The sequence below is a fragment of the Drosophila mauritiana genome, chromosome 3R (genome assembly GCF_004382145.1).
Source record: "Drosophila mauritiana strain mau12 chromosome 3R, ASM438214v1, whole genome shotgun sequence".
NCBI classification, from domain to species: Eukaryota; Metazoa; Arthropoda; class Insecta; order Diptera; family Drosophilidae; genus Drosophila; species Drosophila mauritiana.
The window spans coordinates 7,791,366-8,348,269 of NC_046670.1; the positions used below are offsets into that span (position 1 = coordinate 7,791,366).

The 556,904-nt window shown below is 44.0% G+C and overlaps 70 protein-coding genes and 1 long non-coding RNA gene across 94 annotated transcripts in view; 33 read left to right on the plus strand and 38 right to left on the minus strand.

Moving 5' to 3' along the window:
* Positions 1-481: 481 nt before the first annotated feature.
* LOC117143052 (45 kDa calcium-binding protein) lies at positions 482-16,378 on the minus strand. Its single transcript, XM_033307501.1, has 4 exons — positions 16,154-16,378; positions 6,655-7,830; positions 881-1,565; positions 482-805 (listed from the first exon to the last, which is right to left on the minus strand). The coding sequence occupies exons 2-4, from the start codon at positions 7,116-7,118 to the stop codon at positions 731-733; spliced, it is 1,224 nt and encodes a 407-aa protein (XP_033163392.1). The 5' UTR covers positions 7,119-7,830; positions 16,154-16,378; the 3' UTR covers positions 482-730.
* A 155-nt stretch (positions 16,379-16,533) lies between these two features.
* LOC117143051 (BRCA1-associated protein) lies at positions 16,534-19,013 on the plus strand. Its single transcript, XM_033307500.1, has 6 exons — positions 16,534-16,632; positions 16,856-16,909; positions 16,973-17,321; positions 17,384-17,554; positions 17,612-18,403; positions 18,465-19,013. Exons 1-6 carry the CDS (start codon positions 16,617-16,619, stop codon positions 18,757-18,759), a joined length of 1,677 nt encoding a protein of 558 aa, XP_033163391.1. The 5' UTR covers positions 16,534-16,616; the 3' UTR covers positions 18,760-19,013.
* On the minus strand, positions 18,998-20,065 carry LOC117143053. Its single transcript, XM_033307502.1, has one exon. It carries the CDS (start codon positions 19,975-19,977, stop codon positions 19,096-19,098), a length of 882 nt encoding a protein of 293 aa, XP_033163393.1. The 5' UTR covers positions 19,978-20,065; the 3' UTR covers positions 18,998-19,095.
* Positions 20,066-26,378: 6,313 nt separating this feature from the next.
* Positions 26,379-32,787, minus strand: LOC117144330 (zinc finger protein squeeze). The gene is made up of 3 exons (XM_033309443.1): positions 32,079-32,787; positions 28,582-29,133; positions 26,379-28,359 (listed from the first exon to the last, which is right to left on the minus strand). The coding sequence occupies exons 2-3, from the start codon at positions 28,942-28,944 to the stop codon at positions 27,127-27,129; spliced, it is 1,596 nt and encodes a 531-aa protein (XP_033165334.1). The 5' UTR covers positions 28,945-29,133; positions 32,079-32,787; the 3' UTR covers positions 26,379-27,126.
* A 1,816-nt stretch (positions 32,788-34,603) lies between these two features.
* LOC117142392 (probable 28S rRNA (cytosine-C(5))-methyltransferase) lies at positions 34,604-36,789 on the plus strand. The gene is made up of 4 exons (XM_033306338.1): positions 34,604-34,775; positions 34,847-35,096; positions 35,664-36,161; positions 36,224-36,789. Exons 1-4 carry the CDS (start codon positions 34,653-34,655, stop codon positions 36,652-36,654), a joined length of 1,302 nt encoding a protein of 433 aa, XP_033162229.1. The 5' UTR covers positions 34,604-34,652; the 3' UTR covers positions 36,655-36,789.
* LOC117142395 lies at positions 35,095-35,635 on the plus strand. The gene has a single exon (XM_033306342.1). The coding sequence runs from the start codon at positions 35,136-35,138 to the stop codon at positions 35,535-35,537; it is 402 nt and encodes a 133-aa protein (XP_033162233.1). The 5' UTR covers positions 35,095-35,135; the 3' UTR covers positions 35,538-35,635.
* Positions 36,790-36,857: 68 nt separating the features above from the next.
* On the plus strand, positions 36,858-42,802 carry LOC117142391 (mitochondrial import inner membrane translocase subunit TIM44). Of its 4 annotated transcripts, none has more exons than XM_033306334.1 (4): positions 36,861-37,251; positions 40,378-40,458; positions 40,522-41,059; positions 41,127-42,802. In XM_033306334.1, the coding sequence occupies exons 1-4, from the start codon at positions 37,042-37,044 to the stop codon at positions 41,789-41,791; spliced, it is 1,494 nt and encodes a 497-aa protein (XP_033162225.1). In that variant the 5' UTR covers positions 36,861-37,041; the 3' UTR covers positions 41,792-42,802. The 4 variants fall into 4 exon arrangements, with proteins under 4 accessions (XP_033162224.1, XP_033162225.1, XP_033162226.1 ...); XM_033306337.1 differs by lacking the exon at positions 36,861-37,251 and adding an exon at positions 39,964-40,265; XM_033306333.1 differs by having other exon boundaries at positions 36,858-37,251; positions 40,378-41,059.
* LOC117142393 (protein nanos) lies at positions 37,245-39,655 on the minus strand. Of its 2 annotated transcripts, XM_033306340.1 has the most exons (4): positions 39,351-39,653; positions 38,906-39,293; positions 37,868-38,334; positions 37,245-37,795 (listed from the first exon to the last, which is right to left on the minus strand). In XM_033306340.1, exons 1-4 carry the CDS (start codon positions 39,387-39,389, stop codon positions 37,532-37,534), a joined length of 1,158 nt encoding a protein of 385 aa, XP_033162231.1. In that variant the 5' UTR covers positions 39,390-39,653; the 3' UTR covers positions 37,245-37,531. The 2 variants fall into 2 exon arrangements, with proteins under 2 accessions (XP_033162231.1, XP_033162230.1); XM_033306339.1 differs by having other exon boundaries at positions 38,906-39,655.
* Positions 42,803-43,186: 384 nt separating the features above from the next.
* On the plus strand, positions 43,187-48,193 carry LOC117142394. Its single transcript, XM_033306341.1, has 4 exons — positions 43,187-43,473; positions 45,243-45,370; positions 47,181-47,578; positions 47,652-48,193. The coding sequence occupies exons 1-4, from the start codon at positions 43,410-43,412 to the stop codon at positions 47,773-47,775; spliced, it is 714 nt and encodes a 237-aa protein (XP_033162232.1). The 5' UTR covers positions 43,187-43,409; the 3' UTR covers positions 47,776-48,193.
* A 757-nt stretch (positions 48,194-48,950) lies between these two features.
* On the plus strand, positions 48,951-57,719 carry LOC117143583 (phosphopantothenate--cysteine ligase). Its single transcript, XM_033308331.1, has 5 exons — positions 48,951-49,693; positions 50,924-51,367; positions 54,533-54,718; positions 54,788-54,925; positions 55,185-57,719. The coding sequence occupies exons 1-5, from the start codon at positions 49,568-49,570 to the stop codon at positions 55,230-55,232; spliced, it is 942 nt and encodes a 313-aa protein (XP_033164222.1). The 5' UTR covers positions 48,951-49,567; the 3' UTR covers positions 55,233-57,719.
* Positions 57,720-57,773: 54 nt separating this feature from the next.
* Positions 57,774-59,844, minus strand: LOC117143582 (probable cytochrome P450 12a4, mitochondrial). Its single transcript, XM_033308330.1, has 4 exons — positions 59,773-59,844; positions 59,127-59,617; positions 58,619-59,066; positions 57,774-58,557 (listed from the first exon to the last, which is right to left on the minus strand). The coding sequence occupies exons 1-4, from the start codon at positions 59,842-59,844 to the stop codon at positions 57,958-57,960; spliced, it is 1,611 nt and encodes a 536-aa protein (XP_033164221.1). The 3' UTR covers positions 57,774-57,957.
* Positions 59,845-60,375: 531 nt separating this feature from the next.
* Positions 60,376-62,409, minus strand: LOC117145239 (probable cytochrome P450 12a5, mitochondrial). Its single transcript, XM_033310815.1, has 4 exons — positions 62,299-62,409; positions 61,683-62,173; positions 61,183-61,630; positions 60,376-61,126 (listed from the first exon to the last, which is right to left on the minus strand). The coding sequence occupies exons 1-4, from the start codon at positions 62,368-62,370 to the stop codon at positions 60,527-60,529; spliced, it is 1,611 nt and encodes a 536-aa protein (XP_033166706.1). The 5' UTR covers positions 62,371-62,409; the 3' UTR covers positions 60,376-60,526.
* Positions 62,410-63,118: 709 nt separating this feature from the next.
* LOC117142783 (pneumococcal serine-rich repeat protein) lies at positions 63,119-98,216 on the minus strand. The gene is made up of 8 exons (XM_033306974.1): positions 97,575-98,216; positions 81,889-81,949; positions 67,895-71,158; positions 65,303-65,980; positions 65,086-65,231; positions 64,883-65,020; positions 64,058-64,824; positions 63,119-63,999 (listed from the first exon to the last, which is right to left on the minus strand). The coding sequence occupies exons 3-8, from the start codon at positions 71,100-71,102 to the stop codon at positions 63,588-63,590; spliced, it is 5,349 nt and encodes a 1,782-aa protein (XP_033162865.1). The 5' UTR covers positions 71,103-71,158; positions 81,889-81,949; positions 97,575-98,216; the 3' UTR covers positions 63,119-63,587.
* A 1,039-nt stretch (positions 98,217-99,255) lies between these two features.
* On the minus strand, positions 99,256-100,301 carry LOC117146109 (ATP synthase subunit d, mitochondrial). The gene is made up of 2 exons (XM_033312094.1): positions 100,233-100,301; positions 99,256-99,915 (listed from the first exon to the last, which is right to left on the minus strand). The coding sequence occupies exon 2, from the start codon at positions 99,901-99,903 to the stop codon at positions 99,367-99,369; it is 537 nt and encodes a 178-aa protein (XP_033167985.1). The 5' UTR covers positions 99,904-99,915; positions 100,233-100,301; the 3' UTR covers positions 99,256-99,366.
* An 85-nt stretch (positions 100,302-100,386) lies between these two features.
* LOC117146110 (39S ribosomal protein L55, mitochondrial) lies at positions 100,387-100,910 on the plus strand. Its single transcript, XM_033312095.1, has 2 exons — positions 100,387-100,661; positions 100,718-100,910. The coding sequence occupies exons 1-2, from the start codon at positions 100,485-100,487 to the stop codon at positions 100,862-100,864; spliced, it is 324 nt and encodes a 107-aa protein (XP_033167986.1). The 5' UTR covers positions 100,387-100,484; the 3' UTR covers positions 100,865-100,910.
* A 6,230-nt stretch (positions 100,911-107,140) lies between these two features.
* On the plus strand, positions 107,141-148,986 carry LOC117146108. 3 transcript variants are annotated; one of them, XM_033312091.1, is made up of 7 exons: positions 107,141-107,892; positions 134,045-134,166; positions 144,098-144,296; positions 144,356-144,441; positions 144,515-144,770; positions 144,831-146,626; positions 147,182-148,986. In XM_033312091.1, exons 1-7 carry the CDS (start codon positions 107,512-107,514, stop codon positions 148,011-148,013), a joined length of 3,672 nt encoding a protein of 1,223 aa, XP_033167982.1. In that variant the 5' UTR covers positions 107,141-107,511; the 3' UTR covers positions 148,014-148,986. The 3 variants fall into 3 exon arrangements, with proteins under 3 accessions (XP_033167982.1, XP_033167984.1, XP_033167983.1); XM_033312093.1 differs by lacking the exon at positions 147,182-148,986 and adding an exon at positions 146,905-146,941 and having other exon boundaries at positions 144,518-144,770; XM_033312092.1 differs by having other exon boundaries at positions 107,814-107,892; positions 144,518-144,770.
* A 1,003-nt stretch (positions 148,987-149,989) lies between these two features.
* LOC117144407 (trithorax group protein osa) lies at positions 149,990-161,054 on the minus strand. 2 transcript variants are annotated; one of them, XM_033309546.1, is made up of 3 exons: positions 160,733-161,054; positions 152,524-155,088; positions 149,990-152,459 (listed from the first exon to the last, which is right to left on the minus strand). In XM_033309546.1, the coding sequence occupies exons 2-3, from the start codon at positions 155,077-155,079 to the stop codon at positions 150,381-150,383; spliced, it is 4,635 nt and encodes a 1,544-aa protein (XP_033165437.1). In that variant the 5' UTR covers positions 155,080-155,088; positions 160,733-161,054; the 3' UTR covers positions 149,990-150,380. The 2 variants fall into 2 exon arrangements, with proteins under 2 accessions (XP_033165437.1, XP_033165436.1); XM_033309545.1 differs by lacking the exon at positions 160,733-161,054 and adding an exon at positions 155,467-155,486.
* Positions 161,055-162,155: 1,101 nt separating this feature from the next.
* LOC117143108 (coiled-coil domain-containing protein 124) lies at positions 162,156-163,108 on the minus strand. The gene is made up of 2 exons (XM_033307590.1): positions 162,581-163,108; positions 162,156-162,513 (listed from the first exon to the last, which is right to left on the minus strand). Exons 1-2 carry the CDS (start codon positions 163,033-163,035, stop codon positions 162,327-162,329), a joined length of 642 nt encoding a protein of 213 aa, XP_033163481.1. The 5' UTR covers positions 163,036-163,108; the 3' UTR covers positions 162,156-162,326.
* A 226-nt stretch (positions 163,109-163,334) lies between these two features.
* Positions 163,335-164,477, plus strand: LOC117143104 (pre-mRNA-splicing factor 18). Its single transcript, XM_033307586.1, has one exon. It carries the CDS (start codon positions 163,419-163,421, stop codon positions 164,439-164,441), a length of 1,023 nt encoding a protein of 340 aa, XP_033163477.1. The 5' UTR covers positions 163,335-163,418; the 3' UTR covers positions 164,442-164,477.
* LOC117143107 (pyrroline-5-carboxylate reductase) lies at positions 164,444-165,677 on the minus strand. Its single transcript, XM_033307589.1, has 2 exons — positions 164,661-165,677; positions 164,444-164,599 (listed from the first exon to the last, which is right to left on the minus strand). The coding sequence occupies exons 1-2, from the start codon at positions 165,437-165,439 to the stop codon at positions 164,536-164,538; spliced, it is 843 nt and encodes a 280-aa protein (XP_033163480.1). The 5' UTR covers positions 165,440-165,677; the 3' UTR covers positions 164,444-164,535.
* A 69-nt stretch (positions 165,678-165,746) lies between these two features.
* Positions 165,747-168,431, plus strand: LOC117143103 (glutamyl-tRNA(Gln) amidotransferase subunit A, mitochondrial). Its single transcript, XM_033307584.1, has 4 exons — positions 165,747-165,887; positions 165,941-166,188; positions 166,249-166,491; positions 167,399-168,431. The coding sequence occupies exons 1-4, from the start codon at positions 165,855-165,857 to the stop codon at positions 168,399-168,401; spliced, it is 1,527 nt and encodes a 508-aa protein (XP_033163475.1). The 5' UTR covers positions 165,747-165,854; the 3' UTR covers positions 168,402-168,431.
* LOC117143110 (NADH dehydrogenase [ubiquinone] 1 beta subcomplex subunit 11, mitochondrial) lies at positions 166,585-167,248 on the minus strand. The gene has a single exon (XM_033307592.1). The coding sequence runs from the start codon at positions 167,156-167,158 to the stop codon at positions 166,706-166,708; it is 453 nt and encodes a 150-aa protein (XP_033163483.1). The 5' UTR covers positions 167,159-167,248; the 3' UTR covers positions 166,585-166,705.
* On the minus strand, positions 168,402-169,646 carry LOC117143106. The gene is made up of 3 exons (XM_033307588.1): positions 169,366-169,646; positions 168,760-169,308; positions 168,402-168,700 (listed from the first exon to the last, which is right to left on the minus strand). The coding sequence occupies exons 1-3, from the start codon at positions 169,480-169,482 to the stop codon at positions 168,473-168,475; spliced, it is 894 nt and encodes a 297-aa protein (XP_033163479.1). The 5' UTR covers positions 169,483-169,646; the 3' UTR covers positions 168,402-168,472.
* A 93-nt stretch (positions 169,647-169,739) lies between these two features.
* Positions 169,740-170,479, minus strand: LOC117143109 (UPF0488 protein CG14286). The gene has a single exon (XM_033307591.1). The coding sequence runs from the start codon at positions 170,422-170,424 to the stop codon at positions 169,822-169,824; it is 603 nt and encodes a 200-aa protein (XP_033163482.1). The 5' UTR covers positions 170,425-170,479; the 3' UTR covers positions 169,740-169,821.
* Positions 170,480-170,538: 59 nt separating this feature from the next.
* LOC117143105 (WD repeat-containing protein 91) lies at positions 170,539-172,058 on the plus strand. The gene is made up of 3 exons (XM_033307587.1): positions 170,539-170,868; positions 170,925-171,065; positions 171,127-172,058. Exons 1-3 carry the CDS (start codon positions 170,625-170,627, stop codon positions 171,702-171,704), a joined length of 963 nt encoding a protein of 320 aa, XP_033163478.1. The 5' UTR covers positions 170,539-170,624; the 3' UTR covers positions 171,705-172,058.
* Positions 172,059-172,067: 9 nt separating this feature from the next.
* Positions 172,068-210,275, minus strand: LOC117143102. Of its 2 annotated transcripts, XM_033307582.1 has the most exons (6): positions 209,191-210,275; positions 185,636-186,003; positions 182,628-182,959; positions 181,046-181,321; positions 176,024-178,701; positions 172,068-173,581 (listed from the first exon to the last, which is right to left on the minus strand). In XM_033307582.1, the coding sequence occupies exons 1-6, from the start codon at positions 209,798-209,800 to the stop codon at positions 172,494-172,496; spliced, it is 5,352 nt and encodes a 1,783-aa protein (XP_033163473.1). In that variant the 5' UTR covers positions 209,801-210,275; the 3' UTR covers positions 172,068-172,493. The 2 variants fall into 2 exon arrangements, with proteins under 2 accessions (XP_033163473.1, XP_033163474.1); XM_033307583.1 differs by lacking the exon at positions 176,024-178,701 and having other exon boundaries at positions 173,467-173,581.
* Positions 210,276-210,678: 403 nt separating this feature from the next.
* Positions 210,679-211,359, plus strand: LOC117143301 (U1 small nuclear ribonucleoprotein C). Its single transcript, XM_033307906.1, has one exon. The coding sequence runs from the start codon at positions 210,781-210,783 to the stop codon at positions 211,216-211,218; it is 438 nt and encodes a 145-aa protein (XP_033163797.1). The 5' UTR covers positions 210,679-210,780; the 3' UTR covers positions 211,219-211,359.
* A 225-nt stretch (positions 211,360-211,584) lies between these two features.
* LOC117143300 (deoxynucleoside kinase) lies at positions 211,585-213,233 on the minus strand. Its single transcript, XM_033307905.1, has 4 exons — positions 213,072-213,233; positions 212,368-212,719; positions 212,026-212,296; positions 211,585-211,969 (listed from the first exon to the last, which is right to left on the minus strand). The coding sequence occupies exons 1-4, from the start codon at positions 213,115-213,117 to the stop codon at positions 211,820-211,822; spliced, it is 819 nt and encodes a 272-aa protein (XP_033163796.1). The 5' UTR covers positions 213,118-213,233; the 3' UTR covers positions 211,585-211,819.
* Positions 213,234-213,306: 73 nt separating this feature from the next.
* On the plus strand, positions 213,307-215,287 carry LOC117143299 (WD40 repeat-containing protein SMU1). Its single transcript, XM_033307904.1, has 5 exons — positions 213,307-213,443; positions 213,513-213,579; positions 213,636-213,894; positions 213,962-215,040; positions 215,103-215,287. The coding sequence occupies exons 1-5, from the start codon at positions 213,418-213,420 to the stop codon at positions 215,199-215,201; spliced, it is 1,530 nt and encodes a 509-aa protein (XP_033163795.1). The 5' UTR covers positions 213,307-213,417; the 3' UTR covers positions 215,202-215,287.
* Positions 215,288-215,388: 101 nt separating this feature from the next.
* On the plus strand, positions 215,389-216,006 carry LOC117143302. 2 transcript variants are annotated; one of them, XM_033307909.1, is made up of 2 exons: positions 215,389-215,617; positions 215,693-216,006. In XM_033307909.1, the coding sequence occupies exons 1-2, from the start codon at positions 215,488-215,490 to the stop codon at positions 215,884-215,886; spliced, it is 324 nt and encodes a 107-aa protein (XP_033163800.1). In that variant the 5' UTR covers positions 215,389-215,487; the 3' UTR covers positions 215,887-216,006. The 2 variants fall into 2 exon arrangements, with proteins under 2 accessions (XP_033163800.1, XP_033163799.1); XM_033307908.1 differs by having other exon boundaries at positions 215,678-216,003.
* A 107-nt stretch (positions 216,007-216,113) lies between these two features.
* LOC117144220 (cubilin) lies at positions 216,114-262,556 on the minus strand. Of its 6 annotated transcripts, none has more exons than XR_004459633.1 (19): positions 262,207-262,555; positions 255,933-256,050; positions 250,532-250,594; positions 245,732-246,439; positions 225,682-225,780; positions 224,629-224,806; positions 224,517-224,543; positions 224,247-224,455; positions 223,933-224,146; positions 223,387-223,604; positions 222,829-222,955; positions 222,657-222,758; positions 222,061-222,489; positions 221,597-222,000; positions 221,358-221,527; positions 221,111-221,295; positions 219,120-219,299; positions 219,009-219,047; positions 218,721-218,808 (listed from the first exon to the last, which is right to left on the minus strand). XR_004459633.1 is itself a non-coding variant. In XM_033309275.1 (19 exons), exons 4-18 carry the CDS (start codon positions 246,429-246,431, stop codon positions 219,037-219,039), a joined length of 3,246 nt encoding a protein of 1,081 aa, XP_033165166.1. In that variant the 5' UTR covers positions 246,432-246,439; positions 250,532-250,594; positions 255,933-256,050; positions 262,207-262,554; the 3' UTR covers positions 218,721-218,808; positions 219,009-219,036. The 6 variants fall into 6 exon arrangements, 4 of the variants coding, with proteins under 4 accessions (XP_033165164.1, XP_033165165.1, XP_033165166.1 ...); XM_033309275.1 differs by having other exon boundaries at positions 221,118-221,295; positions 262,207-262,554; XM_033309273.1 differs by lacking the exon at positions 219,009-219,047 and having other exon boundaries at positions 216,114-218,808; positions 221,118-221,295; positions 262,207-262,553.
* On the minus strand, positions 224,721-243,522 carry LOC117144221. Its single transcript, XM_033309278.1, has 3 exons — positions 243,154-243,522; positions 234,153-235,683; positions 224,721-224,806 (listed from the first exon to the last, which is right to left on the minus strand). Exon 2 carries the CDS (start codon positions 235,619-235,621, stop codon positions 235,511-235,513), a length of 111 nt encoding a protein of 36 aa, XP_033165169.1. The 5' UTR covers positions 235,622-235,683; positions 243,154-243,522; the 3' UTR covers positions 224,721-224,806; positions 234,153-235,510.
* A 2,299-nt stretch (positions 262,557-264,855) lies between the features above and the next one.
* Positions 264,856-266,398, plus strand: LOC117142336 (mitochondrial pyruvate carrier 1). Its single transcript, XM_033306251.1, has 4 exons — positions 264,856-265,122; positions 265,198-265,317; positions 265,384-265,484; positions 265,843-266,398. The coding sequence occupies exons 2-4, from the start codon at positions 265,256-265,258 to the stop codon at positions 266,001-266,003; spliced, it is 324 nt and encodes a 107-aa protein (XP_033162142.1). The 5' UTR covers positions 264,856-265,122; positions 265,198-265,255; the 3' UTR covers positions 266,004-266,398.
* Positions 266,399-266,709: 311 nt separating this feature from the next.
* LOC117142334 lies at positions 266,710-273,414 on the minus strand. The gene is made up of 3 exons (XM_033306250.1): positions 272,642-273,414; positions 267,759-268,480; positions 266,710-267,650 (listed from the first exon to the last, which is right to left on the minus strand). The coding sequence occupies exons 1-3, from the start codon at positions 273,318-273,320 to the stop codon at positions 267,051-267,053; spliced, it is 2,001 nt and encodes a 666-aa protein (XP_033162141.1). The 5' UTR covers positions 273,321-273,414; the 3' UTR covers positions 266,710-267,050.
* On the minus strand, positions 268,610-272,597 carry LOC117142337. Its single transcript, XR_004459553.1, has 2 exons — positions 269,560-272,597; positions 268,610-269,417 (listed from the first exon to the last, which is right to left on the minus strand). It is a non-coding gene; the product is annotated as an uncharacterized LOC117142337 (long non-coding RNA).
* A 7,597-nt stretch (positions 273,415-281,011) lies between the features above and the next one.
* On the plus strand, positions 281,012-282,761 carry LOC117143123 (N-sulphoglucosamine sulphohydrolase). Its single transcript, XM_033307612.1, has one exon. The coding sequence runs from the start codon at positions 281,106-281,108 to the stop codon at positions 282,678-282,680; it is 1,575 nt and encodes a 524-aa protein (XP_033163503.1). The 5' UTR covers positions 281,012-281,105; the 3' UTR covers positions 282,681-282,761.
* Positions 282,762-283,571: 810 nt separating this feature from the next.
* Positions 283,572-287,265, minus strand: LOC117143124 (endophilin-A). The gene is made up of 2 exons (XM_033307613.1): positions 286,857-287,265; positions 283,572-286,697 (listed from the first exon to the last, which is right to left on the minus strand). The coding sequence occupies exon 2, from the start codon at positions 286,628-286,630 to the stop codon at positions 285,521-285,523; it is 1,110 nt and encodes a 369-aa protein (XP_033163504.1). The 5' UTR covers positions 286,631-286,697; positions 286,857-287,265; the 3' UTR covers positions 283,572-285,520.
* Positions 287,266-288,213: 948 nt separating this feature from the next.
* LOC117143511 lies at positions 288,214-288,958 on the plus strand. Its single transcript, XM_033308234.1, has 2 exons — positions 288,214-288,332; positions 288,404-288,958. The coding sequence occupies exons 1-2, from the start codon at positions 288,279-288,281 to the stop codon at positions 288,854-288,856; spliced, it is 507 nt and encodes a 168-aa protein (XP_033164125.1). The 5' UTR covers positions 288,214-288,278; the 3' UTR covers positions 288,857-288,958.
* Positions 288,959-291,021: 2,063 nt separating this feature from the next.
* Positions 291,022-291,660, plus strand: LOC117143513. Its single transcript, XM_033308236.1, has 2 exons — positions 291,022-291,087; positions 291,159-291,660. The coding sequence occupies exons 1-2, from the start codon at positions 291,043-291,045 to the stop codon at positions 291,486-291,488; spliced, it is 375 nt and encodes a 124-aa protein (XP_033164127.1). The 5' UTR covers positions 291,022-291,042; the 3' UTR covers positions 291,489-291,660.
* Positions 291,661-291,743: 83 nt separating this feature from the next.
* Positions 291,744-292,306, plus strand: LOC117143512. Its single transcript, XM_033308235.1, has one exon. The coding sequence runs from the start codon at positions 291,788-291,790 to the stop codon at positions 292,205-292,207; it is 420 nt and encodes a 139-aa protein (XP_033164126.1). The 5' UTR covers positions 291,744-291,787; the 3' UTR covers positions 292,208-292,306.
* A 644-nt stretch (positions 292,307-292,950) lies between these two features.
* LOC117143509 (opsin Rh2) lies at positions 292,951-294,534 on the minus strand. The gene is made up of 4 exons (XM_033308231.1): positions 294,348-294,534; positions 293,313-294,229; positions 293,229-293,262; positions 292,951-293,174 (listed from the first exon to the last, which is right to left on the minus strand). The coding sequence occupies exons 1-4, from the start codon at positions 294,444-294,446 to the stop codon at positions 293,079-293,081; spliced, it is 1,146 nt and encodes a 381-aa protein (XP_033164122.1). The 5' UTR covers positions 294,447-294,534; the 3' UTR covers positions 292,951-293,078.
* A 14-nt stretch (positions 294,535-294,548) lies between these two features.
* On the minus strand, positions 294,549-295,758 carry LOC117143510 (low molecular weight phosphotyrosine protein phosphatase 1). Its single transcript, XM_033308233.1, has 4 exons — positions 295,578-295,758; positions 295,336-295,517; positions 295,109-295,282; positions 294,549-295,051 (listed from the first exon to the last, which is right to left on the minus strand). The coding sequence occupies exons 1-4, from the start codon at positions 295,609-295,611 to the stop codon at positions 294,689-294,691; spliced, it is 753 nt and encodes a 250-aa protein (XP_033164124.1). The 5' UTR covers positions 295,612-295,758; the 3' UTR covers positions 294,549-294,688.
* A 21,828-nt stretch (positions 295,759-317,586) lies between these two features.
* LOC117143466 (kunitz-type U19-barytoxin-Tl1a) lies at positions 317,587-319,075 on the minus strand. Its single transcript, XM_033308179.1, has 2 exons — positions 318,765-319,075; positions 317,587-317,965 (listed from the first exon to the last, which is right to left on the minus strand). The coding sequence occupies exons 1-2, from the start codon at positions 318,913-318,915 to the stop codon at positions 317,781-317,783; spliced, it is 336 nt and encodes a 111-aa protein (XP_033164070.1). The 5' UTR covers positions 318,916-319,075; the 3' UTR covers positions 317,587-317,780.
* Positions 319,076-342,597: 23,522 nt separating this feature from the next.
* LOC117144540 lies at positions 342,598-343,122 on the plus strand. Of its 2 annotated transcripts, none has more exons than XM_033309774.1 (3): positions 342,598-342,702; positions 342,760-342,996; positions 343,050-343,122. In XM_033309774.1, exon 2 carries the CDS (start codon positions 342,776-342,778, stop codon positions 342,932-342,934), a length of 159 nt encoding a protein of 52 aa, XP_033165665.1. In that variant the 5' UTR covers positions 342,598-342,702; positions 342,760-342,775; the 3' UTR covers positions 342,935-342,996; positions 343,050-343,122. The 2 variants fall into 2 exon arrangements, with proteins under 2 accessions (XP_033165665.1, XP_033165666.1); XM_033309775.1 differs by having other exon boundaries at positions 343,047-343,117.
* Positions 343,123-345,526: 2,404 nt separating this feature from the next.
* On the plus strand, positions 345,527-391,644 carry LOC117144643 (alpha-2Db adrenergic receptor). Of its 2 annotated transcripts, XM_033309939.1 has the most exons (4): positions 345,527-346,819; positions 384,951-385,109; positions 387,174-387,770; positions 387,858-391,644. In XM_033309939.1, the coding sequence occupies exons 1-4, from the start codon at positions 346,016-346,018 to the stop codon at positions 388,308-388,310; spliced, it is 2,013 nt and encodes a 670-aa protein (XP_033165830.1). In that variant the 5' UTR covers positions 345,527-346,015; the 3' UTR covers positions 388,311-391,644. The 2 variants fall into 2 exon arrangements, with proteins under 2 accessions (XP_033165830.1, XP_033165829.1); XM_033309938.1 differs by having other exon boundaries at positions 387,174-391,644.
* A 7,663-nt stretch (positions 391,645-399,307) lies between these two features.
* Positions 399,308-434,494, plus strand: LOC117143115 (sodium-coupled monocarboxylate transporter 1). Of its 2 annotated transcripts, none has more exons than XM_033307600.1 (11): positions 399,308-399,484; positions 402,261-402,310; positions 424,778-425,022; positions 425,088-425,235; positions 431,725-431,899; positions 431,996-432,131; positions 432,573-432,732; positions 432,810-433,028; positions 433,084-433,462; positions 433,529-433,671; positions 433,785-434,494. In XM_033307600.1, exons 3-11 carry the CDS (start codon positions 424,812-424,814, stop codon positions 434,254-434,256), a joined length of 2,043 nt encoding a protein of 680 aa, XP_033163491.1. In that variant the 5' UTR covers positions 399,308-399,484; positions 402,261-402,310; positions 424,778-424,811; the 3' UTR covers positions 434,257-434,494. The 2 variants fall into 2 exon arrangements, with proteins under 2 accessions (XP_033163491.1, XP_033163492.1); XM_033307601.1 differs by having other exon boundaries at positions 424,781-425,022.
* Positions 434,495-434,924: 430 nt separating this feature from the next.
* Positions 434,925-443,277, plus strand: LOC117145980 (ectopic P granules protein 5 homolog). The gene is made up of 15 exons (XM_033311887.1): positions 434,925-434,954; positions 435,003-435,736; positions 435,791-436,076; positions 436,139-436,599; positions 436,660-436,887; positions 436,945-438,159; positions 438,222-438,365; positions 438,433-438,610; positions 438,675-439,642; positions 439,704-440,160; positions 440,216-440,972; positions 441,044-441,752; positions 441,816-442,130; positions 442,193-442,768; positions 442,825-443,277. Exons 1-15 carry the CDS (start codon positions 434,925-434,927, stop codon positions 443,135-443,137), a joined length of 7,371 nt encoding a protein of 2,456 aa, XP_033167778.1. The 3' UTR covers positions 443,138-443,277.
* A 31-nt stretch (positions 443,278-443,308) lies between these two features.
* LOC117145981 (serine/threonine-protein kinase greatwall) lies at positions 443,309-447,259 on the minus strand. Of its 2 annotated transcripts, XM_033311888.1 has the most exons (6): positions 446,917-447,259; positions 445,609-446,442; positions 445,390-445,548; positions 445,190-445,318; positions 444,012-445,014; positions 443,309-443,940 (listed from the first exon to the last, which is right to left on the minus strand). In XM_033311888.1, the coding sequence occupies exons 1-6, from the start codon at positions 447,064-447,066 to the stop codon at positions 443,675-443,677; spliced, it is 2,541 nt and encodes an 846-aa protein (XP_033167779.1). In that variant the 5' UTR covers positions 447,067-447,259; the 3' UTR covers positions 443,309-443,674. The 2 variants fall into 2 exon arrangements, with proteins under 2 accessions (XP_033167779.1, XP_033167780.1); XM_033311889.1 differs by lacking the exon at positions 445,190-445,318.
* A 343-nt stretch (positions 447,260-447,602) lies between these two features.
* On the plus strand, positions 447,603-449,561 carry LOC117144910 (CDP-diacylglycerol--glycerol-3-phosphate 3-phosphatidyltransferase, mitochondrial). The gene is made up of 2 exons (XM_033310345.1): positions 447,603-448,872; positions 448,935-449,561. The coding sequence occupies exons 1-2, from the start codon at positions 447,808-447,810 to the stop codon at positions 449,352-449,354; spliced, it is 1,485 nt and encodes a 494-aa protein (XP_033166236.1). The 5' UTR covers positions 447,603-447,807; the 3' UTR covers positions 449,355-449,561.
* A 460-nt stretch (positions 449,562-450,021) lies between these two features.
* Positions 450,022-460,694, plus strand: LOC117145964 (mitogen-activated protein kinase kinase kinase 4). Of its 2 annotated transcripts, none has more exons than XM_033311865.1 (7): positions 450,022-450,577; positions 455,076-455,276; positions 455,776-456,557; positions 456,621-457,134; positions 457,195-459,910; positions 460,119-460,298; positions 460,363-460,694. In XM_033311865.1, exons 1-7 carry the CDS (start codon positions 450,339-450,341, stop codon positions 460,447-460,449), a joined length of 4,719 nt encoding a protein of 1,572 aa, XP_033167756.1. In that variant the 5' UTR covers positions 450,022-450,338; the 3' UTR covers positions 460,450-460,694. The 2 variants fall into 2 exon arrangements, with proteins under 2 accessions (XP_033167756.1, XP_033167757.1); XM_033311866.1 differs by lacking the exon at positions 450,022-450,577 and adding an exon at positions 453,568-454,399.
* On the minus strand, positions 460,687-461,093 carry LOC117145969. The gene is made up of 2 exons (XM_033311870.1): positions 461,014-461,093; positions 460,687-460,940 (listed from the first exon to the last, which is right to left on the minus strand). The coding sequence occupies exons 1-2, from the start codon at positions 461,018-461,020 to the stop codon at positions 460,732-460,734; spliced, it is 216 nt and encodes a 71-aa protein (XP_033167761.1). The 5' UTR covers positions 461,021-461,093; the 3' UTR covers positions 460,687-460,731.
* Positions 461,094-461,159: 66 nt separating this feature from the next.
* On the minus strand, positions 461,160-487,369 carry LOC117145254 (choline O-acetyltransferase). The gene is made up of 9 exons (XM_033310837.1): positions 487,277-487,369; positions 486,603-486,981; positions 469,595-469,674; positions 468,330-468,521; positions 464,091-464,852; positions 463,619-464,026; positions 463,405-463,551; positions 463,139-463,339; positions 461,160-462,932 (listed from the first exon to the last, which is right to left on the minus strand). Exons 1-9 carry the CDS (start codon positions 487,367-487,369, stop codon positions 462,735-462,737), a joined length of 2,460 nt encoding a protein of 819 aa, XP_033166728.1. The 3' UTR covers positions 461,160-462,734.
* LOC117145966 (vegetative cell wall protein gp1) lies at positions 465,121-466,078 on the plus strand. The gene is made up of 2 exons (XM_033311868.1): positions 465,121-465,231; positions 465,305-466,078. The coding sequence occupies exons 1-2, from the start codon at positions 465,123-465,125 to the stop codon at positions 465,952-465,954; spliced, it is 759 nt and encodes a 252-aa protein (XP_033167759.1). The 5' UTR covers positions 465,121-465,122; the 3' UTR covers positions 465,955-466,078.
* Positions 467,245-468,276, plus strand: LOC117145967 (peritrophin-55). The gene is made up of 2 exons (XM_033311869.1): positions 467,245-467,329; positions 467,411-468,276. The coding sequence occupies exons 1-2, from the start codon at positions 467,320-467,322 to the stop codon at positions 468,073-468,075; spliced, it is 675 nt and encodes a 224-aa protein (XP_033167760.1). The 5' UTR covers positions 467,245-467,319; the 3' UTR covers positions 468,076-468,276.
* Positions 474,017-486,689, minus strand: LOC117145965 (vesicular acetylcholine transporter). The gene is made up of 2 exons (XM_033311867.1): positions 486,603-486,689; positions 474,017-480,425 (listed from the first exon to the last, which is right to left on the minus strand). The coding sequence occupies exon 2, from the start codon at positions 480,052-480,054 to the stop codon at positions 478,327-478,329; it is 1,728 nt and encodes a 575-aa protein (XP_033167758.1). The 5' UTR covers positions 480,055-480,425; positions 486,603-486,689; the 3' UTR covers positions 474,017-478,326.
* A 9,439-nt stretch (positions 487,370-496,808) lies between the features above and the next one.
* Positions 496,809-497,337, minus strand: LOC117144175. The gene is made up of 2 exons (XM_033309220.1): positions 497,315-497,337; positions 496,809-497,245 (listed from the first exon to the last, which is right to left on the minus strand). Exons 1-2 carry the CDS (start codon positions 497,322-497,324, stop codon positions 496,971-496,973), a joined length of 285 nt encoding a protein of 94 aa, XP_033165111.1. The 5' UTR covers positions 497,325-497,337; the 3' UTR covers positions 496,809-496,970.
* Positions 497,338-498,815: 1,478 nt separating this feature from the next.
* LOC117144492 lies at positions 498,816-499,289 on the plus strand. The gene is made up of 2 exons (XM_033309678.1): positions 498,816-498,914; positions 498,977-499,289. Exons 1-2 carry the CDS (start codon positions 498,905-498,907, stop codon positions 499,249-499,251), a joined length of 285 nt encoding a protein of 94 aa, XP_033165569.1. The 5' UTR covers positions 498,816-498,904; the 3' UTR covers positions 499,252-499,289.
* An 861-nt stretch (positions 499,290-500,150) lies between these two features.
* LOC117145258 (pro-resilin) lies at positions 500,151-504,866 on the plus strand. Its single transcript, XM_033310841.1, is given in 4 exon segments — positions 500,151-500,277; positions 501,584-501,612; positions 501,615-501,659; positions 502,192-504,866. Coding segments are annotated over 4 exon segments (2,679 nt in total). The 3' UTR covers positions 504,670-504,866.
* An 884-nt stretch (positions 504,867-505,750) lies between these two features.
* LOC117145055 (high-affinity choline transporter 1) lies at positions 505,751-511,903 on the minus strand. Its single transcript, XM_033310565.1, has 6 exons — positions 511,205-511,903; positions 509,758-510,124; positions 509,095-509,679; positions 508,659-508,980; positions 508,301-508,573; positions 505,751-508,180 (listed from the first exon to the last, which is right to left on the minus strand). The coding sequence occupies exons 2-6, from the start codon at positions 510,029-510,031 to the stop codon at positions 507,790-507,792; spliced, it is 1,845 nt and encodes a 614-aa protein (XP_033166456.1). The 5' UTR covers positions 510,032-510,124; positions 511,205-511,903; the 3' UTR covers positions 505,751-507,789.
* A 272-nt stretch (positions 511,904-512,175) lies between these two features.
* LOC117144698 (kanadaptin) lies at positions 512,176-514,694 on the minus strand. Its single transcript, XM_033310022.1, has 3 exons — positions 513,422-514,694; positions 513,171-513,365; positions 512,176-513,107 (listed from the first exon to the last, which is right to left on the minus strand). The coding sequence occupies exons 1-3, from the start codon at positions 514,607-514,609 to the stop codon at positions 512,310-512,312; spliced, it is 2,181 nt and encodes a 726-aa protein (XP_033165913.1). The 5' UTR covers positions 514,610-514,694; the 3' UTR covers positions 512,176-512,309.
* A 292-nt stretch (positions 514,695-514,986) lies between these two features.
* On the plus strand, positions 514,987-517,588 carry LOC117142612. The gene is made up of 5 exons (XM_033306695.1): positions 514,987-515,050; positions 515,117-515,164; positions 515,236-515,642; positions 515,699-515,900; positions 516,266-517,588. Exons 1-5 carry the CDS (start codon positions 515,036-515,038, stop codon positions 517,370-517,372), a joined length of 1,779 nt encoding a protein of 592 aa, XP_033162586.1. The 5' UTR covers positions 514,987-515,035; the 3' UTR covers positions 517,373-517,588.
* Positions 517,589-517,827: 239 nt separating this feature from the next.
* Positions 517,828-523,209, minus strand: LOC117142614 (insulin-like growth factor-binding protein complex acid labile subunit). 3 transcript variants are annotated; one of them, XM_033306698.1, is made up of 3 exons: positions 522,833-523,209; positions 521,064-521,300; positions 517,828-519,690 (listed from the first exon to the last, which is right to left on the minus strand). In XM_033306698.1, the coding sequence occupies exons 2-3, from the start codon at positions 521,085-521,087 to the stop codon at positions 518,101-518,103; spliced, it is 1,614 nt and encodes a 537-aa protein (XP_033162589.1). In that variant the 5' UTR covers positions 521,088-521,300; positions 522,833-523,209; the 3' UTR covers positions 517,828-518,100. The 3 variants fall into 3 exon arrangements, with proteins under 3 accessions (XP_033162589.1, XP_033162588.1, XP_033162587.1); XM_033306697.1 differs by having other exon boundaries at positions 521,064-521,333; XM_033306696.1 differs by having other exon boundaries at positions 521,064-521,459.
* Positions 519,813-521,052, minus strand: LOC117142616. The gene has a single exon (XM_033306701.1). The coding sequence runs from the start codon at positions 520,833-520,835 to the stop codon at positions 520,554-520,556; it is 282 nt and encodes a 93-aa protein (XP_033162592.1). The 5' UTR covers positions 520,836-521,052; the 3' UTR covers positions 519,813-520,553.
* A 236-nt stretch (positions 523,210-523,445) lies between the features above and the next one.
* On the minus strand, positions 523,446-524,669 carry LOC117142615 (mitochondrial import inner membrane translocase subunit Tim22). The gene is made up of 3 exons (XM_033306700.1): positions 524,329-524,669; positions 523,728-523,921; positions 523,446-523,659 (listed from the first exon to the last, which is right to left on the minus strand). The coding sequence occupies exons 1-3, from the start codon at positions 524,564-524,566 to the stop codon at positions 523,504-523,506; spliced, it is 588 nt and encodes a 195-aa protein (XP_033162591.1). The 5' UTR covers positions 524,567-524,669; the 3' UTR covers positions 523,446-523,503.
* Positions 524,670-524,796: 127 nt separating this feature from the next.
* On the minus strand, positions 524,797-527,128 carry LOC117143093. Its single transcript, XM_033307570.1, has 3 exons — positions 525,542-527,128; positions 525,392-525,488; positions 524,797-525,327 (listed from the first exon to the last, which is right to left on the minus strand). The coding sequence occupies exons 1-3, from the start codon at positions 527,078-527,080 to the stop codon at positions 524,924-524,926; spliced, it is 2,040 nt and encodes a 679-aa protein (XP_033163461.1). The 5' UTR covers positions 527,081-527,128; the 3' UTR covers positions 524,797-524,923.
* Positions 527,129-527,221: 93 nt separating this feature from the next.
* On the minus strand, positions 527,222-528,836 carry LOC117143096 (Golgi SNAP receptor complex member 1). The gene is made up of 4 exons (XM_033307575.1): positions 528,728-528,836; positions 528,478-528,662; positions 527,536-527,924; positions 527,222-527,465 (listed from the first exon to the last, which is right to left on the minus strand). The coding sequence occupies exons 1-4, from the start codon at positions 528,747-528,749 to the stop codon at positions 527,363-527,365; spliced, it is 699 nt and encodes a 232-aa protein (XP_033163466.1). The 5' UTR covers positions 528,750-528,836; the 3' UTR covers positions 527,222-527,362.
* A 190-nt stretch (positions 528,837-529,026) lies between these two features.
* LOC117143091 (cleavage and polyadenylation specificity factor 73) lies at positions 529,027-531,449 on the plus strand. Its single transcript, XM_033307569.1, has 5 exons — positions 529,027-529,180; positions 529,240-529,401; positions 529,464-530,755; positions 530,816-531,258; positions 531,319-531,449. The coding sequence occupies exons 1-5, from the start codon at positions 529,113-529,115 to the stop codon at positions 531,406-531,408; spliced, it is 2,055 nt and encodes a 684-aa protein (XP_033163460.1). The 5' UTR covers positions 529,027-529,112; the 3' UTR covers positions 531,409-531,449.
* On the minus strand, positions 531,439-532,971 carry LOC117143094 (cleavage stimulation factor subunit 2 tau variant). The gene is made up of 2 exons (XM_033307571.1): positions 532,725-532,971; positions 531,439-532,661 (listed from the first exon to the last, which is right to left on the minus strand). Exons 1-2 carry the CDS (start codon positions 532,859-532,861, stop codon positions 531,539-531,541), a joined length of 1,260 nt encoding a protein of 419 aa, XP_033163462.1. The 5' UTR covers positions 532,862-532,971; the 3' UTR covers positions 531,439-531,538.
* Positions 532,972-533,265: 294 nt separating this feature from the next.
* On the plus strand, positions 533,266-541,637 carry LOC117143089. Of its 2 annotated transcripts, none has more exons than XM_033307566.1 (6): positions 533,266-533,318; positions 535,372-536,383; positions 536,592-539,246; positions 539,311-539,432; positions 539,501-540,480; positions 540,635-541,637. In XM_033307566.1, the coding sequence occupies exons 2-6, from the start codon at positions 535,574-535,576 to the stop codon at positions 541,411-541,413; spliced, it is 5,346 nt and encodes a 1,781-aa protein (XP_033163457.1). In that variant the 5' UTR covers positions 533,266-533,318; positions 535,372-535,573; the 3' UTR covers positions 541,414-541,637. The 2 variants fall into 2 exon arrangements, with proteins under 2 accessions (XP_033163457.1, XP_033163458.1); XM_033307567.1 differs by having other exon boundaries at positions 533,289-533,819.
* Positions 541,638-542,539: 902 nt separating this feature from the next.
* The window catches only part of LOC117143088, a 54,696-nt gene continuing 40,331 nt past the window's right edge, over positions 542,540-556,904 (minus strand). The window contains exons 4-11 of one of the 2 annotated variants that reach the window (XR_004459595.1): positions 547,635-547,838; positions 547,420-547,571; positions 546,677-547,357; positions 546,485-546,622; positions 545,953-546,404; positions 543,647-545,878; positions 543,486-543,552; positions 543,323-543,413 (exon numbers count right to left, since the gene is read on the minus strand). Coding sequence is in view for 1 of the 2 variants with exons in the window: in XM_033307565.1 (XP_033163456.1) it covers positions 542,709-543,413; positions 543,486-545,878; positions 545,953-546,404; positions 546,485-546,622; positions 546,677-547,357; positions 547,420-547,571; positions 547,635-547,838 (4,725 nt within the window). In the remaining variant the exon portion in view is untranslated. Of the gene's footprint in view, positions 543,414-543,485; positions 545,879-545,952; positions 546,405-546,484; positions 546,623-546,676; positions 547,358-547,419; positions 547,572-547,634; positions 547,839-556,904 lie in introns of both variants that reach the window. The other variant, XM_033307565.1, reaches the window with a different exon arrangement.
* The window catches only part of LOC117143097, a 12,071-nt gene continuing 6,012 nt past the window's right edge, over positions 550,846-556,904 (plus strand). The window contains exon 1 of the mRNA XM_033307576.1: positions 550,846-551,590. Within this exon, the coding sequence (XP_033163467.1) occupies positions 551,533-551,590 (58 nt within the window). The 5' untranslated portion in view covers positions 550,846-551,532. The remainder of the gene's footprint in view (positions 551,591-556,904) is intronic.

Genomic DNA, 556,904 nt, shown 5'->3' on the forward strand with positions numbered 1-556,904 from the left:
CCATCACTATTTGCCGTACATTTTAAATGCTTTTCCTAGTCGGCCTGGACGGATAAATGGGGAGATTAGAGAGGTATTAACACCCATCAGAAAGTCAATTGCTTGTAAAATTCCATCTCAAGGATATTCCTCCACCTTTAGCATGGCAGGGGCAGCAGTATTCCATGGAAATTTTTGCAAGTGACACTTATTTATCATTAGTCCCCTGCCTTGTTTATCATCAGTGAGCAGGCAAGGAGCCGAGACAGCACGAAACAAACAAATTGAACAAGGACTTATCCTTAATGTGGAGTGATTTGTCAGCTCAAATGGAAGATGTCCTTAAGGGGATTTCGATGGCGGCTGAAATTTAATTTCATACTTTGTTAAAAGCTCAAATCATTTGTAATCAGAGATAAGAGAGGCGAGGTGATTCGGTAATAAATGCGAGGGCGTACGATTTAATCCCATAAAAAGGCACGCTGGAAATTTCGTACAATTACGTATATTTATTCGGAGAGTATTTGTGTCAAATTGTTTGCTTTGCATCCTTAAAAGCTAATTATTGAAAAATCACACAGGAAATGATTTTCTTACATCATGCTTTACATCTGATCCAAGTAGTTTAAAGAAATTATTAACAAAAAGACGCTTTGCTACTAAATTAGCTATTTTAGGTGCCAAAACTTACAAATTAATATCACTATAAATGCTTAAAGGGTGAAAGGTTTAGTGATGGTGAAGAATTAAGCTAGAACTCTGTGTGAAAACTATTCGCCGTGTCGATCATCTTGGATTGCAGAAATATCTCGGCATGGTCAGTCATCTGTACATGAGGATTAGATATAATATTATATTTTTATAAAAATACTATTAAAACTGAAAGATTGCATTTCATTACCTCTTTGAGGGTCAGCAGCTCATCCTTGTTCTCGTCGCACAGGCTGAACAAGGTGGCCGCCTCCTGGAGGGCATAACGCGGAGTCTTGGGGTTCACATAGTTCAGTAGCTCACCCCGATCGGCCTTGCAGTCGTGGTTCTTATCGATGATCCGCTTGAACTCCTCGCGTCGCTCCACCAAAGTCTTCGATATCAGAGATTTCCGCATCAGATCGTCGTCATCGTCCACATTCAGATCGGAGAACTCCTCCAGGGTTAGCTGATCGTCTCCATCCTGATCGAATTGGCGCAGCAGATCATCGACCAGCTCCAAGAGATTGGATACACTGGACTCGGGATGGCGGAAACTCAGGTATTCATCGATGGTCAGTGTAAACAGATCGGTTCGAGCTGCCTCCGACCACCGGGCCTTGTCCCTCATCATGTCCTCCCTGGCCCTGCGGTTCAGCGCCGTGTGGCGAATCTCGTCGTGCTCATCGATGTCTGCCTCCGTCATGCCGTGCTCCCTAAGGAAGAACCGGTGGTACTCGTCCCAGGTGATCAAACCATCCGCAGGACCAATATCCACGCGGCGGAACTCGCGGGCATTGTTCATAATCGCCTCATCAATGTGCTCCACAATCCGGCGATTTATGTACTGCCCCAGTTCCTGGATTGACAGAATGCCATCTCGACTGCGATCGGCACTGAAATGAATTGATAATAATATAATTTAGTATATGTTTTTCTAAATTGAGTAACAACTGACTAATTTACAGCATAACTGAGTTACGCAGGCCTAATCAAATGTACATTATACATTAAGAGCAATCTGCTGGCCCCCTAAGATATTTCTCAAGAATTCCCTGTTGCCCACTTGTCTCGTCCTCAATGTTGGAGCACACCTTCCTCCAATCCCCAGACATCTACCTCTGCCTAACCGCACAGATGTGGTCCCACCAAATGCTGCATATGACAGCTGTCTAATGATTTCTCAGGTCCGCAGGCTGCGATTGCACTGGGAGAAATAGGTAAGACTAATTATGGTAATTGGTGAATATATTGTATATTTATGTATTTTTCCAGAAGTTAACATAAAATGTTCATAAACAAGAAGTTAGTTACCTAAAAATCTATAAATTTTCTAATATTTACAATTTTTTTACGTTGTTATTCGAAATTTTTCTTTAAGTATACACAACCCCCAAAATGAAGTGCGAATGCCCAAAACAGGTGTCAGATATTAAAGCTTCTTATTGGGACTTGGTAGGGGGGTAAGGGCAGCTGGGGATGTTGGAGTGACAGGAAGAGAGCAGCTAACCACTGGAATAATCAGCGGATGGCGGAGGAGTGGTAAGCATTGTTTGCGCCTGGAACTGTGTTTGCTTGTACGTATACGTTATATATAATACATGTGTATGTATGTATGTGGGGACACAGCGGAAACGGAAGTGGCAGCAGCAGAAGAGGAAGAGGAAGCAGCCACCGCACACTGGTTTCATTAGCATATAGTTGATAAATAAATAAAGTTGCAACTAAAACGGTTTCAAGTTGCCTCTTCCTTTTTGACGGTCCGCCCACCTAATTCTTCTTCTCGGTCACGTTTTACTCCTCCAGCCCTCCAGTTTGGCTGAAATGTATATGGAGAAACGTTTGCGGTCGCCTGCAGAGTCTTTTTCAAGTGGGATCAGGAAGATGAGGCGAGGGATGCGCTCCTAAGTCAGCGAAAATAAAAACAAAGTTTTCCGGCTTTGCGTTTCTTCCTTTGGCGTCTTGTACGTGCAAGAAATTGACTCGCAAAAAATGCGAATGGGAACAACCTTAGCATTCGTACATTCCTCTGCAATTGAGGCTTTGAGAACGGACCGAAAAAGGGGAAAGTACACGGTTCAAAAGCCCGCTTGCAGTGGCAGGGGATTTGTTACAAAGCGCAAAGTGCATTTTGCATAAGCCTGCGGTTCCACTGAAGTTGGCCAATTGCTTCTGCCACAGCCGTGATTCCAGCAGCTCGTTTTCAGGGGGATCCTGACAGCAGGATGCCTGGCATAAAACTATTATTTGATTGCATGTACACCAGTCTGTGGAGAACTTGTGTTCGCATTTATCCGTTCAACTCTTTTTACTGCCGCATCCTTCTCACTCTAAGTTGCTGTCTTGCTTTGAAGTCTGATGGCAGAAGTTAAAACCAACTGCTGAAAATTTAATGGGATTACTTCAAACTTGATTTCGACTGTTTCATCTAGGCCTTTTGCCTTTAACTGCAAGTTTCAATGTCTTTGGGCTTATGGTAAAGACACTTTGTTGGCTTAAATTCAATATCTATAAACTTAAATTGCTTCCAACTGTTTGGTCCGACTTAGAGAAAAGTTAACTTAACTTAAATTGTAGCTTAATAGCTTCGTGTCACTGCATGTTCGTAGATACGGACAGACGAACGGAAAGGCAAACGGACATGGCTAGATCGACTCGGTTACATACTATTCAAGAAGTCTATAAACAAATAGATTAATCCCCATATTATTACTTAATCGCTTTCTAAGTAAAAGTCTTAAACGTTATATTTTTCAATCGCTTTTCCGAGTCAAACTTACATTATAAATCTGTGAAGCTTGCCCAGTTTATTAAATTAAATATTATTAAAAAGTTTCAACCGTTTCAACCTCATTAGAGAAACTAAAATAAGTATTTTTAACAAGTCAGTTCGAGTCCTAAGGTGTTAACTTTTACAGAAAAAAAAACGAAAGCACATAAATCACATTACCGCACTACACACTCGCCAAGCGCACTAACAACAATAGGAAAACTTGAGTGAAAAAAGTTTTCCGCGTGCAGCGTGCAAACTTTGGGCCAAAGTTTATTGCATACTTCGGTGCGTTCGCGTCCGCGCAGGAAGAGCGAAAGGGATGAGGACGGCGTAAAGGGAAGTGTGCAATTTTAGCACAACGCCCAATCAATGAGGGGGCGGGCGCTGCGTTAGCCGGGGGCGTGGCAGGCTGCGGGAGCCGCAGGCAGGCCTAATTGGATGCAAAAGTCAGCCTGGACACAGGGGCACGAGCACCGAGGACAGAGGACACTGGATACCAGGACATACCAGGACATTAGCCCGCCTCACTGGCCGGTTCGGTCATGCATGGGCAATGAGATTGGAACTGCAAAACTGCCAACTGTCGATGGCATGCGGCTGCCCACAGGGGACAGAATCGGACCGAGGATCGACGAGGAGCCCGGCGATAGCACAACGGTTTACAATTAAAATTTATAACAATGTCCCTTTCAACGACCAGATGAGGCGACAGTTGCAGATAAAATTTAATTGCTCCTAAAAATGAACCGGACACCCAGGAAAGAACGGCGCAACTCACGCCCACTGTCACCGCATTATTAAAATGGAATTTACATGCGGTCCAAGTTCGAGGGTTTGGGGTCGGCTCTTTCGCCAAATGATGGCTATTAATTTCAGGCAGCAACGCAATTATCACAACATTTTCTGGTCAGTTTAATTGCAGTTTAATGCGAAGGCGACATGTGGAAATCCCCACATAACTCACTTCGCCCCCGAGGGACCTTAAAGATCCGAATATTTGCCGCGCCACAAAAGCCATTTAGTGTCCTCGCTCCTGTTTCTCTTTAATTGCTCTCTGCCGAAATTTGAACTCGAAACTCGATTGATTTAAGCTCGATTGTCCGAGAATTGTTCGTAATTCAATATATATCTGCATCTATTTTGGCCTGGCTTAAATAAATTGCAAATATGCGGCGCAACAAATGCTATGCAAATAATGTTAATTTCGTCTGAGCAGAAAATCGAATAAATTCCGGACTCCCTCGGGTGTCGATGGTTTTAAATGTTATCCTTCGTCAAATATTAATAAATGCTGTGCAAATATGTGCGGCCATATAAGCACGCAGTCGCCATTTGTCTATAAACAAATACGGACACGGCTGAAACCGAATTTCGGGCCAACAGGCAAAGTGGAGAGATTTTGGACCAACTGCCGCACGAAGTTTGAAAAACTCCGGAGTCGTGGAACCTCCAAATTCGTATTTGCTTTAAGCTCTCCCCCGTTTACGTTTACTGATGGACACCAGTGCACAGCCACTGCTCTCCTGATGGACAGCTTTCTGGTGGCTGCCTTCAGGGGTTTTAACTGTTTATCGTATCAGCCGAAGGTCGTTAGAAACTGAAAGGTGGGCGGAGGGGGCAGTGCCCATGGCCTTGGGCCAAACAGAAAATGCAATGAGGTGAAAGCAGCACAGTTCTTAGGAGCCATCCAAATAGCCAAATAGGTTTCTATAGCCTTAAAAACGCTTTAATGAGAAAGGATAACACCATGAAACAAACTTTAAGTATGATTCCATATGAATATTGAATATAAATATGTTAATTGTTGCTGCTTTATACTAATAGTATAGGTAAATCGGTTCATTTGGTTTTAATTAACCCATAAGAACACAGAATATCCTAACTTTACCAAACTGTCAATCGAAGCCCACAAATTCTATCATTCACTTTGCCCCAGACTTAATTGAACTTACATAAACTCTCATTAGCAGCAAAAGGATGCAGGATAGCTCAGCTGGAATTTGCCGTCCCAAAGAGTTAAATGGTTCGAGGTCACAGTCGGACATCCTTAAATTCGGAAATCGCAACAGCAGGGGGCAATTTCTGCTTTATTATTTATTGAATTGAAATGAGTTTTGCCAAAAGACGTTTTAAGTTTACCAACCGCAACTTTGACTGCCTTCTCTGGCCAAAGGAGGCCAAAAGTTTTGGCAACCAAGAAGTCGAATAAATATGAATCTGCAGTGACAGTTTGATTTCCCTCTGTTATTCGGCCCCCAAAATGTATTTTCTCTCAAATTCTTTTCAACACCTCAAGTTTTATTTTCGTATTTCTCCATTGCTGTTGGATTTTGGTTGGAAAATTCCTGGCATACTGACTGCTTGATTACCCCCGAAAAACCCCAGAGCATCAAATTGCAATTTCGCTCAGGACCATGACTGGAAACTTTTCAGTTTCCGTCTGACCACCTCTCGCACCCAAAACACTGGCAGCCATCAAGTAATCTATTACGAGCTCTAGTGAGGCCAAGTAATTGGCCAATTGCCTAATCGCTTGTGCAGGAGCCGAGAACGTTTTATATACCATGTTTAAGTAATTAGGCGAATAGTGCAAGTCAGCCGGATAGAAATCAGGAGGCCTTCCGGCAAACCAATTACAAGATGGCAAAAGCCTGGCATGGGAAGGGGTTATTAAATATGGGGATTATTAAATACACAGCATAGGCTGCTGATAAAGCATTGACCGTGTCTCTCTTGGGACTCATTTAATTCAATACCTGGCAAGTAAACTTTTCAATCAACGTTTATTATCTTCGCTTTGCGGCAAGCTTGTAACTCGATTACTCTGATTGCTCGGAACGAATCAAAACCATGACCGTGAACAAATCTCAGTCCGTGTCCTTATTGATCGAATCTGACCCAGCCAACCTTGCCAGCGACGGAGCATCCATCAATACCAACTGCTGTTGCTATTGCCCCACTAATTTTTACAATTTGTCGTACACCCAGTTATGGAGGAGGACACTGAATGGGGAGGTAAGGGTTTTGGTGGCTTTGGGAGGAGTCAGAGTGTTGGGGCGATAAAAGCCGCAGGCAACATCGTCGTGCGCAACAATAAAGGAGCCACCGAACTAGTGCCAAATTATCAACCGAACAAACCGAACAAACCGAACAAACCGAGGCCCAGAATTCAACCAAGGCCATAACTCAGGGGCGAATGGGGGAAAACTTACCGTTTGAAAGCTTTTGCCAGTATTTGCTTCTCATTCACATTGCTGGCCGCTAAAATAACTGTTTCTGGCTGGTTAGGGGATTTGCTGGCATTTTGCACTTTTTGCGGCTGGGAATGGGGTTGACGCTGGCTACTCTCGTTCCCCGAATCCAAATTGTTTGCCACAGGCTGGAGCCTCATGCTTTGCTCGTGTTTTTGTTGCTGCTGCTCCAGTTCCTGCAGCGTATTCGGCCAACGTTGGGCGCCATTATGCCCCACGTTGGGCGCCAATTTTGTGTCTGCCTGCGTGCTACTGCTGCTACTGCTGCTGCTACTGCTGGTTCCCTGCTCCTTGAGCTGCTGCTGCAACTTCTGGCTGGTGCTGTGCAGGATCAGGCCAATGAAGAACATATAAAACAAAATTGCGCACAATGTCGAGCAGCGCAGCCAGCGGAAGCTTTTGCTCAGCTTGTTAACGAAAGTCATTTTGTTGCCGCCGCCTTCGTCGTCCCTTTCGCTATCGCTATCGCTGTTGTTGGCGCCGCCACCGCTGGACAATAGATGGCAGTGGAGTGGCTGATGGCGATGATGGGTATGGGTATGGGTATGGGGCTGGGGCTGGCGACAGGGAGGCTGTGGTGGCGTTGATGGGACCAGCTCTAGGTTCTGGTACACCGACTCCTCCTCCTCGGTCCACTCGGCTTCCGGCTCTTGCTCCAACTTGGACCGCAGCTTTCAGGACTCGTTGCGTGTAATTTGCAGTAATTTCTGCTCCTCCTCAGATCCTCCTCAGCTCCTCCTCTTTTCCCCCCTATTCTTTCGGTGCCTTTTGAAGCTCGTTGCTTCTCCTGTTGCTGGTGGTCCTGACGTTGTTGTAATTGTACATTAATTGACTTTTATGTTGCAACCAGCGACAGGCAGGCGAAATGTTACGGATCCTGCTCCTGCAATTTGTATCACCGTGGCCACGCCCAGCTGCCGCCCCCTTTTTATATATATAAATGTAGCTGGCGTGGGGCGTCGGTGTAACAACTTCTAATACCAATTTGATGTGTTATTGCCTTTCGCACGACTCCCATTTCCTTCATTCCGGGTCTCCATCTCGTCTGCATTTTAGACCAATTTTACATGATTGTTAGGAGCGCCATTTCCATTATGTGCGCTGATAATGCTGATGGCGATGGCAATGGCGATGGTTCTGTGGAGCACAAGTAAAAAAGAGGAAATGGATTTTGCATGAGTAAAGTTAGGGAAATCGTTTCTCATTGCGAATTCGGGTCAGTGGGCAACCAAATTTAGTGTCGCAAAGTCAGAGGGTTTCGATTGAAATGGCATTTCAAATGTAAGTCAATTTAAAAGAGTGCACTTCAGTCAAGTCAACAACTAGCACAATTTTTAAGAGCGTAATGGGTTCCCTTGCCAAAGAATACAAATAAACCTTACCCAGACTGAAAAAAAATAAATTTTAAAATATTTCCAAGAGCAAATCACATAGTCTTTTTTGACACACTTTATCACTTTCAGCTTTAGGCGAATAATTTTGCTCTTTTTCGAGCGCCCACTTTAGTCAAGAATTTATGTTCTCCAGCTGAGTGCATTCCCCCTTTCGCCGCCCATTTCACCCATAAAGTTATTAATTAGCCATTGAAAAATCTTTTCACTTCAATGGGCTCTCAAGGGGGCAAATCAAAGAAGCCAGGAAGAGGAAATGCCGCCATTGAGCAACCAACGAGCGAATTAGAAAGTCCCATAAATTTCCCTTCGTTCTCATTATTGCAGAAGAGGAGGGATTCGGATTCAGAAGTGGCACGGACTTAGGGCTTAGCCATAAAATAAAGCCAACCTAATGACGTACATAATGGATGGTACTAAAACAGAAGTCGTAAATGAGATCAGATGAGATGACTTTCAGATGAGACAAGTTCAGGCCAGACAAGAGACCACGAGATAAGTTGTTAATTTTAATAGGACCAACATAAAATCTACCATGTTGGCCATCGTTAATGTGGCAACATAACCAGAAATTTGAATGAATAGAGGCAGTAATCTGAACTCGGATTTAATGAACTCAGCTGAAGGCAGAATAAAGTTAACATTGTTTCTATTTATATTTATGAAAGTACCAAACGAACTGTAATCCATTCAAATTGAAATTGCTTGTCAACATTTGCCACACCGATTTCCCGCAGTAAGAGCAATTTAATCAGATATTTACCCCTGTATATACTTTATACTGGTGCCATTTTCCATTCACCATATTCACAACAGTCACCGCACTCCGCACTCATATTCAATTCGATTTGACTTACTGACTCAATTTGCGTTTCCTGGATATGCAGCACATGTGCTCATGGGTCTCTGAACATTTGTGTGAATTTTATGATCTCACATGCTGTTGGAGTTGCTTTTTTTTGGCCCTGGTTTGTTGGTCTGTTTGTTGCCACACTTTTTAACGCTATTGTCTCGCGTCGTTTAATTTTGCTTTCGTTTCGATGGCTGCGCTTGTCTTTATACCACTCTTGCTCTTCTCTTTTATTGGCCAACACAAAAACCAGTTGAGCGTCTTTTTAAACCCATTATGCACATGGAAAAATTATAGCTTAGATCTGATTCAATAGCAATTGGTTGCAAAGTGAATGAAATCACTAGTATTTTGATTTATTATATGAAAGTGTCAAAAAGTATGCTATGGAATCATTTGCTCTGATTTTCATTGCATACTTTTATGCACCATTATAAGTTATTTTCAATTTGTACATATAACTAACCATGTTTTGTTTTGTGTGTAGATACACTGGCTAACACACTCAGAGACCCAAATGTTACATTCATGGCCTGGCTACTTTGGCGCTGTGTTGACCAGCTACATTTGGCCATTGCGATTCGTTGTTGCCACTTTTACTGTTCGTTTGGCATTTCCATTTCTTTATTCTTGCTCTCTGTTTTTTATTAACTGCTTCTCGTTCGCATTCGCTTTTGTTTCTCCCTTTCAGCTGCAGCCTTGTTTTATGTCTCTGTGAACTTTTGTTGGTTATTAGCTTGTCCGCACTCCCAAACAGATGGCATAGGAGGAAAATAAAAGAGTGGAACAAAAAAAAGGGGGGGTTGATGGGGGAAAAAAGTTGGTAATAAATTTTTAATGAAATTTCTGTGCAACCTTAATGAAAATCGACCAGAGCAAGAGCGAGGCAGCTAGCTGCGCTGGCAGAGACAAATGGAGGAGCACTCGGCTAGGAAGATTTTTTAATCAAATTTACGTTCATATCGGGAAATCAAATCCAATTAGCAACTTTATAAGAACTTTTCACTTGCCTGCCCATTTTGCATTTGCAACAAAGTGGATTCGCTCCAGTTTCTGCTCATTAAAAGTGTCCCTCGCAATGAGATTGTTATAAGGATTCATGTTGAACGCCCCTTAATCCCCCACAGGCACCCCCATTCCCCGCGCCCCAAAGTTAGTGTCAATTTCAATAAAAATCGATGATGTAGCAAAAAGTGCTGGGCAAAAAAAGCGGAGGATAAAACGAGAAATGCGAGTTAAAAAAATGCGTTAAACTTTATTGCAAAACTATTGCCAGACAAGTGGCACAAAATGTTGCGGGGGGAAGTGAAGAGGAGGGTATGGGGGCATATCTGCCCGGGAATTCAGCGATAAGCTCTGGATGGCTGCACAAGTTTAAAGATTTGATTTGGCGAAAGCTGCGCCGTCGACATGGGAAGAACTAAGGGGAATTCCCCGATCCCCACCATCATCCATTCCCATTTCTCCTCCCCCGACCATTACAAATCGATGATAACGATGACGATGATGAAATGTTTGCCCAGCCATTGATGGATCTATAGCGCTGGAAGGGCGCGCTGGGCCAGGATGGTTGATTGGCCAGTCGGGATGGGATAACAGTTTGATGGGAATGTTTGTTTGCGCCAAGAGAAATGCAGTTCGCAGCAGCACAAAGATAACTTAAATACTCCGGCTTCAAGAATGTTTGAGCGATGGAGGCTAATCTGGGATGGAAAATGCCGAGATATTGACGGGTTAGATAGTGCATTCTGTGAAAAGGGCAGCTCCCTAAGGAGCTTAAGTTGAATGGGTAAGGTTGCTTAAATTGATCGAAAGTCATGTTCCATTTAAGGCTTTGTTTAGGTGAAGTTAAAGAGGAAGTTAAATTTAAAAAGGTAAATCATTAATTTGTATCTTAAAAGAGTTAAAAAGAGTTATTATTTAACTTTGAGCTGTACGGTCACGAAACTAAACTAATACATCCATTTTATGCTAGAATATATTATGTTAAATAAAACAAAAATGAATGAAATCCCTTTAATTGCCGAAACCATGACCAATTTATAGTTAAACAGGGGAAAAACTGCCTAAATATTATTGCAAATTTAATAACCAAATTTAATTTTACAGCCTCCGGCTTCTTGAAATTCGGCAAATCCACAAACGAAACAGACATCCTCCACTGAGCAGACGCACAATTAGATATTTATGAATTTCACTCTCCATGTCACCTTTAATTCAAAGCTTCCAGCCAACTATTGCTAATCAATTGCATTAGTATTGAATAACTCGTTCGTATAAAACTATCTGTCCATTTAGCCCCTGTCTATCTCTATTCCTAATTGAACATCAACAAAATCTCGAAAAACCCAGGCAAAACACCGAGGGGCAATAAAGCTGAAACCATGACAACGACAAGGAGAACACTACAAAATTGCCAAATTCCATAAAATATGCATAGGAAAATTCAATTCAATTCAAATTTTTTTTGCCCATAACAATTTTCGAGACTCTGACATTTCAATTAAAACTCGAAACGATTTGACGACCACTGATGTCTATGGTAATAATGTTGATGTTGAAAAGGATTATCGTTGGCCAAAGCCCCAAAGGAATTAGGGCTATCTGATGGCTGATAGATTTAATTTAACTTTTTAATGAACTCGAGTTGAAGCCCCACGAAGCAATTAAGGCCATCATTTATTCCAATTAGCAAAAGACTTTTTCCTGTGCTAAATTCTCTTCCTCCGTTTTAACAGGTTTGTGTTCTTTTCTACTTGATATTCATATTTTTCTATTATTCTTTAAGTGATTCCACCCCGTTTTTGTGGCCATAATCTACTCTTCTTTTGGCCAAAGTCAAAGCTGGCCGACTTGCTAATGTGTGTGTGTGTCGGCTGGCAGTTGATGTATGCGAAAACTGCACTCAATCAGTGCCAAGCAAACAACGTGCAACCAACAACCAAAGAAATGAAAGGCTGGGGGAGAGGAGAGGCAGGAAACTGGCAAATAAGTTGATTTGTTTGTTGTTTGTAGAGAATGAAAATGCCGAAAAAGCGCACTGCCAATGCAAATACCCAGTGGAGAGGTGAAAAGATGGGTACAACAATTGTGAAGCTCGATTTGTTTGTACCCTTTAAATTAAAGCATAAAAAAGTATTTCAATTTTCAATATTCCAACCATTTTTAGGGAAAATGATTATAAAATAAAATAAAAATAAAAGAACTTAGAACTAAGAACAATATTTTCTCAAATATTGTTTAAAATTGGATGTACCATCCATTAAATTGCATGTCCACCCTTATTTAATTTATCTATTATAAATGAATCACTGGTTTTATTTGGCATAACATTTTCAAAAGTGTATTTTTAGCATCCGTTTTTTAACCCTGGCGCACTACACAATAATAACGACTTAAACAAAGCGTGTTTGTCCGGCGGGGCACATCGCGTATACGCAGCGTTGTCCCTGCAATGCAGAGCAATTTTCAGTGACAACGCAGCAGGTGGCATCATCACCATCACCATCAGCACGGCAATTCCGCCGGACAGAAGGGCACGGGAAGCTGGCGAATGAGCAACGGCTGACCCGGCAAAGTGCACAACAAAACATGGGATGGATGCACTTGAATGCAAAATCCTCGACCTGGGGACAAACAAATGAGTGCAGACGAGCAAACAGGCACACAAGCACACACACTGGAAGGCAGTTGGAATTCCGGGGCCGGGACATTCCCGGATGTCAATCTCCTGTACACGTCCACACCCAGTCAGCCAGATGAGATGCAAGGTGGAGAACGCAACGAAAGTTCCCAGACCATCCGCCGACCCGAAAGAAGTTCATCTCGCATTTTTGCACAATTTACACAGTGAATTCCCTTAACCGACGAGGCATTCATATGCAAATAAGCTGTTATTAGGTGTTCCCTGGATGGTGAAACGCAAATGGAACCGAACCAACTCTGGGGCCAATGCGGCATGGAAATTGGAGTCTGGGTTGCATATTGATTGCTGTTTGGATTATTGAAATGATTGCCCCTTTCATTCCCTTGCTCTGCATCTTCATCATAGTTCTCTTCCTTTTGCTTATCCCTTTTTTTTGGGATTTGGTAATAGAGCTGTTGGACTTTTTCCAATTACAGACATCTTGGGTAACATGGAGTAACTAGGGATTCTTTACATGCAATACAATACAATTTTAATTAACCTAGTTCTTTTTTGGCAAGCGAAATCTGTTGACATTGATGGATGGCTTAAGTTCCAAAAACCCCCAAATACATAGCTTAGAAGATAGGTTTCCACCAGCCCAGCCAAATCAATCAAATTGGACACATTGTGTGGAATGGGTAACGAAAACAGATTGCCTTAGTTCACAGATAATTAGTGCAAAGTGGATTAACGATGCTAATCCCAGCTAACTCTTAGGTGTCTGACCCATTCTACTACAATCAAATGAAATTACCACAAGAGCGTATTTATTATTTCATTTTTCGGCCGGTTCCCTTTTTGCGCGGCGCTTAACTAAGTTTAATTGCATTTTGATTAGCCCTGGCCTGAATTTGTAAATACATGAAAAACACATTTTTCCACATACAGGTCTAATTTGGTACAACACTGCGTATGCGTAATATGAGTTCTGTACCTTTGCCCTTTCATTCTATGTGCCCTTTATCTAAGCCAGATGGTATTGATTGGTACCAAATACGTTTCTAATTATAATGTGTGTTTCGGGGGGTGGAGGGTCGGGGTTCAAATTGCTGACTGGGTGTGTTGGGGTTACAATGCCCGAAATGGTTACAATGGGCACTAAAACGCGATTACCTCAACCGGTTGCATTTTAGCACTGTCCAAAAGAAGTTTTCAAAAAAAAGTCGGAAAGAGATGGATAGACAGTGTGGATGGTAAAAGGTAGAGATAGAGATATAACCGGCTAGTTAGAGAGTGAAAGAGACGGAGCACCATTGTCGTTTTGCCAGTTTTTGTTTACGGGTGAATAAAAAGTGAAAGTGCACTTCAAGCCAACTTCGCACACAGCCAAACAAACTGCTTATGCATATAGACATACAAAATGCCACATGTCAACATGTATGTATGTACATGTGAGTTGGCTTGTAATTTTAACTTCAACTGTAGCTATGAGCCGACATTTAAACGTAACAGACACTTGAGTCGAGCTAGAAATGTCAGGCCTGGCAAGCGATGGGTGGCGCGGGCGGCGAGGGGGTGTGGTGGCATCTAGCTGGGGGATTCCCCCCACAAATGAACATACAAGAAGCAAGTGCATGTGTGTAACTATGTGAGTGTTTGCGCCGTCGTTGGTGTTGGGGCAACAATAAACCGTAGGGAAGTGCAACAAATGCATGAATAAACAACAACTCAATTTGAATAAAGCAACAGCAGCGCAGTCGACGTCGGCAGAGGGGGTTGCTAGACGAGCGGCGGGGGGGGTGGTGGCTGCTGCTTGTTGCAAGGTGTGAAATGTAAACTAAAACTAAGCTTTAAAGTCACTAAGCTCTTGCATGCAACTTTAAATCCAGCTGCAGACGCCACTTTAAATAACTAAATCGATTTGAAGCAAACTACTAGTTTCACACAAAGTGCACAAAAATTGAATAAAAAGTAATTATAGATTTTCTATTATAAATCTAATTATATTTTATCAATTTCATACTAAGTATGCTTGGCAGAAATCCTCTTTGAAAACATTACCCATTTTATTGAATTTGCAGGCTGGAGCAAACTGCTTTAAGCCTAATTAAATATTCCCAGTAAATTGCTTTTAATAATTGATTACCTTTTAGGATAAACAGGGTAATTAAAAGAAGCTCAATAAATTAAGTATTTATTAGTGTTTCTTCAGCACAAAAGGTGTAGCTGAGAACACTTTGTTGAAAGGCAAGCATAGGAAATTCTTTAAAAGTTTTAAGCATTAAAGTTAAATAAAATTTGATCAGCGAAAGCTGAAGCCAAGAAATTTTTCGGTAATCAATAAACTATTTAGCTTTGGTTATTTACCATTTGTTATATATATAAACTGTGCATGTTTTAACAGCAAAAGGAAAACAATAAACCATGGTTTTGCCAACTTTTTTGAGTCAAACTCCGTTTATGTAAACTGAAAACGGATTTTGGCTCCGCTGCAAAAACTGGTTGGCAGCGTTCCGTTCGCCTTGCGTTTATTGCATACAACAATTGATTTTCTTTCGAGGACGGAGAGCGGAAAAGCGGAACGGCGAAAATGCAAATGAAAATGGCAGAGTGCTCAGTGCCGGAGCGGGATTAATGTCAGCGAGGGGGCAATACATGTAGTTTCAAACAAACTTCAAATTGGCGAACACAAAAGCAGCCCTCAGACACACACACGCTTTACATAGTGAGACGCCAAGTGGGTGGAGTGGGTGGAGTGGGTGGGTGGCGCTGGGCGGTGCCACCTGCTGGCTGGGCGAGTGCAACAAAAATGACAAACGTGCTTTTGATAGACTTGTTGACGACAAGCTCCTGGCACTTGGCAGCTGTCAGCAGCAACCCAGAAACGGGCTGACGTCCTCACACACGCAGGCACTGGCCAAAAAAAGCGGCAACTAGGAGGCTATAATATTTAGAAATTCAATTTTGCATAAAATGGTAAAATTTACTTTTACTTAAATGTGGTAACAGCGTTTAATGTTAATATTTGGCAAGGAAACGTAAAGTTTCATTCATTGATTGATTAATTTATGATTAATTGATGAATTTAAGGTGTAACTAATATTTCAAAAGAATATTATTTAAAACACTTTATGGTTTCTTGTTTCTAATAACTTTCAAATGGCCACAAAGACACATTAGACAGTAAATATTTTAAAAGAGTTAGTTTAGCATAAATGTTTCTCGCTGTGCAGCCACGGCTATTTTTGATCTCCGGTCTTTGTTGTTAGCATATGAGTGCGGTTGTGAGAAAGGTGAGCCAGTTGCGAATTTGGCAAGCAGGTTTATGGGCGAACCCCTTAATAAATAATACCAAAAATCAATAGGTTGACTCCTTGCGATGGCCGTTTTTACGACCGCGGTCATACCATTCAATGTTGCACGTGTGTGCGCTTAAATGTACTTTGTGGTCCAATCTTGGTAATTGCAATTACAAACGACTTTGGTCCGCCGCGCCCATGGTAATCAATTTTGTTGTGTTAACCGCGGGCGCAGCCCATGGTTACTGCAGCAACAGCAAGGAATTAAATCACAAAAAACTATTGCACTCACTTTTGCTTTCGCTTTTGTTTTTGTCTTGTTGCAATTTTCTTCGGCCAGCCTTTTTGTTTTGATTCGCTTTTTTTTGTGGACTTGGTTTACGCGCGCGGGAAAGAACGAGATGACGACGTAAGTTTCGTAAACTTGTTTTTGTTATGGCCCAAATCGCGGATGACGCAAGTCTGGCCCACCGAACACGTCCGATACGCAGCAGCAACAGCAACGCACTGGCTTTGTTTTGGCCAACTCGCCAAGCGGATCCGGATCCGAACGAAGTGGCCATAGCCGAAGTTGTCAAGCGAAGCCGACAAGTTGTATGTTACTTCATAGCACACTGTTCCACAGGAAATCACTTCTATTTTATTGGCTCTATATTACTTATCGTAACATACGAGAAAAAATACACATTTTCTGTACTGGCGATGAAAGTCTGCTAGAACGAACCCGAAAGTAAAATTTTATATTTTGAATTCCGATGGACTTGAATCCTGGTACGTTACAATCAGTGTTGGTAAGCATTATCGATAAGCGATTGTTGAACTTATCTCTTTTGTCGCGAAGCTATCGATGGCTGTTCACTCCGCGCGAACTAGTTCACATAGAAAAACAACAAACTCATTTCGCACACAGTAAAATAGAAAATTACACTTTAAACCGTCTTTAGGCTTATTTTTTATATAAAAACTAATGAAAATTATGCCCGTGTCATGCTAGAAAACATTTCGCTGTGTGTGATCAAGATCGAAACGGATTTGGATCCCAGTGCAGGTAAAATTCAATGCAGTACGATAGCTTCGAACAAAGAAAGTGCATTTCTTTATTTTCGAGTAGATTCTGAGGGAGCTGTGTCCGCCGAACATCCAACCAATCCTCGAGTGCTCAAGGAGCGGGAACGCGACCGGGGACTGCGCCAATCCCGCGAAATCATCATCGAAACGTACACAAACCAGCGTTGGAAGCGGGAATTGAGTGAACCCAGACAGCAGGAGATGAACTGGGTAGCCGCCGTGCAGCATGTGAACAGCCCCTCGGCGGGCAGCTCCCGGGAGATAACTCCTCGGAGCGGCGATGATGGCCAGGCGGGAGCCAGCACCTCCAACTTCCCCCAGGAGATAGGATACTTCTCCGGCAATCCCATCGTAGAGGTGACCAAAGGTCTTATCCATCTCTACAAGAAGAAGTGGGTCTACGCCACTCTATCCTACTAAATATTTCACTGACCATTATTTTTGTATGTTTCAGCGAACGCAAGGCCATCAAGGAAGCTCCGTCTAACCAACTCTGCCTGCTGGCCGTGCCAGCCACTCTTAACTGCCACGATCTGCTGAACTTTATTGCCCCCTGTCATGCAGAGATCAAGCACATCCAGATTGTCCGAGACGGCAGCCCCAATCAGTTCATGGTGCTTCTGGAGTAAGTGGTAATTTAAAGATTCACGGATATTTACTAACATAATCTCCCTATTTATAGGTTCCGCTCGAATGAATCCGCTTTGGAGTTCTACAAGTCCTACAATGGCAGTACCTACAACTCACTGGAACCGGACTCGCTGTGCCACGCGGTCTGGGTATCAGAGGTGGAGAGGAGCGAGAATGGAGCACCACCAATGGGACACACCGAGCTACCCACCTGTCCAGTGTGTTTGGAGCGCATGGACGAGAGCGTGGATGGAGTGTTGACCATATTGTGCAACCACGCCTTTCACGCCAGCTGCCTGATGAAGTGGGGTGACTCCACCTGTCCGGTGTGCCGCCATGTTCAAACTCCTGGACTGGTCGAGGATTCCGTGTGCATGGAATGCGAGGGCACGGATTCCTTGTGGATCTGCCTGATCTGTGGACATGTGGGCTGTGGACGCTACCAAGGAGGCCATGCTGCTGCACACTACCGGGCCACAAATCACACCTTTGCCATGCAGTTGGGCACTTCAAGCGTATGGGACTATGCCGGGGACAACTTTGTGCATCGCCTATTTCAAAACAAATCCGACGGCAAACTGGTGGCATCGCAGACCGAGAAAGATGAGCGCGAGGAAAAGATCGACTCCATGCAGATGGAGTTCACCTACCTGCTGACCTCGCAGCTGGACACACAGCGCAAGTACTATGAGGAGCGAATGGAACGGCTGGAGCAGGAGTGGCAGAACCACAAGGCGACTGCCAACGAAGCCAAAACAGAAGTCACCGAGCTTCAACAGCTTCAGCAGACCATGCAGAAAGAGAAGGTCAACCTGGAGCGCAAGTTGGCGCAGCATACAGCTAAGTAAGAAATAAATTCACCTCGCAGTTGTTTATGAATATTAACCAATTTCGTGCTCTTTTAGGCTAAAGGATGTGCAGAAGCAGCTGAACGAAGAGCGTGAGTTGTCCAAGGCACTGCAGACCAACCAGAGCTCCTGGCACGGCAAATACAAGCTCTTAGAACAGCAGTACAACGAGTTCAAGCAAACCCACGACGCCGAGGTGACCGACTTAAAGGAACAACTTCGCGACATTATGTTCTTTTTGGACAATCAGCAAAAGATGGCCAACTCCGAGCTAGCGGGTGCCTCCATTACAGGCATTGGAGAAAAGGAGCCGGATCCCAACACCCGTCGCGGTAATCGTCGCAAGAAATAGATCATAGCCACCGTTCGCCGTCTTTATATCCAAGCTGCATTGTTTACCCGATCTTAGATGGCTATGCAAACCGAGTATTTAAGGTTTATAACAGCTCTATATGTGATTTCCTTTGTATAACGAAAACCTAAGGATTAAATATAACTAGTGTATGTTTACTACTACTCTTAAACACATAGAAAACCATATGTCCGAAATGTATTGCGTGTTTATTTTGAATTAATAAAATGTTTGGAGAAAGCCGCTTTTTAATTCATAATTTCCGCTGGTGGCAATAAATTCTGTGTACTTGGTTTAAAGTTATTATTCGAATACAATCGTGGATTAATAATGATATCATTCTGGCTTCGGACAATTATCCTCGCAATTGAATGTGGGGTCCGACAGCTCCTGGGGTTGCACTGCTGGATCTGCTTGGAAAATCATGAGCTTCTCCTTCATTTCCTGCTCGTTCCGATCAAGATTCATGAGATAGGCAGCAATGAAGGCGCGTGGATCCTGCGGCGAATGAATGTGCAGTTGAGCGAAGGCCCTGACCAGGACATCGCCCATCTGCTCCTTGATCTCGCCAGCCATTGCATCCACGGCCTCCAGGTTCTTGCTCTTGGGCATCCAGTCGTAACCCTTGAAGCAGCAGCACTCGCAGTAGGTCTTCGGATCGGATTCCTTGAGCAGCTTGAAGAAGGGCAGCAGCTCCGCCTCGCAGCTCTTCAGCTTGGCCACCTCCCGCACGAAGCGCTTATGCAGCTCGCACACCTCCTTTCCGCATGCCCGGATGACCTCCGCATCCTGGGAGAGTGTCGCCGTCCGCTTTATATAGTCCACCGTGTTCTCGTGGAACGACTTGAACTTGCACTTCTCCTCGTTGTAGGCGTACAGACACTGGCGGGCATAGACGATGATGTTGTCCCGCCGCTTTCGTATCTCCTCACATCGCTGCGTGAAGTGCGCATTCACCTCTTCCAGGCTATTGATCCGCTGGGCGAACTTCGTCACATCCTCGGTGCTCTCGCAAACCACCTTACCCTTCTTCTCGTGCCCGCACTTCTGGTTCGCCTTGTTAATCTTGGCCAGCTCCGCCTTTAGCTCTAGATTAAGATTCCGCAGCTCCGTGTTCAAGCGCTTTACATCGTTGTCGTTGCAGATCAGCGCCTGGAGCATCTCGTGCAGGCAGTTCTTGTGCGGATTGGGCAGCTCATCGGGGCAGCCGGCCAACATTTTTAAGGATTAATTGGGTACTCTCAAAAAATAGATGTACAATATATGTCTATGTGAATCTTTACTCTTGAACTTTTGGAGAATTTTCTAGCAGTTAACTGGGATTTTAGTTTAGTTTTGTTTTCCAATAACTTAATACAGTATAGAAATATTACAATATTGTTTAAATTATGTATTGTTGTACTGTATTTATAACTCTTGGCTAAAAAAATCTAAATTCTTCGTTAGATTAATTCTTTGCTTGAGTATAGTTAAATAACCGAATCACAGTTTTACTTGCGTAATATAAGTGCATCATAAAATGTAAAATTACTTAATCGCTGCCAAATTGATTGGTTCTTATCTACAAATATATATACATATATAAGATTTATCAGTACGTTGAATTACAAATTCCCAAAAAAGTATGACCAATACGAACCGGTTTGACTAGAAACCGAATATTCACTTAAATTGCGTACCGACAGCAACAAAAACGAATAAAGAAGGCAAATAAAAATGAAATTTATTTGGCAGTGAACAAAGACAGCAAAAATAAATAAAATACATTTCCTAATGGTCTCCCCCAAACAATCCCCAATCCCCCAAAGCCTTCCCCTTTCTCCCCCAAAGCGCTTCCACTTTTGGTTCGTCTACAATTGGCACACGATCAATCATTATGTCTCTTCTAACGCAAATTTATCTGAACGAAAGATAGGGTATTCTGCATTTATTGATACCCTGTAGGATTGATGTACATAGGTTATATGAAAAGCTACTATATTTTGGTACAGGGTATGCTCGTTGTCGCATACCAAAAGGAACTACTTGCACAACTCCCACTAATGGACAATCGAAAAGCTTTCGAAAATTAAGTTTTGGCACAAGTCAACCTGTTTGCAGATAAGGAGAACATGCAAAAGGTAAGGGGAATCGACCTTTGACCGTCTTGTACCTGTAATTAAGTAACTTAATTAATTTCTCGCCAACAAAGCCCAATATGAAGAAAACAATGATTAAAGCATGCGAAATTTTGATTTCAGCGTTTGAATAAATTTTGCATAATTTTCGGTTTCTTCAAGAATTTGATGGATATTATTTTGTTTAACCCGTGAAGGGTATAATTTGATTGATTTTCTGCGACGAGCATGGAATATTCAACGGGTTAGTTCATTTCGTTTTAAATTTGTTGCATAAGGCAATCGCAGTTAATTTTAAACTTTTGGATTAAAAAAAAGACATTTTCAACTTGCGTCAGATCATTACTTAAAATTACTAAAATAAAAATGCATTTAACTATTTGTATGCTTTTTGAAACGAAAGGTTACCGAACCCTTTTAGGTTTAAACAGCTGCTTGATCAATTTTTCATTTGCCATCGGGTACTAAATTATAATAATTAGAATTATAGATCGCGACTAATGAGCAAATATTGACTGAGAAACTCGCCCAAGGCGTTTCAAATGGGCGAATACAAAGAACGAGTATGCAAAGGAGAGATAAACAAATAACGGAAGGACCACAGATGTGAAGAAAAGGACGACCGATCAAAAGGATGTGGCAGGATGGCAGGGCGGATCTCGGGGTGGGTCCCTCTTCCTTATCCTCTTCCCATTTGCATAGAAAAGTGACCCAGTTCGCTAAGGATGCTGATGCTTCAGAGCTCGCAGGACTTCCTAATGCGCAGGACTCTGAAAAATGGCGTGAAAAAATGTATTTAAATAATTTACGTATTTTTCTATTCGAAAGCGCAACGATTTTTTTCGTTTCTACCTCTTTTTTTTGCGGAGAATAAATGAAAAATGATGTTTGACCCAGCGAGTCCTGCGAGACGCACCCTTCTCCTGCTCCTCGATCACGTATGCAAATGCGGGGCCATGTCCTGGGACAGGATCAGCGCTTCAACCCTTTGAGGACAACTGGCGGCGTCCGATCCGCGAACGTGTTGCGCATAAATTAAGGCATCCTTGCGTCCTTTTGTCCTGGCACCCTTGGTGCTTCGGCAAGGAAACGCTTCCGCATGGAAATGAGGCAAAAAAAGCCGGATTTTTTTCACCTCCTTGTCTTCTGGCGTCTGCGTCTTTGTGCGAGTCCTTCATCCTTGATCGTCACCCTGAGCGCAGCGTGTCTTTCAGCCTTGTGGGTAACCTGGCAGGGAGAACACAAAAAATCGTGAGAAAATTTCCAGCGCCAAATATTCAAATTAGGTAACCAAATGCCGCCCGTTGCATACTTTTTTGGACGGTTTCTTTTTTTTTGAGTCCTCACCCAAAAGGACGGGAAGAAAAAAATCATCAGGATGCATGCTCATCCTTGCAGCCCCTATTGTATTGGGCGCATCAGTTTTTTAACCCATTTTTTTGTTCAGTTTCCCAAATTTTTTATGCTTGACTACCGAAAAAAGTCGTTTATAATTGGAGTTCAGCTTTTTTTGCCGCCTTTTTTCTTTCCTATTTTGAATACGGATATCCTGCGTGACAAGTTTTTTGCTTCGTTTTGGTGAAAAGGATCTTAAAATCTTGTTACTGTAGTTTTTTATCCGTTTTTTTAGTACCTATTTCCAGGTTTTTTTCACTTTGATAAAAAGGCGGTGCGGAAATGTTAATTAAATAAATGTTACTGCGTCATTTTGGGGTAAAATCCTGTTTCCAATTTAAAGTCTTTCAATTGCGCAGTTAATTTTTGTTTTTTGTCTTTTGATTGAAACCGCCTTTTTTCACAATTTTAACACGTGTTGGATGTCAAGGATTTGAATTGTAAATTGTAAATGCTAGAGGAAAAAAATTGGGGTTTTGTTGAGTAATTGTAAACAACGTTAAGTGTTTGATTCGCCTTTTTGGAAAAAAGATATCCTGGGAGCGCGATTTTTAACTGAGTTTAAGCAAAAAGAAAATATCATGGGAAAATTGTAAAATCAATAAAAATGTTGTGACAATGGAAAAAATTAATTTACAATCACAGCGTTGTGCATTTTTTATTAAAATCTTTTCAAATTGTAAATAAACAGCAAACTAAAAAGCGTTAATGTAAATTGTTTTATCGTGCATCTCCCCATCAATAAACATAGTTTTTTCTTTTAAAAAAAAAGGACTAAAAAGGGAATTAAAATGCGTGAAAATGTAAAACCTTTATCCAACATCTGTTGTTAGATTGGTATCATAAATGACTTCTTTAGGGGAAAAGGATACGCTTTATAAATAAAGTTTACAGATCCTATTTCCAATGCCAGGACATGCTATTAATATTATGCTATTCAAATACTCATATATCACAAACTAAACCATTTAATTAAATGCCTCAATCCTTTTCTTTTTTTTTGCAATATGCCAATATTCGCTCAAGGATCTCAATTACATAACAATATGATAAGGGCAAATCAATCCAAACACGGGCCCACCACAAACCTCAACAATAGGAGCAGAGTGTGCCCTCCAGTTCCAGTGTGCGAATATATGATATGATATGATATGATATGAACTCGGGCGAAAGGGTGCCAATATGGCAATAAGAATAGCTAACGAAAATCGCATCAAATTTCACAATATCGCACCTTATTAGAATCGAACAATACCGCGGATCACAATGCCAACCAAATTGGCAAGGAGCTGGGGCAAAAGGCCAAAATGCAAATGCCGCAGGAACAAGAAGTTATGGGAAAAACATACACACCTTCCATTCTCTTCGATCCCGAGCTAATCGGTGGAGTGTATCCGCATATTGTGCGCATTGTTTAATAATTTCATAAATAGTTTATCCCAAAGAATCGCTGAATGCCGATCGAGCCGACTAAATGCCATTCGCGAACGGGTTATGAGAGAGAGAAAAGCGAATCCTTTTCTTATGCTAAAACAAGGACCTTCGCTGGGGTGAAAGGTTTTTCTTTCGCGGATCCCCGGATGTTTTGTTTTGTGTGCAACCCCTGATGATCGCATCCTATCTCCTTTCAGCCACCCTAACTGGTGTGTGTGTGTGTTTTGATTTCTGGGTCTGGAGTTTAGAAACCATAAATCTATTGATGCCTTTGATGACGCCTTTCTGCTGCACCGAAATGATCTCTTGGCATTGAAAACCCATAGACAATATTCAAATGCCAGTCGTTTGCATAATGCCCTGCCCAAAAAAAAAAAAAAACTGATAAATTGATTGCACTGCACTGGGAGAAAAAGCGAAAGGGGAATTTATATGGAAATATAAATGGAATGAAACTATCTTTTGAAATTAATCAATTGCTTGAGATTTCTCTAATGCAGATGGTAAGTATTACTTATGCTAATGCTAAAAGGCTTCAAACTAGTTTTAATTAGAATTTTCTTCTAATTAAAATTAAGTTATTTAAGTTAATATCAACTGAAGATATGGATACATTTTTAAGAAGCTTGTTTTTCTCAAACTGACTTATTTTTATGATCAGATAGTAGTACCTTAAAAGATAAATAGTCGTTTTAAGTACTGTGAAATTCAATTTGATATGCCAGCTGAAGCTATCCACGTTTTTTAGTGATCATGCTGGGAAAGTTTCCTTGTGCCCCAGACAGATGGCATCATCGCAAGGATGAGTCCTAACTGCTGGCGGGCACTGCATTCTAATTATCATATCGATCAAGCTGCAAGTAAATGTGACAGTCCCAGGCCCACGGATCCCGTGGCTCTCCTGAAGATCCTCGGCCACATTTATTTTTTTCTCATAGTTAGCATAACAAAGCCCCTGATGAGACGCACAACGGACGGAGCCGTGATGATTTCAGCACCCAGAGACAAGACAGGACCAAGGACAAGGAGCTGAGGAGCCACCCCGAAGATCGAGCAGCGGGACAATAACCACCAAAGAATCGCCTCATCATTAGTGCATCTATAATAATGCGCATTGATATGCTAATCGAATGGAGGAGAAACTTCAATGCCTCACTGCTTTTGTGATCGATGACGATGGCTGGCAGAAATCAAATCATTTATCAATTAAATTATTGGCAAACATTGCGTTGCAGAGCCCTCGAAGCGAAAAGGGTTCGATGTGCTAAAAACTTGGCCCCTCAACTCGTTTTTTGCATTGTGTGGCCTCTTTGTTAAGCATTTTGCAAAACTGCCAAATGATCGATTATATCGGGTATCGGGAATCCTTTGTACGCGTCCTTTGTCCTTTGCGGTGTGTTTGGCAACTCTGCTTTGATGATTTGTTGGTTTATTGTCAGCGATCCTTGTTTGGCCCTCGAGAGCATCATTTTCCTCATTCGCCAAAGGATCGTGCCCAATATTCGCACAATCCTTGCCAAAGGACAACGATCTGTGTTGACAAAAGGACAATTGCCCGAAATCCTTTTTAGGGAGTTCACAACTCTATCAGCTTCATTGTCGTTGCCCTAACTCTTTGTGGGTGTCTATTCTGCACTCACACAATCCCCTTTGTTTGGCCAATTTTATGAGCTATTTAGTAGAGTTTATGTTTATTTCGTTTTTATTTGCGGCATGAAAAGATCATAAAAAGAAGTTTCTTTTCTTTTTTTTGTGTGTGTTTAACACAATTTGCTGCTATTTATAATTCCATTCAAACGCTTCGTTCAGCAAAAAGACGGAGGCAAACAGAAAATAAACATAAATAAAATATAATAAAGAAAAAAAAGCACCTGTTAACAACTTAAACTGGTTTCGTGTGGGATTTCTTAATTTATTGTTTTATTAATTAGCTATGAAATTCGTTGTCTTAACCCTTATATATAGGTACACTTCACAGATATTCATGCACTGCGTGAAGTTCCTTTGTCTTTCATAAAAAACATCGATTGATACTAATCCGTCAATCTTCAATCTTTTGGATCTTCATAATTTCATCACCTGCCATCTCTACTTATCAGAGAATTGTTGATCTACTAGTTTCCTAAGTACTTGGCCGTTTTGAAGTTACAAATCGTGACTGCTGAAGAAGACTTCGATGAACTAGTTTTTTATCAGGTATGAAAAACCCGTATGAAATACCCAGAAACTGAATGCGAATCAAGTCCGATGAATCATTGCCATTAATCTCCGAGTTGATCAGCCGAAAATCAAAGACTCAATCAGTCATCAATCATCATTCGGCTATTTCGATGAAGATTCTTCGTCTGAGGGGTACTTTTTAGCGAGGGTTGAGACCCCCTAAACTACGCCACTGTCACATTCTTAAGCCGAACGAACAGCAGCTGCGAGTGAGAGAAATTTAAAGACAAACTTCGGATACCATCGTAGCCACACATTTCCCTGTGGATACACAGACTCAGATTATATGGGGTGAACATAAATCTCTTATGTCGCCTCGGGCACAAAGGTGTTCTTCTTAAGGTCGCTAAGCGGATTAGGTTGCATTTTTCTGGATCGTTGCATTAATTCGATCCGCTTTGATTCGCTAATGAAAATGCAAATCCTGAGGAAAGTTTGATACACCACAGCAAATACTTTTATAAATAGTTACAATCTTTATTGGTTGAATTGTACATGCATTTTCAAATCTATTTCTCTTTCAGCTGGCCTAAGAAGTAGAAAATGTCCTTACTCCACTAGTTAGTTGATAAATTATAAATATCTAGCGTCCTAGATAAATGTTGATACGTTCAAATGTACAGCACAATTTACATACATCTATGTACACTATAATATATATAAATATATCATTATAATAATAATATAATTAGGTCTATCGCTGTACTTTGTACTGCTCCTAGTTGAAAATAAAACTGTGAACTATTTATAATCGACTTATTTATATAGTTCAAAGTTTTAATTTGAATATTGCTTATAGATATCTAAAAGTGGGCATAAATATCGTATTTAAAATCCTGAGTTGATCTAGATATTACATATTAATTTCATACGGCAGTTGGAAATAGCACAGAAGCTATAGGATTGCAGTTGATTTTCTTATGGGTTTTGGGCAGTGATGGAGTTGATTTTGACCGAATCGTATACAAGTTTTATGATGAATTTGGAAGTTGGAAGGATGCTTAAGAGAAACCAGTACAATCCCAGCTCCTACGCCACTGCCAACTGGAAACTATGAGTAACATTTTACTTTCTGTGTTTCAATTGGTATGGATTCAAAGAGCATAAAATACCACGCTCTTGTATCCATACCAACTTAAACGTTGACCCTAAGCTAATGTCATCGTTGCTGCCTCTTTTGGCCCCGACCTGGCGGCCTGTACTATTGCGCCTTTTCTTTGGCGGCATTGACAGCGCTCAGGCCCAAGGTGAGATGATCGCTAGCGATGAGGCCCGCCGCTCCTGGCTGATGGGCATAGTTCCGGATCTGGTGAAGCGAGATGAGCTGTGTGGGAAAAGCCGCTGCTGCTGCCGCCGCATTCTGCTGATACAAATAGGCGGCAGCGGACCCTGGCGGACCGCGATGCTGTTGAAGATGTGGCGGTGGAGCCACTGTCGCCGACAGAGGTGTAAAGGCCGAGTTTCCAGGCGATGGCTGGTGCTGCGCTTGTTGTTGCTGCTGGGCCTGCTGCTGTTGCTGCTGAAGGTGATGTTGCGGTGTGGACTGGCGCAGGACGAGATCCTCGCCCGCGGCCTCCTCGTGGGGACTGTGCGAATGCCCCGGCGTGTCCGCCAATCGCTGATGATGCAGCAGTTCCTGCTGCTGTTGCTGATGCTGCTGCTGCAGGGTGGCAAAGTTGCCATACGGCTGACCGCCGGCCTGCGGCAACTGCTGCTGAATGGCTTCCGCCAGCGAAGCCGCCGCACTGTCTGCGCCCATTTTGGCCCAATACGCGGCATTCACATCGTTCATGGCCTGGCGCTGCAGATTCAAGCCGATTCCGCTCGCCGGTACGTGCTGCTGGTGGGCAGCCACCTGGGTCGTGTGGCGATGCTGCTGCTTCTCCGCCTTCTCTGCGTGCTTCTGCAGATGTTTCTGAAGGTAGGTCTCTTGCGTATACGACTTGCCACACAAATTGCAGATGTGCGTCTTCAGGTGCTTGGAGTCCTTGTGCTTGGGAATGTGCTCCAGCAGGGTCATCTCGTCGCTGAAGCACTTGTAGCAGGAGTTGCACTTGAACGGCTTATCCGTCTGATGGCATCGCGAGTGTGACTGCAGATTGGATAGCTGCGAGAAGGCCTTCGGGCAGCCGGCGTGCCGGCATTTGTACGGTTTGTCACCCGTATGCGTACGGATGTGCTGCTGCAGGTGCGACAACTGCGTGAACTTGCGCTGACAGATCTCGCAGCGGTACGGCTTGATCCCCAGGTGGATACGCGTGTGCTGCGACAGGTACGAGGAGTTGGCAAAGGACTTGCTGCACGAGCCGCACTTGTAGGGCTTGGCCTGATCGCCGTCTCCCCGGCGGCTTTCCTCCTCAGGCGAGGATCCATTGCTGCCACTGCCGCTGGCGCTGCTCATCTGCTGACGCGGCGGCGATCGATTCGGGTCGTACTGAAAGTACATAGAAGGTTTTAAGGGTATGGTTTAGTATCAACTAAGAGATGAATGGGTATATCTCTAGTATGCTATTACAGATTAATCATATGAATCCATATCCAGGCATACTTGTATATGAGGTATACTTTTTGCATAACAATATGATAAGGATATTGTGTGATATGTGTGTAAAGAGATGCTAATTTAGCAGGATCCTGTATTGGAATATGTGATTACCTTCTGTTCCTGCTGCTCGTGGGGAGTGGGCGGCGAGTTGGGCGCACTGTAGCTGACCTTCAACTGTGGCGGGTGCTGCTGCTGCTGCTGCTGTGGGTGGTGCAGATGCTGCTGCTGCTGCTGCTGTTCGGGATGTGGCTGCTGTTCCATGATCATTTGCTGTTGGTGCTGCACGAGGCCGTTCTTCAGCGAGTAGTCCAGTCGCTCAGCGACATTCTGCCGGAATTCGCTAATGTTGAAGGGCTTGTAGTCGTGGACCAGTTGGGCGGTGGTCAGGTGACCCAGGGAACGCAGCTGATCGATGGAGCGGTGCAGATAATCGCCGCTGGGGACGCCGTTCGGCGCCGTCGGCAGTTCGGCCATAAGCGGCGTCTGGTGGCCGCCAAGGGTCAGCGGGCGGTAGGCGATGGTGCGGGCGTCCAGTTTGGGGGCGTGGTCAGCGACGACACGATCCTATGCGGTACTGGCTACTGGAATATAGCTGCGGTCTTCGTCGCCGGGAAGTCGACACTTCACTGGCGGCGGGCTTACACAACTCGGCGCGTTTTTGTGCTGAAAGTACAGAAATATTGTAATTCTTGAATCCACAAATTTGTGCCCAGTCGGCACAAGTGCTTAAACTACTTTTCGATTCCGCCACTTGGCAGCTCCACTCCCCGCCGTTGGGTACATTAATTTCTGCACATTAACATAAATATGCATGAATTAATTAATTGTTTGTGAATTAAACGTGCTGCGCGCAGAAGGTACTGACTGAAAGCACAACTGCTGCAACCCAGTAAAAAGTTGCCAATGGGGCGCAAAAAGCGTAGAGAATTAATAACAATGCCGGGCAAAAAAGAGTTAGTCAACGGAAAAAGTCACAAGATAAACAAAAAAGGCGCTTGCGGCCAGAAATTGTTGGTGACAACCACCAGATGGAAAGCGAAATGGAATCGCATTCTGGCCCGAAGAACCAAAATCGCGGTTACTCTGTGGGCAGGTGATGATGGGCTGGCAAAAAAAAAAGGCGAAAAAGGCAAAAAAAAACGTCAGGGGCGCCAACGGAACGTGTCAACAACCTCGAGAACTGAATGCAACTACATCTTTGCCACTTTTTAGGGCCATGCAACTGGGTTTCCAATGGACCACCGATGTTCTTGGGCTGTAATCCCAAAATTAATTGCTTAAAATGTGGGTTTTCCAGACAACAGTAAAAAACACATGAAAAGAATGTGTTCCATACTAATATTAAGTCAAAGTTAAAAAGTAATAATAAGATTTTACTTTAAATTACGTTGAAATTGACAATTTTCCAAGAATATAATATCTCTTTAAGAAATTGTTGCTCGTTGAATCAAAACGGAAGCGTATTTGAAAGGAATACGTAGAGATAAAATTAAATTATAAAATTAACGGCGTTTAAATATTTCAGCTGGATGAATAATTGATAAATCGCTGAATAACAATGCGTATATATACATTAAATGCGTTGTTTTAAAAATATTTAAAAAATATTAGTACACTAATGCAAACAATTTGAAATTTGACAAATACAAATGTTTATAGTACCATTTCCACTAAACAGGCAAAAGTCAGGCAAAAGTACTCAAAACGAATTGATAATCATGGGCATTAATCTTCACTAGAAAATGTCAATATTAGACTCCGATTTGCAAAAGGGTTTCAATTTTAGCTGGAAATTAATTTTAAAGCTCTTATATATTTATAATGGTACATTACTTTGATACAATATATAGTTTTAAAATCCAAGCACTCCATAATAATGTATTTAAACAAGATTGGTTTATGTACAACGTATAAATCGCAAATTTAGGTCTTGTGAAATGGAAACTCTATTTTGAGCGCGAATTTGAATACGACCTTTTGGTCGGGTGGGTGTTGACGTCAGAGGTAAATTCAATTTTTGGTTTTTGGCTTTTTTTTGTTTTGCCTGGTCAAAATAACCGGTTCTGCTTTTGTTGTTTTTGTTGTTGTTGGTAATGCTGACGTTGGACAATTGAACAGCATGGCAGCAGGAATTCAGGGAAGGGGGAACGAGAGGGGGAGGGTGGCAATGTAATGCAGAAAATAAAAGGACGCGCCACTCGCTTGTTGCGCACATTTAGAGCGAGACGGGGCGACAAGCAAACAATTGTTTGCCGAACAAACATTTGCAATATGAAATAAGCGAAAGTGGCGAGAAAAAAAAAACAGAAGCCGGAATCGTAATCGTGTAACAACAGATCCAGAAACACGGAATATTGCCCGCTCAACATAATAAATGCAAATGGGGGATAAATAAACGTAATCGGTCAGGCCCCAAAAATACAACAAAAAAAGAAGAAAACCCCAAAAAAGAAAAACACGAGAAAGAGATGCCCGAAAAGCGTATAAATAAAATGGTATACACAAAAAACCTACACACAAAAAACGAATCAACGAAAATTAATTGAGCGCGAGCAGCTGAAAACAAAAGAGAGCAAAGAGCGAGCATAAACAAACGAACGAGCGAGCGGACAACAACAACAACACAGCGCAACAACCGCAATCGGACTGCTCTCTCACTCTCTTTTGTTGGGGGCGACATGTGTGCGAAAAAAGAAGCGAATATTTGATGAGTACGAAAAAAGTGGAAGATAAAAAGACGTCGGCACACAAACACGAATGAAAAAAAACCGCCACCAAATGAATGGGAACGACCATAAAAAGTCAAACAAACGACAAATCGAATGGTCAAGTAGTGCGGCACGACTGCAAAACGCTTTTCAAATTATTCTGGTTTAATTATTTGTTGTCAGTCGCCGCATTCGGCTTACAAATGTTTGAAGTTTAAAGGTTTTGACTTATTCCCCAAATAGCGAAGATTCGAAATAAGGAAATAATAAGTATTTGACCAGTGGGACACTGCCCAACACTCGAAAATTGTGATATTAATTATTTTGAAATAAAATCGGATATAGAGTCTTGACAAATTCAAATAAATGGTAAATCAATTGCTTTATATAAGTTTTTACATTAGGAAAGTTTGAGGTTAGAAAAAATGAGCTATTTGGATTTAAATTATTCTTTCTGAACCACGATTAATAAATAAAGGATTATTTATTTAGAAAGCGTAATATTCAGGAATATCTAATAACTAGTTGCAATTGTATTATTTTTTGAAGAAAGCGTAAACTTGAATTCATTATTGATTTGTTTCTCTATCAAAAATTTCGCTGATAGCAATGTAATGTTAAATGTAAATGTATTAACATTATATCCTCAAAATTTATATGGGTAAAAGAAAAAGTTTTCTCTTTTATTAATATAAAATATAATCATGATTCCCAAAACAAAAACATCTTTAAAGCCATACAAATAAGTATTTCTTCGGGATCTTTTAAAAATCTTACAATAATGACGAAAGTAACCACTGTGCGTGAGCGCGGGAAAGAGAAACAAACACCGCAATCGCAAGTGTGTTTGACCAATAAGGCAAATAAATACAACATGCTCGTGCGGCGCAAAGTACTTACCAATTTGAAAGTGCCTTTTGTGTTCCGGCGTTCGGGTCTCGGATGCAGTCGCGGCCCCCTTTTTTATGTTTGTGGGCCAACTTTTGTTGATATTTTGGAGCACGTGTTCGCCGACTGATTGTGGGTGGGAGCCCGCCTGGTAGCTTGCCTGTTTCGCACACTGACACACTCACACACACTGGCCCAGGTGATTTGTTTGTGGTCTGCGGCACTCTATTTTCGTACTTTTGTTTGTTTTTGGGCACCCCCCGCGATTGATTTATTTAGCAAAAATTAGAGAATTTAGTGGGATTTGCGTAGTTTGCTACGTTCTGCTTTGCAGTCGGGCCTCTCTTTCGCACACAGAAGAGACTCTCGAGTGGCAACAAGAAAAAATGGCCGCGCACGCCAAAAATACACACACTCATACACACCAACGCACTCACACGGCAAGCTTATGTTTTTTTTTGTTTTTTCTGCACTTGTGCTTTTTTGCCCTTCTTGTATCGGACTCCCGAAATTTTACTTTTTTCGGCGGCCAACAACGATTAATTGCAATTACAACGAGCACGTTGCGAGGGGGGCGTGGAGCTGGAGCAGTTGGGGGCGTAAGCTCCGCTCTTCGGTTGTTTACGTCGCGGCAAACGCAAAAAACACCAACAGAAGCAGCAGAACAGGAGGAGCTAGAATAACTGTTCGTGTTCACGACCGTCGAAAAACTGACTGAAAAAAATCACAGCGAAGAGCGTCTTTTTTCAGAAGTTGTTTTTCGCTCTCTTCTCTCTCCGCACACACCACACACACGAGCGTAAAGGCTTGTTTATGTTTTTTATGTGTGCGCTCTCTCTCTCTCGCGCTCTTTTTTGTTCCCGGCGCCACCGAGTTTTTTTCGGTTTCGGGGAGGAGGCGTGCTCATTTTTTCGAATACCGAATTTAATTGGGCCAAATTCTGGCGAGAGAAAAACAGAAAGACATATAAAAACCCTGCATCCTTACGCAGTGCCATTGCCCTGACTTTTGGCGGTGTTTTCTATTTTTGGGAATATTAAAATACAATTTAAGCTTTAAGCGAATCTAGGAATCTAAGAATCAGGGATATTGGTACTTACTATTTCCAAGTTGATGAGCCTGGAGAGCATAAGGTGCTCAGTGCTGGCCAGGATGCACATCACCCGGAACTGCTATATTCAAAATTCCATGCTAATCCTCTATGCCACTGGATCTTCGTCTATGAGCTGTTGCACTTTGTTGCCATTTTGTAACTTATACATATATTATTATAATTTAATATATAATATCAATGTTATTGTAACGACATTATTTTGCGAATTCGTACCTATGTATATTAAATATATTACATACATATATGCATTCATTAAAACTTCTGAAAAACTAACTATTATTGATAATATTATTATAATAAAAACATATAGAATATAATATAAGAAGAATATAAGAATTTTAAAGTTCCGGAAACTGAAAATTATTTTATAACTCATAATTTGCAAGTTTCTCTTTACAAAAACATAACATTTTTTGTTCTGTACCCCAGAAATATTTCTTATTCTTAATTTAAATATTCTACAATAAAGTGCTGGGCAAAATATAAAACTTAAGCTTCCAAAAGAACCTAAAATTAAATATTAATTTATGTATGTTTGAGCTTAAGAAGCAGTCGAAATTATTTTATAGCTTATTGAAGTTTAGTGGCTTAAGGTTGTTCCTGAGGTGAGTTCCGATGTGCACCACAGAGGACTAAAATGAATATTCCCGGAATATAAGATCTGCAAAGTGACAGTGTTGTAGATATGCACAGTTTTAATAACTAAAAAGCAAGTGCAAGTATCAACCGATTCATTTTCATGAATAGCAATCGTGATTTTCGAGGAGACTCTTTTCTCAACGTCGAATTGAAAGCGTTTTAAAGCCAATATAAAGGATTCCGGGTGCTGACTGATGAACTCCACGTCTGTCCTTCGCACCAAAGACACTGTAGGAAGCGATCCTTAACCTTAATATCGTCTATCAATTCCGGGGCAAACATAGACAGGATCGTTTCCTTAAAGTCCTTGAAGAATAGTGTGCTTCATTTTAATATTAATTGTTTCCTCTGTCTGGAGAGCAGAAGACACCGTACAGTGCAAAAAACAAACGAAAAGCAAGAAACAAATTAGAAAAAACATGGTTTAATTCCGCAGATATTTCGCAGATACTTCACCTTTTTAAACTGCAGCTTTATCGCGCCAAAATTTTTAACCAGGAATAATTTCTTGTGTTGGCAATGCTGGAAATACGAGTAATTTTTGCTTGCAACGTATGGCCACACTGTTAATATACTTGTAAATTTGATACTCTCTAAAGTTTTAAAAATACTAGGGATAAAACATATATGTTTTGTAGTTATTGTTGGCAAAATTGATCAAACGTTTTCATTATTTTGTGTGTATTTTCAAGACTTGAATCATAACATCCTTCGTTTCAAGCGCCACGGGCATATCTCCAGCCCTGACATTCGATAAGCACATATCGATAACGTCGTGATTGGGGTTGCCCCTACTATAGCGCAAACAACACACACACGTGCACGTGACGACAATGAGTAAAAAACCGCATTCCATAAAAGTTCCCACCCAATACAGGGCGACTGCCAAGATTTTGAAGGCGGCATTGGAGCAGCAGAAGTGCATAAAGACCCTGATATTCGCGGAGAAGCATGCAGTAAGTGAATAGGACCTCTCGTCCGCACATCAAGCCAATATGCGTATAACTTTTCTCTCTCGCACTTGCAGCGTACACGCTCTTTGCATACGGTGCTGAAAAAATTTAGCGAAAATCGAGTGGCAGTGGAAAAGGCCATCGAGGAGACAGGACTGCTCAGGGACAATCCCAGCTTTGATCCCAGTTTGGCCAAGATTCTAGTCACCGAACTGCTGTTTGCCAGGAAGGAGCTGAACGGCGAAAGCAAACCCGTGCAAACGGTGCGAAGTTACAAGGAGCGCTTGCTGAATTCCATCGGAGATTTCGGGGTCCAGCGAAAAGGCAGGTTATCACAACGATTACCAGTATTAGCCGGCTGAGATGGGCAAGAAGAACAGGAAACAACAGCAGGTCGATGTGGTGTCATCAGCTGCCACTGATGATTCCCCGGCTGTCATTGATTCTCCCGTGGAGCATCATACGCAGCCGGAGGACACCAGTGCGGAGGTCTTCCTCTGGCTGCTGGCCTACAGTGTGCTCATGTTCACGCTGCCCTTCTTGGGCTTCTATGGCGTCCGCAGCTGGCTGCAGGAGTCCTTCCCCCATCTGGACCTCTTCACGGTCAACTGTTGGTCAGTTCTCACGGCTGTTGTGGTTGTTAACCTAGTGGTGGCCATGTATGTATTAAAGGCTTTCCGCGAGAAGCCACCACCACCCCTGGAACCCGTGCCGCAGGATGAGGAGGAAGAGCCGGAAACTGCGGAGCCAAAGAAGGACCAGTAACTCAAGTGCTGCCAGCCAAGTCCAGATCATTTCGATCGTTTAAAGGACCAGTAACGACTCTTAACAACTCTTAATAAATCTTACTTTGGCAAACTTTTGAACTCGTCTTTTTGTTTGCCCACACAGAACCCAATCCTCGATATGTGCGCATCAACACAAATCTATACAGTTTGGCGGAGGCCTTGGAGTACCTGTATAGCGAGGACTGGCGGCGCAAGGAGCTGCCTGCGGATGCCAGCTATGCGGACTTTCTGACTGCCATCAAATCGCTGGAGGAGGACGAGTTCATGACCGATCTGCACGTGGAGGGTGTGCTCATTTTCCCTCCCAAGTGGTCCAACTATTGGGTCAGGCATCCGTTGGTGCACGACAAGAGGTTTATACTGCAGAACAAGGCCACCTGCTTGGCCGCCGAGCTACTTGCTCCGCCGACTGGGGCCACTGTGCTGGATATGTGCGCAGCTCCCGGTATGAAGACAGTGCACATATGCAACGTGATGCAGAACAAGGGATGCATCTACTCCGTGGAGCAGGACCACAAACGCTATAATACGCTGTGCGACATTACCGAGGAGGCTGGTTGCGCTATTGTAAAACCCATTTTTTCAGACGCCTTGGACCTAAGTGAGTTTTATATTTATATATTTCACAATGAATATTCAAAAAGTAATACGTTTAAATTGCAGCACCCGAACGCTTTGCGGACGTAGAGTACATCCTGGTGGACCCCAGTTGCTCTGGCAGCGGAATGCAAAACCGCATGACCGTGTGCGACGAGCCGAAGGACGACAGGCGGCTGCAAAAGCTGCAGGGTTTGCAAATTAAGATCCTGTCGCACGCGATGAGCTCCTTTCCGAACGTCAAACGCATTGCCTACTGCACGTGTTCGCTGTGGAAGGAGGAAAACGAGCAGGTGGTGCAGCGCTGTCTTCAGCTAAATCCATCCTACAAGCTGCTCAGCTGCAAGAAGGCCTTGCGCAACAAGTGGCACAATGTGGGCGACACGGACTACCCCAATATTGGCAAGAACGTCCTGTATTGCTTGCCGGAAAGTGATCTTACCGATGGCATCTTCCTGGCCCTTTTCGAGAAACGCCGCGAAGGCGAAATTGATTAGTTGTTTCAAACGCAAGAAGGACAATTGTTTTCTTAAATTGTAACCATTATCTTTATTTGGCACTTGGGCCATTGAATTTTTCATCTTCAGAATATGTGTACACCTTTTTAAAAAAAAATAAAAAATAATATAATATGTTGGCGGTTGTTTCATGTGTGAAAAATTGATCAATGGTAAACAAAATTGAATAAATATATAACATATATATATATAGATATGTGTGTTGCAATGAATACTTGCGATACATGTAATAAAAATCCTTTTCGCTTATATCTATCGAAAAGTGCGGAATGTCAAAATTTAAAATGTTACAATGAATGTGTAGCCGACGACGAAAGTGTTCCTTGCTATTTCCTTTAGCAAGATTTAAATTTAGATTAAATTCTAATGATACGATTGACAATTCGAAATTCAAAGTGTTCTTTTTCAAAATTTAGTAAAGATTGTATATCAATTGTAGATATATCGAAATTTTTCGGCCGCAAACGATCATTTTACGAAATGAGGGCGACCAGTTGCAGATCAATTCCATTCATCAACTTTCGGATTGTAAGATATCTCTATCGGCCACGACGATTAAACAAGTATTACGATATTGTAAGTCTTCTATAACATAATAAGTTTCCCTTTCACAGAAACAGACATAAATTCTTGAATTATTGACTTGGATATGAGTGATCGTTCGTTGTCTATACTATTAGAACTATAGGCACGAGATAACGCTCTAAAACTCTATAAAATCGAACGCGCCAGGCGCTATTTAAACGTACTGTCTATCTGGTTAACCCAGCTTTGATCGGAATGCGTATATATATTTCTTGTTATATAAACGCTGCAAAAGCTGCCAGAGCCTCTGCTCCAGCTGGATTCGCCCTCTCTAAACCTTCATCTGTTGCTTGTAGTAGCTGCTCTTGGCTAGGCGGAACGATTCCGCCTTGATCGCATCCTCCATGGTGATGATCGGCTTCTTGGGGCAGTACTTAATCGTGTGCGCCGAGTCCCCAGATGCCCCGCAGATGGGGCACACGTAGGTGCGTAGTTTGGGGCACAGCACTCGGTTAAAGTTGTCTCGCACTGAGTGGCTATTGATTACCGCCTCTGGTTCGTTGTTATTCTCACAAAAGACGCAGTGGCGGCTGATCTGTTGGGGAATAAGATAACAAATATATTTGGCACGTTTTAATTCTCCGAATCCTGGATCAGATCCACTCACCTCTTTAGCCTTGCTGTTGTATCGCTTGTACAACTTGTTGTTGTTATTATTGTTACTGGGATTAGAAGCTCCGCGCAGCTGTTCAGCCTGCACGGGAAATCCCAGACCCATTCCCACGCCGAGATTGGTGGACACAGTGGCCGATGCTTGGACCTGCAAACCCATTGTATTGGGAGCGGCTGGCACATACGACATGTTTCGCCACACGTTGTTCAGATGCTCGCGGTAGTTGTTCAGCCAGTGGGTGGCGAGTGGCATGGGCATTAAGTTGCCGCCATTGACCTGCAGCTGGACAGGATTGCGGCCCAGTGGCAGGTGCAGCCCCTGCTGTTGCTGATGCTGCTGCTGCGGTTGCGTCTGCGCCTGTGACTGAGCACTCCCGTAGGACATGCGACCGAGATCATCGCTGGCATAGCCGTTGGTCGCGAAGTCCTGCATCACATCCTGCATCGAGCCAGCCGCATTTTCTGCGAATAGCAAGCTTTTCATTACCTTTTCCAGATCGATCTTTGTTTAGTATTCGCGTTTCAATTGCATTTCAAAAATGTAATAGCAAATACGGATTAGTTTTTGCAGAAAAAGAAAAAACAGGAACAAACCAGAAAAAGCTGAGAACTTGTAGAAAATATAAGACGCAAAATGGCTTTCCGAAGTAAAAAAAAAGAAAGGGATTAGCGAAAATGGTAAGGTCAATGGACGAAAAGTCAGAGGCGCTCGAAAAACCTCTTGAAGAGGATACAATTGTTACGCAAATAGATATTATAAAGCACATACAACATAGTAAGAAACATAAAGCGTCATAAAAAATATACTACAATAAATTGCGAAAATCTGATATCTGTAGCAATTATTAATTTACACAATTTTTAACTAAACACTTCTGTTTTGCTCTGTGCTTTCGTTCCCCTTTTAACTAAGCCCATGGCCATTGACTTTGGCTTAACTGTACTTGTTCAGATAGTCATCTCGCTCTCGCGCATTGTTTTTGGCTATTCCGTTTTAAACGACGCCATATCGCTATTCGCCATTTCTTCTTACCTGCTGGGCCCGTTGTCACCTGCGCAAAGATTTTCAAGGATCGCGCAATCTCGTCCGTTTGCTGGTGACTCGCACTAGCCGCTGCCGCTGATGCAGCCAGCGCCAATTGGTGCTGCGCCATGGCCAGTTGTTGCTGCTGCTGGAGCAGCAAGTGGTAGTGGTACTGTCGCTGCAGAAGGAGCGAATTGGCGGTGGCTGCGTTGTTGTCGGCCAGAAAAGAAAAGTGCGTCGACTGCGCAGACGTCGACGGGTCAGGGGTCACCGGCGTAATGGGGGTGCTGGGCGGACTCAAAGCGACCGACGAGTTGACCCCACTGGTGTCCAAGTACAAGTCCTGCAGGCCGAGCATGTTGAGTCCTCCTCTGGCGTGAAAAACAGAAAAGTTGTCCTGCAATTGGAAAATCTTTCCAGTCAGAGTCAACGAGGTAGGATTTGCAACACCTACTGCTGCTGCGCCACTGCCTTCCAAGTTGCTGCGGAACATGGCGAAAATCCGGGTCGAAAGTTACCGTTATCGCGCACTCTACTTTCCACAAATCCTCACCCAAAAACCAAGCACAGTTTATTTAACTGAAGTATTCGCGATACTTCTTTATCTAATAATAATGTACATCTAACTAAACTCGCTTCTGGGTTAAAATCGTGACGCAGAGGCAAAAAAAAAAAAAACCGTATGTCCCTTAGACAACTTGAAACAACTGCCAAGCGTACAGCACAACCTCGGCTCAATTCCTGGAATTTTTGATAAAGCTACGCGCCAACTAACGGTTCTTGTCTAGAGGTGGCATAATGTAGATTTTCAGATATTTTTTTCATAATAAATATATCGATATTTTTAAGAAAAGTAAAAGTGAAGTAAGTTTAACTTAATTTTAGAAAACAATTTATTAGAAATTTAGTAATGTGCTAAATAATGTTTACTTGCTAAGAATATGTGCCACTATTTAAACGTTGGACACCGCGCAATGGGAACTTGTACTACAACACAGCAACAAAGCCTGAGTTATCAACAAGAAAATACGAAAACATCTCCCAAAACTAAGCACCCACACGCGCCGCTCGCCGTCACAACACAATCACTGCACACCACCATTCGAATTTCGCGCACTGTGACAACATCACATGATATCGGCGCGGGAACATCGGAATACCGACAAAACGAACTATCGCACGAGACACCGCCGGCGACGAGCGCTCGTTTTGCAACACCGGCGCGCGCTGAACGAAGAGAACAGCTGACTGCTTGATACGTGCGTGTTTCGCGGCAGGAATTACATAAAGTTTAGAGCCTCTGACGCCAGACTCCCGAACTTTCGCTCCGATCAAACTACCTGCGAACGGTCACCTAATCCCCACCATGGTAGGTTACCTCTGATCCCGGTCATCACTGGCGTTCGCGCTCATCCGTCCTTACATGTGCATATTTCGAGGTTAAAAAGGGGGAAACATTCAATGATTTTTTCTCCTTGCAGTACAGAATAGCTGCCCTTGCGCGGGATCGCGCCTGTCTCTTCACGTGCCAGCAGGCCTCTCAGAACCTGCAACAGCAGCAGGTTAGAGTTTGGCTTATACAACCCCATGGCGCAACCGGTCTAAGTCATGACTTTACTCCCCAGCCCCGCTTTTATAGTGCGCCAGGTCGCAGGGCCGGCTTCTTCTCGCAGTTCTTCGACAACATGAAGGCGGAGATGGATAAGAACAAGGAGATCAAGGACAATATCCGAAAGTTCCGTGAGGAGGCCCAGAAGCTAGAAGAATCGGACGCCCTGAAGTCAGCGCGGCAAAAGTTTAACATTGTCGAATCGGAGGCACAAAAGTCGTCTAGCATGCTGAAGGAGCAGCTGGGCGCCATCAAGGAGCGTGTAGGTGATGTTCTAGAGGACGCCAGCAAATCCGATCTGGCCAAAAAGGTTACCGAGGAGCTCTCGAAGAAGGCTAGGGGGGTCAGCGACACGATCTCGGACACCAGTGGCAAGCTGGGCCAGACCAGCGCTTTCCAGGCCATCTCTAACACGACGACGACCATCAAAAAGGAGATGGACAGCGCAAGCATAGAGAATCGTGTCTATCGTGCTCCTGCCCAGTTGCGCAAGCGCGTCCAGCTCGACATGAGCGATAGCGATCGCGTTGTGGAGCCCAACACGGAAGCCACTGGTGAGTCTCCATCTTTTCCATTCAATAAGTTCAAAGGTCATCGCCATAATGTGATCTTACTTTGCAGGTATGGAGCTGCACAAGGACTCCAAGTTCTACGAGTCGTGGGAGAACTTCAAGAACAACAATACCTACGTGAACAAGGTGCTTGACTGGAAGGTTAAATACGACGAGTCTGAGAACCCTGTGATCCGTGCCTCCCGCCTGCTGACCGACAAAGTGTCCGACGTCATGGGCGGACTCTTTTCAAAGACGGAGCTTTCGGAAACGATGACGGAGCTGGTGAAAATCGATCCGAGCTTTGATCAGAAGGATTTCCTCCGCGATTGCGAAACGGACATCATTCCAAATATTCTGGAATCGATTGTCCGTGGCGACCTGGAGATTCTGAAGGACTGGTGCTTTGAGAGCACTTTCAATATTATCGCAAATCCCATTAAGGAGGCTAAGAAGGCCGGCCTGTACCTGGACTCCAAGATCCTCGACATCGAGAACATCGAACTGGCAATGGGCAAGGTCATGGAGCAGGGCCCGGTACTGATCATCACGTTCCAAGCCCAGCAGATCATGTGCGTGCGGGACCAGAAGAGTCAGGTCGTCGAGGGCGATCCGGAGAAGGTGATGCGGGTGCACTACGTCTGGGTGCTGTGCCGCGACCGCAACGAACTCAACCCCAAGGCTGCCTGGCGGCTGATGGAGCTGTCCGCCAACAGCTCAGAGCAATTTGTTTAGCGCGCTGCCACGCCTTTCTTTTTTACCGAGCCGTTTAAGTTTCCCTCATTTTCTCATCCAAAAAACAAACGAAAAGATTACTGGACACTGAGCATTGACGACGAACTGACCACGAACTCGACCCGCAGGAATCTATCAAGTGTGTACAAAGGTTTCGTTTTCGATTGCTTTGAAAGTTTTGTCCGCCACTAGTCAACTGCGTCCGCCCGGCAGGGGCTGCTGGTCGGTCCCGTGAACGATTCCCCCACGAATTCCGGGCACAGCAGACTGCCGGCTCCGGCGCGGCTCATCCCCCAAAATGACGCCCCGGTTGGCCGTTCCTTGCGGCCACGCCCCCCGCCGGCCCACTTCCGGCTAGCACGGAAGCAGTGTCCGGTGCGGGGATTGGCCGTCGGGATCGTGGTTCCTCCGCTGGTGTCCTGGCCAAATCTATAACGTTGAAGCTTAAAGTGCAACCGCCGGTGTATAAGGCGTATAAGTAGTGACCATAAGCAAATTGTTGAGTGTAGTTGAGTTTAGGTATTTTAAGGCCCCTACCCCTCCTGACAACCACCCACCCCCCCCCACCATACCCCTTCTCTTGTAAATATGGAATTCGCTCGGGGCAGCTTGGGCATCGTAAATTGACTGTACACACAGAATCCAAAGAGTTGTATGTACGTACACATCGAGCGCCACTCAGAATGTCTAGAAAAATAAAAATACTTCAATATTTTTACATGTACCACTTAAGCAGCTGGCGAATTCTTGAGAAATAAGTGTTATCTTACCTTACCCTAATCACAGACATCCAAGTTTATGGTTGCCCAATGGATTGGGCATCCGTAAGCGCCACTTGCTACCAAGTGGGCAAAATAAAAAATCCAATACTTTTACATAATCCATTTTTAAAACATGGAATGCTTTATTTTAATTTCACCTTGATTAATAAGTAGCACGAGTACCATACACTTGCTGTTTTGAGGGAGAAAATAGTTTGTTGCTCAAATAAAAATGTTTGAAAATACCTAAGTAGTCATTGTTTTCTATGCATGTGATTCATATATCTCAAAAATTTAAAAAATATTTTGATGTTTGAACACAAAAATAGTGATTATAAATAGGAGAAATTATTTGATGAATAATTAGCATTAAACAGCCTATAAATATTTTATTTTCTAAATCATAATGTCCTACCTTAATATACAAAAGAATACATATCAGGAATAAAATTTACTGAATAATAATAATAATAAATAAAATGTTAACTTGCAAGGTGGTAAAATCCGAGCAAAGTTAAGTAAGCTAAGTAATTTATTGGTTTTCGACTACCCCCAACAGTCAGCCAATGTTACTACCTCGATCGGTTAACAGAGAGTTAACAGAGTTAGGGTTAACGCCGCTGGCTCTCAGCTTGAGTTTGTCATTCCGCACGGAAAGCTCGTCGCGAACGCACGTAAAACTGGGCAGCGGAGAAATAAAATAAACATTTTCAAGTTGGCCCGCAGAATAAGCCGAACGAGCGCTTAATCATCCAAAAGAGTCCAGCGATCGAGTAGCGCGTAACCTGTGCGTGAGTGATAAGGAGCTAATTGATAAAGGAAGTGACGGTGCCCGCATATCTACATAAATTCGCAATATGGCACTGCGGAAAAGTTTGTTCCTCAGCAGCGCACTTCTGTTGGTTCTGCTGCTGGCGGAGTGTAAGTACCACGACAGATAAAAAGATATATCCACAGTGACAACGGGCGCAGCAAGATATATAGACCCAAACGGAGACACGCACACTCGATGTTTCTCCACTTCTGCAGCGAAACTAGTTTGCAGCGCAGCTGGATGGGATCGAGATGGAGCGGCCACTTGGCTAGACAGCTAACAGTTTACGGTTCACCCTTTGCCTTAAGTGCCAGGCCAAGATCGAAGACCAGGTCCGGTTCGGGCCGCCTTTGTGGCGATGCCCGCCCGGTTTACAGCGCATAAATATGGGGTTTTATTGAATGGGTCGACCGCCCGCCGTCCCGTCGCAATGAATCGTCGTCCATCAAGGTCCCGCCAGGTCGCGAAATTAAATTGCAAGACTTTAATTCCACGGGGGGACTCCATCCATCCAGCTGGCTAGCAGTGCAGATAAGATTTCGCCAGGCCTGCTGCGCTATATTGGTAAATGATCGATACGCAGGCATTGTAAGTTAACAGTTGTGGTCAAAATAATAGGCAATGTTGTATAGATCCTGCCAAAAGATGGATAATTGGGTTTCAGATTTTTTTATTTAAATTATTAAATTCTAATAGTACAATTTGTTAAAATTAAAGCTTACATTCTAGCATTGGTTTTTCATGTTTTTTTTTTAGTTTCTAAGCTAGAAAGCCAGTTAATTTAAGTTATATATCATCTGGCCATAGGTTTTTTACATAAATCCTAAAATTTCCATACTTCTCCTGCATATAACCAACGAAATTACTTTATAACAAATAACTACCGTGCTTTCCTGCAGCTTACGAGGTGTCAGAACTTTATGAGCTGGGGTTTAACTTATATTATTTGTGCTAAAGATGTTAGCACCCGCAACTTACTGATAAGAAATTCCCGACTCTTTGACACTTGTCAAAAGTGGATCAAGTTTTCTTCGGCTCGAGGCTTTGGCCTATCGTCACGTACTGAATTCAAAACTGGGTGACTTACGAATGTCGAATGCAATAAATTGCAAGACATCATGGCTGTATCATGTGCTTTTTACCAATTTAATTGGCTTTTGTTTGTGGAATTTTTGGAAGCTCACCAGCTAACGCGCGATTTTGACGCGATTCGTGAGCGGTTTATGCGAATCCCAAAGCGATTGGCATTGGCGAATCGTTTGTGGCATTAGAAATGTGTTTATTGTCTGAGTTCTGCTATATAGTATATATATATATACGGACAGGTTTGCAAAACAACCATACGTATTCAAACAAATCTTAAGGTGTACAGTGGCAGTGATTGAAGTAGGAATGGAATGCTTAAAGTTGGTTATTGAGTTTCGGAAAATAGGATATAGGATATTGCTATTAAGTTCATTATACAATATTTTTAAGTTGCACATGTTTTCCCTATTTTATGGAAGCCAGCATTGCTATTTCATTGACCTCGTCTGTGCTAATTAATGCTGTTTCTTTGAGCCGCAACACGCTTTAACTTTGTTTGCCAGCAAGCGTAACCCCAAATTCATTGTCAACTGATAAAAAGCAACTCGTATTGTCTGGGTCTGGTTAGTTCTGAATAAAATCGCAGTTGGCTGATAAGGAAACATATCTGCAATTTGGCTGAAAGGTGCTAGTTGCGGAATCTCGGGGTAAAGGGTAAATATTTGCGCTTCCCCTGAAACCGAGAAGATCTGTGTTTTCTTATTCAGGTAGCACGATAAGCTGTAACCAAATACCGGCTAATTCAACCGAATGCATTATCTCATTTCGGCTTAATTGCTTTCTCTTTTAGCCCAAGCCAAGCCCTCGCAGGACTTAAGCAAACCGCAGACGAAGGAGGAGCTGAGTGATCTGGCGGCAGGAGCTGGAGCAGCACGAGGAGTGCCGGTGGCGGCCAAAAATAAGACAGCTGTCGTGGAGGTGAGTTGGCCAAACAAAACGCTGGGCATGGGTAACTGGGCCAGGCCAAAAGAGAGCCGGGCAACGGGACAACTCGACAAAGCCAGACCAAAACCACTCCGACTGGAATCAGTGACGCACTGACGCACTAAGTAACGAACGACCCCAGAAGCTGAAATACGAGCCAGGCCAAATGCATTACTGCATTTCGGGTTTATTTTTACCCAGAACCGGAAATTTACGCTTTTTAAAAATGTTTATTTACTTTTCACTTTGATTTAAATGCAAAAGCCAGCAGAAGACACGCGCAGCGTTCGCCTTTTAAGGGGCTGCCAAGAAACGCTTATAAAGACAAAAATAAAAAAGCTCACGCACAGTAACTTTGCATAAAATTATAAGAAAAAAACTTGGTCTAGAGGGGGGTGTGCCCCCCTAACGCCTTAGTCACGAAACTCCATCGGAGTGGAGGCATTATAAATGCGGGAGATAATACCCCAACCATATTGCCCGCACTTGGGTGAGTCACCATGGAATCGGATTCTAGGTAATCCCTCCGGCTGGCGTGACGTTTGAATGAATGAAGTTTTGAAAACCCCTTTGGATCCCCACAAGGGTAATCCCCAATCAGATTACGATTTTCGAGATCTCCCAACTCGATCTTGTCACCTTTTTTTTGCTTATAATCGTTAGTTGTTAACAAATCGGCCAATTACACGAGATGGAGCGGCTAAAAAGCAAATGAGATTGAGACAGAGACAGTAAAACCAGTCACGTATTGTTACTGGTAATTACAAAAGTTTGTATCTCGATCTCGACGGTCATCGGGGTCAGCAATCTACATATACAAAGGGCAATTGGGGATACAAGATACAAGTTATAGTAAGTGAGAGTGATCCCTGGTAGTCAGCATTTGGCAAAACAACTCGGTTTTTATTATGGAAAAATAGTAGGGGTAACCTAACACACATATTATGCAAGATAAGTTCGAGCGACCTTACTGATAACTTGGCTAGTTTAGACAGCTGGAAGTGAAACTAAACTGAGATGAGTCCAATTTCCATAGCTGTTTCGCTTGGAAAGCAGACTGTTATCACCTTAACTCGGGTAATTGAGACATAAGTAAGGTGAGTCTCTGCTTTAGGCGATGATTAATATTTGGCTTACGCAAAGCCTCGAAATTTTCAGTTGTGAGTCAGCGAGGCTTCCGATTTCCATGGATATATTTCAGTTTTAATTGTTAGTCTCGGTTACCATGTCAACTATCTGGCTAAATAGAACGCTCAATTTTAAAGCGTACTGGTTGAAAACTTGTTTAATAACAGGGGAAAGTAATGAGTCTATTCAAAGCAATTACAATTTGATTATGACTTTTTTTAACAATCTCTAAAATTTCTACTTATGAGAAGCACTTTGAAAGCCGGATTTTTAAAGATACTATATTCGCTTGCATAAGTAAAGATGATCTCAAGAAGCTAAAAGGCACTTTAAAAAATATTAAACACGCCCCCACAATTCAGTGACTTTTGCACCGCCCACTTTCAAATGTGAGTTCCAAATTCGGCATAGAACTCGCATAGAATCACGTGCCGTTTGAAAATCAATTACTCAGCCGACAGTGAAAGCAGCAACGATGACACGAGCCTTCTTTTGCATACACAGAGAAAAATAAATTGACGCAATGAAAGATAATTTATAGATACATACGAAAATATGACAAATAATTAGTGAACATACGTTAAATTCAGCTTAAACATGTTGATCGCTTAGTAATGAAGCTTGACTAATATTTGCATGTTATACTAACTAAAATTGTATTTTATTTGAATCGCAGGATACTCCCTACGATTCCGACTCGGAGGCGGAATCGGAGGAGCAGCTGCATCGGTCGTATCCCCACCGCGACGAGGACCAACTGAACTCGGCCACCAATTTGGTCTTGGCACAGAACTACAAGTACGATGTGGAGATCCTGGAGTCCGGCGATGCCGACCAAGACGACAGTAGCATGGATGACGTGGACGATCTGGAGGAGCGCTTCAAGGGACGCGGTGTGGTCTTCAGCACGGACACCGAGACCTTCGCCTCCGAGAACATCGAGATGAGCCCGGTGGTCATGCAGCCGAATGCGGTTAGCCAGGGACACGTGCTGCTCGGCGTCGTGGTGGTGGCACTGGCCTTGGTCTCCATCGGCCTGTACGCCGGCCTGGTCATATGGCGCTCGCACCTGGAGTGAGTTCTCTTGGCTAATTGCTCTAATTTCCAGAGTGCTAATTCATTTACCATCTCTTTTCACCATCACCAGGCAGCGGTATGGAATGCGCGAACGACTGGTCAACCACGACTTGGAGGAGGAAGCGGCTGGTGTCGACGACGTCGATTATCACGTCTATGCACCGACCACGACGCCGGCTACGCCTAGGGCGTAGTCCGTTTCGAAATCTGGTCCGATTCAATTCGATTCGATTCGATCCGATCCGACGGTGGGCTTTAATTGGACCTGGTTTCGGTTTAAAGTGCACACTCACCACACAATTCAGACGAGACGACGACGATGACAATTCATCGCAGCCTCAGCGAGGATGGTGGAGGAGAGAAGGTGCTCAATCGTCTAATGTATGCCATAAATTTCCACGACAAGTTGAAAAGCATTCCGCTTCCCAATTACACTCTAATGGCGTTGCTAAAGGTCACGCCGATTTCTAACAGCGCAGTTGACAAGACCAATTAGTTAGTAAGTTTCTGTGATATTGTTCTAGAGATTCTTTTGTACGTCCTTGCACTAACAATACGCATAGAACCCAAGTTGGTAATCGATAATAAAAACTATACGTAAATGTAAATGAATATTTTACTTTGGCGTTTTTATTTCGCGTTATTAATGGATCTTTTTGATGGTGAGTTCTTGTAAGTTACTTTTTTTTAAATCTTTTATGATTCACACAGCTGCTTAAAGCTCTTTGGTTTTCAAATAATAATTTAAAAATAACCAAAGAGTTAACTGGTGTGTTTGATTCATTTTGAATTTTTTTGGATATAAATCTTTTTTACACTTAACACACTCATGTAAGCCATTAAATCAAAAATAACCACACAAAGAACGAGTTACACACGCAATGAACTGCAGCGGAATAAGGTATTTTTGGAGTTAACATGCTATCATACATTTACTTTGTTTTTATTTTTAATGCAATCTATTATTCTTTCTTAACATTAAAATAAAAAAAGCTTATCCTTTAAAAATTGAAATAATTTGTTTTCGTACATATATTTACGCTTTTGAATTTGAACTAGGCGCGTTTTCTTAATTAACAACACTGGAAGAATAACTAAAGCGCAGCCAACTTTGCTCAGATTGCTCATGGGTACCACAAGATAAAGAACTAGTTCACAAATAAGAATATTCAACCAAAACACCTTCAAGCTGACAGATAACTAGGCAAAAGTGGTTATCCAACTCACTTAATAGCTAAATTAAACCTTTGTATAGCTTCATTAGAACGATACATGGAAAACGGAATCTTGACAAGCAACAAGTTTGCTGCATGCGCCGGAACCAGTTCGCAATGCCCCCAATTCGTCCCTGTCCAACACTGCAATCAGCTGTTACCTGGCCAACGCGTTTTTTTTTTGGCCTGCACTTTGAACCCCGAGGTTTCGTGCGAATAAAGATACGGATTTGAGTGCGCCTGTCCGCATTCCCGCTCGTCCCGCTCCACCATCCAATCGCCGTCCATCGCATTTTCGGTTCAGAATCCCGTGGACCTTGCTGCCGTGCACATCGCATCGCATTTCCACAGCTGCGTTTTTCAGCATTTTCGTTCGCTCTCTCTCTCTCTGCGGTTTTTTAAGAGCGCTCCGTTCCGCTCTCCCTCGCGCGCGCTCCCCTCTAACGGTTCCATTGATAAGCAGCGCCACCCGCAGCCCCTGCCCCGCCCCCTGCCGCTCATATTCCGCCCCTCGCATTTCGGAAAGTGCAAACCAAAGCAAAGCAAAAGCAAAAACGAATCAATCAATTAAGATAGTACGCCGAATAGTGCAGTGCGTGTGTTAATTAATTTTGGTTGCCATTTCGCACATTCTGTGTTTATTAATTGGCAGTGCATAGTTTCCGGCGGAAAACGGCAACTTTCCGTTCATTTTCGAGCTTCCGTTTGTCGGCCAATTAGCAGCAGGTCGACAAAGAAATAAAACAACAACAAGCGCAAAGGATAAGCCAACATGACGCACTGGGAGGACTTCTACAACACGCACCTGCCACCCGCGGACTTCGAGGACAATCGCTCTCTGCTCAAGGAGTTCTGCGAACGGCACAACAAGCTCCAGAATCGCATCGTCCTCGTCACGGTGAGCTGGGATGGTCCAAATCCGAATTAGGATTAGGATTAGCACTAAAGAGCCACTGTACTCCCTTAATTAACTGCCCAAGCTGGTGAAAGCTTTCATGGGGCATTAAAAACAAATGTGTAAAGTGTGGAAGTGAATAAATTTAAATTGGCTAGAACAAAGTTCGAAAACAAGGGGCACCAGAAATGCATAAACAATTAGCATTTTGTGAATGGAAAAAACAAAAATTGCTAAGTGTTTTTTAAACTTTTGTACTTTTAAAAGCAAAGAACACATTTTTGGTAGTTTTTAATTTAATCTTAAATCTAAAAAATTTAATCTTAGTTAAGTTTCAATAACCAAAATGTATACACGCTTTTCCACTTTAAAAAGCTGCTATGCATGAATAATATATATTGCAAATATCTGCAAGTCTTGCAGATACTTTATTCGCCTCCTAAAGCTCAAAGTTAAATATGAAATTATGTGGGTCAACTGGTGTTTATTCACTGGGGGTCAGCCTAATCCGAACATGATTTACGCAAATAGTTAAGAACGAGGCACATTAGTTTCTCTCTATAAGATTTATGACCAACTTGCTGATTTATTTGCCTGATTTGAATAACTAAATGCTGCTAAATATTTCCTTTTACATGCAAGTAACTTGGTTATTCTAAATTGTTTTATAAGAAATTATAGTAATGATTTTCACAAAACTGTTATTGTGCATAAGAAAGAATGCTAAAGGGGAGAAAATACATAAAAGATACAAAACAAGAGAGAATCAGTCGAGTTTTTCGACCATCAGATAACCGCTACTAAGAAGAACATTAAAAAATATGTATTTAATATTAGTAAAAATGGTTAGAGAAAGTCTGAAAATCGTAGAGAATCGTATCTAAACTGAATGGTTTAGCTTATGTAGTTACAAGTATCAAAGCGTTCATACGGACAGAAATACGGACAAAAGAACGGACAGACAAATTCACCCAGCTAGTGTTCCTGTTATTACAAGGATTTCAGCGATTCAAGTATGTCCTTTCAACTCTACGAGTAAAGGGTATAACCTACACGGTCATTTAACCCCATTTTTTGAACATGAAAATTAAATAGAGAATAGAATTTAAAAGTAGCTTTAATTACAACATGGGAGGTGAGGAAACAGAATAAATAATATTAAATAGGAGCAAAGAACAGAAGTACCATAATTAACTTTATCTAATATAGCCCTAATTTGCGCTACAATTCCAGTCCGGTGGCACCACAGTTCCCCTGGAGCACAACACGGTGCGGTTTGTGGACAATTTTAGTGCTGGAACGCGCGGCTCCGCCTCGGCGGAATACTTCCTCGACCACGACTACGCCGTGATTTTCATGCATCGCCACAAGTCGCTGGAGCCCTTCACGCGCCACTTCACCGGCCAGCAGTTCTTCGACATGCTGGACATTGCGGACAACAGCCAGAGCTCGACGATAGCCATCAAGCCGGACTCGGTGGACGTGTTTGCTCCGGTGCTGGCCAAGTACAAGATAGCCCGCGAAACGCAGATGATCCTGTACGTGAACTTCACCAGCGTGGTGGACTACATGTGGCTGCTCCGCGCCGCCTGCGAGTGCCTGGCCGCCTTCGAGGAGCGGGCCGTGCTCTATCTAGCCGCAGCCGTATCCGATTTCTACATACCCGAGGACATGATGGTAAGATGAGACTCCGGACGATGCCGGATGAGGCGGGTGGGTGGTCATGTGGGAAATCTCGTAATTGATTGCGCTCCTCACTGCGACGAGTGCGGAATGAGTGAGTGGAAATTGGTTTTTATCGATTCCCAAAGCTGCACTGCGGAAAATTAAGGATTTAGTACATTGTACCTAAATTAAGGCCATTGCATAGTGATTGTGCATTCGTATTGATTTTCAAAGCAGCACCTACCAGTTGACATTGCGAAAGCGTCAATCAAAATGCTGATGCATGGAATGTATCATATGTATGTATAATGCACTTTAAACTACTATTTCCTCGCAGTGTGTTTCTAGTTGTTTTCGCTGCCCTTGTGCCTGGTGCTCCTTCCGATTCCCGGTCGCTGTGCAAGTCCCCGGTCTGTGACACATTTCCTCTCCACATTATTGACGTTCGACTGGGCTAAGTCAACTATGGCTGCTGCTGCTGCTCCTCCAGCTCCTCTCCAGTTCCTCCAGTTCCATCCGCTGGCCAGCAGGAGCCTTATCACAGGCTGTCAGTGTCACTCACGCTGGCCTTGTGGCCTTGTCCGCCAGCAGCCTTAACATTGTCATCGTATAATTTGATTTGCATAATTTTGCTTGTTAGCGTGTTTCTGTTCCACGCTTCACTAGATTGCCGCCACGCCTTCCACCCATCTAGCGCCTTTCTAGTCTCCTTTCACCTTTCGCTTTCATCCAGCCCTCTGTTCATTCAGCTGGGTGGTGTTTACCTGTCAGGAGCCCATCCTCCGCCGTCTGTCAGCTGACTTGTTGGCGCAGCAGCAAAAGGCTTTCAAGTGCATCAAATGTCCATTGGTGGGGCGTGAATGGCTCCGCATGTCAGCCCTCCTTATTTACCCGCCCGTTTTGCATTTGCATACCACATCCCACATGCATTTTATTCGAGTGCACAGTCGAGGTCAAAGTTATAGCACTCCAATGCCCGGGGGGAACCTGGCTGGTTCTAAATCATTTTCTAAAGTTTTCCGCCAGTTTTAAAGCTTTGCCAGTTTAAATCAATAGAGAAATGCAAAGTATGCTGAAAAATATGCTTTGGAAATGTTCTTCAATTAATTTAAGATTATGGAAGGAGTGTATTTTTGGGTAGAACACAACTAGAAACTGTTTAGAGCAAACAATTTAATCCATCAGGCTTATGTTTTTACACAATCTGTATTCCACTTGCTGGATGCTATGGTCTTGCCACCGCCAGCCATGTGAGCCTGATTCTGATTCCGATTCCGAGCATCGTCGTGGCATTTCCTACGCCTTGTTTCCGCTCAGCTCGTGCATTTCCGTTTCGCTTTTTTCGCTTAAGACATTCGCCCGCCCACTTTGTCGCTGCCTGGAACATGTGTCTATCTGCACGTGTGCCTTGGCCACAAATGGTCCGTTCGCTTGATTAAATTGTTAGTTGCTCTCACGGCACATTGCCTTGGGTGAAATGTGGTATATGGCGAAAATGGCGCAAATGGCCTGTTGATGTTTATGCACGTGTCTACTCAAATTTATGCGCATATTTGGCATCATCTTTGAGTGCTGCTCGGAGCCTTTCGCCGTTGGCAATTCGATTTTCCCACGATCGATTCGAATTTGCATAATAACCTCTCGGGCGATGTATAAATAGAAGCAGTCAAGCTCGATGCATCGAAACTGAAGCGCGCTCAAGCGGTTTTTCGAGTGGTTTCAAGGACTGCCTGCCAGCTCAAAAGTAGGCAACTATAATCTATTTTCCCCCATTAGCTAGCTGGTCGGACAGAGTTGCTTGGAAAATTGAAAACTCATTCCCAGAGATCGGGTCGCCATTTCGTTAGCCTTAAAGCCAAGGTCAGCTCCCGTACTGAATTTTAACAAGTCAAACCGCAGCCCAGACACGTTTGCCAAGCCAATTGGCAAAGTTTGTCGTTGCTTACATAGCAATTGGCTTATGTACTGTATATATACTGTATATACTTTCGAGATGATACTAAAAATTGAATTTCACAATCGCATCAACGCGACGCACACGCCTTCCCGAAAACATGGCCTAAAAGCCTTTACAAATTTATGCACCGGAAGTGGGGCGGGACAGAAGGCAACTTGCTTTACAATTTGAATTAATTCAGCGCCCGGGGCGGTATGTACTCTGGTTGAACCGAATGTAAATTGTACTCGTAATAAGTAAAAACAAACAGAAAATTAAAAGAGTAAACTAAGCGGAGGCAGGACAAAAGGCGACGTGCCGAAATCCGCAAATCAAATCAAAAGATTTTACAAGAGCACGCCTCAACGCACATTCATAGTGTAGTTGAATTCTTTAGGGGGGAAAAGCGGCAAAGCGGGAAAGCTGGAAAAGCAAGTAAAACAAATTCAATGTCAACAGCTGCTAGCATTCCCCACGGAGCACCACGACCCAAAAAACGTTCCCCAAAAGCTTAAAGTTCCCATCGCATTTCGCATTTCCTTTCGCTTTTCGTTGTCAACTTAGTGCCTTGAGCTACATTTTTCATTTCTCCTCGCCCAATGTCCCGGCTACTTAGGCGTGTCCGTCCGGCTGTCCGTACGCCTGTCCGTTTGTCCGACCGCATTGTCCGGCTGTGCCCGCTTTTGTATGCCGGATAAATGAGGCTGGTCAGCAGCTTAGAGCAGCTTACGGCGTTGCCCAGTTAATGAGAACAGACAGGGGGCGCTCAACAAGTTGCTGGCAGTCCACATGGCGTATGAGAAATATTTTTAGCAAGGCTTTAAAAAGAACCTTGCCCAGGATGTGCAGCCAGGCGTTTGTCGTTAGCTCATTACGGCTGAGTTATGCTTTCAATTAGTTGTAATTCATATGCCACGTGGCGGCAACAAAAAAGAAGCGAATAAATACGCAAAAAAAAGCGAAAGCTGAAAGACAGCCCTGGCCTTTCATTTCGCTGTTTGTCTGTGTGTTTTGCAAGGACACTTTGCTGCCCGAGTGTGCGTGCGAGTGTCTGTGTGTGTGTGTGCTGCATTGTGTGTGTGCTCGTCCTCTCCATTTAAGAGGATGTTGCCGCGTTGGCTTTTGTGGGCAACGAACCAGCCAACCACCGAACCAATCCCATCGCGTCGCATCACATCGCGTATACGCAACGTGGTCCCATCATTCCATTAAAACACTAACCGCTGTCAACGGATTTTCAGCCCACCCACAAAATGCAATCAGGAGATGGAGCGCCGACGATTTCGCTGCAGCTGGTGCCAAAAATGCTGGCGCCCCTCGCCAGCTTGTGGGTCCCGCACGCCTTTGTGGTGTCCTTTAAGCTGGAAACGGACGAGAGCCTATTGATTGTGAAGGCACGTGACAGCCTCAACAAATACAAGCACAAGGTGAGTTCGCTCGCAGCCGGCCGGGAAACACCTAATACGAATCCTAATTTCTTCCGCGTCATCATCCAGCTGGTCATTGCCAATGTGCTGCAGACACGCAAGCATCGCGTGGTGTTCGTCACGCCCACAGATTCCTACGAGCTGCATTTGACTCGCGAACAGACGCTGCAAGGACTCGAGATCGAGGAGCCCATCGTGGCCGATGTGGTAAGTGAATAAGTGCCATAATAACTCAAATGTGTCCGTTTCGTGCTTAAATGTGCATTAAAGCAGAGCAAGTAAAAGTCGGGGAAATTCAATTAGGGTTTCTAAATATTTAAGTAAATACTATTTTAAATAAGCTTGCCTATCATGTTCAAAGATTGCTTTTAAATAGTTCTGATTGTTCATGAACCATTCATTATTCGCCTACTTAACAAAAATATATTTGAGGCTCAAACTAACTTATTTTTATGATTTTTTTCAGGTGCAAAAGCACGGCGAGTTCATCAGCAACGCCCAACAGCGCCAATGACCGTTGTCGATGCGCCGGAGGCCACAGACGCAGCATCAGCACCACCACCATCAACAACTGGCCACCGGTGACGAGGACGAGGATGGCGGCGATCTGGATCGGGATCCGTATTGCGTGACCAGCTCGCATTATTGCCGCGTTCTGAACCCGGGCACGCCAGGCTTTGCCCGCAAATATTGAGCAGGTTATATAGTCCATAGTGTATACTGGAATGTGGATGACAGATATTTACATTCGCTTCATCCTTGCCCTTTGACTTTGAGTTCCCGCCACAATTTATCTATCTATTTATGGTCGCGCCTCATAATTGAGGTGGCACCGCTCCATTAGTCCATTCTCCTGTTGTTATTTTTTCTTTTTGTATTAGTTAATGTATTGGTCTTATTGTTGTCCTGAGAAATGATGTCACTTGTATGTATCCGCCATTCCCTTGGCTCCTTTTCTTATCTGCCTTTGTTTGCCGGCACGTTTATGTCATCGAGTATACGCAGCGTGTTGCGCAGACATCAATAAGCGATTTTGATTTATGTTTGTGACAGAGCTTATGATGCTTATACATTTAATGAAGCATCGATCCGGCGCACTGGAATTTAAATCCCCCACAACACGTGTGTTTTGATATCCTTAAATCGGAGCAGCGACAAGCTGCATGCAATCGCAATTTGCCGGACGTTGTGTCCCTGGACAACTGGTGCTGGTGTCAGTGGCAGGCGACGCGACAATTGATTTGCTGTTTTGCATATATGGGTTGGAAAAGAGTGGCAGCTTTGCCCGTCTAATGTCCTTGTCGGCTCAAATTTATGGCGGCCCAAGCCTTGGCGCCTGTCTATCCCAAGCAGGTCAAGTGCCACCGTGCAAAGGTCAGCTTAAAGCACCTCGAATTGAGTTTGAAAGCGGCGTAGCGCAACCTAATTAACATCCCACACTCACACAGGCACTGAGTTATTTCTTGGCCAGGCTAAGATAGACTGGCGCTGGGGCCTGGCTTGCCACATCCGTATCCTCAGGGTCCTTTGCGGACGGCCGCCTTTCCACATTTTTATAGCATGTTATGTCGTTGCCACGCCCGTCGGCCATAAGCTCCATGCGGCCCGTCTAAACGGGCCTGTGGTGAAGGGTTGGCGGTGGATTTGTATCCTCCTTTCATGGAGTTGTAACCACTTCCGTCCCGCCCGCATTTGTGGTTTAATTTTTCCAGCCCACAACTATGCAGTGCTTTGTGTGCCCGGCCGTTTTGTTTTCGTTCGTTCTGTGGGCCGGGCAAAAAATTCACATTTCTTTGTGACGTCACATTTTTTGTGGGTTTTGCTGGGATGGTTGGCTGGGTCTCTGCGTTGTTGGGGCCTGCATCAAATTAAATTTTATTGCGCTCGCACGCACCGCAAACACAGTCCTGGGAACAGATACCGAACAGGGGAAACAATCACACATGTGGCTTAGGACTTAAGCCAGGCTCCGCATTTCCTTCGTTTTCACTTTCCTGTTGCTCGGGGTTTTTATGGCCTCAGCTACCTTAGTGTGTGCACCCACATATCAAGACTCCCCCCATGTGTACTTCTGCCCGCGTATATCGATTGTGCATTAAAGTATAAACATAAAAATTCAGTTTGCCAACATGAGTTGCGTACAATAAAATATGTATAACTAGCCAAGTGTGCGAACAAGATGGGAACTGCGGACGGATGGTATTTGCTTTTACTGGCAAATGGTGTTTTTCTTTCTCAATGATTACTAAGAGAATACTTAAGCATGCTTAAGCATAACTAAGCTACTTAAATAACAAATAAGTTTTCGAACCATACATGTAAATTCGAGAAGAACCTCTCCATATCCGTAACTTAGGACTGCATTTGATGAACGGTCAGTCCGGATAAATTCTTAGTGAAATTCAAGATTTATTAAGCCTAAGTACATGAAGGAATTTCAATAAAAAAGAAAATCAAAAGTTCAACAACTCTTCAAGTCATCTACGTATATAAAATCTATTCTCTATACATACATGTACTATATTATCCAATCGGGGAATAAAACCAAGTGAACCAATTCGTTAAAGTTTCAATATCCAATTTGGACCAACCGATAAGAACAAAATTAGAAAAAATACGAACAAGCTATATATATATATGTATATGTGTATATCTCGATGTATACCTTAAAATATAAAACGAAACAAAGGAATTTCCATTGAATATTTACTCTCTACAAGCATTTTGCCCTCTAAGCTAGATACATAACTATTTTATTGTTGAAAACGAAAACACCCAAATCCTATTGTACGCAATGCAGTTTTGGTCACTGCACCTGCCCTCTTTCTTACCGGAATCCATGAGCTGTTTAACTGTAAAACTGTTGTAAAATGTTTACCAAAAAATGTACCATATGCCGTACTAAGGTCTAGTATCCGTATACATATACATCTACAAAGATACATCAATATATATATATTTGAATGTGTATTAAACTGGAAATGAAATAGCTTTAAATGTATAGACAAACGACTGTGTGTTTCATTTACTAATGGATTGGGAAACATGTCGTTTTTAAACCATAGTATTTATTTACATACACTCGCCTTAATGTTATAATTTAAGACATTTTAATATGATTTTTGTGCTTTCATAAGTCGCCTCGTTGCCTTAGAACTATTATGGACTGGCTCAATGGTATCACAACAATTATATCTTGACCATCCATAAATCGCTTTTTTGCCAAATTTATCTATAGCTTAGTTGGGTAAATCGATGAATTTAAACTTGAGCGGAATATTGGGCAAGTTGATCAATGCAGATCGGAACGCATTCTCCGTGGGATAATTGAACTCCACGTTGAAGTTGCGAATCAGACGAGCGGTACCCAATTCCAGTTCCATTTCCACGATGCGTTTGCCCACGCACATCCGAGGTCCAAATCCGAAGGGCAGGAATACGAATGGATTCGTTGACTTCAGTTCATTCGCCGGACACCTCGATTCCGAGTCCTTGGGACTGCGCAGCCAGCGTTCCGGCAGGAACTCGGATGCTTGTGGGAAGTACTCATCCCTGGTCAGGGCGTTCAGAGGAACGATGTTCACGTAAGTACCAGCTGGCACTTGGTATCCACTGAGGACAGCGTCTCTGGAAAGGACGCGAGCGTTTCCCACAATCAGGGGATACAATCGCTGGGATTCCTTTATACAGGCGCGCAGATAGGGAAGATTCTTCATCGATGCTTCCGTAAACTCGGAATCCTTGTTGGGCAGCACCTTCATCACCTCCTCTCTGAGCCTGGCCTGCTTCTCGGGATTCTTTGCGAGGCACAGCAATAGCGCTGTAAAGGTGCTGGAAGTCTGGAATGCAAAATGTTGAATTACAAGACGGCTTTTGAAGATCGTAATACCAATAACTCACCGTATCAACTCCTGCCATTAGCATGTCCATGGCCATGACAGTGGCCACTTTTCTGTCTACCTTCAGCAGTTTCTCGAGCACACTCTGTTCATTCTCCGGACGCACCACGCCCTCCTTGGCCTCCTTGTCCAGCCGTTCTATAGCCTCATCAACGTAGGCCAGAGTCACTTCCTGAATACCATCCAAAGCTCTCATCAATCGCTTCAACTTGGGAGTTTTAATGTAGCGCCACGGCGAGGGCTTCATTTCCAGATCGGCGGATACTATAAAGAACTCATCCAGGTAATGGAAGAGCTTGAGTGCCTCGCTTTCCTTATTTGAGTTCTTGAGCAAACCCAGTTGCTTATCCAGGGCCACCACGGATACGGATTCCAAGGTCCAGCGGTTAATGGTGTCTATGAAGTCGTCGGGAGCCTCAAGAGTTTCGGGATCCCTCAGTTCGAGAATGCTGTAGAGGAAGTTTTATATCTTAAGAATATATTATACGGCTTTTGTGAATGTATCTTACCGCTGAACAAACTCCTGGTTGACCTGCGACATCTTCTTGTAGTACAATCTCACATTTTTTGGCTGCATAAGCACGGGATTTACGACGGTTCTGAAGTCGCCCCAAGGTTTTCCTTGTGAGGGAATGACGCCCATGACGCCCTGGTAGAAGTCCTTCCTGTACTCCTCGCGGTGGTAGAGCAATGTATAGTTGCCTGGACGATTGGGCCACACACCCTCGTTGCGAAATACCACCTCGAAGTCTTTGGGATTGTGGGTGCTTAGGAATGGTGGGTTACCCATAATACCGGGCATAAAGAATATATCGCCGTAGTCCTGTCTCATCGCCTCAAACATCTCCATCAGTTCCATGTTCTTGTATTTCCCACCCGGCATGGACATTTTCATCGACAGTGCCCACATATTGAGTCGAGGGATCTGCTCAAATGGCTTTGCCTGCAGCCATTCCGAATCCTCTCTAGCTTCGGCAGTCGCCACATTAGTTTGCCAGCGCTGGAAATATCATTTATTGATATAAATATATATTTTGGAGCACTTTGTATGCTGAGCAATTAAACAGCAAAATAAAAATATGAAGCAAAATCAGCTCAAGATAAACGGACTGATAGTTCCTAGATTAGTTGTTTATATTAAATACAAGCATTCACCTTTTGAGTGGCGAGCGAGAGAGTCGCTTTTTGCGACTGAATTAATGATAGAGCACTGCGCACTTTTAGCATTTTCGCGATGATTAGAACTTTTCCGGCTCACCGCCCAAACAAAACTGTGAACCGTGCGTTCGTTCTACTGACTTTAAGTCCTAAGGCCGCGCGAGCTTTGCCGCTTAATTGGTTGATAACAGCACACAAACAGAGAGATAGCGACCCCACGGAGAACGGGCGTATAAACAGGTTCCGGAGAGCTTATTTGGTAGTTCAAAAAAAAAAACAAAATCATTTATTCAATTAATAATTGAGCAAAGAGTTTGCTAGTTTTTAATCAAATTCAAAAAGATTTTGGAAGCAAGTATGCAGAATTATTATATTTAAAAAAAAAAATGTTTAAATGGAACTATATAACTACATATATAACAAACACATATAACTCGGGGGTTGCCCCTTTCATATCGGTCAGTGTCAATGCCAGCAATTTTTTGTCACCATGACTATTAATAATTTCCATGCTGGGGAAATGTTTGGCCATAGCTAAATTCTCTCTAGATATTTATTAGTAAAAGTTCGAGGCGTTTAATTTCGAAATTTTTGCAATAGTTTTATTTCAAATATTTTCATTTTTTATTTGTTATATTTTCGAACAGAAGGACTTAATTACTTTTCAATGCAATGATGTATATATGTAGAAACAGCATTCGTTTAACAATACTTATTATCTTATCACAACAGATATCTAATATAAAACACATTAGCTGGACACATCTGTAAACTTAAACTTGAGTGGTATATTGGGCAGGTTGATCAGAGCGGAGCGGAAAGCATTCTTTGTGGAATGGTTGAACTCCACGTCGAAGTTGCGAATCAGACGAGCGGTACCCAATTCCAGTTCCATTTCCACGACCCGTTTGCCCACGCACATCCGTGGCCCAAAACCGAAGGGCAGGAATACGAATGGGTTCTTGGTCTTCAGATCGTTGGCCGGGCACTTTCCGGCGGAATCGCTGGCGTTTCGCAGCCATCTCTCCGGCAGGAACTCCTTGGGCTTTGGAAAGTACTCCTCGCTGTAGAGGGAGTTAATGGGAATCATGGACACAAGGGTACCAGCAGGTACGCGATAACCGCTAATTACGGAATCCCTAGTCAGCCCGCGTGCATTTCCAATTACAAGAGGGTAGATACGCTGGGATTCCTTTATGCAGGCACGCAGATAGGGTACGTTCTTCATCGATGCTTCAGTGAACTCGGAATCCTTATTAGGCAGCACTTGCATAACCTCCTCCCTGAGCCTGGCCTGCTTCTCCGGATTTTTGGAGAGGCACAGCAATAGCGCTGTAAAGGTGCTGGAAGTCTGCAAATGTATAATCTTCCTATTATAAACTCCATAAATTATGTATGATTCCTTACAGTATCCACTCCCGCCATGAGCATATCCATGGCCATAACGGTGGCCACTTTCTTGTCAACTTTCAGAAGTTTCTCGAGGACACTCTGTTCATGTTCCGGACGTACCACACCCTCCTTGGCCTCCTTCTCCAAGCGTTCGATCGCCTCATCTACATACGATAGAGTAATTTCCTGAATACCATCCATTGTTTTGAGCATTTTCTTGAGCTGTGGTGTCTTGAAGTATCTCCAGAGAGAGGGCTTCATCTCCAGATCGGCTGAGTGCAAGAAGAAGTCGTCCAGGTGCTTGAAGAGCTTGGTTGCCTCGCTGTTCTTCCCCGATTCCCTAAGCAGACCCAGCTGCTTATCCAGGGCAACCACGGATACGGATTCCAGAGTCCGTCGGTTAATGGTTTCCAAGAAATTGCCAGGCACCTCCTGAGTGGTGGCATCCCTTATTTCTTTAATGCTAATGTGAAATATTTAAATGCAGAAAATTGAGAAATGTTTTAAGTACATACAGCTCCACAAATTCCTGGTTAACTTGCGACATTTTTTTGAAGTACAATCTCACATTCTTGGGCTGCATCAACACGGGATTCACAATGGTGCGAAAGTCTCCCCAGGACTTTCCCTGCGAGGGAATGATTCCTTGAACACCCTCGAAGAAGTCCTTTCTGTAAACCGTTCGATGATAGCGCATTATATCGCTGCCCGGTCTCAATGGCCACACACCTTCGTTGCGGAAAACCACCTCAAAGTCCTTTGGGTTGTGTGTCATCACAAAGCCATCACTTCCCATCATTCCGGGCAAAAAGAATATGTTTCCGTAATCCTGGCGCATGGCGTCCATCATTTCCGTTATCTCCAAGTTCTTGTACTTCCCACCGGGCAGTGCGCTTTTCGCGAATAAGGACAAGATATTTGCCTTCGGAATCTCTTCGAAGGGTTTGGCCTGGAGCCATTCCGGATCGTTTCTGATCTCAGCTGTTGCCACATTTGTCTGCCAACGCTGGAAAATGATCCAATCAAGAGTTAGGTATTTTTCACGTAGACATACACATTATTGTACATTCTCATTTCAAATTACTCGTAAATTGCCACTGTTTTTAAAACAAAACATTATTATTTGTTTACCTGTTGACATGCTGAGAAGACGGTGGCTTTTTGCGACTGAATTATATTTAGTGCGATACGCCCTTTCAACATTTTGCACGCTGTCTAATTCGCGGTCAAAGTGAAACTACTCATACCAGTTGTCTGTTTTATAAGCTTTATATATCTGTGCCGGACGAGCTTTACTATACATTTGAGGAAAACAACAACCTCAAAGATACTTTCGGAGAGAGAGAGCAGCAAACAGGTTCGCTTTGAGAATTGCTAACGAAAACATATGGCAAACATTCGGTCATTAAAATATACATATTTATGTATATTTCTGCGTCTTAGTTCCGACTAGAATATACCTTTTTTTAAGATTTATCTTTAATGGATGGGAACTATATCTTTAAGCATTAAATGGTGGTGAAATATTTAAAAAAAGATCGAAAAGTATATAATATATATTTTGTATGTAATAAATAACAACGTATCTAGTGTTATCATTAAAATCATAGTTTTTCTAGTCATGCACGTTAATGCCCATTAACTTATATACCCAAATCAAATAATAAGTAATATCGCTGATGGGAGTGGTCAAATCTATTGGCATAGGTTCAAACCAATTGTTCGGCGAAAGAGAGTAAGTTTTTGGGCGAATATTTTATCTAATCAGCTGGCTTCCTAACGCCAATTCAGCTGACAAACAGTTTTTTTCAATTGCAAAATTTAAGTTTACAAGTATTAAAAATTGCATCAGAAAAATTGAACATTCGATCGCTGATTAGGTGAGGTACGTATTTTTGTGACGCGGAATATGATTATCTTTATTGTGAAGAATAAAAGTTCTGTGTTTTAGTTTTCCATTTATTTATTTAGACTGTATTTTATTTATGTTTACCATATATGTATGTATGTATTTGTTCAAACACCAAAAAGTTTAGTTTCGCTTATCAAATTGTTGACATACTCACAGATAGTACACAGTTGCCATCTTATGAAGTATACAACATTTCGTCCTCGAATAGTGATATATAAATATTCGTTTAGATTAATGACTTAACAATAGATTACTAATAAATTAGAGTTGCACAAATCGTTTGAGTTTGCATTCGTTAAGCATATTTTTACATGACAATTTCCGCGCGAAACAATTTGGCACGCTGGGCAAAGATATAGATATATGTACGTATAGTATGTTTTTATGGAGCGATTCAGAAGATATTATTCGTTGACTCTAAGGACTAAGTGTCTATGACAGTTTCGTATAGTATTTAAATGATAATTCCTTTAGCATTGAGCAGGCTTAACTGGCAAACTGAGTGGAACTAATCCTGGCTGGCAGATCCATTCATCTGCTGGTAGTTGCACACGATCTTTGCCGCATCGTTCATCATCTTGGCCGTGGAGCGGACGAGGAACATCAAATGACACTCGTCGTAAACGGTCAGCTCGACCCGGGTACGCACCAATCCGTGCAGAACGGTGGCCCTCTCCAAATCCAGCCAGCGCTGGAGGGCTAGCTCCCGTTCCTTAGCGGATCCGGTGAGCGCCACATCCGAAGGGCCCCACAGTACGAACTCCAGCACTGCCTTCGCCTTGGACAGGGACTCGGCTCGCTCCTGCTGCAGAATGTCCGCCAGGATGGGCGTGATCTTTGTGGCGGGCAGCATGTCGGTCAAGGCCGAGTGGGCACATTTGCAGAGCGTACCCATGGGCTCATCGTCGTCATTGTTGTTTCTAAATTGGCAAAGCGATTATCAGTAAGATTTATAGACAATATTTGATCTCAACTCACCCCTGCAGCACACAGAGTCGCGCCTGGGCGTCCTTGTTGTCCATGTCTTTGGACAGCACCACATTGGACAGACTGAGCGGCGTCTCCTCGATCGCCTTGGCCTGCAGGTTCTTCATTCCGTTGACCAGCTGCAGCATGATGAAGGCCACCTCCCGCGTCATCACATCATCGAATGCAGGCATGGCATTTGCATTCGTTGACCCATCTTCTGCGCCCATCGACGTGGCCGAGGATTCTTCGTTCAGTGTACTTAGATTCTGCACCGAGACTACATTCCTAAGATTGCCAGCAATTGAACCATTTCCATCCTTCAGGCCACTGAGATTCGGAATCGAGCCGCGGAAATTGAAGTTGCTCTTGTCCAGCACCTGCGACTTGCCCTTGAGTATTGATCCGATCGATTGTAGGGTCTCCAGCTGCAAACGGGGCAACACCGAGATGGTGGCCTGCAGCAGGGTCACCTCCGTGGAGGGCATCAGCGGCAGTTGATAGCTGGGCACCAGGTCACAGAATTCGGTCACCGGGTTGAGCACATCGCTCACTCCGCCCGACAGCTGGCTGAGTTCCCCAGCCACGCCGCCCAGCTGGTTGCAGTCGGCCGACAGGGCCAAGGTCACGGGCGAGGAGCTCCACAGGGCGGCATGGAAGGCCTTCTTGCCCACCACAAATGCTTGGGTTCCCTCCAAAATGGTGAAGTCCTCGTAGCGCAAGTTGATGGCATTGGCCAGTGGACGCAAGGCGGCCGGCACCACTGGAGTTTGCTGAAGCTGGTTAGGAATATAATTAGTTTTGTTTGTCTTAAATGATTAGTATGTATATGCCCACCTGATCCAGCACCTGGGCGAGGGCCTCGTGATTGGCCACCACCACGGCGGTGTAGTTATCCTCAATGGTCTTGTGCACGACACTGCGTCCCTTGCGCATGCGCAAACGATTCGTGGCCTTGCTGCGGTTCTTGTTGGCCTGCGAAAGTAAACGTTTTTAATAAGTTTATGCCTGGCTGTAGTTAATGTTAAGATTGAATTCACCTGTGGCATGCCCCAAACGCTGTCGTTGATGTCCGTGGCCACATCGCCGCCCGCCTCGCTACCGTAATAGCTGTACGGAGCATAGATATCGAACTCGCCCACCTCACTGCCCGCATAAGAGGCTGAGATGATGCGTGGAATGTTGGCTAAAAGTAGGGATTAGGTATTAGACTTTAGTTTCTATGAGTTTATTTCTAGCAAGGATCTTATAACCTACCCAAGCTGTTGTTCAATCCGTAGTTTCGCACCGGACCATACTCGCTGCGCGAATAACTGGCAATGGAGGCCGTGTCCGAGTAGATGTTGTTACGTCTCATGGCCTGGGTCAATCTCTGGCCAGCCACGGACAGATCGATGTTGCTGCGCGTGGGCGGCGGAGGAGGAGTCGATGTGGAGGGCGTGGGTGTGGTATTTCCATTGGCAGCTGGTGGCGTCGGGGAACCCATCTTCACGAACTCGTACATGTTCTCATAGTCGCGCTTGTCCTTCAGATAGCTATCGATGGTGCTGTTGATCTTGCGGACTGAGTCCTTGAGACTGCTGCGCTGGGCAGCATCCGCTGCATCCATGGATCGCTGCTCGAAGATCTCCAGCTTGCTGGAGATCGACATCTTCGGTTCGCTCTTCTTTTGGGGTATGCGCTCAAAGGTGCTGGTCCTGCTGTTGGCAGTCGATGCGGACTTTCCTGCCTCCTGACCACTGCTGCTGCTGTTGGCATTGGTCTTCCCCAGCGTCTTGCCCTGATCCGTGGCTACATTGTCACCGTTTGACGAGCAAATGGAGATAGTGTCGGTGAGGACTCCGCGCTTGCGCACCAGTTCCAGTTGGGCCTCCCTTTCCCGCATGCTGGCCGTGCGCTCCGGCTTTCTGGGCGCAATCGATGAGCGGATTTCCCCTGTGAAACATAGAAAATTTGAATGGTTCCTTGAGATGTATTGCTACTAGTCTAAGTAATTAATAACTCATCAAAATTGATTATTATGAATGTGCAAACAACATTGAATGGAATTTAGTGAAATTATGAAAAACTTATTATCAAAATTGGATTATATTAGATTTTAGTTAGAAAAATATAAAATTTTATAGTCCTTTAAGATATATTGTGATGAATCAGATTTTTATTAAGTTATACTATTTTATTTGAGTGCAACGCTTGAATTAATTAATAATTGTATTTTGTAAGTCAAAATTTGCATGTGAAGACAAGCACCCGGGTGTGCGGGCACCCTCTGCGTCGCGGGTGCCGATCACACTCGCCACTCATAACGGAGGATAAAGAAGACAAACAATCAGTAAAAGGCAAGTGCCTAAAATAATACATTTATTTAAATAATAAAAAAACAAAAAAAAAAAAAGAACAATATAATATAGACACCCAGTGTTTGGCGGGTGAACTTAGAGTGCCAGTGGCTTGCTGCAGTTCTCTGGTTTGCTGGCACCCGAGAATTGCGGAAAATCCGGCTCCACCCTCGAATTTCTTCACCTGGGGGCCAAGTAGTTAGACAACCTGTGAGTACTAATTGCGATTTTGACCCACATTCGTGCCAAATTACAATTCGCATGGTGCTGCTGCTGCTGCTGCTGGTGGTGGTGGTCAGCTCGAATGAGGTTGCTCTCGGATCTGGGTCTTTCTGGCTCTTCACCGTCCTCGATATCTAACAAATGGCTCCAGGTTGGGGTCTGGAGTATAGCTTTAATAGCACGACCAGGTTCCAGGTGCCAGTTGCAGCGGCAGGTGTAACAAGTTCTTGCCGCATTCGCTTTGACCGCAAAGTGTCAGGCCAAAAGAAATGGGTCTCTGGTCCGCCAGTCTGGCAGTTTCACCATTTGGTTCTTTCCACCGACCAACTATCCGCCATCAACATGTGGTTGGTTACCTCATTGGTTCGGCCTGGCTTATTTTCGTTTCGATTTTTTTGTTGCCTTACTCGAGCGCTCATCTGGCAAAATATTTTGCTTTCTGGCTTGGCCACTTAACCCAGTTCGAGCCGGCTCATCACACTCGTTTGGATGCGGCGGATATGGTCATAAGTGGCGTACCTGTACCTGTATCCGTACTACGCTGAGTGTATTTGTTTGTTCGCCCGTTATATTGATTAAAATGCGTAACTTGTTCTGCGTTTGGGTTTTGGGTTCTACTTTCCGTGGAGTTGCTGGCACAGCTTTTACCATTTACTGCAATTTTATTCGTGTTTCTTGTGTTTCGACTCTCGCGTTTCGTGTTTGTGGCTGCAATTGAAGTCAACAAGTTGGCAGAAGGAAGTGGGTGAAGTGGCCGAAACCCTTCAGACCCACATATGATACATGTACATACGATACATGAGCTGGCTCTGTTTTGAAGGTCGCCCAATTTCTGGGCGCTGTCAGTGAACGTGATTTGCTTACGCTTTCTTTCGGAATGCGATCACAATGGTCGGGAGAAATGGATGCGGGAAAAGGGGACATACATATGTATGTATGTCGCCCACAGCTCATGGAATCGGGTCAATGGGAACGAGATTGAAATTGACTTCATGAGTGGCGGAATTCCGCTTACTCATTATGCAGGAATCTCAGTGGTCTAAAAACCAACAAAAAACGTGTGCGAATAAAAGGCTTATTTGGTCTACATTTAGCCTATTATGGCAAATTGGCCAAAGACTTTTGTTTTTCCTCTTTAACTGAATTGAATATACTATAACATTAAAAACCCTTTTAATCAAAGAAGGTTTTACTAGTGAATACATTTACTTTTAAAAGGTTTTATTTAAAAGGTTTTGAAACAGATTTTTAAACTGATTTAACAATATAAGTTTGTTTTTTAACTTACCCAAATTGGCGTAGACGTTGTCGGCCTTCAGCTTCACGGATCCGGTACCGGATGCCAGTGGCAGGACATTGGAGTCCACGCTGCTGGCGCTGAGCGTGGCGGTCAGTTCGGTTTTCTGCTTCCGCCGGAGCTCGGCGCTCTTGGGCGGCGGGGGGCGTGCCGGCTTGTTGGCCTCATGGGCGCGTTGTCCCTCACTGGCGCTCGATCGAAGGGGCGGAGCTGGTGGCTTTGCCGTAACCACGGCCACTGTCTGGGCCGAAACGGAATCACTGGTCTTTGTGATATCCTTCACTACCTCCACGGCCGTGGGATTGATGTCGATGGGATGGATAATCACGAGACGGGGCTTTCCAGAGGCATTGCCCTCCTCGGTTCCGGTGCATATTTCCGTATACACGCTGGTCTCCCGCTTGGCCAAAGATTCACCGGACTTGCCTCCATTGGTGCCCATGCGCAGAAACTTCTTGATGGAGAACTTGGACTTTTGTTTCTGTGGCGGTGACGCAGAAGGAGATTTCTTATCCAACCCAGCAGCGGCCAGACATTCCTCCGACATGGAGAGATGACGATGATTCCGGGGCGTTGGCTCCGGTGTCATAGGTTGCTTGAGGCTCAGAACCGAACTGGCCGATTGCAGCTGCATCTGCTTGGCCGCATTGGCGCGCTGCATCACGAAGGTGTTGAGACTCCGGAACTTGGGATTGATCACGGCCCGTTCGCGTTTGTCCTTCTCCCGAATGACGGGAGCTGCTGCCGCCACCGGAAGAGCTGGCTTCCTGGTGTAAAGGCTGCTGTTGTTGGTTGCAGATGCAGCTGTAACAGTTGCTGCTCCTGAAGATCCGGCGGGAGCACCTGTTGCTGTCGCTTGGCTCTCGGTAGATGACGATGATGATGATGTCTCACCTGATGACGTGGCCTTTTCCGCTGGCTTTGCTGCCGCCTTTGTCGCCTGCTCGAACTCAACTACCAGACTGTAATCTCGCTCCGGCGTGGGTGGAGCGCTAAGCTTTGGCTCTGGCGGCGGATTCGGGGCTTTGCCCTTTTTCAGCTTGGCTTCGTCAGCGGCTAGATTCTCTTTGGCCAACTGGAGACACTCGCTGGACTTGGAAATGGCCGACTGCAGCTGGCTGATGAATTGCTGCTCGGCGCAGCTGGGTTGTCGTTTGCCCAGGAAACTTTTCAGCTGGCTGCCATTGCTGGTAGCATTGCTGCTGGGATGGCTATTGACAAGTGGCTTCACCGGGAGTTCTGGTTTTTTGAGACCATGTAGGAACGACGGCCTGGCATCGATCTTCATGGGTGGTGGCGGTGACTTTGGCAGGGCGGGAAGCTGCTGCTCCGCCTCCTTTTCAACCGCCTGCTTTTGATTCTGCTCCAGACTGTTGTCCGGATCGGCACTGCCATCGGGTTCGCCATGTAGCTCCCGGCTCTTAACAGCTGGCTTGGGCACAGCTTGATCTCCTATCTGTATATCCTCGTAGTCTGAGTTATTGGTACTGGCACTCAGCTTCTTCTCCGCCAGAAGTTGACGCTTTTCCCCACTGGCCGCTGTGGCCTTCGCCAATCCCAAATTCTTGTACTCGCTACCCAAGCTGATGCCGATTCCCGAATCCGATTCACTGCGAATCATGTTGTAGGCATTCTCCTCATCCGAACTGCCATCGAAACTGCTGCCCGTGGAGTCCAGGGCGTCATCCGAACTGCACTTGGTGACGATCAGACCATCGGACGTTATCTTGCTGGTCATAAAGTTGCCCTCGTGAAGATTGTAGCTAGCCGCTCGGGTTTTCGAACTGAGCAGCATATCCGTGATGTACTGGGAGCTGGAGTAGTGTGAATTGCCGGAACTATCTGTCTGTGCGGCAGTTGCCACGCCCACCTGCTCGGAGTATTTGCCATCGGGAAGATTCTCGTAGCTCAACTGGGTCTCGACGACATCATAGTAGGCGGATACGCCATTTTCCGTATCCGAACAATTGCTGTCCGTGTCCGAGTATTTGTGGCACACGTTCACCTTGGGTTTGGCCTGGTCCCTGGTGATGGGCGCATTCCGTGCGATGGGCTTCTTAAGGTCGAGAAATGGCTTCGGGGAGTCACTCAGCGCACTCAGTTCGAATTTGATCTTGCTGCTGTTGTGGCTATTGCTGTTGCTGGCGGAAGTGGAGATGTTGCTGCCGCTTCCGCCTGAAGATGCGTCCGATGCATTTGTCTCACTTAGCTTCTGCTTCTGCTCCAATGTCTCCGAGATCTCGTCCAGCAGTGACTTCTCCATCGCCCGCTCAATGGGCGGACTATCTTTGCCATCTCGCGATTGAGTTGCCGTTGCGGCAGCTGCCCCTGTTGCACTGGCCGTTGTGCTTTTGGCCATGGTTAGCGTGGGCGTTAGGGTGGTGGTCACCTTTTTGGTAACACTGGCAGTTGCAGTAGTTGTACTACTGCTCTTGATGGCTGTGGCTGTGGTTATGGTCGCTGGCTTGGCTTTTGCCGGTGTTGCTCCAGCCAACGATGATGCAACTGATGTTGCGGCTGTGCTTTTGCTTTCCGCGGGCGCCGTTTTCGCTGGAGCTGGTGCGGATTTGCCCATGGGCTGGCCAAAGGGCATCACATTGATCGTTAGGGTCTGCTTCTTGCCCTCCTTGTCCACCTGAGGGGCTCCCAGTTTTAAAGCGGCAAAGGATTTCTTGATATTCTCCTCGGCATCGCCCAGCAGATTGCCATTGTTCATGTTGAAGTCGGTGTTGGCCCTGGTAATCCTCTTCAGCTCTTTGGTCTCCTCGTCGTCCGTCTCGCTAATGGCCATGTCATCGTGCTCATTGCCAAGGTTCATAAAATCGTGATCGTCATCGTCATCATCGTCCTCCGACCACTCGCCCCCATAGCCGATGATTTCGTGCAGTTGCTTGGGAAAGCACACCTTGCCGCCCTTTGAGTTAACGGATTTTCCAGAGCCATTTCCCGAGCTGCTGGAACTTGTGCTGGACCCGGTCAGTCTGACGCCGAAAGCCTTCTTGATGATGCTTTTCGCCGGGGTCTTGTGCTTGTTGGGGTAATCCGTTTTGACCTCCTTGTCCGGCTTATGGCCGCCACCCATTTTGGAGGCGGCTGCTGCAGCGGCTGCCTTGTGCTCGTCCTTGGACTTGAAGCAGTTCGAGCACAAATCCTTCTTCCAGGCATTCTGGGTGAAGTGCGAACAGATCGAGGACGACATCGCTGACACTTGCTATTGCTATTGCTCCCGCCGACGAAACAACCTTAGGCCATATTCTGCAAGGGAAAAATGGGAAAAACATTGAATCAGTTAAGTGGTCGTGAGCTATGGTTTGATGATGATGAGGTTGTTAGTTCGTAAGCCTAAACTTTCTTTGCAAAATATTGCGCAAGCTCACAATTAACTTTCACTGCCGCCTGCAACGCAATCTCAACTTCTGCCGCATGACTCAATATTGATTGAGTGGAGAAGTTGAGCCCAGCAATTGCGACTGTGCCATGTGGTCATCATCCAGCCCCGAAATCATGGCCACACACTGCCATTTGTCCAGGCAGCTTATCAATCAATCTTCATCTTGATAATGGAATTATTGAAATTTTGCTGATGATGATGTGGCCGCCGCTGCTCTTGACTTCATGGACTGCCACAATTGGTAGTTGGGAAATGGTGGAAAAGAGCATGGGATGGATGGATAGATGGGCTGACAACCACATAATTTACAGTACTGTGATTGTCACATCTCCCTCTCCCTGGAAAAACCATCGATTGCGGTTGGGTAATCGCCAGTTGCAGCTGCATTTCGTTAACTGCATGGCTACTGTTTGTCGTTTATTTTGTCGACTGTTTGCAAATGACTTTCTAAACACGGCCGAAACTGCAACTGCATGTGCAACACTCTACGCGCCGCAGCAATGCCTAACAAAAAACAAACCTAGGAAGTGCCACACAAATTAAACACAGACAGACAACTCATTTGTAGCTTCGAAATTGGCGTATTTATTTGGTCAGAGCTTCTAGAAGTGATTCAAAGGCAAACTGGTTTCCATTTAAGGAGTTAACCATTCATTTTGATAATTTCTCAAACAAAGACACACTGTTTCCTGTAGAACATTATAGGTCTAATTTAATGACTAATTTGTGAGAACTCGAATGGGAAACCTGTATATACTCTCTACACTTATTCTGTGTACCCATTTCTAACGCTTTAAAGTAGCTCATCTTTTTGTTATTTGAATGCTCGTAGTCATATCATTGGTAGATCAAATTGCTTGCTACCAAATTATGCGATTTATCTGGTAGATCTGCTTAGAATGCCTCCGACAATTTTGGGGCGTTTCTAGTGAACCACTTTACACAACTCCCAGCGGCAACATCGCCATCCCGCCGCTAACAATGTAACTATTTTGAGCTCTTTAAGCCATTAACTTCTTCATATGGCTGTGAGCATCTACGCAAGTGTGTCACTTGAACCAAAACACCAAGTTTAGGCGCTCAAATTCGAAGGTGTTGCTGGTGTTGCTGGTGTTTTTTGTCATGTTGCTGCTGTCGCGGCGACAACAATGAAGATGACAGCAACAGCAACATCACAGTTTGTGGCTTATTTTGAGGCAACATTTATCAACGCCAGCGCCGAGGAAAGTTGACCCATTGTTAAATGTGGCCGGAGTGCTCGACTTCTGTTGCTGCCACGCTTGATTTCTGCCGCAGATGCAGATGTTGCTGCTGCTGCTGCATACACCAGCTCCCCCAGATCTGCGTTTTTGGGTCAGCATTTTGACTTGACGTTAATATGCATAAATCTCGACTTTGTGCAATGCGGTCGCGGATACAATTGGCATCGAATGATGATTGGGGGGTAGGGAGCGGGAAAAGGGATGTTTGTCAAATTGCATAACTGGGCCAGCTAAATGTTGCTGCTGTATTTTTGTTTTTTGAATGTGCCCGCATTGTTACCCATAAATTTTAGACGCCGCTCGCGGTTACCGTTTGTTTTTATGTCTATTTCTGCCACGGATTTTTTTGTTTTCTCGTTTAATTGTTTGCATTTTTTCTTTCACTCATTTGCATTCGGTTGCGGAATCGATTGGCCATTTATTTATGGCCACACACAAGCTGAGCGAACATATAAAAAAAAAAAACAGGCAAAAGGCGATGAGAGTTGTGCCCATTCTCATGGAAAGCAAGTGGATCGCCAGATCACATATATGTATGTTGGCCAACTATTGAGCGAAAAACATTGAGATAACCGGGCCTTTGGAAAACTGTCAAAGGCTGCAAAAGAAATGCAGAAAATGCACAACAAATTGTGGGGCCCATTTGACCATATGAAAGCCGTTTGCCCAAGTTCCAGCAGCCAGCAGCAATCGAAATGAAGATGGTGTGGCAGCCACAACTCGAAATGGAATGCTGCAGCAGGCAGCATCGACAACATCTTTAAGCTATTTTTCAAGTTTGGCAGTTGGCCTGGCAGCCAGGAATGCTGTTTCCCTCCCCACAGATAAGATTGTTGGCCAGAAAAAAGAGATATCAAGGCGTGTTGCTGTTGCTGCGGCAAAAGTGTTACACAAATAAATCTACATAAATTTCAGGCCAGCGCTAAGCTCCTGACCAAAGATGGCTAATATATGCCTGGCCAGGACGTCAGCTCGTTAGCCAAGTTTGCTATCTAAGGTGAGTGGTTCACTTGGACTGATGGATTCCGGTGGGGAAAACTGTTCGTGGGCGTTGCAAACTAATCGATGCACCGTCTGATCTGAATTTGCATTTTCTGCATTTTTCTGCATATACTGCAGCAGCAGTTCGTCTGTCTGCCAATTGGACACACACGAAACTGGCGTTGATGAAACCCGTTCCCGTTTTCGTTCCGGCGGCAACCAATTTCGATATTTTGCATTCTGGCATTTTGTATTTGCTGATAATCTGATCGGGCAAAACAGTTAGCTTGACCGCAGCCGCAGGCAATCGAGGCCAACAGGTTTTTTTCTTTCGGCCAAAAGCAGGAGGGTTCTGAAGGCTATTCTTAACAGCACATCCTAGTCTTTGTTTGGGTTAGCTGATGTCTTTTCTTTTGGACAACGAAAGTGGGTTAAAGCCGTCTGATTCAGCCGCAACCGCAGCACAGCACAAAATTCCAGAACCGAATTTTTAATTTAATCACCAGCAGCGAGTGTTGATTCCCATTAAAGCCAGAACAGGAAAGCGAAAAGCGCAAGAGCACGAAATTGAAACGAAATGAAGCGCGAGATGAGATGAACGGAGATACAGAGGTGCTATATGGATATATATGCATATCGTTCCATCTGAAAATCGGGATGCGGGGCATTCGGGAGCTTTGTTCCACATTTGCACGTGAGATTTATGCGTGGCTGTGGCTCCCCCGACTTCTGGTGTTTATTTATACATTTATCGTTATGTATACGCACGTACTAATGGATCCGTATGATCCGCAGCCATATCCACCTGTGTTCTACTCGCTCCACACGGCATTATGCAAAGCAGCGGCGGCGGAATGCTCTCCTCCTTGTTTACATTGGCTAAGTTATGCAGAGGCACTCGGCGAAGTTTTTGGCCAAAAAGAATTCTTCGCTGGGTTGGGCCTCTTGCCACGAAACGGATGTGGTGGGCGATCCCCCGCCAGCCAAATGTCAACTATTTGCCTTTAAAGGTGAGGCGCCAATTGAGTTGCGGCAGAGAATCGAAGAATCAAGGCTCATAAACTCAAATCCTAACCATCTGTCTTTGAAGTTCAAAGTTCAAGTTCAAGCGTGTGCTCTGCACTTCAGTTTTATTGCATTGTTCGCACATGCTTTGCGCCTAATTACGCTTTCAAATTTAATCAGCTGCTTATTGAGAGCTCGCCAAGTGTGGGAAAGTTTTTGGCGAAAAGTCTGAGAAAACTTTATGCGGATTGATATGTTGAAAACATTGCACACCGAAGAAATAAAGAGCGCATAACTTAATTAATATCTTTTATTTTTATACCAACTTTTTCAGTTAGTTACCAACATAAATGGCTTGGTTGTCTGTGCAGTTTTCAATGCCAAGTAGCAATCAAATATATGATATGTATGTATATAACATATGCCAAAAATATTTTCGTTTCCCTGTTCACACGAGCTCAACCGAACACTAGAAATTTCGCTGGGAGATTGTTTAATTAAAGCCAAGTCAAAGTTGCCATTAGCTCGGGTTGTTGTTTGTGCCTCTCGAGAACTTGCCGGATGTTGGTGCAGGCAGCAGGGCAATTTTGTCAACAGGTAATACAACAAACTTGTGCGACCACAATAATGACAACAAAAAGGCAGCAACAACAGCAGCTGCAGCAGCAACACAGCAGCAGCAGCAACATCAACATCCAGCAGCAGCAGCAATTAAATTGTGAAGAAGTTGTTTGTGGAGAGGGAGTGGAAATTACTGTAGTGCCGCTGGCTGTTTGAAGCCTTTTAAGCATAAACATAGTTGACGACTACTAACTGCTTTACGAAGAAGTCAAGGCAGCGTGATTAAAACGGAAAGATTGGCTAGGGAAAAGTTGTTAGATAGTACCTTAGAGGTACCTTTTGGCCCAGCACGTTATGGATTTAACTCGAAGTTAAGTGCCAGAACATATTTATGTTGACCACCCAAGATGCCACCAGCGACATGATTTCTTGATGGCTTGTCACATGCTGCAAATGGTTTGGGCCAAAAGTTACTTGTCCGCCTGTCAATTAACCCGAGTAACGAGCCCGACTCACAGCTTCGCGTCCAGCTGCCAATATTGCCAGTCATTCGATGCCCGCCGGCATATCATGTCGGGTTAATTGAAGTTGCCATACTTGCTAAGCCGCTAAACCAAAAGGCCTTACAGCATTAGCCCAAGGCCCCGCAGGCCAAGTTTGGGTTTATTTTTAGCAGCTTAGTTGATTACGGAGAAATGTTTTATGTTCATTTTCGCCAAGGATATTCCAGGAAAATGCGAAGGAGGAGCTGCCTTAATCAACCAAAGCCTGTGAATTTATGCCTGTGAGCGCGCCCACATCTTCCTGCCTCTTAGTGTTGCAAAGAAAGAAAAAAAGAAGGGGGAAGTTGGTGGCGTTGGTTGGGGGCTGAACGAAGCACATATATTTCAAGGTTAAGTTCCCATGTCGTCTTCGTTTTCATTTGCTGTTGCGTGACGCTGACAAAGAGTATAAAAAAGAAGGGGTAAAGATGAAAAGGAAGCTGAAGAAGGCACACTGGCAACGTGGCGCAGAAGAATGACAGCAGTGGCAGCAACAGCAACACAAATTGCAGCAGCAACATCAGCAGCTGCAACAACAGCAAAACAAGACAGTGCAAATTAATAAATGAAAACGCATCCATTGATGCAACTGCTGCCAGGGGTCCGAAAAGCTGCTGGCCTGTTGCTGCTGTCTTGTGTTTATACCCATTACTTGTACAGGGTATACTGGACTGTTCGAAAAGTAAGTAATAGATAGAAGACAGAATTTGTCCGTCTGTCTATACAAGCGTATGTTTATATTCTTGCAATGAGCGCGAGTAAGAGGTATCTGTTAGTCGAGTCACTTTACTTTAGCGTTCTCACTTGTTTGTTTTTACCAGCACGCACATGTGTTGCTGCAACATAGGCTTAATTAAAGAAATAAACACCCTTGCTCCCCTCGAATTCCCCTCCTGCAACAGAATGTGTCGCTAACTGCAAACGGGGATCCGATTTCAACTTTGTATTTTCTTTACTTTCCAGCACAGCAACAGCTGTTGTCGTAACTTGACTTTATAACACAGCCCACCAAACCACTCCCTACTTTTGCTTAGTTTTTTAATACTTCTGCATTAAAATATTTTACGATCGCTGCGTCTTAATGAGTGCGAGTGCAGAAGAGAACTTTTCAGTTGGCTGCATTTGAGGACACCAAGTCAAATGAAAAATGAAAATAATAAAAACCTGTTGCGTGGGATAATTTTGTAGGCGCCGCATTCCCCAATTTGCTGGACAATTTGTAAGTGCCTGTTGCCGGGACAGGCACAAATTGCAACTTCAACTGCAACAGCAACTGCAACAACTTGTAATGGAGCAGTGAGTCATGTTTGCGGGACACACAGCTGCATGGTTTTTTTTTTGTTATCTTTTTGGGGTTTCACCACAGGCGGATGACTGCCATTTTATCCGGCTTGCGGTTTTGAGATCTTGACCAGAACAATAAAACGCCCAAAAGCACGAATTCCCATACCTGCTCAGCCCAGAAACTCTTTTTTTTGGCCACCTAATGTTCGTGGTTGGGACTTATGAATGCCTGTTTGTTTGACTTTTATTGCACAATTAGAATATGAAATACCAAATAAAAGCAAATACAAAACTTAAGCAATTTGAGCTTGAATCAAGACTTGGCAAGACGAGAACAACTTGCCCATTTGGCTTGAGCAATTTTCGATGTCTGCCAGCGGTCTAAGGCAATTGTCTCAGAAATCCGATGGTGAAGGGTCTGCGGATTGGCTACAAAGAGCCCCATGTAATTGTATGCCAAAGGTCAACAACTGTGTTGGATTTGGTAAGAGCAAATATGGCAAAAGCAAACAATATCCAGACAATACTACAGTTAAATGTGTGTATCTTATATATGTTGTATCTTGCAACAGCTCGGCTCCTTTCCATAAACAAATTAGTAAAGCTAGGAAGATTAAAATTACTTTTAATGCATGTTGAATGTCGTAATTTTAAAGGATAATCCAAGTCAGCGCAAGAGTGAACAATAAAAACAAAACGTCTGATTTAAAGCACTAATTTTTAAAAATAGTCACTCAACGGTTTAACATCTTAGCTAACTGGTATTCTTTTCGTTGAAGCTTGACCAACTCGTCTCTTAATTCGGCCAAGGACTTAGTTCCTGAAGGAGCAGCTACTAAATTTGCAGGAGGAAATTCCTCAGGAGCTGCTGAGGAGTGGTGAATTCCTTCTTGGTTGGTGGTTTGCCAAAATCTAAAGCTTAGTATACGCGCACTTCTGTTGACAATCCAGTCGCAAACGTTAAGCTTCTGGGTCACCGGATTTGACTTTCTCAATCAAATCGGAGCTCTTACCATGTAGTTGATGACATGGGCATGAGTTCCAGGCTTAATGCGATAAAGTGCTGGAGATAGTACATCTCTTCCAGAGGCTTTGGCCATCGCTCCGCCAATTTTAAAAATCGATGTTTCTCCAAAGACCAGTGGCTTTTCCATTACGTATGGAGCGGTGGCCATTTCGGAGCACTTAGTCGGAGCACGGTGGTCCAATTGCAGTCTTCACTGGTGCAGACTTGCAGTGGACGCAATACATCATTTCCAAAACTCACATATGTTGGATGATTTTTCGCCATAGTTTAACTTTTTTTTTTGTTTATTCGCAAGATAATTTACTTTACCTTCCAGTACACTAATAACCACTGAATGTAAAATTTATGGAAAACATTATTATACAACTACTACTTCAAAGAAAACAAACGAAAAATCTAACGTAAAGTCTCTTTAACCCATTTTTTCGGTAATAAAGTGCAACAATCAGTATTTTTCAAGCTCGCAATTCTGCAGCAATGACGACAAAAGAAATAGCTGCTAAATCCATCTAGTTGGCTGTGTGCAACAGTGTGATGGCATCTGCATCTGGTTATTGGGCACAAATTGCACGCAACGTTTGTCAAACTCGGCTTGCTTGCACGTATTACGTATACGCACTGTTGCAAGGCCAAACAATGGCTCGTGTGCAGACGGAGACAAAAGCCTTACCAAACACACACATGCCACATGAGTGGCAGCTGCAGCAATTGCTCTTGTTGCTGCTGCTGTTGCCGTTAGCCGTTGCAAGTTGCAACTGTCGCCGGCTGGTGCGATAAACAACAAAAGAAAGTCAGTAAACCACTGCGGGAATGGCCAAGTTCAAAGTTCAATGGAAGACGAGCAGCAGCAGCAGCGGCAGCAACATGTTGACAGCGACAAGCAATTAGCCAAGACAGATGAAGGGTTCATCTCATGCGGGGGGTTGCGGGGTCGCTGGTTGGTTCAACTGCAGGGCAAAGCGCGCGAATCAATTTACATTTGCATCTGCAGTCGCGGCATTTTGTCTTTGGGCAACGAACCTGCAGCTTAAGCACTGCATTAAATAATCATAAATAAAGTTTTTTTTCCTTCGCCTTAAATTTTTTTGTTACCACATTCATAGAAATTGAGCTACCGGCAAACGGAGCGCTTTCCTCCTTTTGTTTGATGTAGAAAGTGCATCGGCCAGCGGGCTCATGGGAAATTAAATCAATTGAACCGGCTGGTCTGGTGGCGGATTTTGAACTTGGGCTTAATTAATCTGTGCAGCCTTTCGAAAGTTTGGTCAGCAAAATTGAATTGAATTTGCCAGCCGAACAGGGACACGCCCAGCGCAAAAATTATTTGTTTTGCTTTGTAGTTTGACATTTAATTGGCATTAATTACTATCCCCTCAGCTGTAAACGCACGCCCCCCTCGTTGGCCAATCACGGGCACAACTTTCACTGGTTCGCCTACACCAAAATTGGTAACCAAAAGCGGCCAATAGGCGTGGGGTAGTGGCAGTGTGAGGGGGAAGGGGGGTGGTTTGGAATTGGTGGCCAATGCAATTGACAGTTTCAATTGAAGCATTCGAGCGGGTCTTGGCCAAGGCTTATCGCTGTGCGCCATCCAGGCGGCAGCTTTACCCAAAACCCATTATCATTTTGACAGGCAGCAGCCATTAGACAGAAGCCGCATCGTTTACACTCAGAAAAATTGGTAAAATTAGGAATTGGGAATCTTAAACTAAGAAATTATATGAATTTTATAGATGAAAACTTATTCGTACAACCAAAGTTATACACGAATCATTTAAATGCCGAAGCCTTAGATTTAGGTTTTCAAATATTAAAAACATAAATTACTCGACCATTATGCAACATAAGATACAAATATAAATTTACCCCTTGTCATCACCTAAAGTTAAAAGAAATAGGGCTGCAGCTGATTGAGAGCGTTGCATGCCAGCGGCTCATTTGGCTCAATTAACTTTGGCCGGGCCAACAACAGTTTAGCACCTAATCGTTTGCTACCCACTGAAAAGCGGGGAAATGCCAACAGAATAAAGCCGAAATGCGCTCGTTAATTAATAAACAGTTCCGCCGCATAAACGGTGCCACAAATCAGCGGGACAGCATACAGATACAACACGGCTATGAGAAAATATGGGCCAGAAGGGAAAATGGTGGTGGAATGGGAGCTTGCCCCACACGTGTGCAACATGTCACCTGGGGAACGGAATGGAATTGTGCGGTGTGGCATGCAACATTTACGAGCTTGTCGCTGCAAAGATTTTCATTCCAGTTCACCCGCGAGTGGGAGTCTCGGCGAAAAAAAGACAAAAAGTATAATATATATTTATGTATAAGCCGAATTCCAGAAAACAAAATCTCCGTCAAATGGATGGGATGTTCAAAGGGGGGTAAGGGGGTTGGGGATTCGAGCGATGAGTGCGGCAACATCAGATAACTAGACAAATTTGTCTTGCTTTGTTTTGCGTCCCGTCTCGAGTGTAATTTTGTTAGAAATGGAAAGTTTTATTGTTTGCCATCAGTCGAAAGCAAATCGCTGGGACTAAACGCTGTCGAATGTTGCAGCCGGCAGCTGTTATTTCTTCGTTTTCGTTCCGTTTTCTTCTACTGCCGGCTGGCTTTTTACACATTACAACTTCTTTTTTCTTACTTTTTTGTTTCTAACTGGAAAAGTAAATCTGGAAATCTATTCAATTGTGACCGTTGACTGAACGACGACGTCCGACCGAGGCGAACCAAACTGAAGCGTTTCCATCATCAACAATGGAGTGGCATTTTTCCACAACTTCTTCAGCTTCTGCCGTTTTATGGGCGAGCTGTACAATAAATTTGGTATGAAATTAGATTTATCTCTTCATTAAATGTATATAGGATATATATATTTACGTGTATCTGAGAAGAAACTTCGCTTTCAGCACAATGGAAAGTTTCTCGAGCTGGCCCCAAAATACCAAAAAACAAAAAGAGAGAACACAATACGCGATTTTCTCGACTATCAGATACCCGTTACTTAGCTGGCACTTGGCAGTGCGAATGAGAAAGTTCAATAATCTTTTTGGCAATGAAATACAACAAATATGCTACAATTGTTTCAAAACTGTGGGCGTGGCAGCTTAGGACGGATTGTGGGCGTTGCGCCATGTCCGAAAAGGTCCCGTTATCGATTTCGCCATGCCTAATATCCCTTTCAGGCTTTTATAGATTCTGAGGTCTCGAAGACGTATATGGCCAGATCGACTCCGATATTGATCCTAACTACTATATATCCTTACTATTTCGACTTTATATAGTCGGTAACGTTTCCTTTTACCTTTTACATACTTTTCAAAGAATCGAGTATGCCCTTTCACTCTAAGAGTAAAGGGTATAAGATGAGGTTTTCGCAGCGAAAGCGATTTTATGATTTTCTGAATCTGAGTCGCAGGGCGAAGAAGAGTTCATTGGCATTCGACATTCGCATAATTTCTGCGTCATTTAACACACATATCTCATAGTAAGTGGCCAGGCCAATTAAGGCCGATAATTAAAGACACGGCTGCCAACACAGTTGCAACACTTCGAACACTTTGGCTGCCGTTTAGGCCAACTTCCATTGTTCGACAGGTTGGCAGTTGCATTTGCAATCTGCTGCATGCCATTTGCAGTGGGATTTCGATCTTCCTGGTCTTCGGATAGCCTGGGACCTGGGACCCGTTCCCACTCTCTGCTCTGCTCCAGCACACCTGCCAACACATTGTTAGCCGCCTCGGATTACCCATGTTGTTCGTGGCCTGGGAGTGCACCTTCAATTGGCATGCCAATTGGCCTGGCAACGAAAGTGTAAATTATGAAAAACACGTCAAGTCGGGCCTACCGAGTTACCAAGTTACATATGCACGTTTAGCGTTACGCATTTTTGCATTCTGTGTGAATTTGATTGCAATTTGCCTTTCCCTTACCTGCTTGAACTTTTCCACCTGTCGCACGGTATCCTCAGTTAATATCGTTTGGCTTTACAATCTGCAATGCAAATTAAAAGTATTTATTATTGAATGCATGGTTGTTAAAGATTAAATAGTAGTTATATATATACAGCTATATTTGTATCAATTTAAGGCTAACTAAGATTAAGGATATACTCGTAGTGATTTTAAGAGCTTGGAAAAACAAATATATCAATTGGTGCATTCAATCCATTTTCCCTGTTTGTTTTAAGCCACTTTCAATACGACTTACAAAATATTAAAGTTTGGCAAATATAATATATTACAAAGGCAATTTATTATGCAAAAAGGTTGATGTATTTATCGAGCCCAGGGTACGAATGCCAATAATTTGCCGCGGAACATAAAAATCTGACCGCTGTCCACAAGTACTGACTGCAGTTCAATGGCCTGTGGGCGCGCATGCAAAATTAGCCAATTTCGTTTGGTGTAATTCAAAATCAGTAATCGAATTACGAAATGCTAAGGCGCCAGTTGTTAAGACCCTCTTCCCCCCTCCCCAAAAGACTTGCCGTCTTAAAAGCCCCTTTCTCGGCTTTTAGCCATGCAATGACCCGAATTCAATGCACGTCGAGCTCATATTTTACGAGTTGCACTGCCAGCAAACTGAAAACAGTTGGCATTTGGGGGCATTTAGTCGCTGGCCAAGTCTCGACTTCAGGAGACTCCACCTCCCCCCACCCCTCTGAACACCCACAACGAATCGAGCTGCAAAAGCTACAAAATATTTATTGTCATTCTCCTCGTCTTGCCCATGGTTTCGATTAAACTTGGCTTGGCTGAACTGGGCTCGACTTGACTTGGCCAGAACAAGTTGGAGCCCGCTTAAAATGCACTTGAGCACTCCGGTTAACCCGAGGTGGCGATGCAGATGCAGACGGCTGGGTGGGGGGTTTATTACGATAAAAGAGAACTGTTCCATCAAGGTTAACTTGGCCAAGTGGCTGGCTTTTACGGCGCACTTGTCCGTTCCTTCTCGTGGGGATTGGCAGACAGTGGAAAGCCAATTCTATTGTCAATTAGCATGGTGTGATAAAAACTGACCGCTGCAAGGTCGCCTGTTCAGTCAGATCAGAACTGAATATGCGGTCGGCCACATTAATTAGCATATTTATTAGCCAGCAGAAAAAAAATCAATTAAAACAATAAGCGGGAGTGAGGGGAGTAAAAGGCTAAAACAGACGCATTAACAAGAACAGACAGTGACTGTGTTGGCAGAATTATTATTATTTTATTATAATTATATTTAATATTTTGTAATTATTATATATATTATATAAATTCTATATATATCATAAACCATCCTCTAGATAAAATGGCATTTTTATATATGGTAGTTTAAATTTTGGTCTTAACTCAACGAAACAATTTTGCAAATGGGGGAACTGTGTTTTTAACTTTAACTGCAAATTTAGTAAATTTATCCGCCTATGTGTAATTTCTGCTTGTAATATTTTTATAAAATTTAAATCCATTATATCCACTGTAGTGTCATATCCAAACTAATCTCAACCGCACCCATGGGAGCACTTGTATCGTTGCTCACAGCTATTGAATGCAAATTGCACGTGTGGTTTTACTGGCTTATCGATTGCGATTCGAAAGTGGCTTTTAATTAACTTCTTAGCCCCCGAGCAGCTGTCAGTACTTTGGAGAATTGATATTCTAAACGGATTTAGTGGGAAAATTGTAAGTTCGTAGGCTAATTAAAGTGAAATTGGCAAATCCGCACTTATCTAGACACGTTAAATTTGTCAGTTAGCCCGAAAAAGGTAATTGAAGACGCCTTGCGAGAAAGACAAAACAAACAGAACACATAAACTGGGGCTTTTGTTATGCGATTCGTTGGAATTTCCACGAGTGCTCCAAACGGAGTGGGAAGCTTGGGACTGAACTGGACTGGACTGGGCTGGGCTGGACACCGGGAGGAGGCGGAGGAGCAGCTGGAGCGGAAGCGGGAGTGATAATAAAACAACACCGAAGGTCATTACTGGAAAAACGGGTTTTTCTAGCCAACCTCTGCGGCTCTGCAGCATGAAGTGAGTAAGCATTTAGCATTAAAATACCGTTGGGATTATGGCGTTTGAATATGCATGGGCGAAGCGACAGCCGCTGCTGCGGGCGCACTGTCCCCCCCGTCGGAATCCCTCCTTTTTTTGGTCAACAAGTTCGCCTTAATAGATGCCGCCAGTTTTGCAGCAAGAGCTCCAGTTGCTACGTAGCTGCTGCAGTTGCATCTGCATAAATTATGCACCCAGAGCCATTTGCAAATTGTCATTCAAACGCTGGGACGACAACTACTGGCTTGGCGACATCGCCGTGGCTGTTGACGCCGATGAGGAGATGACGGTATGAAGTGATGAAGAAACGGGCAGATGGAGATGCGGATGACATGGCTTCATGCCCACGCCGGGTTAACGCCTCGTTCGCAAATCTGGTTACTAATGGCCACGATGGAGATGGTGGCGCTGATGCCATTAAAGGTCAACGGGCGGGTGATGGAACGAGTTCCAGATGAGATTAACGCTGAAAGTTGATTAGTAACGTAGCCCAGATTTATTTATGAACTATCCAAGTGCATCACGGGGTTTAACTTTGAAATAAACTATTTTTTATAGATACATAACGACTAAAGATCCTGAGTTAAATTTCAAGCCCCTTTTTCTGAATGAACTGTAGCTTTTGCCCAAACTTTGCTGAATTTCCACTGAATTTTCTAAAAAGTCAACAGTCTCAAAGTATCTGAATGGATACTTAAGATTTACTACAGTTCTTAAATAACTTTTTTTGGCTGACAAAAAGTTTGTTGTCAAACAGCAGCTGTAAATGCAGAATATTGAATGAATGTAACTTTTTCAACATTTTGCATATTTAAGGGATTAACTTAGCACGCAAATCAATAAAGTTGTTTCGATATTATAGACTTGAACTTCTTTTCTGCTTTTCTGGTTCAACAAACATGTATAGTGAATATTTTGGATTTTGTAAGTTAGTTCAGATATGTTTTTTGTAAATATTCTTAATAGTTCTTTAGATGACTTAACCGTTTTAAGCCCTGTGGAATTCCTGCATTATTTTGCTTAACTAAACCAACATTTTTACATAAGTCACAGAGACCAAGAAATGCTGGCCGGCTTTTATTTGGCTATAACTGTAAGTGTCATCAGAAAGCGGTTAACCGGTTCTAAAACTCACTCCTCAAGCGCCCAGAGGCGTAGCCAAAAAGGGGGTTCCAGTCGTGGTCAATGATTTAGAGGAACTTTATCCCAAGTGACTACCGCTTTGAAGATTCCACACGAGCTGTGCCCCATAATCAGCCGCTTATGACACTTCTTTCTAGTCTCCCAACTATTTTCTTTTGGGTCCAAAACCAGTTGGCGTTCTCTTCTAACCGTTAAGTGACCAGCCGTAGCCCCAATGCAATTCAAATGCAGATGAGTTGCTATCTCCATCTTTCTCCCGACTGCGTCATTGCCACTGCTGCAACTTGAAAATGCAACTGAAACTTTCTACAACTCGACGTTTCGAGTGGAGTGCAATCGAATGCTTCAATGGAGCAGAAAACTTTAGGTGGCATCTCACTCAGCCTCAGTTCGTTTTTAGCCATGGCTCGGACTCCCTGCGCGGGTCCAAATGTCGCAAATGAAGTTGAAGTCAATTTACTCAAGCATTGGCATTGCAACTGCAGCACAAGGAGCAGATGGAGCAGCAGCAAAGTTTCCAGTTGAGTGGAAGAGCTGAGCATGCAAATTGTGAGCCACGTTTATATGTACGTATGCATGGATTTGGGTCCGGGCCAATAACCAGTGCAATTCAGTTGGCCATATTTAATGGCCGCTTAGCCGCACAATTAATTTGTCAAAAAAAAAAAAAATTGGTGGCAAGTCAAGAGCTCACGGGGAGGGTAATCTGTCAAGGCATGTTGGCTGTTGGCAGGTGGGCAGGTGGCGCAACTTTCACCTTGACCGGTTGGCCAAAATGCTAGAGTCAGAGCCGGCCAAGATTGCACTGCAGGCAATGGTCTAAGCCAGAGTTATCATCATTAAATTCGGCACATTTAATTAGACACTTTGCAGATGCCTCGCATTTATTTAGCCGTAGAATCCGAACCGGAGATCCACACAAAGAACTTCCCTTCACTGCCCATCACTCACTTAGCTCTTTGTTCGCGTTATGTTTGAATTTGTGTTTTTTATTTTCGCTGCTTTTGGTAATTTGCATTTCTAAGCTTGGCAAATTGGACAAAAAGACAACTGCGAAGAAGGCATTGAAAAGCTTTTCGCATTTTTGTGCGCTGTTAATTAGCCACGAGAAGCGTAATGCGCATAATGGCCATTAGATGGTATAGCAGATGTATATATGGATGAATAGATATATCGGACTATAGGAGTTTGTGGAAAGGAGAGTTGAGAATGCTATGCGTTTGTAAACAAAAGAAGTAAGCCAGCCAGCCGAGTGATTGATCGAAGGTTGAACGACCTGGAGTACATATGTGGTCCAAACCAAGACGATCCCAGATGAAGTCGAATCGAGCTGAGAAGCCACGAAGCCAAGAGCATAATTATGAGCTTATAAATAAAATAGAACTACACGCCGAAGGCAGAACCTAATTAACAGGTATGTGTGAGCTGGTGTCTCTGTCTTAGAAACTATATCTATGACGCGCACTGTGCGTGGCCAGTGGAAATCGCCATACGCCGCTACTCAATTAAAGTCGAAAAGCAAAAGTACCGAAATATTTCAGTTTCGTTGACCAGCCGGGCATGTCGCTAAAACCAAAAAATGGGCAGATACAGATACAATCCGCATAGCTTGAGCATTCAAAATAGCCTCGTCTGCGGTTAAAGGTTAGCTTTCTTCTTTTGCATATCTTTATGACCATCCCCAGTTGTTATTATCGTTTTGGGGAGTGCGCTCATAAATCACATGATCATGCAGCACGTGTGTGCATCCTAGATATGGGTTGTGCACTTAGAGAAAAAGTACTTGTATTACAGGAGTTAGTTTCAAGAGAAATGACACTTTTGATTTGAAGATAGCTTATTATAGTAAATTAATACATTATCATAGAAATGGAACATAGATTGGAGATATTGATTAAAAGCGAATTTATTCTCAGTGTTTAGATTCAATCTGAGCGCTTTCGCTGAGTGAGAAAACGGCCTGCGTAGAAATGCATTTCCATCGTCATCGGTTGTGGTGGAGCGCATAATATCAGCTTGATGATCGTGCCGCATTTATGCGCTTCCTAAACAACAACTGCTGCATTTTAAATATATAATTAGACTTATACTGCTGGCGGTGACTGTGCGTACCCCATTGTGGCTATTATTAGGCCCTCGTTCCCTGCCACGTTGCCTAAGTGATCAGTTCCGCTTGGGCTGGATATCCCTCTTCCTATTCCCATTCCTATTCCAGATATTCTTCTTGCACTTTTATATATAAACATACTATAGAGTGCAGGCTCTTCATCAAATGGGAGACAATTGACTAATAAAAGAGCCGCTCGCGTAAGTAGATGCATCTTTTCTGCTCGAGTGTGTGAAGGGGGAGATGTCACCTTGTGCGGTGCATTATGCAATTCACGTAATTGTAATTGACGGCATCCTGCAGATTTCCTTCTCGCCATTGCATAAGCGATAACATTTCGATTAGCAGCCAGCTTTCGTTTAGTCGGGGTAAACAAGTCTATCCAGAATAATCTGGGCCTGTCATTCATAAATTCTGTTCTTTAGAGTGCAGCAAATTACCGCCAATCTTGCATATTTAAGTGTTAGAGATAAAGTGATCTAATTTTTGTCACATATGTAAGATTTTTAATCTATGGTACCTTCGTAATCCACACACAAGATATCGAAATCGATTCCTATAACTTTTAAGATCTAAACAAAGCGATAGATTGCTCAGAAATTTAAAGTAAGCAATATTTTAGTTGTTCAAGGTACTGTCATTATATTATTTTTCTAAATAGCATAATAATATAAACTTTCCTACTAGATCCTATTAGATACAATATCAGTGAAAAGCAGGGATCCATTAATCACTTCAGCTACTTATTTCACCTATTACGCCGGATGACACTTACTTATTTTGATGTTATAATATTATTGTTTTATCTTCAATTCCTCCACCCACTTGGATTGGCTATTTTTGGTCTATGACATAAGCATGCCTTCCATTGTCAATGTTTTCTCTCTTCTTTTTTTGCAGTGTTTACTTATTAGCACTTAACATTGGCCCAACATGCGCTTTTAACATTGACTTAACAGCGCCCACGCATGCCGTCTCTTTCTCCGCGGATGGCCTTAGCCTTCGTTGTAATTGTCCAAAGTAAATAAGCCAAACGAACGAAGCCACAAACCAAAGTTTTGAATATTAAACATTGGCCAACGGCAACATGAAGCATTGACCATTTTCCATTATTTTTTTTTCTATTTTGCCGGCTACTAAGGTTAATGGGCCTCTGGCATGGTAGCTCTCAAATATCTGTGCCGTGTTTTTCTCGTTTTGGTTTCGGTTTTCCAGTAGCCAACATTCAGTTGGTAGCTGGTAGCACACATTTGATTGCACCTTTATCTTGGGGGCAACTCCGCGACCTCGTCGCATTGCGAAATGTTCCGTTTCTTTTAATTTCAGAGCTCTTTTTTCTTGGCTTTTTTCTCAGCTCCTTGGCTAGCCGGCAACTTGTTGCCTCTGAGCCTCAGTTTTTGCTGCTGTTGTTCGATAGCTGTACAAACCGGTCAAGAGCCGCAGCATAAAACGTTTCGCTTTGGCAGGGAGCATAAAAAAAGCGCACAAAAGCCGTTGTTCAAAGCGGCGTTAATGAAGTCCCGTCCCAGTCGAATGCAAAAAAAAAGAGATACAAAATAGCTTGGCCTGAACTATCAGTGTGTTCGTTCGGTCATTGGCTGATCATAGTAATGATTACAATCTTCAGCACAGATCAGATGAACATATGCATATTCATGATATTGTGAAATTCCACAAATGACCTCTGGATGGCTGCCAAAAGCCTTCCCCTTGATAATGCCAACCATTGTTTATATTTTTATTAAGTTTTTAAGTTTCCTACTCACATGTGTATGTGTGCTGCCTTGGGCTTGAAAATGGGAAAATATTTTGATTGTGCGGCCTTTTGCATGTGGAAAACAAACGCCTCGAACTGCACGCATGCATGTCAGCCCAATCAATCGAGAGCAACCGTGCACTGAGAAAATCCTATGAAAGTTATCGACACAGCTAGTGGTAAGATCTGGTATGATCCATATCCACAGTATCCTCCCATAAAATTTAAATAAATTCAAAGTGGCTTTTAAAAGTTAATTTTCATGATATAGTTAGTGCTAATATATTGATTTATTTGGAATTTTCCTAATACACCCCTGTTTTCTCTGTGTAATACTGGTGAGTCGAGGGAATTTCCAAGTGCATAATTGCAGTCGATGCCCTGGACTTCATCTCCACCGAAGGGCCAAATGCATTAAGTGCGGTAAACGAAGCAGGGCAAAAAAATGAAGAGGATGATGATGCTAATGGCGAGCCTGGGTCGCATTCCCCGCAGTAGCAATTGAAAACACTCAAGTGCCGCCGACTCCCTGGATGATCCCCATTCCCATTCCTATCTCGGCCCCCAGAGCAACTCAATCCAGAAGTCGTCGTCATCGAGGTCGTTCATCTGGAGGAGAAGCTGGACCAGAACATCGATGCAATCTGGCGCTTACAGCTGCAAAACTGTCACTCACTCACTCAGTCACTCATTCGTGGGCTCAGTTTTGCATCGGACTGGTAGAGTGATGTGGGTCTATGGGTCTAATGGATGAATGTTGTCATAATAATAAGCAGGAAGTTCGAAGAAAAACACCCAAATCGGCTTATGTCGTTGTTATGTGAGCAGCGAAGTAATGAAAAAAAACCTCGCTCACACACTAAGCCCAAATCGAGATTCATGAATGCAGTAAGTATCTGTGAGATACTTTAGGTGCGTTAATTAAAACTCAAGCTGGGCGTTTTTTCTCCCATATATCACTTGCATAATTTCCAGTTGTCGCTCTCAATTATACCAAGCCCCACTAATTGCAACAAATCGAATTTGATTGCTTAAATGCTGCAAATTAGTCACACCAAAAATATTGGAGCAGTTATAAAATTCGTCTACGTTTCATTTGATTAATTAATTACAAAATATTTGTCTTGAAGTTTTTTCCTCCTGTCATAAGCGAAACGGAAGCAGTTGACTGTGTTTCATCAAAGATTGTTCGAAATATTTCCATGCCAGTCGGGGAATTAAGGAAGTCTCTGCGGAGCTGGCGAAGTTTTTCTTTCCTGAGCAAATAAACAAGTTTTCAATATTTAATTGCACAACTTTGTAATTGTGCCTAATTGTTGGGTAAACAAAAGTGAGCAAGCTGGCTGACTCAATATGTTTGGGCGTTGCACATTTGGCAATGTTTCACAGCGTTGGCAGAGTGCGAACTGGAAATTGGATAATGGACTTAATAATAATATGGGTAGTTTGGAGAGCAGGGTATCTGATTAAGCATACATATTTGAACATGCTTAAGGTGTAATCAAAATGCTACGACGACCCTGACCCCAACTCGACTCGGTAATTATTTACACCAACTTGGATGGCCATAAATCAACGCATTTTGCACATTTTAGAAATGGAAAATTACTCCATGTTACCAGGCGGCACACAAACTCACCCACACAATCATGCAGATGATTGCAGCGAGAACATGGAAAACATTTCCATGTGCCACTTAAAACGACTTTCAAAATGTTTTCACTTGCCACAATGAGCACCCACCCACATGCACTGCGAGAAATTGGCAGTGCAATGTGCCCATTAAAATTTAAAGTACATATTTAAATGCTTAAATGGGTAAAAACAAACGAGCAATAGAAATCAGATAGTGCAGTCTAGATAACTTAGTGTTATATCATAAAAGTGTATCATAAACTCAAAGAGATGTGGTTTAAGTATATAATATATATATACAGTAAGCTGTTTCTTTTTGCTCCGTGCAGCCACAGTTACGACGAGCTGGTGGCGGCCACAAAGCCAAAAAGTTTTGCTCGACCAAAGTCCAAATTCCAGGCCAAGAACAGCCCACACAAATGCAGCACCACCAACTGGAGCGGCGGCTTTGGCTCAAAAAAAATCGAGTGCAACTACCAACGTTCGGTTGAGGAATTATGCCAGGGAAATTCACCGCACGCCTGGCGATTCATGCCTCAATGTTGCACGTGCTGTCGAGGGATTTAAGTGGCATTCACTAAATCACGGATTTGAAGTTCGATTTGGAGCGATTTGGGAATCGCCATCAAATATAACTTAGGCCGCTGGGACGTGACTTTCGAGTGGATATACATTAAGCCCGCATCTGCAATGGACCATAAATCGTCGATCTGGCGATCTGGAGCGGCAACAATTGCCGCCAATCGAAGCTGTTTTTCTTATTGATTAAGCGCGCTTTTATTGGCGTTTGCCATCGATGTCCAGTTCGCCATCACCATCACTCTCTCCTCGCGCGGCTCTCTTTCTTTTTTGTATTTTGCGAAATCGTGGCCTGCAATTATTAGCCATTACCATGCAGTACAGTCCAGCAGATAGATAGCCAAGCTAACTGATTTGTGGAGCCGGAACTGGTCCGACTTCGAATTCAACTTCGATCGCTGGTTGGCTATAAACAACAAGGAAATCTTGCCAGCCAGCTATATATTGTATCTGTTTGTGTTGCTTGGCCACGGCTCAATGAGTTCGTAATCGGAGGCAGATAATTATGCGAATATCCATTGTGGCGGTAGCAAGTGCAACACTTAATAATTCAATTAGTACCGAGTGGCGCCGCCAGGTGGGGCGATGAAGCAAGAATCTTAATGGTTAGCCAATCTAAGTGAACTGATATCGCCCAGGCAGCTGTTTTTGGCCAATTAGCAGACAAGCAGTCAAGTAACAAATGGCAAACGGCAATCGCAGATCGGAAATTCTAACAACTACGCCAGCACAGAAAACCTGATTGCGTTTAGTCATCGTCGGGCTTTGTGGCGAAAATTATAATGAGCCGCAAAAGCTGTTGACAACTTGGGGTTTCGTTTGTTGTTAACTTTTTTCTTCGGCAGCGCGATGAAATCACTCAGACCTCGACCCGACTTGACCACAATTCAAGGCCATAAATACCAGACCGAATGCGATTTGCCCAACCTGCCACAATTGAAAGTGATTTCTGATGGACTGCTCATCCGCCTGGGGCTAACCAATGCAGCCGGAAAACGTTTCTCAAGTCGGCCAGAGATTACAAACATTATGCAAGTCTGTGTCGCACAAAAAAAAATGCATTCATAGGGCATTATTAGATCTACGACCTGGAGCCCAGCCATTGACAGCTCATTTTTTATATTTATTTATGACAATCGCCGCTTGTCCGCTGCTGACCTGACCCACATGGCGTATACTACTTTTCGGCCATTAGGTGGCAATTAAAGCTGGCCAAGATCGAGATTGCGATTGGGATGCCGATTGAGATCGTGCTGGGCCCCAAGGGGCAGTGCTGCTGATCGTTAGGGCTAGCAGCGACTTACTGTTCTTCTTGATTGACATGCTTAGCACTCCAGATGCTATCCGTATCTGTATCTGGCATCCAACAATCTGTGGCCCCAGCAACCTCATTTACAGTTTACAGCGCATTCGGCTCAATAGGCGCTTTTGTTGCGCGCTTTTCTTCCGCTTTCAACGGTTCATAATTGAAATTATAATTCAATTTGCCGCCGTGGCCACACTTTGCTTTTCAATTATTAGAAAATGTCTGGAGTGAAAGAGGAGCGCGATCGCAGCCGCAGATATAGATATATTTACGTATATTTTTCATGCGCATGCAGATACAACTTTGAATGGCGTGCCAGCCGCTGCGCATGCGCAAATACATTTTTTTTTACTTTAATGCCGAGGATCCTGGCCAAATATTTCCATTTCATGCCCATAAATATTGTAAGCGTAGGAGAAAATAACAATGCGCATAGGTAGGTACAAAAAATATAATGAAAAACTACTGACGTGTCGTCGCTCGCAATTAAGAACGCTTTCATTTTTCATTTTCAACCTGCCTTCTTTCTCCGCCTTTTCCGAGTCAAAAAAAATATTACTTTTACTGAATATAATTGAATTAACATTAACAATCAGCCCTGAGCAATCTGTGAAAAGTTCCAACCAGCTTTAATGGTTAATGGAATTCTCTTGTTGATCAATATCCATGAGATAGGAAATCATTTATTTATTAGCTACTTGAATATCTCGCTTAATTGAATTCCCTTTCTGCTTTTCTGGAACGCAGATAAATTTGAAAAACTAGGCAACGTTGCTCCTCTGCTATTTTAAAAATAGAAATGGGAAAATTGGAATTTCTCTGTCCACTTTTTTGAGGGTATCTTCTGGTGCTTGAGAACTTTTCCCCCCCATTTTCCGGGGGCATAAATTGCTGTGGCTGCCGGAAAAGTGCAGCTCCCCCAGCTGATAAAGCAATAATGAGGGTCAGACCTTGGCTTGGGCTGTCTCAATTATTTACGATTTGGTACTCGTTGTGGGTATTGATTTGCCGTGGAGCAAAGTCCAAAAATGGAGCTGCTCGCCCAGCGTTTATCAGTTAATTTCCAGTGACCCCGTGTCACTGGGAAAATCTGATGTAACTGATGTATATGCATACATACATAAGTACACACAAAAGTTTGCCCTGCTTTCGCTGCACGCGTTTTGCATGCGTTTAAAGTCGCTTACGCAAGAACCGCTTTGTATTTTTGTTGTTGGGTGGCAGAGGTAGAAAGTGCCGCCCGCTCGACGACACATTTTGAGGCATAAATTAAGTAATTTACTTTGATGGCCATGCGTGGAATGCTTGTTGAAAGCAAACTGCTGGCCAAAACATCATTTTACCCCCATTCAAGTTTTGCATGTGGGGTGTTATTTTGTGGCTTTATCGCAAATATCCAAGATTGTCATCTACTTTTGATTCATTTGCTGTCGCTGATTGTTTTTTTGTTGCTGTTTTTTTCCAACAATTAATTGTTATGCGTTTTTAATGCCCCAGACAATGTCTTGTTTAGCTTATATAAGTATGGATATATAATCACATGTGTGCATTGCACACTCAACGGATTTGTTGCGTTTTTTCAACTCTGCTTGTGCTTTATATATTTTGGCGTTAATTTTTTATTTTTTGGTTTTATTTCTCGAGTTTGGCAAAGAAAAAGAAAAACTTTCTCCCGCCGACTGTCGTGCCAACTTGACGCACCGCGAAAAAAGAAGATAGGCAAAAAAAAAAAAGAGTGACGACCGAGAGAAGCGAAAAATTAACAACAAGCCGATGATTTACTGACGAAAAAGCACGCAAAAAATATCATCATTGGCTTGAGTTATTTATTTATTTAGCAAAAACGATTTCGTGCCTAAAAAAGAAGGGTGTCGGAGGAAATTGAACTTTTAACTCTCGGAAGAGGAAAATAAATAAGAAATATAAGTGTCAGCGTAGAGAAAGAATTGGTGGCAAGTAATTGCTTTCATTGTAGTAACAATCTTTTTGTTTAGATTGATAATAAGTACTATTATGAATGATAAAATCGTCTAAAGAAAGGTAAGCATTGAGCTAAGCACGTGCTGTTTATCTATTATTTTAATAACCCAAATTTAATAAAATAAACAATTTAAACAAAACTATACTTGACAAACACCTGGCTTGTAAACATGACGCCGTATCTCTTTTAACCCAGATTAGAAAACACGAATTCGCAAAGTTCAAGTTTGCAATTATCAACGAGCAGTATCTGCAGCTGTTGCTGACCGAATGAGATCCAAAAAAAAAACTGTGATAAATCACCCGCAACGGAGGCAACTGATAAGGATTTTGGGGCCAGACCCCCAAGAGACACAGACACTCAGACATTGAAAGTCCCCGACCTGTCATATCGCTTTTCTCCCAGCTTGTTGTATTAATCAATCACGTTTCGCTTATCGCCCACTCAGCATGGGAAAAAAGGTGGGAGAGTTGGGATGAGAGGATGAGACTGGTGAAGAAAATATGGCAAACAAAGGGCAGTGGAGTCCATGACCACAGACGTTTAATCTGCATCGTTTCGATTATTATGCAAACGGCAATGAAAGCAAACAATTTAAGGCACACATTTGGTAAACAATGGTATATAAAATAATCGAAATAAAACAAAAGCAAGTGCGTGCCTTGAAAATGCTGAGTGGTTTGGGGGAAAAGTGGAAAGTTTTCGGCTTTTGGCTGCATAATTATTGCGGCGATGCTTATTTCTCTTTAAATTTACTGCGTAACGCAACGCTCCCCCCTGAAAAATTCGTGCCAAAATGCAGTTTTCCCTTTACAAACTTCTTGTTTGTTCAGCTGATTTGCCTTCTGTTTGCGTTTGCCAGCGTTTGGCACGTTGCTAATAAAGCAACAGTGCGCCGCGACAAACAAACAAATGAAAAATTTTGAAAGATTGCATAAAATGAAGAAAACAAAGTGCAGCAAATGAAATGCTCATATTTGTGCCATTTGGCCGAACGAGTTTTGTGAAAGTACGAGTATCTAGCGGATAGTTAATTCGAATTTACGAACGACCGCCCGCCTGTCCGCACCAACCAACCACTTTGTATCACGATTGCACTCGATACGAACTGGGATGCTATGGTATGGTATGGTATGGTGTGGAATGGGGTTGGGGATGGGCCACCAAGCCCGTGGCAGTGCAACACGTTTCTCTGTGGCAATTTCTGTTTCTTTGCGCAACTTTTTTTTACTTTTTTGTATCTTTTGCCCAGCCCCAGACGTCGCCTTTCGCACTTTATTGACAATTTCTTTTCGATTTTCGCGAACGTGCGTAGCTATTGTCGTTGATTGTGAAAAACCACACAAGCAGCCAGCAAACCGGCCAGCGGTGTAATGAAATGCGAATTTCATTCATGGCAATTGGCTATGAGTTACGACTCGAATGCAGTTGGCAAACAACATACACAAGAAGTTGCAAAGGGGCCAAAAGGAGGGTCCATGTGATGGCCATTAAGAAAACGACTTCGCTAGAACTGCCAACTTAAATAAAATACTACTAAAGCAATGAGACTTTTATTTGATTATGAATTGATGAATTTCTACTTCCGTGACTCTCTTCATTTTTAACGGGATAATTGTTAATGCTAATGCCAGTAAGTTTATATATCTTCAAGTATAAACAGCATAAATACACATACGCAGTATAGTATTCTCTAAATTCACGCTTTCTCAGAACACTATATATACAAACGATAACAGCCAAAAATAAAATATTTCAATATTTACTTTTGCCAGAACATTGAGTCATTGGTAAATTCTATAATGCGATCTATGGCGGATTTGCGTCATCTAAGCCAGTGGCTTTGTCACTTTCCAGATCGGTCATAGCTAGCTTTCGTTACCAAAATCATCTCGAATTACCAATTTACATTCCTAAGACTTCCCAGGCAACTCGTGTTTATTTTATAAGTGAAACCAAACCCGTTTGCAGCAGATATTGTCGAAAATCGAGTAAAAAGCGCATATCAAATGACATAAATGTATTAGCAATGTTTTTTGTTTTTGCCCCCACATCCGTTGCACATTTTACTTAGCGCTGCTAAAGGAGAAATTTTCTAAACTCAGTCATTTAAATTAAGAAAAATAAATATCCGTTAAGGTGTTTATGCCAACGGTCGCACAAAAAGCAACAAAAAACGAAATTGTGGCTTCAACGTAAAAAATTTCACAGAGTCAGCGCCGGTCAAAACAGCTTTAAAAAATGCCAGCAAAAAAAAAAATAAAAAATATGCCAGACGAGTAATAATTATCCATAGAAATTATAGCCCCCTCGAGTGAAAAGTATGTGTGTGTGTTTGTCTTTGCGTCGGTGAAATGCGAAACTGCGAAGGTGCTAAAAGTTATGCTGCCAGGCGGCGGATTATGAAATATGGAAGGCATGCCCCAAAACAGAAGGACCCCAAAGAAAAAAAGAATGTAGGGGCTCTGTAATCGCGCAGCTTAAGGGCATTCATACCCTATTTGGGGCTATGTTATGGGCGACCCATCGAATTGGTAGTTATAAATTTGGATTAAGATTTCAGCGCTTGATAAATTCCTTTTCGGGAGAGTCAACCGAAATTAAACCGATCACACTTTTTTAATCGGATTAACATATTGTTTCAGTTAGATATTGATTTCAAATTGAAACATTCTAAAACTGGTTTTGGGATTTAACGTTTAAAATCTTAAGATAAATTCCGAATAGGAAATTATTAATTATGCACACAACTTTTAAGTCGGCATGCTTTTTGTTAATATATTTTTTTGATCGATTTGCACGATCATTCATGACCGGAAATTGTAATTGCAAAGTAAACGTACTAGGGGTATTGCTTAGTCGTAAACCTTTTGAAATGCATTCTAACTCGCCTCGGCTGTGTTGCACTTTTGCAGTCCTATTGATCGTTGTATTAGCCACATCTTGTTAACCCGTTTGCAGAAGTCGAGGAAAAGGGAATGCAAAGGCTGCCTGCGAGTTGTGTGTGTATGAATATCCCCCATTATAGTCGACTTTGTTGTTTTTGTGCGATGATGAACGATGGTGTAACTTACCCGGGCTGTTTGCAATCCGTACTTTGTGCTGTTTTTTCTGGCCGAGTAGATGCTGCTGCTGCAGTTGCGGTTTCAACTGACTGACAGTCGTTGGTTGGGGGCGTTCCAGGTATCGTTATCGCTTCCAGTGCGTTTTCCAGCCAGCTTTGCTTTTTAAGCTGTGAGTTGTGTGTGTTTCGATTTTTACCTAAGCACTTCACTTGGAAGAAAAAAAACCATGAATCACTTGCACGTTTTTCGGTGTTATTTGCTCGGCATTATTTGCCTGTTAATTGGTTTCGTTGTTGCTGAATATCGGTCGCAGTATTATTCTTCTTTTTATTTATTTTTTTGGTTTGGTTTGGTTTTGGTCGTTTAGAAAGTGGGTTAACGTTAACTGACAGAAGCGCGTCTTTTTAGTTGCGCCCTATGCAAATGGCGCGTATATTAATTCGATTCGAGATTGCTTTCGACTGGTGGTGGTGGCAAATTCCAACTTGGTTCAACTTTGTATCTCAGCGATTGATTCACAGGCATGTACACTCCGATCGGATCGCTGCGTCTGGCGCTACAACTTGAGATTCCGCTTGAGACGTTTGCACTCCAACTCGATTCACTCGCGACTGAACAGATCGCGTCGTGCTGCGCGGCATTTGCGGCCCCGATCACGAAGGTGCACTTCGCGGACAAGTTAAGACGCGCTGCTGCGGCTTTTTCCTCGCGAAAGGTGAGCTCGTTCGCGTTGGAGCGAGATGGCGAGAGAAACGAGATTTGAGCGGCGACTGAAGCTTTTAACGGCTTTTCGAGAGCCAAACAATATGGCACTGCTTGAATTCTCTCCAAAAAATGCGAGCAGAATGTCAGTCTGTCAACCAGCGGGACATACGAAAAATATACTAAGGCGATCGGGAAAATCCACTTAGAATATACTGCATATAGTTCGGACCCAAACCAAGGAAGAGACTTAAAAGTATTAAAATCTAACGGTGTGGCAATATGGAGCAGGTAAAAATGTTTAAAGAAGGAATCCCTTATAAATTCACCTAATAAATAATAATTTAAAAAAATCCCTTATAAACAAAACACATTCTTCGGCTTTATATATCAATTTTAATGTGCTTCAAATTATCTTCGTTGAGTTAGCGGTGGAATTGGGAACATGGATCATATTTTTGTCCGTTTGTCCCGCCGAATGTCCAGCTGACTGTCCCTATAAGTCATCGACGCTAATTTTAAATTTTAATTTATATTACTTTCGGAATTAATAAATTGTCATCCAGATTTCTATACACGTCCGTAGAAATCAGGAAGCAATTCTGATGCCACCGCCCAAAAGAGGGAGCTTTGGTTTCACTTAGCCAGTACAACAACCGTAATTAGCGGAGTCGGCCACCAATCGGTGCAGATAAGTAATTTGAATTTTTGGAATTTTTGCATTTTTGTCAAACAATTTGTGAATTTTAAAGTTTGAATTTTAACCAATTTGGTAAGCGTTTAATTGTGCAATTGCTTTCTCTGCATTAGGTTAAAAAACTGCAAGAACCGGCGACCATTTCCAGTGCATTGGGCTGTCTCAACTCGACTGTTTTCTCAATTTATCCAAAGTTATTTCTTTATGTTGATGTACGGACCCCATTTTCTTTATGCATATCCATCCAATTATATGTCATATAGACGACAAATGCAAATTAGACACTGTAACTGTCATTTGAAATGAATTTAATTTGGGTAATTTACTTCAACGCGGATTACATTTCGAATCGAACAGACGACCAACGAAGCCAAAGTCAGAGTGCTCCTCGCGCCCTCCGGTTTAGTGGTGTCCCTGGGCCTCGGCCTCCAGCTGCTCCTTGGACTTGTAGCCGACCTGCTCCTCGGGAGTGTGGGGCCAGAAGGTGGGCTTGTTGAGGGGATCGAGTGCGCTATCGGGGAATGCGTCGCGGTAGTCCTCCATGGTCATCTGTTCGTAGGGCAGCAGCGACTTCAGATGGGCGATCTCCTTCTGGTAGTTCTGGATGCGCTGCTCCGAGGCCTTCTTGTAGGCATCGATTTCGCTCTGCGACGCCTTGATCTCGGCATCCACCTGGGAGGACACCTTGTCCTGGGGATAGGGCACCTTCAGGGCATCGTACTGCTTCTGGAAGCTATCGACAAGTCCGGCCACGGGCACCAGCTTCTTGTAGTTGGCCCAATCGATCTGGGGTGGGCACTCGGGATTGGCCAGCACGGCGCGCACATAGATGTCCGACTTGGTCTTGAAGGCGCCGAAGCTGCTCTTCTGGTTGGCGGGCACGCGCTCGGCGAGAGCGGACCAGTTGATCGAGGATTGGGCGATACGGCGGGCGGCCATTCTGCACAGATACTGCAAGACAACAACAAAAACGGATGAGGTTAGGTTTGTGGGTCTAAAGAGGTGGTAAGTGGTTTCTTGGTGTTCTGGAGCTGTGCAGCGATATTCTCATTACTTGAAATGTAACCTCTGCATTTTTAGTTACAAACTATCGACATAACGCACGGCGAGTTATGCTCGCAAAAATTATGTAATTTTTTCAATCTGCTTGACTCCTTCAAACTAAAAACGCGTTTGCAATCCTTTCCTCGAGGCTTGCAAGCGAATCGCTGTTGTAGCCCAACAGTGCGCCTTGTTTTATTATTTTTGCAGGCTTTAACGTAACGTACTTATATTTTTAAGGAGAAAAATAAGAATTTCTGCCTCTGCAACCAACACTTACACTTTGAGTACGAGTGTGACCAGAGCTGGGGGAAATACCACGTAATGTGGAAACTGAACCAGGGCTACCAGAGATTTTGGAGTATTTTAGTCTAACCCCCATGTCGGTCACACTATCAGCTGCCTGGCAGCAAAAACACGATTTAAGTGCAGCACTTCTTTTAGTTAAAACCTTGTAAATATTGTGATAATCAATTAAAATGTTGCTGAAGCAGTTGCCCCAGGCTGTTCAGCAGATACGCTGCATCTCATCGGCCACGACGGCGGTTACGAGGCTGCATCGCTCGGTTTACTGCCGGCTATATCCCACAGTTGTGGTGCAACCCGATGGATCCACGATAAACATCCGCTATCACGAGCCCAGGAAGATTATCAAGGTAATGCTAGTTACTATAAGTGCACGAAACCATAATTAACTTATACCATCTACTAGCTTCCCTTGGATCTGAGCACCTTAACCGATGCGGAGCGCAGAGCGAGATTGGAGGCCCGCAAGCCGCGAAAGAAGGTCAGGATCATGGAGGAGGTGGAGGACAACTTCAACGCCAAGAAGTACATGAAGTACATCAAGAAGAAGTAGCCGCATTTTATTCATTATTTGTTAAATAAAACACGAACGCCCGTTATATAATGGGTTTAAATTAAAATTAAGTAATTGTGCGTGTTATCGATAGTATTTATCGCACATCTGGTATTTTTGTTATCGGTCTCAGCGAGGGCTCTCTACTTTTTTGCACCATCCCACAACGGTCACTCTAATCGAGTCGGAAAACAAAGTCGGACGTTTAGCTGCGCGTCGCTCCCGAAGAACTGTTAATTTGTGGACGCTTTTTCGCGAGTGCAGACATAAATGAAAGCAACATATCTTTAGCTCCATTCCAGACTGGATCATCGGCTATAGCCCATTGGAGCAGTGCCAGTGAATCGGTTAACGAATTATAATTTCGCTCTGCGTCGGCGGAGTGGTAATGTTGAATGGACAGTCGCGTCTTAAAAAAAAAAAACAAGTACACACAACCAACGACGAGTGCACATAAACAAGACGAGACAGCAAACGCAGAATCGAGTGAAAACCTATTTTAAAACACCAGAGCTATATTTATTTTGTTGACGCTCAGGATTTTCGGTCCTCGCATTTGTGATGTCTGCGGGTGCGTGTGAGTGCGCGAGTGCGAATGTGTGGGTTGCATACCACGGCGGATGCGAATAACTGCAATTGCAATAGAGAGCAGACACATACACACAAACACAAGCATAATTGGATTATGGCCACACGGCAATAAGAACGGGGAGAGAGAGAGAGAGAGCAGTCGCCAAAACCAAACGGGTAAATAAATAGTATTAGCAGAAATCGGTTAAAAGCCAGAATTAAATGGATTAGGCCTGTGTTATCGTTGGCATTTCCCCATCGCTGTGTGCGTGCGTGTCTGTGTGCGGAAGCAACCTAGAGATGGGCCTGACCTTAGCTTTCGCACACTGCCTGCCAAAAGTTGCCACCCGCTGCTTTCGCTGCATCTTGACACAAAATGGTTTTCAAGGTTCTCCCGAGAAAAAAACACAAATATAATTTCGAATCGGGAAATGCAAAATTGTCATGTACCATTGTCTATTTAAACATTTAGAATTGATGATTGACTGAGGGTAAATAGCTTGGCAGTTTTCTATTTTAACCTACTCTTGTTTTATTTTGTTTTGAATTTATGAAAAAAAAAAGGAAATATTTATTTGCATTGCGTTTATTAATGCTAAATTTAAAGTAAACTTAGTAGTTACTTTTTCACATCTGTTTCGAATATCATAGCATATGATCTAATTCGAAAAGTAAATGCTTCCTTTTTCCGAGCTCAGCAGAATCATTTGCATATTCATTTGAATCGAACCTGTTATCACCATGCGATGCACTGGGAAATCTGGCTCATCTCTAGCACGTGCGTGTGTGCGAGCGTCTGGAATTCGAAATTTGAAATTTGAAATTCGAAATGGGGAAGGTCTGGTGCGAAGGGGAGCGTAAATATTTTCGTAAGCAGCGGAAATGTAAAAATAACACAAACACATTTGCAAGTTATGATGAAGATGCTTCCGATGTTGGTGCTGGTTTTCCCAGCATTCGCTCTCTCTTCAGTTTCAGTTTCTCCCTTTTTTCCGATTCAGTCGATTCAGCGGAAAGACAGTTTTCCACGTAAAACTGCGACAGATGTTCACGGCTCATTATCCGGGGATCGAGAAGCTATAGCTCCCAATTCGAATGCACATTCCACTTGGGTTTCCACCCGAAATGCAGCTGCCCTATTGGGATTTTGCCGGTTTGGTGGTTGTTGGCTGTTGCTACTGCTGCATTTTTGTGGTGTTTTCTTTATTTTTTTTTTCGTTGTGGTCTTTCGTGGTGTTTATAAAATTAACAGTAAACTCCCCCGTACTTCCGCCCTTGGCAGCCGGCTGTTAATGCTGCCTAAGCTAATTTGTTTTCATTTGTGTGTGCCCGCATAGAGGGGAATAAAACAAATAAAATAAACGAAACGATTTGTGCTCACTCTACGCGCCCTTCCTCCCATTGTATTTGTTGTTGTTCGATTTTTGCACCTTTGCACCTCCTTCGGCTGCATTCATCAAGTGTTTTGTTTTGTTCGATCTTCTTATGGGACTTGCACTTGAGTCTGAAAATAAACCCATTTGGTTTTTCGTTTTTGTTGACGTTCTAGTTGGATTTCTTCGATCCTAAAGTTCATTTAGTGGGTTTTATTTCTAAGGCGTATAGTTTTGCTTCGGATCGATGGGCGGCACGTGAGTGCCCTCCCCCCGAAAGCCAACTGGCTGCCAATTAGTCGAAATGCCTAAATGGCGCAGTAATCGTTGGACATTCAGAAATAGTTTAGAAAACGACGGTTCTGTACCGAAGGAAAGTGAAATTTGTTGTCTGCCCGGCTAATTAAGCTTATCTTATGCTTTCGGTCGAACATTCCATTGCTTTTGAATTTATTTGGTAGATTTGTATACGCACATATTTCTCCTCGCTTTCCATTTCGTTGCGTGAATCACTTGTTGTGGGTTATGTGAAGTCTAAACTCCAGACTCGCGAGAATAAAAAAACTAACGATAACTGGCTCCTCACACCTTCGATGGGCTTGGAATTTATTCAAAATACACAAAATTAACATGCATAGATTCTTTTTTATAAGTAGGCATACAGATAGGTAGAGAGCGGATGCAGCCAGCACCTCGCCGGCTGAATGAGTTGGTAGTTTTTCCGAGTGTGGGTGTATCTGTATCTCTCAGATAGCCAGCGATATATAGGCGTAGAAGAATTTATGAGCGCGACAACGACATGAATTTCATTCAGTCTTTGTTGTTTCTGTGGGCCCAAGAGTGTGCCATGTCCCATTTTCCACTTCTTTTTTTTTTTTTGTGTTTCTCGGTTTTTGTTGTTCTTTGATAATTTTGCTCTGCCTCGGCGTCTCATCTCTTTGTTTATAGAAATTTCTTCTCTTGAGCTGCCTTGGCTTCTTTTCGCCGTCTCCTCGTCTTTGTTTTTCTTTCTACACGGCAATGAGTAGCATTTTTTCTGCCGCTGACCAACTTTCCTTTTCATTAACGCTTTTTTCGGACTCTAAACGCAAGGCGCTTCCTGAACGCATCAGTTCTCGGTGCGCTACATGCTCCCTACTTGAAAGTGTCTGGCACAGCAAATCATTTCCAATTTCATAACCAAGATTTATGCCTCTTTAATGGCCCAGCTGTAACGACGCAGTGTGCATTGCACACAATTCTCCTGGCACGCGTCTACGTAGGCGAAGATACCACGGTGATGCTGCTGCTGATGATGAAGACGGTGGTGGCCGCGACGACCCTTGGCCCCATAAAAATGCAACTTGATCTCGCAGCACGGCAACAAAGTCACCGCAGTCGGCAGCGGTTTATTGACTCGAACCTTGTGGCGGTTAACGGTTAAACATTCGTTTTGGAAAATGCCATAAACGCCATCGAAAGCAAACGGCGATAAGTGGTGTGCTGAAATTAATTTCATTGGTTTCTCTCTAGCAAACATTTTAGCAAATATATTAATTAAATAGCCTCGATTTGGAACGATTAGTAGAGTTAATATTTGAAGAAAAGTTGTTCTTTAGAAGTTGTCGTTTTAGAATCCCACAAACTTTCAGATATAGAAAGAAACTTTCTTGCCCAAGACAACTTGTTGATCTAGAAATACCTACTATCTGTTGTTTTGAACGTGATTTCTTGACTTTTGAGTTCTTGCGCCACCACAAGATGTATTTTCTAAAATTGCCTAAATTTATTGCACCTTGTCGTGTTCCGCCTTTTTTGTTTTTAGATTTTTAAATTATATTCAGCTGCTACCTGCTTTTAGGGCATTTAATCTTCGTGGAACTGCTGACTTTTAATATTGCAGCATTCCGTGGGGCTCATCATCTATGCGGACTGACCTTTGTTTGGCTGCCATTCCTATTGAAACATAAATATTTTGATGCTTTGCTGCGGCGGCTTTTCACGCGGAATACATATGTATATAGTTTGAAACGTGATGGGAAAATAAATGTATGCAAGAGTCGAATAAAAGCGACCGCTTAAGTGTTTTTCTTGACTCGATAGATTCGCTCACCCAAATCGGTAACGAAAATCGTTGCTTGGGGCCTTGACTTAGTTTCGCGGAGCGTGCTAAACTCATTTTTATGGGCCACGAAATGGATTTTCCTCTCCATCGATGATGTTCGCTCTCTCCCCAGCTAACTCTTCACCATGATAGCCGTGTTTAATGTTTACAATTTTTTAAAAAAATATTTAAGTTTGCAACTCATTAGGGTGTATGGAAACTTTCACAGCTGACTTGGGAAGATAGCACGTATTCATTTCACAGCTCAAAACGAGATAATTTGACAAAGACCCGCCTGTAATGGGACAACTGTATTCTGGGGGCGTGGTGGGTCGATCCTTGGGTGCTATTAAGTCCAAGCCACAAGCCCACTTTTCGCTGCAACTCTTCGTTTGTCATGGCGCCTAATGAAGTGTAGCACTTTTTCCCCGGCCGCTTCATTTGGCCAAAAGCTTTCGTTGTCGTCGATTGGCGGCGGTTAGCCGCAATTGACCCTAATTATGGCCTGCTGCCGGCTTTGACTTCAACTGGCTATTTGGACAGATTTTGCAAGAGAAGGAAAGACACACAGAAAATGCCAAAATGGCAAATAGCAAATCCCAATTCGCATAACTTCCCCCGTTTATTTGCCGAGTGCAAAAATGTGCTTGGTAATTTGAGTTTTATTTTGACTTTGGCCAGCAGCGGAAAAGTGAGAGCTCTGTGTCCGTTCGCCTCTATCATTATCATTATGTCGAAATTTGGTGTAATTATTTTGTTATAGTTTTAATTGTGAGCTCTTTGTGGCTTTGAGCTGTTATCTCTGTGAGCATGATCGCCTTTTGGCCACTCGCATGATCCTTTACGAGCCAAATTCAATTTTGTTGTGTCGCCCAAAAGCTATTTCTCGGTATCTTATCGCCGAATATATATGTGGTTATTGCGATAAGGAATGGCAAATCAAAGAATTCCAACCTGTTGCCATTGTTCGCCGGTCTAATAGCAAGCAGCAAAATATTTGGTTATATCATTTCCGAACTTATCTCAAAAGTGGAACGGAGTACTTCGCGGTGGGTGGTGGTGTTTTTCCGATTGTGGCACTCTACAGCGACCTCCCTTGCCGAATGTAACTAACTCCTTGAAGCCACTCAAAACAGACGTAGTTTTCAAGTGCGAGGCCAAGGTTTTAGTGATCGTGTTTATCTCAATTATTTGCTGATGAACTGAACTCATTTGCCCCCCGACGAAAACGAAAAACAAACGACGACGACAAAAGTAAGCGAAATGATAACCAAATTGCTGCTAAATTACATTGTTTGTTCGAAAAAAGCAAAAAGCAAATGCTGAATGAAGTCGTCTGGCTTTGGGGACATTTGATAGTTTGTGTGTTTTATCGCGCTTGAAAAGGCCGCCTTATCAAATGGCAACAAATACCTGTACATATATTAAGCGGCTATCACACCGCAAGAGCCAGCTGATAAGCAAAACTTTGCCAATGTTGTCGACTTTGACCCTGAATATTTATTAGCAATTTCGAGCGGGGTCGATTAATTCATTCTTGTTAGTTTTGTTAGCTTGCGATGTTTTTTTTCGCCATGTGCTAATGCAAAATGTCTACCAAAAACTGGAATGATAAATAAATAAAGCCGCTGTTGAAGTATTAAATGAAGCACCGATTTCGTAGTACTTTAATCTGATGAAGAGGCTTAAGTTTTTTCAAAATAACTTATCAGCTTCTTCCGAGTAAAAATCTGATCCCAATCAAATACACCATTTAAAAAAATATCAAACTCATAGCTTTTATTAGGGCTTTATAAATTGTCTTGTCGGGATTTCTGTCCCTTTTATACTTTGTAAATATCTTGTGTTCCTATTTTCTAGAATTTATTGCTGACACTGGGATATTACTTTGAGTGGCGCGTGACAACAGAGAATAAAGCGAATTCTTTGAAGTATTTTAATTTGCACCCCATAAAAAAGGAATAAACACAGAAATGTTGATCACGCGGCCCGCTTTGCTGGTTTTTCGAGCAAATATATTTATTTATTTACATTTCATTAGAGCAGCGACGAGTTTGATTGAATTTTATTAACTTTTAACTATTGCCTGCATTTCTTCCAGACTTCCAACTGCGAGCGCTTCCAGTGCAGCTTCCAACACAACTGCAACGTGCCAAGAATCGAAGAACAATCAAATGCATTCCAAATACCCAACAACTAAGTACACAAGTTTCTCTATTACGAAGCAAGCAAACAGTGTGATTGCTAGTTAGTTCTCCCCAATTTTTTTTCGTGTTTCAAAATTTTTAAAGTTGTCAAATTCGGACCTATGGGTCCCATAAATGTCTCGTGCTGCGTTCCATAAACAAACACTTAAAAAATATCATCCGTTGAACAAATCGTGCCCGTCTAACCGTCGCGTCAATCCGCCAACTATTGTCTTACCATGGACGACACCATGTTTTAGCCCACAGAACATCAGCATTAGCCAAACCACACAGTTCCAAACTTGATCCCCAGTGATCCATCACCCCCACAACAAGCAGGCAAGGCAAGGGCGTCCAACGCCAAAAAAACAAAACTTAAACCAACTTCACACACACATCCGGTTACGACAGCAACATACGTCGTAGCTGATAAACATGAGCCTGAATCAGCACAGTGGACCCGGCCCGCCGTCGGAGATCTGCGGATTATCGGTGGACCAGGTGGACTCTGCGGCCGCCTCCCCCTTCATCTGGCCGAGCACAGCGGGCATGTGCGCCACCGCCAACACCACCGCCACAACATCGACCAATGGAGACGCCACCGCGGAAGCACCAGTGAAACATCAGCCGCTCCACAACGGCGGCTGGATCGGAAATGGTCTTCCGCCGGCGCCCGTGACGCGGACCATATCATCGGATCGCCTGGTCACCGGCAGCTCGTGTCGGGCGCTGCGCACCGCCGTCTCAGCATTATACTCCGTGGATGACTTCGTCAAGGAGAAAATTGGATCGGGCTTCTTCTCGGAGGTTTACAAGGTAAGTGACAATTCCGCACTTGGATAAACATAAGAATCAGTTTTTTAGTTTTTACAATTGGTTTCTTTTTATAAATCATTGATTGTTCAGACAAGTGTCTCGCTCCAAAGTATCTTGCTCGCAAGCGAATCTTTGATAAGAAATATATTGGTGCAATGTTAAATGAAGTGATCAATCTGTTTGATGATTTTCACTCCCTGCCATTACTCATAGGATCCAACCAGATACTTTGCTGCGTCAATGACGAGCATTTCATCAATTCATCGAGTGGCAAACAGGCGGTGAGCTTGTCAAAAGACAGCTGTTGTTCCCACAATAGAGCGCATCATAATTTGATGGCACTTTCGTTTTCGCAACGGTAACACCCGCCAACGTTAACAAAGCCAAACAAATGCGATTATTTACACAATTTTAATTAAACTTTAAAATTTTTGTAATTACTCAATAGGTATTGTGGCAGTTGTTCGGCTGGCTCATCATTCATTATCATCAGCATCTCCCCTCGATCCCCTTCTCACTGGGCCAAAATGAAACAAAATTGCAAAACAATGGCCCAGACCAGCGCCAGAGCTGACTCAAAAATCCAAACCCATTGCCACTGCAGCTTAGCTAGCTGGCTGGGAGCTATAAAAAAAAACATGCCGAGCGGAGAGCTCATGAAAAACTCATTCGAACTGCAGTGAAACCGTGTGTAAAATTTAATAGCGTTTAGTTTTAGCCGCGGCCCAACACTTAAGAGTGTAAGCTGCTTTGTTGTGGGTTGCTATTTGGGCATTTCGCTTGCAGCTCGGAACGGTTGTTGGCCCCAAAAATTAATAAGTTGCAACAGATGTGGTGCATGGCATATGAGGCGATGCGATGCATTATGTGATGGGAGGAGGGCCCGAACGACCGGCACAAAGACTGACATTATGGCTTTCCAATTACGTAGGAATTAGTGACGGTCAGGTGATTATGCAATCAACAGTGACATTGGTACTGAAAGTACACGGCCATCTAGATGATGGGATAGTTAGCTGCACAGATCGATGGCAGTGGAAATTGAAATCGATGTGAACACCAAGCTTTTCTAAATGATACGACAACTCTTTCACCCGAGTTATATTGAACTTTCTCATCTATTTTTTTCAGATTCATATGTCTGAATGGATGAATGAAAACGGTTTCACTTTCATTTTCGTTTTTAAGTGATATTTACACATTTCTTTCGTGAATGTTTATTGTGTTTCACGGGCGTTATTCGGTTATTTGTTGCCATTATTTTCACCCAGCTTTCCCATCAGCAGCAAAGGCAACCTTACTTGCAATTATATTTCAGTTGTCTAATGAATGTGCACAATGTGCGGCGGTTAAATGGAAATCTGCTCCATTCATTCGTGGTCAACACAACGAAAGGATCCTTTCTATCTATTCATGTGCGCATATTCTAATGCCGCAAATTGCATGCGAGTTGCGCGTATCTCATGGATACTTGTGAATCGTGCGGTGAATGACCGACCTATGGTTCTGTTTCTTCTCTACCTTTCCGGGGGAGACTACCTGCTGATTTGCATAACTGCTCGCCATTCCCAGTTCGCAGTTCCCCCTCAATATGCCCAGTTCACTATTCACTTTCTTCACCCCTCGATGGAGAATAAATTGCTGCCGTGCATCCCGAAGATAACTTCCAGACCAACCAACAAACAACGGCCTGTTTATTTGCGTGTGAAGTGCGTTCGATTCCATTCCATTCGGATCCATTCGATTCAACTGCATTTCCGCATTGTAATGCGCCAGCTGCCAGACAATTAATGTCTGCAGCGGCAAAAACTTCACCCTTCCTATCGATAAAAAATAGAGGGAAAATAATTGAAGCCAGCCCCCGATCATTCGGTTAGAGTTAATTGAATTGCCAATAAATTCAAATCAATATCTGCCTAATGACACGGCCAATTTGTGGGTTCAGCGGCGTCAAGTGCACGCATGGATTTTCATCTCGACTGCCACGCTTTTGGCCCCAATTTCTTCCCCCCACCCAAAGATACATATATTTCGAAATGAAGAATCTCTTCGAGATTTATTTTTGGCCGTGGGTCGGAACTGCTGCTCAATTGCGTGTCAAGGCAGTTGCGAGAAAGATATCAAACGGAGGAGCAGCAAGCGGTTCCCACTTTGATTAAAACTCTTTCACAATTTCCCATCTATTTCCATCTTTCCATCTGTTGCGTGCAACGGATACCAACTGTAAACGATGCGGTTCAGCTGCAAGATGCATAGAAGCTGGCGGATTTGAACCTCACACAGATGGGGTTAATCAGGCGGGAAAGCGTTCATAAGTGGGAAAATTAATAACGACCTCGGCATATTCCTGATTTTAATCGCAGAGAAGAGGAACCGTTTTCATTCGTTTTCATTGTACATATCAAAAAAAAATCACAACATAATTTAGCTAAATCATGTCGCATACGGAAAACGCCAAGCCAACACACAATTTGTTCGGACATAAATCAGGAAAAACTTGGTTTTTTTCGTTCAAGTTTTGTTTTTCTTTTTCAGTTTTTCAGTTTTCAGTTTTCGTAAGTAAGTGTTGTTAGTAAGTGGGCCAAAAGCAACGGTGAATGCATAACGCCAGTGTAGACGGCACTCAAGCAGAATGGAAGTAGAGTAGAGTTTGACTAAAGTGCTTAGTATTTATTTGATAACTACAGTAGACACAATGCGGCAGGCACCTACAGTGTCTCTGCTGCTTCCATTTAAATTTATTTATTATGTTTATTATGTAAAATTAAATTTATTATGTAAAATGATATGTATTTTGAGTCAGGAGAACTCAAAACCATCCTCTTGCAAGTGCAAGACAATTGCAGTTGGTTGATTCGCTGGGCAAGGCTGCGAGTGAAAGTTCTAAGTTGCAATTGGAGAACTGGGAAATGGGGTTAGGCGATGGCAATTAGATTAGGGCCAGGCGAAATCGTACTCCATGATTTTTTCACTCTTTTTGTTTTTAGCGAAAAGTGTTCGTTCCTCCACTAAGCGACCGAGGTTGGCAAAGTGAATGTATCTGTAGCTGCGATGGCGGGCATCCTGTTGTGGCGACTAGAGAGTCTTAGTCGCTCTTGACCAGCTACAGTTTTGTGACCAAAAAGCCACATCAGACAATATCCAAGCCGATCCGATTCGATCCGCAGCCAATTGACATTGCACCGCTGGCAGTCGCATTCGTTGCGAATTGATGAAAGTAAACATTTAAGTAGAACTAAATAAGTTGATAGTGGCATTCGATAGACGGATGGCATGCAGTTGCCGTTGCTGTTGCATTTGCTGCTGCCACAATTTCTTCTTTTCTTTTTCGCCATCTTTGCGTTTTGCTTTTAGCCCGGCTTTGTATCTCTTTGCGTTGCAACCGTGTTGATGTTCACGCGAAATTGATTGCCATAAATTATGCAAAGTTTGCATTCTCGCTGCCTGTGCCTGCCTCACTGTCGGTGAATTGGTGCGCGGCGGCATTTAGAAACTGCAACAGCAACATCAGCAGCAGCAGCAGTTGCTGCAACTGCAACTGCAACATCTGCATTGGTCCGGGAGTGGTTGGTTGGTTTGTTTCTTCCGCTGGCCACTCGCTGTTCCCTCCTCTTGTCCCGTTGCTGCATGCTGCACACACACATTTTGCATCTTCGATTTGGTCTTACCATTTCGCCAAACAATTTTTCAATTGATTTTGATCTTTGGTTGCTGTTGTTGTTGCCTGTCTCGTCTGCTGGTTGTTTGTTACTTTTTTGCTGGCCGGGCAAACATTCGGTTACAGTTACTTTTGATGTGCATGCAAATGTTTACAGCGAAAACGAACATATTCAGCAGAAATGGCGACTATTTGTGATAGACGAACCCTGATGCGCCCCAATTAATTTCCCTCGGATGTTATAATGCAACTTACCTTTCCGCTTGATTAATGAAAAATACTTAATTTCCAAGATAAAAATAAATTTCGCTTAGTTAGGGCCTCGGGCCTAAAAATGTGAGAAATTGAAATCCCATTTGCATATCAAGAGGCATTGTCTTTGGTTTGAAAAAAGTAAAAGTGCTTAACGCACTAATCAGCGATTTCAATAACAAAAGCCCAAATGAATTTTGCACTCTTTGAAAGAAATTGCAAACAAAACAAGTTATGCAATGGGCCAAAAATATATACACAGCTAAATATTTACCGTAAACAGTTAACAATGCGCAACGAAAATATTTGATTTCCATTCAAGCAACTGTGCAAATCGCTAGCCAGCTAATTAAGTTATAATACTCACTTTAGGATCGATCGCCCACGTTGGAAACATTTGTGTAGTTCGCTGTTTTTTACTTTTCTTTTTTGGTAATGGCGCCGAGAACAAGTTTTTTCTCACTGGCTACCGCCGATTTGCCCAATTTGAATGCGATACATAATAAAAAACCATGTTAATGCGTTAATTGATTGGAGTCGTCGAGCTCGTAAATATGATTTTGAAATATGCAAAATATTTGGGCTTTGTTTCGCCTACGTGGGCATCCAGCGTAGCGTTTCATTCATTAATAATAGATTTATTGCTGTGAAATAGAATTCTCTTAGTCATTGCATTCGATTTTCATTGATAAGCGCAACGTATTAGGTAGTTATTTGCACATGCTCACGATTGCAAAATCAAGGGACAGGTAATTTATCAGATCAGCTGTCCCATTAATTGTGATACAACCGACCAAATTTGTCACTAATTAATCTTCAGGCATTAAGCAAATGTTTTCATAATTAAGCCAATTGAAGGTTCATTAGTTGTACAAACATTCAATTTTTTTTTATACGAACGCTGCTTTGATTTTTTGATCGCAGCTGTATTTTTATCTTTATAAACTGCTGAGTGGGTGGGAAAGTTTTTGCAAATCCGGGGCTTATCCACCCCAAGTGCTGAATAATCGAATTCAATTAGTTGACTCGCGTATAAGTTGTAAATATATGCAGTTCTCTAGTTCATGTGTCCGATGCGTCATGCACATTAAATTTTCATGCATTAGGAAAAGATTTGTTGCTGCCCACTTTTCTGTTTTTTTTTTAGCTTGCAGTTTTGCCATTTTCTTGTTGTCTTGTGAGGCATTTTCACGCTTGGCCATAAACAATTTGAAATTATAAATGCAAATATATACGTGTGCTGTTCGGAGCTCCATAAAGTGCCTGATAAATAATAAACTAAGAGTAAATGCCAGCTGGGTAAAGGCAGCCAGCCAGCCAGCAAAGCAAAGTCAACCAAAGTCCACGAAACGACGGCGCCGAAGAAAGCAAAAAAAAAAAAAGAAAAAATAGATGGGAATCATAAATTCTAATAAGACGCGCCGCCACCACCACAGGTATGTGAGCTGGGAGGCAAGCAGATCCCCACTTGGCCATATGTCATCCGCAGGGAAGTGAACTGATGTCCCATGTCCCAGGCCCTAATGCGTCTAACGAGCTGCTGCATTTTCGAGGAGCCAAGTCGGCGAAAAATGCGAAGCGGGCGAGAAAGGCAATGAATTTCATATTAGAGCCCATAAACTGCGACATTTGTGTGCGAGCAGGGCAAACCAGACTGGGTATTTATTTCAGTGTAGCAGTATGCGAAATAGTTTATAGTACTTCTCGACAAACTAAATACTATGAATACTACAGATACTAGGCACTTTTAAGATTGATATACGTTCTTTGACACATTTAGTTTTGGGCACTCGTTACTCGTTACCGAAAGTAACAGTTAGTTACTTTTCAGAAGTGCAGCAATGCTGTCATATTTATTACTTAAGTGGATCCACTAGTGATCCTAGGCTGGCTGGTTCAAAGAACCAGCGGCAGGGATGCCGCCGCCAATCAGCAAGTCGCAGTAAAAGCGCTAGGAATGTGTTGCAAAGGGAAGTTTGCCTGCCTGTATGTGGGTTAAGCCAGAGGAAGATGCCGTCGCACAGCCCACAGAGTCTGGATCCCAATCTGGCTGGCTCCTACTCCACGGCTGCGACTGAGTGACTCCCATAACCGAGAGCGAGGTGCAGCAACGTGCAATTACGCGCACAACTTGCGTGCAGAAATATTTTCGGATTCATTCACCTCTGGAGAGCGGAGTGGCCAAAGATACCGAGAAGAAGATATTTTTATATCCAGCCAAACGGGGAGGTGGGGATGAGTACGGGCCCCTTGGGACGTCCTTGCACTTTGTTTGCCTCTTAACTGTGGCATAGATGGCATTCCATCGGGCCATCATCCGGCGATGATGATGTTGTTTTCGATTCGGTTTCGGATACTAGAGATGATGATGATGATGATGCTCGCCCACGTCTTGCCGCGTATTGCGAGTGGCTATTTTTATTGATCGGGACGCCAAGTCCCCGCCAAACGTCGCGTGCCCAAACGCCTTTTTTTCTCCTCTTGGTTGAATGTGTGCCAAATATTTCACGTCGATTTTTTCTGTGAGTCAAAAATGTAATAAATGCCTGGTGTGCTACTTGCCCGTTGGATGGATTGGATCGGATCGGATCAGATGGGACGCTCCTCGGAGAATATTCTCGATATAAATATAAATATGTTTTGTTTATGAGAGGTGTGTGGGGGCTGGTTTCGTTTGCTCAACTTTTAGCGGCGATTCGTCTCGTGAATTTATTTCGAATTTTGCCTTTTCATTTCACGCCGCTTGACGTTGCCTTAATTTGTGGGGACTCGCTTTGTTTAGCAGTGCGATCTTAATGCTTATTTCCTATTTTGCAAGATCTTTTGACTTGGCGATGACTCAGTACATGTATATTCTGGGCATTTCCTTTGGGGCCCGCATTTTTTTGTTTTGTTTATTTCGGCCATAAAGCCCCAAAAAAAAAGAAACCTTTTCGAAGGGTTTCAGCTCGCTGCTGTTTGTGACCTTGCCATCCATTTAGGTTGTTTCTTCTGTTTTATTCGGGGGATTTTGCCTTTCTCACAGACATGTGCTCAACAAACTGTTTGTCTTGTCACATTTGCGCAATAATTACAAACGATTCGAATTGAAATGTTTGCGCAGGGCCAACAAAACTCCCACATAATTCACATGGCGTGCGACGAGATGGCCAACAAAAATAAGCAAATGGCATTCGAAAAAAACAACCAATGCGGGCCCAAACAAAATATGCTGATGGCTGGAAAAGAAAAAATATAAAAAAAACCAGCGAGCTCATCGATGATCTGGCTTCTCGGGAATGAAATCGAAGTTTTTAAAGGCAGCAACGAAGTTGAGTTCTCATGATTTATATGCGCCCATGGATCAGCTCTTATTTCTTCCTCCGCCTCTGGCCGCAATTCATTAGCCAAATGGCCATATAAATCTGCCCATGACTAGCCAAAGCCGAAGCTCAGAGCCTTCGGGAGTGCAGTGCAGTTTGGCTGGCCTGCCGTGTTGTCGTCTTTTGGCCAAAACTACTTAAATTAACTTTTGCAATTCGCGTGTCAATGATGACAGGGGCAACGCAAGAAGCAGTTCAGAGAGGGGAAAGGTGTTCTCTCGAATACATAGATAGACGGACTGACTACCACTAACCAGCCAGGCAAGCGACCTGGCTTTTACTTTGGCCAGCTACTCCAGAGCTAGCTGCGCCCTATCCAAGTGTCCAATCGAGCGTGTCCAGTCCTCGAGGTTCTGGGCAATATTAGCACGACATGATAAATATTTCAATGCCAAGAGCGAAGCTATTAAACCAGGAACCCCGGCCAAAGCGAGCCAAAGCGATCTGAGCCAAAAGCTGAATGCCGTGCCCTATTCGAGTCCCTCAGTCAGGTCTGCAAATGACTTAGTTCATCGCTGGCTCTTACACTGCGAAAAGCAAGAATGTAAATTCCAGACCATAGAACGAGTTCTTTAAGACTCGAATTTGAGCTTAGTGGTAGTTATTTGAGTACTATGTTGGATATGTTTTACTGAGCAGCAATATCCTTAAGGATGATAATCATATATCATATAAACTAATCGAGATCTTTATGGAATTTTATTTGCTCTAGAGGTTTACTCACAATTGCATATTTTAAAGGAATGCAGTCTTTTCTATACCAATCATTGATGAGTTGGAACTTTGGCAGCACTTTAGATTTCTAGTTTTCCAGTACAGTCTAGTACGAGTAAGAGTGTTTTTTTTTTTTGTATTTTACCCTCTGAAAAGGATGGGCCCGCCTCCTTTTCCTGGCCAAGCCCTCGAAACATTTTTCGCAACTGACCAGCACTCGCAGTTGTGTGTGACTGCGGCGAGTTGGAGTTCGTTGTGCGATGTGTTTTATTTAGGTTTTTTGTTGTTGCTGGTTGTGGCAACCCTATCGCAGACTGTTTAATTAAAATTTCCTTTCCATGAGCTGCTGCCTCCGGTGCTCTCTATTCGACTTTGCATAGACGTCTGGCCCGGGCGGGGCCTAATTAAAAAGTGAAACTGTAATTTAAAACGCTGCTGCTAATGGCAAATGCCAGGACTTTGGTAATACGAACTTTAAGGGGTTGCTGGCTTGGCTGGTGGATGGTCGTGGTGGATTAAAGTTTATGCTTGGCGAGCTTAGTAGATGCCCCCAAAATGCAGTCGCTGATGTGCATTAATTAAGGCAACTTTCGCTGGAAAATTAATTAACTTTCCCGGCGCCCTACAGACCCAGACCCCCCAATACACTGCAACGAGGAACCTAAACGCCGAAGGGAGAGCCAAAGTGAAACTGCACTCGAGCTCCCTTTTTTTTTTGGTGGTAGGGGGGGCTTTTCCACTCGATGAAAAACTGCATTTGCAGCAGCTGCAACATGGTCATGGTCAGGCCACCACCACTGCCATTGATAAAATCGTTCGTTAGAGCCAAATGTTTGGCCGATCTGAAGCCGAATCTGGGATGTTTGGGGTGTGAGAGACAATGAGCAATTCAAATATAATCATCATAAATCACGATTTAGTTTCGCTTTTTTGCTTTGTTTTGCTACGTGGGTGCCAGGCGTCGACGACCTATGAATGAATGGGAGAATGGGTGTACCGTCTTGCACTGGGTATTGTTTGGTGTCTTCAAAAGTTGGTCAACGTACATATATAGCCATCGATGGCATAGGCATTTCCACACTGCCCTGGCCCAGCGATCAAGTTCAGCACAAAGTATTCAGTGGCAATCGCCACAATGTTGCAAGTTGCTTGTTGCAAGTTGCCAGTTACAGGTTGCCAGCATGCACAACTTGGCCAGCTTGGCCATCTTGGCTGACTTTGCCAGAGCAGCGCGAAATTGTAATTAACTTAATCTCCAGTACTCCGCCCTGAAGATGCTCCATTCGCCATGGACTGTGCTCTTCCCTGGCTTTGTCAGTTGTCCGATGTGTCAGACTTTATCGGCTATGCAAATATTCAGTGAAAAAGGAATGGGTGTATTTGGGGAGTACATATCCATAAATTGAGTTTTATATATAGATTGTGGAACACTTTATTGTTCTCCAGATCGTAAACAGCGAAACAGCACAAATTCACTTATCTTTCTAGGTGTAAACAAACAATTAAGCCAAAAGGAAAACTTTGCGCAAGGTGGGTTAATATCGGAATAATTCCAATTAACTTGGCTATTTTGCAAAACAGCCTGTTGGCTGCGTGCTCATTAAGTCATCTAATTGCCATTTTCAGTGGGAGTGGGGGAGTTAAGTAAGTCAATTAACGAGACATTTTTTCGGTCTTAAACATCTGGCTAGGCAAACAATGAAAGTGCATGAATTGCTGCGAGCGCACAATACACAGAATTCGAGTACAAAAGCCCAGTGAAATGCCCTAGACCGCATCCCCAGGATAAAGCAGCTTTATGCCCAACATATGCACACACTATACATCATACTCGTATGTACAATATACACACAATGGTTCACCCCCTTCCCATGGGACATACGCACATACAAGCGATCTTGGCTGACCGTGGTCATTGAACTCGTGGGGCGCCTTTGTAGGCACGCATCGCTCAAAAAAAAAAAAGAAAGCACTCTCCCCCAATGATTTCCAGCGAAAAACGCAACTACAACCGAGAACCGATCAAGGGGGGGAAACAACACCCATGTGCGTATTTGTTTGAAAAACTATAACCGACAGTTGAAGTTGAAAAACTCAAATGCCCAGAATTTTTTCCAAAAAAACTCGAGACGAAGTCGAGATAATATCGGAGCCGAAGTCAAAGTCGGCAATCGATCGACTGTCGCTGGATCGTAATTAATGGTGGTTTATCCAGGGTTTCCTCTCGCCCAAGCTATCCATCAACTAAATGTAAATAGAAAATCATTTTACAAATCGCTTGAACTAAATAATACCCTTCGAAGCGGTCAAGCGTGGCGCAGAGAAGTCGGAGACATATTTTTTTTTTTAAATATTTCGTTTTTTGAACTGGCCGCTCGGAGCTAACTGGCTGTTTGTTTCATGGTCAGTTTGGTTTTGGCTCGCGGCATAAAACAAACAAATCGCTGTGAATGGGGAAAATATCACAGCGTCGAGCGGCAGTCGCCAAAGGAGACTTTGGCGTCTTAAATTGGCGTGACAATTGACCATTTGGTTAAATATCTAAGCGTTTCTATTTGTGCTGCAAATTTGTCGAGGCAAATTGATTGGCCGAACTCACTCTCCAAACGGGCGAAACTCAGGCAAACTCTGGCTCGGAAATACCCGAAATTGTATCTATCTATGGATCTAGGTGTATCCCCATATCAAGTTGGAGCATCTGCGCAGGCACTGTAATAGAACTAAACACTCAGCCGGCTGTCATAACTCAATTGTCTGAGTGTCAGACAATTTCGAAATTGAAAATTTCCCTTTTTAAAGTGTTGCTCCTCTTGAGAAACCCATGCGTGCATATATCATATCATATGTCTATGTTCTGCAACCCTTTCTCCCATTTCTTCCAATCATACATAGAATATTTAGTGTTTCAAGTGCGCTCTCTTTTTCCGATTGTCTGAGATAGATATAGAATATATTTATTGCCAGTTTCTGAACTGCGTCATGCCACCAGCAGCGATTCATCAGCGAAAAGAAACGTATGAAACAATCGGTATAAGTATGCAAATAAACTATACGACAATAGTAAAATGACAGCTATAATGCGCACACACCCCCATGCAGAATATACATAGATACTATCTGCCATCATAAATCCGTGGGACAATGAACATCTCGAATATCTTCCCTTTAAACAGAAATAAAGACATAAAGAAAACAAATGAATGTGTGTGTTTATAGCATCGACTGCGCATTCCCACGCATCCGTTGTCGTTTTCCAATTCCAGTATAGTATCAAAAATATTATCGAAGTCTTCTAATATGTATATTCTTCATTCCTTTGTTCAATTCCTCAATTGAGCGCCATCAAAGACCCTATACGACCGTCCTAACGAACCGATACGATGGCGATACTACGAGCCCAGTCCCGGAGTTTGTGCTTCCCGTTCTCGGACTTCTTGGGCAGAGGCAGAGCGCTCTAATTAAATTTAAATTTCCGCCAAATGGCCTGATAGTCACAATATAGGGGTCAGGGCAGCAAATGCATTTAACAGGCTGCCACCCAAGCGCTGCCCCCTTGCGATGGATGCGCGATGTTGCTGGGGCTGATGTTGCCGCAGATGCAGTTGCTGTTGCAGATGCAGTTGCAGTTGCAGTTGCAGCTCGTGTTTTGTCTTTGTCTTGGGTGATGGCTCTCTGTGATATCACTTACTAAGCCACACTGCGGCAATAGTTAAAAAACAAAAAGATTACAAACAAAAGAATCTAAGAACTGATGGTATTTTTAAATTTATAATGGCCTAGTCCAATAACATTATAGCAGTAATAATAATAGTGGAGTTATACAAATGTAAGAACTTCTCTATCTTTGCTTTGAATCATATGTAAAACATAGGGTTCCAGATTTTCTTGCTGTGTACGATCTTCGCAGTGGATCCCGCATGTATCTGTATCTTGTCTCTGGCAGGCTCTTTTAATTAGCAGCAGCTGAGAACTTTGGACGCGGGCACTTCTATGGCCGCCTCTTCAGTGGCAGAGAAGAACCCTAAATAGAAGCAGTGGTGAATGGCAAGACATGGAACCCCGGCTTCGTCAAACCCTTCTAGTGCCCCTTCGTTTTTTTTTTTTAGATAAGCTGCAGTTGCGCACATTTGGGCAGGCAGGCAGGCAAAGAAAATGGAGATGGAAATGGCACAAGCAAGCCGCATTGTAGGCAGCTGCAGCAGGAACATCTCCGCTCCACCACCAACCAGCGGAAGCGGAATCAGAATCAGAAGCTGGAGCAGAAGCAGAAGCACAACGAGCTATCGTTTGGCACTGCAACAGCAGATAAACAATGACAAGTTGCACTCGACGCTTTTGCGCAGATGCAACCAGGGAATGGGAATGGGAATAAGAATGGGAATAGGAAATGGGAATGGAAATGGTACGGGGAGCACTCGTTGCTCCAAACACTGGCTCTGGTATGGTGCATAATAAAATTCCAACCAAAAACCTGCGCTGTGCTCACCACCCAGGGGAGTCAGTCAGAGCCCGCAGGTCCAGGATCACATCAAATGCCATCACCGCACACACTCACAGTTGGGTTTTCCCAACCAGCTTCACGATTAATGAAGGGCGCAGGCGAGCAACAAGTTTGGTGGTGGCTTCAATGCACTGAGCGAAAATGTGGAATTTATGTGGGAGTTGCATGTGCAAAGGAAGAGCATTTATCTAGGTTTCCGATCTTGAAGCAGCGCTCTATTGACACCTTAAACTCGACTACCATTTCTTTCAGTGCAAACATAGACCCAGACGAAGCTGACCGCAGAGAGGCTGGCTGTCTGGGTGGGTTTCTGTGTGGTTCTCGGTTGTTGGTCCCCCATCAGTGTCAACTGCAGTGGCAAATATGGTGACAAACGACACTAAAGATTGCACAGCCTGTTGTCTAATGGGGAAGACAACAACACCAGCAGAAGCAGCAGCAACATGGCATATAGCTGCCCCATTGCAATTTATCGATTTAACGCTGCAAGGCACTTTTCAGTGTGTTCGAAAATTGATTAGAAAATATACGCCATTAGCGAAGGGAGGAGAAGGAGGAGGAGGAGGAGGAGGAGGAGGAGGAGGAGGAGGAGGAGGAGGGCGCAGGTTAATCTTGGCTAGGCTCATAACTTCCGCATTTCGAGAACTATATAGGCATTGCTCTGGGGAGGATGGCCAATCAAAAAGCCATTTCCAGTTGATAGTTGAAACGTGACCGGCTGAGGATGGGGCCGCCCAAAAAGCGAACTGCCGCGGCCAACACGATATCCTACCAAATAGGCAACGGCCAAAAAAAACGGGCTGGCCAAAGCCAGTTGGTAATATCTGCTTTTAGCAGATACTCGAATCGAATCGAGTTGAATTGAATTGAATGGAGTCGCATGGAATTGACTGTTGAGCGTTTAAACGTTTGTTTGACTGCTCAACTGGTTGATCCATCCGATGGCCGGAGTTCAATGCACTTCGCTATCTCATAGCCATATTGCATTGCATTGGCTTTTCAGCGAACTCTGGCGAACTTCGAAATCGTCGAGGATGCTGGCTAAGTTTAGTTTAGCTTTTGAGATCCCAGCTATCTGCTGCACTTTTGCTCGCCGGCAATTGGCGGAGCATTTAAGCGCACTCAATACGTGTAAATTGTATGCCTTCGCGCGTTCATTCATAAAAATTCATTCTGACACAAGGCCTTGAGCATATTGCCCCACGACGACGACGACGGCGACGATGATGATTGCCCTGCCTCCATCCGCTATAGAACTGATTCATCGCCAGCGTGTTGCAGCACAGTGGGTCCAGTAATGCGTGCACGATAATTGTAATGCGCCATTATTAATTATAGCTTATATTTCAACAATTCATTCCTCAATAGCTATAGCTATTGTGAAAAAACAAGCTTTATAATCCCTTATTACGATTTTTACAATCAAATTGACTTGTTATAAGCTTAGCAATTGCATATCAAATGGCAAGCGATTTAACTTTATAATTACTATCTTTTTACCCAATAATTCAACTGTTTTGACCACTGTGCACCGCGGGCAGCGCTTGTCAACTGTGTTGTCACTGTTGTTGTTGCTGTTGTTGCTGTCGTTGCGATATGCATTTCATAGTTTTGCATTGATTCATTTTGGAGCTTCGGGCAGACGCCGGCGATCCAAACACATTAGTAATATATATGACCCCATTATTATGACTATATAAATGCTGTTGCCCCTTTTTTCCGTTTTTTTTTCACTAGCTGTTGTTGTTGTTGCGGTGTCAGAGGGGCTGCACCCAAAAGTAGAGCTCATTTAAATTTGTCACGGCGCCAGAAACCACGAAATGTTATTATTTTCCTGTGTTGCATTTTCTAAGCCCAGACTGGGCTTTTTTTATTTGTGAGGCAACGAAAACGCATCTGACGAATTGACGGCTGCTCCCAGCAAATGTGAGGTACAAAATTAAATAAATTTCGAGATACTCGGCCTTCATTCCATACGAATATGGGTGTCGTGCAACTTTATTATTATTATTTATTTATTTATTTTCGAACGCATTGGAAAAACACAGCAGAAAAACCAAAAAGGCTGAAAGACCCAAAAATAATGAGCAACATTTTTTGTTTTTGTGGCAGTGAGGGTGCGGCGCGTTTTTTTTGTGAGTAAGCTATTTTAACGAGTCGCCAAATGGGCCTGGGAAAAACACAGAGCTCTGTTTGTTCTAATTGATTGCGAGTTTGCATTTAGTTAGTTAGTCCGCTTGTACAATTTTGTTTGCATTCCATCTGGGCCGTAATTCGCAGTGCCTGGAATCAAGGATATCCAAATGAAATTACTCACCGAGAGGCCCCATCCCCATCCCGTTCCGTACCGACTTGACTCGACTGCCTCTGCTGTTTGTTGTCACCAACTTTCAATTAACGAAATGACAGGCAAATGCATTCCGACTTGTTCCATAAATCCGAGCTGCAGTCCGGAGTTCAATGGCCCCGCTTGGTGAAGGCGAGGGTGAAACACACTGTTGACACACGACTGGCTGCCTCGCTGATTTAGCCTTGAAATAGTTGACATGTCGCAGGCTCTCCTCCAGCCAGACGCCCATCCAGTGATCCGTCCATCCGGACCATCCAACTATACGACCATTCAACCATTCATATCCATCCATCCATCCCTCCGCCGCAGTGGAGTAATAAAAACAGAGAGGAAAAGTTGAGCGACAAGCGACATGACAAGATGCTATGCAGATGTTGCAGCTATAGCTGGGTTTTTTCGACTAAGTTTTCTGATTTATTTTGCACTTGATTTGGAAACGCAATTTGCCAAAGAAGCTGAAATATTTGGAAAACCGCTAACTAACAATGGTGTGGAAAACGAAACAAAGCAATCATATATAGTGCAGACTTTCTTTTTGGAGCCAACTAACACGCGACATGTAAGCAGGCACATCTGCGTAGGTTTTTCCAATACAAAGTAATTTATTGCCCTCGTGTTTATGAATTAAAAAAACTTCCAGGCGACGACGAGAGTCAGGAATTCATCTCGAAAATTTTCTCACATTCGAAAACGTTATGAATTTCGAAGCGGGGCTTTCTTGGCCAATTTGAAATGTGCAGCCAACTGTTGTGGGCCGTGTCTTTGTTTATTTGCTTTGGCAATATAAAGATTATTCATTTTCGGATTGTTTATAACTGCATTTCACTTTTGTGCGGGTTATACACTCGATGCGCAAAGGATGCGTAATTAAATTGTTTATTGTGTGTTGTTTTTATGTTTCTTTCTTCTCTACTTTCTTTATGTGGAGCGTTTGCACTTTGTTTCTGTTTCTGATTGCTCATGAAGTGCACAATAATTTATGCGCACATTTTAATTATCAAAAGTAGATTGTTAAACGAAGTTAAGTTAAGTTCATTGCCATCACAAGCACCGAATTAATAAATGTTTTTCATTTCTCTCTGCTTTCAGGTGAGCTTTTTTTCGTTCCTTATTGTCAAATCCTTGGATTTAATTGCACGACATTTGAGTGACCACTGAGGTAACTGAAACCAGGTAATTTGCACGACTCCATTCGGCTGTGCGTGAGAAATTTCCTATAAATATTTGCGACAATTAAAAAGCTATTTTAGCCCGGCTCTGCAGACCATGGCTCACTCAGCTCCCAAACAAGCCGCTGATTGATGGACTTGAGCTTGAAACGCCACCAATCGCCACCAGTCCAACTGGTTTCTGCACTCAGAACAAAATCTTAGTCCATTTATTCAACGGAACAACTCAGATTACAAAAGGGGGTTTCACATGATCTGATCTGCAGACTTGAACTAAGTTTTGCCCATATTTTATAGGTTTTTCCTCACAAAAATTGATACTTTGAAGTCAGATGAGTTTAAGCTTGAAGTAATCTTCAATTAAAACTCAGGGAATGAATTACTTATCTTAGAAGATACCTTAAAACGCATCTCAATAGGAAATGAAGCTCTTGTTTAACTACAAACATTAAATAGTTATTATTTTAACTGTTATCCATGTTGTTGATATTCTTTTTTTAACGTGTAATACGATCCGGCTTCGATTAGAACTAGTTGGGTGCTGGCGATGGCGATGACGTTGGGCGACACGTGTAGTCGCCGACCAGTCCGGCCCACTTGACATGAGTTGCACAAACGCAAACTGGTGGTGATGCTGGAGGGGGGAAAGAGGGTGGGGGCAAGGGTCTTCCATCATACGGACTGGCTACTGTGGCAACGGGCAGCATGTGGCACTTCATCAAGGGCAGACGTCGCCACGATCTCAATGGAGAGTTTGGAGTGCTGGCTCCGTTTGGCCTGGCTGGCTGACTGGCTGGCTGGCTGGCATTCCTCGGTGTCTCGCTGGGAGAACAAACGCAGCCGCCTTTCCCTGTCCGCGGCATGCCACATTTAAAATGTAAACGCCAATTGATTATTAACGCGCCAAACCAATTACATTTCGTACCCGACCGCGCACTTAACAAGCCGACAAAGTTCGAGCCGTTCTGGGTATGGAAATTGCGTGGAACTCGAATGCAGCTCTTTGTGCCAAAGATCTCTCCAGAGATTCGTCGTTTCTCTAGCTGAAAATACCCTTGCTCCAGGGAGCACTACAATTTTGGCAAGGGATACTCATGATCCTTGCCAGATCCCAAAAGGGATATTACAACATTCGATTCCAAAGTGAATAGTTTCAATAAAATAAGGCTATAGGGATAGTAAAAACTTCTATTCTATTCCTTGAGAAAAGTTAGGGTATTCCCCATTTCTGTGTTGCCTTGCAACTTTCCCATCTTGTCGGAGTTTTCTCTAGCCAAATAGGGAGGCGAAAACCCTTTCGCATGGCATCTTGCTTGTGCTAATCGCCAGCAGCATGCCAGTGACCCTTTTATGGTCACCATGCAACGGGCACCGATCCAATCCGATCCGAAGCGACCCAAGTCGTCTTGATTGGATCGGCTTGGCCTGTTTGGTCTTTGGGCCAATGGTGGTGGAATGGTGGCGACATGGGCGCTGGGACTGCTTATGGCAAATGCGCCACACTTAGTCGAATAGCCGGAGAAAAGCGATGGAAACGGAAGTGCTTGTTGTTGTCATTTAATGAAAACCTAGGGATGGGGATGGGGATGGGTAAGCCAGCGGAAGGCGTGCGTCTGGATTTTATGTTGATTTTAATCACAGGGACGTGTCACAACTGGCCAAATGCATCTGTTGTTGGTTGTGTTGAGTGTGTGTGAGTGCAACTGCTGTGTGGCAAAAAGGTACTACTCACAGACACGCGTGCTTTTCTAATTTAATTGACAGAGCCCACATCCATTGATGTTTGCGATTTAAGGCGTGCGATAAAAGCAATTAAATTGTATGACTTACTCGCCGCGCATAAGTGATCAAAGAGCTTAGTGGCAAGAAGGGATTGTCTGGCGCCGTATTGGAATTGTAATGTATTGGTTTGTAATTAAAACTGAAAAACTAGCTGTGTGAGTTTTTCCCACCCCATCGAAGCCCCTTTCAATTGCCAATTCGATCAATTTAGTTGATTCTAAGGTCAAATTATTTCGCAGCACACCCCTAATCCCTCTTGTTTTGACGTATGTACTTGAAAAACGCACTGCAAGTCGTTCAGATACATATATGTATCTACGCTTCTGTTCTGGCTTTTCACTTCCACCTATCGATTGACAGTCGCCACATCCAATTAACAGTTTGCTACTGTCTTGTGCGGTTTTTGTTTTTATTTCATTTCTGGTATTTAGCACAGTTTGTTAGAGGCGGCGACTAGTCGATATAGATACATTTATATATATAGAGGTGTCTATAGCTGCTGCTCATGTACAACAAGACGTCTTTAATTGATTTTGTGTTACATTTATCCATTTAATTGCCTTAACCATGTATCGAAGATTAATTTATTTCTCATACTCGGTGTGGCAATGGCACGATCCTTATAAATATGGATTGTAGCTTTAGTACTGATAACAAAACGGAAAGAGTAACATGTTTGGATTGCATTTGCTTGCATCATACCGACTGGCTATAAAAGTGCACTAGGTTTTATGATAATTTATGAATATATCTATGTATCTCCCCTGTGAGTCAGACATTAAAAGCTCAGGTGTTTCTAACACTTTCTAAGGCACCCGCTTAAAATTTTAACCGACAGAGTTTTTGCGGAACTACCTTGGGGTGTTTTTTCCACGCCGAATATTAGAGAAAACGAAATAACTGAAAACGTAATGCCCATGCAATCGCTACGTGAGTAGTGCTAGTTATATGTACATATATACATATGTATCTACAATCTGCAATCTAAGATCCCTCGACTATCTAAAGGCACTCAACGGGCCCGAAACGTGGGGTCGGTTAATGACGTTGCTGGTTTTATTTTTTATTTCTTTTTGAGGTGCGTTTGTGAGAGTGTGTTTGCTTAACCCATTTATTATGTCTTTTGCCATGCCATTGATGCAAAAGTAAACAAGTTAAGCGGCTTTTAATTTTATTATTGTACGGTATGCTATAGCGGTGTATCGTAAAGTAAAGTACACAAATATAGGTGAAGCCAGAACGAGATAGCATTCTATAAACTATAAATCAGTCTAATATATTGTTCGGCAAATTATTAAGTCATTATATATATATAAAGCTTGCACAGTAATGTGCGCGGATTGCCCATTTCAGCACATTCCACAACCGCAAATGATTGATACCCCAAGAATACGAATATGAATAATTATGACCTTCGGATCGGCGGATAGGTAATAGGTAATAGTTGTACTATAACTATCCGTCTTGGCGGGGGTCGTCGACGTTCTCTGATTTTGAGTGATCTGGGGGGAAATATGCAGCTGGGCAAGCCCATAAACAAATCAGGTTCGATCCAAGCCAAGAATGTCTTGTCGTCGTCGTCGTCGTGCGCCTCACCTAAACAAACAGCCATTCCGTATCCATGGCAGGCACGTCTTAGTCCAGTTTTGTTATTAATTTCAGAGGTGAGCAGTAGGAGCAGCACTTCCACCTCCCAAAGATACCGCTCACGAACCCTTAAGCGTATGCAAGGCGTACGGTACGACCCACCTCAAAACAACTGGAACTGAAAACTGAAAACTGAAAAGAATATACAGTTGCCAGTTGCCAGTTGCCGAGTCATCCTACACATGACGGCTGTAAAGCTGGGATGGCTGGATTGTTCCTATTGTGTGACATTGTTATAATTCAATATGTAGAACGTGTTCGATTTTGAATGTTTTTTATGGCCGAGAAACGACGACGCCGGTCGTGTAATCGTAAACTTTTGCTGTCGTCCGATGTCATTAAAGCCAAGAGTCCTAGAGTCTCTCAGTTCGTGAGAACAGCAATACGGGGTCTTAAAAATGAATCGATGGATGGGTATGGGTAGGGGCAGGAGCAGGGGGTCGAGATGACGGTGACATAACACGGGCCATTAAACTATACTTAGTTATAGACCGACTGGCAGTTAGTCGTCCAACCCATCTATCCAGCGAACGAACGTGCAATGAACTGCTGAAGGTGATCTCGAAGGCTGATAGCAAGTGAGGCCTCCTTGTCAGATTTAATTGATTATGCAATGTTTGTTATTATTATTACTTTGAGCTTAGCTGATAAATACATGAGATGTGCACTGGCAATTTCCGCGTGTTCGTGATGCATAGCGGTTTTTAGTTTAGTATGCGTTAATTGTCCCCGCCTCCGCCAAACAACATTCGCTTTTCCTCTTGCCCCTCTTGGGTTTTTCAATTTGATATCGAATTTCCATGTTGCCTGCAACTAACAGCTAATAATTGCTGTTGTTGCAAAAAAACAGACTGGCAAAAGAAATTGCCAGCTCTCCCACCTCATCCTCCCACTAAAAGTTGTGCAATATGCGTGAGCTTGCTGTTGCTTCAGTTGCTGTTGCTGTTGTAGCTGCAGCTGTTGCCGTTGTTGCTTCCTGCCCCGGCAACATCTAATGGCAACAACAGTTTACTTGCTAAATTATTTGCTTAACACGAAATAAAATTTTGTTAAACATGTGCTGTGCCGCAAAGGAAAAGGTGAAACAACAAGCAGGAGCTGCATGGCAAAGAAAAGACGGTAGACGCCTGAAAAAAAAAAAAAACATATAAAAAACATTCCAAACAAAAGCAAAAAAGATTTGCATAACTGCGCGCCGAGGCTTCCGTTAACAATTAAAAGCACAAACACACAAACCATAATAATCATCCGACGTCCGAGGCACACAAACACACATTATTATCCAACAAGTTCAATAAAAGGTTGCATAAATCTGAAACTGTATCTTGCCCCCGATAATTGCAGCTCGCAGCATACAGCCTCGAATATTCTTTGATTTGCACTCCTCAAAATGGACAACATGGACAACTTCCTGGTCGCCCACACACATGGTGCACATACCACATGTTGCACCGCCCACCGCCCAATTAAAGCATTTGGAAAAAAAGAAAGAGAAATAGTGATGGTGTGAATGTATAAGGTGCAACAGCGAATTCCGCTCGTTTCACATGAAAACCAAATTCGAAATCGCTTAAAACGGCACTTGAGCTTATGGTTTTTTTTGCCGTTGTTTACGACTCTGTTTGTGGCCCGGGCATATAATATAGAGAGATATATATCTTTTGTTCGGGGGGCTGGCTGAAGTTTTATCTGCACTTGTGTTCCGCTATTGTCGGCTTAATAAATGTTTATGGTGATTGATGCACACGCTCCCGCTCTCTCGCTTTTTGGCTAATTAATTGGGGATCCCATCCCTTCGGCCAACGGATGCATCTTTATGGCCCAATCATAAGTTTGCCCTTGGGCAGTTGAACTTTCCATGGGCCGATAAGCGGGGCTGATTAGATTACCCATTGAATTATAATCCTAGTACTCGACTGTGCTGATATAACCAGAGAGTATAGTATGTAGGTTTTATATATGTTCATGTTCAGCCAGATAAGGCTAAAACGATTTTGACCGTATCATGATGTCTAAAAATATTTGTGCCTACGTCAGTGCAGCTGTCAAGGTTAATTTTAGTTCAGCCTTAAGAGAAGAAGAGGTATGGGTTAAAGGTAAATGTAAGTTAAGGGGTATGAGTCATAGGTAAATGTAAATCAAGAGGTATGGGTTATAGGTAAATGTAAATTAAGAGTTATGGGTTATAGTTAAACGTAAATTAAGAGGTATGGGTTATAGGTAAATGTAAATCAAGAGGTATGGGCTATAGGTAAATATAAATTAAAATGCTTGAACCAAATCTTGTGACAATAGAGCGTGCAATATTATCCCCAGTTAACCCGATTTCTGTTCCATGCAAATATCCAAACAAAGTCACCTGTCTCTCTGCATTGGCTCGTTATAACTGACCATAGCAATAAAGGCCATTTAGTAGAGCGGCCCCTGACGCCAAAAAGCAAAACTGAAAAGCCAGTTGTCGCGGTAGAAATGAAGACAACAAGCCGGCCAGCAGCAGCTATCTGCTATCTGCCAGCCAGCGAGAAAGAAGAAAGCAAACTGGGTTAAATTCCATTCAAAAGCCGGCTTCCAGCTCTCAGCTCGCCAGCTGGTTCTTTTTCTGCCAACAAGTTGTTGGCAATGGGAATGGGAATGGGAATGACCAGAAGTTGGTGGCAGCAACACCTCGCCTAATATTTGTCTTACTACATGGTTTTAGCCGACATTTCTCTGTCGTCTCGGAGTGCGTATTTCTGGGCATTGGGCTTGGAGTTCGCGCAGCGGTGTGAAAAACGCGACGGAGTGTGCCAGAACACGTTTTGGCCAGACTCGCTGCCACCGAGCCGTTCCGCCGGTGACATTGTACCGCTAACTGGTGTTGCCATGTTGCCACAACGCGCTGCCATGTGAAAGATGATTGACCAGGCGGCATGGCTCTGGCTGAGACTCTGGTGAATGAAAAAACCCAACTGTAAATCGCATTAAGTATTTGTCAAACGAAACGCAACATCGCCGTGGAAATAGCTGGAATGTTTTCAACACCAACAGCAACTAACTAACTAGTATGTGCATAGTCGGTGGTGGTAGCCGGTGCAATCGAGTCGAAGATCGAATGTCACACGTGTGCCCCATGCCGCGTCCGTTTGGCTCAAAACGCGTTTTTTGGCCAACAAAAGTAATCACGAGTATGTAACAAGCGCAATGAGCGGGTTTTTCTCTCTCTGCCTACCGATTACCAATTTTTTGTTGATTTCTTTGCATCTTGCATCTTTTCCTTTCCGCCGGCCGAAATGTCAGTGTGAGTGGCGACTGGTTTTCGGCCAAAAGCCTGGACTTTTGGTCAAAACAAAAAGGATGTTTTTTGGCGAGCTGGTGCGGCAACTTTCGTTGTTGTTTTGTTTCCGCAACCGCCACCATTTTTATTGTGGCACTGTTGTTGTTTTCATTTTTGCCCCAACTGAAAGTGAAAATACGAGTATTTTACGGCAAAAGGCAAGAAATTTGTTTGCATGCCGAAATGAATGCTGCCTTGCTGCCTGTTGACATAACCATCGATGCAATCCAATGAGATGAGGAGCCTCTCAGCTGGCCATTAAAACTGGTTAAGTAATAATCATTTGATGCGTTTCATTTGAATGCGCAGAACAACGCACAACTGTGACTTCACTCTCACCTCCTGCGGTTATTGGCCGGCGATCTTCATTGGCGGAACTTTAAGTTGGACATTATTTGAAGTGCAAACGAAAAATTAAAAGCATTTCCATGCTTCGAAATAAGCAAACAGAACCAAGAAGTTCAAAATGCTCTTCATAAATGATTCCTTCTTCTGCTGTTTACACTCGACCATTGTTTATCACAGATTTTGGGGCTAAAAAATTAAACGATGAATTTCGGGGGAAATTTCCGGATTTTTCTAAGCTGCTAAAAAGCTTTTAGAATCCAATCTTGGCAGTAACTTTCCCACACACGACGACGACCCAGATCAATGGAGGCGTCTTTCACTGGAACACCTTCGTTTTCGGATTTCGCCCGTAATTGATTATTTTGGAAGCCCATCGATGCTGGGCTATGATGTATGAGTATGTTTGTGCTCCGTGGGTAATTCTTTTCTCACGTCATTGCTGGCCTAAACGCTTTTCAATAAGAAACCGACCAACCAACCAAATGGACGGTCTTTGAAGCTGGCCGCCGAGCAAAAGATCAATCCACACACAGCTCAGCTCACATATGTGTATGGTGGCTGTGGAGTGAGTTCTCTTTTAGCACAGTTGCGGAGACTGGCTTCTTGGGACTTAGGAACACGGACGTGCCACTTTTTGGTCCACTGCACCAGCCGGAGGAGAGGCGGCTCATTCGCTTTGTCTGCGGCACGAACGCTTCGAACATTTTTGGTTAAATACACCACGTAGTTTGTGGAAACTGCACTGCCGCTTTTCATCTGCAGCGCTCATTAAGCGCTTCGAAAGCATTCTAAAAGGCATTTAATGGTTTAATTGTCACGGCAAACACTCAATGGACACGCTGGGGAGTGGCTCCTTTGATGGCCTGTCGCTCGGGATGACGGGCTGTGTGACAGAATGTCTGTAAGGTACACGGGCTCGTTTTATGCAAATCAATTTGGCGAAAACGGACGTAAAGCCATCAACTTTATTGGTCACGCACAAATAATTAGGCAATTAAAGCAAAACATACAGTGGGACTTCGCTAGGTGGGAAACTTTCAGTGAACAAGATTACAAGGAAATAGAAAAATACATGGGAGTTCGCTATATCATAAATAATAGTATGAATATTATTTAAACAAATTGCAAAAGCTTCTTCTTCTCTGGTTTAGTTGATAAAACCAAAATTGATTTTGCCAAAAAATTAGTCTTGCCAGTAAAATCGATATATGATGAACAGCAGCGATTTAAAAGAGAACTGCCTTGCTCAAATTCATTTTTTCGAGTCCATCCGGCTGGGTGTGTCAGCATTATGAGGCGATTTTATTGCGGAAAGCATATAGGTATAAATATAAGGTATAAGTATATTGAAAGCTTTTTGAGTGGCAGATAAGCAAATGAGCGAATGACATGAGGAGCTAGCCGAAAATAAAGTGACACCAAGCGGAAATCGAATTCTGAGCCGAGTTAAGAATCTTGGCAACTACCTCTTTTCCTCTCTCCCCCCCTGCTCTTGATTTTGATTGCCACATTCTGCTGCCAAACAAACAACTCATGACTGCAGACCGCCGTGAATTGGACTTTGCCCGCTGGGCGTAAGCGAATATCTTGTAGCAAATGGCAGCAGAAACTTCATAAATTTGTTAACACCGACGCAATGGCAGCGAGCAGCGAGCAGCTAGCAGATAGAGAATGGAGGCCAGCTCACAGTCGAAATGAGCTAAAAGCGCAACAGGACAATAAAGAACGACTTGGGAATGACTTGGTTACGACTTGGTTGCTTGTACACCAGAAAAAAAGGTACTGCAGTAATGGTAGCCTGGTAGTTGTCGGCGTCGTGTGTGTCACCCACGCACACGTGTTCCCGTGCTCCAAGTGTGCCCCGTATCCTATCTATCTATCCAGCCATCCATCCATCCGGCCTGTATCAGCTTACTCACCTATGTAGATTCCGCTCGAGCGGATTGCGAGGGACAAGGAAACTTAATTTGCTGCCATTAGCAAAGAGCCAAGAAATTCGCGCTCAAGGAATAAAAGTGTGTGGAAGTGGCACAGCCTGCTGTTTGTTTTCACTGCTTATTTGCCCTGCTCGCTGTTGGCATAAAAATAGAATAGAATACTTAAATTCAAGAAGAGTTGAACACTAGTTGCCCATTGTCCACATAAAAACGTGTGCACATGTGTGTGTGTGCTTTGGCAGCGACTTGGGGCTGTTTGTTTAAGTGAATTGTGAATAATGTTGTCTGGCGCCAAGTGGCAATCCCGGCTCAGACGCCCAACGACGAGCTCGAAACTGAGAAAAAGCCGCTCTTAAATCAAAAGTATTATCTCCTAATAAAGATACTAATGTGCTTTGTTACTAGGTTTCAAGTTTAGATGGCGGCAGTTCTAGGTTTAAAATATTTTAACCTTTTCACAAGTCGTCTGGAATATATTAAGATGACTTAAACGATGTCTAGCCTGGGTTTAATAACTCAATTAAGTGACTTAATTTCTGTTACTTTTGGGGCTACAATTTTTGCTTCGAGTGTAGAAAAGATGTACAGGAATAGCACCTACGCTGGTATCTTCCGGCCAAGCCATATGTACCAAACGACATTTAACCCCTTTGGTGGGCGTTTGTACCTCTTACCAACCCAACCCAACCCATCTGGAAACGGCAAATTCAATTAACAATTTTAATTGTGATTGCAGACGACCAACAAATTGCATTGGACCAGAAATTGCGAGCGCAGATAGATAGACGGGTTTATTGATTTTCCATTTGGTCTGCACAAATCCGTGAAAACCACTTTGCTTGTTGTCTCACTTGTTTCGATGCAATTATCCACCGGCTCTCGAACTATTTGCCTTGCACTCGCCAACAACTTTCCACGCGAACTTGACCCTGGAAATCGAACATGTGTTGTACCTGGCTCAGTTTAGTTTAGTCGTGTCCTCACATTTTGCACTTGAATTTTTTGTCTGGCAAGCAGAACGATTTATGGATCTGCTTGCTATATATATATGCTACATATATATTTTCATGTTTCTGATTTTGGCAATGTTTATACTGATTGCTGATTCCCATTTTGCAGGTCACACATCGTACAACCGGCCAGGTGATGGTGCTCAAGATGAATCAGTTGCGGGCCAATCGACCGAATATGCTGCGGGAGGTGCAGCTGCTGAATAAACTATCGCATGCGAATATATTGAGGTAAGTCTATAATATTATATGGTGCATAATATCAAGTTTGCTTATCATCTAAAAATACCCATTCTAATCGCTAGCAAAGCAAAGCATCTTATGGGTCAATGCCAAACTCGATGGTCTGACTCATTCGCTGATTTTAATTGCAAACTTGACTGCGTTACTTTACTTATTTATGTATGAATGCTACTTGTTGTTGTCCATTCTGGTTGATAATATGCATTTACACACATATTTACATACATATGTATACTACTCCCCCCCCTTAGCTTTTGATGATCATGTGGCCCGATTGTGTTTACGCATTCAGTTCGCACCTCGACGCGAATTGACCATTCATTTAAATGGATTACGTAAACAATTTAATGGGTTCATCGCGCGGGGTCTTTATTTTGAATTCTACGCAAATAATGCCCATGTTCTTCTCGGTCGGTTTCAATTCAGTTTTTGGCATATTTTACACTCAATTTCAGTACTTAGGGGCTGCTGCTGCTGGCATCATCAAAATAATACTGACCTATGCTAAAATGGAAATGATCATATATGTTTGTATGTAGTATATGGTGGGTATGAATCACTTTCCGCCTGTTGTCGTAACTCTTGACATCTGTGCTTCTGGGGCAGCTGACTGACATCATTAAGGATATTATTTTTACACACAAATATGTATGAGTGCTTTCAATTTAATGCTGTGCAAATATTTACTGTTTACCGCAATGAGATTGGCCTGTTTGTTTATATTTTTCGACTGGCCATTTGTTTTTTTGGCATTTTGAAAGAGTTTCAGTTGAAGTTCAGAGCAGCGGCGGGTTCAAGTCCAAAATCGCACAAAATTTTCATTTCCGATGCCCGCGCAAAGGTCAAGTTCAGGCTGCAGCAGCGACTCTCTGTGTAATTACCTTGGCAGTGACCAGGTGTGTTGGGTGGTGGTTTGGGTGTGGGGCTGCTAAGCGTTTGGGCGACCCTCTCACGGGTCACAGAAAAAACTGCTGATGTAATTGGCTGGCTGAGTGGCAGAGTCTGAAACAATATGGCAAAGGCTCATGACATTGTTGTCTGTCGGGCCTGACTAGATTTAATTGCCAAGCTGCGTAGCGCTTACTCACATCACTGGCGTTTGTTTTATGTTTTTATTGTTTCTGTTTTTTTTTCGAATATATTTCTACTATTTTTTCAGTTTGTCTCATCCTCACGTGACTGCACGCAACAATGAGTGTGTCTGTCTGATGGCAGCGACTTCAATTGTATGCAATTCTCAGGGACTTTTTGCTGCTGCTGTTGCCGTTTTCTATTTTAGCCATTTTTTCCGCAAAATGCCAGACCAGACAGACCAATCCATTTTGCACCGCCCATCTTTTCCTGCTCGCCTCCATGAATATGCAATTTCTGGCTTAGACCTTTTTCTCTTTCTCTGTGTGCGTGTGTGTGTCTGGATCCGCCCTTTCATTTACCACGTTAACACCCCGAAAGTGGCAAGAGACATGTCTTCTATATTAGTTGGCATTCTTCAAACTTTAACCTCGTATAATCCGAAAGATTAAGGCAACGCCATTTGATCTGACCCCACACGGGGTTTTCCAGGAGTTAGTAGTAATAGAACCCAACTGATTTTATGACATCTGTCATTAGCGATTGTTTTCTGACACAAAGCTGAGTGAGAAACGTGCGGCGAATCGCAGTCGGGGCATTAAATGCAACGGATTCTGCTGATTAAATGCCCTGGCTGGCCAACTTATTTCGCTGTGTGCTCGTTGAGAGATGGATTTGGGTCAGCGGAACATAGCCAGTCTAAAGCGACTCCGCCAGCAGCTGCCAACTTTTCTTTATTCGTCGGCACTAAATGAAAATTTCTGAAAAGTCTGGAATGCAGCTGTGGCGCCATCGGTCGACTGGATAGTGAAATTAAAATTCAGGCGCACGCATTTAATTCTTTTTCTTTTTATGGATCCCCTGCAGCAAAGCTATTTATATATTTACACTGGGGCCAATTAATGCGGCACTGCGAGAACAAGTAGTTGCAATCAAGAACAATATGTTGGAATTAACAGCATTTAAATATTTTCATTTTTTAAACTTTATTTTACCCCTTAGTTTCAACAGAAAATTCCATACTTCATAACAAAAGATCTCCAGGGAATGATCATAACTTATGTAATGACCCTTCAAATAGGATGGTTATTTGCTCTATAGACCCTAATATCAATCAATTATAATACGTAATTTCATGTGAATTTAAGAGCGTTTTGATTTGCCTCAGTGTATGCATGTAGGTACTAGTACTAGTACCTCTGCCTGTTCCGCGCGATTGAATCCCGCTCATATCCGCGATCCTCGATCCGCGTTTGTGATTTTATCAGTGACGTGGATCGCTAAACACTCCGCTCCCAGTTCGTCCAAATGATCAACTGACTGACCGGGCTGACTGACTGGCAGTTAGTAGTCAGTTAGTTAGTTAGTTAGGCGCTGCTCTTGTTGGCGGGCGCGTTTAATGATGCCTAACGATCGCGGCTGTCGGCTAACTGTCAAATTTTAACAGCTACACCGCTGGGCGTCCATGCGGGCCGCCTCCCATGGCGGCCTTCCACGATCCGATCCGATGCGATCCATTCCGATCCGGCTAATGAAGCCCATTGATTGGCAGCCAGAACTAGCTGTACCGTTGCATCCTCCGACTATCAGTGTAATGCCGATGCAGTCGAGCGGCAATAGAACTAATCTTTTGGGTAATTGAAACCGCCTTTCTAGCCGGCAGCACGCCATGTAGTACTGCAGCAATGACTCGCATAGTATGCACACCCACGCCCGAATAGCTGACTTATTGGCCACAAAACTGAAACTGAAACTGAAACTCTCACAACACACTCGACTGAGGATAGTTAGTTGAGTGGTTGCCGTTGGCGGCGTGTATTTTTTATGGGCTTATCACGCGCCCGCCGTAATGCGGAATGTCGCACAATGAGAACAGCCAGCGAGTCGGGCAATTGCGAATGGCATTCCCTGCCCCTGCCTCTCTATTGGCCCACTGGAGCAACGGCACCCACCCACCCACATGGCATGGCTTGTAGCTGTCGCCGCTCCCAGGCTGCCACCAACTTGACAGATAGTCTGCTCCATGCTCTGCTACCCAGCAGCACCACTAATGCACTGCGAAAATTTGGCTAATTGTAGTAGTAGTATTTGTTTTTAGGAACTGCTCTCCAAACTTATACATTAATTCAAATGGGTATTCAAAATTTAAGAATTAGAAAATGTAATAAAGCAGATAGGTTACTTATCATCGAAGGTATGCATTAATCTCTAAGCTTGATATCATTTTCTAATTAAGCAATAATATATTATTTATATTATTGGATACCTTATATCTCCTTTATTTAATACTATTTACTACGTAACTCTTGATGATGCACTGCAGCATACCCAACGTTTGACTCACAAATCCCATTGCAAGTTGACTTACATTATTGAGTGGCTTTCTGTGAATGTAAACATAGCGATGACGCTGATGGCGCCGGGTTCCCTTTTTTTATGGTATATACATTTATATATCAACTGGTGAAAGAACAACTGTGTACTCCACTTGTAACAACCGAGCAGGGGAATGGTAAACAAGCTGCCGCTTTGGCTTACAGCCATTTAAACGCTCATTTAACGCGACTTAGACCGCGCAAAGACATGTGACAGTTCTTGGCCCGGCAAACAATGGTGGAAATTCCGCTGGAGCTGCTGTTTTAGCTTTTGCTTTGGCGGCGGCACTTGATCTTTGCGCCTGGCTGCGATGCTAAGCAGGTGATAAGTTGTGGGCAAATGTTGACAAATTGTTGGCATGCGAATGCAAATGCGCGCGGGTTAATGACTTAAGGTGCTAACCCAGCGGATTGGACCACTGAGCTCTCAGCCCTCCCTTCCGCACGAGTTGCAATTCAGCTTTGACCCCGATCTAAAGCGACTTGGGCAATCAGTCCGCTCAGCTATTGATATAAACCCGGCGTTGGCGTTGCAAGAGGTGGCCACTAAGGTCAGATTGCACTTAATTGAATGACTCGATAGCCAGTCGGTCAGATTGAGCTACCACCAATCATCTTGCGATGAGTCGAGACGCGGCGTCACTTGAAGGTCGTCTGTGGTGGCGGAATGCCTGCATATAGGTAGTATACAATGGTGTAGTATAGTATGGTATGGCATAGTATAGATGCGATGATGTGTTTGCCACAAGCCTCCATTTTTCGAGGGGCCACTGCACATTGTTGTCTCTCGGCCATTATTTGTCTTGGCTTGATTTGTGTGTCGCCGCGCGTTGGCGGCTCATTTCTGTCCCCTTTTATGAAACGCGAAGCAAAATGAAATGCTTGCCAATAAACTGAGATGGCTGGCCTTGAATTGAATGGGCGCCCCCATTGGCGGCGGTGGCACATTGTCGGGCTAATGAAAAGATTGCCGAGAACGGGCAAAAAAAAATTGTTGACAATTTAATGAGAATTTTATTGTGCAAGATGGGCTAAATTGGCCATTCATGCAGCGCGCCAGCAGCTTGAGTGAATTCCGAAATCGGTGCATATATAATTAAGTTCTATATGTGCATAGTATAATGGGGAATTTAGTGTCTGGCCAAATTGAGTCCTTAATTTCTGGCCGCCGGGCAGTTTGTACAGTTACCAGACTCTTCAGACTTTGACAAGTTGCAGCAGCAACACCTGCTGCAGCAGCAACATTAGCTGCAACATCCAGCAACACGAGGCCGAAAGAGAGCGTGTCATGTGATTGCGGCCATATAAACATTTCTTTTTATTGCTTAATGGATACCCTGGACGGCGGGACTGCCAGACTGGTTGACTACTTGCAGCGCACTTTTATCAGCGCAGCTTTTCATGTTTGCTCGTCGATTGGGGTTTGTCAATTGTCGATCGATGGCCTGTAATTGAAGCTGCTCTGCTGCCTCCGTGTTTTGCCGTGTGGCACGGATCGTTGCCACCGTTGCAGGCAGTGCAAGAAAGCTAAATTGGGTTAATTTCTGATTGATGATCAACATGGCCTGGTAAACTGTCGCGCGCAATTTCATTAGGCAGCTTGTTTCTCAGACGCCCGTGATGATCAGTTTGTTCGATTTGGATTCGATTGACGTCAATGTATCTGTATCTGCAGTATTTGCATCACGGATTTTCCGCCTATTTACGGAGCGTAGAGTATGTAGGTGTGGTCTAAATTTAAACCGATAATGTAAACACTGAATTATGCATTCCATAGAGCCAGCAATTATCAATGGATCATCCAGTTTGGGGGGAAGGGAGATGGTTTTTTTGGCCTTTTTGGCAATGCCAAGCACAACTAAACTCACTGACCCAAAACTGGGCTATGCATATTGCTGTTATTTTTATTTATTTTGGTAATGCTTTATGTCTCAGCCACAATGATATGACTATATACATACCCAAGACAATGCGACGCAATTGCAAGTCATTGAACCCACGGCATTATTATTATTATTACATTGTGTTGTTGTCGCCGCTGTAAGTGCTAACACATGTAAAAGTATAAAAAGAAGAGCAGCAGGATTGATGTACCCGAAAAAATGAGCAAGAGCATGAGTAATATGTATCGCACAATAACCAGCGGTTTTTTCGGCAACAGATGCAGATGCAGATACAGATTGGAATTTAATGAGAGCCTGCCTTGCATTCCATTTTGTTTTCTTTCTTTTTTTTGCTCAAGTTGCGTGCTGCTGATGCCGTGTTGTAACAAGTTTCTTGACAGCCATTACTCACTACTGTGCATCCGCTGGATTTTTAGTTCGTTTATCTCCCAGCGATAAATCGTCTCATATTTGTCTGCATAAATCGCACTTGTGTAATTGTCAACTTCCGCATGAAAAAATGAGCTAAACAAAATAGAGCCGTAAAATGGTAAATAAACGTGTCAGGCAGGCCCGATGTCCCATAAAACATTCATCTATCTTGCCGTCTTTTGGCCCGACTGACTGCCAACATTCACTTCCCATTTGCGTTTGCGTTTGGCCATTGTCTTTTGTCTCTGGCCTGCGTTTTTCGTATGCACGAAATTATGTCATCAACTTTCAATCAATTTCAATACACTTCAATCAATTTTGCACAACAAAAAGCGAGCATTAGATATTCAGATTTATGCAACACACCGCGATATATGAGCTTTCTTTTTGGGCTGCACCAGCTTCCACTAGATTGAAAATCGGTCAGCAGTGAAAACGAGAAGAGGAAGTTGTGGCAGCCACTGTTGGATGTTGGATGTGGCTGCTGCTGTTGCTGTTGCAGCTGCAATCTGCATAATTTTCGCATCACGTTTTGCATATTTTTCTAATTGAAAACCAAATTCAATCATTTCATTTCGCAATGCTGCTGCTGTTGCTGTTGTTACTACCCGACAGCAGCAAATGCCGAATGGTAATTGCAGTTGGCAGCGTTTAGGACCATTTATAACGCCCATTGCCACGCCCCCGGCGGCGGCTGCTGCTCCAGTGCCACCGTCTCTCATTTGGAAGTTGGGCATTGGGCCTGGTCTTGGGTTATTTGCTGTTTGCCTAAAAGCGAATTTTGTTTACTTTGTGTCAACCTTTTAACCCCGCGATCGTGCCGCTGCTGCTGTTGTTGCTGCTGCTGCAGTTGCAATATCTGTTGCTGCCACTGATGTTGTGGTAATAATTTTCAATTAAGCGCAAAATGCTTCAATGCTCCAATTCGATTTGCCAACATAAAATGCTTCGGCGGCGACGGCGGCGGCTATTGCAACACACGGGTGAAAGAATTCCAGCGGGATTTTTCATTTTATTAGTCTATCTAATAACCAAGCTGGCCAGCGGCAGTTAGCGGACTTAGTTGGACTACTACGACGACTCCGTCTGTGAAAAGTCTGGGAAAGCAATTGGCGCAGTCTTGGGAGAGAAACGTGCAAACGTGTCAATTTATGGTTTTCATTGCAACTTGCAAGAGAAATGCCGGCTGACGATTTGCCGACTGTTGAACGTACAGCTTTTCCCGGGAAAACAGTGTGATGCTCGTAACAAATATTGTAACACCTAGCCAAGCAGCACATTTCAATTTAACACCACATCACAGGGTAAAAACTGTGGAAAACTGGCAAAAATGCTGGCGAAACAAAAAAAAAAGAACAAATTGAAAATGAAAAACTAAATGCTGCCAGAACAATGATTCTTCGGCAGTTTCAGAGGCTTATAACCGCTTGAGTAGGTTTCGCTTCCTGCTCCCGGCATCCTCAGCTGCAGTTTCTCAAGTGGGCCCCTCGACGTGTATTCATTTCCTGCTAGAGAATGGAACGGAATGGAGACACCTTCGCCTTTGGGACCTCCTCCTCCTCATCTTTTGGCCAGCTACTGACTGCTTTGCATTTGCAGGCCATGCTGCTTGATGTCGACGAACCCGCCTCAAAATGTCTGGCGACGCCCACTGCAAATGGCTCTGCCTTCGCCCCTTTTGATAATTAATTAATCTTTTCGCGTTCCGAAAATAACATTGCACCCAGCCTGATGAATGCGTTATAAATTAACTGCCCAATTAACAAAGTACTTTGCGTGCAATCAAACGTTGTTGGTAGCCACTCGCATTTTAAATCCGAAACCAGTTTCTGTGCTTTTCAATTAAATCCTTTCCGTCAACAGATCTCTTCTTCAAAACCACGTTGAGTTGAGAACGGCTTAGAGCGCACATTAAAGGTGTTAACTGCAGGCAAATCCTCTTAATGTAAGCCGCTAATGGGCAGGAAAAGGGCATGCGGTGGGTGTGGGGTACACTCACTCGGGGCGCTAATCGTGTATCACGCAGGGAAATAAATTGAATTAGAACCGTAAATCCCGGCGATGGTCATGCAAATGGAAGTGCAGCCTGCTGCACCCACGGCCACGAGTCGCGGGAAGAGACCGAGGGATGGGGGGCAGAGGTGTGTCTCTCCTGCTGCAGAGAGGATGTGCGGCAGACAAAAACCCTCGGGCCTTGGAGCCCCTGCCTTCGCCGTCAACACCTGGGATCAGCGCGTTTGTCTCGCCTTTGTGATAACTTCATTTCAGATCCGCGCCGGGCCGAGCCCTTGGGCTGTCTGAAGGGCTGACATGTGTCTGCCACACACTGGCGTGGCATCTATCAAGAAAATATAAAAAGGGTCATGCCCTCTTGGCCAAGACATTTCCATTTTTTATGCAGCGTAATAGCGCATTGTAATACAGTCGATCCCTTGTAGATCGAATTTTCTGAGAACAAACTAATTGAGTTACAAAAGCGTATAGATATACCTTATGAACAGAAACCACTCAATGGATTCCATACAAATTTTGAAATAAAAAATATTTATTTAAACTATGATTGGTTTTAAATAGTCAGATCCTACTCCGTATATAACAAGCAGTTCATTTTGTTTGGTCTCCACTGTACTGTTCTCACCTGAACTGCAGGACCATGTTTAAGTGCCGGAAAGCCAGTGACCTGACTGATTTCAATTAAGCTTCCCCGCAGACCGCTGATGATTCCATCGGGCTGCTGTGATTCCCAATGCCAGTCGGCAAGCGATGCAACTGGTGGTCTAGGCCAACCCCTTTGCAACTCGTATGTTAATGCGTTGAGACCCCTCGGTTGTTAAAACGGCGTCGGGGTGGCCATAACATTTGATTGCCGGTGCCCTGACGTCACGCGTCCAGTCGCACCCTGGAGACCCTGTTGTCGTATCCTTATTGACAGCCTGACGGAAAGGTGTCCGTTCTGCGGTGGATGGGGTGACGGGTTGCGTGTTCGAAGCAATTATTTCCAACCCACACACCGTTTGCTAAATTTATTAGGGATTTACGCTGCTCTGCGGTTGAACTAATTAAATAAATATTTATAAATAAAATTAATGGCCCAATCGAGCACATAAACGTAAGTCAAACTTTTCAAACGCCACTTGAGTTTGTGCCGGGCAGTGTGACGATTATATTATATAGGCGATAGAGCTTATCTGGCACACGACGCAGAGTTTGGAACCATTTGGCCAACTCTTTTGGGCCATGGCTATAACCTGGGGCTGGCCAAAAAGAAACATGTGCGCAGATAAAGACTGCACGTCCGATTAGACCATTTGACAGAAGACGGAATGGAAGTGAACCCTTATCGATATGGCATTTGTACGTACGTACGGAACACCTGCACGGGACTTCAGTCACATGCGCTAATCGGCTGGAAATATTAGGTATAGATTCTACAAGAACATCTCAGCATGATTTAACCAAAGGTGTTTTATATAACTACCCTGATTATAAGGGTATCCATAGTATGATGATGCAAGCTGACATGGTTTCATAGTTCCGCTAAAGTTCATTGTCACCTTGAAGCATCACCACGTCAGCCCTGTCTGGCAGCAGTTCACCTTTTTTACCTGGCTGCACAAAGTTTTGAGGAAGGAGTGGAGTTAGCAGAAGGTAGACGCATGCGTTGCCATTTTCTTAATAAGCTTACAGTTCCGGTTGCCGAGCCTGGTGACCTCAGATTGTGCTGCCACCAGGAGTGAGTCGGTGGCTGGCGGCTGGTGAGCGAGCTCCTTAGGCTTAGGAGTCATTGACATTGTCTGAGCAGGAAGTGGAGATGAGTGCTTAGGAAGTGGCTTCTTTGTTCTTTAAATCCTAGGAGATTCCATTCCATCCTGACTCCCACTCCCAAGGGAAAACTTTCTCTTTTTATTGCGTGCTCCTGCCGCATCGGGGGATTCGAATTACAATTTCATTTTGCATCGAATCAAGGCTGAAACAATGCCAACAACCAGTGGGGGGTGGCCGATTGCATGTCGACCGGCGATAAGAAATCTGGGGTCCGCGGAGTTGCAGTGCCCGTCAAGTTGTGTGATCGAAAGTGAAACTTATTCGGGCCGCACCGAATAGTTGCACTGCAGTGGCAAACTTTAGCTAACCGTGTTCCTTCCTCTCTCGCTTCAGCTTCATGGGCGTTTGCGTGCAGGAGGGCCAACTGCACGCCCTGACCGAGTACATCAACGGCGGCTCCCTGGAGCAGCTGCTGGCCAACAAGGAGGTGGTGCTCAGCGCCACGCAGAAGATAAGACTGGCGCTGGGTATAGCGCGCGGCATGTCCTACGTCCACGACGCGGGCATCTTTCACAGGGATCTGACGAGCAAGGTGAGCGCTAACTGCAAGGATTATCAATAAGTCATTTACTAATCCGATTCTTCATTCAGAATGTACTTATTCGCAATCTGGCCAACGATCAGTACGAAGCTGTAGTGGGTGACTTTGGTCTAGCCGCAAAGATACCAGTCAAATCGTAAGTATATCCTGGTCTAAACATAACATCCTTGTACTCTAATTAAACGAATCCAAAATGGGCTTGCTTGCAGCAGAAAATCACGCCTTGAGACAGTCGGCTCACCGTATTGGGTTAGTCCGGAGTGCCTGAAGGGCCAGTGGTACGACCAGACAAGCGATGTCTTCTCCTTTGGCATCATTCAGTGCGAGATCATAGCCCGCATCGAAGCGGACCCGGATATGATGCCGCGCACGGCGTCGTTTGGACTGGACTACCTGGCATTTGTAGAATTGTGTCCGATGGATACTCCTCCTGTGTTTTTACGCCTGGCCTTCTACTGCTGTCTGGTGAGTTTTGGAATTATAATCAATGAAAGAATGTGTTGTAACCCTTCCAATAACTTACAGTACGATGCCAAGAGCCGACCCACGTTCCACGATGCCACCAAAAAGTTGACTTTGCTGCTGGAGAAATACGAGCACGAGTCGTCGGCCGGAGCGAGTCCACTCAGTTCGCTGGAGTTGATCAATTGCTCACCCGGAGGCAGTGATTCGGAGAACGTAACGTTGACTCCTCGTGCATCAGTACCCACGGTGGCCACTATCTCTACTGCTCCTGCTGGCACTTTAACACCGCGACATCTACAGGAAGTGGACGAGGACGGCTTTCGATTTCCAAGTAAAAAGTCTGCTTCGGCTGCGCTTCCGGGCACGCCTAATGGATCTGCTGGAAGCAGTGGTTTTGATGATCATATACTGAAGTCTAGAGTGCGACGGGCTACTCAGAAATTGGAGGCCGAGATCTTGTTGCACCGGCGCTCGCTAAGCGAGAACATCATCCACTTCCCCATGCACACGTCGCCAAGTGACAAGGCGCGGTGTCATCAGATGCAACGACAGCGCTCCTCCACACACTCACCCACGCCCCCAAGGCAGCTTTCCTCGGTTCAGTTGCCCGCCACGTCTATTCCAGATCCCCCACCACTTCCCAAGCCCGTTCCAGCGGTACTCACGCTGCGCAAAGTGGGCGAAACTATGTGTCTAAAGGATCCACAGTACAAGCCGACATCTGAAAAGGATCACAACGGCTCTAAACCGAATCCGTTTGAAGCGCTGGCGCAACTGCGTGGTGTCAAGAAAATCCTGGACGCCAATCCGAAGACCTATGCAGCAGGGGTGGGTGATCTATTCAGCTCATGCTTCGAGATGCTAGCGCCGTTCTTCAAAGAACTGGCCGCAATGCAGAGCAAAGCGGTGGCTCAGGGTGGAGGAACGAGTACGGATGAAACAGCAACGGGAAAACTTAATGACAAGGCATCGGCAGCAACGCCCAGTGAACCAAAGAGCCTGCCTGTGTCCCCGCATATGACGCGCAAATACAGCGCCATCGAGCTTCGACTTCCTCAGCGAATCAGCAATGCTGCTCCGCCAGCAGTTACCAGTGCTCCGCCACCACCAATAGCATTGCCAGTCGATGACGATGACTGCGATGATTGCAATTCGGAAGGTGAGGATCCCGATGGCGGTGGCAACTGTGCAGATGCGGAATCGAGCAGCGATGACAGCGCCGTGCGTCCGTCCACTGTGCCAACGGCTCGAAAATACCGCGCGAATTCCTTGTATACGCATCCGCTTTTTCACGGCTCCAATGGCACCAGCATGAAAAGTACCAGTACTGGTGAATTCGAGAGTCCAACTCTACTGAAGGCCAGCGCATCTACAATCACGTTGACTGCGTCAGTGGGTGTGTCCAATTCGTGTGAGGATCTGACTGAAAGCGCCAAGAAATCAAAAGAGCAAGCGAGTAGCGGTGCAACAGCCGCGGCGCAGGCTTTGCCCACTCCCATGTCTGGCTGCTCAACCAGGTTGGTGGAAACCCCGGTGTCCGTTTCATCCTGCACTGATCTTGAGCTCGACGAACTGAAAAACACCTGCGATCTGAACGAATTGAAGAACTCGTGTGAGCAGCTTCCCTTGAAGACGAACCTAACGAGGCGGGACTCCATAGAAAGTGGCTTCTTCTCGTGCTTTAACGAAGAGTCCGATGCGGCGATAACCAACAACAGTTTCGGACGGCAACTGAACGGGATTGGATCGTTGGGGTTTGGTTGCGGCGGCGGGGGCAACAGTAGCAACTGCTGCTATGAGAAATTGAAGACGCAGCTTATGCTCGATGCATGCGTCAGCGCAGATAGTGAAATCAAGTGAGTACATTAGATATTTGTTAACTTGCCTCGTAAAATCGTACCGTATTAGAAAAAGACTTTCGAGTTAATCTCTTAAATGTATGGATTTCAATTTAACTGAATTGTAATTACTATATTGTATCTTAAATGGCTTAGAAACTTTTATTGTATTTATCAGAAGACTAGATTTTTATAATGGATGTATTTGATGTTAGCTAAATGATCTGTGAATATACTTATACAAACTTAAATTTGAAAAATGTTGCATATATGATAATTATTTCGGCATACCCCAGGTTAAACACAGCCACGGTATAAATATCGAGCACCTAACGCACAAGCAACGTAAGTGACTTGTTTAGCTAAAGCATAAAAATCACAATCATAAGTCACTTTTTTCTTGATCGTGCTATTTGTGTAACACCATCTTATTAGTCGATGTTCATCACAAAGCCATTAAGCATTTTAAAAGCTATTCGAATGTTGTTTGTCTGATGTTTTTGGTACATTAAGTAGGGCCTGCTGTATTTGTGTTCTTGCCAACCAGTTACTGATTATATTTTTATCTTTTAGCGATAAACTGGCGAGTTTGTGTCGCTGCTGCTACTACGCCACCTCGACATCGAATGCCGCCGTAACTGCAGCCGCTGCTGCGGCCCAGCAACAACAGCAGAGCCACTTGCTCAACGATACGTCCTCGACATCCTCGTCGGTGCTGCTGATCGACAATGATCCCGCTGTGATCGGTGGAAATACCTCATCATCCACAGCGTTGGACTCGATGGATGACTTGGACGCCGACATTGTAGCATCGCGGCGCACACACCAGCGACGATACACTTGCCACCATGCGTTGCTCAGCGGGAACGGCAGCGAGTCCCAAATGGCGGCTACGGCGAGCCTGATCAATCGACTGGCTCTTGACTCGGAGATTCATACTCTGCTCCAGCGCAGTCCTTTTGCAACGAATCAACTATTGTACTGTAAGAACCGCACCTCGTCCATCTACACGGATAGCTCCGATGATATAAGTAGCTTGGCCGGCTCTGACTCCCTGCTCTGGGACGACCGCTCCTTCACGGCACTGCCCAGCACGAGATCCGCACAGATCGCCAAGATAGTGGAGTATTTCGAACGGAAGCGACAGGACTCCTCGCCGCCTTCGGTGCTCCATCGCAATGGGAACGGGACGGTAGCAGCTGCTGTGGCTGCCTCTGCCCTGGGTTCCAACTACCTTTCCTACGAGTCGCGCCGCTATTCGGACTTCAAGCGGCACCTGAACGCGGATGGCCTGTGCTTCGATCTGGACAAGAAGCCGGCGCAGCAAAGGATGATGGTGTGCGAGGGTGCGGTCAAGTCGAAGCTTCCCATATTCGACAAAAAGAAGCAACAGCAAGGCGGCTAGCTGGGGTGACCTTGTGATGAAAACCCCGACCTGATTCATATTTAATAACTTATTTGTTCGATTCTTTGAGATTTTTATCCCCATACACGATTCCTTTATACCTGGCAGTACCACTTGATAAAAATACAAAAAATAATCGCAAATAATTTTGCCCACAAAAGTTGGTTAGTTTACGATGCCTAAAAGTTTAATTTGTAAGTAAATAGTTTATTTCCTTATTGTCAAGTGTATAGAGCGCAATTGTAAGTAAGCCAAAATGTTCTACTAAAAATTATGCACGCTCTTACAATAAGAGAACCAATTTCGTTTGTATAAGTTAAAAAATTATATATAATTACCATTATTAAGCATATACATAAACATAATCATACGTCGTACTGGTTCCTAGTCCTTCAAATTTACTTCGCTACATATATTATGCTAAATTAGCGAGTATTCTAAAAACCAATCATGGAAAGTATTTATTCTTAATAATTATCTGTCGCTGGTAAACTCCTATGAAATGGCATAGCTGTTCTTTATGAATACATTTACATATAATTTTAAGTTTATCGCGCTATTTATTTGATTTTGTCTAAACTCTGTATAAAAATATTATGTTTAAAATACAATACAAATATACACACATTTATACATAAAATGGCATATTGCAATATATACATTTTACCTGTAACGTTTAATTACCGCGTAAGGTCCAATTTAAATGATTACGTAGACTTGAGGTTTTAAGACTTGAAGCCCCCTTTCCCTCGAAAATTGTACAGATGATCCCGGATCGATTCGAGAAGCAAGAACACTTATCATTGGCCAATCCCGTTCGGCTTAAACACGACTTATGACTTTAGTTTTAGATTCTTACGTTACAAATATGTGGGTATCTGCATTACAAATAAATACATGAGTATACATTACACCCAGCAGATCCATTTCATATATTGGCTGGTAAATTCAGATTTTATAAAGAGTATTATGGGACATGACATTTTGTTTTATTTCTTTCTGTGTGTCCTTTACAATCGAACTTACATATATATGGTAAATGAAATTTGGCTGCAATTACACTTCAATTATAACATATATTGCAAGAGCAAGGCGAAGACTGAGCCATCATTTTTCAATTGGCTAGTAGTTTCCATTATACTGATGATAGGAAAATATATCCGTAAATTGAATATATTATCAAGAATTCTTTAGGAAATAATGGCTCCAACTGAAGCATCTTACTTTACCAACTTAGACACTGTTGAACAGAAAATTAAACAATTAATTAGGATAAGTGCGACTTCCGTGGCAGTTGTAGATAAAGTACGATATGTGTACATATAAAGAAGATTGTTAAGAAATTTAAGTCGTCCATTTGATCATAACACATCAACCTCATTGCATCGTCTTGTTAATGGGTTCTAAGTAAAGCCAAAACATTAGAAAATCATGAATTTAAAGTTCATTTCCGGTTGCCAATCAATCATTTTAATGCACTTTAACGACCGACTTGAGTCGATGACGAATAAGTATTATATATATATATATATTATTATCAACATTGAAATCGCAGTCCATCCCAGACACAAACGAAATTAATTTCGACTTTTAACAGATGTTAAAAAAACGTAAATTTAAAATCGAAGAACGAAAACATGTCAGGCAAACAAATAATTTTGTAAAACTGTAAACTGAATTAATGTACTCGTATAATAAAGATACTGATATAGTAAATCCACCGATTCTATAATTTATCAATATTGGATAACGTTAACCAGGGTCGTCGTGTAAGTATAGCGTCCAAGATCATTAACTGTCTCATCCTAAAAGTATACACTGAAAAATTATTTTACTGTAAAATTTGTTTAAGATGGGTAAAAAGTTATTATGTCTATTAGGTAAAAATAATATCATGTCAGATCTGTTTGTTTAATTTTCACATTACTTGTTTTCCGCCAATTTCTTAAAAAAAAAGACATTTTCAACGACTTTGATTATTTTATCAGATTTATGTTTATTTTGCATGGTTTTCTATGGTACAGTAATTGGGTAAATTGTGAGTACTATTTTAGTTTATGTTGTTAAATTGAGTAAAAAGCTTTTATCTCATTTCCGACGATTCGGGAGTCAAATGAGAAAGTTCAAGTGATTCGCATTTCAAATCAGACTCGCAAAAGTCGCTGGGATCGTGGGGCGTAGTGTTCGTTGGTGGCGATGGTCTATATATCTGGAAAGGTGAGCTTACTAACTATAAGCTGTAGAACAGAACTAGATTACCACATGGTCTACCTCTAAGCAGGGCATATCCCTGCTGTCTCATAAACTTTGAATAAATAATACAAACTAAAATTGGACTAAACTAGTTTTGGGGATCCTTGGATCCGCTTAGCTCAACGTCAGACTTCGGGGACCCATTCGGGGCACATTTCTGGGTCCGACCTGGGCCTTCGGTAGCTCGGCGGACTTGCGTGCTCCATCCTCCTCGTCCTCGTCTCCGAAGAGCAAGGCCGCCAGACTCGTCTCAAAGGTGGACTTCTTGCGCTGCGTGGGCTTCGTGCTGATTGCCGGCGCCTTGGTGGTGGCCAGTGTGACATCCGACTTCGTTACTCCCGGTGGATGAGTCGTTGAGGTCGTGGATGTGGTAGAGGATGTTGAGGTGGAACTACTGCTACTGCTGCTAACTGGCGATGCTGATGTCGAAGGTTTGGCTGTGGTGCCCATCAGTGGCAATGCGATTGGCTGGTCCTTGCCAGCGTTCTTGGCACCTGCGATCTCTTCCTGTTCCACTTGCTCAACGTGTTTGTAGCCCGGGGGATAAATGGGTTTGAAGCCACCTTGAAGTTGTGGCTGGAAGCTGTCCATTTCAGAAGGTTTCTCCGCTACCAGCGGACTAGCTGTGGGCTGCTCCTCTTCTGGTTTCTTTTGCTCTGTGGGTTCCACATCAGCCCGGTTAATGTTGTTCTTCTCATAGATAGCCTGATCCGTAGTCGAGGGCAGAATGTTCCAGTTACTCGGCGCCGCTGGATTTAATGCTGCAGCTCCACTGGCACCACCTAGGCTCACACTTGGGTAAAATGGTGCCATGAAGTCCTTCTCGAAGTTCTGGCCACGCAGATCGAAATCACTGCTCAGACCCTCCTCCGTCTGGGTGTCCTGTCGGATCTCGTTGATCACCGACGTGGCCAGATTGATATTGGAGAATTTCTGCCCCTGTTCGTGGCGGAATGGATTCGGCTCTGTGGGCGTGTAGGCAATTGCTATGGGTGTCTCTGTCCCAGTGCCCATAGCTCCCGTAATGATCCTTGGGGCTACGAGGACTCCGGAAACAGAAGTCTGCGATTCGGGGTGGAGCTCTGAAAAGGATGGGTCTGGCTTCTCGATGGGATAGGGGAACTTATCTTTGGGAACTTGCTGTGCCTTGTTCTGCTGCTGCAGGGATTGTGGCTTTTTGTTTTTGAGAATGGGTTCCTGTGGCTGATCGCGAATCACGGAGAAGGGAGTATTCTGGTACTCAGCAGGAGCTGAGGGAGCATCGCCTTCGCTTTGTCCCTTCTCTGCATTCTTCATCGGAAAGACAACATACATGCCGCTGGGATCCAGCTTTTGCTGGCTGAGCTTGGAGGCCTCAGCTTCCTGGGGATCGTTGTCGGCCGTGACCTGGATCTCTCCTGCACCCGTATCATCGCCAGGCAGGCTCACAGCCTTCTTTTGTGACTGCAACATTTGTAATGTGACCACTGGCTCTAGTTTCGTCTCCTCCGCTCCCTTGCGATCCTTGCCAGGTGTCACGGGCTGTGGTGGATCGTTGATCACCAGATCTTCTTCCTCGAAGTCGGCAGCTGCCTCGGCATCGATCGTTTTGTAGGGTTCCGATGAAGGTGCATGTCGCTCAGCGGGATAGCCATCAACGGATCTTAATGGACCAGGGCCCTGGGGGCGACGGGGATACATATGATCGGGCAGATAGGGCACATTCTGTCCTCCATAAGGGGGAAGTCTGTAAACTCTCCTATTAACATCTCCTCCTGGACCGGGTCCCACGGGATACTCCGAAATGCGATTCATGGGATATCGCTTCTGCATCATTTGCTGATGCTGCTGGTGCAAAGGCTGACGGCGATGGGCAAACTGAGGTTGCATCGCAGGATTATAAGGACGTTTGGGACCGGGACCACCTTGCTGAGGCAGACGGATGTTGCCCGGTTCCTGCTTTAAGGCAGGCGGATGTCCGCTGGAAATCTTGGCATTCGGGCGGAACTGTGGCAGAATATTTGGCAGATTGCTTGGACGGGGTCCGTTTTGTGGTTTCCGGTTGTACTCGTTATAGAAGTTGGAAGGTGGTGGTGTACCCAGTGGTCGCTTGCCAGGAGTCGGTGGCGCATGAGCTGGCACTGTGGTTGGGTATCGCGGAGGTGGCTCCATTTCCAGTGAGGGTTGCTCGCCAGGCTGTTGAGCAGGGAATTTCTATGGATGAAGATTGGAATATATTATAAAACAATTATTTGAATTTACTAAACTAGGGACCTACCAATGGTTGTTTCTGCTGGCTCAGGTTAAGCACTTCGTGCTGCTGGATCTGCACACTGGCGCTGCCAGGAGCTACTTCATCCATGGGCTTGGGAAAGACAACAGGATTCGAGTTCTGAATTTGCTGTAGACTTAATGGTTGTGCATGGCCATTAATGCTTGGTCCCGCCGGAGGACCTTGCATCACAGCGGAGGAGGGCATTTCCAGTGACTCTTCACCCTGGGCTGGGAAACGAATGTTGGTGGAGACAAGAAGTTCCTTGGTATCCTCTCCCTGCATCAAAACCGGCGGAGTGGGCTGTGGTTTCTGTGGGGTCGAAGATTGCTGTGGTGGGTAGGGATGAGAAGGCTGCTCGGGCTTGGTCACGGGTTTCTTTGATGGTCGTTTGTTGGAACCGATTAGGGGAAGCTGTTGATAGGGAGTCGGTGCCTCTGGTGGTGGCTCTTGGTAGGAAACGGTTCCAGGTGCTCCCGATGTCGCCACATTTCCGTTCTGATGGAAGTTTGAGTTCTGCTGGATGCTTGGCATCTGTTGGAAGTTCGGTGGCGGAGGCAGTGGTTCCTTGAGGGGTCGCTTAATGTTGCCAATGTCCTCGTTGATAACCTGACCATATTGAACACCTGGCGTGTCCTTGGCGAACAGTGGTTCCTTCTCAATGCTCGGATGGCCCACGCTAACCTGTTGCACCTGACTGCCGAGAACGAACGAGGCTGACTGCTGTCCCGGCGAAATCACCACATTATTGATCTGGCCCGGCACAGGTCGGTATTGCATCATGTTCGGCTGCTGCACCTGGTAGGACACGTACTCGTTGCTGTAGTTCTCCTGGCTACCTGAGATCACTTTCTGTTCGTTGGGACTGGGTCGTTTATGTGGTGCTGGTTGCTGTGTTCCCGGCTGCTGCTGAGTTCCTGGCTGCTGCATGGCGAAGGGCGATGGCTTGGATGGTGCAATGGGCTGAATGAGATTGCCCTGGGCATCGAATCCCTGGTTCTGTTGGTAGTTCTGGGCCACATTGGATTCCTCTTCAGCCAAGCTATTGAATATATCGCTGAGTGTCATGGGAGGTTTTGGCGGAGATGGTTGCTGTTGCAAAATTGGCGGTAGTGGCTGATGTTGCTGCTGCTGTTGATGTTGCTGTTGTATATGTTGCTGTTGGTGTTGCTGATGTTGTTGCTGTTGGTGTTGCTGTTGGTTATGTTGTTGCTGCTGCTGTTGCTGTTTTTCCAGTTGCTGCTGGTACGGATGCTTCTGCTTTTCCAGATGCTGCTTCTCCAATTGCAGCTGATACTGCTGCTGTTCATATTGGTGTTGCTGCTGCTCCTGATATTGCTGCTGCTGTATTTGCTGTTGCTTCTGCATCTGCTGCTGCTTTTCCAGTTGCAGCTGTTGCTGCTCCTCCGCCTGTGTGTTCTTCTGCCCCAGCGTGTGATAAACGTCGGCTGGATCCAGGTTGGGAATACCAGTTCCCGGAATGGGACTAAAGGCGGGTGGGGGCGTGGGTCCTTCGGTGAATACCACAGGTGCACTTGTGCTCGATGTGGTGTACATCTTGGTGGTTGTGGCAGGCTCCGTAGGGAAGATAGCTGCCTGCGGCGTGGCATGGTGTGTGGTGAGGGCCACATCGCTGCTGCTGGGAGTTGGTCTGGTCGATGACTTCACCGGACGTTGATCCTCTTGCCCAACCGTTGGCCTGCCACTGGTGCTGGGCACCGTGGGACTGTACTTCTTGGTCGGCACAAACTTCTTACGGGTGGTACTGGTGCGCGGAGGTTGTGGGGTCGTGGAAACAGTCTGCAGAGGAATGGGGCGTCTTGACGTGGTGGTGTACTTGGCCGCCGGGCTGGTTGGAGCCGTAGTTGTAGTTGTGGTAACTGGTTTCCTCGAAGGGGGCAAAGTTCCCCGAGTTGTGGTTGTTGTCGTGGTTGTCGTTGTAGACGTGGTGGTGCTGGTGCTGGTGGAGGGACTACTAGGATAGTAAGCTCCTGCCGTGGGTGTCACTGCAGTTAACTTAGTAGTTGGCACCGTGAAGAAGTTCGAGCTATGATAGTTGGGCGGTGGGGGTGTTACGGGAGCCACCACCGAAGTGGGTTTCTTGTTGGTTATGTAATTCTTGTTACTGCCCTGGTACTTCAAGTTGGCATACGAACTGGAGACCAGCGGATAAACAAACTTCGATGAGGAGTACTTCACGGGCAGGTTCAAGAAGTCGTGTATGTTGGGCGAACTGCCGCCACTCAGCACGATCTTCTCGTTGGGATCCAGCACCTCATTGGCCTCCGGCTGAATTCCCGCCGGTTTCTTGGCACTGAAGTCCAGCTGACCAGACACGGGATCCTGGCGCGCATAGTACGGTTTTCCCTCGTTGAAAATCTGATTGGGCAGCACATAGCTTGTAGAGATGACATCTTCCTCGCCGGAGACATCAGCACTCCTGGCTTCCAAGGGCAACAGGGCCGATGGAGTCTCCGTGGTGGACTCACCGCTCGATGTTGCTGCTGTGCACAGCAGCAACATTATTGCCAGCAGCAACCCTGAGTTGCTACTGCCTTCCATTTCGATTGGCTGCAAGGAGAGAAACGAAATTAAAACTTTTTGCTTGAATCGCAGACCTTCCGCCCAAGCCGAAACCACTCTTGATTTCAGAGTCTGCACAAGGCCGCTGTCACTTCAAACGCTTTGACAACGGACCGCTTCCACATTTATGGTGCGAAAATTGCAGCCAGTCGGCTGATATTGCTGGTGTTGCTGCTTCGAGTCCCGACACTCGGCAATTTGTCAGCAGACCAAGCGCCGTCGTAGGTTGGCTTAATTGAGACATGACCGTGTCTGCTTCTTTGCGAGAAGTGTTTTGGCCAAAACAAAGAGCCCAGTACTATTCGTTTGTGGCCTTCGGATGGGTTATGATTGCAGATCAAAACATCGGCTGGCAGTGTCGCTTACAATTAACAACACAACTGGTGCACTCCCAATTTGGCACTGACTCTGGTCGACAAGTGACTGGATGGGATTGCTTTGATTTTCATAAAAAGCTGCTTCAATAGTTGCGGCCAGCAAGCAAATAAAAGGAAAAAGTGAAATTTTACCAAATGTGAGCAGCCAGTTTTTGCAGCGAGTGGAAAACCCGTCTGGGAGTTGTGGCTTGTTGTGGTGGTCGCTCATTGTGGTGGTTATGTCAAACGAGCCAAATGCCAGCCGCTGGCCTAACCAACACACGTTTGCTATTGTCTAATGCTCAACGATGGCTGCAGAACCACAGAAAATGAGCCGAAAGAGCCAAAAGATCCGAAATCGATTGGGCCGCCGCCGCCAGTGCTTTCGATTCGCCGCTTCTTCTGCCGTGACAAGAAATTCACTTTCAAAAACACAGTTCAACTTTCATTCAATCAAATACTACATCGATAAAGTCACCCAGCCGAAATACCCAGCGCTAATTATGACTGACTCCACGGCGGAGAGCAGCCATAAGAGCATCAATGTCAAATCCATTCAGCCAGGAGCGAGGCTCATTATGCGCTTAATCGCCGCGTACTGTCAATCAAGCCATGTAGAAATTTATTCAGATAGCCGCAGGCACACCGCTGCTCACTGGGACTCGAGCAGTTCGAGCAAGAATCCCAGATGAAAGTGCAATTGCGGCAATTGGCAGTGGTGTCTCCAAATTGCCGCTGTTATTATTATGGTCTAGATTTCCTCTCGATTGCATGCGGCATGTGCCACCACACGAAATCATTGCGATCTAAGAGCTTGGCCATTTGAGTGCAGCGTGTTTTCTACCATCTACCAACTTTCATTTCAATTGTCAATTGGCCAGCGATTGTGTGCTTTCTTGTGTTCTTTGATTTCAGACAAAGTGTTATGCAAATGCTAAGCTTGCTTGCCTCAATTTTGCCTGCCTCGTCGTCGATGGGCTGTAATTCATAAGAGCGAGTGGAAGAACTTGTATCAACAGACTGGTTAACTGGGTAATTGGGTCACAATTTAGGAACTTGTTTGCTTTTTCCATCACATTATTAATGTCCACATCGCGCATGCTAACACGGCCAAGTTCGCTTTTATCAGTATGCTAATAAAAAAGAACAACCCGAAGAGCAGCAGCATGAGCAGAGGCCACAGAGCATCCTCCTGTAGAACTTCGAATGGCGAATGAATGGCAAACCTGTCATGGATTGGCTGGCTATCTGGCTGGATTGTTGAAAGAGCACGCGCCCGAAAGCGATGAAATGCGTGAGGCAAACGAAAGACTCAAGACACAAACTTCTTGTCAACAAGTCTTTGAATATGCGAACACGGTTTCATTGCACATTTGAGCCGCACTTGATTGCCACTTTCCATTATGAGTGCCGCCGATGAAGGCGGCCTTTCTGGGCGGCCAGTGCTGCATTTTCATTTTCATAATTTACGCATCTGGGTCACTGTGCTAATTGTTTGTAATTATTATTCAATATGTGAGGCACGGCTTTCTTGTCGCGTAGAAAGTGCTAATTTAATTAAATTTGAATTTTGAAACGAGTTATTGGTCGCGACATTCCAGTTCCAAATTTTGTGGGTTCAACGAACCCAACCCAATTGCTGACCCACTTCCTGGGCAAGGAAGTCTGCGGATTAGCGTTGTCGCTTCCCTGCCGCACTTTCCCTTCCCATTACACAATTCGCCCTGCTCTCTGATTAACTCATTCCGGACGACCGGACGCGGTTCCCACAATAAAGTTGGCATAAAGTGCATAAACACCACAACTTTCCCCTTCTCCCGCCCGCTGCGAAGTGTCGCTCTTCAGAGGAAGACGCCCCGAAAAAGTCGCACGTCTATTACGGACCACAGCAATTAGGTGTAGGTTTTAATGGCACCGAAATAGTGGCAATCAAAAGCGTGGTAAACATAATTACGACGACAAAACGAAACACATAATAGCGAAAATGCTTAATTCGCCCCCTGCGGCCAATGTTGACAAAAGAGCAGAGCCAGCGGAGTCATTAGACACCCGGGCCAATCTCGAAAAGGGGCTCCCAAAAACCCTAAGACTCAACTTAAACTGTCTCTGGCGAGCTAATTTTTAAACCAGATTCGGGGGATTGATGGGGGGGACTCGGCGCTTTCCTACATTTCTTATTTCTTTCAATGGCACGGCCAGCAGCAGCTGCAACTTTCACTTTTGGCAGTCAAAAATTTCTCGCTCAGCTTCTGAGTGCTGTTGCCTGTGCTGCGGCTGTATGTGATGTGGTGCGGCGCCAGGCAGAGAGAATTATTTATGGCTTACCGAATTTATGCCTCAACTTTAACCGCAACGCAACGGCAAAAGCAGCCAAACCAGAACGGTAGGACGCAAAATCAAAAAAATAAAATAATTAAAATCAGTGAAATTTTTGATTGCCCCCTTGGCACCGCTGTCCGCCGTATGAGGCAACTTCTGATCCCAAATACCGAGGAAGCCAGTCGTCTTCCTGCCCGCCGGTCTGCCTCACGTTTGTTTCATTTCTTTTCCACTGTTTCTGTTGCTGTTGCTTTTTCGGTGAATCAGCCGGGCAGATACCAGATGCCAGATACCCAATACCCAATGGTGGTACCACAAAATAAACCAACAACGTCTGCGAGCGAAGCGGCTAAAGCCCGTGTACGTAGCACAGCTGACCCCGTTAGCGATCATTGGACAAACAGTCGGTGGCGAGTGCGACTGGAATGTGGACGAAGCCTGGCTTGGAAACCCTATGCTCGAGGCCACAAGTACACACATAAAAAAGGCTAGCATAAATGTTAAAGTTATTCAAAAACTCTATCTTTATATCTCTGGCTTGTAACTTGCCGCAATTGATTAATAGCTTAATCAGTCGAGCTCATCACTACCTTTTTCAACAGTGTACAACGTGCGTCAGTTTCCCGACCCTAGGCAGTTTCCATTTTGATGGCTTTACGTTAATACCATTCCCAAAATCGCCGCCGTCTTAGTCATTCGAATTTAATTTGCATTTCTTTCTGGCGAAAAACGAGAAGGCGAAACAAAACAACTCGAGAAATTTCACTTTTTAAGGTGCGTAATCGCTCTTGGCCACCACACACACACACCCATAAATCCCGGCTATGATCTCTGGGGTCTGATGTTGCCTGATGTTAACGTTAACAAATGTTGGCAAGTGCAAACACCTTGGCCAAAGTCTCGTGAATCATTCGAGTGTTGCAATCACACGAAATTTCGAGCGAATTCCCGCAAACCGAAAGCAATCAACGGCCAAGGAAATCCGTGATCGGATTTCCGCTCTCTCGCTGGTGAAGATAGAAAGTGACGCCCACATGCTAACTGCCGATTAGCATATATGGTAGAAATGAATAACCCCATTGGCCAAAACGGGCGGAATTCCTTCAGGCCAGAAGACAAATAAATACATACATACATAAATAAATAACTAAAAGCCGAATGTCTTAAAAATCAATAAACCGAAATAGCCGCTGACCGCGTCTAAAAAATGGCAATGAAAGTCAAGGCAACGTGCCTGAAATCTTAATTATAATAATACGCATTTGCAGGTTCTTCAAAGAGAAATGGTGAAATTTTCAGCTTGCCGCCAGAGTGTGAAGTTCAAGCCGAGCACTTCAAATGCCACACACACACCACACCACACACATACACTCCAAAACTTGAATTTGTTGCTATTTTATTAGTTTTAATGAAGTCGACGACGGCGAATCGAAATTTACAACAACTTATGGCACAAAGCGAGGAAATTATGCGCTGCACACATGCGCAGACCGTATGAATTTTACAATGGAATTGCTATTATTAAAGTACTGTCCGAACCATCATCAAATGGAAACTGCTCAAGTGCTGATTTGAAGAAAAAGCGTGCATAAATGCTGGTCAGCACAGAGTGACAGCTGGATAGTTGGCAAAACTTTAAATACAGCGAAAAAATTATCATAATCATGGCTATAGCTTTGTAAATTGATTTGCAATTCTAAATAATTATTGCTGTAAGTGAGTGATTTATTATATTTTTCGCGGTGTAACAAAAGCATAAGCACGAGCTGCAGTCGGCCAAATAAAAAGGAAAGTGCCGCGGATGCCCGATTTGAAAAACAATTTCAGAGAGCAGCGATAAGGCCGATAAGCAGCGAGCGCAATGATTGACTATGTTCGCCGATGGATGTATCCCATTTTGCAGAATCGCCGCACGTCACCGATCTGGTCGGCCAATAAATCTTTCAAGGCTGTCAGTGCGTTTTTGGTGGCCAAGTGTGACTTCCTCGGCCAGAGCAGAAGCAGCCATAAATGGCCAGAGCTCGAGTGTAATTCGGTTTAGGCCTGCTGCCTCTGGCATGGCTTTTATGGTCACTTGGCTTTTTGGCTCACTTGGCTGCTTGCTGGGTTGTTTTTAATGCAATTGCAATAGCTGCGGCATTAGAAATTGCTGCGCCCGCGCGTGCCATCCAGTAAATGGCTTGGCTCCAAGTTCTGTTTCTGCTTCTGATTCTGATTCTGCCCGGCATAGCTAAGCATATAGTATGATTCAATTTGGGTCGCTGGCGATGGCTATAAATCAGGCGGCGGACTCCTTCCCTATTGGGAACGCTGCTCCGACCTTTTGGGAAAGTAATAAATTAGCTAACGGTTGGCTGCCAATTGATCTCGTTATCTCCTCGTCTGTGTATTGAATAATTCGCGCCCAGTGCATAACAGTCGCCGACACGCAATCCATTGAAACTCATGCAAAGTGTGAATTCATTACCAGAATTCAATTATTTTGCACTTTACATAACGCCAGGCGATGGTCAATGAACCTGACAATTTTTCGGCCAGCGGAATGCGGAATCTCGGAAACAAGTTAACGTCAATTAGCATGTAGTCCACAATTTGTAGGTCATCCGAATTTGATGGTAAGTAAGTAAGGCAACGCGAGATCTAGACTAAAATAAAAAGCCGTCTTTTGCAAGTTAGTTGCGTACATAATTATTCTCTTGCACAAAAACTCAAGTAACGTTTTTCCACCATATGTGCAAGGGCCGGCGACAAAAAAAAAAAAAGCGGAGGCCAAACAAAAGACTTAAGGCACGAACTCGTCGTGTGGGTTGCTGGGCCTGCCCTGATTTCCAGCTGGTGACCAGCAACAGCCCGCTGCAGTTTGCCTATTTTTTGTGCCTTGTCGAGTGCAGCATGCTAATTAGCTGCAACCGTAATGGCCGACAAGCATTCCTAACCGCTTAACCCACAATTCTTACCCGTAAACTGGCTGAACCTGGTCGATATCCTTGGCTGCGGTGGCCCTAAGTATTCCACAATTAGTTGATTGTTTGGGAAACCAATAGAGTTCACACTGGCACACTCGCGGCGAATGGAAGAGCTCACCGGGCACACACAACAATTACCGTTGTTGCGATTTCCGTTGACGGTGCCGTACGAAATTCGATTCGATTTTCCAAACACGTCTCGCACTTTTCTTTTCTCTCGGCTCGCGTTCAATATTGAATTTCTGGTATTTGCATTTCTGCCGCGAAAGAATCTGAAGAGAAGACCACGACGCGACCGTTGCCATCAACGGCCAGACACTGAATGAAGTTGTGCGACGACAAAAGAAATTTTTATTAAAAAGAAAGCACTGCCAACTGGTAAGACGGCTGGCAGCGGTTACAAACGGTTAACAGAGCCACTGTTAACTTGCAACTGCTGTTGGAAATTCAAAAATCAAATCTACTGCAGTGGAACATTTTAATTGTTGACTGCAATCAAAGATTTTACGAACCGCTTCCGAGGTTACCCCTATAACAAGAGCGAAACTGTTTCGGTTCTAGTGATAAGAAAGTTGGATAAAAACATTTCAGAGCCTAATGTCTTAATTGATCAAGAAAGTTTCTTCCCAGAACATAATTGCGTACTTCCACTTCAATAGTTTGGCCCATTCAATTCGTGTTTGCAAACGAAAGCTGGCCAGCTGACCAAGCACAGCTATTAAGACAGAAACTTTTTATTTCGAAAATCGGACAATTAAGCCCTAATATCTTATATAAAATCGCATTTAATGCGCAAAAAGAGGTGCCTAACGACTTAAAGCTCGTACTTAACTGGCCGATGTTACGTGCATTTGTTCGACGGACCAGCAAAATATTTTGGTGGCTCTGGTCCAAAAAACGCCACCAAACTTCCAAGCAGCAAGCAGTGAAAGCGGAAGCACTTATTATTCTCCGTATTTTGCACCACTAAAAAAAAGTGATGGACAAAACGCTGGAACGACAACAGCAATCAAAGCAATACATATAATTACTTCATTCAGAAACGCAACCGGAATCGGATTCAGGGCCACAAAGTTTTCAGCCGGTGGCAAATAAAAATTCGGCATTCAATGAGCGGAGAAAAGCTGTCCGTTATCACTTTCGGATCTTAGTTATCCAATGCAATGTTTATTCGCCCGATTTTCTATAATTTTATTGACTTCTTGCATAATGAAATCATTACAACCGAATATGTGTCGACTTTTTAACTAGTAATCAGTTCTTAAGATAAGTACCAATATCTCAAGATTTGATCCTAATATAAAATACTTAAGAAAGTTGGTTGTTAATCTTATTATTCTTTTTTTGTCTTTCGTATCAATTTACCTTGGATGCTTCAACCTTTTGCAATCAACACAAATTCAACTCACTGGGCTTAAATAAATAAATAAATTTATTCCGTCCACTTCTTTTTTATATACTACATTCTGCGTACAGTTCAAAGGTGCTACAGAACGATTTGATTATTTCTTTGCTGCTAGGCAGCAAACAGTCACTAGAGTACGCACACTCTTCGAGGAGTTGGTGAAATTCATCCTTGGATCACTTAGCGCGCCTGGTTGAATGGGTTGTCCGGGGACTTGTTCCATTCCTTCATCAGCAGCTGCTTCCACTGGGACATGCGAAGGGAAGGATTCTCAGCCTTAATGCGGGGCAGATTGTTGGCTTCAAAGGTCTTGTAGGCGGCGCGCATTCGCTTCTCGGGATGCTTGTCCTCTTCGCTGTCATTTACACTACAATGGCATGAAATAGAAATAGATTAATATTGATAAAACAATGTGCCAAATAAGGTACTCCCACCTGAGCACCACGAGGGCCTCGTCAATGTTGGACGCCACATCCGTGTCGGCCATGGATCGGTTCAGATTCTCTTCGATATGGTTTTGGACCACCACTCGCGCGGCCATCGGCTTGTTGGCCTCGTTGATCGCCTCGATTACGCGCTGCTTCTTCTCCATCTCCTCGAGAATCATCTGGCGGTTGATCTTGGCCAGCGGCTGCTTGCGATGCGTGTTGATTGAGGACATTTCCTGGTCCAGCAGCGCTTTGGCCTCAGCCTTTCGCTTGGCCGCCTCCGCCCGCTTGCGCTCCTCATCGTCCTTGCGCTGTTGTTTCTTGGCCAGATTTTTGTCGTCATCGCGCCACAGGCGATCCTCCGCCTCCTTGCTCTTCTTCTCCTGCGTGGCCTTCTTGGTGGCCTCCTTGCGCTCGCGGGCCTCCACCGCCTTCGAGTTGATTCCCATTTTCTTTGGCATTGTGTCCTTTATAATGAATTCCGATCCTAAAATGTTGTCTATTTTTTATTGATTTTGAGCCAGTGTGACCAGGCTGCGGCGCTAGAGTGCTAAACTACCAAAGAGTAACGAAGAAAAAATACTAGAAAAATATATAGCTCAAATACCTTTTAAATGTCTTATTAATGCATTTAAATTAAATAAATTGCGAAATATCTATTTATATGAATATTGGTTAAAATTATAAAACGAATTATAAATCACTTTAAAACTAAAAATAAACAAATAGAATACCTATTTTAGTGGACGCATTTGTATGTAAAAATTCTCCGCCTGGTCTCACTATAATCTAAGGCATTTGTTTTGGTTACTCCACATTGTTATTAACAACAAATAACAATCACATGGATATTCTGAAAGCTGAAATAGCGCGAAAGCGCAAGCTGCTGGAGCAAAAGCAGCTGGTGGACGAAAAGAAGAAGTACTTCAGACGCGGTGACCTGAACGCCAAGAACACAGAGGAAGTGCTGCAGAAGGTGGGCTACATAAAGCAGGAGTCCGTCGAGGCACAAGGACAAACGACGGAGGGCGCGTACAGTTTTGTGGCCGATGGCCAGAACATATTGCCGCGCACGGAGGTCATTCGGAGGCTTCGGGAACGCGGCGAACCTATCCTTATATTTGGCGAGACGGAGCCCGAGGCATTTGACCGATTGCGACAATGCGAGATTTCACAGCCAGAGGCCAATCGCGGTTTCCGCAACGATTTCCAGGAGGCCATGGAGCAGGTGGACGCCGCCTACCTGCAGGAGATGTTCGCCAACACACCCACCACCAAGGAAGACAAGAAGTCGGACTTCGCTGAGCTCGACGAGTCCGTGTCGTGGGAGAGCATACAGACAATGGCTGAAAATATGGGCCGCAACAAGGACTACGACATGGATGTGATCATCACGCTGCTCACCTTCCTGCTCAAGCTGTGGAACGACCAGATCGCCAACTACAGCAAGCACGAAAAGATGTCCACAAAGGTGAAAATGACCCGCGTCATCTACACGCAGACAAAGGAGTACGTGAAGCCGCTGTTTCGCAAGCTGAAGCATCACACCCTGCCAGAGGACATTTTGGACAGTCTGCGAGACATCTGCAAACACCTGCTCAACCGCAACTACATCACAGCCAGCGATGCCTACCTAGAAATGGCCATCGGAAACGCGCCTTGGCCCATTGGTGTCACTATGGTGGGTATCCACGCTCGTACGGGTCGCGAAAAGATTTTCTCCAAAAACGTAGCTCATGTAATGAACGATGAAACACAGCGAAAGTACATCCAGGGTCTCAAACGACTGATGACCAAGTGCCAAGAGTACTTTCCCACCGATCCCTCCAAGTGCGTGGAGTACGTCAGCAAGAAGGATCGCGAATAAACTTGAGCTTTATGTTAGTCATTATTGTAATACCAATATCAAGCGTTTATCTATATAAGTAGAGAGCAATGGAGGTTCCGCGGGGGTTACATTTTCACTTCTTTCCCAGTTCAGCGGACCGCTGTGACGACTTTTCCACGGCGTTTATTAAAGTAGACCTGAAAGCACGAAAGAAAGCTGTAAAACAACAGTGTAATGAACAACTTCATGGTTACCCACCTGAGGTTCCCCTTTTCCAGTTCATGAACACCTACAATGGTGGCGCCACCGGGAGAGCAGACTTCATCCCTCAGCACCGCCGGGTGTTTGCCAGTGAGCAGCACCGTTTTGGCCGCTCCCAGAAGCGTTTGAGCCGCAAACTGAAGAGCCATCTGACGCGGGACGCCCTGCTTGACGCCTCCATCGGCCAGTGCCTCTATGATGGTGTAAACAAATGCCGGACCGCATCCAGCTACCCCGGTGACGGCGTCGATCATGGACTCGGGCACCTGTTGTGCCAGTCCCAGGGCGTTGAGCATAAGGTGAATCTTTTCCAAGTCGTGATGCGAAACGCGTGCGTTGCCAGTGTAAACAGTGCAGCCCTCGCCCACCTGCATGGATGTATTGGGCATGGTGCGTATCACCTTCAGCTCCGAACTGCCCATGAAGCTGAAGGCCTCCTCCAGCGTTTGGAGGCTGGTACCCGCCAGAACCGACACCACCAGCTTGCTGGCATCCTTGGCCGACGGCACGTGCTTGTACTTAAGCTGGGCGGCGCACGGCGTTAGCATGTGCGGCTTAACGCAGATGAAAACTATGTCCGTGTGCTCCAGCACCATGCAGTTGTCGTCGCAGGTCACAGCTCCCAGATCCCGCCAACGCTGCAGGTTCTCAATGTGGGGACCGGAGACCTGCACCTGGCTGGCCTTCACGATCCCACAGCGCACCAGTCCGGATCCTATGGCGTAGGCCATGTTTCCGCCCCCGATGAAGCCGATCTTTTCGTCCAACTTGGCCATGCTTAAGGAACTCTTTGAGGTTCTAGACACGTCTTTGCCCGATATAGTAACAGGCACTCCAGATGATTTTGAGCAATTGATTGATGTTAGATAACTTTATGGCCCTCGAGCTTGTCCTAGTGTCAATATTTGAGGTGGCTGGACTTTTATCGCTCCTCTAATCAATAACAGCTGCCGATTGCATGGGCGTAGCTAGACAAAACTATTTTTAGGGGCTAGCGCCTAAATAAACAAATCCCCTTAAGTACTCCCCTGAGCTTTGGTGTGACCAGATATTCTACGCCAAAAAAAACTTAAATACCAGATAAGTTGCCATTCCTGCAACTTGAATTTATTTGTTATGATTTCTTCCGCGGATTGCTCTCCGAAAACTGGGTGAATAAGTTAAAATTTAGCTGCTCCCAAACTAAAAAGAATGCGGCGTCACTTACAGTGGAGCATTAAGCAGGTGGGTTCATTCATCATTCAGCTAAACCACTTCTAACCCAGTATAATTAACAGCTAACAGCCAGTTACTCGGATGGTCAGCTGTCTCCTCGCCGGGTGACTGAAGAAGCTCTGCAAGATGCGCTGCGGTGGAAGACCTTGAATGCCTTTGTGCGTCTCACGCCGGAACAGGCGGCGCAGCAGGCCCAGGACTCGGAGGAGCGCTATAAGCTAAGACAACCGATTAGTGATCTTGATGGAGTCACCATTGCCATCAAGGACAACTTTTGCACGAAAGATGTACACACCACCTGTGCCTCACGGTAGGAGACCATGGGATCCTAGCATCACAGCAATATTATCCTTGTAGCCTTCGTTGCCAGAATGCTCCAAGACTTTGTGCCGCCCTATGATGCCACTGTGTGCTCCAGACTTAAACAAGCCGGCGCTGTAATCCTGGGCAAGACGAATATGGATCAGTTTGCCATGGGCGCCGGCACTGTGGACTCCCTGTACGGGCCGACTAAGAACATCTGGAGCGAGGACCTAGACAAGGATCACTGGCGCATTGCGGGCGGCAGTTCTGGAGGCTCTGCATCCGCCGTAGCCGCGGGTCTTTGCTATGCGTGAGTACTAGCTTGTTTATGTTTTGAACACCTAACCTCAAACGCGATGGTAGAAAATGTAGCATATTTGATCAAAATTAATCACCAGAGGGCTAAAAAGCAGCTGTGTCCACGGCGAGACTTGCAGATTTATTAACGGATTATGAGCGGACTCGCACTGACCGCACTTCGCATTCGCATTACATAACATACTAAGTTTAGGGTCACTAAATGTTTAGATGATGATCTCGGTGTCGCCCAGATCCTCGTCCGAGGGCAGTGTAATGCTGGCTGGGTCCACATAGTTGGGGCTGACCAGATCGACGCCGGCCTGTTCGCGGCGACGCAGCTCCAAGAAGCCCTCACGCTGGGCCCAGTTACGGAACTGAGTGTCGGGCAGGTAGGCCCAGTAGAAGCTGCCCCAAACCAGGCACAGTGTCACCGTAAAGAAGAACGTCGCCTTGGTGGCCTTGCGATCCTCCACCTGGTCCTTGTAGTCGAATCCGTAGCTCTGCCAGTTCTTGGGATTCGGATTGGCGAAGTCCTCGGTCGTAAGTGAAGTGGGGGCCGTGATGGTCTCATCCTTCTTCGGCGACGTGTTGATTGCCCGCACTACTGGCGCCTGGTTGGCCACCAGGGAACGCTGCAGCGCAACGGCGCGGTTGGTCAGACGAAAAAGCGCAGCCATCGCTTTGGGGAAGAAATTTTAGTAGCAAATTTCGTAAATAATCGAGTTTTCCCTTGATCGCTGAATTTCTGACAGCTGCGCAGTGTGAACGTTTGCTGCAATTTGTCAGCTGTCCGAGAGGGTAGCCACTCGATGCGGTATTTTTTGGTATTTTGCCACGAACCGTTTTTATTTGAATTCATAGGAACTTTTCTGGAAATAAATATTATTAAAGTTTATTCTTAAATTCCGCTTTTCCAGAGCAATTGGTTCGGACACGGGTGGCTCCACCCGAAACCCGGCCTCGTACTGCGGCGTGGTGGGGCTAAAACCAACCTACGGCCTCGTCTCCCGGCACGGACTCATCCCGCTGGTCAATTCCATGGACGTGCCCGGCATTTTCGCCCGCTCCGTCAGTGATTGCGTGGCGATCCTAAATACAGTGGCAGGACCGGATAAACTGGACTCCACAACCATCAGGAAGCCTTTTACCAGGCTAAATATGCCGGAAGTTGGGCAAATTGACCTGAGTACTGTGCGCATAGGAATACCAAAGGAATACCATTGCCACGGTCTCTCCGCCGAAGTTCTGGAAACGTGGTCTAAGGTGGCCGATTTGCTGGAGTGTAGCGGTGCCTCTGTCAGACAGGTTTCCCTGCCCAATACGGCAGCAAGTATATTCGTGTACACCATTCTTAATCAGTGCGAGGTGGCCAGCAACATGGCAAGGTACGATGGAATCGAGTACGGCCATCGGGCTGCAGACGAGCGCAGCACGGAGCAATTGTATGCGCTTTCCAGGGCCGAGGGATTCAACGAGGTGGTTAAGACACGCATACTCACGGGAAACTTTCTGCTGCTGAAAAAGAACTATGATCACTACTTTGAGAAGGCTTTGCGGGTGCGCCGCCTTATCGCAGAAGACTTTGCTAAGGTGTTCGATTCCTCGGCCAAAGAGGAGCGGGTGGACATCCTTCTCACGCCGACAACTCTTACAGAGGCTCCGCTGTACAAGGACTTCGCCTCCCTGACCAACAGGGATCAGTGTGCCGTGCAGGACTTTTGCACTCAACCAGCCAACATGGCTGGAATTCCCGCCGTGTCTATACCGATTCGTCTGTCCCGGGCAGGATTGCCCTTGAGCCTTCAGCTGATGAGCAACAGCCTCAACGAGCAGTTACTGCTCACTGTGGCACGCTGGATAGAGGCGCAGGTGGAATTCGACAGCCTGGAGCACTCGCAACAGTATAAGGCTAGTTTGTAAAACTTTTAAATAAATTCTGTTTAATTGTTACAAGGGTTTCTATTCTCTGAGACGACAAGATGGCCATAAAACTATACGAACTTCGCACTTCGAATAAATCCATCGCTGCTTGCTATGTATACTGTGTTGTTGGCTCCACAGCATATGCTGTTCACACAACTGCCCACCTCCACCTCGCCCAGGGCTTTTGGCTTTCCTGCTCCCAGATCGGTCCATCCCTTTACCTTTTTGTCATAGCCGCCGGAGTACAAATAAGTCTCATTCCCGCAAAGGGCGTTTACGATCCACTCATGGCAGTCCTGAAATAAAATTAAGAGTCGTATATTATAGCTTGGATCTACGAATGCAGGAAACTCACCGGCAAGTGCCAAATTTTGGAGTACTGTTGCTGCGAAAGATTGTTGACCAGTTGCAAGCCCATCCCAGAGCGATCGGGAAAGGCCAGATAGCTACGCTTGCCATCCACCATGGGCCCGAGAAGATGGAGCGGAGACTTACCTGGAATCACCGCCTTATTGCTGTACTTTCCGGACTTGCCCTCCGCCACCTGGGACACCACCACGTCCAGGTCGCGAACAGTGTAAATGAGATTCTGCTCGCCGGCCAGTGACTTGACCTCCTCCACCAGGCTGTACTTGAAGAGCATGCGATCGTTGGTCCATGTGGTCACCACGCCCTTGTCATCGCCCGTGTAAAGCACGGATCCGTCGCAGTACATGGCCTGGATGGCGTCGTCGCAGCGGAATAACTCCTGCACTGACTCGTCTCCATAGGGAGGAAGCATGAAGTGCACCTGGCCATCACAGCTGCTCGAGTAGACTTTTCCGTGCTGATTGATGGCCATGCAGTATATATACGCCTCGTGAGCGTTCACAGTGGTTAAAAGTTGCAGTTCCGGTGACCAGATCTGGAGGGGAATAAATATTAGCTAAGAGAGCGATGTGGGAACCCGGTAGATACCCACTCTTATTTTACCGTCGGCGCCTCCGGAGAACACCTGTCCATCGAAGTACGCTACGCAGGTGGCGTCCCCTTCATGTCCCTCGGAGGACGTGTTTTCGATGCGGGCGTTGTTGGCCATTTGCTGATTCGAATCGGACTGAGTAAATCCCTTCTCATCCGTGGTCTTTTGACTTCATCAATGTACGTAAATATAGCATGGAAATACTCTCTGCAGAGCTATAAATAACCCCAAAGATCACACTGCGCGGTATAAATAAGTGCTCACTTATCTTACTTTTAAAATACATCTCCTTAATGCAACAAATAGAATATAAATATTTTAAAACCAATAATCATGACCGTTGTCACTGCCTTAAAGACTAAAATTATTGATAATTTTGAATGGCCATTCATTTATGCCTACAAGTTTTTATTTAAATGCTTCATATAAACCTTTTTTTTTTGTATAAAGAGTAGATTACTTATTTAAGTTCAGACCGCTGAAACTAATGTCGTTGGCCGAATCCTCCGCGATGGTGAAGTTGAACTTAAACGGGGTTCCGGCTTCAGCTGGTTGAAGGCTGCTGGGATCGAAGTCCTTGGCTGGATGAGGCTCTTTTGAGCTGGTGTCTTCGGCGGGAGAGGGAAAGTTAAAGCGGAAGTCCTTTACAGATGACAGGAGCGCCGACTTCTTCACGAAGCTAGACTTTTTGGATGATTCAGCCGTTGGTGTGAATTTGATTTGCTTGGAGGCTAGTAGCAACTTCTGCTCCTCCTGCTGCATCTTCGCTCGGTAGTCGCCCAGAGCTAGCTTCATCACCTGCCGCTTCCTGATGAGCGGCGCTGTTGAGCTGGTCAGCACCTTTATGTTCTTGGCGGTATCTTCGGCCACTTTCTGGGCCAGTTTTCCGCTGTCGAGAGCAGTTTGCAACTGCTGCACACACCAGCAGAGCTCCACTTCGAACTGGGTGACGAGATCGGCGTCGATGGGCGGTGGTTCCGCCACCGGGGTGGGCTTCTTGATTGCTCCCTGGATTGGCGGTGGCTTGTTAATCGATTTGGCGGTTCTTCGTTTGTGCATGGCTAAAAAATTTTATGTTTACAAAATGTGCTCTTGACAGTTAGAGATGAACAAAAAAGCTGTGCCTCTCGATATTTTCCTAATACCAAAGTCTTCAGTCTGGCAACTCTGTGCCATCAGCTGTTTGTCTTCTTCTTTCCTCGAAGCTTATTGTGAAAATTGTACAAATAGCAATAAATTATTAAACAAAGAATCAAACGATGGCACAAGTCGCTTTTCTGGACAACCTGCTTAGGGAGTACCTAGTTTTTCGAGGTTTCTCCAGCACATTGAAGGCCCTCGACTTGGAGCAGCGCACTGAGAAGGACCAGCACTTCCGTGCGGAACGAATTCTGGAGCAATTCAATAATGCCGTGCAAGCGTCCGACCTTCAGGCTCTCAGGAGTTTGTGGTTTCACCTGGACAACAATATATTTTCCAAGCTGGAACATACCTACGCCGTTGGTAAGTTCTTCTTCTCCCACAGGATTCCTTCAGTTTAATCACTATTTAACATCCAGCTGTCAAGAAACTGGAAAATAGCCTCCTAAAATACTACCTGGTGACCGCCTACAGCAGCAATCGCCCTGAGAAGGTGTCCGAGTTCTTTAACAAGTTGGCGGGCGATCTGCAGCAGCAAAGCGAGTGGAAGGATTGGTTCTGTAAATATCGTTTAATAATACCTGTCAATAACCACTTTTTATAACCCCTGAATCTCTTCAGACTTTCCGTTTTGCAAGAATGCTGAGGAGTCGCCCACCTTTGCCCTGTTCTTCACCAAGCAATGGCAGGATACGTTGCTTCTGTCGCTGCGCAACTTCCTGACCACCGTATACCAGTGCCTGCCGCAGCCCACATTCGTGCGGGCGGAGCAGGAAGCGGCCCACATGCAGCGTCTCAGCGAAGACAACGCTGGGCTACGCACCCGGGTACTCAACTTGCAACAGGAGCTGAACCAGATGACCCAGGCCGCCGGAGCAAGCGGTAGTTCTCTCGGCGGTGGGGTCGACAATGGAGCCCGCCGACGCAGCGTGTATCGCCAGCAGCAGAGCCTGAGCGACATTCTGCCCTTCGACATCAGTCCTCCCGGACACATAGTCGATGATTTCTGCATCATTGCCTCCGAGGCGAACAGCGTGAGCCAGGCCAGCGACGCCCAGGCGCGAAGCCTCAAGCAGTTAATCCGTAACATCGGATCGGGCAGCTCGCCTGTGATGGGGCGCAAGGACCAGACAACCAGCTCTCTAGGAGAAAAGTCCACCAAGCGCAGGTCTGGCAGTCTTGGACGCAGTTGGATTTAGGAACCCACTTACGTAACTAGACAAACCCAAAAGTATTTTCCAAAAGGTAATCTTAAGTGTCTATTAGCATGTTGAAGCGCCGAGATCAAAATTTAGACCTTTAGTTTTGAAATTAGTTATACGTAGGCATTCCATATATCATATTATACATTTTTGTCTACTCCTGTAAAACCGCATCATAAACGCTAAATACCCAAATATTTTATGATCGTACATCATACATAAAAAGAAATTTTAACAAATGTCTATCTTAATTCTTTTTTAAGGTGAGAAAGTATACGATTTCTTTAGGAGCTTCTTTAAGTTCTTTATCATTCCAAATTCTGCAGACAAATAAACCACCCAAATAAGATACGCCAGTAGTTTTCAAGTGTTATCTAATGTTTTTTTTTTTAATCAATAAGCGATTCTCATCAGTTCGTAGACGTACAAGTGTACTACAAAACAAAGAGCAATGCGTGTAGCGTAATACATAATTGCAATAAATAACGTAAAATTACAAATAAATATATTGTAGGTGTACAGACGATTCGTATTCGTGTATAAAACATCTCCGTTTATACAAGCAGCACAATTTAAAAAATACAGTTTATTGTATAAAGGTGTTGTGTATATATAGTGATATATGTATATGTTGCATAAAGTAGCATCGCTTCTGACTCGATTCCGTCCGTCAATAAATGCAGTTTCGGCTTGGCTACGGAAGGGAATTGCTCATCTGATTATGGATATCTTTTCTTATGGAATATGTATTATAGCTTGCGACAGATAGAGTGGGTTAGACCCACTCTACAACGCCGTTTCAAACGAGGGCAGCGGAGGATTCGCCACCGGAGCTGCCACGTACTTGTTGACGCCTTCGGTGCTGCCACCTCCGGCTGCTCCATTTGACCTGGCAAAGCTGGGCTTCAGTTCCCCGCGCATGAAGTTGTTCTCCTCGGTTTGCAAAAAGAAGTTCCGCTTCAAGTCGAAGCTGGAGGGCACCGTTTCGCCCGCCTCGGAACTTGCTCGCGATCCTCCGCTGGTGTTGGAGTGATCCTCCTCGCTGTTGGCCTCCGGAATCGTGGTGGACATGATGTCAGTTCGCGGTGGTGCCGCTGCTGCAGCCACCATATTCACGGGTCCTCGCATCTTTGGAGCAAAGGTCTTGGAGGGCGATCCAAACTGTCCTTGCCGAAGCATCCTCCGGTTGGCGAAAGTCTTAGGTGAGCCGCTCAGATCTAGCAGCTTTAGACTGGTGTTGATCGTTGGTTTGCTTCCAGCTGTTGCTACTTTCTGTCCAGGGCCGCTGGGCTTAACAACGGGCGGCGTTGCGTTGGCTTGGGCTGGCTTCTTCAGAAGCTCCACGGCGGATACCTTCCTCTGGACCGGACTCGCCTTGGCGGACTTGGCTAGCAGCAGCTTCTTGAAGTCCATTAACGTGGTCTTGCTTTGGCCAATGCGATCGGCACAGGTGTTGAGGCGTTCGGGTGCGTCATCGGTCCAGTTGCGGGATGGCTGCTTCATGGGGGGAAGTTGTGTGTTCTCCGGATCGCGTTCTCCCTCTCCGCCCCTCGTGGGCGTGGAGGTGAGGAAGGCTCCTGCACGATTCCTTGGCACAATTGGCGATATGTTGCTCCTGTTGCCTTCCGCTGCTGTTGGCGCAGCAGCAGCCACTGGGCGTGGCAGTCGGTCGGCCCGTCGAATGGGCGTGGCGTAGAGGTCATCCCGGCAGGTCACGTTGCCAGCGGGCTGTGGCCTTGGCTGGCTGCGGCGATTCTGCAGTGTCCAGTAGATGGGCGCACTGCGCTGGAAGGGCGTGGCAGTCGCATCTTCCTGTGGCTGGGTGCTCGGTGCTGGCTGCACTTGCTCATAGATATTAGAGAAACGTTGATACCCTGCGGATAGAAGAATGATTGAGTGGATTAGATTCCAGTCTCTGCGTCGTAACCAATATTCCTCTTGAGATTAGTAAGCGGTTTCAAGTGCAGATCGTTAGGGCTATCAAATATAACAAGCGTTCAGGGCAAGCGGTTCCATACGTACCTGGGTCTTTCGCATGACATTACCTCGGTGTCCCAATCCCAAAAATCCCAATGAACTGAGCGAATATATACAAATGCCGATTGGTGCTTGGGTGCTGGGATGAATATTTGCGAGTGTGGTGGATGCTTAAATGCTTTTGGGTGGGATGGTTCGACTGTAGGTATGGGGCTTCCTTTAACCGCGAACCAAATGCCAATGATAATGTCAATGCCGAATTTTTGTTTCGTTTCTTTTTTCGTTTTTATTCTCGTATTTTAAACATTACTTACGATCGTTGGTAAATTGGATTTCGTTTATGGAATGTGGTTGAACTTAGCCGAGAACTTAACTTGTTTAGGCCATGTGCTAATCTTTCAGCTACTCGTGCAACTACTAGTTATCATCATTCGCTAGTCGGACGGGGTGTGCAAAAAACTACTATTACTACTCTATAACATATACAAACACACACAAGCAATTTGGTTAAGAAAATGCAATAGAAGTCTTTTGCACGCCTCACACTCCGCAAAATTTGGCAAAATGAGTAGGAAATTTTGAAATTAAAAACTCGAAAAATTAGCATCATAGTCGTGGAACTTAAACTTAAGTAATAATCGTTATAGTTGAGCATTATGTGGATGTACAAGACGTGAACGGTGCAAAAAACTTTACAAAATGTACAATAATCATGTGTTGGTTTATGTTAATTATAATTAGTTACAAACATACTTATGGGTAAACAATTAACAAGTACTATTCACTAATTCTAATGTTAAGAACAACACACATAACTAATTAAACGAGCATAATTCGTTGGAAAAAATTATAAATCGAAAGGCAATAATACTTTGTTTATACACACGCTGGGATTTAAAACAAAACCTTGTGAGTAAGAATATGTTTAGTATATATTTCAGTTCCGTGTAAAGATATTGGAGTGCAAACTGTGTAAACAGCGCAGGTTATTAAGTTTCGAAAGCCAGCTGGTTTATATGTAAGTATAATATGCATGTGTGGATTTCAGGGAAATTAACTTTTAAATAGGAGCCCAGCTTGGAGCATATCAAGTGTGAACATTGAACCCCAGGACAGGACCATTCAGACCCCCCTCTATATCTTGGCCCATTGAACACGCACAGGTCTGGCCAAGTGCATGCAACTTTAATAAGGCCCACACACTACATCACTACATGGGTGGTGGCTCAAGGGTCAGGCGCTCCTTTGAGCCGTGCCAATCTCGGCAATTAGGGTTTTGTGTGGGTGGTAGTGTTTGCTCAAGTGTCGACCCGGACGGGCTAACTACCATATCTCGGTAACCTCGAATTTCTGTAGAATGCGCTGGCGACGGTTGCCGTTCTCATCGCTGGGCAGGATGATTTTGAACGGGCGCAGCAGCACACTGTCCACAAAGGACTTGTGGTACTTTGGGGCTGGCAGGGACTGGGACAGAGGCGGGGCCAACTCCTCCTCGTCCTCCTCCGATTCGGAATCTGAGGAGTTTGAGGCGTTCTTGTCTGGCCTTTGTTCAGGCGAAGCTACGGACAACAGGGCGGGTGAGTCATCAAAGTTCTCGAGCGACTTGTTCTTCAGATAGGAGGAATCGTTACCCGTGGTTAACGACAGCGAAAACTCGTCCACCAGGCGCTCAAACGACTTGGCTATCCGCCGCTCCCCGCCAGGTGAGTGGGTGGCTGTGGGCAGGTGGTTGCTCAGGTTGCGCAGCCTAAGGGAACTTGTTGCGTGCTGCTGATGCACGGAACTTAGGGGCATTGCACCCGAACTAGGTGCTCTCTCGGAGCCGAAGGACACGGAGAGATTCTCCTTGTTCATCTCCAGTTTGAGCTCATCGTTGGCCAGCCGGTAGCTGTTGTTCCGCTTGAGGGCGGTGCGCGGCTGGCCGGGATTGCCAGCGATGGAAAAGTGCAACGCAATTGGGTCAATCGATAGGGGCTTGGTGGGGTGTTGTTTGTCGTTAACTTTCGCCCTCGGCGGAAGGGGTGGCCCCTGCTGCTCCCCCATTTCGAACGCATCCCCCAGGGTGGTAGTTTCCATTTCAACAACCCTCACTTTCGACTCGCCATCTTTGGGGTTCTGATTTGGATGCTGGGGCTGATGCTCCCTTACACTTGATATGCTGCCCGCTGACTTGGTGGCTATGTGGTGATTAAGGGTGCTCTTGGCAGACGTTTCAGTGGTGGCAGTGTTATTTACAGGGAAACCGGATGCAGATAAGGATACGGATTCGGATTGAGGTTTAGTTGTGGGTAAGCAAGCTGAGGGGCGGCTGCTGGCTGACGGGAGCCGCTCTGGCTTACCTTCTTCACCGGATTGACCCGATGCCGATGAGGAGGAACTGGTGGCTGTGGAGCCCGTCGAGGAATTGGACTTGCCCGACGGCGAGGGCATCATCAGATTGGCCACGGGTGCGGCAATGGTCTCGTAGAAGGGATTCGTTCGGTTGGCCAGTAGTTGTTTCTGGTCCTGGTAGCTGGTTGCCTGGTAGGTGGCCATTTCGCTGACGTTCCTGCTGAGCGGAGATTTGGCCACAATGGGCCTCACGTTGGCCACCTTGCGATTGCCAGAGATTAATCCGCCGCTGGTGAGCAGTAGGAGCTTGGCGCTCTTGGTACTGCTGATGGCTCCTGATGCTCCTGATGTATCCTGAGACGATGCTACTGCCGCCGCTGCACTTTCAGCACTGTGGAGCGCACTTTCGGTTTTCTTCACGTACGGCCCAGGTGCGAAGGTGGTGTGTGCACCCTTGCGCCGCTTCAGACTGTCGGAGTCGTAGACCAATTTCCCCTCGGCGTTCGGGCGCAGTCGACGATTTGCCGTCGATGCGAGCGACTTCTCTTCGCTCAGTTCGCCGATTTCCGCGTACATGGGCACCCCATCGCCCACCCCCTGCGTTCTGCCGCCGAGGGGTAGTGGTGGTGGTTGGGACGTCGCAGCTGCCGGCTCGACGGGCAGCTGTTGTTGTGCGCAGGACTCGCTCTCCGCTGCAGGAGCGGATCTCGACGAGACCGCGTGCCAACGCAAGTGCTGTGGCAGCTCGTTCAGCGAAACGTACTCGGAAACGGCAGACGTCGATGGTTCAACCCTCTTGGAAACTATGTCATTGGAATAGTATATACCCATTCCCGTGTTACGTCGCCCAATGTTCTTGTTGTTGTTGCTGATGTCTGCGATGGTGACGTACTCGCCGGCCAAATCGTAAAGCTCATCGTCATTCACGGCACTCGCGTTGGCGGGCTTGGGTTGCATTTGATTTTTGGCCGGAGAGCTTTTGCCCGGAACCAGTTTCACCCTCAGTTTCTCGAACATCCCGCTCAGCGCTTTCGTGGGCGTCTGCTTCAGTTCGTTGAGGTTGTGGTCCTTGCTATTCGTGGGCGTCTTTTGCTCCGCCTCATCCTCGTCCTGCTCCTCGTGCTCCACATCGATGGTGAGACTGGTGAGCGTGCGATTCGGATCATTGGCCTGGTGCTCATCGTCGTCACTCGTTGTGGGCGTAATGATGCACATGGAGGGTATTCTCTTGGAGGTGAGGGCCGTCTTCTGCTTGATCCGCTCTATGCGCTCCACGCCCTCCAGATCGGAGCTCTCGGAGAACTCCAGCTGCTGATCCTGCTCCTGCTGGTCATCCTTCTCCGGTACTTCACCACCTGCCTTGGTTGGCGACATCTTGACATTCCTCTTGATGGTTCCCGTGCGCTCCAGGGTGCTGCCAATGGTACTGCTGCTGTAGCTCCTCTCCAGCGTGCTGCTGCTGGCACTGGTGCTCTGGCTTCGGCTCTGACCACTGTGCTTGCCCAGCGAGCTACTCCGCTCGGGCACATCCGGCCCAGAGGCAGCGCCACTCAGCAAAGCTGTGCACACGGTGCCTGCGGAGCTCGTTGTCGTGGAGGTGGATCCTCTGCCAAACAGCTCATACTCGCTCTCCGCATTGAGCACTGTTTGATTGGACTGGCTACCGAAGGAGTAGCTGCTGGTGTGCAGGCTCGTCTGGAGCGGAGTACCTGGCATCGTGGATGGCTCCTCTTCCTTCAGCGTTCGAAGTCCGCTGTCCATGTGGAAGGATGTGTAGTAGCCCTCTGTGTCGCAGCTGTAAGCGGAACTCGTCTCATCATCTAGGTGACCTGGATAGCCACCTGCCTCCGCCTGCAGTTCCGGCGTGGCAGTGCCCTCACTGGTCACACTGCTGGAGGCGGAGGTGTTCAGGAATCTCCTTCTGCTCAGCATGGAGGATGGTGGGCCACTGCCCGCTCCGCCTGGCTGAAAACTGGACACATTTAACGATGTACTCGAGGCACTCGACTTCGGCTGCATGGTGATCTCGCTGCCAATGGAGGCGCGTCCCGATTCCGAGCTGGCACTCCAGTTGCCGCTCGAGGAATGCGGCTGCTCATCCTTGCCAGCCAGTGCATGTAGACCGTTCCGCCGCTGCCGGTTCAGAGTGGCTGTTTCCCGCATCTTTACGTGGGCCGCTGCCATCGGTCCGGATGACAGTTGCAGTCTGCCCCTGAGCTGGCCACTGCTGGACACACTAATGCTCTTTTCCGAGGAGGAATACGAGGGCTTTCGTTCGTGCGAAAACCGAGATTCACTCTTCTGGGCCACCAGATGATGCACCACACACTCGTCGTCGATGTCGCGCTTGGAACTCTCGCCCGCCGGCGAACCATGATGGCTGTCCGCCTTCTCCGCGGAACTGTTCTGGGAGCTGCAGCCGCTGGTGTCCAACTGGTCGCCCAGTTCGCCGGTGCGCTGCATGAACTTGAAGCGGTTGCGACCCCACTGCTTCAGGGAGTTCAGCCGGGTGAGGGTGCTCTTTCCCTTGTCGTAGGGCAAGGCAGCAGATTCCTTTTTTAATATGTCGCTGGACTTGCTGCGTCCGAACTTTTTGGACTTCTTGGCATCCGACGAGGTGGTCTCCGCCTGCTGAGCCGGGGCCACCGGAGAGGTGGCATTCGAGGCATTCTTGGATTCCCCATTGCTGTTTACATGATGGAATTTTTTTGTGGGATTTTTGTTTGTTCGTTTGTGCAAATATTGTATTGTGTTTAGGAGAGAACATAAAAGAGAAAATATGTTTGGTATTTGGTTAGCATTTTTGGTAATGATGGATGGACATGTGCGAGATGAAGAGATGAAGGGGGCGGAGCGATAGAGACAGAGAGTGAGAGTGAGTGACAGAGAGAGAGAGAGAGTGAGTAGTACAGATTTGCCTTCCTCGTGAAAATTATTGTGAGCAATTTTCAGACACGATGTTTGATTTCGACTTTGATTTGGGTTTTAATTTATGGTTCTGGTTAATTTCACGCACGCACACACAGATGCAAAATACACGACGTGCCTGGGGCTAAAAACAACAACAACAGCAACAGGCTGAAAACTAATTAATGGCGCAGTTCAAAGTTTAATTTTCCCAAATACATTTATATTTTTCCATTTTCATCTTCCCCACGCCGCTGCGGCTGTTCAGTGGATTATTAAAGGCGATTACAACATCTAAGTTTTCGAGTGGGTAAATTCTCCCGGAATTTTTCCCCCACAAAAGTGTGTGGCATGCTGGGAGCGATCGGGAGGTGGAGAGGCACTATATTGGCGATAAGATTCTGGGCCAGCAAACAACTTGAATCAAGGGGATTTCGGGGATTTGAAGAGGGGCGGGTGCCCAAAGTGCAGTCATTGCTAAAACATTTCCACTTTATCTCAGTAAACAGAAAGAAAACCCTTTTGGATTTATAATAAATATTCAATATTATTTGATTAACTTACAGCTTCAGATATAATCGAAAGCAGGTTTAAATCAAAGCATGGCATTTCTAATATTGTTTTTTACTATTGTTTTACTATTATTTTCAGCATTTCTCTCTGTGCACAAACAGAAACAGAAATAAACAATCACGAAATGCACTTACAGTTTGGCAGCCACTGGACAGGGCTCAACGTTTTCGCTGTGCTCCGCTTTTTCGACTGCTGATCGCACAGATATCGAACAGCATTGACATAATGGGGCACCCGTACATACACACATATATGTGTGTCTGAGTTGGGGTTTCAAGTTGCACATATACTCTATATAGTATGTAGAACGCAGTCAAATGGAATGACGCCGTCGCCGAGTTTGGGGACTGAGTTTGAGTTGGAGTTGGTGGGCAGACGCCAACCGAAAGTCGGGCCAACAAAACAAAATAAGATTTATGAAACTTTTAGCAAAAGGCGTCGTGTGTGCCATTTGAAAAGCACAAGGAAAAGTAGAAAAGCAGTGAGCCCAAGTAAAAAAATAAACCAAAAACATCTCGAATGCGGCATTTGTTGCTGGTGTTGCCGAGGGGACACGGTTAGCCTTTGGGTCTTGGCAAAGCAAATCCTACGGAACCAGCCTCTCGCATGATTTATGCTGATGATGCACCAGAAATGGCCGAGAGTGGGCCGACTGACTGACAGAATGGGCCAACAACCTAGAGTCGAGTGCTGCATGCTGCATGTTGCTGGCAACAAATGTTGCCGACGTGTGTGGGTGGTTCGCGACCAGGATAAAAATGCGGGGGCGACGAAAGGGTGGGTGTCTCGGATGGATCATGAAATGTATGACTGTGTGTGTGTGTATGTGTGTGTTAAGAGAATATTATTGTATTTTTGTGGCTGCTGAAAATTGTTTAATTTGTTAGGCTGTTTTGCAAATTCGCTTTTGAAAATCATCCAAAAAGGCTTTATTTAGTTTCCGCTGCCGGATCGGTTTCGAACTGAATTTCGCAAAAAAGGCGGCTGAAAATTTGAATTTGGCTAGAGTTTCTAATTACGTATAGCTAATAACACAATTTATTTACAATTTTCTTTGTACAACATTCAGTTTTTTTTTAGTTTTTAATTGTAATTTAGAGACATTCAGTTGGTGGCATGCAATTTGTGCTGCTAATTGGGTAAACAATATGTATATACGCTAATAGTTAATGGCGCAAAACACCGATTTGTACACTCGGCCAGGCATTTGTTTAAACAATAAAAGGGCGCAATTAAAGTACACGAAATTAGGCAAACGAAGAAAACTAAACAGCATAACAAATCGTTCAGCTAACTGGGCTGATATCACAATAATCTCATAAGAAAATGCAACTGAGAATAGGTCGAATAATACGAGTATATGGGAAGAATCTCTGGACAGATCCACAAGGACCTCTCCAGGATGTATGTACACATGGTTATACGAGTTTAGTATGCCCTTTGTACAGTTCGATAGGCGAACGAAGGTGGGAAAGGAGGGAACAGGCGACACCTGTCCATGTAGGAGCACATATAGACAGATAGATCGGTAGATAGACACGAGTACATACCCATTGGCCGCATCCTGGATCTCCTTCTGATCGATGCCGGCTATCGTGTTCCGCCGCTTTCCGCGCACCTTGCGTGATCTTGACCTCCGGCTCACCGTCTGCACATTGTCGTCCAGGTTGTTGCCCTCCGCCTGGCCGGCGTTCTCCGGCGATGTGCTGCTCGAGGATCCGGCGGTGGCGCCACCTGCGTATCCTCCACTGGTCGACTTGCGCGCCGCACACATCCGCTGGAAGTGCTTACCGCTGGTGTTCACCGAAATCACTTCGGCGGGGTATCTGTTGTGGGCGGCAGAATGTATAGATCGTTTAGAAACTCAATCAATCATGCTTTGAAAATGGTATATGGTAGAGGATTATATAATCCATGAGATCTGCCCTAAAAACTCTCTGGTACGAAAAAATCTGTTGTGCAATGTGGTTCCAGCATTTGAATTGGATTTGAATTGGAATTTCCTCAAAAAGATAACTGTAATTTCGCTTAAAAATGTTTCCCATATCATAAATAAAAGTTTTAGAAGGTCAAAGCATTTTGAGCATTAAATACATATTTATGATCTTCAAATCTTCTGGCTTCTGTGTTAGTCTATTTACCGATCAAACTGGATTTGAAATGCTTTTAATGAGTATTAAAATCATAATGTATTGAAAATAATTCCTATGCTTTTAATGAAGAAAATGTTTTGTTATAATATTTAGCATATTTTTGAGTTATGCAAAAGCGACTAAAGATATTTTTCTGAGTGCCTGCAGATGTGGATGTGATCGATCTGATGGCGGAATGGGAACCTCGCGCAGTTTGAAGTGCACTTTTGTGGTAATCCAAACAACAATTTGTTTACGCTTTAATACCAGCCAGCCCAGCCAACCACATTTTTTGTGCTCCAAATCGGTGGAGCGTGAATACGGCTCGTATGTGGCTGCTCCATTTCGGAGTTTAAAAAGCCGAACAAATGAGCCATGGCCGGGATGGAAATGGCGGTGGAAATCGGTGGAGGGGAGTGTCCGTGGATCCAATGGATCCAATGGTTGGGCGGAGGGGAGTGGGGCCGGGTCGGCGACACTTGCATAATTGTGTGGCCGCATTGTAAATATTCATACGTAATTGAATTAATTTATTTAAGCATTTTTTGTTTCGACCGATGCGCTCGATGAGCAAACATCTCGTGCTCCAAACGCAGACAATTGAACGTTGGAAAAATGTATACCATATACTAAATGCTATGCGAGCCATGCTGTTAATAGCTATACTTTTTTGTGCGTCATGAAACAGAAAACAAACAATAGTTGCCGCGAAATTTGCATAAAAAACCCATTAAAATCATGTTTAAAATTGGAAAAAAGGGGGAAAAACAATGTGCCAGATCTCATAAAACTGTACGTGAAGTAAGGCACAGTGAATCTCAAACTGTTGCACGTTGAGTTTAAGAGAATAATTAATTATTACTAATTTTATACAACTAGATTCTTGAAATTCGCAGTAGTTGAGTTGCAATTTTCGCTACTAAAAACTAAGCATTTTTGCTTAAAATGTATATATATGCAAATTTTAGGTAATTATTTAAATTAATTCAGAGTTACTCACTTTAAGGCAATCTGCTTGGTCTGTTCCTCTGGTGAAGGCAAGCGATGGTTCAAAGGCACGTCTTTATTGATATCGTTCGGGATGAGGGCCTGCGTGTGGTGGTTGTGCCGGGAGCTATCCGCCGCCTGGCTCAGATTCTGGGCGTAGAGGGCATCGACGGCGTCGGCGGATAGGACGGACGGGGACAGCGCCGGGGTCAGGATACCATTCTCGCCGATGGCCAGCGAGGTGCTCACCGAGGTGTCCACGTGATGCATGCAATCCGGCGTGACGGTGACATCACCCAGCGCCTCGCTGGACGTCCACTTCCGCAAATCCTCGATGGCAGCGGGCTGAAAGGGATAGAAGTAGCGAGGAAAGAGTTGAAACATCGCCATAATTAGGCAGTTGGCATGCAAAATTAATGTTTTATGATCCACGTATGTATGCTTCATGTTCCGGCGGACAGGTCCTTAATTAGCCGCACAAGAGAGCCGCCCGTCACGAATATCCCATATCCCTTTATGGCAAATGTGTGTTTCGCTGTGTTTGCGCAGACATTCTCTATGCTTTCCGCAAACTGGGACAAGTCACGCGATTTTGAAATCTGCCGAAAATGTAACACGCGTCCTACACTTTGTTACGAAAGCGAAAATCAATCAGATTAATTAAAAACAATAAAGGGGCAACCACTTCCGTGAGATGGTTGATGCCATAACAACTTTGGTCTAGTTATAAAACCAATATTAGTGTGTACTGAAGTCTAACTGTCCAAACAAACAGAGGATTTGGAAACCCAAAACATTTTATTTTACAAATGCCAACATGCAAGTAAACAATTAGGCAGTACAATTATTTAAAATGGTTGTTTTTTTATTTGCTGTGGACACACATTCCCCAGATTCGGATTGTCTGCTGGTCTAAAGTGAATTACGCTCATAAAAAAATAAGGAAAAAGCGCAATCGTTTCATTTGATTTTCGATTCGACGACTGCTTGAATCAATTGTAACAATTGAAAAATAACTGTGGATGGGGGAGCTTACATGGTGCCCCAACTCAGCAGTTTTTCATCCCCCAAAAAAATTTCGAAAATTACACCCACCCACCATGGATTTTCCATGGAAAATCTACATAAAAACACACTTGAGCTAGATTTCCAATGGCCAAAGTGAGGCAGTTTAGGCCATAACGAAATGCCTGAATCCGACAATGAGTCTGGGCCTTGGCTCTTTCTCCTTTCTTTTGAGAGCAGCAGCCAAATTCTTTTTGCGGCTCTTTTTCCATCAATGGACGAAGCGAAGCAAATGTGTCCAACTTTGAACGATAAAATATTTGCACATAAATGTCGAGCCGTATATAATAATGCTATTTAAGTGCCGTCAAGACGGGCAAATACGGCAACAACGACAGCGAGAGCCGCCCAAATGGGCCATCTTTGAGATAGTGGCTGCCGTAACCAATAAACCGCAGAGCGCTAATGGCCAAGCCGTCGTCTTTGGAGCTGAACTCCTGTCTGGATCTCGTTGGGCATCTCTTCGAGAACCTCTTTTGCGGAGTATCGGAGCGGAAGACTGAGGCCAACTAACGTCAAACGCAATGCGAAAAGGATTAAAAGTCATTTTATTAAGAAGCAGTCGACAGAATGGAGCTAAAAGTCGATTGGAGCTGGCAAAAACAAAAATGTGAAAAAAAAACCAGGATAGCTGGCGACAGTCGACAGTCGACTGGGATTGACAACCGGCGTTGTTTTTGCCAAAACAAGTTTGGCAACCTATTGAACAGGGATCCAAGTTGTCGTCGTCGTCGTCGCGTCGATTTTCCAGCTGCTGTTGTTGGTATTTGGCAGAGTTACTGTTGGTTGCCATTGGCATCATCGCCGTCTGCAGATATTGGCCATTGGCTGTTTGTCTTTGCACAGCTTATCTAATGGCCCGGCTAAAAGATAAACAAGAGACGACGGCGACAAAGAAGGATTCGGAGACCAAATGGGTCGACTGCGCGGAGCGCGTTAGCTCAAATTAACTGAAATTTTCTGATAGCACTGATGATAGCGAAATAAACGAAGAAAATCCCCTTAATACCTAAATCTTTTTTATCAATTCAAATTGCTCGCGACTAAATTGTTTGGTGGCTAAGGATAATCTAATCCTGTTCTCAATTAAGTGGATTCAATACTCCAGGTTTAGCTAGCACGATTTAAGAGCCAAACCTAAAAATGCTATAGAAATTGCATGACTGGAACCTGAAAACTAATTGCTACCCAAAAGGTTTCTGTTTTGTAGTACCAAGACTGATTGCCAATTTAATATAGTTTCCCACTGCCTTACATAATTACCCCAGCAGTGTCTAATTAAGATGCCCCAATTAAACTGCCAAGATTCAATGGATTTGTCCAGCCCGAGCGCAGACTGCAAAATCTTCCCTAACGACTGCATCATAGCTTGCCAAGCGACGATGGCGTGGGTCGTCAGTTGGGCAATTAAAACGAGTCAACTAACTCGAAATGATTTGCAGCGCCGTTGATGGAGTCATGCCATGAGCTGCTCCTCGTTGGCCATTAGCAAACTGCAGATAGGCGATGTTTGATGGAGTTGTGACCGAGGCGTGTGTGTGGTCTTTGTTCCCGTTGCCGTTCCCGTTCCCGTTCTGCCCGTCATCATCATCATCATCAGCAGCACCAAAGAGCCATGACAATGATTGGGTGGCCGTGCGGTCTATGTGGAGCAAATGTTTGGACGACAGTTGGCCGGCAAATGCAAAAGGGGGGTTTTGGCATTAGCTTTCAGAGGCAAACCAGCTGGTGAATGGAAGGAAGTGCCAGCCTCACAGCCACACGGAGACCACACACATGAGGTCGTCGTAGTCCGATTTTTTTTGGGGTGGTCGTCGTTCCGTTCAGCAAACGTATTATTTATGCATGATGCATAACTGCGGACGGTGTTACCTGCAGCCAGAAACTAGCCTCTAACGGTTACCAGTTAACTTGGAAACCAAAACCAGTTAACCCGGAAAAATGCTTGGTACTCACCAGTCGGATCTCGATCTCGGCATCGATGCGCGTGCGCAGCTTGCGGTTGGCATTGCCAAAGTCCGACACGCACAGCAGATGATCCTCCGTGTCCGTGGACCCATTTAGCTGCAGGACTTCGTGATCGCTGGACAGCACCTCGCCGTTGAAGGAGATGGAACGGGACGGGATCAGCGACTGCGAGTGCGCCAAGGAGGCGAGGGCAGTCGCAGTGGCTCCGGTGGCCACCGGCAGCTCCTTACCAGCCTCCGTGTAAAGCTGCCGGACACTCAGAGGTCTGGTCTCGCCGGTGAAGAGCTCCTGCTGGAATGACTTGTCCGTCTCGAAGTGGTGTTTGCGCTGTGCGAAGGTGAGCAGGTCGCTTTCAGCTGAAACAGAAAGGGAAGAATTGAAATTAGAATGGGTACTGTATATTCTTTTAATGTTTCAAATGTTATGATTCAAGTCTAATGGCTAAAATCCTTTCGGTGAGATGTTATATATAAGTCTTTCATCTTAAATTCAGAGTTCTTTTCTTGCAGCCTTTTCCCAAGCGCAAGTAATCTGTTTTCATTAATCCACGACGAGATCAGAGACGGCTTTCATCTCATGTTATTTAATTCCGGCATCGATCACTATCATCAGCAGATAATCAAAGAGCTTTTCATGTAATCTAATAGAAACAGCATGCCCGCCCAGCTGCGTGCTTGTTCGCTCCAGTTCGTCCATCCACTGGATGTGCCCCAAAGGGGAAATGGAAATGGAAAATGGCCAAGCCCATTCCACCCATCGATTCAGTTTCAATTTAGCCCACATGGCGATCGTATTTTTCGCCTCCGATTTTGCAGTCTGTAAACAAAGGAAGCAAAAACAAGGCGATGCCGCAAATAAATCAACGCGAAAATTAATAGAGTGGAAAAATCGCCACAGAGCAAGGACACAGCATTAAAAAAAAATCAGAATTATCGTTACGAGAAAAAATGAATGCCAGGAAGAGTTGTAATTAACTTTAATAACCCGGCCACATGCCACGGAGCTGGTGCTCCTGCAACATGCATATTTAATTCTCTCGGCAGTGGTGGCCAGTTTGTGGACAGGACGGGAGTGAGCTTGGAAGGCCCCGGCGACCGTTTGTCTTTCTGGCTGTCTGCACTTTTTGCATTTAATAGGCCGCCATGTGGACTTGGTCGGTAATGAAAACAAAGCCCGGGGAGCAGCGACTACCAGGAAGCAGAAGTAGCAGAAGCTGCAGCAGAAGCATCCACTCGTAGATTAACAAGCCCAGAGCAAAGTCACTTGACATGGCCATAGAATGGAGACGGAGGAAGCGGGGTATGGACTCCGAGTTGGAGGAGACATGGCTGGACCGCTGCCAGCAAACAACAAAAAAACTGGAGATGGTCTAGAGAAACGGCGGCAACCTAGCGCTAAATTCAGGCAATTTTATGGCATTGGGGCCGCATTTTGACGTTCTGTGCGCCACTGGAAGACGCATGGCTCTGAATCTCTCGATCCGAGATTCGGGGGGACAGAAAGCAATGCCAGCAGCAATGCGCCGCGTCTTTCCCCATTAGCCATTTCAAGTGCGCAGACATTGGCACGCACAGAATCTCCATGCCCATCCCAGCCCCAATTCCCATTTCCAATCCCGCTGACCCGCTGCCCGCCGAGATGCGAATATAAGAGACACTCAAAATAAACAAAAACTCCTCGGAACTGGCTGTTAATTTCGGCCAAATGCGAAATTCAATTAAGCATGCTCAGGTGCAACTCTTTTTATTCCCTGCCTGTCTGCCAAACGGAAGCTGACAGCAGCCGTCGCCGGAAATGGCAAATTAACTTGGCAAAAATTATTATTTTCCTCAAAATACGCTCGGAGGGCCAAGGGCGCCAAGGGAATCCGGGGGCGTCGTCACGTCTGGGTGACGACCATGGTCATGGCTGCCATTGCACATTATTTGTGAGTCATGTGCGCAGGAATGTCTGTGTACACATCTGTACATAAACCTATGTACACAAAGCCATGCCATGTAGGCTGCGACAGATAGCTATCGTTGCCCACAGAGATTGCCACAAATCCGGTCTGGAGATTGCCTTAAACTATTTCCATGCCGCCTGGACGGAGATCATAGCCTGGCCCAAGCCACAATTATGGTAGTACATGGCATGAGCCCTCTATATGGCTATTATACACTTTTATGGCGATTTAGCCGTTATCCAACGACAATTGTCAAACATGTTCGAAGTGATTTGTGGTCGAATTGGACCAGGCCGAACAGTAAATGCTCTACAAGCGGCAAGTAACTGGTAGAAAGTATTATATTTCCTATATATATTAATGTACTCATAAAGGAGTTCGATTCTCAGAATCCCCTCGATTTAGTGGGATTTCTATAAGAATTTGTACAACATTTATTCAAATAACTCTTTGCCAGCTTTGTTGGCCAGATTTGCATACCCCAACGAGATCATCCACATGGGTATATCGGATTACCACGCTGTTTGCAACTTGGCGCCTGCCTTCTGTTCTGTTGACATCCCTCGATTGTCATGTCAAATGCGATGAAATTTATAGGAGGCCGCAAATCAAAGTGCCCCCTCGGAATCCCCCCTCCTGAATTTAATCCGACTAACGCCCGATGAAAAACCAATAAGCCCAGAGCCAATATATCAAAAGTGCATTTGCCAAGGCCCGGGCCACATTGACACGTATGGAGCAATGCTCTGTGGCGGCAGATACTCCAATCCAACTCGTGTGTGACTGTGGCAAGTAAAGCCGCAAGTAAATGAGATTTGCACAAGATGTTGCCCAACTAGAGAGAACGGAATGGAGTACCCAGCAGGCCAGCTGCTGCTCCTAAGTGCAGCGGTGCTGGCTCTTTTTAGCACAATTTTTACCCTGGCCATAAATTGACGCCTAGAGAGACGCCGGTACGTGCAGCATAAAAGCTCCGCCGGCACGTCGGCATCCACAAATGGCTATATATGGTATGGTGTACACATACATATATGTATGCTGTATCTGGCAGATACAATCTGTCATAGACTAACGCGTTCCGTAGCATAATTTGCACAAAACGAGTTCTAAGAGGGCGGAGTGGGTACCACTTCCACTAATACTATACCTTCGTGCACCGGCAGTCGATGGCGATAATGTCTTGGGCAATAAATGATTTATAAGCCATTGCCGTGGCCGCCTTAATTACGCTGATTGCGCCAGGTTAGAGTTCAATATCCTCCTTATTTCCCCAGCCGAAAACAATTGCATCGAGTGCCGGCAGTCGGGAGCAAGCTGCTCCATTGGGCAGAGACTGGAGGCTCCTTCAATCAGTTTGCTGCCCACTTTAATTTAATTATTTAAAGCGAAAACAATTGCAGGCGCAGCCAGGCAAATTAAAGACTGAGTGCTGCCCTTGGCCCTGCGATTCTTTCTGGCTGACAGCCAGACACGGACCATGGATATCAGTACTCCAAGCTCCAAGTTCCGTGCTCCAAGCTGCGACTGCTCGCTCTGTGCGTAAGTGTCGTAATGACATTTAAAGCAATTAAGGGTCACATTTGGGGTCTGGCCCCCAGGAGGGACAACGGGAAATGAAGGTCCTGCGACATCCGATGCGATAAAAATGAAAGCCAAGTGATAAATTAATTATGTAGAAAAAAGGAAGCGCGAGAAAAGAAATGTGAGTTGAAACTGCAGAGGAATGAATGCTCCTTTGAGTAGCAAAAACATATAAAATATGCATATAAAGCTTAATATTTATATGAACCTCTGCAAGATTTATTCGTTCAGTTTTAAGGGTAACACCTAAAGTCTTGGAAAATGACGTGGGACATCCATCAAAACGAAGCCTCTTTTCTTTCGCGTCTGCTTTTCTAAGCCCAAGTACTGATAACCTTTGTGGTTAATTTATCAAAGAAAAACACTTTGCATTTTGTATAACACCAAAGCTCAAAGCGGAAAAAGCAGTGCGCTTATCACCGACAATTTTCAGCATTCTGCTGCTGGAGGATGATGATTTATGAGGGAAGATTTTGTCAAACTTAAAGCCACGAACGGCAAATGTGTTCTGCATCCAAAAACTGCAAAATAAACAAATACACACCCCATACGCAATGAGCAGCCAGCCAGATGGGTGGGTTGGTATGCGTGATGTGGCAGACGTAGTCACATGTGCTTTATGGCCAAAAGTTTTTGCTTTCGGATTTACTCGGCTGGCTTTGCTATTTTAGGTTGTATTTTAGCAAATTTTCGGCAAGCGGCAAACAAAAGCCACCGCCACATTTTGGGGCGCCACAAGCGCATAAATTGTAGAGTCCGGACAACAACAGCTAGACAAATTTATGCAATGCCCTCGGGTTTTCCAGGCGATGGGGGAAATGGGCGGCATTCATACGCCAAGCAATCAACGGGCAAATGTTGCACGTAATGCGACAGTAAAAATGTTGCCAGCAGAGGAAAAAAAGGGAAAAACAGCAAAATGTTGACGGAAATGGCAAATAAAATTGGACTCGCTCGTTGCTCTTTCGACTGCAAAATCTCATGAAACGGGCTGCTAAGTCGCCATATGCGTATCGCATTCTTCTTTCATTTCGGCGAAGACACAGGCTGCCGCTTGAGTTCTCCAGCTGCACTATTAAAACTGATTTATGCCCTGCTGCAAAACCTCTATCAATCCAAAAGCAGGCCGACACACCCACGCGAACGCACTGCCAATAAAAGTGGGCAAGTCACGTGATTCTGATTTGCCAAGCCCACGGCTACAGGCCATAAAAGGTCAATGTGGTCGCCAGGCGGTGGTGAGGAGAGCGGATTGGGTTGGATTGGGAGAAAGTGAGTAAGCCTGGCCAGGACTAATGATCTGAATTATGTGCGAGGGTGAACTCTTTTCATTAGGTCGCCCGATGACAGATAACGCACGATTCATCGGGCTTAAAGGGGATTAAAGATTGAAGTGATGCGAAGTGCTGGCACGTCCTTTTCAGGCATATCAAAAATAGTTACGAAGAATTATACCCAGCTTATGGGTAATCTGTGCTTCTTCTGGCTATAATCTGTGATTCGAAGTGTGCGCATATAATCTACAGAAAAGACACCTGTCTTTAAATAATATTTATGCAAATAATTACAAATAAATATTCAGCTGTTTTCTTTTTTCTCCTATTTTGGTTTTCATAAGGATTATGCTTTCACATAATGAAAACCATTTAATACTATCTATTGATATTGATTTCTAAGGAATTGTTCAGCACTAAAACAACATAGTGTCGACTTGCGATGATTCATTTATGCATTTCACGAAACTATCGATTACAGCTTCGCGCAGTTTTAATTAAGTTCGCTTTTTTTTTAGGCCGTCGAAAGGCCTGACAACTTGGCTTTTATTTAAATTAATTGACCCCGGAGCACTTGACGTGATAGCAATTAGCGTATTTTTTGTCTTCGCCCCATTTTGCGCTTCAATTAATAAGACTTCGAGTCGGGCTTTCGGGTTGATTAAGTAAGACTTGACTTCCGCCAGGGCTTAATTATGAAATGGCTTCCGAGAGCGGATGAAGGGGGTGGGGTTCTGACTTTATGACTTTACGGCCATGTAAAGTAATTAAATGAAAACGTAAAATTTGCTGCTAAACATTTGAGGGCCGCCCCCGCAGGCATTCAACTTCAATCATGATCCGTGTCTATCAATCGATTTTACAGCCCCGGGGCGAACATAAAATGCAACATCAGACCCAGACTGGAAATTGAATGAAAAATGCATCTCACCAAATGCCACTGCAGTTGGTTTTCCCAGTTGCAGTTGTTGGTGTTGCTGTTGTTGTTGCGGCCAATAAATTTAAGTGACATGCGTTTTTCAGCGAGTACCCGCGGGATAAGTTTACTTTAAATTCCATCGCGTACGGGCGTGTTTGTGAAGGAAAACACCACTGAGGCAAGAGCCACCGATCAGCGCGACTGATATCATTAAGAGCCGCACATCCTCATCGAGCGCCTTTTCCCCGGTTTTTCCTCCAACCCTGCGGAAGTGCTCGCTGCTGTTGCGGGGTGAAAAACAAAAATAAATGCACCCAGCAGCAGCGGCAATTTTATTGGGTTTTTGTGTCTAAAATTAAATTGAATACCCGAAAATCTACGCGGTGCCATGGAGTTTTTCACGTCCCTTCGCATCGCCAGATGTGGAAGAAGATTTATCCGGAGATTGCGAGTGGCAACCACTTTAGCGGGGATTTCCCTTCGGCGACATTTTCCGGCTTTCGGCTCCCTATATTTTTAACAGCTCATTTGCCTTGGCACCTTTTTTTATTTTTGGAGTTTCCCGATACTCGGATGTGGTTTATTCAAATATTGTGCGAGCATAAAAAGTGGTGCAGCTGACGCGCGGAGATTATGGCCAATGTTTGACTTGAACTTGAAAAGAGAGAGATAGGGAGGAAGTGAAAGGCAGCCATCACATCCACATCCACATCCGGTTTGGGTCTTAAGTCCTGGACCTATCCCTACACCATATCTCGTTCCCAGTTTCCCATGACCCATCGCCAAGATGCTAAGTAAGTCGTTTTCTTTTGGTGCCTCCGCTTTTTTTTGTCTTTTGTCTTCCATCTCGCAGCGCCTGCTTTGTCTCAGGTCTGGAAAAACAAATTGCCCACCCCGTGTGCGCCGCCTCCCACTCTCGAGTGTGCCTCAATTGCCCCTGCCAGGGCGAAATGGAATCGGTTAGACAGCCAGCCAAAGCTATGACCATATAACCATGTAGCCCTCGGCCAGAGCAATTGAGTTAGCATTGAATACAATTGAAAGACACTCTTGGACCCGAGAGGCTGAGACCCAAAACGGGTTTCGCCATTTCGTGGAAGAGTCTCAAGTCGAGTCGAGTTCGGTCGAGGGCTCCTAAGTGCCCCCCGTTGAGGCATATACATACATACATACGTAAGAGTATGTTGCCGGGTAACGAAGGTATCGATCAGTGCGGAATGCTCGTACAGATGGATTCCTATTTGCTATTCATTGGAAAACGTCGAGGGGCAAAGGGCCAGGGAAGATTTACATATTGGTAAATGCGATTCGTTTCACCGACAACCTTGAACCACGACTTGAAGCTCTGTCTTGGAGCTTGGGAACGGAGCTTAAGACAGTAGTTACAAGCATGATTGCATGTATGATAAGTGAGATGATGGCTGCAGTCTTTGGGTTTTGCTTAGAAATAGCTTTATTATCTACGAGTTTTTGTAATGGTAAACTATGAATTGCTGTGCAACTGGGAAGGGTTCCATACATGGCTCTTAACACCTTGTGGTAATTAGTGATACAATATGTTTTTGCCGTTAAAAACGTTAACTTCCTCTTCCGTTGCTCCCTCACTTCCCTACTTTAATATTCCCACCCACCTTAAATGATTACTTGTAAACAAAGTGTCTAGCAATTTATGTTATTAACACTTTCCCAGACGTTTATACACTTGCCTGCTTTAATGGCTTCCATGTTAAGTTTATTATTCAGTCCATCCGCACACATCAACATAATGCTCAGCACCTCTGGTCTTTGCCTTTTTCCAAAGGCAACATCGGCTTCCTGGTAACTAATCCAAGCACTAGACAACTAAGTTTACTAATTGGAAGACCTAATCAAAGTCAAAGTATAAGGTTACCAACTCCAGCAACTGAAACATAACTCGCTCTCGCATTTGCATCTGAATTTATGCGCGTCCCGGCAGTATAAATACTAATTAAATGCTTAGCCGGAGTGACGTGAGCCTGCAACTGTCCTGGAATTTCTATTATGCACCAGCACTTGGCCAGAAGTGGCCTAGCATCACCCGGCTCCACCGGCTACACTCCACTCCCAATCTTTCGAGTGTCTGGCACCCGGAGTTCAAGCGGGCGGCGTAATGCATTTTGCATTAACATTTTTCACTCCAACCCGGCCAAAGAACAATGGTAAGAGCCTACCGCCGGGACACTTTAGCCATGGCCAAAAGCGTGTGCGAGTGCCAGCCAGTCTCTGACTTCCCGGCGGGACGGGGTAACTGTGAAGGGTATTAAATTCAGGCAAGGCTTCTTCACAGTTTCACCGCCTCACGCTTGGCTTTATTTTATTTCACTTTATTTTATACCGAACAACTTTTGCATTTTTTCTTTACTGACACGTGCTAAAAGTTAAAAGACCAAAACTTTGCAGCGACAACGCCCCGTAGACAACAGGAAATGCTGCAAACATTTGGCAACACTTTGCCCGCTGAACAGCCAGCCAAAGGTGCGGAAAAGAAGACTGCAGGGAAGTCGGGCTGAAGGCTAAAAAACAAAAAAAAACATGAAACAAACATGCAGAAAAATAGCAGGGGAATAATATTCTCCTAAAGAGCAGGGCCAGTATTTCCCAGGCAGGTAGCAAACAGGAACTGGCGGAGCGAGAAAGGAGCAGCGATGAGTCCTTCGGCAAACACACAGGGACACAGGCTACCCTCGCTCGAGTCCTGGGAACGTGCATTCCAGTGAATGAAACCCAAGGCATTCCTCACTCATCATCCATTTCTCATATGGCCGATTTTTATGGTTTCCTGCGACCCCTTCAAGACGTTCCTGCCATTCCTCCAATCGAGGAGTCCTCGAACCGGCAAGAAGCCCTGCCGCCGATTGAATTACACTTCTTTCGCATCCCTACGGTACATATGTGTGTACGTTCTCCACTCCCCTCCAGCCATGTGCGTCAATGCCAACCCTTGAGGGAGTCGTGTAAATATTTGCCTTTGCATTTGCATTCAGCATGCTACATGGGGCGGTAGGTGATAATCACGGCTACTGCACTGCCACTGAGGCTGCTAATTGCTGGGACAAACATCCAGATTGCCGGTATCTCTGGCAAAGGGGCAAACACAAATTGCCACACTGTCGACTGTCAACTGTTGTGTTGCACGAACGTTGAACGACGTTGCATTTAGAAAGTTTCCATGCTCCGGGCTGAACTTCTGAACTCTGCGGCCGCTGGAGATATGACTCTGATTCCCTGGGACAGATCCGATGACTCCGTCCTCTCAGGTGACATAGCGCTGGAACGCAGCGACGCTATGTTAGTGCGATTAAGTTAGTCGAGCGCCTAACAGAGAAACCACATCGGATCTAGTTACTACCCACTCTCCACCTTCCGCGCGGCGGCAATGTGCCAGTTTACTCTTTGCCAGCTGCTGCGGTTAATTAAACTCTGACTATCGGACGAAACCAAAGCGCGACATCGACAACAATTTGTTTATTAGAAAGTCGGCCGACGACAACGGGGCCTTCGGGAGGATTATATACACCAGAACAAGGACAAAGTGAAAGCCACACAGCAGAGATCTCCAATCTGTGTGAAAAATTACTTTAAAGCCGACTAATGATCAATGTTTCTAGTTTAGATCAGTTTTTAAGAAACTTCAAGGTCCAAATAAGTCTCATAATAACATCTTAAAGTATCAGTAACCAGATATGCATTTATTTATATAAATTGTATCTAATTCCTTTGTATCCACTGGCAGTCTTGATGGTCCACATTCCGTTCCCACCCACAACAGCAAAATTCAATTGAAAGAATTTGCGAAAGTTGTTTTTCCGCATTGTCGCCGCGCGAGGAGCTCACCATGGAGAATAATGTCAAGATTGTGGCCGAGGACTCCTCCGCAGATGGCCAGGCGGCGATTAGCCGAGTGTGTCTGGTGTTGGAAAGGTGTTGGCCATTTGAGACTCCGGGCTAAGAGCCTGGCCAAGTGAAAGGCACCACTACGCTGCTCACGGTTTTAGCCCCAAAGACCAGCGATGTTATTTGTTTCAGAGCAAAGCTGGTTGAAGGGGTTCAAATTGTGTCAACTTTCCCAAAAATTTGTCGGGAATGCGAATGCGGCTCAGATTTGCATAGGAAAACTATGAGTCGAGTCGAGTCGAGTTGAGGGTCAGGACTGGCTGGGCCATGGTGCAAATGTTTATCGCTTGCCATTAAATGCAGACGACAATTTCCAGATAGCCGGCAGACAGGGAAATGGACACAGAGAGATACAATTGTGGTGAATGGCAGAGGATTTCTGCCAGCAGGAAGCCAAAGTGCTGACGATGTCTTCGTTCCCTTCGGAGCATATCAAGTGCTAAAGATCTGCAATTTAAGGTGTCTGTTTAGGTGCGTTGACAGTCGAGATGGGCACGAGATGGCTGCCGCGAGGGATACGGATACACTGGGGAAAACGAATCAGAAGTAGCATCACAATAGTAGTGTCAAAAGGGTTATAATCCCTGATGAACAAGGTATCATTACGCTAAGCCCACAAAAAATATGATTATATATATAATCTACCTCTTTCTTAAGACTTGAAATATTGGATTACTAGATGGAAGGTTCTTTGTCTGATTTCGCCGCGGTGTAAAGATAGGAGGGCTGATTCCCATTTAGCACTAATCTCCAGCAGGCTGGCTCCTCTTTCTGCTCCAACTCCTTTCGCCACGTCTGACTGCCACACGAGTGCTGGGTCCTTGAGACACCACAAACTTGTGGCAAGCTCTAGCGACAAGATGATATGTGAGATGTGCACAAGGATGGGGATGGGGGACCATGGCAAACCTTTGTCTTTGACGCAGCGCTATATCAAACATAATTATTGCCTCATTATGCGACGATGGTGTCGTTAATGTCTTCGGCAAACAACGCGTCCAATGGAAAGGCAAACAGCGCGCTGCGTTAATAATGAAATTGTAAATAAATTGTAAACATTTCGACTGCGCCAAGCGCAAATATTTGTCCCCAACTCGCTGGCAAGTATCTGTATCTGTTGTATATATAATCTTTGGCTTCGCCACATACGTTTTCAATTTTATTTTCTTTTTTTTTAGGTTTCGATGGGCCGCTCTGGGCTGTCAACACTTTTCCCATTGCTCGGACAGGAAACAAACAAACAATAAACGACAGACAGAGCTGATAAAGCGAGTTCTACCGAAGCGCATTTTCTCGTAAAAATATTGAAAAATTCGAAATTAACCCGAAAATGCTATTATGGCTTTTAAAATATCGTACGCTGGGGAGCGATAAGAGCGCTTTGATGACTGCATTAGGCACGGTATACTGTATGCTTATGGAAATGGTATGGTATGGTCATAAAAACGTGGCTCAGAAAACTCGATCCACTGAAACCAGTTGTCAATGATTTGTTCGCGTTTTATTATCACCTGTAACGGTGACAAAATCAAAAGCCGATCAAAGTGCCGATAAGACCAGACCACACACATTCCCATCATGGTCGGGACTTATCGGAAAGGTCGCATGTGAGTGCGAGTTTGTCAATATAATCTCGAAAATGGATTGCAGATTGCCAAAGCAAATGGAATCAATGGGACAAAGCTCTGCCTGTCAACAAATTCCCCAAAGAGAGAGAGAACTTTCCAATGAAGAAATTAATTTTGATTTATTAGCCCAAACATTTCTACTACCAGCATGAGCTCATATATGGGAGGTTAATGAACATTTTCCTCAATTTTCTACGCCATAAAAAAGAAACAGTTGCAATCTACTCATCCCCTTTTCCAGTTGTTCGTTTCAATTAATTATTTGTTGCATTGCGTTTTCATCGGATATTATGACATTTTTATGTCCCCACCGGGGGTGGAGAATATCTGCGACTGGGGACATACTTATTGAAACATAAATTAGGCAACACATGTCCATAAAACATTTGGAGTCACTTGTCATATCGGCGAACTGCTTCCAAATTTACGACTGCTTCGCCACTTTGACACCAACAGGATACGGAGACCAATGAATTAGGTTGCTTCGCTGGCGAAGGGAGTGTGTGGAATGGCTGGACTTCTTTTCTGATAAGGACACTTGAAACTGGCCCTTAATGTCGCATTTAATGGCTTTACCGCTCGACCGCCACAAATGCTAAATCAATTATTGAGCGCATAAATCAGTTGAGATTGGAAAAAAATCAATAAAGAAAAGGAAATGGAAAGAAGCAAGAAGAAACGCAGCAGATAAAATAAAGAATCTATTAGTAATAAAATAAACAGCAGAGTGGACCATAAATTTCGTTTGATCCCAGAGAAAGAAAACACAAATAGAAAATGGAAATTAATACGATGCGATAATTAATGAAAAATTAAGAGATTCCCAAATAATCCAGCTGTGGAAAAAGCGCCATTAAGCATTCGGTATATTAGGGATTAGTCTGAGGTTAAGGCAATCGTAAAGTAGGTCAATTGATGCCAATTATAGGTAGTTAAGCCAAATTGGAATGCTCCAAATCTGCTCATTTCTTTAGTAATTCCAGTTTTCTGGAGCCACACAAAATCTCGAATTTCTCTGTCTGCTCGGCCGCAGTTCACACGTTGCTGTTGAAATTCAACAAATCCATCATTTGCCATTGTGTCTGGGCATCAAAGAAAACATTTTCCCAGGGCGTTAGATAACTAAAGAAACAAATTTCCACCATGTTATGTTTCTGCTTTCTCACTCTGTTGCTGCTTTCCTCGGTTGCCCCACCAAATTTTGCCGCCACATAAAAAGCAATTCATGCATCTTGAAGACGGCTCACCCTTTGGCTCCCCACCATTTCGGTGCTCGTAAATCAGTGCCAACGAATCTTGGTCCGCCGATCTCCAAATTGCCAATGGGCTTTGAACATCGTCCCATAATAATTAAGAACAAATTCATTTACACTTTCAAACGCCGCCTAGGGAGGACCTATGCTATATTTTCTTTCTTTTTTGTTTGGAGCTTGTGTGTCATTGCTCTTGACATGTTTTGAGCGCAGGGAATTTATTTATTGTGGATCCAAAATGCATTTAGTATCGCACATAAAAAAGCGACAAACAAGCAGGCGGAACGGGGGCGATCGCAGCAGCCCACAGATTGAATGGAAGTGTGCGAGGATCACACTGAGCCAAAACAAATGGGTACTAAATACAACTGGGAAGATACATGTGGTTAGCACTAAGATTACAGCTTCGGTTAAAACAAGTTATCAAGATACAATCGAAATTAATCTGTATTTTTGTTTGCAATACATAGACCAGCAGTTCTTTATTTAGTTAAGCATATTTTTGATCGGATTTCGTACTCTTAACCACCTAATTAGTTTTATAAAATATTTTTTCTCAGTGCTGGAGTCCGCGCAGATTGCCGCTGAAGCGCAACAACAGCTGTCGCGGCCTGTGGGGATTTCACTGGAGCACTTTTGATGCGGTAAGTTTATTGAACTCGGTATCCCCCGCCCGTCTCTCCCCCCCTTCCCCCGTTCACCCATGGAAATTGCAAAACAATGCAAACTCCCCTTCTCGTGTCGCGAAATTGGGTCAGCGGGCTCATTAAAATTGAAGCCGTGAACTTTCGCTGATCTCTGGCGTTCGTTTATTGCCACAATTTGTTGTGTTTGGACTGCTTAAGCAGCAATTCATTTCAGTTGCAAACGTTTTATGCCTTCATTAATGCAGCGCACGCATTCGCCGGCCCCGCCCGTCCCCTTTTCTAGCCCATAAGCGGGGGCTAAACTGCTCATTATAATGGCATTGTGCACACACTATTCGATTTCGAATCGAATCGAAACGCCAGGTTGCATTTCCGGTTGTGACAGTTCTGCTTCATTTTTTTTTTTTCATCAACTAGCGCCACTCACCGGATGCGCCAAGTGGCAGGGGCCCATAGAAGCGGCGAGGGAAACTCTAAACAATATTCAATGCTAACAAAAAAATTAGGGCAACAACTCGAGGGTTGAGTCGCCGGGGGATTGAATACCGAGTTGATTATTGTGTTCTGTTGCATTGTTAAACAATTATGCCGCATTTCCTTCCAATGCGAATCCATTCGATGACACTTTGAGTGCCGGCTGCTGCGAAATCCTCCCTACCATTAGTAACCACCCAAAAATGCAGCATAACCGTAACCACACAGCTGTTCCTAACCGTTTGACCCACTGCGAATTAAATGGGCGGAGAAATTCCGCTTCCGCATCCGCATCCGTCGCTCTCTTTACGGCTCATTGAAGTGCGACGTGGAACAAAAGGCTGGCAGCCAATTGATGGATAGTCTGCGTTTGACTGTCCAAACAAAGAGCAACAGCCTCGGATTGTTACTGCATTTCGATGATTACCGGGTGACTTCGTTTACCTTAGAGTATCGCCTTTTCAAGGAAGGATTCCGCAGCCAATGTATACCATATCTATATGTATTTGGCCCTCGAGTAAACAATCTGCCAACTCAAGACCGGCTTATTTCCCTGCCTGCCAGCCCGTCTTTCTTTGCCATATCCGTCGTGGGTTATAACATAATTTACGTCTCTTCCGCTTGGCAGACTCGTAATCATTCTCCACTTCCATGGCCGCACAAAAATGCGGCTCCATCGAACTGCTGGCATGTATCTTCTCGATTTGCCCCAATGTCAGGGCATTGTAATTGCATTTCGTGCTGAACTTCTGGTCCTACACCGCAGACAAGTCAGGGGAGGGCATCCAGAAAACGAAAATCCGGCATCCCAAACACGATTTCTCAGCTACGGAGCTTTTTTCTCTGCGGTTTGGGCTTGCAAGTCAGTGTGTGTGTGTATCTGGGTATCTCTGAGATACAATGGCAGCACAATGTAGCCAATATCTAAGCGTCGGCATCTTTGGTGGCCGACGCCATCATCGTTGGGAGTCAGTTTCAGATTCAGAGTCAGAGTCACAGTACTTGGTCTCTGGCTGCCTATCTGGGTTTCGATCGGCCAGCTTTGGTTTTAATCGTTTTGGGATTGGTTTTCCTGAACTTTTAGAAACCTTGAATCGACCGAACTGGAATGTGGCTTGAAAACCGCAACATATGCCCATTTGCGAGCCTATCCAACGGGGAGATCTCCACACACACCACACATCTGTCGATTTAGCTAGCCCACGTGTCAAAACTAAAGTATCTATATATGCTAGAGAAACTCCGAATGTATCTCAATCTGGTTTTTCGGCTTAAGAGCATTCTATCGGCCGGGAATTAGAAACAGGGACTGCAACCCCTAATGGTAGAACCTCCAGCTGCTCTGGCCCGAGTTTCATCTCAAGTGGCAGGCTGGATTTACGGGCATAGACAATCTAATTACTGTTTTCAGTGTGCATTTAGCGTAAATGATAGCCCTAAGGCGGCCTGGCCCGCTCACACATGTGCGTAATTAATCCGGCAGGGCATGGAGTTATGGCTGAGCAACTTCCTCCGGCCACCACCCGAAAAATAACAAAGCTGCCCACCTGCTTTTCTAGGAGGGGGCGTAAGTGCCTGTCTGCTGGGTGTTTTTCTAACTCCGAGCTTTTATTTTCTTTTTGTTAGAGCTTGCAGTGCGTGGCCTCCCACTCTTTTGGGCGTACAACTCCGAATTCCGGCTGCGACTCCAAATGGGGCAGCCATGATGACTTGGCATCTGGACTCAAAATGGAGGCGATTGCGATGGCAGGTCCCACGCACTCGGCTTCCCGCGCGAGCCGATCAAATGCAGCTTCAGCGGGTTGACTTCGTTGACTGGGTTGACTGACTGGTTGACGGCATGACGCGGCTTAATTGGCCATTACGAGGCGGCTGCATAAGAGGCTCTCCGCTTGCGCAAGCTCCCATTTCCCGCAGAGAGATCCTCCTCGGCGGAGTTTCAGGTTTTCCTCGCTTATGGAAAATCATTTTTACCGTTGCAGCCCGCTCTTGTCTTTATGCAAATCAAGTGAAAGCAGCACCAGAAGCAACAAGTTTCCCAAAAAATCCTCCACAATCAGTGGGCACTTGATTGAACCTTAACTGAATTTGGGTCAATGTACTCTAGAAAATGGATAGAACTTTTACATGCCTCCGGGCAATTGGATTGAGTTGTCATTTTTATCCGTTTAAGGCTTCCCAAAAAAAAGGGAAAATAAGCTGGGGAAAAGTTAAGCAGCCAGCTCTTGACCCGAAAGCCAAGGCTCATATTGTTGTTCTTGCTGTTCTGGTTGTTGCAAAGGATTGGATTGTTTGTGCTCCATGTCGCTTGCTACAGTTGTTAACATGAAAAGATAAACATCGGAAATGATGTCAGTCAAGCTGACAGTGCCCAGCCTCCACGGCCGTACGAGTATGTGTATCTGCCCCCCTTTTTTTGTTTCCATCATTTCCATCTTCACGCATTCTCCCAGAACATGCTCTCAAAATCATGTAAAACTTATCCAACGAAAAGCGCACAAAAAAGCAGACGAGAAGCTGCTGAAAAAGCTGAGCCCCTTCAGTAGTTTCGGCTGTAACATGCTCGGCAATCAGAGCAACGTGTTTCGTATCTAATGAATTGCGACTCTGGGGAACTCACTCTCCTCCATGTTTCCATTGTCGCAGTAGCTATGTTGCAATGTGGCAAGCTCTAAGCCCCCTGCCCTCCCTCCGCACATCGTTTAGCGGGCTAAATGCCGCACTTTTAGTTGGAACTAACCACGGTGGCAGACACACAATGAATAAAAGATAAAGAGCTACGAATTAGATCACGCGATTGTTGCCTGAGTTTCCTCGTATAGAGAACGTGAGTAGATAAAGGTATTCAACTATAGGGGATGCAGTGGGTTAAAAGGAAGGTACAGAAGGTTTCCTTTTCGGAAGGCGGTGGTTCCTACAAAAGGAGCAACCCCTAAAAAAAGAGATTATGTGACAGCTATAACACTTGCATAAATGATTAAAATAGGTATAACACCTTTCAATGTGAAAGTTTTGAAAAAAAGCTGGAGAAATGGTTTAGATACTCATTTAGCAATCTTAGCTGATAAGTACATATGTAAGTGGGAAATCCAATACTTAAAACAAGGCACTCAATATCCAAAAGCTGATAAATGCCTATGGAATTATTGAAAATTCCCTTAGCGCACACTTGAAATCAATATGTGTGCCCATAAACCATATATTTAGACCAATGCCTCGTGCCAAGTATTACAACACTATAGTTCAGCACCTTGGGCTGCAATCGAAGGTGTGTAAACATATGGCGAAGATAAGATATATATAGAAGGCAGCCAAGAACATTGTTTTATTATATCATAGACAATCTAACGAACTATCTAATGCGGCATTGGCAAGGCTAAACAATAGGTGGTAAAAGGGTTAACAGCAGCTGCTGTTGCATCACATTTCGATTTCCCATTCCGCAATTACGGATTAGAAACCGAACCCTATATGAGAGGCACACACACCCAGGTTTTGATTAATTTGCATATGACATGAGCCCGATCTGATCAACGCATCAGCTGGTAGAAACCCTTGCCTTCACCGAATCTCCCTGCTGCTCGAGGGGAACTCGATAATTCTGGGCCGGAAGAACTTGTTTTTATGCCACAAACAAAGCAATTTTCGCACTGACGCTTCCACCCAGGTGACCAGGTAACCCCCATCCCTAGAAAAGGGTGAATTATGAATGCAGTCCACCGGAGGGTTGATGTGCGGAACGGGTTGCATGCAACATGCCAGCATAGAGCACACATTTTGGCAGGACCATTTGCTCACAGTTTGCGGTTTACGATGGCCGGAACACTGGGAACACTGAAAACCCGGAATAGCGTTTACCTGGGCAGCAAGACAAAAATACAAAAAAGACACCAAACGGAGACAGGGTCAAAAGCGGCGAGTCTTGGCTCATCTGTCGCCCGGCATTGCGTGATGTTTGCCAGATGAATGAGAGTGAAAAATGAAACACGAGTTGCCGTCGCCGTTGCCGTTGCAATCAGTCGTCCGGAAATCAGCACAGACAGCCAGGCCAGGAAGGGCAGGGGACTTCCCTGCCGCGACGAGGGGCAGCAGGGACAGACAGACATTAAGGCCGCATTATGAAACCAGCAGCAAACGGGCGACAAAGTGTTTCCATTTCCTATTTTGCCGGCTTTCCTTTCTATGCATCTCCCTCTCCCTCTCCCTGTCCCTGTCTCTTCCTTTTAGCCAGTTCTGCAATTTGTTTGCCGCAAACACACATTTACGTAATGCCAAGCGAAGGTCTGACTTGGCTGGACCTTAAAGCTGCCCGAAAACAAAAAACCAGGCAGGAAAGCACTTGAAGTTCTTGCGATGAAATTCCGAGAAACAAGTTGGCTTTCGATGCCAAGAAGGTAGATACACTCAAAGAAATTGCACAATCAATTGATATATTGGTTAAATAATGAAGTCCCTTGAGGAGAAGATATTCAAGCCTTTCAATAGTGATAACAAATATAACTGGTATCTATTTTTTGTAAAGATGACATATTTATTTTTCTATACTAAATACCACTTCTTGTTTCAATATTTCAATTCAATTTTTTCGATACAATCAAGATGTATAAAATGAAAATTGCTTGAGAATCCCACGGATTGGACAATAACGACTAAACTGAATGACCAATTTAGTAGCTGTTCCCTGTGTGTAGACGACTGCTGCTGAGAAATTCCGATGGTAATGCAAGGTAATGGTCTTCCCAGGCTCGCTGCTGGTCCCTGGACCTCTTTTCCCTCCTCCACCTCCTCCTCCTCCTGCGATTCCAACTCCCCTGTCCAGCCCCTTTGATTAGTGACGCTGTTTACCTGTGCTACGTGCACAGGTTTCTGGAACGAATCCATAAACTGGGATCGCACGCTGACTGCTCTGTGTTTTCCGCTTTCCAACCGCGTGCAGATGGAATTCCCGACGCACAATTTGCTTTTGTTCTAACGCCCACGCTCCGTGCACTCCCACACCCACCATCTGCTGGTCGTCCGAATTGGTATTTGCAAACACGTTTTTGGCTGGAGAAAATTAAATATAAATGCCATCGAATGCGCGAGGAAGATTGAGTCGAGAAAGGTGGCCCTGGGCTAGTTCAGCGCCAAACCCCCCCTCCTCCGCTACTCCCATGCTCCATGATTCAGATTAGAAAGTCGTGCTCCGAAATGCGGGTGCAGTGTTTCCAAAGGTGTTTACGACCAGACACCGCTGAACTTGAAAACCGCCAAAGAACTTGAAACCCGAAACGACAGTTGGTAAAGGCTTTTAACGACGCCCTTCAACTGCGGCCAAAGGCTATTAATCAAGGCAGCACGAATCGCATCCGCTGCACCACTGCGACACTATCGATATCGGGGAGAAGCACCCAAGAATGAACCACTCAAAAATGTACAGCCCGCGGCGCTGCATATAAATACCGCTTAAGGTAAACAGACAAAGCCCAGACAGACGCATTAATTTCGAGTCTTTTGCCCATTCTCCACACCGTTAAGAATCAAAAATCGAAGAGCGCTGTGCTTCAAATCCCCGGCTAGCGATCGTCTTCCAATCTTCCCAGTTCGAACGTATCGATGGGCTTGGGGGTTGGGGTCTCGTTTAGGCATTTGGGTGGGGGAAGTGCGCCTGAAGTGGGGGCAATCAACAATGGAGAGTTGGGGCCCAGTTGTCGAAGGAACGAACGAACAAACGAACGAACGCATAGCTTAAAGTTCAATGACTGAAAAGGTGCGTTCTTGCTGCGGTTGTCGCTGTTGCTGATGTTGCTGCAGTTGCTCTTGGAGCTGGAGTTGCTGCGGTTGCATAGGAATCCATCAGCAGCAGCAGGCAACTTTGACTCGAACCCCATTTATATTGGCCATTTGCTTTTGCTTTGGCTTTTGGCTTGGTTCTTATTGCGCCTCGCTAGGCGAACGTGCAAAAATGCGGCATGAGCGGCCTAAGCGATCGGCAATCAGTCTGCAGATTCCAGACGCAACAGCAACGCAGCCCGTTGCTGCCGCCGATATTGGCGATATTGGGATATGGCTGCTGTTGCCAATCTCGAGTAGGCACGCAACGAGCAATTCCAGGCAAGAATCTCCACTTGCCGTTGAACTTGGGGCCTTAAGTGGCTGCTACACTTGCGGCTAAGTTGGCCGAACAACATGGCCAAGAGTGTTAGCCATGCGCAAATACAACATGCAGTTTCAGCGAATTGTTTAGATTGGAATGACCATGAGGAGGAATTTTACACAAGCCGATTGAGTAATAGGAGTAGTAGGAGACAAGTGGAGCTTTAGAAATATAAATAAATTAAGATAGCTTTTTCCTTTTATTAATTGTTTACAAATCTATATCTCGCTGGGTTCTCAATCTCAATAGAATCTCAATAGAAGCATCTTAAGAGCCAAGTATCCATCTCTAGAAATTTCCAAAAGATTAGATCTTATTTGTATAAGGGAAAATTGCACAGACAAGTCCAGAATTCCAGCCAAGTCCTCTCAAATTCTTTGGCTTGGATAGCGACAGGAATTGGGATTCAGGCTGTTATCGGGCCTGGAACGGAGACTCCTTCCATGCCGCCGCTGTTTACATGCACACGATGACAGACGCGTCTATTTATCTGTATCTGTATCTGGCTGGCTGGCTGGACTGGTTGTTTGGTTGGTTTACATTTCGGTTTTGCGCTTCAAGTGAGAGAAAAATGTTGGGAAAATAAACAAGAGGAGCCCAGTCAGAATTTCAGACGCAGCGATGGCAAAACCAACCGCAGCTGAGTGGATTGGATTGGCCCCAAAATGGGGGAAAAAAGGGGGAGCCCCGGGCAAAGTTTGACTGCAACAATCAAATGCTCATCAGCGCACTTGAAAAATAATGCGTGGCTGGCTAAGACAAAAACGAAGTACATTCTCGCGGGCAGACAGAGCCATATAGACCTATAGATACTGTATCTCTGGATACCAGCAGCTTGTATCTTTCTCTCTTTCATTTTTTTTTCGGACTGTGTAGACGAGGCATTTTCATAGCTGGCTGTATTTTTCGTTGGCTTGTTTGTTTAGTTTTTGAGGCACACTCACACCCATACACACACGCAATGCTGCAGGTGGGAACAGGTTTTTCGGTTTCGGCTTTTCGTGTATCTCTCGGATGCGGGCCGTATCTTTTTGGCCTCGCGTTATTTATGCCCCACTGTGGCTGTAATTACAAATGCTCGTTTCCTGCTGAAGACAATCTGGCCATGTGTGCGCCTGTGTGACTGGGCATCTAAGTATGTAGTATCTCAGTTTCGTCCGGGATGCCCACGCACATGTGTCCTCCGCCCGGGATCAAGTTTCCAGTGAGCAGTGAGTGTCCGAAGTGGGCAAGTGCGTAAGTGGACAGCGGCATTTGCGGTCTTCAAAGGGCCTGCTTTTGCGAAAAGCGCCTGCTGGGCCCAAACAATTCGCCGGTTGTCCATGCCGCTCACGTACTTCCAACTATATTTCTTTAGCTTCCCCTGCAACATGTTGTGGCCCGGCAATATGGTCGATCGATTGGCAGATATAGTGAGTAGTTCATTGGCGGTAGTTGGCCATGGTTACCCGTAGGCCCGCAGCAGAAACAGCCGGAGAACGAATGGGAATTACCCTCGGCAACTGCTTCGCACGCTTGGCTGCACTGGCCCAGGAAAAGAGGCACTTTTCCGAGTGGTGGTTAGCCCAGCAGTCGCCGCAAATGGCGCGATGTAATGGCATTTCTAATATGAGCACATTAATGGCTGCGGCACAAAGGAACAGGTGAGGGGAATCGAAGTGGAGTGGAGTGTCCACTCCTTCCGAGGCAATTGCAAATTTCAAAATTAACAACCCACAGTTAAGGTGAAAATAATAGCTGTGCCAGGGGTTCTTTGTTGCCTTAATAATAATTTTTATTATGCCAGTTAAGTTGGGTTTTTGGAACATTATAGCCATCTTAAGCTTATACTACCTTTTGTTTTGAACACTTTGGCTAGCTTGTGTCACATTTTTAGATAAATTTAATGGTATCATTGAATTATTAGAAGCAATTTTAGGTGCTCGCCCGTTTTGAAGGCTATCACCTGGGCATATTTTTAGATGACCCTGACATGTAAAATAAAATAATTGAAAACAAGTATAAGAAGGAGAGTGTCTATCCTTGATTATTTATTTTTAAAATTTTGTTTGCGAAATACTCAAACAGCAAGTGCATTTAACAACAATAGACAAAGGGAACGAGGGAAATCGCCTAACTACAGAATAAATATGTAATTATTATTATAATTTATTATAAGAATCTCAGTATTAGTGTCATTATTATACTAGGGAATTGTTCAGGTCATATAAAAATCGACCTACATTTTAGTATGTTTCCTTTTTTTGTGAAGATTCGCAGTACTTAATGAGCCTAAACTATAAGCATTGCTATTTTTGTGCCCCCAGCTGTATGTGCATATGTAGTAGCCCAAGTGTGGTGCTCTTGTTTTTCCTGGGCTTCATACCTGAGCAATTAGTGCGACGTTTTCGATTGCGCATGCAGTAGCCCAAAGAGCAGCAGCTGCTGTTTTCGTGTTATTTTTTTCTGGGTTTTTGCTCTCTCGGGCAGCTGACAAGGAGCAAAAAGCCGGCGGCAGAGGGGCGGGCGTAAACAAAGTGAGCTCTTGCAAAATGACAGCTGACAATGGATCGCCACGTACGCCACGTCGAGCTCCTCGCAGAGCCAACCAAGTCTGCAGCCAAGTGCACAATAATAATGGCAACAAAACAATATCAAGTCGGAGTGAAAAAGCAGCAGTCAGCGTCGCCGCCAGTCTGCCGTTGAGATTTCATAAAGTTATTGAACGTTTTTCAAGCGAAAAACAAAATTCGGATTGCAAGCAGAAAATTAAAATGAAAATGAAAAGGCGATAAAGTGCCGAGCGAAGCAAAGTGCTAAAGTGCGAATAGCCGAGGAAATAAATTCGGATTTGGGCATATCACGAAGTTTGACAGCCACTGCAGATAACCTGTTGCTGTTGCAACTAGAACAACAGCTACAACAACAACTGCAGCACTTGCCACATAAATGGCATTCGTGTTGGGAAGGTATTTAACACAAGGTCGCGAAAACAATGAGCCAAACGACTTTAGACCGCTTATCTAAGTGCTCGCAGCTAGTTGGTAATTGTAGAAGCCTCCGCTGGACGCGGCCAAGAAGCTAATTGCATGAACACAGGCCACCCAGCCCCACCCACCCACTCATCCAAGTCGGCATAATGGAATAATGGAATAATGGCAGGACGGGCAAAGGGGCAATCGGGCCATCAGGGTGGAGCAAAACAGCGGAGGCGACAAAGTAAACAAGGTGTTAATTTCCACTGGTTCGGTATTCCCTCGGTTTCTTTTCACCGAGATGCTCAGATAAAGGGTATTCGCAGGGTATGACGATTTTAGGAGGAGTTTAATATATCATATATCATGATTAGATTTTAGTATTGCTAGCAATCAAATCAATAAAACAATTGATTTAGAAAACATTAAATAGACAACAAATTAAATCTAATATGTTAATACGTATTTGTTTTTAGACAGTAACAATGCAAAAACACTTTGCTATAGGGTATAGCAAGACCTGCTCCCCACTTCCCCCACTAATTTATTTTTGCTTCTCCTCCCTTTTGCGCCTTTGCAAATTGAATTCCCCGCGTGTTGCGAAAGCAGATAAGATTGGAGCACGTTCTCCGCCAAACACAGCCACCCACACAGAAGCTACTCCACGCATACAAAGCGGCAGATGACGGGCGATAAGCCGTCCGTGATAACGCACTTGACTTTGAGCGCGAATCGTGGGGGGAATACACACATGGCGGGGCTCCCACTTATATCCTAGCTGGGATTGAAAGGGCGGAAGATGAATGGGTCTACTTACGAACTGTGACCGTTTTCGGATCGTAGGCACAGACGCGTCGTTCCACGGCGGCAATTTTCCGCTGCACGCGACCCGCCCGCTCGCCCACCGCCTGCAGATCCCGCTGCAGGTCGTCGAAGATGTCGCTGGCTATGAGGACCAAGCTGGCCAGCTGCCGCAATGCGTTGCTCAGCGTTATGTTGCTGATCGAGTCGAACTCGTGGCCGGAGACCACCTTGGAGGAGCCGGCGGTGGGCGACTGCGGTGCACTGGCGATCCTTCCAAGCGCCGGCCTCTGCTGGCTGGGATGCCGCGAATTGGGCAGGGATTGCGACTGATGGCGAGTGGGCGAGGTGGACAGGAACTCGACGTGGTGCTTTAGCTTCTTCATGGGCGCCGGAGCGGGCGGCACTGGCTGGTCCTCCGGCGCCTGGTGAACCAGCACCCTGGTAAGGGATGTGGGTGATCCGTGGCCATTGGGCACCTCTCCATCCGGCGACTGCTTGTTAATGCAGTTGTTGTTCCGGCACTTGCCCGGCGTGCAGTGGAATCGTCCGGAGGCGTGGCCCAAACTGGCCGCCGTGGCCTGGGCCACATTGACGGGCTGCACCACGCGCTGGACGAAGGGCATCTCTCGCTGGCTCTCGCACTCTTGATCTCTCTGGCGGACACTAGCTGCTCCGACTCATTCGCTCCGCTTCGAAGGCACCGGCCAACATAAAATAAAAGGTAATCCAAGTAATCCCGGCACACACACACACACAAGCACGAGCACACGGGCACCGAAAACTGGTCGGACAACTTCTGGACTTGAATCCTCTGCAGTCGCAGCCTCCTAGCTATTGTCTACTACTTTCGGCCAAATTCCTTGGCCTTTTCACACGCACTCACAAACTAGTTTAAATCAACTGGTTTATTGCTGCCCCCCAAATTTTTCTGGCTAGTTCTCAGCCTCGCATAATTAGCACGCCGCACTCGAATTGCCCGTGAATGTGGCGATTTTAATGGCCCGGCCACCGTTACGCGTCGTTCGAAAGGTGTGTTAGCCGGCAAAATTACAAAAACCGACCGTCCGCGCTGACGTCTTCGTATTTCGCCGGTTTCAAAATAACTGCCAGTGTGCCCAATAAAAGGCAAGGGCAGTGAGGCCGCAGATAAATCATCTGCCTGTGTGACCGTTCGTCCATGCGGCTTGAGTATGTCACCGCCTCTGGTTCGAAACTTTGCTTAGCTTAGTAAGGACACAGTGCACTGCACACAGTGCAGTAACAGTGTGTTACTTGCTGTAACAGTTAACAGTGCACATTGGGCATTCAACACAAAACATTGATATAGAAAGCATGATTTATATTTATATTTATTTTTATGTTTTATCTGTTTGAATATATAAAAAATATATAGTGCAAGCTAACATAACCAAATCGAATTCCTCCACGAGTTTCAAACTGAATGTTGCTGTTAAACATATCGATAACGCAGCGGCAGGGTTGCCAGACAACAGCATGTCACAGTAGCTTATAACCCTTGTCGAAATACGGTCATACGACTGCGAAAAAATAAATAAAACTACAGTGGACCCAATTTCCATGCTAAGATAAATAAATTAGCGCAATGCCAAAGTACTATTGCGACTACTGCGACACCTACTTGACCCACGACTCGCCCTCCGTGCGGAAAACCCACTGCACCGGCCGCAAGCACCGCGACAATGTGAAGTTCTACTACCAAAAGTGGATGGAGGAACAGGCGCAGCATTTGATTGACGCCACCACCGCCGCCTTCAAAGCGGGCAAGATCACGAACAATCCGTTTGCTGGCGGACCAGGAGGAGCGCCTCCCAAGCCGGCGGGCGTGTCCATTCCACCGCCCAACATGGGGGCTCCGCCGCGTCCGGGAATGCCTGGTATGCCCTACATGCCTCCACTGATGAACCCCATGATGGGCATGCGTCCGCCACCGATCATGAATCCCATGGCCATGATGGGACCACCGCCTCCACTGGGCACTATACCCGGCGTCCGTCCAGGAATCATGAACGGACCCAAGTGACCGCCCTCAGGAACGGCATCCTCGCTCGCAGCACAGAAGGAGTGCTCCCATTGAGATGTCCTAATTAAGCTGTAGCATTTAAGTAAGCCCAATAGAGAGAACAACTATATACATTTATATAAAGCAAGTTAACTCAACAAATGGTTGTGTCTTAGTGGGTATAAATAAAAAATCAGAAGAGTAATTATACTAAAGGAGAGACATGAAGCGATAAGGTCACGCCGCTTTTAAATGTAGTACTTACACAGACAAAGAAAACAAAAATCAAAGTTAGGGAAGGCAACGCTTCGCATTTAATGATTTCTTTGTCCAACACAATATAGTTAAAATGCAAGTGAACTGAAATGCTAACACAAAAATAGTAGGTGCCTTGCCTTTCACAGTTTTTATTACAATATTTTGAGCTTACATACTAGTTAGTTGCTGTGAAGAGAATATAATGTGGATTATAATTGTTAATATACGAATGTGTTAATCAGGGGCTCGAAATGTAAGTTATATCAGTTTCTGCCTTTGTCCCGCGAATCGGCTCGTCTAGGCCTCTTAAATTATTATTTTAAACGTCTGTACTACACACAATTAGGTACTAATGGGATAATGGTTATCTGGCGACCCTCTGGCGCTTGCTGGGCGACACCAGAACCGGCGAGGGCTGTTGGTTACTTGAGATGGCGTCGAATATGCTGCTCTCCGAGCGCTGGTACTCGCTGCCAATGTTTTCCAGGTTCAGATCGGCATCGAGGACTAGGACCTGAGGAGAAATGCATATTTAGCGGCTTTGGTAGATGTGAGCTGTCTAGAAACTACCTTGCACGACTGCGGGCGTCTCTGGTGTATCAACCAGTCCTCGTGCAACTCATGCAGCTCCTGAAGGTACTTAAGCGGCACGCAGCTCTCCTCTGAGCGGGCCCGCTGCCGGATGCGCTCGTGTGCCACCTCCGGCGAGGTGCGCAAATAAATGATGAGGTCCGCCTGCACGTGAATGGACTCTTCGATGAACTTGTACCACTCCTCCAGCGTATTGTACATGCCCTGCTCCAGCGAGCCGTTCCGTCGCATGTTCTCCACGAAGCAATAGCTGCGGCGCGATGGGTAATGGATAAAATTAGCGTTTCTGGTTAAACCGGACGACGGGAATAATGCACTTACCGAGCGCTAAATATGGAGCGCTCCATTATTTTTAGCTTCTTGTTGGTTGGGGCGGTGTGCGACTGCAGCATGGTCAGCGTGACATAACTCTGAAAGGGCATGGCCCACTTCTTGGGATCCTTGTACATCAGCTCCAGCAGATTTACCCCGTTGACGTTGCGCCACTTCTCGACGGGCTCGGTCAGCAGGCAAATGTCGTTCTTGTACTTCTCGAAGTGGTTCAAATACGTGGTCTTCCCGCTGCCGATGTTGCCCTCGATGAGGACGGTGAAGGGCTGGGTGCCCTCGGCGTACTTGGTCCCCTTTCGGGCACAGGATGCTGCCTCCGCCATCAGTCCGGACAATCGGCGATCTGCACGTGAGAGTGGAAGTTTTACTATCTGGTTCGGGTACAGCACTGCAGCAACGGATCGTGGTTGGAGTTGGCTGTTCTGGATTCAATGGAGTACTGTACACGGCGGCGGGCAAATGGTGACTGATTCAACCCGCCTGGTGAGATCGTTTACCGCCGAAAACCAAAAAGAGCGGGAACATCGCCATTTGTTTCTTTTTTTTTTTAATCGGCGTTTTCTATCGTTATGTTTGTTTTTGTCAACCGGCTGATCGGCAACTGTATGTGTGTGTGTGCGTATTCTATTGCCGGTAATGTTTTAACATACATATTTGCAAAGAATTTCAATTTAAGGCAATGCTGGGTGAATTACCTATAAATGATATAATGTTTCTCTGCCACATGTGCTTGCTGGACATTCGTGCTTATGCAATTTTATTAATTACAAACACCACTGATAGCAATAAAATTAAACACTTGTTGCTAACAACTTTTATGGCCTCTTATTTATTTTATTTAACGTTGTGAAATGAAATTACTCTTTGCCTATGCTGAGAATCAGCTGTCGGCGATAACGATGACGGTCAGCTGTTCTTTGCTGTATCGGTTTTTCGCCATCCCTACGACGACGCATTTTTATCAATATTATTGTAAATTTGTATAAACCTGTATTAAAACTTATTTTTTAAAGGAATCTTAAGCCGGGAAATTAGTAAGAGATGTCCATAGAAATCGAATCTGCCGAGTAAGTATTGCAAATCAACCAACACCAACCAGTGTTTACTATATCCGTGATTTACCCCCCCAAACAAAGTGTGATTCGGCTCATCCAGCAGTATCTTAAGGAGTCCAACCTTATGAAGACCCTGCAAACGTTACAGGTTAGTACTTACACCCCGCAAAGAGAGTTGGTCTTTCAATGATCTTAAACTTTCAGGAGGAAACAGGCGTCTCCCTGAATACGGTGGACAGCGTGGATGGCTTTGTGCAGGACATCTCCAACGGGCACTGGGACACCGTGCTAAAAGTGACCCAGTCCCTCAAATTACCGGATAAGAAGCTGCTCAATCTGTACGAGCAAATAGTCCTCGAGCTGATCGAGCTCAGAGAACTCGGCGCAGCAAGATCTCTGCTCCGCCAAACGGATCCCATGACCATGTTGAAGCAGCAGGAGCCGGAACGATACATCCATTTGGGTAAAATATAAGCCATTCTAAGGTTTCATTAGAGTTTGTGATTCCTAATTGATATATTTGTCTGTAGAAAATATGCTGCAGCGCGCTTACTTCGATCCCAGGGAAGCCTATGCGGAGGGGAGTAGCAAGGAGAAGCGGCGCACGGTCATTGCCCAAGAGCTGAGTGGCGAGGTGCATGTGGTGCCCTCCTCCAGGCTCTTGGCACTCCTGGGACAGGCTCTTAAATGGCAACAGCACCAGGGACTCCTTCCGCCCGGCACCACCATTGATTTGTTCCGCGGAAAGGCGGCGATGAAGGACCAGGAAGAAGAAATGTATCCCACCCAGCTGTTTCGACAAATCAAATTTGGCCAAAAGTCGCACGTTGAGTGCGCACAGTTCTCGCCGGATGGTCAGTATCTGATAACGGGCAGTGTGGACGGTTTCCTTGAGGTGTGGAACTTTACCACCGGCAAGGTGAGAAAGGATCTCAAGTACCAGGCGCAGGACCAGTTCATGATGATGGAACAGGCGGTGCTGGCGTTGAACTTTTCACGAGATTCCGAGATGGTGGCATCGGGCGCACAGGATGGCCAAATCAAGGTGTGGCGCATCATCACCGGTCAGTGTTTGCGTAAATTCGAGAAAGCCCACACCAAGGGAATCACCTGTCTGCAGTTCTCGCGAGATAACAGCCAGGTTCTCAGCGCGTCCTTTGACTACACGGTTAGGCTGCATGGGCTAAAGTCAGGAAAGATGCTGAAGGAGTTTAAGGGGCACTCCTCCTTCGTGAACGAAGCCACCTTTACGCCTGACGGACACAGCGTGCTCAGCGCATCTTCCGACGGCACAGTAAAGGTTTGGTCCCTTAAAACGACCGAGTGCGTGGCCACGTACAAGCCCCTTGGCAACGAGTTGGCCGTAAACACAGTCCTCATCCTGCCTAAGAATCCCGAGCACTTCATTGTCTGCAACAGATCCAACACGGTAGTCATTATGAACATGCAGGGCCAGATTGTGCGATCCTTCTCGTCGGGTAAGCGCGAGGGCGGAGCCTTTATCTCAGCCACTCTTTCGCCGCGAGGAGAGTTCATATACTGCGCTGGAGAGGATCAGGTGCTTTACTGCTTCTCCGTCTCGTCCGGCAAACTTGAACGTACTTTGAACGTAAGCTGCTCTTTGAACTAGTTGTTTTCAAACTGAGTTTAAATATGATATTTATTCCACAGGTTCATGAAAAGGACGTCATTGGCCTGACACATCATCCGCATCAAAATCTGCTGGCCAGCTACAGTGAGGACGGCCTGCTGAAGCTTTGGAAGCCCTAGACCATATAAGCAATTGACTTTCACACCTAGTTAGTTTTAGTTGGTGGTCTTATTTGAGCTGCCGAAATATACCTACTGACCCCAAAGCGCTTGCAGTTTTTTCTCATGCCCTCAGCCATTCCTCACATCAATATCTTCAATCATGCCTATATGAAACAAATTGACTTTAATTAAGCATTATGCAAAGCGCCAATCTCTCAGAGCGCTAATCCACAGAGTTTGCCTCAATTGCTGTCCCAGCACCTAAATTAGTCGAGCAGCGACACTCAGCCGGTTCACTTGCAACATGAAGAGCGACGAGATCATCGAGAAGATCCGCAACAAGCTGAAGGAATCGGATCCTGCCCGGCGCACCGTCGTCAACACGTTTCAGTTCAACTTCACCGATGTGGATGGTAATCTCATCAAGAGCATGGGTGAGTGGGGAAGAGGAGGCCTTGTTGTGGGTCAGCCCACCGTTGACCGTCTCATCGTAGTCTTTGATTTCAAAGCGTTGGACATCTACGAGGGGAGTGCCTCCAGTGCCGATGCACAGGTCACCATTTCCGATGAGGACTTCTACTTGGTGGGCACTAAACAGAAGACTTTCCAGGAGGTGTTGCAGCAGGAAAAGGCCAAGATCGATGGCGATGAGGAGGCTATCAACAAAATGCTTGAGAAGTTTCGCATAAATTCTCAAAACTAGCTCGGTGACAAGATGTAATGATGCATGCATTTCGTTTATTATATGAGACAATTTAACGTTTATTGTTTATTCAGTTCCCCAATAATAAATTATAACAAATAACAATATTTCTATTTAATTCTATGGAAGGTCGCATTTTAGAAATTAGTAAGTTACAAAAATTAAAAAATAAACAATTATCCCACCAAAAAATAAAATCAAAACGTGACTTATTTAATTGGTTTTAGTATTCATTTATTTAATTACCTTTATTTATATTTAATGTTAACATGGAATTGTTTTTGTAGGTGTTTCCTTTTAATTTGAAATTTTTGTTCTGCGATTTATCATTTAACTATTTTATTTGTTATTCGGTTATCTCTCTTTTTGGCAACTGGCGCCATGTTCTCTGCCAATAAGTGCGCCCGAGATTCGGTTTTCTGATTTCTGTATCGGGTTTTGAAATTTGAGAAACGTCTCTCAATTCGAATGTGTTTGACTCCTTTCTTTGAGTGTCTTATTTATAGGTTTAATTGTAATTTTAACATTTGCTTTTTGGGGGTGTTTTAGTTTAACTTTGTGTTACTTTAGTAAACATTTTAGTTTAGAACATTATTTTTTTTTGGTTTTGGGATAGGTTTTTTGTTGGGGACATTCTTTTTCAAACTTTTTATTAGCTTTACGTTTTCGTACTATTTTTCTTTAAATTTATGTTTAATTTTTATTGCTAGAACACAAATTTAGAGTTTTTATTAACTAATTGAATTCTTCGCTTCTGGGTTTTCTGTTCGGTTTTAATGTAATACAACAACAAAATTTGTACACTTAAACTAAAGTTTATTTATACGAATTAAGTCCTAGGAGTTCTTGATCATTATGCTTTTTATGCAACAATTTAACAACGGTTTACTTCATCAATGTAATTGTATTTATTTTAGCTTTTTTATCATTCTTTTTTTTAATTAGTGTAGCATTTTTGTAACACCTACATACCTTTATTATTAATCGTTTTTACGTCAAACGGGATTTTTTTAATTTCCATCGCTGATTTAAGCCGTATTCTTTAATTTCCTCAATTTTCTTTGCAAAACGTACGTGCGCTATGAAACCAATAATTATTATTTATTCTTGGAAATTTCTGGGAATTTATCATTTAGCTCCAAAACGGAGAAAACTTATTTCAACTAAAAGCATCTTTAACTTCCCAACAGGATTGCATGTGTAAAAAGTTGATAAACTACAATAAAATAATAGTTCATTTAAAAGTTAATCGTCAAATAGAATTCGACCCAACGAAAAAAGAAACTTAATATTGGGTTTCCTGTATTTAGTTTTTGTGTTTAGCTTTTGTATAATTTACTTTATTATTATCATTCCCTTTAGCGTATACATTTTTATAAATATTCTTGTTCGCCTTAAATGTTTATAAAAATGTGCTTAAATAGACAAAAATCTTTGAATTTATTTAATTTCCATTTCTCGCAATCATTTTCCATCTTTGGGGCCACTATAAGTAATTTATTCAAATTCCTTTTTATTCTCATATAAACTTTTCGATTTAGCGTCATTAAACTCTTGGCTTTTATTCTTTGCTGGAAGATACAGTTTTGATAGTCACTAATTCTTTTATTTATGCATTATTTCGTCTTCTCCTTTTTGTTGTTGTAAGTTTGATTTGTGTAGCCTCAAGGGTCGAAGATTTTTTGTACAAAATGTGTAAATAAAAAGTCATGCGCGTATGTAAAGATAATTAATTATTATTGTTTTATGCCCTTTAGTATGTTGCTGCCGTTATTCATTATTGGTTTATCTATCGGTTTTGCGAATTGTGTGTATTGTTTTTTATCAACGTTATTTCGTCTTCGTTTTTTCTGTTGTATAATTAATTCAATTTATGCTTCACCTAAATATTACTCGTATCAAATATAAAAATCAACAACTTTATTTTATTTTTCGTCTTGTCTGCGGTCTCTTGTGGCTATGAAAATGATTCGTACATGCACTTCCGCTCCACTATTTTTGGCTCGTTTCCGTTTCCGCCGCACGGCTTCCCCTTGCTTTCTTCACATCCGCCCATCGGCCTGTGCTTTTTGTGCGCTCTCTCCGCTCCGCCGTACGTATTTCGCTATGTGTATAATATAGTTATTAAATGTAGCTGTTATTGGTTTCTTATTCATCCATCGCCTATCATCCCCTATGTGAAACGCTGCTGGCTAATCGTGTTATCGCAACTACAATATGCTCGCCCTACTGTACTTAATTAGCTTAGATTCCGCTCTATCTGTCCATCTCTAATGCTACTAGCCATCCCGTTTCGCTCGTTATTAAATTTACGTCTTAATCAATTCGCATTTTTGCATAATTTCTTGTCTTTTAGGTATTGTTAACTTTTGAATTTCTGTTTCTGCTCGCCTCCCGGTTTTACTGTACTCGTGTTTCACTGTATCCTGTGTCTGTGTGTCAGTTTGCACTGTGGGAGTGTTTGTAATCTACTGTTCTTGCTCTGCAAAGTTGCTTCGTTCGCCATTACCTATGTATGTAGATAGCCTTATTCTAAATGCGTTTTAAAACCGAAACTGAAGGTTGCGATAAAAGTGCCTAAAACCGCACCGAACCATCGTTAGACGTTCGCCATTTGGTTGACATGATCGATGTTGTCCTCATCGAAGTGCACATCGTTGATGAAAATGTCCGCGTCCAGCTGGTCCTCGTCGAGCTCCAGATCGTCGTCGTCGTCCTCCCCGTTGGACATCAGCCCGTGTCCCATCCCCATACCCATTCCCATGTCAACGCCGGCGATGCAGATGTGTGGCGGCGGCGGCACACTGGTGGGCGGAAGTGGAGCTGGCGGGATGATCAGGTTGCCACTGTTGATCCCATGCAAACTACCCGCAATGCTGGCGCCACCACTCTGCAGATGCCTGCGACTGGAGCTGAGACCCGCTGCTCCACGAGAAAGGGGATTAAAACATAAAAAAGTTATATAAATGGTATTATATTTCATTAGGTTGCTTATCAGTGGAAAATCCCTACAATATGTTCAACGTAAATTTAAAATGTGATAATACTAATTGAATCAAAGTGCTGCATGTTAATTTCTTAAGTAAGAAACAAAAAAGTAAGAAAACAAAAAAAAAGATTACCTTGAAAACAAATTAAATAAAACCACACTCAAAGAAAACCTATGGGGAACATAAAGCAAAATGGTTGATAAAACGTATATGCCGCATAAAATGGTGTCTTATGGAACTCACCCGTGGCACTGGTCTGCGAGTCGTAATGTGCATTCCGATGTAGGCCCAGTTGGCGGACATGGTTCCTACGGCTTCTTCTGGAGTGACAGAGTATGCATAGGAGACAGATTAGGGACGAGACGACGAGAAGCGTTATTATAATTAGGACGTCGTAGTCCTCCTCGGCCGCTTCCGTGGTACCTATATGATTTTTAGGATAAATTGCGAGGAGAGAGCAAGAGCACAGAATACATAAGTTAATCAATGATAACAGAGCACTTCGAGTTAGTTGATCAGGAATATGCTTTATAGCTAGGGATGTGTATTGAGATCTCTAGTTAGCTGAGATTTTCGAGTGTGTGTGTGTCATGTGGGTGGGTGAGTCTGAACTTGGTGTTCTTGTTCTGTGTGCTGTGGTTTCCATTTCATTTCGGGTTTTTAACTGGGTTACACAAGTTTAGCATATCAATATATTTAGCTTAGGCGGTTTAGAAATTCAGTTTAGTCTAACAAAGGCACCAGGAAGACATATGCTATATATACATCTGATAGATGCGGTGCACACATGACAGGTGAAGGTGGTAGGGTGCCAAAGGAACACAAAGAAGCCAGAACCAAAAGTCGGAGGCATGCTTACAATATGAACTCAACTCCCAAAATGCGATTGAAGTGAACTGAAGGATGCAACAAAGGATAAACTTGGTATGGTCTTTTTATCATTGGACTGTGAACTGTGATCTCCTCCAACTGCGCCAATCTACGTGGGTTGGGGTTGTGGGTTCGGGGTTATGGATTTCTCTAGATTGGAGTGACATGTATCTTGGTTGGAACTCTGTGCATGTCATGAGCGTGGAGTGTGGATCGATTGTAGACAAGCTAATGCGGAACTCACGTGTTAATTGTGACCAAGAGTTTCATTTACTTAGATTAGTATTAGTTAGTATTTTTGGTTTGGTTGCTTCGTTTTGGTTGTTAGAAAAATGAGTACAAATTCTTGCTAGCAGAATGCTCCATTCATGGTAATTTTTTATCTTAGTTATGTTTCACGTTTTTGATTCTCGTGGCAATTCCAATTTTGATTTAAAAATTTTGATTTTTCGAGTTTCGTTCTTGTTTAACTTTAGTTGTACGTATTAAACACTAATGCCGTAATTGCTAAAACAAATGTCTGTAGAAATGTGGGCAAATGCGTGGAGTTTGCGTCACCTGTGCCAAGGATTGGGTTTTTTATATTGTTTTTCGATTTCAAAATATTCGGGTTCGAGGAGGGGGAGTTTTTCAAGTTTAAACAGTCGAACAGTTTGTAGTTGGTAGTGGTTTTTCAGTTTTGTTAGTGGAGACAAAAGAAAGAACAGAGAGAAACAGAGGGAGAATTAGACAAGTAGAGAGAGAAAGAGAGAAAGATGAGTTTAGTGTGGGCGTGGCTGCAGATATCGTGTATCTGGGTATATACGAGTATCTGTATCTGTTGATAGTGTGCTGAATGCCATTCGAGGTGATAAAGAAGAGAAATGCATTGGTGAAATGCAGGATGGGGAGCACCCTAGACTATCGAACAGAAAGGGGTATGTACAGAGGTCTGGCCATCGAAAATGGAGGGAACAAAACAGCTAGTAAAAGTTGAGGACAAAATACGAATACTTAGGTGCAAAAAGACGTAGCGAGAAATAGGTATATAGGATATAGATTGAGGTCACTTTAATTGGCTTTTAATTAGTATCGATTATTATATAGTTGTTTATATTAAGTGGTTAACGGTTTGCAAGTGTTTCGTCGGGTTCAAGTTTTCTTCACGCATCAAATGAAAAGTGTAAGGAACGCAAGATCGCACATGAGCTACAACGTGTAACCGTGGAAAACCAAGGAAAACTTAGATTTGGAAACTGAATGGCTCGCCCACACAGCGGACGCACTGGAAACACAAACACGAGACAAACTTAAGATACTCGGTTACGTAAACTTAGGCAAAAGAAGGCAAATAAAAATTGAACTGAACCGTTCGACTCACTCACGACTCACAGTGCAATTCGTCAGTATCGTCGCCGGGTCCGCAGTTCTTGACCCCGTCGCATCGCAGCTTATCCGAGATGCAGTATCCGGCTCCGCACTGGAAGTGGTACGTCGACTCGCAGTGCAGACCTACGGACGGCGGACCCGGACCGGAGTCCTGTATCTCGGTCCACACAATGCGGAAGCCCTGTTGGAAGCAAGGGTTAAGGGTCACCATCTCTGGGAGTCCATGATTATGATTACTCTTACCTGGGCACCCACTGTCTTGTCGCTGGTGGTGAAGCTGATGCGCGCCGTCTGGCCAGTGGAGGTATAGTGCCACTGCTCCACGGGCGGCTTCTCGCCACACAGCTCCAGCGGCGGCTGGTCGGAGTCCACGTTCATCCACAGCCGCAGCACAGCGGCAGGACAGCCGCGATCTGGTTGGAAAAGTAAATATTAATTACACCAATTCTCATTTCCCATTTTCCCGCGACTCTGCGACTTACTGGCTGGGTCTCCTTCCAGGCCGAACTGCTCAAAGTGAATGGACAGCTTGTAGCCGGGGCGCGCCTTCATCACCCAGTTGCAGGCGTTGGAGGCCATGCCCCGGCCAGGTGCCTTGTAGCCCGCCGGCCAGTTGGGCGAGGTGATGAGGCCCGAGTCCTGGTTGCTGAAGTTGCCGCCACAGTCGCCGGCATCCGACTTGGCCGACTCGAAGAAGTAGCGGGCCTTGAAGCCGCTGGCCACGCTCTCCTGATCCGTGTGCAGGGTGATCCGCAGCCCCACCGCTCCCCGCGGGCTCTCGACGGGTCCGGGGGCTGTCTGACCGCAGTAGCGACCCAGCAGGCGGTCGTTGTTGTCCCGATAGACGACGTACATCTCCAGCCAGTCCTCGAAGCAGGCACCAGAGCTAAAGAGTCAATCAATGAGTATATAGTTAAGTTTAATGGATCCTTGATCCTGGTCTTACCCGTAAGCTCCGGCGGTGGCGTTTGCATTGTTGTCTGCCTTGATCTTGAAGTGGTCAAACACAATGGTCACCTGCTCATCGGCCTCGGCCAGAAAGAGATATGAGCAATTCGTGTCCGAGGGATAATTGGAGGGGTATCTCGGACTGTTCAGTTCGCCGCGCTTCTTGGAACTGCTCACGTAGGTGAAGCTGCAGGTGCCATCCGGTGCCGCCGTGCCCGGTATCTTGTACTCCGTCTCGAACGTGTACTTGCCCTTGAAGCCACGACCCTGCAGCTCACCCGAACTGAAGACCATGGCCAGCCGCGGCCCCTCGCTGATCACCCGCTGCGTCTCATTGCCGCACAGCTCGTAGTCGAACTTGTCGTAGGCATCGGCCGTCTCCTGGCCCTTCAGATAGATCTTTAGATAGCCGTCCGTGCAGTTGGACCTTTGATGGAATGAATAATTCAAAAATTACAAAAAATAGGAAAGGTGGGCGAATATAAAAATTGATATTTATAATATTTGGGATCTTCTCTTGTACTTTCCAACATTAGAATTCCTTCCCCCTTTAAGGTAATAGTAATCCTTTTTATTGCTTAATAAGCCACTTACTCGCTCTTGTCCTTGTGCTCCACCTTAGGTATATTGAAAGCGTTAAACTCCAGACGCACACGCTCCAGATGCTGGGCATCCTGCATGCCATAGATGAAATATCTAAATGATGATGCAAATATTAAATGAAAGCCCTCTTTCTCTATGAAACTAACTAGAAACTTGTACTTACCTACACACAGTTTTTGGTATATAGGGATAGGGATAGTTGGGTGAGAGCACAAAGCCAGTGGATTCCTTCTTCGATAAAATCTTTTGATCACATTCTGAGCCACGTATGTGAATGCCATCATTTTCACCTGATGTGCATAGTACAAATTGCAGTTTCGTTTTTTGTAGCGAATGATTAGTTTGAATTTCGATAGAGCAATCAGATCAGATCAGTTCGAATTGTAGAGCAGATCGAAAATCACCAGATAGCGTTGAAATAGTTATTTGTTTTTGAAGTAGAGAGAAGGTGTGGAAAGATTAGAATTTGCAGTGTCGATAGGTGGATAAATAAAGCTTAAAAATAGCACACAAAACAAACAAAGCCAGTGAATAGGTGGGTTCAAGCACATACAATTAGCTGACAAATGCTATTCGCCGTGGCAGCCATTTTGTGATGCCCCCATAAGTAGGCTACACTTTTCGGTGAGCATTTTGGAGCATCACAAAATGGCTGCCGTGGTGGGCAGAACTGAAACGACAAACATAGTTTGTAACATTATAGATGTTTGGCAATACTTACGTATAAAATCTAATTTAACAAAACTCTCGCTAAATTCATAAATTCCTTTAAAGCCACGATTTTGGGTATTTGCGGTGCGCGATAACGTATAAAAATGAACAAAAAGGCTCGACTCGCTCGAATACAAAACTAAGTTTCTTTGCTGCCCGCAATATGTACCGATTAATGCTGACGAATTATCTGGACCATCGTACACTTTCACATAGTCAAATGGGCAGCTGTTTAATTTGGTTTGGTTTGCAGTTGTGGTGGTGATGTTGAGTTGAGTTGAAATTTGGTTGTAGACGAATTGCAGATTGGAATAGCAGATTGGATAGAGAAGAGTTGGTTTTTAGAGACATTCGGATGAGGGTAAATTCGGTTTAGATAGTTCACAGATTGTGTGTGGTGTGGTAGTGTGTGGGCTGCCAATCAGAGCAAGTTTTGGCCAAAAGCCGGCACTTGCTTTGATCTTGACTTGTTACCAGTTGTGTGATTGGGTATTTTTTATTATGCTGTGTGTCATATGTGTGTGTTTTTCAACTGTGCAGCATTAGAGGTACTCACTGTGGTCCACCAAAAAATAGATCAAAATCCCGAAACTCTAATCTAACCCTCTGATTCGATTCACCAAGAAACTGATATGTGCATGACATATCCTTCGGATAGGCACCTGGATAGGTTGGCGATATGAGCGCACCAGTTTTGTTGACGCTCATGCTGGGCGTTATCGTGTAGGAACATGGCGACCCCGCAATGGGTATGCCAATTTCATATTCCGCTTTTCGGGTGGAATTTGGAAGGAAGGAAATCACAAGACAGTCAGTAGTCAATAATGGTGGGGGCGGCTCGGGTAATGCCCCATAACTCCCTCTACTCACATGCATTTATAAACCTAAACGTGCCCTCGAACAGGTCCGTGGTCACGTTCTTGTTGCTAAAAAAAGAAATCGCAACTGCCCGATACATGGAAATGCGACGACGCGGCGGAATGGTGCCGCAGTAGCGGCCACCGAATGGCGAATTGATCAGTTCCGCTGGCTCCGACGACTGCACCTCCGAGTAGATATCCATGTACTCATGAACACAACTGAAACGTAGAGACAACATTGTGTTGGTATTCAACTTAAGTAAACTGTTTTTATATTTACCTTGGTAATTCACCGACGGCCGAACCGCTGCGAAATGGGCAGAAATAAGCAGAGAGAGGGAAATATATGAGTGTCTGGTAACTTTTGCACCACTCATTCAATTGGCACTCACTCTGGCGGACTTCCTCTTAAATTAAACGATTTAAAAACTACTTCGACGCGCTGACCAGGTCCTGCTAGGAAGGTGTAGAGGCATTGGCGCGAGTGATTGCGATGGTTGTGCAGCAGCGGGGCCGAGAAGCTGCCATTCTGGGGTCCGCCGATCCGCGACACGAATGTCTGATCACACTCTATGGAGAAGGAAAAGGACGAGAAAAGTGGAGCGGCGTAGTTGGCACACACCACATGGCCATCGGTAAGTTCAAAGGATGTTTACGGCGGGCATATAGACTAGACATTGACACACACAGCAATACAGAACACATACACAGAACTTAGCAGCGGAACACGAGCTGTTAACAAGGCATGTCAATGTGTGGGTGTGTATGGCTTTGTGTGCACAGAGAGAAATGTCAGCAATTGTCTTTAATTATTCCATATTAGCTGGGCATCTTTGGAATTTCAAGTATATTTAACAATAATTCTATCCGCAATTAATTTAACTTTTAGTTTTAATATGATTCTGGTCTAATACTTTTCATAGAATCATGATAATATGTCTTTTATTCAAGTTTATTTGTTCATAACCAGAGTGTATTTATGAGTTATTATCATTCATTCAAATTAATACTTTTTCATTAATGCCAGCAAATAAGCAAGATTACAATATTTATATGATTAGATAGCTATAGTTATTGGCCATAATTCACCAAATTTATTTGGCACTACAGATCTAATCTCTTGACTTCTTCTCTGGTGGGTGTTTGGTTGTCGTTTGATATGTGTACAACTAGGAAGCGATTTGAGTTGGTCAACTAGGGCAACTGGCACTACGGGTGGACAGTAAAACGCAACTGTTAACTACGGGCGCGCATTGCAGGCACTCGCACACCAAAAAACAAACACACACGCGCGCGGCCCAAGGCGCACACACACACATCGAGATGGGGGATTTGAACTTGAAAGGTTGTGTGCGTGAGTGGTGGGTGGGTGGTGGATGGTTGGTTGTTTGGCTGTTTGTGGTGGAGAGAGGGGAAGAGAGAAAGGGCGAGATGGCGCCACCTACTTGGCGATTTCGTGGGTCGCGACGACACCTCCAAATAGGCCACCACCGGCTGCATCCAAGGCTCTCCGTCGGCGCCGTTCGACTTTAAATGAGCACCGCCTGCACGGTGGGTGGTGGTTGGTAGTTGGTGGTGTTTGGCGGAGTGGGTGTGTTTTGGGGGGTGGTTTGAAAACGGGGGGTAGACAAATAGACAGCGTTAATGATTTCTATATGCTTGGATATGGGGCTCCTGCTCTGCTTCAGTCACAACTTGACGCCCAACATGGAAATGCGCTTCTCGACTTTATGACAAGCTGTCCGACCGTCTGTCCATTTGTTTGTTTGCTCACACGCTCCGCATCTATCTATCTATCTATCAAAATGGCTTTCAGCTTTGGCCGTGGGTGTGGGTGTCAGTCGCACGATAAGCGAATCCACCGATAGTGCAGCTGGGAAAGGAAATTCATGTACTCGACGTGCGCCGGCTGCCATGGCGTATACGCAACGTAAAGTAAGAGTGCCTGTCTGTGTGTGCCAAAGCCAGCGGAAATTATTAAGAGCTTTCCAAAACACACACACTAGCACACACTGCGCTGCATTGTTCAAGGTGATTTGAGCAGCATCCACTTCCTTTAACTTTCAAAGCCCCGTAAGCCTTTTATTAGACTCTCGCATAGAAAACACTCTCTGTTATATTTTTAATTAGTTTAATAAATGAAATCCAACTACTCCGGCTTTAACTCGATGAACTTCAAATTGCCAGTATACCATCATAGCCAAAAGGCAAAATAGTGTAGAGGCAACTATTGCTTTTCTTGTAACTTGAACTTTGGACTGGCGAAAGTTTAGCACAAGTTGCGTTTAAGGAAATAACAAGTCAGGACTAGTAAATCCTTTTTCGGTTCTACATTCAATGTATGTCCTTCTTTTGCAATTTGCATATATTTTTATAAGGCTAAAATATGATTGATCCAATCTGTTTATAACTGACAGCTCTGAATTCCATATAAATGGCCACATCGGTTAGAAATTAACCAAAGCCTTGAGGGTGTTCCGCTTGTAATTAAATTCGCTTGGAGCACATAATAAATGAGTCGACCGAGAGATGTGTTTGATGTTCGGGCAGAAGGTCGGTTTGGGCCATGCTTTGTGTTGGCTTTTGTGGGCTGCGCAGCTGCAGCTGCGGTCCGCAGTTGCCGAAAGTACGGTTTTGGGTTTGAGTTTGGGTGGAAATCAAATGCGGAAAACTACTACTGGGATAAATGTCGGCCTCGAATTTAACTGACTAAACAGTTTGCCTATTGATTTTGTGATTTCATCGCCAAATACTCCTAGTCAACATTGTGTTGGCCAAAGCCCCAACTAAGCCGTTTACATAATTTCCACTTAATTATTCACGCAACCGAATAGAATCCCTTTAGGCAAGCGATCTGTGCGATTATCCCCAGCTTACCGCCTTTGTCAACCGTGTATGGGTGTTTAAAATTAATTTTCGAAAACCCATACCCACATGCACACACACTCATACTCAGCAGCGACATTTTATCCGAAATGCAGTTTACTAAACAGCAAATAAATGGCGCACGAGCAAAAGTTTGCTCATTAAAATGAAAGCGGATTTGTGTGGCACTCATACACGCCCACCTCATGCCCCCGCACACCAACACACGTTGCGTGCAGCGACGCAAGGCTGACTACGTGCCACAAAACAAAAAAAAAAATGAAAGAACTCTAGGGAAAAGTTTCTGGACAATGGGATACCCTGCTTTCGAATGAATTGGATCTGGCTATTTTTTATATATTTATTTGAATATGAACATAAAAGTTCAATTTGTGGCATGGACTTGGATTCTTATAACCTTCTGACAGATAGAAATTAACAGAGTTTTAATATTATTTATTAAAGTGTCTAAAAGTAAGCAACAATATGCTAAAGTCAGCTGCGTACTTCTAGACACCTTTATGACTTGACAATCCTGTTTATAAAGTTTATGCTTTTTTTATTTATCAACGAATAATCTTAGCACCCGGGACTATACGCTTGTGGGTTTTTGTTTTCCGGTTGGACCCCATTTCACGAACACCATATAAAATATGTACGTATGCGTACCCTTGTAATCCACGCTTACCGGGTATAAAAACTAGAGGCCGTGACGATGGGCGTAGCAATGTCAACCGCAGCACAAAACTCTGGCAACCGGAAGCTGCTCCCTCCCCGCACCTGCAGCCCCCAAAACACCCCGCCCACTTTTCGCACCGCAATGACAATGCGCAGTAAAGTGTCAATAAATTTTATGCAGACGCCATTTGCATCGCCATAAATATTTTTGTTGTGTTCGGCAACGCATTTGCACTTCTGCTCTGGCATTTGTTTTCTTGCCATCCAGCCCCCTTCTTTCGCCCAACGCCACCCCCCTCCCCCCTCCCGACGACTCTGTCATTATGTTAATTTACACCTTTTGTTGGCTGCGCCTCGGATTCAATGCCATCGCAGCTGGAACAAAGCCTGCACAATGCTGCAGCTTTTAATTGCGTGCCGTGAAAACTAACTGAAGCAATGAAAAGCTGCCAAATGGCAGCAATTCCATTGGGCAAACAAGTTGTCTGCTAAATATATTTACCGTTTGCGAACAGGTGTAATTGGGGGAGGCACCGGGCGGCTCACACACACACCACAGCCTGCGGTGTGGCGCAAATAGCGCCCCAAGGATGCGTGTCACTAAATGCTCCCGGACCGTAACCGAAACCGAGACCAAGACGCTGACGATGATGCCGATGACGAAAACGTTCCCCAGGAGGCACGTAATGCCACTAATAACCCAACCGACACTCACCCACACACTCACACACACATAAATTGGGCCAGGCGACACGAGGGAATGTGCCTCGGATTCTCGAGAATTTAATAATCCTGAACGGAATGATCGCACCACTGAAATATTTGCATTACCAAGGGAAATTGTATTTTGGAAATTTCAACGAACATCCTTGAAGATATAAAAAATACAACTAGCAACTTAATAATTGCTCAAACTTTTAACACATAATTCAATTTATAATCCACTCAAGAAGTCTATACTAATCTCTTTACTAAGATTGCAGTTCAGTAAAGCCTGGGATCATTTTCGAGTTTAGTGAAACTTTTAAAACTTTCATTCAGCAAAAGGAAACCTACTCGTACGCTCAAGTTACTTTTCAAATCGAGAACTTCTTTTATGGGCTGATTCCATTGCGACACTTTTGTCGCCCTTCTGAACACATAATCTTTAGTGGCTCTGTCTGTCTACTGGGCTAAGTCCCCCGGCACCTGATCCTGCCGCCTGCTGCTGTCTGCCTGGGTTTCCTGCTCGAGTACACACTTCTTGAAAATTTAATGGCTGACACTGCTGTCGGCACTTACACAGCCACCCGGAGTGTCCTCATATGCCCCTTACCCAAAAACCAGTCGGCCACAGGCCCATCCTCCAGTGCCGCTCCCATTCCCTGCACCTGCCCCTGCCTCCGACATTCCCCTTAGACACCTTCGTGGAGGAGCTCATGTTACAGACAATTTGCGTTAAATTTACAAGTAACACCGTTCGCCAAATACCAGGCCCAAAACCAGAGAGACGCCACAGCGCCTTATGTTGTTTTATTGCTGCCTGGCATGCCGTTCTGATACACGGATTCCTGGGCGGCTCACTGAGAGAAAATCCTGTCGAAAGCTTAGCGAATGACAGGCTGCAGTGTTGTGTAATGTTTTATAAGGCTGCTCGGGAGTTGACACTTTTTATTTGTGACAAGCTCTACTAACTAATTCCACTTGTCATGCTAGCATTTTCCAATTGTTTTATGCCAAATCAAAAACACTGGGATAAGAACTTTTAAAAGATCGAGTCATGTTTTTGCTCCTAGATACAATTTATTTAAAGCTTTTTTTCTTGGGAAATAATTGTAAACTAGACGTGACAGATACCTTGCATTTGCGCAGTGGATTATATCTGCCATAACCAAAACCTCAGATGGGAAAATGGCAACAACGTTGGCAACAACACGCCGCCAACAGTAACAGCAATTAAAGTGGATTTTCATGAAAATGAGTTTTCCTAATAGTTTATTCCATGCCGAAAAATAAAATCATGGCGATAAAACGCGTTGATTAAGACGAAGGCAGGTGAGTGCTGATGGCCCAGGATGACGATGATGATGATGAGATTCTATGAGTATGGATAGGGATCTTAGACACAGCCGGCGTTCAAGACTCTCAAGGCTGGATTTTGGTTCTGGTTTCGGGCCTGGTTATTTCAAATGGCTGGCATAATTATGCATATTATGTTGCAGGGGGTCCTAAGTGCATATTTGCGTTAGCTATTAGGTAAATTAAGACTAATTTATGGCCAATTAGTAGGGTGATTAAATTCAGGTGATTATCTTGAAGCTCATTAATGGCCCTGGCGAGTGGGTTAAATTCATAATTAATATCATGCATACGCCCCGGTGGCCACAGAGAAATCCCAAGCACTCGTAGCCTAAGTTATGCCCAACTTTTGGTCAACTTGAGCTCCGTCCCCTGGCTTTCACCTAAACTCTTTTGCATTTATTTATGCACTTTGCCGAGATCCCTCAGCTCGATGACTGCAATTGAGGGCCGCTTCAACTTTGAACTTTTGACTACGTCGAACCAAGAACTTTTTTTTATCGATAAGTGGCAAATAATAAAATTGCCTGTGGCTGCTACTCACGCTTTCGATTGACTCTTGCGAACGTACCTGCAACGAAACGAAAAAGAGTCAATATGTATTAAGTGATTTTCCGATATGAAAGAGCTGCACGGAAAACAATAATCTATGGTCTATGGAATAATAATAATAGAATATATAATAATACTAATAAAAATATTATCAGTATTTTAGAGAGAGAGCAGATATTTTTAATATATTTATGAACAAAATATCTGTGGCACTCACTATGCAAGTTCCAAGTGTAAAGGTGCCGCTTGCATCTCACATCTTTTCATCGGTTAATAAGGGATGGCAATTAAATGGCCCGAGAAGAAGGAGCAAATTGACATAATGGAAATGCAAGCGGCAGTCAAAGAGATTTCGAGGGGGCGGATAAGAACACCGACTGCCACTCGACGAGCATCCTTGAGTGTCCTGCCAGCGCAGGCGATTTCAAAGATACAATGCAATATCACCAGCAGCCAGTCCTGTGGCCATGGCACGGAAAAGAAAGGAACCAAGGGGAAGGATCGAAGGGAGGATGGGCGGTGCAGTGGTGAGCAGCCAAAGGACTCAATTCAATAAGCGCCATATTATGCTGTCTAGTCGGGTTTCTGCTGAAGCACCTCGTGTTGCATGCCGCTAATCAATCATGGCGTGGCATCCTCGCTTGGAGCATCCAACCCAACCAGCTAGTCTTCCAGCAGCTGCCTTCAATGGGCAATTATTGATTGATGCCAAGTGCACATCGCAGGGGGTTTCAGCATGGCAGGATGGCAGCAAGGCATAGCTTTCCATTTGGACTCGCTGCACGATGGTGGGGCTGCCTCTGAAGTGGCATGCACTGTGCCGTAACCCTGATCTAGTGCCCCTTTTCTGCAGCATCTGCTGTCAATGTTAAGATTTTAGACATTGAAATAATTCCTTTGCGGCTCCTCGAAGCTTAAAGTTTTAATTTGTTGTTTTTCTTCGGCGTTGCTGTGTGCGTGGAACAAGTTTCGTGTTTCGGTTTGCCATTCCAAGTGCAGCACTTCATTGACTTCTCTTTTCCTGTGTGGTCTCGGGGTTTTTGCGGCACTGGACCTTATTATTTTTTGGAAAAGTTTTCCTAGGTCTTCCGGCAGAATACGTTATTTTCTTGCTTAAAAGAAGTAAATACGTTTTATAGTATTTTCCATAATTGCAACTCAATGATGTCGGCCCCAGAAAATATGCTACAGAAAATTATTTTTCACAGATTTGCCCCAAAACGTGTTCCGCATACTTAAGGCCACAGAAACCAAACAAATTTATTTAAATGAGTCAGGAAAATTAAGTGGAAATGCGTGTGCCACGAGAGGCGATCTCTCTGTGTGTGAGTGTGATTGTTTGGGAAATGAGGAAAATACGCGAGATGTAGATAAGTAGAAAGCGGTAGCAAATTTTAATGCCGCTCCGGCAAACCTTAGACAAATAAAACTATAAATATAAACGTTTGCGGGGATGGATGTCAAGGGGAAATGTATTTACATAAGTGCCCTGTGACTGGCGCACGTGTTTGATATTTCCTTTAGTTTTATGTCAGCCAATGTCAAGCCAACACACACAAGCACACACACACACACACATCCGCCCGTTGATAATTCAATAAACTAAACAAGATTCTGTGGGAGATTTATGGGTATACTGAACCCGACTTTCGGGAGTTGAAAAGCAGCTCGGGGCGGTTTATAAATCTTCATTTCAGCACAAGGACACCCAACAGCACACACACACACACACAATCTTAGTCGCTTATTAAAATGCCATTTTGGAGTGGGGGGAAACTGGGCGCGGCTGGTTCATAAATTGCCAACACTTATGCTCAATAAATGGGCATAAATCTGGGCCCGACTCGCTGGCGGCATTAAAATGCGTAGCGACACGGTCAAAAAAGCTAAAGCAGCACACAAACAACAAAGGCATCCGGAATGTGCCACAGATGAAAAATACGCTCATTGTGTGTGTGTGTGTTTGTTGTCGAATCATTTTGCACGGCTGTAATTTGGTTTTAAAAACGCTGGCATTTGTTACATCCTGGCAACACAAGACCGCTGTCCTTAACGTGCCCACATTAAATTGATGGCCCAGACAGCTTGAGGGCTGGCTAAATTGATTAATTGGCTGTTGACTCAGCGTCATTTTGGCCATGACTCCTGCGAAAATCCACCCCGAAAACTAGCCAGCCAATTGGTTTTGCTACATTTCACAAAACTGCATTAAATTTCGAGTCATTAGGCAGCAGTTTATTCCCCAGCCCCACGCACTTCGTCCTTGGTCCTGCCAACATTAGGTGGACATCTTCTATCTGCGCTTTACACATCGCTGACTGCCGACTGCAATTCCTGGAAGCTATCTGGCTGCCATTGTGAGGCCTTCATCATGCAAATGTAATCGAAAATAATGAGATAGTTCTACTTATGCGAAATCACTGAAGGAGACAACTTTTTCTAGTCTAGTGAATGGTTGAAGAAAAGGACATAGAGTAGCTTTCCCATTATCAGACGAAAATTGTTATAAATTATTATTTCATAAATCAACCATTTCTATCTGCAAGTTAGGATTTTAAAGTGAATCTTGTCCTTAAATCCTGGACATTGTATCTACTTAAATAGGTCGTCGTTTAGTTTAATCTGTCTCCTTTGGCTCTGTTTTGCCAGTTGTTGTGTGTTTTAGTTTGGCTGTCGATTTCGACTTTCTAATTGAGCAATTTCCTTTGGATAATTGCTTTTGCGCACTGTCGCATTTGGACTTGGATTCGGATTCAGCTGCAAATGCAGAATCAGATTGCGATTGCGATTCACAGCCGCGCCCACCGAATGCCGCCCACAATCTGCCCTGCAATTGGACAATTAATTTGTAATAGTAGCAATTCATAAACAAACAAATTGAAATTGGAAGCAGCGCCACATTTGCATAATGCTGACTAAGTGAAAAACCAGATAGGCACTCGAGCATTTCGAGTGTGCTTCCAGGAGCGGATGCAGCTCGAAAACCCTCTAAACACACACACCTCGCACACACACACTGTTGATATGCAAACGCAGTCATAAAACGTGACATTTGCCGTCAGCTTCAATTTGGCCAAGGCATTGAATGGCCATAAAGTGTGCGAGTGTGTGTGTGGCAAAAAGGTAGCACAAATTCAAAATGAAACGTAATTTGCATATGGAGGTGGAGGAGAAGCTGGAGGATGGGGGCGGACTGGCAGGGGGCGTGTTCAAGCTGCTCGGGGCGGCTTTTTATGCACACCCAGGACACAGCTGAAAATCAAGTGGGCAAAGTCGGGCCAAAGCCAAAAGGTAAAGGTGGAACTTGCCCTAATCTGCATAATAATAAACCACACAAACACAAAACATGAAAACACACATAAATTGCCACCCACAACAACGCTGCCCCATTTTTGCCATATTTAATGCTGTGTAAATTGAATTTCCATCACTTTATGATTACTTGATGCGGACTGAGGTGGAAATATTCATCAAGTTGACTTTTTGTCTGGCATCCTGGAGTTTGCTCCGATTCATTTGCCCAGGCACCATGGGCACCGGTTGATCCACACTACATGAAGGACTCCAAGGACTGCAGTTGCCCCAGTAACTGGGCATATCAATTTTAATCAAATTGACAGGGGCCTCGGCAGCAATGAAACTTTATAGCCCACCCTCGTCCTTGTCCAGTTGATCCATCTAGGTAACTTGGGCACTTCTATTAAAACTATTCAGGATATTCAGGGAAAAGTCATTGTATAACACGTTAAAATGTTCGGCTTACCTTTTCTCTTTTCTGACTTTGGCCACTTTTGTTGATTTTTGTATTTAATTAATATATTAATTTATGCGCCGCGCGTTGATCATTTGTTGAATATTGTGTTCGCTGAGTCTGGCATTTGCATTGATTAAAACTGAATTGAGTCGAATTGAGTGGAAGTTGTTATTTTTTTTATTATCCTTTACAGCGCACGTACGTTCTGCGTTGAATTGATTTAATTGGAGTAGTTGTTTGTTTGGTTGGAGGTTTAATTAAATTACAGTTTGTGGGGCTTAAAGTTGGCTAGTTCATTTGGTTTCAAGTGAGTAAGTTTCATAGTTGATAACAGCTTATATTGTATACACGAGATTTGGCTACTCCTAGGTACACGTACACGTAAAACTTATCCAAAAGTTTTTTGATATATAAAATGCATATCTCCTCTGTTCTATAATCCATATCTTCCATTTATTTAGATAGCTATATCTATGCTCCAGGTTTCCCGCTGACAATCCCGCAAGGGATTTACCTTCATTGCTGTGCAATTAACAAGTGCAATTGCTGGCATCATTCCGAATTGATATGATCTTACGGTATAATAAACAATTGAGCTCTACAGTTGCATTCCCTATTGTCCTGCTCCTTCGAATCCATAATCCTTCGCATCCTTTTCGGCTTCTTGGGTTTCCGCTCCTCAATTCTGACATCGCTGGACTTTTAATGTAAACTTATTCCACTTTCGTGTGTGTATGCATGTATATATGCTCGTATATGTTGTATTCAACATCATTAAAACATCAATAAAAATCGGTTTGTTAACAACACTTTTATAAAAAAGAACGCAACTTTACGACGGTTGGGTTACACACATATATATATATATATCTATATATTCATATATAATTACGTAAGTATGTCTAGATACCTATATATTTTTGTATTCATAGATTGTGTGTCTATATATACATTTATATTAACAACACTTAACACACAGAAATGCTACATGAAGATGTGTGTGTTCTTAGGATGCGGAATGTTCCAAAATTTAGTAGCTCCTTTTGTGTTGGGTTGATTTTCGATTGATTTTTGCTTCACAAATTCAAAAAATTTCACATCACAGCCAATGGATACTGACGATGGGACGCATTTCCTCCACTCCACTACACTCCACTCCTGCTTCTCCTTCTCCTCCTCCTGATCCTTCTGTTTCCTCTGCTAATTTTTCAGCCGGGTGAAAATGTTGTTGATGATGATTTTGCGGATGCTGCAGATGCTGATGAGGTGGCAACGAAATTTTTGCTGGCGGCCCCAGCAAACTAACAATTTTGTGGGGGCCTCTGTTATCCATCTGGGAAGTTGCCAGGTCCCAGCTGGAGCATGTCTCATTTGGGCTCCTCGATGGTCTGGCCGACCACTATGATGATCACGATGAAGACGGCCAGCAGGACGAGGATGCAGCATATGGCCACGGCCACCATGGCGCTGTTACTCATACGGGACTCTTTTTTTGCTTCCTAGTGCCTCACTTTTGAATTGGATTCGATGTGTGCTCTATCTGTATTTGTTTGAGAGAGAAAGTGAGGTGGGAATTTGCAAATTTGCATATGTGCCACTGCGATTGAGATTGCCTGGCTGTGCGCAGTAGAGATTATCGGTTGATCCACTGGGCCATCACTTGTCATAAATCCGCACCCCCTCCCCCCTTTACATGGCACTGACAAATGCCATAACCACCACCTATCTGCTATCACCAACCACCCACAGATACAAATTGCCTGCCATAAATTGCGAGGGCTGCCTATCAGCCGCTCGGCTGTGCATGAAATGCCCGACAGCCTGTGGACAGCCCAAAAGTTGTCGCCACCAGTGCGTATGTGTGATATCCCTCCCCCATGTCCATGCCCATGGCCACTTCCACTCACATCACCCGGCTCCCTTACGCACTTCATCACGACCCATAAGGGCGAGCCGAGCTGTCCCAGGATGATCGAGTCCTTTGTCTGCCACTGACAGATGATTAATGCTGTCCTGTCCGGATGGAGGGAGTGGCTCCTTGCACTTTCCTCCAGCTGAATGCAATTTCGAGTGTCTATTATCCTGTCTAATAGCTGCTGAGCTGCACTGCTCATCTGCTGCCAGCCTGACGATAATTGCCAGTGCATTATGAGTCCTGACATGGCAGCCCGGGCCCACGACACGTATACTTAATTATCGCTGTTGTGCGCCACTCCAAAGGGGGGCGAAAATTCAATTACATCGAAACAAAACTTGACAAGCCATCCATTCGATACATTGAAAAGCGAAAATAAAACATAAAAATAATATCGAGTTCATTGAGAGAAGGTTTCGCGGCTATAGGAAAAGATGGAATGCTCTTTTCAAAAGGTAAATTTATCATACAAGAAATTGAAAAAAATGTAATCCTATATTTTTATATAACTGCATATATGGTAACGTTCCTATTTCATTGATTTATTTCCTATAAAATCCTTTTACATTCACTGGTCGTTCAACCAAAGTATCGAACATCGTGGAAAGCGTATAAAATCATCAAATAAATGTTCACTTTATCGCCGCTTTCTTTTTGCCAAAGTGAAAATGGCTGACACCATTGAATGGTCGCCAACATTTGCTCGGCAAAACAGGAACTGAAACTTGGAACCTTTGATAAGTTTTTGCAGTGCCAAGTGGAAGGTGAACGGAGTGGAAAATAAAAACTTATGCCAGACCCAAATGGCCACAGCTGCTGTCAGTCGTTATCAATGGCAACTCGAATTGAATTTGCACAGGACCAAAAGGACAACAAATTCGCCGGGCTTAAGTTTGTGGAAAAGTGCTTTTGGGGTCCACTTTCTGTAAACAGCCTTTTAATTAAGCAGCTCACGCAAATAATTTGCCATTCTTGGCATCAGCAGCAGGTCCTGTCAATTTTTGTGGCAGTTGCCATTTTTCCATTTGATTCGCCGCACTTAGTGGCTGCCCGCTGTGCAAATTCCGTGTATAAAAGGCTTGGCCATTTAAATATTTATTTTTATTTATTTGGGCCCATTTGTCTCGGCTCCGAGTGCGTTTAAAAAAGCTATAAGTAAGCCTGGAACTAACTGGCTTTTTGGCCTGTTTTCGTGACTCAATTGCTCTTTGTTTGCCGTCCCTTTGAATTGGTCAATTAATATTAATGAAATGCTCGTCCTTCGCTCTCCCCACTTTACCTGCATAAATTATGCTTTCCTGTCTGCTTTACCTCCGCATACACACACGTACACACCTGTTATTTGGCCGAAAAAAAGCAATTCACAAAAACTTAAAATTTCCCACACCAATTTTGCCAGCAGGCGAATTATGTTGTAATAAGTCAATTTATCAGTTTATTTTTAGCTTACACATGTAAGCCGCAGGGGCATCAATAAAAATCATATTTGCCGAGCGGCAGGCGTAAAATTAAATGAAATGCAGCCATCGCCCGGGCAACGAGTCGTATACGCAACGTGCCCAAGTACTTGACTGAATTGCCAGCGTTTGTGTTTTATGACTGCACGACGGTAAAAGGCCGAAATTATATTTATTTTATATTTGTTTATTGTCGGTTTTCTGTGGAAATTTTGGAAATATTCGTGGGCGGGGCTGTCGGAGTCACTTGAAAAGACTTACAACACATTGCACTGACACATATTGTCGGTCCGTCAGGCTTCTTTGTCTATGAGTCTTAATTAAATTAGCGCCAGAAGGCGACGAGCCACAAACACAGATAGACGCAGAAGGCCAAGATGACAGGATAGCAGGGCCCTCATAACAAAGGAAACGCCAAGGAAAGGCGCTTGTCACTGCCACACTCTGTACGTGTGTGTGTGTGGCTTGTGCTGTGAAATAAAATAAATTTTTGCAATTTCGTAAGTTTTATGCGCACATTTGCAAAATTTGTTTATGCTGGCGAAAGGCGAAATGCGAACTGCCAACTGGGAGAGCACCGAACGGGTGGCGGAGTGTAAGGGTCATAGAACAAATGGGCCATGTCGTGGCCACCAAAGGGGTGGCTGGCGTAGGGAAAGTAAGTGAAAGGGTGCGGAAGCGAGGAATGGCGCCCTGGAGTGCGTAGGCACTGCCAGTGACGTTGGCAACATTTCTGCGTGGCGTCGTGTGCGCTGGCACATAAATTCAATTTGTTTCGCCAGCGAATCGTTTGAAGGGTTAACGCTGGCCTAACTTCCGCGGGAAAAAAAAATTATGGAAAATTGCACGGACTTGGTAAACTGAGAGGGTAGCGAAACGTTTATGAAATTGCATGCAGAATTAAAGCCGCCAGGCGAAGGCCGAGCGAATCCTTTATCCTTTGTCAAGTTCAACTGCACGCCGCGACCTTGGCAGATGCGACTCAAGGAGTCCTCTCTGTGTGACTGTGTGCTCCCGATTGTGACTGTCTTTGTGGCGCTGCATAAGTGTGTGTGTCTGTGTGTGCGGCAGGACAATAGCCGCATAAATGCTTGAGCAGTGCTTTAAGCTGTCTTGCCATGTCACAAGTCAAAAGTGCATTAAAATAATTGCACTTGCTTAGGCGGCACTTGGCAACTACCAGCGAACGTATCTGATTTAAAAGCTGGCACCAATACATAGTCAGGTGTGACTCCGCCCATTTTTGGACAGACCAAAATGTTGAACAGGGAATACTCTGTCATCTATTCATTAAATAAATTGTTTTAATGAGTGGTAACGAGTTGGAATTGCAATTAAATGTGATAGATACGATTTCCGCATTAATGTTACAATATTAATTATTTTGTGTGGCATTGTGTGAAAAGGCATTTGTTTGAAATTTAATACTAGTCAGTTGGCTTTGATGGTGACATGTTTTATTTAAGCAAATAATATTCAAAAGTCTAAGAAGACAAATGATTGGAATGGTGTAATGCTTTGTAAAATGAATGTATAATTTTGAGCTCAATAATATCCATATAAATATACGCTTTAAAACTATTTCCTTACTACCAACGAAGCTCTTTAGGTTTTCGATTGAATTGATCGCAATTAAGGAAAGCAAACAAGTTGCCTTTTAGTTTGAAAATGTTACTGATGATATTTGTAATGTTTTCTTGCGGTTTCTCCCAGTGTACGTGTGAGGCTCACGTTTCCGCCTTCAACTGCACTTAAACTTGATTTCTGTGTATCCTTTGTCTTAGTTCCTTGGACAAGCGTCTGGCCCTCATTGTAACCCACATGAATGGGGCTTATACTCGTATGCAGGCGTGTGTGTGCCTGTTAGTGTGTGTAGGTATAGCCTCGACACAGTAGCTGGTGGGTGGTGGTGGCCTTCTCTTGGCCCGCTTCCTGACCCAGCTTGTTGCATGCTTCACGTTGGCTTTTATGGGGTGATTTTTAAAGCTTACACAAAGATGCTCGACTCTCGTTTGTCTGCCATTTTATGCATTCACGTATCACAAAAGAGATATTTTAATATGCCAAGGAACGCGCGACAAAGATTAATGAAATTCTCGCCTTAAAGCCACATCTTTCTGGCTAAGTGAATTCATTCTCCGCGGATGCGGAAACAATGCGAATTTGTAGGCAGCACAACGCTGAAATATTACACGTTTACCAACCAGAAGTTAAGATTCCCGGAAATATTGAAAATTCAAATTGGCTAATCAGCCATAAGGCCCAAGGCCTTCGCTGTGTGCCAATTCCATTAGAAATTGGAAATAAGGTATTTGGCTAACAGCAGTGCTGACTCGGGCTATTTGAATTGGCTTCCTGTCGGCGCTTATTTCATTGTGGTAGCCTCTGTTTATTTATAATTCGATTGCAAATGTGTTTGGTCAAAGAATAGCACCACCTCATCGCATTTTACGACCATTCGCGGTTTGTTTATCTTTCTGTGTTTAGGCTTAATTACCGTGGCATTTCATTCATATTTAATGTGTCGGAAAGTTCTGCCCACCCGCACAGAAACTCAATCGAAATCGGCCTTTGAGTGCTCGCTCGGCTAATGATTTTTATTGAAATCGGCATAGTTTTCACTCGACTTCCCCCAAACGGTCCATAAATTCATAATGCTAAGGGCGAAACTTTAGCTGGCTATTTGCTACGTTCAGATTGATTAGAAGATTGATAGACTGGCTGTAGCTAAGTGAGAATGACTTCGACTTTGGCAACTATTCGTAATTGATTGGCTCAGCCAGTTTGTATTAGCTTTTCCACGCAGGAGATGCCAGCTAAAAGGTTGCGAGTATGGTTTATTCGCATGCCGAATAATTTATATCTTTTGTTTTTTCGCCAGCTAACAAGGTCTTAAAGCTGGTAAGCCTTGTGCAAATTTCATTCCAGAGAGACGTGGCACATCAAAAGACGGTCCCTTTTTAATCAGCAAACTCATTAGCATCGTCCGCTAACTAAATACAAATTAAAGAAACAGCATCCACAGCTGGCAAAGCCGCTTGCCTTCTCACTTTTCCGCTTGCTCCTGCTGGTTGCTAAAAAGTTTTCACTTCGCAGCCGTCAAGTTGATGTAATGAAAAAGTTGCAGCATTTTTCTAACAATATTTTCCCAGCTCATATCACATGACGTGGACACGCTGGCTACTTTCTACGGGCAAAAGCCAAAGTTGCTGCAGAAAGCCTTCAAAACAACAAGCACTCGGCGCACAGGGCGCTAATTAGTTTCGAGTCGGCGTTTTCAATGGGGAAATATTTTGAAAAAACATCGCTCATACGCAACGTTAGCCCGCAGCCGCTGGGTATTATTATAATTTTGGTTGGGAAGTGCAAAAAAAAAACGGAAATGAAACTTATTTCTATTTCAAATAAAATAAACACTTTCGCTGCGAAAGCGGAGACCACGCCCACCACTCAACGCCGTTTTTCACGTCGCTTTTCTCGTGAGCAGCCGGCGGGAAAATCGCTTGCAAAAGTGAAAATTGAACAAAGGACCAAAGGCGCAAAGGAAAACCATATGAGCAACGGGTTGAAAACCGAATCCAGTGCAGCTCTAAAACCCTATTTCCGTTTTTATTGGGTGGGCGGGTCAAAGGTCCCGAAAATTCACTTTGAGATCCCAAACAGAAATTTTAACGATGCATATAAAAACCCGGCGACGGCAAATGAATAAATAATTTATGCGTAAAGGTTCCTAAACACTCGAGTGGCTGGGTAACATTATTTGCAAAGTTACTCGCCGACTTTCGTCTCTTTTTTCTTCGCATTTGCCACACGTAGCAAATTTTATCTCTCTATTACCTGGTGGAAGTAGCCTGATTTAGTGGCAGTGCCGTAGAAAAAGGGTTGAGTTTAAACCCAGTCCACCTCACCCGTCGACTTTTCACGGGAGTCCCTTTGGGTTATGTTTGCTTATCACCTGGTTGGCTATCCAAACAAGGTGGAAAACGATTGCGGCCCTCTGCACATTTGGCACGTTTCAATTTCGCAGCGATTGCCGAACTGCATGCAAATTGCAACTGAATCCCACTTTTTTGTACGTTTGCTACTTTGCATATGGCAAAGAAAGCTGGAAAGCACTTTCATCTGATGATAGACTGTATGATTAAACATCGGAGCTGAGAAATAGTCAATTACGAAAGTGATTTTCGTGAGTAATTATTAAATAAGATGCAATTTTAGGTAGGCAGGTTTGAGTAACTAATTCGCATTTTGTTGAGAAAATCGCTTTTGAAACGTGAGCAGAATTTAAAAATGAAAGTAATTTACACAATGTTTACAAACAAATTGGGTATTGGTTAGAATAATTGGTTGTCGTTATTAGCATGTTTATAATAAGCGTGAACGAAAATAATGCATTTAAACAAAATCTTTTTGTTGAAAATCAAAGTATAAATCTCTTGAAAAATATTGCATTCAATTCAATTAATCTCTTGCTGAAAGTGTAAACAGAAAAATACTTCTGCAAGTATATATATTATTATACAATTGTATCTCGCTAGTAAATGCCTTTTTTAGTATCGAACAAGAGTATATTCAGAACTAAAAGATGAATTGAAAGATGAGCAATGCGTTTAGTCCTGCCTCAAATCGAAGCTGTCACCTGTCAGTGGCACGCGTTGCAGGAACGGAAATCGGAAAGTTCGCCCGGACTTTGGCTGTGACTCCAATTAAGCAGCTGGAGAACAGGTGAAACAGGTGAGACCCAGCAGAAGTTGTCATAACTGCCGTGGACACATTTCCATCACCATCGACCCTCTTTCTTCTGTCTTTTCCGCATTTATCCAGTGTGTGTGTGGACTTATTGCTGCATTGCAAACAATACGAGGGCCAGGTTGTAAATCCCCCAACAATTGTCTGCCTCCAGTTCGTTTTGTAACCTTTCGTTGCCCAGATTGCCCTCTCCTGTGTAAGGACGTTCCGAGGAAAGCAGCCAGGGTTACCGATTAGGAATGTATGGCCATTGTGCATGTGAACTAATAACGCATTTGTATGTTTGCTTTTGAAAATGGCGAGTTAGCTTGAACGTGAACTCATCCGAAGGAACATTCACTCGATGCAAATAAAACCCATTTTTGCTGAAATGAGCATTTTTGGGCGTGTGAACCGATTCCTAGAATCAATTTACATGGCCATTCTCGTTTGGTCAAAGGAATAGGTGTCATAGGTTGATATTAAATGGAAATGCTGCATTGTAAGTGTGTGTAATAAATAATTCAGTACGCAACATGAGTGACTTTCATTTTAGTTGTTATACAAGTGAATTCCATTTAATAATTTCATTCGTGATAAATGATTAAGGTATTCTTATTTAGAATTGTTTGCCAGCTTGTTTTGCACCCAAAAAGCATTTGCATTTCAAAGAGGTTTAATCTAAATATTGCAGTGGTTTTGCTGACTTTCGAACATCATTGTTAAATTTTAAGCGAGTATGATGGCTAAATGTCCTTAATCCCACCAACTGATTCCCAGCCTTTTGCCCCGATTGATCACCATAAATAGCCCACTCCACAATCTTATAAATGCCGAATATCTCAATTGTGCACCACAGCCAAGGCAATTTCAAAAGAATATGTAATTCGGGTTCCATTTGAATATTTACGTCTCGCTGCCGCGGGCTTTCTCAATTGATTTGTAATTCACTTTTGTGTCGAACAATTCCGCGTGGAGCTCTCCGTTTGGAATGTACTTTCTTATCGCCGGGATTGGTTTGACCGGATTTTGGATTTTGGAACGGAATGCTTAAGCAAACATTAAAATGCAAACGCACAGGCCGAAGCAATAAGGCGGAAAGAAAGAACAAGGGACCTTAATCGGTGGTCCAAGGCGGGAAAAGTGCGCGCGTTGCTGGGAAAACTGATTCGAGGCTCCTGTGGCACGATGCGATTAATGACGCGTTCAAAAGCTGGTGGCAAGCGGAATCCGGAGCTGAATTGAGCTGGCTGAGAAGCGCGTTGCGAGTGTGTGTGCCGCACGGCCGACTGAAATCGACTGACTACGCTCGGCTGCTGCCACGGCATTTAAGGCAGAGAGTGAAGTCGGAAAATGTGGGGAAAACTCGGAGGAAAAGCGAGAGAGAGCACGCCGCGATGACATCAAGTGAAAGCTCTGCCATTTGAATCGAGAGGCGGCTGTTAGGCCAACGCCAATATAGTACGGCAGCGAAATAAATCAAATTGAATTTATGATTTCGTTTTTGTGCACTTCTTTTTTCCACTTTAGGAGCTTCAGGACTCCTTGGCGCAGCCTCCTCCTCCTCCCACTCCTCGAGTGGATCCTTCAAGTTGTTTGCCACCGGATTTCATTTGGCTGCGGCTCAATGAGCCGTCGATTCTGTTTGTTCGAGTGGCCGACGAGCGCTTTAATCGCCCATCCAAAGGCAAAGCCAAAGCCAAAGCCGCCACTCGAGACAGCTGGCAGGTGGCAGATTTCAGATGAAACCCGAGGGTTTCCAGGTGCCAGGCCATCAGGTGGCGCCAAAGCTGACAGCTGAGAATCTTGTTTAACTTCGGCTTCCGCTCATTATGCTGCTCCTTGGCCGTTTGTGCGGATAATTGCCGCCTTCAATTTAAATTGCCACCGAGCTTGGCGCGCCTAATTTTCGATTTCATTTAATTTGGCGCAAATCTCATTAGGGCAAAAACGTCGCCCAAGATAAATGGCAGTGTGTTCTTTTTTTTCTGGCTGTACGTCCGAGGCATCGAATCGCAGATACTTTGACCTGTGCCTGGGGCACTGGCGTCTTTGACTTTCCCTGCTCCGTCCGGCATGCCAAGTCAGCGATTTATTTGGGCCAAACAAAGGCGGGATAACCCAGCAAACATTCACTCTCCAACTGATAAGCGCCAGTCTCTTGGCGAATGATAACACATATTTCCAGGCAGCGCAGGCGCGAGCTTTTCCACAAGAGAGAGAGAGTGTGGAAAAGCCAGAGAGCTCTGCCAACTGATAAGGAAGCCTCTGCATCTGCGGCTTCAATTGTCTTTAATCGCTGCTCGAATGTCGATGATGTCCTGGGAAGTGTCCTGTGGGATGGGTTGCAAAATTGGAGAGCGGTTACCCCGGGGGGGGGCCTTTAACGAATTGTCATTGATTTCTTTTGAAATGGCACCGCTTTTGTTTGCCTTCGCTTCTGCCACATTAGGCAGCTGAGCTGGGGACTCTGCTCCTCTAACTCTGATTACTGCAGCTCTGGTTATCGGGGGCAATGATCACAGATTGAATTTGCTTGTCTTAAATAATTATGAGCGCGTTTAATTAATAAGTTTGCAAAAGGCAGCGACAAAGGCTTCGAAAAAGGTTCTTCCACAATATGCTGTTATTGTTTTTGCGGCCGGGAAGCAATTAAGACCGCCTAGCGCATTGTCTTCTCGGCCTCAGCCTCGTTTGACCCCGACTTTGTTATAAATTTGCCTTTGTGCGTGCTCTGAAAAATGACCAGCCTCAAATGTAGAAAAAAATATATTCAAAACTGTCACACAAAGAGTTTGAAAAAACGAAAATGGAGGAAAGAGGAAACTCGGATCCGAAAGGGGCAGGGACTGGGGTGCCGGAGCGGATTGCTTCCTTCCTGCCGGGGACGCTCACTTTTGCCGGTCATTAAATTTTTTTCCATTGCCTTTGGCAGTCGATACATATTTGGCTGCGTACATAAATAATGAGCTCAGTTGTTGTTTGGCCAGATTTGCAAATGTTCTTCGACAGTTTCAATTATTTATTTACCAGCCCAGCCGACTACAGTGAGCACTCTGTGGGCTCTTTAAAACTGGCAGGCTAAAAGCGAGCCAGTGGACACTCGAGACTTGCCAATTAGGACGTAGGGAAATTGTTTTACATGAGTTGGTTGAGAGTTACACATTTTTTAGCAGCACTATGGAGGGCAGCAACTTTCACAGAAGTTTAAAGGGAAACGTTCCATGCTAAACCATTAAAGTTAGCTGTGGCTACATTTAGATACTATAAGTCCGTATGCAAATAAATTCATAAAATTCACGAAGACGAAAAACTTCTTCAGCTGTTAATAGTAAAATACGTAACCCACATTTTCAACAATAAACGAGAGAGAACGACTATCAGATACCCGGTATGTACTTATTACATACTTTTTAACGAATGTAGTATACCATATATATAATTTAGTATAGTTTACTCTACGATAAAGGGATATAAAATGTACTCACCTGCATAGAATAAAGGCAGCAGATTGAAGATGATAACCAGCGGAAATATAGAGCGTGCAAACTTTTGCATATCCGTAAGGATGCCGACTGCCGGAGTCGTTGAAGCCGCAGCAGCGTAGTCCTTTGTGGCTTCGCCGTGTTGAAAGAGCTTTCGTTGTTGTTTCGTAGAGTCCTGACTGACTTTGGAAGATAGGCGTGATAGGCAAGTGCTCGTGGCGAGGCGATCCTGCTCCGAAATCCCTGTAGAAGCGACCAAAGGGGCAGCAGGATCAGCCAGGTCCTGCTGTTGCTGCACGACAGGAAGAACAGCAACATCGCAGCCTGCAGCAATGTCGGCCAAAGGATTGCGCATCCTGTGCTGGGTGTCTCTATCGCTGGCTGAGTTCTCATCTGTGGTCCAGGACTGCGGACATTCGCTGGCTGGTACATCATCTGTTGCTGCTGCAGTTGCAGTTGCTCCTGTTGCTGATGTTGCTGCTGCCGCAAGTGTTGACTGGCATAATGTTGCTGTTGCTGCTGCTGCTGCCTCTGATTCGCTTTGTGTTTGTGTGTGGCACAGAAACGTATCGTTTTGAAATTGCTTCCGATTGATGCAGTTGCAGTTGTTCGTGTGCTGCTGTTGTTGTAAAGGTTGTCGTGTTGTTGTTGAAGAAATTGTTGTTGGTGTGTTATAGAAATGTCGTATCTGTGCTGAGGCCATGTTGTGCCCTGAAATGAGATATAAAACGCCAACAAAGCCATTAAATCGATGTTGAAAACCAATAAGCATAGTGTGCACTTTAAATTGACAATTCGAACTGACCGCCATTAAGTTTTGATAAACCCATTGCTTTGATTATCGATCCCAGCAACGCTGTTGCAAGGATTACAAGCCGAAAGGGATGCGGACAGCATCACAAAGCATTTGGGTTCTTGTTCTTTTAATCAATTTCCACTGGCACGCCCATTCGGTTAACGCCGGCGGGCAATCCTTTTGCTGTTTTTTACAATCAGCCAAATCCCCGACTCTCTTTTTTAACTGGGTTTTGACTGAGGGTTAATGTTTGTTTTTCCAACGTTTTCTAGAGTTTTGTGTGTTTTTATTTACAAAGGAAGTGAGCTCAAGCCGACAAAAATTTAACATGTAATTTAATTTCATCTTTATTAAAAACTTGTGTATTTATTTGTGTTTGTTTTGATATGGTTTTTTAACTACGGACTTAAGCTCAAGTTGACCAAATTTAACGTGTACTTTACTTTTATCTTTATCAAAATATTTGTTTATTTGCTTTAATAATGTGTATGGTACTTTTATGGTACGAGATCTGTATGTAATGGCTAAGTTTATAGCACAGAGCTTTTGCTCTACATCCTTGGGTAAAAACTGTAAAGGATTGCAAGCTTACATCGTAAAAGCTTTTAGCTGTGTAACTGTCAATTGGTGGTCGCTTCTACGTATACGTAATATTCATGTAACTGTAAGCGATGAGCTTTTGCTGTTATCGAACTGTGAAAAGGGAAAGCTTACCCAGACATATGTACATACAGAAGCAATGACTCTCATAACAAGGAAATGATAAGAAACTGACTAAAGTTAGCCTTTCTCTAATATATTGTGCGCTTCAACGAATTAGAGTGTTACTTCCATGGCGTCTTTTTCCGCAAATCCCCACCTAACTACGCCACTGTGTCGCATACACATCCCTCATTTGCAAGCCATAAAAATATGCGAAATAATCATAAATAACCTACAAGTACACTGTAGATAAGCCCTTGGCAGATGCCACGCCCATTGGGTCAGGCCAGGCATTTATCAAATTTCCGCCACTCGAAATGTTTTTGGCCGCAATAACAGACGCCGAAACAAGTTTGCCAACCCTCAGCCCCCCCCGACTGCTTTTATCCTTGTTGTGGCTGGATGGTGGCTGCTCCTGTTGTTTTAGTGATTACAGACGTTGATAATAAAGTAAAAATTGCAACAATGAACGCATAGACATCATGTCTATGGTCGTACTACTCGGCCAGATCCAACAACCAACCATCTAACAGCAACGCCCACACGTAGCACGGAGCCATAAAGTGCTCGTAATCAACGTGAAACTGCGATGCACGCACACACATCTATTGCTGAATGGGTGATGGCGAGCTTGTGCACTGAGAAAAATTACGAGATAGCTACAGTGGTCATATTAAATTACAGATATGTAAATATATAAATATTCAAGACGTGGCTAATATACGCGTTTTACACTCAAATAACGCCTTTTTAAAATTATTTTTCTCAAACTATTAAATAGCTACAAAGTAATAAATTCTAGATAAGAGAGGAAGTAGTGTTGAGTATGTCCTTTAAAATAATAATTTGTATTAGAAAGCCAGAAATGCAAAAGGCACTTTTTAAAACATCTTCCAGGAACTATAAGCAATTTCCTTTTTTTTAAGTTAAAATTTGAGTTGTACATGTATGATTTTTCTCAATGTTTGGGTGCGTCTTTTGGCCAATGTTGGCCACCGGACCTCCGCTAGTCGGTGGCTTTCCCATTTTGCTAACGAAAATTGTCTGCAATGCTGCACTAATGTCATCAGGGCGTATGCGTAACTAGGTGAATGTTCACTGCGGAGTGTTGGAGTTTTTCCGAAGGAGGGCGAGCGGGCGTTGAGGGCGGGGCAGGATTGTGTGGCTGAGTGGTGTTTTCTGTTACGTTCCAGCTGTATCCATTAATTCCGGGCAGCTGGCAGCAAGGATGTGAGCTCATGTGTGTATCCTGCTGAATAATTAAGGCAGGAGGCAGGATGGCCAGGATGACTCGGCAGCGGACTACGGACTACGGACTACGGACTGCGACTTGCCGAACTGTCAACGCTGCGAGTGCAGGCACATGTGGCATGCCGCATAATTGGAAATTATTCGCTGCACTCGGCCGCACTGTAAAATGCTAATTGCAGTCAAAAGTAATAGCCACTGTGGACGCTGTAACGGTGCAAATAAATTGCAATTTGTTGCCGCTAATGTTTATTCAAATGTTCGTCGTGTTTTAAACACACACAAACACACTCACACCAATCAACACCTGCGGCTGACCTGTTTCTGTTTCTCTCGCAATTAGTCAGTTTGTTTGGCATCAACGCAGGGCCATGGTACTGCGACTATACCTTTTGACCCGTATCTGTTGCCCTGGCTAATTGTGCACTTGGCCAGCGGTTTAATGAGTGCTGCTCGTCGTTCAAAGGCAGCGAACGCGAAAATAATAAAGCCGGCAAAATTAAAAGCCAGCCAGAGCCAATTAAAAGAGACTAAAGCGCAGGAACCACTTCAAAAAGCAAAAAAAAAATAATAAAGTGGAGAAAACGCAGCAAATAAAAGAGCGACTGACTTTGTGCTTTCAGACAGAGATAGTTGTTTCAGGAACCACCTTCAAAACTAAACTTATTAAATTCAAAAACCATATGGTATTAAGATTTAACTGAAGCAAAGCGCCTTAAACTTGAAAATGTCCCCTCCTATTTATATAGTTTGTTGCACAACTCTGCTTTGCCAGGCTTGCAAACTTGCCTCAGCTGCACCAGATTATATGCATATATATCTAAAGCCTTCGTCCGCCACCACAGTGCAATCCACTAAGCGTGGCAAACACTCCAAAATAGTTATTAAACCCTCGCCAAGAGCCCTGAAAGCCTAGCAAATGGATGGTGGCTGAAACAAATGGCGCTCGATGCAGCACAAAAAGTTGCCATCCGCAGCAGGAGAAGCAGCAGCGCATCATCGTCGTCATCAGCGCATCATGAAAAGCAGCAGAAAAGCAGAAAAGAAAAAAGCAGCAACGCCAGCATTCTACACTTCAACGCCGCGAGTTGGTGGCATAAATTTAGCCATCCTGTGTATCTGGGTATCTGCAGCTTTGCTCAAAATTCTCAGATAGAGATGCAGATGGAGATGCGTTTATGTATATGTGCACCGCAATGGGGCATTTACATTTCAGATGTCCTCATGCTGCCAGTCTATGCGTGATGTGGAGAGGAGGAGATGCAACAATATGCATTCACTTGCTTGATTAACATTCTGTTTGATTTAAAGCTTTAAAGTCGCCTGTGTGTGGCAAATATCACACAAAGGCGGTCACGCGTTTCTTGCATGCATCTACACATGCATCTCTATGGGAAAAACGAAATGCAGGCGTGCCTTTGCCTTTAGTTGCTAGCTGCGCGCTGCAAAAAGGAACTTCATGATGATCACGGAATGGAAATTAGCCAGGACACAGAGCCTTGCAGCCGCATGTTGCATACATGACAACCAGCAAGCTGCAACCGCAGTGACAAATTGCAATTTAAATTTGGCTTTCGCGGGCGCCACACAACTGCATTTAAGTGCAGCGTGTGTGTGTGGTGTGCTCATTACGAGTCACAATTATTTGTAGTTTTTAATTAGAAAACTTAGCTCGTCGCCCTATATATATATATACTTCTGCTGCTATTCCTGTCATCCTCTTGCTGCCACAACGTGCACTTCAGCACATCAAAATGCTTTCATGAATACGCAATGCGCTTGTTAATAGTTCTGGGCATATGCGGCGTATGCGTAATGCATGATTTATGCAACCGTCTGTCTGCGTGGGCGAGTGTAAGTGCTGTATGCAGATAGAAAGATGTATTTGCAATTCATCAGCCAAAGGGCTTAACTTGTTGAGCTGCTTAGCAGGCCAATCAAAAATCGTGCACTTGATTAAATTTGATTTACGGAAACAAGAAACCTAAATTGCACTTAAATGCTTTCGAATAAGGCGGTAAGAAGGCTTAGGTATATCAATTATCCAAATAACTCACCATATCGTCTGCATTTAGAGCGTTTGGGTACAACACGTCCTAATCACGGAGTCGTCTGAGTTTCTGCAAAGAGAAGAGCGGTGGAGAACTCAGTACAAGGCAGGCAGTTGGCAGTTGGCGGGACTTAAGGCCAACTTTGCATTGCCAAACAGCTGGCAGCGCTTAAGTAAAAGTTACGCGCAAAACATTTGCAACTGCAGCATTAATGCGACTTCGCCTGGAAGTTGAAAAACTTTCCACCAGCGGTGGGCGTGTCAAAAAGATTCTGAAGTACAAATACACCAAACCAAAAAAAAAAAAAAACGGGGAAGGGGAAGGGATAAACTGGCAAGGAGCGGCCAACTTTGCAGCAAATCAATTTCGCAGCAAACTAAATTAAACAACGACAAGCTAAAGCAGCTGCCAAATAGATAAAAATGCCAAACACACGTGTCGAGGAGGGGCGTTGGGGCGTTTGGGGCCTTGGAGGGGGCGTGGCACGACAGGCGAAGCCGCAAACAAATTGTGTAAGAATGTTGGAAAAGCGCTGAGAATCGCGCAAAGGCATTTCGCCATTGGCAGCAGCGCCTTAAGTCGAGTCCCAGAGCAATTTATCATCTCTATGTTTAAAATTTATTACATTTATTTTATGTTGTTTAGCCCCCTTTTTTTCAGTTGTTTACTTTTAACTGTTTCCTCGGCGTTGTTTCCCCTTTTTTTTTTGCGTTTTTTTGTGCCATTTTTGTGCGTGTCCGTGTCTCTCAGTTTGTGGCAGCACTTTAAGAGCCAAGTCAAGTGGATAAAGTGGCAGTGGCGGAGGCGGCAAAGAGTTCTGCCGCTGTCAGTTGAGTTATAGCCCTCGACTTGGCCCCACTCACACTTGTAATTGAATTTATCGCTGTAGCAATATTCATCAACGTCAGGCACTATGTGGCCATGCTCTGCACTCTATGCTCGACGAGCAGCAGCAGGACTCTGCTAGCTGCCGATGTCGAAGGCCTTACAAATGCCCGCCGATCAAATTGAAGTGCCAAAGATTATGCCACGCCTGCAGTTGCGCATACGCACCGTGGGCCGCAGCCGAAGCGAGCTGAAATTGAATTACTCCGCCCCCGAAAAACAAATCAAAAAAAAAAACCCAATGCCATGGTCCGCAGTCCATGGTCCATAATCCAGCGCCTAGCCTAGTTGGAATCCCCATATCTCTCATCCGCAGAGGGCAGCGGTGCCAAATTGCTTTCGATATCAATTTCCTGGCAAGAGCTTTTGTTTCCCTGGCAGCTCAGGCCGCAGCTGCAACGAAATCCGATTAGAATTCCTGCACTGCCAGTCAGCCAGCCTGCCAGCCTGCCACGCCCCCTTCGCCGCATCCGCCCCCTTCATCAGCACCGCTGTGTGCGTTAAAATCAAATTGTTTACGATTGCCGCTGTTGGCGCCGGGCAAACAAACAGTACACAAAATCGAATACACTGACTTTGAAGCACCAAATGCCAAGTATTGTTAAACATTTGTGTACATTAAAAATATTCTTTGCGCTTCGCAAAAGCAATATAAATCATTTTTTAGCAACCATTGATATTTATCATAAATTTATACATGAATATATTGTTATTTTTAATTTGACTTCCTAACACTGCGCTTATACTTTTAAGTTTAGAGTTTTTAAGTTCTTCTAGTACTTATTAAATACAAGTGTTTTTCTCTGCCACCCTTTTAACATATGTATATACCATACAAATGATCCTTTGCATCTTGTACAAAAAATGCGAAATACAAACTGAATAACAAATCCTTTGCGATGCCAAAAAATCAATCGAACAGCGGAAGTGGCAGAGGAAAGGACGTGGGCATTTCGATTCGTCCTGCTGGTGAAAAAATCATGATGGAGTTGACTGCACGTAAAATATGCATATGCTGCAGTGCATCCTGCCGATCCGAACTCGAATCGCTGGCACTGCAATGAAATTACCCACAGTTGGACTAATGAAACCAATGCCAAGTCAGCAAATTGAATCAACTTCCTACGGAGCCCAAAACATTTAACCAATCGCATTCAATTTGAGGTATATAGTTTTGAACGAACTTTCCATGTGCAAACTAGCTGACATGGAGCAAAATGTTAAACTAATTGATTGGCTTGCCGAAATCCATTTCGATGTTACATTTAAAGAAATATTTGCTTTTTAAAATCATGTTTCTAGCTTTGCATTGAGATATTCAACAATAATATTACGTGAAATGTTCATTTCTGTTTATTTTATCTTTAGGCGCAGCAAGCAATTCCATTTGTTTTTTTGAGTGTACTGCTCCCTGCGGGCTAATGGAAGCCAAATCGAAATTACCGCCATCGGTCAGGTGTGGAATATAGGATATTTTCCGCATTTGCCGGTTGTCAGCGTAATGAAACAAATACAATGTACAATGAATACAAAGCCCGTGGAGTGACGGCAATCAGCAAATCAAATTTCGAATTTCGAATCAAAAGCGAATCGCATATCGATTGCAGCTGTCAGTTGCACATGCACTGCGGATTCAGTTACGGATTGGGAATGATGAATGGATCCGTAATGAGTGTTATTAGACGGCGTCACTCGCACTGACCGTCAATTTGTGCGGGCGATTGGACAAAAAGCCGTCGATGATTCGATGCTCGCATCCCCCTGCCATGTCCACCCTCTCTTTTCGTCCTTGGCCAGCTGACAGAGCGTGTGACAGGATACGTCCAATTGAGAGCGAAACTGAAGCCCCACAAGATGGGCATGAGTGTGTGGGTGTGAGTGTTTGCGTCCTTGGCAGTCGGCATAATCAATCCACTCGCCTGACACCATGTCCTTTGTGCTGTGCATTCGTGAAAATTGAAAAAATTCACTCTGCTGGTGGGTTGACAGCGCCATCCTGGGATCGCTGCCAGGCCAGCTTCGAGGAGGCTGAACAGGAGATACTCGCATCCAGGGTCTGGCTGGCAGATGTGATATATGCTTATGGCCACCGTTGCAACGGTTGCCACGGCGGATGCAACATAAATTATCAAAGTGCAAGTTGCAAATTGCTTGGCCTTCAGCCTGTGGCACGAAATGTGCACATAATTTCAAATTTATTACGAATTTACGTGCCATGCGATATGAAAGGGAATCCCAGAGCACTAGGAGAAAAAGGCCTGCACCTTCGATAGGTGGAAATAAGTATGCCAGCTGCAGTAAGGATTCAGCTATGGATCAAGGATACAAAATCTGAATTGCATATTTTTTAATTATAATGCGATCATATTTAGTGCAAAGCTTTATTTAAGTAAATAAGTAAGTGTCTCTCAAGGGATGTTTGCTTGGTAAACTGCTTAAACTAATCCAAAAATAGATATTCATTCATTGCAGCTTTATAGCTAAATACTACTAATCTTTTCTAAACCATTGTTTTTAAGAATATGCAGCATAACTTTTATCTAGTTTCACTAGCCAACATACGTATTGCACCCAAATTTCTGCCAGTGTTTCAAACTGCACGGTTGCCGCATATTCAGGTATCCATGGCACGTTGGGGGCGTGTCTCACATGCAAAGCAGGTGACACTGCCACACTGCCCCGCCCACCGACTCGTTACCCGCTTAAGACAAGCCAACGCCTGCAGGACGGCCATTGCTTTTGTGTCGACTTCCGCCCGCTGATGGTAGCGACCACGCCCATTGCCGCCCCTCGTTTGTTACAGCTTCGTACCCCCCTCCACCATCCTCCTCTTCGATTAAATGCATCACTTCCCAGCATTTCAGATGCAGCAGCAAAAGCAGCAGCAGCAGCGGCAGCAGCTTAGCCATAGCCACAGTCACCTAAAAGGATCTGAAAGGAGCCACAGGAGTCGAGGCCATCGCATTTGCCATCCTCATTCCTCTGGCTAACACGGTGCCCAGCGGGTAACGCCACTCGTCCCCATTTCCCAGAATCTACACTGAGAAAAGAGAGTATACAGTCAAATCCTAGAATGGACAATTGAAAGAGGTAACAATTTTATCCTAGTCTTAAGGAAGGGTTTGACATCATGTTAAACTCTTTGCCATAAAAGTTCTCAAATGATATTAGCTATTACAATTTCATATGTAATATTAAATTGAATTATCCTGGACCTTTAATACTCTTGCAAGGACGATCTCTTCTATACTGAAATCTGCGAGAAAGTTTTTTAACAAGGATATTTAACTGACTAACTTCGACTTTCCAAGTCTGGATTTCGTTTAATATTTGTTAAGGAAGTAGAAATCTTCGTATGAAATCAAATATCTTTTGATATTTTTAAGAAAGTCCTTTGAAGAGACCCCTGATTCTAGTTGGCTTTCTCCTGCATAGTCTCATTTCACTATCAATCGAGATAGGTTTTCAGAATAAGTTCCATATATTTTCCCACAGTGCAGCTGCAAAGAATGCTGTGCATTTGTGTTTGCCTCTGTGCCCCTGTGCTCAGCGTTGTCCTGGCTCCTGCTGTGTCCTGCGCGCTATGCTAACAATCTTGTACTTCGGAGCCCGTTCGAGTTTAACTATTGACGTTGTTGCTGCTGCTGTGCTGTCATTGCCATTTTGCCGTTGTCCCCGGTAATGTTACACGGCTTTTTATACTCCTCGGAGGCAACGACAACCGACGACAACAATAAAGCAGGTGAAGGATTCACATAAAAGTTGTAAAACTGATTTAGCCAGGGCGTGCACATGGATAGAGCAGAATTGCGGACCTGCCACGACGACGATATTAAAAATCAAATCAAATTTCAGCTTAACAATTTAAGGAGATGCCAGATGACGTGCTTTGCAACGCTAGTCCTGGAATTTGAAGGTCCTAAACCAACTTTAATCAGCTGATTGGGCGTGAACTAGTGAACTAGCAATGCTACTATTGCTGCTCAAACAATCGGATAATCCAGCGGGTGATATGCTATAAATCAATCTCCTTTCTTGCCAGTTGCCAATCGCCATCAAATTACCATTTTTGGGCCAGACAAACATGGTCGTCTCTTTTGTGCCAAGAATCTATTTGCTGCCGATTCAATAAGTTTTTGGGCCCAGGACCGCCGGCGATTTGGCAGGCCTGAGCTGCATTTCATATCAGTTGATTAGAGCTGCAGGAACGAAGGATGCGGATGGGGACACGGACACAATGGGGCCGCTGCCAAGGAGGAACTTTAATAATGGTCGGAACCAAAGGACAGACAGACGGACTGCAAATGAAACGCGAGACGCCAAATTAGTGCCAGGCAATTAGTTGGCGGCCAAATTGAAAGCAAATGAAATGCTCCGGCCCTTACAAAAGCCTCCTGCAGGATCTCACACCCATAGCAATTAGCCGCGACACCCAGACCCCATTTTCATTTTCATTTCTATTTCCATTTTCATTCCCCCAACCATTTCCATTTTGAATTCGCTGGAATTCTAGGATACTCACGTTTATGCTAGTTGCATCGCATGGCATTTGCTGTTCCAGTTGGGCCATGTTCTTTTCCCTGCTACATTTTCAGTTAATTGCTTCAGCTTGGCGACTAAGACGAGATCCTTGCTCTGCGCTGCAATGGAAGCATTCAAATGGGAATGAGGTTAGCAAGTGCGTTTTGTAAAACTAATTGCAAGCTGCAATGGTTACAAGCTATAATTCAAAGGAGCAAGGGGTGTTCTTCTATTCATCACGATGTGTTATAGAAGTTTCTTAAAATTTATTTTTTATATTTTGCTACTTAATTAGGGCTGAGAAAAGCCTTAAACAGGTTTTAAATAAAATTTGATCGATTATTGAAGAAAACCCATTTAAAATACATTATTCAAGTGTGCTTCAATAACGTCAATATTAATAACTGATTTAAAAAAAGTGTGTGTTCCCATTAATCTTTTGTCTTTTTAAATTATCTATAATATAATATTGTTTATGGCTTTTACGTACTTATTTAAATTTAAAGCAAATTTGATTTATCAAACATTTTAGTGGCTTTCTATGACAGAAACTATTTGTCTATTGCAATTTGCATTTATATTACGTATAAATTTCACCCCATTAACATTAAATTCCAAATAACTCGCTATATTTTCATAATATAAATATAAAGTTAATTTGCGAGTTTTGAAATAATTTATGTCCCAGCAGCAGCTGCTGTTTACATCATCAATAATGTATTTGCAATTTGGACTTTCATGCGCGACTTTTGCGCTGCATTTCGCCGTATGCCACATGCATTAATCCATAAAACATTAGCTTCGAAATGCTAGAAACAAAGCAATTATGCCACTCACGTACGAGTGTTTGATTGTGTATGTGTGTGTGTGCATAGATGGCCATAATTGGCCTATGACTATGTAAATTGCGACTGGCCGCAAAGTATGCCATACAAATAGTTGAGCCGCAAATGGCATTAAAATGAAACACGCATCAACGAAAGTTAATTGGCAGCCAAAAGAGAAAGAGAGGAGCCCAAGGATATGCCAGGATGCTAAGGGAAAAGCAAACAAAGCTCTCCCACAGGCTTCGTATCAATCACAACAGAGCACACAAACAGATACAGATACAGAGATACAGATACAACATCCAACACACACACATGCCTAAAGGAGAGGGAAAACTAAATTACAACCAATTTTTATTGCTGTGAAAACAAAAGGCGCAGCATATTATCACAAAATGGCGATGGCAGAGGGGCGGTGCGGTTTTTTCGGGGCGTGGCTGGCTATATCTGCGTCTGTCCGTCTGTCCGTCTGTCTATTTGTGCCAAGCGCACGTTTTCACACAAAAGACACAATAAATGATAACACATAAATTCGCACACAAGTTCGTCCTGCCGCACGTGTGTATGTGTGTGCGTGTGTGTGTGAGTTAGTGTATGTGAGGCTCGTATCGTTAAAAGTCAATTGTAAACTTGCACGCCCTAAAGCAGCCTCACAATCTGCAACTATTCACGCACAGCAAGAAAAATTGTACTTTTTATTTACAAGAAATTATTAAATTAAATTATTATTAAACTAATTATTGATGCAAGCATGTGTTAAATGCCTTTGAAAGCATCAGTCATTTTGAAAGAGGAAATAATTTAAGGTAACCAACCATTATTTATTTAAAAAGAAAAAACTTTTTTTAACAGTTGCAGAAATGGAAAAAGGTAATAGAATTTTTTCAATTATATTGATTATTGGTGCTTTTATACCAAGTTTTTTAAGCCCGTTGATTTTTTAAAGTCTTTTCTTGTTTAATAATATTTGCAACGCACTTGACGAAAGTTAGTCAAAAAGCATTGAAAAAATTACGAGAGTTTTACTATATCAAAATATTATATGCTTCCTTAGCTGAGTTGCTAAAAGTTTTTCTATAAACTAAATATATTTCGGTTGGAGATTCTAAAAGTACATTGAATAAAGTTATAGCCCGAAAAACTTTCAAACTCTAAATTAGTTTTATTTACTTAGTACTTACACCAATCGTACACCGATTTCTTTCCAGTGTAGCGCCACGCACACTCTCAAGCTGCGGCGCTGTGACTAAGGCAGATCGAATTATAATGCAAGAAGCAACCGTCGCAGGCCCCACAAACCCCCTCCCCCCATACATACCACTCCCCGCCCGCAGGAGCGCGTAATGCCACCTTATCAGTGGCATTCAAATCAGAGCATAAACACACGCACACAAGCGCGCGGAGAGGCGCTGCAGCCAAAGGAAAGCACTGAAGCGGCAGCTGGATAAAAGTTACATTGACATTGCCCAGCGCTCGTTGTATGTGTGTGGTAAGAGCAGGATATGCCAGGATAATGTGGCCAGCGAAAGAGAGAGAGAGAGAGTGAGAGTGAGAGAGAGCGCCTGCGCTGGTCGGCTACCAACAACGCATAAGAGTGGCTGGGATAGACACGCAGAGCGCGGCGTTCGAAAGGATTTTCTTTCCATTTTCCTCTTTGCCGAGCCGCCCATTTTTCCCGTTTTCCCATTTTCATTTTTTTCTTTTCTTGCTCGCAGAGCCGAGCAAAACGTCGCTTTTGTTTTTGGCCAGGCTTGTTGTTTACGCTTTGCCGCATATGTCGCTGCCAATGTATTTAATTGTGAACTGCGCACAAAAGTAGGCAACGATAATTTCTGCTTACCCAGTGCCACACATCCTTGCCACTTACATGTTTGTGCGAATGTGTGTGTTTAGGGGCGTATGTGTCAGTGTGTGTGTTCGTGCGTGCGTGTGTGATTGTCTCTTATTTATTTATTTTGTTTGCTGTTCTGGGCCTTTTACAGGCAGTCGCTTAATGACGTAACAATTATCTTTGGACGCATGCTTATGGCACTCACGGGTGCGCTTACTGCAGCCCGAGGTTGCCAATTGAAATTGCCACAAGCACAAACACACCCACACACACACATTCGGACCCTCACTTGGTACATGTCACATTATGGCTTGGCAGATGCCTCGCTTTGTGTATGCGTTATTGAAAAGTTTTTCAATTATGGAAGAGCTCCTTGGATGAGCTCCAGTCCATTAGCAAGCAGCGGAAGCTTAACTCGATGAACTCCCTAATTGACCGCTCTCATACCGGCGACCCCTTTAGCACCCCATGGCCTAAACGTTTTGCAAATAAACTATTTTTTATTCATAAACAAGCAACAACAGCGTGGCATGCTCTAAACGACCACTTAAGTGTGTGCCCCATCAGCAGCAAGAAGCAACAACAACGACAGCAAGCACAGGCAGCAGTGGCAACAACGATGTGGCAAAGATGCAAGTCTTACACGTGACGAAATTCAAACGCAACTGACACACATTCAGTTCAGTACTAGTCATTGCTAATTAATACGGATGCTACAAAATGCAAAAAATATATATAAAATATATATAAATAAATAAAAAAATATAGATATAATAAATTGTACGTATTTCTAATTCTCAAAATACATGGAATTAGCATTAATTTACGTTATCTAGTGGTAAATACAGCCAAGGTTTCTTTTACATTGTGAACTGTAATCATTGCAATCCGCATATCCTCGTAAAAAGCAATTGTCTTTTTATTTACATAAATATTACGAATTAATCGAAATTTGCCTTCCTGTGCTCCAGAAATTGTTATTTATTTAATCCGCAAGCGAGGAAGTTATAAATTTTGTTGCCGGTTGGGGAAAACCCTTCGCACTCGCAACCAGTTAGCCCACATTTCCCGCTGTGTACACCACCCACTGCCACACATCCGGCGACGTCGCTGTCGTCGTCGTCCAGAGCGCATGAATGGATGAATGAATCCCTGAATCGCCACTGGCAGCCAGACAAGCCAGCATATGAGGGGCGTGGCCAGGACTTGGCCCCATTGTTGCTGCGGTGGCTGTGTTGCTGCTGTTGCCGCTGTCATTACTCGACTCGACTCGTTGTTTTTGTTCCTGCTGCTCTTTGTTGTGGACGCTGGCTGGTCCTGTCGTCCTCATCTAAGTGCATGCGAAGAGGGCTCCAAAAGTTCATCTTTCTTTTGAATTCCACATTTCCCCGGTGAGTTTTGTGTGGGCTGGAGTGCATGGCTTGTTGCTGTGGGTATGTGGATGCTGCTGTGCCATTTGTGCTTGATTATTTTTGCATGCAACTGCCAACTGAGTTCCGGGCCACCTGCTCATGACCAAGCGATGTCACCCCACCGCAGCTGCACTTTGTCTATAACATTTTTTTTTGTATTTTCATGAGAGGTATTTGTGTTGGCTGCGGCCATTTGCAGGCAATCTATTTGAAGTGCGGCTCTTAAGCCGAATTTGTGCTGCATATCTTGGGGCGCTTAACCGCCAGCACCTTGACACATTTTAGCCCTGCGGAAGGAGCTGGTGATGGGGCAGCAGATCAACCTTGAAGCGACCAGGCAAAAGAGGAACACTTAACGCCCATCGATTGACAGACATTGAGGGCTCCACTTTTTTTTCTCTGAACACAGAAACAGGGCAACAGACAACAAAACATTTGTAATTAAGAAAGTTTTCAGTTGAAAAGCACTTAAATGAAAGTTTAATTTATTTCTAAAATGCTGCCATCACCAATAGTCAAGGGGGAGTCAGGGCGCAAAGGAGCCAAGCCAAATGGAGAAAAAAGGAAAATAGGAAAACACAAAAACAAAAGACAAGGCAGCTGGAAAAGTTTTCCAAAGTGACAGGGACAAACGGAGAAAGGGACACGGACATGACTGGCAGACAGACAGTTGTCGCTAGAGAAATTATCTGAGAGCAGCCAGCAAGGAGCAAAGAGCAAGGAGCAGAAAGCAAGGAACAAGCAAGAGTTGAAGCAGCCGGAAAACCTATTAAATATTTAACCTTATCGCAGTCATTTCCACGGCATCAAGCCGGAAGTCTCAATGCGGCCAAGAAACCATTGCGGCCAATCTGCGTGTGCAATTGCCAGTGGCAGCAACAACAATTGGCAGCGTTTTAAAAAGCGCCTCCAGGACACGCCGGCCACATTATGGCATCCCATGAAACGCTTAAGCCATCAGCCATCAACACAATGTTAGGTAATTAACCCGGCTAAATACGATACGACGGCCAAATTATGCCAGCATCCGGCTAAGACGGAACGTGTGCTCCCTTAATGTCCTCCTATTCCTCGCAGTTCGGCTTCCTCTGGGCGGGGGCGGAAGCATCCGATGATAGCCCCCTGATTTTCAGTCTAGATCCACGTATTTATCTCGCCCCATCTCCAGTGGCAAATACAGCTTACTCGTTTTCTTTTATCTCCAACCAGTGTTAAAAAATTGATTTGAAGCGCAGAGAATTGCTGTATTTGGTTATCTTATACATATATAATGTATAAAAGATAAGATATGATGTGGAGATATTTTTATAGAAAATTGAAGCTACGAAACAGGAAGTCGTCAGTACATTTTGCTCTTAAATTAATTAAATAACATAATTAAAAAATGCGAATGATAATCTACTTTTAGATAAATATTTGTTGTTTTAGATATAGGGACATTTCCAAGTTTCACTGTACTTTGGCATTCCTGTACAACGATTGATATTAACTTCTTATCGGAGGCTATTATCGTGATTAAAATGTTGCAAGCTTTCAGAGCCATTAACAACTGTGCAGTGTTCTTATCAGCCACAGTATGCAACCCCCTACACCCACCCACACCCACACACACCAAGTAACCCACAAAGGACACACAAAGAGAGAGAGAGAGAGAGTTAAAGAGAAAGTGCGTGTGTGTGTTTGTGGTAACGTGGTGTAAGTCCAGAGAAGAGACAAAAGAGAAATGTGAGGTTTTCTGTGCGAGTGTATGTGTGTGTGTGTGTTGCTGATTTACCACAAAAATGAGAGACGGTAAACAACGGACTTGGCAACTCTTGGCTCCTGCCTGATGGCGATGGCTTTGGCTCGCAATTCTCTCGAGGAGACGAATACGAAGACCGAAAATCACCCATTATCCATTTTTATTTTATCATCAATTTTATTACACACAAAGTAAAGAGGCGCAGCCGAGCAGCAAGTTGATGATGTACCAGGCTATCAACATCAATGAAAAACGGCAACAACAACAGCAAGGAGCGAAAGCTAGAGAGAAAGCGACACACACACACACGCAAAGAGAGATGCTGAGAGGCGAGGATACAAAACACACGCCCTTTTGGTAGGAAAAGCCAAAAACTGAACGGAAACCGAAATTGAAACGGAAACTGAAACACTCGATGGACGAGTTAGTGCGGCTAAGCTAATGCTAATTGCAGTCGTACTTACTTAGGGCTGCATCTGTGGCTCCTTATCCTTATCTTTATCCGTATGCGTATCCTTTTTGTTTGTTTGGCGTGCTATATGTATGTGTATATATATCCTGATCCAGTGACCGGGGCGAGGAATGTTTGTTGCTGAACACTTTCGTTTGCTTTGTATTATATTGGTATTATTATTATTTGGTTGTAAACTTTTGCTTTAGCACTTGGTTTCTCCACTTCTCAGCTGGGCATTTCACTCACTCGAGACACTTTCCTGCAGAAATCAAAGGATTTGCTTTTAAGGCGGTCCACTATGATTGTGCTGCCACGGATCTCGAACTCCTCGCACGGGTGGCAGTCGGGCGACTAAGCGCAAATCACCTCATCTGCTTACGGGCCATAAAATAAATGTCTTACGAGTGCGCCTCAATTGACCGAACAATAAACTCAATTTGCATTGAGCTCCCTGCATTTGTGTGGGTGCGGGTGATTGTGCCGTCTTGCGCTTGATTGAATCAACAGCAAACAAGTGAACAGATTTGGATTCTGTTTAGCTCTCGGACACTTTAACAACATAGTACGGAGCACATAGTCGCACTGGATTAGTGCGCTTAAGTGGGCCTGAGGAGCCTATTTTAGCTATTTGCCTCCATTTGGCACTTATTCAATTGAGGCATTTTGGGGACATTTCGCAGATGCCAAGATGCGCCACCAGGAGCGAGTAATTATGTCCGGCAATCTTGCCCAGAAAAACAAAAGTGTCACGCTAACGACAAAGACCTTCAAGGGCCGCTAAGTAGGTCGTCCTATATGGTGGGTCTATATGCTATACCCCAAACAGAAAGTATGTTTCATACATCTTTTCATCTTTTGCTTTACGAATGAAATGTTTTACCATTCTTGGTCCTTTGGAATTTAATATTGAATCCTAATACTATTATTTTATATAATCTGCTTTAATGTTAGCTTAGTATGTCTTTTTTTTCCGCCCATTTTTCATACTTAGAAATTTTTTAAAAATCCTTAAAAAAAATTCTACTAATCTGGTTGCTTTATATTTCCCTTTCTTTGATTTTCAATTATATTTCTCGCTTTTCTTTGTCTGTTGTTGTGGTTGCTCTTTCTTGCTTTTCCCCATTTTCACGCTTCTTCTTGCTTCTGCTCTTGTTGTTGTTGAAAAATTCGGATTTTTTGGGAGCGGCTCATTTGGTTTTCTCTTAAACTTTTCCTTTTTTTTCTCGCGTGAAAAACATTTTTGGCAGACTTACTGGGGGAAAATGTACGAAAATTTCATGCTTACTAGCAACAAATTTGGAAATACAAAAAAAAAGTGACCATTATGTGTAGGATTGATTTTTCTTCAAATGTCTTTTCTTTTCAGGTTTTACTGAAGCTGCGGCAACTGATGACGCGTAGTCAACATTTAAAGATAAAGTGGTTATATTTTTTAATGCAAGCAAAATCTGTCTTTGTTTTGGCAATTCTTGGAATTGGTTTCTTTGGTCATAATTTGAATTTTCTTTAGCTTTCCTTGGGCACCGCACATGGAAAGTGCTTGCAAAATGGCACACTGACCACATATAAACACTCGCACGCACGCACACACACAGCACACAAGCGCACATATACACATACACACACAGGCACAGACACACACGGGGATTACAAGTTGGCAGAGCAGTGGCAGCGAAGTCGGCAGCGGGGCATCGACTGCCAACACAATTTCCATTTGCCTATTCCGCTTTTTCACTTTGTTGTTGTTGTTATTTGGCCAGAGGATGTGGTGTGTTGTTGCTGCCAGGATTCCTTCGTTCAGGACTATTTACCGAGCCAAGTTTCCTTTGAGCCGCCGTCGCTCTCGAGTCGCAAATTCACACTGAGCCGGAGTTTTGGATTCGGTTTTGGATGCTGGTTGCTCCGCACTCGGATGCTGCTGGTTGTGCTGCTTTGGTCTTCTGCCGCCGCGGCCAAGGACTCAGGCGCAGGCTGTCGGCGCAGAAACCATCGCCCCAATTCTCTTCGCCTTGGTACTTTTAAGAGAGCCGGAAGAGCGCGTATTATGTGAAGAGCGGAAGCGCGTGGTGGATTAAGCACTTGAAAACCGTGGCGCCCGCACTTCAGCAAATGCGTTGCAAATGCACATTACGTCCACTTGTAATTAGCGGGCTTAATGCACATCAAGCATCCGCTTTTTGGCGGATATAGTGAGGGAAGTCCCTGCGACAAGCCTATCGAGATTGCAAGTCGAGTCGAGTGTCACAGTGATCAGTAAATGCCTGACACCGATCACAGCGTTTCAATGACGTTCAGAGTCTGAACTGAATATATCGGTATGACTCACCACTGGAGATTAAACACGTTTTACTTGATTTTTTTTATAAAATTGCAAATAACTATTTAAACTTTCGAAATATTTAAGTTAATATAAATAGTGTAATAGAGCTTTGACAGCAGAGATATTTGTTCCATATACAATACCCCAAATTTTTTTTAAATATATTATTAATAAAAGTCTTAGCATAGTGCCTAGGCACAAATTTACACAAATAAACAGTTGCTGAAGGTTATTTTAACAAATTTTCAAAGAATGATTTTAAAACTATCGCATTCGCTTCATCCGATGTCCATCTCTAAGTGTGACCCTTGGAAGTAGCGATTGTACGGGCTATCGATAACTCCGACGCGACAGCGACGCGGCAGAGAAAACTCGTTGATGCCTTTCGTTTGACTAATTTTATATAACTTTCGGAGTGACAACACGGCCGACACATAAACAAAAAATATATCCTAGCTTTTAAATATTTAGGCACACACTTCCCACTCCTGCCACGCGGCCTGCAGTTCCAAATTCTTCGTGTTTTCGATCGAGGTGTTCCAGACGGTAAACAAGCAACAGCAACAACAGCTGGCCCAACAACAACAACAACAAGGCGAACAACCTGTAAGACCTTGAGGGGATTTTTTTTCGGATTTATATTGCGCGGCAGTGGCAATCTAATCTAAATTATTCCACCAGGTGCGCTTCTGATTAACATTTCTGGTCAGATATATTCAATTAGCAAAGCGGTAGCATCATGTCGATCAGGAGAGCTATGTCCACAACGGCCTCAAAGGAGTGGCGGGATTACTTTATGAGGTCTGTTTATTGGTTATCAGTTGACCATATACGACTTATTGTAAATATTTCTTTTTATATCCACAGTACCCACTTCTGGGGCCCGGTGGCCAACTGGGGCATTCCGGTGGCTGCTCTCGCCGACACACAAAAGAGTCCCAAATTCATCTCCGGCAAAATGACATTGGGTAAGGATATCCCCATGGGCTTTGGCCTCCATCTGGCATCCAGACACGCGCGACTGTCATCGACAGTTTTCGCTTAAGATGTCGTAATCAGAGTGATATGTTTTAAACAAAACACTCTATATTGCCTGATAAGCCAGATACGGAAACTGTCGAAACGTCTGCCGATAAGATTGCACAGAGAAAAAACTAAGCACAATTTGTCCATTTTACTCCTAAATCCGATTCCATCGAAATAAGATGCCACCGAGACAAAATGCACATAATGGAAAATAAGGACAAATTGAGCTTATAATTTGTCCTGTGCCTGTGCCTAGGTTAAAAAAGTCGCCCAGAAATGCTTATCCTCGGTCTTTTCCAGCTCTCACCCTGTACTCGTGCATCTTCATGCGATTTGCCTACAAGGTGCAGCCCAGGAATTGGCTGCTCTTCGCCTGCCACGCTACCAATGCCACCGCCCAATCGATCCAGGGACTTCGCTTCCTCCACTACAATTACGGGTCTAAGGAGCAGCAGGCGTAAATGTAGTCCTTGCCCCGTAATCCACTTCCCCGAGAGCGACGCGCGAAGCCACTTCAAATGTTTACCCAACAGCAACAGCTATTGCAATTTACTGCCTCCACACGCAACAAAGATCTAGCAAATTGCACTGCCGCAATCCCATTCAAATCAAATCCAAGTGGTGGAGTAATTGCCGTGAATCACACCCGCACAATCGGCTGAATCTCGAATCGCGAAGTTGTCGTGCCCCAGTCGCCGTTTTCCAATTCCAATTGAGTCTATACACCCCAACTTGTTACTTTGCCCATTTAGTTAATTCTGTTAGGCAGTTGATCAAAATTTTAAGTCGGTGCAATTCTTAGTTTACGATTATATGAATATGGTATAAAATCCAATAAAAGATATCAAAATCAAAATTTGTCTAGTGTCTGTGAATACAAAATGGTTGTAATAAAATATTAACATATAATTCTGTTTAAAACTCCCGCAATTTGGGTTTTAAATCCCATGCAAATATACAAAGTTAGTTGATTTTGTCACGTTTATTGAAACATGCTTTTTATTCAAACAATTACGGTTATATAAGTTGATATCTGTAAAATATACATTTCAATTGTTCTTAACAATAGCATATTTTTTTGTTGACATTTTTTAAACTTTTTTTTGTTCATCAATGGGGTTAAAACATACGAACTCGTAATCATTTTTTTGTTGTGCTTTTTGTTGATTGTTTTTTTTTTTTTTTTTTTTTTTGTGATTACGCTTAGAACGAAAAACATACGTGGGTACAAAAAATTTTTAGTTTTCTCAGACATAATAAAAGTAAAATTAAAGTTAAACACGCCTCGCGCACAATGGGCGCCATCACTATGCCTAATAAGTGGCTTAAATGATTTATGTTTTACATCATTTCGTGCGAAACTGATGTCCTGATGGAAATTTGATTTCTGCTTCTCGACTTCTTCAACGACAACTTAACTAACTAAACACAATTGGATGACGACGATAGGTACGGTACTATGACTAAGGTTTATGCTCCGCAATTTCTATTCTATGGCTACGAGAATCTCAGTCCTGCTCCTGCTTGACGTAAGTGCTGTTCATCCGCTGGCGCTCCATCAGGTACTTCTTGAACTTCCGTTCCTGGAAGGCCACTTTGTCGGCCTGGGCACGCAGTCGCAGATTCTCGGCCAACAGCTCGTCCTCGGCGCGCTTCTCCTCCTCCTCGCGCACCTTCGTCTTCCGGCGCGATACGCGGCTAGCCTCGTTGTTCTTGAGTCTGTCCTGGTAGGCCTTCCTCTCCTCCTCGCTTTTCATGTTGGACATGAGCACGGGATCGGGACCGTCGGCATGATCCTTGGCAGGGCGACCGCGCTTCCGCTTGCCGCTGATTCCGCCGGCTGGCGAAGGGCTGAACGCGGAGGTACTGGCTGTTGAATAGGCGGGCGAGGCTGGAGCAGTGAGGAAGCCACCATATCCGGTCTGGCAGGTGGACGCCGCATAGCTGGAGCTGGCTGAGTAGTTGCTGTGTGGTGTGTTCGGAGCCGAGAAGTCGGTGGTAGTCTCCTCTTCGGCACTGCGTAGATCCTCTACGATGTCTGCATGTGTGCTGCTGCTGATGGAGGTGTTGATGGTGCTGGTATTGGTACTTGTGATGGGAGCCTCGAACTGCAAATAGGAGAGAATAAGTAAATTAGACTGTGCTAGATATTTGGACTTTATAAGAGCTGACAATTTTTCGGAACACCATTTAAACTGCTTTTTACAGACACTTACCCGATCATCATTCAGGAGCTGGTTGATAATCTCCGGTGTGGTCGGACTAAATGCTGGAGCTGGCTCGGGTTTGATCTGGAGCATCAGTCGGCTGCGCTTGGTGGGCTGCGACTCGACCACGGGGGCTGGAGCAGAACGCTTGAGGTTGGTAATGATGGGGTGGTGGATGGGGGCTGGGATGGCCGCGGCGACGTCGCTGCAACTGGTGGCAAAACTGCCGCTGACGTCCTCCACAAGGCCGAAGCCGAGCTCCTGGCTGCTGGTATAGCTGATGTCGAAGCTGGTCATGTCGGCGATCAGGGGCTCCTCCGTGATGAATTTGGTGGTGCTGGATGTGGATGTGGCCTGAGAGTAAGTGGCCAGATACGGATCCTCTGAGCTGGTGAGCATGGCCGTCGGCTGTGAGTTGTGGAATATGTTGATGAAGTCCAGTTCCTGCTCCTGGTTGATGTCGATGCCTACGCCGGACATCGATGACATGTCGAAAGTCTCCTCCTCGTTAAGCAGGTCATTCAATTGTAGAAAGTCGTCGTCTAGGTTGTCGTTGTTCATCCCGTCCATTGCCGGACTGAAGGGATCCGTCTTCTTGCCCTCAAGCTCAATCAGATCCTCCTCGGCAAACATGTTTATATCAAAGTCAAGAATATCCGTCTCAGTAAAAATCTCCTTTCCGTTTTCGCTGCTGCACGTCGATGACGTTGCTTCTATGTCTTGCAGGTATTCTGTGATAAAAAAACAAACATTTATTAGTACAAGTCAATTAATATTGAGGCAGATCGTGCTAAATGAGTGTGCATAAATTGAATTTAGTTTTAGCAAGAGTGTCTAGTGTCTTTGGTTTTAGGAACACATTTTTTTTTTTGGAGAAAAGGGTGAGATACCAGCTTATTGATAAATTGCAAAAAATATCCGAAAAATAATTGTTATTTAATATATATTTAGTTATTAAAGACTCAACTATCTAACTGAATTAAACATACAGCGAGTACGTCATCACATTGATAAATTGCAAAAAAATATTCGAAAAATATTTAAATATTTAAAATATTTAAAAATATATAAATATTTAAAAAAAGAAGTGTCAATTTCAATTTATTCTAGGCGACCCATACATAGAACACCCTGTATTGTCGAGTTGTGAAATTAGCCAAGACAAAAAGAAATGAAAAGGAACGGAACGAAATCGAAATGATAGAATGAAAATAAAACATAAGACGAGAAAAACAAAACGTGCTCAAAGATAAATTAAAATCTATTTCATCTGTTAATTTGTGCAAACTAACAACCAAAAAATGTTAGAAAATAAAAATTTTTACGTACAACCAAATAAAATAAAATTATTATTTATTACATTTTTCACCAATTATTCTGATTCGAAGAAACAGTCTAGTTTCGATTCTTTCCCTTCTCTCTTTCTCTCCCTCTCTCTCTCTCTCTCTCTCCCGGGTGCGCAGACCAGTGACGCATTGCGCGACAACGAACGACTGACAACAACCACACGAAAATCGGACATGATTTTTCTTGCTCTCTTTCAGTACCGGTCACACCGCTGTGTGACGTAGTTAGTGTGTTTGTCATGTTAGGGGCTGGCCATAGACAAAGTCTTATTTCATTCAAGAACAAAAACATAATTTTTTAGAAAATAACTGGCATGTAAATCTAAAAATGAGAAATGCAAAAAGAAAACAAAAACAGTGGTTAAATATTGGGCGATCGCGTACAAGTGTAAACTAATTGCAGTCCCATTTTGAATGAAAACCATAAAGACTGTTATTAATTTTAGGTTTCACCAAATATTCACCTTTGCTGTTTTTTAAGCGGTTCAGATTTTAAAAATCGTTACAGATTTATCCGCGGACCAAAAACACTTCTTACCGCTGCAACGATTGATTCCAAACTGAATTGCGGCTCAAGGCATTGTATACCTATGAGAGCGAGCAGGCCTGTACATGTGCTTCACAAACACAGACAGAAAAGAGCTGTCGGCGCAACAAGTTAGCAAGCCGTCTCGCTCATACCACCAGATTCTTTGAAGGTGGGAGCTCTTTCTGCTTCTCTTGTCTCTTTCTGCATCTGCCGGCGTTTTTTTTTACATAGATTTTTGAACAACATAGGCCGTAACTAAGCTAACCATTCAGATTGCACCAATACAATTGCCCCTTGAATTTCACCAGAGCGGGGAAGGTTCGGGAATATAATATTGCCATTTATGGAAGTGGGTCTAAACAATGAGAACTGCGTTTACCGGAAAGACCCAATCGACCTTAAGTTATTTACAAAATCATCAAAGTTGCAAGAAATAATTATTTTTTATCTAAAAACTATAGTGAACAATAGACAAAAACGGCACTGAAACACCAGTTTGAAACTAACAAAATGGATCAAATATTCCTGTAACAGTGCGTATGCGCAATGCATTTTGCGAAAAAACAAACGCACACACAGAGAGAAAGAGAGATCAGTCGAGTTTATATGTGTGCCTATGTCGCTTATATAAAATTGAGTGAAGGCAGAGCGAGAGGGCACACACCAACACAAGCAAACAGGTGTCTTCTTCTTCTTTGCCGCAAACTATTTCTCTCGCTCTCTCAATTTTCGCTCGTCAGTCTTATTGAATTTCACAATAAATATTGAAGTAACCCAAGAGGGTCAGTGAAACAAAGAAGAATGGGGTTTTGAAATTAAATTAAACATTCTGTTACCCTTTACCTTTAAAATACTCTGAAAAGTAGTATCATTTTGACTAGTTTTCGAGAGAATAGTGAGTGAAATATTGCATTAGCCGACTAGAAAAACGTGCGCCAGAAAATTGGTTCATGAATCAGCTGTTGCATTCTCTCGATTCTGACGTCACAGCCCCGACGAGCCTCTTCGTTTAAATGGGAAAAAAAAAGGTACATACATATGTACAAATGTATTAGCAGACATTTAACACCCTCATTGCGGAAAAACTGACTTATTGTACACTACGAGTAACTGATCATGCGAAGTGTGTACTTAAATGTTTGTACTATGATTTTAATTAATTTTAGAATAATAGCCTTGAAAAGGTGATATTTTTTATAATCCAGAAGCAAAATCAAATGCAGACCTCATAATTTGCGCAATTCATTTGCTAAAAGCGAACATCGGTCACTAATACAATACGGATAGCAATTATACGTGTATGAAAATAATTGGTGGTACGATTTTAACTCTGTTCTGATTGGACATTTCAATATGATGACCTATACATATTAACATCCAAACACATATTAGCGAACTATTTATCAGTGGTCGTCGTAATGAAAGATACATACAAATGTACTATACATATTCATTGGCTTATCGCTTTTATTCTTCGGGTGCTGAAGCTTAGGCACCCAAAATGTATTCTTAACTGCGCCATCAGTTGGGAAATTCACCTCAAGCGCGTAAAATCACTCTTTGTTGATAAAAGATTGTTACAAGAAAAGGAAAAAGTGAATCATCGCGGGAATTTAAAAAAGAAAACTATCATATTTTCTTCTATCATTTAAAAACAAGGTATGTGTATCTTCTTATAAAATGCCTTTTTAACACCAACAATAGTAAAAACGTATGAAAGAGGTACATACATAACTCTTTTGACAATTTACATTTCAAAAGTATGTATGTATGTATATGTATGTGGGCATGTCTTTATATTTAAATTTATATAATTTCCATGCTTGAAATGGCACGGCTTATATAGTTTATCGGCCAGGTAAAGAGAATATAATAGAAGCTTTGTTTCATTTGTTTCTTTTAAAATTTAAGACGCTATATTTTGAATATGGTTGGGTGTTCTCGGTACAAAAGATGAGATTCTAACTGTTCTACTTCTTCAAAAAGAGTAAAGCTTTGCCAGCGCTAAATAATTATATTTTCTACTCATAAAGGAAAGTGCGACACATGGCAATACATTTGTACAAAAGGTACATAACGGTTTGATAAAGTATGCATATGTATGCACATACATTGGGTTTGCACTATGCAGCCATTTTTTTTGGTGAATTTCTCTCCGGGCGTACAATCAATTTTGGTCTAAAAAAGACAGTCTCAAGCCAGCGACGTCTCTCATCTTGGTATTCTAGTGTCTTTGGTCTAGTCTATGTAAGAGATATCGAGAGCACGTACTTCATCCGGGTTACCCGATTACAGGGGGTTTTCATCTGGATTTTATGCTCGTTTTTTAGAAATACAGAATCACATTTTCTCGGTCTAGGTCAAAAGAACAACAATTAAGAAAACCCTTTTCAGAAATAAGGACAGTCTTTGAATTTCCTTTATGTACATATATTGTGACAGTTCAGGGGGAGGAAAGTGTATTATTTCCGGAGATGGGAAATAACTGTTCACGAAAGTCTTCTTTTAAAATTAGCATTCCCAAGAAATTGTATTTTCTGGTTGCCCAAAAAAGATCTAGAATAAGGCTAACTCTTAAATGGAATGAAGAATGCATGGGAAACACTTGGGGAAAGAAGTTACCGATAAATGGAAGTACATAGATTGAATATCCTGAGAATATCGATCGTACGAATAATTACGTTGCCATTTACCGAGAACGTGGGCGGAATGGAGGCGCCCTGGCCCCCAGACCGCCCTCAATCTCTCACTCGTTTCTTTAATGGGTCATTGCACTGTGATCTTCGCCTTCGTCCGCTACGTGGTGACTGTACCTCGACGTCCTTGGCAGAGCGAGGGCGCCAGATCCTGGGGATCGTGGCCCGAGCTCGATGCCTGCTATCTGACTCTTTCTCCAACTGATTGTGAATCATTTGTTCGCTTTTTTCGTACTTTTTTGTTTTTTTTTTTTTGCAAAGCAACAGTAATGAGAGAGTGCTGGGTACATAGGCAACACACACACAAAACACAGTACTCACCATCAATGAACACCGGAACGTCTATCTCTTCAACTGTGGCAGTAGGCATTGCTCCACTCACATCCCGGCGGGATGGCGGCTCGTCCGCACCTGCCAGCTGGATACCAGCCATGGCTGCCAGGGTCTGTGTCTGAGGCGCGCTCGATAAAACCGGGACCGTTTGGTTCACCATTGCCGTAGTCGGTAAACCTGCCACCGTTTCTGGTTGCGATCGGGATGTTGGTGTCCCAGTCGTGGGGTACGTTGAGATACGGCACCTCCTCGCCGAACCTATCGGATTTACTAAAGAACTCGTTGCAGGCGCGGCCTGGTTGGATGGCGGACGCGTTGGTACCGACCCTGGTAAAAAGGGTATTCTGATGATGCGAGTTCGAGGCGCTCTGTGCTCTGTCCCGCAGCGAGTGCTGTTGTTGCTGTTGCTGCTTCTGTTGCTTGTGGGCACTCTGATCAGCAGAATTCTGGGATTTGGCTTGCTGTCTATCACGATCGGTATTGTGGTGACCGTTGACGTAGGCGAATCCTTCGTAGGCTCCGTTGGCCTCGTTCTCCTCTGAGAGCAGGAGCAGTTGGGCCACGAGTATGTCCCGCCAGCCGCTGTTTCCTGGTATGTTGCGTTGTCCTCCCGGATTGTCGCCTCGAATGTGGGTGCCGCCTGTACTCGTGCTGGCTCCTGGATCATCAATATTATATCTCTGGGATTTTCGGTAGCCTTCCTCGTTGGCGTTGCCCTGTTGTTGTGGTTGGTTGGTCTCGCCGGCAGCACAATGGTCTGGGTTGCTCTTAAGGATGTTGCTGGTGTTGCTCTGGGTCTGGTTGATTGGGATGCTGTTGTTTGATTCGCTCTTGGGCCTGGCTTGGCTGGTATGGGCTTCGACGGAGAATGCCATTTTGAACGTGGCTGTTGTGTTGTCCAACAATATCGAATTCAATGCGATCGGTGCAGTTTACGGTTTGGTGTACGGTTCGTTTTCAATCGGTTTCGGATCGACAGGATATCAAAATTTATACGGATTCGTATAATTTTTATCGATTCGGACAGGATTTGGCGATGAGTGGAGCAAGCGCAGTTAAGAGTGTTCGTAAAATTTGTTTTGATTTTTATGTGAAAGAAAATAGACAAAAGAAAAAAGATTTTGTTATTACACAGATCGAGGACGGGCAGAAGCGCGATCCTTTTTGGGGAGTACGCGCCTCCAAATATCTTGGGTTGGCTTGGGTGGGTTAGCAAATGTACAAGTGGTGGTCGTGTGCCTCGGTGTCGCAGGGATCTCGAGGATACGCCTGGCCATCGATTGTCATGGACCATCGTGTTTGCCGACTTTCAACAGCTCGGATGTTAGATGCTTAGTGTGTCGAGATGGGTGGTTACGTGGTTGGTAATGTGAGTGGTGTTCTTTTCTTAGCCATTTCGTTAGTTTGTTTCCATTTTTTCGCATGTTTTTTTTTCCATATTTTTTCCCATTTTCTTTCTGTGTATTTTTTAAATCTTTTCCTTTTGTTGGTTGTTTTGTACATGGATTACTCCTTTTTTGTTTGCTTTTATTTTTTGTTGGAATTACTCCTTTTTTGTAATGGAATTGCTCCTTTTTTGTTTGGAATTGCTCCTTTTTTGATTGGAATTGCTCCTTTTTTGCATGGATTTACTCCTTTTTTCATATTTTTTCTTTTGTTTTTTGTCTCTTTTCTTTTTTCATAAAACATTCTTACAAAACTATTGGTGCAAGGACTAAGAAAGTCGGGCAATCATGAGGCATGGCTTAATAATAGCAGACGAAAGGATGTGGATACTCACTTTTAATTGACCGTTAGAAAGAAACAATGAAATTGTTAGGGTCCCTCTAAACAAGCTCTAAAAGAGTCGTCGACACAAGTTCCCCTTAAGCTGTAAGCAAAGAAGTGGAAAACGCAAATTACTTATAGGCCCCACAAGCATTATGATAAGGGCGATTCATATTTCCCTAAGTACTCCTCAGTTACAAGTCAAGATAAGTTTATTTTATACCCAATCAAATAAGTAGTTCCTTGTTTGATAGGAGTACCTTTCAAAAGTGTCAGATAAGGTGCTTATAGAAGCAGGCACATTTTTTTTTGGGGCGGCTGTTGCTGCGAAAAGCTCTTTCTGAATTTCACAACAGCAGTGGCAAAAACAACAATATGGCGGCCACATCGCCAACAGGTCTTTATACACCTAATGGGCGCTTCGGGTGGGTGAGGGAGGGGGTGTCTAATCAGCAGTTGGCAACCCCCCACTCCGCTCGCCACTAGTTTGTCACTTAGATAATTGAGGCACACGTTCGCGTGGCTTTACTATTATCGCGAACAGATATCTAGAAATCGTGCAGCCGGCAAAAAAAACACCAGAAAGCAATTAACTCGGTGGAAAATTTCCCCGAAAAGCACACACGCGAGCTTTGGCTAATTACACACTAATGTATAGAAATCTAATATACAGAGGTGGTCAAAAGTATTTACACAACGAGCTTTTTTTTCAATTGTCAACTAATTGAAAAAAAAGCTCGTTGTGTAAATACTTTTGACCACCTCTGTAAATGTCACACACAAACAACACTCAGCGCCCTATAATTAAATGTTTCCACAAAAATCCCCTAACAGTGTAAAGTTCGATTGTATCTGTATGCGTGTGGTTTGTTCGACGCAAGTGACGTCAGCAGTGCACTTAAGTGATTCAATATGGCGACGCGCGAGTTAAAAACAACAAAAGCTCCCTCTATAGTAGTAGTACTTATATTACTTAGCATATGGAATGCTGGTTGCTTTACACTACTTACATCAATTCGGTGAATGTGTCTTCAAGAGTGGTGGTCTGGTTTTTTTGGAAAACCCGACCGCGAATTCACTTGTCTTTTCTGCTACGCAATAGGTTGGGTGGTTCCTGGCACCACCACTTGTATATGGTTTCAAGTCCGGCCGTTGCTCGGATCTAAAGGATTACTTTCTGGGATAGCGACAAATGTCCACACTGTTGTTGTTCCGCGATGAACAACAACGATTGCCAAGTCTTTGCACTGGGTTTCCTTGGTTATATGTATTCTATATGTATTCTTCTGTAGAACTAACTTCACTGTGCGATCTCTGAGTCAACCGACTGCTTTGAGTATTCAATACGTTTTGAACTGCTGCTAGTGGCAAACAGAAACGAAACGGTTGGACTTGCTGGGAATTGTGAATTTCATTCGTTGTGAAATTCAAAAAGCCCCCACAAACCAGTTTGCCATAGCCAGATACTTTTCCCTATCGGTGTGTGTCGGTGTATTTCAGATAAGCGTTCGCTGTGAGCAAGCGAGAGAGCGCTAAATTTCCCTGTTGCCGCCAGATGGCCTCTTTTATAAAATTTCCCTGGCATATACATATGTATGTACATATGAGCTACAAGTTGGAGGCTCTTTGTCACAGCCGGCCGGTGTTTTTCTTATATGAACTTTAGCAAACCAAACATTGCAAAGTACACTTTAGTGAGACTAAGTATTCATAAGTGATATATATTATAAACATGAGTCATAATCGTTTGCTTGGGTGGACGACAATAAAATCTTAGAAACTAAAATGCTTGTCAACTGACCTATCACAAAATAATTTTTATTAAATAAGTAGATAGGTTGAGTATTTAATTGCAGTCGTTTCATTCGGTACTTCTCAATATAAAATACTACTGTATCTACTTTTTTAAATTGACTTTATTTTCAGTTATTAATACATTCTTCCATTTGCTTATAGGCAATGTTGCATATTTAAATTTCAATCAGTAATATATTTAAATAACAAAAAATATCTATTTAAGCTATAACCATGTTCTTTGGGTCAACAACTTTAAGTTGTTTAACCAAAGTTAAAAACACTGGAAAGAACGAGGCATGAGCATGCATGGTTATATTCAATAATAATATATGTATGCTTGAACCCAAAGGACTGATTTAGTTGGATGTCTTTTAGATTTCAGCACATATTCATTCATTTCTTAGATTGTTTGGCCTTTACAAATAATAGACTGTGAACCCCACGACAATACAAAAATCGTTGAGATGTGTGAACTTGGGAAATTTGTTCACGTTCTTTCTCTTTCGTCAAGCTCATTCGCCCACATTTAAACAGAAGAGCTTTCTTGCCGTGGTATTAGTAAGCTCTCTTTCAATGTGTGCTCAGATGAAAGCTGTTAAATTCTCGGAATCGAAAAGCATCTACGTACGTACGTTTGTATGTATAACAGCTTTAACTGATAATTTAGAAACCCATGAGTCATGCTGAAAAACAGAAACCGCTAAAGCGCAAAATGAGCTTCAGCGGTTGGCAAAAACTGTCATCATGTGATATTTGTAATGAGCCTGATCTGCAGACACAACTACAGTATAAAGAGGGGGGCCATTTTGATTATTTGGCCACGTCCTATGATTTTAGCCCCCAAAAGCCGAGGGGCTTAAATGCCAGCCCACATATGCGTGCAAAATTCGTGACTTTCAAACGACAATCTTGCGCAGCGCCCCGACTGGCACGAGATCTTGGAAGATCGAAGACGACCATCAACAATGGACGGCCTCAGTTGGCAAATTACCAGAATAAATGGCCAACACGTAGCGTTTCGTTCAGTCTTTTCACGATGAGTGCGCATTTTTCGATCCCAAGGAATGGGAATGGAAAGGTAGGGCGTTTTGTATGTGTAGATGAATAGCAATCGATCTACAAAGCCCCTTCCTTGTTCGATTTGGAAATCTTATCTGGCCCTTTTATCTGGAACGTGATCTACATACATACTAAGTTTGAAGTGATTTTTTGCAACAAGCAGTTGTCTGGCATTTCCAAAAATGTGCTTTTTTCTATGCTATTTTTGGTGTGCTCATTTTCTAAGGTTGCCCACTTTTAAATGAGTGAATCAAAAGTGTTTTTTTTATCTTCCCTACCATATACATATGTACATATGCATGAGTGTATGTAACTCAATATGTCACCATCATCAATTGTTTAGTATTCTTCCTAAAGATACAAAATTTAAGACTAGTTACTTAACTAATAATATGGAATAAGATATAAGACAATTATTCAAAAACGGTGTTAACTAATTCTGATTTGTGGTATGGAATCATAGAATCCGGTTTAGAAACCCCATTTAAATTCATTATTTAAAGCGTCACGGTTTCGCATGTAATAAAAACACCTCAGAAAAAAAAACAAGGTTTAGTTTTGCCCTATCAAAGGTGCACAATTACTATTGGCCTATAGGTAGGTGGCCTCATCTATCTACAAATACTCGACGTTAAGTGTACCCAGTGTCAATGACACCGCCAGCAACAAGAGTCTGGCAACAAATGTTGCTGGCATTGGGAAAATGGGAGATGTGGCCAGTAGTAGCTTACCCTCCATCATGTTGCTGCCACGTTGAGCAGGTTCCAATGATGACGGCACAAATATGAACTTGATCCTTGTTGCTCCTTATCTCCGCTGACTATTTGACTAATTCGAATCGGTTTCAGCAGGAAGTGCGGCGGCTACAGCGACGGCGGTTAAAGTCCCGCTTCTTTCGTAGCAACTTGGATCGTCGTAGGTTCTTAGTGCCCGTAGTGCCACCAGTGCCGATCGTTGAGGTCTCGATATTGATTGAATTGTTGCAATAAAACTTGGTATTATGCCAGCCGCGCATACGCATACACATAAAGTTGTTGAGCATGGGAACTTGCTGCTGCGAATGTTGCACACACATGAAGACAACGACAGGCGAATGTTGCATGACGTTCTTAGGCGACGCGATGTTGGACTTTCCGCTTTTCCTCGACACTGCTGTTGCTGTTATTGTTGCACCAACCGCAGGCAGAACGAACATAATATTGGGGCAAAAAACCTTTGAATTGTTTTTCTATTTTTTTTTTTGGTACGGTATGCTTGATGTACTCGTCAAGTGTTCGTGTTCACACGCGCTTATCTATATAGCATCTAGATACAACTGTTATCTGAGATACTGTGTACGAAGTATGTATAAATTGTTTGTTTAATTTTCGCTAATTTATTGCGTCTCTCGCAAATGTTTTTCAGGCTGTTAATCACTCTGAACTCTGCACTCAAAGTTGCGTTTATCTGATACGCTTTTACACGAAAAGAAATTACTGTTCTATGAATAAGATATCTTTGTAACGAGGTTCAGCGTTTGATGCCATTAAGATGGGGGTTCTAGAACACGTATCGAAAATTTCACAAATTCCACGCTGATTTGCACACCGAAAAGCTCTGTCCTCTGCCTTGACTCACTGGATTGTTGTTCTGTTCGCGACGAAGTATTGTTACTAACTGACTCGACGGCGAGCACTGGACGGCAGCCGCTGGCCGGGGTTGATATAATTTAGCTGACGTCGTCGCCGGTTTCATCCACCGCTTCACCGCTCCGTCCATATACCCTTCCCCCACTCTATATTCAGATATATTCACAAATATTCACACATATTCACATATATTCACATATATATTCACACTCACGCGCTCGCTCAGCTGCTGTGTCTATTTTCTATGGCCGTGCCCCCAAAACATTTCCACGCGCGGATCTCTTTCTCTCTTTGTTTTTGTGATGCGGAGGATGGGCCACTCGGATAGGTGGGGGCCTCTACCTCCAAGATACTACTCTACTTTCAAACCTTAACTGGTTGAAAGCAGCTCAAAGCAGCTGCAAAAGGTGTAAACAATGTGTTAGCATCAACTTATTTAAGTTCTGAACAAAATTTGCATGTGCTATCAACTTGAGGAAAAATATTACATAAAAAACAGTTAGGTTAATATAAAAAAATGTATATTTTGAATAAACTTTTTATAGACACTGTGCAAAACGAAGACGGATTATTCATATTATTTGGCTCGCGACAATCTGAAAATGGCATAGATAGCATTTTTGTGGCAATGCTCTTATCAAAAATTGGCTACAATAGATAAGCGAAGCTCAAAAGATTACAGCTTACTCTGCACACAGATAATTTACAAACGTAGATATTATTATTATTATTACAACCGTAGATATTATGGCAACTTTGTTTGCTCATATCACAAGGGGTTAATAAACTGGTTTTTAATAAAAAGCCGCGCAACATAACTATAGTTAATTACTTTGTGTATTTTTTCGCGCCTTATATATTATTCATGATATTCATATGATCATTTAAAGGATTTTAATGTGAATGTAAGTATTAATGGATACATATGTCACCTATGTCCGTTCCAAAGGGTGTAGGGCAACTGGTTTGGCTGCCTGCCATGCAGCAACAACAAACAATACAGATTCGCACTCTTTCTCTCCACGCGAGTGAAACTCTCTCTCTGGTTGAGATTGGCTGATGCAACACTTGCCACACGTTGCAACAGCTGTTTTAGTCTGGCCCAGCTGATTCCGATTGTTGGCTTGTTGCCAGTGACTGAGGAAGTCTCTTGGCAACATGTTGCCGTAACTTTGGAAAACTCATAATGTTGCTAAGCATGTTTGGCGAAATTTTTACATCGATGTAGGGCAAAAAGGGGTGGCTTAAACTGTAGCTGCTGGCTGGCTAAAATTAGCCGGCCGATGATTCATTTTGGGGGTTGTCCACTTACATAAATGCTGCTTTACCCACTTTAGTCGCTGGAAGAAATTGCGCATTTCGACACAAAAAAAGCCTAAACAAGCAGAACGAACATTTGTTTGTATATGTATAATTTTCATCATACAAGCATTGCACTTTGGGATTGGCCTTGGCACCCTGACGTGGTTCCATTGGCGACACTGTCCCTGCTTTAATCTTCTCCATGAGGCAAGATAAAATCAGAAAGCACAACGTGTTGATCACCCAATGGCCAGAGTCATGCAAACTCTTGGTGGTTTAAATCCAATTCCATGTCTGTCACAAAAGATTACTGGTTATTATTATATGGCGGGGTATAATTTACCACAGCACAAAAAAAATTTAACAATATAATACAGTTAAATATATACTAGTTAAATATATGCTTTATAATAGCTCATTGGCTTTGTTTTAATGGTGATTTTATAAGAGTAAAGTGTTTTTAAAGCATTTTAAATTTTTAAAATTTCTTTTCATTTTTGAAATATTGTTTTTTATTCAGTTCAGATATATATGTATCTCTCTGATATTTTTTATGACTCTTTAATTTTATGACTACAGTCCACTCTCCACGACACTTTAGTACTCTGTAGGGTGTGTTCACTGTAGTCAAACCGCTCCCAAAGAAAGTCGTGCAAAGTGAATGTACCTAGGCGCGCTCCCGCTGAGCATTTGTTGTGATCGTGAGATGAAAACTGGAACTGGGAATGGAATTGAATGCGTCTTGAACGGAGAAGGGAGAAATGAGAGGATTTGTGGGCACTTAAAAGTATGCGGCTCTCTTGAGCCGGACTTCAGTACGCTGACGTCGACGGAAGAATCGCCTTGTTCTTCGGTCTCAAGTAAATTTGATTTGGATTTGACACTGGATTTATGTCAGCATGCAATTCCTGCAGTGGATTGTTGCACTTTTGCTGATTGCAGGCTGCTCCGCTGGGCCGCGGAATGTCCTGCTGCTCCTGGCTGACGATGCCGGCTTCGAATCGGGCGCGTATCTGAACAAATTCTGCCAAACACCCAATCTGGACGCACTGGCAAAACGCGGATTGCTGTTCAACAACGCCTTCACCTCGGTGAGCAGTTGCAGTCCCAGTCGCTCGCAGTTGCTCACCGGCCAGGCTGGTCACTCCAGCGGAATGTATGGACTCCATCAGGGCGTGCACAACTTCAATGTTCTTCCGGAGACCGGATCGCTGCCCAATCTAATCCGGGATCAAAGTGGCGGACGGATCTTAAGCGGCATCATTGGCAAGAAACATGTTGGAGCCGCCAACAATTTCCGCTTCGATTTCGAGCAAACAGAGGAGCGGCATTCCATCAATCAGATTGGCAGAAACATTACCCGAATGAAGGAGTACGCCAGACAGTTCCTCAAGCAGGCCAAGGACGAGAAGAAGCCCTTCTTCCTGATGGTGGGCTTCCATGATCCCCATCGTTGTGGCCACATCACCCCGCAGTTTGGAGAATTCTGTGAGCGTTGGGGCAGCGGAGAAGAGGGTATGGGCAGCATTCCCGACTGGAAGCCCATCTACTACGATTGGCGTAACCTGGACGTGCCCGCCTGGCTGCCCAACACGGATGTAGTGCGTCAGGAGCTGGCTGCTCAGTACATGACCATCTCGAGGTTGGATCAGGGAGTGGGTCTGATGCTGAAGGAACTAGAAGCAGCCGGCGTGGCAGATCAGACTCTCGTTATCTACACCTCCGACAATGGACCACCGTTTCCCGGAGGCAGAACCAATCTCTACGAGCACGGCATTCGATCGCCCCTGATCATTAGCTCTCCAAATAAGGAGGATCGTCATCATGAAGCCACTGCTGCCATGGTTAGTCTTCTGGATATATACCCCAGTGTACTGGATGCTCTTCAGATTCCCCGACCGAATGACACCAAGATCGTTGGCAGGTCGATACTTCCTGTTCTGCGGGAGGAACCACCGATCAAGGAGAGCGATTCGGTGTTCGGCAGTCACAGTTACCACGAGGTGACCATGGCCTATCCCATGAGAATGGTGCGCAATAGGCGCTACAAGCTTATCCATAACATCAACTACTGGGCAGACTTCCCCATCGACCAGGACTTCTACACCTCCCCCACCTTCCAGCAAATACTGAATGCCACGCTCGGGAAGCAAACTCTGCCATGGTATCGTTCTTTGTTGCAGTATTACCAGCGACCCGAATGGGAGCTGTACGACATTAAGACGGATCCCTTGGAGCGTTTCAATCTGGCCGAGAAGGCCAAGTACAACGGCACCCTCAAGCAGTTGCGCGAGCAGCTGTTCGACTGGCAGGTGGCCACCAAGGATCCCTGGCGATGTGCTCCGCACGCTGTACTCCAGGAGCAGGGCGTCTACAAGGATCAGCCAGCCTGTCTGACCTTGGGCCACGAGGCGCTGCAGAGGCCCAAGCGCAGGATCCTCGGCCAGTATGAGGAGTATGTGGTCTTCTCGTAGCTCTGACTAAGTATTCAATAGATTGGCTGTGTTGTCTTATCGCGTGTCCAATAAAAACACCTCAAAGTGCTGATAACTCAACCATGCCAATGTTTTTCACTCCGCATGCCTTTACAGTTTCGGTCATATAAATAGGAATTGCAAAGGATAGAAATATATAATATTATATTAACCTGAAAGAGCATGTATTTTCTTATTAAAATAATAAAAAAAAGTAAAATACAATACAATTTCAATAATAAACATTGTTTAACTTTAAAGCGAGCTGATAATCTTTAAGCATGTCTAATAAAAAGATCAATGTTTTCAAAAACAAAGCGAATTATATGATTTAAGCATTTGTTTAGAGTTACGTAAATATGTTCTTTGAACAAATTTCCAAGTTTACATTAAGGGAAAACTTTAATTGCTTTTTATAAACAAACAGGCAAAATATTGCCTTGATTTTCACCTGCCCAATGCCCAAAAAACAGCAATTAAAATTGGCAAAGAACAAGATTGAAGATTCCCCCACCGACTGGATTGGTTGCATCAGCCCAGACTGGCAAACACTCGTGTCCTGGCAGCATGACCTCACCCACTTTGGGTTGGAGGCATGGACTCCAGGGGTTGGATGCTGCGTCACGTTTCAATGTCATGCCCCAGTGGGTCAGGGGGTGGGGGCGGCTGCCACTTTTCCGCTCGTGTGTCTGTGTCTGTGTGGAAAATCGAAAATTTCAATGCTTCTGTTGTAGTTTATTGGTGGCGCCTCCGGATTCCCACATCCTCCACCGCCCAGTGTTACACAACAGGCAGCACGTTTTCTGGCTTAAAGGTCAGCTGGGAAATATCAAAGAGTAAACGACGGTTGCTTGTGTTTTTTTTTTCTCTCAGTTATGACTTTGAACGAAAGACACATTAAAAATTAAATTTTATTAATTTTGGTTTGCATAAATTAGGGTCTTCAGTTTTAGCGTAGTTATTATTATTATGTATATGCCTGGTAATGTATATTAATTCAAGTTACCGCCCACACAAAAATGCAAAATTACAATAATTATTGTTTGAAGTTCGGGTATCGCGTGGAAAGATAGTCTCCAGGCGATGGGGGGATCCTCCCCAGATGGATGGGGTGGATCCTCTGGAAATGTTCGCACTGGCAGTCTGTCCGTCCACGAGGCAAATGTTTAATCTTCGCACTCAAATATATAAGTCTGTTAAATGGTTTCTTGGCATTTAACAAATTTATTATCAACACAAGTTGCATGGCTTTCAGATCAATGTTTTTCTTCATACGTAAATATATGTATCTTGTGTATATCTTTCCTAAACGTACGAGTATATACATTCGTATGTATATCGTGCATAGCTGTTTCCGTTGTACACGTATGCCAACATGAGACTATTTTGAATCATTTTATCGGTTTGCCGTCGAATGTTTATTATTCTCGTTAAATATATAAATATTTGATCTAGAGTTGCGGTTGGTAAACGCCTTAGTAGGTTTGTAAGTGTTGCTATGCTTCGATTGACTTGACTGGATTTTGCTTACGTTTAAAGTTATTATTATCAACATTTTTGTGGAAATCGTTTAACTAGTATTATGCTTGTTGGTTGGTATTGTTTAGGAGGATTCTGTTACATTTACTTGCCGCTAGTACTGTTTATCTGTTATCGTCGTTTAAATATTCATTATATTGTTTACGTTGCTGCTCAGTATAATTTATAATAAATACATAATAATAAATATACATGTAGATAATACGCTTAATAAATATATTTATACATATATTTGATTTCATTTAATATATATATATATAGTTGTTATGTATATAATTAACAAAAAAAACAACACACATAAAAAGGAGCAAAAAGTAGGATACAAATTTCGCTTGTTTCATCCTTGCAAAAATTGAATTGAATTATTCTTTACATTGAACAACGAACATCAAGAACGGTATTCCGTATGCCTTTTAGAATAGAGTGTGGGGAGAGTATTGTTTTTGCACAAATATACGTAGGTAGAGTAGGTATATGTAGGTATTTCGGGTATATAATAAATATATGGGCGTATGGTGTGGATACGTAGCTTTAGCCTATAAAGGGACATTGCATAGAGAGCGCATTGGCTAGGTAAGGTTTAAATTACAACGATGAGACCGGATAAAAGACCTCCGAAAACTGGAGGCTAGACGAACTCAGGTGGAAAGACAAAAGAGACGCGCCTCCATGGGTGATAAAGATTACACGGGTAATTTAGTTAATTAGCTAGAGTGCTTTTCTGTTTGCTTCTGCCGCCGGCCAACTGTTCTAATACGTGATCGATCTATTGTGTGAAGTAGCACTAAAAGTTCGCACTTGCAACGAACAACAACGCTGACGCTTGAGAATCAAAGGTAAAAACGCAAGGAAGTGGCATTGCGCGCGTAACATCTTGTAAATTTAGTTAGTTAATACATTACATTAATTTAACTCGTAGTTAATTTGTTAATTATTGTGTTGCCAACTGGTATAATTTTGCACATAAAATTTAGTTAGCTTGCTCTATGGCCACCATGAATTTAGCCTGCTGTGTGCTAGCTAAGCCGTATCGTAATATCCGTAATCGTAGTAACCCGCTCATCTAATTCAACTATATATATATATTTGCATTTATGTGCTGCTTCTGCTGCTGCTGCTTCTGCTTCTGCATCGGCTTCGGCTGCCCAATTTCGCGCCTCTGGTGGCGAAACCAACATTAAGGTTATTGTTCTCCAATCAGCGATCTACGTACGTCTTCAGCCAGTTTGATAGGATGGGATTGGTTTAGGGGGTGGGAGTCCGGGTTCGGGATCTATACGAGGAACAGGATGAGGAACAGCCTAGTTGCCATTGGGCAGGGGCACCTGCACCTGAACGTACGACTGCGGGAAGTAACCGGTGCGGCCATTCACCGCGCCCTCGAACCAGTTGTCGTCGACGCGATTCAACAGGGTGATGATGTCGTTCTCCTTGAAGGCCAGTTCGCCGGGATTCTCCGGCTCGAAGTCGTAGAGGGCCTGGCAGCAGGGCTGCTGCTGGCGCTGCGGCGTTACGGCCATCGACTTGGCGGGCGAGCGCATCGGCGAGGGCAACGGCGAGGCGCTTGAACTAATGTGAGACGGCGTGCCATCTTCGTTGAGGCCGCCGCCACCGCCGTCCAAGTTCAGATCGAGCAGCGTCTTGGGCACGAACTCGTTGCGTGGCCGGCTCTCCGCCTCGGAGCGCTTCTCCTGCAGTGTCTCCTGCAGGCCTCGAAGGACATCCGCGCATTGCGAATGAAAATCGTATAGTGCCTCGGCAAAGGTGACCAGCTGGGAGACGTGCTCCGTATCGTTCTCGAGCAAATTGAACATGCCCACCTGGGCCAGCTGGAGCGATTCACCGAACTTGTCCTCGGCACCACGAATCTCATCGTCCTTGGCCTGCCGGCGACGCTTGCAGTCGAAGTCTAGTCGCCGGCCCTGCAGCTTCTTGCGATGATGCATTACCTCCTTGAGGTCTTTGGTCTGCATATGATGCAGTGGCTCCAAAAAGTTCTGCTTGATGTTGTCGTCCAGCGAATACTTGACGTCGGCCATCTGTTTCAGCGCTTCGCCGAATTCGACGAGCGCCTGCGCGAACACGCTGTTGTCCTCGCCGAGCTTCTTCCCATAAGTCAGCATGCATTCCGCGAGCAGGCCCTCCGGTTGCGGATACGTATTGGACTTGGCCTGTCCGGACAGCTTCGAGATGCCCTTGACCGCTGCCATTTTGGCCCGTGCCGTCGGATTCGGCTGCAGGAACTCCTTCGTCTTCAGCTGCAGCTCCTCCACCAGCTCCACGGTGACGTCCGTCTTGCGTTCCATCTCCATGAAGTCCATGTCCAGTTTGGTGCCCTCGGCACCGCCCATCTTCTCCGTCATATACTGATTGGCCTTGTTGATCTGCTTTTTGAGTCCGGCGAAAGCCATGGCTGCTGCTGTCTCTTCTGGTTTTCTTCCTCTGGTTAAATTGGTCTTGGGGCGCTCGACGCAGTTGCTGTGAACGGGTTGGTTGGGTTAGTCGAGACTCGATTTCAAATTCAATGTCAATATCATCATGTCAACAATTTCATCAATGGACCCAATGGATGGCTGCCTCATTGGCTGGCTGGCTGAGTGTGTCTATTTTTAAAACGTTTACGTTTGGAAGACTTACGCGGACTGCACTTTTCTCCGTTCCTTCTCCGCTGGGGGTGCTACTTTCCGGGGTTCTTCTGCTCGCTCAGTGGAGGCTGCGAGTGGGGAAACTCGGATTGGCTTGGTGAACTGTAGCCCGAGTTCGAGTTCTACTTTTGCTGACTACTGCGGGCACTTTCACTCGCTTCGCTTGCTCTGCACGTTCTGCCCCCGTTTTTTTTTGTTGCTCTGCTCGTAATCTTCGATTTTTTCCAGAACCTTGGGCTGCGTAATGTTTGAAGGACCGTGAGTCGTTACTACTACTACTGGTCGCGCGCAGGGGGCGGGGGCTCTGGGGTCGCGTTTTCCACTCGGCTCGCAAAAATCAATATCTTGACTGTGTACAACAATTTTCAACGGCACTAAGCCACTGGAGCTGCGGGACTATCGATAGTTCTGTAAAGAAACACTCAGTGTGGCCGGTCTTCCGTAAAATACCACACTCATTCGCATGCAATACATGGACATACACGGGATCCTCTCTAGGCATATGTTAAAGATGTGAGGGACTTAACATTTTTATTTAATTTCTTTAATGTAAATAAAACAATATATTTACATAATACAATATATTAAATATTAAAGTATTATATATATTTTATATGAACAAGCCAGAAGCACATAAATCGTTAACATAATATCTAACATTTAATAGCTAATATATACTAAATATATATAATTTGAATTTGAAATCTATGTTGATTGGCAGAATTATCGGTGTCAATATCGATATATTGAGTCAGGACTCTCTGTCCAAAGAGACTAGAATATATATGGGCGGTCCCACTGTCCTTGCACATGCTGTTAATCGAACAGCTGTTAGAATAAGATACAATAACAGTTTGGCGCGCAAAATCCTAACATTACAATACTTTTAAATATATTATATTGATAGAAAACGTACTCAGCAAAAATAAAGCTGTATAACTGCTGATGAATCTTACGCTATGATAAAAATGGAATGACTCAGAATGGAAAAGAAAATATAATCATAACTGTTGACCAAAATAACTGTGTGCAAAATAACCAGTAGCGCAGCAGTCAATTTTATCTTTCCAGAAGGTGGCACATATAATCCCAGGAAAATGTATAGATAAGCCCGATTTGCATCGTAAAAACAAGTGTCGTCCACAGAATGAAGTAGCAATTTTCCCACCTTGTTTTATATATATTCTGGCTCTATCTGAACAGATAACCCCCGAGAGGTACTTAGCACCACCGAACAAACAATGAACATGTAAATCAGTTCAATCGCAGTAGAAATAGTTGAGATATCAGAGATAAGGTCGTCCCGCCGTGTTTTTAATGGCGTATAAAAGCCGCAAGCCGTTGTACATTTAGCAATTAGTCTCGACGAAACCCAACGACTGAGAACCAAGTGAACTCAGATAAAATTAAAGAAATGAAATTCGCAATTGTTCTACTGGCGGCCAGCATTGCCTGCATCAGCGCACAGGTGAGGAGTTGTGGCCCGCCCCCCATTAAGTGGATTATTATGTAACCGAATTATCATAATTTACTCGAAAGGGCCCTGGAGCTCCTGCTGGAAATCCCCTTGCCGGAAATCCCTTTGCCGCCGCCAATCCGTATGCGTCCGCCTTTAATCCCTTCCTAAATGGAATTTTCGGAGGAGCTGGCACTGGAGCTGCCGCCGGAGTAGCCGCTCCCGTGGCACCATCTGCTCCCTTTGGAGGCGCCTCGATTTCCTCCTTCTTCCAGTCGATAGTCCTGCAACGCGAAGCCGAGCGCCTGCTTTCCCAGCCTGACTTCCCCGCCGACCTGGCGGAGCGCGTCCTGGATGTGGTGGCCACCTCGGAGGAGTCGATCAGCGGCTGCAACAACGCCACTTTGCCCTGGCTGCAGATCCGCTGTGTCAAGCCTCTGCTGACCGCGGCCAAGAACCAGCTGAAGGTCATCGACGATGAGTGGCAGGCACGTTTGGCCGCCACCGCCAGTCCCGCTGGAGCAGCTGCTGCCTAGGATCCTAGACCTCTCCTCCCGCTGCCTTAGTGTCCATTACTTCCTAGCTTAGCAATCGACCAACATAGATGCAATAAAATTTAAATAAGCTTAATGCCGGAATTTCCTCTGCTGTTTTGTGGGGTGGAAAGGTGTGTGTGTGTGTGGGGGCAAAGGACTCCTGACCTAGGACATGCTTTGATGTGGCCGGCCAAGCTTTGCATTCCGCTGCTTTATTAAATTTCCCATCGGGAATTACAAATTTTGGCGTTGCCTTCTTGACGCTTTTCGGGGCGCAAATACTTGGCTGCTCACGTCACCATCACGAAAATCCTAGTTCCGTCGCTTCGACCTCGACCAAAAGGATGCTTATGCTTTGGAAAGGCAGAGATGTCAAAATGAAGTTATAAACTAATATTTTTTATAAATTAATAATTTTACTTTGGCATTTTTTTAGGATTTTTCATTTATGGAATTATTAGCCAGTGGTACAATTATTTTTAACTTTTTTGTAAAATAAGTATTAAATAAGCTAACTTGTAGATTTTAAAAAGGCAATATAGTTTAATAATTAATTATTAATATAAAAAATTAAGAATTAATAAAAAATAATTGTTATAATCTAACAATACCATAATGATTTAATTTTCAGCCAAATATATTGGCCAAGTCGTCATCACTTCGACGCACACTTGAGCCATTTTGGCCATCGCTGGAACTTGACGCATTTTGGCCAAATATTTGCACTGAGTTCCTCTGCTTTGGCTGCGGGTTTCGTTTCCCTGACCTCCCTGGCCCAGCCCATTTTGAGGGGTTATGACAGCCCTTTTATGCACTTGTCCATTGGCGCCGCCAATTGTTTCCAGTGCATGATTTGCTGCTTCTCAATTGGAGCCCTTTAAGTCGAGGGTCGGGAGTCAGCTCGCTTGAGTTGCGTCCAGTTGCGGCGGCAATGTTGATTTATGTGCCAGTGCAGCTCCAATTATCCAATGTCCTCACTCAAATTGCCGGCCATCCTGCCCTCCTGCGACTCCATTCGATTCGATGTGAATCGAATCGATTCGATTTGATATGGCTTTTGGATTTGCATTTCAATTTGAATTCCGGGCTTAGGACCTGTGGTTATTAAATGGCTTGGCTTAACGAGCCAAGGACCGGCCACAAATGACCAAATGACCAAATGACGAAGGGGCCATTGGCTGTTTGATAAGCCACGAACAAAGCCTGAATGGGAATGGGCGAGTTTGAATTCAGATTGAAATATGTAATTAAATGTAAATTTCCAACATACACAACACCCGCCGCTTCACAAGATGGGGAGTGAAAAGTTTTTGGGCCAATTAATGAAAGTATTTGGGGATTGAAACTCGAGTTTGTTCGTCGTCATTGCAACATTACAACAATGCGGGCCAAACTTGGCCAACTTTGGCGTAGTGTTAGCCGCGAACTGATCGACCAGCCCTCCGAAACTAAACCTCAACCGAATGAACCGCCTTAAGCTCTGTTTTGGTAATGCAAAAGTTGCGGCATTTGAAATTCAGGCAGCGGCAGCAAAACAAAAAATGGTAATTTCGAGCACAGAATGAAATCCAGCCGCAACTGCCCAACTAAGAGTACATATAAATCCGAAATTGGTTAGAGGAAAAAATTTAAAAAAATAGAAAAATAAGAGCAAAATGCGACACACACGAAGGGATACTACGGAAAGTGCATGTATGGAAATTTGTTTTCGGTTTGCGGCTTTTGTTTTGATGCAAAAGTTGTGTGCCCCCCAAAGTAGGCAACAAAATTTCTGCGGCTTTGGCCTGTGTCAAAGTTCGTTAGTTCGTTTGTTAGTCGACGATATTGTGGGTCGCAAAATTAGTGCATAAACTAAATCCGTTCTCGACCAAACTTCCAATCGAATAGTGAATCATCTGCCAACTGAATGGTGTTTATCCGCAGTTTGCTATTAGCACTTGCTACTGTTATTTGATCTCCGAGTGCCACTTCCGCTGATAAAGTTATCTAATTAATCCGGCAAATATACGCTTATGGACCAGCATAAAACATAATGGGGTTGAGGCTATCGTTTCGTATTGCACTCAGATAGATGGTGAGATAAAGTGAGGCTGTAAACTCTATCTAAGCGCAAACAGAAGATAAGTTTGAATGTCTTTGAGGTTTTTCAAATTGTGCTTCAGTTGGTCATTGAAAGTTTCGAGAAAATGTCGAGTGCAATGCTGATAGCTTTCTGCGTCTTGGTTGTTTTGGTAATTGAAAATAAAACTAAAAAGAAAATCTTTAAAAATAATCTATTTGCACATATATATGCTCCCAATAGACCGGACAATCGGTTGGCCAAAATGTGGCGGTGCAACAGTCAATTGATTGGGCCAACGAACAGTTCAAAGTCGCTCAAGTTGTGGCCCAAGGAAAGCTACCCAACAATCTTGAGGCCCAGAACGATGCCAATGACCAGCTGGACACTCTGAAACTGGCTTTATCTCATTGCGAGGCTGAGCTGAAATCCACCCAAAATGTCGATCTTCACAAGACTTGTGTTAAAGCCGTGTTCGCTGGCTTTTACACTGCTTTGGATCGCTTGGCCGCGGAACACTGGCCCATTTTTGGAGCCACCTCTGGTGCCTCACGAATTGGATTCTTCTGCTAATTGACCTAATTATCCTAAAAAGTTTAACAACAGAGGGGAATTTTTAGGAATCTCAGTGAAGTGCTGCTTAAGAAATGTTTACGATATTAGACTATTTGTACCATCGTTCTAATATGTATTAAGTTATACAGATTTTGAAGATTTTCGGAATAATAAAAAGTTATTAGGCTTGGATGGAGTTGTTTACTATGTTGTAGTCGTGCTTGACATTTTTTTTTTTGCTTTTGTATAGAGCTGCCTATGACAAGCCATTTATTCTACAGTTTAACAAAATTTTTGGTTTGAACACTTAGCTTACAATGAGTTGGCTGTCAACCATTCTCGGTATTATTTTGATAACACTTTTGTGTACGGTATGGATAGCAGCGCATCCGCGATGGGAGCAAATGGCCCAAGCTGTGGCCACCCAGATGAAGTACGACGACCGGTATAGAATCCACACCGCATCTAAGGCAGCCAAAAAAGTGGATACGCAGATCCACGACTTCTACGTCAAGCTGGAGAACCAGAAGAAGGTAGCTGCCCGTGACATATTGGATAGTGCATACACTGAAACGACCAAATGCATCGAGGTGTTCTACAGTGGAGAGCTGGAGCAGCAGTTTAAGGACTGCATCGAGCACGTCACCAGTCTGCACATGGAAAGGCTGAAGTCACTTCTCCAAATTACCACTAAGCGACAGGGCAGCGGAGCAAGCAGACTTAACATCTGGCACTGATGATACCCTGGAGTCCTCCCAGGATCGCTGGCAGGCATCGATTCTGCTTTCTTTGCGCCCAGTGCTTTCTGATGTACTTTAATTAGACAGTCAACTCGAGACCCGTCACTGCAGCTTTTCATCTCAATCTGGGTGGGTGTGATTTCGGTGGAAGGGGATGGCATTCTAGTGCTCATTAGGCAAATGCTTGGTGTGGGAGGCAGGAGGTCGCGGGTGGTGGCTGTTTCGTAATTATAATCATTAGACGCGAGACAAAACCCTCACAAAGCAAATAGCGACATTAGCTGCGTGGAAATGTGTGTCAATGAAGATGAATCTGCCCGAGACGCCAGGGAGTTGAACCCTGCGACTGGCATTGTGGATTTTGCAACGCTGGAGGGTCCTCCTTCGTGGAAGCTCGAAATTACGAGAGTTTCGGCTCTGGAGGACTAATGAGAATGCAATGAGTGAGTTGCAAACTGCATGCATATTTCCATTCCCAAGTTCAATCATTTGCTCTGATTTAATTGCGTTCCTTGGGGATATCGCTGAATACTTTGTGTATATGGAAGTCGGCTTTTTAGGACTTAATGGTTTTACATATATGTATACGGGAAATTTGCATAATTAATAGTTTAAACGCAAACTAGGCATTGGTAATTCTATTTGCAACTTCGTTACAATATTTACAATATGTAATAAGATTAGAAACAAGTTTTAAAACAATTTGCAAACTAGCTTTATTTTGTAAAGTTTTAGGTAGCTACTTTTTGTTATGCTGAGGTTTATTCCATTTTTTTTTTACATTTTTGTATCACTTTACGATATTGCATCACTTTTTTTAAACTTTTCTGTGCCCCTTGCAGGCAATTGCGTTGCTTTTTTTCATGGTTTAAGCCTTTGAATCCGCCTCAGATGTAGTTTCCGTATCGGAAGCGGGTGCATCCGGCTTCGGCTCATCCGTATTGCCAAACACACACATAGGACACTAAAGGGAGAGGAAGGATTAGTTAAGGACATTAAAATGGCCAACAAGGTCTACCTTTTCCTTGAGAACTATGCGGTACTTGGGATGGCTAAGGAATTTATTATTAATTTATTATTTATAGCTTATAGTTTCACTCACCTTATGCCGTACACAATCGGATTGTAGACGGCACTCGTCTTGGCGAAAGTCGCTCCCCAAATGGTCGTCAGTGGGGTCAATCCGTCGATTTTGAAGAGTCCAAAGTAGCAGATGACAAGGTATGGTGTCCATGCCATAAACCATAGGGAGATGGTAGTTAGAGCCACCTTGGCCAGCTTTCCCTCGGCACTTTTGTCGCAATCCTCCGAGCTCCGCAGAGATTTCACATTCATCTTCTTGGCCTGTTCCCGCATCGCTTTCTCATGGGCTGCCACGGCGGCAATGATGAACCAGTAGGAGTAGCAGATGAGGAACAGTGGAGTGTAGTACACGAAGAGGGAGTAGGTGATTAAATACGATCGCGGGTTCCACAGACGCGTCATATAGTCGATGCTGCAGGCAGTCAGATTGCCCTCGGGCACATAGGCGCTCCAACCAACCAAGGGCATGACTGTCCAGAAGACAGCCATCATCCAGATGAAAAGTATCTTCATTATAGACGTCTTGATGGTCATGGGTGTGCCGTTGATACCCTTCACGATCACATTGTACCGATCGAAGGCGATCATGCACATGGACCAGATGGACACACAGCCAAAGAGCGAGCCACATCCCGCGTAGATGTCGCACCACAGCGGCCCCAGCACCCAAGTCTCGTAGTAGAAGTTAATAATCATCACCGGCGACTGGGAGGCCATCATACAGAAGTCGGAGAAGGCCAGGTTGAGGACGAGCAAATTTGCCGGCGTGCGCAGCGACTTTGTTCCACCGAAAATGTAGACGACCACTCCGTTGCCGCAGCACGAGATGATCATAATGGCCAGGGTGAACAATCCCAGGATTTTGCTCATCATGGGATCCATGGGCGCGAAGCGGCTCCAGTAGGGGTTCACCAGGTGCGCCATGTCGGGCAGCACCTGCGGGATTGTAAGAGGTGATAAGTTGAAGTGTCATCGCAAAGAATGGTTCTCTATTTACCAACTTTCATTCAAAGGTAACCCTATACAACCCATCCTTTCCCCCAATCACACTCACATTGTCCAGCACGGAACCATTGCCGCTCGACTGGGCCTGAAACCTGGGCCCAGAAAGGGCCAGGTCGAATGGCGTCTCCGGCAAATGACTGCGCTCCATGCTCAGCTACCCGCAACCCCTTTGACTAGACGATGGCTCATCGAAGTGGATCTGAGCCAAGAGGCCGAATTCCCAGCCCTTTATAGATGGTTGCTAAGCCAATTAGCCGCTCATCAAAAGAGGCGGGGAAGACTTATATACGGCGGACAGCTGCCGGATAAAAGTCAATTTTATTTTATTTCATACGCTACATAATCTTAGCGCAAGGTTAATTTGCCGCCTTTGATTATTAGTTAGTGACACTAAAGGGCAGCCAGAAATTTCTGTCCGCATTTGTGGCACAGTTTTCGCTGCACTCCTTGGCTGCATGATGGCATCGAGGTCTTCGAGTTGGATGGGTCGGTCGATGAGGACATCAGTCCACCGGAGGATCTTACATCCGTGTTTAGCAGATATATGCCACTGTTGTTTTGGCTCGTTTCCGTTACGTGATTCGCCTTAGCCGAGTCCTGCGGCGCATTATCCTTGCCGGGGTAGTAGAGCTCATCATCATCGGTGCTGGGCAGCTCGTACTTAACAATGTCCACTTTTTGGCTAAGGATGAGCTGCTTGCAGCACTCTTTGATTTGGTAGTAGGCGGATCGAAAGCTCTTGAGCTTGTGGGTCTGGATGGATTGCAATTGTTGTTACAAGTGGGTTGCCAAATGCTTGGATAAACTCACTGGGGATAGGCTGTCTATAAAGGCCGGCAGTCCATTCTTGCCAAAGGAACTCAGAAGAAGTACCTGGCAGTGTTTGCCGGCCCTGTTGTCCGCAGCCCAGAGGAGCAGTTCTTTGAACACGGCCTCATCCATTGCCACAACATAATCAAAGTACAGAAAATCATTCACGCTAAACTATATAAGCAGGATTATATATGTGCAGTTCATAGGTTCAAATATAAGTTCACCTGACGACAAAAGTGATCGGATCGCAGTCCGTGCTCCCGCAGAATTTGCAGGCATCGTTTGTTCGGTCGTCGTCCAGTGTTCCATGTCCTCAGACCGGCGCTATCCACCTCCCAGTAGAGACTCGTCTTGACCATCAGATTCTGCATAATCACCTCGGCCATCGGAGAGCTGCACGAGTTGCCTTCGAAATGGTTTTCCTTGCAAAATTGCAATAAATTCAAAACTAAATGCCATTTCTTACCCATGCACACAAACAGTATTTTCTTGAAAGTCATTTTTATTTTTCTCTTGATACGTTTTACTTGGCTAAATTCTCCCACTTTCAACTATAATTTAAACTAATTTTCCTAACTTCTTTTTCGAGACTTATGTTGTATTTGACTGAGTTTTTAAATTGCCTGAAAAACATGTCGAACGGAATAAATGACACGGCTTACTGGGTGGACTTCCTTTGCCCATTCGATCTACTGCTCCGTTTAGCCCAATGAACTCGACTTCAAGGTGGAGTAAGTGACCATTTGCTAAGATAATCATCCCCACTAATGCACTTTTTACACCACTTGCAGTCCTCCCAACACATTGAGGACAATGCTTGTTCTGTACTCGTGTGCCACGCCCACAAACCCATTATTCTGCCCGAAAGGGGCGGGTGGCAAGATAGTGTCACGTGGCTGTCAGGTGTTGGCCACGTACCAAAGACACTAGAATAACAAGATGCGTAACGGCCATACAAATTTTTGGCACGCGATTTTTTGGCCGTGGCTCTAGAGGTGGCTCCAGGCTCTCTTGAGTTTTTGTTCGAGAGAGAAAGAGCGGAGAGCGCTACAGCAAACAGCTCTTTTCTACGCATACAGTGATAGCATACAACTGTATGTGTGCACACGTATGCTCATGTATTGTAAATTTGACAAAATATGCCCTTTACCTTAGAAGTTCGTTGACTTTAAATCTATATTATTTTTTATCAATTGGCACCATGCGAAAAATTCTTGTTTTGCATTGCCTCAACGTTATTATTATTTAAATAAAGCTTAGAAATAGTAATAGACGAATCTATGTACATCACAAAATAAATTTCGAAAATGACTTTATATTAGAATACTTGTCATTAGGGTATTCAGCTTGCGGCGTGAGAAAAATTAATAAGGCAATGATTGTTGAGTGCTTGTGTCCGCACTTCGTGCCTGACGATATGACTTTTGCAACGAACTGTTTTCATATTTTTATTTATTTTATTAATTTTTATTTTCTACTACGTATTATTATTTTTTATGAAATATTATTATGAAATATTATTATTTTTATTATTTATTAATAAAATTATTATTTTTATTATTTATTAATTAAATTATTATTTTTTTATGAAATTAAAAAATAATTATTATTTTTATGAAATATTTATTTCTCAATGTTATGTCTTCTTTTTGGAAAATTTATGTTTCAAATTACAGTAGTTATAATAATTTCCTTTGTATTTGCTTTAATTATTATTATAATAATTATTATAATAGTCAGGGAATTTTTAATTTATTTCATCATATTGCTACGAAATTGGCCACAACTCCAAATATGTAAATTCGTTTCTTCGATCAGAATTGATTTCGGCCCGAAAATCGTCTTCTAGCACAGCACGCACACATATACGCGTTCTCGTCTCTTGTTTTTACTCACGCAAGCAAGCAAATTCTATTTTTATATTTCTTACGCTCTCAACGTGAGCGAGCGGAAAGAGAGCAAATTTGGCCTTCACCAAAAAAGTGGCTGCATAGTGCCAAACGAATGTATGGCCGTTACGCATCTTGTTATTCTAGTGTCTTTGCACGTACAGTCTTGTCGCGAGCTGCATTCGAAATTAGTCAACAGGTTCAGCGAACTTCCAGCCAAGGTAAGGAAAATTGGATGAGAAGAGGGCCAATACCAGTCATGTATGTTAAATGGCCAGAAAACATGCACTAAACATAAAGCATTTTGGCTTTTAAAAAGCAAATTAAAGTCATAGTCCGATACAAATGTATTAAATATGAAAGTCAAATTAAAGTAACTTTTCCCTTTAATATAATATCTTTGCTACTTCCGAGATTGAAGTCAATGTGTTTTTCCGTGTAGTAATGATTGACCCGATCCCTGCTTATACTGATGTCATGTCACGATGGCACTTCAGCGGACAATGCAGCTGGAATTCATTTTAATTCAGTCTCAATTAAACGACTTCTGTGTGAACTCTCGGATCAATTTTGAACATTTCAGAGGGCGAAACACTATGCCAGCGTTTTTTGTTCGCTCTTTATTTTTTATTTCGATTTACCTTGCCCCTTGTTGAGGCGAGTGGAGCGACGAGTTGGCTTGTAACTTGGCCATTGGCAATATCCAATTGGAATTGCATTGAACGACTAAATTGAAAATGCAGCTGAAAAAGCATATTTCACTTATCACTTTTCACACAAAACACACAAGCAAAGGCCAAAACAAAGGGCACTCTGGCCAAAAGGGGTGGCCGCTTGAGGTGGAGGGGGAGGGGTGTTGCCAGGAAAAGCGGGCCAAATGAAATTGTAAGCGCAAAAGTAAAGCACAACAGCAACATGCAGCGAAAACAGCAACAAGTCACTCACTAACCGGGTGAGTGGGAAATAATATGTGTGCTCGCATGCAGGATGGCTGGTGGGTGGTTGGGTGGCTTGGGTGGCTTGGGTGGTTCGGTGGTGCAAAGCGGGTTAGATGCCGGACGGAAGTGTGGCTCTGGCACTGCATTGTTGTTTTAATTAAAAACAAACCTACCGAGCTGCTGGCCCGACAAAAACAGAAGCTGGCAAAAAAAAAGTAAAGCCAAAGTGAGCAACCTGAGAGGACAGAACGAAGGCGAGCTGCAGTGTGGTTGAAAGTGTTGAATATTTGGAGCAAAGCTAAAAAACACAAACACAAGAAGCAAATTGTGGAAAAATCCGGGAAAAATGTAGCACGAAGTAAAGAAAACCCAACGGAAATGTGCGACTATCTGCTCATACATATGTAAGTGTTGCCGCTTATGTGTTTTGCTGCATTGGCTAATAGCAACCGTAATGCTGTGGCAGCATTTCGACCAAATTAAGGGATGAGCCACACCTAATGGCACTTTAAACGAAGCAACCGAGTTGAAAATGCGAATAAAAAATGAAGAACAAATGCAGCTGAGGCCTGACCTGGCTGGTGCAAATGCTTTTTGTTGACCACCAAATGCAATTTACAGCACAACAATCGGCGGTGAACGCAAAATGTGGCAACTGCCCCAGAAGAAACTAATAAAACACACAACTTTGTTGGCCTGGCCGCCCAGGAACTGCATTAACTGACCAGTGAGTTGGTGTAACATACATACATACATATGTATGTATGTGCATAGGTGCAGCCAGCAACAAAAGGGGCAACAAAGGGGGGCATTCAGTGTGCTGCAACAAGAGTTGGTACAAAAACATCAACAGCATCCTCATAGTTTTGGCCACAAAGCACACACAATTAGACATGGAGCCCGAGTAGACAGGTGGAAGGGATGTGAGTGGGCTGGTTGAAGGGGGAAAAGCTGAGTGGGTCGGAAAAGTGCAGCGCGTTTGCGGGCATTTCCCGCTGATTGAGGTTCAACGTACACACATACACACATTTATGTATATGTATGTATTTCCGGGTTTGCTTTTTAAAATTAAATTTGCCGTGAGCACATGTGAATATATGTATGTAGTCTAGGACTTGATCCTTGCTGCTGCTGAACGGCGCCAGAGGTCCTTTTTCGTTGCTAAACAAACGCCACTACAACCACTTTCTATGGGATTTTGCTGTGCGTTCAGGTGTGAAAATTAAATTAAATTGTTTGCCAAAAAGGGGCGTGGCACTGTGCTAGCTAATTCCATATTTGAATGAATGTGGACACGATAAATATTTATTGTCGCCACAGTCAGACATTTTCATTTACACAAGAATTAATCGTTGGGCACAAAAATTCAGAGATTACACACTGCCACTTTAAGATTACGTATACATGACGTTCAAACATTGCAAACACTAAAAGATTAAACTATATTACTAATTATACAGCACAAATAGCTATTATCACATGTAGTGACGAAGCGCGCCTCAAGTGTGGGAATTTCACTGCTATAAATACATACAAATATGGTACATGACAAAATTAAAATCTGGTGTATAACATGTGGCAAAAACACTAATTTGTAAAATATTTAAATAAATTTTTTCCACTTTAAATGAAATGCTTAACAATCCCGAAGTACTTAACGCAATTTCTCCCCTTCGTGCACTATCTTATCTTTTGAACATTTTTGAACAAATAAATAACAATAATATTGTATTGCCCTCTTTTGGGGCTTTGGCTGATTTTGGGTTGAGAAATGTCTGGGGAAACCCATTAATAAATGCTGCAGACGAGCAACGGAAACTGACCTCAGATAGGCGGATCGAAGGAAACCCAAGCGGGCCCGAACTCATTAAAAAGCCAAAGGCAAATATGGCCCAGCGTCTTGGCCATTTCCTTAACCTTAAATTCGACCTCATCAATAGCGACGGCAGCCAGCCAGTTGAAAAGTCGTCTGACCGAGATTTTTTGTGGCCGATAATGCGGCACGTAGCGGCAATTCAGCAAATGATGCAGTAGGAAGCTTTCCACTGGAACGGGTACGGGCACGGGAATGGGGCACGTTCCGGTGGCAAGTCAATCGTCTGGAGCGGCATCTTCATCTTCGGCGCAGCTCGTAAGTCATTTACCATTTTGAGGTATTTAATGAGCCAAAAACTTTTGGCCGCACATAAATTAAAAGTCGACTGGAACGCATTCAGGATCCCTGCGGATTCGCCAGGGGTCAGGGTCAGGTGTCCGTCCGTCTGACCAGCAATATGGCTCTATTAGCATGCCCATTAAAATTAGACAAATGGTTGCCATTGCCGGTCGCCGTTTCGCATATCCGCAACTTCAGCCCAGTCCGCAGATTTATGGCCATATGAAGGTTCGTTGGCTGGATGGATTTTGGCCGGCCTTTCGCCGCAATCACATTCGCCACTTGAGAGAAATGCGCCGCTGCCGTTGGTTATGATAAATGATTTTGTTGCCCATCAGCGCAAATGCATGCATGTGTTTGTGTGTGTGTGTTTGCGCCACAGTGTGTGTGAAGGTCGTTCAAAGTCATCCTGTGTAATTGGCAAGAGCAGGTAAGGGTCATACTCTATTAAAGGCGGTTCCAAAAAGAATGTATTTTTAAGAAAAATTGATGGATTATTATGAATATTTTATTCCTTATTATTAGTATTATTAGTAACTGAGACCATAGTTATAGTAGTACTTATAAATGCACCATTTAAACAAAAATATTTCGGATGTAGAAATACCTATTCAATAGAAATTTGTAAATATTTATATAAATATTTAAATGTAATATTTAAACTCAATTTCTAACTAAAAATAGTGGGTTTTTGTTACCTGTTTGGTACCTAAAACCAAGGTACTTCTTGCTTTAAAATTCGGCACTTCCACTTTAAGGAACCGACACTTTCTCCAATTGAGCTGCCTGAATGGAATGAGATTTTCCGCCTTGATTCCCTTTGCTGGCGCAAGTTCTTTGTGTTTGCCTAAGCGGCTTCCACTTGGCATTTTCTTCTGTACCGGTCCGGAGTCCGGACTGGGCCGAAAGTCCTTGGCAAATTTAACCCTTCACTTCATTAAACGTACTTGCCGATACCCCGAGGGCACACAAATCACTTTGGCCGCAGATACAAAGGCTGGCTAGGATTGGATTGGGTGTGGCCATAGAAATTCGACATATAGCCAAACAAAAGCCTAATCGTGCAGCTGCCACATCTTCTACTTCTCACTGGCCACGCCCACAACGGGCCAGAGGAGCAGGAGGAGAAGGAGATCCGTTGAAGCTACCGCCTTTTGGTTGTAATCCATCAACCTGCTTCGGTTTTGATTTGGGGCCACTGTCGCAACAAATACGGCAAACAACAGAGCGAGGAATTGGCATGGATAGGTGAAAGGGTTTTGGATTTCTTTTTTCGAGGCGGAGAAGGTGAAGCTGGTGGAATTGGGAGCTGAAGATGAAGTTGTAGGCCTGCCACAATGAGCCCAAAACGTTGCCAGCAAATTGTTTTCCATTCTCTGTTTGCCGGTGCGTGTTGTTCCTACATCCGTTCGGTGTTTTAGGTATTTAAGCATTTAGTCAGTCGGCTGAGCCTCTTTCACTCCAATCTTTCGGTCCATTCAGTTGTCATTTTGTCCACTCTTCTCCCAGGCCATTCCATTGTGGACGAAGTGAACTCAATGCGGGGGCAAATATGACAAATTAAGCCTTCAGGCAAAAGCCAAAGCATACTTTTGTGTGCCGCCCCATATTGTTTCAGATATAAAATGGTTGTTGTTGGCTGAACAAAGTTAACCAATTAGGCTAATTAATAAATGACACATGATTTTTTGCAAAACACGTGCAACATTTTTAATTTTACATTAGGCAATGAAAAATGAATTTTAAATTGCAATCAATTATGTTGATTTGCGGTGTTTTGTGTATTCTTTTCGAGTATTTTTTTGGTTTTTTATAGAATTTATTTGGCTCAGCACTGATGTCTAAATCTTTGGTCTTTGAAAACAGCTCAATTAATAAAGTTTCCATTGTGGCTGCTGGCCAATTTTGCGAACATCTTCGACACTCAGCACTCTATTTCGACCACATCTCTTGTTTCACCCTTGAGTTGTCAATCATTTCGATGATGCTGCGATGCACTGGAGATAGGACCAATTTCCGATGAGGATTGCAGCTGGTGTGGCCGCTCATCCTCATCCCATTTCTGTATTGTTCCTTTTGCTGGCGCGTCACTTTCAATGCCGCACGCACATGACTTGGCCGCAAACTTGCTTACTTGGCCATGACTTTCGGAGGAGGGCCGCAAAGGCATGGTGGGCATCAGCAGCAGTTGGATAAAGTTTCCTTCACTTTTCGGAACTTGCAACTTTTCTCATTTGTGCGTGTGCATTGGTAAGTTGCACACACCACTTCTTCAGTTCGCAGCCTGCCTTTGCAGCTTTCAAGTTGGAGTGGCATCCAACTGTCGTGCCGACCCTCGTTTCCCTTTCGCCTCTAATAGGACAAGCACGAAACTAATCCGCAACACGACGACAAGAAAATTGAATTCTCGCAACTGTCAAATTGAATCTGCCTGCGCCTGACCCTTCCTTCTTGGCAATTGTGGAATCAAAACTTGAACATATTTGGCTAAGAGGGACTAAGCCCAACTGTTCGCCTTTGTTTAAGAAGGAAGCTGAACGTGATCAGCGGGTAAAAAAAGTTAAAAATTGTAGATTGGAGTAAAACTTAGCAGTGAACGATTCAATATGAATACTTTTAATTAGAAACACGCACATCCACAATTAGCTCAGAGTTTTGGTCAAAATGTGTCTATTATACTTTTATTTTATACTTTACTTATAGTTTACCAAACGTTTGGTTTACCAATTAAAAAACGTATTATTTAAATCTCTAAGCCAACAGAAGCTTTTCAAGTGAAGAAACGTTATAAGCAAATGTTTAAAAAATTACATTTCAAACAGCTTGTAAATAAATTAAAGGCAGACTTTTCAAAAATTTAAAAGCATGCTTTTTCGAGTGCCCTGCGTATGAGTGATGTTGCTGTTATTGGCTTCGCTGACTTTTACCCATTGTAAGTGTCGTTTATTGACTTGCCTGGATAATGACAGTCTTTATCGATTACGCGATTATCGCAGTGTCACTTTAGAATTTTTCGCAAAAATTTCCTCATTTTCGGGGCGGAAAAGCTTTTAGCCTTCGCCCCTCGTGACCGCCCGCCCACTCCCCACTCCTCAATCTCAATCTTCAATCCCAAAAGTATGTATTCGCAACGCCCACTCTGCGTCATTCGGCGGGCGAAATTGCTGCGCTTCAAGTGTAATATCACTTAAGCTCTTAAGCAGAGGGAAAAAAATAAATAAAAACAGCCAACCAGCCGCCTCAATTGCCACACTTTCAGCTGATTGGCCTGGCCACGCCCCTTTTGGCCTTCAAAATAAGAACACAAAACTCCCCGTCTGTCTCATCCAGAACGAAAATAAAATGTCTCTAATGTGCGCCGAGCTGTTTAGCGCTAAAAGGATTTTGCAGTTTGAGCTGCAGTCAGCGTCGGCAGAAGTGCAATAATTGAACAAAGGCACATTTGCATTTGCCGGGGCATAAAACAACGAGCAGGTGAGAGCGTAGGAGGTTCACCTGCGTAGGACAGGTGAGATACAACCAAATGCTATTTGCGCGGCACTGCCAAATAAGCAATCAACAAGAACACGACAGCGAATTAGTCACCTGCACACGGTGGCAGTCCGTTTGGAAATGAGGTGCGAAAGTGCAGGGCGGAAATTTATGTTGCAAGGTGCATAATGCAAATGCAGGCAAACAATAAAATAACGAGTTGTCTGTGCAAGCAAATTGCATCGGGAACACAAAAACAAGCGAGTGAGTCAGCTTGCAGCACGTGCCGGAGTCAAGGAGGCAATCGCCTCATGCTCGGCTGCCTCCTCTAACAAACGTGGCACAAACGACAACACTCAGTCGCAGACAGCCGGGCTAACAAGCCGAACGAGCACAGGGCGAGTCCAAAGGACAGCCGAAGGAGCCATGCCAGAAGCAACTCCAACCAGGCAGGCAAAAATTTGGCGCTTGTTTGCATATTTGAGCTCCTGTTTGCCACCTTTGTTGGCCCAGGTGTGCACGGCGAACAAAGAAACGGCTTGACGACTCAGACACTGCGAAAATAGAGTTTAACGATTTCTGAATGTTTAAAAACATACTTTTTCCTACTAGTTTGAAGAGAGTTGAAGAAACCTACGTTCCAAAATGACAATTGATAGAAACCGATTTTAGACATTAGCAAGGCAAAAATAACACCGATCTGTTCAGATTTCGCGAATCAATTACCGCGCTGTCCGCAGTTGTTTGCATCTGCACCACGAAAAGAATCCAATTCCACGACGCAACGCTGTTCCGGATCCAATCGAATGTCCAAACACGCGGCCCCTCATTAGGGAAATCTCGTTTCTGTGCATGTTTAATTTAAAGCTCAAATCGAAATGCTGCGTGACTTAATTAAATTGCAATGCCATCGAAGGGGAAGCCAGGGTTATCCATCCATTCACCCCAATCGTGCCACTGATGCCACCCATGCCACACTGTCAGTGGCAATAACAATTTAGATAAACATTGAAGGCGGCATGTGGCGCGTGATATGCAAACGTGCGTAATTAACCTTTTGAAATGGATAGCAGGTGGAATCCACGCACCCCCTCATCGGCTTTGGATAATGCCCACAGTCTATATATATGTGTATCCGCTGGCTAATCACCAAGTGCAGCTGATGAGTCCAAATACTGCACGTTCGAATTGAAATCGGCGCCGCGGCGCTGACGGCGCTAATCTAGATGCCACATCCCCGCAAGGAGTAGACTCCCCCAAACTATCAACAAATAGCATTAGGCATAATTATCAGCTTAGTGCAAGTATCGAAGGGCAGCTGTTGTTGTTCTGGCCACAAGGCTGGGCCTTCGCTTTCTTGGCCAAATGTCTTCATTGTCGTGGCCATCAAAGGGACTTGCAAATGGCATTTGCAATGACATTTGAGTCCTCATTCCGCACCTACCACCACCGCACCACATTTATGTACGTATAAGCCTCTGAAGGATAACGCGCTGCGGGTGTGACTAATGTTGACTTGATGATGATTAAGTTGCACGTCCCCCAGGATGCCCCACGTGCGTGTTGACTGTGGGCTGAACTGTGGGCGTGTCTGCCTCGAAGAAACTATCTATGAAAAAAATGGGGGCCAAAGGGGAGCGAGCCCATTTCGGTCAAAGTCCCTGTCCACGGCGAACGTGATTCAATTAGAAAGGAAAATACTGCACCGAGTCAAATGAAATACACTTAAACACTTTTTGCCAATAATCAGTCAGTGGCTTGGACCCGCCGGGGATTGTCACGGCACCTTTTAATTATGTTGATAATTAGTTGGCGACGTGACGGCTTTGAAGCCCAATCAGCAGTGCTTTCTGCCCCAGAGGCCTGTAATTGTTGGCCAGTAGCCCCGGTTCGGAGCATTGATCTTTGCGCCAGAAGCTCCGGGATTTACACGGAAAGAAAAGGTGGAGTAAGTCCATGCAAACATGCTAATAATGCTCAATTATGAAACGATTTCTATTTCATATAAGTGAAATTGTTAAAAGTGGCAGAACATTGCCTTTGATTATAAGTTATGCGTAGAACACCTTACTTAATTATGGCAAAGTTTTTAGCTTGAGGCACATTTGAATTGCACTGCCTGTTTCCATTTAATTGCTAATCATCTTTGTAATTCCTAATAATTTAATTGATTAAACCTATTATAATTGCCTAATATTGATAATAAATGAAAGTAATGATTTTGCTACCGAGCCTTTCGGCTTGTTAGCTCAACTGATTTACTGAATTGAGTTTATTGAGGCTTAGTGTGAGTGAAACTGTCTGAATGAAATTATATTCATGAATAAAATGTGTTTCATTGCAAAGCTTTCATTGTATAGCTACGATGATGGTTACCCGACTGCTGTTTTGGATGATGTAATGACAGTGAGATGACAGCTGTTGAAGCAAGATGGGTAAGCAGGGTCAGGTGTGGACGAGAAAAATTGTCAGGTTACGGGACATGGTTGCATTTTGGACATTCGTTACTGGGCTAAGCCTCCACCTGAACTGCCAATCATGTTGGGCTTCCAGCTCCTAGCTCGATCCCGACTCCTGGCCCCTGGCTGCTCGTGGAGACAGCTTCGATAACAGGACGTACCGCAACATAAAAGTGAAGGACCAATGCCAGGAGCAGCAGCAGGAGCAGCTGATTCCGGAGTTTAAGCCGGAATAGAGTGACAAACACAAACTGTGGGATAAATTTTGCCTGGCAACGTTCTCATTCCTGGCTGACAGCAGCAATTCGAGTTTGGCACTGGGATTGAATGAACCTGGTGTCCTGATGTCCTGATATCCTCCCATTCCCATTATTCCATTGGCATTGCTTAGAGCAGAGTCCTTCGGCTGGCCCTGCAACTCCTGATTCCTGGCGACGCATTTCGTCTGTCGCACGTGTCAATGCGTCTTTGAATGCTCAATTAAATTTTCGACTGATTCGGTTGAACCCGGGGGCCAGATCCCACGAAATCGGCTTGTAATTGGGATTTTGCATTTACCTCCTGCCTTCTGACGGACTATTTTGGCCATTCGCTTGTCCGTGGGCTAAGTTTATTGGCGGTCCCCCTCATAAAGTATTCGCTTTAAGAGTACTGATACACAGGGAATAAATATATGGCTATTATATCATGGAGTATAATCGAGTGCACTTCTATTCCGTAATACTACACAGGGAATAAAGATACGACTCTATTCCATTCTATTCTTTTTTTAATAATTAAATATATTAATTTAATATTTATGAATATCTACATTAAGTCCCTAGTTTATATCAACATATCATAATAAATGTTGGAAAATAATTTATTAATATTTTGATTATTTATTTATGTGATAATGGAGTAATGTAAGGTATTCCTTAAATGAAATATTAATTTGTAAATTATTTTTCAATGCCTTTCATAAGTTTGTGCTTGAATAATTTTCGCAGTGCACTTCTGCTATTCCCGATGCTGTTGCAATTTGATTTCCGGACGGGAAACTCTCAGTTTATTGATATGTCGGCATGGGGCCATGCATTTGTGCAAAAATATTGGCAGCCAATTGTATAAGTCATGTTTACAAAACACTTACAGGTCGCACCCAGTCTAGCTGAATAACTGAATGACTGAATGACTGAGTGACTGACTGACTGACTGACTGCCTGAGTGACGAATGAAGTTAATGAAAGTTTATTGAGCACACGGCATTGATTGAGCCATCGAGTGAGCTTGTGATGGAGTGGCTGGATGGGCGGCCACTTTGCCGAGCTTAATGAATTTTGCCAGTTGAGCGGAAACGGAAATACACTGCCTACCATTCGCGATGTGTGATGGTGTGGGTAGGTGCGGCTGTATGTGCTTGTATGTGGGTGTATAGCTAAACAAAACTCTCGCCCATGTTTGTGTGTGGGCGCTTTTAGGTTGCGAGGAAGGGTTTTCCACATAGCATTCGCTAATGAAACTCCTTTCATTTGCACTTTCTCCATTTAACCGGCTATTAGGCTGCCTTGTGCTTATCACCATCCGCCCATCTCCGAAAGAGACCGCACTTTTCTTGCCAACTTAATCATTTGACTTTTGTCTAAAGTTTCCTTTGAGCTTTTTTCCTGCTATTTGTATTACATTTGTGATCTTAACAACTAATTTACATGCAAATAACTTTTTCAACTTTGGCACTTTGCACCGATATATACATATAAATGTATAGATATATATACATAAAGATATACACCCGCACACGTACGCGCATAGTCTCAATTGCCACTTATCAGCTCATCGATGAGGTTGGCAAAAGTTTTATACTTTTTATGGGTTCTTTTTTTCCTTCTTTTTCGGGGGCGAAACTTGAACAGTTGTTATTCCATTTCTGTTTGAGTTTTGTTGTATGTTATTGAAATCGCTCGGGGGAGATCCGTGAAACAAATCGCACAGGCCTGGCATTAATCTGTGATTTTAATGCGCCGCCATTAATTCAGGCTAAGCCGAGTCCTTTAATAGCCGTAAAGTGTTGACGACTCCCGCACCGCCGTAAGTGTCCTCCGCTTTGGTTCCTGGACCATGACAGCGGTGTCGGATGGGTGGAACCACTCAGCCGCACTCTAGTGGCAATCATGCCGGTGTGGGCTTGGGTCTGGATCTGGTTCTGTGTCCGGATCTGGGTCTGCTGAGGTGCCTATAATCATAAATTACGACCGAGACCACATGCGGTTGCCTTTCGCAGGCGTATACGCGATATTCCACTGTCAGTGGAGGTGGGGAAACGGAAGGGAGCAGAGAGGATGCTCCTTTGATGCACTGCGTGGACTTAATGTGAATTATTTGCATTGCGGTTGGCTGACCACAGTGGCGGCCACGTGAATAGCGGCCACTCCAGGTGCGGAGCCAGCCAAGCGATGACCTCTGACCCGCAGGCGTGCGTAGCTGCAAAGGAGCCGTTGCAGTCCAGTGTTCATAATTTAATCACACCCGCCATCCCTCATCCGCCGGTTGATCAAACAAATACACGCACATCTGGTGCGGCGATGCTGGGTAATTAAAATGCATTTTGCTGCAGGATTTAATTGTGAACCCCGATTGCACAATTTAAAATGCATGACATGCTGCTCAAAATTTCGCCAGCAAGAGGCTAAGAGGCCAGAGATCGCAGGCAAATGCAGCTGCTCCCTGCGGCGCCGCTTCCTTGGGGACTTCCACTTCCCATTTTCATCCGGGCTCCAACGTGGGCTCAAGCAATCACTTCGCATTTCCGCCCGCACCACATGGCGCCATGATGTTTTTCTGGTGTTGCACACATACATTTGTAGGAGTTGTGACTCGTTTGTCCGCCCTGCGCATTTGTGTTTGGTAATTTTGATTTGTTTGCTGCATTTTATACATGTTTTTTTCCGGTCGCAAGGGAAAATTGATTTCGGCAAATGATGTTGGCGTTGCTGATGTTTTTGTTCCGCCCCTGTTTGCCAACCAATTTTGCTCGGTTTCGTTTTTTGGCAAGTAAATATGCGTTTAAGCAAATATTTTAGCTTGTTGAGTGTATGGCTTTTTGTACTTTTCCGCGTTCTCATTTTGTTTCGTTGCTTTCTGTTTTTTCTGGCTGAAAAATATTTGCTTTTAATTCCGGCTACTTGCAATCCGTTATTATAAGAACACAATGCAAACAGGCGGCTTGAATGTTGAAGGTTGCAAACTCTGATCAGCCACTTTAAAATTGATCATACCTACTAATTACACAAGCCTATTTTATTTTCAAATTTAATTTATGTCAGCAAAAGCATTACTATTTAAAATTAAACGTATAATGCTAAAGCTTGTTAGCTTATGCAAATAGTTCGTTCATTAACTAAAGTTAATTGTAACCCTTTAAATAACCGCATTCATTGAAAAAATGCTCCGGAATATATGCAAAACGATGCTGAAGTCAAAACAGTTTGACTTTTATTTTTAAATAATTCAAAAGGTTGCGACCAGAAATCTGCGGATTTGGCGCGGCCGCATTAATTTGCTGTGACATGTTGACAATGGAATTTTCATTTAAATTTTCAATTTGCTCTTACCAATACAATTTTTTGCATTAATAGTGAATGAGATAGCAGTACAGTGGCTCTGCTCGCACAGGACATATGTGGCTGTCATTCGGGTAGCGCGAAAAGCGGAAGTTGCAAACCGGAAATCCCATTGACAGCCACCTCATGAATTAATGCGGCTTGTTTTGCTTCGTTTCCTTCTTGTTTTGTGTGCTCTGCGTTATGTTATTAATTAATTTACATATTGTGGAGATGTTTCCCCTCTTATCGGCGACGCAGTTCAAATCCGAGCAGCAACAGCTCATTAATAATTAATATTCAATGAAAAAAAGTCTATCGGCAGGCAGCTTAATTTTTGTTTTCCTGATTAAGCATTGAAGCCTGTTTAAATATGCTTTAAAATTCATCAGCGAATTAATTTGTGGAAATTGTATCGGATACAACGAGTCATTTGCGGAGCTTCTTCTGTGGAAAGTTCTGCTGCGCTTTCATCTTTTCGTTTTTTTCACCATTCACTGTTGACATTTCGCCGAGTGTCTGTGTGCGTGTTTCGTGATTTTTCTGTCCTGTCTGCTCGCATTTTTCATTGCTTTTTGTTGCTGAATTTTATTAAAATCTGCTCCCATTTGCCATAATTTGAATTATTTTTTTTACGCCCACATGCCGAATGACAAGCCCGCCCCTCCGGTGCCGCAGATGAGTTTGACAAGCAAATAAGATGGCGGAAATGAAGGTTGGGGGTAGCGAAAATAAATGTACACAAAAGACTCTATATGGTACATGTGGGGGTTCTGAGTTCCCAACCCCAACGATGCTCCCTGAAGCACCATTTGTTGCAATCAAATGAAATGCCAGGCAGCCAGTGAATTGACAGACACTAAACCCCCGCATTCCGCCGCATTCGAGCCATTTATGAAAAAGCATTTTTAATTTCCAACGGACAGAGCTGCTGAGTCTGCTCTATTAAGCGGGTAATCCATTTAAAGGTAAATGCATTTATTTGCACTTTGCGTGCATTTATTAAGCATCGAGTGTTTTGTTTAATGAATCACGGCAAATGCGCAATTCAATCAGCAGAGAGTCCTTTTTGCCACGTCACTCATACGCAGCGTTGACATTCGATTTCGCCTGCATGATTAATAAGTCCAAAGGCTGCAGAAGCCAATCATTCAAGCATGCGAGCAGCGGGCGGCCAACTGAGGGCAATCATTTATTAATGCTAATGCATTTTGCATTAATCTCGAGATATGTCTCGGTCTCGAAAAACCAGCTTGATGCATCGGGCTATGGAATGAAAATAAATTGCTGTAAATTAGTCCAAGCGCATTTGATGCCTCCTAAGTTTTGCGATAAGTTTGCTTAACGGGCTGTGCACAGTTGTGATAGGAAATATAGGGTATATAGTTGACCAATACCATTTTATAATAATAATATGACAGGATACCGTGTGCAGCATTTTAACACATAAATATATATAATAATAGCCTTAAAAAATAATAGAACACAGATGTGTGGCAGGGTGAAATCACTATATTCCAAATATTTCCTTTATTTATGTAACATTATTGATTTCAATCCAAGTCTTTGAAGGTTGAATGGGAAAATTGAATACTTCGACTGTTAGAACTCTTATGGTGACCACAACTGTTGCCACGCGAGCCTTCGAAGGAAAACAGTCGGAGGTGGAGTGCTGGCAACATTAATAGTTATACAACAGCTGACATATTGATAAATGAGCGTATTTTCAAAGCGCTGGAGCAACAGCAGCAGGAGCAGCAGAAGCAGCAGGAGCAGCAGGCAAGCTGAACTATTGCGTTGGCAAATGGCTCAAGCAAAAGTTCCTGGAGGTTTTTGGGGTGCAGTGGCGATGGGATTTCGGCGAAAAATGGCTTCACTGCGAAGCGTGAGAAATTCGCAACCCCGCAGGCACACACATACACACACTCACTCGCACACACACACACACGCACTTGCGAACGTCAGGGGTGCAAAACAAATGCTTGTAAATATTTCTGCAGCTGTGATTCCTTTTCGCTGACTTTTCCGCCAAAGGAGTTGAGCGGGAAAACGGCAATGGCGGCGAGCTCGAATGCTTTGCAATGAGTCAATTTTTTAACATTTATTTGACACGGACTTTTCATTTATTTCACTTTGAGAAAAGTGAAAAAATTTAATTAAATTGAAATTAATTTGACAGGATATTGCAGGCGCCACCAGAACTATTAATAATGTTCCATGTGGAGCGGCCATGGCAATGCGTGTATGTGTGTGTGTGAGTGCGGTGGCGATGTGGTGGTGTGGGTGTGAGCATGTGAGCGAGTGTCGGCGGAAGACAAATGTGAGCCAAATAAATTCTCATGTTGCGCTTTTGAGTCGCTCATCGCGTCAAAATTGCACGCAGAAAGCGAAAGCTGGTACTTTCAGCTGGAAAAGCAGAACGGAACAGACAAAATAGCGAAACGAATCATTGCCCCGGGGAATTGTCCATAAATCATGGCATTCATTTCGTTTCCAAGCCAGCCAGCCAGCGAAAAGTCTATGTGTAATTTTCCAGGCACATAATTAATTAAATTTTACTTTCGAGCGCGCGCGCCAGCCAGCCACAGCAAATATCACTCATACGCACCGTGGCCGACCTTGGCGGCGCCACCGCCATTTGGCATTGACATACGCACAAATAAATAGACGCTATAAATTCAATTCCCATTCTCGCGGTCGAACGTGGCCGTAATACCTCCCATGCCCATTTTCAATCTGAAGGCGAATCCGTATCCGAATCCGAATCCCCAATCCCCTATTTGTTTGCTCATTGAGCAAACGTGCTGGAAACACATTCCTCTCCCATGCAAAACTTTCGCCTAGGTGTGCTATAAATCGCGTGCCCTTTCAGTTTCGGTGCCGCTTGACTGCTGACAGCCTCTACGGTTGCAGGACTTCGAGTTGTGAGCGGTGGGCGTGGCATATCATTTTAAGGTCCTTGTTTTTTTCGCAAAAAGTTGGCAGCACGGCGTACAAAGTGTAGAAAGTGCCACGCAGCAAAACGTGCTTGAGTCGAATAAATAACAAAACATTGGCGGACAGCAAATGAATTTATGGGCCAAGCCATAGGGTAGAAAAGTGAAAAATTTTCTAGCAATTGGATTAGGAAAAGACCAGTGGTTCATCGAGTGGCGTCCGCTTTATAGTCCCGTCGCCATCCTGGCCAGCAATGAGATTAATGATTTTTTAAATGTCTTGCAAGGCGGATGGATCCGCCCGGGAATCCGAATCCGAATGCGAATCCACTCAGCCGGAGACTCCGGACTCGGGACTCCGGACTCCCTGACTGACAACTGGCAGCGACAATGATGGAGCTCGTCGGCTCCGTCGTTTGTCCTCCTCGTCGAGGGTCCCGTGTGCACATCATTGGGCATTAGGTATGCATGCCGTTGAGCCTCGCACTGCGAAAGATGTTGAGTAATGCTGCTGGAGACAATGACTACACGGAAAAAAAAATTATAGGCAACTCCTTAGCGAAGTCCTTACCAACTCAAAAACCAAAAACCACCCTGTGGCCACTTAAATAGCTTTAAATGGGAGATACTTATTATTCAAGATAAATAATCGAATTATAGAAAATTATAATGTTAAAGAATAATTAAGTTATTTTTAAAAATAATTAATGATAATATGTAATTTAATCATTTACATCCCATTCAACAAATGACCTAATATAATGGCCTAGATAAAAGTATAGTATACCAATTTAAATAATACAAGAATTCTCCTTTGACTATGTTAAAATTGAATTTATATGCGCTTATACGTTTCTGCGCCATAACGCGTGATTTAAAATCACACTTGCTTTCGTTATCCAATTAAAATTAATGACAGTTTTAGACGACATTTTTCTCCGTGTCAAGGAAACCCTGAAGAAAGAAGGGGAAATGGCAGCCGGGTTCGATAATGAAGTTAAAAATTCCATACATACAAATACAAACAGACAGACGGGGCATGGGGAAAGAGAGGGAGAGTGGGGCACAGAAAGAGAAGGGACAAGGATGCAGTTGTTGTTGCTGCTGCTTCTGTGGCATTTGCCTTTGGTATTTATGAGTACGTTGTCCTTGATATGCCTGCGGAATTACTAAATGTCCCTGACTTGACACTAACTCACACGCACAGCCAGTCAGGATACACTCACACACGCTCAGCTCACACACTCTCGCAGCACTCACACACACACGCACACACACACACTTGCGCATCATCAGCCATTCACTCATTCATTCACTGCGAGAAGAGCTGTTGCTTAACTCTGTCAGCAATATGTTTGTTGCCACGCCCCAAAAGCCCAGGACCGTGTACCTTACTTTTTTCGTCCTTACTAATACATACATACTTTTATCTTCTACGTGCAGCAATGGACCCAAGGCGAAATTTAAATAGAAATTGCATGCTGATGATATTTGGAGTAGGTTTATATTTAATTTAATATGCGAGTCCCTCCTTTGCCGCGCCATGTGGGTGCGTATAAATATTTTAATTTATTTTTTTGCGAAAGCAAAGGCGACATTAAACTATTACCATACCCCATGTGTGCATACGAAAATTGTAGCAAACAGAATTACTGTAGTTGAGATAAAAGTGTAAATTTCACAGCTTGTAATTATTAAAATATTTCGTTTTTAGTTTTAAAGGTGTTTCAAACTTTTATTATATTTTTAGCTCTTATTAGCTGCTTAATATTTCATGTTTTTGTGCATATTGTGATCTACTTTTGCGCCTTATAGAATGGCTAATGCAACATGCAACATTTGCTGTTTGGGGGTTTATCTTGACTTGGAGCTCCTTGCCAGCTTTCAGCCAGGGACTAAGACCATCTTGCAGGATGCGTTTGGGGATAGCAACCGTTGCGGCAGCATAATGGTGCAGTTGCGCCAGCTTGTTTGCTTTTGTCACACACTTCGATTCCGTGAGCAAGCATCACGAACGCGAAATTCCAGCTAAATAAATAAGAGCATACCCTGGGGCAGGATATATGTATACATATATATCCCAGAATCGCTCCAGATAGAGCCACGCCCACGCAGCGTATAAGAAGCTCGAGTGGCAACAAGTGCAAGTGGGCTGATCGGCCAAAAGCAGATAACAAGTCAAGTGGTCTGAGCCAGCGTGCAGGTGCCACGATTCTGCTTTAAGTACTTTGGACGGAAAGAAAAATATTTATCCTAAAATACGAAGTTAAAAACAATTGTCATAAGAATGTCAAATGATTAAAGTATAAAGTATAGTATTTGTGTTCCAGTCTTTATCTTTTTCAAATCCCGTAACATTTAAGCACAAAAGAAAAATCTTATAAATCATATTAACATTTAAGGAAGTCTCAATTTTAATTTTCACGACATTTTGAAGGCTGTCTATTTCATTAAAATTCCTTTTACGTTTAGAATCAAAGGTATGAACTACGAAAGCCCTGGTTTTTTCCACTGTTTACGTACTGGAGGGGGAACCACTGTTGGTATTCGAATGCCACCTGGAGAAACTCGTCTCCAGATTGTGCATGAAATCAAGCAGAATGAGAAACCAATTTGTGTGGAAAACACAAAGGCAACAACAACCACGGCGGTGAAATTAAATTGGCCAAAGGGTTTAAGTTTCGCCACAGCTTCCTTCCACCGACGGCGCTTTGGCGCGCATTTTGAAGGTGAAGTCAGTGAAAAACATTGCTGAAAGCAAACTTTTTATAAGTCGCTGGAAAGTCGATGGCAATAAATTTCATTGGTAACTTTCAACTTTCGTTTCCACTTCGCTCGAGACGGAATTTTAATACAATCCCAGACGGCGATGTAAGAGTCGGAGGGAGAAAGGGCCACAAACATATCTAAGACTTAACCACAAAGAAGCACCTCAAAATTATTTAAACGGAAAAATAGTTAAAGCCCAACTGCAGAAGTTGAGTTGACCCATATCAGCTGGCACACACACATAAACAGAAATGAAGCCCCAAAAGCCAGTGGGGAAATCCAGTGTGTTGGGTGCTTAGTGCTTGTGTATGTGTTAGCCATGGCCACTAAACGTGGCCGACTGCGGCTGAGTGTGCGTCGCAGTGGAAATGCACCCGAATAAACACAAAATTTATATGAACACATGCAGGACAGATTAGGGAAAGGGGTCGTCACTGCAAAAATTGTAGGTTTGGAACTTTAGCTCTCTCTACAGTTTGCGTACTTTCTGTGGGTGGCAAACAAAAGGAAATTTTGCGTTTTATAAATTCCTTTGGCTTGTGGCTCTGGCCTGCTTTATGGCATACTTCCATTTATGCAATTCGAAAACAGGCATCCAAACAAATAAATAAACAGGCCAACAGGCACCGAGAGCAACAACAATTCTGCTTTCCATCTAAGCAAAACATTTAGAATAGCATACTTTTGCGAGCTTTGTCAAAGTTCTTTGCCGGCTGCTTTCGTTTTTTTTTCCATCCCATCCCATCAGGGAGGCCGAAACTTTTTTGATTGACCAAAAAGCAGGAGGACTGCCATCGGTTTTATGGAATTGCAGCGTTACAGGATGCCCAGAAATGCTGCAAGCGGAATCGAACAAGGAGCCCCTGAAATTTACATCCCATCATCGTTACCGCCACAGTAGGGGCTCCTTCTACATTTTTGGTCACATAAAACTCAATTGCGTCGTTAAATGTACAAAAATGTGATAAATAATCAAATTACATGCATTTGATGTCTGCCCAGATTTGGGTCCTAACATTTTACGGCGCTAAATTTTCGTCTCGATTCGCATTTTTTCCGGCTCATGCATCATTTATGGCACAATCGCTGATTATTCGGCTCGCAGAGCTAATGTCTAATGCCTGGTGGATTTGCCATTTTTCAATTATAGCCTCAAAGTGGCCTTTGTTTCCTTTTTCGCCGTGTGCGTGCGTTCGTACGTTTTAAATTTCCAATTAGATCCGAGAGCAAACTAATTTCATGCAAATTGCTGGCGAAAAAAAGTTGCTTTCCTTGCACGCTTTGCGAAATTTTCTCTGTCGAAATTATGCGTTGAGTAGTTTGGTTTTAGCCGGCAAAATGCTATTGCCAGTGCTGGTTTTTTTTTTTTTTGACCAAAATTACCGTCATCGTCAGCGAAGTTTTAGCACATGACTCGGGTGGATTTCTTTCGCAAATTCCCTTTTTTTCCAATACCCTGAGTGCTGTCATTTAAACAGATTAATGTGCTGCCATCAGCGACATGTCATGTTGAGCGTCTCGTCTCGTTTTGTTCGTCGATGCCATTATGCATTTGATTGGCATTTGTTTGTGCACAGCAATCAAGCCATTTTCGCCCAGCCTGCTGGCCTGGCCAAAACAAAGGCCTGTCAAAACGGACACATGCCGGCAGTGCAATTAATGCTGTTCCAGATAGCCCGGCCTGGTCAACAGGTAACGCAGGTAAGCTGCGAGTGGGGATCTTTTTAATTAGCCGTAAGGCGATAGCAGCAAAAAAGGGATAAAGATGACGGCTCTTTGATGTGCAAAACACTGGCCACCTGGTGGGGTGGGGCAACCCACTTTCCTCGACAAAGTCCAGCCGCAGCAGTGGGTGGAGTACGTCAGCAGCGATGAGGATGGAGCACCAGGAGCCCGCGGAATGGGTGGCAGTCAATGTCTTGGCGACAATGTCAGTCCGATGTCAGGGGGCCATTTGATATGCCACTGACAGGTAGCTCTCTCTTTATTCTATTTTATTTCATTTTGTTTAGCTTCTTTTCGTCTTTTTATATAGCCCTGACAGTGAACAAAGTGCCGATCCACCGCTGACAGCTTACAACATTTGGGTGTCTATTTTTGGGCGGCATTTAGTCAAAATCCGTGTGATCAAAGGTAAAAACACTTAAACACTTGAGTGTTGGATGCCAGCACTTAGAGTTTAAACGAACAGTGTAAGAGAACTTGAAAATATTATGGAAATTTAATTTTTATTTAGATTAATAGTAAAAGCATTTAACTCTTAAAATAAAAGTTGAGCGAGATGTGTAAAAATCATATTTTAATGAATGAATTGTAAGTAATTGAGTTTTAAGCGAATTGAGTATTAAGTTAATAACGTTCTTTTTCTTCAAGTGTGAAACGATCTCTATTTGCTAAACATACGCGTACAAACTTATCGCCTAGGTAAGATGTATCTATGTATCTATATAGTACGATGTATCCACCGATGCCAATCAATCGCCGCAGCGTGCATCGCAGCTTTCCTGCGAGCAGAATCGGTTGCGATTGCCGTTGCATCCTTTGTAGTTGAAGGGCTTGCAGACGCCCTTGTCGAAGTACCAGCGTGTAACGACCTTGGTCTGATCCTTCCTGCTGCAGAAGTTGCCCTCGTTGCGGCCCACATAGCAGTTGACATTGTCTGAAAAAGTGCGGATTCATTGGTTAATCACCGCCTGGAAATGCTCCATTCGCGTCCACGATTCGGTCGGCAGACTCGACTGGCCTCATTAAGTGCAATTACGTTTGTTTATTTATACGGCGCTCGAGGCGGACGACAATATATTTCATAATTCCCTGGCCACGTTGTAGTCATAAGCGGAAAAATAGAACAATTTCGCAGACAAAATTGACTTTGGCCGGCCAGAAGGTAAAAAAAAAAAACACAGCATGTGGAAAAAACTTGGCAAGTACCAAATTGTTTCATTCTTAGAGCGTGTGCTCTAATTGCCATTTGCCTACAATATTCAATAAACTTTGTAATTTAATTATTATTACGTGGCGAAAATGATAGCCAATGAAATTGTTTGGGAAGATTTTAATTGACTTTCTTCGAAAGAAAACTTTGAAACAATACAATCAAAGTATTATTAGCATTTGAAAAACTGATTAGGTATACTTTAATTTAAATAATAAATCTACTATTTGTTGATATTTCAAACTAAATCGAACAATGCATTAATATATTAAAGTTTAAAAATTACATTAAAGAGCAAAGCTTTCAACTGGTTATTGCAGTTTCTGTGCATGAAAGTCACACTTTGAATTAAAAATTGTAAACATATTAATATGTTTGGATAAAGAAGTTTGTTTGTAAATAAATATTGCATCTTATTTTATTTTATATATTCTGCCGATGAGATAATCTTTAAATCTCCATGCAAACATGGTAGTTCTTCAAGTTCCTTGGAAAATATTTAGCGGCATTCCTAGACACTTACTCAGCTCTTTGCACGACACCACTGCCCCATTGCCTGAGGAGCCGCCTCCGCCTCCGAAGGCCTCGATATGCGCCGTCTGTGTCAGGAGGATGATGGACAGGAGACCGACGAGTGTCGCACGGAGGAACGCCAGATTGATTTTCAATTTCATGTTTTTAGCGCGGCCACCGACAGCGTAATAAGGATGGGAATCGAAGCAGCAACGGGAGCAGCTGTTCGTGGTACTCGCACCAGATGCGAACGCGGAATGCCGGATCGGAGAGTCGGAATATTTGAAAATATCCGAAACTGAGAAACTGCCGCCGGCAGAGGCTGTTCCAATTTTTCGGTTTTTGGTATTTTTAAGTAATCTGCGCTACTTTCGTTGGCAAAAACGTGCCGCCGACCAACGAATCCAAACGAACCGATGCGAACTCACTGAATGTGGCGCATTTTCGGTCTTCAGTTTATATACGAAATGCCGGAAATTGTTGCTAACTCGAACGCAAAGTATTCGTGCTCATTTGGCTGATAGTTTCGAATATTCGGTGGGGCTTTCGAGTACTGCCAGCGTCTTCTAGTACGCGTATCCAACTCAGCACCCATCCATTCATCCCTTCATTCATCCAGCCATCTAGCCATCATGCCATCCGTCTATCAGTTCCGCCAATCGGCCAACGGACCGTGTCCATCAATGCTAAGTATGAGAAGATATTTTTGGCCAACAAAATGCTCGATGCTCCCCAAATGGCCGACAAAGGGGCGATATTGCACTTAGTTTTATCTTTGGGGCGTTTACTTTGCGCTCGTTTGCATAATTTCCAACTTATTGAATATTTTCCACATAATTAATTTTAATTATTTGTGTTTCTTTCAGGCATTTGAATTAATTTAGATAAGAGAGGAGGACCGCGAGGTGGGGCTGTTTTTTTTTCTTTCTTTTTTTTGGGAGGCTAAAAGGCGAAAAGGGTCGCGCATTGCAGTCACAAGGGATGGCTCCTCCATTGTCTCTAATTACAATGGACGGCATTTGTTTTGGGCTCCCCTTTTTTATTCTTTGGTTTATTTCATTTTTGGTTTCTTGGCAAGTGGCTTTGGCATGGACACTCGCCTTTTTCCACTTTTCCCTCTCGGCTTTTATTTGCTCTCGGCTTCTATTGCGGCGGGTCGGGCGCAAAAATCAATCTTCATTTAAAATTCAATTTAATGCGCTGCGTGCATAAAAGAAGTTACCCAACGCCTTGGCCATCAAGCGTATTGGATTCGCCGGGAGAAAATTAGAAAACAATTGTGTATATATGATATTTCTTACGAGCTGACGCATCAAAGAGAATTCGCCAGCCAGTGTCGCATGTCCAGTCCAGAACTCACAATGCTATTATTTTTGCCCCATTGGGTTTCCTATTGCTATAGATACATATGAATAACGGAAAACGATTAAAATATTTTCGAAAATATATGATTATAATTAAAGTTAACTATATAAATAAGTATAATTTAACCTTATTTGCTCAATTTTTCCAAAAGGTGAAAGAAGGTGCCCAGTGATGGGTAAATCATGAAAATTACAGCAAACGGAAGCCTGAAATTCGAAAAGAGGATGTGCTCCAAACAGAAATCGGAAGTCTTAGCTAAAAACGGTATCAGGTATTCGGTGGCCAGTCGAGTGGAAGACGAGCGGATGCGGGCCGCAGTAGCAGGGTTCTCAGTCCTGGCCAGCAGTGCGTATACGTGATGTATCAGGGCGAGTAAATCAATACTCAAATGTGGCCTCCTAATCAATCGGGATCGGGATGTCAGACAAAAAAAAAAAAAAATGGAGGAGTAAAATCAAAACGGATAAAATTAAAAAACAATGCGAGTGGGAAGCGTGGGCTCTTGGCCACGTTTCGGCTGTTTCGGCCACAATTTGTGATTTTCCACTTGTTTTGACCAATTTGGCGATTCTGTGATTTGTCGTCTTTAATTCCCACAACATTTTTGGACGCACTCGAGCAAAAGTTATTTAATGGCTGCACTTGAACGTGCCGAAGGACAAAACCGACCAAAAATATAAAAACGGATATTGTCGATTGAAAGCGACTGTGGGCGAAGTGATTTGCAGTTGGAAATTGAGTGAAAAGCGCTGACGTTCCACGTATACTGAGAATATTCTATGCATATATTTCACCTTTTGTTGATGCACCTGCCGCCATCCCCATCCCCCCTCAGCTCATCCCCTTTGCAGCAAAATCGTTCAGTTGCCATAGTCCTCCGCTTTGCGCTACTTTGGAATTATTTTTTTTTTTTTATTCAGAATCCGCTTTATTTCTCTTTGGTCTGGGGGAAAAAAAGCGAACGAATTTCCCCCTCACTTTGGCCAACCTCAAATTGAGGAAATGAAACATTTCAATGATTTGCTTCCGGGTTTTCCTCTTGCGCCATTCTTCTTTCGGCAGCGAATCATAAGCAGAAAGAAAGAGTTTTGTTTATTACCTTTAAGGCGCTTTGGACAACTTCTTAACCGCTGCGCAAGAAGTTCAACCCTAATAAATTATTCAAATTACAACTTTGATCTTCGCCAGGGGATTGCACATGAAATGCACAAAAGTGCTGAGCAAAAAAAAAGTGCTACGCAATCAAAAGAAGTGTTTTCAGTATCTGATGCATAGAAACCAAATCTACAACTAGGAAAACCTGCAGAAAAATATTTAAAATATATAACATAAAATATAATTAATTACTTAAATGCTATATCCTAAGATAGTATATATCCTTTATCAATTTTATATTACTCATTTTGGGGAACTCATTAAACAGTTTGTAACAAATGGCTTGTTGCACAGTGCTATTGATTTCAGTGGCACGAGTAGCAATTTCTTGCAGTGACACTGAACATTTTGTGAGGCATTTCCCGAACAATGGGGCAAGGACTATGTTCATCGTTTTTACAGCCAGTGCACAGTTTTTTTAGTTAAAATTTCGCAATTTGCAATAAAAATTCCAGTTTTGCTTTTCGGAATTCAGTTGGAGCGTACGTCCCAGCTAAGCTCATGCTCAGATACAGATACAGCTACAGCTACTGCTCCTGCTTTTATATCGGCAACGGCTTGTGGCCTTGCGGCTTTTCCTGCTTTTCCGGCAAAGGAAAGCGATCCGAGATGCGAAAGGATACGCATCCTCCCAATGGGCCCGGCTCTGGCTGAGCTATCAACCGGCAATTATTATGCGTCCTGAACTGCACGTGCCTCATATAATCGGTTTGTGTGCGTGTGTGTGTGTGTGAGTCTGGGAGTGAGTGTGTTGTTGTGTTGTGGCTGCTGGGGCGTGCCGACAATAATTTAATATCAAAACATATTTCACTTGCATGCCGAAGAAGCTGAGGAATGCGCTCAAAAGCTTAACGGAGTCGAGCCAGCCGAGCAAGTCGAATGGAGGCGATGAAGCGTTTAGCTTGTCCCTTTCTCCATCCACCAAACTAAACCAAACCGAACTGAACCGCACGGACTCCTTGTCGCCGTCTCTCTCCTTCACACTATGCCCGTCTCTTTCGGTGTCGCCTTCTGTGTGTATCGTAATTATTTTAAAGCCACCAAGGAGCCTTGACATTTCCCAAAAATAATTCTGCCTCTGCCACAAAAATGCGGCTTCTCATGTGAAGTTATGGCACGACCGGCTGCAGCCGAAGTCATTTTGTGCACTTATAAAAATAATTTGTACATTAATTGTAGTATTTAATATAATACGTTTATTAGCTGACTTGAAAAACTTTTTGTACTATAAAATATATGTGCAAGTGAAAATATTACTTTTTAAGCAACTAAAAATTAAATATGGCGAGTAAGGCAGTAATTTTTGATACATTTTTCAAGGTACTTTGTTTTTATAACTATAATATTATATATAATTGCTTTTTAAGTCTTTGTAAGGTCTTAATTAGAAGTGGAATGTATTCTATTCTATTTAGCATCAAGGAAGATAGAGATGAAGCCTTTCCGCTTAAATATTTCAAAGCTAGTTCACTGGAAGATATTTCTTCAAGTGTAGCGATGAAAGTATCTGCAAAAGGGCGGCCATAGGAATAAGCGACGCCGTTGTTGATTTCGCTCATTTCCGTCTCAAATGGATTTTGATTGTCTGCCCTGACCTCGAAGCAGGATTCGGTCTTGGACTTGGACTGCCCGTGATGCCTTCTACGTGTCTGCCATTTGTCTGCGCTTATTTTGGCCAGCTCATCCCGGAGCTGCGGATTCGGACTCGGCGGCTTGAGAGCAGCAGCCAGCTGCCAAATGCCAAATGACTTTCTCTTCTTGGCCATTTCCTCGTTTGGCTGTTGCTTCGGGCCCATTTGGTTTTATTGTAATGATTTCTATTACCACACGAACGTTCCGTGTCTATAGTTTTGCTGCAGCTGCAGCTGCCAACTTCTAGATTCCAGATCCCAGCTCCCAGCTTGTAGCTCCCAATTCCCAACTGCCCACTCCCTGACGCCATTTCGTAGCCCCCAATGGACTGTTGGCAGTTTACGTGGCCATCGCGCTTAATGAGTAGTTATTTCCGCTTGTATTTCTTGATCAAGTCGTGCATGGCGCCTTGGCTTTGGCTTTGATGGCAGTTAGAGCTAATGCCCGGCCACGTTCTACCATTAATTGCCGCCTATTCTACTGCCAGCCTTCGTTTTATTAACCTGCTGAGCAGTGTTCCATAATTGAGTTTATGTCATAATTCCTCGGATGGCCAGTCGCAGTTTTGTCAATGAATTTATGGCATAGTTTTTCCGCGGTCGGCACAAAGCTTTGATATTTATGATATTCATTTTGCAGCTGTCACAACAATAGATAGTAAGTAAAAACGCTGGGAAAAAAAAGGAAAATGTTAATGTTTTTCGCCATCTTCTGTGTGCACTTTCGAAATGAAAACGAAATGAAAAAGCATAATTAATTTTAATGCGATTTTCCGCTGCTTTGTTTTTACTTGCTTATCATTGCCATCAACGAATGGATATTATTATGCAGATGATGCGGTTTTGAGCAAGGACAGCTCCGATTCATCCGGTTCAGAGGACCATTTAAACGACTTTGTTGCATTTTCATTCATTCGAAGCAGAAATGCTTCTGATTCAACCGCTTTAGACACGAACCGAAATTCCTTTTTCAGCAATTTCAATGTGTGTGTACTCGTCGTCGCTGCCGCTCCCAACGCCGATGATTATCAATTTGCGAAATTCGTTTTGGTGTGGAAAATTGTTTACCCGTTTGGCAAACGAAATGAGCGAGTCCCCGTTCCAATTTGCCTCATTGTGGCGGGTAAATTGAAAACGCAAACAAACAAGCGCAAGCACACATGGAAATCGAAGTCGTTTGGTTAAGGAATCGCTGGCTTCCTGCCTTTGAGTGGAGAACTCGCGTCACGTTTTCGCCTGGCAGCCAGGATTAATGGTGGTGTAATTTATTGAAGTTTGCCAATAGAAGCGGGTGGCAGAATTCAAATTAAGCTCGTATTCCCCTGGCTGTTCTTAATGGCAAGTGCATTTCCCCAGATTTCCCTTAGATTTCCCCCAGATTTCCGCAAACATTTGTTGCTTGTCAGCGTTAATAGTACATTGTATGTAGTAGATGGCCGCGCTTGGTGGCCACCAACTAGCGAATACTGCAAAAGTTGCGCAAGTTTTTAAGCGCAAACTGCACGCCCCGCAAGTGAGTGAGCCGTTCGAAGCAACAGCGGAAAGTTATGCAAATTTAATGCAACCAAGTTGCGCGCTTGTTTGCCTGCAAGTGATTTATGTGGCCAGAACCATGACCGCGCCCATTCAGTGTGCATAATGCGCCACTTAATGTCGCGCAGCAACAAGCAATGAATGCGGCACAGTTGCAACCGCAGACAGAGGTCACACGCCAGTTACACAGCGACACGTTGCGCATACGCCCCGTGCGCCGCGGCAATCAGTATCAAATTATAATCGACAAATTGCTGGCCAGAAAATGCTGCAGAACTTGTCTCCATTTGCCTGACGAAGCAACTGGCTCGAAACTTTCAATCGAATTGGTCGCTAAAGTGGCGTAAAAGCATTGCCACAAATTTACACTAATGCGCATGTCTTATTGTCGCATAGTAGTGAGATAGTAAGAAAGGGAAAAGGTTCACAAGGAAAATCACTTTTCTCTTTAAATTTTATACTTTTGGATTTGGCTAAGTTAAGTTAAGTGAGTTATACTTTCATTTGCTGCATATTTTTCCTTTTAAAACTCCATTTTTTTGCAGTTAAGAAACTTACTACCATAACTTAAATAGAATGTACTTGAATGCATGCATTTCCGAAGGATGTTAGCTTTCTCGCAGTGTTCACAGGCCGGAAGCATCTCTCCGTGCTGTTGTTAGATGTGAGATATGCAAATATCCAAAACTTGTTAATATTTGATGGGATAAAAGTTTGCCAAACTGCAATAAAAGCATACACACAACAGCGCCCGAACAACAATACAACAGTTTTCCATCCACCACCCCGATTTTCCGGCTATGCCGCAACCCTACCCCTCCCTGCAATCCCTCCCATGGGTGACCCCTGGAGTGTGAAATATTTAACTAGCTGCTTGAAATTGAGCTGCTTACGCTTGGTCGCTGCCGAAGACAGAGTTTTCCCCATCAATATTTGATGGTGGAAAACTCCATCGCCTGACCGCAAGTTGATTGCCTTGCGGTTGCCTGGAATTAATTAAAATAGCTATAAGATGCGTCGATGTCCAGGGGAGCCAGGATTCTCGTGCGGAATTCGCACAAACTGCTGTCTGTTAATATTGTTTACGGATAATTTGGTTATTAACGCAATGCCAGCTCAACTCAACTCCGAGTGCAGAAAATCAATTTACCCAGCAATCCATGACATCCATCCATTGCTGCTACCTTGTGATTTGCAGGACTCTGAATGCGAATGCGTATGTGGATGCGGATGCAATTGCTGACTGTCTTTGTGCGAGGATAACAACAACAGCATTAACATAACACCCGCACACAACATCCTTGCATTCTGTATGAAAATGATGTTTTTCGCTTAAAAGGGAAAATTCTCATTTTAGATGCGCTGCAATTTCTCGCTCACTTCAATTATGCAAATTGTGTGTATGTCGATACCAATTCGTAGTCTCGCAGAAGCGGGAAAGCGCATCGGGAAAGCGCACTCGTACATGCAATTAACATCATGGCGACAGCTCAACCGACAGATATCCTGATGGCTATAGTCGGGTAGTCGGATAGGGCAGCGAAGTCGATGCAGCAGCCCGGGATGCGATGCCCGTCCGAAATAAACTTGACGCTTCTCGCTGGCGAGAAAGAACGGAACTCATTATAATTTTCTTCGTTTCAATTTCCCATTTCCCACTTTCCACTTCCCATTTTCCACTTGCCATTCAATCCGATGCGAAGCGCATGTGAATGTGGGGTGTGTTCTTCCGCTGGCCTGCCCGCTTGTAATTTAATTTACATGAGCTTCACAAGCTGAGTTACATCAAAATTATCAGAGGCAAAAACTTTTGCCCATCACATCCCAGCAGCTTTATTAATTACTAATGTGAAAGTTTGCTGTGTCCCCTTTCAACGCTCCATTATCCTTATCCCTTGGTCCTTGGGTTCTTATCTCCCAAACCGAAAGTTCAGGCAATTATGAGTTTATTTTCCAGCCCTGCGATGATTCCCTGGCCTGTGTCCAATGTGCGGAAAATCCCAGCCAAGTTGGCCAAGTCAGTCCAGCCCAGCCAAGAGTATACGCCAATTTTGCAACTTGGCCAAGAAGTGTTAACTCAATCAATGTGTGCAAATATTGATGGCCTGGCAGCTGGCTGGCCAAATTAATTTAAGTTTAATTGGACTCTGAAATGAGCTGGACTCAAGCCTTGTTTACTTTACATTTAACTCAATCCTAATCAGGCCAAACTGTCTGCCAGACTTGGGTTTAATCAGCTCATTCTTAATTCCACCTCAGTCTGTAAGCCGTATTTGCTGTTGCCATTTCGCCATGTGCTCCCTGCTCAGTCCTCTGTCTTGGATTGGTCAATTTGGCTGCCACTAAGTGGGTCAGACATGGCAGCCACTCAAGTGCATACAAAGTGCACGGAGGAAAGTTTGCCAAGGGAGCGGGGCAGCGGGAAGCGGGAAGCGGCCATAAAATCTAAACGTGGGCTACATTTTTCAGCTTCAATGGAGCGCACGTAAAACTAAACTCAAATGTGGCATTAAAAAGTTTGCAGCGAAAAAGCAGAAAGCAATTCAATTTAATTAGAGTACATTTGGCTGGCACAAAACAGCCAAAAGGCAAAAAGGGGGAAACCTTTTCCACTTTTATGTGTGCCAATTTTATGGCGTCAGTTTTCCTCAAACTGAAAAAAAAGAAGAAAAATGTACAGAGAGTGGGGGAAAATCCTTGCCCATCCTATTATTCGCATACCGGCGCATATGGCCCCGTCACGGAATATTTTGGATTCTTAAGAGGCAAGAATATGCGCATCAATGGAAAACTTGCGGCAACAACAGCTTCTTTAATGGAAATCAGGTTGGGCCACACCAAATTTGATGGATCACCAAAGGCAGTCAATAGACCGGGCCAACCATTCCACCAGTTTCTTACTTCACTTTTGGCAGAACCGAAAAGGACTTTGGCCTGAGGGTAATATTTCATATTTCTAAACTGCCAGCTTACATTTCCTCTCGACATCGATTTGATGATGGACTGGGCATGATTTTTGTTTTGCCAGCTCATTATTTGTATTTCAATTTGGTGCGTTGCCATTTCCATTCAGAGCCGCCTCTTCTCTTTCACCTGATATGCCTTTTACTTTTCGGATTTTGTGGTTGGCCTGCCACTTTGAATAACAATTCTGGGGGAAAAGTTTTCTGCGGTGGCTTTTATACTCGCATCTAGTATGTATGTAGATGAAGACGCAATAAAAAAGTTACTTTATTCAACGTCTACGTGTGCCTGGCATTTCTCCACCGGGTGTGAGTGTGCCCAATCCCGTGGAGTGTGGGCTAAAGTGCGCCTGTTGCGGCTGGGAAAATGTAGATTTGCCCCTGCCTTAGCCTCTGCCAATGGCCGTTGGCAGGGCCACGACCTACAGATGGCTCCTAGATCCTGCTTGCCGGCTAACTGCTCCTGCTCCTGGCTTGCATGTTGGCTTGACAGTGGCAGGCGGTCTCGTAAAAGCCACTCACAAGCACATCGGACGGCGAATGCAAATACTAAGCTCCATAGACACACAATCATTTATCAGCATTGAAATGCACTTGGAGAAAATCCTTATATCTATATATATAATTTACATAAAAGGCACTTGCAGTAACTTAAATCACTTGCTAGATCATAAAATCGTTCTTTGAGCTTCATTACATGTGTCAACGAATAAAGATTACTTTAAACTCATTGCTTAAAATGCGTCCTTTTCAACAGAATTCTATTAGCTTATATAGCCTTGTTGGTAGTCTTCAGCATATCATAAGCTTGTGGTTACATAGGAGTAAGAGCACCCTTTTTTAAGTGCAACTACTTCCAACTTCCCTCACTATTCAAGCAGAAGACACTTTTCAGCAAACTGTTGGTGAGCAAAGTGACCAACAAGAGATGCTTAAAGCTACTCTTTAAGAACCTAACCGAGAAGTGTTTTGCTTTCGCTCTTTCCGGAAGAAAACAAGACCCTGGGAAAGAAGAAGCATGAAGAAGAATGGTACGCCCAGGTGTAATATTTGCATTTAGCCAACAATTTGCTACAGTCCCTCCAACTGGCCGGCTGTCTGCCACATTTTGGCCTCCTGTCCAGAAGAGGAGGCGCATCCTGCCTGGTTAGCATCTTAAATTTTTATTGCAAGGAAAGCTGAATCTTTAGTAATTGCTCTCCTGGCGCTCATAAAAAATGTGTAGCCAGGTAAGCAGAAGAGGAAGAAGTTGTTGCGAGTTGAGCACGCAAAATACCCCAGCAGAAACTATTACTGGTTAGTCTAATGCCGGCTCACAGATACAGATACAGATACATGGGCAAATACTTGTGGGCCAGGATGGCTTGTGTTTGCGTTTGTGTTCGTGTTTGTCTGTCTGGGTGTGCGAGTGTGTTTGAAGAGGCCCTCGAGAGTTGGCTGCTCACTTGCCTGCCGGCTGAGTTGGCCAATCTGTGCCTGTTTCCCCACCAGAAATTCAGAAATTCGAATACTGCAGGTGTTTACTGTCGGCTAGTGCGAACTATACTCATCTGGGGGTGTGGGGGCCAAAGCTTGGCGCCTTATTATTGCCCAATGTCTTCGAGCCGACCAATTTCAATAAAGTGTGTGAAACGAAAACAGCTCCGGCGGCCAGTTCATAATTCAGACGCCAACGGCTGGCAACAATTGCAAATTGACAAGCTTATTAATCGCTTAATCGGCCTGCAGAACTTGCTGTAAGTCTTTCGCATTAAAATGCGCTTTGTTTTCATTCCCCAAGATTTGTTGGGTTTGGAGGGGGGAAAAACTGGGCTAAGAAGTTTATACCCGACTGTTGGTAAAACTTTTTGATAATTGTGCTTGAATGGTCTCGGGCTGAAAGGGTTGCCGGTCGGTCCCTGATTGAGCCGAAAGCGGCAAAAAACAACTGAAAACTTTCTGGCCGCCCCCCACACCGCCAGTCGCCTGGCAACAGTGCGTATGATTAATATGTATACAAGAAAGGCGAAGGACTGGCTTTGCTTTGTTGTTTAGCTTTGGGCTTAGCTTTAATGAGCACTGAGCACTGAAGAAGCTCGGCAAAAAGCCGCTTAATGATTCGAACATATCAGGCTGCCAGTCTTTTTGTCTGTCTGTCGGACTGACTGGCTTATCTAGCCCGAGGGCCACGAACCTCGGCATCTTCGTCCCTGAGCGCGATTTCCTTCGCTTTTCCAGCGCTTTTTCACGGCTCAAATCTGGGGGCATTCGCTTTGCTTTGCGTTTCACAATCACATAAACTGGAATAAGAGCGACACTAAATGGGACTTGAATTGTGGTCGGCAATGGCGAAACTCCGCCATTCCCATTCCCAATCAGACGGGCTGGCTTGCATTCTAAGTTGCATTTCACCAATTCGAGCCAAGCAATTTCCGCTTTTCCGCTTCTGTCGCATTGTTTTCCAAGCGGTGGAGAAAGTTTTGGTTGGTGTAGGTGTGGCCAGAGTCGTTACTGAGTCAGCTTTCACTTAAACTGCTGCTTCTTATGGCCAGCAAAGGCCACTAAACCGATAACAAAACCAAGATGTTGCTTTCGGAAGGCATTAGGAATTTATAAGGCATTCTCCATTCGTTCAGAGAGATTTCTCGGTCAGATTATGGCGCTTCAGCTCGATTCAATTAAAGTACTTAGCGCAGTCAGCTGTGCGGCTTCATTGCTCTGAGTTATGTAAATCCTTTCGCAGCCCCCTTTTCTAATCAAAAGGCAATCAAAACTTGGTTCGATGGCCACCACGATGGCCACTTCCAATTCCAAGTTTTAAGTCCCTAAGCGAATTTATTAAATTTATTTTGTTTGCCTTTTTTGAAGTTTTCTATACCTTCATACCTCCATTGCGGGATAGCAAAAACAATCAAATATATGCAAGTTATTCCCTTTGCCGCTAACTTTGAAGTTGCTGCCAGTGTCCGCTGCTCACCAAAAATAATTTCCCTGGCAAACTTTACCCATACAGTTTGTTATGCATTCTACTGGTTTACATTTTTTTATTTTTTGTAATTTTTTTTGGTTGGACTGGACTGGAGTGGACAGTTTTGCCAGCGGGGAACAGGACATCAGCTGGCAGAGGATTTGGCTTGTTTCCTGCCGGGGTGTTGCTGTGGAAAATGTCTAGGTATCACTGGGATTTTAATATTTCTGGCACACCAACGTGCACTTTCGAATTTGGACAGTAGAAATATTACATTTTTGAACAACGTCTATAATAATGAAGATAGCAAACAATTCCTGAAGGATTTTTAAACGTCGTACTCACAACAAAGCATCCCTACTTAGACTTAATTTAACATTTTGCCATTTATTTAAATATTCAAATAAGCTTTTAGATCCCTCTACACATTACCATTTTGCACCCCAAGCCAGTTACAGAAACAATTTAAATAAACTCGCTGTCAGAGCATTTGCGCTAATCAACTCGATAAAGGGGTCCGAATGTTTTGCGCTTTCGATTAGGGAAAACTCGTGCGTGAATAAGCCATAATATGCTAATGGGGCAGCAGAGGTGTTCTAAACACATTTGGCTACCCACATTAAAATGCACACATTCGAAACCGGATGTGTGAACAAATATTTTCCGGTCCACAAAATTATTGTGCAAATATGGCAGCCATGAAAGGGAAACGGAGGCGTGGCGATATGGAGTTGGAAATTCCCAACTGACCACAAAGTAAACGTTCCATTTAGTACCTCTATATATCTGTGCAATTTGATAACCAAATTGTTTCGAATCAGAAATGTTTTCACTTTAGATGGACGCCATTGCGACTTGGATATTGTATAAAAAAGACCTGTGTATATTACAAATCAGATTACTTTCCTTTCTTTATATACAACTAGATGGACATATTTCTAAACAAATTATTTGCTTTTGGCTGAAGGAATCGGATTTAAATAAATTAAACTAGATTTTATATAGACAAAGATTATAAGGCCAACATCCCGTGATTTTACATTTGTCAAGGGTTAAACCAATTTATGTGGACAACCGCAACCAGCTGAATCTCTGAGTGAGTAGTACGGCTCATTAGGCCGGGAAATCTATCTTAAGTGTGATTAATGTTATCCATGCCCCAAAGATTGATACCTGGCACGCCCACAGGAAAACTGATTTCCCATTTAGTTTGCATATCCCAACGGAAATGGGGGGAAACTCTTAATAGTTTTGTAAAACCACCTCAGAACGAAGCAATCAAAAGTCTCAAGTCCTATTTTGGCCCGAAAAAGGGTTTCAATTTGATTTAATGACGCTGCCGGGACAAATTCAACGCCACGCATTCGCGGCTTCTCCCTCTCGGACACAAAAGTCAATTCCATCAAGTTCCGGATGCTGCATTGAATACCAACTAGTTTGCCGGCTTCTGTACACTTAAAGAATAATATGTTAATACTACTTAATACTTATTTACTTTAAGATTGAGAATATTTAAATAAGAAATACTTGTGCAAAATAGTTGTATTTTATTAAATAAATTATTAATATTAGGTATACGCATCTATACCACATTTCTGTTACTTAAAACCATTTACCCTCTTTTTCATATTGTATGCAATTTTTTCCAGTGCACCACCGGCAGATAGTGGATCAGAACCCGAATCAAAGGCTGCCACAGCCCACTTAAACTTGTGAGGTGAACGACTGGCGATGACGACGACGGATGTTGCGTTATAGAAGAGCGCCGGTGGCGAGGTTTTCATGTCAGCGCAAATTTCCGTTCCACTGACAGATATACATACCCTATATAAGGAGCACCAGGTGGGTAACAGAGTGGGCGGGTGTGTGTGTGTGCCGAATGCTTTGTCCTGCAGGTGCTAGACAGCCGTCCCTGGCTTCATGCATAATAATGAGCCTCTCGGCCTGCTCAATACCCACTCAACCCGACCCAGACTTGCACTGTGAGGAGAATCCGGATCCGTACCAGAATCCCTAGCCCAGCCCGAAATATAAACTATAACCGACTGTTGCTCGCCGTGGGGCAATGGAGTTGGAGAAATGTTTGATTTTTGCACGACAACGAGCCATTGAATGGGTCTGGGTGCGTGTTTTAGTTTTGGATTTATTGTGCGATATTGCTTGTTGAACATGCGAGAGACAAGAAGCCTCAAATATTGGCCATCGAATTGCGGGTGGGATTTTTGGGGAGTTGGGGGCTTTCGTGTTTGCAGCTCCACTTTTTGACATTTTCTTGAGTATTTGCTTGCGTTGCATTATTTTGTTTGTGCTTGGACAGTTGAAATTTCGCATTTATTTGCTGCCGTTTCAGTTTCAGGCTGTTGTCACAAACACAATTTATCAACATAAATGTCACAAATTTCATTTTGCTGCTATCAATTTCAATTACAAGGCTGCGACTGTGTGTGTTTGTGTGAGGCTCTCTGTGCTTTTGCCAGGCAATCAGAAACATGCAAATCGAATTGCATAATGCATTGGCAATTTTTGAGTCACTGGCACCAGCATCTCTGGCCTTGCGGCTATAAAATAATAATCGAGTTTAGGCCAAGTTTATAGATATTCAATTGTATGGCCAAGCCTTTAGCTCTGAATACACAATTAGGAACGCAATGAATGCCTAAATACTTGACTTTCGATTGGAGGAATCCTCACACGGTTAAGCTTCATCTTTGGCCCCGGCAAATTGCCCGACAATTGGAATTAATGAGCACTTTAATCAAATTTTCCACGCAAAAGCACGTTCATTAATTTTGTACGCAATTATTACTTGGAAACGCCTCTGTCCGCCCCCACGACGAATTCGGATTCTGAATTGAGTCCACAAACAAAATACGCACAATCAAGCGAATATGGCCCAAATTACTTTTCATTACAAGTGTACAAGCGCCGGCTGACCAGCATGCCAAGTGAGTCCTGCCCCCAAATCCTGGTCCAAGTTCCCGCTCCAAGTGCCAAGTGCCAAATGCCGCCGCAGCATCTGGATCTGGCTGAGTTGGCCGGGCATTTAAGGACAACTTCATCATCATTAGCACTACAATGGCATGGCGAAAAAGCGAGAGAACAACATGACGGGCATATAATGCTGATTATGGCATATAAATACGGACATGCACATAGCAGTGCACAGAGAGAAAATAGAGTATCTAATGGGATAAAGAAAAAATCAAAGGATTAACAGAAGAAATCAAACTGGATATGCCACATTTCATTGAAAGTAATAGTGCATAAGATATGGCAAAGATAGATTACAATTTATAAGTATCATAAAGTATAATCGAATAATATAATAATATAATATAATATGGGTATAAGATCTCGACTCTTTTATCAGTGTACATATACAATATGTTGGCATTAGCGACCCTCGCAGAATTCCTCCTGCTGTGCGGTAAAATCATATTGAGTGTAGATTAAATGGCGGCACGTCGACCTCCGCCAATCCCGGGCATAAAAATCAATTAGAAGCGGAAATCTGCAGTGCGGGCGAATGGGAAATGGGGTCGAAGGAGCAGCAGACATAGTGTGGCACTACAACTGCCACTGCCACTGCCGCTGGCACCACTCCATTTCAGCACTCTTGGTGGGTCGACGTGGTTTAGTAATTATCACAGTTGCAAATGCTTCGATAGCACACAGCTATACGTATATATGTGTGTCATGGGTGGTTGGGAGTCTGAAGGGATGAAGGGGTATAGCATACATGTGTGTTTATCCAAGAGCACTTAACAAAACGTTCACGTTTAATTTAGCCTTGACTCCAATACGCCTGCTATGCCAACAACGCACACACCAACCCCCCGCGATTATAGCGCCCTTGTATGTATTTAACCCAATTTTTGATAATTTCCCTAGCAACACAGTGTTAAGATTGTGGGCGAATCGTCTTAGGATTCGAATGAATCTGAGCTCTCTAATTAGAATCAGAAGGTCTTTGATATTTGCCATGGCTGTACTGAGAGTTAAAAAACTAATTTAAGATTTAAAAAATTAGAAATGAATTTAATATATTTCTGCTTTTAATATCTCTACCTGCTGTCGCGCCCTTTCAGCTATTCTTTAATTAGAATGGCACTGGCGTTGGCGAGGCCAATGCAGATGTGTAACTTCAAGTGCTCGAAACGGATCCCTTAACTTTTTGCGTCCTCTACATTCTATTCAGCAGAAGTGCGTCTGCGTCTGACATTTATTTCCTGGGCAAACAGACAGGAAGGCAACTTCAGCTATCAAAAGCATAAGCCCCTGAATGCGGCTCGGCAGATAAAACGCACATGTGCATCATCTACGAAGTCGGAAGCCCTCTGCGTCAGAGGCGAAACTTTTGCCCAAGAACTATGACTTGGCCTCGAAGACGGCCCGATGTCGATGGGATGAGGTGGATGAGTTGGATGGATGGGTGGGTGTTGGTGAAAAGTTTTTCACCAGAGCCAAGCTGAAGGGGTGGGAAATTTCGCGCTAGCGACAAATAACTTTGCAAATTTTTATGAGCTTGCAATGGGGCTTGTCAATTATGTTGCCTGCGCTGTCGCAGATGTCACAGATTCTCGCTGAGAAATGCAGAAAATGTCAGTCGCTTCTCATTTTTCATGACTTGGCAGACACACAGAAAGAAGTTTGCCTGTGCCAAAATCAAGAGTCACCTTTGCAGAATTCCACCTTATTGCTCAGCCTTCCAGCTTGAATATTTAACTGCTTGGCGAATTAATGGGGGCGTGGGTCCACCCACCCATCCGCCCATTGCCACGCCCTAATAGGGCTGGGACCTGCATTGACCTGAATGCTAATGGATATCGCTGGCTGAGTGGGGATTTGGCCTGCGAGTGGGATTACGCTAATGCAGCGCACGCCGTGGCCCACAAATGATATGTTGCGCATACGCCGCGTGCGCCGTCATGGCAATAACTCAAAATCTTAGACTCGTAAGCCAATTTTCGTTGATTTAGTTTATCTGCAGTGCTGCGGCATCATCAATACAAATGCCTCTGCGCCACTGATTCCCATTTGACTACTCGCCCAACTTTGATTTCATTTGTTGTCGGCTTCGCAATGAAATCGTCTTGAGTCTCCAGACTCGATCGAGTTTATTTGCCCGTCTTGGGGGCTGGCCGACAATTTGATTTATTGGCACAAATTGCGTTACATTACGTTATCGCTTTGAGTGCGAGTGTGAGTGTATGTACAGGGGTTGGGGTTCGGTTTCAAACGCAAAAGGAGAAGCTCCTTAAGCCAATAGCGCCTTAGAGCGACCGATTCACTTTCACTTTCACTTTGACAGTGCACTTTTCAATTACTTGATGCCAGGATATCCCAGGATTTCTTTGGTTGCAATGCGAGCCATTTGACAAATCTAAATGCACCTTTTACGCAATGGATATAAATGGATTTGCCAAATATTTATTTACTTATGCTGAAGAACTAGGAAAACTAGATCTATTGATCTTTGATTAGCTAGATAAATCAAAGTTTAGAAATTTGCAAATTAATTTGTTTTATTTAGAAGATTCATGAGCTTTATTCAATTATTTATTAAATATTTATATAAATCTCTTAATAAAACACAATAGCAAGCTAGAGGCATTTATTACTGAAGTATCAAAATAAGAGAGGATAATGTAAGATAAATAAGATACACAACTAATTAAGTTGCTATAAAAACCATTTAGCAATTATTTTACGTGTACTGCGACCATTTCGTTCGTTTCCAAAAACAAGTATTTATAAACGGCAATAAATAAAGGCGAAAAGGTTGAAATAATTGCTGCGATATGTAAAACAGATTTCGGTATCGTCCATCATGGGAGGAGATGCCGCCGGGAGATGCTATCGGGTCAGACTGAATTTAGTCTGGAAGTGGTGGACCCATCTCGTCCCATGGCCTTTGGACCATCTGATATCTGGAATTGCGACAGGTGTCAGATTGTGCAGATGCGCTTGAGTTGGGTTGGCTTCTTCTTTTTTATTTTTTATTTTTTTTTTGCCAGCGCAATCGTGCGGATTTCATTGAAATTTAATTGAAATTCAAACTCGCATTCCGAATGCGATGCCCAAACTCGAGTGTCGCTAATTAAGTTGTCTATGCAATAATTCGTATGTTTGCAATGCAGTCCAATTGAGCTTAATTAAATATGCAATTTAAATCAAATGAAAGGCGATTTCCACAGCCGCTCTCGGAGTGAAAATTTTTGCCTCGGGCGCAGCAGGTGCAACAATGCCAACTAGTACTAAATGGAACAGGAATACTTTTGCGCGTTTTGGCATAAAGTGAATTTGTAAGCAATTTGGGGCACTTAACTTCTCTGAGAGATGGCAAAAGTGGCTTTTTGTGGCAGAGCATGCACAGGAAAAAACAAATATATCTACTCCATAATTTGAAGCAAGGAAAGTACCATAAGTATTATAGATATAGTATAGATTATGTATAGTATAATCTAAGGTAAATAGATTTATATTGAATATTTTAGCTTAACTCAAGTCTGTTAAAATCGTAAATGTACCCATATTTGTTCTGTGTGTAAGGCTGTGCATTCTTAGAGCGGCAAATGGCCAAAAGTTTTGCCTGCGGCACACACTTTTACATAATGGCCTGGTCCCTGGACTGTGGATGGCAGTTATTTTGGTCGAGTTCCATTGAGCTGGAAAGTCCCCTTGCCTCCATTAATTAAATGCGGCTTGCCGCCTGCAGCTGCAGCTTTTGTGGCTTTCAGCGCAGCCATAATGAAAGCCAATAAACAGCAAATTCTGTTGCTCCGCACAGCTCATAAAAGTCCATTTGGAGTCGCCCACCTGGATGGCTGCTCCTCTTCACTGCCAACGCTCTCTCTAAAAAAAAGTGGAGCAAAATATCCGTGTGCCCCAATTAAGTTTTATCACGTTTCGCATGTGTGCGAAAAGAAAAAGTTTCTCCTCCTCGAACCAAAGAGCCAAACGAAGCGAAAGTCAAACTGAAGTGGTGGTGGTGGCCAAAAAAAATCAAATGTTATGCCGGCTGCTGACCCTCGGGGTCCTCCGATGACCCCGGAGGGTCGGGAAAATGGAGGAGGTTAATCGACGACAGGATGTTCATTAGATCAAGCTGAACGGCGGTAACGATGTGCTAGATTCGTTATGCGATATGGCCACAAATGGCTTTGATCTGCGCCAGAAATCGCTGGGTGGCGATGCACTTCGACTGATTGCAATACAATTGCATAGTTTGAGCGAGTAAATGCAATTAATTCCGAACTTTGATTGCATTTTTGTTTGATTTGCCAAACGGTTCGGCATCAAATCTCGATTGCAGCTCGTCAAACATTGCAGTTATTTAGAAAATTCAATTTCCGCAGCGCTTATTCCACAAAGGGCCTCCGTTGGTCTGAGGGGTCCGAACATTCCACCACCATCCCCCCCAAAAAGGCCAACAAATAATTTGCAATGTTCGTAATGTGGCCAAACATTTGATTGCCATTTGGCCCCAACTTTCAGATGCAACTTCGCCCTGAGCACGGAGATCCCAACTTGAGGAATGGACTGACCGTCTGAAAGCTTTTGCAGCTGATTAAAGTGACCTGGGCCAAATGAGGCTTGAGTGCCAACCGAGGAGGGCGGCAGTCAACCAGCAAGGCAATCCCAGTCCGACTGGCGCAATCCCAATCCCAGGTTTTCCATCGCAGCACGGCATCAAGGTCGCCGCTGATTGAAAATCAATTGCCGGCGATGACGATGATGCAACCCACTAATCTCTGGCCTGGTTTATGACCGTGTCTAATGGCAATGGTGATGGCGTTGGCTCTTTACACTGGTTGCACCGACCAGTGGCCATGCCCACTTTGCGCCCCCCCTTAGTGAGGCGACAGCTGAACATGTTGCATTTAATGTTGCCGCTTGTAATTCCGCATGTTTTACAATGCACTCGTCGCATGCCCACCATGCCATTTCCCATGCAATAGTTTTGGCCCGATTGTTATGCAAGAGTTACAAAAAAGAAGAGCAGAATGCAAATATTTGACTGGGCGGGGCGTTGGCCTTGAAAACTGCTTCCGGCCAGCGGATGGTCATGCAAAACTCTCACAGATGTCAGTTTATGTAAATGGATTCGAAATTAGTTTCAGTTTGTCTGTGCTCGCTCCCAAACAAAAACCAAAAAAAAAAAAATAATAATAAATAAAATAGCAAAGACAGCTCTTTGTGACCAGTTGGGCAGCAGCATATGTCGACACGGAATTGATTACGAACTTTTGGCAACAAATAGGAAATATTTGTGGCAAACAAGAAGGATTATAAATATTCTTTAAAAGTAAATCCATGGGGTTTCCTTTTCAATGTTTAACAATATGTAAAACACGCATTCGAACTGAAAACATTGTTTCACCATTTACTTAAAATATAGAATGGCTCAGATAAATAATTTAGATCCACAAAAATAATTGAATTCAAAATATGGGGGAAGTGTAAGTTAAAATCCATATATTCATATTTTTCTTTATAAAAATTTAATAAGATATTCTTTTAATATTGATATTGATATTCTTTTTAATATAACTTTCTTAATAAAATTTTTATAATTGTTCAAGCTAAAAAATACACTGAAGAAGCTAACTTAACAGTTTCCTATACCAAATATTTATATATTGGTACATTGATAGCTATTACTAATTTATTATAATTAGTCGTATTCCTTTCACCCTTCACTTACGCAATTAAAATAAATATATAAAATTTCTACAATGCGGCAGGCAGGACGAAAAGGACTCGCAGCCCCGATACAAATGCATTTCATGTGTCAGCGCAACGTCAAAGGGCGTTGGAGGGCATTGTGAACATTGAGGGATTGAAGGGTTGACGGATTGAAGGCAGCCGGAGGCGAAATGCGCCTAACCGTGCCAGCAACATTAGTAGCTACACAAAATTCTAATTAAGTCATGGGGTTTTGTATTTCCTTCGGCGCCGCAGGCACTTTGTGTAGCAAATTTTTGTGCAAGCTTCCAAAAATTTCACATTAAACAAGCGCGCAAAATGCGAAACAGCCAAACAGAAGCTGTGGAAACAGAGGAAGTTCTATGAAAAGGGCGAAGAAATGCGCAATTTACACTTAGCGAAATATATAGTACTCACAGTACTGTCAATTGAAGTAGCTTTTCTTCTATATTTCATATATATAAAGAGAATGGAAAATATTTGCCAAAATTAGCTACGCAGTGGAGTTGTAACTAATTTCAAAAAATATTATTAATATTATTTATTAATAAAAATAAAAATGTATTTAATTCACCATTCATATTATTTCAATTCTATGGTGGTTTAGACACATTATATAACAGATACATTTATTAATAAACTGGTATTTGAATGAATAATTAAATAGTTTGATGCGACTAGACTTGGATTTGACTTAGTCTTAATTCCACATTAACTATTAATCTCAGCGTTTGCACTTAACTTTTAAGTTATTTTGGCTTTAATTTCAAATGCAATCCTTGCATTTTTTGACTGCATTGTGGAGTCCACCTACCAGGTCCTGCCAGCTGCCACATCCTCCAAAGAGTCCGTCTTCGCTTCGTCTCGTTTCGCTTCCCGTTGCGCTGCTGCTTTATTCGCAAGTCCAGGCTTTTCCGTGGCTCGCGGAACAAAGCGGCCAAACCACCGCCCTGTCGGCACCACCAAACCCACCGCCCACTGCCCAACGGGGAGGTAACCACCCACCTGGTTTCCAGCTCATGCCCAGCATTTTGTGCTGCGCCGCTTTGTTTGCAAGTTTCGTTTTGTTGTCGGCGCAGCTAATTAAAAGAATGTTGAAAAAGTGTAATATGTAAGCAAATTTCTGCCGAGCCACATAAATAATCCCGATTATTTTACCTGGGCCGCCGCAGTACCAGCAGTATTTTATTTTCACCATTCCCGGGCTTTGTTTATTTCATACCGGTTCGCACGAAAATTTAGACGAACATTCAGGGCATTAAAGTCACAAGGTCCCCTTTGTAAATACTCAGTTGACCAGGAGGACTGGGTCACTGGCCATGGAAATATGAATACCAGTGTACCAGTCACACGGGGACTGGGGGAAAATTGAGACAGCAATGGGAAAATGGGAAAATGGTAAACAGGAGAGGTGGGAGTGAAGTAAAACGACCCTGACTGAAGGAGGCTAGACCTCTGAAATTGGCGCAATTAGCTGCACAACTTGGCCGAAACGAAAGATTAATGACAGCTCCCTCCATGTTTTTTGCCAAGTCTTTTCACTTGTCGCCGGCTTATTGACTTGGACCCAATGGAAGAAGCCAATCGCCCGTCGTGTCAATAAAACGTTCGCCGTTCACATAAAAATAATAAATGACGTCGCCGATGGGTCCATCAAGAGGAGAAGTTGGCAACCGGAGCAGAGCTGAGCACACAAAAAGTGCAAGTAATTAGACGCATAAATTTTATGACAACTTGGCCTCGAAACTTTGGACCGACTCTATAGAGGAGCGAGATGGATTTACGGCTTGCTGCCAGGAGGAGGCGATTTGCCTGCTGCCAAGTATGCACTTCCTGTCGGTCCATGTAGTCCGTAGTCCTCGCATTTCATGAATGTCGGACCATCTTGTGCGTATATATAACACACACCGTGCTGTGTGGGAATCAGACGATTCCGTACATTGCCGGCACATGTTGCCCCATTCGGGCTGTTGGTTAATTACCAAGGCTAATGCTGCTCGGCAAGCCCCGGGCCATTCGGCTAAATGCGTCAAGAGATTAAAACTTTAAATTGTTTGGCGATAAGCACGCGAGCTGCGCAGCTGAAGAGGTTGGCAATTAATATAATTTAACGCCAGGCGATTGCCATTCCATTTAACACAAAATGCGAATTGATCCGACGCACTTATTTCCGCCGCGCCATGATAATATTTCTATAATATTTCGCTGTGAGCTGGGATATAAATAATTGGCGCTGACAGCTTGATAAATGGCTTTTCAGCCGAGCTAATGAAACTAAATTTCTGTAGAATTTCGGAGCGTTCTGTAGCGCGCTTTTAAATTAAGATAATGCAGCAGACGGTACGACGGGACCACGGTGCGTATGAGTAGCGCAATTTCCTGCCTGGCTGCTGCCATTTACCATTTACTGGGGCGCCTCACTTTTTTATTTTTTGCTGCCACAGCGTGCATGTGAGAATCTTTTAGCTACATTTCAGCCAGCTAATGCGAATGATAACGGCCATAATATATTTGCTGCCATTAGTGTGCGCTGCACTCGAGCATTCCTCAAAATGCGGCATTATCCAGCCGTAGTGCCACAACATTTTTAGGGACCTTTCTTTGCACAGTATTCGCGGCATTTTTGGTAACCGTGACAAAGCGCAGCGAGCTGCTGAGTGCTCAATTTATGGCCAGCACCCCTGCCCCACCGCTATTCCCCGCCAGATTTTGCCACGGCCCACAAAATCCGATTTCATTATGGAAAACGTGCGCCGAATTAAAAGTAGATTTAGCACAGTTACAACAAAGGACGAACTGTGGCGAGTGCCACGACAAACACTCAATGCAGTTCCATTCCTGGATGCCCATCGTCTTCCATTAGGAGCTCGCTCTGCACTTGGCGTAGTGCAACATGCAAGGGGAGCCAGGCGGAGAAATTGCAGTTGGAGCTCAGATATATGTGCATATAATTTAATGTATGCGCACTCGGATTGCACTGGCTTATCTGTGGATTTGCTGCACTAAAAATGAGCTTGGACTGCAAGTCGCAAGGTATAGCAACTAAAATATACAACCATTTTGTATGGGAATTGTATCTCTTAGATTTATGTATTAAAATTGTTTTTATTTTAAAGAAACTAATTTGAGACCTCTGCTGTTGAAAAGTTTAAGAAAGTCACAAAGTCCGGATTAAACTAGATTTTAAGCTCATTTGTTGAATTAATAAATCTTGTATAAATGACTATTACTACATTTTTGTAGCTTTTATAATTTTTTTTGTAACGAGTTCTGATTTACCATATAATGAAGGTTTTAAAAAAACCATTAGCGTCTGGCAATTTATTAAAATTATATTTTTATATGTATCTCACAATTAGTTTGTTTTAATCGGGCTTTCTGCACTCTTTAATTAGGATATAATAAAATAATTGTTTTGCTTAATTCAAATAAATAGAGCCTTTAAGTGCATCAAAGCCTACTATACTTATAATGATATATTTTTTACCATCTTATTAGCCTTGAGATTTAAATCAAGCCAACAATTTTTAGGTTGCCGATCGATCACCATATAGACCTCAGTTGAACATTGAATTTCGTACTCTTCGGACGGTAACGGTACTAAAAATTCCTAAATAAATTTCCTATTTTTTTCCGGCAAAACAAGTAACGTATTTTGATTGTACCCATATCTCTACTATGGCTAATGTCCAAGTTTTGCAGGACAAGTCAATTCACCATGTGCAGCTATCCTTGCTATCCTTGCGCCGCCTTGTGTCCCTGCGGAGGCAGTGGACCAAGTGGATTCTACGATCCGTGCTTTGGACCCTACAACGGACCATTTAACTCCTGGTGCGGGGCAAGTGGACCTGGTTTCTGGAGAGGTGGATGTTGCTAGTTTTGTCATGAGCCGTAGTCTTTTAGCTACTTTCTCACACGGAAAAATCGGAACTGCTGAACGTAAGCTTGACACACTTTTAAAAACTTTATTTTTAATGTAAAATTCAAAGCAGATCTCTTGCAAGGAAACTAAATTACCGTCCCGCATGAAGAGAGAAATGTTAATTAAATAAAGTGTTCAAAATACGTTTGTTATTATTGTAAGGGGGATCGTGAAGGGGGATACACTGTTTGCAAAATACAACTTTTAAATGCGAAAGCTTCCTTGATTTCAGGTTCAAGAATTTTGTGTCCTGTGCTCAGGACTCTACCTTCGCAGGCAGTTAACATAATCGGTTCTTGACAAGCAATCTTGCGCCATGCATTGAAGATGAAGATGTCCGCTGCCTGTCGCTTGTTGTTTCCGGATTTTGTCACTCCACGAAGTGCGTGGGATATAAATATGTATATATAGGTAGTCGGTCTCAGCTTGTTTGTCAGGAGACGGTCCTTTCGGATTTATTATGTTGATGCCGAGTCGCTGAAATGCCGATGTGTGCTGCGAGTAATTTGAAATTATGCGCGGCAACGCCACGACGTATGCTTAACATAATCAAATAACTCATACGCACCGTGTACACTTGATGAACAAGGCGATGTGCCAGCAGAGCTATAAAAGAAACGGAGAAGCAGCGAAGGTGAACAACTTCCAGTTCTCGACTTTTTCATTATCATAATTTCTAGTTGATTTCATTGAGCAGCAGCCAGCGGGAGGTAGGAAGCAGTGGTAACAACCTGTCTGCCCGATTGATACGCTCAAGTTCGCTTTTCAATTATGTGCCCAACAGACGTGACTATCGCGCATAATGTGCCTGATATGTTGGCGGCTGTTGTGCCGCCTTCCTTTTCAATGCCCGCACACCTTTTGCAGGTGGATGGCTTCATTACGCTTTTATTGGACAAACCCCTACTACCCTCAATTGAGAAGTGTTTAAAGGTGGGCCAACAGCCCGGCCAACAACTGGGCCCGTATGTGGGTTAAAACGAAAATGTAAACAAAAGGTAGCATCGCGCAAACATGGCCAGCGAATCTGGCCAGCAGCAATCCTTGGCAAACATATGCACGAAGCGGAGGTTCTTAGAAGTAAAAAAAAGGGATTCATTCGCAACCCCCTGGTAATGGCGAAACGTGAAAAGTGCTGCCACAAAAATAAGCTTCGGTTTTTGGTTTAGGCCACTGGGGCAAAGGCAAACAAAGCACAACAGAACGCGCAACACATTGGGGAATATTTTGGAAAATGGAACATCGAAATGGCCAGAGAGAATTTCCCCCAAAAACATTCGGAGAGCGAGAAAGAGGCGAATTTTCCGATGAACATGCACTTGTGGAACGTAGCGATGAAAAACAAAAGGAATGCGATACTAAACTTTTGTTTAATTGAGATAATAACAATCAGTTCGATCGACAACTAATGTAGTATGTAATCATTTGTATTAACGTAAATATAATATTATGCATATAATCATAATTACTGTATTTAGATTATTGTTTATACTATATTATTGATAAGATTATATGCAGATATATATTAACACTGAACATAGAAGTTTATTTAGACTATTTTTTAATTTGTATAAAAATGTTTAACATTAATAATTTCTATATGATGTGATTATTTTAATAATAATCTTATTAATCTAGCTATTCAATTTACCTTTCAGTCTCTGAGCTACTTGCCGTGTATACAAATAGATAATGATATTGACCAACGCTAAACAAAGTTTAAGATAGTAATTATTTTCCACATTTTATAATTGCTTTTTTGCCCATAACTGCCGGCTTCGTTATTTATTCGAGCGCAATTTCGTTGTATTGTTTGCTTAGCTAGAAATTTAATCTGTTGACACCGCAACACTTGCCAATGGAACTGGTAAACAAAGGCGACCACTGCAAGTGCGGGACACTCAAGATGAGCATTTCAGATGAAGCGCACAAACCAAATGGAATACGGCACCCTCAATTTGGATCCCATAGAGCGTCGGAAAATCGCTGAGAGAGAGAGAGAGAGAGCGAGAGAGCGAGCGGAAAAATTGGAGAGAATTTCCCACGGTGGAAAACGACAACAAACGAACGAATGCTGCCGCACACAACCGAAGCCACTGGCTGTTGTGGACGGCGATTTTGGTAGCAAGCTGGGCGACTGGGCGATGAATCCGCCAGCGGATGGCGTTCAGTTAGGATGTGCAGTTCCAGCGGTGCGAACGTGTTCCGGGCGCGCCAATTGGCCAAGTAGCCGAAAGCAGCCAAAAGAGCCAACCCATTTCAGCCGGAACGGCAACAGTTTTCACCTCGAAGACAGCGCCAAAATATGCCAACGCCTGATTGAGGGCCAAAATCGCGGTCGCGCGTTTTTGTGTAAATAAACAGAAAACATCAGATCAGAAACCACATTGAAATCAAATTCAAAGTCGAGCGGAACAAAAACATCAGCGCATCGTTTATCACAGAGAATAAGATACAGATTCGCACAATTTATTTTTCGGTTTCAGTGGAAGAGCACAAGTTATTCACATTTGTTTTACTTAATGCCAGCGTGCGGAGTGTCTGACCGATGAGTCGGCCAGCAGCGAACGCGTAACGCATACGCCATGTGAGCCGGATCGATGGGATCGTACTCCGGCCAAGCCACAATGCCATCCTCCTGTAAATAGCCAGCAGCCTTTTCTACTCGCGTCTCTGTCAAATGTGTGTCCGTGTATCCGCCACTGTATATACTGTAGACTCTCATTGTTTAAACCACAATAAAAAACGAAACCAAGCAAAGAATAAATAAATATTTAAAAAAAATATAAACGCGCGTGTTTTGGCCACAGAACGCGCAGCACACACAAGTTTCGGTGCAAAAACGGGTATAAATAAGCGAAATAATTATATGCGAATGCTGTAGGAATAGTTAAATTATTAGGATTAATCGATTGGAATTTCGCGCGCAATAAGAACTAATTATAAACACGGGCAGCATGGGACCAATCAGACTCTAGAGCTAGCCACGCATCCACAAAGTTAGTTGGACGAACGCCGGTCACGATCACGATCACAATGGATTATAGCCGACTGAATGCCAACATCAATACGGGCAACATCAGCACCGATGACTTTCTGGCCGTCTTCTCGACCGGAAAGCCACCGGACAATGCCACCCTCAATCCGCCCCTGCTCAGTGTCGATGGTCAGCTGACGCTGCCGCCGGGATCGGGATATGTCAATGTCAACGATACGATATTCTTCCTGAATGGCAGCTTCTACAACAGCAGCCTGCAGCTGGCGGCGGGTTTCTATAATCAAAGCAGTGCTTCCGGGGCGACAGCGGGCAATCTGACCAATCCGAATCACACAGAAGTCCACTGGGATGGCCGGTATCCCAGTGGATATACGCTTACGCACATCGTGATCGCCTCCATCATTGTGACCATCCTGATGATCATCATCGTGGTGGGCAACATGCTGGTGATCATAGCCATTGCCACGGAGAAGTCGTTGAAGAATATACAGAACTGGTTCATTGCCTCGTTGGCGGTGGCCGACTTCTTTCTGGGCCTCATCATCATGCCATTCTCGCTGGCCAATGAGCTGATGGGCTACTGGATCTTCGGCAGCTGGTGGTGCGACATTCACTCCGCAATGGATGTACTCCTCTGCACCGCCTCGATCATGAACCTGTGCCTCATCTCGCTGGACCGCTACTGGAGCATCACCAAGGCCGTCGACTATCTGAAGTCGAGAACGCCGGCGCGAGCCGCCGTCATGATCACGGCGGTCTGGATTATGTCCGCCCTCATCTGCATACCGCCGCTCCTCGGCTGGAAGGTGAAGATGCCCGAGGGACCGCTGCCCAAGTGCGAGGTAAGTGGCAAGTGGTGCTCCTAAGTGGCGCAATAATCCACATCCCATGCGAAATTGACGCCAATTGACGGCAATTGACGTTGCCCCACCGACAATCGAACAATGAAAATTCAGACACGGGTTGTGGAATTGAAAAGCATCGTGTGTGTTGCCCAATTGGCTGTTTTCTAGATGATGTGTATGGAATATGGAGGATTACTTAACTTTAATGAAATTCCATTAATCAAACCATAATCCACGGTTTGGCTTATAAATATCTTCAAATTACTTGAATAGCAAGAAAATTTTCTTTATAAACCACCACAGATTTATCGTTAAAACGCACAGCCTTTAAGCACTATTATTTTTTACGAACTTTGTTGATGTTTTTCAACAAGGCGTATATTTAGCTTAGCTTAGCTTTCAGGTCTCAAAATGTTTACAAAAAAGTCTTTATAAAGTAGCTGAGATGAAAAAGATGTTTGGCACATAATGGCATGTTTATTTTCTTACCAGTCTGGGAACATCTGTACAAAAATAGGCCAAATGTATTCATAAATTATTTCCGTAATGTCTTAATAATTTACCGTGGCTATTTTAAGCAATATTTTCTAGCCCGATATAGCCACTTTTTGCACGTCAATAGATGGCATCGCTGCCGAGTACTTATATTTGCGAACAATAAAGCGGTGAATGGCTAAAATGCTGGCCAAAAGCTCGGCTAGCAACATGCAAAGCGCAAAATTGCGGCCTCTTTCTATGCAAATTTGCAAGTTGTCGGCACGATTGTCAGATGATTCAGCGATGCCTTGGCTGTTGGTGGAAACCAACCCACATTCACATCCCCTCGATTCTTGGGTCACGCAGGGAATAAACGCAGAAATATTTATGCATATGAGTGGTGGCTACATTCGGAGTGTGTCTAATTCCGCCAGCTGGAGGCCCCCGACTGCCTAATACAGATGCAAACGACTCTAAGCCAGGTCCCAAAAAGTAGGCTATAATGCATAAAAATATGCGCATTATCATGCGGGTTTGCCAGTTGCTGAATTTGAATTTCTGTGGAGCACAGACCACCATGCATAGAAGCCTTTCAGTGTGCATGTGTGCCTGTTTGTGGGGCAAAAGCGTAACAAACTAGCTGGAAAATTCAGAAGAGAAATTCCCCCCATCCAAGGCAAGACAAAACATCAGTAGCTGCCACAAGCTGCCTCGTTTTTTCGGGAAAATTCCTTAAATTTTGCCACAAATTGAAAACGTCCTTCACTAGGGAATCAATCGATGCAGTCACTCACACACTCGCCGAAGTCAACGAGAAAAACGCTCAATCACAACGACTGACTGAATGACTGAATGACTGACTGACCCCTTCGACTGCTGGCTGCTATTGGCACAGAATTCGCTTTTGGCCCCCCCAGGAATTCCAGCTTTAAGTGGCCATTTTGCGCAATGGAACTCAGCAGTGGCAAACAATTTAAATCGTTTAAAAAACTTTACACCGAAAAGCTGTGCCAGTGAATGAAAGTGGCCAGTGGTGGGTTAAACCACAATATTATTTATTGCAATCATGATAAATGCGAAGCAAAATGGAAAATGCAAATAGCCCAGGGCATTCCCCTCCATATCGTTTCTATCTGTATCTCGCCTGTCTCCAGAATTCTTGATTAATTTTTATATTTTCCCTCCACACACACATTGGACAGCAAATAAAAAGCAGAAAAAAATGAGAACATAATAAAGTAGCAGAATATAATAATAGAGTGGATGGCGAACGAAAATGTCCTAATATAGAGGACTGCTTACGTAAAGTTTGCCATTCAAATTAACCTTGAGACAATAAAGGCGCTGGAAAGTGGGACGAAGGCACTTACTTACGATGGCCAGCGTCCAGTTTCGCATATTCCGGCCAAATGCTGGCACATTAATCAAGCCTAAGTGGCCCGGATAAAGTTCCAGCTACGGCGAATGAGCAAACATGTTTTTAGCCCAATTTTAAGCAGTCTAAACAGCACAAAATGACAATTTATAATGGTCAAACTTTTGTACTTACGGACATGAGTTGGCCAGTTCTACGACGCTTAAAGCCATCGACTAACTTCTGAATCCTTACTCCACCTTATTCCGGGCACTCAAATTAGCATGTTGACAACAAGTGCCACATCAACCGGAGAAATCCACTTCACCTATCAACTATCAACCGACTACTCTGATAAAAAAGAAAGATACATCTATTTTTCAATCAGTTACATTCTACGTAAATGTATCTCGCAGATGGTAGAATTATACCAGTTAGAGGTTTGCAGTTATATATAATTTCGGTTTTACTTAGATTAAAATTGACGACTGGCCAATAAATGTAATACAAATAACTAAAATTTTGACCTCTAACTTTAAACATTGTATTTATACTTATAAATAGGTTTTTAAATGAATTACTTCTTAATTTGTTGTAATTTTATGTCTACTCGCATATTTCTGGATATAAAAATAATTTTTCTGTGTGTTTGAACAGATACATTTGTTATTTGCAATTGATATTCCTTCAGAATCCTTTACGACTGGTAACTTCCTCCTGCATCAGCGGGTAACCAGTTGAAATTGATTTTTCGCCGAGCAAACGAGCTCTGTCCAATCATTAAGCAAGTCTCTCCCCTGTCGACATTGGCCTTGTCCGGGGTTGGCATGTGAAACCCCCAATTTGGCGGCCCAACAGCCGACGGAGAAGGATGAGTACGTGGCTGGGTAGGAGCAGGTGGCGGAGCAGGGCACGCGGAGGCCGAAGTGGCATGGCCTGGTGAACATTTTAATTATGACACCATGTTGACATGTACAAAATTGTTGTTCGCCGCCGCCGTCGTCGTCATCGTCGCACATTGAACCGCAATACAAGCCGCTGGGGAGGTGGACAAAAAAGTGGCGGGGTTGATTTGACACTTGCCTGCTCGATTTAATTAATAAAATGGCATTTTAGAGCGCTATGACGCTGATTTCGAGCCACGAACTATTTTTGGCCTTTTTGTTTTTTGCAAGCCTCCAAGGAGGAGGAGGAGGTGGTGGAATACACTTGGGCAGGCGCATTTAATTGACATAATCTGGCAGCGGCGATGAAAGTTTGCGCTCCCCCTGATTAATGCCGTACCTAATGAGGTATATCCCGATATGGATGCGTGTGGGTGGATTCGTTATTTTTGGACGCATAATTTGGTGGCCCGCGGCGTGGCCCAAAAATCAACTGGCATTGTTCGCTGCCCACGTAATGGCTGCAATTTCACACAGCCAGCTCAAGAATCTGGAGGGCCAACAAATCTACAAATAAACATACAAAAGAACGCTTATTGAATGAAGTGAAGGGCGGCCGCTGGTTCTTGAGAAATTCTAATTCCAAGGAACTACATTATTCACTGCTCGTCCCATGGCGCTGGAGCCCTTGTGTCCTTTGTGCAGCTGGCTCAGTGGCAAAGGGTCGCACAATGGACCTTATTATAATCCGTAAAGGGCCAAACACTTTATTGAAATATTAATCGAATATTATATACCATTTTACGGAACATGCACAAAAGCCAGCCAACACACAATGGCGCAACAAATGGCCAGGATCAAAAGTGCGGCTCAATCGGCTTTTGGCCCCCATTTTCTCAGTCTTGTGGGCCATAGAAATCGCAGTGAAAGTTTTGAGTAGTTAAGACAAAAACGTGGAGCTTGGTGTGGGTATTATGTGTGTGCTCAAATTACGGGGCCAACAGTGCGTATGTGTAATGTGATGATATGCGGCAGCGCAATAACGACTTAAGTCATTGCCTAAGTAGCTCATTAGCGTCAGTTTTTTTTTTTTTTGTGCCCAGCTCAGGCACTTTAAAGGAAATTAAGAGAGTGGCGCGGAGGGCATGGCAAAAACGCCAGTTTTCCTAATAATGGCTGCTGCTTTTCTCCAACAACCTCAATGTCGTGGCCGGCGGCAGTCGGGCTGCCAAGGGCTTTAAGTTGACATTGAGCCTGGACAAGTCCACGTCCACGTCCACGTCCAGGACCACCACTATTTTCAGTCCACCAGAGGCAGAGTGTGTGCGTGAGCCTGGGCACTTTTGATATTTTCTCATTATTCCATGTACATGTGCATGCTGAGGCTGTAATTCTCGTTAGGTCTTTGTTACATTTCATACACTTGACTTGCTTGGCTCGGCTTGAAGACTGTTTGTTGTTTCTGTACTTACATTTGCCTTCCCAGACGCGCGCATGTGTGCGAGTGTAGTAGCCCTTTATGTTGGCTAAAGTATTTTACATTTTTTCCATTCATTTTTTTTTTGGGCAGCATTTTCATGCAAAAGCAAAGAAATGCCAGGACTCGCTACGAAAGAAAAAAATGGTTCAACAGCAGTGAGCTAATGGGCTTAGTCCTTGAGATACTTTCCCTGGGCGGGTTCGGGCATGCTTGTGTATCTTGCCCTGCACTTGGGGAAAATATCAAGTATTTTGCTAGTTTGCAAAGTTGTACACATTATGGATTGCACATATTTTCATGGTAAACAATTTCATGGCTTTGCTGCTGTTGCTTTAACTTTTCCCGCATGAGATTTCAGTGAATAATTTATAATTTAAGCCTGTTGTTTAAATTTAAAACTGATTGCCAATTGCACAACGGACTAATTGTTTTCCTGTTGAGTTCATATGTAATGCATAACTAGTAATCGAATTTAAAGCTCAGAAGAGGCATTTATTTAAAAAGGTATTCATGCAATGTTTTTTTCTTTCACTGCATTGTGTAGCTTAGTGTATTTACTATGTGCCCCTTACCACGTTTCCACATCGTTGGAAAAGTTCACTTTTCTCGGCCATTAGGGTTTGAAATGGCTTTTAAGATCATAATCAGTGGCATTTATTTTTCGAGCGGCAGCCAGGAGTTTTTGGGAGCGGAGACAGCAACATTTACGCATTGAACTGCGTTATTACATCCTTGATTTGTTTATAACAGGAAATTATTAAAGAAAATATATACGAGCCCAACAGTTGGGGGGAAAAAATCGGAACAGAATCAAACAGCAAGCAAACGCCCCGTTTACATTCCCTTATTTTTGGCCAACTTAAATCGTTTGCTAATTTCCGCTCGTCGCGCACTCATCGCAGCTGACATTACATTGCACAGATACACAGATACAGATAGAATGTTGTTTGTGTAGCGCCAAACAACTGGCGGCAATGCGAAAAAATGAAATGAAACACACACAGAGGACATCGTGTGCCTTTGAATGCCCGCCACACCACAAGGCATATGCCTTGGCATTTTATGCGTAGCATAGGCAAATATTGACATTTTAGCTTATGGCGCACGCACCACTAACTGGCGCCCAACGTTTTTTTTTTCACCAGCTCCCTCGCAGCTCGCAGCTCCAAGCTCCAACTCCTATCGTTTGGTTAAATTAAATTACTGTGCAATTCTTTCCGGATGCTTTTGGGTTTTTCTCTGCAATAGTATGTGTGACTCGTTATTGTGAGTGCCTCACGTATGCCATTTGTGGTCTTCCCATACATACAAAGAAATGCACTTGTTCTTTAACTATTAACCATTAACAGGCCTGTTTTAGAAATCATTTGTCATAATATTTATGAACGAGCAACTTTCCTGATTTACATTTGAAGATTACTGAAAGAGTAATCTTCTAATAGAAAGAAGTTTCCCCTAAATGTAAGCTGAACCATTAAGCATAAATGGCTTTCCCTTTCCAATCTAAGATTATATATAAATATGCTTTAAATTACAATTCCATCACAATTATAATGAAAATTGTTCTCTGTGTGCAGTGCTTACTTCTCAACCCAGATTTCATCTCCAACCGCTCAACTGCCATGTGCAGTGCAGCCGCTCATTGGCATTTGTCATGCCCGGGCAGAAACTTAAAGTCGGCACAAGTTGAACTTCACTTGGAGCAGGACCCGTATCCGGATATGTATGGCACAAGCCTGCTACTCCGGCTCCAGGGGCTTATCCCCCACATCCCTTATCATGGCTGTCGCGTGTTTCGCCAATGGCTTCTTTTTGTACTCCTCCTCATATTTTTTCTTTTTTTTTCTGTGAAGGGGAGCGCGTGTGCCTGGCAGCTGTGGGAACTTTTCGTGCTGCTGGCTCCGTCGGTTTGATTAAAATAAAGCCAAGTTTCTAAGCCCGGATTAGTGTCCGAATTATTATTATTTTTTCATTCTTCTCTCTGTTATTTTTTCGGTGGCCAACGCGTTCTCAGTCAATTGTTCGGCTTCGTGGCTTAGTCAGCTGGCGTTTATTTATTTATTTATTTTGTGCGCTCCATAGACGTTGCTTAAAGTCGCCTCGTTTGTTCTTTGCACAATTTGCATTGCTTACTCACGGAGGCAGTCTGAAAAGTTTTTTATTGCATTCCATAAAATGCAGGAATGGGTCCTGGAGCAAAAACAGGCACCAAATTCCCACATTTGTTGCTTTGCCCCTTATCGCATCAAGTACTTTGCCCCACAAAGTTTGGCTCAGATACCCTATACATCGTACACATTTACATTACATATATGCCTGCAACTCTGTGTGTGTGAGCTGATGTCATCTCGTATGAAATATAATTCCTTCGAAAAAGTTTAATGTCATTATTTTTGTTTCGGATGCTGGGCTCGTACCAAAAGCGTCTGGGAATTTCGCACGCGTATTAACTTTCGCTTGCCAACAGGCAAGAAGATCATAACGAGGCTTAAACCAGTGGCCACCGAATGCCAGCCGAAGCAGATTTTGTATTTATGAGCTTGCCACAAGAATCTTGGCCCTATCCGCTGCCAAAGTAAATTATATTCGCCAAAATAAATTGAACAAAACAGGCCGCAGAAGCTGGGCAAATTGAAGATGGGCGAAAAACAGACGGAGATAAAAGCAAAACTCTTTTACAATTGACTTGCGTTCCGCTGATGCTAATTGAATTAAAATCCATTGGAAAGTTGTTGTCTGCACGCTCTTTGGCCTTAAGGAATAAACGGGAAACTCAACTGGATGGGAAAGACATTGCACAGAGAAAAAAGTGTAGTGTAGTACCAAAAAAATGTATAAGAAAATAGGTATCCAAAGCGGAGACATATCTTTATATTTTATTTTTATTAATAAATTCTTGCATTATTTTATTTTCCAAGATTATTGTAAAAGTTTATTTTGCTGGCCATCTGAAAGGGTCAAAGTTAATTTATTGCCGAACGAATTGCGAACATTCTGTCAAAGTTTTTGATTTTTTTTGGGCAAACTGCTTTGCAATCGTAAAGTCAAATGGCGCCTAATTGGCAAAACAAGCGGAAAATCGCAAATTAAAACAGAATCTCACCAAGTCCGAGTCAAAGTTGGAAATAAATTTGTCTTGGCCACTCTTCTGAGGGACCGTGCAACACAAATAAAACAAATTGCGCATACGCCCCGCAGCCGCTTTAGTTCTGCCCTGTGATTTTCACTGCCGACTGGCGGCGCTCTCTTTATTAAAGGAAATCAAATAAAATGAAATGAAATATTTACCATGCCCTCTGCGCTACTCCCATTCAATTTGAGCAAAAGGCAAATGCCTGTCGCCTTGGATTCCGTTGGCCAAATGCCAGCATGTTGGCCATAATTAGAGAGTAAGCCCAGGCTGCACTTCATTTTACACGCATGACCCAACACCAAATGCCGTTCGATACGATCGTATAATTCTTTAGCGAAAAAAAAGGGGCAAGAGACCGATACCGAATCGAAAAAATCGCTTGACATTTATGACAACATTTGCCCACATGAACGCCATAAATTAGCTTCACGCAAAAACTTTGCGCCATCCGCTGTCATAACAATGTCAAAACTTAAATATTGACAATGCCATTCACATCGACATCGGATCGCATTGCCGTGCACCGCTCTGTTTAGCCGCGCTCGGCTTTATGGCAACGCATAATTTAACCATATTCTCGCCGAGAAAACCCTTTCACACGCCATGGACTCTCGGCGGAGACTTTCACTTTGGTTTTCGGTTTTTCGGTTTCAGCAGCTTTTGCTGGCTTTTATGTGCAAATTGCGAGCAGTAAATAAAAATAAATGAGTATGAAAATTTTTTTTTACCCCTATCAGCAGTATTTTTTTATTTGCTCGCCGAGAGTTCAAGACCATGTGGTGTAGGTCGCTGGTCCCACTCCACTCCACGCTGGCACCTCCTCCATAATAATCGTAATGAATGGCTTATCACGCCAGCTGGCGTTGTCACCCATCGTCATGGCCATATAGCCATCGTCTGACGCCTTTGTTGGTTCGATATATGTGTGTGTGTGGGTGGGCGGGAATCGCGGGAAATTGTTAATAAACGAAAGAGTTGTGCAGTTGAAGGAGCAGGCATCCCGGCGGCAACTCCTCGCACGATTCGACAATAAAATTAAATTTAGCAATTCAATTTAATGCGTTATTTGTCGTAAATTTTTACCGTGCCGGGCATATTGATTTACTTTCACTTAAGCCAACGAATGTTGAAAGCTGGAACTGGAAAACAAGCAGGCTGAGATAATTGCCAGTTGAGTCAGCACACATGGGAGCAGCGAGCAGTTGGCCATATGAAGATTTATGGCCGCGCCGAAATCAAACACCAATTTCGCCTTTCATTAAACTTCAGTTTTGAGTGCTGGCTTTAAGATTTTTTCGCCGTCGGTAGCATTATCTGCCTTAGCCAGGAGCTGGAACGCAATCCTTGGTCCTTGGCACTTTGTCGCATAAACATAAACACTTAGAAATTCAGCGGGAAAAACGAGTGGGGCCATCCAGCAACCGGCGTTAAAACAAACAACAATGTGTCCACAATGGTGCAGAATTATTTTTTGCCTTGTTTTCTTTTCACTCGCAGGCGGCATAATCCATTTTGAATAAAATTCCGAACGAACAGACACGGCAAAGGAGCCAAACTGGTTTCGAGAACGAGGCATACACGGAGAAAAATTGTTAAATAGTTCGGTTTTTTAAAAGTAAACCACAATTTGTTATTTCCTTGATAATCGAAAGTTTAATAAATCAGGAATATATTTGGTTTTATAATGAGTAAGCTACATGAAAGTATGTAGCAATTCCATTTACACAATTTTAAGGTTTTGTATGATTACTTTTGACAGCGTTATTAATTATTTTTAATATATCAAATACATCAATATATCAATAACAGTAATAAAGTAATAATAACAAATTAAGACATAATTATTGAAGCAAAGATAAAATGATAAATGAATTTAATGCCAAATTTGCTACCTAAAAAGAGACAGAAAGGGTTTTTAAATTTACCTAAAATGTCTGCTGCCTTCAAGGATGTTTTTCAATAATATCCAGCTAAATTATGGAGTCCAGACTAAGCTATTATTTATTCTCCCCAGTGTATTGAAAGCAGGAGGCTGTTGAAATCCGGCCCCATCCTTTGTTTGTGGCGGTCGGCGTTTGCCTTTTTTGGCGTTTGTCGCCGGCGATGGCAACACGCTTAAAACATGAGCACGGAAAACATTTACATAAAATCGTCTTAAAGTATTTGCGCGCCTCATCGTCCTCGTCGTTGAATCCTGAAAGGGAGGAGAGGAGCAGGAGCGAAAGGACTCGGATGCGCCCGTAGGCCAAATAAATTACACAAAATGTCGTCGGACCCCATTTCTGTGGGCCATTTTGTGCTATTAAATGCGATAAAGTGGGTCGCAGCGAAAAAAAAAATAAAAAAAATATAAAATGGGAGGCAAAGGCCCAAAAGAGAAATTATAGAAATTGCATTTATTTGGCAAAAGCATGAATAAGTTTTTAATTTGCATTGCGCTCTTAATTCAGTGTACCATAATCTGGCACTAAATGCAAACATAATTACCCCAAGCGGCGAGATAAACTTTCGCTTTGTGCGAATTGAATTAAATTTGCCAACTGAAATTGCATTGCGTAAATGAATTTGTAGTTTAATTTGCCGCCTTTGCGCCGGGGTAACTTTGAAATCAACTTTTGCACTCGCCGCACATGTCGTTTGGGGAGCCATTCGGCCACCAGAGAAATCAAAAAAGTTCAAAATTAAATGAGACAGAAGCGAGGGCAAAGTGGGAGGGGAACAGCCGCCCAAGGCCACAGGAGGTGGCAGGTCCTTGTTGCCACACAGACTCACAGACCCACTGGCTCACAGACTCACGATTCCCATTCTGTTGCAACTTTGGCTCCGAGTATCATTGACTCTCAATGGGGCCAGATTCAATTTAGCATATATGAGTTTAATTTCGACATTCATAAATCCAAACCAAAGCCCCTGGATGATTCATGTAGTCTCCCTGTCCCGCCTAATTATGCAAAAGTTTGCCCCGCTCCAAGCTCTTACTTTTTATTGCCACGGCTCTACTTCCCTTGGGTCAATTTTAATTACGCTCATTTTGAACCTTTTAATGTAAATGAAAAACAAAGTGGAAGCGTTAGGAAAATGCGAAGCAAAACAAAAGTAAGGGCAAACGGAATGGAATCGAGCAAATTTAAAATTAAAACAAAAAAATATAAATAACAACAAGCCGTAAAGCAGGGCGTGTAAAATTTGACAGCGGCAACGAAGTGAAAATTGCCTCAGCATAATTGAGAGAAAGCCCGCAGTTTCCTTTTCTCCCAACTTTTGTACATTATTAAAAAAATATGCACATTGACATTTGAGGACAGGCCATGTCATAAATATTAATTTCCCCCCCTTCTTTTTTTCATTTGGTTCTTAAATAATTCCGTTTGCTTGTTTATCTGCATGCTGGTTAAGCCTTTGACTCGGTTACATCATAAGCTTCAATGGGAACCCTTGCATATTTGCCTTTGACACTCGGAAATCCATCTAATTTTGCATGCCAAAAGGAAATATTACCTCATCCTCGCTCACTCACATCCACAGCATGCCCGATCCTCTGGATGCTGCTCCTGCTCCTTAGCCCGCGTGTATAATCGTCAATCATCATAATTCCGGGTACTTTGCCGCACACGTTGCGCATACGCCCCCATGTCGATGGCTCATTTTTACAAATGAAGCGCATTTTACAGTTCGCCATAAAAGCAAGAGCCCTTGCCATTGCCCTTGCCATTCCTTTGTCTTTCATTAACACGCCAGCACGACGATGAAGACGAATGACACTCGGATATTTCTTGGGGCTGGGAAAACAGAAAGGAATGGGGAACTTTCAGGCAGACTCGAATGGCAGCTGGTTTTAGCCTTCATGCATTCATTTGCGGCGCCGGGGTTTTATTGAGTTATTGTTGCCAACGTTGGCACTAAGCCCGACCTCAGTTTTCTCACCAGGGCGGAAATGGAGCACTCATTGCGAGGCTTTGATCATTCCCCCCTTTGCTCAGCTAAGCTGAAAACTGCATTGGCCGAGAGTGGCCGAAAAGCAGAGGCAACTCTCCTTTGAGACCGCGATAAATTCCAATCCCACATACACATCCTTTTTCGACTGTCACCAGTCTCTGCTGTTCTGTTTCTATTCTATATTGCTATGTTCCCGTCTGCTGGCATTTTTATTTCATTTGGCTTTATGAAATTAGTAAATGCCAGGCCGTTGTTGCTGCTACCAAGAAATTCATGCCATCAAGGAGCAGCAACAAAGAATAGAATGCGGAAAAATCCAACCCAAGCGTGGTGGTTGTTGTGGGAATAAACGTTAAAATATGATTTGATATTATGGCCGGGACAGCAGCAGCCATGTAGCTTGGCCATTTGTTATGCTTGTTATGAATTCGAGAGTGCCAGGATACCACAAAGCACGATCCGGAGATGGAGTGCTTCGCATCAATGGCATTTTGATTGCAAATATTAAGTCATTCCACAACGGAGATGTGGAGTAAATGTCCTGACCCGAGGCAACAAGTCGACGGGATAACTTTAACTTCACTTTAACATTAGAAAAAGGATACGCTAAAGATTAATAGACTTTAGCTACTTATGAATAAGATTTAAGGAAGAATCTATATACCATCTAATAGAAGCTTTAAAAAGTTCTTACATAATCCAACCGCAACTAAGTTGAGGAATGCACTAGACCTACAACTATCTCGGCGTAAATCGAAATCAAACTTTAAGATACAAATTTAAGAAATATTTCGCTGCCGGAACGAAAGTGTGACTTTCGCACACCACGGGAAATCCCTTAATTTCCTCCATCTCTGCGTTACTCTTTTGACTGTGATTCTGACCGCATTGCCGACTTATGTTCTGCGTCAGTCGCAGTTGCCGATCATAAACTTACCGCACACACACTCGCACAACGAACGTATAGGCAAATAAATAAGAAGCTGGAGGCGGAGGAGTCCAGGAGTCCGGAGGAGAAGCAAAGCCAGCCAGCCCGTGGTGGACCCAAACCAATCCCATTTGCAGCACCTTCAACCTATGCTTCGCACTTGTCTTCCGAGGCACAAGGAGCAACTCACAGCACACATATCATTTGTCTGTCTGACTGCCTCCGCCCGTGTGTGTCCTTGTGTATTTCTTCTTTTTTTGTCTCCCATTGTAGTTGTCGTTGTACTTGTATTTGTATTTGTTGATTGTAGTTTGTTGCCGCCTTCGTTGTCGTGTTTGTGGTTACACTTTGCGTGCTGTGTGTCTGTGTCTGTGCACTTTGCGCCCGCTAGCCCGCTAGCCCGCTAACCCGCTTTTCCCCGTTAACCAGTAACCCGAAACCCACGCCGCGTATACGTATTTTTTCCAGCCCTTTGCATGCGGTCGACCCCCGGCGTGTGTGTGAGTATGCGTTCGTGTGGGTGTGAGAGTGCGGATAGCTGCGCATATGTGTGCGTTGGCCTATTGTGCTAATAGGCAACACTATCGTATTTTAACAGCTTTTATTTACCTACATGTATGCGCACTTGCTCAACAGAAAGAAAAATAACTTTTACTTGTTCTTGCGGCGGCAGTGCACTTAAATAAAAAATACGTATATTGTACTCCTTAAATGTGTATAAAATATTGCTGTCAATAATGAATTCGTAATCCTCGTGAAAGGTTTGGTTCTTTAAGATTTGTTTTTGATATGTGTTGTTAAGATGCTATTTAGAATGTATAGTTGTATTGAAAAGTTAACTTTAACAGTTTAATTTACGAATAACGTTATCGCACTGAACTAAAAAATACCTAATGGATGTGTAAAGTTCCATAGGGAAACCATATATAAATATAAAAACTTTTCATTGCTCCTTTTATAGGCCCTCCTTGTCGTGAAAGTGGTATTCCCTGCAATATTTTACCGAACTGAAATTGCCTTTAAGCGCTGGCAGTTTACTTTATGAATTAAAAGGGACCCGTCTGCCACTCAGTGAGTCAGTCAGTCATTCAATCGCCCACTTATCCACATGTCATCCGTGGAGAGGCGGGACTTCCACTTGGCGCCCCGTCCGCCGGTCTTCCGTCCTCCGCCTCCGCTCGTCTGTGATCCGGTCCCAACATGATTGGCATTTTCAAGCGCCAGCCCAGACCGTAGGTATCCCTCCCGGCAGCCCTCGTTTCCGTGTCGGGATGTATGGTCCTTTGTTAACACATTTCCCTCATTCTTCGATACTCGTGTTTTTTTTTTTCTTGGCGCACTGATAAAAATGGTGAAATGACAGGTTTTATAATTGGCGATAAAATGCCATTAACAAGGGACATTGTAGGTCCCGTCCAGTCTGTCCGGAATGGCACGGCAACTGGTTACGTGTTTGCCGGGCCACCTGAGCAACCAACCAGTTTTGAGTGGCGTACTCACACATACTAACGCAGCCGAGTGGGAAAGGATACAATGGAATCCACATCAGCTGCAGCTGATGCTCGGACTTCTTTAAGCCTTTCTTTAAAACATCCACGCCCAAGATTTTAGGGAAGGGGTGGGGCCAAATAAAGTGATGAGTAATAAATTGCCTTTTTGGGCCGTTAAGCATGTGAAGTCAATAAAATTTTTAATGGCTCCATAGCACTCGACTTGCGTTTAATAACTCAAAGAAGTGTAAAGAGCCAGAATGGCTGCCGAAATGCTGAAGTTGTGCTCACAGTTGAGGGGGTAATTCAACTAGGAGGCAGCGCCCCGGTTTCCGGTTGATACTTTCACATCCAATGGACAGGGAGCTCGGCGGAAGTAGCAAGTAACAGCACTTCCTGCGTTGGGCGCCAGTAAACTGTAATAAACACTAAAACGTAGAATGCTGTTGCACAGACTCAACCCGGCTCCTCCTCCTCCTGTGTTCCCAGTGCCATTTGACTGACAAATGTGGCCAAGGAAATGGCAAGGAAATTAAAACAAATATAAAATGCTAGCAGCTAGGCAAGAGCAGCAACACCCACAGAATAACAACAACAGCGGAAAAAACACTTAGAAAAAGCAATGTCCTCCAGGCCAATTGATAATTATACATTTCGTATGGTCAATATAGACAAAATCAAACAAAATGCTAATTATTCCTATATCAATATAAATTGCCAAAGTTATTAGGAAATTTAATCGTATTAGGATTTTATCTCAGTGCTCTTCGGACTGTGGACAAACTTGCCTGGCCAAATGAAAATAAATATGGGGCTAACTTTTCTGCTAACAGGCAGGACGAAGGCGTTAGCGGCTGGTGGGCGGGGCAGGCGGTTCTTTTTCTGTTGCGCTAGTCATTTGCCATAAAAGTCAACAACTTTCCCTGGCGCAACGCTGATAAAGGCCAGTCCATGACTACCGACTTCCCTTTTCGTTCCCGCACCATTCATTTCGATTGAATTACGCGTAATCGTTGCGAGTGCTTAAAAATTAAATTAAAATTGTATTTACTCCAGTGCCGCGTCGGCGAGGGGATTCATGTTGAAAACGGGATTTCAGTTGGGGAGTTGGGAGTTGGGGTGGCCATGGGGTGTCCCACCTTCACCTTATCGCCGCCGCACGCACACCTTGCCATCGAGGGGGCCATTATGTACCGCTGGGTGATAAGAAATCGATTTGTCACCGGGACGTGAGACTCAATTGGCGCTTAAACGGAAGCCAAAACCGCGGGGACATAAATCAGGCATTCGCACACATGCACACACGAGTTGAATGTCTCTGCGCATCGAGGGCGTCTAAGTTTATTACAGTTATTCCAGCGAGTTGTTTTAAATCAAATCCCCAACAAAATACTCTCAGCTTTTGTGGCAAATGTGCGCAGCTCAGATTTGGCTCAAAAGGACAGCTGACAATGCGGAAAAACGACTATCAGATACCCCGTACTGACTGCTAAATATTGATATATACGTTTAAACACATTCAATATACACTTTTCTCTATCAACTGCGTTATTATTCCTCATTTATTTTTGGACATCCACAATCTCAAGCAACTAATATACCCCTGAAATCGGAAAGTGTTGGTACCAAAAGAATTGAAAGAAATTTCGAAGAAATGGCATTGTCAAGCCTAACTATGAGCCCCTGGCTCTAATGATTATTAGCTTGCAGGTGTGCGCGTTGTCTGTGTTTAGCGCTGAGTTATCCCCGATTTACAAGTAAATCCTCGAGTGAAATATAATTTGCATGTGTTCTTGTTTCTGTTTTTTAAGCAAAAATTCAGCTGAGTCGATCGAGCGATGACAAGAGCAGCTGCAGGATTTTGGCCAACGGGGCAGAGATGGCAAGTAAATGCCTTGATGTTACCGGTTTACATATTTCGCGAGTAAATCCCTTTGCCAGACAGCCAAAAGCAATGGAAAAGCGCCAGGATGAATGCTTGGCGTAGTCGTTTCTGGATTTCCTCTAGCTTTCTCTGCGCGCCTTTCGTTTATGGCACAGCGCGCTTTTCCGATTTTCGCGTTTCCCCCAATTTGGTCTCAGCGGCAATGTTTTCGCCTGAGTTGCACGTCGAATACTTTCAGCGATTGCCTCAGAAGCCGCAGAGTAAACAAGCGCGTTCACATTAACTTTCACTTACTTGTATGTATGTGTGCCGCCCGCCTTTCTCTTTGCTCGCGCACTCACACAGTCACTCACAATTTAAACGCTTCATTTCACTTTACTTCGACTGCGATTTCAATTTAAATTCCACGGTTTTTCATTTTCCCTTTTTGGCTGATGCTTGAACATCTTTTACTTTGGCATGCTCTGCTGTGGCTTTCTAGATTTTCCCCACCCACGAGCATTGTACGAAAAGCGCTCATGAAAATGAGTGGATCTCGGTGATTTCAATTTTTAATTTGTCATTTAGCAGCAAAGCCATTGATTAGCAAAATTTTCCACCCAGTGGCCTTTGCTTTAATCAAAAGTGCAGCGAAAACCGCCAATTAAAATCGTCTTAAACGATGATTTTCAGATGTACGTAGGATGTGATTACCATTTTGTCGAGTGTATTCCGTGGCTGCCGGAATGTTTTAATTAACTTTTGTTTGCCTAAAAGTTTCATTCGAAACATTTTCCTCGCAGATCCCTGGCATTCTTGCAGCCACATTGGAAATCAGTTCCGGTTGCAGGGCAAGATTCCCGCTGAGCCAGAGCGTAGCCCATGGAGCAGCATGCCGAAATTTTCAGCTGCGGTTGACAAGCGAAAGTCCCGATTGCATCGCTTGCCAAGCCGCACGCATTAAAATAGATTGCTGTTTACTTTCAATTTAGTTGGCCGCCATCTCAATCTCAATCCTTTGCGTTCCGCGACGAAGTCCCTTGGCAAATATTTGCCTTTTATTAACATTTTCCACGGCACTTCGCGGATAGTTCTCGTTGGCTCTGGTGTTGGCCTGCTGATAGGACTCCGTACGTACCATATATACCTGTCACCTCCCATCGCGGCCAGTTGGCAATATTAACTGACATATTTCACCGGCATGCCCGTCAAATAACTAAAGCTGTCACTGCCGCCCCGGGGCTGTATGAAATTCCCAAATTCCCCGAATTGCAGCGCACAAAAAAGGAGTGCATAAAACGAACTAGCCGGAGCAAAACGCATTGTTTCGCTTTGGTTATAGCTATAGAATGTCAACCGGCGACAATGACTCCACTTTATACTCCGCTGCCCAACTATGCAGCGCAAACTTTTGCCCTCTCGGCTGGAATTTTTTATTCGGAATTTATTTCATTAGCTTAATGCCCTGAGTGGAATTCCTGAGCTTTGGCCAAAGTTCTGTCATAGTTAATGAGCAGCGAGGAGTCACAGTTCACGGTGCCCTTACCTTACCCTAACGCTTTCACCATCTTCGTCATCATCATCACCTTCTGGCATCTTTCCCGATGCGGATAAGTGTCAAGCTTCTGGGGCTTGACCAGGTGAAAAGTTCGCTCGGTTGGTCTTGTCCAACGCACTAGCATTTTACTTTCCTGTAGGCCCACCTACTTGGGCCATCAACTTAGTCGAGCCATCTAATTTATTACGATAAATAAGCAAAGTTGGCACAGTGGCAACGAAGGGCTTAGACCGTCTAACTAGGCCTTAAACTTTCATACCAAAATTTGGAAATTTACTTCGAATTTACTTAACATTAAGCAAAAGTTACTCTAATTCATGTCTCTATCATGATTATCTTTATGAGCTCTTCTGGCATCATATGTTACCAATACATGCTATAATAAATAAAGAATTTAAATAGAATATGGAACCATATATAAACTCGATATATTAGTCAAAAAGCTTTCGAAATCATTACTCTACTTTCTTTTATGACAGATCGATCATCCATTAAAACTAAGTTTTTAAACACTCGCAAAATTCGAGTTCTTCAATATCAGTATCTAAGCTTTTTCTTGCTAAACTTTAGCTGTTTACTAAATTTGGCCATTTTTCTAACGACTTTAAGAAAGTTTTTATTAAATTTAGCAGTATTTTCCATAGTGCTGTACTTGCTGTCGACTTTCAGAGGCCATTATCACGGCGAGGCGACAGAAAGAGAAGCGGCCAGAATGCGACCATAAATGGCTTTTGGTCTGGTTGGAGGCAAGCAAAGTGACAGGAGCAAGCTGCTCCAGCTCGACTCCTGCTCCAGGTCCTGTTACTACTACTAGTACTACTGCTCCTGTGCAATGGGGGACTGGAGACAGCAGCCACAACACAGATAAACAAGTCTTTCTCCTGCTGTTGCCGCTGTCATAACCGCATATATCGCTCATAAACGCCGTCATAAAAGTGACACAGACAAACAGCCAAAACAAATATGTGATAAAAAAGGCCGTCGCGATACAAAACAAACAACTATAACGTTGCTTGTGCCTAGTTTTGTGGCTAAGTAAAAACATTGATTACTTGCAAAATATAAAGGACAGCAACACTTCCCTAATATAGTGTGTGACATGTTGTTTTATTGCTTTGCTCAGGACAAGCTCATTTCAAAATGTCATTTCTCCCATTTTTGATTTCATTACTACGGAGGGATCGTATGTGCTTACTCCTGGCATACGTGTCGTATGCGCAATCTGAGTGCCAGGGTTTAGCCTAATTCTTCACGCTTCCGCTAATTAAACGCCAGGAAAGCTGAGCAGATTATTGCATTTGTCCTTCTCCCTGTTTGTCCATCTCTCGTTCCATCTGTGTGTTTGTTTGTGTGTGTTGATAAACGTTTAGCGTCATTAAAAAGGCAACAACAAGGACAACGGAATCCGCATCAATGCCGGCCAACTGCCGGGGCCAAATGGAGAGATGGATGCAGAAGCGGATGATGAGATGCCGGCAGCAATTCTCGGCCCTTTTACTTCCATCGCCATCGCCTACCCATCACATCACCCCAGATTCGCCCGCTTTTCAAGCCCGCAACGGATGAAAAGAGTCCAGCTTAGCCGGGAGCAACTTTGGCAGCTGCAAGTTGCCATTCTCTCGCATCTCGCACAGATACGCAGGATGCACGCTTTTTGTCCTTGTTGCCGGCCATTGTTATCACTGACTCGCTGCTGAAGAGCCAACAACGGAAAAAGAAACTAGGCTACGTCGTCGTCAGGTCCTGTTCAAATTAAACTGAAAATCTTGTCCGCCCGCCAGACAACGCCGACTTGTCTGGAAGCGATGTCCCTGCCACCAAACCACTCCATACAATAAAAAAAAACCAACCCACGCACATGCCATTCCCCCAGTTGTCAAACATTGTTATGAGCCCAAGTGGCAGCACTTTTTCTAGCACAATTCCAAACCCATTTCAACCCTTTACTTCTAGTAATAATTGTCGCCGAGATTTTTAAAGATATTCTGCTTTAAAATTGAGGAATAAAATAAGGCAAATTATTATCTACAGACGTATGTAGACGTCTATTTATATAGTTCGTTTTGCAGTTTCGTCCTTAGAGCCGAATGAGCAATGGCACTTTGAAGTTCGTTTTAATAAAGTGCTAAAAAAATATAAAATTAAAGTAGAATTACGCTGCAAAATAAGACTGGATTGTTTAGAAAGAGTGACATTAAGCTCAGGAATATTCCCATGCCAGCTACACCCAACGTACTTCTCTCAAAATCATCGTATGTTGTAATTAAACTTACTTAAACTTCGAACGTTCTTTCCCAAAAGAATAGATAGCCGAAAAAGAAAGGAAAATGCACGATAAAATACTCTTACCCGAAACAAAACACCGAAATGTGGGGGGTAGATAGGAAAATCTCCTGGGCAAATCTATAGCTCTTTAACTTTTAGCCACGACTTTGGCACTGATGGGTTAAGCTTGCGCCTAATGGCCGCCTAAGTTGACACAGCCAGCTCTTAATAATGGAATCAGACCAAAAAAAAAAAACAATACAATGGCAGCAGCAAAACAGGAAAAACAAGCCAACAGCAGGAGCAACGGCAGGAAAACTTTTGTGTTGATTTATTAAATTAATTGCTACCTCATGGGCTCAGCGATGGAAAAGCAGCCCGAGTGGGAAGCATGTGAGTTAACTTTTATTTGTCTTTAATTTAATTTATACGAAATACGGCACAAACTTTTTTTCCCTGACAGCCATAGGGGCTGCATAAGATCTGACTGAATGGTGAGTATGAGCTAGGCAGGAAAAATAAAAACGCAAGAAGAAAACTTCATATAAAAAAGGTGCTCTTCTTTGCTCCATAAACGATTTTGGTTTATTTCGTGTGATATACGGGGAAATGAAGATTGCGGAGATGATTTATTCACAGAATGCACGGCATGCCGTAAAAGGTGGAAGGTGGCAGGTCAGGGGATGGGGCATGGGGATGAGAATGGAACCGAAATGAATTGGGCCCCTACGTGTTGCTGTTCCACGCAATTTCCGGACAAATATCCCAAAACCCCCCATCCTATTGCTCCTTATTTCCCGCTTTCCCTGACAGCTCACACTTTATCACTCAGCCGGGCCGAGCCGAGAACATCGGTTTGCATCGCATCACATTTCGCAGACATTTTGCACTTGATTTAATGTCACCCCCAGGAGAAAAAGCCTCACCCTTCGAAAAGTAGAACTTCCCTTAGTGCTTCCAACCAGCCAACTTCCTTTTGAACCCGCTTCGATTTGTTGCGTTGCCAATTTTCCAGCAGCTAATGGCGTTACAATATGCCATTGTTATTCTAGGTGTTTCTCATGGCCTACACTGAAAATCGAAGTGCTGTTTGGATTTTATTCAGAAGGTCCTTAAATGTACATAAAAAGAAGAAGTCCCTAAATCTTTTTAGCATCGTTAAGTATGCGACATTACTTTCTTTGTATTTAAGTTTACTTCTATGGTGTATAACTCAAGATCGAATTTTTGAGGCACTAACTTTGGTTGCCTTTTAACATTGTTAAAACTTCTATACAATTACTGTATTTTGGGACATATTTTTTAGTATCCTTTTATTGCAGTGTACTTTCGGACTCCCCTTCCGCAAAGGGGACGAGAAAAATGACGCCGCAAAACCCCACGGTGCGAAATGCTCATTTATTTCGAAAAGGGGGAAGCCCCGGCCGAACCTCTTAAGGGGAAGTTAACTGCTGCTGCCCCTGGTGTTGCTGTTGCTGCTGTTGTTGCTGCTGCTGCTGCTACTTCCGTTGGAATATGTTGCACGTTAAGCGTTCTCCTCACAATTTATTGCTGGGCGTCTGTGTGGCTGACTGTCAACCCATAAAAACTTCGACTCTCAAACGGGTGGCTCCCTTCGCTTCTTGCCGGGTGAAGTTCGTGCTCTATGGGTGTCTGCTGGGTGTGGCCGTTTATTGCATTTACAGTTACTTAATTCTTTAGCTTGAACTTGCCACACAAACAACAATTATTGCTCACCTCAGAAAAGCAGAAGGAACTGAGCCCCATTCCGCCCCATCCTTCGTTTTGCGGCTGGCGTGACACTTGGCCAAAAGAGGCTGACTGGTTGGCAGGTGGTAAAAACATTATGATCGTTGAAAACTTTTGCAACGGTTTTAAATGGTGCTCGCAAATTACAGCTCAGCATTTTGGATTTTTTGGTTCTCCTTTGGCTGGGGGTGATGGTAAAAAGGGGGCTTTGTTGCTTTTATTGCTGCTGTTACGCGCATTGATTGTATTTTGAGTGACGGGCACCGCAAAAAAGCTTTTAAGTCATTAATTTCATTTTGAGAGCCAGCCAGCCAACCTCAAAGGATTTTGAAGTGAACATTTTCGCTGATGATGCCTGCAGCGTATATGTGTGCTGGTTGGTTGCGTTTGGGTTTCTATGGGGGTTTCTAGGGATTTCATCGTATTTCCCGTATAAATGCCGCACATTACAGCAGCGAAATAAAGCTGCTCTGGGTGCGTGAAAATGTCTGGCGAATATAAATTCACTAATAACAGAGATTTATGCACATATTCAGACAAAACAGGCGAACTTGAAAATGTAAAGCAAACACAGCAACTCACATACACACACACACAAAAAGGGGAAAACATTTAAAACTGGCAAATGTTTTTGGTCCGGAGATAAGAGCGACTATAAATATTTGAGAGCTTGCCTTCGTATGTGAATAATCGGAAAACACAATCTGCATTCAAATGAATCAAATAAATTAGTTTGGCCATTTTTGAGGCCAAAATCAAGTGTCGGCAACGGGACGTATGCGTAATTTTCCAGCCAAGAGGGAAAACTGTTGCTGTTGGCAAAGACCTAGGCTTAACCAAGCTGAAACTTTTACCGCCTGCCGCTGTTTGATTAAAATAATTTCCACTTAACCTCATGCTTTACCCATCGTCTTTTTCGGCTTTATCCGTGAGCATCGGAGCCGAAGGACACACAAAAAGGCAATGTAATTAAGAGGGCACGCACACACGCAAAACTATCCGGCAAATTAGTATGAAGAACTTAATGCATGCGCCAAGGAAGCCAAAGTGGAAGTCGAACTCAAAGCCGACCAAATAAAAGGTATCTAAGCACACAAAACGCCCAACATCACTGACTTTTGGCCTAAACTGCTGGCATTGATTGTTCCTGCTCATGTGTTAGTTAGTGTGTGCTGGTGTGTGTGTGTGTGCGTGTGCGCGTGAAAAATATGCCAAAGAGCTCCTTTTGGCCACTCCTGCAAGTGTGTTAGTGTGCTGTGCTCATCCTTTCAAAGCAGTGCACTTGAAGAAATAGTTCTCAAACTGAAGAACCCTTCAAATTACGCTCATAAAGTATATAATATATAAATATTTTTTAAAAACTATGATGTTGAATATATGTATATGATCTTTCAAGGAATACCAATTGTTTTTCGTCCAGTGTAAGGATACTCTTCAGTGTCTGTATGTTCTGACAGTAAGATTTACAATGTGGCCACCGAGGCACGCATGTGTGCGACAGAGAGGGCAAGAGGGCGGTATGAAAGAGACGAGATCGCTGGGAAAAAGTCGGGTTATAAATGTCTAGGTGGCGCCATTTGGCTGTGAGCTAAGCTAACTCCAAATGGGTTTGGGGCTGCCAAATGGAATCGTTGGAGTGGGGGGTAGTGGGGGGAAAGGCCGAAAGGGATGTGGAACAAGGGTTCGCAAATTGTATTGTTTTTGTGTAAATTAGTTCACTTTGTGCGTGTCTGTGTGTGTGTCCGCTTCAGCTGCAACTAGAACAAACAGCAGCTCGCAGGACGACGACGTGTTTGGACCTTTTAATTTGCATGTTTTATGTTCACTTCATGAGATTTGAGTTGGGGCTGAGTCGGTCCTGCGGTTTGGGTGTTAGCATAAAATATTCAACCGGACACGACCACATGTGTGTGCGCTCCATGTGTGTGTGTGTTTTTGTGTGTGTGTGGGGGGGGGGGGGGGCATAAACTTTAGCTGTGATCATAATTTATAGCTGGCCCATGTTTGTGCCACACACAGTCCAAAAAGGAAGCCAACCATACCATACCATTTCATACACAGCCAAGTTTCAATTTGACTTTCGTCTAAGCAAAATCCCAACCACAACCTCAATTCTGCTAATACTTTTCCAGGCGTTGTTATTTATTTACGTGGCTCGGTGAAACCACTTTAATCAAACCAGGCCGCTCATCTGGCCTGGAAATTAAGTTCTCTGCACCCCAGTAACAGGTTTGGTCCTCTTCCGTGCAAGCCATTTAGTTATAAGCCGGCAACACGAACGCGCTTAATGACGGAGCTTCAGTCAGTCAGATGGCCAGTGAGTCGATTTTATTTATGGACACATTTTATGACACTTTTAGCGGGCCAATGGCGTTAACGATGCAGAAGCATGCAAAGGATTTAAGCAAAGCCACTATGTGTTTAGTTACATGCTGCTACTAAACTCATTGTGCAGTTTTGCTTTTATTTCAGCAAAGACATTAGTTTTACTAAATCTACAGTAGATATAAAAGTATGCAGATCAAACGATTTATGTATGTTTTGGTTGAATATATGAAACGCACTAAAAACAATTTTAAAAATTCAAGAGTAGTACGCATTATTGAATAACTTAATGATGCAAATGTTTAATACGCAAACTTCAAGCATATTTAAGTCAATTAATGTCAGATTTCAGATTCATTCCATATGTAAAAAGGCGGACTGGGATTTCTCCCAATCATTATTCCCTTCACATTGGGGGCAAACAGATTAGATAAGCTCCGTGACTGGATGGAAACCCAATCCCGAAATGAGTGCGAAAAGGCAATTACAAAATCGCCCACAGATATTTTGACTTTGCAGCGGGGCAAACATGTCAATAAATCGGGCATCGGGACACAAAAGCTCCGGCAGTAGGAAGAGATAAATTCCATTTGTAGTTATATATTATAACTGGATTGTGTACGTGCTGCCGCAAAGGAAGAAATATGCGTTTTTGGGCTGTGGCAGGGACACGACCATCCAAGCACATGTTAAACTCTTTACACAGACATAAACAGCGAGCGGGGATACGTGCGTGGAATTCAGTTTCGCTGCCAGTAATTGAAGCCACAAATGCGGACAAAGAATGCGACCCAAAATTGATGAAATCACAAAGAAGGATGTATGTCGATGGGGCACTGGCATTGCATCATCTCGTGCCACCACAGAGGCGGACATCGAACATTGGTTAAGGGATTCAGAATGCTATTCGGACTCTCAAAACATATCATTGATTCAAACTATATGAATCATTCTTATAATAATATTAACATCTACTTAATGATTCTTTATGAGTAGTATAATATAATACTATCTGAATAGCCCATGGTTTGGTACCTCTTTTAAGTTATAAGTAACTTTAAGTGATGGTAAACATGATTAGTTTCCATCCCAATGAGGGTGGAGTAGCAACCCCTTCTGCAACTACGCCACTGCACTCACATACCGCAGTCGAGCATATCACATTGTATGTGGCCTTTGCTTTCGTCCGTGTTTGCCATTTGTTTGTTGGGGGAAAAGCGAGTGGAAAAGGGGAATGCGGCGAGCAATCAAATGGAAAATGCAGCAACAATCCGCAATCTGTTGACATGTTGCGCGAGTGCAGCTGAAGTGTTGTCGAGCTGAAGCTAGAGTCGAATCTGATACCGAGGTCTGAACCCCAAGCCGGAGATATGATGTCGCATTTGGGGCAGCAAAAGTATGGTAAAAATTGTATATATGTACATAGAAGAGCCAGTGAATGAAACTCGAACAGCAGAAGATATGACACCGAAGCTCGGCGTCAACGGAAATTGCTGTTAGTGTGCATTGGGCTGCCAAGGACTCACCTAGCAGGACACTTCATTTCTACACTAAGCCAAAAAATATGCTATATAACCTACAGCTGCAGTTAAGATTTAAGTTTCATAGTACTACAAGTAGTAGAACTGTAATTAGTTACCATTTATATAGTATCATTATAAATGAAAATACCAGAAATTGTTCATCCATCCACTATTTTCCCTCAGTGCCTCTCTCAGCGAGGTCGAGTGAGTTGGCTGGCTGGACACTTGCGATTCCCACCATAAATCTGGAAATGAAATAAGTGTGTGCCTTGGTATATTTGACATTTGGTCACTCACCAGCGCAATGACAGTGAACGAGTGTCTGTCTCAGTTTTTCCGTTGCCAGTTTGTTTTTGTTTGTTCCGCTTGTTTGCCTGCGTGGTCAGCAGAAGCACCCACCCACGTACGCACTTGTGTACAGAAGGATATATATCGCAGGCACCAGCCACCTAGCCAGCCGGAACCCAACCACCGCCATCCATCCATCTGTCTAGATTCGACGAATGTGTAAGACGACAAGCCAAAATGGGAATAAATGAGATATTACCAATTTGTATTGAATGCCCCAAATGACATAATAGAGTGGCTTACATGGGACTACCTCCTACTCCTCGTTTGTGGAGCGTTAGGCAAACACAATTAGGAAGCTAGCCAAGCAAATACTCAGCCGGCAAAGGCGTTGCCAAATGCCAAAGCAATTATCAAGCATACGCCGTGTGGGAATGAAGTAGAGGCAGCAGCAAGGAAAAATAATAAAAAATACATACCACCTAGGACAACAAAAAACAAAAAAAAAATCAAAGCGAATGGGAAGCAACACCCAGCGGATCAAGGGACACATAAACGAGAAAAATATGTCAAAACAACGTTTCCCATTTCCCACCCAAAATGGACAAAGCATGTGCACCCTGCCAGCCAGCGAGGTCCTTGATGGCATGAATTAAATGGACTACAAAACAACAAAAGCAAAAAACAAAAGGATCTGGCGGTAAAAAACACAAAAACAAAAAGGAAATGAACGAAGGCATTGCGGAACATCGTAAAACAACGGGCGGCTAGCAGTCGGGCGAAAAAATTTGTACACAAATTGTAAGGGAATAAAATTTAAGTATGCGCATATTGATTTTATGATCAGACATAACTACGCATAGGACTAGGGTACATGACATTTCTGAAAACTGCAAAGCAATCACGAACCAACAGAATAAGATACATGAAGTACAACTCCCCCACCAGAAATCAGTAAAGTATCTGACAGTTCTAATATATTTGTGTGTGTTCGTTGTTGTCTATTTCATCTTTTTGGCGGCCTTTGTATTTGTGAAATTATGCCGAAACATTTGCCATGATTTTCATCTAGTAAATATGGTTTTGGGCTTTTATATTTTTCCGCCTAATGCAAAATTGATTGGACCCGAAGAAATGTGTACCATAAATATTTATACTCACGCTTCATTGCATCGCTGAAGTGGCGAGCCAGTGTCCTTGGACTTCCTTAGACCAGGAAAACTGGCAGTTAATAAAGGGGCGAGCTGCCACGGTGGAACTTTTAATCTCGTTTGCTCAATTCTCGCATTATACGCTTCATGAAAAATTCTTAAATCCGCTAAACCTTCGGCTCAAAGTTCGCGGATAAAGGGCAAATAAAGGAGCAACAATGTATGGAAATGCTTCTCAGACAGACAGAGGAAACCGAAACAGGGCAGCCCAATAAAAAGAACACCAAATAGCTGGCCCCAAAAAGTAGGCAGCGTTTCTTCTGTAAGCGAAACCGAAATCGAGACGAGGACCAAGGACGAGCTCCACAAGGAAACGATGCCAGCCAATATGCTCGTACAAAGGCAGCGGCTGTCCCAAATGTACGCCACAAAATATTGTTTACAAATCTCTTCAGCGACGCCCACAAATTTGTATGCGGGGCATTGTTATCCCTGTTGTTCGTTTGTCATGCGGGTCAGAGGTTGAAGATTTCAATATTTACTCTGGCCTCTGTCCTCTGCCCTCTCGCCGCCCGCCTGCTGCTGGCTGGCAAAAAGTTTCTGCCGAGCCCATCTCCGATCTCGGTTCGACTTGGCCCACAAGGAAAAGATGGCTTAAAGTTTCTTCATCTCTTGATTAAATTACATGGATGCGACTGGCAGCCGGAGGGCGTCGCTCTTCCTATTCTGCTGACATGCGAGCACAATTAATGAAAACTTTCCTGCTGACCAACCCTCCTCCGGCACACACACATAAATCGCCAGCCAAGTGGGGACAAGTCAGGGGCACACAACTGCCATAAAGTAGACTGGAGCGGCGTACTCTTAAAATATTACGAAACACTGGAAGAAATGGATGTTGAGCATGAAAAACATAATAATTAGATGCAAGTGGTAGGAAGTGAATGGAAGGATTTTTACATAAGATTCTATGAATTTAAAATGCAGTAAAAGCCAACTTCATTCTACATCCAATGATGTATTCTACTTGAATATCAAGTATACGCCTTGTGTACAATATGTTCCCTTTAGTATCCAAGTAACAGGCTTTTTTTTGAGTGCACCCACAGCGGCGAAAGATGACGCCTGAGCTCATCTCGACGGCACTTGTGTCCTGCTCCTCGGGGACGCCTCCTTGCTCAAGGAGTCTCGTGCTCCGTTTTCGCTTCGAGCACGAGTGTGTGTTAACAGAGCAATAATTATGTCACATTCTGGGTAAATCGATACCGAGATCCGCAGCCTGGCAGCCTGGCAGCCTGGCAGCTGACGCACATTTTCACAGTAACTTGAACTTTAACTCGACTTTAAATGCGGCGCCAAGCGGCGCAGGAGAAAAAATTCGAACTTTTCGCTCGACTGGGGCGAACGGCGGCAGCAACGACCGCCATTATTGTCCTTTAAATGACATTTGCCATGACTGCAGCGGACGTCGACAGATGCCGAAGCTGCCCTTTTGCCCATCGCCCTTGCCGCAGCCGGAAAGAAGGGAAATGGCGAAATAAAACGGGGCAAAAGCTCTGCGGAAAAGTGTCAAATAAGAAACTAAATCGCATGTCGTCTGTTGTCTGCCGGACCCTTTTGTGCGCCGTCGGTCAAAGCGTTTCGAATTTAAAGCTTTCCCCGTAATCCTGGCGGGGATTGCCCATCGGAGAAGGAGGTGGAGCCGCTGCGGCTGGTGGGTAAATCGCTGTCGGAGTCGTCTGACGATTCCATCGCGGTCGAAGTGGCAGGAGCAGCAATGGGCGGCACAATGGAGCAGCTTTGTGCCTCGGGGCAGCATTTAATTACGCTCGTGTTGCTTGTAATGAGGCAAATTGCTTTTTGCTGTCAATTAAAGTAAAGTTTTCGCATTCGGCCGCCTGCGCCCGCCCACATCCAGGGCCAATCAAATTCGTTCTGGTCCCCATATACCCACTTTAGCCGAGGCTATTGCGATAATGCCGGTTGTAAAATGTGCTCTACTACACCGCCTCTAATTTCACGCACAACCATTCTTTTCCAGCGATGCGCTCTTCTTCTTCTTCTTCTTCTTCTTCTTTCCCGCCGGCACACATCCGTTTCCGCCCGCAGCAGTTTCTCCTTCCGCAGTTCGCGTTCCAGTTTCGCCAGTGCGAAAACTGACAGCAAATGCGTGTCGTGGCACTAGGAAAAACTATAACTTGTATGCTTAAATACAATAATCGAAGGTTTGAAACTGCCAGCTTGTTAGAAAAAGATTAATGCTGATTGGAGTTTATTGTGTTTGCATAGAAAAAAGCAAACAAATTGATACGAATTTTTTCAATCATTGCATAAAAGTATATAGATAAAAGATTGGATTTTAATAAACAATAATATTATTTAATTAATATTGAATAATTTTGCCTCCTTATGTTAAGAAAAGTATAGCCCTTGCAAAATGTTCTGTATTAAGCAACCACTAGTACATTTAGGAAATTTAATTGTCTGAAATTGTCAGCATTTTCGCGCAGTGTCTAAGTCGCCGTGTAAGCGTGGGTTTGTCGTGTGCATCGTCTCAGAACACGTTTGTAAACATCTTAAATGTGCTTTTAATGGGCAGCTTCCCCGGCAAAAGGCAGGAACAGTCAGACAGGCAGTCGTGCAGATGCTGCCACTTGCTACACTTGTTTTGGTCCTGCCACCACCATCCAGGATCACCACGAAACTTGCCCCCCTGATGCCTGCGGCAGAGGCACAGTGTCTGCCATTACTTTACCGCCATTGCCGTATTTTAATAACGCTAATTAGTGCTCTAATTAGTTGAAGCCTTAGTTCGTCTTGGGCGGGTGTGTGTGTGTGGTGTGCGCATGTTTAACGATTTTAAAACACGCAGAGAGCCTTGTGCAATCGCTTAATATTAAGTGCACTGAATATGCAATTGCCCACGAGCAGGAATTGCTATCGTGCCAAGGAGCGGCGTTTAAAAATTATGAAAAAAATTAAAATTAAATTATGGGTGGCATTTCGCATAACAAAACGTATGCCCTTCCTGTCTGACTTCCACGCCAACTCTCCACAATTTTCCATTATTTTCATTCGACAATGGTTGTTGCGTGCATCAAGCACATTCCGCTGCAATGCAAAATGGTTGGCTGCCACGGCGGACGGACCGCGAAATAAAGTTGCAATTAATTAGCCATTAATGAAATTGCACTCACGCACACACATCATGGTGTGTGTGAGTGGTGCTTGGGTGGCGTAATGAAAACGAATGCTGCCAATACTGATGCTGTTTGTGGCCGTATACTTCTGACCAACCGAATACAATCATTATCATTGAGCTCTGGTCGAAGAGGATTTAAAGGATTGCAATCCTTCCACTTAATCAAATTGATATTCCGGCAATTGCCAGTGAAACGGAAACTTTTTAATTCCGCTTGATTGACTTGAGCAGGCAAGGCAAATCAATATCAATATTGTCTAAGGTCGCCGCAAGGCTTCATTTCAATTTTAATTTCAGGTGTATATTGCGTATACGCAACGTTAGCTGCTCACCGAAGTTTGTGAACGACAGCGGTCAGTAAATAGGAATAGCTTTGAAAGCACTACATATTTTAAAACAGATATGTTCATATCTATAAATTTATATCAAATGGTCTTTATATATATATAAATAGATACTTATCTTGATCATTATAATCTTAACAATATTCATATTATGTAAATTATTGCAGTTACACCAATTCGGTGCTATTTTCTATAGTGCTTGTTAGTTGCATAGTTTATCCACTTTATTATCTTAGCCTATGCCGTATATTAATATGCAATAATGCCAGCAATACGCACACATGCGTATTTTTTAGTACTTTAAACCATAAATTACAGCCGTCGGCAGAGAAAGCAAACAAGCATTGCAATGGAAATTGCGTGATATGTGGAAAGCTGTTTTGCTTGTTGAGCGCCCGGGCGTTCCTGTAGTTGTACTTGTCGTGTTGTTATCGTTGCTGTCCCTGCTATTGGACTGCGGTCGAGTCCCCCTCACAACCACCCACAGCCAAGCACCCACATGGCCACCCTGCAACCCCTGGCCAGCTGCTCCTTCCTCATGCGTTTGACCGCATGGCCAAAGCCCCAATGGCAACTTGTCCATGGCTGCAACAGCGGTTGTTCATTTGTCCGGCTTTGGCCGACGACGAGTGTCATGCTGTTTGTACCACTCACCAACCAAACCACCCACCTCCTTTCGTGTCCCCCGTTGGTTTGTTTGTGTGTCAATAACCATTAAGCGTTAAAATTTGTGAAACATTGTTGTTGCTGTGGGTTTGCTGCTCCTGCTGCAAAACCAACAAGATTTGTACGCCGCCCGGCACAGCACAGTAATTATTTTCGGGCCCAAGCAAAGCTGGCCAGTTGGAAATTTAGCCAGCACAATTCGGCATAAACACGTTTTAGCCAGATTTCGATTTTAGCTACATTACGAGTGCAGACCACTGGCCAGTCGCTTCCGCACGAATATATATCATTTAAAATTTCCAATTGGCTTGCCACTCGCAAAAACAAACATTGGCACATTAGGTTTCCATTCAAAGTGCACTCAGAAATGAGTAATGGCAAAACTAAAACGCTATCTGTATTTGCTCTGCCACATAATAAAGTCAATATTTAAATAATAGTTTTGTTTAATTTAAAATTAAATATTTATATATTTAAAATATTAAACATTTAAGAACCCAAAAGGATAATAATATGTATCATTAAAGTTTGCAGAAAACATACAATTTTCAATTAAATTTCATTTAAATTTTCCAAAATGTAAAAGCTGAAATTTTTCAGTGTTTATGGCTCTGGCCGGTTAACTGCCCATTTAGGCCCGAAACACGGCTCAGTGGCAGCTTCCATGGCGAAAAGACTCTTATTTAATTTACTGTTAAAATTAACGACGCCGTTGGCCGCTCTCGATCGCACTTGTGTACAAGTTTGCGGAGACCCAAACAAGCATTTGGCAACAATTTGTTACAACTGGCAACTGCAGATGATTAACAATGCATGCGACATTGTGGTTAAAGGCATAATATTAGCATACATTTAGGCCCACACACACACACACCAACACACACACGCACTTGAGCACAATTGAATGGAGGGGACAACCGAAAGCCATATGAAAATTAATTTTCTGCTATTTTCCCTGGGCTTATTGTGCTATTTATGTGCCAGCCATTATGGCAAGACAAAAGCCCGTATTAATTACACAACTCATTTGTTTTTGGTGAGCACCGAAACACACCAATGACACAAAATCAATAGGCAGTCCGGAACAGCACGCTTATCGCCACTAACCTCACGTCCAATTGGGAATAGAGTCATCAAGGGGGCGGGCCGGGTTGGCTTTTTCGATTTGGCCGCAACAATGAGCCCGCAACCGGTAATCAAATAAAACGCAAGTCAAATCGTGTTGCATAATTATAGTCATTTAGCGCCAAACATCAATCACAATTTGTGTTGGCTAAAAAACAAAAAGGCAAACCCATTAAACGGGCAGGGTGTCGGTGGATTATAAATACCCTTTCCCTTTGGAAAACATGTTTTTCAAATGTCTGTCGCTTTTTCAAAAGCGTTAAAAATTAATTAATATTTTAGGATACTTTAAAATTAAATTCAAACTCTTAAACAGTTTAAACTTAGTATAAAAAAGTGATTCTTGGCAAAATAAAAAGCTCTGGTTTTTTAATTTTTATTTTCTAGTATGGGTATGACATATTCAAGTTTTTTTAATTAATAATAATATTTAATTTTAAAAAGGTGTTATTCTGATATAAAGTTTGATTGAAGAATTTCTTTTATAAGAGTACGCGAAGTGGAAAGCTAGTCTGAATTGACCACGTCTGAAAATGCGGAAACAAATTGCCGTGGACTAGGTCAGGCACCTTCAGGAAAACACGCCGCCCCCCGATTTTCCGATTTTCCGCCCGCCCTCTGCGTGTCAACAAGCAATTTCCGCTGCCGACGATTCCATAAAGGGGCAGCAACAAATCCTCAGTCCTTCTGAATTTTACAACTACTACAGCCGCCGCGTGGCAGCAACAGTTGCCGCGCTGTTTTGTTGCTATTTTATTTTAACGATAATATTAAGCTGGCGGCTGCTAACGGATAGGCCAGGCTGGCAATCAGCATAAAGTGGTTGCCGTTAAAAATATCAGGCCGCATAATAAAAACGCCGTTTCGCAGCGGATGCGGAGGGGAAAATCCTTTGGGGGGGATGGTAAATGTTGTGCCACACGCAGCAATACAGCCAGCGAACGAAATCAAATAATAAAACCATAAAACTCGCCACAACAATTAAAAAGCCTGCAGCATAATTCCGGAAATGTGTTTTTCTACCATCTACGACCGTCGAACACTTTGTTGGCCATTTTTTGTAGTGGCGCCCCAGCAAATGCATTTGCATGGCTTAGCGAATGACTAGCGGTTCTGAAAAATTGCAATTTAATGAAGCGTGCCGTCAGCCGCAATTAAGCGGCAATAACAAATCGGCACGACCCAAGGCTTAAAAAACAGCCTCGAGTCGCAGAGTTTTTGCTGCGGAATTAATTTATTGTATCGGAATGGAAAAAAACAGGTCTTGTTTCAAAAAGAAAATCGAATAGATAACGCGGACAATCAGGATAACCAAGCAATACTTGCTAGTATATTCTTTAAATTAAGTTCAGTTTATGCCACAAGTTGCTGTATCTAAGTTAACGCTTGGATTTTATATGACCATGATCTATAAGACATCCTACAGAATAGTTTTTTATGTTCCTATAAGTATGATAAGTATTCTGTAAGCTTAATAATAATTCTTTTTTACGAGTGTAATTAGTGCTCTGCCATTTGCCCACACTCTTCATTAGTAACATTTTTAATTGTTAAAAAATTTGCTCTGGGTGGACATTATCGCCGCGTAAATGAGGCGAGGAGCTGGCCAACTGGACGGATTTGCGGCATTAGCCGCCGGTTTGAGTGGCACTCCAGCCTGCGAACGAAAGGAGCCACTTGATTTACGTTTATGGCAAGTGCGGGCAAGCGTTAAGTTGTGAAAATGTGCAAAATGCGAAAAGGCAGTCGCAAATGAAGTCAGTCAGCTGGCGATGACGACAGCCTGGGAAAGCAGAAACGAATGCTCTAATAGAAAATAAGGAATGGCAATGGGCAAATGCCAATGCGAAGTGCAGTCAATTGAAATGCAAGCTTCGGCCAGAGGATGTGCAACTTCCTGACGAGGAGCAGTTGAAGTCAAGGCGAAGACCCTCGCCCATCTCGCAAAAAAAAAAAAAGAAAAACTGCAGCCAGGCAAATTGGCTATGCAAACTCTGTGCAAAATGGCTGCTTCAGCGAGCAGCGACAAACAAGAGGGCAAATCGAGCTGGAATTGGGCTGAGGAAGTGGATGTGGAGGAAGTGGAAGTGCAAGTGGAGATCGCCCCCTTCAAGTATTGACAACATTGTCAAAGGGGCGGAAACGAGGGCCAAGCAGCGAACATTTCTTTTGGTCGCCTGTAGTTGCACTTTAGATTTATTGATTGTCTCAGTGCGTTGCAGTGTCCTTGGCGAGTCCGAATGTGTCCTGCAGTCCTTCGCAGTCCTGGCTTATTGCTGTTGAAAAACTTGCACAAGCACCGACAACAATGCTGATGATGACAGCAGCCACTACCAACTCATTCCACATTTTCAGCTGTCCCACCATTCTACGCGTCCTCGGACGAGACACGCTTTTTTTTCATTTGCAGTGCAAATATATATACATATATATATATAAATCGCATTAAAAGGATTTCGTCGAGTAATCCTAGAATGCAATAATTAAATAATTAAGATTTTAAATTGTCATATTATTTTTTGCAATAATAAAGAAACTGTTTTTTTTTAGGTAATGTTTACCAAACAACTAAAACTATTTTTAAGAGCAGTTTGAAAAAGCGCATTTAGATTCTGAAGAATCATAGTTTATTGCATTTATTTCTGTTTTTCCTAGTGTTGTCGCTACACACACACACTTTGTTTTTCGTACTTTTGTGAGCTTGACTCAACTTTTGTTCTGCGTCCTTTTTTTCTTCCCTGCTCAAACTTTCTGCAGTGCAATGCGGATTGAAATTCTTTTGTGTTTACAGCGGAATTTCCTCTTTATTTTCTTTCATTACATATTATTTGCGATTGCTGGCAGCTATTGGTGGCCACAAGCCCACGAGGCGTATGATTTACCTTTAAAGCATCGCTCATACGCCACGTTGTACGCTGGAATTTAATACTTTTAATTACGCTCATTTCAGCCTGCTTTTCCATGTTTACATTTCAATAAATTTCCACTCGGTCTGCCGACCAACCCTTTTATCATTTTTCACCATCCATTTTGAACAGGAGCGGCTTTCTTTCCTGTTTTTTTCATTTTTCATCCTTTTTTCCAAGGCACTTGTCATCATCAACACTTTTAGCTGTTGCTTTTGCTCAAGCTCCTGCCCGCCTAACGAATTTGGTGGCGCATAATGAGTTTTTGTTTCCGTCAGCTTAAGTTCTTCGCCAATGCAGAGGATGGAGCGGTGGCAACAACAATTGCCATTGCCATTTAATTAAAAATTGCAGAATAATTATTTTTCCTTTTCGCCACGTTCCTTGTTTTCCCTACTCCGTCTCGGCTTTCGCACGCTACTTCTTCGGGGAGCGCGTGGGAAAACTTTTAAATAAACAAAGGCGCCCTCTGCAATTTGAAAATCTGCAAATTAGCACAAATGCAGCTTGTGGGCGGATTGAGGCGGCATTGAGGGATTGCAAGCCAGCAGGAGCAGGAAGCTCCAAAGGTGCATGGCATAGGGGGAAATGGGTTAAGGGGAAAAGGAAAGCGGAAAATGGAAAATGGAGAAAGGAAAAAGGAAAGGCAAAAGGCTGAAGGGAAATGCAGCAACAAAGCGAAGTTTCAATTACATTAAATCCGCTGCATAAAGTTATCGTCACGCACAGTTGACAATTTATTTGTTCGCTAGTTTCGCTAGTTTCCAGCCTGGCCAACACGTTCTTGGCCCGCACAAATGTCAGTTTAAGAGCTTTGTTCCAATGCGTTAATAAAATATTCTGCCGCACTTTCTCCGCCGCCGCTCGACTCCAACATCATTATCGCAGTGTGCAAAACTTTTGGGCCCACTATTTTTGCTACAGGTGTTTCCCGAGTGACGTGCTACACACGTGTGGCTTATGCGCAACTTTTCGGCCTACCAAAAAAAAAGTTTTACGGCCAACTTTGGCTTTAATGGCAACGAAACGAAACTCGATCCTTTGGCCCACTAAATTTCACTGCGGAGGTGAGAGACGCGTTGCGCGTGAAGCGCTGACAAATGCTGTCAATATATCAGCCTTAAACCGTAAATGATGAGACCATTTATAATGGTGCTGTAAGAGAAGCTACAACAAAGTTCGTTCGATGCAACTGCAGCATACACCGCTAAAAATAATGATTATTTGTATTTGGAACTAAAGATTTGCCTACTGATAACTAAGATAATAACAACCACATCTGTTGTTTTTCATTCATCTAATCCTTACAATTACTAATACGTACAAATTGAGAAATTCGCACCCCATTTCTCCCAGTGCAGTTAGCGTGCTGCCTGTGCGGCAAGCAATAAGTTGAAAACCGAGACAGCCCGGCTGGCAGCAGCGTCAGCATTCGAGAATCCAGCTTAAGTAGCTGTTGGTGGTTCTACTCATCTGCTCGGATCCTCTGTTGGCGTTCTCTACGTGCCACTTGATGTATATTTCGGCAACATTATACCCGGCGCTTAATACTTTATGCTTATTTTGTTGCCACAACCCCGGTTGTTGTTGGTGGCGCGTTGGCTGGCTGGGTAGAGGCTAGGATATTTATATTCCGCTTTGGCAGCAGGATAAAGTTGTCTAGCTCAGCCTGTTTCGGTTGCAACTTCGCCTTGCGGCTTATGATAAACTGGGCTGCACTTAAGCTGCCTCTGCATACGAGGCCAGCCATCCAGCCAGATATTTGGCTGTGTGCTCGTATTTACAGCTGGCTCCTCTGCCCGGCAATTCAATTTGCCTGCCTGCATGTGTAGCGTAAGCAGCTTAAAACCTTAAATAAATTTCGTTTGCAGCCAGCCAGCTAGCTTCTTTCTCCAGATGTACACACTCTGGATATCAAGTACGTAAAGCACTTTTTTATAAATTGCTAGTCGATTTCTTAACCGGCTACTGCAATTCCACCAGGGCGAAGCAGCTTAACTTGACCAGCTGATGTCGGGCACAGATATTCGCAGCACAAGGATGCATGCACTGTGAGAAATGAAAGCAGCAAGCCAGCAAAACCAACAGATTATGTTGGTGCATTGTAGTGCAAAGGATTTGTTTCAAAGTGTTTGCTTTCCCAACCTTTGGCATTTTCTCAGCGTGTAGAATTATGCATTTCCCGGGAACGTTGAATGCGGATTGAGGTGAGCTACAAGCAGTGGCACTAACAACGGGACAAAAGCTTTTCATTATGCACGCCACTCGCCGGCGAACAACACGAACAGCGACTCAAAAGGGCAAAGCTGCTGGGGCAATACGTTCCTTCTCCACTCAACCCCTTTCTCCGGCCCCACTTTTCTCCCCCCACCCACTGCGGTCAAGTGCACTTTTTCGAATGCCTTTCATCAAAACACTTAATTTGCATAATTTTTGTGAAGAGAGTTGGACGGGCAGTAAGTTTGAGACGATTTAATTCCGGCAGCTTTAAAGAGCAAAAAAAAAGTGGAAAAGCGCTTTTCCAAGCAGCAGAAAATGTGCCGCGAACGTTTTTCGCCGCCAGGTTGAGAAATCTTCTTTGTGCGGTAATCTAATACTTTTACTTCATTTAACGTTATGAAATTTCATGCACTTTGCATATTTTACATGAAATGCCTTGGGAAAATGGAACCGGGGCGCAGAATTGCCTCAGACAAAAACATTTTCGGCCAGACAGAGAAAGGCGGAATGCATTTTTCAGTAAATCAGCCTAATGCACTCAATGAAACGCCGCTATCAAGCCTGAAAATATGGCCAAAAGCAACAAGCCGGGCTAAAGCGATAGAAAATATCAAAGAGAAGGCGATTCAAAGTCAGAGGATGTTGGGTCGTAAATTTAATCTGGCAGACGATAGTTGAGGTAACTTGGTAAAGTTAATGCTCCTTAAGCTCCAACAAAGGCTACAAGTCAAGTTCAGGGCATTCAATGGGAAAATGAAACTAGTTGATGAAGGGTTCAAATTAATTAAGACTACAAAGAAGGGAAAGTAGTACATAGTTGCTTCGCCTGTCGATAAAAGCAAATTTAGCTGCAGAAAACGATTGAATAAAATGCATTTCACGTAATTTGGCATAATAAAGAAATGTTAAATAAATTGGCATTTAACCTAATGGAGAGTTAATGCTAATATAAATCACTTTTATTACCCATTTATAAATATTAAATATATTTATTATTTTGCAAATGAATTGCATTTCACAAGAAATCAAAAATTGAATTTAATTTTTAATTGCTCTTAGTTAAATATATTTATCATTTTGCAAGTAAGTTGCATTTCAAAATCAAAAATTTATTTAACTTTTAATGACAGTAATGTTTAGTTACCTTTCTGTGGACTTTTGACACTGCACTGCAGTTCACCTTTGGCAGTCATTTTCTAGATCCTTTTGACTCATAGCCCGATAATGTCTAACCTTCGTCCTTTTTTCGATTCCTTACAGCTAAGCGAGGACATTGGCTACGTGCTGTACTCGGCACTGGGCTCCTTCTACATACCCAGCTGCATCATGGTCTTTGTGTACATACGAATTTACTTTGCCGCCAAGGCGCGGGCGAGGCGGGGCATTAAAAAGCATCCCCGCAAAACGAACAACGAACAGGTGAGTGGGTGGGCTGATTATTTATGAATTTGACCCGTCAAAATGGGCACATATTTGCACACACACCTAATGCCTAATGGACTCCACACCTCGGGGCGTCGCATAATCTCACTTTTGAGCCATTATTGCGGTTGGCCGCAAAATGTGTCAGGCATGGAAATGGGATCTTTTTACGATTCACTGGACAAATGTAAGTCTTCTAGCCGACTGCGGCATATGCGGCGTATGTGTAATATTCACACACACACACACCTTTCCGCTTACCCCAAAAAGTAATTGTGCATTACTCCAGGATGCTGCAAATCGAGCACACATGCCTCGCTTCAATTTCCCATCAACAACTTGTGGTAACTACGTGTAGGATTTACCCCCCAACCTTCCCCTTGCCCATGCCCTCAGCCATCGGGAATCGCAACTTGCCAACGCTGCAATTTTGGCTGGCGCTGCAGCAGTTGCAGTTGGCCACGTTAAGGCGAACGGCCATTATGCAGGCCCATTCAATCCAATGGCATTTGCTGACGCCACACCCGCTCTTAACGGCCTTTGTTGGAAAATTATCGCTGAAAATTTAATCGAAACTCCGCCCCAAAATCCACTGATTGAGTGAAAAGTCTCTAATGATCGTCAATTAGGTAGCGCAGCGTCTGCCACAATGCAGTGCAATTTGCATTTTCAATTAACAATATGCGCAATGTACACTGACAGAAAAAAATGGGTGTGCGCTGCGGTTATACATTCACGACTGGACAGTGCCGGCAATATCAGCGACACTTCTCGGCCATTTTGTGCAAACAAATGCAAGAGTCCAAACGAGCGATTAACAAACAGGCAAGGGGCTGCATTTTCCGGGGCGATGAGGGGGGTGGAAAATGGGTGGATGGGTGGAAAAACAAGCAGAGACAGCGGCAGCAGAGGAAAAACAGAAATCAGGTAGAACAGAGGGAGCTGCCCGCATTTATGCTGACAACGCGATTTGCCTCGAGCATTGTACCTACACCCATTTTACACAGGGTACTTACTACATGGGAACTAAAGTTCAGATTACAAAAAAAAAAACATATTTAAAATTTGCATCAGAGCTACTAGTTCATTAGTGCTATAAAAACCATTTAAAGATGCATATTTGAATATAAGAATACTACCTACTACACATTTTTAATATTTAAGTTCACAAACTACATTATTAATAACTATATTATAGTTAACCTACGTTGACACTTATTATGATAACTACTTTTTACTAAGCCATGCATTATTCTGCTTAAAATTCCAGGGTATCCCCACTCTCGATACTCGCCCCCTTCTATTTTATTTGCATTTTCGTTGGGGCGCCCCGTGTCTCTGTTAATTGCCCCGGGTAATTGTTGCTGCCTCTCGAGCATTGAATATGCACATCCCCTACAGTTCCCCCCATCCCTTTGGGCCACGATCCCGCATCCACATCCCCATCCCCATCCAAGAGCAACAGCCCCAGCTCCATGTTTGTGTAATCCGCGCGCTCGGACGCGTTTCCCTGCCGCCTGTTGGCTTAAACAGGATTTTCGAAATGGAAAACTTCTGTAGCAAGTGTTTGGCCATCTGTCCCTGTTTCTCGACTCGCCTGCCGCTGCACTTGTGCGGATCTGCAACCTAATTTGCAATGCCCGAGCATGTGAGACTGTTAATCACACAGAACCACTTTGGGCACTGTGAACCGTGCCAGCAACAACAGGTCTGGCCAACTAAAAATATTTTGCTAGCACTTTATGATCTCTAAATCAATATCAATGTGGGAGGGCCGGAAGCAATTTTAAGTAGCAAAAATAATGTAACTTACACAGTTCTTTAAATATTAGTAAATTGGAAAATTACACAATGAGTACATAATTGGCTGTAACCTTTTTAGGGTGATTATGTTTAGAAAACAGTTCAGTGTTCCTTGTAGTATGTAAAAGTTAAGAATACTATCTATTACTATCTATATCTATTACTGTAGATTCACCATAAACTATGGATATGTGCCCGAACTTTTCTATTGCACCTCGCAACCTTTTACCGCATTAATGTTGCTTTTTCGTTTTTCAGGTAACGAGCTTCACCACCGCCAAGAAAGGAACAATACCGATGCCCTCCTCGAGCGGCGTGTCCGCTTTGCAGCTGCACCAGCAGCGCCAAATAGCCACCATCGAGACACCACCGAACAGCGCCAGCCTACCGATGCAGATACCCACGGTGACCATGGACCTGGCCTCCGACATATCCACCTCGGAGGCGGGGGAACTGGAGGCGGTGGCCGCCCAAACGGTGCTTGCCTATGCAAATCCCAATGGTGCGGGCACGAATTCGGTCACCGTGGTGAGCAGCGGGAACGGGGGCACTGGGGCGTCGGGTGTTCCACCCAGCTCGCCGAAGGAGACGCTTCAGGTGAGCACGATAGCCACCGGTCGGGTGGGTCTCAATGTGCCCGTGCCGCCGTCCATGGGCAGCAATAGTTCCATCAATGTGCTGAACAACAACAACGGCACCGTGGCCATGGATGGCGGTGCCTCCGCCGGCGGCGGGGGAAATGGAAGTGCTGTAGCGACGCCTGGTGGACTGCAGCAAACGGGCGGTAATGAGCTGCGCGTCTCTCCGATCGCCGGACGGTGTCGAGCCCTATCCGTGGGCGTGGACACGGACATGGTGAGTGAATTCGATCCATCCAGCAGCGATTCGGGCGTGGTCAGTCGCTGTGCCGTGGTCAAGCCGCTCAAGTTTCGCCTTTGCCAGCCGATCTTCGGGCGCAAGTCGAGTAACCAGCAGCGGCGCAACGAGGCCAAAGCGGCGGCCAAGAATCAACAGCCCAGCGGAGCGGCCAGCAAAAATCAGCAGCAGCAGCAGCAGCAACAGCAGCAGGTGGTGAAGGCGGAACTGGAGCCGGCCATACCGAAGACACCGAAGCCCCGGGATCCGGAGAAGGAGAAGCGACGAATTGCGCGAAAGAAGGAGAAGCGGGCCACCCTTATCCTGGGCCTGATCATGGGCAGCTTCATCGCCTGCTGGCTGCCCTTCTTCTTCCTGTACATCCTGGTGCCGGCATGTAGCAGCCATTGCAACATACCGGAATCGGCGTTCGCCGTCGCCTTCTGGCTGGGCTACATGAACTCGGCGCTCAATCCGGCCATCTATACCATCTTCAACAAGGACTTCCGACGCGCCTTCCGGCGCATCCTGTTCAAGTGATGTTTGGCCTATGTGTGCTGTTACAGGTGCGTTTACGCCAGCATCGAGAAGGCAACCGAACGTGCCATGGGCAGCACACCAATGGGCTATGGTCATGGCATGTATCAGCACTACAGGCGTTAGATTTGCTTCGTTTTGGCAGTGCCATAGGTCCCTAAGAACATATCCTACTCCGATTCCCCATCCCAGAACTGCAAAGCTATTGACTGTCGATGTTATCGATATATATATATGCACATATCCCATATTATCCATTGGATTATTTCATTTAATGCCTCAAGACATTAGTTTCCTTTAAAGCAAAACTAACTAGCCACTTGTATTAATAGGTTTTTAGCAACATATTTTTCTACAAATTCCAAAACATAAATTATTTTAAAGTAAGCTAGTTGTTTTAGCTATCGATAATATCGACTAACCGAATAATCCATAGTTTTGCAGCTCTACCCACTCCCATATGCTAAATCCTTTCCAATCTTTCGTTGGAATTTCTTTGGTTTGAATAAAAAAAGTAACGAACATTGTAGCTCATTTCAAAAGCAATGAACGGCTGTGAATTTGATGGAATCTCTCAATTTCAATTTACGCATTTTGGTTTCATTTCGTTTCGTTTGGATTCTCGAGCACCCTTGAACCCAGAGACCCCAATCCCGGAGGCCCCATAGCCCCCATAGCCCACAGAACTCCCAGAGCAACCGAACGAACTCACCACAACCCACACTTTTCACACTCGACGAGCTCATAGAAATGCATGAGCTGAGCAAACAAGAATTTGAGCTGGGCAAACATCTATTATGCTCCCTGAATGGATGTGTCCGCCAGCGACGTCTATGGCCATTCAACTTGAAATAATTTCGCAAATTTCCATTTGCGGCTGCATTGCCAAATGCCAGATATCAGTGCAGACTGCAAATGTTTCGAAAGTCGGGTTCAGGTAGTCCCAAATAACCATTGTTCCAAGCTGGCTAACAAAATGCAGGTCAACAAGTGTCAAGATGGCAACAAATGAATTTAATTCCTTTTTAATATTTTGGCAGCCGCTTATCCGCTGCTTCGACGACGAAAATCTTGGAGTCGGAATGCAGTTTGGCCGTTGGCCAAATCAATAATTCCTTGCGCACACAAATGTAACTAAAATCCAGCACAATGGCCGCACAATTTGTTGTAACAAAGTGAGCACACATAGCTATGGAAATAGAAAAAGCGAGAAACCGAAACCGAAACAGCGACAGATTCCACAAGGCAGGCGCAGTTTTGTTCATTCACTCAAAGATGTTTCACTCGGCGACACAGAAAGTGGGAGCCCAAAAAAAAAAAATCCAAATGTATGGGAACCAATGCCTAATGGGCACAGACAGATGCAAATGCACATGGTACGCTTCTACACTCAAAGAAAGCAGGGAATTGTTATATTTGTTTAAATCATCTAGGATAATTTTAAAAACTTTATGATATTACTTTCATATGCTTAAATACATATATCTCAACTTCATAAACAAACTTTCCGCTTTATTTTGAAAGCTTGTATTTGCTTTTAGAACTCAGCTCATTTTCCTTTCAGTGTAGCTCATTCCATGGCACCATTTTCCCCACCATTTCCCACTTTAGTTTTTGGCTATGCATCAGCAAATGCATGCGCCCGGCCGAGTGGAATAGACAGCCCGTCACCCAGTCACCCAGTCAGTCAGTCATTCAGTCTGTCCGTCCTTCCGTCATTCAACCATTCAGTCAGTCGAACGGACAGACAGTCGTCACTGGAACGCTACAATGACACCGAGTTAGACGGGAAGATGGTGACAGAGGAGCATCCAGGATGAGCAGGGTGACGGACCGACAGACAGACTCTGTTTTTGGCATGTGGCCCAGAATGGCTCTCCATTTCGTTTGGCTGGTTGAGCTTGTTTTGCTGGGCAAAGCCAACCAAAAAAAAAAATGACAAGGAAATACTATATATAGTATGTGGCACGGCCCAGAGAATCCACACAAAACACGGAGGCTGTCAGTCTATGCATAAATTTTACGTACAATTTATTTTACTTCCTGTGTGTGCTCTGGCTGGCCTGTCCCTCACCTTTTTTTTGACACTTTGTGGCAAGATGCATCAATATCTGCGAGGCACTTGTAACCATAATCGGGCTAGATTGTAATCTGCATAGAGCAAGCTACTATCTCCAATACAACAACTAAAATCACCTTGTCCCAAAAAAATTTATGCCAGCTCTTAGCAGCGCTGGAACTTTCAACACATGTCGGCATAGTCGAAGATTGATCTGATTTATAGCTCTGGGCAATAGCCTAAGTGCTTGCGGTTGCCGAAGACCTCTTAAAATTGTTTAAGAACGCATAAATAATGCGACCGAGATCGGCCATGAATGCGCCTCGGTGCCACCGAGTGTTTCATTTGAATAAATGGAAAATGGAAAATGGAAATCGACGGCAGAACTTTGATGGTGTTGAAAGACAAACAGCAAAGGCTTTTGGTGCCTGCATTTTTTATGGATCACACAGCATCCAGCTGAACGTTTTGGCATTGTCAGCAATGTGTGTACAACAACTGCACTCAAATGACAATTTGAACAACGACAGAAAGTCCAACAATAACACCAACAACAATTGCAACAACAACAAGCTAAATGGCAGGACGAAAAAAAGGACCGTCGTGCACAAAGCGAAATCGAAAACAATTGAAATCGACAGCAAGGGAAAACCATGTGGGGGTGTTGCTAGAAGTCTGTGGCAGCAAGGGTGGTGCAGCAGGTGGTGCAGCAGGCACATTAAAATGCGCGACTACACGGAAAAAAGCATTAATAACAGCATCCACAAAATCAATACCAAACCTATCTAACTTAACAATTTTGAAATATCCTTGTCCTAGATACATTTGCAGATTTTATATTCCAAACATAAATAATGCGAAATCTTTTTAAAAAATGTATGCATTTGCACTGCAATTCTGAGGCTTTTTCATGAAGTTCTAGTTAGTTAGTTAGTAAAGATTTCCCTCATTGTTTTCAGTGTAAGCGCACTATACACACGCAGCACTTAACTGCACTTAGGTGCGACAGCCAGATGAGTGTCGAACGGCATTCCACGGATGGCATTGTTTTGCCAGGCGCACTGAAAGTCATTTTCACTTAAAGCTGGCAGGCATTTTAGACCACGCTGCGTATACGCAACGCCATCCATTGTTTCCCCTTTTTTGGTAAAAACCGACTGAGAAGCATTAATAAAATTGCAATTAATGTCACAATTAGCAATCACCATAAATTAAATGCTCGACAACAATTGAAAAATTTAACACAACAAAGTAAACAATAAAATAAAAAAATAAACAAGGAGCACAGAAAAACTGGAATGAAAAAAACATTTTGAATTATTCAGTGCTATTTAAATTAATTTCCATAATTGAATTATGCGATTCGGTATGCAAATTTTTTGCTTTGTTTGCCTTAATTGTTTTCAGTCAACATGGGAGTTGTCCGAAAGCGAGTAAATAACAAAATTAAGCGTTAAACATTTACAATAATGACATAAAAACATTTTAGATTACTGCAGTCGTATTGTCTCTTATTTTATTATTATTTTTTTTTGTAAATTTTAATTCCGGACGCCGGAGGCCGCAAACCGGCTCGTGAAATTTAATTATTTATTGCGCAAAATGCGTAATCTAGAATTTGCATTTCTGTCAACATCTATTTCGGCGCCAAGCATTATATGCCATAAGCCAATTTAATGCCTGATTAACTTGCCAAATTGCAGAGGTATTTATAGAAAATCGGATTGACAGCGAAATTCACTTTAAATGCGCAATTCTCCAACTATTTCGCCCATATTGGTAAATATTTGGGTGCATTTTTTCTCTGCGAATTATTATCGCTCATGCAGACAAATGTTTATTTATGCGTTACTTTGCCCAGACGCACCACTCATAATCACAAGCAACTAAATTACACTATAAAACAAGGTGTATAAAAGCATCAAAGCCATGAATAAAACGGCGTTTACGATCCATCCACATGATAAACATGTGAAAAGTGCACACGCAGAGAAATGCATTGTTGCCGGAATCGGAATTTTTGGATATAGCCCGTATATATATACTTTTGGAGCAATTAACATGGCTATTAGGCGGCTGGGGCATGAATCATCGAAATGACGCTCGCTGGCCTGCATATTAATTAGTGGAGTATAAAGGCCATAAATGTAAAACTCGTAACGACAAATGTTTGGACCATAAATATGCACTTAGGTATTTATGCGCATTGACAGCATGAATATTTATGAGCCACCGACGACAGCGGACATTAAAATGCGCCACCTCCACCACCCGTTGATTAATTGGAAAAGTTAAGACGGTTATGCTGGTTCGCTTCGGTTCAACGGGTCGTATGCTTGATGCTTCTTACCTCCCCCCTTTTGCAGTTCCAAAAATGCCGCCCAAAACTAAGCAAATCCAATGCCTGTGTTCAGGTTTAGAGACGAGAAGATACGATAAGAAAAGCCATGCGACCATGTAAGTTCAAGTTTTGAGGCTTGTCTTTCAAAACCAAAAAAAAATAGAAAATACAATGACTGAAATGTTAAATGAAATTATTTCATTGCAAAAACCAAACAAATCGCAAGTAACTTAAACGTATTTCAATATTTAAACTTAAACTTTTTGCTAATTGTAAACTAGACACAAATATTTATATACATATAAATACTAATTATAAACAGATATATATATATATTAAAGTTGAATTTTGAAATTAGATAAACGCAGCCGGCGAATATTCGAATAGTTCAGATATATTTAGCATAATTTATAGTTGCCGACAAATGGAAACGTTTACTCATTTAATTGTATCGTACGCGGCATATGCATAGCAAAATTTTAACTCATATTCTCATACGTGTCTGTTCCACTAGTTGTGCGTAGATCAAATATGAGCAAACATAAAATACCACCAGATTACGATACCACAAGCCATAACGATACTTCACGGAACCGAAAACACATTGTACAACAATCTGTGAGTATGCAAATGTATATCAAGTCAAGCGGTTAAAAATCAAATGAATGAACATAAAGTAAAAAATAAAAAACTACCTACATTTTAAGCGGAAGTCTTCCACTACAATTACGCTCTAACCACGTGCATTCTACTTGTATTTGTTCCCTCGTTTTACCGACTTCAACTTCTGTTTCCGGGCAGACTATGTAACTAAATGTGTGTGTATATCGAATAGGTGTATGTATTTGAAAAGGTTTCTTCCCCAAACAAACAAAAAAACATAACAAACAAACTAAGCAACATCGGAAACATGAAACTAGCAAAAATCCAATTGATGTGTTAAGCAAATGGCAAGCATAAGCCATAAATTTACATTAATAGAAAAATGCTGCACAAATTTGCATGTTAGTTACGCTAGCCATGTAAGTTACGATTAATAAACTGTAGTTAACAAAGGGTAAAATACACAAAAAGTGCTACGAATAAGTAGAAACTATGTTTAGTGCCATCATTGTTGTCGTTTTATTTCCATTTGTTATAGAGGAGCGAGTTCTCGTTTCGTTATTTATATAATTTTGGTAGTATCCACATAGCTAACAACGAAGTAACATGGTGCTATGAGCTACGATCCTCCTCCTCGGTTCATCGTGCATCGCATCTCATCTCTTAGCCAGTCAGTTAGTCAGTCAGTCAGTCAGGGTGGTCAAAACGTTAAAATCTGAGCCCCTTTTAACGTCTTTGTTTGCTTTTAGAGCAGCACCACCCAAAAACTAAAGCCCAACAAACATTAAACACTCGCCCACAAAGGAGAACTCAAATCAAAATTGAAAGTTAGTTAAGGGAATTAAGAGCATTTGAAACCTACTTAGCTGCTAAGCGTTGTAAATACCTACTACTTATGCCGTGTTATAGTTCATACATACTAAATATAATACGATTACGATAAATGAAATGTAAATTGAGCAACACAAATTGCAAATTGAAGCCACCAAAGAATTGAATTTTCGCATGTAAGTCGAACAAGTAAACTAAAAAGTATTTAATTAAACCAAAGCTAAGACTAAGTGTAGTAAAAACATCTGAGAACCATTTCTTACCCCAAAAAAAACAGCAACAATAGTCGAAAACTTTTAGCATTTAGGCAATCATATATCATAGTTGAACTTAACTAAAGAAATGGCAATTCCTCCCAAAAACTATGTGTACATTTTCTGAGAATAGCCAAAACGACAAAACACCAAGAACTAAGACGCATTTAAAAACATTAAGTTTCGTTGTTTTTCTACCACCACACCGGTTGAGTTTGAGCAAACGTATGTAACATTTACCCATTGTATGGGGTACACGTTGTTTTCCTAAGATCTTGTTAGCCTAAGTGAAACTTATAATATAGAGCATACGATACATAATTAAAACTATTAGCTAAGCGAATACATATGTCCAGTAGAAAGGACAATAAAGATTTAATTGAAATTATATAGTACGATTACAATTACCACTAAACCAAGCCGACGAGGAATATCTCCTGAGGCTACAAACTCGAACTCATAAAAAACCAAGCTAAAACTAACAAACAAAATACTAAAAAGAAACCTTTTAAAACTTACTCTCGTTAAGCGAAACACAAAGAAACAAAAAAAAAAGCAGAAATCATAAATGAATAATAAAAACCGAAAGTATTCTTAAATTCTTTAAATGCATTTGTGGAATTATTTAATGTCGCCATGCATGCCGCATGCCGACAAATACTTGGGATTCACAAGTGGCAAGTGGAAAGCGAAGAAATGCGTGAAAATCCCCAATAAATTCAGCAAAGTTCATTTGGGGCGTTTTAAATGGCATCTTAATTTCCTGTATGCGCAGACGCCGCCACGAAAAAAAGGACCCGGCATTTCGGCTCCTCAGCATATTGATTTTCTTCAGCAGCCTTGACATTGCCGAGCTGTCAAAGTCAGTCATTAAAAATGCAGTCGAACAAAGGTCGAGATAGCTACCAAATATAGCACACTTCTGGGTGAAGGAGTTAAATGGTAAGTATATTGCAAATGCACAGCACACCTTTGGGCGTAGATACAATTTTATTCCATAACTTTATGGGTAGAAAACAATCAACGTGTTCGGTGAATAAAGGTTTAAAACTGTGAGCATTTGAAAAATATTTAATATATGCTAGAACATTGAAGTAGCTTTAAATTTCAATTTCAACCTTAAAGAATGTACATATATACAATTCTATTTTATTTTATGTATTTTATTCAATAAACGATTAAATTTAAGTATGTTACAAGTAGAAAACAAACAACCTGCATCGGTGAATAAAGATTTAAGACTGTGAGCCTTTAAAAATATATTAAATATATATAGTAGAACGTTGAAAAACCTTTAAATTTAAATTGCAACCTTAAAGAATGTATATAAAATTATATTTAATTTTATGTATTTCATTCAATAAACGATTTTACTTAAGTATATTACAGGTAGAAAACAAGCAACATGCCTCTTCTAATAGTAAAATACTAAGAATAGATAAGGTAAGAAAAGATAACTTTAAATTGACTCAAGATTACGAATCCATAAATCATCTGAACAAATTAGCACGTTTTTAGCCTGAATCACACATCATTTTCAAGTCTAATGCATTCGCAGAAAGAACAAAATTGATACCTGTGCGTACAAAGTTTAACTAGCTAAATGGAAAACCCGAACCGGACACAATTATCACACTATGTTGACTCAATCCCTGGTCGATTCACTAACAATGTGTGTACTTTATACTCTTCAAACAGAGAGATAGAGAGAGAGGAACTTCGAATTAAACAAATTCCTGTGTGATCAATTGCTGTGCGAGCGCAATTAAATAATTAGCGCCAAATGCGAGCTCTTAGCGCCGCGGAGCCGCAACAGTCTCATTAATCAGAAACGCGCCAGCAGCATGCAAAGTTTGTCAAGCCAGTTTGTTTGCCCAGTTCGTCTGCCAGTCAGCCAGGTGCTAATTACACACGTGACGCCGGTTGGCAAAAACTGGGCTACCTTAGTATGTACAACTTTCCTGCAACAAAAAAAAGAGAAAAAACAAATACAACCAAAAACATTCACACACAGCGAGCCTGCGGGCTGAGTCCAAATGCCACAGCCACAGTACTAATTGTTTCAGTTGTTGCTCCCAAAAACTCGTGCAGCGTTTATCAACCGGGTCAGAGGTCGCGAGCAACAACAACATTTTGCAGCGGCATTAGAAAAAAATGAAAAAGCACCCGCGAATAATTGTCACGGAACCGAAACAAGAAGCTACACAAAACGCAGCCAGCTCGTTTGTTCCTATGGCAAAATATAGAGATGGCTACATGAGTTGTGCAAGTTTTAATTAGTTAATTTAACGCCTGGCACCAACAGGAGTCCCGTTGCACGCTGCGTATGAGTAATGAGCGCGCTGGCTCAGACGGGCAACGAGTCGTATGCGTGATACGGAAAGACGTCTAAATACGTACAGAGCAAAATAAATATGTTCAAAATTAAATTAAATGAACATACAGTATTATAATAGTTAAATGTTCTAAGCTTGCAAATGATTGATTAAAAAAGAGATCAATTTGTGCTCCAATTAAACTACATTTAACAAATTAAATCCATCGAAGGCATCTGTTTTGTTTGTATCTAAGCCTAAAAAAATAAGTTGGCGAAGTCCTGATTCATCTGCAATTCATGATTCATGCGTGTAATTTTTCTCACTGCACAGGATATGTAAGCCAGCTACCCTTAATGTGTATTTCTTGAAGCTGTCAACATTTTGCCAACGCTTGAACTTTCGCAACAAGCCGAGCAAAACGGTTGCTGGCGAAGGTAGGGGAGGGGAGTGGCACAAGGAGGGATGGGACTTTTGCGGTTGGCTGTGCTAAGTAATTTCCCCTTGCGGATGCAACTAATTACTAAACATTTCGCATAAAATACGCAACTTGACAGCCTCTAACTGCATGGCTAAGGACACGCGCCCACACCCACAGGACATCAACTTGTACATGTCTATGTGGGTGGGTGGTCTTAGGTGGGCGGTGGTGTTATGGTGGCGCTGCGATGTGGGCGGACCAAGCATGGGCGTTGGTGGCATGTTATCAACGAATCTAACATGCGGTTTGTGCTAATTCACTGGCACAACCAAGCCAACCGCCAAACAGACGACCACCGCCCTGCTTAGCGGTCATAAAGTAAACGCTATTCCCAGATAGAAAGGATGAGCTGGCGGAGCTGGTGGGTGGCACTTCCGCTGGAGATGATTAGCCGTGCTACCCACACAAGTACGAACAGAAAGACAGTCTACCATCGCCGACTGGACTAGAAATTCAGGCCCAGGACGAGAAAAATAATCGTAAAATAGCTGAAATTATTTAACACTGTTTCGCATTTAATGCAAAAACTTTTCTTTGGCTGCGTAGAAATTGTTGCCGGAAGTTGGCCACAAAGTTGCAAAGTCGGCAACATGCAACTGGCCGCAAATTCCAACAGCATGAGCGACAAACGAAGCGATTAATAGTGAATACACTGGCAGGAAAGTTTGTAATGTTTATAAGTACAGTGAATCTTTTTGAAAAACATAGTTAATTAGTTCAGAATTAACCAAAAGTGGAGAAACATATATACTAAGCTTACGATGCACTTTTTACACAGCTTCCTTTTGAAACACACACTTTGAAGAGACTTAACTTTTTTTTGGGAAAGAGAGGTACAAATTTTCTCAGTGCATGCATGGCAGTTGCTCCTTGAACCTGCCGCCAAAATAACGCATTTATCAGTGTTGCAATGGAAGTGCAAAACATGTGTAGTTGGTAAGTACAACCAACGCGTTGTTAGACGTATAATTAACGGCTCGACTCGGGGATATGAGTCACTACTGAAAGGAAATTCCCCGCACCTCAAAAAGGCCAGAAAAGGGCCCTTCATCCTGCCACTCCCCCCGCCTTTTCAGCCATCCAATGTAATTGGGCAAAGGGCAGTGTCGACAATTGTTGTTTGTTTATCCACGTTTTAGCGTTGCATGTGTTAATTATATCGCGTTACGTTGCCATGTTTGCACTGGCATTTCGAATATGTATTTCCATTTCGCTGCCAGACGAACGGGGCAAATGCACTCTGGCTGCACCGCGTAGAATCCGTATATCCATTTCTTTGGCCACTGGTCAGTGGATCGATTGGAGTTGGGTCTTGCTGGCTGGTGGGCTTGTGGGTTGGGGTCCAAAAAAATATGGCTAAAACCGGCTCTGTGCCACCGCAGCCAGTGCGTAAACAAACCCACAATATTTGCCTGTGCGGCCAAGAGATGTTCGTTCATTTAAGTTGTATTGATACCCAGTAGTCGTAGATGGTGAGGGTATATGGCTTTCACTCGGCTTCTTTGCGGCAAGATGCATGCTGCTAGAAGAAGATAAAGACTTCAAAGACTTTAAAGCTACTTAGGAAATAAGTGAACAGTAGATTCATTTTCTATTAGTTCATCAAATGAACTCAAGTAAAGTCAACGTGCTCATAAATATATCTTATTACACTAAAATGAAGTCTGGCTCATCACAATGACCTTATCTCATGTCTTTAAGACATTTCTCAAATTTAAAACAATCAATATACTATTTAATCAGTTTATTGCTGCTTTCAAAGCAAAGCTATAACTATGTTCCCCATAAATGATCCTATGTTCCCAAGGACATGTGTGTAGTGATGAGAAAGTGATCCTCAGCACTTTTAGCACCCAATTCCTGGGTACTTCCCAGTCGAATATCAAGCTTGAGTCATTCCTTCTTGACTCTTTCCGATTTTGTGGAATCAATGCGATTGGGACTTTGGCTGCGAGATGCTGACGCCGGCGGAACGCTGGCGGTACGCCCAGCAGAGCAGCTGGCGCTGCGCAGCCGTCGCCGTCGACTGCGGCGTTTTTACGAACCTTCCGCGACGACGAACAAGATCGAGCCAACACGCTGAGGAGAAATAAATGCCGCCCAAGAGGCAGCCGCGCAGCTGGCGATGAAAACAAACCCGTCGTGGCGCTCGCAGACACAAGACGCAGTTCGCAGTTCCGAATCGATCCGTGCCGCACTCGAATCCACATCCACTTCAGTCCACTTCAAAAACGCACCCGAAACCGAGTTTTGAGTTTGTGAGAAAAACAAAAAAAGAAACAGAAGAAAAAAAGTAAGAAGAAAACAACGGAAGCCAACTACTCTCGCCGTCGAAAACGCAAATGAATTTATTATTATTATTATTAATATTATTTGCTTGTCATCTCGGCGTGCCACAAAAACACAATTTATTCACCCATTGCAATATAAATGGGGGAGGGGGAGAAAACAACGAGGTAGTGGAAAAAGTGTAGGCGATAAATGGAAAATTGATTGAACAAGTTCGGCATTATCACAGGCGCTTTGCAATCACGCGATCCGGCTGACCGAGAGTTCAATCGAAATCGAGGCATTTACATAACCCTTTCTGGCCCTTGGGTCACTCGTGCGGACGTGACAGAAATATTTGATAACGAAGGTCGACCAGCCACCAGCCACCCCCCAAATATTGGTGTGATGTGGAAAATTTTCGTATGCCTATGGTTTCGAAAAATTGCGCGACCAAACTGACAAAACTAAGCGGAAAATTTGAACAAACAAGCCGGGTGGGTGGGGTTGGGTGTTGGTCAGCGAAAATGCGCCTTCTTACCGAAGAAATTGAATTTTCAACCTGACAATGGCAATAAAACGGCCGATTTGATGTGTGCTTTTTTTATGGCCTGTAGTTTTCGAATTTTGATAAATTAATACGAAACGCCAAATATTTACGAACTTTTCACATGGTCGGGGGGCCATTAATTCTGGCCTGGACCCCTGGGCTCGCTCATTAGCAATGCAAACGAGCTACCAAAATATAATCTAAACGGTTTTCAGACAAACTTTTCAAATATGCCACATAAAGCGCTAAATACTCGTAGCGTAGTCAGCTGGCAGTGGAACGAACAGGTTCTCTCCTGACTAATTGAAAACAGATTCCGATTCCGAGCGAGGGGGATATTTTACAACAAATATATTCATATTTGATTATGTAAATGCATCAACGAAATCACCGAAAAGATCTGTCCAACTTATTCCGGTCCATTCTCTGGTGGCAAATAAATTAGTGTTCGTGTTCGTGTTCGTCCATACAACCAACTGTGTGCACTCTGTTAACTAAACTAAACACACTCTACAAAGACCATATAAATGCGAATCTGGGAAATTAATAACCGATGACAGTGAGGGGCAGCGGAGGGCGGGGGCCTTGAGCTTGAGCCCTACATATAGCCAGGTGCAATTACCTGGTACCCAGTGTGCTGTGTCACAGTTTCCGCAAATTATATTAGTCGCTCGTAGTCGCTCGGCCGGCTTATCCCCCAATCACAATCGCATCACCGTTTTCATTTCATTTCATTTCACTTCATTTCCATTTTCATTTTCGGACCAGCCCCGCCCCCCGCCCCCCACCGCAAGGCGAAAAGAGTGAAAATTAATTAGTGCTGTTATAAATACAGCATAACCATTGGGCGGCCAAATCATTTGACATTCAGTCCCCCATCAGACGTGGGACAGACGAGACGACAAGTGCGCGAAAGAGTGACGAATGTTGGGCGAAAAACAATAAAGAAAAAAAGCCAAACGAATAGGAGACAACTGAAGCTGAAAGCGGAAAGCGTAAACCGGAATCAAAACAAAAAGTAAAAGATTTCAAAAAAAATAAAAACAAAAAAAAACATATTGTTTGGCGCCGGCTAAACAAAATCATTCGCCAGTCACGTGATTATGATTTCGCCTAAAAATAAATCTCTAGGTTCACGCAACATGTGCGTTTTTGAACTAAAATATATATAAATACATATTGTGTCAAAACAAAGTATTTAATTGGTTAAATGGTGGAGTTGTTTATTCAAAAAGCAATTAACTTAAATATTCATAATTAAAATACGATTACTAAATGAGTACTTTCAGTACGGAAAACACACAAAAATATGTTTCAAATGAGAGATACAGCTGATATTTCTATCTTCGTCACCTCAGTTTTTTGCCTATTGGCTACTATAACAAAATCATCTGCTAGTCACGTGATTATAATTTCGCCTCGTTTTTGTGCCAACAAATAAATACAAATGTTTATATTTCCACGCATCATGTGCGTTTTTGAACTATAAATATTTTCTTAAATAAATAATTAAACTTCAAAAAAGTTTTATTTTCAAAAATACAAAATCATCAGCTAGTCACGTGTTAGGTTTTATCACCCTGCTGAAAGCATATCAATATCATGTGCGTTTCAAATTATAATATTAGTTGTTGAGTAAAGAAAGTGTACATATATATATATATTTTCTTATCATAGTTCCGTTTTGAGATTCAGTTTCTTTGGCGACGAAGGAATTTTAATAATATTTTTTAAAGAATTATGGCCATCATTATTTGTGCCTCCCTTCAAGTTTCGCCTTGAAATGCACTTTCCTATGTCACTGTCATGTTTTTAGCTTTCGCAGTCATTGTTCCTTGTTCTTCTGCACTCTTCCTTTGTTTATCGCTCAATGCACTTGGGATGATACAAAGATATAGGGTATAGAGCAGATCGGCGGGGGAATGACGATGATATGGCCGAGTGTCGCGTGTGGGGGCCATTGGCACAAAATTTAAATTCTATTGAAGAGAAACTGGGCAGATAGCCAGAAAATAGGAAGAGTGGCAAAAGCCGAAAGATAAATGCATATATACAAACATATATACAATGATCAGCATATGAACGGATTTTAATGCTACAACGATTGCGGATATAAAACATTTTTGTTTGGCGGTGAAATCAACGATTGATGCGTATTTTTGGCTGCGGCAAATAAAGTTAAAAAGTATTTTTATGTCGCGCTAATTAACAAATCAAACTGTTTCTTCTCTTTCGCTGAAACGTACCAAAGACTCAACGAGACGCAAAGTGGTGACACCTCTTCTTCGCATTTGACTAAGGGTAAGTGTGAATTGATTTGCTAAGAAAAGGGTTTCGATTAAAGAACGTGAATCAGGTGAAATAGTGATTCATGTACATACATATAACTGGGGCAGTCTCCCATTGTGGATGCAACTATTTATCGAGCTCGGTGGGTAGTGGGTACACTCGTGGGCGCTAAACATGCAAACCCCCTTTGGCAACACTTTTTGCGAACGCGACGCGCGTTTGTCATGCAATTTTAATCGCAATTGCATTTTTAATTTTCCTCTTCCACCTGAAGAAGAGTTCTCTATTCGCTCTCATCCTTCGCGAGCTCGAAGGAAAAAAGAAAAAAATGTGCTCGGCAGCGGGTAAAAAGGGAAAATAAAAGCAAATAAATATTAAATGCAATACACTCAATACCCAGACAGGCAGACAGACAGACTACCGGCAGCGAGCTGGCAAGCAAACTGGGCTGACAGTGCGGAAAAAAAGCAGGGGAGGAGCAGGGAGGAGCAGCAAGGAGGAGCAGGGAGGAGCAGGCGGATCAGGGCGGAGGAAGGACCAAGGAACGCCTGGCGGGCTACTAACACATTGGCATACAGGGAATGCGAGATGGGACAGGATGCGAGCTATGCGTTCCATTTGCATAAATCTACATTTTAACTATTTTTCCCCCTCTTTTTTGCTGTACCCCCCTTGCATTCTTGTCCATTTGCCCCAGCACCGTACTCCCTGCAAAAGAAAAAAAAAGGGATATGGGAGTTGGGGGGGGTTTGTTGAGCAAGGCCGAAGGACTTGCGGACTAGGGTAACTTGATAAATATTCGCGCAATGCTGGGCGTGAAATATGCAACGATATATTTCTTCTTGTGCAACTTATGTACATATATATGTATGTATATACCCAGGCAAAAAGAACAACTGTCAACCACCGAGTTGCCGATTGCAATTGCAATCGAAATTGGTTTTATTTTTAGAGTTGCCCCGCTGCTGTTGGCGGCCAACTGACGCTTTTAAATGAGCTGCGTCGATTGAAAGGCTCGTATGTCAGAATTTGTGACAAACATGACTAATTAAACATGAGCCCGCAACGGACAGACTGTCAAGCTGGTATTAACATTTATCTGCCATAATAAGGACACGCGAGATAGTGTGCACTGTGAGAAATAGTTGATGCTTAAAGAATAAATAAATCATTTTCAAATACTGATTTTGAAAATCTATACATAACAAATAGGAGAAATAGAGAAGTAGTTGATGCTAAAAGAAGTATAAAAGACAACTTTCGAAGCTTATAAATATTAAATAAAATATACATAATGTTTTTTGCACTTAATACGTACTTTCGAACGTACTTTCCATACAACATTTATGTAATTTTTTGGAGTGTATCCACGTCGGTTTAATATAACCGCATCGACCACAACCTGCAACCGCACCGCAAGCCAAATAATGAAGTCAAATCCTCACAGCACTCGTAGAGCATATTTCATGAATACTTTATCGAGACGACAGCATTGTTGATGGCAATTTAATGCCGATACTCGACATATTTTTTTGTTGCCGTTGTTAATTTTGTATATTCCTGTTGACATCCGACATCAGAAGTCATGAATGAAAGGTTTTTTTGTTGCTGAATTCTTCCGCTACTTGCCATGCGAACTTTTCTTACGGCGAAGTATAATAATTTTACAAAGTAGTCAATTAGCATAACAACCAAACAGGCCCCTTTGCGTGTCAAGTGCACAAGGCGCGAGCTTTACATTGTTTATTCAGCCGACTTTAAGTCTTAGAAATGCATCCATGTGCCACATTTATCTGCAACATGCAAGCTATCAAATTATTTGTGTTTATGTAAGTTTTATTACTAAACGTTGGCACCTATTTAGCTAAGGGAAAGCAGTACTTAAATTTAAATTAATGTATAATTTTTAAGTAGTCCGGTGTGAATGAATATCCGCTTTGAGTGAAATCGAAATATTCCCCAAAAAATTGAAAAACTCGTTTAAGGAAAACCAACAGCACCACAAGTCACGGGTTAGTTTACACAAATATCTGCTATCTGTGCAGCATACAATTCTCCTTAGCAATCAGGCAATGGAAAAACAGCACATGACCACTATATCAACCACTCGGAAAACAAACCAAACCCGATTGCCAAACCACGTGACTGACTCGATACCGGTTGCTCCAAGACTCGAAGACTCCACGCAAATAATCTGCAAATTGATTTCCAGTCTGAAAATAGCTTTTCCGAGCGAGACGAAAATAACATTTTCCAGCGGCTCTGATTTGAATAGCTCGCATTTAAATACTCGTACTTGGATATGACATATGCTTATTTACTATTAAAAATACTGCAAATATGGTAACTTTTGTTGATTGACTTATGGCCTTAAATTCTTGACATTGACACCTCGCCAGTGGCCTGGTTGAACGAACTGTTTGCTTTTCTTAATTATTTGGTTAAGTACACAAAAGCCAGAGATTGTGAGTCATGTGGAATACTGCAAGTTGTATTTACTCGGATTTATTTAATAATTGCAAGTGCAGCAACAAAAAAGAAAAACGTGGTAGCTTCTAGTGCTTACTGCTGATTAATTGCCATCTCATGAGGCGACTTAACTATTTTTGAATCGATTTCGGCCAGGTGTCATAAAAACTTAATAAACAAGTTTCAAAAGAGCGAGACTCTCGACTATAAACCTTTTTTTTTGGCTAATCAATACAGATCGATGGCAGAATTTGCAGACACTTTACGAAAGTTGAACGACTGGCTGGGAGAGTTCGGTTACCTTTTGGGCCAAATGATTGCAAATGACCCAAATTGGATTTAAGTCGATTAAAAACGAGCACCAAACAGAACAGCATACTTATGCCCCGGCATGCAATCAGAAATCGAATCGGATTGCCATCGAACAAACAACCAGCAAACAGCAAACAGCGGGGCAACATTGAGAAGGGGCCATGCATGTTGCAAGGAGCATTTATCAATGAAATTCAATAAAAATACATTTTGCATGCCAGTTCGTTGAACTGCAGGGAGCACAAAGGACGTACGTCCTCGGGCCAAATGCAACTTACCTGTTCTGTGTTCTTTTGCAATTCTGTTCCAATTCATTTGCCAGCCTGACGAAGCCGGCAAGGAATCATCGACGAGGCGAACGACTCTCAAGATCCCACTTGCCCGTAACTTGACCTGCAGCAAGTTCTGCAAGGCACTGCAATCAGACAGCCGTGATAAATGTGACAACAACAGGCCAATAGGCGGCATCCAGCTGGGCATCACATCCCATTCGCATTTCGCATCACCGACCGATCCCGATCCACTCCTTTACACTCGCCTGACTGCACACTGAGAGAAAAGTATCATACTATATCATACACTGATGAACCAGCTTCTTCCACCTTAAGAATTATCAGTCTTCTATGAATGTCTGCAACTTTTCTCTCAGTGTCCGTGTGCGCTGCCCAACCCACGACTGCCCCCACCAGCCCGCGACTTGTCACTTCAATTCCATTTGGCCAAAGTTGAGCTCCAGTCGCTGTGCCGCTTAAGTGCAGGCCCAATTCCAATTCCAATTCCAGAAACACCCAGCTCCGCACCAGCGGACCATCCTCAACAATATTATAAGCAGGCGTCTTGGTCGTGGTAGTGTGCCTGCTCGTATTTCAACTTCTGCCTAATTGTTGTTGGCATGGCGATGGTGATGGCGATGGTGATGTGGATGTGGATGGTGACGGCGTCGCGACGCCGCCTGAATATTATTCCCGGCTAATGCGCTCCGGCTATTTGATGTTGAATCGCCGGGGCTACGTGCATAAAATTGCGGCGATCTTTCGCTCTAATCATAAACTCGGGCATGGTTCGCATTTTAATTGCACATGGATGGCGCAGAAAGTGGCGTTGCATGCGACTTAAGTTTAAACTGGATTTGGCAATTTAATTCTATCTTAGACTTAAAACTTAAGACCACCCAAAGCAACTGGCTTAAAACCAAGTTGTTCGACACATTGAATATGAAATTACACAAACTTTTGGCACCCTTTCGTTAACTCTGATTGCCACAATCAAAGGAGCGTCTGCAGTTGCACTGCTCGTGTTGCAAATAAGTCCAACGGCCCACAAACACAGAAACATACACACAAATACATACTCAGTAGTCCCCCGAAGAGAAATGGAAAAAATCCATAACAAAGTAATCAATGAGCGGGGTGGGTGGGAATGGGGCGACGTGTGTAACCCAGAAGCGCCAGACGGAAGCCGAACCCAGTTTCTTGTGGCTTCCAGTTCTGTTCTGTTTGGCCAACACGCTAAGCAGACAGCGAACCAACCCAGCAGACCCGGCCAACTCGAGCGAAATCAAAATCCGGAGTCCCCAGTTAGCACTGGAAGAAATCAAATCCTAAGGATTTGTGAAGTCAACCTCATCGAATCGAAAAGATTCGCAATTCTTTGTATATATATAAAGGAAACTATACTTTTAGTTTTGCTTTTATAGCAAGGCTTATCATTTTATCATAAAGTTTATACCTTGATTGAATGTAAGTGGTACCCCCTTTTTTTCGTAGTGCATCCCCGTCCGACATTCGGGCTTCCCTTTCAGCAGCTTCTGCCTTCTGCGTCACTTGAACAACAAAAACAAGGACTGCAGCAATGAAGTGGCAGTGTTGCTGATAGTTTTGTGGCAAAGTTTGCAGCGCCCAAAGCCCCCCTCCAGTTATCAGACTTGCATTTGCTTTGCTCTGTTTGGCGGGGGCCAAAAATGATTGCAACTTGCCGTTGGCAACTGATCGAATTGCTTGCCACATGCAACACGCAGGCAGCAAACCAGGGCCAAAATCAGTGCAAACCAAAGCTCAAAACGGCGGCAAAAAGAGCTGACCGAATGCTGTTTTCAATTTGGTCCTCTGGGGGGAGGTGGAGGGGGTGTTTCGTCGCGACGTCATTATGTGTCCTAATTTTTATTGTTCGCTGGGCATTCAGTGCATTCGGGGCACACGGGGCGTATGGGCAATGTGCCGTAGGCCAAGAACATGATAAAGCAATTGAAATTTTTCTGCCATTGCCAGCATTAAATCACACAAGTGTACGAACCGAATGCAAAGCTAGCAGTCGACTCGATTCCTAGGTCCTAGATCCTTTGCTGCTGACGTCAGGACAATAAAGTGAAAGAAGCAGCAGCAGAGCAGCTCGGGGGAAAAGCGCCTCGAAGCATGCTGCACTGCCTGCCCTCCAGCTGCACGCAACATGCTCATAAAAATTAGAACCTCGAGTGCTGAAGCTGAAGCCGAAGTCAAAGGAAAAGCCACACCCAACTGGGCCGCACTGAGGCGCTCTTCAAGTTGCATGCAACATCGCTATTTATGAACTCAACAAGCAGGATGTCCTGGGCACCGCCCCTTAATTCTTCGCTACCATCTGCGATGTTCGGAACGTCCGGGTTGTGTGTGCTCTCGACATGGTCCAAAAACATGCTCCATAAATCGCCACAGATAAATTTGTGTTCTGTTCCTTCTGATTTCGTTTTGCTCCTCATGGCTTGTCGTGTGTTCTGGACTTACACAAAAATATCATTATTGCTGCCTTGCAGCTAAAGGTATTGCAACTTATCCATGGGGTTTGCAATATACTATTTATATATTTACAACACATTATTATCATACATTTCTGCTAAGGAATTAGTGCGAAAAGTATTAAATATATTTGTTTATAAACTTTGCAGTTATTATTTTCAAAAGTTAAACTAGTTAGAATTGCTTTCCCAGAACTTTTTGTTTGTAATTTTTGAAAGTATGCATACATGTTTATCTATGTTAACTTTTTACAGCCAAGTAAATACAAAAAAAGGTTGAAAAACGCTCATAATGGCATAACCACATAATTAGTACTCGCTTTACTTATCCACACAAATAGAGAAAGTAAACCCGACATTTGTTTATTTGTGTTGACAGACTTTAAAGTGCTAAAATAAATAGTTAGCGATGAGCTAAATAAACGCCAGCTGTTCAATGTTTTCCCTAGCACTCGCTTGAAATTTCTTACTTTCTATTTCGAAGACGAGTAGCCAGTTTAAGTGTATCGAACTTTCATCTTTCGTCGGCACTCACATTCGTCTGCTTTTTGTGAATGCAGCGCAGCACCAAACTGGCCAAAAGTAAATTGTTTTCATGCCTCTTGGCCAGCCAGCCAGCCAAATGAAACAGCAGGGCTAACCAACCAACAAGCCACCAGCCACCAGACCCTTTTATTTATGTCAATCTCCGTCGACTGTTGGCCGTTGGCTGTTTAATGCCCTTTGCCCAGGAACACCGCCCTTTTGGCCGGGGATCATAAATCTTGGCAAGACAGTAGGCGCTGAAAGTGCATATATAGAATATAAATAATGAGCGGGTGGCCGGATCAGCGGAGCACGCCCATTGTTTCGTGTATCATATACTCGAATGCATTTAATTATTTATATTATGTATATTCTGTAGACTTGTGCGCGAATTCCTCTTTTTTTTCTGTTTTTAAGCGCTTTGCCTTTGTCCTTTGAACTGGGCTTATTTTGTGCGGTTATTGCTGTTCATTGACACAAGCTCGAATTAATTACATTCTTAATATGGCCATAATCCTCGATTTTGTGCAAAATATAATCCGCGTTCAATGCCCATTCCATGCAATGTGGTCCATGGTCTGTGAACCTCGTTCCATGAGCGGGATTTAGCAGATATGCGATCACGTGCTAGCCAATTGCAGTCGTGTAAATATTTAATGATCTCGACTCGAAATAAATATCAAAACAGCTGCCGCGAGTGCTGAGTCAGTCAGGTTGGGAAAGCACCAATAAAAAGTTTGTATAAAAGAATCACATGACAAGTTGTGCAAAAAAAAATAAAAATAAATATGCAGAAAATACAATTTAGTGAGCCGTGAGTGCCAGACATTATTAGCGATTAAATATAGGCAGCCAGAGTTAAACAAACACATTATGGTGTAATATTTGAGTAAGCAAATAAGCAAAATTTTCAATTTTAATATTTGCCCAGTGCGGAAAATAAAACACACAAAAAATAAAAATAAAATAAAAAGCCAAAGAACACAGACGTGTTTAAATTGAATGCTGTTTTTTAGCATCACCCGTTTTTGTGACCATCATCATAGTGGGGGAGCCATTAAAAATAATGAATAATTAATGGAAAAATACAGTTTTATAGACCGGAGTGGCAAATTGAAACTGTCAGTGTGTGTGTGTGTGTGTGTGGCAAGAGTGCGTAAACACACACACCCACTTTTGGGCCACTCGACTGCTGCTTGAGCCTCAATTAAAGCCGCAGTGTTTTACCAATTTTTTTACCCGGCCACACATTTGCAACGCATTTTAATTGCTTGTCAGAGATGGCTGCTGAACTGGTGGACTGGTGGACTGTTGGACTGATGAACTGGTGGACTGGCCCCGCAGCTATGCACATCTCGCACTGCTGTTGTTGTGGATGAAGCATTTAATTTGCTGCACAGCGTGCGCGTGTCACAATAAAAAATCACTCAAGTGCAATGCTCCACTCGACTTCGTCCGTCCGACAAATGCAGCGCCGTCATCGCCACCAAAGTTGGCCAGACGCACTTCGTTAGCTTCGACGGTGGGTCCTCCGGCGGCTTTCAGGGTTTTCCACAAGTTTCATCACTGTATATTCAGTGTTTTCAGTGTTTTCCAGTGTTTTCACGGGCTTTTCTGGGATCGCGGTCAGCGGAGCCGTGGCAATGCCAGTGACAATGGATAGCGCCTGCTCCAGAGTGCTCCAAGTGGTTTGCTTGTTTAACTGTCGGTCAGAAGTGCAAGTATCTCAATGCCGCGAACGAACATGGGAACTCAATTTGTTGATGAAAAATAAGTAAAGACTGAAAGGCGACGACTGCCACTGGGATAAACTTTAGCAACGGAGAAGATCGGCCATAAAACCTCGGCTATCTTTAGGGCTTTCAACAGATAAGATAGATTAAATACCAAGTTAGGAAAGACAAATTTCTCAAACGCAAAATATTTTTCCTGGGAAAAGCTGTCATAATCAAATTTGGAAATTTCTGAAAAATTGACTCAATCTCATTCGCGGAATCATTCACCACTTAAATCTGAGCAGTCAGTTAAATTAACCATGAATTTGTCAATTAATCATATCTATCTACTATATAAGCTGTCATGAATAATAGTACGATAAAATGTGATGATAATTAAATAAATATTTTCACAAACAACCATCTAGTTCTGTCTACATGCGTACATCGCCAGTGCAAACATAAAGTCTTTTAAAATAATATTTGCCTAGCTGTCGTCGAATAACTTTCTTTATTCATCTGTTTTAATATATCAAGAAAAAAAAACTAACAATACGAGACAAGTAATTGTGGTCACGAGATTAAAAATCGATGAGTGGTGCTTTATTATTAACAACATTATTTATCACTAAAAGATACCAAGTCAATCAAAGCTAAAAATAATTGCTTCTCATCTGATAAGCATGTGTAAATAAAAAACGTTTTGGGGAAAAACAATTTCATATTGAAATTTCTGAAGTACTGGCCTGATAATTAGATTAGATAGCTGAAGGTTTTCGGGGAAAAACTAATATGGCACCCAAGATGGCTTTTCGGTTATATGGTTTTTAACTGATTTTAATGAGCTTATCGCACACTTAAAATGTCACCATAAAGGCGGGCAATAAAAAAACTGGAGTCACGTGATTACCAGACCCAGTCGAAATAGGTACTTAGCAGTCTTATTTGACGACTATGTTTCCAATTAAGGATGATAAGACAATGACTTGATTTAAGATGCACTTAAGAATGAGTCACAAAAAAGTTAAATCAATCGAATAATTCATATCAATCTATTAATGCCATTCTAAAAATAATTTGTAAGTACAGACGTCTAGTTGATATTTTTCAAAGATACGCACTGAGTCATGAAAATGTGAGATACGAGATTGTTTTCAGAGATAATTTGGAAAGAGGAATTCCATTTGTTCTACGGGCAAAAACCAATTCGTTATCAATGGCAATAATTTGAGGTAATTGCACCAGGAAGCAGACTAATGGACAGGTTAACTGATTTTAATTTTGGAAATCACATAATTAAATCAAAACCGAAGCACTTGTGATGCAAACAATATGGCGACTGGCACTGAGGTGTTTTTATCAACCGCCATATTGTTTCCATTAGGTGCATAAGTTGCGAATGGTTGGTAGAATCAATTTTCGGTATTGTTTTGAGGTTGGGCTTTTGTATTATCTATTAGTTTCGGCACGCGGAATATTCACAATGGTCTTGTGTGGCACTTTACACGCGAAAACAGGCAAATGAATGCCGATGGCTGGCTGATATGCGATGGTTCGTGGAGAGATAGCACCACTCAGGGCATCCAGTTGATTGCTTATTGTTATCGCTCCCTGGAGTCTGGTGACTAACTCCATTATTTTCTGCCAGTTCGCAATTTTCTGTTTTTTTTGTTTAGAGTTATTTGTTTCGACTAATTGAAACGATGATGATGCCCAGTGCGCCTGGCGATGCTGATGAAGTGTCTGTTGGACAAATAGATTTAATTTGGTAGACATTTTTGATTACTTTAATTTACTTGGCCAGGCTAAATTTGCTTTTAATGCGGCCAGCGGCGATTGTTTAATTCGAAAATCCGAAATCCAATTTAGATCCACTCGACACAGAAAGCAATCAAAATGTGCAGTCAAATGAACTACAAAAGAGTTGTGCTTTTTGCCACATCTGCGCCCAAGGCGAGCAGAGTGATCAATATTTGAACACGTCTAGTAGACACGCTGCACTCCGCAAATACTCGCCATAAGCCATAGTCAATGCACAGCCAGCCAACTAATCGATGGTAATAATACCAACAATTAGGTGGCGAACAACAAACGCTCCACAATAGCCACATCACAGCGGAGTCTGCTAATCATCTAGGCTCCCCCCGCCCGCTGTAATTTAATTAACTTGGCAGCGCGGCGCAAAATTAGCATAAATCATTTAATTAAAGGTAAGTGCTGACGAGCGGCATACTCGGCATGCTGCTCTCGTCGACATTTACTCGTCGTTTTTGGGTGGCGCTAAAAATGTTGTGTTCCCCTGCGAGCCAAAAATCATGTGTTAATTTTTTAAATTACATTTCATAAATATATTTCAAGATGCCTAGCTTGAGGCTCGAACGAACTTAATTAATTGTTTAAATGCTGCATTTAACTTGCAATCGAATTCAATACGCTTTGAAAATGCTTGAAATTCAATTTTTTGCAATTAGCCTAGTGAAACTAACAAACGCATAAAGCAGATACACAACAAATGCCGATTTAAGATTCATTTCAGTGCTCGTTGAGAGCTATTCAAGCAAAAAATAAACGCAACAGCTGCAAAATTTTAACTAAAAACACATCAATGTGTTTTGAGGGAAATTTTTGCTTTAATCGTTGCCAGTATCGCTATTGTGGTATATAAATAAAAACCGCATCAAAACTATTGTAATAAAAACATTTCCATTCGCATTCTCACAATGAGCACAATTGCAAATTGATTTGTGTGGTTCGGTGAAAATTTCAGCTCTTTTCGCCCTCCTTCAGCAATTTGCATTGTTGGCCAGCACAGAATATAAATACAGTGAACCAAATAAAAATAAATACTATTGCAAAACAAAAAAAGCATTGGAAATAAAACTAAAGTATAACCAAAAGAACGACAGCAAAAATATTCTGCAATGAATTCGAAATTTTCGCAATGCTTATGAATTTTTGATAACGTTTTCCCTGTTGAATATTTAAGCATTAAACAAACAGCGTTTCATCACTGGCACCAAATACATAAAGCTGATGTTTAAATTAACTTACTTTTAATCCGAAACAAGCGAGAAATATTGTGTGCAATCGAATGAGTTAATATTTGCCCTGGGTTAGTTGAAGTAAATATTTACAGAGCTTCTTTGAACAGGACATGCTGCATGTTAAATATGTTAAGTACTTAAACTTTAAATTTTTTGTGAAGGCCACAAATCAACGCAATATATTTTTTCTTTTTGTTAAACATTTATCGATTGATGATGAACTCGCAAAGTCAATAGAACTTTTAAGATTTGAGAACTCGCAGGCTCATACATAAATTAGAAATACGGAAAGCGTTTTTGCCTCAGCGTAAATTTCAATTAGTTAGTCATGTAAAGAGCTCAAACTTTTTGGGCCGTTTTGCTCAGAGTTTTTATTTTGTGCGGCTAAGTCGGCGAACCTGCAACAGCATCCGCATAAATTTTGCATATTTATAGGCACATAAAACCCCACTCGAAGCCACCACCCACATATATATGTTTTTATACTCGGATATGTACTTGTTGAAAGGGCGTCGGGAGCACCTTTGGCGATTGCCAGTCGACCTGGCCTTGGTGTGAAAAATGAAACATAAATTAAATCTGCTACACCGAATTCAACGCAGAGTGTCGGGCTTAGGATACTTAAGCGGCGGCCGCTCCTCCTTTTTCACTTTATGATTTCAGCCAAATGAAAATTTATGAAGCAGATGGCACAAGCTGATGCCAAAGCCAAAGCCGAGGCTAAAAAGAAAGCCAGTCGGTATGAACTTCAAATTCGGTGGTCTCCAAGTTTTTGTGTGTGGCAAATGAAAATGATGACTCATTAAATAATCAAGTGGTGGCCATAAATTACACTTTACATTGCAGTAGCCGCCGTTTACGCGATGTCTAAATCTTATAAATCATTTATATATATGCATATATCAGACAAGCGGAGTTAATCACGACTGCAGTTTGCGAAGAAAAACTCTCGCCTAGCCGTGTGCCGCCTTCTATTCCATTAATACCACTTAAAACTAGTAATTAGTTGGCTAAAACGACGCAGGCACTACAGCTTTCAAACGCGGCTATGAGTTATGAGCTCCCTTTAGCCAGCTAATTTAGATAAGACTCTGTACGCGGTCTGGGAAAAATACTTCCGATTAAGTACTCTAGGTCGAGGCAACTTCCCACCCGCCAAGCAAGGCCGTTGGGTCTACCATGATGATCATCATCATCATCCCCGCTGACGAACTGACGTTAGCTCATTATATGATTTTACTGTCTGGCAAACATTTGTGTCTAGCCCGATTCCGTTTAACTCGATACACCGACTAGCAGTACAACAAGAGCACGTTCTGCGTATAAAAAGAAAACACCTGGCGAAACACCCGACACCCTAGTATTTGCTTTGGCATTATCAGCGTAGATCCATATCGCTCGGTCTTATAAATGAGGGCACAGGGCCAGAAGCTGCAAGCATTCCTTCTGCGATCTTAGACAAGGTCGGTCATTCAGTTTATTTTCCAATTCAGTGCAGTGGTCAACTTGAAAGGAATTTGCAGTAATTAACTCAAAACATTTTGCATTTTCACGTGAGTAATCGGTTAAAATGTATTCACATCGGTTCGTTTAAACAGCTGTCAGTGGTTTTTGAGTTGACCCATTAAAGGTTTTCGGGTCTTTTGTGTGCAGAGAGAAACTTCTGGACGGAAATATTATCGTTCCAATTTTTAAAGCTTATTTTCGGCTGTCGCATATGCCTAGGCAGTTAATATTCTCAGTTGTCTTTCAGCTGTGCTCGGTGAATTTATATAGCTCGATGTTTAGCTCAATGGATATGCCATATGGATATCCTTCGAAATTGCCGTTTGCCGAGTAAGCCACATGAGTGTTAAACCTTTGAATCCTTGCAAGTGTTTAAATCTGTGCCGTTGGCCTTGCCAGGCAGCACTCGAAAGTTTCCAGACAATGTTCCTAATGAGTTCTCAACAAGTGGACTAGCAGTGGCGAAAGCATAAACTCTATGCAAATTGATTCACTTTCAACATCAGCAACTTCATTTGAGTTCGTTACGTATGCGGCCAGTTGCCGACTTAAGAACCCAGCAGTGTAGTAAGCAGGCTAAGTAAGCTGCCTTAGTTATGACAAAGCACAGCGTTTCGAGAACCACACACACACACAGGAACACAGGATGTTCCACGGACACAGGACCCACGCCGAGTGGCAACACGAGTTGCCTAATAAATGATGTGGCGGCCACAGGAGACGACTTAAGGGAAACCTCTCAAAACGATGTGTGCAGTGAAAACAAAGAGGTTTCAATGGGAACACATTAACTTAAAATCACAAGAAGTTTTAATTTAAGATACAAATTCAGCTATTTAGGTATATTTTTGTTCGTATCTTAAGTTTTACTTTTTTCCTTAACAAATCTTACTAGCTTATTTCTCAGTGCATCTGCCAGAAGTTAAGATGGCAAAATGCTGTAGTAGCTGTAGTTGTTTTAGCTGTTGCTGTCAATCAAGACAAGCTGAATTTTTGCGACATTGTTGCCGGACAAGCTGGTGCTGCCAAACGAGTTTACTTTGTCCTTTCCGCTGTCATTGTTCCGCTCCCGATGCGCCAGCGACTCCTGGTTGGTCCTCCAGTTGGTCATGTAATTGCTGTGCTGCTATTACTTTGGGCCAAGTTATTAAGTGATTGTTATTCTTGCTGCCGCTGGTGCTTTTGTTCCGTTGATGCAAAAGCATAATCTAACGATTATGCGAAGCAGCTCGGTCTGGCCAAATGTAAATTAACTCTTGTTCGAGCCGAGCATCCGTTGCTCGTGGCTAATTTTGTGTAGTCTGCTTTTTCGGGCAGGCGAGTTGCAAATTAATTTCGATTTTTGCGAACAGTTCGGCCATGGCTGTCCGAAACAATTTGCCAAATTGCCATGCCAGATATGTATGTGTGTGTGTGTGGCGGCACAAACTGTTGCAGCTGGCTCAACTAATTGCCTTTAATTATGAATGGAACTGCCTGCTCACCAAAACAACACACGCAGCAAGGATAATCGCTGTACGCTGCTTGTCAGACATGGCGTATGAGTAATGGCTGTCTAGGTAATAATGCATTATCGATTTAAAGTGTCAACCGATACGAAAAGTGGCATTTGCATTGAAGTGCGGACAATAACTAATTGCCCCCCACCCAACTGGAATATTTTCCTGTCAATTAAGCCGATAAAATGTGGCCAGGAAGGAGCAGAGGAGTCGAGCGAGCCGTATTTATCTGTAAATATCGTTTACATGACATTAATTGCATATTGATAGTGTTTGCTCAATTGTTTGCCCTTGTACGTTCTATTTGTGTGTTTGCTTTGAACGCTCCGCTCCGTTGATGCAACTCTGTCCGGTCGGAGTGGCCATCAATCAATCAAGCGATCCATAGATCAATCAATGCGCCAAGTTTGTTACCACCGCCAACTCGTTGGCTCCCTTCGTATCCATCTAATTGAGCTCCAACTCGGCGAGCTTGTCAAACAGTTTTGGCCCCGAGTTAGCTGCAAATTTGCGACTCATGAATATTTATGCGCGATATAATTAAATATGCTAATTACAACTGATTGTACGCACAATCATTTGAAATTATAATTCTCAGCGAAGCGGCAGGAGCAACAAGAGCGGCCAGGACACAAACAGCCAATCCGCCAGGATAACACGCATTGTGAAACTGACAATTTAGCATAAATTCAAATGAAATCAACACAAAAAGGGGGCGTGACTTAGCAACAGTTGCCAGCTTAAATTGCTTTGCAGCGTGAAAAATTAGGGGCAGTCGGGTGCGGGGGATGTGCTGGGAATTAAATAAATTACATTGTTGCCGGCATAAAGTTGACGCTGCCAGCTAAACAATTTGTGCAGCTATCAGGGCCACCCAGCCAAATACCCCTTTCCCCCCTTCGGACAACATTGTCCTTCGGGATGGGGTCCTTGCACATCCTGCTGCACCTCCTCTTTCATTATTTAGCCACCCACATCAGCTGCCATGGCCAGCCGGATGAGCCGGATGGCTAATTTTTTGTGCTCCAAGTAAGTGAATTTAAGTTTTAATAACTAGCATTGGCCATCAAAGATCGAGCTGCTGCAAGCCAGGTTTATCCGGGTTAATTGAAAATCCAAAAAGGCAACCGGTGAAGGCCAGAGCATATTTTAACATAGTTTTCCCCTACCTCAACATTATATTCGAGAGCTTTCCTTTAAGCTGGTCTCTATATATTGCCAAGAAATTGCGCATAAATTGTGAAAGAAATTAGTTTTCGTGTTCTGAAGACCGACAAGAGTTTTGCCATTAAATTAAGTAGCTCAGCATGCAAATGAAAAGGTGGAGCTCAAAGGCTGCATTGCGAGCGAAATAATCCTAACTTTAAGCTAATTCTACGTGTGTGTTCAACTGAAGATCCAACACATTTCAGCTATGAAATATCCCAAAAACATAAGTAATTAAATACAATTTTACTAAAGATTGCTTTTGTGGATTTAGGAAAACTTTAAACTGCTGCAACACGCCATAAATTCCCAAAGTCGGCAGCAATTGAAGGCCATATTAAGGCGTGCTCATACAAAACATCGATGAATAATTAAAATATGTATTGCCATATGCACACTCATTACATAAATACTTCATTAAGCAGACTGGACGGGCCAAAAGCACTTTGTCCCCGATCGGACATAAAGAGCCTCCCCCATGATAGCCGTTCACTTGAACAAATCACCAGCACGTGGCCAATAAAATGGGGATGGGCTCCTGCTCCTGGTCCTGCTCCTGCTCATTCCGCCATCAGGTGGAAATAGTTTACCAAACGTAGATAGCCAAAAGAGGGGCGTTGCAGCCATAAATATCCATTTGCGGCATTTCCATGGTGACAAAAATGTAGCCAGTCTAATTTATTATCAACAGCCTTTGTGCAAACAAAGGGCCCAAACAAGCTTTTTAATTTCCACAATCTCAAAGGAAGAACGGAGGACGAAGGACTTGGATACCAGTGGACAGGCCAAGACCAGACCGTTTCATTAGTTCAATTAGCTGGACAGGTGCTGGCTGGATGTCAAGTGGCAGCTTTTTAAACAATGATTAGTGGCCATTCGTTTTCGTCCTGGGCCAGGACGAAATACAAGACAAATTGTTGTTTGTTTAGCTCCCGACAGGAGCCACTTGAATGCAAATTTATGTGCCCGAAAGGATTCCTCCTGTCAGTCGGTCCTTAGCATTGGCAGGTCGCAGCTGAGGGGATTCCCCAACATGTTTTCTAATTTACTTTTTGAGCGCTGGTCTCCAAAGTGGGAAAACTAAAATTTGTTGACACAATTGTAAAGAACAAGAAGTCTAATTAAGACAATAATTAGTAAAATCATAATGTAAACGATTATTTAATAACAAATTATTAACCAGAGAAATGTGTATAGTAATTTAATTTCAAACTATTTTTTGCTCAGTCTTTAAGAGCGCAAAGGAGCTATTATTTATTTGTTTTCAAAGTTGATAAACAAACAATTTTGTGTTTTAAAATACCTTATGGTCTGCCACAGGTGGCCAGTGGCCAGCACAATGAGCTAATGGCCAGAAGTCGGGAGGTGTTGCAGATAGCAAAAGGGCCAACAGACACTGCACCCGGAGACTAACTAACCCAATTATTTGTAAAATGCGAGCACAGAAAAAATAACTGAGAGACCAAACTGAAAAGAAACCGCAGCCCATTGTTCTTTACCCACAGCAGGTGAAACCCGAGACACAGAGAAGTTTTCCAGGGGTTTTATTTGCAGTAGGGGATCGGAGGAGATGGGAAAAGCGGGGAAACTGGGAAAACTTCGCACAGCACGCGTAATGAAAACTTTGTTAGGGCGCACATAGCGAGCGAGGAAAATGGCACAGAAATAGACAAAAAAAAATATATCTATATGAGAGGGAAAAACAGCTTTTCCCGGCAGTGCCACTCGATGGTGTCGAGTGCTCCGGCTGCTGGACACGAAAGTGGCGACAACGGGAAATTAGTTGTGCACGCTTGCTAGTTGCAACGCAAAACCCGGGCATTAGCCGGGCTGTCCTGGATGCCCTGCCGCTGGGGTTGACCACTAAATTGCCGAGATGAAGTCGCCGGCTACGGCTCCGGCTTCTGGCTGATGTTGATCAAATTAACAGCATGTGGCGACAGTGCCAAGTGGCTGATGACCGTCGCTTAATGCGCTACCATCGTTCCTCGTCCTTCTTGCTCCTTTTGTAGCATACTTTTCAGAGAGACCAGCAAATTGCTTAAGCTGAATTGCCGCGCATCGAAAGTGGAACCGTGCACGCAGAAAAATGGCAATTAATTGGTAGAGCAGCTTAATAGCCAGAGAATCTATAAATTCGATGGATCACATCATGACAACGTTTAAAAAATAAATAGATACACAAGATTTTAAAGGCTTAAGTACCATTTCAAATTTGACAATATATACGAGTTATAGCTGTGTGTTTATCTATATAGACTAAATTGAAACTACTAGATACAATATGCTTGCACTTTTATCAACCAAATATCGCTTAATGTTGCTTAATACGACATTAAGAAGTTCAAAAGTTGGAATCACGATTTTTTTAAACAATATTCCGCCGTGTAATTCAAAAGAAGCCTGCCTAATTGTTTGACAGGACAACTTGTAACGCGGAAAGTTTTGCTTTACTTCACGTCTGAAATGCGACGGGGCCACAATGACAGGCAACAACAAGTTGCAATTGTCACTTTTGTTGAAACTTTCTCGAAATTTACAAAGTACCAGGAACTTACTTACTTTTTTTGCTCATTTTCGTTTTGGCCAAGGCAACACACTTTTAGCCAAAGTCACGCTGGAAATAAATTATAAAAATGTCCGCGGAAAATTATGTTTTTTTTTTCAGCGGCGTGAGGCAGTGAGGGTGAAAGGAGCATTTGATTCCTTTGCCGGCCAAACGCCACTCGTTATAAATGATCGCAATTGAAAGTTTAAACCCCATATACAGGGCTAGTTGAAAAATTGACATTATTTTCGGTTGGCAACAAACAGTCAACGGACGATAAATAAGAGCCAACTTAAGTCGAGTATTTATTTTTCGGGCATCCTTTGATAAATGACTTTGACCTGGCAAAAGTGAAAAAGGGGGCGGTGGAGGAAAGCCGCACATGCCACGCCCCCGAATGACTTTTCTCATTAAGCCTGGCCAAGGCGAACGTGGTCGAAAAGAAATCAAACTAAAGTTTTGCACAAAATTCTTGGGGTCGCCGGCCCGCAGGGACGTGAACATGTGTAAAGCGTCGAGCGGTTAAAGCTAAACAAACAATTGCCAAATGCAATCGAGTTGGTTTTTTGGCCCCCCGAAGGAGCGGGCGGTTGGATCCTGATTGGTCTAAAGGACGAAAAACAGTAGGAACCGGGGGGGTAGTGGGGTGGCAAGGGGCACAGTTGCATGTTGGCAAATGGCAGGAAGAAGTTTGCCAACCGCATGCTTCAACTTCAATTTGCTGGAAGGATTGTTACGGGGAACTGGGATCGCTGCTTACAGCTTGACTCGTATTTCATTACTCGAACTGGTATTAAGTGGCAAACTTTTGTATTTAACAACTTTTAGCAGCCGAGCAGCAAAAATGAAGAAGATGAACCGACCAAAGTTTGCCATGGCAAAGCCAATGGAAAACAACAAGAAAAAAATGTGAATCGTGGAATGAAGAACAAAAAGTAAGTTGCAGTCACTTGACTTAACTGCAATTCTCTCGAAATTCACTTGTCAAAATTTCGCTCAGAAACAATTAAATTATTGTTTAGGTTTTTCAAAGTTGAAATGCATTGAATCAATAATAATTGACTGCATATAACAATAGTTTATTGATTTCATTAGTGAATTAAGTATTTTATAGTGTAATATCGCTAGGGATGTTAATGAATTAGGGGAGCTAAAGCCAATTGGCAGAAACATGTGGCCAACAGAACAGAGGAGGCAGTTAAAAGCTCCGAAGATTCCCGAAATTCGGACAACACTTTGCACTTTGCAATCTCTGTAAGTTGTTGCATCCACCCGCTACTCCGGAGAATCTGTCAAATAAAAGTTTGATTGGCACACCCCCTGCTGCACGGGAGTTTTGGAGCCATGACTTTGCCAGTGCATTAATTAGCAAATGCAGCGAACTGAGGAAACTTTCGAGCATTGCCATGAACTGCATGCCGTGCATGCAACTTTGTGGCGCCCCCAGCCACGCATCCACTCATCTGAAGTGGCGCATAAATTGAGTGCATAGCGAATGCGTACATATACGTATATATGCAACAATGTGGCATATAGTGTAATTTCCCCCGCATTACCATAATTATCCCCGTCATGCCCACCAGCCCACCAGCCCATCACCATCACCATCAACAAGCTGATCAGGCTTCGTGGGAGGCCACTCCTTAATGCCAGGTCATGCAAGGTAGTGGAAAGCGAAAGTTTTACATACGTTCTGCGTCGACAAGAGGCGGAAAAGCGGAAAAGTGGAAAAACGGACGAGCACACCCACTCCCCTTTTCTTTTGTTGGCCGCTGGCCAATGTCGGCGCTGCACTTTGGCTAAATTACATTTTCAATTTGTCAGCTGGCGGCGAACTGCAGGCCATTAAATGGCAAATTAAGTTCAGCTTCGGCTTTTATTTTATTTGCCGAGCTGCTGATGCCGCTGATGCTGCTGGCGTGCTTGCAATTTTTGCATTTTTCCATTCTGCAGCGGCAAATGTGTTTTTGATATGCGTTTCATTGTCTGACGATCTTGGCGCATTAACGTGGCAGATTTTCGGCTCCGCATCGTGGAGATGGTGGGCAGGTGGAATATGCTGAATATTTCATGAGTGTCATAAATTTCTCCCTTACACGCGCGCTTCAGTTTTGCCGCCCTTTTATTTTTAATAACTTTCCATTGTGGCTGTCAGTGGCAGGCAGGCAACAGCAACACACGCGCTTCTCCTGCTCGCCAGGACGCAGGACTCGAGAGTCAGGACATGTCAGCGGTTCGTTGTTGCTTTTGTCGCTCCTTCAAGCTGCTTTATAATTTATGATGCTTGGCATCGAAGACTCCTTTAAGCACACACACACACGGAGACGCAAACACCCGCACACCACACATGTCGCCAACTTTTGTATAATTTTTCAAAAAACTGAACTGCATGAATATTAACTGCAAGTGGCAGAATATGGCGGCAGCCGCACATCCTGCCATCCGAAATCCTGGCCCATCTTGGCTGCCACTTTTATTGTGTGTGCGGCGCCCGGCGCCCGAAAGTTTCAAGTGCCAGCTTGATCCGGAAGGGGCGGTGGCCACGCCCTACTAACTTATGCATACGTGTAGCTAAGTCTCCTTTTTTCACTCCACTCGTCCTTTTGTTTTCGGCAAAGGATTTTTCATACATATTTGATGCAAATGTTCGCAAATTGTCGTCGCTGTCTATTGGACATTTTGTGGCCGCATTCGGTTTGCTCGCCCATCGAACAAAAGAGCAGATACACTGGAAACAAACTTATAGTGCATTTGAATTGTTTGTTAAACTAGCTACAAAAGTTGAAATAATATTCCTAGCTGCTATTTATAAACTTTTATCGAACGCCCTAAGGTTACATAGATATTTTTTATGCACCTGTGGACATTTAAGTGGAGTGCAGGTGGCACTTCGCTTGGATTACGGATAATTTGCTTAAACTCGGCTAGCAGAAAATAACGTTTTGCACACACAAGCTGGCACGCACAATGAGGCAGCCACAGAGCAGACCCTTGGACTCCTGGCTCCTGTCTCCCGTTTCCCGACTCCTGTCTTTTGTCCCCCGGCTTATCACATGGCCGAAAAAGCGAGGGGACAAAGATGAGCAAGCTGGCCAGGATCCTGCTGCTGCGGCTGTCAGGCAAGTGACACGGCAGCTGTGCTTTAAACAAAGCTAAGCTCGTGGTAAAAACAACATGACTAATAGTTTTGACAGTGCCAGGCAAAACAAAAGGCCAGACAGCATGTCAGATAAAAGCCAAAAGCGATGGCAAATGATGGGGTTCGCCGGGCAGGCGAAACTGCATGCTAAATGTTGTCAATTAGTTGTAGTTGGTGAGCCAAAAAAACGAATGACCGAATGACTGGGCAACTTGGCTCGCAAAAAGTTGACCCTTTTGCAATGGGTATTTTACATTATTTTATCATCTTTGCACAACAAATCAATTATTTGTATTCATGTGAAACTTATGGGAATTTCGAGACTTGTAAACGTATCTGTGACTTGCACATTTATTGGGTTTAAAATACATATATAGCTAACAACAAGATTTCTTAGGAAGCGAATTAGACAAACTACATCTCTCAATACTGTCAATCAGGTTGCCAATTAGTGTTAGAGTCTGCTTCCTAGAATCCATCAGTATTTATGACAAAGCTTGCTTTTGTTAGGAAATGTAAGACAATCAACAATAGGAATTAGAAATGGGTGGGGCCACAAGATGTTAATATTCCCGTACAAAAGTCAGCAGAAACCATGACTTTAAACGTGAATAACTACAAGCTTCAACATAAAAACTAATGAAACATAACTTCCAATTATTCCCTTCTCTAACCCCTTTGAAGTTGTAACAACGACTTTAGAGCAGATACAAGAAGTCTGCTTTACGACAGCTTCAGGTGAAGGAGAAAATCCTAAGCTGGGTTATGCCATTTCTTTTGGTGGCCTGCACCCATGGACCCCGGAATCACCAAGAATCACAGGGCAGCTCAACAGCTTGGCTTGGCTATAAAAACACAAAGTCGCCGCCAAAGTCACACTTAAGCTCAACTCTCCCTACCCTCGTCCTGATTACACCCACTCATGCTCACAGCAACTAAAGTACAGTGGAATGTCCTTACGGCGGGACGTGCATACAGATGTCAGCAAGTGGGGCGAAGTTCATAAATTCAAACAACGAGCCACATTTTCCAAGGGTGCACTGTAAGAAAAACTGGGAGGTTTTTGCAAGGTGAAGAAATATTGCCAAGTTATGAAATTTCAAAAAATGTTTTGGAAAATAAGTTTGCAGTAATGGGTTTCTTATGGCAGACTTCTTAAATCCTAAATGTTGAACATCTTTGGATTTGTATTATACGCTTATGTATCTGGAACCTACATTCTTTTGACTATAACTTTTTGGTCATTGCACTTGTGGTTTACGAATTTTCCACACAAAGAAAGTTAGTTTATTGTCACTCTGTGCTATCTTTTTGCACCCTTTAAGTTTTGTGCAGCCTCGTCTCTTTCGCCCGGCTCATTTCGCCTAACCCCTGCGCCCCCATGTTGATGTTGATGGGGTTCGTTTGGCTGTGGGTAGTTGCAAGTGTTATGATGGGTGCAGGCAACCCACACCACAAGGCGCACCCACACCACTCGCCTGCGGATATGCAACAATGTTGTCAAGTTTCCTGCTCGACACAACGTGGCCGCCGAGCCACGGAGCGCTCAGTTGGCATTATGTCCATCGGGCGTGACTAACATGCACATGCTCAACTGTGCTGGAAAACGTTTTATCCAGCTCACATCTCACCTAAAAGCCCAACCATGTCCCCACCATCCGAAAGTTGAAGAGATTGTGTTTGTTTTTTGCCGGTGACCAACTTGAATTTTGATTTTGATTCTCATTTCTTGCCCACTTTTTTCAGCAGAAGCAGCAGCAGGAGCAATAGCAGCATCAACATGGCCAAGGACTTGAGCACTATGGGATGGGATTATCTGATGTTTGTGCTGTTTATAGCCCTCACCGTTTTGGGTCCGTTGTGGAAACGCATTTTTGGCAAAAAGAAGGAGCGCAGCAAGGCCGACTATGTTTTTGCCACCGGCGGAGTTTCGATAGTGGCAGTCATGATATCCATTGCTCGTGGAACCTTGGGAGTGAGATCCGTGCTAGGTGAGTCTTTAAAGTGGTTTTAACTACTTGTTATTAAATCTTAAACTTGTAACTATATTTGCAAGGCTACCCCAGTGAATTGTACTACCGCGGATCGGCCATGTGGGAGATCATCTATGGCATGATGAGCGCCTATCCCATCGTTTGCTTCATGTTCGTGCCCGTGTACTTCAATCTGGGCATCACCTCCGTCTATCAGTACATCGATCTCAGGTGAGTCGAGCTACCAAGTCCAAGGAAGTCCACTCCCTAGAGCGCCACATCGTTTAATTAGTAAGAAGCGAAACGAAGCGAAGTGAAACGGCAGGCAACAGGACAGGAAAATTGTTATTTAAACATTCGTTTTAATTCCGCCAAATGCGACGCAGGAGCAGCAGCGACTGCTGTCCAAGGGTCCTGTGTCGCCTCTCTTATCGCCGAAGCGCACACAATTTTATTCTTCATTAAGGAGCCCAAATGAAAGTGAACAGAAAAGCGCCACGGGGCTCAGTTCAGTTCAGTTTAGCTCAGGTTCTGCTTTTACTTTTGCCAGGCTGCTGCGAGTGGCACAAGTTCGCTGCGTTGCTAAATAAATTTGAATTACATTTCACACAAAAAACGAGCAAACGGAGGAGCACAACAACAACAATGAGTCGCTAACAAATGGCCAAACAAAAGCCAAGCCGGCAGAGCAAATAATCTATAGATTTGTCCTTGCCCCGCCACGGATGGCAACTCTTGGTCACGGAGTCGCCCATAGTGAACTTGGTCGCTTGGATGCTATCGTCCAGTTGTCGTCAGCGCTACTGGGCCACCTCGTTTGCTCCAGCCCCCCTCACCCGAATTTAAACTGCTCCTACTATTCCATTTCCATTTCCATCTGTCGCAAGTTGTCGCCTCGTGGGCCTAATTGTTTTTTAAGTTCGAAATTAGTTAACAAATTTGTTATCAAATGTTTTGCAGTTTCGACAACAGAATTCAATTAATTGCAAAAACTGACAAGGCAAACAAGAGGGGGAAAAGGGGGGATGTTGGCCAGAGCATAATTTGATTGAAATTTAATTGGCATGTGCCGCACATTGACAAAATTCTCGGTGAGTTTTCCACAGGACGAAGGACCTGGACGTGGGCGAAAGCTGTGCAGAATTGACAAATTATTTAAATGTTTGCTTGAAGAACTGAATGTAATTTGTTAATTAGCATAAACAAACTGAAATACAAGACGAACTAATGGGGAGTCTAAGAGAAATTAATGATAAAATCAATGGCATGTTTCTACTACTGTGATAAGTCTCAAAAGTCCAAGGATTTTGCCCATGTTTGCATAAATTTTAACAAGGTTTATATTATATCCTGCTTAACAAGAATTTGGTTAATACCTAAAAGTAAAATCTTGCAAAAATACCTACCAAAAAAGGTTAAATTGATGACTACTTCTTCAATCACCTATAGACTTTCATTGTGCAATTCAATAAATTGTTTAATGGCTTTAAAACGCAGTTAAATTAATGACTGATAATGTTGGTCCCCAAAAAAAAATACCATTTTATAAATGTACATTTTACTCGGCTCGGACGCAACACTCAAACTAATTGAAGAGCGAACGAGTCAAGCCACTTCATCAATCTTAGTCAATCGGCTTTGGCCCCGAAAGCGGGCAAATCAAGAAGACAGGCTGGAGGAATCCGAAGAAAAGGGTTGCGGAGGCGCAACATGGCCAAATGTTGCCCCAAAAAGTTGGGCGCACAACATTTGGATGCCTCATTGTCGCTTGTCATCGCAACTGGCGCCCAGCGACATGTTTATGCATACAACTTCATCAAAATAGGCTGAGCCTCTGGACGGGCGGAGGCAAATGGTTGTGGAAATGGAAATGGGGTCTAGGGCACACACACACACACACGGAGGCCGATAAGTGAATATGCTACAAATTGGCAAAAGCCACTTGGCCAAACACATCCAACCAGGCCAAATAAAGCAAGTTTGAGGCAGCAGAGAAAAAATGAGGAGAAGACAAAAGCATGACGAGGACAATGCCATACGTGAAGAATGGTATAGTAAAAACAGTAGGCCAAGTCATACCCATTCTATCTTAAATTACAAAGTATAACTAAGCACTAGTTATCAAAAGAATACAAGTCAAATAGCTAAATTTCTAAGATACTTAACATATGATGTAGCTAACTTAGTGAACATATTGAATTAGTTGCTCATTTTGTAGGTATCCTGATACCAACTCTATCTTACTTGTTGCATACAATCCCAACAAGACAATATACCCTTGAAACCAATGACTAGCGGGTATCCAGCCAAAAAAAGAACCCATTGAAAGAGGCAAAGGAAAAAGCAGGAAACACAAAGAAGCCACTCGGTCTGAGGCTGTTGACAAATTGTATGACAATTCGTTTGTGCCATAATGTTTATAAATAGCGCGTGTTGTTGCCTGTCACTGGCATCAGGCATCAGGCATCAAGGATCAAGCACCGAGCCCCAGGATCTCCGCCCAACGAAAAACTTGCGAAACAAAAAACCCAAGACATCCCAAGCACAATCACACACACACACGTAGCCGCCCAAAAGTCGTGGATTCTCTCACTTGTCAGTCGCCTGTCGCAAGTGATGTCTGCCACTCAAATCTGTGGAGGAGTGGGTGGATTGGGTGGATTGGATGGATCGGGTGGATTGGGCGGATGGGTTGAATGGGGGCTGTGGCATGACCCTTGACTCGCTGCCAACTCAAGTGTTAGCCAACTCGCACAGAGATTTGCTATCTGGGCAACCATCGAGTTCAATGGTCAAGTAAAGTTGGGCTTTGTTCGCCCCGGATAATTCATACTGCCGGTGAGGGAGGAGCTAGTAGGAGCTGGCAATTACATGTAAATAAATTGATACCCAGCTTGTGTGCCAGAAAAGCGAAAGAGATCAATGCCAACAGTCGTTGGCACTTAGCAAATGGAAAAAATGCATTCCGGCTACCACCATGGTTTATTTACGAGTACAAGGGTGCCCAAAGTGCTTCTGAGTGAATGACAAGCAAATGAAAAAAAGCGACGCAAAAACCAGGTTGGCCCGGCCAGGATCGGAGCGGAGGTGGTGTGGTGTGGGGTGAGGTGAAGGAGTTCACAGGGGTCGGTGTTTTAGGACGACATGCATACGCATAAATAAAGACGTTTTCGGCGGCGCTACAAAGTGAGGCCGTGATTTGCAATTCAAAGGCAACAAAGTTGGGAGTAACACACATGCCCTGCGGTGGAAACAAGAATGGGGATATTGGACACAAGCCAAGAATGATACAAAATCAAGGTAGTTAGATAGAGATACAAATGGGTGAGTTTTTCGAAAAAATGCCAGCACAGTCCAGATAAATTTGGAAGATTTTAGAAATAAAACATCTACTTTTTAACTGGTTTTATAAAAGATTTCTCTCAACTGCAGACGATAAATCAACTTTAAGTGAATTGAACATCAAATAGAATTCAATATATGTACATATGCAACGAACGAAACAGATAATCCTTAAAGCCAGTTTGCTCTGGGTATCTTGTAGTCGATTAAATCAAGCGAAACCATTCTCCTTTGATACCTTCTTTGCCAGCTTTTTTGTGGGCGGCTTTTAGCGCATTGAAGGCACTCACAGGACACCTCACTTCGTATGGCTGATTATGTTTATTTATGCATGACAGTTAATGCAATCAAATGTGTCACCCTTGTTGTTGCCCCAGATGATTGCCTTTGATTGTAAAATTAACTCGACCCTCCCACAGGAGGAAAGCAGGAAAGTGTGGAGCTGGAAGCGATTTGGTTTGGGTTTGGCTGGCTAAACGGCGATTATGTGGCCATTGTACAAAACCACTCGTCATATTAAATTTGCCATTAATTTATGCCTTTGTCGCCCTGGCCGAAAATTGGCTTAGCGGCTTGCCATGATAAATGATGGCCTCCAGTTGCAGAGTAAACTCAATTTCCAGAGGGGGATGGGAATCGAGGAGCACCTGAAGTGGGAATACTGAATCCGCAGTACGGGCAGGGTTTAATTAATGGAACGGGGTGGTGGTGGTGGTGCTGACCTGCTCATTCGCTGGTAACCTATTTTCACACCCTCCAGTGATGGTGGTCATTGACGTTGTCCTGCCAGCCTGCCTGGTATCCTGCCATCCTGATGGTTAAGTGGGCGCGGGATGGTGGTGTAAATGGGAGCACAGCCGGCAGCTGCGAGTGTCCTTGCTGGTAATTGCTTGCCCGCTGGCATGGCTGCAGCAATTATTGCATACTTTGCGGCACTTACATTTCATTTAAAGTTATTAAGCGACAATCGCATCGCAGTACGTCTTTAATCAACTCAGCCAAGTAAATTATGCCGGCCAGGCGATCCGCTGACTGGTTAAATCAATTAAACTAAAACAAAAGCCAGCAGCAGGCCAACGTTCAATCAACTGGACGGCGGTGACAGCCCCAGGTCATTACTCACACACACACACAGTCGGAGTGAGATGGAGATGAAATGACAGGCAGACGGATTGGATAGGAGAGGAGAGTAGAGCAGGGCTGGGCCGGATCGGGCAAATCCTGGGCCAGGACAACTGGCCGAGCACTTATTGTGATGAACACAATGTTAACAGGCTAAATGAGAAACAAATGCCACAATCAGACAACGTAGGAAAAACAAGGAGCAGAGGACGAAATGAAAGGCAACCGAAAACAATAAATCGCATAAATCATATTAAATTGACATATCAGACTAAAATTGACCGCAAGCAAGCAACAAATGCGTGTGTGTGTGTGTGTGTCTGCTTGTGGGATATTGTATCCTACAATAATATTTCTTTATCAATTTCCACAACAAGCTCAAGCTGAAGCTCAGAGCTTAGTCCTGGGAAAAGCAAGAAAAAACCAAAGAACACGCATTAGATGAGACGCAGCCTAAATAAATGTTTGACCAACCAGGCAGGGTGAATCATATCACACCACTTCATATCGCAACGAAATTCCCGCCCAATGCCACGCCCACTCAATCAACACATATATGAGTTCATGTCCATGTCCATGTCCTTGGCCAAATTGGCCAGCCTTTTATGGTGGCCCTGGAGTTTCCTCTGCGGAATTTTCCGATTGTTTTCCTCCGGCCCACAGACGCAGCTGTGTCGCAATTAAAATGCGTATCAAGCATACGACGCGTTGTCATGTAAACCGCTTAAGCTCCTCCCGCTCCCATGTAAAGTCGATCGGGTAAATATGTTAAGCCCGCTTAATGCAAACCTAGCCTGGGGGCGTGGCCCCCACATCCCGCATATGCCAATTGATGTTTGCGCGCGGGCGGGCGGGGGGTAAAAGTGCAACATCATTAATTAATACACAGTACGATGGTTCGCAGCCTGCGGCCACGTTTTATAATAACCAGAGCATTATGGCGATTAAAGATGAAATCCAGTGCAACCCATTCCACATCTAAGTGTGCACTTAATCCCCGTGCCGAACACCTGGGTCACCAATCGCTCATGAACCACCCAACACCACCACCAGCACCAGCAAGTCCAGGACCTCAGCCAAGACACGGCCCGTTGACAGCCCAACTCGTCTCAGATCAATATTGGCCAAGGGCAATTAATCATTTAGTGGGCCATCTAACACACGTCGTCCAATGCAGAGACAACGAAGGACAAACAGTGAGGAGCAGAGGAGGAGACTGGGCAAATGGAGCGGAGTTGGGCACAGACAAAAGTGGATTATGCAGTCAGCCCAGATGTTCAACAAGAAATTACTTGTGATTACAACGCACAGTCCGGTGCAAGGATATGGCAACTATCAATACAGATTCTCCATAGTCCTGCATTATAAATCATGTTGAAAATCCAAAGTAGATTTGTTTAATGATTTATATGATAACAGATTAAATATTAATATTAATATGAAAAAAACGCATTTAATGCAATGTAATTAACGATTATTCCATTAATCTCTAAAAGAGAATGCAATTATTATTATAAAAAAAAAAGAGGGAAAGGAATCCACATACTACCACATATGGTAAAAGCCATATTCCTGGCAAAATACAACCACTTCATGCTTTAAAATGCCCAGTTTCGAACCGCCTTTTATAACAATTTAATAGCTTCGGAACGGACTGTTAACTTTATGCGCCAACTAGTGGCTTAAAGCTCAGGATGCCAATCAAAGGATTACGGACGCAAAGCCATTTATTTATTAAGAGCCATGCCGTGCCCGCTGGATGCGTGTGCGCAGGCACTTCAGACATTTCGACCATGGCCACATAACGCATACTAAACGATCATTAGGTGGACCCCCAAAGCAGTGACCCCACCCCACCGGCTCACCCCCTCACCCATCTTGTCGCACATTTCGCATCGAATTAACACACAAATTTTTACAACCTAGTCCATAAAAGCGCCGGCCTGAACTATAAAAACAATCAAAACGAGTTACAGACCCGCCAATTTTCTTAGGTTTTTCTCGCCCATGTCGTAAACTCGACCCGCCCGTTGCTCCCGATTCCACATAGCTTCTTTACAGCGCTAGTAAATCATAAAAAAAAGGGGCTGGAGCAATAATGAAAAACAAGAAATGCCACCCGAGCAGGGGACACACATTAAAAGGAGCTGCTAAAGGAGCTGCTTAATTATAGTAGTACGATGCACTCACCTGCTCCTGTTCTCATCCTTGTTCTTATTCTTATCGTTATCCTTTCCTTTCCCTTTCGTTTTCCAGGTTCAAGAGCCGCACGGTGAGATGCCTGGCATCGGCGACATATATCGTGCGGCAGATCTGCAACCTTGGCATCACCGTGTACACTCCCAGCGTGGCCCTCTCGACGGTGATTGGCATACCCTACTGGGCCTCCATTACGGGCATGGCCGTCATTTGCATATTCTTCACCATTATGGTACGTACTGTGCTCATCGCTGTGAGCCCGGGGAATGCCAGCGATTTAATGATGAAAATATTTAAATTCCTCTTCACCCTGTTTCCAACTCATTAGGGCGGCCTGAAGGCGGCTATCAACGCGGACGTCATCCAGACAGTGACCATTCTGGTTGTCACTGTGGCCGTTTGCATCCAGGGAACTATCTCTACGGGCGGCGTGAAGAAGGTTTACCAACTAAATCGGGACAATGGTAAGGGTTGTGGGTGTGGGCTGGGTTTCGATTGATCATGGCAGCTTATTAGCCAGCTGCCAGGATGTGTGTCTATGTGCGTGTGTGTGTGCATAGTGCTGACGAATGATGACTATTAAAATGGCATCCATTGTGGATTGCCGTTCGCTTTGCTTGTGTTCCTGCGTCGGCTCATTATGCACATAAATGATGATGATAAAAGTGGCATAAAACAGCGGCATCCGAATCCGAGGTAGGACGGAGGAAATGGCAGGCTCGCATGACGACAGTAATAAATGTGTGTCGGCGGAGCGTTTGTCACTCGAGTTTGAGTTGTTGGCTGTCATTGTGCGGCAATCGTGTGGCTCCTGGGAATCCCTCCACGTGCTCCTCCTCTAACGGCGGTTCAATCTTTTTCCCGCCATAAACATGCACTAAAGACACCGTTCCTTCCATTTCCAGGACGCCTCAACTTTTGGAACTTCACGGGCGATATGACTGTCAGAGTGGATACCACATCGGCTTGGCTGGGCCAACTGTTCATGTCCCTCTCCCAGATCGGCTGTCAGCAGAACTTTATGCAGCGTTATGTCAGCCTCAAGTCGCTCAAGCAAGTGCGTCGGTAAGTAACTATCTTCGGTGAACCACCTACTAACGAAAATATATTAATTGTTAAATAAATCTTATCTAATTTTTCAGTGTAATGCTGACCAATGTGCCTTTGGTGTTCTTCTTCTTTTCCATCTCCTGGATCTCTGGCATGGTCATCTACTCCACGTACATCAACTGCGATCCCTACGCCGAGGGCTACATTAAGAAACCCGATGAGATTCTGCCATTCTTTGTGGAGGATCAGCTCGGTTTTCTGCCCGGATTCGTGGGCATTTTCATGGCCACCCTGTTCAATGGCGCCCTTTGGTAAATAGCTAACATTCTCATAAAGTTCTTTCGCTAATCCAAGCTAACATTCTAGCATGATGGTGTCCAATCTGAACTCATTGGCAACGGTTATTTGGGAGGACTTCATCTCGCAGTTGCCCAAATTCAAGGGACTCTCCGACAAACAGCAGCTACGAATTCTGAAGTCGATCACCGTCGTCTGTGGACTGATTATAATGGGCGTGGCCTTTGGAGTTGGTCTGCTGGCGGGCGTTATTGAGTCCTCGCTGCTGGTGTTCTCGGCCACATCGGGTCCTCTGTTGGGTTGCTTCATCCTTGCCATGATGGTTCCGATTGCGAATTGGAAGGGCACCTCCGCCGGCATGGTCACCGCTTGCGCCTTCGTGCTTTGGATCATCGGCGGTGGCATGACCGTTACCAAGGACAATCCCCTGCTGCCCACCACCACAGATGTGGGTTTTTAAAGCATTTCCGTTTTGAATTTGATGCCTAATGCTTTGCTTCTTTACAAAATGTAGGGCTGCACCAACGATACGTTCGCGCAGTCCATTGGCAAGCCCATCGTGGAACCGGGACAGATGCCCTGGCTGCTGTCGCACACGCCCATTGATGGTTTCAACCAGAGCTTTGTGCCCACGCAACCCACAATTGCACCTGAAAGGTGAGATAATTTAATTATACTAGAAGTATTGCGAAAGATAGTACGTCACCTGTTGCAAATGCCCACTAGAACTTTGTTAGCCTGATATTAATGAACGCTTAATTCCCATGCAGATCCGGACTGGAGACCTTCTACTCGATCAGCTTCATGTACTACAGTTTAATTGGCACGGCATTGACCGTGATCATTGGCACAGTGATCAGCTTGTTGACTCAGCATCCGGATGACGCCTACGACGGCAAACTGCTGCATCCGTTGATCTTCCGACTGTGCGAGCGCTTCTCCGGCCGGAAGCCGTACTATGTGAAGCATGAGGAGGAGTCCGGACTGAATGGACGGAGCAGCAGCGACTCCTCGGCCACGACAACCACATGCAAGGAGGAGAAGGTGAATCACGGCTACGAGTCCTCGCCGGAGGACAAGGAGAAGAGCAGTCCCATTGCCGTGGTATTCACCACCTCCGAGGGAACGGGAACAGCGGATCAGCAGTCGATATGCGACAGCAGTAGGATTCAATTGGACATTGTGCCGGGCGAGGGCGAAACGGGAGTGTATCGCCAACTGTCCGGGCGATCTGCGCTCTGAGGGTTAACTATGTTGCATACGTAGATAGTCTGACCCTAAATCTTAGTCCGTAGTACGTAAGCTAAGCCGTAGAATAGACCAAGTTAGTTAGCCAAGTGTTTCATGTCTATAAAGATGCTGTGATTTCTGTGCGCGACTGTTGTTGAGCAATTGCTCGCGCATTTCATTCGCATGTACTTAACGCATATGTGTGTGCGTGGCAGCATGCAATAAATAAAGACAAATAAACGTATTTTTATAAAAAAAAACAAACACAAAGAATTACATTTTAAACACAAAATTTTACTTTTCGCGCGCTGAAACTTGCTAAACTTGGCCAGTGCTGCCCATCAAGTTGGTCTATCGATAACTGAGATGGCCAGGGCAGCGGGAGTGCTGCGTGAGTCACGACAGTTACATGAAGTAAGTTAAGCGGGGAATGAAGTGGATTTGTAATTAGTTAACCAAATGAATATGAAAATAAAAAATTAGTTGTTTATATGTTTTACAATGCATGCTTGTAAGCAGCGCTTTTTACTCGTGAGCCATCGTGACTGCTGCCAGCTGTTCTCCGGTTTCTCCCATCACTATTATATTTATGGGGCTTTTTGTTTGGCGTTGTTGCGCCCCCCAAAGAATGCGAAAATAAAACGCAAAAAGGCTGATCCCTAGGCAAGCAAACTTACAACATGGCCACGTTGGAGAAGCCCAAAAAGGAGGTGAGTCGTGGGCAATAAAAAGTAACAAACCTAATGCGTAAATTGCAGAAGAGCAAAAGGTCTCGCCACAGAGTGCCGATCAAAAAAGAGGAAGAGGAGCCTGCTGAGTTATCAACAAGTGAAGAACAAAGGCCAGCGGAGAATGTGTCGCTGTTGGAGGAATTCGAGCGCGTTGCAGCCTTGGCCAGCAGTTCCAGTGGCGAGGCAATCATAAGCCACGAGTGCTGCATTTCCAGCGATGTAGGAGTAACGCCGCAAGAGCCAGAAGGAACACAGGAACCAATAGAAACGGAGGCCGAACCCAGTGCTCCAAGTGCCCCAAGTGCCCCGCCCTCGGCGACCGTTCATGTCGTTCAGTATCCCAACCTGCAGCCCATGCAGCTGTCCAACGCCCAAGTGGAGGAGCATTCCGCTAAGATCGTGTACCGACAGGCGGAGTCGCCCACCGGTTTCGCACTGGCCAGGAGTCACATTAAGCCATTGAGCACGGAGGAACTGCGACAAATCTACGAGTGTCCCGAGCTGGAGCTGGCCAAGCAATTTGAGTTGGAATTCCTAATGAACTCATTGCTGGAGACCAGCGAGGCGGATCCGCTGTATGCGGCTGTCATGGAATACTATGAACTGCAGGGAAAAATCACCTCCAATCTGCACGATGTAGGGAAGCTGCGCAAGGGCTGCACCGAGTCCCAAAAACAAATCTGGGTCCGCCAGCCAGTTACACGCACTTTCAGTGGAACCTGTGGTGATGGCAATGTGGTCCAGGAATCTGTCACCTACGAGTGAGTCGAGTCTTACTTTTATCATGGAATTGCTTACCAAAATGTCTTTCCCAGTGTGATACAGGTGGATCCCATTAAGCTAGAAGTGGCCGAAACGGCTTTAACTGGCCTATATGACCTGGTGTGCCACGCGTATACGAACAACGTGATTACAGCCAAGATAACCAAAGTAAAGGTTGACCAAATTATCAACGATCTGCTGAGCTATCCCCATTTGGATGGCCATTCGGTGGTTTCATTGCACCACACACAATCTGGAGAGGCACTGCAGTGCGTTTCCCAACTAAGGCGAGCCATATCCATACTTTTCAGCTTCGTTCGCAGACCCAGTCCAAATGCAGTAATTCAATACTTTAGAGTTAAGATTGTGAAATCATATCTAATACCTTTTTACCCTCTCAGAATTTCGACAAAGACCTCAAGGAATGGCTGCGCAAGCTGATTGCTCTGCAACTGTTGCTGGCAACAAAAGAGGATCACTGGTTCCTGCTATTCAACATACTGCGGTGTCCCAATGGGGTCGGTTCCTGGGCTGCCCAATTCCTGCAATTGCCGGGAACGCGAGCAGTGCGCCGTGGTTCCCAACAGAACGAACTACCACTTGACCTAAACTCTCCCGAACTTAACCACTGCATGGCTGTGCTGCAGATTTTGCTGATGCCCGTGAAAAAGCGAAACGAATATCTCAAGAGTCAGGCTCAAGCTCACCGGGAACTTTCCGCTACGCCGGGAGCCACTGATCGCTGGATAGTGGTGGATTCTGATGGCGAGGACTCGCACACACCCGCCGGCGAATGCGTAGGCCTGAAGGAAAGCGACCTGATCGCCCTGCTCAACCAGATGCCTTTCGAGAAGATATTTACGTGAGTTGGAATGCCTGCATATGTAATTTGATTTGGTTCTAAAAAATATCGAATCCTTAGCTCGGCCCTGCGCATTGAAAAATTTCTGGACGACTACATTCTGGAACCGGATATGATCACGGCCCAGCAAATGCTCGCCGTGGTAGTGTATTTTTCCCAACTGGTCAAAACAATCGGTGAAGGATTACTGACCTACAATAACGAGCGATATAAGCAGCTGGCCAAACGACTTGGTCGTCTGGTCCGACATACTCTGCAATACGTGTTTGATTACAACGAGTTGTTCATGTGAGTAGATCACGTAATATTAATGTATGATTTCTTATTTACTTAACTACTGCGCAGAAACAACAATCTTTACAAATCCTCCGAGATGTACGAGCGCATCCAAGTGGAATTACAAGCCTTACTTGTACGCGCTTGTGGCTACATCTACCGCACCCGAAACCTGGGCACCTGGCAATACTTTTCAACGCTGCCCTTTGGCACCTTGGATGCAGAGGTGATCTGGCACTTGTTTTACTATCTGAATGTGGGCTTCCCCACGGATTTGGCCAACGATTTAGTGAGCAATGCGGAGGCAGCCTTTCAAGCGGAAGATTTCTGGCGCAAATTCGATCTAGCGAATGCCGATGTGGCGCCCGAGGATATGTACTATCTTCTGCAGACCTTCTTTGAGATGGCCATTGAACGAAATCGATCTAAGGATGGAAGTCTCGTCAAGGCAATCTGCCTGCACATCTTCCACATTGGATACATACATCAGTCTACAAGGGAAATTTGCTATAAAACTGCACGTGATATGCTGGCCAACTTAATGGATGAGGATCTCTTTGGTTGTGTGTTGGTTCAGCTGAAGATGCGATACGGAGAAGTAGATCAAGCGGCTTATCTTTTCAAAGCTCTGCCCCTGGAAAACTGGCACCCCAGCATGGATAGCTTTGAGGTGCTCTCCAACTGGCTTCTTCATTTTGATTACCAATCATCGGAGAGTCAATTAGCTCGCTTGATTATCGGCCACTTAAACTGGGGATTGGATGGCGAGGGTCGGCTCTTCCTGCCGCACAACATACACGTGAGAATGGCTCACCTCGTGAACGAAGCACTGAATAAATACGCTCCGGAGGTTATTGGTGCCTCCGGCATTTCTGAGAGCGTACGTCAAGTGTCCTCCCTTATTGATTCCACGCAATCGAGCCGAGAGCAGTTTACGAACTGGTGCTGGCGCATGGTCTCCGTTTTGCGGCTTCATCTGATGGATCAGGGTGTGCAGTCCGTAAGGCGCACTCTCCAACATCCGACGGAACCACTACTTTTTATTCCAGAACTGGAACGAATGGAGATAATCTTCCAGGGCGTAAATGAGAACAGACCCCTCGCTTTGTATGTGGGCATGTTGGTCAGCCTGCATGGCCATTCGATTCCGCTGATCTGCCAGCACGGATTTAACCTTCTTCAGCAACTGCTGCTCGATCACCGTCACGCGGCCACGATTCGCTGCTTGGAGTTAATAGTGCCATTGTTTTTGGAAACGCCAGAAACTCTGGCCAATTGTGAAAGGTTCGTTGTCGAATTGAATTTGGTGATTTAACGATTTATTTTATAAACGCTATGATTTCTAGTTTTCAAAAACTTATCACCACTCTATTAAATGCGGATCGTACATATCTAAAGCTGGCGAAGGACATGGTCTATGCAAATTCAATTGGCCCCATTCTAGAATTGCTAGACAACATGTTGCACCATCAGATTATCTCGTATACCAGGTAAACCCTTTTTTTCAACCATAGTTTAATAATTACCATACATAGCTGTATTATTTTATTTCGGCAGCTATGGCCTTTGTTCACCGCTCAATCTTCTCAACATCTGGCTCAACTGTTTCACCACACTGCCAGGATGGCCCCAGAACTCCAATTTATTGTATCTCCTGGACAGAATGCTACGTATTTCGTACCAGTTTCCTGACTGCCGTGCTCAGGCAGTTGAATTTTTCTACAATTACTACAAGGTTTATATAGTAATCAAGGATATTCTATACAGCTTAACTAATGTTCATTTGGTCTACACCACAGGATTGCACAGAATGGAAGTCAGCACCTAAGGGATCAGCTCTAAAAGCTTACTTCGGCGGACAGTCTGTGTCTCGCATTCCCCCAATCTCGCCCCAAAACTGCTGGCTGAATTTAGTGATACTTGAGATTGAGTTTCGTCTGGTGGACACGCGTATCTATCCCGAGCTTTTGCGACAGATTTCCGCTCAACCCGTGGAAGCGGCTCTCAAAAAAACCATCTCATTAAGCAAAACCAGTGCCTTTCCCGCCAGCCAGTTGGTAATATTCAAATACGCTCAACTGCTGGCCAGCATGGAAAGTAATCACGCTTTATTTCCCATCGTTTGCCAAAAATTTTTCGAACTCTATCTGTGGCGAGTGCCGACAGAGAACGAATCGCTTAACTTTAGTCACAATTTCGGTGTATCCGACAAGTTTTACGAATACAATGTGCCTTTGATGAAGAGTATTAAGTCCCAACTGAAGTCTGCTGAGTCGTACTACTCGGCGCTAGCAACCAAAAACGCCAGCGATGATGCCATGGCCCACTTCTATCGAAACTGTTGCAAGCTAATGCAAAACTGCGCGCTTTGGCTGGAGGATACTCAAATAAATCGCTTTACCAGTGATGCAGAGCACCTGCCGGCACAGTATAATTCTGAGAAACTGCGCGAACTGTTAAGTGGTCATGTCAACCACTGGACGGAGTTCCTGTGCCTCGCTTCGTTGCGCAAGGAGCAACGCCATCAGGCTGATCAGTGGGGCCGAAAAGTGATGAGACTTTCCAACCAAAAGGCCCCGAGAACACCAGTACAACCAAAGCCACGACAACCGCCTGCTCAACACATTAAAAGCCTGTTAAATAGTTACGAGAAGATTGTTGAGAATCCGATTCATGTTCGTGTGGAACCTATCAAGACGCCGCCGATCGATGGAAATATTGTTGTTCAGATTCAGAAAAAAATGAACACGTTGAACTCAACGGCCAAGTAAGATGCTAACTTTCATGGTATACAACTCAACATTACTTATTAATTATATCACTTTTAGCAACTATCATTATAAGACGTCCGAGCTAAATTCCCTGAATCTCAACTATTTGGAAAGTGTGCCAACACTGTTCTCAATGATTCCCTATGAAGAAACGAGGCGAAAGGAGTGCACATCCCTGCTCTTCAAGCGAAACTGTACTGCCTCTGCCCAAATTAAACTCACGCCGGAGCATATACGAATCAATGACGTTGTATCCCGAAAACAAACGCAGAATCGGGAAAGGCATGATAAAATTATTGAGGACATTTTGTTGGCCATGAGTGTAGACAGTTTTGCTCAAGCCATCGAGGAGTTGGGCGTCTGTGTCGGTGCCCTTCTGGTTGCCCCGTTGGAGTCAAGCGTCACGCAAATTGGCATTCGGGTCTTCTACCATATAGTGGATAACCTAAACGAGGTGACAATGAAATTCCAACCAACACATGACCTGTATTTTCAGGTTCTGGAGAAGCTTGGGGTAAGTAATAAATTTCTGACTGCTAAGATCTCATTTAATCCATGGTTTTGCTCAGGTGTTTCTAGAAGCAGACCAGGCCGCCCAGGGATTGGCTGTTCTTCGTTTGGCGCTCAAACGACCCGATCTTTTAGAACTGCTCGCCGCAGTCTTTGTGCCCAGTCGCACTGACGTGGATCACTTTCTGCCCATGTACGAGTTTCTTATTGACTCGCATCTCAAGCACTGCGATACACAGACTCTGTTCGTACTTTTCTCAAAATTCGATCTTTTGGGATGGATGGAGGCCTATCAGCCGAAATTGAGCGAGATCAACCGTCTGCTGTTACTGGTTCTGCAGGGACTGGAGGCATGGTCTCAGCCCGATAGCAGTCTTTTACAAGATCTGTTCCGCAGGCATCTAGTGCATATTTTTAATTATGATTTCCCACAACACTACGGCGAGGTAATGCAGCTCGTTCTGGACCGCACGTCGGATCAGAAACTGATGCCAGTTGTTCTTTTGGACCTTCTGAATGCTTTGTTCGTCCGATCCAACTGTGCGGAGTTGTCTTTGGAGCAAAGCGAAGTGCGGGTCCACGAACTTGCCTTGGACTTTGCCCGACGTCAGAAGTTATTCACCCTGAAGGCGGCAACGGACACCCTGCTGCTGTTATCCCGACACTTTCAAAAGGAGCGCCTCCATCATGGACTCCATGGACTGTATCCCAAGCACAAGGATTATTGCCAGGCACTAGTCCTGTGGTTCACCTCTTTCGGTCATACGCTTCTCGCTTCCGCCATTTGCAGCTATCAGGAGCTATTGGCTGATCAAAGTGAGTAGACAACCATTTTGGCAATATCTAAATCTTTTAAAATGTATCTACTATATCCTATTTATTGTTAGTCAGCGATATTGTGTTTGGTTCTATTGTGGAAACGTATAGCCCTTGGCTAATCCCATATACCGAAGAAACGGTTAGTGGCGTAGCCCACTGGATCCGCCAGCTGACACCTGGACAGAGCAAAGTGCTTCTACCATGGAGCGAACAGCATGTTAGCAGCTGCAAACTGATGATCCGTTCCTTCGTTGCCACCATAATACAAGTACTGCAGTATCTGCCTTCGTCGAACAAGATTCTGGAGCACGTATTCGCCTGGTATGTGCATCACTTTGCCCAATCCAGCACAACAGGTCACGTGCTGGCGCCCATTCACGAGGGATTGGCTCAGTTGCCCTGGGAACGTTTCCTACCACCGGCACAACACGTGGAGTTGCTCTATGATAGCCTGCAGAAATTTCTGCCAGAATCACACGCCATGCTGGGACACATATTCATTCGAATTGAATGGAACAATTGGTTTGCCCAGATGCCCCAGCCAGTGTCGATTCTCTCTCGACTTTTCACCATATTCGTTAAGATCGCCTTCGAACCCAACATTCACATTCACCCCAATACGAGCAAGATACTAGAGGACGCCATTCGTTATCCATGGCATTTGGTGGAATTCAGTGAGCTGGAGCAGCTGCTCAAGTGGTTCGTGGCCAGTGTGGAGCCGGCCATTGCCCTAAAGATCCCAGCCGAAAGTAACTATGCGGACCGCGCTGTTTTGGAGTAAGTTAAAAAGGAGTAGATGTAAAGTTGACTTAAATTTATCCAAGCTGTTCATTGTTGCAGACTCCTTCGTCTGGCTTGTGCCATGTTGCCGGGAAGCTCTGCGCAGGATGCTGTGGGTACCGCCAAGCGAATGCTCTACACCCGCTCCATGGTCCGCATGCAGCGCGCATGCGGAGCCAAGCACAAGAAGTTTTTGGCCACCAAGGAGGGCGAGCGTGCGTTTAGTAACGCATTCCTAGAGCTGCTGGAAAGCATCAATGGGGCTATCAGCAGCTGTAGTGATGATCGTACAATGGAGGAAAAGCGTCGAGAAGCACTCAACCTGATGCTGGAGCTGGTTGCGCCCACCCAGACGCAAAGCCAGGAAGTGTCCAAGTATAATTTACTTAATAGGTTTTACATTTTAAGCCTAACCAATTACCCTTAATGGCTTTCAGCATACACATAAAGACTCTGGTTTGGTGGCAGCAGCGTTGTTCTCCCGGCAACCTGGTCATGTGCTCCACGCTACCGGCCATCGGTCACCTCAACACATACATCGCCAGCATTTACTCGCTGTTGGAGGCCAGCATAGAGAACTACTTTCGCACCTCGCCGGAGAACGCATCCTGGCACGCGCCCAGCTGGCGAGGTCTAATGGAGGCACTGAGCATGTCGCTGCCGAAACTGGACCTTATGCCGATCTTGCAGGGTAGCTATTTCTTCTCACTGCACGTTTTCGTGCTCTACAAGATGGAGGAGATCGCGACGGATGGGGATAAGGTGACCTTTTTGCAGGACCTATCCCAGTTACTGGAGAATTTGAAAACCAGCCCACAGACGGAACCGCGAATGGCCCTAGTTTGGGGCGTGATCATCGCACGGGGCTGTCAAATTGCGCAGGTCAACCAGCAGGTGAAAAAGCCACTTCACATGCTGGCGAGGCACCTGCAGATTGCATCAACTAAGGCAGAAGGCTGGGGCGATGGTCTGTTGGGAGTTATTGGTCTGAAATCGGAGGATATTACCAACAGGTTCGTTTTTCCGATTTATGAAGATGAGTGGTTTACATTTCCAAATTCATTTTCAGACGAAAGGTGCTAACTCGTTGCTTAGCTTGCGTAATCTTTTCGCTGTTTCCGGCCAATCGGGAGCTTCGCATACCGTCAGATGAGTACGAAAGTGCGCTCCGGGAGCTATCTATGCTGCTGGCCAACAAGAAGTTCACCGACATCAAGCCCTTGATCGTTCGGGCCGTAAGCCTGCTCAAGGAATCCACATTTCCCGATGTCCGGGCCGTACCTCACATGGTCTGCCGACTCATCAGCATCTTCTACGAGGAGAGCTACCTGACAACCATTCCAGAGGTCTGGGACTTTGAATTCAAGTTGATGGCCACGTAGCTTACCGACCAAGTGGAATATTCTAAACATCCTAACAGCCAGTTGTGTTATTTTCCAGGTGTTATATATCATCTAACTAGGTATAGGGTAAATAAAGTGATACATTTTAAGCAATTGCAAGAAATACATATATAAAAGTGAACCTTTTTTTTACATACAAACAAGGGGTCATTTATTTTGTTTATCTTGTAGACTATAACTTTATTTGATATACATGTCTCGAAAGTGCATACTTGAAGCTATTTGTTTAAGCGTAGTTACAATAACAAAATCGAAATCAGTACCTGTATATAAACTCTCCACTGACCACGATCATCGATAATCATGACAGTAATAATCGACTAAATGTACACGAAAATTTAATGATACAATTGAATGAACTCTAAACAAAATATAAATACGTAGGACTACACGAACGATAACAGATGAACATTAAAGGTCTACTCTTAGGTATTGCTACATGAAAATATAAATAACGATAATACAGTGCTTGGAACGAGCACGCTGAGACGGAGGCAGCCGGGCTCCGCTTGGCAATCAGTCTTCTAGGGCAAAGTTGGACAGCTGCAGGTGCTGAAGATTGTTGCGCGCATCGAAATATCCCGTATCAGTGGGATTGTCTGGTGTCGGGACAAATGGCGGCTCGGTATTGCCAATATTCTCCCAGTCGATGCAGGCAAAGTGACGCATTTGCTGCACTTCCTTTGCGGCCGGTCGCTCATTGGGATCCATGGTCAGGAGCAGTTCCACAGCCTCCATGGATTCGACGGACAATGCCTCATCACCTTCTGGCCATTCGATGTCTGCGAGGAATTAGTAACAAAAATATAGCTATAATACGTGCAAGAAAACTCTTGAAATGTACTAAACTCACTCTTATTCAGAATGTTGTCAAATACTTTCTGAGGTGTCTCGTCGTTAAAGGGTGGAATGCCGGTCATGAACTCGTAGAAGCAGACGCCCAGAGCCCACCAGTCGACGGCCGGACCGTGACCTTGCTTCAGCAGTAGCTCCGGCGCCAGATAATCGGGTGTGCCCAAGATGCGCTCATTAGACACGCGAGCCCCGCGACGCACTGACTTCGGTGTCCGGAATGGTGTATTGATGTTGACGTTTTTCGGCGTCTTTGGTAAATTGCCGGCTCCATGATTGATAGGCGACATCGTGGGATCATCGGACAGTTTCAGATGGTACTGAATGCCTGACATCTTATCGGCGGTCGCATGCTCCCGTTTCTTGTTCTCAATGGACAGGGGAAGAGCGAACCGAGTTGCCTTGAGCTTCCCAAGAAGACCCCCATCCCGACGTGGCAACTTCTGAGAAGATACGGGCGTAGAGAAGACCACATTGGCCACATTTGCTTCCGGACCAAGCAGATGATTTATGGGCATTTCGTCATCGGATAAAGAGCGCACCTTTAGCACACCCCGGATGGGCGAGGAACGGGCCTTGCGCTTCTTGGGCGTGCTGCTGCCAATATTGAGGATTTCGATTTCTTGCGTTAACCCAGTGTTGGTACTTCCATTGCTCGAACTGCAGCCATCGGTATCCATGCTGGACATGTTGTCGGAACGATTGACCAGATTGATCTTTCGCTTCATGCCGCGCAGGAAGTCGGGGCGCTTAAAGTGCTTGGACAGATTGCGAAACGGCGAGTTCATGTTGATGCCACTCATCTCGTTGCCGTTGGTCACGTTGTAACTGCGCGAGTAATCCGAACAGCTAAAGTCCTCCTTGGACTGGCTTAGGTTGTCCGCATTCTTCTCAATCGACGAAGCCGTGCTCTCGCTATTCAGATTCAAGTGGCAGCTGGAATAGTCGTCGCCCTTGCGACTGGACACCCCTGAATCCTCCTGCCCCTTTGAGATGCGATTCCGCTGAGGGAATAGTAGAGGTAGTTATTAACTGAACTACCTACATAAGTGGTATACATATCTTTTAACCTATTCAATTTTGGTTAGTTGTAAAGTTAGTTATAAAATACTAGCTTGTTAAAACAGAAAGGGAAACCCCATAATGGACAGACACACACTCATGCACATGCCAACGCACCTCGTCGACCGATCGCCTGCGCACCATGGAAAACTCAAACGAAGCCTCGATTGCGTTATCTATCTTGGGCAAATGTTTGCCTTCATTGGTGGCCATGTTGCTGCTGTCTTGCTCGGCCAGCTTGCAGCCCTTTCAGAGAATCAACCATTTATGCAAATAAATACAGAGATTACGGGTTTGGCCGAGTTCTAGCCACTTACCTGACAGGGTGCCGCATCCAAGACGAATTCCACGCGTCGCTTGCTGGGGATCGCATTGCCCGCAGCAGCACCGTCCTTAGACTCCAGTGGTGGTGAGCATTTGCTCAGATCAGCCGAGTTACAAGTGTGAAACGAACAAGACGAGCTGCTATCCTGGGGCTGAAGATTCGGAGAATGATGGGTGAATAAATCCGTTTTATTTGCCATATGTTTACCCACATTTACGTTGGTTGTGCAGGTATGAGTAATGGATTCATTGGCCTCCTCGGCAGAAAAGAATGGGGAAACCCCAGATATCTTGCTGTCGCTCGTCTTCTCTGCATCATTGAGTGAGGTGTCACCCTCGCTATCCGACAGCTCCATTATCAGACTATGCTTGTTGATGGCCTGCAGCAAGTGGGATGTCCCCGTGGCCACCGAGCCCATTCCATTGTTTTGTCCACTTGAAACAGAACCGAAGTCGTGCAGCTTTTTCTCTGACCCAAAAGACAAGTGCGAGGTAAGCGACAAAAGCTGGCCAGGCGTGCGTGCGTTTAAATTCGGTGAGCAGTTTATAAGGTCTGATATTTCCAGATCTCGTCGCATATCGATCTTGCTCAACCCAAAATCCGTGAGCTTCACATGGCCACTGGAGGAGAGCAACATGTTGTCCGGTTTGATGTCTCTGTGGACAATTCCGTGCTGATGCAGATACTGCAGCGCCATCACCATCTCGGCCACGTAGAACCGGGCCGTGGGCTCGTCAAAATACCCAAACATGGCCAGCAGTGACTTGAGATCCCCGCCCACCATGTACTCCATCACCAGGTAGACGTAGGAGAGCGATTGCAGGGAGTAGAAGAGACTGACACAGAACTGGGAGCGGGAGAGGGCCAGGGCATTCCGCTCTGTGATCACCTGGGACACCATGTTCTTGTTGATCATCTCCGACTTGCGCATCACCTTGATGGCGAACAGCCGCTTCGAGTCGTTGTTCTTGTAGCCAAGGAAGACTTTTCCGAAGGCGCCGCGGCTGATTGGCTTAATGATGACAAAATCCTTGATGGTGGGAAGCTGTACGAGGAAGCAAATGTATCCATTACGATATAATTAAGTGACCTAAGTGGTGGTGGTGGTGATTCTTATAAACCAAGACAGAACAAAGGAAAATAATTTAGCTGAAGTTAGACATACAATAACTTCAATTCTAGATATAGAGCAGATCTTAAACAATCTTATGTGTATATATGTATATAATAGAAAAGAAAATGAAGAGAGGGCAATGTAAAGTACAGAAGATAAATAGAACTGTAAAAATGTTTTTGCAATGGAACATCCTATATAATATAACATTTCAACGTACATATGTTTATCGGTTTGCTAATAATACATAAACCTGATCTTTTCACTAAGTCTTAAACATTTACTGCCCCTTTATGTAAATAAACAATGTGATTTGGCGCATTTCAAATTTTCTTGAGGAGCAACCGTGGCTAACTGTAAACCACCCACGTGTGGTAATCGCTAGTTTGCGATTCCTCCGCGTACCTTGGCATTCTGGGAGTGATTCTCCGGCTTGGTGGTGAGGATATTGATCTTGTCCAGCAACTGCTCACTGTCGATCAGCGAGAGGGTCTTTTTGGGGGTTTTGTAGTCGATGTGGACATCCGATTGCGAAGTCGCATCGGCGTTTTCCATATCTTCCAGATTTCCGACGGTTAGAGTGCGATTTTCTCGCGGTTTCGAACAATATATACAATTATCGTATAGAGATAGACACTGTATATAATTCGATGTAGACCTGAATGCTATTAGCTTGTTTATTGCACAATTTTTATTTCAAACAAACATTTAAAACAGCGCGTCTATTTTCTATGACCTGAACTAGAGGTGGAACTAATTCGATTCTTAGTATTATCGATGTTTCTAGAAATTTGACAACATCGATTTTATTGCAGTTACAGTTTCAAATTAAACGATGTATACCATAAAGAAATGCATATTTGTAAAATACCCATTTAATATTTCAAGTAAATTTATTCAAATATTTTCTTATGCATATATATGAAAGGAGATATACATAAAAAGTTGAAAAATGTAAGACTAGTGATATATGGTTATGTTTTTATTAATTTGATTTAAATATTATTTTTTTAAAGGAACACATAACAGGATGACCATTATGAATAGTCGATTATTTCCGAAAACTATAAATTGTAATCGAATCCCAGCTCGCTTTGCAACACTTGCGTTCCACCTGGAATTTATTTACGTGCTGAAATTTCGAGTATTTTTGTGATAAAACGGCACCCCATGAATGAAAGTCTGTTCCGGATACAGCCAAACAGGCAGTGAGCAATGCGCCATACCCTATCATCAAATAACCGCCGCCCAGAGTGAGGAGCCGCTAGCCAATCCGTCAGAGAAATCCGCGCCAAGATGATGCCATACCTTCGCCGCCTTTTCAGCCAGGAGCTCTCTCCGGCTGCTCAGGGCGACTTCCTGGGCTGTCTGCAGCAGGCGCCGAATGTCCTGGCCACCGGATTCCCTGGAGCACCCGCACTGGAGAGCCTAAGTTGGTTACACAACCTAGCGCCGTGCTTCCCGCTGCGAGGCGATCAAATTCAGGTCATCCACGAGCCAAAGCACTTCTACGAAACGCTGGTGCAACGCATCGGTCAGGCCAAACGCCGTATAGTGCTGGCCAGTTTGTACCTGGGCACCGGTCAACTGGAGAACGCCATGGTTCAGACGTTGCGTCACAGCCTGGAGCAACAGTCTGCCCTAAGGCTCAACGTGCTGTTGGACTTTACACGCGGCACGCGGGGAATCCTCAACTCCAAGACCATGTTGTTGCCACTGGTCCGCGACTTTGCCAGCCAGGTGCAGCTCTCCCTGTACCACACCCCTGATCTGCGCGGGATGACAAAGCGACTAGCTCCGCCACGATGGAATGAGCTACTCGGACTACAGCACATGAAGGTCTACCTCTTCGACGATGCCGTGATCATCTCCGGCGCCAATCTGTCCAATGACTACTTCACCAACCGGCAGGATCGATACATACTCATTGAGGACAAACCGTTGGCGGATTTCTATGCGCAGTTCATCGAACGCGTGCAGGAGTTTAGTTTGGCAGTTGCGCCAGATGCCAGTGAGGGACTGCACCGCAACTGGCGAATACTGCCGTACGAGGGCACCAAGGAGCAGTTTATCCAGCTTGCCCGGAAGCGTATCTCCGACCTAGTGCAGGAGACGTTTCAGCGGCAGACGCAAACTAAAGACCAGAATCCGCAGGCAGACACATGGATTTTTCCGCTGCTTGAGATGGGACAGATCGGCATCCATCACGACAGCGTGGTGACCAAGCGGCTGCTCTCCAATTGCGTGTCTGGATCACGGCTGAAACTGGCCACAGGCTACTTCAATTTGACGCAGGAGTACATGGACACGCTCACGCACAAGTGCCTGGCCCAGTGCAGCATACTGATGGCTCATCCAAATGTGAGTGGCTATCAGTAATAATTTAGTTGACCAATAGTAACCTGATTTCATTTATTTTCCAGGCAAACGGCTTTCAGGGTGCCAAAGGACCAGCGGGCGGAATTCCGGCTGCCTACACACTGATAGCCAAGAGTTTCTACGAGAGCCTGGTCCGCCGGAAGCAAAACCACCGCGTCAACTTCTTCGAGTACGAGAAGCCCGGCTGGACGTACCATGCTAAAGGTCTGTGGTACTACCTGCCCGAGGCGCTACTGCCCAACCTCACGCTCATCGGCTCTTCGAACTTTGGCGAGCGATCGGTGAACCGCGATCTGGAGACGCAGGTGTGCCTGGTGACGGCTAATAAGGATCTGAGCCAGCGGCTGCAGGCGGAAGCTGACCGGCTGTACGATCTGTCACAGACGGCGGAGCGGGAAATCGTCCAACGACCAGTTCCGCGATGGGTCCAGGCCGTCGTTCGCATATTCAGGAATTTCTTCTAGGCTCTTTGATACAATAGCTTAATTTTTTTCGTTCTTTGTTAAGGCCCATATCCCAAGTAGTTAATTTAGTTTTATAATTCGTGTTTAATCTTTGCCCTGGGCAAGTGTTTCTATTGCTGGTAATTGTTGCTTTTGTACACACTCTAAAGTTTGTTAAATAATAAAGAGAATGTTATACGGAATCGAGGGTATGCAGAAGGAAAACTACCACACTGTGTTCTTATCACCAGGGGGATCAAAAGTTCAGAATCAAGCGCATGTGTTATTAATATATGTACTATCTATATGTACTTTCATTCATTTTAAATAATATTTGTTGATATAATAATCATAAGTTCAAAATCAAATATCCCGCCCATCTGTTACTAGTGATGGACGCCTATACGATGGTTTAACGGTTTGCAGAAGCAGAAATAATCGGATAGACCTATGTTTTTAGCTATTTGCAAGAATGTATTTCGAACTTTAATTAAAAAAGTTGTATTGTGTTGTTTAATTAATATTTTAGATGTTCTCTGAGCAAAAACTTAAATGATTGACATACTTTGCTCACTTCTAAGCTTTTAACCAATTGTTGAACGAAATGTCTCAGTTCGATTATCGCTTCTTTTCCACCTCTAAAGCTCTCTCTTCGTTTCGCTCTTCAAAAACGCCGGGCGACTTGAGTGGCTCGGAAACTTTAGTTAGCTGCTTTTTTTTGGCCCGGTAAGACGTAGGACAGGCTGCTTACCTGCGTGCCAAGTTCGGGAGCGCGTTAAACGTTATGTGTTTGCTCGCCGTGAAAGTTAAATTAAAATAAATCTGATTATCGCCAAAGGCAAAACAAAAAGAAAAAACAACGCGGCGCGTGCTTACTAAAGTGCAAGTGTGTGTTGGTGCTGGATTGCGATAGTGTTTGTGCACTGGCGGCTGGCGAGCATGTGTGCGTGTGAGCAGCAAATTCCAAGAATATAACAAAAGCAGAAAAAACAGAGTTTTGCAAAAATGTCAAACAGGCGAAGAGTGCGAACAATTGATTATCTGGCGCTGCAGCAGAGTTTGCGTTTGCAAAAGACACCGGCAGCAACAACAAATGCAGAGGACCAAGTGTCACAGGCAGGGGAGGAGAATGGCAATGGGCATCATAGTGCCGTTACAGCTGAAACGCCACCCCCACCACCCATCCCGCCCATTCCGCCCATACGATTACGACGCGAGCAGAGCGTCGAGGAGGATGTTGCAAGGTGAGCAGAGCACACCAGCGGTTTTCGAATTGCTGGGCTTTTCCCAACACAAACAGAAACAAGAAAGTCTGCATTGGCACGTAACTAACTAGCGTTCTCTTTCCCATTTCCTCTCCCCCTCTTTCAACATATGTATCTCTGTCGCGGCTCTGCTCTCAAAGCCCTGTTTGCGGGTTTTCCCTCTCATTTGCTCTCGCTCTTCTTCACTCTCGCTGTGCATTTCACCAGTTTTAATTGTTTAAACGTAAACAACGTGTTTTTTGGCCACGTTATCTTGTTGTTGGCCTGTGGTGGCTCAACGAACCCCAGAATTTAGCGAACTGCAAGACAGGCACAAAAAATGAACAGCAACAAATTGCGAATTCTGCCTGAAATTGAACACTTTGTGTGCAGCGCAATTAAAATTCTGCACAGGTGCACTGCGAAAAATCGTTAACATTTGTGTAAGGGATACTCGTCGAACACGTAATATATGTATTTACAAATTTTTGTGAAAATTTCATGAGATGAAACGAAATCTTTGATCCTAAACGCTCCTTTATGTAACAATAAAGATTGTTTTCAGTGATCAACAAGTTTTCGCACTTACAACAAAGCGCCCTTCATAAATATTTTAAACTGATTTTAATGTGTTGAAATATTTTCAATGGAAAATCCCTAATTGCCAGTTATTAAATCGGGTATACAATATAAAAACTAAGTTTCTTTATAATGCATGTTATATACGCTCTGCGTCGTTTTTCGGAGTATTTCGGCATTTATCATAGTCATATTTGTGTGGGGCCGCCTCAAGTCTTCCAAGATATTTGCTGATAACGCTGACGGTGGACTGATAACACATACACACGCTCACCTTGAGGGAATTACGGATACGTTTTCCGCTGTTTTTTTTTTTTTGTTGTGTCTTTTGCGCGGGGGCTTATTCATAATACAATTAATTTTTTTTGATTTGATTTTCATGGGATGGGTGAGTGTTCAAGGGGGTTTCGTTTCGCAGGAAAACACTAATGTCGTATGTTAGCAGGAAATTTGCGGCAAACATCCATTTTCTTTGGCACCTGTTTCTATGGCAACTAAGTGAAATTAGCCGAGATTTATGTGTCTGCTGCTTGCTCTATTTTTCGTTGGTCTCTCTATATTTTAATACCTGTTAATTGATAAGTTGATTAGTTCGCTGGAAAAATGGCAATGTGTAAATATAATATTTTTTTTTTTATTAAATCATCGTATATGCTAAGATAGAAGCAGCGATTCTTAAGGAAAGGTAACGAAATAGTTTTTGATTTTAAATTTTACTACAGCATTTGTAGGGTAATCGATAGTTTGGACATGTGTAAGCAGTGTTCTCATTTGACTTTATCTCTCATTTAATGCCGCCAATCTTGTTCTTCTTCAGCTGGTATACCTGTTTTAGGGGGCAGGGAAGAAGAAGAGGAGACGCAGGGGAGACTATTGGAAGTTAAAACGCGTTTAATACGTGCGTTTGCCCACTCTGCTTTGTAACCTCTTTCGTTATTCTGTTTTCAAATCGAATTCGCTTTCTTCTCAAATCTCCGTCTCAATGTTTTGCGGTTGTCACCTGGCTAACTGAATGGAATTCCGATGATTGAAGGTCTCTGGCCTAACTGTTGTTGGCTTTGGCCGAGAGAGCGAGAGATCGCGCTCTTGCAACATTCGTATTTGTACTTGAACTTGCTGGTTATCTCTCTCTCTCTCTCGCTCTCTCTTCTGCTCCACGTTCTAACCCTCTCGCTTTGGGCAGCCTGGCATGAGCACAATCAAATCAGTTGGTTATAATTTTGGGGCTTTCGTGTGTTTGATAAGCATAATTATGGCGTGTACAATGTACACACATATCAGAAAACATTTCCGCATATTGCACACGCACGCGCCCACACACACACACACACGTGCCACTGCCGTTTGCACTAATTTTAGAATTTTCTAATGTGTTTTTAAATGCCATGTTCACCGAAGAAAACAGCATAAACATGAGATTCAGAAATTGTGTATGATTTGTTATTTCTATTTATTTAAAATACAAACCTCTCAAAACCTATACGATTACTCTTGTTCATTTTCGTGCCTTAAATTGGCAAAAACTAAGTTAAGAAACATTGAAAAATGAAACTAAAAACTATGCTTGTATATTCACATTTGTTTACAAGAAATAATATTGATTGGGTGTCTGATTCTTATTTCAACTTACTTTGTTTTGTTGTTGACGAAGTCGCCCTATCAGTCAATCTGGTAAATTGATCGGTTAGTCATCGAATTTCCAATGCCTCATACATAAATGGGGACCACGGTGCGAATGTGCAACTTTTATGTGTATCTATAAATATGAAGTATACGCACCGCTGGTCACGTGACAATAGATTTTTCATATAGAGCCAATGAAGTTGATTGACTTGATTCGAAACGATTTTGTTCTTCTGCTCGCTTGTAGAAAAATACATACACTCAATAGCTTAAGTAAACACATTGCTTATTAGCTAACGAGCGCGTACATAATAAAATGCCATAAATTAATAATAAATATTCGCGCGGTTAAGACAATTGCAAACCACAAACAAACGCAATACGTTCCACAAGCGATCGAATACCCCGTTGCGTTCCACAACAAACCGTATCTCGGTGGTGCGTCTCTCTTTCTTGCGCTCTTAGCTTCCATACCTCTCTGGCTCATCTTTTTTGCGTCTCCTCTCTCTGAGATGCCACACAAAAATGGCTATAGTTTAATGGCAGGTATTCTATGTATTGGCTTCACAATTTATAGTTAATTTGTTAAGCATACTTTTACATTTTCTGTGCCACAATCGAGTTGTTTCTGACTGAAATGACCACTTGTAAATGTGAAACAGAACTATTTAGTAGCTAAACCGGCATCTCCGATTTGAAGTGGCCACCCACTAGTTGCTCTCCGCTGAGGGCCGCAAACAATCGGATGCGTCGGTCGGGCGCTCGCCGCTCGCGCTTTTCAGTTCGCCGCGATTGGCAGTGAATAGCAGTCGTTTTGGGGGCGACACCGCTTCGTCGGCACCGCGGCACACACTCGCTTGCGCTACATACAGATCCGTATACTATACGCATTGGCGAATAGATGGGGAATATTCTTGTTAAAAGTGCTAATAAATTGACTGACTGGCTGCCGCGACAAGTGCTGCGCGTTATGAAATTCGAAAGGGTTCGGTGCGAGGCGTGCGAACTACTGCCGCCTGTTTGCCATTCGTCGTGATAAACCAGGCAGAAAACTACACACTACTACGGTGGGAGATAGTGCATAACCCGTAACCCACCCCACCAGTGAGATTCCATCGATCCGAGAAGGGAATCGGCAGCCGGGTGCCGCGTACCGGGGATCGGTCATTCCGCCCCCAGGCCAGTCCAGTCCCCAGTCCAGTCATCGTTCGCTGGCTCGCGTCTAAAGTTCTCCAGCTCTCCAGCTCCACCAGCTTTTAATTGTGAGCTGTCGCTTTTTATTTGCTCTCGTATCGTTTCGCCGCTATTTTTTGTTTTTTTTTTTTTTGTCTCCAGAGTGGGTTGTTGTGGTGTATGGTGCGGTGCAATTAGATGTGCATAAATCTGGCTCGGGCACCCACCGGAGACTCTGAAAGTAACACTAGCCCTCGATTGCGGCGATTAAGCACAGTTTAAAACAGCGGCATTATCAACCAGCCAGTTGAGAGCACAGGCGAGGATTGCACTCCAAGGTTCTCTCTCGTCTCGCTGCGACTCGCTGATTAGTGCCGGTTTTGGAGCTATTGGATTGGGCAAACAGTTGATTCCCCAGGAGGAGGGCTGCAAAATGCGTCGGAAGAAGTGAGTGAACCTAGCCAATAGGCTGATGAAAAATGTGACGCGATTTGCACACAACAATCACAGCCAATTTTGGGCTTTTTTTTTGGTAGGGAATAAATCAAACCTCTGCTCAAATTAGGGCATAATCGCAGGCGTGACATGCGACTGTCTGCAACACCGGCAGCAGTCAGATAAGATAGGGATGTCCTCCTCCCCAGCGTTCGCCGCTTTCACACCCTTGGATACACCGACAAATTTCCATGTGATGCACACGAAAAACAGCGCGAAATTTGGTTGAAAGTTTAAAAGAAAAATGTAAAAGTTAGTTCGGTTAACTGTTGAATACCTTCTTGATCTCTTGGAAACGCGATTCAAATACTCATTGATATAGTTCTAAAAAACTAAGATATATTATTGCCACAATATGAAAATTAATATATATTAACTTAGCAATTTATCGCAGCTGTAAAAAATAATGCGTGAAAACTTCCTTGTTGAATAAACGACACACCGTAATACTAAAGTTTTTTTCTGAGTGCAGTAGGTATATTTATCTGGGTTATCGGCGATTAAGCGGCACTTGTCCGCCGTTGCAATTAGCGAAACAATTAGGGCAAGCCCCTAGATTAATGCAAATATACTATACTATCAACCATGACATTCAACGTCATTATCCCCTCTTTTTTGGATCTTACAGAGTTGAGTACCGTGTGAAGCAGACGCCTTCGCGTCCAGTGCAGATGGCTCGAAATCGGATTGGTGCTCTGGAGGAGGACATGCCGCCCGAGGATGAGCTGGCGGCGCACTATGAGGCCTTCGGCACTACTCCGCCACGTACCAGGCTAAAAATCAAGAACCGCGACTGGGAACGCAAACAGAAGGTGGTCAATGTGACAGCGTGAGTATCCACAATCAATACACACGGGGTGCTCCATATGGATAAGGCATCAGGTTGGACGCGATAAGGGTTTGCGTCCGGGCTAGGTACGTGATCGGGAATAGTGACGAACGCAGACCCACCAAATGACCATATGCTACCATATGCCGCATATGATGGTATATGAGTGCCATCTCTATGGCTGATGTCATTTTCGTAATCACTGTTGAAACGAAAATGGAAATAATTTTAAATAACCTTGAAGTATTTAATATCCATTTACAATTAAATATGTTTCAAGAATTGCCCTGTCGTCTGTGTAAAAATTGGATTTTAATATAGATTAAAAAATCTCAGTTAATTATTTGGAAATTTATATCTTTAAATTCTAAATATTTATAACCTCAAGAATATGCAAATAACAGTCGTCTTTTTAATCTAATAAAAAACATGCAAAATTTTAGAATTCTAAGAAAAATGCATACTCATAAGCGACCACTTTCTAAACGCTTTTTCTCAGTTCCGCAGACTTGCCGGCCAGTTTGGGTGGCACACCCAAAAAGACCAGGACGGCCAGATCCCGCGTCCTGCGGCGCAACACTATGGACTGCGCCCTGCTCAACGAGATGTTTGTCAACGATGAGAGCAAGCGGACGGATAAGCGGCTGCAGTCACTCCTTCGCGACTCGGAACGTGAGATGAAGAACTCGTTGGCCACAACGGCGGTTGCTGCTCCACGAGGTAACAGCTTCCACGAGACAGCTCATCCACTGGAGTCTCTGGACCAGATCATGCCGCTCAATTCGGAGGCAATGGCGCCGATTCCACTGCGAATTGCTTCCAAGGTGGTGGAGAGCTGCAATCGCTATCGCTGCGTGTCCTCACGTCCCATTGGGTATCGCTCCTCGGCGCCGCCGTTGGCTTTCGCTGCTCAACTTCCCGCTGGAATGTTAAGGAGTGATGGAAGAGCAACGCCTGGGTTGGGAAAAAGAAAGGACTTCCACGAAACGTTTGCCAATCTAATTAAGCTCGGTAGCGTAGACCGACAGGATGCCAAACTATCACAAGAGGAGCACACCTGGCAGACTGAGCTGAAGGATCTCATCTGGCTGGAGCTACAGGCCTGGCAAGCAGACCGAACGGTGGAGCAGCAGGACAAGTACCTTTTCGAAGCGCGTCAGGGAGTCTCCGATCTGCTCACCCACATTATAAACTACAAGTTCCAGCCGCGTTATCGCCGCGAGCCGAGTCTGATCAGCCTGGATAGTGGCATTCATTCCGATAGCAATTCTAATGCTAGCTGTATGTCAAACCATCATTCAAAAGTAAACCCCTTGTTATTCATTATTTAAATCTATTCTCCAGCTCCACTGCCCAGCAAGATGTGCCAAGGCTGCATGTCGCTGTACTGCAAGGATTGCATGGATCATCAGGAGTTGGCGCTGCGAGAGGTAGAGGGTATGCTGACGCGCCTGGAAGCTGCAGAGGCACTCTACCCTTCCTCGCAGGCCATGGGCTCTCTGCATCCCATTTACAAATCACAGAGCTTTGTAGGGCGCATCAAGTCCATGTGCTTATGGTATAACATTACCAAGCAGAACAAGTTGAAGCTCAGTATTCTAGGAAAAATTCTGGCAAGACTGCAAGATGAGAAGTTCTCTTGGCCCGTGTGCACTTCCTCCTACATCGCCTCCGACAGCGGTAGTTCATCAGCATCGGGTGTAGAGAACGATGATTCGGCTGTTAACTCAATGGATTCATCAAAGCCACCAAGTATGGCCGGAACAGCCTCGCGTAAGGGTGTGACACCGTGCCACAAAGTGCAATTCATGTTAAACGACGCCACCCACGTGCCAGGCGAGACATCAAGTAGCAATGAGTAAGTATATACAAAGTAGTACGAAATTGAAGAAAAGATATAATATACATTTTCCTTTAGATCCACCTCCACGGAGGTAAGCCAGTGGTCCAGCGAGTGCTCTCACAGCCACATGCGCAAGGGATCCATGCACGACATCAACATTTTCAGTGTCGAGCCATTGGGTACGTGCAGCAGCAATGGGACAGGAGAGCAGTCCACTGGTCTGTATCGCAAGTTCATAGAAAATGTGCTCAAAAGTCGGGGACTGGCCAAGTCGCTGGCTTTTCTACACAAGCTACACAACGTGGCATTGTACAAGGCGCACATAGCTCTGGAAAAACCCGGAGCTGAAGACTTAGATTACGAGTCGGATGCGGAGTCCATTGAGGAAGACGTACCAAGGCTGGATCCTCAAATCAGCCGCGAACAGGTTGTGGAGCTGCGCACTTACGGCTACTGGAGCGAGGAGGCACAATCCATAAATCTGCCGTCGTACATTCCTACCTTTGTATTTCTGAGCGGAATTCCGTTGCAGTTCATGCATGAGTTCTTGCGCATGCGTCTCGAAACGAGACCCGTTCGACCCAATCCACTGAGCCTGGAACAGTTGATGAAGGAGCTCAGGGAGGGCTTGACCCTAGCCTTGACCCATCGGGAGCGATACCAGCGGCACATAACCACGGCGCTGGTGGAGAATGAGGCGGAACTAGGCAGTTATATTAGCATTTTAAACCACTACGATGCTACGGTGCGAAAGACTTTCGAGCTGTACTTGGAGTACATCGATCAACTAGTGCTGGTTGCCGTTCCGGAGGGCAACCAGAAGTCCGTCCTTGAGAAGGAATGGATGTTTACCAAGCTTATCAGTCCCATGATAAAGGGCATGCACACGTTAGCATCTCAAAAATTCTGTGGCATAATCAGCAAGCTTTTGCGGAGCATTTCCGAACGCCTGGTGAAGCGTACCGTTGAGCTAGATCAACAGATCGATGGCACCGCCGATACCGACGACAACGAGGAGGTTAAATGGCAACTGCTGACCATTTGCCGAGAGACACAATCGCTGCTCACAGTCGAACGTGAGCGCTCCATTAAGGTGCTCTTCTTTGCCAAAACCTTTTGTCGCGACGTAGAGACGACGGATTTTCATCGCGAGCATTACGAACATGACGTGGCCAACCAGCAGCATGACTTCATCTGTTCAGACGTCAAGGCGGCGTTCAAGCTATTGCAGCAGGACGTTTTGCAAGTGCGCAACAAGTTGACGGCAATAATTGAAGGAGTGCAAAAACGGTGCTGTTTGAGCAACATGCGAGATTTGGATGAGCAAGACAAACAGGCTGTGCTGTCGCGCACTCGAGAGATTTTGCATCAGGGGTACAAATTTGGATTCGAGTATCACAAGGACGTCATTCGGTTGTTCGAGCAGAAGATTATGGACCAAAAGGACAGCGGTGCTCACACAGTAGATCTTGCCTTAGGAATTATCGCTTACGCTAAGATGTGGATGCATTTCGTGATGGAGCGTTGCGAACGTGGGCGAGGAATGCGTCCGCGTTGGGCCTCCCAGGGTCTGGAGTTTTTGATTCTTGCCTGTGATCCACAAATCACCCAGCACTTGGACGATGACGAGTTTGAGGCGCTAAAGCAGCAAATGGACCGCTGTATTTCGCACGTGATTGGCATCACCTCGGAACCCGAAAAGGTCGCCAAGAAAAAGGCTTCGCCGCGCACTCGCAAGACTTCATCGCCGGCCACCTCGCGTTCCCGGACACCAACACGAACTCCAATGTCCGCTGGCATGGTTCTTAATCCGAATACGCCGCCACTGCAGTCGCCACCATACAACAAGTTACTGCATCCGCAGTTCAGTTTAAAGGAGGATGTGTCAGGAAATTCGTACAGTCCCGTTGACAGTTCAGACTATGTTGACACTCCGTGCCAGAGGAGTGCCAATGGCGAGCTGCGTCTGCTGGTGCCCCAGACGCCTCCGACTCCAGCATCTCCTGGAAAGAGCAGCCTCGAAGGCACACCGCTGGCCTTGCGCCAGGAACGCGTTAGAGATGCCGTCAACCGTTTGGATATGGATCTAGAGGACGGGCTGCGCGAACGAAGGTTGATTGGGCAGGTCAAGTCTCTCAATTCCAGCGACAAGGTGCATATAAGGGCGCGTAGCGTTCATTTCCGCTGGCATCGTGGCATTAAGATTGGCCAGGGACGATTCGGCAAGGTGTACACGGCGGTGAACAATAACACGGGAGAGCTGATGGCCATGAAAGAGATCGCAATCCAGCCGGGAGAGACGCGAGCGCTCAAGAATGTGGCCGAAGAGCTAAAGATCCTGGAAGGAATAAAGCACAAAAACCTAGTGCGCTACTATGGCATCGAGGTGCACCGCGAAGAGCTGCTCATTTTCATGGAGCTGTGCTCTGAGGGCACCCTCGAGTCGCTGGTGGAGCTAACTGGTAATTTGCCGGAGGCGCTTACCCGACGTTTCACCGCCCAGCTGTTGTCGGGCGTGTCAGAGCTGCACAAGCATGGCATTGTGCATCGCGACATCAAGACTGCTAACATATTCCTCGTGGACGGCAGCAACAGCCTGAAACTGGGCGATTTCGGATCAGCAGTGAAGATCCAGGCGCACACCACCGTGCCGGGCGAGCTGCAGGGCTATGTCGGCACACAGGCCTATATGGCGCCGGAGGTGTTCACAAAGACCAACAGCGATGGCCATGGCAGGGCGGCCGATATCTGGTCGGTGGGCTGTGTGGTTGTCGAGATGGCCTCGGGCAAGGTGAGTGCTTCACTTTGTAGATAAGCAATGCGATGTATGGGGCGGGGTATACAGTCCATTTCACAATGTTGGATTATTAGTGCTTTTCTTTTCTTTAACTTTATCAAGTTCGTTTTAAAAATTATTAATATCAAATTTGTATACAAATATTTAAATATGTACATTTAATGAAAATAATGTCAAATTATATATTATTATATCTTTACAGCGTCCGTGGGCCCAGTTTGATTCCAACTTCCAGATCATGTTTAAAGTGGGCATGGGCGAGAAGCCGCAGGCACCGGAGAGCCTATCCCAGGAGGGTCACGACTTCATCGATCATTGTCTGCAGCACGATCCCAAGAGGCGTTTAACGGCAGTGGAACTGTTGGAGCACAATTTCTGCAAGGTGCGTAGGCCTGTGGTTAGCCCGCTGCCAAATGTTGCTAATTGATTTTCGTTTCCATGTGCAGTACGGTCGAGACGAGTGCAGCAGCGAGCAGTTGCAGATGCAGGTGCGAGGCTCTTTCCGGCGAAATGTGGCGACCAGCAGCAGCTAGATGCAACGTGGTGTCTACTTAACTAGCACCCGGTTTTTTTTAGGCCCACTCCTACATATGATGCATATGTACGTCGGTGTGCATTTTGTTTAGTGTCTAATTTATGTGAATGTCGATTATTTGAATGACCTCGTCTGGTTTTATGTTGGACAATATATAACCCGTATAAAATAATCAAAAGCCTTTCGTACCGTACGCCCCACAAATCATTTGATGCAAGTGAAAATTACACGTATTTTAATATATTTGCGATTTAGATTTTAATTGATCAATCGATGATGACTATCCGTAAATGGGATAGATGGTCGACGTTTCTGGCGTGGCATTTGTGGTTTCAGCCTGCGGGGGGCCAGAGAAACCCGAGCTAGTCGAACCATCGACGGGAGCACCAGTTGGCGGAGTTGGCTCCGGGGTGGCAAGACTGGAGAAAGCCGACACCCACGAGGTGCACAGCATGAAGACCAGGCAGAGGCTAAACAGCAGGTTGAAGACTGCAACGAATTGAGCGGGTTACTCGAATGGTCCACGGATTTCGTTGGCGGTTACTCCTTGTGCGGTACTTACATTTCATGTTGACGGCGTTTTAGTGACTGTTGAACTGCCCAGAATGGCCAGGGCCTTTTATGGCGAACCACTTGGCCATGGGTATCCATTGGTATATTTAATTAATTTATTAAAACACTATTTATCTTATCATTATTTATTTATTTGTTATCGTATTTACCACTTGGATATTAAGAAGTGCGCAGCTCGGATTCCATGACTGTTTCAAGCGGAAGACGACGACTTATCTATTCTTAGAAGTCACTGAAAATACGTGGCCAATTCGTCCGCGCACCTTATCCAAATCCATATACGTACGAGTATTTTCATTCACCAGCAGATCAATTGTAGGTCAGGAATGATGGTGCTCTTGGTTTGTAATGCATTTATTTCAATTTATACGGTTCGTGATTATTTTTGCATACATTAATTGCGGCTCTTGGCCATATGGAAACGAGTCAAACTTAACGACAGTACAGAACAGTATGGTAACGTAATGGTACACAGATCGAATAATAACGGATACATAGTTAGTTGGATAGTACGTAGTTAACAGTTTAGAAGATAATCATACATATAGTACATATATAGCAACAATGAACACAGCAACTAGTTTGATATAAGTATCTGGTTGTCCTTTAACGTTTCTCATATATTTTCCATTGTAAATAACATACGTATAGTATTTATGTATATAATATATTCTTTGCAGATTATTGACAGCTTTGGATGGCCATCGAAACATCTTTTTATTTTGCTAACGGCTCGAACAGACAAACAAACACACACATAGGTTATATATATGTATCTATATCTTTCGAAATCGTCCTGCGCCGTGGGGCATTATTTGCCTTCCTGGGATGTATGTAAATTTATTGATATGTATTGTTACGTCTCAAGTCTATACGCGTATTCTATATATTCCTCTACATTCTTTTCATTATTCAGTTACGGGTTGTACATACACATATATATATATATATATATATATTCATCCAAAAAGCCTTTAGTTACGGTATACCATTTGCTCTCTAAAACGCGAATATATATGGAAATATATTAACAGACACTATATAATTTTTTTTTGTAATAATTCTTCAAACAAACAACGAAATTGCAGTAACAAGCGCAGATAGTACTTTTAGTATATGCTTTAGCTAGTATCTTTTGTAACGACTATAGAACGTATTTGAAACATAACTTTCGTAACGAAAAGTATTGCATACTTGTGAGCTTGCTCGCCATAATTCGCGGACAGTGGGGTAAACAAGTTCGTAAGCTCTGCTAAGTTAGTTAGTGATTGGTATAACACTCATATTTAATATAGCACAATTAACACACTTAGATAACAGCACTAACAGTTTGCGCATAAAACGGCTCTAAAACATTTAATTGACTAGAGTTGCTCTAATTCAAACTACGAGGATACTTTGGTAACGGATATGTATGTAAAGCGAATGGGTTGCGTATAGTTTCCTAATTTCTTTTTTTTGGTTTTTTTGTCTCAACTTGATAGTTTGATTGACATTAGTTTTCGATTCCGATTTCGTTATCGTTATCCATCTTATTCCTCGGATCCCCACCCCTCGTTGGGTGGCTCGCTTGGTGGTGCTTGGTCACAAATGAAACGCCCGTGTGGTCGCTAGTTACACTTACTTACTTTCGTTCGCTAACCTGCTTAGGTACATTAACTGATATGTTTGTTTTTGGTTTTGGTGGACCCCAATCCTGGCCACTTTCGTCTAGTTTTGCAGTAGATCACGCATTATGTCCAGCGAGTCCTGCAGCGATTTGGCGTAGCGCGAGGCACTCGTATCCTCACAGGAGTAGAAGGCCGAGACGCAGAAGACGATCTGCTCCGGATGCGGATTGTAGGAGCAGCCATAGCCACGTGGCGTCACCGGTCCGTATCCCATGAAGCTGTCCGTAGAGCAGGCCACCTGAATGGTATTTCAAGAAGATCATTATAACGATCCCAAATACATGTATGCCAAGTCCAGAAGAAATCTTCATTCTAGCCGATACCTACATTTGTGCAGCTGATTTGTGCTCAGTGGTGCTGTGGTGCAAGAATTGATTAGGCGGTGCAGAGGTGATAGAGTGCAGAGTGGTGCTTATTTGCGAGGACCTGTTGGCCCATTACTACCTGACTGGTGGAGAGCAGGAAGCACTGCGAGATGTTGTAGGACTCGTCTTTGAACAGCTCGTGCATCTCGCCGGTGACCTCTATGCTGGCCTCTCGCAGACCCAGCAGCGGGATGTCGATGCCATTGCCCAGGATGTTCTTCACCATCACCTCAGTCTGGCGGGCGACGGCGCACCGGAAAAGCTCACGGAGGTGATCCTTCTGTGGGTTGAGGGCGAAGATATATTACTCGTTTCACGGTGGTGGCTTTGCGCTGGAATACCCACACTGTAAATGCTAAACTTGACCTTGCGCGACTCCTCCTCATCCTCGCGATCGCTCTCCAGGGGCACGTTTGCACCCTCACCCTGGCACATGGCCTTGGCCCACTCCAATGCCTCCGTGCTGGCCGCTCTGATGCAGTCCACGCGGCCCTGGAAATGATTATACAGAGATGATGAAACCGATCAACATTTCCTGTAGAGATGCCGGTATACTTACGTGCAGAAATCGTCGAGTGGACGCACTCTCGTAGGTGGCCACCAGACGTCCATACAGCTTATAGTGGGCCAGTTGCAGGGCCAGCTGAATGTACACATCCGGACTGACCTGGCACGATTTGATGAAGGTCTTTCCGTAACTCTGGTAGCGGTACACATAGAAGTCCAGGTCATCGATGCATTTGTCCACACTCTTGGAGGCTTGGGCAAAGCGCACTTGCAGTTGCGGACCCACATGCCACTCCAGACGCTCCGGTGGTGGCAAGTGGTGTTGCGGTAGACCGTTATCCTCGTCCGGATGCTCCTCGATTTTCTTGTAGATCTTCTCCAGCAGCTGGACAACAGCAATGCCCTCGGAACAGGAGTGCTCATAGCACAGGCCCCAGGTTCCATCGGTGCAAATAATGAGCTTGAAAGTTGTGTTAGGTATTTTTAAAAAATTAAATAAATTAAGGAAGTTAAAATTGCATTACCTGCATGGTCTTGTCGAACCAGCGATTTCCGGAGTTGTACTCGCTGCCTCCGCCGTGGATCATCTCGTGGGCCATGTTCGTCTCGTCCCGATCCCCCGCCCGATGAACAGTGGGCGTGGCACCCGTAAAACCGCGCGCATTAAAGTTCCCAGCCAGCGGTTCGTCCAGACAGAGGACCACCTGTGCCGTCTCGATGAGCTCCAGATTGCGTTGATTGCGTTCGTCCTGCTGAAGCATTTCCCGGTCCCGTGCCCACGTGCTCCTCGGCTCGGCGGTCAGCAGACCCACCGGCACTGGCTTAGCTGGCAGACAGGGAGCATCACTGAGGACATAGAGGATCTGCGAGGCGATCTCACTCTCCGACAACTTTCCACGATCGCTGGCCTGCAGCACGACGCAGTACATTTGGTTGCGGCAGATAACCACCACATGGCGATCCTCGTCGTTCAGTCGCTCCCGCGACGGCAGGAACTGCGAGTCCTGCTTAACACCAGGCCGACGACAGGAGCCCAGCAGGCGGTAGTACTGCGCCATGCACAGCGGCTGATTCTTCTCCCGCGAGGCGGCCCGCTCCAGCGGCAGCTCCCCACTGTCCAGCATCTCGCGGTGGCTCAGGATGCCGTCCAGCAGGCGGGCAGCGAAGTGGGCCACGTCGTGGACGGTCTTGAAGCGACGCGGCGGGAACACCATGCCCGGATTCGAGTTGATCGGCAAAGGGATGCGAATGTCCATGTACATCTCGTTGAGCCAGTAGTAATAGGCCTGTTCCAAAACAAAGGACTCACTGTCTTAAAATTTGTTTTTAGTCGACTTTGGGAATAGAATATTAAGAGATATGTTCGAATTCTTTCTGGCCAAGGCCTTACATGAAAATCTTGTTAGTGGTTGATATTTTTCCTTGTCGTGTTCGACACAAATTCAATTAGCTGTGAATTTTTTGGAATTTTTGGGGAGCGGTCTGGGTGTCTATCTCGTAGCATCACGCGGAGATCGCTGATAGCTGATCACTGATTTCTGATTTCTGATAGCAAGATGCGAAGTAGTATAAATAATGGTAAGTGGGCCATTGAAAGAGCAGTACCACAGTTCCCCCGAAGCACCACGGATAACCAACCAAACGGACGCAGCCCAGAGATGAAAGGTAGGATGTGAAAAGATCCCTACAGTATACGGAGTTTCCCTATAAAATATTTATTCTCCTTCGATCCTCCCAGTATTCGCATTGTGCTTCTTGAGCCTGCTGGCTTTGAGCCAGGCCCGCTTGGACTACACGCTGCAGTGCGCCCGCGGCGAGATCAGCATCCGCTGGCCCAGCTACCACAGCAACTCGGAGTACTATGTGTGCCCGAGCGTCTACGGCAGCCAGTTGACTGTCCACTGTCCGGCCGGCCAGGTCTTCACCTTTGTCCTCCAGCAGTGCGTGTCGCCAGCCCACTACATCCCAGCTCCCCCGATGGATGTCCTGCCCACCGCTGCTCCCATCACCATGCACGTTATCGAGAATGCACCACCAGTGATCTCCGCACTGTCTCAGCCAGAGGCCGAGACTCCGGAGCACCATGAGCACCAGGAGCACCACGAGCATCATGAGGAGGAGGTTGAGGCGCACCCCATCCCACCAACCCCGGCCCCAGAGCCACCAACCCCACCCACCGTTGCCATTAAGCCAGCTGTGCCCGTGCCCGGCAAGAAGGTCACGGTCCCCCAGCCCGGCAAGAAGGCCACCGTTCCAGTGCCCTCCAAGGCAGCCATGGCGAAGAAGCCCAGCGCCGCTGCCAAGAAACCAGCTGCTCCAACTCCATCCAAGGCCGCCAAGAAGCCGACGCCACCCAGCAAGGCCCAGAAGAAGCCAGCCGCCGCTTAAATCCCAATTCCAATCCCAATCCTAACGAAGATCGCCAGTTCAATGCCCATCGTTCAGCAAGCGGAATTTCATTCACTACTCTAAATAGCAACCTAAAGTAATTAAATATGTAACTGGCAACGACTTTCGTTCGTTTTCTCGACGGGAATGGGGGCGTTCGGGGGAATGGCATTTGTTGTTTCCAGAATTTCCTTATCGCGGTAGGGAGTCAGAACTGGGTAATTGATTGCGATTTCTTGTTAGGCACGGAATATTTTGATAGGCCGCCATAGACATCCGAATTCGATAATGTGAAACGAAAAGGAAAAAGTGACGAACAGATAGGAGCTGCCAGTGAGAACTGAACAATTGGTGTACTCCGCCCATAAATGGTCATTAGTTGGACACTATCTACTTACACATTTAAAATGCAAATTCTAGAAATAGCAGTGAGAGGTACGAGCTATATACTCGTAGTTGGAGAAGGAAGTCAATTTCAGGGCAACACAAAATCAATGCTATTATATGGCACATTATGGTGACTATAACTAGCTATAAGATATTACTCGAAGGCAGCCCAAATATCGTGGAAAAGTACAAAAGTTCGAGAAAGTTGTTGGTGTATAACACGCATGTTATCTGTTTATTGGGAATACATTATAAAAATTGTAATCAAACCTTTTAATGTGGGAAGTTTTGCAGGTTTAAGATATGATAACTTCGATAACATCGAAATAACACTTTCATAAGTGTACCAATCCAGATACTTTAAGTGATTTCTAAACCTTCAACGAATGTATACCTTAATTATTAAACTGCAATATTTAATGCTAAGAAATCACCATCAGGGTGAACGGAGTGGTTCCCCAGAACAAAACATAGACCTTATGTAGCAACAACTGCTGCTGCTATCTGAATGCCAGTGATAAAGTGCTGAGAACTTGAGTTCCCCAGAAAATATCATGAAGTCATTTACCAGGTAAGAATGGGATCGCCGCCTCCACAGATGATCTGTTCGCGATGCTAATTGACATGACACTCGGAATGAGAAGTTCCTATTGCTTGCTTGCTCACTTGACACCCAGATTCGGAATAGTTTCCGCCCCGTTGTTATCTGGCCGAGATTACCGAGACTTCGGGCCAACGATTCTAAGGCGCAATTAAGCGTCGTGGTTGGTTGGCATTGCTGATTTCAATTTCGCACCCGGTCCGACAAGACACGAATTAATCTAGAAGCGGGCTGATTAAACGTGCCTAGCATGGGCTGCCTCCACATAAAAAGGCTTTCCAGCTGGCTGGAATGCATCAGTGATCGGTGAGCCGAGTTAGCAGCCAGACGCATTCCTTCTCCAGTCGTGCAAGTAACCCGAAAACCAAACCACCAACATGAAAGCCGGTAAGCAGCATCTCACACAGGCCAACAGGATATAGCCAGCCCATCAACCACATTCTCCTCATATTCTTTTCAACCCCAAAGTGATCTTTGTGCTCGCCGTCGTGGTGGCCATGGCCGGAAAAGCCCAGGCCGTATGCGAGAACGATCCTCAGTATACGGAAAAAATTGATCCTGTTGTATGCAATAAGGCAGGATTCAAGTTGCCCAACTACGAGAACGCGACCTTGTACTACCAGTGCACCACACAGGTGCAGTCCGGTGCCTCAGTGCTGACCGCCGTCCCGACCAGCTGTGCCCAAGGCGCCTCCTTCAACTATGCCATGCAGAGATGCATGACCTGCGACACTTACTTCCCAAGCGCCCAGTGCAGCAGTCTGCCCATCGACGTGACCTGCGTGCCCATCGCCACCACTGTGGCCCCCACAACCGTAACCACCATTGCTCCCACCACCGCGTCCACCACTGTAACTACCGCTGCCCCCACCACTGCGGCACCCGGCGAGTCCACCACAGCAGCACCTGGCGAATCCACCACCGTCGCGGTGCCCGTACCACCAACTGAGTCTCCTAGCAGCACCACGGCCTCCGGCAGTGACGACATCATTACCCCCACTGGCACCACCATCTACGTGCCCCAGCCCCCCTCCCCCAATGACAACAATGTGCCCACTCCGGTGACGCCCGCGCCCACAGCTCCTGTCATCAACGACGGTCCTCCGACCGCACCTTCGGCCGGCATCGATTAAGTCCTCGAGTTGATTCTATCCAAAACCCCAAATTTGTTGGCTGAATAAAGTGTTGACACACACACACATTATGAAAAGGAAATCATTTTTAGTTTTTCAACGGCACCAATATAAGTTTAATTACAAGAAATTCTGATTGTAAGCTATCAAAGAGAAAACGAATAGACATATAAACCTGTTTGTTGCCAAAAAGAGCACCTATTTATTTTTGCATTTTTATTTAGATTTCAAAACTCATCACTTTTAATGCTTACCCAGTTATCCTCCGCCTCGCGTTTGTCCAGCAAATACTGATGCAGTCGCGCTCCGATTCCCTGGGGAGCCGAGAACTGCCTGATCAGCTCCTTGGTCCGCTCGAGCTGCGCCGGCGTGGTAATCGGTTCCAGGGCGCGGATATAGTCGGCCATCGTTCCATCCAGTGCTGGAACGGGCACCTTGGGTAGAGTCTGCAAGGATGGAACGGAGTGAGGACAAAGGGTTCTCGATGGGGTTAGTAAGCTGCGTGGTGCTGCAAATTAAATTTTTTTTCTCTTCCACACTTGACATTGCCCGGCTTTTCCGGGAGTTTTCCCCCATTTCCTCATTTGTATGCATGGCAATATCGAGCGTCAAATGGAAAGTTGCCTTGTCCTGCCACCAGCAATACTCGTACAAAAACGTTATGCCCTGGGGAGCCCAATTTCAAATCAAAAAAAGAAAAAATAGAAAAAGAAATGGAATGGCTTGAATCTGACATTGTGCTCCACTCCTTGACATTTTTTCCTTTTCCGTTTTCTGCTTTCCACCCTCGACCGGAAACTTTAATTGAGAGATTTTCTCTAGGAGTTCCCAAGTGGGAAAATCGTTGTGTTTCGATGTCTGCAATCCAATCGATTGCCGGATGGCCAAAGCAGCTGGTTTTGAATGCAGGATTTCTGACTGCAATTTCATATTTAAATGTATCTATCCATCGACCTTGATTTACCTGCTGCGAAAACACAGTTTTCCACTTAACAACGAAACGACGAGGTATCAGCATGTCGCTGACTTCCGGAAACGTCGTGTTCTCCGCTTTCAAAGCCATTGAAACTTTTGTTATATCCGAATACCCAGTCTCTTGTCACTTGTCTTTTTTTTTGGGGGGGTTCCCCTGTCATCCATCGGTTTACAATTTAGATGTCTAACTCTGCTTTTCGGGGGTTGTTACTGTGGCTGCTGTGCTTTTTTTCCAGGTGAGTATGGGGGCGTAGAGGGTAGAGGGTGGGAGGGTGTGAGCGTTGGGGGGTTGGGTTTTGAAAAGGTTGGTTTTTCCGGCTTGTTTGCACGCAGGCAGGTTGGTTGCCAGGAGCTACCCGAGCTCCTGTTGCCATACAAAAGCCCTCGTTATTTGCATTTGTAATTATAACAAACAGGATTAGTCTGTCGTCTGAGCGAGTGTTTGTCTTTGAATTATTCAAGTAACAGTCGAGTTTAGCCCTAGGGCAAATATTTGCTAGAAATGGGGAGGCGAATTCGAAATGGTTTAATCAATTTTACTCACGTCAGGGAATCCAAACTCGTCCACAGACTCGGCCGTTGAGAGCCATTTCTTTGGTATCGACAGAATCGAGTCTTTCCATCCTGAAATAACAAAGAAAACAAGAGCGACGCGACAATCGCTGATTAACCACTTGTTGAACACCAAATTAAATGGTTGAGTAATTTGCCGCAATCGTTACGAACTAGTTAATCACTGTCACAAGCCTCAAGAGTTTTGGGGTATCCGAAATATGCCGACCTTATCGATCGGCTGACAGCCCCACCAAAAAAAAAAAAAAAGATGTATAGCCTATGCGTCACCTAGAGTATTTCGCTTTTTTTTTAGACGAAAATTATCGGATCTCGACAACCCTTAACTTGATTTCCCTTATCTGCTGTTCAAATTCCGTTAGCTCGCAATCGATTATCTCCTCGATGACCCACAACCATATATCGTCCCGCATCAAAACACACATAGATTCGGACAAATTCGTGCTAGTTTGCCATTTATTGTCTTGGCCAGGCTTCCGCCGGCGAAATGCAATAAAATTGGTCAGAGGAAACTGAAAATTCTCGGGCTCAAAGCCAGGCCCATTTCCTTTTGACTGTCCGCCTTCTGGCTCCTGACATACACATAAAAACTTTAGCTGTCATTGCTGTAATTCAGCTGTATAAGCACTTCCGGTTGCCATTGCGCCCGAGTAGCTCGAATTTCCGGCTCAGGCAAGAAGGTCTGGGGAACTTTGGGACCTTTGTGAGCCAAAGACATAAGAATAACATGATGCGCAAGATGCCATACATTGGACGGCCAAAATGAGCTAGAGTAAAACTAAGAGTGTAATAATCAATCCTGTATTTTCATTCACCGCCGATTCATCTGTGAATCACATCCCAAAAACTGCGTTAAAAGAGACCCAAAATCTTTATTAATCGCCGCTGTTTAAGCGCATTTTATCGAAGGTTTTTTGGCGTTTTTTATGACTGTTGTTCTTCGCCCTTTCATCAATTAAACATCATCTATTATTCATCAATCATTTGTTACTAACTTATGGACAAACTTATGTTTATCAACAAAAATTTTTATCAAAGCATGGTTATCCGTACCATACATGGAGCTACACGATCCGCTCGTCAAGAATTCCGCAAACGCGAGCGCAAGCGATTAAATGATTTAAATCCATAGATCAAGTTTACGGGCAGTAAAATAAAGAGCATAGCCCAAAAACAATGTAGAAATTACATTTTTTAATACATTTCCTTTCAAAGGTAACAAGCCTCTTATCTTCACTTCTTGCCACTTAAGGGGACATATCAGCCACTCCAGGGTCAAAGCATTGAGCTCTTTGAAGCACGGCCATCTAGCTTAGTGTAGCTGTTTGATTTCCAGCTAAATCGACCCCACCCACCTTCGAAGTGGCAGGACAATCATAATGTTATTAATAAAATTGTTCTATGGCAATCGGGATAAAAGGAAAACGAGCAGAAACGGCAAACAGGCCTTTATTTCCCTTTGAACCGAAGTGGGGGTAGAGCCACGCGACTCACCCACAACGATGTCAAATTTAATGCAATTTATTATCCTTTTTTCATTATCTCGCTAAAGATGCCCTAGTTGAGCAACTACATAGCTGGCGGAGGTAATCACACAATGGAGTCACGTGGCGGCAATTTGAACGTCCGTTCCTTTGTTGTCCTTGCCGAGCTGGAACAACAGCAACCACAAAATGTAACCTGTCCGGGGTCACCCATCTTAGCCATCTACCCATCGTACCCATCAGCAAATTGTAATAAATTGTATTAGGAAGCGTCGTTGAGAAATTCAAATTAAGTAATTAAAGCTCTGGTTTGGGGCCACTCTTTTCTGGGGTGGCCCATCGCTCATCTCACTGGCTAATGGATTTGGGGTAGCTGTATCTCGCTCGCTTAATAGAGCAAATATCAATTTACAAGAAGTTGGGGGAAAGTTATGGCGCTTGTTACTTTCACTTTGATGTCAAAATATAAATTCCAATTACCAAGTTTTCCGCTGACCAGGACTAGGAAAATACAAAATGAGCCTCCCAAATGAAAATGAATTGAAGGTTGATGGGGCAAGTTACCGGACTTAATGACAAAATCATCTATACTAAATATAAATAAAAAATGTACCAAAAAGTAAAATAATATTAAAATAAAAATAAACTAAAATACTTATGCTAAAATAGAAATGGGTCCCATTTGGTTTCGCTTCACTGAGCTAAAAATGTATCTGCTGCGTCACCTTTAATTGTATGCATTGGCAGCGACACTTTTCCAATTGATTGATTGCTGGCCAGGATTTCTGATTAGCCCGACAGACGGCTAATCAGATATTCATGCATCATTTCGGTGGCAGACACAGCGCAGTTCCGTTTCCGGAACTTGGGGACTTACCCCAAAGTAACGCTCCCCTTTCCTTTTCTTTCCATGTAGCTGTCTGCTTCAATTTGCTCGAATCTGTCAGTTTTGTGCCAACTCATGATTCGATTTGGGCGCAGCCATAACTTTGCGGATAGAGATCGATGCCTCGTTATTATTATGGTTGAATATATTGGATAATGGGAACGGGATGGGATTCCCATTCCCATTATGGGGATGGCGATATGCCGGAGACATTTCACACATTAACGGCGAGGAATCTTGGGCTTAATGCCAACACGCCCCTACTTTAAATGCTGGCCAATAAAACGCGTCAGTAAACCGAGGGCTCATTATTAAGCTGCAAAAATCACGCTCGAATTCATGACATTCCGAGCTGCCCATTCCACAAAAAAGAGGACGAAGCAAGCAGCAACGACGGGCAACTGCTGCCGCCTGTCAGACAATGCGATAAAAATGTAATCCCAATGAAAAATAATGTTTCTGCCGGCATGATTCCAATTTAGCTACAGTCGACCCCAAGCTCAGCCGTAGCTCATTAGGACCAGTCCAAATAGCAGATGCCGGCAACCGGAGCAAATGAAGGAGAAGAATTTAAAAAGGCAAAACAAATCCGCACCCCAAGGAGGCGGCAGGACGAGGGCGCGACACGTTGCGACTACATAAAACACCCGTCGAACAGGCCGGAACCCCAAACCGCAGCCACCAACTGGTACCAGCGTTCGGTGGTGAATGAAGATACACTGGGAAAATAAGAGGGATGAATGCTTAGACAACATTTTGCCAAGAAAAGGTATTAGATATGGAGGTGTATCCATAGAGGTTCGGATTTAATATACATATATAATTCGGGCTTATCAAGAAATGTATTTCAATCGCTTTCAAATTGTTTGTCTTTGCTATTAAATTTTTAAAAATTAATTAGATAAATATGTTATATTAGGAGGTATTTATTTATAAAAGAAGAAATTTTGATTGAATCAAATACTTCCTTCTGTATTTTTGTTTAACTTGCTTGCACTTTAACTTTAATTTTAGTGAGTTTTAGTTTTATCTTTGAAAAGCGGATTGCACTCATACGAATTTTTTTCAGTGTTGGCGGCTGGCGGGGTCATAACATTGTCGGATGTCGAAACAAACGATGAATGGTCGAGTGAATGAGTTTTCCTCCTTTTGTTCGGTTTTGCTGCTCGTAAAGGGCTTTCTTCCATTCACAAGGGTGGACCTGGACCAGGATTGGGGGATGTCGATGGGCATGGTGGGGCTCCCGTCGCCGTCGCCATCGCCATCGCACGCACATCGCAATTGAGCCGTAAATCCTTTACGGTCTTAGCGCCGTTGTTTCACTGCGCTTTTGTGGATATGAGCCGGGATTTTTCTCTTTTCAGCAGCAAATGCCTAGCATACTTTTGTGCGCCAAACTCAAATTAACTGCCGCATTGTGGCATTGGAAACTCTTTTAATTGTTCGGATTGAAACAAGCGGAAAGCGTAAATTGCTTGGGCATTGTGGCGGAGATTGCTATTCTGCTGACTTGTACTTGCACTTGGCCTGCGGTTTGCGGCCAAGCAGTCAGAATATTTGGGCAGACACGCCCGAGAATCGGTCCACCTTTCGTTTGCGGCTGAATCTGTATCTCAGCCTGCGGCATCCACCCCCAAAAATCCGAAATAAATAAGTAGACGAAAGTTGGCTGTTCGTGACTCGGGCCAAAGTTGCTAATGGAAATTGCAAACATAAAATCATTTTCCACACAAATTTCTGGCCCCCGGGGCACGCACACAATTCCCCACCGGAAAGTTCGTGGGTTTTTTGGATGGGGATGTCCATAGGTACACATACTAACCCCCAGAGCTGGGAGATGAATGCTGGAATGCCAAAGTTTCCCAGTTCCGACTTGACACGAAACCAGAAACCAGGTGTACACACAATGCGGCTCGATTTTAATCGAAACAGAAGGTCCCTTTTTTCGCCCACATTAGCTAATTAATTGCATTAATCGTTAATAGATCGGTTGAGCTGCCAGTTTCCATTAAGAAAAGACTCGTTTTTTCATGGTTAACAATTATATTTCAATAGTACATGTTTGTTTTGTGTTGTTTGTCCTCTGTTTCTGTTGTGGTGGTTGGGTGTGTGTAGTATGGGTTGTGGGTGTGTGTTGGGTGTGTCGCTCTGTAATAATGCATTATCTTTCCACTATAGCTCATGCCAATATCTGTATGCTTTAATGTACGTTCGGTTATAATTTTTTCTGCTCGTTCAATTCATTATTCATAGCTTTTTCCAATAGCCGAAAGCAGGCAACTGCCATTCTGAATTCTCTTTCATCGATGCAGTTCAAATACGTTTATAGAGTCATGTGTGCGAGTTTTCTATTTGTATTTTTACCCTTGAACAAATCCGGCAAATGCCAGTTTGGTATTTGTTTAAGCTTTCAATTTTTGCCGACTTATGCCGTGAATGAATCTTAAGGAAAATATACACACATCGATCCGAACTTGAAGTTTTCGAGGCAGTTCCTGCTTCTTTCCCTATTGCTTACATTTGATTATAGAGGGTTTTTTGGGTTTTAGCCATGTTAAGTCATCGAACATCGAACATCGATTCGCTTTCTCGTTCGTTTTGATATGCATAGCACTTAGTTTGCTAAGTTTCGTTTTGGGGATAGTTGAAGAACGTTGTGATATACAGATACAAACATAATTACGCATAGAATATAGATGGATAGACTTGGAAATTGAACAGCAACGTTACAGAACTGGGATTTTGATATTTGGTAAAATTTTAGATACTCTTCTGGCTTGCATTTGCTTAATTATTTGTATTATAATTTCCACCGTTTACCGTTATAATTATTGTTAGATATGTAACACAAACGTCTATAACATTAGCCGAAACAAATTGCAAAGATCTTTGTATAATTTAGCTCTGTACCATCTATGTAAGTATGTACTTGAAACACTTTGACTTCTACCAAAAGGACATTCGAAACTAACAATATGCCTTATATACAATACAAAACCGAACTGGGGGGCATTACATAAGTTTGTGTGTCATTTTATTTTGTCTAGGGTATACAATTAAATTTTCTAAAACGTTCTTCACACGCACAACACATAGAAACTGTCGGAGAGGCAATTCTCATATGAAAAAATATGAAATTATTTTTGTGTGCTACTGGTTTTGTTGCCAAGGTAAAATCCCTATATCATTTAGTATATATTCGATATTAAAAATGAATTTTGTTCATTAATTAATTATCCATAGCGCACAGTTATTGCATATAATTCATAATTCATATAATGCTATTGAACATTCAACACTTGTAATACGCAGAGTATAACCACTCGATTAACTGCTATCGTGTTTAATAATTCATTTTATAAATGTATATTTTACTTATATGTATGTTATCATACATTTCTCTTATGCTTTTATTTTAATATTTATATTTATAATTATTTGCTTGTAACACATACAGTTTATGCGTTCCATTTGCTCTTATTTGTTTAGTAAGTTATTACACATTGCCGGCACTGCTGCACACATATCCTTCAGGCTCTTCACCATCGACCTTCAGGGTCCTCGTCCTTTGAGTACATAATGTGATGGTTATTCCTTAGCTGTATATTCATATATGTATATATTTATTTGTAAACCAAAAGTGGAAGATTCATATACATGTTGCGCTCTACCAAACTTTGGTTAAAACTGTTCAAATCTATTGAAATCTTGAATGCCTGAAATTGTCGTTTTTTTATTTGTTTGACATCTATCTACGTCCAGTTTCGAAAGTCATGTAAAAATCAATCATATGTGAGTGAAAGGAACGGACTAAAGTTAATGTCTTATTATTTTTAAACGGAATTTGAATCCTTACATGACTTTAAGACCTGGCATTTTTGTTTTTAGATGATTGTTTCAAAGGAAACTTATATAAATATTGCTTTTTCGGTGTCTTGTTATACATGTTCATATATATTGTTGTATATATGTTTAGTTAGTTGTTATTAGAATTCTATTGTTAGCTACTTAAATAAAGAAGGTTATAATATGTTACATAATAATATATATTATTTGACTATATTAATTGTTCTGCTTTTATTCATCTTCGCTTTATATATAAATATGTAGTTGCTTTAACACTTCTCTTGTCACCACTACTCGTCTTCGTTTTAATTGATACATTTGATGGGAGATTTTTTCATGAGTTTAATTCATATTATAGTTAGAGCCTTTCTACAGTTTTGTAAATTTGTAGAACTATGTATATATTTTGTAAGTACATATATTTAGTGTCGGTAAAATAGGGAAAATAATGGAATTTAATTAAATATAAAGCTGACAATCCATAAAAACAGATAACGTTGTTGTTTATCTAGAGTATCTAAAACAAAATTAATGAAAGTATCGAAACGAGCATTTTTCTAAAATCTTATGAACGTATTTTGTAACTTCGTCAAAATCAGTGCATTTCTGTTAGTGTATATTTATGCAGACTGCGATCTAACCAATTGATTTCGCTAAATTAATATCAGTGTTTAAATGGCCGTTTGACTGATATGTTTACGGATATAGAAAGTCTGTGATATACTCGCAATCAACTCTAAACTTCGACTAAACACATTCGAAAAGTGTAGATAAATATTCCGAAATCCATATACGCATGCTGAATTGTATATAAAAGATCAATTTACTTATCGATATGACGGATCTTAGGTCCGACTAAATGGTGTATAATATAGGGGCAGTAAACTGCCCTAAAAAGTGGTGCAGTCGAAACGAATTAAAATACTGTATGACTACAATAATCGTTAGTAAATATGTTCATATTATTCAGTTAGGTTTATCTTTATCTTATAGACAAGGTACACACATTTATGCTATGCTATCGAAGATCTACTATGGCGGCAGTTTCCATGGCTGGAACCGCCCATGTGCACATAGAGTCAACAAGCAAATAATAATTGATTGGTAGGTAAATATGAAACTTGAATTTGAATCTCAATTGATTTCTGTTTCCATTGGTTGTTGTATAACTTATGTACACATCTTCATGTACGTCCTAAAACTAGTTGTGTATGCTATCGATATGATACGATATATGTATGTATGTTGTATATAGACTAGTAGCAATAAGTAATATCACTTTTGGTAATTTTAACAGGCGAGCCATCGAGACTCTGATATGTATCGTTACCTTGGTTGTGTCTTATGTTTAAGAAACTTTCAACTCATAATGCTTTTCAAACCGGAAATCATATAGCCCCTCTGGCCGGGAATCCACTCTCGTCCCAAGTCCGCCACAATGACACCCGAAGGAGTTCCTCTTTTTTGTAGTGGGCGTGGGAGGGTTTCGATTTGTGCAACTTGTGATATGTCTGCGATATGGATGCCATTGCTTGTCTAGCGGCGGCACTCGGGCAAAAGTGGTCCTCTGGTCAGCTGAGCTGCTTACACAGCTAGCTTGTATATAGATATATATATATATATATATATGTGTATGCGTGTATATAATATCTGATACTTGTGTGTATACTTGATGGGGCGGGAGTTCGATACCGAGTCCGAATCCTCCCCTTATCAACTATCTATGACTAGGCTTTGGTTTCTCTAGCTTCACTGACTGATAGACACGAAAACGGCTGCATGAGTACTGAGTATAGGGCATAGGCGATCCGATCGGACCGCTCTATATAGCATATATGCGTTATATCAGTGATGGGCATTTCTTAGGCCTGGTAGTTTGGCGGCTTACTTGGATAGGAATATTGGATATTTAGTTTTCAAATTGCATTTTGCCTTGCTAGTTACTGAAACAATGATTTTTATGGCATTTCGAAATAATGGACTGTTCGCATATAATGTCATCTTTACAAATAGCTTGATTTTAGTATTATATTGTATTAACTTCCTTTTTTGGTATTAGCTTTGTTAATTAAAACAAATTCAGTTCGCACTTTCGCTTGCCTTTTAAGTTTTGTAACTTTAAATTGGATTTTAAAATATAAGCTTCCATCCTTTTAGTGTCCTTTAGGTCCATTTCCACATCCAAGTAAACTCAAGTCCTACCTTACCCATCACTGTCCTCGGTTGCTTCAACATTCGTGTATGATACAAAACTTGGTGCGGTGCAAGGCATTAACTAGCTGCTATTTTAACTATCTGCATGTTATGCTCGTTATAGTGTACGTACCACTTGCCTATATTTCTATAGTAATAATATATGTGTATGTGTCTTGTGTCTAGATTAGAGTGGGTTCAACAGAGAACAGAATATTGCACACGGAGGTGTGCAAAAGAACACGATTTAAAACTAGGAGTATCTGTTTTGCTTTGGGCATGTGGGGCAACAGTTTAAAATCCTTGCCTAAAGGGATTCGCTGGGGCGGCAGGACCTCTGCTCTGGACCTGCTGCTGTTGTTGCTGCTGCTGCTGCTGGAAGGGATTGGCCACACGGGGCTGACCTTGCGGGGCGTAGCTGCCGCCCTGCTCCTGGTAGCCCGGCTGGTAGCCCTGATCCTGCTGATATCCTTGCTGGTATCCCTGCTGCTGCTGCTGGTACTCGTACTGCTGGTCATCCAGATTGGTCTCCTGCTCCTGCTGATACTGCTGGCCGTACTCCAGATGGTTCTTGACGCCACCCTCGACTGGCTTCTGGTCGTGCATCACATAGGTCTGGTACTCCTTGTTGGGCGGGTCCTGCATCAGGATGTTGGCCTCATTCTCGAACGGCTTGAAGTCGTAGATGTTGCGTAGCTTTCGCAGCACGGGCACATAGGCCAGATTCGAGAAGGCTATCAAGAAGTTGAGAGCCGTAAACCCAATGGCCTCCACCACTCCGCCGGCGATGATGGGCCCTACGGCATAAGCGATCGAATAGGATATATCCGCTATGGCATAGATACTGCCGTACACCGACACATATCGCACGTCCACCAGATAGCCGAGTGTGGGCAGTAGAGCCGTGTCTATTAGGGCAATTCCAAAGCAGATCACACAGATGGGCAGCATGAGCATCTTGTAGCCACTGCAGAACGGTATGATGAAGCAGGAGAAGCCCTCCAGGGCCAATCCACCGGCGGCCATTAACCACTGGTGCTGCGGATACTTGCGGGCCATCTTCACCGTAATGACCACGCCCAGAACGTGTGGAAAGAAGGCGGGTAGCCAGACCATGCCGATCTTCCAGTTGTCCGTGGTCATGTTGTCCTCCATCCACAGCGAGATGGTGGGCTCCAGGAAGGCCAGCGCCACATTGGACATGGTCAGTGCCCCGGCACAGACGGCAATATAGGGATCCATCAGCAGGCGCCAGATGGGTATTACTTGGTCCTGAACATCCTTGCTTTGCTTCATCGCCTCCTTGACCGGTTTCATCACCAGCAGCAGCATCAGCCCGTCCAGTAGGCACACCAGCGCCAGGATCAGGAAGGGCACTTCCTTTCCGGCGAACTGGTAGAGCGCTCCGCCAAACGGAGGCGCCACCAGGCATCCGAAACTGATGAAGGCCAACGCAATGCCAAGGGCCTGCGAACGCTCGTTCTCCTCGGTGAACCGATCGGCTATCATGGCCAATCCGGCGGTGTCTGCAAAGGCGGAACCGGCTCCTTGCAGGGATCGGGCGAAGAACAGGACACTGTAGCTGCTGCCACAAGCAAAGACGGCCGTGGAGAAGAACATGATGGTCAGGCCGATCATCATGGGCAAATCGTAGCCGATCTTGTCGATGAGGCCGCCCGAAAACGGATTCACCATCAGCTGGACGATGGCCTTCGAGGCGAATAGGATGCCCGTGGCTGAGTCCTGCCCGTGATGATCATGATGCACGGGTATGATTTTTCCCGTGATGTTATCCCTCAACGGCGGAGGCGTCGGCCCGTCATCGAAGCTGCCAATCTCTCTTAAATAGTCGGGTATAATCGGCACTATCACCATGTACAGCATGTTGTCCAGCAGCAGGGCTATCGACACAATCACGAGGATGAGGCGTCGCTGGTTCACCGGCTCCTGGATCTTCTCCCACACGATGTCCTTGACCTCGCGCACCTCCAGGTTGATAACAGGTATTTGGAATGAGGCCATTTTGGTTGCAATTAATTAGTTTCAATTGCTGAGGTGTACAAAGTTCTGATCCAGTTTCTTCGGGATTTCCTCCCCCTCTCTCTTTGTCTCTTCTTTTCCTGTTTTGTACTCTTCTCTGTTGCCTTAAAGCTTTTATGCGCCGATCGGCGGGCCTGCCATTCTTACAGCCGGAAATTGCTTAGCTCTCGCTACAAATATGGCCGCTTCCGTTTCCGCTCCGCTAATTGCCCGCTCTGAGGTGGTTTGTCGTTGCTTGTGGTTAACTGTGTTGTTTGCTCCTGCTCTTGATGTTGTTGCTGTGTGGTTTTACATGTTTTGGTGTGGTTGTTGTAGTTGGAGGTGTACGAGTTGTTGGCATGCCAGTGAACAACCTTTAACGACACAGAAACAAGATTTCGTTAGTCTTTTCTTTAATTTTGTTGCTTGATTGCCGTGCTACATTTATTTTCTTAATTTTTTAGCAGCACTCTCTTTCGCACATGTGCTTCTTTCTCTTTCTTACTCTTAACTAGGATTAGTTGGTTAGTTGGGTCTATTTTATGATTGAAATGTTGTTTCTGTGTTGCAAAAGGCTGCCTGCTGGTGAACAGAAATTGTATTTTATTAGGATTAGTTCGTGGCATTCGCATTGTTTCGATTACATAGGATTAGGGATATCTTTCAGTTTTAGGTTCTTCTCTTCGAGGGACACACATTTCAATCATAAAACGAATACCGAAAAGTACGTGTAAAGTAAATTCTACAATTAATTCATTGAACACATTTGTGGGTCCAGGGTGATTATATAAGGGTGTAGCAATTATTTTAATTGGATTTTGTGGGCATGTAAGCGGAGCCAAGTGTTCTCAGAGCCACGCGGTTGCACTCATCGACACAGTAATTATAATTATTGCTTTTACTTCACAAAAAAAGACCCACTCAACTTGCACGACATCAGAAAATACTTGAATGCGAACAAAAGGGAGCTTAAGTTCACCCAAGCATTGTGTTTAAATAAGGAATACAATTTTACGAAGAGTATCGGTGGACAAGCAAAAACTAAAGTATCAAAATTTTGTTTTTTAAATGTTAGTAAGCATTTGGCATTAATATAAAGAATTATCTGTGAGATCTTAATAATTCATTGTTTTTGTGTAATACAGTCTGGACTTATGCTTAAAAAACAGCCACCTAAGTTCATTAGGGCTTCATGGTGTTAAAAAACTTCCTTTAGCTAACATCGCTGCTGTGCCGGCTATCAATGCCGATCTAATTTCAACATTTATCTACCTTCTAGCGCTCGACGACCAGCCACCCCATTTGGGTAAACATGAAAATACGACGTGTGCTGCGTATAAATATGACCCCTGCCCCACTTTTTTTTGTTGCTACTACTATGTGGCATACACCATCCCCATCCATCCAAATTCAGAGCCGCCCCTTATGAGGCTTTGGTGTACGCGAGACGTAACAAAAACATTTCGTTTTATCATTAAATTTTCATGACCACGTCCGTGTATCTGCTCCAAACCGCCCCGACAGCCGTGGGTTCTGTCCTGGTCACCCACCCACTTTCACCTAGCTACTCTTAAATACATATATTAATATGTATGTATGTATAAATGTATATGGCAACAGCCCCCGGGCTGTCCATGAGTCAATTATGCTTTGCGACCGTGTGGGGCTCTTGCTTTTATTTTTCATCCAGCGACTTTAATTTTTGAGTTTTCTCCATGCATGAGTGCTTTCCCCCAACAACAAAATCCGCTGGAGGAGGCCCGGTGGGTCAGGTGGGTGGACGCACTTGACCCTGGTGCGATGGTGGTGGTGTTGGATCTGGTGCTGGTGGTTGGCGGGCTTTTATCAGCACCAGGGGTTGCTCCTGGGTCGAGCGCCTGCAGCTGCTGCTCAAGTCAAGTGCAGAAACGTGTGCCTACATGTTGATTACAACAGGGTCCCCACTAAACAGACCATTCAATGTATCTCACGTATTTTAAAGGAATATTATAACAAAACATCAGCAAAAGAACCTTGAACGAAGTTATTCTTTAATATACGTCTTTAAGATACATATAATGTTCCGCAACTCAATGAAGGTCTTATCGGAATATTAAAATATTGTTCCTAGCCAATAATCCTTATATGGCATGATAAACAATTATATAAGCTGTTCAAATTTCACAAAACTCGTGCCCATGACAAGACATCAAAAACTTCGCTTCTTTCATTCCTATAAATATTTCAGCATGTTTTCAAAGAAGTTTTATTATATTTACTTGACTGATTATCTATTTGAAAGGAACACACCTACTTATGTCTGTTTATAAATGAGCTAGCAATTTGTATTTACGCTTTTATAATTTTATTGATTTTTCCGCCCTGTCTGGCAAAGCTGCCTGGACAGCTGATGGATTTCCCAGGCAATGCTCGAACATTTATGGAAAATTCGGTTGGCTTGTGGTCGTGAATTTGCTTTGCGTTTTAGTTAGTCGTTTCGCCTGACCTTTTGTTGCAGCTCCTGCTGGGTTTCCTTTTCATCTTCTTTTGGGGTCGAGTGGCAACTTCCGACTGGCTCAATTAGCAGGCCAAGCGTTCATCATATTTTATGCAGCTTCCACCGCAGTAAATTATGACGGCCCATGTGTTTTTCCAGGCTCCGGAGAAGGAAGCCTAGTGTAGTTTCTACTTTGTGTCTCATAAATAATAGGCTAGCTGTGCTGGGGCTTCAGGTGCTGCCTTAAATATTCAGAAGGCTTTAAGTTTTCCAGCTCCAATCCATCTAGGCAAAGCCAAAATTTAATCTTCTGCCAGACAACAAAGGACGAAATGGGATTCTGGGGCAGCAATTGCAGGAAGTGTTTTCTTCTCAGCCAGGCTTAAAGCTCCACCCACTAGCCTTTTCAATGGCAGGATGATCGCCGACTTTTGCCACCCGCCTCGTAACCCTGGGAACATCCGCAGCCTGTCGTCCTGTCGTTTTTTAAGCAACAGCAAAGGATGTTTGCTTTGCGAGAAAGGGGAATGAAATTACATTCGCTTTTTTAGTCCTGGGTGTGCCAGCGTCTGTCTGACGAGGTAATCAGCGTAAAATACAATTTCATTCTGCCCTCGCTCCCCTGAAGGGTAAGACATAAAAAAAAACACTATATCGTGGGCTTCGTTCGACTTGAATTTGCAATGAGATGGCATGTAACTGTGAGCTTTGGCGCTTTGCCATTGCCCAGGCAACGCAGCGAATGCCATTAAAATTAATAATCTAGAGTATATTTCGTTTTTCGTTATTTCGTGCCAATTTCAAAGGTGGGGCAGCAAATAAAATATATCATAATATTTATGGTAAGCCGCACTCGACAAAAGCCGGCGGAAAATCCTCACAAGTGTTAGGTCCGCAATATGGATTTGGATTCGAGATACCAACCCCCATCTTCATAAGTGCTGAACTTGTAAAACTCCCCGCAAGTGGTGTAAGCTGCTTTGTTCAAGTGGCTCGAAGGGTTGAAGTTCTGTTGGGGGTGGGCAGCAGTGCCGTAGTTAGTATGTGGCTAAGACACGTTCCCGAGCAATTGGCTCTAATGAACTGTGACCAGCTAATGAGCCTCACCTTGGCCACTCTTGATCGATTAACTTGGCCAGCGTTGCTAGCGTTACCTTAACCCTCTTCCAACTGCCAAGTGACATTTCTGTTTCAAGTTTAATTGTCTTGTCGCGGTCTTGCGATTCTTGTGCAATCGATTTTACCGGGTTGGCTTTAGCTCGGCTAGTAAAGAACTTTTTTAATTGCCAAAGTTTTTGGGACGAAGGAAAATGTCAATTTAAACCGGGTATCTATCCCCTTTTGCCTTTGTAAGCAACCCTCTGCGCTGCAGGTCCTTGTTTTTATTGCTCTTATTGTTGCCGCGCTGATGTGCTTTTATCAACTCCCAGTGGACACGCAGCCACTTAGCCCGAGGATCCGTACTCCAGTTTCCAGCTGCCCCGAAATGGAAATAAAGGAGCACGAGCGCACAAAGGGCGCCATTTAGGTGGCACTGATGGTACCACGGGGCGTATGGAGCAGCTCCTTTAGTGCGGGGCTGGGGGTGGGGTCTGTCTATAAATCAAAACATTAAATGGGCGGGGCTATTGGGGGAGTGAGCCCCAAATGGTTTCCTTTTTCTCGATCTTCCCCGTGTGGGTGTGCGTGTCTAATGTCCATGTTTTTGCACACATGTGCAGTTTCCACCGAACATCCCTTTTTGGTCAACTGTGAGCGTTGGATTACAAATTGATTTCCACATAAATTACTCGGACTTGCCGCACTCAATGCCTTTATTTTTTGCAGGGTAAAAGTAATTTACCTTTATGTCTCCCATTCAGCAGTTCGTGTTTCAAGTAGTTTTGTGCACAGCGAACAATAGACAGAAGATGATATCTCAGACATCTAAAAATGTCGAACTTCTTCAAATTACAACTGCCAGCCAGTCTAAAGTATGAGATTTAAAGGATATATAACAAACTTTTCGAAGAAATCAATCTAAGCTTTTAATATAGTTACTAGTTACCAGCTGTAAAATTTGAATAGTTCACGCTCGAGAGTATATTTTGCTTTTATATACTAGTATACCCAACTTTTCTCTGCGTGCACTTTTGATTAATAACTGCGATATCGTATTCGTCCTGGCAAATTGCTAATTTCCAGCATCGAACCCAGGTCCTAAAATGTAACCATTTGTAGCTTGGCAAATGCGGAGCAATCAACAACACCATCAGCGGCCCGTTTACGACTTTTGATGTCGCTACTTGGGTGCAACTTCTGGTCCAGATCCAGCTCCTTTCTCCCCCTTCTTCCCCTTTCACCCGCCAGCCCCTGGCCGCATTGTCCCCCCTTCGAATCCTGATGGCTCAATGCCGAGCGGGCAACCCTCGAGATGTTCGGGCGCGTTCTTATCAGACGGCATCAAGACAAATGCGTTACTTGTTTCTCGTTTAGCTTATTACGAGCTACCTTCCTGCCAGCCTTTGTTTCTGGCATTTTTCCATCCCCTCGGGCTGCCGTAGATGGGCAAAAAATATAGGAGGAGGAACTCGGTCTGTAGTTTCTCGGTGGTTTCTGGTGGTGGTGGTGACTGGGTGGTGGTGCGCCCCCTTTTGTTTTGACACGAAACCACTATGAACACATCAGCGTTACAAACGCAAAGGCAAACAATCTAATGACGACGGCGTCGTCTTGTTTGTGTTTGTGTGTGAAATTTATATTTATTGCCTTCATTATGCAGCAGCCGCAGCACCAGAGAAAATTGCTTCCTCTGGCAGGTGGCTTTCGGCATGGTGGCGTTTCCTTTGGCCCATGGATGACAGTAGTGGTAGTGGTGGCAGCCTTGATGAACTCCAGCCGGACCACATTCTACACATTCCACAAGAGGAGGATCTTAATGATTTAATGGGACAGCAGACACAAATTTGATTAGCCGACGCAATCTAATAAAGGCAGTTGTTTGCGATTCTCGGCTAATTGATTCTCAATTGGTGACCGCAGAAAAGTACTAAAACAACGACGATCAGAGGAATTTGGGCATTAAATGCCAATGGAGATTTCTTCAGACTAAATACATTTCCAAAGGCAGTGCTGAAATGGTTTTTTACCATTCGTTAGGAATGGTATAAGTAAGTAGCATTTTAAAATTATCTAAGGAAAGTAACTTGGCTATACATTCATGAGAAGTAAAGTAAGTACTCAGTAGAAGTATAATAATATTATAAAAATGCTTTCAAACTGTGCCATTGTCAAAAACTTTATTAACTACCTCGAATTCTAAGTTTTGGAAAGAAAGAATTGATTTTAAAAAATGTATCTTTAAACAATCCGTAATTTTAATTCGTAATCAACAATCCAAAAAATTCTTTCTCTGAAAGAGCAAGCTTACTAACCCTACAAACCATTTTTAAATATTCAATGAAAATTTTAGAAACTGCAGTAAATTTATTTATTTAAATATTATATATATATATATTTCGTATTTCGCATCGAACTTTAAAAGTGATTTGAAATAGTTTTTAAAACTGCTAGATTTCCAATACAAAAAGTTTTCTTCGTGTGAAATGGCACCTGGACAGTCCGTGGAATTACATAAGAGCTAAAGTCTTTGAGCTTGGGCGGTAGGCGGTCGAACGGTAACTGTTCCATTCCGTTACGTTCCGTTCCGTGTTCCCATGTTGTTCCACGGATACCCATTGAGTGAAACGAAACCTACGAACCTACGGCTTTCGGTTTCCTCGTGCTGTTTTGGGGCCATAAATAAAATGTGTCTACCCTGTGAAATGTGGCAAGTGTCGAGCTCACGAACGAGCTCTCCATGTCCATAAAAATACACACACATAGAGGTGTATATATGTATATATATATATGTAGCCACACTTGTGCGCCAAAGGACAACGCTGATGAGCGGGAGGCCTTTGAGGACGAGGACGAACCACTTGGCCAGCGGGCCCAGTGCTCTAGTGTGCCTGCGACTAGATGTTGTTTAATTTTAATTATGACCCAGCCACGTTATGCAAGTCCCAACCAAGCAGTAACTATGTTTGTTACTCACCTGTGTCGCTCGGTGTGATGTTGCTGAGGCGATGGGTGAGGAATCCTCGGAGATTGGAGACGACGCGCTGCGGCGAGTTGGGCCCGCTGCCAATGGAGAAGCTACGCAACTTGGAGAACAGGGCGGCGGACTCCGGGCCACTGCCCGCGGCGCTGGTGCTGGCCTCGTTGGACGCCACGTTCGCTCCTTTCGGATCCGCTTGGTTTGGCCCCTTTTTTTTCTCTTGTCGGTTGGGATGATCGCCCAAATCACCCAAAATCACCCAAAAGCACACGAAAGCGCGCGGACTTTTCTCGCTGCGATTATGTAAAAGGGCAGCGCGCGCTAATCGATCGCCAAGACGCTCACACCGACGCCAAAACACACACACACTGACACTCTACCCGCAATGCAACCGCAACGCTCGACCGCTCGTTCGCTTGGATTTCCCTGGCTGAGCTCGTCCACAAAAAATGATACTTCTTTTATTTTTTGTTTTTTTTTCTATTCCTGGCTATACAATGTAGCTCCGGGGAGTTCTTTTTTCCAGGCGACGGACGGCGACCACGGCGATACAGCAGCAGCGTGCGTTCAGTCGTCCGGGCAGGAGCAAAGGTAACTTCTGTCTGGCGACGGCTCGCCAAAAAGCGTCGAGCAGCAGTAGGTATTCAGCCTGGAAGGCTGGAGCTCCCCACCTTGCGCCTTCCATGGCGCAGGACATCTGCGCATGCGCCTGCGCCTCCGCCGGGCTTTCGATAGCCAATTGGCTGGCAAATCCTGCCCCTCATCCGCTTGGCCCGCTTCCCGTTTTCCCAGGCCCATTACTCTCGCCCAGTTGAGCACATTTGAATAAGATTCTATTTGAAGTGTGCGGAGAAAATCAATTTCCTTTTGGCCGGTCGCTCTCACCTGTCGGTTAGCAAATGTTGTTAGTTTGTTTGTTTGTGTGTCTTGCGACTGTTTTTGTGCCTATTTTTTGCGCCCATTTTGTCATTGCGTGCTTTTGCGATTTTGCCATTTTTGTGTGGCTTATGTAAGGCAAGTTTGGGGACTTACTTGCTGAGTTTTCCTTACTTGTCCTTCTCAGCCAGGGAAATACACGCACACCGACCAAATGTAATTATTTTACAACAACAGATTTTGGTTTATTTTCTTGCTACAGCAGTTGTAATTATTTTGGCAGAACCCAACTCCCTGGACAACAATTGGGCAATTTCTTTGTTAATTTCAGCAATTGCCCGAACAATAAACAGACATTTCTTCTCAAGTGGGCACGACAATGCGACTGGCTGGCAGAACAGGACACTGATTAATATCTCTGGTGTGAAGGACTGCAATGCAGGGACTAACCAACCACCCACCACAAAATATATCTAGCTTTTGTTGGATTTTTTGACCCGAATGTCGCACAATTTGCCAATTTCATTGTCATTTATCACTTGACAAGCACTTTCTGCAATTTATCAAGGGCTCAAAAGGCCACAGAATTATGTTAAGATCCCGCAAAAAATGGCTTAAAAAATTCAATGGCAAAGTTTTTCGCTCACCTTTTTGTCTGAACTCTTTTTCCCTGTCACTGGTGTTACATTTCTTATGCAAAAAGTTGCGAAACACCAAAGAAAGTTTTAAATTTATTCAAGTCTCTCCTTTTCGCTGGGTGATTAGGGCAGAAGTTTAGCGGCGAATTTTCCCCATTTTAATTTACAGGAAAAACGCCATCAACTGACCCAGTAGAGAATTGTGAGATCAGGGCAATGATATTCCGCTGGCTAGTTGATTTCCATTTTTCATTTAACGTGGCAAATGAGAACTGGCAGCTGAACTGAAAGTCATGTCAAGGTTAGAGCAGTTTTATTGATTGATTATGGGGCTTGGGGCTCATGAATGGCATGTCTAGTCCGCCAGGACTTTAGTTCCTTCTGTACGTGGCATGAAAAGTTTCTCACTTTGCATTTAAAGTTTGCTCGCCCCAATCAGCAGTCGAAAACCTTCAAAAATCCAAACCACGTAAATGCAATTACGAGCTCCAATTTTTTTGTGTGCCGAAACTATTTTTGCAGCTTCTTTCATTCACTTATTTACCAAGTGTGTGTGAGAAACTTTTAATGCACCGATCGATATGAGCCCAAGGACTTGGCAGGACGAGGCTATGCCGCAGCAGGAGGCGTCTGCTCAAAGGTAAATTAAGGTGTGCCTTCATTTTTGCCCTGTGCGTGTCCTTTGCCCAAGGTGTGGGTGTGGTTCTTTCTGGGCGGGTGGCTTTCTGCTTGCCTGCGGTCTGCTTAAACATAAGAACACTTTGTGTGGTGGGGCCAAAATTATATGGCACAGCCGTCCGCCGGATGGCCAAGTCGAGTCGGGTCGGGCCAACGTACCCACCTAAGAGTGGTTGGAAACAAGGTTACCTGGTACGCACCACGCGGCCAAAACAGAGAAAAATGTCTACAAGGCACGCGAGCCAAGCGAGCCAAGCGGACCACAAGAAACCGAGAAAACGAGCCTCGTCAGGCGCCCACAATAGACCAAACAAAGCCCAGGCACACAAAACGCAGCCGAGAAAATGAGGAAAATTCAGAAGTGGAATGAAAACAGTCGAACTTCCTTAAGCGCAAACAGCACTATGGTATAAATAAAGGGAAGCTTATTCAGCTTAACGAGCTATGTTTTGTTCTAGGCAGATATAAACCTGGGAAACCTGGGAAGTGCTTTAGAAAACAGACGATCAGGAATTCTTAAAACCATTTGTCATTTATGTCTCAGCAAATAATATCTTAAGTTAGTATTAACAAAGTCTACTAAAATGGAAGAAAAACAAACGGAAAAGTCATTGAGGATAAGAGTATCCTCATCACCAGGCGCGCTTCGTCACTAAGTATTTTAACGTTCACAGTGTTAGCAAAGAGATGTTTTTTCAAAACGTATTCCAAGTTTATTTTAGTTTATTTTTAGAAATTTATTTGTAAATAATGTACCAAATGTATGATTTCTTTGGATGTCCCCACTTTAATATACCTAGTTCATATTTAACTGATTGAATAAAATTTACACCAACGCCAAAAGCTTAGTAAGTGTTTAAGGAGGCTTTACTGTTGAGCGGGCTTATATGCAACGTCGATTTGCGCAGCAGTTAAGCTTAATACAAATTTAATTTACAGCTAATTGTTCGACCCGAGAGATGTGCCATCATTTGTCATTTTGCGAAATGGAGCCGCCTAAGCGATTAATTAATTCTGCGCCACAAAATGGGGGCAAACAATTGAAATTCGAGGAAGTCAGCGGAAAGTGCCCAAGTGGCCAGGATCAGGATGCCGTAGCCTTGAGGGCGATAAAAAACGAGGATGGAATAGACTTCAAAGCGCGGCAAGCAAGCCAACCAACCAGACTGCAGCACATTTAATTGCGTACCTTAATGTTTATTTTCAATTAAGGATGCCCAGAACGAGTGCTCCTAAATCCGTGGTATGATGTCCCAAGCCTTTTGGCAATTAGACGGCGGACTAGACTGGCATCTGCTTGGATGCACGCGAGCCACAACCACTCTTTAACCACCACCGGGCAAGAAAAATAAAAACAAACACAGCACTTGTAAAACATCACGCTGTGCCTTTCGGGTCTGGTTTTGCCCAAGGTGAACCCCATCTCCATGCAACCCCATCCTTTCCAACCAACCACCCACTCAGCAGCACCACCTCACGCCCACTCAACCCCTGCTCGTTACATTCTATCGATTTTTATGTAGCATGTGAAATTCGTGTGGGTATTTTTGAATATCTTCGCACAGTTTCTGGCTAACAAGAACTAACGCTAAATGCTGCCAAATACTGCGCTGGCCTAATTGGATTGCTATGACCGCAACCAGTTCTTGGCATGTCCTGCCTCGAGCAAAAAAAAAAAAGAAACCCCTTCAACCCCCTATCGCAGGAGTTTTAAACTATGTATATTTCGCTTAAAATATTTCCACTGCCATCCAACTTGATGGCTTCATAGTGCCGCCGATCCTTTCTGCGCTATATTGACAGCTTGATAGACAGCAGGATACCTGCCAGTTGGATTTGGGATTGTTGTTGCTGCGCCTGTCAGTGGCAGTGTCTGGATTTTTGTCATGGGACACGGCATGGGGCGGGGGGGCTTCCACAAGCTACCCCAGGGCGCAACGTTTGACGGCAGTCGCAGCCACACATCCACCGGCACTGTGGGATTCCAGGAGGGGGATCCGGCAGCCCGCTGCGCCAAAGTTCATTTCGGAGCTGAGGCGACGCAGCAGCAAGTGGCGGCCCAAAGGTAAACAAGCTATGATACGAACTCAGAAGCTGCTCCTGACACCAGGATTTATCCGAACTGAAGGTGGAACTACATGAAAAGTCATCGCACCTGGCAGTGCAACATACGAGTTATAGGGTAAAAAAAAGGCCAAAGCTAAAAGAGAGTGATGTGATTTTTTAGATAAGATTTTTGATTTAAGTAAACTTATATTTTGTGACTGATAGTTATGTGAATATATTTGGTTTATTAACTTAATTGGATTGTACGAAAGGCAATCTCTTTTCTTATTTCCAAAAAAAAGTAAGGGAAGCTTATGATGATGAAACTGAGGAAAACAAGAACTTAATTGACAGCTAGCAAATTTCCCAGCGGATTACCCAAGTTACTGATGCTTGATTAATAGCGGCAAATTAAAAGATTAATGATTGCGCGCCCATTCGAGCCTATTAATATTGTATTCAATAAATATTCAATGGATACTTTTGACAGAGAGATTTTTGCATACAAATCTGTCAAGTTTATTAGTTTTTTAATTTAAAAATTAAAATTTTAACGATATTCTGCTTATTAAAATCGGATACCACGCCCCATTTCATTAGTCCTGCGATTACAGGCAGTTGCGAACTGCAGCCTTCATTGGGAATTCATAAAGGCAACCGAGCATAAGCCGCTGAAAATATGTATGTAAGTATATACATTTTCAACACGGTTCGCTTACATTGATTGCGTAAGCCCCCGGCAGCACTAATTGCGAGTACTTATAGTTGCAATTGATTGCGCTCTTTATACCGGAGTCGACAAGTCAGCTGATACGAAGTGTCATAGCCAAGGACGCAGGATTCAGCATTCAGGATTCAGAACGAAGAAGGGTAACATGAGTCGATGCCTCGTTAGCGAGGATATACCGGTGGGAAAGGACTCGGAGATGCGAAAGGTAAAGAGTTAAGGATGATGATGAAGTGGGTCTGTAGTTTCCCAACCGATACGAAATTGTATCTGCGGAAGCTGTGTGGGTGGACTACGCCTGCCAGCAATCAGTATTGAATTACCAGTTAATTTAACTGAAACTGACAACGTTTGCGTAACGAGTTGAACTCGAGTTTAACTTGCCACATCCAAAAGTATAACTAATTGTTAATTAGTTTTCAAGAAAGTATTTTTTCTAAGCAATCCAAATTGGAAAACTTATATTTAAGGTGGAATTTATCAATCAAATTGCATGAAAAAGCAAACACAAAAAAAGATTTTTTAGAGAACTATATGAAAATAAGGTTTTTGGGTAAATAGATTTGGTATGTTGTAGGTAAAATGTAGGTATTAATATTAACATTTTTGTTTATTTGATGTTTTCAACAAATTTTATTTGAATTTATATAATTTGGTATAATTGTTTGCACAAGTAAATAAGTGGATTTCTAATGTTGGAGTTGCCAAACAGATTAGGATAAAATGGCAGAGAATGCATAAAATGGGTGGGCAATAAAATCTAATGGAATCTGCGCAAACTGAATAATATCAATAAAATTAAAATTAAGACGACGCTTTGCGCAGTGAGAGGAGATGTTGGACAGCGGAGTGAGAGAGAGGGCAGATGACTGAAAGCGAGAAGGAAGAAAAGCGGAACCCACAAAAGAGTGCTAAGGAATTTCCGTTTTACCATGAGTGAGTGTGTGTGTGTGTGTGAGTGTATGTGTGAGCGTCACGAGTGGTGGAATTTCAAAGGAACAGCGCCCATCAAAATGGCTGCCGAAAGTGTTGAAGTGTGTAAGTGAGCCAAAAAAGAAGGAAAACTAACAATGGCCGACATCAAAGCCACTTCTGAGTGGAAGCAAAAGAGAGGGGCTACGGACAAAAATAAAACCGAAACCCCCGGGAAATGGATAAGTGTCCAAAAATATACAAAAGTCGTACATCTGTGTGGTTTCGGAAGGCGAGTCCGCCAAAATTAATTGCAAATGTCGCGTGTTTTTTTTTTCTGTCAACATCAACACCAATGTCAACGGGACAAACGTTTGGTGTGCGTGTTGCTAGCTTCTCCGCCCCTCGAAAATCGGAGAATGCAACTTTTGACATTTCGATGACCTTAGCTAACTTGCTAAGCGCGAAACAACAACGAAAACAACGCTTGCAGTTAATTTGTGCCCCTCTCTCTCTCTTCCTCTCCCTGTGTCTGTCTCTTTTCCTCTGGCCTGTAACCTAAATTCATATTACTGTGTTTCAGTTTCCATTTTGTGAACCATGTTCCATTTGCCGTTCCGTAGCGCCAAAATGTATTTGCTCCCCACGCCATTTCCCGATTGACTTTGCCATTTTGCCTTTACTGTTATTTCATTCAAACATGGCCGCGTGGGTGTGGCCTTGTCACCCATACAGATGCGTAATGCGAATCCTCTCCCACGCACACACGAAGCACACACACACACACGAGCTAGGAGTCGTCTCGCCTGGAAGCGGTAGGCGGAGCCGTTATTGTCGTACATTCCTTCGGTACCTGGCAGAATGAACGCGCTCTGCGTTCCAGCGACCGCTTCCAGTGCCACCACCAATGCACATGTGGCTTCCAGCTGTTCATCAGCTGTTCAGCTGGCCTGGAAATCAGGGGCAACCACTGTGGTGAAAGCTCTGCGTTAAACAAGAGTGCAATTTGCAACCCCCAACCCTCTGTCATCATCACATTTCGAAAACTATAAAAACTTGACATTACTTACTAACAAAATGAATGGATGGATTATGAACAACACTGGAAAAAGACATGTTTTGCTTTATAAAAAATCGGTCACACGCTTTTACATTCAAATTTCTCCCAGGTATTTTAACGACTTTCAAATTAATTATTTCAAAAATTATCAAAAATATTTATATTTCAAATTTTCAAATCTCTCTTGGAAGTAATATTAAAATGTTAGTTAGCTAGAAAGTAAATATTTAATGCAAACTTTTCTGAGTGCACTGGACTGTAAATGGAACGGCAAACAATGTTCTAATTATTTTTGGGGAGCACAAAAGACATTCTTGCTTACTGTTGAAATATTGAACATTCAGGGGCTTTGTCTGGATGTATAAGCCCCCAATTCAATTAACAGTCTGCAGATGACAGACCTCAATCACTCGGATCCATCGCAATCATTGCAGATGAACGGCGACGTTTGAAAGAGGAGTAAAGTTTTAATGCATATAAATTGTGGATGCCTAAAAGAGCAGACGGTGAAAAATTAATGTGGGCATATCACGGAGACGATTGCCTGTATTGCCAGTCGACCAAGAAAAAGTCAGGTGAGGCCTGACAGGTGAGATGGCGATGATATTCCCCAATCTCCCGCCTCGCAGATTCGGTTTAAGTTTCGCTTACAGCTCCGGATTATTGTTCCTGATGTGGGTATGGTATATGGCATGTATGGTCCATTGGATGTGGATGCTCCGGCTCAATGACGTCAGCAACGGACTTGAACCGAAATCCCGCCTCACTGGCGAACTTTGACCTATGCTAAACTCGAGCCCAAAGCACTCAAATACATTTTTTAGATCGCCCGAGGGCGGTTCTGGCAGTCTGTCGCTTTGAATTTATTTGTCAGCTTGATGAAAGGTCATTTGGATTCTACTTCTTCGGGCAGACGTACATGTATCTATATATTCCTCTGTCCGCCCGCCCGCCGCTGGTAGATTCATCATTTTTGCGACATGTCAATTTGTCACTCACCTGGCCTGACAGCCCGTGTATTAGATATATATGTGTCTATGGCAGGGCCGTATCCACATCGAGGGTACATATGTTTTCTTATCAGTCAAATCAGTGGAGCCATCAATCAAAGCAGCAGTCTGCGGTTTTTGGCTTGGATTGAGATGGATTGCGATAGATAATTACTAAAGACAGACCGGTGGCCAAATGACGAGGAAACTGAAAAGTTTCGCATGCCCAATTAGTCAAGGTCAAAAAGTTAATCCTGAATGCAAATCAAAAGTGTTTGCATAAAACTGAAGAACACTTAAGTGTTTGCCCATGAAAACTTTTAATAGCTTTTCAAACATAATTAAATATTCATTTAACAATTCTCCATCAACCGTATATATACATATGTGAAAGTAGAAAATAAGAAATCATGATAATACACTTAAAAAGAAAACAGTTTCATTAAAGAGATAAAAAGCAAACAAAAATATAATTAATATCTTTTAATTCATTTTATAGAAACGCAGTAATATGATAGGTATATTTCAAAGATATATTCTTCTTACAAACTAATCTTCAACTGAATATATATATGTACATATATCTATATCTATATCTATATCTATATCTATATCTATCTATCTATCTATCTATCTATCCATCTATCTATCTATCTATCTATCTATCTATCTATCTATCTATCTATCTATCTATCTATATATATGTATCTGTATATATCTATTCTATCTGTAGCATAAACCTCACTTCTATTAATTCATACATAAAATCGAAAATATTAACAAGTTCTGTCATTAAGTGATTTCGTCATTAATGTGCACTTATTATCAGCTGAATACAAAGACATGAAAATTGTTTCAATGTCGCAGTTTTTCGATGAGTATTCGCCTTATTTGCACATCTCTGCATAGATGCACGAAGATACTGGTAATACGTAATGGGAATAATTATAGATGCCTTGCTTCGTTTTTCGATGTAATTGCTGGCCAAGTGCGAGGCAGCCACTCGAGATTGGAGCGCCGGAGCCGGCGGTTGCAGCTCATCTTAACCCAGAAATGAGGCGACATCTGATAAACACAAGCCCACATTACAATATTGTATTGGCAAATGCGGCAACTAATGCCAGTGCTTTGTTTTTCGCTCCAATGGGAGCAGTATATGAGTGTCTAGTTGGCATGGCCATAACCATTACCAATGGCACTGCTATTGCCATTACCATTACCATTACCTTTGTCATGGCCAAAGGGAATGGGAGTGCGAGTGGGAGTTGGGGTGGGAGTGGGACTGGGATTGGGAATCGAGTCTTATCTGCATGCAGATAATGGACCTTCCCCGCCTTCTCAAGGCCACCGAGACTTTCTTCAATGGCCCGGGCCTGAGATCTTTTTGGGTAAGGTGAGTGCCGAATTCATTATGTGATGCCATCATCGATGGGCACTTCAACTGCCGTGGGGCATCCACAACGAGCCCACGAACGGCGCACTTGAGGCCATCCGCATCCATCGAATACGAGTATAGTATATTTGTATAAAAACACAAGCGTGTTTGCATTGCGGCAATGATTTCTAACTAAATTTATTGAAGTACTTTTCACTTTTAATGCGAGCGCTGGTGGTGTTTCTCTTCGCCACGCTTTGATATTTATGACTTTTACTCAAAAAAATAAATAAATACGTATGTGAGCCCCAATTTTCTGTACGCACACTTGTATTTTGTTAAGCCCCAAATTGGAGCACTAGCACTCCGGGCTCCATCTATTTCGCCTCTTCGCATTTTGAATGATTTCGGTGCGCTCACAATGCGAGTTGATTGATTGTGGTAGCAGCACAGCGGCAACAGCTTTGATTGCCAATCGAAGGTGTTAGATAACATTACAAGCGCAACAGACACGCACCGCCTAATTATCGTTTATCAGACGAATCTCATATTCCGGGCATGGCCCAAAGCCCTGGGAACCCATCCCATGTGTGTGTGTGGTTAATTAAAAGTTCTGCCTCATCGGCCGCCGGCTGGAGGTTTCAGATGATTCAGGTGGCGGCTCAAGTTCAGGTCCAAGGCAGCATCGTTACAGTGAAAACTGGGCAACCGCAACTGGGCAATTGCCAGGTTATACAATATACTTAGGTTAAGGTGACTTGGGTTTTTAGATTGCTGCCGGGCTGTCATGGAATTTTACTATGATTTGTGTGGAGTAAAAGGTGGTGCAATCAGTTGTAAAATATTGGAAAACTATAGGAAAAATGTGAAAAAGCATTGAATCCCTTGGAGTAAACATAGAGTTGTTTGACTGTGTGCCAGGACACATAATTAATTTATTTGCACCACCACTGATCCAACCACCACCACTGAGCCGTAAATCCAATCGAATCCAATCAAAACTTGGCGGCAGAAAGGAAACATAAACGGCTTAGACGTTCAGCGAGCGTGCGAAAGTTGGCTGTTTATTTGGTGTAGGGCTCGACCCACTTCCACTCCTCCCAGACGACGCAGTTCTGCTGCTGCTCCATGAAGGCGTAGTTGTCCGGGCACTGGATGTAGTCGGCCTTCTCCTGACCCTCGGGGCACACCCAGTAGTGGGTGGGGTCCGAGATGTCGCGGAACTTGCGAGCGTGATCCTCGACAATGGCGCAATTGGGCTCGGCATAGATGTCCTGGCCATTGTAGGCGGAGCTGAGGGCCAGGAACAGGCCCAACAGCAGGCAGCAGATGATCGAAACTGAAGGAGAAAAATGGGGGAAATTTGAGTGGGGCATTCTCGGAGAAGATCGATGGCGATGTGGCTCACCCTTGTACATGATGAAAGTGTTGCAATCGAAGGCCGGCAATTGGCATATTTATACTAGTGCCGAATTCTCCTTATCGTAGCGACACTTGCTGCACAAGCAAAATCACTTAGTGCAAATGAGTTTAGGTTTATTTTTAGCTACCTGCTGCGGATGTCGCCCCAAAAACTGTGGGCAACGGCAATCATAACGAGCCGCATTTCACTTGGCCGCATTAATTGGATTTGGCCCAGAGACCCCGAGCGTGTCGGCTTAATCGATAATTAGCCGCTGCACTGCGTCGCCACCATCACATCTTGGCCAACCTGAAATAATCAGTTAGCTTAACACATGCGATGCGATACGGCAGCGTCATCTTGTCTCTTGGCCATAAACACACAAAACGACATACATACTTAGTCACCCCGCTGGGGAGTTGCGTCGCTGATTGGCCACCTCCTTCACCGGCAATCTCCGCCAGGTTGGCCGCCTCACAATGCGGAAACTGTAATTAGACTTTAAAGCATTTTGTAAGCGATTTTCAGGGTTTTCGTCGTCGACCCACTCTTGGCTGCTAAACGGTTTTTAGTCGGCACATTTCGTGAGGTTTTTTGCCATATTTTATTTCACCAACTGCTGCTGCGGCTGCCTCTTCTTTTGGTATTTATATTGGTCAAGTGGCCTGGCGCTTGGGGCGTTTAAAGCTCCGATAGCAAAGCCAAACAAAGCCACAAAGAGACAAACAGTTAACATAAATGCAAAATACTTTTGCAAAATGACAAAACAAAAATAGGCAATATAAAGAAAAAAATATGAAAAAAACCCAAGACAGTCAGCAATTAATTAATGGAGTGGCCGATAGTCTTTAATGTTGCAAACTTTAAACGAATTCAGATTTCAGCATTTGTTTAACGCACTATGGAAATATCCGATTATGGATTCGACGTGCCAGCTGGGCTTGCAACTCACAAGCTGTCAATAAATAGTCATGGTTATTAGGCTGGATGACTGTTGACTGAATAAATGCTGGTTTGTTTGATTTAATTGGATGCAGAACATGTGTTGTTGATTCTAAAACGCAATGAATCAAATTCACGGTAATCAAACCAATCAACACATTTGTTTGGCGAAAATATGGTAAATATCTATGCATTTATATTAGTTTTTTCTAGTAAATGAAACAAATAGCCCATATATATAAATAAAGTATTTTAGGGGCTGGGTGCGAATTCATTTTGTATATTTTGTGTGCTACAAGAAGAATCCATTAAAAATGCACTTGCTTGTCTAGTTGCTTCCTCATTCCTGATGCTGCATTAAATAATGCTTCAATTTATTTGTTATCTTTCCGCATGCCCCGCCCCCCAGGCAGCCCATATATTTTCCAACCCATCTTGATAAAGATGCTGTTTTCAGCTACTTTTCGCTCTGCTCCCTTGATAATAATCGACGGATGCGTGTGTCAAAATGTCAATACTTTTATTTTTCTTGTTTGCACATCGTTTTTTTTTGTTTTTTCGGTCACAATTCCCCCTCGAAAGTATAAAAGTTGCGTTCTCGAAACGTGAGGGTCTCAGTTGGTTCCTTCCATCGAGAAACTTTCACAGCTAAAAATGAAGTCTGGTGGGTGTGAGGTTGAATTTTAATGTTATTTTCCCGTTTGATAACTTATTGATTCACCAAAGTTGTTGCCCTGTTTGCCACCGTTTTGGCCATTATTTTGGTGGCTGGCGTGAGTGCGGATGCGGGTCGCTCCGCCTGCAAGGATGAGTCCGAGATTGGACAGACCTATACGCATCACTTCGATGCCGCCAAGTACTGGCTGTGCGAGACCCTCGGCGTTCCGGCCACCGAGGTGGACTGCCCCGCGGGACTGGCCTACATGCATCTGCTCAAGGAGTGCATCCCATGGGCCAGCTACATCTGGAAGAAGCCCGAGATGCCACCAACTGTGGCCTGAAAATAAATGACCCAGCTCTTGAATGTTCACAGTTGCAAGATTATTTGTTTATTGATTGGTTGGGTGCCAAAGGGTTTTGGAATCTAAGGTGCTGTGGATTTGAAACTTATTCTACAAACATAATTATTTCAACTATTCCTATATAATTCGTCAGATTTACATTGAAGTTACCTCATGGTATTACTGTAAAAAATATGTAAGTGGTTAAATCAAGTTGCAAGTCACTGCATTGGTAGAAAGTTGTATATCACTCATACGCGGTGTTGCCTTTGTCTTTCTAACTAAGAAAATACGTTACTTATTTCAAGTTATTAACACTGCTTTTCAAATCTAAAAGACAATTTAAGGTTCATGCTTAAACCATTTTAATAGACCAATTTAGCTGGAACCCAAGTGTGATTAATCCATAAGACATAAGACACAGCTGATGACAGCCGATGTTGCCACTGAACTTGGCAACGGATCGAAGTGGATTTATCAGTGCAAAAACAAAAGCAAATGCCGAAAGCTTCACGATCGCAGTAGCTTGTTGTTGCCGCCGCTGCCTTTGTTATTTTGTTGTTGCATGCTTGCTGTGGCAGATGCGCAGCTTTGGACGCGAAGTCGCGCATGCGCCGTGGTGGCCGCTTCTGCCGCTTTGGTTGCTTTGCCTGCTTGTTGGTGGTTTCTGTGGTGGCTTTGGCTTTAGGTGGCTGTTGGCTCCGGCGAAGAGTGAGTGCATTTGAAGTGTTACATAAAGTACCAAACTCGAAGACATGCCGCTGCCAGCGTCTTCTTCGCATTGTGTTTTTGGCTCGGAGCTTTTGATTTTCGTCTGTCCGCATTGTTATTGCTTTTTCTGCTGTATGTTGTTTTTTTTTTGTTGGTTTGTGTCTTTATTTTTGCGGCTTTGCCTGGTTATGATTTTGTATAAAAGTGCATGCTGCGCATCAGGCAGCAGTGTAGTTCGCATTCGTCCATCGGCAGAGCATCGTCTGCAAAGTGCCCCCAAAAATCTCAAAGAAGCAGCTGGTGCCCACGAAAACGGTCAGTGCTCCATAAAGGATAATTTATATAAAAGTACATATATATATATCGCCATTCCTCGTCAACATAAATCAGCGTTATTAAGTGACAAAGTCTTTAAACAGGATTATTGCAACTCATTGCAAAGTAGCAAGGATGACTTATTATCAGTTACTGTGAAAAAACGTTTAAAGTTCTATTTAATTTATCACTTTTAATTTAAAATTGCAGTGCTTTAGGAAAACAATTAAAATTCATACTATCCTAACTTATTTAATTCATCAGTCACAATGAAAAATATGTTCAAAATGCTCAATACATAATAGTACATTTTTTATATTTTTTATTCTTTTATGATCAGATATAGAAATATTCAATCTTCGTTACTAAATTCCCTGAACTAAAGATCTTACAAATCCAAGTTGTTGTCAATATAACTTCGACTAGTATTAGTCTTAAGAACTTAGCACTTGTCACCCTCGTAAATTGCATAATCAGCATGGCCAATTAGGAGTTGCCTCACATTCAGCAGGTCATTCAGTCACTTAGTCGGACTTTGAAAAATAATTAAAACTTGTCGCAATCAACAAAAAAACCAAACAAGCGTCGCGAGACAAACAATAAAGCAAAGTGCTGAAAAAGCAACAATTGGACGCAACGGGACAGGCCAAGACGACACCGAATGTGGCCAAAATGTGGAGACAGTAATTGGCAGCAGTAGCTGGAGAGGCAAATATGTGTCACTCCGCATGCAACGTGCCACATGCCACATGCCGCATGCAATGGGGGTGTAATGGCAATGGCGCTGAGAAATTGCCAACTGCCGCGGCTGACTTTGCAATGTCATAAAAGCCAGCATTATGCCACAGCCGATCACGCCCACACACACTCAGTCTATATAGTCCCATTTTATTCAATTTCCTCGAAAGAAAAGCGCCGAGAAAAATTAAGTGAGTTTCACTCCGCTTCAAATGAGATTTGGCCAGCGATTTCAGTGGCTTTTGTTTGCATCCGCGATTTAACCAAAACGGCAACTTAAGTGGCAGCACACCACGGGGTGCTCCTCCACTTTCAATGCCGGGCGACACGCTCCGTCTGCTGGCCAGTTCTTGGCATTGGCCGACCCGACGGAGCGAGCCAAGATTGACGAGCGATTAGGTGCGCTCCGTGGGTTAAGTCTCGGTCATCTTGGCCATCTCGGTCGTCTTGGTCGTCTTGGTGCCCGTTAAAACTTATGCAACATTAACGTAATCTTTCTATAACTATTTTTTGCAAGTAATCCACTTTCAACTGATTTTCTCTAATGCCCCCTTTTCCCGCTTTGCAGTTCGGTTAATTTGCATTCGAAGCTCATCACATCGAGCTCATCATCCCCCGGAGAAGCAGCAGCAGTCATGCGAGTGGTAAGTACACTGCAACTAAAATGGGGCAGTTCAAATAAATATAAGTAATTTATAAATATAAGTAATAAATACTCTCTACACACTATTTCCATATAAAACTTGAAGTACTTAACCACCCAAATATCTTAGTTGTAGACACTTAAAAAACTTCTGAAAATTTATTGTAGTACAATTAGAACTGACAAGTTTTAAATACTATTCAAAATCAAAACAATTCAATTTTTTTAAAATCTATTTAAAAAAAATCTATTATCTATTAATATTAATATATTAAATCTTTATCATTATACCTCTTATGTCGTGAAAATTGTTTAAATTGAAACATTAATTACAATAATCACTTACTCATCATTCAAGTGCATCTTTGTAAGTTTAAGCTACTTGGCCAAAAATTTAAAACTACTTACATAAATATATGTAACAACTGGCATAGTTTTTTGCAAAGTGCACAGCTGAAGAGATCGCTCTAATGTGGATCATCGATCGGTGCGTCATAAAAAAAGCCAATATACTAATTTCCTCGTTTTTGCAGCAGCTTTTCGGTGTCATCGCCGTGGCCGTCGTGGCCGTTTCGCTGGTCCGCGATGTTGGTGCGGAGCCACCGGTGAACAACGCCTACTTGCCACCCAGCTCGCCCCAGCGTCCGTCCTCCAAGTATGGTGCTCCGCCGGCCAGCTCCTACCTGCCACCCGCCTCCGGACCGGCGCCATCGTTCAACTCTGCTCCGTCCAGCAGCTATGCGGCTCCATCGCAAAGTGCTTCATCGGGTGGCCCATATCCGGCTCCCGCGCCACGTCCCTCCAGTTCTTATGGACCACCAGCCTCCCGGCCCTCGTCCAGCTATGGACCACCGCCCAGCCGGCCGAGCCAGTCGTACGGACCACCGCCGCAGTCCAAGAAGCACCATCATCGTCGTCCATCCAGCAGCTATGGAGCTCCGAGACCCGCTCCGCCTTCGCAGAGCTATGGTGCCCCGCCCTCTTCTAGCTATGGGCCCCCGAAGTCCGCGCCTCCATCCCAGAGTTATGGTGCTCCAGCGCCACCATCCAGCAAGTACGGTCCTCCCAAGTCAGCACCTTCTTCCAGCTACGGAGCCCCTAGACCAGCAGCCCCTTCATCCTCCTATGGCGCACCCGCACCACCATCTTCGTCTTATGGAGCACCTGCCGCCCCATCATCGTCTTATGGAGCTCCCGCACCACCTTCCAAATCTTATGGAGCACCTGCTCCTCCATCTTCATCGTATGGAGCGCCTGCTGCTCCTTCCAAGTCTTATGGAGCCCCTGCACCACCATCTTCCTCATACGGAGCACCTGCACCACCATCCCCATCTTACGGAGCCCCAGCGCCACCATCCAAATCTTACGGAGCCCCCGCTCCACCATCTTCTTCGTATGGAGCCCCAGCTGCTCCTTCCAAGTCTTATGGAGCACCCGCCCCGCCATCTTCCTCCTACGGAGCACCTGCACCACCATCTTCCTCCTATGGAGCACCTTCAGCGCCCTCTTCATCCTACGGACCTCCCAAGTCAGCACCGGCACCACCTTCCTCCAGCTATGGAGCACCGCCTCAGGCGCCCGTCAGCTCCTACCTGCCACCCGCACCGCGACCATCGAAGCCCTCTTCCAGCTACGGAGCACCCAGTGTAAGCAGCTTTGTGCCCTTGCCCTCGGCGCCATCGACCAACTATGGAGCACCATCAAAGACCCAGAGCCTGGGAAGCAGTGGCTATTCATCCGGACCTTCTTCATCCTACGAAGCACCAGTGGCACCCCCATCGTCCTCGTACGGAGCTCCATCCTCTTCGTTCCAGCCCATCTCACCACCATCGTCTAGCTACGGCGCTCCGAGCAGCGGATCAGGCTCAAGCAGCGGAAGCTTCTCGGCAGCTCCCTCATCTTTGTACAACGCCCCAAGCAAGGGTTCCAGTGGTGGATCTTTCCCATCAGCGCCATCCAGCTCGTACTCTGCTCCCAGTGCCAGTGCTAACAGCGGTGGATCGTACCCCTCGGCTCCTTCATCATCCTACTCTGCCCCCAGTTCGAGCTCTAGCAGTGGAGGACCTTATGCCTCGGCTCCATCTTCCTCCTACTCGGCACCCAGCTCTGGATCCAACAGTGGTGGACCTTACCCCGCTGCTCCATCGTCTTCATACTCCGCTCCCAGTGCCTCTGCCAACAGTGGTGGATCCTATCCGTCGGCTCCATCCTCGTCTTACTCGGCACCTAGCCCAGGATCGAACAGTGGTGGACCCTATCCTGCAGCTCCTTCATCCTCGTATTCAGCACCGAGTCCTTCAGCCAACAGTGGAGGTCCTTATGCTTCGGCTCCCTCCTCTTCGTACTCCGCACCCAGCTCTAGCTCCAACTCCGGTGGACCATATGCTGCTGCTCCCTCATCTTCGTACTCCGCTCCCAGTTCCAGCTCGAGCAGTGGAGGACCCTACCCATCGGCGCCGTCATCTTCGTACTCCGCACCTAGCTCCAGCTTAAGCAGTGGTGGACCATACCCATCGGCTCCCTCTTCTTCTTATGCCGCACCCAGCCCGAGCTCCAACAGCGGAGGACCTTACCCGGCTGCTCCATCCAACTCGTACTCGGCCCCGATCGCTCCCCCATCCTCATCTTACGGAGCACCTGCCTCAGGACCGTCTCCGTCGTTCAGCGCTCCCTCCTCTTCCTATGGAGCTCCCTCGACTGGATCAGGCTCCAGCTCATTCTCGTCCTCCTCATCCTCCTTCAGCGGAGCCTCGTCGAGCAGCAGCGGTGGCTATCCCTCTGCACCATCCAGCTCCTATGGAGCCCCATCCACCGGTTCGGGCCACAGCTTCTCCAGCGCACCCTCGTCCAGCTACAGTGCTCCGCCAGCCGGTGGATCGTCCAGCTCCGGTCCCTATCCAAGTGCTCCGTCCCAGGACTCCGGCTACGAGTACAACGGACCCAGCCAGGTGCCCGAGACCATCCAGCAGAGCTACAGTGCCGACGGTGGCTACACCTATCGCAAGAAGTGAGCAGCCACCGGCAACACGCATACGCCACGTGCCTTCGAATACTCAACCACCACATCATATCATCGCCGTCGCCATTGTAAATTATTCCCCAAAATGACAAGCAACCAATTCGCCCATTCCTCTTACTCTCCTCCATGGAAATCTAGCCTTAATTCACTGTACCATTAGATGTAAAACAACGAAACAACGTTTGTCAAATAAACAACTTGATGAAGATCATAGAAGATTCGTAGAAGCCATCAGTTCTGGGCGATCGGTTCCCTTCACATCCGCGATGTCAGCAAGACATTCGCGGAATTCTACCGTTCGGCTAATTGACAGCCATGGAAGTGGTGGTGGATAGGTGGGTGCCACAAGTGGCAGTTGAAGGCTCAAATCGGCAAACAATGCAAATTTGTGCGAAAATAGCGGATATACCGGATATTCGGATAGCTGCCACAACAACAGCCCCCGGCAACAAGACATCTTGTTGTGGGGGCCACAATTAGGTGCAATTCTCGAGCGACACAAGTTATGAGCTTATGATGGAGGAGGGCGATTCCAATCTAATTGAGATTACAACTTAATTGCCACTGCAGATGCAACAGAGCCAACTGCAATTGGAACTGCAACTGCATCGTTAGCATGCTAATTGCAGGCACTTGAGATCGCAGATGGCGGCTATATGATTCTCTGACTTTGGCAATTTAACCGACTGACTTTCGACTAAATAAAATAAGTAACTGTCGCATAGTTGCCACATTCTCCGCGCTGTGAATCCCAAAAAAATGCATTGTCTTGCGGCATTTGGATATTTGGAACTCGGATGGAACCGATGAGATGCGACACCGACAAGAGCTCTTTGCTCTTTAAGTTGGTCTGAGAAATTTCCACCTGCCATGATGATGCGGTTCCATTGTCTGCGGATCGTCACTTGGCCGCTTTTGTTGGCCCGTAATACTCGCATTTATTTCACAAGCCAGCCAGTTAGTCGGCAAAATATATAAGTACTGAGAAATAGAATAAATAAGTAGACGGATTGGATTTGGCTTTTGGGGCAACAGAGAAACCATTTCAATGTAGATATATATACCTTTTATTTATTAAATACCTTTTTTTCGATTTATTCCATTTCGCTATGCTTAAAACATTGATATGTATTCGGTTTAGTTTAAATTTAATACATCATGTATATCGTAACCCTTCGTCCTATTCATTTGTTTTTGTATTTTTTTTTATTTAATTTCATTTAGTTCGGTTAACATAATGCCACTAAGTTAACTTGGAGTGATGGACCAAGTTTGGTTAACAATAACAGAAGTAGGTACGAGTATTTATTTAACTAATTGCAAAACAGAATCGTTTCGACTGTTTGTTTTAACCAAGCGAAGTAAGTCATCGCAGTTGAATGCATAAATTATTTGGTGGTTTTGGTTTAGTTGATAGTAACTTTACAAACGATTCGAGTAACTATAATTTGCTTATTTACAAACCTGGTCAACTGCACAAAGAAACGCGAAACATGGTATACAAACACACACACTTAATTAACATACGTTTTATGTAGGATCTCTGTGGAAATTTAGTCAAATTGTAGTCCTTAGTTAAACGGATTCAAACGCCATCGAAATTGACACACTCAGATCTGATGCAAGAGATAATAACAATAACAACGAACAGATATGCTTGATATGCTCATATGGTAGTTAGATAATCCTAAATGGACTCAAAATCTTCTTAGTTAGTTTCACTTATGTAAACGTTAAAAAACTCGACCCCGTTACAACAAACATACGAGGCTCAATCAAAAAGCAGTCAACATTTATTACAATTCAATGAGTTGTATGTTAGTATGTTACCAAGTTAGTTACGCATATTAGTTTAGTTATTCAGATTTCAGGTTTAGATTTAGATTTGGATTAGTTTTTTCCAACGGATCGAAAGAGCAACAAACGAGCCGAGTGACTTTGAAGTGGAGGAACCAACGCCCATCGCTTGGTAAACTATATCTGCAAAATGGGCATTTTATCTGCGAGTAACTTTGAGATCAAAGGTTGGGATTTGAGGTTTGGAGTTCAGGCAGCGTGTGTTTGTAGATCGGAAACTCCCTTTGCCAATGGTTCTTTAGCAGGTTCGTGGGTCAGTGGGTGTGGGTGTTTCCTTTGGGTATAACTCTCTAAATTCAGTGGCTGGCTTCTAGATATGCATGTATATATATGCTTGTGTATATGATTTGTATAGGTATATATTTAGGTACTACGACGCAACATGTTTTATATATATATATGTGTATATATACCATGATGATATGATAGATCTGCTATCCTGTGCCTCAACTGCCATGTATGTACCTTGTGGTTTTTGCTCTTTGAGAGCAGCTAAAATTCATTCCTATATAACTCGATATGCCTCGTTTTCGCCCACTTACACGACTATGGTTTGGATATAGTGAATGTTTTGCATACCCCGATTATCCTATATACGATTGATATGTATATTGATATACTTCCGCCTTGCTTCTTTTTTGATATGTTTCGTTTGCATTGGTTTGTTAGTTAGTTAGTTTTGCTTAGCTTTGTTCGTTCTGGAAGGACACATGATTCACATTGTATGCATCTATATAGTATAGTATATGATCGATATGCTAATGCCAGGAATGCCAATTCATATTGCTCAAATGCTCGTCACCTAATTCCATAGCCACTTTAACTGGGCCATCTCCTTCTGGGCTAATACGTGTTCCTGGGCCATTCTCGGGCTAGGAAAATGCAGTTGATATGTATTCGTCGTCAATTGACTTCTGAACATTTACACATAGATAGATAGATACTCTAACATCAAAATGAATACCGATAGAACAACGCTTTAAGCTTGTAGAAACTATACACAATATGTTGGCTAAATGAAAATGTAAACCTTACGATCAGCTTTCTGCACTTTTTACCTGAGCACTTGTGTGTTTAACGTACGTTTCCTAATACTTTCTGTACTCCGTTCCACGATCCGATGATGACCCCAACTTCCCCCATTTGTGTCCCCCTAACAAGCGCAACATAAAATCGGATAATTCTCTGGTATCAACTGCAGCCTATTTTCGGGCATTCAGCTGCCCAGATGCCATGGGATTCTCCGCTACTCCGCTCAGAAGGCCGTATTGTCCTGCTCCGCCGTGGGCATGGCCATCCCGCTTTGGCTCTGGAGGTGGCCACCTCCTCCGCCCGACGGCTTCACCCCAGTGGCATTATCCAGCATCTTTTTGACCTGCGCCTGCGCCGTCTCCTGGTTGATGCGGCGTGCCTCCGCCACCGGCAGATCGTCGTCCGATTCCAGGGCGGGATTGATGCGGCCATTGCGCTCATCCTTGCCCGCCATGGTGGCCGCACCGTAGGATCGGGCCAGAGGTCCAGCCATCACGGATAGCTGCTCACCCGACTCCGAGGGATCGCCCACACGCTGCACATCCTCCGGAATGTTGACCACGCAGCGGAAGTAGTCGTAACTGGGCGGCAACTTGCCGGACTCGAACATCATTCTAAAATTGGTTAGGAGAAGGGTTACATTTAATTGGTCTCACTATCTTACAATAAAATAAATCAAATATTCATTAGCTATAATATATAGTATCCTACAATTTAAATAGCCTTATACTCACTTAGTCCACCAGGAGACCGAGATGAGCGTGACCAGGCTGAGCAGCATGGCCATGGTGCGGAAGGGGAACATCTGCTCCTTGGTCTCCTCGTCGTAGCCGGGATACTTGATCAACGGAGCCAGTCCCAAGATGGCCTCACCGCCCGACAGTCGGATGGCTAGGGCCACAATGTATGCCGACAGGCTGCCGTACGTGTTGCAGTGCTTCTTGAAGTGCACCACCATCAGTAGCTGCGGGAACAGGATGACGTAGACCAGATCCGAGCACATGGACCTGTCCGGAAAGATAAGAAGAGCAGGCACTTAGCAAAATGAGCTACCAGTTGGAGGAAGGGTGAATAATGCATCTTCTCACGCACCACAAGCCGTAGATGGAGGGAATGGTGAGGGCCATGATGGTGGCCAGGATGCCCACCACAATGATGGCGACTCGCATCACCCAAATGATTTCCATCTCGGACGCCTTCTGACGGAAAATCAATTTGTACACGTTCCGGGCGAACATGGAGGCGGCGGAGAGCACCGAGGAGTCGGCGGAGGACATCACGGCGGCAGAAACAGCGCCCAGTCCAAAGAAGGACACGAAGTCGGGCGTGAGGTACTGCAGCACCATGGGCAGAATCATGCTCGTCTCGTCCACGGTCAGGGGATAGGGTCCCTTGTAATCTGTCTCGTTCCAAGCTGTCAAAGAAAGGAAAATAGACATAAGTCAAAGGTGCATAGGTAATCTGCCTGTGGTTACAATTTTGGGGATATCTGTGTATTACTTGCTAGTGTCGTCTAGCTAGGACTCACGTGTGGCCTTGGCAATCGCTCCGATGAGCACCGGGGGAATGGCCATCAAAATGCATCCGGCGGCCGCAACATAGGACAGAAGCTGGGCCCTTCCTGCCGTTTTGCTGGACAGCACCCGCTGGAAGTAGACCTGCCAAGGAATGCCACCAAAGACGAGCAGCAAACCGTAGTCTATGTACAGCCAATGCTTTTTGGGCTCCACGTGCCCAATCCAATCCACCTCCAGGTCACTTAGACTGCCCACGTGCTCGTTGCTCCAGGCGAAGGGAATGCACATCCAGAGACCGATGAAGATGCAGAACAACTGGATGACGTCCGTATACGCCACGGAGTATAGACCACCGAACAATGTGTAGAAGATGGCTATGCAGGAGGACAGGATCACCGAGGTGCGGTGATCCATGTCGATGATCACCGACAGAGTGGCTCCAAGTGCAGCCAGGATGCCGGCTGCCCAAAAGACCTCGCCGCAGAGAGCGGGCAGGAAGAGCAATCCTCCCATCCGCTCACCAAAGGAATCCTGCAGCGGATCCAGCATGGTGATGTAACCCTGCTTGCGCATGGGATTGGCAAAGAAGATGCCACCTGAGTTTGGATGGAGGATAAAGTAATCACTTTTTGTTAAAAAAGGAATCTCAATTCGAATCTGTAAAGTTGACTTACCAAATACCAAGCTAAGAGCGTATCCAAATGGAGCCTGACACCACACCAGGCCCGATGTGTATATAGCCTCCGCCGTGCCGTTGATGTAGCCGCCACCCACCCAGGTGGCCGTCATGGTGAAGATGCCCACGAAGAGGCCGATGGAGCGTCCGGCCAGCATGACCTCCTCTTCCGAATCATTGCCGGACTGCTTCTTTCGACCGGCCCAAATGCCCACGACCAGGATCAGGAGGTAGAAGAGCACGATGCTCACAACGCCAGCGATATTGATCATCCTTGCAGCTCAGTCGTGTCCTTGGCTACGAAAATCACGGCTCTCCACGCGCTGCTGTAACCAAATACTCTCGGAATGGGTTTGACCTTTTGGCTGTAATGGAATACAAGGGTTTCACATAGAGCCACATCCTTGAGCATAATGGTTAATATGGCAGGAGCTCATTTTTCAATTAACTAGCAACAGCACGAAGCATTAAATATTAAGCGAATGCATTGGCCATGGCCTCAGGTGCGCCTGACCTTTGTTTGCAAGGATATAATTGGAGTTGACCCCACTTCCCACTCCACTCCTCCTGAAATATCGTCCCGCCCACCACGAGAAAATGCGTCCTTGTTAATGGCGCGCAATTAAGGAGGTATTGCATTCAGTTTGACCTCCGCGGTCCTATAATTATGATAGATCAACTATAGATACTAGGTACTATAGATACTATAGATATACCTATAGATACTATAGGTATTAGATACTATAGATACTAGATACTATAGATACTAGATAGATACTATAGAAACTAGATACTATAGGTACTAGATACTATAGATACTATATACTATAGACACTATCTTTAGTTCTCTGTACACAATTTTATAAATACTCATGAAAAATAATGTTGTAAATAGATTATAACAAATAGAATTTACAATAAAATGAAAATCTTCCTAAAAATAAGCTTTGTTAACTACCAAAATGTAAAACAAAGAAGTTAATTATTAAATTTTTCATTTACATACAAACTTCTTATGAAAAAAGAGACTTAATATTTAATAATTCATTAGCGAAAGCTTTTAGTTCCCAAGTAATTTAAACAATAGTGAAAGCATTTAAATGTGCGGAAATTAGTTCCGATTGCAGCCACACGCACGTGTCCTGCTTATGTAACAGACCGACTTTGGGAGCGGGATGGTCGGGACTCCACTCCGCTTATGTGAAATACATAAACAATTCAAACCACCTTGTGTGTGTGGGGGAAGAGGGGGTCAAGTACGTCATAGCCATGTCAAGCGAGCGGCCGCTGCGAGAACACCTCAATCCGTGTGCCACAATGCCCCCTTGTGGCTGCTTCATTCACAAAATTGAGCAAAGCACGGAGCGCATCGGACTAATGGTGGGGGTAGTAATCCCCACCAGCAGTCTGCGCATGACCCATCGCATTTGCGGGTAGCCACTCACCTCTGTCTTGCGATTTGTGCGCCAAGTTCAAGCGGACGCCAATTTTCGATTCTGAAGCTTAGCGACGGCAATCAAAGAAGCGCGCCAATCAAATGCGCCTCGACTTATGCAACATTTCCTGCTCCAAAAGGGCTCTTGGTGGATGCGGGCTGTGCACCGTAGCAGTGAGTCGCGAGGGAATCGAAATCGAGGATGAGGTCTCCGGCCAAGGAACTCGAACACTAGACGGTCGGAACACTAGACTAGACTAGGCTAGACAGCAGTCGCCCCAGCGGAGGGACGTCTTCTGAGACGGACTGTTACGCGTCCTAAAATGTAACCCGCACATGTGCTCCGGCTGTTGGGGAAACGCGTGTCGGCCGCATCAAACCACTGCCACTATGTAGCTTCGCACACGAGAAGTTGTCGAAAATGTTCCAGATTATATAAAAAAAAAAGGAAACCAACCACCCACACGTTCGTGCTGAGAAGCCTTCGGCTTGTTTGAAATGCAATCGCGTGGGCTATTTAATCGATCCCAACTTCAAGGTGGACTGAATCCAATCAGATCGATATTTGAAAATGAATTAAGCAATCAAACTAAATCCATTCGGTTTTTGGTTAAAACAAATGAGCAGTTGACTACGGACTATTGGTAAACTAAAAATACGTCTCCACGTTCAGCCGTCGGACCGTGTTGGCGGTTAGAGCGACGAAATTATAACTGAATTGGAAGTTCAAGTACTGGAGTCCCATCGGCGAACCGATGGCCTCTTCGACGCAAAATGGCTGAGCCGAGTGGGCGTTCATTTTGTGTATGTGCGCAGGAATTTTAATCGAATCGCCGGATGAATCGTTTCGTGGAAGCCGCCACTCGACTCAAATCAGGGGTGATTGTCAGCGCGCAGGGGAGTTGCCAGCACTGGAATGGTGGTGAAAAGCTCTAGCACTCCGCCTGAAGTGCCGCCGAAGACCCATTAAACAAATAAATATGAAAACATTCAAGGGTTCAACATTTACAAAGTTACAATGAGAGGGTCTTAGAGAATACATCGATTACAAGTCTAGACTAGTTTTAAAGTACATCTAAACTTAATATTTCAAGTGTTTTAGGGCTACCAACGGGCTAGTAGCCAAACTTCTCGTTCAAGTGGGTGATTCCATCGCCGCTCTGGTTGGTCGGTGGCACCCACTTGGCGTACTTTTCGGTGTCCTCATGCTCGGCCAGCTCGTCCAGGTCCATGTCCACATCCTGGCGCTGCTTGTTGCGCTGTCGCTGGCGTTGACGTCGCTTTTTCTGCACTTCTTCCGGTTCCGATGTGTCGTCAGCTCGGGCAGTGATGTCTTCAGCTGGCGTGCTGGAGTCTTCTACGGGGGTACGGAGGACTTCATCTGGATTAGTTGAAGCAACAGCGTGGCTGGGAGCTGGGGGCGCTTCCGTTGAAACTTTTGTTGACCTCACGTTCTCTGGTTTTAGGACTTCCGTTTTAGCGACTGTTGGTTTGCTCTCTTCCGGTTGAGCAGGGAGTTTGGTTTCCTTCAAGCTATCGTTTTCTGGAGTCGATGGCTTTGGCGTACTTTCCGGCTGCGTCTCTTCCCTTTCCAAATTGTCCACCTCTGCCTCCTTTTCCTTTACTTTTTCTTTGACCTCTTCCTCTTCGACTTCCTCCTCATCGGAAGCAAATGCATTTGATTGAGGCATAGTCTGTGTGCTTGGTGACGCTCTGACCACCTTGAATTTACTAAACTGGTTTCTCTTGCCAATCATGGGGAGCTGTTTTTTTTTGGCTGCACCACACTCCTCGATGGCCGAATCCTTAGAACCCGCCGCAAGGCTTGTGGTAAATGGCAGAGCAGTGGGCTTGGCAATCTTCAGCAGGCGTTCCACCTTTTGCTGCTCGCCCTTGAGTCGTTGCTGCTCCAACTAATTGGAAGGCAAGGTCTTTAATCAATCATTTTGTTTATACTAATATCTGTAATTACATACTCTTAACTTTTTGATCTCCGTCTTGTCCAGTTGCTCAACGTCTTTGGTGAGCATGTCCATGAAGTTGTCCAGATCATCACCTTCAGCTTGCTGTTTGGCCGCCAGCTCTTTCAGCTTTTTTTCCTTTTGTTGGTAAGTGGCAATCTCCTGCTCTACCTTTTCCAATTCCAAGTTGAGCTCAATCTCTTGTTTCAGCTGTGGAAAAGTTGGATTAGGTCGGTCAGTTGATCGAGAAGTCTTTTAAGACTTACCAAATCCTCATAGGTAAGGGTGACACTGACGCCAGCAGTGTCCTTGCGCTGCTTCTTACGCGCCACATCCCCGGTGCGGTCCCAAAACTCATCTTCGTCATCGGAGTCCCGATTCTTGAGCTGCTTCCTTTTTTGTGCCTCCTGGTTGGCTTGACGCAGCACACCATGCCTGTCCAGCGTTCGACATGCCTCCAGGGCGCACTGCACCACGCAGTCCTTCTTGCGACCCTTGTGGTTAACCTCCACAATGATTGGCCTGCCATTGGAATCGTCGAGCGGAAGCTCCACCCGGCAAACAAAGGAACCGGTGGACAGTTCGTCGCACCTGTACTCCAGATTTAGACCCTCTCGCTCGAAAAAACCGCGCAACGTTTTCTTTGGGTCATCGAAGAAGAGCTCCTCGTTGTTGGTGCTGGCGTAGGGATTGTGACTGAGATCCGTCTCCTCATCAGCGTCGTCGCCCATGCCCCAGCTGACGCCCTCGTTGCGCTCTCGCTCCTCAGCTTCCAGAAGCCTTAACTCTCGTTCCACGGCTGCATCAGCCAGCTCCTTCTCCCTTTTCTGACGCATTTCGGTGACGGACAGCTCTGATTCCGGTTCCTCATCCTCGCCGGGACCCTGCAGGATATACACGCGTGTGCTGCCGCCTAACTTGAGCATGTGACCAACCCTCATCCGGATGTAGACCTTTGGCGGCACGCGCTGTTTGTTTAAAAAAGTCCCGTGTGTGCTGCCCATGTCGTAGATGTACCAGCCCTCTGGCTGATCGTTCTTTGGCTCCTCGTCCTCTTCTTCCATCTCATCGTCTGCCTTAGCGGACTCGGTCTTTGACGGAGCCTTGGGCTTGTACTGCAGGACCACGTGGAAGCGTGAGATCGTCGGATGAGCGGCGGGCACATCGTTCTCCGGCAAGCGACCGAACGTCCAGACCGCCTGTTGCTGCAGCTGGTGCACAGTGTCGATTATCTGGCCGGACTTGAGCACCTCAAAGCTGTAGATCTGATTTTCGGCTGGCGGAGCTGACCACTTGGGAACCTTGTACGGACAGACGGCCGCTGGCGAGGATTTTGGAGTTTTTGGGGTTTTCAATGGCGGAGGCGGTGGCTCTGCGGGAACTTCAGAGCGCGGCTTCTCTGTGATAATCACTTTGGGTTTGGGCAGCGGAGCGGGCACTTTGAACTCGTTCATGTTGATGAACGGACGAAATCTGTTAATTTTTCCAGGTGTAAACAAATTTTTGCAAAATTAGCAGCTGTTCGGCGCAGTGAGACCAAACATTAGCCGCCTAATAAAACCGAACTCTTTCAACAGTTGTCCAGGGAAATAAAGCTTTAATTTTTTATATATTGTAAATAATGCAGTCAATTAATTAAAATTAAATTATAAAGTGAAAAGGATTAGTAAATGATTTCAAACAGAAATAATAAATCATTTTTCGTTATTCTTTTGAACAATAAAATTAGTCAAAAAGCTAAAACTAGCTATGAAGTAGCTAAAATACCTATACAGACTAAAATAATCATCACCACCTCATGCTGGCGGTATTTTTAGTATTTTAACTACATTTAGTGTTGAATAAAATATAAAGTCATTCTAAACAACAAAAGGTGAAACATGCAGGAGCTCAAGGTGCGTTTATCGGCAATAAAATATATATTATAACTAATAAATAATGCCCTTATTTGTACGTTACAGCAACGTTTTGAGCGACGCCGGTTGGCGGATGACCTGAAACAAAAACAGGTGAGTGCCGCCGTGTCGCAAAGCAGGTGCTATAAATAAACCAACTAACTAATGAATGCATAACAAACCAGGTAATCCAAGATCACCTGCTGCAGAAGATCCTGTACTCGAAGCGCCTGCTGGTGGACCATGTAGAGGCACTGGAGCACTGCATGCAGGAGCTGCAGACAGCCTCCAGATCGAGTCCCGGCCGGCAATTGCTGACGACAAGGAACGCCTGCCTGATATTGGGCGGCACTCTGTTGGAGCACCTGATAACCCCACGGGGCATCCGGTACACCATGGTTCCATCCATCCTCATATCCGGCACCTTTGCTGCACTGTTCGCTGTGAAGAGCGTCTTCGTTTGCCGCAACAAAATCGTGGAGAGAAAGTTGGAGCAACTGGTCAAGACCATCGATGAGTTCGGCAACTGCATCCGTCGAAATATGACGTACTTTCAGGAGATCATCATCATGAAACAGGCCGAACTTATAGAGTAATCCAAGAGATCTCAGTTTAATGAATTATATATCTAATCAGATTTCGTTACAGATCCCGTCAAATTGAGCGCGCTTGGGATTGCATAACGGCCGCCAAGGAGGTTACCGAGATCCTGTACGATGCCACCCGCAAACTGGAGACAGACTATCCCCTGCCGACAAAGTACGGCGCCTACTATGCGCCCATGGAAGAACTGCGGGAGTGCGAGTACTTCAAGAACAATGTCACGGACTACAGTCCCAAGCACATAAAGGTAGCAAGGATTTATCTATATCTATATTTATTTACTTCTTATAAAGTGTTATATAAACTGGCTGTTCATTATAATCCTCAAATGATATCCACTATGAGACCATATCGGCAATTCAAAGTGCATATAGTAATCTTTAATGACGCATTCAACAGATAACTGATAACAGATAAATGATAAGCAATTTGTAGTCGTTAATTGCTATTAAAGGCAAATGAGACAATAAGTAGAGCTTATTATCTATATTTCTCCTTATTTGTTGATCCGCAATTGCTTTCTGTAAATCTATTTTTCTTTTGTTACACTCAAAATGTTATAATAAGTATAAAACTTCATCAAATAACTTACTAAATATAAAATTTTTTTAGGACTTTCACAACATCTTCGCCTATGTGCAGTCACAATACCTGCTCCGGCTGGCACTGACCATCACAACTCGTCCCTCGATCTCTCAGCTAAGCGAGGATCTGGAGAAAATCGACAGCCTGGTGAGGCAGTTGGTGCAAGAGGAGGAGCAGCACTTCAGCAATCTAGCATTAGCCCTGCAGAACAGGAAGCAACTGGAACTGGCTGAGCTAAATGCGACAAGAGCAGAGCAACAGCAGAGTGGACCAATTGCTGTGCTGCAGCATTCCTCGCTAAAACTAAGCGCCTGTATGGTGGCCGTGGCCGCAGAGTGTCAAGCTCTGGACGTGACCCTTCAAAAACTCACAGTCACAGAGGCGGCAAAAAAGAACAACTCCAAGGAGCTGGTGGCTGTGGCCAATAATATGCATGGCATCGAAAATGCCTTGGCCGTTTGCTGTGATGATTTCCAGCGATTGATGCTGGTCTACAACAAGTTCTTGCACAGTCAGCTGGATTTGGAAGGAGAGTTGCCGACGCCCAAGCAGGATGTCCACGATGAATTCCCCGAGAGCATTCTTAGGGTCGAGTTCTCGCAGAACGTGGATGCACCGCAGCAGAGGGATGACTTTTATGCATACATGTACGATGAAAACGAGGAGCAGCACTTTGAGGCTGAGCAGAATGCTCCGTTTCCCTCGCCGGAAAAGGAACTGCTTAACTTCGAGAAGCGTATTACCAAGGGAAAGTTTAAGCCTGTCCTTAAACAGCTGAAGGATCGCATCGATCCCATCAGACAAGTTATGCTGGAAAAGGAGCGCGAAGTTCTGGCCTCTAAGGGCATAAATGTGGATGAGCTGTTTGGCAAAATGGAAAGAGTCGAGCAGCAGCAGGAGGACAATCGCTTCGCGGATGCCACACCCTTACCTGTCTACGAATCCTCCAGCAACTCAGATTCGGATTCTGCTGACGAAGAGGCCTTCCGGCGTCGCAGCAAACAGCACAAGGAGCGTGATAATTTTGCTGAAATGCGTCAATTTCTTGCTCAGAAGCAGGCTATTAATCTGTTTAAGCTACCACCACCACCTGTGGCCGCCGCTGGGGAGGAGCTGCTCGAAAGTGAATGCTAGACGTGCTGGCTGTTTGTTTTGTTGTTCACTTGCCTGTTATCTCCTTTGCTCTGGGTATTATCTGTTTAAGCTTTTATCATTTATCTAGCCAACTGGAGAGATAGACCGCTCGCCAAGCGACGCCACCTCACCCTGACCACAACTTTCTGCCTTTCGGTTGTTCCTCGTGTTATGTTTCCTTACCATATTTAAAACTAAATAAAACATAGCAAGCAATAAATAAATGTTATTAAGTAGGCCAACTCTACACATATGTATTATGTGCAGCAATTGGGAAAAACACATTTAAACTGTTTAAGGGATTTCAAGTAGTAAGAAGTAAATCGACAATTTGTTTTGACAATTGTGTTTAAGGAACTTTTAAAACTTACACTTTTATAAATCAACTGACGGAATTTGTTAAAAAAGCATAAGTTTGGCAATCACATTAACGATATATACACTATGTTAAGAACTTTAATTGGAATTAAAAATGTTTTATTACACACTAATGTGCGGATCTTAAGTACAATACAAACATCGATGGCTTCACTAAATACTAGGGTCTAGGGACTGGCAATGGGATCAGCTCCTTTGTGGAATTTAATACAGGGAGCACCTACATATGTACAGGATAGCACGCACAGGAAGTCTTTCGGTTGGGATCGCGTCACTGTCGTGGACATCTTTGGCTCGAAACTTGTGCAGCTAGCTCGGAATTTGAACCGCATTAGGATTTCAACACCGTGTTAGGCATTGGCAGCGCCAGTGGTCACCCCACTGCTGCTCCCGGCATGGACATTATTGAACTTGCTGGCCACCGAGGCGGGCTGCAGCTGCGAGAACTGCGACAGATTGCTGCCCCTAACGCTGGTGTACCGGATGGGTTGTACTCCGTAATCGCTGCCCTTGAGCCGCCGGCGCACACAGACCACGACGAATCCGATCACAAGACCAATTACCAGGACAATGCTGGCTATGATGGCAGTGAGTATTATGTAGCGGCGTCGCAGGAATCGCGGTGGCTCCTCGTCCACCTCGCGATACTTCTTGGGTATCACCATTTTGCAGATCCGTTCGGCTGTCAAATTGGAGAGCGGAGATCCGGCCAGAAGATATGGCGTTTCACAACGCGCCTCGGTTCCATCCCATTCCCGGTCGATGTGGCTTAGTCCAACCAGCTCCAGGGCTTTGAACAGTTCGCAGCTGCAATACCAGGGATTTCCGGAGATGCTCATGCGACGGAGTCGTGGCCAGGGTTCACTCGTGGAATTACTACTGCTATTGCTAGAACCGGTGGCATTCAGAACCAGAGTGGTCAGTGCATTCCAGGACAAGTCCAACTTCGACAAATTCCGACTGCTCAGCAGATCGGCCAGCTCCAAGCGCTCCAGCTTCGAGTTCCTAGAGCAATCCAGGTGCTCCAAGGCAGGCAAGTTCAGAGCTCCTTTCTCCAGGCTTCGCAGCGATGGCATGCTACTGATATTCAGCCGTTTCAGGGAAACCAAGCCCTGCAGGCTATTCTCCTTCAAGCTGAGAAAGGCATTTCCTGCCAAGTTGAGTTGAACCAAAGACTTGCCCAATTGCTGCAGGCTGGCTGGCATCGTGGAAAACTCATTTCCGGAGACATCCAGGAAACGAAGGCTTGTGAGCTTCGGGAAAAGCTGTGCTGGCAGAGACATCAGGCCATTGTGGGAGAGATCCAGTCGCTGCAGTGTAGCAACCGATGCAATGGCGGCTGTGGTAGCTTCATCCAGGGCACTCAGCTTGTTGTAGGCCAAGTTCAGCTTGGTCAAGTGGGGAGTGTGCTCGAAGAGCCGCCGATCCAGTCGAGCTATTCGGTTGTGACTCAGGTCCAGGTCTCGCAAACCAATCGGCTCGTAGCGAGTGTTGCGGAATGGACCTCTGAAGAGATCCGGCACCAAGGCATCGTCGCTTAGCTCATTCCAGCTGATGTAAAGGGCCTGCACATTGGGCACGTCCATGAACAGCGGAGCCTGCAGATCCTGCAGGCCACAGTGGCGGCAGGAGAGCGTTAAGCTGGCATTTGTGGCCGGCAGCTGTTGGAGCAACTTGATCCTATTGCCCGAGTACGAGACCACAATCTCCGATGCAGCTCCGGACGCAATCGCCTGGCTGCCAAACTGCTCCGGCCAGCGGGCCAGGATGTGCTCGAAATTCCTCACCGAGCAGTCCAGGTTGAAGTGCGTGCGATGATCCACATCCTGGGTGCTGAGGCACAGGCACGTCTGGCAGATGTTGCTCACCGGCTGGTACGGAATGTCCTCATGTTGGCCCCGAACTTCAGTGGCCAGGAGCAAAGCCGATCCTGCAAGGAACTGAAGGAAAATAAGGGTTTAAGTTAAATGATATTCTAATTTGAAGGTATTAATTTTTTAAGATTTTTCAAATTATATTCCATTTACATTACATACATGTTTTTTGGGAATTCTTAATTTTTAATAACAAAGCAAAGTCCGATCTTTGCAAAAGAAACTTTATTTATACCTTTGCTTCATTTCGTCATTAAAAAAAGGTATTTTAGGGAGATTATAATATTCTCGGAAAAACAACTTGAGTAACATGCACGTGTCCCTTGCAATTTTCGCCACATTTTCCATTGTACTGACCATGGGGTGGGGTGTTGTATATCTGATTTGAAGCTGCTTCTCATATGTCACGATTGCCCCGAAGTACAAGTGTTCAGACAGACGAAAGTACTTTGGAGACCAGTAAGGTTGGCGCCATTAATATAATTGCATTGCTGCATCCAAGAGGTCTAAAAAGCTGAGACGTGTAGCGACTACCAATGCAATGCTTTATAGGAATTTCATATAGCAAAAGTAACTTGATTTTCTTTTAAGGAACAGTCGTGCCATCTAAACTGATAATTGATTGCATTGAATACTACGATATTACGTATACGACAGGGTTAACGCACACAAGTTTGCTTAGTCAGCCTACACAAGTGTGCGCACTTTTTGAAAAAAATCAATCATTTCTGGGTCAGTATACAAAACAAAGAAATTATTCTGTCATCGAGCGTTGGTCTTTACACCGCAATAAATATTTATATAATTAACCAAGTATATATTTTACATTAGCATGCTATGAAACATATGGGTTCTAGTGAGATAACATTGATTGGTATAGATTCGGTCAGCCATATTCTACATAGATGCGTCTAGTTGGTCGGCTGCAACTAGTCTCCGAGGAACTTTAACATTATTACATCAAGAACTACATCCTCGGCTTTGTCAATCACACACAAGGAGAATACGAGCTCGGCCATCTTTCTCCAACGATCCCCACGATTTCTGTTCATGTTCATTAGGGCTTTGAAGTAAATTGCGATTGGTATCCGTACTATTGCTGCTTTCATGTGTCTTGAAGACTTGAGATAAATTTGTGGCAAAACATGTTCAACTGATATCGGTGAGTGAAAACTAAAAGCTAATGCGATTGTATCTGGGACATGACGCATCTGATTGACTCACACAGATCTGATTCGATAACCTATGTGGCATCCTAATTTTTTTGTTTTGGGGTCCGGAAGGAGGTCATCGATGTGCTTCATAAAAAGATCTCCCCACTTGGGCACTTTCAGGGAAAGAGCTTTACGAAAAAACACTCTCTGATCCCCACTATCTGGGCCCAAAGTATGTGCGATAAGATAGGGTTACTGTTTTGGATGGCTGAAATATTTACTCACCAACAGCAGAAGCTTGTGCTTCATTGTGGTATCGGTATTATGTAGATTCGATTTCGATTTCGTTTTCGGTGTTTTCCAACTTAGGCGTACTGAATTTCGAGTTATGTTGCTTGTATCTTTCGAGTTTCTTTTTAGTGCACTTATTTGTCTTTTGATTACACTTTTAACCAGAACATTTACTTATTATTTTTTTTAGCGCAGCACAAGCGAGCGTACTGCTTGCCTCGTAGTATAGAACTAAATTTATGAATCAAGTAAAGCCGCCGTGGACTGGGGCATTATTTGTTTTGATTAGATATCGGTGGGCAGGAGAAGAGAGGCTCTCTCGGGGCTCCACTCTCTCATCCTCCCTCTCCCGCTCTCTCTCTCCCACGTTCTCAGTTCTGCGATAGTAATCTAAGCGGTCGGTAAAGTAAAAGTGAATTCTAATTGAGTCATCAACGGACTCTTCTGTCTTTCTGGCACTCCCCCTCCGCTTTCTCTCTGCTTCTACCTTCCTCTCCGCAAGGTCGTCAGATTGCTTTGCTGCTTTCTTCGCCAGCTAATTGCTCGTAGCCAACCCCACCTGGCTAAAGTGCAATCGCTTTTTGAGCATACAACCCATACAGTGTGGCACCCCTACGGCGAATTTCAGTATTTCAAAGAAGTGTACATATATCAATGGATTTAAGAGGCTTATCTTTGTGAGAAAACAAATAAGATCGATGCACCACATCGATGATAGTTACTTTCAAAACTTTAGTAATTTAAATCCAAAATTAACTTCTTTACTATTCTCGCTTTAGTATTTTTTCTAATTATTTTTCTAAAGGTTCCTTAAAAATAGGTCAAAATTTAACTTTATATTTGATTTTCTGAAATATTTAAAAGGTTCTACAAAATTTTTCATTAACTTATCTTGTATTTATTCAGTTAAAGAAGTTGTACTGTATTGTTTAGCTTCGAGCAGATTGCGCTGCGATAAGATAAGAGTTTGTCTCTCGATGTGGCAACAAGTGTCTTTGGAGCCCAAAAAAAACAGACCATCAGTTGACTCAGCTTAGCCCCACCACAGCTGCTCCAAATGACTTTTGATTCACTGGCCGAAGGAGAGCCAATTAGATGCGATCGCAATTGCAAGTGTCACTTGGTTCCATTGAACTTGCTGACGCCTGGCATCGGGAATTAAGAATCGAGGAATGAGAAACGAGAGCGAAGAATGGAGAATCGAGAATTGAGCTGTTCGCAGCTGCCGACGATGAGAAAGGCAAACAAGAAGTGTTTGTGGCTCTGGAATTGGTTGCATAAACAAAACACTGACGAAGTTAACCGAGCACAGCCAGACGACCAATGTTGCCCAGACACTTGTGACTCACGATCGCATTGGAGGCAAGTACAGTGGACACTGCGATTGTAAAGAATCTGAAGATACTTAAGTTTCTAAAACTCCATTCTATTGTTTTATGGTGGCAGCTTTCAAAGTCTATTCATACTATTCACAAATGTAACAATGCTTAATATTTCGAATACCCTTTTTACCTGCTTTATTTGTATCTATATCTACAGATAGATAAAAGCACTATCTTTTAAAAGTCCCAAGCCCGCCTTTGATGTTTCTAGCAAATGCTATCAGAAACAAGTTCCCTGTCTGACTTCTTATCCGTTGTCCACTGTAAGCGTTCTCCTAAGAGATTTGATATCTGTCGCCTCGCCTCCAATAGCGTTTCTTTCAAGAAACCGCAAGGGTGGAGGACGGGACGCACATCCGTGGCAAAGTTCCATGTGCTTACTAGTCGTTAGTCTGTGTTTAATTTAATGATGAAGGCTTTTGCATATTCCGTGAACTGCACGCGACCCAACCGCACACACAATAAAAGTAAATGCCCGTCGAGTGCGAATGAAACCCGTTTGCGTTGCTGCGGTCACTGCTGATCTTGCCGATGTTGCTGCTGTTGCACTTTTGCAGCTGCTTGGTGAACGATGCTCATCCTCGTCTGGAGAAGAAACACGCGCGAATGCTGAAGCCGAAAACGGAAACGTTTGCGAAGAGGAGCCAGCCAGCGAACGATCTCTACCTGCCCGCCGCTCGAGTCGAACTGAACAAAAAACCGAAACTGGAAATTTGCTGCTGGATCAAGATTCCCGTTCGCGTTCCCACAAAAGTGGACACAGTGCTCCCCCGAAAAGAAAACCGGTCGGGGGCTCGCTGGCCGAATTTGAAAGCGAGACTGTGGCACATTGTTTATGCCACACAGTGCCTTTTTGATTGGGGCGCAATATTAATGTGTGGCAGCTGCACTTTTCCAAATGTCAGGGCTCCAAATGGGAGCCAACCGGAAATGGGGGCCATTATAGGTCGTGACGAAAGCGTTTCCTTGGCGGCGATTCACAAAAGCATAGCCATAGTCGTTAGTTAGAAACAAACATTTACTACGAAACAAGGGAACCGAAGAATATGAGCCTATCTAGAATGCATGTAGTAGTCGATGGCCGTGGAGAAGGCGGCGAATCCCAGGCCGCCGATGATGCCCGCCTTAACGCCAGCACGCAATCCAATCAGTCCGCCAGTGATGCCTCCGGCGTAGGTGCCATTCTTCCAGTCCGTGACGCCCCGATGCTGCAAAATCAGAAGGAGTCCTAGTTAATACAAACTAGTACACAACGCTTTTGAGCAGGTGGACTTACGCTCTCGATGGTGCACTCCACGGCGGAGAACACACAGCCGATGAGCGCGAAATTCTTCGCGTAGGAGTGGGTGGTGGAGCGCATTTCGCGGAACACTTCCCTGGCCGTCTGCTTCTTCTCATTCGCGAAGGGATCGGCCATGTTGGGATTAACGGAGGCGCTGAACAAACCCAAAGCTGCACCCAAGCCATAGCCTGAAATGGAGAATAGGTATGTATATGGTTAACATACATTTGAATTCTTATATTTGAGTTACTAACAAATACTGAATCTGAATCGTCTGAGGTAATTTTAACAAATAAATAGCTTATTGTAAATGTAAATAGCTCAGCATATTATAATTTGATTAGCTTTTTATTAAACTTTCATTAATGATTGTTAAACCATTAATATTAACATATAATAATCAAGCATGATTGGTGAAACGAATTATTGTTATAAAATAATAATCATGGATGGATTGAGGATAGCACATATATGACAACTCAAATGTCCAATGACTGGAATATGCAATAATCTGTGATAATCAAGAGGGGACTGTTTTGCAAGTGGCTGTTTTGATTATGAACAATTAGTTTTAGAAGTAGGTAGTGTCACCCACCCATCACACAGGCCATGGTGCATTTGAATCCACAGCTCTCCACCACCGTTTCGATGAACTTCTCCTCGTTGGTCTTGATCTTCACCGGGCCGTTGCCCTTGGGGATTATGATGTTCTCGCGGTAGCGCTGCATGTTTCCGACGTACTCCATCGCCATGCGATCCAAATCCGGATCGCCAAACATTTTGGGCGCCGTCACCGGCGATTCATTGTTTCCGGCGTTGGGCAGCACGGACATCTTTGCTATTTTATATAGATTTTTATTCACAAATGCAGGATTTTGTTTTGCGCTAAACGTGTTGTGTAAAAAAAACCAAAATTATTATCACATCGCCGAACAGCTGCTTGCCAGGGCTGAACTATCGCAGCAACGAGAGCTTATCGACAGACAGAAATCTATTATCGATTGTCCCAAGAAACCAATGAAATTGGCGGGGAAGTACCTTTTTTAAATTGTTCTCTTTAAAATTGAATTCAAAAGCTTAATTTTTTATTACATTACGTTTAATGTTCAACATTTTCACATATGGGTGACAGTTATACAAGGTACACTCAAATTTACTTGTGAAAATCCTTAGAAAATTAGAAATCCTAATTAACCAAGATACCGTATCGAAAAACTGGACTGGTACTTGGCGTCTTCGCAGGCTCGAATGCGTTTCCCCAACTCGTTGCAGGTCTTCTTCATCGCCTGGATATGAGCACGACGGGCCTGTATATCGGCCATGCACTTATCGTAGTCGTACATTAGGCCCGGCTTGAAAAGCAGTCCGCCCTTGGTCTCCAGCTTGTCCCGCTTGGACTTGAGGTCGGCGTGCTCCAGCTGCAGCCTGGTCAGGTCCTTGCGCAGCTTGTTCCGCCGCTCGAATCGGTCTATGTACTCGGCCCTCGCTTTGGAGAGCATGTAGGAGATCATGTCCCGCTTCTCACGCACGCACGTCTCCTCGATCATGGACTTCTTGTAGTTCGACTGCATGACCGCAACATCCTTGCACTTTTCTATACAATTTGTATGCATGTGAGTTTAACGATTAGTTTAAAGTTCTAGAGTTCACCAATTTACCCTCTAGTTGCTTGCTCAACTGTATTATGGATTCGTTGGCGCACAGCATTTGCGAAATGGTCAAAGTCTCAGTAACACGCTCGAATTTCATCACTTTCTGCGGGAGAAGAATATACAAGATTGTAAGTTCCTAGCACTGTATATCCCTACCTCATCCACAAATGCCAGGTTGTGAAGGTTCAAGTTGAGCTCGTAGCGCTTCTCGCTAATCTGGTTGCGAAGGTCCTGCATGCGCCTGAGATCGTTGTCCAGCGCACGCCTCAAGCGATCCATGTCCTTCCGGATGAGGGTCTTGCGCATGAATCCCTCCAGACGCTGCTCCTCGTTGAAGGCGAGGACAGAATACGAGTTAAGCTCCAGCATGGCGCGCGACGCACTGTGTCCGTTCTTGATCTTGATCATCTTCACCCGCTCCATCAGATTGTCCACCGAGTTGAGGGCATTCATCCAGCGAATGAACTCGCCAGCAGCATCGTCCGGTGGCAGTGGCTGAAAGTTGTTGAACTTGCGATTGCGACGGAAGTAGTCGCAGACGACATTGTTCAGAAGGGTGTTTTGGTACTTCTCGAAGGTGTAGTCGTCTACCAGGCGCTGCAGCTCCAGCAACATCTTGCGCTTGTCCAACAGGTGCTCCTTGTTCTTCTCGGTGTTCTCCGCATTTTCCACCACGGTATTGATAAGATTGTTCAGGAAGTCGACAGTGAGGCGATACCAGAATGGTTCTTCAACCGGGACTTGCAGCTCCTGGTGGGTCTCCAACTCCGCATCGACAGCCTCAGTGAACATGGCCATGGTGTCCACTTCCTCCCCAATGACGACCTGTTTTTCTGTCGGCTCTTGCTCATCCGGCAGATCATCCATAAGTACGGATTCGTCGTCCTCTTCCGACTCGCCCGCTGCATTTTGAGCTGTGCTAGCATCCTGATCGGAACCCGAAGAACCCCCCGACTCACCCTCGCCGGCATCGTCTGTGCCATCCTTGTGAAATACACCATCATCTGTCTCCGGTTTGGTGTCGGACTTGTCCTGAGCGCTGTAGTCCGGTTCAGGTTCTGGTTCCGGGTCCGGATCGAGTGATATGTCCGATATGCTTGGCAGACTTTCAAATCCGCGGATAAACTCACTCTTTATGGACACTCCCAGCCTGGGCAAGGGCTCATCCACGCTGCCTTCCGAATCGAGATCCTCTTCGATTTCCTCTTCGACGACAACGCTTTCACGTAGAGTTGGGGGCTTTTCGTTAAGGATGGCCTTTATATCTTCTAAGTCATCTTCGGAATCCTCGCCGCCCGATTCCACGGAATGGAGTTCCTCCTTATCCTCGTCTTCCGGCATCTCCTCAGATTCTATTGGAGCCGTAACCAGCGCAGCCTTCATAGCCTCTTCCTCGTCTTTTTTGGCGAGCCTTTCCTTAATCCTCTGCAGCTTTTCGCGCTTTCGTTCGTCGGCGGTAGCAAGACCCTTTTGTTTAGCTCCAGATTCCCGGCCTTCCTTTGAGGTTTCTTCATCCTCGGCTGGCAATACTGTTTCGCCTTCTCCTTCGATTTGATCTACGTTAGCTGCCTCACCTTGGATTTCTGCCCCCTCCGCCGCTTCAGCGATCGTTACTAGTTTGGGGGCATCCTCCACGGCTGGAATCTCCTCGGCATTGTCTATGGGGGCGGCCTCTTCGGGTGGATTTTCAGCCATCTCTGTGCAATTGAAGTCGTTTCAATAACGTAGCTCTATGACTGTTTTGGGTTTCTTTTTGGTATATACATAAGTTGTTATGTTTGCTGTTTGCCTAAAGTTATTAACTGCTGCTTGAGATTAGGATCAAGGGCTGTTGGGTTTCTCTTATATAGTACATTTTATTGCTATCACAAGTTAATCATACACATATACCGTCGGAAAAAACAAACTAAAATTGCAATTGTCTGTAATGGAGTTGAATGCAAGCTCTATCTTTGGCCAAATCGCGGTGGCAAGTCACTAGTTGAAGGCGTAGAGCAGCAGCAAGATCACACAGAAGCCAATAACTGCTCCCAGGATCAGCGAATCGCGTCGCTTTTTAATGTTGATGCGCTGAATGAGACTGTGGATATACAACAAATAATTGGATAAGTAAATATGAATAAATTTAATTGATAACTCTTCTATCTCACCTGGAAATCAGTGGGAATCGATTGGAGATATCGTTAAAGCGGGTCTGCAGCCGCTTGAATGCTTGTCGCTGGGCGTGAAGATGGTCACGCGTCTCAATCGCGATATTTATCTGATCGTTGACCAGGTGACTGGCGCTGTTGAGGTGCCCGCTCTCCTTCAGGTACATTTCTCGCCGGTTCAGGCCCGAGATGGATGGACTGCCGGAGCTGGTGGCCAATCCTGAGCCACGAAGCAGCTCCTCGCGCTCAATTCGCATTGTGTGATTGGCGCAGATCTTATTGAACTCCTGGCGGTAGCCCTGCAGGATCTCTCGATGCCTCTGCAGTGTGTGCATGGCGGCTGCTCCAGAGGCGGGCAAATCGGACATGGACTCATTTAGCGAGGATAGCTGCAATTAAGAAGAATGAAATAGGTCTATCCTGGTGGTATACAAATGTGAATTGCCTAGAACACTTAGATAACTAAACAAGATATACGACAGCAAAACAATTTATACATTTTGTGGTTCAGTCGGTGACTCATTCATTACTTTCAAGTTATCTATTAAAGTATTTATCAAAACGAATTCATTTAGCGAATACAAGGAGGAATACTCAAACGTTTTCCTTTAAAGATTCTAGCAAAGATCAGATCAATTAAAGCTTGAATAATATTATATATTATATATACAGATTCATAGAAAATGGGAAAGTGATGGAATGTTTTCAATATAAGTATCTTAATCGTGGCAGTTTTTCAATTGTGCACTGAATTCTGCTAATTAAATTATGATTTTTGGGAAGGTATAGTGTGAAATTAGTTATTCATAGTAGCACATAGCCGGTAGCACAGAAATTCGCGTAATAAATAAATAGGGATCAGCACTACATTGCTTCGGGTTTAATCCCAGCTTAAAGTTTTAATCCCTGCACCAGCGCAGGGCATTGGGTCACCTATCGCACCTTCTCCAGCATCTGCTCGATCTCCTCCGACAGCGAATCGAAGACGTGCTCGCCCAGGAGCGGCGATGTGTCAACGCCTCCTAGTCCTCCACTTCCACCTCCTCCGCTGCCAGCACCGATTTTGCTGAATGCCACCAGCTTCAGGTCGATCTCGTTCTCCAGGCTCCTCGCCTGCTTCCTGAGCACTGTGCGGGAGGTCGAGAGAAGAGATGGCTTATATGGAAGGCAACCATTAAGTCCCACTGCTCACCATCGTAGCTGGATCCTCCCATTTGTCCAAAATAGTTTTTCTTTATTTGTTCGACTTTCGTGTGGCAATCGGTGTGACCAGGTCAGGCCAGGCCCAACTGGAATGAGTTGAGAGTATCGCAAAAGATTAATAGCCAGATTTAATCAAAGCCCTATTTAAGAAATAAATGTTTACTTTAATAGTATTCGAGAATAATTAAATTGTCCTAATAACCATTACCTTTTTAACACTAGCTAAATGTAAAGAGTGGCGTGTTCTTTTCCAGCCCCTGTGTGAACAGGTCCCTACCGGCAGTCATCAAACCTTGGTCACACTGCCGAGCACAGCGTTTTGTTGCCGGCGATTTGTAAAAAAGTTTGTTATTGATTGAATTGTTTTAGACATCATGACGCAGGCAACAGGTGATGCACGCATGCCAGACGAGGAAAGCGACCTGCTGCAGATCAAGCCACTGTAAGGAATCTTGATTTAAACCAGATAGACGAAACTCAAGGGTAACGCTTATATTTCAGTGGTGCTGGCCAGGAAGTGGGACGCTCCTGCATCATGTTGGAATTCAAGGGCAAGAAGATCATGCTGGACTGCGGAATCCATCCGGGATTGTCCGGCATGGATGCCCTGCCCTACGTGGATCTAATAGAGGCGGATGAGATTGATCTGCTGTTCATATCACAGTGAGTACTGCGGCGCTTAAATGGGCATTCAACTTTTAATGGTGGATGCTTACATTTGTCAGTTTCCACTTGGATCACTGCGGCGCATTGCCCTGGTTCCTCATGAAGACCAGCTTCAAGGGCCGCTGCTTCATGACCCATGCCACGAAAGCCATTTACCGATGGATGCTGTCCGATTACATCAAGATCAGTAACATATCCACCGAACAGATGCTATACACGGAAGCCGATCTGGAGGCCTCCATGGAGAAGATCGAGACGATCAATTTCCACGAGGAGCGCGATGTGATGGGCGTACGCTTTTGTGCCTATATTGCTGGTCATGTTTTGGGCGCTGCCATGTTCATGATCGAGATTGCTGGCATCAAGATCTTGTACACTGGTGACTTTTCGCGCCAGGAGGATCGACATTTGATGGCTGCCGAAGTGCCACCGATGAAGCCGGATGTTCTTATCACAGAGTCCACCTACGGCACTCACATCCACGAGAAAAGAGAGGATCGAGAGAATCGATTTACCTCGCTAGTGCAGAAAATTGTTCAGCAAGGCGGAAGATGCTTAATCCCAGTATTTGCCTTGGGCCGTGCCCAAGAACTGCTACTTATTCTGGACGAATTTTGGTCACAGAACCCGGATCTGCACGAGATTCCCATCTACTATGCCTCCTCTCTGGCCAAGAAGTGCATGGCTGTCTACCAGACGTACATCAATGCCATGAACGATCGAATTCGACGACAGATAGCGGTGAACAATCCCTTCGTTTTCCGCCACATTTCCAACCTGAAGGGCATCGATCACTTTGAGGATATCGGGCCGTGCGTAATTATGGCTTCGCCCGGTATGATGCAGTCGGGATTGTCGCGAGAGCTCTTCGAGAGCTGGTGCACAGATCCCAAGAACGGAGTGATCATAGCCGGTTACTGCGTGGAGGGCACTTTGGCCAAAACCGTTCTCTCCGAGCCGGAGGAGATCACCACACTCTCCGGTCAGAAGCTGCCGCTCAACATGTCCGTCGACTACATATCCTTTTCGGCTCACACGGACTACCAGCAGACCAGTGAATTCATCCGCCTACTAAAGCCAACGCACGTCGTGCTCGTCCATGGCGAGCAGAACGAGATGTCGCGTCTTAAGTTGGCCCTGCAGCGGGAATATGAAGCAGATGCGAGCACGGATATAAAGTTCTACAACCCGCGAAACACACATGCCGTCGATCTTTATTTCCGTGGCGAGAAAACCGCCAAGGTGATGGGAAGCCTGGCAGCCAAGAACTCGGAGGTGGGTAGCAAACTCTCAGGAGTTCTGGTTAAGCGCGACTTCAAGTACCACCTGTTGGCTCCTTCTGATCTGGGCAGTAAGTAATATTGGTTAGTTCCTTTGTAAGAATTTCGATTCATTCAAATAATTCCCACAGAATACACGGACATGAGCATGTCTGTTGTAACCCAACGCCAGTCGATTCCCTGGGGCAGCTCGCTGAGCACTCTAGAGCTGCTGCTGGATCGCATTGGAGCCGGCTGCGTGGAGGTTCTGGAGGCGGAGCGAAAGCTGCGTGTGTTCGGCTGCATCGAGCTGACTGTGGAGCAGAAAATCATTGTGATGGAGTGGCAAGCGACGCATGTGAATGATGTGTACGCCGATGCCGTTCTTGCCTGCATCATGCAATCGGAGTTGGGCGGAACCAATCTGAAGGGCGCCACAAAGCAAACCAAATCAGAGGACTCGCGCTTCCGGGAGTGCCTAATCGAGACGCTACAGGACACCTTCGGCGACAACTGCGTGCCGAAAATGTTCGAGGGCGATCTGCTGCCAGTGACGGTGAGCGGTAAACGTGCGGAAATAAATCTGGAAACCCTGGTGAGTGTTCATCGGTGCTTTCTAACGTCGAAAAATATCGTTAATCTGCAATCTTTCCAGGCCATCAGCTGTGCCGAGGATGATGTGCTGCGTCAAATGCTCAACACGACGGTACAGAAGTTGCACCAGACCCTAGTCTCCGCTCTTTGAACATAGAGCTATTCCACTTAATAAATCTCCTTGTGTTGAAATGTTCGTTTTATTAATTGATTCATGTTGAAAGTACTATAGTATGCATGATCGAAGTGGTGATTTTCCAATTGTTTCAGCCGGAGTAGATTCAGCGCTGAGTGCTCTTCGCAATCTGCTCTTTGAGCATGAGGATACTGGTCCGTTGCTCGGAGGGCAGCTGCGCAATCTGCTCTTCGGACAGCTGTAGCACCTGCATGATGAGGGCAGCCTTCTCCTGATCGGAGGCATCCGAGGGCAGGACTCCATGGGCGCCAAGTCTGCTCTGCAACTGCTGTGCGGCCGCCTGCTGTTGTTGTGTCGGTGGCGGCGCTTGGGGGATGCCTTGTGGCGGTGCCTGCTGCTGAGGACCAGGTCCTGCCCTTAACCTGGGATCCATGGGGCGCTGGCGCGGATCGCTGGGGTAGGGGGCCGGTGGCGCCTGCGGAACGACCTGCTGCTGCTGTGGAGGCATCTGGGCCCGAGCTCGGGGATCCATCAATGGCGGAGGCACTGGATTGGGTAGAGAAGCGCGCAAATCCTGGTCCATGCCACGGCCCATCATCCTGGGATCCATCGGCATGGGTCCACCGGGCACCATGCGCAAGTCGATATCGTTCGGATGGACATTGGTTGGGAAGCCAGGTCCGGGGACGGGCATTGGTGGCGGGGGAGCCTGTTGCTGTTGCTGCGGGATCTGCACCTGCTGCTGCGGAACCTGTTGCTGTCCCATCATGGAGTGGTTCCCCGGCCCCTGGTGCGGATTGCCGCCCAAAACGGGGGGCATTTGGTTGGCCTTGAAGAGCATGCCGAGCGCCTGCTGCGGGTCCACGATCCTCATGACCACCATGGCCTGCAGCAAAGCGTACGCCAACTGAGGATTGAGCATGAGCATCTGGCGTGCCTCCGATGGATTGCTGACGATGCAGAGCTTCATCTGCTTCATCAGTTCGTACATTTGCTCCGGCGGCAAGGAAGCCACAGTTTTGGTGATGAGCTCGGGAGCATCCTCTGGTTCGCAGGGCTCGCCATAGGGATTCTCCACCTGGGGTCCCTGAAGCAGCTGCTGCATCTCCATGCGCGACTTCTCCGTACAGGCGTTGTCCACACGCAGTGTTCTGCCGCCGATCTCATAGCCATTCAGATTCCGCATGGCACTCAAAGCCGTCTCCTGGTCCTTGTACTCGCAGAAGCCAAAGCCCTTGGGTTTGCCACTTTCCCGATCGAAGACCAGTCTGGGGGATTGGGAATAGGAGGTTTACAGCAAGATATTGCATGACTCTTAGGAGAGAACTCACTTCAGTGACAAGACCGGGCCCACTTCGCTGAAAATCTCCTTCAGCTTCTCCTCGGTGGCCTCGTAGGGAATGTTCCCCACGAATACCGACCGCATGGACTTGTCCATAATACTTTGTTCCTGCGCCTTATCTGCCATATCTGTGTTGTTTAATATTATTTACTGCACAAATTCGAGAAAATCTTAGCAAACGTTGACAAACTCGTCTAAATAATTTCCTGCGTTCCGGCTTGCTGTTTCTTCTTCTTCCTTGAATTATTTCCCTTACCAGGGATTCATACCTTTCTTCATATATTTTTTGGGAAATAAAGCGGTATGGGACACAAAATATTAAACCAAGTGTATTAACAGATAAACAAGCCATTTTATTATATTTTCTTAACTAAACATTAAAAAAAAATAATTAACAGTATTAGTCTAATTTTTGGGACTCTCAACCATTGCCATCATCTAAAAACGCCGTATTTAGCGAGAAAATAGCTAAATGCCCTGCTTAGCTATAAATACCATCAATGCTAGTGCTTGTAAGTTCCCGCAGCCCGCATACGTTTTGCAGCACTCCAACGCCTGGTGTTGTAATTTTTCTTGTCGCAAGGTGAAAACGATTTAAACGGTTTTTGATAGTGAAAAGTGCAGCAATATGCACGAATTGTACACCAAAGTGTAGATGAAAGTGGCGTTTATTCGTTTTCTATGCGGCAGTAGACAAAAAACGGCTCGAAGTGGATGAAAAACGTGCTTGAAAATTTTACTTTGTGTGTAGCCACACGCACTCCAACACACACAACGCACACACACACAGACAGAGGGAGATAAACGCAGCGATGGCCTCGCAGTCGCACTCGCACTCGCACATATAAAAAGCTCGCTTGTATATTGGAAGAAGGAGCGCACAAAGCGGAAGACGAGAGGAAAGATTTCTGTGTCATTGAACGAGAAAAAGAAGAAGAGAAGAGAGCCAGGAGCTCCTGGTCCTCCTGTTCCAGTTCCTCCTCCAACTCCACTTCCTCTTCATCTTTAAGCGGCCGCAGGTGCACCACGCTCTTTACATTTCCAAGGATACGCTCTCAGCCGCTCTCTCTCTCGATCGATACTGGTAATTAGCTGGCGTCCTCTCTTTGTGGAAGTGTCATTCCATTCCATGGACGAAACGAAAACGAAATCGATGGCAATGGCTGGTGAACAAAAGCGGAAATATGTGCATTTTTAAATTGTGTGTGTCTGTAATTATGTGAATAATAAGCAGCAGAAAAAAATCGTACAATAAGTGGCAAGATCAGCGACATTAACGCACACACACACGCGCGCGTGCACACTGGAAAAAAGGTTGGCTGCGATTGTTGTTGCTGCAAACTGGGATACTGGAATAAATCTTAATGCATTTACGCACCGTGTGCTCCTCAATTTTTCGACAGTCTGTGTGTGCATGTGTGCATGTGGGTGTTGTGTGTGCGTGGTGTGTGTAACCTTTGGCAAAGGAAAAATCAATAGCAACAGACGTAGACATTTGTTTGCCGCTGTTTATGTGCAGCCCTCGCATTGTCCTTCGCCCCCAAAACAAAGAGCCACCCTTGCAGAGATGGCCAAATCCCAAAAAAGAACCAAGCGAATGTTGGTCTACAGACAGACTATAAATAAAAGCAAAAGTTATCGCAGAAGGCAAGCAGCAAAAGGCAAACCAGAGGAACGGCCAATAACTCGTCAGCAGGCTGGGTCTGGGTCGTTGCCTCTTTTTTTCCGATTCCGATTCTGATTCCGTTTCTTCCTGCTGCTCTGGCTCCCCGAGCGAAAAAAGCTGCTCCAGAAGTTGTCTCACCCAACTGCGGCCGGCATTCCAATCCGCCATTTCCACTGCCCAAGCAGGACCTTCTAATTAGAATTCTTATGTTGCTCCTATGTTGTTGAGGTTAATATGAACGGACTTGAATACAAGACATGGATTTAGTAAATCAATAGAATCGATTTAAAATGGCACCTCTGATTTTGAAAATGGGGAATTGACTTTGAGGTGATTGTTGAGTCTGCTTTGTTCCAGTCGGAATTCCTTTTAAACTCTCATTTTAATCAATTGGGATCCTCAATTATTAAATATAAATTATACTTTTTTGGTAGCTATCTAAAGAACAGACTAATTACTGGTAAACCAAAATCATTATGTGCTCGTTGTTTAAAGTATTTTATTTTTATCAAGCTTTTATTTTGTTTTCTTTTAAAGAAATTACTCACTGCAAGAAACTTCAAACGAACGTTTTTTTTACTGATTATTTTGTGCTACCCCCGATAGTAAAACATTTGTGGTTCTAATTGTGCAATGCTTTTTATATTGTGATTAGCGGATAACTGTTGGGATGCACAGGGTTCCTCCTGTATTTCAATCCAAATCGCCTTCCTATAAAGAAAATAGGGTTTATTATTTAAGTATCCTCTTTATAATAATGGATTGGTTTTGTATAAAGCCGAGTTTGTTAAGATTACGCTGCACGCATTCCGTGGACACTTGATCACTTGGATCGCCGGACGGCGCATTCTTCGCATATCGGGTATCGTTTCACCGAAGACGTTGATATCGGAGCGCAGAATGTGCCCAGGGACTGGTACATTGATTTCTGGCACCAACATTCTGACATTCTTTATTTTCTCCATTGCAGCTCAGCCGCGTCGAATCAGAGGATTGAGCAAGATGGACGCCAAGCCAAGGAAATACGTTGTTTTATGACTCTGAAGGGCAACCACGCCAGTCATCCGTCGCACTAGAAAACTAGAAGCCAGGCTCCCAGAGAGCAGGAGCAGCCAGTGAGCAGGAGCAGGAGTAGGCAGGAGCCACACATAGAACAATCTAAAATCGTCATCATGGTCGACAACAGTGTCCAATGCCCCGTGTGCACATTGTACCTGCATGCGGGCATGAATCTCTCCGATCACTTGGAGACCCATCCCAAGGAGCAGGTGATCAAGGCGCTGGTGCAGATGACGATCGTTGGGAACGGTGGCAACAGCATGGGCAGCGTTCTTGCTGCCGCCATGCTGACAGGAGGAACTGGAGGAGGTGGATCCAGCGGCGGCGAAGCCAGTGCTGATGAGAAACCGGCCGTCTCATCACCACCGTCTGGCGGCGATGTCAAGCCAGTCGTGGCCAATACCATATCAGCAGCAACAGCGCCTGTGCTGCCACCAGCACCACCACCGCTATCCTCCTCCCTCGTGGCGGCCTGCTCCAACGGAGCCGCCTCTTCGACAACCAGCTCCACACCCACCTCCACCTCAGCAAGCAACAGCAGCAGCCTCAGCAGCAGCAAACCGAGCAATCCACCGATGAAAGCACTGAAATGCTCACCGCCCACAACTGAGGCGCGAGCCAGCACATCCGCACATCCCACCACGAGCAGCGTGTCCACTTTGTACCAGCCAGCGCAGGTCACTCCGGATTACCGCTTCAACCAGCAGCCACAGACGACGGGCTTTGGGCGTGGTGTCACCACCTCAGCAGCCGGTCTGGTGATTCCGCAGGTGCCTCAGCAGCACTTCCTCGCCAGCCATCAACAGCAGGCTCACTTTCCACACCAGCAGCAGCCCCCGCAGCAACAGCAACAGCATCCGCAGCATCAGCCTGCTCTGAAGTTCAGCTACGCCACAGCTTTGCCCCCACCTCCGCCGTTGCAGGTGAGTAGCACAAGTTATTTGTCTGGTCTTAAAGGCTGCAATCAAGATTTAATGCAGGATTCCTTTGACAATAAAGGGCTTATATTATTTACGAAAAGTATAAGCAGACATAATACAAATCTCGGGATCTGAAACGTATACCCACTTGTACCCTTTATGCTTATATAAATTTTGTATCCGTTCCTAAACAACTCAAATTTCTTTACAGCTTTTTACGCAGCAGCAGCAACAGCAGACGGGTGTTCCACCGCAGACCCAGCAGCAATCGCACCAGAAACCACCTCCCGCCTATGGAGCCGCCATTAGTCAAATCCGATCTCAGCACAACCAAAACAAACAGCAGCCACAGTCCCAAAGCGTGGCTATGCAACACAGCCTAGCCCTGGCACCAACGACGACATCAGCGGCTTCAACTTCACACGCAACTGCAGCTGTCAAGCAGCCCAGTAAACCGCAAACGGAAGTATTCCTGAATCCCCCACCACCGCCATCGGCACAGCAACAGTTGCAGATCCACAATTTAGTGCAAACTCAAGGTCAACACCATCAGCATCCTCACCAGCAGCAGTCGCAGCCGAGCCAGCAGAGTCACCAACAGCCACCGAGCTTGCAGACCTACGGATTAGGGGTCAGCAGTAGCTGCAGTTCCTCCAACAACCCCTCGACATCGGGATCTGGTCATCGTGCGAATCGTCAGACAAACTCACCGTTTGGAGCACTGCTAAATGCTGCAGCGGCTGTGGCCTGCGCATCGCCGGCCTGTCCCACCACCGCATCTTCGGTATTGAGGTTTGCAGAATCACCGGTGGCACACTACCTTGAGCGGGAAAATGGTGACTTCATTGTCCAGGAGACACCGAAGCATATCGTAGAGTGTGTGGAGAAGGAAGACGGCGAGTTTTCCGTGATCGAGCGCATTTATCAATCCCCGCCGAGTGTTCTGCACATACACGATGATGATGAGGATGACGAGGATGAAGAGGAGGAGGACGAGCATGAAGTTCCGCCCGAGGAAGAAGACGGTGACGATGAGCGGGAGGAGAACAGCCACAGCCGTAATATGAGCAAGACAACGAAAAAGGCCCGTAAGACGAAGCCGAAGCGCGGCTCCAAGCGCATGTCGGACGAGGAGGAGTTCATGAGCCTGAGCAGCGGATGTGAGAGTGAGTTGGAAAAAGAGCGTAAGCAGGAGCAGCTAAATGCGGCGGCATCACTACCACCTCCATTGTGCACGGCTCCTTCTACGAGCGCTGCTGCTGGAGCTTCCACCTCCAATCTGGCGGACAATCATTCCAATTCCGCGTCCAACTCCGCCTCCAATTCGAACTCCACCGCCACTACAAAGTCCAAGAAGAATCGAATCACAGTACTCAGCGATGTTCCGCTCAATATGAATGAGTACCTCGATTTGATGGGCAACATCGTAGCCTCCAGTCGCATTGGGGCAAGTCGACCGTTTGCCGCTGTGGCTCCCATACCACTCGTCAAGGTGGAGAAGGAAGAGCCCCTGGATGATTACGACAACGTGGCAATGGCCGCAAATGCCGAGCTGGAGCAAAAGCCCAGCCTTGAGCACGGCACCACCAGCGTCATTCGAATGGCAAGCACGGCTGCTGCGTCGACATCTGCAACGGCGACCGAAACGTCTCCCGAGGATCTCACCCAGCCGCCGCCCATGAAAGTCGAGGTTGAGGCGACCACCACGTTGTTGCCGCAGCGCTTTTCCACTCCCGCCCAGCATCGTGGGCCTAAGAAATTAGTCATCAAACCAAAACAAACAGCACCAGCGACAGCGACGACAACAAAAAAGACTGACACCCCATCTTCCCCCAGCAACAACCCATCCATATCAAGAGATCTGGTGCAAGTAAAGAGTGAGACCCTGGAGGCGCCAGCGACGAGCAGTAGCAGTAGCATTCTGGAGAAGCACCTAACCGCCAGCCGAAAACTATTGCATCATCACTCGGCGGTGAACGATGACGATGCCCGGGTGCTGCTGGAGTTTGCAAACTCCAAGCAGCCGCCGCCACTAGCAGCGTCGAGCACAACGTTTGTGGTTAATGCCAGTGTAGGCTTTCCCTCGGCTGGCTCAGTTTTCGCCAGCAGCAGTAGCAGCTGTTCCAAAGCACCGGCCAAGCCGGGAGAGGAGTACATCCTGCCGGACAACAACATGGACGTGGATGAGATTGTGATATCCTCGTCGTCTTCCTACACCTCCACCGCAGCCCAGGTGCAGAACACGTTACAGCCGCCGGACTTTAACTTTCTGTACCACCAGGCCACTACCACGGCTACGACGGCCACATACTTTAATCCCTTCTCCAGGCAGCAGCATCATCATCAGCAGCAGCAACAGCACGGCGTCAGCGATGCCACCAATGCGGCCACTTTGGCTTCGTCGTCCAGCAATTCGTTGGACCACGACTCGATGAATGCTACATTCCGGGTGGCCAAGACCCAATCGCTGCAGTCATGGTATCAGCAAGAGCCGGATCACGATCCACAGAATCAGGGTGGTGCGGAATCGGGAACTGCCACTCCCTCCAATCAGAGCCAGGATGTGGTCAGCCACCAGCCAACCAACTTTAACGCCGCCCTAGCGGCCGTCGATTGCTGTAGCGTTGCTTTGGACGAGGATGCAAAATATCTTGATCTAGACGCCTGCAAGCGGGAGCAGCTGAGCAGCAGTAGCAACCTGCCATCCGCTTCCGCGTCCACAACGTCGTCGTCCTTCGCTGGCGCTGGCACGGAAAGCAGTTTGGTGGGTGGTCTGAATATCCGAACCGATGAGAAGATGCCCGCCAAGGGTGAAATCTCCGAACAGGAAAGCAACTGCGACATCGAGAACTCCTGGAGTGAGTCGGTAAGTGCAAGTTTATTTCGTTCATTTTAAATCCAAAACTAAGTATCATTTTTATTCTTTACAGGTTTATGGGGATATTTCGCAGCGGTACTTCAGAAACCAGTTTTCCGGCGGCTACAACCCTGATTGGCGGCAGGACTATTATCCGGCTCAGGATCTCAGCGCTCAGCAGAGAGAGCAAAAACGGTAAGAATTGAAATTGTAATCTGTGACAACAAGGTATAATAGTTTTTTAATCTCTTAAACACTAACAGTTTTGACTTCAATGCTGTCGATGATGAGGCTTCATCTAGCTCGAGAAGGAGCCATCTTACAGATCTTCTCCCGACAGCGGCCACCTCCTCCGCATGTACGTCATCAGCTTTGCTGGCGGGTCCACCAATAGCTTCGACATCACGGGCTGCTGCTGAGGCGGCAGCGGAGGCGGCTGCTCTTGCCCAGCGGAAGCCGCAGCGCCGCAAGCTCTACAAGTGTCCACACTGCGAGGCGATCTTCGAAAAGCTTAAGGAGCGTAATGCGCACATGATTGGCGAACACAACTACGTGCGGCAAAATCGCCGTCTAATTTGCACTCAGCCGCAAATGAATACTTCGATGTTACCGCCACAGCAACAGATGATTATGCAGGCAGGTGAGGTTGAGGATTCCAAGGATGGCATTGTGAAGATAAAACAGGAGCAATGCCAGGAAAAGCATGATGTTGAGCAAATGCACGACCATTCCGAACTTTTGGCCGATGTCAAGGACTCTGAGCTGATGGGCATCGGCGGTGATGGCGACGGTGATGTAGATGACGACATTAAGCCACCCAACCAGCTAGATGAAAAGCCCACGCTGCCGCCATTAGCCATGACGACCCCAGCGGCTAAATTAGCAGCTTTGTATCGAATGCTCATCGCCTACAACGAATCCAAGCTCGGACAGGAGCGCAACAATCTTAGCGAGCTGGAGCAGAAGGCTATGGAAAAATCCATATTCCTCTGTTATGTCTGTCGTACCGACTTCCCGTCCGTAAAGCTCTATGACGCCCATCTCACCGAGCATCCCGCTGAATGCTTTACTTGCGGCAAGAAGTTCTACCGCTGGAAGAACTTTTCCTTGCACTTAAAGCGGCACTTGGGCTGGAAGGAGTTCGGATGCTATGTCTGCGACAAGAAGTTCGTGGTGCGCAGCGCCTTGGTCGAACACATGCGGATGCACACGGGGCAAACGCCACTCAAGTGCAAGATATGCGGTAATTCAATTAATTAACTATTTATAACCATGGGTCGATAAGTGTTAATGTAATGGATCTAGTTAGTCCTATTGATGTAGTAGCAACACTTATCTACTCAGACTACTCAGGCTGTAATATTTTTCCTAACTCCATTTATACACTCACACAATAGGTAAAAAGTTCAAGCGATACTCGAATCTGACGCAACACCGCAAACGCCACACCAAAATGATGGTGCGCAAAAAGGAGTACGTGTGTCACTGCGGCGAAGTCTTGCCCTCGAAGGCTCGCTTCCTGTGGCACAAGGAAACGCACGACCTGAAGCCGAAGTGCTGCCCGTACTGCTGCGATCGGTTTGTGCACGCCAACTCGCTACGTCGACACATACGGCTGGCCCACTCTGATAAGTTTGACTATGCCGAACCTATGGAATGTCCGATGTGTAAGCAAATCTTCGCGAAGACGTCCATCAAGGCGCATATGGCGACGCATTCAACGGAGCCCCAATACGATTGCGCCATTTGTAGCAAGAGCTTCTCCACCAAATGGAATCTCAAGATCCACTCGTGGGTACACGCCAACCGGACGGCCAAGCCCTTTAAGTGCGAATACTGCCCAAAGGCGTTCGTGCGAGAGTTGGACTTCAAGAACCACATCAACGCGCACAAACAGATCAAACCGTACACGTGCGAGTACTGCGGCTGCAAGTTCATCCGCAAGTACAATTACATGCGACACCGGCGCGAACATCATGGCACCAAGAAGTTCACCTGCGACCAGTGCGATAAGTCCTTCCATCGGCATTACTATCTGATAGAGCACCGGCGAATGCATACCGGAGAGCGTCCGTTCACGTGCACCATCTGCGGCAAGAGCTCCACAACTAAGACCAACCACAACAAGCATCTGAAGATCCACCATTCGCGCGATCCCTTCACGGTGGAGGTCTAAGGCGTTCGGTTCCATTGGGCTGATCGTAATCGAACTAAAGTTTAATATAATCATTACCTAGGTAGTTGTTCATGACTCTTCTATGTGTGTACTGTGTGTGTCTGTGGTTAAAACAACAAAACAAAACAACAAATTAGTATTACCTATCGAACTATATATTTAGTTAACATATGCGATTGCCAATTCTTGTTGAATAAACCAACAAGAAACAATTATCACAATAATTACATTTTACTAATCTTACATTTTGGATGTGGTTTAAGAACGTAGCTAAATGTGAAAGTGTTCCCCATTCTCTTCCTCCGGATTCGAATCACAATTCGCGTCAACCGCTTTAATCCCGTTTAGGTTTTAGATTCTAACCCACTTTAGTAAAATGTTATACCTAGTTCAGTGCAATATACATCGATTAAATACTATATGCCGCGATACTTTTCATTTCTAGTTTAGTAGTTTAGTTCGCATTAAGTTTATTCATTTATCTATCCATGCCTAGAAGAGCATACTAGTTAATTTAAGTTAGCCGAAATTGGTCTTAAAACTTTCGAGTTTTTCCAGAACTTGAGCACATTCTAAGCGAAGGACACATACACAGAAAACGAACACCCATCTAACAACTTGTTATATAATTTGTATTTTTCTAATTAAAGAGAAAACTCTCTGCCAGCAATCGAACGTAAGCGAACACAACTGTCATATTGGATAACAAATTTCGATGTACGTAGCATATTTTTGATTTATAGTAGTTGCAACTTCTCTAGGCTATTTTAAAGGATTGTTTCAATGGTTTATTGCAGCATTAGTTAAAATTTGTAGCTCTAAGTGATCCCAACATTAAGTATAAATAAAATTTCACAATACATGCGTACATGCATCATAATACGAAAACAAACAAATGAAAACAAAACAATTTTAAAATATTTACAACTTACGATAAAGATTTCAATGAGAACTAATGGAAAGAATCCCATTCTATGAAGGAAATAAATTCAATTTATGGATAATTACAAAACAATCAACGCTTTTGATTTATACTTTTGCGGGACAGCTAGCTCTGGACGACTGACACCACTCGGTTCAAACTTCAAAAACTTAATCCAAAAGGGATCTTTTAAAATGAAATCATCGATTTTTAATGGTTTGTCATTATATTTTAATAATAATATTTCGTGTTTTTTATAACATCTGAAACTTAAAATATGAAGTAATACTGTCACATACATATTCATTTATGTAGCGTAGGAGTAGATTGATTAATAAATAGAAACTGAAACTGGCTTACATTAGGATTTACCTTAGAATTTCTTCAGGAACATCCAATTTTCCACCAAAGATTGGTAGACTAGCTTTTTCTTGTGCCTGTTCTCGTAAAGCTCCACTTCGATGAGATCAGCGTCGCCATTGGAGCGATTGGGGTGATAGTTGAGAGGATAGTGTACCCGGGCGAAAACCAGCGGATGCTTGCAGAGGCAGGCCTGCAGTGCCTGGCGCACCGATTTTTCTTTAAAGTTCTTGTTTCTCTTAATGCCGTGCAATTTGACGCAGAACGATCGCAACGGGAACATGAACAACTGACTGGGCATTACTTTTAGGTGGTTAAACGAAACCTTTTCGGTGTCATGGAAATCAATGTAGAATACTGTGACTTGCTCACTGCTTGGAGATACGATTGGTGGAATCTCCTTGATAATGGCCCTGTACCACTGCTTGTCCCTCGAATAGCGGGCCAGACACAGGTCACCCACCTTCGGCTTCTTCAGCGGTTCCGCGTCCTTGATCAAATTGCTCGTCTCCTGGATCAGGCTGATTTCGTGCTTGGTGAACTCCGAGAGACATGGGGCGATCTGCAACTCAGTGTCCGAGAATACGTTGTCCACGGTACAGTAGAACTCTTTTACTCCGTTGGGAAGGCTCAGGGTCTTGAAGCTCACACTGGGATCGTAGAAAGACCTCACCGTCGAGGTGTCAATAGGTAAAAAGGTAATGCTGTCCTTTATTTCCTTGAAAAATATAATAATACAATAATTATTTTGGGAAATTATTATTTTAATTTATATATAAATAGTATTTACCTTTTGACGCAGTGCAATACGGCGGATCAACTGTTCGGTGGCGAATGAATTTAGGGGCTCCAACTGACTGTCATTGTTGTTCGCAAAGACTTCCATATCAATATTTTTAGAGGAACTTGTGTGGGGCTCATCCCCAGCTACTGGTTCATTGCCGTACTTACCAAATTCGCCGAGATAAAAACTATTGTTAAGATGCATTTTCTCTGCGGCTTGCTGACAATCAAAGTCCTGATCACACTCAAAGGCCTCTACCTCCTTGTGATCTATCAGGAATTTTTTAGTGGGTGGTTGCTGAACCGATGAAATGCTATCGTGTTTACGTTGAATGGGAGACGCTTCCTTATCTGATAGTTCTCCCTTCCCGGAGTCCAGGTGCTCAAGCTCGTCAAATCCTTTAAAGTCCTCGAGAAATTGTTGGGAATGAAAAGATTTGTTTTCCTTTTTGATCGTCTGCTTTACTGTAGGTACAGACATGCCAGAATCTATCATCATGGTGGCAATGTCAATATTGCCGACCGTGATCTGACATGAGGGTAGCTTATTTGGGCCAACTGTTTCGTCATCCACAATACGCACGCCGCTCAGCTTCATGACCAAATTCAGGTGGACCGTATCCATTTCCTTTAAAGAATACTTTCCTTGTTTAGATCGCACGCCGTGTAATTCCACCAGGAAACACATTGCGTTTAGGTCCGGGAACGGAGCATATGGAAGCATTTCATCCGCCTGGACCAGCTCCATGTTGCCATAATCCACATAGTAGACTGTGTACTCATCATGATTGTTCTCCAGGCGCTGCACTATACCTCGGTAGATCATGTTGTCCATGTGATAGGTGACCACCACCGCTTGTCCCACTTCGTAAGTATAGGAGGTAGAGCGCTTCTGTTGCTTATCCATTAGTGGCTTGTATTCCCGTACCAGCAGGTTGCGCATATGCTCGATAAAGGGCTTATCGCTGGCCAAAGTCAAGTAGATGCAGCATTCGTAGGTCACATTGGTAGCAATTGCCGTGAATACGGACTTATCACACTTTCGTCGTGTAGTCCAACCAGCAGGTGGTGTTGTCTCTCCAGTTGTATTCTTGGTCTTTCCTAAATCCTCGAGCAGAGCTAGCGGAGGCATGTCCTCGTTGTGCTCAAAGCCGACTGTAACGCTTGGCGATTCAATTGGATTCACGTCGTTTGTCTTAGCAGTTTCATCAATTTTGCTTAAACAGGATTCCCAATCGTTGGCTTTTGCAGCTTCTTCTGAGTTAATGCTTACATTTTCCGGCATCGATTGCTGGTCTTCGCTATCGGAATCGCGATTTTCTGCCATTCCGGCCATCAGAAAAGCCTTGTTGATATCAACGTACTTTATACTAGCGGGCGAAAATGGTCCAGTGAGTCTGGAGAGGGAGCCCCATAGGATGACGCTTAAAGAGTTTTTTGTAAGCCCGAGTCCCGTCATGTGGATTTCGTTATATGCCTTCAGTTGATCCATAAAGAATTCAATGGCGTCTTTGGACCATTCATCACCAATTGGACGAATTCCGTGTAAATGACAACGCTTTGCGCTGCTTGAAATGCGCATGTCCGCCTCAGCGATGTTGGCCAGGGAAGAACTGTGCACATCATCGATCAGCTCACCCAAATCCCGCAAATGCACTTGGTATCGTACAATTTGGCAAGTTATACCAGGTGGTATGACTTTTGTTACGACTCCACGATGCCATAAAGCCTCCGAATCGCAATTGGCCTGAACCCGTGCGTAACACATATCGCCCACCTTCCAATTTGTTCTGGGCAACATATTCTGGTACATTGCGGCAGCTGATTCCTGCACCGACTTCTGCAAGTTATTGATGGCTTGCTGGAAATGGGGCAAGGTCACGTAAAACTCATCCGGCTTTCGAACGTAAAGAATATTGACAGTTGTTCGTTTGTTGCGCTCGGGCTTCTGGTAAGGCGACAGTTCCACTGGCTGGACCCTCTGTTGTGCAATAAACTCTTTCGTTTCCTTATCAAGACGTACAGATCGTTCGGATGCGGTTGGTTTAATCATTCTACTGCTTTCACCGCTTGATATGCAATGTCCATGAGCCACTAGTTGTACTCCAACACTTGTGGTTTCCGAGTTGGAGCGCTCAAAATTTAATGCCACGTAGACCAGATCCTCCGTGGAACTAATGACTTCCATGTAAAGCCTTGGATTCGAGGTCAGCTGTTTAAAAAGGGTCGTCGCTTCTGGAGTCCACGTATAGGAGTGCTGTGCTCTGGTCTCCACATCCGCCAGGCAGCACTTAATGGCTAGCCCAGCATCATCCCAAAAATTCTGAGGCAGCACAAACAATTGATCCCAGAAGACCTTCTGGCTGGGACCTTCGTCCACCAGGTGCACGAGAACATACCCTGTGAAAATGCATAATGATATTAGTTGCGTCAACTTGTTATTGTGTTGTCCCAATATTGTAGTCATAACTCACCGTCGGGAAGGATCTTCTCAATGCTAGCTCGCTTCCACTGACCAGCCGACTGCAGCACGCAACCGAGATTCAACCGTCCAAGAAATATGTTTTGCAATTGGCTTATGTTAATGCGATCCATGGCTGCCTGTAGACTGAATTGCAACAATAAGCGCTTTTTCTCGTAGTCGTGGCGCATGACGTAAAACTCCTGTGGGTCCACCACGTGCAGCATCTGAATCATGTAGACGTCACCGAATTGGAAGATCATTTTGGGTAAACGAAGGGCATTAGGGGCAGGCGGCAGCCATAGAGGGGCATTAGCTGACGCACCGTCGCGGAGCGAGCGCGCAAGGCCACAGTATAAAAAAGAATCGCGCACGGAGATGTTAGTATCGTAATTGCTGGTGATCAGGTCCACCCCATGCAGTTCATAGGTAAGAGCTTTCTTGACGATCACGCGCACGGGGTTGCTATAATTTTAAAATTTTATTTTTTTTTTTTTTAATTTTAAATTTTCTTTGGATTTTTTAGGTCGCTTTGAGTAACTTACTTCTGCACTATCTGCTTAAGGAATGCGCTGGCTTTAGTATCCCACTCGGATTCACCATTTTTAGGCATCAGCTCACTTAGACTGCAGTGCACTACGGAGTACGGCAGGTGGGATAGACGCTCCGGCACCACACGGAAGCTGAAAGGGATTGCATTGCAGTAGGAAATTGACTAATTCATGCAGAAAACTCACTCGGAACAATGTACATTCAAATGAACGCCTGCATCCGTCAGAAAAACATTGTACAAATTTCCATTGGTCAGCTTTTGGCTGACCAGGGCGCGATAGAATCGATTCTGATCTTTGTGGCGGATAATGTAGCTCTGGCCCACCACGATAGTCGGCGGAACAGAGGAGCTGTCCGAAAGTGTAAATGTATCCAGCTCCTCTCGCAATCGCTGGGCGGCATGGATGCCTTGAACATAGAAATCTTCCGGGGATTGTACGGAGCGCACCCTAACCAGTGCATCGGTCTTGAACCATTCGCTGCTGTCTTCAGTCGATTTATTTGGCTTGGTGATGTCCAATGAAGAGAAGTGGTGGAGAAAATCTAGATCCTTAGCTGGAAACTCATCGATAATGGCGGCAGTTGAATTTAGACTGCATTGGGCGGCCACCGTAGCATTTTTACCCTGTTTCTTTTGGCTTTGCGACACTTGGGGGGCTTGCTTTAGTTTCAAAATTCTGCGAGGAAGTGGATTAAAGTGTTCCTTGCTACTACTGGAAGACGTTAAAGAAGTAGCTTCTCCTGTGGGCGAGGATGAAAGGCTTCGACTGATCTCGAAGTCGGTCTTGAAACAAACTTGTATATTGGGGTCCACAAATTCACACTTGAATATGTTGGATATGTCCATGAATCGACTACAGGTCACGCTAGGAAATAAAAATAAAATATTATTATGTTTTTATAGAGCTATTAAATATAGTTTGTTTACCGATAAGGATTTTCTCCGATTTTGCTGACCTGCACAGTTGTGGGAATCTTCTCAAGATGTTCGCAAGTGAGCTTGAGCAGCCAGCTTAGCGACACGTCGCTGGGCACGGCCATGTCGTTGCCGACTCCACTGTTTAAACTCTTTGTTAATCGCTAAGTAACGGAGTGAATGATTTTAAAAAGGACTGGAATTACGAGCTGTATTCAGACACCCACCTCGATGACAGTTTCGTAGCCACTCAGCTGGCCCATGGCTTCGTTGAGTTTCAATTGTGGTGGCAAACTGGACTCGCGCAGCTTCTCGATGACCTGCAGCTCGGCCACCTGGAGAAGGCCGTGCAGGTGGGAAAATCGCTTCGAAATGCTGTCCAACGTTTCGGCGGCATAGTCGTTTAGTTTTTGTTTGGCCCGTTGAACCACCTGCGAATGCAAGAAGTAGCGGAAATTATCTGTGCTTAGCTGGACGAAGATAGCCATGCAGATTAATCCGTTGCACATTCTAATGACTCTGCGTTGCTGGCAGTTGCCACCTAACCCACCGACCTCACCTATCCACCTCTCCAGGTGAATGGCGAGCGTCTTGGATTTAAGTTGCCAATTAAAGACCGTCGGTGGCCACTTCTCAGATCAGCTTCAGTTCGGCTTGCTTTCATAGATATATTAGATATGTAAGTTAGTTTTAAGCAAATGCGTTTTACACCTTTCGATAATTTGAAAGCTAGCAGTTTCGAAGAATACTTATTAATTTTTGTAACGTAAGCCTGAAGCTGTTCTAATTTAAAATAGATTTTTGAAATATATTAAAACAATTTCCTCTTTTATACTGAATCAATGTTTGAATACTCCCCCCCTTCCATTAAACCACTAATGCTGCCTGTTTCCTTTCTAAACGGAATGGGCATCACTGCTCCTTCCGATGGTCTTGATCGCAATCATCTTCTTCATTCACCGCTTGTCAAGTGGCAATGATCATTATCAAAGATTGTGTGGCTGTTAGTTGGGTTTTTGAAAGTGATTGTAACAATCGCCGAAATAATGCTGCCCGGACCCACATTGGATCGGATCCGATTGGATGGGGCTTATGACAGCTGATTTGTAGCAGATGACAGGCAAGTTCGCGCCAGCGGGCTGTTCTGCCATAAAAGGGCATCCATCGAGCGATCCAATCGCAAGAGTTGTCGTGTAAATGAAACCATGTAGGAGCCCGAAACTGGCACATCATTAAAACGAAACTCGGATCGTTTTGCCATTCCCGTCGCTCGGGGCAATTTGATTTCAATTCAGCTGACCTTGTCAAGGGTTTGGCGTCGCATTTGAGAGCCAGCCCAATATCATAGGCATAGACATGTTTATTGTTTAACTTGTCTATCAAAAGTCCCAGTTACCCAATTGAAACAACTCACGCGTCCAGTCCTCGCCAATTAAGTTTTCTTGCTCTCAAAAAAAAAATACTTTTTAAAAGATAACCAAGAGATGAGACTAATTCCTTAAATATTTACTATGTTTCAAGTTTTAAGGAAGACAACCAATTTCAATTAATCACAACATTATTTAATAAAAAAATTCGAATAAATCACTCAAACATTTTTGCCATCATTTTGTGAACTTTGCGATAAATGCTGTCATAAGTTGACCAGCTCAGCCATAGACTTTGATTTAATATGCCTCTGGCGATTACATAACCTTGTCGGCGTTTTGTTTGATGGAACTTTCGGCAGTTCTACACTGATTTCGTTTATAAAACTTGGCAGAAACATTAAGACTATTAGTGTGCAATTAAAGTTACTACATACATACATACATACAGCACAATTGCGATTATTAAACGCAATCGGATTAAACATACATTTTTTGTTTAATAAACAGCATTTGCGGTAAGTAAGCCGACGTCAGTCGATCACAGACAGACAAGTCGAGTTCATTTTGGCCAGTTTATCAATTACAGACAATCGGACGGACGGACACACGCAATTTGGTAGCATTTTGCGCCGCCTCGTTAGCCAAGTTTTCAACTTGGCTCAGATCGGCTGCGTAATGCCCAGTCGCGACTCCTTGGCTTTTGCCATTAATAATTGTTTCTCGTTTTATATAATACATAATTTGAGTACGCTTTTTCGTCTGTTTATTTTTGCAATTAACCATTGGGGAAGCGAACGCACAGCGATTTCTGCACGCCTAAAATCCGACTGGACCAGGGGCTAATGTGATTATGATTTATGTGGGAGACCTTGAGGTGCTGCCTACTTACTACCGTACGCCATGATCGGACCAAACTGTCTGAGCCGACTGAATGACTGATGTTAAGCAAAGGCAACCAGCAGCATCAGCCGGCCAATTCGATTGAAATTCTCTGGACAAGGCTAATTGCGAATGCTGGACGGCACATGGCACACGGCAGAGTAATTTAGTTACCCCGCCCAAAGTTCTCCTTTGTGTCTCCATTTATACTTCATTAAAATGCGGGCCCAGAAGACTCTTGGTTTGCCAGAAGAAGCCTCCTCTTCCACCAAGTCACATTCTGTGACAGCCAAAGGATGCAACGCAAGGTCAACTGCAGAACGGCTTGCAGGCAAGATGCTCTTGGCCAAAACACTCAGCAAAAGTAGGCATAAACATGTATAAACATTTTCATTACATTTCGAAAATCTTCTGGATTTGTATTTAAACTTCTTTAAGATTTTAAGATAGTTTTTTAAATTAGTTGTCACTTTAATAATTTATAAACATTTTTTTTATAATTCTATGTGATAAACTTTGAACGAGTTTAAGAACAATTTTTTGTTCTTCTGCTTTTCATTTCCACGCAGACCTCAACATTTGTATCTCAGTAGTTAAACTTCCACTTCATTTGTGGCGAACAACAAAAAAAGCGTACGAAAACCTCTAAAAAAATGAAAGGCCCCCAAATCGCAACAAAGTGTCATTCAGCAAAGGCTTTTCCGCTCTCTATGCAGTCGGATAAAACGAAAACCAAAATATGAAATGAAAAACTTAATTACACTATTAATTAGACGTGGTGGCCTAGGTGGCTGGCTTTTTGTTCTTTCGAGACTAGTTTTTCCCGCTCGAAGGTTGCCCAAAATAGGGTTCGGGGCTCTCTAGACTGCGAACTTTTTCGTGATTCATCGGCAATTGGCAATTGCGTAAGATCAGCGCAGAGCAGAGCAGATCGAGCTAGTTAGTTAGTACAATTAAAAGTAAGCTAGTAAGCTAGCCAAGTTGAGTGCGCGCGCTCAAGTTGAACACACATATAGTTTTTTGTTTTTTGGAGGCACAAGAAACGAGTTCGAAACCTGGCTCAAAAGGCCCACTCAATCTGAGCTGGAGTGCTTTTCCAGATTCGAGTGAGTCTTATGGTTTCTGGGTAGACCGTGGATCGTAGACCGCCAAGTAATCGTATTCAACAACAATTGCAGTCAGTTGAGGTTGAAGCGTCTGGTTGAAAGGTTGTTGTAAGCCCAAGAATAACTAAAGTGAATTAAGAAGTTTTATTATTATTATTATTACTATTCCATTTGTGTTGTGTTGCCCCATATTCGTGTGCTGCATTGTCCCGGGAAAAGTTAAAAAAAAAAATAGAAGAGAAAAACATCTTAGGCAATTGCAACTGCAACATCAACTGTGCAACCTCAACTGTGAAGCTTTTACCCGCCCGCTATTTTGGCGGCCTATTGGGCAATCGCCATCTCGCATGCGACTCAACTGCTTTATAGGCCATGCAAATTTGCGGCAATCTCCGGCTTTGGTGTTGTCGCTCCATTTACTAGTAGAAAACTACGAGTGCGCCGAGTATTGGTAAAGTAAACAAGCGAAACACGAGTGCAACGGCAGCGGCATTGCCAATAAAAACGAATTGATTGTAATTGCTTCTTAAGGCGAAAAGGCGAGTCGCGTAAAACGCTCAACCGCACGCGGTTTTTGTTGCCTTGTCGATCGGTTTCAAGTGCATGAAAGTAAGTGCAAGTGCTAAGAAAACGAACAAACAAACAAGCAAACATTGCAAAAGGTTGAAGCATAAATCAAACTCAAGTAGTGGGAGTCGAAAAAGGAATCGCTTTCCGACTAAACAAAAGGAGTTCAAACAAGATCTACCAACTGCAGACACAGCAGCAACATGTTGCCGAGAATAACTTTTGTGTTCATCATCATTTGTGGATATTTATTATTTACTGGTAAGCTGCGAAGACAATCCCACGAGCCATAAATCAAAAATTCCCACAATATTTATGTGGCTCGCATGCTAAGTAGAGAGGTTACTAACTTTCAAAACATACTGACATTGCAGGGTGTCTTTTAAATAATACACTTTGCGAAAATAGTCATGAAAACATAATAGTTGCATTTATAATTTCACCTTTGCCACAAACCCATATTTAGAATGTCCGAGTTTGACTTTGAGAAACATAATCACTTTTGCCAATATTTAATAGGCGACATTCAACTTAAACGAATATGCAGTTTTGACTATTGATTATCGAATTTGAAAACTCAATTACTCAAGTTTATATTGGCATTTGAAAATCAATCATTTAAACTCAGCATGACTGCATTTTTCTATGGTATTTGATTAAGCACTTGATTGCTTGAAGATATATAAGCAATCCATCTATTTTGTCATTCGCAATAATATCACATAAAAGCCAAAGTATAGAGTATTGTAAAAAGTTACATCCACAGAGGAAAACATATTTTATGGTCACAGCAAGTAGACTGGCTTGGCACAAGTTGTTTTGACTCGGATTTAGTTAATCGAATTACATGCACAAAAAATGCCAGTTAAGCGCAATAAATTCAAGCAGATTACACGACATTGTCGTCAGATCGAGGTTCATACATGTACTTCTTACAGTGATGGTTGCCAAATGAAAATCTGTTAATATATGTTATGAAAAAATAATACAACTAAATAAATCATAATGATGAAATGGAAACATATTAAAGTTAAACAAACAATACAAAAATTTGCTTGAATGCATAATTAGATTCCAGTGTTCATATGTTTGTTGTTAGTATGGTATGAATAGACTGTTTCTTTAGTCAGCTGCGTTTGTCTGTTGAGTCTTAAACAACATAGCGAGCTTCCACTGTACTTGAGTGCCTCCAGTTCAGGCGGAGGCGGGATGCAGCCAGCTGCGTTGAGGCAACCCAACCGCCTGCCTTGATGTGTCAAGCGCGGGCTGACAAAACCGCAAGCCAAAACTGCGTTCTCAACGCAGTTGCATTTTATTTTATTTGTACTTTTTTGGCGTGTTAGTCAGCCGGTCGGTCGGTTGGTGGGTCTGCTGTCTGGCTTTCCATCGGGTGGCCATAGTTTGGGCCACTTGGCGCATGCGTAACTTTTTCGCTGGCGCGCTGGGAAGAGCCAGCCAGTTGCAAAATGCGCAGTCCGACACGACACCATGCGAAATATTCGAATGTTTTATTGGCCAGCGACACAACGCCAAAGTTCAGGTTATTTATGAACGCGGCGGAATGTTGCGGCAACTGCAACAGCAGAGGAGATGATGATGCCGCCTGGGAATACTTTCCAAATTCTGGCCAGAGACGCCGCACGGCAATCGACATTCGCCCAGACAGGAAAGTTCTACCCATAGATGGCATCTGACATTTGCATGGTTTTGAAGGTTGCTCAAGTCCGCACCCCGAATAAAAAATATATAAATCCACAGCCAGATGCTGCACGACATTTTGTGTGGCAAATGCATAAAAAAAAGACCAAACCAAAACAAAATATGCTCAGACAAAAAAAAAATGCGAAATTAAGCGACCGAAGCGAAGGCTATGCGAACCAATCCAATCCGCCTTTAGCCGTCTTTTAACGTCTGCCTTCCGATACTTACTTAACTTTTTGCCATTTCAATGAGGTGCGATTTGTGCTGCCCTCTAATTACCAGTCAGTCACTCTGGCATTGTGTTCGAGATTATTGCTTGGATTTTCATTTTAATAAACCTTTCATGTCAAAAGTGCTGGCCCACACTCCGAAGCAAATGTCAAACTGTTGACAATGGCTAAGAATATCGAGTGGGAATAGTACTACTTAATATATACATTTTATTAAAGTAAATCCAGAAATATTTCTTATAAATTGCTAAAATGATATGCTGCTTCAAAGCCTAGCTAAATCTACGTAGTAACATATCGCGCAATCTATTTAGCGACTGTACAAACGATTCCTTCTAAGCCCACTACTTCATGTTTCCAATCTAAATTTCGAAAGTTGCCAGTAATGGCTGCGACGATGGCTTCTCCTACATGAATGGATGCAAAAATGCGCCTCGGGGCCCTCTAGTTGGAGGGAGCCCATCATCCCGACGAATGGCTTCCCACTCACATTAACCGCGCCAAGCATCGCATCCGTCTGTCGGTCACACAAATCAGTCGCTGGTTGCAGCCAACGTATAACGTGGCGTATACGTAATGCATGCAACTAACTGGCAAATAACCTTTCAGCTGCCGTACGGCGCACATCCGCTTTGGGCAGATTGTCAGATGTTTTAGCCATAGCCAAGCATTTGCCATTCGAATGCAAATGATTTTCAATTATTGCGAGAGACTGGCACAGATAGGTATTTATGTGAATGACAAAACTCAAAATTATTTCAATATGTGTACACATGTTTGATATGATAAATATATGAGCGGTATAAGTTAAAGGAAGTACAACTAGCTGGAATAATAAATAAATGTTGCTTTGAGAAAGTTACAAATACGTTTTAGCTGTGTGCATAACTATAAAGATTATTAAATAGTATAGTATAGTGCACCAGCTTTTGGGCCAACAATTTGGTGATCTAGTTGTTGATAACACAGGTCTTATATATCAAACTATTTCAATTAGGCATTAAAACCACAGTGCGTTTTTTTTATCTACCCCATCTCGGATACGTGTGCATAATTGACCAATAATTTGCAGTGTGGGCTAAAAAAGCTGCCAAATAGTTGCGAATTGCCAGGTGTAGGAAATAACTTCGCACGCAAGCATTTCGCATATTTGTGTATAAATTAATTGATTTATATGCATGGCTAGCAACAAAATACAAATGCTCTTGCGGAAAACAAGACAAAAAATTTGACCCAATACGCTGCACACACAAAAGATTTACCTGCGCAAACATTTTTGCGCGTAAGTCAAACATTTGGCACACATGAGAAAACAATTTATGCGGCTGTCAGCCAACACATTTGGCCAGGCCAACAAACAACGGCGGACCGCCCAGCTGACAAATGCAAATCTGTTGGCCAAGTCAATGGCCAACAAAGCGATAAGTTTGGTCCAAAAAAATATAGTGGAATGCCAAGCTCAAATTCGATTGAGTTTTCACAATTCACACTTTGTCACATATATCCCTTTTCTATTTATTTATTACAAATCAATCAAAAACTGCCTCCAGAAAGTTATTTGCTTTATAGATTGATTTCTATTTAAACATCTTCCTTGTGAAAACAATCTACTTCGTTAAAAAATCGTGCAGCATCCTCCATAGAATCCCATCGAGGAACATCCATAAATTCAAACTACAACATCCTCGGCGAGATCCCACAACAGAATCCATTAAATCGCTGCTCATGTTAATGCTCTGGCATAATTTTCAATTAAAATGAAATTTGTTTTGTGTGCGACAAATTGCGGAAAAATTCAGTCATTTATATTTATGAGATATGCGACATGAAAAACGGCCCAGGCGGCCACGAAAAGCGACCTCCTGCCTCACCTGATTTTTGTCCAGGATGTGGGAAATCGGAGCGCCTGGCAGGTTGGGAAAACTGTGGAAATCAGTCGCGGCTTTTCAATGCAATTAACGTGGAAAAATGCATAATTACATATAAAAGCTTATTAAACCGATTTTGTAGCAGACAACCATGAGATCAGCTCAGTTTTTTTGGAGTGAGTTGATTCATTGAAACGAGAAATTATCAATGGATGTGCTCAACATTACATGGATTTAAATGCGCATACCTATTTTTTTTTGGTGTAGTAATATCGTGAATGCATAAATTGCAAGTTATACGACCCAATCGTAATATTTTCATGTTTTTATGTTTTCAAAAATGACTGATTGTATAAGCAGCAGAAAGTGAAACCCTTCCTCGAGCGAAATTCCCAATGACGCCCACACCCGCGAATGCAAATTTATAGTTGTAATAAGCCGGCAAGCAAAACAGCAGCCCAACAAGTCGAAAACTTATGTAAGAAGTTTGCAAATTAATAGCACCGCGGATATCTGACCACCACCTCCCATGGAATCTAAGCCTAAAGCCAATATCGGCACGGTTTCGTTTATGCACAGCAAGATATAAATAAGTACAATTTGCAATAAGAAATCTCCAAACTATTGGCCAAACATTTTAAATTAAAATTGCCCCATTTGCCTAACTTTTTTTTCAGTGCAATAAGCACCAAGCCCAGCCAGCAGTTAACTGGAATATTGGTGGGTGTCTTATGGCCAAGCGATAAAGTTGGGGAGACAACGAGATCGATTCTAACCGTGCTCCGTATTAAATTTTATTTGGCCATTCGAATTTTAGCCAAATGTTCTTTGGTCTAAAACGAATCTAGAGACGGGGTTTGGGCATTTGTAGTTTTTGGTCATAGCTAACAAATAGATTTTCGGTTGCGTTCATAATTTAACCATGCAACAGCAACAGGGAGTGGGTTTTACAGGGGCATATTATAGTATAGTATTGGTATTGTATAGTATCGTATATCGGTTGGCATCTGAGGAGGTAGCAGGGTGGACTTTATACTGGCTAGACAAAGCGCCTTTGAGCTATTTGCGGCCATTGAAAGCGCTGTTGCACGAACACAGCCGGCAACAGAACTGAACTCGTTCGTTTTGTGTTGGCATTGTTTTAGGTGGTGGCTCTTGGCTCAGAGGTTTGGCCAACCAACCGACCGACCGACCAACCGACCGACGCTTTATGCAATGCATTTAGTCAATAGATTAAGGAGGCCCGCTTCTACACACATACGTGTATAACTCTGAATATATCCAGATTTATATATGTGTGTAGTTGTGTGCAACAAATCGTGACTGCATGAGGTTGCCGTTTAAATATACTGGCGATTCGGCGGCTAGAAAAAGCCAATTTTAGTTCAGATTTCTGTCCCCAATTTTTAAGGTGGAGCTCGCGACAATTTTCCGCTGACTTTCAGCTGAAAGCTAAGCTGCATTGATTGTGGAGACAGTAATCTAAACAAACGATGGGATAATTGTGGTTATATTTGATGAAATTATCAACGAAGGCTAATGGCTGCTTTATAATATCGTAAATTTTTTGTAATTTGTAACATGAAATGATGGCTTATTTTAATAGCCGGATATTTGTATCTATACGAATTTATTTATGATTTGGGATAATCTCTACATGTCTACGCTTTATTGCACCTGCCAAAATTAAAGCACATTTAAGCCAATATCTGGAGAAATAGCAATATTTATGGATTATTTTTAAGGCCAACCATGCTTAATTTGACTGTGGCACCA

Coding starts and splice junctions, on each gene's coding strand:
- LOC117143052 (XM_033307501.1), bottom strand. CDS start 7,118: ATGACTTTCGTTAACAAGCTGAGCAAAAGCTTCCGCTGGCTGCGCTGC. Junction 1,566..6,654: donor CTGGCAAAAGCTTTCAAACG/GTAAGTTTTCCC, acceptor AATTCATTTCAG/TGCCGATCGCAGTCGAGATG. Junction 806..880: donor AGCTGCTGACCCTCAAAGAG/GTAATGAAATGC, acceptor CCTCATGTACAG/ATGACTGACCATGCCGAGAT.
- LOC117143051 (XM_033307500.1), top strand. Junction 17,555..17,611: donor CAGTTCATGGTGCTTCTGGA/GTAAGTGGTAAT, acceptor CCCTATTTATAG/GTTCCGCTCGAATGAATCCG. Junction 18,404..18,464: donor TTGGCGCAGCATACAGCTAA/GTAAGAAATAAA, acceptor GTGCTCTTTTAG/GCTAAAGGATGTGCAGAAGC.
- LOC117143053 (XM_033307502.1), bottom strand. CDS start 19,977: ATGTTGGCCGGCTGCCCCGATGAGCTGCCCAATCCGCACAAGAACTGC.
- LOC117144330 (XM_033309443.1), bottom strand. CDS start 28,944: ATGGCCGAACTGCCGACGGCGCCGAACGGCGTCCCCAGCGGCGATTAT. Junction 28,360..28,581: donor ACGAGCAGCAGGAACAGAAG/GTAATCACATAT, acceptor ATGTACTTTCAG/TACGACCCGAATCGATCGCC.
- LOC117142392 (XM_033306338.1), top strand. CDS start 34,653: ATGAGTAAAAAACCGCATTCCATAAAAGTTCCCACCCAATACAGGGCG. Junction 34,776..34,846: donor TATTCGCGGAGAAGCATGCA/GTAAGTGAATAG, acceptor TCGCACTTGCAG/CGTACACGCTCTTTGCATAC. Junction 36,162..36,223: donor TTCAGACGCCTTGGACCTAA/GTGAGTTTTATA, acceptor TTTAAATTGCAG/CACCCGAACGCTTTGCGGAC.
- LOC117142395 (XM_033306342.1), top strand. CDS start 35,136: ATGGGCAAGAAGAACAGGAAACAACAGCAGGTCGATGTGGTGTCATCA.
- LOC117142391 (XM_033306333.1), top strand. CDS start 37,042: ATGATACGATTGACAATTCGAAATTCAAAGTGTTCTTTTTCAAAATTT. Junction 37,252..40,377: donor TAAACAAGTATTACGATATT/GTAAGTCTTCTA, acceptor TTCTCCTTGCAG/TACAGAATAGCTGCCCTTGC. Junction 41,060..41,126: donor GCCCAACACGGAAGCCACTG/GTGAGTCTCCAT, acceptor CTTACTTTGCAG/GTATGGAGCTGCACAAGGAC.
- LOC117142393 (XM_033306339.1), bottom strand. CDS start 39,389: ATGTTCCGCAGCAACTTGGAAGGCAGTGGCGCAGCAGCAGTAGGTGTT. Junction 38,335..38,905: donor GGTGACAACGGGCCCAGCAG/GTAAGAAGAAAT, acceptor TGCTATTCGCAG/AAAATGCGGCTGGCTCGATG. Junction 37,796..37,867: donor ACAACAGCAAGGCTAAAGAG/GTGAGTGGATCT, acceptor ATTCCCCAACAG/ATCAGCCGCCACTGCGTCTT.
- LOC117142394 (XM_033306341.1), top strand. CDS start 43,410: ATGGCACTGCGGAAAAGTTTGTTCCTCAGCAGCGCACTTCTGTTGGTT. Junction 43,474..45,242: donor GGTTCTGCTGCTGGCGGAGT/GTAAGTACCACG, acceptor TTTCTCTTTTAG/CCCAAGCCAAGCCCTCGCAG. Junction 47,579..47,651: donor ATATGGCGCTCGCACCTGGA/GTGAGTTCTCTT, acceptor CACCATCACCAG/GCAGCGGTATGGAATGCGCG.
- LOC117143583 (XM_033308331.1), top strand. CDS start 49,568: ATGACGCACTGGGAGGACTTCTACAACACGCACCTGCCACCCGCGGAC. Junction 51,368..54,532: donor ACATACCCGAGGACATGATG/GTAAGATGAGAC, acceptor ACGGATTTTCAG/CCCACCCACAAAATGCAATC. Junction 54,926..55,184: donor AGCCCATCGTGGCCGATGTG/GTAAGTGAATAA, acceptor GATTTTTTTCAG/GTGCAAAAGCACGGCGAGTT.
- LOC117143582 (XM_033308330.1), bottom strand. CDS start 59,844: ATGCTAAAAGTGCGCAGTGCTCTATCATTAATTCAGTCGCAAAAAGCG. Junction 59,618..59,772: donor TCTCGCTCGCCACTCAAAAG/GTGAATGCTTGT, acceptor TGATATTTCCAG/CGCTGGCAAACTAATGTGGC. Junction 59,067..59,126: donor AACCAGGAGTTTGTTCAGCG/GTAAGATACATT, acceptor CTTCCTCTACAG/CATTCTCGAACTGAGGGATC.
- LOC117145239 (XM_033310815.1), bottom strand. CDS start 62,370: ATGTTGAAAGGGCGTATCGCACTAAATATAATTCAGTCGCAAAAAGCC. Junction 62,174..62,298: donor TCTTCTCAGCATGTCAACAG/GTAAACAAATAA, acceptor ATCATTTTCCAG/CGTTGGCAGACAAATGTGGC. Junction 61,127..61,182: donor TCATGGCGGGAGTGGATACT/GTAAGGAATCAT, acceptor ATACATTTGCAG/ACTTCCAGCACCTTTACAGC.
- LOC117142783 (XM_033306974.1), bottom strand. CDS start 71,102: ATGTCGTCCTCGATCTGTTCGCACTTCACCCAGAATGCCTGGAAGAAG. Junction 65,232..65,302: donor CGGATTGAACAACAGCTTGG/GTAGGTTATAAG, acceptor CCCTACTTTTAG/CCAACATTCCACGCATCATC. Junction 64,825..64,882: donor TCGCCCAGGTGCTGGATCAG/GTGGGCATATAC, acceptor ATTCCTAACCAG/CTTCAGCAAACTCCAGTGGT.
- LOC117146109 (XM_033312094.1), bottom strand. CDS start 99,903: ATGGCCGCCCGCCGTATCGCCCAATCCTCGATCAACTGGTCCGCTCTC.
- LOC117146110 (XM_033312095.1), top strand. CDS start 100,485: ATGTTGCTGAAGCAGTTGCCCCAGGCTGTTCAGCAGATACGCTGCATC. Junction 100,662..100,717: donor AGCCCAGGAAGATTATCAAG/GTAATGCTAGTT, acceptor ACCATCTACTAG/CTTCCCTTGGATCTGAGCAC.
- LOC117146108 (XM_033312091.1), top strand. CDS start 107,512: ATGAGCCTGAATCAGCACAGTGGACCCGGCCCGCCGTCGGAGATCTGC. Junction 107,893..134,044: donor TCTTCTCGGAGGTTTACAAG/GTAAGTGACAAT, acceptor CCCATTTTGCAG/GTCACACATCGTACAACCGG. Junction 146,627..147,181: donor AGCGCAGATAGTGAAATCAA/GTGAGTACATTA, acceptor TTTATCTTTTAG/CGATAAACTGGCGAGTTTGT.
- LOC117144407 (XM_033309546.1), bottom strand. CDS start 155,079: ATGGAAGGCAGTAGCAACTCAGGGTTGCTGCTGGCAATAATGTTGCTG. Junction 152,460..152,523: donor GCCAGCAGAAACAACCATTG/GTAGGTCCCTAG, acceptor CTTCATCCATAG/AAATTCCCTGCTCAACAGCC.
- LOC117143108 (XM_033307590.1), bottom strand. CDS start 163,035: ATGCCAAAGAAAATGGGAATCAACTCGAAGGCGGTGGAGGCCCGCGAG. Junction 162,514..162,580: donor GAGGCCCTCGTGGTGCTCAG/GTGGGAGTACCT, acceptor ATGCCATTGTAG/TGTAAATGACAGCGAAGAGG.
- LOC117143104 (XM_033307586.1), top strand. CDS start 163,419: ATGGATATTCTGAAAGCTGAAATAGCGCGAAAGCGCAAGCTGCTGGAG.
- LOC117143107 (XM_033307589.1), bottom strand. CDS start 165,439: ATGGCCAAGTTGGACGAAAAGATCGGCTTCATCGGGGGCGGAAACATG. Junction 164,600..164,660: donor CTGGAAAAGGGGAACCTCAG/GTGGGTAACCAT, acceptor TCGTGCTTTCAG/GTCTACTTTAATAAACGCCG.
- LOC117143103 (XM_033307584.1), top strand. CDS start 165,855: ATGCGGCGTCACTTACAGTGGAGCATTAAGCAG. Junction 165,888..165,940: donor TACAGTGGAGCATTAAGCAG/GTGGGTTCATTC, acceptor TATAATTAACAG/CTAACAGCCAGTTACTCGGA. Junction 166,189..166,248: donor CACACCACCTGTGCCTCACG/GTAGGAGACCAT, acceptor CTTCGTTGCCAG/AATGCTCCAAGACTTTGTGC.
- LOC117143110 (XM_033307592.1), bottom strand. CDS start 167,158: ATGGCTGCGCTTTTTCGTCTGACCAACCGCGCCGTTGCGCTGCAGCGT.
- LOC117143106 (XM_033307588.1), bottom strand. CDS start 169,482: ATGGCCAACAACGCCCGCATCGAAAACACGTCCTCCGAGGGACATGAA. Junction 169,309..169,365: donor GCGCCGACGGTAAAATAAGA/GTGGGTATCTAC, acceptor ATTCCCCTCCAG/ATCTGGTCACCGGAACTGCA. Junction 168,701..168,759: donor CCAAAATTTGGCACTTGCCG/GTGAGTTTCCTG, acceptor ATTTTATTTCAG/GACTGCCATGAGTGGATCGT.
- LOC117143109 (XM_033307591.1), bottom strand. CDS start 170,424: ATGCACAAACGAAGAACCGCCAAATCGATTAACAAGCCACCGCCAATC.
- LOC117143105 (XM_033307587.1), top strand. CDS start 170,625: ATGGCACAAGTCGCTTTTCTGGACAACCTGCTTAGGGAGTACCTAGTT. Junction 170,869..170,924: donor GGAACATACCTACGCCGTTG/GTAAGTTCTTCT, acceptor TTTAACATCCAG/CTGTCAAGAAACTGGAAAAT. Junction 171,066..171,126: donor CGAGTGGAAGGATTGGTTCT/GTAAATATCGTT, acceptor GAATCTCTTCAG/ACTTTCCGTTTTGCAAGAAT.
- LOC117143102 (XM_033307582.1), bottom strand. CDS start 209,800: ATGCCCTTCGTCCAGCGCGTGGTGCAGCCCGTCAATGTGGCCCAGGCC. Junction 182,960..185,635: donor CCGAGATCGAGATCCGACTG/GTGAGTACCAAG, acceptor TATCCCTTTCAG/CCCGCTGCCATCGAGGATTT. Junction 178,702..181,045: donor ATCCAGGATGCGGCCAATGG/GTATGTACTCGT, acceptor TCATGTAAACAG/CAATGGGGAATCCAAGAATG.
- LOC117143301 (XM_033307906.1), top strand. CDS start 210,781: ATGCCAAAGTACTATTGCGACTACTGCGACACCTACTTGACCCACGAC.
- LOC117143300 (XM_033307905.1), bottom strand. CDS start 213,117: ATGTCCAGCAAGCACATGTGGCAGAGAAACATTATATCATTTATAG. Junction 212,720..213,071: donor AAACATTATATCATTTATAG/GTAATTCACCCA, acceptor TCTCACGTGCAG/ATCGCCGATTGTCCGGACTG. Junction 212,297..212,367: donor CGCTCCATATTTAGCGCTCG/GTAAGTGCATTA, acceptor ATCGCGCCGCAG/CTATTGCTTCGTGGAGAACA.
- LOC117143299 (XM_033307904.1), top strand. CDS start 213,418: ATGTCCATAGAAATCGAATCTGCCGA. Junction 213,444..213,512: donor ATAGAAATCGAATCTGCCGA/GTAAGTATTGCA, acceptor CCCCAAACAAAG/TGTGATTCGGCTCATCCAGC. Junction 213,895..213,961: donor GGAACGATACATCCATTTGG/GTAAAATATAAG, acceptor ATTTGTCTGTAG/AAAATATGCTGCAGCGCGCT.
- LOC117143302 (XM_033307908.1), top strand. CDS start 215,488: ATGAAGAGCGACGAGATCATCGAGAAGATCCGCAACAAGCTGAAGGAA. Junction 215,618..215,677: donor TAATCTCATCAAGAGCATGG/GTGAGTGGGGAA, acceptor GTCTCATCGTAG/TCTTTGATTTCAAAGCGTTG.
- LOC117144221 (XM_033309278.1), bottom strand. CDS start 235,621: ATGAGTAACAGCGCCATGGTGGCCGTGGCCATATGCTGCATCCTCGTC.
- LOC117144220 (XM_033309273.1), bottom strand. CDS start 246,431: ATGGCCTCAGCACAGATACGACATTTCTATAACACACCAACAACAATT. Junction 224,807..225,681: donor GCGACCCACGAAATCGCCAA/GTAGGTGGCGCC, acceptor CCTTCTCCATAG/AGTGTGATCAGACATTCGTG. Junction 224,147..224,246: donor GTTTAGGTTTATAAATGCAT/GTGAGTAGAGGG, acceptor CCACCCGAAAAG/CGGAATATGAAATTGGCATA.
- LOC117142336 (XM_033306251.1), top strand. CDS start 265,256: ATGTCGATCAGGAGAGCTATGTCCACAACGGCCTCAAAGGAGTGGCGG. Junction 265,318..265,383: donor TGGCGGGATTACTTTATGAG/GTCTGTTTATTG, acceptor TTATATCCACAG/TACCCACTTCTGGGGCCCGG. Junction 265,485..265,842: donor CTCCGGCAAAATGACATTGG/GTAAGGATATCC, acceptor GGTCTTTTCCAG/CTCTCACCCTGTACTCGTGC.
- LOC117142334 (XM_033306250.1), bottom strand. CDS start 273,320: ATGATCCAGGAGCCAGCACGAGTACAGGCGGCACCCACATTCGAGGCG. Junction 268,481..272,641: donor CGTTCCGGTGTTCATTGATG/GTGAGTACTGTG, acceptor TTTTTATCACAG/AATACCTGCAAGACATAGAA. Junction 267,651..267,758: donor AGCTCCTGAATGATGATCGG/GTAAGTGTCTGT, acceptor TCCTATTTGCAG/TTCGAGGCTCCCATCACAAG.
- LOC117143123 (XM_033307612.1), top strand. CDS start 281,106: ATGCAATTCCTGCAGTGGATTGTTGCACTTTTGCTGATTGCAGGCTGC.
- LOC117143124 (XM_033307613.1), bottom strand. CDS start 286,630: ATGGCTTTCGCCGGACTCAAAAAGCAGATCAACAAGGCCAATCAGTAT.
- LOC117143511 (XM_033308234.1), top strand. CDS start 288,279: ATGAAATTCGCAATTGTTCTACTGGCGGCCAGCATTGCCTGCATCAGC. Junction 288,333..288,403: donor TTGCCTGCATCAGCGCACAG/GTGAGGAGTTGT, acceptor TTTACTCGAAAG/GGCCCTGGAGCTCCTGCTGG.
- LOC117143513 (XM_033308236.1), top strand. CDS start 291,043: ATGTCGAGTGCAATGCTGATAGCTTTCTGCGTCTTGGTTGTTTTG. Junction 291,088..291,158: donor TCTGCGTCTTGGTTGTTTTG/GTAATTGAAAAT, acceptor TGCTCCCAATAG/ACCGGACAATCGGTTGGCCA.
- LOC117143512 (XM_033308235.1), top strand. CDS start 291,788: ATGAGTTGGCTGTCAACCATTCTCGGTATTATTTTGATAACACTTTTG.
- LOC117143509 (XM_033308231.1), bottom strand. CDS start 294,446: ATGGAGCGCAGTCATTTGCCGGAGACGCCATTCGACCTGGCCCTTTCT. Junction 294,230..294,347: donor ATGGTTCCGTGCTGGACAAT/GTGAGTGTGATT, acceptor ACAATCCCGCAG/GTGCTGCCCGACATGGCGCA. Junction 293,263..293,312: donor CCGATTGTGTACGGCATAAG/GTGAGTGAAACT, acceptor TAAATTCCTTAG/CCATCCCAAGTACCGCATAG.
- LOC117143510 (XM_033308233.1), bottom strand. CDS start 295,611: ATGACTTTCAAGAAAATACTGTTTGTGTGCATGG. Junction 295,283..295,335: donor CCGATCACTTTTGTCGTCAG/GTGAACTTATAT, acceptor CTGCTTATATAG/TTTAGCGTGAATGATTTTCT. Junction 295,052..295,108: donor TTATAGACAGCCTATCCCCA/GTGAGTTTATCC, acceptor CAATCCATCCAG/ACCCACAAGCTCAAGAGCTT.
- LOC117143466 (XM_033308179.1), bottom strand. CDS start 318,915: ATGAAATTGAAAATCAATCTGGCGTTCCTCCGTGCGACACTCGTCGGT. Junction 317,966..318,764: donor GGTGTCGTGCAAAGAGCTGA/GTAAGTGTCTAG, acceptor GCACTTTTTCAG/ACAATGTCAACTGCTATGTG.
- LOC117144540 (XM_033309774.1), top strand. CDS start 342,776: ATGTGCAGCTATCCTTGCTATCCTTGCGCCGCCTTGTGTCCCTGCGGA.
- LOC117144643 (XM_033309938.1), top strand. CDS start 346,016: ATGGATTATAGCCGACTGAATGCCAACATCAATACGGGCAACATCAGC. Junction 346,820..384,950: donor GACCGCTGCCCAAGTGCGAG/GTAAGTGGCAAG, acceptor GATTCCTTACAG/CTAAGCGAGGACATTGGCTA. Junction 385,110..387,173: donor GCAAAACGAACAACGAACAG/GTGAGTGGGTGG, acceptor TTCGTTTTTCAG/GTAACGAGCTTCACCACCGC.
- LOC117143115 (XM_033307600.1), top strand. CDS start 424,812: ATGGCCAAGGACTTGAGCACTATGGGATGGGATTATCTGATGTTTGTG. Junction 432,132..432,572: donor CCAACTAAATCGGGACAATG/GTAAGGGTTGTG, acceptor TTCCATTTCCAG/GACGCCTCAACTTTTGGAAC. Junction 433,672..433,784: donor CCCACAATTGCACCTGAAAG/GTGAGATAATTT, acceptor ATTCCCATGCAG/ATCCGGACTGGAGACCTTCT.
- LOC117145980 (XM_033311887.1), top strand. CDS start 434,925: ATGGCCACGTTGGAGAAGCCCAAAAAGGAG. Junction 436,888..436,944: donor GATTACAACGAGTTGTTCAT/GTGAGTAGATCA, acceptor ACTACTGCGCAG/AAACAACAATCTTTACAAAT. Junction 439,643..439,703: donor ACGTTGAACTCAACGGCCAA/GTAAGATGCTAA, acceptor TATCACTTTTAG/CAACTATCATTATAAGACGT.
- LOC117145981 (XM_033311888.1), bottom strand. CDS start 447,066: ATGGAAAACGCCGATGCGACTTCGCAATCGGATGTCCACATCGACTAC. Junction 445,319..445,389: donor TGGATGCGGCACCCTGTCAG/GTAAGTGGCTAG, acceptor ATTCTCTGAAAG/GGCTGCAAGCTGGCCGAGCA. Junction 443,941..444,011: donor TGACAACATTCTGAATAAGA/GTGAGTTTAGTA, acceptor AATTCCTCGCAG/ACATCGAATGGCCAGAAGGT.
- LOC117144910 (XM_033310345.1), top strand. CDS start 447,808: ATGATGCCATACCTTCGCCGCCTTTTCAGCCAGGAGCTCTCTCCGGCT. Junction 448,873..448,934: donor TACTGATGGCTCATCCAAAT/GTGAGTGGCTAT, acceptor TTTATTTTCCAG/GCAAACGGCTTTCAGGGTGC.
- LOC117145964 (XM_033311865.1), top strand. CDS start 450,339: ATGTCAAACAGGCGAAGAGTGCGAACAATTGATTATCTGGCGCTGCAG. Junction 456,558..456,620: donor TAGCAATTCTAATGCTAGCT/GTATGTCAAACC, acceptor TCTATTCTCCAG/CTCCACTGCCCAGCAAGATG. Junction 459,911..460,118: donor TCGAGATGGCCTCGGGCAAG/GTGAGTGCTTCA, acceptor ATATCTTTACAG/CGTCCGTGGGCCCAGTTTGA.
- LOC117145966 (XM_033311868.1), top strand. CDS start 465,123: ATGCGAAGTAGTATAAATAATGGTAAGTGGGCCATTGAAAGAGCAGTA. Junction 465,232..465,304: donor ACGCAGCCCAGAGATGAAAG/GTAGGATGTGAA, acceptor CGATCCTCCCAG/TATTCGCATTGTGCTTCTTG.
- LOC117145965 (XM_033311867.1), bottom strand. CDS start 480,054: ATGGCCTCATTCCAAATACCTGTTATCAACCTGGAGGTGCGCGAGGTC.
- LOC117145254 (XM_033310837.1), bottom strand. CDS start 487,369: ATGAGGGGCAGGATTTGCCAGCCAATTGGCTATCGAAAGCCCGGCGGA. Junction 486,982..487,276: donor TGCGCCATGGAAGGCGCAAG/GTGGGGAGCTCC, acceptor CATTGCGGGTAG/AGTGTCAGTGTGTGTGTGTT. Junction 469,675..486,602: donor CATCACACCGAGCGACACAG/GTGAGTAACAAA, acceptor TTGTTATTTCAG/GATGGAAAGACTCGATTCTG.
- LOC117145055 (XM_033310565.1), bottom strand. CDS start 510,031: ATGATCAATATCGCTGGCGTTGTGAGCATCGTGCTCTTCTACCTCCTG. Junction 509,680..509,757: donor CGCTCTTAGCTTGGTATTTG/GTAAGTCAACTT, acceptor ATCCAAACTCAG/GTGGCATCTTCTTTGCCAAT. Junction 508,574..508,658: donor CCCTCCATCTACGGCTTGTG/GTGCGTGAGAAG, acceptor CTTTCCGGACAG/GTCCATGTGCTCGGATCTGG.
- LOC117144698 (XM_033310022.1), bottom strand. CDS start 514,609: ATGAACGAGTTCAAAGTGCCCGCTCCGCTGCCCAAACCCAAAGTGATT. Junction 513,366..513,421: donor CCCTTACCTATGAGGATTTG/GTAAGTCTTAAA, acceptor ACTTTTCCACAG/CTGAAACAAGAGATTGAGCT. Junction 513,108..513,170: donor CGGAGATCAAAAAGTTAAGA/GTATGTAATTAC, acceptor CCTTCCAATTAG/TTGGAGCAGCAACGACTCAA.
- LOC117142612 (XM_033306695.1), top strand. Junction 515,165..515,235: donor ATGACCTGAAACAAAAACAG/GTGAGTGCCGCC, acceptor ATAACAAACCAG/GTAATCCAAGATCACCTGCT. Junction 515,643..515,698: donor AAACAGGCCGAACTTATAGA/GTAATCCAAGAG, acceptor ATTTCGTTACAG/ATCCCGTCAAATTGAGCGCG.
- LOC117142616 (XM_033306701.1), bottom strand. CDS start 520,835: ATGCGTCATGTCCCAGATACAATCGCATTAGCTTTTAGTTTTCACTCA.
- LOC117142614 (XM_033306698.1), bottom strand. CDS start 521,087: ATGAAGCACAAGCTTCTGCTGTTG. Junction 519,691..521,063: donor AGCACAAGCTTCTGCTGTTG/GTGAGTAAATAT, acceptor ATTTTCCTTCAG/TTCCTTGCAGGATCGGCTTT.
- LOC117142615 (XM_033306700.1), bottom strand. CDS start 524,566: ATGTCCGTGCTGCCCAACGCCGGAAACAATGAATCGCCGGTGACGGCG. Junction 523,922..524,328: donor CACCATGGCCTGTGTGATGG/GTGGGTGACACT, acceptor TCTCCATTTCAG/GCTATGGCTTGGGTGCAGCT. Junction 523,660..523,727: donor TGGAGTGCACCATCGAGAGC/GTAAGTCCACCT, acceptor CTGATTTTGCAG/CATCGGGGCGTCACGGACTG.
- LOC117143093 (XM_033307570.1), bottom strand. CDS start 527,080: ATGGCTGAAAATCCACCCGAAGAGGCCGCCCCCATAGACAATGCCGAG. Junction 525,489..525,541: donor ACCTGGCATTTGTGGATGAG/GTAGGGATATAC, acceptor CTTCTCCCGCAG/AAAGTGATGAAATTCGAGCG. Junction 525,328..525,391: donor GTTGAGCAAGCAACTAGAGG/GTAAATTGGTGA, acceptor CAAATTGTATAG/AAAAGTGCAAGGATGTTGCG.
- LOC117143096 (XM_033307575.1), bottom strand. CDS start 528,749: ATGGGAGGATCCAGCTACGATG. Junction 528,663..528,727: donor GGGAGGATCCAGCTACGATG/GTGAGCAGTGGG, acceptor CCTCCCGCACAG/TGCTCAGGAAGCAGGCGAGG. Junction 527,925..528,477: donor TCGAGCAGATGCTGGAGAAG/GTGCGATAGGTG, acceptor TCTTAATTGCAG/CTATCCTCGCTAAATGAGTC.
- LOC117143091 (XM_033307569.1), top strand. CDS start 529,113: ATGACGCAGGCAACAGGTGATGCACGCATGCCAGACGAGGAAAGCGAC. Junction 529,181..529,239: donor CTGCTGCAGATCAAGCCACT/GTAAGGAATCTT, acceptor CTTATATTTCAG/TGGTGCTGGCCAGGAAGTGG. Junction 531,259..531,318: donor AAATAAATCTGGAAACCCTG/GTGAGTGTTCAT, acceptor CAATCTTTCCAG/GCCATCAGCTGTGCCGAGGA.
- LOC117143094 (XM_033307571.1), bottom strand. CDS start 532,861: ATGGCAGATAAGGCGCAGGAACAAAGTATTATGGACAAGTCCATGCGG. Junction 532,662..532,724: donor GGCCCGGTCTTGTCACTGAA/GTGAGTTCTCTC, acceptor CCAATCCCCCAG/ACTGGTCTTCGATCGGGAAA.
- LOC117143089 (XM_033307566.1), top strand. CDS start 535,574: ATGGTCGACAACAGTGTCCAATGCCCCGTGTGCACATTGTACCTGCAT. Junction 536,384..536,591: donor CCCCACCTCCGCCGTTGCAG/GTGAGTAGCACA, acceptor ATTTCTTTACAG/CTTTTTACGCAGCAGCAGCA. Junction 540,481..540,634: donor ACTCAAGTGCAAGATATGCG/GTAATTCAATTA, acceptor CTCACACAATAG/GTAAAAAGTTCAAGCGATAC.